The 565,693-nt window shown below is 37.3% G+C and overlaps 20 protein-coding genes, 2 long non-coding RNA genes, 2 other non-coding genes and 2 pseudogenes across 77 annotated transcripts; 13 read left to right on the plus strand and 13 right to left on the minus strand.

Moving 5' to 3' along the window:
- The first annotated feature begins 19,480 nt into the window (after positions 1–19,480).
- On the plus strand, positions 19,481–63,368 carry LOC117990028 (tropomyosin-2). Of its 47 annotated transcripts, none has more exons than XM_069504152.1 (11): positions 19,481–19,618; positions 30,603–30,753; positions 31,262–31,387; positions 41,456–41,589; positions 44,941–45,058; positions 45,894–45,964; positions 51,240–51,315; positions 52,133–52,195; positions 53,008–53,070; positions 54,024–54,093; positions 56,784–57,669. In XM_069504152.1, exons 2-11 carry the CDS (start codon positions 30,640–30,642, stop codon positions 57,203–57,205), a joined length of 1,257 nt encoding a protein of 418 aa, XP_069360253.1. In that variant the 5' UTR covers positions 19,481–19,618; positions 30,603–30,639; the 3' UTR covers positions 57,206–57,669. The 47 variants fall into 47 exon arrangements, with proteins under 47 accessions (XP_069360253.1, XP_069360255.1, XP_069360272.1 ...); XM_069504154.1 differs by lacking the exons at positions 44,941–45,058; positions 45,894–45,964 and adding exons at positions 43,360–43,477; positions 47,535–47,605 and having other exon boundaries at positions 19,488–19,618; XM_069504153.1 differs by lacking the exon at positions 19,481–19,618 and adding an exon at positions 19,665–19,683.
- On the plus strand, positions 43,772–74,968 carry Tm2 (tropomyosin 2). 4 transcript variants are annotated; one of them, XR_011237745.1, is made up of 8 exons: positions 43,772–43,781; positions 70,442–70,611; positions 70,997–71,256; positions 72,121–72,238; positions 72,590–72,691; positions 72,862–73,039; positions 73,558–74,147; positions 74,722–74,968. XR_011237745.1 is itself a non-coding variant. In XM_034977465.2 (7 exons), the coding sequence occupies exons 2-7, from the start codon at positions 70,498–70,500 to the stop codon at positions 74,802–74,804; spliced, it is 855 nt and encodes a 284-aa protein (XP_034833356.1). In that variant the 5' UTR covers positions 65,435–65,520; positions 70,444–70,497; the 3' UTR covers positions 74,805–74,968. The 4 variants fall into 4 exon arrangements, 1 of the variants encoding a protein (XP_034833356.1); XR_004674688.2 differs by lacking the exon at positions 43,772–43,781 and adding an exon at positions 65,435–65,520 and having other exon boundaries at positions 70,444–70,611; XR_004674690.2 differs by lacking the exon at positions 43,772–43,781 and adding an exon at positions 65,557–65,615 and having other exon boundaries at positions 70,444–70,611.
- Positions 74,969–75,354: 386 nt separating this feature from the next.
- Syt4 (Synaptotagmin 4) lies at positions 75,355–109,199 on the plus strand. Its single transcript, XM_034977280.2, has 10 exons — positions 75,355–75,562; positions 88,981–89,106; positions 89,710–89,879; positions 90,317–90,471; positions 98,640–98,774; positions 99,487–99,600; positions 100,129–100,240; positions 100,543–100,670; positions 101,254–101,446; positions 101,761–109,199. Exons 1-10 carry the CDS (start codon positions 75,511–75,513, stop codon positions 101,875–101,877), a joined length of 1,302 nt encoding a protein of 433 aa, XP_034833171.1. The 5' UTR covers positions 75,355–75,510; the 3' UTR covers positions 101,878–109,199.
- LOC117989885 (uncharacterized) lies at positions 82,527–84,809 on the minus strand. The gene is made up of 2 exons (XM_034977281.2): positions 84,515–84,809; positions 82,527–82,753 (listed from the first exon to the last, which is right to left on the minus strand). Exons 1-2 carry the CDS (start codon positions 84,716–84,718, stop codon positions 82,616–82,618), a joined length of 342 nt encoding a protein of 113 aa, XP_034833172.1. The 5' UTR covers positions 84,719–84,809; the 3' UTR covers positions 82,527–82,615.
- Positions 89,073–98,021, minus strand: LOC138403492 (uncharacterized). The gene is made up of 4 exons (XR_011237748.1): positions 97,702–98,021; positions 97,275–97,529; positions 89,700–90,482; positions 89,073–89,208 (listed from the first exon to the last, which is right to left on the minus strand). It is a non-coding gene; the product is annotated as an uncharacterized lncRNA (long non-coding RNA).
- Positions 109,200–112,968: 3,769 nt separating the features above from the next.
- LOC138403485 (uncharacterized) lies at positions 112,969–115,215 on the plus strand. 2 transcript variants are annotated; one of them, XR_011237744.1, is made up of 3 exons: positions 113,419–113,561; positions 113,729–113,854; positions 114,385–114,522. XR_011237744.1 is itself a non-coding variant. In XM_069504192.1 (2 exons), the coding sequence occupies exons 1-2, from the start codon at positions 113,124–113,126 to the stop codon at positions 115,192–115,194; spliced, it is 1,248 nt and encodes a 415-aa protein (XP_069360293.1). In that variant the 5' UTR covers positions 112,969–113,123; the 3' UTR covers positions 115,195–115,215. The 2 variants fall into 2 exon arrangements, 1 of the variants encoding a protein (XP_069360293.1); XM_069504192.1 differs by lacking the exon at positions 113,729–113,854 and having other exon boundaries at positions 112,969–113,561; positions 114,385–115,215.
- Positions 113,603–115,759, minus strand: LOC138403487 (uncharacterized). The gene is made up of 3 exons (XM_069504199.1): positions 115,477–115,759; positions 115,208–115,311; positions 113,603–114,301 (listed from the first exon to the last, which is right to left on the minus strand). Exons 1-3 carry the CDS (start codon positions 115,757–115,759, stop codon positions 113,684–113,686), a joined length of 1,005 nt encoding a protein of 334 aa, XP_069360300.1. The 3' UTR covers positions 113,603–113,683.
- A 2,519-nt stretch (positions 115,760–118,278) lies between these two features.
- On the minus strand, positions 118,279–158,967 carry sigmar (Tumor necrosis factor alpha-induced protein 8-like protein sigmar). Its single transcript, XM_034977452.2, has 6 exons — positions 158,598–158,967; positions 135,725–135,790; positions 121,308–121,441; positions 120,263–120,421; positions 119,302–119,399; positions 118,279–119,100 (listed from the first exon to the last, which is right to left on the minus strand). The coding sequence occupies exons 2-6, from the start codon at positions 135,735–135,737 to the stop codon at positions 118,929–118,931; spliced, it is 576 nt and encodes a 191-aa protein (XP_034833343.1). The 5' UTR covers positions 135,738–135,790; positions 158,598–158,967; the 3' UTR covers positions 118,279–118,928.
- Positions 158,968–159,767: 800 nt separating this feature from the next.
- On the plus strand, positions 159,768–186,361 carry LOC117990302 (OTU domain-containing protein 7B-like). Its single transcript, XM_034977764.2, has 10 exons — positions 159,768–159,962; positions 170,564–170,616; positions 176,234–176,365; positions 177,079–177,229; positions 179,192–179,442; positions 179,959–180,203; positions 182,440–182,645; positions 183,472–183,717; positions 184,392–184,586; positions 185,179–186,361. The coding sequence occupies exons 2-10, from the start codon at positions 170,574–170,576 to the stop codon at positions 185,471–185,473; spliced, it is 1,764 nt and encodes a 587-aa protein (XP_034833655.1). The 5' UTR covers positions 159,768–159,962; positions 170,564–170,573; the 3' UTR covers positions 185,474–186,361.
- Positions 186,362–191,117: 4,756 nt separating this feature from the next.
- Positions 191,118–203,091, plus strand: LOC117990301 (uncharacterized). Of its 3 annotated transcripts, XM_034977763.2 has the most exons (11): positions 191,119–191,371; positions 191,447–191,848; positions 192,110–192,383; positions 193,104–193,234; positions 193,848–193,973; positions 194,195–194,296; positions 194,799–194,870; positions 196,453–196,553; positions 197,831–197,892; positions 200,230–200,317; positions 200,530–203,091. In XM_034977763.2, exons 1-11 carry the CDS (start codon positions 191,285–191,287, stop codon positions 201,992–201,994), a joined length of 2,910 nt encoding a protein of 969 aa, XP_034833654.1. In that variant the 5' UTR covers positions 191,119–191,284; the 3' UTR covers positions 201,995–203,091. The 3 variants fall into 3 exon arrangements, with proteins under 3 accessions (XP_069360222.1, XP_034833654.1, XP_069360221.1); XM_069504120.1 differs by lacking the exon at positions 194,799–194,870; XM_069504121.1 differs by lacking the exons at positions 197,831–197,892; positions 200,230–200,317 and having other exon boundaries at positions 191,118–191,371.
- A 1,076-nt stretch (positions 203,092–204,167) lies between these two features.
- LOC117990303 (V-type proton ATPase subunit D-like) lies at positions 204,168–206,868 on the plus strand. Its single transcript, XM_034977765.2, has 5 exons — positions 204,168–204,454; positions 205,117–205,355; positions 205,883–205,964; positions 206,047–206,161; positions 206,692–206,868. Exons 1-5 carry the CDS (start codon positions 204,188–204,190, stop codon positions 206,856–206,858), a joined length of 870 nt encoding a protein of 289 aa, XP_034833656.1. The 5' UTR covers positions 204,168–204,187; the 3' UTR covers positions 206,859–206,868.
- A 591-nt stretch (positions 206,869–207,459) lies between these two features.
- Positions 207,460–210,446, minus strand: LOC117990304 (uncharacterized). The gene is made up of 4 exons (XM_034977766.2): positions 209,912–210,446; positions 208,954–209,123; positions 208,223–208,303; positions 207,460–207,603 (listed from the first exon to the last, which is right to left on the minus strand). The coding sequence occupies exons 1-4, from the start codon at positions 210,159–210,161 to the stop codon at positions 207,520–207,522; spliced, it is 585 nt and encodes a 194-aa protein (XP_034833657.1). The 5' UTR covers positions 210,162–210,446; the 3' UTR covers positions 207,460–207,519.
- Positions 210,447–210,457: 11 nt separating this feature from the next.
- On the plus strand, positions 210,458–212,746 carry ND-B16.6 (NADH dehydrogenase (ubiquinone) B16.6 subunit). The gene is made up of 3 exons (XM_034977767.2): positions 210,458–210,617; positions 211,065–211,285; positions 211,821–212,746. Exons 1-3 carry the CDS (start codon positions 210,515–210,517, stop codon positions 211,956–211,958), a joined length of 462 nt encoding a protein of 153 aa, XP_034833658.1. The 5' UTR covers positions 210,458–210,514; the 3' UTR covers positions 211,959–212,746.
- Positions 212,747–212,796: 50 nt separating this feature from the next.
- Hacd2 (3-hydroxyacyl-CoA dehydratase 2) lies at positions 212,797–219,581 on the minus strand. Its single transcript, XM_034977591.2, has 6 exons — positions 219,229–219,581; positions 218,194–218,319; positions 216,984–217,107; positions 215,666–215,871; positions 215,045–215,184; positions 212,797–214,206 (listed from the first exon to the last, which is right to left on the minus strand). Exons 1-6 carry the CDS (start codon positions 219,454–219,456, stop codon positions 213,882–213,884), a joined length of 1,149 nt encoding a protein of 382 aa, XP_034833482.1. The 5' UTR covers positions 219,457–219,581; the 3' UTR covers positions 212,797–213,881.
- Positions 219,582–222,197: 2,616 nt separating this feature from the next.
- PIP4K (phosphatidylinositol 5-phosphate 4-kinase) lies at positions 222,198–245,051 on the plus strand. The gene is made up of 10 exons (XM_034977588.2): positions 222,198–222,534; positions 223,814–223,911; positions 225,499–225,609; positions 229,592–229,730; positions 231,261–231,391; positions 233,923–234,091; positions 235,110–235,273; positions 235,759–235,871; positions 236,647–236,717; positions 237,654–245,051. The coding sequence occupies exons 1-10, from the start codon at positions 222,406–222,408 to the stop codon at positions 237,774–237,776; spliced, it is 1,248 nt and encodes a 415-aa protein (XP_034833479.1). The 5' UTR covers positions 222,198–222,405; the 3' UTR covers positions 237,777–245,051.
- A 275-nt stretch (positions 245,052–245,326) lies between these two features.
- On the minus strand, positions 245,327–247,861 carry Prosbeta3 (proteasome subunit beta type-3). The gene is made up of 5 exons (XM_034977593.2): positions 247,707–247,861; positions 247,229–247,434; positions 246,720–246,888; positions 245,980–246,108; positions 245,327–245,488 (listed from the first exon to the last, which is right to left on the minus strand). Exons 1-5 carry the CDS (start codon positions 247,707–247,709, stop codon positions 245,378–245,380), a joined length of 618 nt encoding a protein of 205 aa, XP_034833484.1. The 5' UTR covers positions 247,710–247,861; the 3' UTR covers positions 245,327–245,377.
- A 416-nt stretch (positions 247,862–248,277) lies between these two features.
- Positions 248,278–249,496, minus strand: LOC117990137 (beta-ureidopropionase pseudogene; annotated as a pseudogene).
- A 912-nt stretch (positions 249,497–250,408) lies between these two features.
- Positions 250,409–251,803, plus strand: LOC117990135 (beta-ureidopropionase pseudogene; annotated as a pseudogene).
- A 29,001-nt stretch (positions 251,804–280,804) lies between these two features.
- LOC138403460 (uncharacterized) lies at positions 280,805–283,520 on the plus strand. The gene is made up of 2 exons (XM_069504063.1): positions 280,805–281,225; positions 282,550–283,520. Exons 1-2 carry the CDS (start codon positions 281,051–281,053, stop codon positions 283,380–283,382), a joined length of 1,008 nt encoding a protein of 335 aa, XP_069360164.1. The 5' UTR covers positions 280,805–281,050; the 3' UTR covers positions 283,383–283,520.
- On the minus strand, positions 281,441–283,806 carry LOC117990116 (uncharacterized). The gene is made up of 2 exons (XM_034977566.2): positions 283,514–283,806; positions 281,441–282,492 (listed from the first exon to the last, which is right to left on the minus strand). Exons 1-2 carry the CDS (start codon positions 283,804–283,806, stop codon positions 281,604–281,606), a joined length of 1,182 nt encoding a protein of 393 aa, XP_034833457.1. The 3' UTR covers positions 281,441–281,603.
- A 6,581-nt stretch (positions 283,807–290,387) lies between these two features.
- LOC117990263 (uncharacterized) lies at positions 290,388–292,622 on the minus strand. Its single transcript, XM_034977727.2, has one exon. The coding sequence runs from the start codon at positions 292,551–292,553 to the stop codon at positions 290,388–290,390; it is 2,166 nt and encodes a 721-aa protein (XP_034833618.2). The 5' UTR covers positions 292,554–292,622.
- Positions 292,623–301,294: 8,672 nt separating this feature from the next.
- Positions 301,295–301,366, minus strand: TRNAA-CGC (transfer RNA alanine (anticodon CGC)). The gene has a single exon. It is a non-coding gene; the product is annotated as a tRNA-Ala (tRNA).
- A 51,582-nt stretch (positions 301,367–352,948) lies between these two features.
- Positions 352,949–468,654, minus strand: svp (COUP transcription factor 2). 2 transcript variants are annotated; one of them, XM_034977287.2, is made up of 3 exons: positions 468,510–468,654; positions 425,186–425,731; positions 352,949–353,404 (listed from the first exon to the last, which is right to left on the minus strand). In XM_034977287.2, the coding sequence occupies exons 1-3, from the start codon at positions 468,526–468,528 to the stop codon at positions 353,130–353,132; spliced, it is 840 nt and encodes a 279-aa protein (XP_034833178.1). In that variant the 5' UTR covers positions 468,529–468,654; the 3' UTR covers positions 352,949–353,129. The 2 variants fall into 2 exon arrangements, with proteins under 2 accessions (XP_034833178.1, XP_069360305.1); XM_069504204.1 differs by lacking the exon at positions 352,949–353,404 and having other exon boundaries at positions 424,587–425,731.
- Positions 357,732–358,338, plus strand: LOC138403482 (uncharacterized). Its single transcript, XR_011237739.1, has 2 exons — positions 357,732–357,971; positions 358,212–358,338. It is a non-coding gene; the product is annotated as an uncharacterized lncRNA (long non-coding RNA).
- Positions 468,655–530,432: 61,778 nt separating the features above from the next.
- Positions 530,433–530,505, minus strand: TRNAK-UUU (transfer RNA lysine (anticodon UUU)). The gene has a single exon. It is a non-coding gene; the product is annotated as a tRNA-Lys (tRNA).
- A 29,815-nt stretch (positions 530,506–560,320) lies between these two features.
- Positions 560,321–563,066, plus strand: LOC117990264 (uncharacterized). The gene is made up of 2 exons (XM_034977728.2): positions 560,321–560,752; positions 561,204–563,066. The coding sequence occupies exons 1-2, from the start codon at positions 560,658–560,660 to the stop codon at positions 562,273–562,275; spliced, it is 1,167 nt and encodes a 388-aa protein (XP_034833619.1). The 5' UTR covers positions 560,321–560,657; the 3' UTR covers positions 562,276–563,066.
- The last annotated feature ends 2,627 nt before the right edge of the window (positions 563,067–565,693 follow it).

The raw sequence follows: 565,693 nt of genomic DNA on the forward strand, positions 1-565,693 counted from the left end.
AGTGTGCAGAAAAATAGTAACTTCACCAAATGGAAATAAATTTAAAAAAGTAGCAATATTAAATGTCCATCTCTAATAAGAGCAAGACCCCAGGACCGCCAGACGTTACTTACTATACTTGTAACATATGCATATCTGCTAGTTTTTGAGTTGTGCGTTGTGACAAGCTTCGACACAAGCTAGCAAATAATAAAAAGAAATAAAAAAAAAACTCAGAAAATAAGTAACTTCTGGTGGTTCTGTGATCTCGGACCATAGTCATAACCTTTAATATCGCCATATCAGGTTAGTTTTAATTAAGACGCATTAAACATGAAGTTCTTTAAGTGTCGGGGTCGACTCCATAACACGTAGACCGAATAAAACTGGGTAAGTGTATCGTAGATGACTCATACGCAGGTTTTATGCACTACAAAGTTCATCAGTTCGTAGTGAATCTACCAACGCCAACGCAAAGCCAAAGGTGCCCAATGGTAGACTATCAGTACCCTTATTATAAATGCGAAAGTGTGTTGTTTGTTCATTTGTCGGTTTGTCCTTCAATCACGTCGCAATAGTGCTACGGACTGACGTGATTTTTTGTATGGGTATAGATAAAGACTTGGAGAGTGACAAAGGCTACTTTTTATCCCGGAAAATCAAAGAGTTCCCACGGGATTTTTAAAAAACTTAATTCCACGCGGACAAACGAAAAAAAACGTCGAGTGTCGTGTAGATTAGGCTAAATTATGTTTTAGTTTTAAATGCTGCTGAGTTCAAAAAATTCAGAGTCAGGCATTTGAAAAGTAAAATTAGCACATCGTTTGCGTCACCGGCAACGTATTGCGGCGCGACCAATTGGTGATCGCATTTCTTTACTCTACGTAATTTGATGACGCAGAACAGCTATCGTAAATATTTCGATGATGACAGGCCGTGCTATTTCGTTCAGCAGAGCTCTGAAGAATTAATACCTGTACCTACCTGTTATTAATGGGAGGAAAATCTCCTTAAGATACCCGATGCGACACAGGCAAGCAGATTTCCTCCCGATGTTTTCCTCCCGATGTTTTCCGTTATTAAAGCGAGTGATATTTAATTCATCATTCTCATCATAATCGGTTCCATCGCTAGCACGGATATTTTCCCAGAATAAGGGGACGGATGTAGGCCATAGTCCGTCACGCGGGCTCAGTTCGGCTGGGCAGACTTCCACATATTTGAGAACATTATAGAGAACTCTCGGGCATCTAACGTTTCCTCACGATGTTTTAATTCACCATTAGCACATACCTCAAAGAGGTGCATGCCCGGGATCGAACCCGCGATCTCCCGAACATGAGACCGACGTCTTAACCATTAGGTTATCACCGCTTATAATATAATTGCACAGATTTTGATTAAAACGCACATAACGAACGTAAAGATGCGTGCCCGGGACCCCTGAACCTCTGTACTGTACTATATATACGCAATCACATGAGTAATGAGTTATGACAATATATTGTTATTGAAGTAGCTATTAACGTTTCAATCTGGTGCGTATTTTCTCCTTTATCGCGGTTCATGAACGTAGCTTGCAACACTCGAACAACTGTTCCTAACTGGATATTGAAACAAGGTTATCAGCCATATGGTGTATCTATAGACAGGCTACTTACAGGACAAGACTTCATCATCATGGTGAACCCATTACCGGCTCATTACAGTTCACGAATCTCCTCTTAGAATGAGAAGGGTTTTGGCCATAGTCTACCACGCTGGGCGCTGGCAAAGTGCGAATTGGCAGACTTCACGCAATTTGAGAACATTTTGGAGAACTCAGGCATGCAGGTTTCCTCACGATGTTTTCCTTCACCATTAAAGCAAGTGATATTTAATTAATTAAAACATTAGTCATCATAGCATAGTTATTAGTTACTAGATGATGCCCGCAACTCCGTCCGCGTGTATTTAGGATTTTAAAGTCCCGTGGGAACTCTTTGATTACCGGGATCAAAAGTAGCTTCTTCCTTCCCCGGGATGTAAGCTATCCCTGCACCAAATTTCATCGAAATCGGGCCGTGAAAAGCTAGCAGACAGACGTACATACAGACAGACACACTTTCGCATATATAATATTAGTATGGATAAAGCACAAGTGTGCGTAAACACAGGTGCACTCTCTATATTCCTCTCTCATAGTTCTAAGGGACGGCCATTCGACACGATCGGAGAGAGCTCAGGCGAAGGATCAACAGCTTTTATGTGCCCTCCGAACAGTGACATCTCCTCGGTGCCTCCGAGTCACGGGCGTAAAACTTTCTAACTCAGGGCTAGTTCTATCAATTTTTGACAGAAAAATCCAATACCCTATTTTTGACTCGACCGTCACAACGAGGTGGATAAATTGTATATCTGCTACCTAGGTACTCAGTAATTAGGTCAATTTTATTAACCTACCTAACAATTGGGTAGGTACTAGACGATGTCGATCACTCCTGGATGCTACCTACGATTTCTTATCTCCGGGTTGCACTTAAATCTTTGACACCGTCAAAATTCTGGAGTGCCACCTTAAGTGTAAAGAGTACTCCAATTGTTTCGATTCGGATCCCATAGTACACAACAAGTCGAGATGGCAATCGGGGTATATATAAGGCTGGGGGACGCCTCGCACACTACACGTTACCCGCGCTATCCCGCACCGAGCTAGCGAGGGGGCAGTGCGGGTGCGCAGGGCGTCCCCACCCCGATTGGCATCACGACCTGTTGCGTACTATAGGTACGACACATTATCAGTTCGTTTGTCGTGATATTTGAACCAACGACCTAAATCCGACTAAGCCATCGCTAAATCATTGAGCAACGTACTTATGGAAACTATTTTGTTTCCGCATTTTATTTTCTTGTATCTTGATTATTAAATTCCTTACCTGTTTCCATATCTCAGTACAATAGGTAGGTACCTACATAAATGAACCGTTTTGTTCTGAGGCAATTGTTGTACCAGGGCCTGCGAGTGCCTTTAAAGGACTGAACAGGCAAGGCCGCCGCCTGTCCGGCGCTCGACAATGTTATTACGACATTACTGGCCAACTACCAACTTACCGCTTATGGGTTATGAACATCTGGGATCTGGCGACAGTGGCTGTCAAACTTTACACGTCTTATTTTTTAGGAAACGTGACATCCTTTACTCATGCGAAAGCTCAGAGTCAGCGGGTGATGGAGAGCTATGCTTGGAGTTTTTCTACGTGATCAGAGTAACCGACATAGCTCAGTGGGTTGCGAAGATACAGTGGCAAAGCTGGACACATAGATCGTAAAACCGATAGACTTGGTGTCCAAGAATGGCGACCTCGTATCGCAGTTGGAAGAGTTCCCACTACATCAAACGAGTCAATGGATTCAGACGGCGCAAGACTATGTTGGTGTCAAAGTCAAACAAGAAACCTATGGTCAGCAGTTGACGTCTATCAGTTGATGACGATGATGATATACCTTTGCCCATCAAAGAGTAAGGGTGCGTTTTCACTGAAGGGAAGAGGTGTTGGTAGGTGATCGATAGATCAATAAGATTTGATAGATCATGTGAGAATTTCTTCACATCATCTCTCAATAATTTGATTCATCGACGTCTCGATACTGCGACATATCCTACGGGTGGGAATTGACACACGGGTTTCAGGCTTCTAGCCATTCTCTTTTAAAAGTCTTTAAATCTATGGATTAAGTAATAAGAATTGATTACCTGTTATAATTTGTGCGGTCTGAAGGTCAATTTAATACAATGATTGCATGATTGAAAATATGCCTTCGATTTACTTGCTTGCACAAAAATAATAAACTGACCTGCTGGCCTTTTAGCAGCGAAGTAAAGCTTACGAGGTTACTTAACTTTTGCCAGATTTTAATTTATATTATCGCACCGTAAGTACATAATACCGTATAGGTAGGTAGTGTCAGATACCTAGGTACCTACCTAGGTATCTGAAGTGATGAACCTAACATCCATACGTACCTACACAATATCATCATAAACACACTAATTTTTGTTACAAATTATTAAAACTCATACTCGATTATGATCATTTCAGTTGACCGTTGTTTCATTCTAAATTTCGATGTGGAATTAAAATAAAATGTTGTGTTTATTATAATGTTGAGTCAATAGCATCTTATAATATGAAAGCGAGCTCTATCATCATATTTTACTATTACCTCTGCGCTGTGATTGCAGTCAAGCATTGTGTATACCTACTTATATTTTAAAAAAACATTTTTGAGGAACTGTTTGAGAAACAGTGCCTTTGCCATATTTATTATTAACAGCATTACCTATATTAATAACTTTGATCGAGTGGACGCTATACTATTACCTATCTTAGCAATAATTATTATAGGATATTATTTTAAAAAAACTCTTACCTTTACATACCAGTAGAATTTACTATCGCAATGTAGATTTATGCGCGTGCGCAAGATTTAAAAAGGCAACTTTTAATGTTTTTATTAACATACAGACTTCACTAGTGCCCTACTTTTATCAGGGAGTTCTGAGTTTCGCGGCCAAGCAATCAACATTCTTGAAAATATCAGAATTCGAACTTTTGTTGAAACAATTCAGCTCATTAAATTTAATTTTCAAGTTAAAACTAGTATTGTAATTTATTATGTAAAATTATGCAGCCAGCTGGAAGAATATTTTGTGAAAATGTATGTCTGTCTGTCTCATTATCTTTTCCGGGCCCGTCTTAGCCGATTTGGACAAAATTTAGTTAAGACATAGGAGCTTACATCTCGGAGAACGGACATAGGCTACTTTTCATCCCTGAAAATCAAAAACTTCCCATGGTATTTGAAACCTATAAATCCACGTAGACAAAGGAGTGGATATCATCTATTACTTCATATATATAATCCTTTGAAGATTTCATTAACCGTATGCCATCGAAGCGCATCTTTGCAGCATTACAATGCGCACAGTCCTGAATCGGCCTTTAAAATAAGAAAACGTTGAATGAGCGTGTGAACCATGTGTGAACTGTGAGCGTTCTTGGGGTCTGAGTCACAAACCAGATAGGTTTCCTTGCCTATCTAGAGCTAAGTCAAACTTGGCCGTATTTCGAATGCACTATAACTGCATTTACCAAGGTTATTGGGCATAGATTTGTGATGACCATGTGGATTTAGATGTACTTATAATAATAAACACGCACAAACGTGTCTATCTTTTCGCAACTCGGAATCACTGCTCGACTCTCCTCCATATGTTACCAACGATTGCTCTCATATTTCGGCCACATCATACGGCGGGGGGATGACAGCTTAGAAAAGCTCATAGTGACGGGCAACACTGAGGGCAAAAGACCGAGAGGCCGCTCACCAACTAGGTGGTCCGACCAGCTAAAGGAGTCCAGCAGGTGTGGATCTTATCACATTGCGAAAATGGCCACCGACAGAAGCCGATGGAAACAGATAATCCATTCGAGGGCAGGTTGCCAGGACCATGAAGGAACGACCGGAGAGAGAGAGATAATAATAAAATTATTAAATTATATAATAAAATTATTATTATAAGTATACTTAGTATAGAGTACTTAGTATAGAGTATAGTGCATCTATCAATTGTAAAGCTATGTAAAGTGTATGTATGTATTGTAAAGTTGTGCATTGTGGAGTTTACATTTCCTGAGGATTCCCAGTGTCGGAGTGAAACGTAGTAGGTAAGTACAAGATGAATAGGTATGTGATTTTGTGTGATGGTGGTGCACCTACTACTTGCCTCCTTCCATCCTTGTATGGAAAAGCAAGCAAGCAACCATGCTTGCTTTTCCTGCATGTGTATATCGCACGCTGAACATTGTACTTACCTACCTACCATATCTACAGATTTGACTGTTTTGCACCTGCATAGAACTATCCAATAAAGAAAAACTTGGTAAGTAGGTACCGACTCAAGTTTTTGTTTTTTAACTTTTCCAAAGCTCACTTATCGCTCCAAAAATGTCATTGTCAAGTTCATTACTCTAAACTAGAACTAGAACACTTACATAATAAAAGTAGGTATAAAAGTCGTCGAAATAATGATTCTTAGAACAAAGGCAACCTGTGACATTAGACAAGTGTGTAATGTATGAGTTTTGAAAGAAAACAAGTAAGTACTTTAGTCTACTAGCTGATGCCCGCGACTTCGTCCACGTGGAATTATGTGGATCTCCTCATTTCTGATTACTCTAGTTCTTCAACGGATTTCCTCATTTCTGATTACTCTAGTTCTTCTACGGATCTCCTCATTTCTGATTTAATCACTTAGAGAACTCCAAACATACACCTAGGTCTCTCCAGCATCGCTCGCGGAGTGACTTTGAGCTATCTTATGTACCGCAAGTTGCAACGGATCGACGTAATTTTTTTACGGCTTCAAAATACTTGGTTAAAAATCTGGAGTGACTATTAAAGGCTACTTTTTTCGGCCCGGAAAATCAAAGAGTTGCCACGGTATGTTTAAAACCTAAATCTAGTCCAATCAGACAGACAAGTCGTGGGCAGCGTTGCCAGACGTCCCGATTTTTCAAGTCAAAATCAAATGTCCTGCGCGGGACAGGCTCAGTCCCGCTTTTCGGGGATAACTCGACCGTGCGTGCAGCGTGCTGAGGAAACGTGAGCGGGTGTGGCAGTTGGCACAGACAAGCCCGACAAGGAAAAAATCTGTAAGATGTCTTATTGTCTTTAAGATATCTTTAGGAGTACCTACTATTTTCTTGGGAAGTGTGGACTGGCCGCCCGCCCGGAGCGTACCTAATGAAGATAAGCGCGCAATTTTTGCTATTATAATATATTGTCACGTAAACGTCATTTGAATTCAAATAAAAAGATAAATATGTAGGCGTGTCAATGTTATAATAGGTTTTACTGTCATAGATTCCGTGAAAAGAAACGTTGCATGAAGGAAGCTTTACTCTGTGAAAAGAAGCCATCTTGGATTAGCCGGTGGAGTTGGATTTTGACAGACACGGGTAGGTTGTCTGATTCAGAATTCACTCTAGTCTTTTTATTAGAATTCAGATTAGCTTCGGTAATTCGAGATAGGTAGCTTTTAGCGTGAATAATAATGATCGTGATATTTAATTCTGTGATTGTGATAATGTAGAATGTTTGTGTTAAATCGTAACCTTAAAGTAATTCTAACCTTTAATGCTATCCGGTGACTTTGTCTGCAAAGCACTATTAATAATGTTCGCGTACTTGTTAGACGAATATGGAATATTAATTATATTGGTGAATATTAGAGTAATTCGTGAGTTAACGGTTGACTCAGTGGATAGATTATTATAATGACATCCGTTAAGGTTATTTCTGCAAACGCTAGTAATTTAGAGTGTAATTGGAGATATACCGGCAGTTGAGATAATAATTAGTTTAAAGTGATATTTTAGTGTGATAGTAATTTGCAGTTAACTTTGATAGTACCCGCTTTAGAAACGTATAACCCGTTTGGTTAAGAATCATTGATGACACTTGTGTAGGGTAGACACTACCCTACACAAGAGGTAGGGTAATCAGACAATGAGTTTCCCATTAGATCGAATAGCTTGCATTCTGGTGGTTTCGAGGAAACCGGGCACGAGCTGGCGATCCCTTGAGTGGGATTCGCGTAGGTATAGTGTGGCGATTGCATACCTGGATGAATAGTGTTCGAGGCGCCGCCGCCGTAGCGCACGATGCTATGGCATTCGGTATGTAGACGCGCATAGAGTGGATAAGGTAGAGCTATTGTGATATTGCGAGTTAGTAAAGAGGAGTCAATAATATGATCTGGTTTAGATAGTGAGTGTCAATGCAATGATTAATTTAAGAGTGTTCATGAAGTTGAGATTGATGATTGAGCTAGTCGCCACGCGAGTTTCTTGCTGGCTCTTCTCGCGGTAGGCTGTAGCATTCCGAACCAGTGGTAGATTGTCTTTAGATGATCAGATAAAGAAATGGCTAGTGATTTGATTCAGAGGTTGCAATAGCAATTGTGCCCTAATCACATGATGCGATGATGCTATGATGATGATGATGATGATGATGTTGAGATTAGGTTAGAGTGAGGTGAGGGGTCGCTGTGAGGGGTGGTTGGAGGCGACCTAGGTAGGGTTAGGTTAGGTTTACCTCGTTACCTTGCGTTGATAGTTTCCCTGTGCTATACGTGAGAGTTTCCATGATAATAATTGAGATTAGTCCATGTAATTTGATAACACAAGAATATCGTTAGTTCACATATGCGGCCTGGTTCATTTTAAGAAAGTAAATCCCGACTCATCCAATAGGTTGTTTAAAGTGCTGAGAACTAATTGTAAAGATCATTGATTAAAGTACCTAGTGGTTAATTACTACGTTCTGATACGTTCTGATGTCGGCTGAGGATTAATAATAATAATTATCGGTCATTCTCCTTCCTATTTCTGATGTACGTGTCTAGCGCGCCTACATCAGAAGTGGAATGAGCACATGCCCACATTTTTGAAAGTTATGCCCACAGTTTTGCAAATAATGCCCACATTAGCCTGGTTTATAAAAGGATAAAGTTACGAGAAAAGATGATATTAATTTGTTTAAAGAAGAAGAAAAGTTTTCCAATTTTAATACCCACAATTAGGCTTTGTTGTAAAAGTTGCAGAAAAAGATTTCGGGGTTTTATCTGAGAGTTAAAAGATCCTTAATATTTCGGATTGGACTCTCACTGCCTCTGAACGTGAAGAGTAGTAAATGGTGTGTGAAATGATGCTTTGTGTAAACCCCGTGATGCAGTGCATGTTGGTATCTATCTGGTATGGAATACTGGCAAGTGTGGTGTAGTTGATCGCAGGACTGGCCTATGCGAGTCAATGTTCTGAATCAGACTACGGTTTGACTATGACAATGTTGACTGTGGTGTAGTTGATTGAGGGACTGGCCTTTGCGGGTCGATGTTCCGGATCAAACTACAGTTTGACTATGACAATGATTATGACTTTGATGGTGAACTGGGTGGTAAGTGAATGGTCTAAACTCTAACACCCTTATTAATAAAAAAAATGCTTACTTCAAGCATTATCCTAAGCTACACTTGGACTAGTTACTTCCAGGACCAACGTAGTATTAACAACGTTATTAATAAATATGGAGCTACCTGGATTTAACAATGCCAGCCTTACTTCGGGATGAAAGCGTGCACGTGTGGCTGCCCCTTTATTAAAAAGTGAAAAGAGAGAGTCAGCGAACGAACTGAATGCTGTGTGTGACAGTGACAGACGATTTCTCTACCTGGACCTATAACTGTCGACAGTATTTTGGGTTCGACTTGACTTCACAGCGAGTTCACAGCTGATAGCTTGCACCGCCATTTTTGTTTTGCAATTTTAACCGGCTTTCCAAAAGGAGAAGGTACTCAATTCGGCGCGTTTTTGTAAACCGATTTCTCCGAGGTTTCTGACCGATTTGCATAGTTTTTTTTTTAATTAGTAGAGGAAGTTCGCGAGACGTTACCATAAAAATGTTTGGATCCAACTATTTAATCCTGACGCTGCAAGAGTGCTGCACTCCTAAGCCATGGGACTTTGGAAAGTATTGATGGCAATTACTTAATTTATTACCCAGAAAATGTTTCAGTTTCACTTCATATTATCAATGAAATAATCTGAATTGATCTTGTAGATCACTTCGTTTGTGGCAGCGTGTGAACTTACGACATTCCACACTGATGGATGAGACGCTGACGGGATGTGTCCGGTCCGCTTCAGTATGTTGTTAGTTGACGTAATGGACAGATGTGACATTGAGATCATGACTAAATGGATGACCTTTAAATTGTGAAACATCAGGGACTCTCGGTCCATGTGTGTGCTTGTGTGTTGTGGGACTTGGTTGAAGGAACACACTGCTTGCAGATGTTATGTTTTAGTAAGTCCCTGTGTCTATCCTGGTAAGGAAGTGTCCTTCCAGATGTTGTGAGTCTATCCTGGTAAGGAAGTGTCCTTCCAGATGTTGTGAGTCTATCCTGGTAAGAGAGTGTCGTCCGGGCCAGACTCGCAAGAGTTGGTTGAGGGGACACACTTCTTCCAGATGTGGAGTCTATCCTGGTAAGGGAGTGTCGTCCGGGCCAGACTCGCAAGAGTTGGTTGAGGGGACACACTTCTTCCAGATGTTGTGGAGTCTATCCTGGTAAGGGAGTGTCGTCCGGGCCAGACTCGCAAGAGTTGGTTGAGGGGACACACTTCTTCCAGATGTTGTGGAGTCTAGCCTGGCTGGAGGGATGCACTCGCTCAGTCCAGATGATGTTCGACCCTGGTTGAGGTGTATCGTTCGGGCCGCACCTGAAGAGGTCGGTTGAAGGGATGCACGCGCTTGCTCCAGATGTGTTGGATGAATGGACAGTGTCGTCCGTGCCAGATTCTTATGGGTTGCTTGAAGAGATGTGCTCGTCTTGTCCAGGTTGCACGCTTTTGTTGTGACATGCGTTGGTGACATGTTATGGTTGCGACATGCTATGGTTGCGAAGTAATTTGGTTGTGACATGCTTTGGTTGTGTTATGCATGCTTTATAATATGTAGTTTTTGTGCTTGTGCTGATCGTCAGGATGGACGAGCGGATTTTCTGACGATTGGAAATTGTTTGTGCTTGATACTTACTAGCTCCCGTGGACGGTCGCATGTCAGAATGGCCGTGTAGGCGTGTCAATGTTATAATAGGTTTTACTGTCATAGATTCCGTGAAAACAAACGTTGCATGAAGGAAGCTTTACTCTGTGAAAAGAAGCCATCTTGGATTAGCCGGTGGAGTTGGATTTTGACAGACACGGGTAGGTTGTCTGATTCAGAATTCACTCTAGTCTTTTTATTAGAATTCAGATTAGCTTCGGTAATTCGAGATAGGTAGCTTTTAGCGTGAATAATAATGATCGTGATATTTAATTCTGTGATTGTGATAATGTAGAATGTTTGTGTTAAATCGTAACCTTAAAGTAATTCTAACCTTTAATGCTATCCGGTGACTTTGTCTGCAAAGCACTATTAATAATGTTCGCGTACTTGTTAGACGAATATGGAATATTAATTATATTGGTGAGTATTAGAGTAATTCGTGAGTTAACGGTTGACTCAGTGGATAGATTATTATAATGACATCCGTTAAGGTTATTTCTGCAAACGCTAGTAATTTAGAGTGTAATTGGAGATATACCGGCAGTTGAGATAATAATTAGTTTAAAGTGATATTTTAGTGTGATAGTAATTTGCAGTTAACTTTGATAGTACCCGCTTTAGAAACGTATAACCCGTTTGGTTAAGAATCATTGATGACACTTGTGTAGGGTAGACACTACCCTACACAAGAGGTAGGGTAATCAGACAATGAGTTTCCCATTAGATCGAATAGCTTGCATTCTGGTGGTTCGAGGAAACCGGGCACGAGCTGGCGATCCCTTGAGTGGATTCGCGTAGGTATAGTGTGGCGATTGCATACCTGGATGAATAGTGTTCGAGGCGCCGCCGCCGTAGCGCACGATGCTATGGCATTCGGTATGTAGACGCGCATAGAGTGGATAAGGTAGAGCTATTGTGATATTGCGAGTTAGTAAAGAGGAGTCAATAATATGATCTGGTTTAGATAGTGAGTGTCAATGCAATGATTAATTTAAGAGTGTTCATGAAGTTGAGATTGATGATTGAGCTAGTCGCCACGCGAGTTTCTTGCTGGCTCTTCTCGCGGTAGGCTGTAGCATTCCGAACCAGTGGTAGATTGTCTTTAGATGATCAGATAAAGAAATGGCTAGTGATTTGATTCAGAGGTTGCAATAGCAATTGTGCCCTAATCACATGATGCGATGATGCTATGATGATGATGATGATGATGATGATGTTGAGATTAGGTTAGAGTGAGGTGAGGGGTCGCTGTGAGGGGTGGTTGGAGGCGACCTAGGTAGGGTTAGGTTAGGTTTACCTCGTTACCTTGCGTTGATAGTTTCCCTGTGCTATACGTGAGAGTTTCCATGATAATAATTGAGGATAGTCCATGTAATTTGATAACACAAGAATATCGTTAGTTCACATATGCGGCCTGGTTCATTTTAAGAAAGTAAATCCCGACTCATCCAATAGGTTGTTTAAAGTGCTGAGAACTAATTGTAAAGATCATTGATTAAAGTACCTAGTGGTTAATTACTACGTTCTGATACGTTCTGATGTCGGCTGAGGATTAATAATAATAATTATCGGTCATTCTCCTTCCTATTTCTGATGTACGTGTCTAGCGCGCCTACAAATATTTAAAAATTTCTGTTATATGCGTTTTTTTAACATGTGGACCGTTTTCGACGAAAGAATCCCGCTTTTTTTTACTCAAAAATTTCCAAAATCCCGACTTGGCAATTAAAAAACTGGCAACGCTGTTCGTGGGTATCAGCTAGTTAGTACCTACCCACTGGGTATATAAAAACTTTGTCGGAAGACGAACCAGATTGTTATGACGACACGCGCTATTTTTGTCTTCAGGGCGCTCTCAAAATATTTAAACGCGTCGTCACGACACTTTTATCAAAATTGCAAATTCAATCTTGGATCATTGATCGCAGCTACCAAATAAAATGTATGAAGCTATGCACTTAGGTACACATTAGGAGGCCGATAAGTAGGTATTATAAGTAGGTGCCTCTGTTTTAAATTAATGAAGAAAACTTATCCGAACAACAGAGGTTTCTGTTTTTCACGCATGCAGTAAGTAAGGTAGGTACTTATAGGTAGGTTTATGATGTGAAATACTGTTGCTACGTGTACGTAGGTACTCGTAAATAGCTCATACCTACTGGTATATAAGCTAGGTATTTCTTCACTGCTATTTGTTTATACATTTCTGCTAGTCTGTCTAGAATGAAATGAAAGGAAATAGATCATGAAGAATTTGCTGCAAATAGGTACCTACTTACTTAAAAGAAGAAAATGGAAAATAAAAAGGGGTTTGACAACACCCCACACTGTAAATACGTAGGTACCTACCTAAACTGAAGTATAATTCGCGATAGGTCGACATGCCAATCGGGGTATGAGACGGGAGGACGCCCCGCACATCCGCACATCACCCGCGCTATCCCGCACCGCGTTATCGCGAGGGCTGTGCGGGGCGTCCCCACCACGATTGCCATGTCGACCTGTCGCGAACTATAGGTAGCAGTAGCAGTAGCAGATCGTATACAAACACTATAGTAGTAACTAACTAAAAGATTAGCATTAGATAATTTGTGTTCGTAAAACTAATTTGCATAAAACAATAAATAAATGAATAGGCTATTATGCCAAACAAGGATTTTAAACTTAAGTAGGTATCTAATAAGGCTATTTCGGTGTCCATATAAGGTAAAGTGTGATGTATGAGTAACACATTGTTGGCTTTCATCTTACCTTATCATGAATCATTGCTCAAGTGTTTCCTTAACTTAAATACCTACTTACCTACTAACATTTTTTCAAGTTATTTGCTTAAGTTCTTGCAGGAAAAGTCTTGTTAGTAATGCATCATCTTGACTGGCTATTAGGGCTCATAAATTTCCCTAATTTATACATACATATTTCTCGACTCTAGTATCATAAGGTCGGATGTGTACTTCCGACCAAACTCACTTTTTTACATAAAGGTAATGAGCATTTCGGGCTCTTTCTGCCAAGCTGACACCAGTATTTCTATCTCTTTTCGTTGCAAAGATAAATACATGCATAATGTCGTATCTGAACACATTCTAAAAATTTGGAGAACCATAATTGTATTTTTTGACTTGCGTATGTATGCACCAAAGCAATGGAGAAAAATGATAGGTGTATTTTGAGTTCGACCATTATGCTACGAAATAAGTTTATTTGTAATAATAGCTGGTACTGCAGTTACGCACTTCTGCTTCTAAAATATGTAATAATTTTGTTAGGTAAAATCACAACAGATGTTATGCTTCGAATTTTTTGTATTAATATTTGGACTGTGAATCATTTAAGACTTTTTGCCTTGTAATATAAATAATTTTGCAATAAAATTCATGGAAGTAAGTTGAAATAAAGCTTTTTGTTTGTGACTACATTAAAGTTGATGTGATTAATAGGTAAGAGATCCATCCTATTTCACCAAAATTTTGGACTAAACTGCGGGAAAAAAGTAAAGAGCCAGAATAAAGCTGAAGACATTTTGAAAATGTAGACTGGAAAATCTTTTAGGACCACGAAAATCACACCATGGAAATCTAAAAATATATTATAATAATACCCCACTAAGCAAAAACCGTGCATTTATGGTGTTTTATATGAATCATAGTTCAAATCATCAGTTCAAAAATTTATTGCCCTAGTTTTTAAGGTAGCCTTACAAAATTAGAGTACCTAATCAATTTTTTTCTTCTTTACCCGTCTTATAATCGACCGGTTTTGATAGTAATCGAGAGCAGAAATTATAAGACACCTACAATATGTAACCTGATGATAGTGATTCTAACGAAACATTCCTAATTATAGGAAGCTTTAGATTATGTATTTTAAATATATATGTAGTATAAATTAATTTATTAATTAAACAACTAATAAAAGTGAAAGTAAAAAAAAAAAAAAAACTTAACTAAAACACGAAAGAAACAGTTTAAAAAAGTATCTGTTAAAAAGAACAGTCGAAACAGAAGCAATGGAATTTTCAAAAAAGCAGAAAGTATTTTTTTATTACAAAAGTGGCAATGCCGGATTTGACTAACAGTAAATCCTTATACCTGCGTAGTTTCTGCACCTTAAAAACGATTCATGATGCTACCAGCAGTGTTGCTACTTTAATGTAGTCTGAAAACATCAGCTGCAGCGGAAGGAATAAAACAGTGTCTTGTCTTATTTCATTAATCTACTAGAGAAGAAACAAAGTATTCTCGAAATTGTTGAAGAATTGACTTTGTGGTCTGATAATTGTGTCGGTCATAATCGGAGCATGATAATCGTTATGGCTTCACTAAAAGGTGATAAATCACAAGCTTTATGCTAAAATGCAACATGTACCTACGTGGAGTAAGATGTCATCCATGCATGCAAAAAAAGGGAACAGCTGAAAACAATGCAGATTACTAAACTAAGAGATTGGTCACAGTTTACAAGAACATGCGAAGGAAACAAAATATTTTGATAAGTTTGATTTGGCACTACAACATATTTTTAAAGACCACATCCCTTTACAAAGGTGATATATCATGACCGTTTGTTATATCAAAAAAAAATAAGAACGGCGGGGATTTTCAGATTTCGGAATATATTACCTGGCTACAACTAACGCAATAATGCTGGGTGTTATTATTTTATAAAAACTACTTTAAAGAAGACTTTTTGTATTTCATTAGTATGTTATAGGTACATATAAACTTAAAATTCTTCCTCGCTTTCGCCCAATATACGACATAATGAGAAACCATTATCCACTGTAAAATATAACCAACTTTTGCAGTAGGTACCTGCTACGTACCTAATCATTATAAGGAAAATCAGGCTATGTTAGCATGTTTTAGATTTCCATATTGATGTAACCGCAATATATGCAATTCCACAAAAAATGTTTGGCCCACTGTAGGTTTCTAATTACTTTGTATTTTTTTTCCAATTTTTGGCCGTTGTTTTTAATTAATGGGCTTTATTTGTGAATTTGTAAATGTTATTTTCATTCATTCAGAAGTCACAAGGTTTACAATGCAATGATGCGGATGCGGATGCAATGGTCAGACTATCGGGCGAATGCAATTATTATGTTTCAGATCTAACTAATCAGTTTCAGAAAAATCAGATAGGTACATTGTTGCTATTTCACAAAATTCCTAAATGATTTTTGTGAGATAACTACTGTGATCTTTTGTCCGAATATTACTTATGTATAATCAGTTAAGACGTATTATGAAATATTAAGTAATAGATCCGACTTTTATTTCAAATTTGTAATAGTAAAAATTGCAGCCATAAAGTCGGTTTACAACTTATGCACAAATTTTTTTAGCACAGTTACGAATATTACCAGCATAAAGTCGCATATCGTCCATTTTGAAGAAATTGTGAGTTTATATTTTATTTATTAATGATAAAGTATTTCTAGTAATGGTTAATGATAGATACAGTTAAGTGTTAAATATTACAAAAACAACTGAAATTGTATCTCTAGTAGTTTAGAAATTATGACCCGATTTCCCTAGCATTTTTGTTTTGGCTCTCCTGAAAAGTAGCAAAAATCCACATCCGACCTTATGATACTAGAGTCGAGATTTCCTTCACTGAAAAGTGAAAACTTAGTATCAAGTCATTGTCATCGATGATTTATTTATTTTATTTTTATTTTATTTATTAGGAACACACACAATACATTAATTTAACACAAACTACGACACTTATAGACAAACACAGGCTGATAAATGTATCTATAAAATGATCAACCAATCACCGGCCTACTAATAAGCACGGGTCTCCTCTGAGTATGAGAAGGGTTTAGACCATAGTCTGCCACGCTGGCCTAGTGCGGATTGACTTCATAAAACTGTGCAACTCTCGGCAGTGGCGTGCACAGGGTTTGAAGCCAGGGTAGGCATTAGTTAGGTAGGAACCTGTTTACTGGCAGGTCATAATGATAAATAGCTTATAACTGGGGTAAGCAGTGCATTTATGTCTCTATGACCTGCACGCTACTGACTCTCGGCTCTAGGTTTCGGATCGGATCGGATAGGATTTCGGATTAGGATTTCACTAAAGTGAGCAAGTGATGTTTAATTGGTTAAAACTCACATAACTCCAGAAATTTAGAGAAGTGTGGCCGGGATTGAACCCCCAACCTACAGAATAGAACCTCGCGTTGGTCGACGCGACATCATAAGTAGGTACTAGTTTTTGGAGAAAACTTAGAGGCACAAACAGGCGATCTTTGCTAGGATTTTTTTAAATAGAGATAGCGAGCAAACGAGCAGGTGTATCACTTGATGTTAAGTGATTACCGCCGCCCATGAACATTTGCAGCACCAGAGGAACCGCCGATGCGTTGCCGGCCTTTTAGGAATTTGTTGGTCCGCCCCTTCAATAACCCAATGGATAGGATGATCCTCGTATTCTTATACAGTAATTAGATAATATTATAAAAAAAAAACACGTAGGTAATCTGTATGATGATGTGATTGCATAAAGCTTATCAGTGTTTTATAACTGAATAAAACATCGTGAGAAATAGAATAATAGCTAATAAGTATTTCTTTTGTTATTGAAACCAAGCGGGAAAATTGGTAATAACTTTTTGAGCGAAAAGACTAAGTACCTATAATAGATATTATAGGTAGGTAGGATAGGATACATATCTACTTGGAGAGCTACCTACGCTTGGAGTTTCTTTACGTGAGCAAATCAGAAATGAGGCGATCCGTAGGAGAACCAGAGTAACCGACATAGCTCAACGGGTTATGACGCTGAAGTAGCAATGTGCAGGGAAGGGCACATATTATGCTGTTCGAAAAACCGATGAATCTTGAGGTCCCGTAGAATGGCGACCTCGCATCGAAAAGTGCAGCGTTGGAACTTGGAAAACCCTCACTAGGTGGACATACGACATCAAACGAGTGGCAGGGAACCGCTGGATTCAGGCGGCGCAAGTCCGTAGCGTGTGGAAGATCTTTCAAGAGAACTATGCCTATGTCTAGCAGTGGACCTTTATCGATTGTTGTTGGTGATGATGATGATGATATCTACTTCCACCGTGTTTTAAAAGCAAGATCTCTGATAAGCCTCATTAACCACTAAGACTGCAGGTATACTTAGGTGTGTATCTATTTTATTGCACCTTGAACTAAACTCTCGTCGGCGTCAGATCGTATCAATCTAACACCATAAAAGCCTTATATGGCTTCTATAATAACACCGGCCTTAGCTAATTGTCTGCGTAAACGCACCCGCCATTATGCCAGTATTACAAGTTATTTGCGTTTATTTACTGCCAATTTTTACGAAAAATCTAAATTTAAAGCTCAGTTCTATTACTTACTTACAGCGTTTGTGTACATAGCCAACTTACTTAATTAAACTTTAAGCTAGCCATGTCTACTTTTATTACTTAGGTATGCACTTACCTGCCGTTCAAAATGATGATCGCGTGGAATGATGCCAAGAATACTGGCTCCATTTCAGCCAAACTGATCCTTTGCACAAAAAACGAGCCAGCAAATAAAGCAATTGAACTGAACTGAGGAGAAATGTCTCGTAAGATTTTTTTAACACTAAGGCTGAGATCATAGCCTTATACCTACTTCGACTTTGCTTAATAATAGACAGATTAGATACAAGTTTATGCCAGCAATATAACGCTGTTTCGCTATAACAGTGTTTTCTCTTCTTCTTTATAGTCTTATTCCTCATTGCTGAGGGTCATGAGCCTTTCCATTAATCCTATAAATAATAGTAGTTCTCTTGGGATAATAAGGCGGTGGGTTCCCAGATCCTTCCGCATACAACTTGAAGAGAACGAGATATCGATAGCTACTCATGTGTATAGAATATAGATCCAACCTAAAACTCCACGGCCGGCCCCAGGACTTTGGTTTAGCCGTCTGTCAAAGCAAGTGGCAACACCGATTACCACAAGCGGGCAAGGTTAAACATGGCGCCTTCAAAGTTACATCTGGGTCAACTGTTTACTTTACCCGTCTGGTGAATCATCTTATCAGCCGTAACGCGGTGTAGTGTTGAAACTTCAGTGTAACTCGCTTATTTTCTCGTTATTCACGTCATTAGGTTACGCGCTTACAATGGACTAGATGATGCCCGCGACTTCGTCCGCGTGGATTTCGGTTAGCTATCACTGTACCAAATTTCGTCAAAATCGGTTGAACGGATGGGCTGTGAAAGCCTAGCAGACAGACGGACAGACTTTCGCATTTATAATATTAGTATGGAAGTATGGATTACGGATAGGTTTATAATGTCACGTAGGTATCTATCCACTAGGTATCTACCTACTGAGAATTTTAAAATAAACCGCTAAGTTGGACCTTAGCAAGAATTCAAATTTCAATGGACGTCAAATTGAATACTTGGAAAAGATTTGATCATCGTTCATTAATCTCAACCCTCATTACTGAGTCTCCACAGAATTACAAGGGTTTGCCAAGAAAAGATTTGCCCTTTTTAATATACACAAATACTAAACGGCTGTTTGTTCTTTGAGAAGACTTTGGTCTTCAAGCACTCAGAAATTTAGATAAGACATCTCGAAGCTTCCCGAAAGCTGCATTGCCCATCCGAGTTGGTTAATATCTTTCTACCTAGGTATCTAGCTGCTCCGTAAAGCTCCATAGATAAAGTAAAATTGATAATTGATATTGATTTTTCTGGCATATTTTCTTCGTCTTAAAATGCCTCTCCGTTCACGCTATTTAATTTATTTTTATCTTTCCTTATCAAGGACACAGGCTAAAGAGCTGTAGATCCTATAAATTAAATTAATTAATGCATTTTATATGATAAAAATTCATATTTCGAAGCCTTCTCCCTGACGCGCGCTGTATTCTCGGAGCGGGGTTCCGGCCTCATCTCCTTTCGCGGCGGTAAGGAGACACCGACGCAACAGCCGCGCCACTCGCCAGTCGCACCACAGCACGCGTCGACTCGACATGTAAGTACCAACCGCTCTAGTGCTATAGTGTTAACAGTGATAAGTGTTTATCAAGGTGCATTCCGGTAAGTCCAGTGCGTCCTTTATAACTTTCCTGTCTACCAAAAAGATCCTGCTGAAGTAGGTACCTACATGGTGTTGTCAAAGAGCTAGAACCCAGAGCCATTTAAAAAAAGTTATGATGCCCGTAATTTTCAGTTGTGACAAGTAAAACACCTGAAGTTTTTTCTTATGTAAACTTGCTTAGAAACTTATTTAACTGAAGTTTTTTTATGAAAGTGAACTTCTATATACTTTGCATCAAAAATACCTATAGTAATTAATACCTAAGTATCTACTGCCAAGTTTATGGTGTTCTTCGTAAAAGTTGTGGCATGCAAAACACCTAAGGTTTTTTTCAAGTACAAACTTTTCTGTAGAAAAAAAAACTAGTTATGAAGTTTTTTTGAGATAACTTAACTCTGTTTATTAAAACGAAGTGCTATTTTCTCAAAATAATATTCCAGATATTTTAAATCTGTAAATTCTTTTTTTAATTTACATTCCACGTCTTGAACGGAAACGTCTGGTGTACAGCATTTTGTAATCGCGGCGGCCCTGTTTCTATTTTTAAATATCGCGGTGCTCGGTTTCAGTAGTTGTGGCCAATAGGAAACGCGCCTGTCCAAGTTTTCCCGCGTTTTGGCAGTCTGCCAATAGCAAACGAGCGCGGGAAGCGGAGGCGGTGTACGCATGCGCGAGCTTACATGCTTTTAGTTTTTCATTTCAGTGATCAGTCATTATTTTTAGAGGTAAAGTTTAAATTACATGTTTTTGATGTTTTTGAGTATTGAAAAATACCTTAAATATTTTTTTTGTAAATAATACCATTTATTTTGCAAGAACAGCAGCTGTTTTATGTTTAGGTGTGTAACTTTAATTGTTAAACGTAGTTTTCAAAGTTATCAACCATTTACCATTTATAAACCTTCAAGGGCAATTAATTAAAAATATAATTAGTACATAGTTACTTTTTACCGATTATTTGATGAGGAATATGGTACCTAAGTAGTAAGTATATTAGTCCAGGAACTGAAAGTTAATAGAAAAGAAGAAAATAAACGCCTAAGACATCTTCTAACAAGGCAACCATGGTTTAAATATTTTATCATTATCTAATTATGGCTGCACAAGAGAATAATCTAACTTTTGTCTAGTTTCAAAATAAGTATCTACCTAGTACCTACTTATATATTTTTAATATAAAATAATCTTAGTTCACAATTTGAAAATATGGCAATCGGGGAGGGAAGGGAATGCCCTTCACACCCGGACAGGCCCCGCGCTAACTCCGTGCGGGCGAGCGCGGGTGTCGTGTGTGGGTGTGCGTGGCGACCCCCCCCCCCCCCCCCCCCTCCCCACCCTCATTCCCCGATTGCCATCTCAACCTGTAGCGTACTTATAGTTTGTAAGCTTTGATCAACAACAAGCAAACATTACCTATTTTATTTGGTTTACGAATTACGATGACTTTTTATCAACATGTCTACGGAACCCAACGTTATGCGTGTTCTGTCACTCACTTGACCAGTGTTTTCGGAATGTTGATTGTTGACCCTGAGTGGCCTTGATAGCGTCATCGGCGGTGCTGGAATTTTGAAGGGCCTAAGATACGAATGATAACACAAAGACGTATTTCTTTTCAATCGTCATTTGAAAATTCTCAGGTTGACCTGAATTTCTTTAATGGGTTTATTATTTTAGATCTGTTTGACCAACAGTTTCTTGTACCTACTTACTCAATAACTAATAGGTATACGAGCACAAAAATGTGAAATGATATTTCTTCTGGTTCATCAATGAAGATTTTTAGAAATTGTATGCCTTTCTTGACAAATTACCTACGTTACTAACTCATCGACATATTGCAGATAGATTAATACATTTAAGATAAGAGTACAGTACGCGGCAAAAAATAATGTACATCGACCTCTAGAAAGAGATAGCGGTTTTGTAGAGCAATGTCCATGCATTGTCTGTATAGTTAAGACCGACGAAACGTTACATAGGGATGAGTGATAGAGACAACGCTCGACAAAGCCGAAATCTCATTCTATAGGTTGATGTCATAACTTACCACGATGAGATCGCAGTCAAGGGCTAACTGAATAATAAAAAAAATATTCAGTTATTTATTAAATTTTAATATACCTAATAAATAACTGAATAATAAAAACATTATTTTCTGCTGCTTATTGTACCTAGGCTTATACCTACATATTCTCGTCAATTCGCCCACCAGATTATTAGGTATCACTACTAATAATATTATAAATGCGAAAGTGTGTTTGTTTGTTGGTTTGTCTTTCAATCACGTCGCAACAGAGCAACATACAGATCGACGTGATTTTTTGCACCTACATAGGCTACAAGATATAGGCTACTTTTTATCTCAGAAATTCAAAAAGTTCCCAAGGGATTTTTAAAATCCTTAATCCACGCGTACGAAGTCGCGGGCATCAGCTAGTACTTTATAATAGTTTAACACCCGTATTCACAATCATTACTATGAAATCGGAGTGTGCTCGAACGCATAGTGAAGATTCCACCAATCAGATTATCGAAAATTGACGTGACAAAATAATCTGATTGGTGGAACCACAACACACTGTGCGTTCAAGCGCACTGTGAGACCTCATACTAATGATTGTGAATACGGGGGTTAGTATAGTAAGTTTTTTTTCCACTGGGCCACTCTTGTATAATCACTTGCCCAAATATATAATTGAGACGCGAGAACTTCCTTTATTTAAGATAAAATTAAAAAAACTATTGTTAGAAAAGACATATTACTCTATTAATGATTACCTTGTAGAGAAATTTTAGTTTTATTTTAATTTTTGACATTTGAAACATTATCATTTAAATTTGTATTTTTTTGTGACTAAGTATTTAATGTGACTAATTTTATTAAAACTATGTACACGTTGTTAGGTATATCATAAGTCATAATACTTATATTGCATGCTAATGGCAGAATTTGGCTGTACCTTTTTGTTTTGTAATATCTGCACTGTTTACCCATATTCGCAATAAAGAAATTTGAATTTGAATTTAAGTAGGTGTAATCAAGATAGGGCATCAATATTTCAATAATCAAAGAAACAGTTTCCAAAGAAGCAAACATTAGGTAGGTACTAGGTAGGCCCTATTAGATACCACATCACGGATCCCAATAGTAGCTAAATAGACATATTTTATTTAATGATCAATTACATTATACATAGATACCTACTTGGTCAAGTGCGTGCTTACATACTGAACCATTGATCTGGTACATCAATGTTCTGAACACAAATTCAGCCAATCATAACAATTATTGAGATTGCAATAATGATTGATGCAGGTTTTACAAAATCGACCTGCAGATTTTAAGATAGAGAATCAATATTTCCCATAACCAAAGAAACAGTTTCCAAACAAGCAAAAATTAGGTAGGTAGACCCTATTAGGTACCACATCACTGATGCCACAATAAATAGCTAAATATAGACATATTTTAATGATCAATTACTTACCTACATAGATACCTATTTGGTCAAGTGCGTGCTTACATACTGAACATATAAGTACCTACTTAAGCACTGGTTGTTAAGACAATAGTAAATGAAGGCTTTTAATAGATGCTTTAGCATACAATGAACAATTAAGGTTATGTATGGTGCCAACCATACCGGATGTTGTTGTGCTAATTATTTTCGAAAACGATTTCAATTACGATGCAGCAGCTTTATCAGTATTCAGTGGGTACCATATACCACATTATATACCTAATCATAATCTATAAGACGTATAACGATTTTTCTTATTATATCATTAGATTAGTTTTGTAGGTAGTTAGGTAAGTACCTATTTATAAGTATTCACCACTCAACCCATCGGCAGCCCACTGTCAAGAACGGATCTTAGGTCGGAATTTACAATTTACATTTAGACCAATAGTCCACATTGCTAAGTTTCGATTGACAAACTTGACACAACTTTGAAAACATTATGCTGAACTCGCAGACATGCAGTTTTCCTCACGATGTTTTCCTTCACCTTCAAAGCAAGCGACATGGAATCATGATTCGGAATCAACAACCCCAGATTAGTAACAACAGTTAAAAATCTCATGCAAAACAAAAGATTTTTGTTGCCTAGTGTTTATTAACATTTACTTACTTGGGTCGTCGAATTTTCTATGCAAAAGTACCCATCTACATGCAATAACATATAGGTAGCAATAATTGTAGGAAAACCTTCATTATGAAGATAAAATGCTAAAATAAGCATTGGATGTACGTACACAGAGATGATACGAGGAATGCATTATGTTTACCTAACTAAAGCCGCTTCCACACCAATGATTTGCATCTGCTACTGAAATAATTACTGAATGCGACGTAAATATTGTATTCTCGCTTTAAATTCGAATTTTTTCTCCACACAAAGGTGGTAAAGTGAATCGACAAAATATTTTTCCCCATTTTATCAGGTTTTTATTAACTCGCTTTCTTGTCGCTTTGTTTATTTGTCTGTTCGGTACAAATTTTGCAATCGATTTTTATTGGTGTGGTAATGTGTGACTTTGTGCTTACGTGCTGTAATAAACCGTTTTACGGGATTCATACCTACTTACTTCATCTTTTTTCTTGAAATTAGGAAAAATACACTCTTATGAACCTTACTTTTCCGAATATATATACCGTTAAAAGAAGTTAATTTATTTATACCTACTTTAATATAACTTTTTAACAAAATATACTTACTTAGTCGAAGGTTTCGCTTTCTCGCTTCAGAATTAGGTTTTGCGGATCGCAATTACCGATAACAGTATTTTTCACGAAATTAAATACAAGGCTGCAGTTTTGAAGTTAAAAAAGTGTACTATCTACTCTGTATTTGAATTAATTGGTTAACCTAATTAGGTTATTAGCCTACTTGATATGTATTTAAGCACTAAATTAGATCCCTACCTATTTCATTAATTTAGAATTAGCCTTTTTGTACGCTCGTGACACATTTCGTCCGTGGATGTAGAAACTGCTTGTACCTACTACCTATATACCTACCAACAGTGGCATTCTAAGTATTGATAAAAATAACCTCAGAGGAACAGATTTTATTCAATCTGTAACACAATGCTTAGTATACCAGCCTTATCTGGAAAACGTAACATTAAAGGTCTAAACGCACTTACGCTGCCCGCGGCTGGACGTTTAACGCCAATATTTTTTTTCTGCTTCGAATCAATAAAATGAATTTTTCTTGCCCACCGTTTTTCTTGTGTATTTTCATATTCTAAATTCAAAAAGATTCTTCTTGCAAATATACAACAACCGCCTTGTACCATATTTTTTAGCGTTCCGTACCTCAAAAGGAAAAACGGAATCCTTATAGGATCACTTTGTTGTCTGTCTGTCTGTCTGTCAGTCTGTCTGTCTGTCAAGAAACCTACAGGGTACTTCCCGTTGACCTAGAATCATGAAATTTGGCAGGTAGGTGGATCTTATAGCTGACATTTGGGGAAAAACCTGAAAACCTTGAATTTGTGATTACACGACAAAAAAAAATTAAATTGTGGTCATGAACTAAAAACTAGTATTTTCAATTTTTGAAGTAAGATAAGGTTTGAGTAACTATATCAAGTGGGGTATCATATTATGAAAGGTCTTTACCTGTGCATTCTAAAACAGATTTTTATTTATTTTTATGCGTCATAGTTTTTGAATTATCGTGCAAAATGACGAAATAATACGACTGTAGTACGGAACCCTCATTGCGCGAGCCTGACTCGCACTTGGCCGGTTTTTAAGGTTCCGTACCTCAAAAGGAAAAACGGAACCCTTATAGGATCACTTTTTTGTCTGTCTGTCTGTCAAGAAACCTACAGGGTACTTCCCGTTGACCTAGAATCATGAAATTTGGCAGGTAGGTGGGTCTTACCGGTGGCTTTAGGGGAAAAATCTGAAAAAAGTGAATTTAGGGTTAACTCACACAAAAAAAATTAAATTGTGGTCATGAACTAATAATTAGTATTCAAAGTAAGATAACTATATCAAGTGGGGTATCATATGAAAGGGCTTTACTTGTGCATTCTAAAACAATTTTTATTTATTTTTATGCGTCATAGTTTTTGAATTATCGTGCAAAATGTCGAAAAAATACGACTGTAGTACGGAACTCTCGTTGCGCGAGCCTGACTCGCACTTGGCCGGTTTTTTAATACATAACTGATAATTATACATCCCTGGATTCTATAGCATTTTGACCTGGGTCTCGACGCACGTTGTTATTAAAATAGGCTAAAATATGATATGTGGGAAATGAACTACGTAGGTAAGGAACCTACCTACGCATTTCAAAAAAGTAAGCGAACGTTATTTAACAATTTGAAGTGTAAGTTTATCGAATTCTTTTAAAATGTTAAGTGTGATAGGCCTCTGTTTCAATAAGAGTTGATGAATATGTTAATTGCAAGATCCTTTTTTACCTAATTTTTTTTTTTAAAATGTGATAATAAAATATTCAAATAAGTCTCTATACTTATAAAAAGTGCGACGAATATGCTTTTAAATAATTTACTTTATTATACAGGGTGTAACCAGAACGCTAGCAAAAACTTAGCATTATGTTATACTATCTAAATACAAACCAATACCAATAACCATTTGCCTCATTTTGTAGTTTTAGTGATTTAGTATTTTTCAAACCCGCAATGTATAACGTTCAAAACTGGGGTCAATGGGGCCGATTCTCTAGTACACAATCTCTAAACTAAACTAAATTAACAGGTCTAAATCTAATGCTATCCTTTTCCGCAAGCAACATTATGAAAGGGATAGCAATAGATTTAGACGTGCCATTTTAGTTTAGTTTAGGGATTGTGTACAATGGAATTAGCCACAATGCCCACTTACGATGTGGCATTGACTCCGAATACTTACGCAATGTTCGTTGACCTCTAGCGTCAGTCAGATGTTTTATTTGCAATATATCTTGATTTTTTTTCTTCTTATTGTTGAGTGCCAATTAGCTACTCAATTGTATTACGATCTAGCCTAATTTATGACTAATAAGTAATTTTATTTTAACCTAAACTTATAAATTATCTTATATACCAAGAAATTGTCCATTGACGTATCATAGTCTTTCTTGATTTGAGATACACTTTGTTCACGTGTTCTTTCAGCACTTACACTATGTACACTATCACTTGTCACTATACACTAACTCAAAAGGTTTGGTCCTTTTTAATCTTCTCACTGTCTCCGTTACGTCAAGCAGCTGGACTGCTTCAACGTTAACGTGGTGGTGAAGCCTATGGTCGTGGGCTATGGCCCTGGTACATCAGAAATGACGATATTCATCGGGACCTTCAAATTGAATACGTCCTCAACGTTATCACCAAATCATTCACATGTCTTCGTTTTTGCTAGCGTTCATGGCTACAGCCTGTATATCTCGTCAAGTTTGTCAAGTTATTGCAAATGACTGAGCTCTTCTAGTATTACAAATGTCTGCCTGCTGTATATTTTCGTTTAAGTTTTAAAGAAGCGATAACTTTGCCGTTGTACAAAGTAAGAACAACACGGACACGGGTCGATTACTTAGCCCGACCGGTCAGCATTGCACTCGGATGCATTTTTGCGAAATATGATTCACACAAAGGAATGCTTTTCCCTTGAATCACGGCGCGCAGCCTCCGGACGATATGGTCATTGGACTTATGGTTAGATTGTATAAAGGTTATGTGAGTAGGTAGGTACCTACTGAGTAGGTAGGTATATGCTTTGGATTATTTCTTTTTAATTTTTCATACCTCACTCATGTTTTTAGGGTTCCGTACCTCAAAAGGAAAAACGGAACCCTTATAGGATCTTGGACTTTGTTGTCTGTCGGTCTGCCAAGAAATCTACAGGGTACTTCCCGTTGACCTAGAATCATGAAATTTGGCAGGTACGTAGGTCTTACAGCTGACATTCGGGGAAAAATCTGAAAACCCTGAATTTGTGGTTACATCCCACAAAAACAAATTAAATTGTGGTCATGAACTAATAATTAGTGATTTCAATTCTCGAAGTAAGATAACTATATCAAGTGGGGTATCATATGAAAGGTCTTCACCTGTACATTCTAAAACACATTTTTATTTATTTTTATGCATCATAGTTTTTGAATTATCGTGCAAAATGACGAAAAAATACGACTGTAGTACGGAACCTTCGTTGCGCGAGCCTGACTCGCATTTGACTGGTTTTTTATAGTAACTTTTTGTTATTTGAAATTCATCATCATCATCATGATCAACCCAGCAATGGCTCATGGGTCTCCTCCCTGTATGAGAAGGGTTTGGCCATAGTTCACCACGCTGGCCATGTGCGGGATTAGCGGACTTCACACGCCGATATTAAACGCATATTATAACTCCGAAAATCGAACTCCCGATGGCCCGAATAGAAGGCGAACGTCCTAACTACTAGGCTATCACGGCTTTCTATATCTATCTATTTGAAATTAACTACCTTTATTGCGAAGTGACTCCTGACAATTTATTCCTACAACTGAACAGTCTAAGAGAAATCTGCTTAGGTAGGTACGTCGGATTCGGTTTCAGATATTTATTATTCGGGACATTTGATAGTTCCGGTTACTTTAGTTATTTGATAATGTAAGCTGCGCATCAAATTCTGAAATCATAATATAAGGCAAGCTCTGTTGAATAGTCATCATCATCATCATCATTATCAACCAATAGAGGTCCACTGCTGGAGAAAGGTCTCTTGTAGGTCATTATTATCAACCGAACGACGTCTTGTGGGGTATCCACAATTCCACACACCATCAGTCCTGCGCCGCGCCGCCTGAATCAAGCGCTAACCGCTCGCTGGGGGCTTCTAAAACGCTGCGCTTTCCGTTGCGATGTCCTAGCACCTTGGACGTTGGACGGTTTTTAGAACTCTCTCTGCCCGTTGCCACTTCATCCGTTGAGATAATTTCTGATACTTATTATGATCACGTAAAGAAATTCTGCATAGCTTTCTGAATATCTCGCTGGCTATTGAATAATACTTGTGTAGGTACTAGGTACTTATTTAGGCAGCTGTTGCGTAGCTACCCTGAGCGTATTCCAGAAGCTGTTGCACAGATACCCTGAGCGTATACCAGAAGCTGTTGCATAGCTATCCTGAGCGTATACCAGAAGCTGTTGCATAGCTACCCCGAGCGTATACCAGAAACTGTTGCACAGCATAGCTACCCTGAGCGAATACCAGAAGCTGTGGCATAGCTACCCTGAGCGTATACCAGAAGCTGTTTCATAGCTACTCTGAGCGTATACCAGAAGCTGTTTCATAGCTACTCTGAGCGTATACCAGAAGCTGTTGCATAGCTACCCTGAGCGTATTCCAGAAGCTGTTGCACAGATACCCTGAGCGTATACCAGAAGCTGTTGCATAGCTATCCTGAGCGTATACCAGAAGCTGTTGCATAGCTACCCTGAGCGTATACCAGAAGCTGTTTCATAGCTACCCTGAGCGTATACCAGACGCAGTTGCATCTGCGCGTTTACCACTAATTATACCTACCTATTCGGTTTTTTTTGTCCATTTTGTACTTCCTTATTTTAGCCTTTTATGTGAAAACTACCATGAAAATATCATACTTATTTTAATATTTTTTATAATAGTTGGTATTCGAAACTTAAGTAATTATGCTTGGAACTTTCTAGATCCAAATTCCAAGGTGTGGAATGAAGTGCATGTTGCTACTACTAGTTGTTCGCGACAGCGTAAGCTGGTTTTGTTTCATACATTCTTATCTGTTATAGGACAGAGCTACTAGAAACCTAGTTTTTTTTAAATTCATGTACCTATCTCTCTATTAGGATAATTAGGATGCAAATGTATGTTAAAAATTACGATAGTTTCATAGCCTTTTTTGATCTAAGGACGCTAGATAGGTAAGTAGGTATTATAGGTAAAGGTAAGTATATAAGCTTATTATGGAGGTTATTCCGGAGTCCACATTTTAGGCATATTCATTTACTAAAATATTATGTATAATTAATAAATAATAACTTTATAAACACTATACATATCAACATTATCTATATATCCATACTTAATATTATAAATGCGAAAGTGTGTCTGTCTGTCTGCTAGCTTTTCACGGTCCAACAGTTCAACCGATTTTGATGAAATTTAGTACAGAGTTGCAACCACCTGCAACGGTGCGGCGTGATTTTTTGCATTGGTATAGTTGAAGACCTTGAGAGTGTCATAGGCTACTTTTAATCCCAGAAAATCAATGTGTTCCCACGAGATTTTTAAAAACCTAAATCCACGCGTAGGTCGCGGGCATCAGCTAGTATTTTAGATAGGTATATCAGAATATGACATTAGCATAAACCTTCAGAATCAAAAGGTACAACGACCAAACGACAAACGCCCTAATATAACACATCTAATGTGACAAGCTAAGCAAGGTAGACAAAAAGGAATGGACAAAAGTCATAGAGGACGCAGGAGCAATGCACCCCAAGCTCCATAAATAGCATAGACGGATTTCTTTATGTTATTACGATTGTAATACTCGTAACTATCTATTCTATAATGTCTGTCTCATTTCGTGTTTATTGACCTTAGGACTATAAAGAGTTATGAATAAAAATAATACAGGATTCTCTAGGAAAAAATTATATTTAGACTTTTCATTAAAAGCTCTACGATTTCCTATTTTTAAATTTTGATTTAAAAAAATACAAGATAAGCTTTATTTTTTGGTTCTGCTGTTTTGGCTTTCTCTGTCATATTTTGTATCTACCACACTAAACGTATCTTTTTCCCAAAGGTGGCATAGTTAGATATTTTATCCAAAAGCTTCACCCGATACTTTGTTTTGGATTTTTCTTTATAATTATATGGCATAGCAGTAGATTTTAATTGTATTTTGTTTTTCATAGTTTTCACCAAGGGGAGTAGAAACAAAAAGCCGCCACCATGGACGCGATCAAAAAGAAGATGCAGGCGATGAAGCTGGAGAAGGACAACGCACTTGACCGCGCCGCTCAGTGCGAACAGCAGGCCAAGGACGCAAACCTTCGCGCCGAAAAGGTATAATTATGATCTCCTGGTACTTCCTATGCTTGTCTATGTGGAGAGGGGTAAAATTATTAGGTCAAAGACAGCTACTTCGTCTGAAAAATCCTAGTTAAGTTATGTTACACTGGTACGCTAGAAGTACGCTTTTTGAAGATAGTTAGAGAAAACGTTATTTTTACGACAGCGTAACCTTCTTGGACTTGTTTTAAAACCAACTATCTACCTCAGATTGAGGTTTATTTAGTAGTCTGTAATCAGGGACCGAATTACTGGTATTTTTTCAACGTTAAAAGTAACAATATTAACCATATATCCATTAACGTTAAGTATTTAGATACCCATATTAATATTTTAAATCATATTGGTATTTCGCTACTATTAAGTATGATCGTTTATATCTTTTTAATGCAATGCAACGTAAGGAAATGTATCATATTATAATACTTTAAAATTTAGTAACGGTATGCTCTGCCAGAATTTCATGTTTCCAGTTTCCACTAATATTTTTCTCTAATCGTAGGCCGAAGAAGAAGCAAGACAGCTCCAGAAGAAAATCCAGACCATTGAGAATGACCTCGACCAAACGCAAGAATCCCTTATGCAGGTCAACGGCAAACTCGAGGAGAAGGAGAAGGCACTACAGAACGTGAGTACACCGAGTGGATTTTATTATTTTTATTAAAAGCTTGCAATAGATTTCCCTGAAGATTTTCTGTAAGTTTAGAACGAATTTGTACATCTCGAACACTTTGTTGGTTTGTGTGAGTATCAGTGGACTGTGACCGATTGATTTTCGACCGAAAGTTTTCGAAAACTTTAGGTAGGTACTTATGTATAATCTGCGAACTTTACTTTTTTTTTTTTTTTTTTTTTTCGGAGTTTTTTTTTTTTTTTAATACAATAAAACTTAAAGCTAGCCTTATCTAATTACTATATAAATCATGACCGCGTGGAATGGTGCCAAGAATACACTTAAGAACTTTACTTAATATCTACACGATAACTCTATAATTTTCACTATTATTCGTAGGCGATTTTGTTAGTTAGTGCCTCGAGTTTTAGAAGTTTAGATTATTTTATTTGATATTCGAGTTGCTATATAGGATTCCTCAAGATATGTCTGGTAGGAGGCTTTAACCGTAGCATAGTGCCCAACGTACCGGCGAAGTCGTGCCGTCAAGTGATTTAGCGTTCCGGTACGATGCCACGTAGAAACTGGGCTGCCATAGCCATAGCCCTTACCACAGTTTTAGGTACCTACGCTGTGCGTATACCCCGTCCAAGTTAGCCCGCTTCCATTATAGACTGCATCAATTGCATCATCTTGTGAGATCACAGGCAAGGGCGTATGCAAGAAACTTGTACCTACTTATGACGTATAGTCCGTGACAGGTCGTGATGGCAATCCGGGTATCAGGCGGGAGGCGGACGCCCCGATTGCCATCCATACCATACCTATGTTACTCGTGGATAATGTAGCTTTCGAATGGTGAAAGAATTTTTAAAATCGGTCCAGTAGTTTTTGAGCCTATTCAGTACAAACAAACAAACAAACAAACAAACAAACAAACAAACAAAGTTTTCCTCTTTATAATATTAGTGTAGACAACGGGCCGTGCAGCAGAAATCGTAATATTTTAATTTCGCCATAACTTCAAAACCAAACGTCCAATTTTAATCATTCAAAGACCAAATATTATCTCCATAAACTGTTCTTAGTGATGAAATCATTTATTTTGATAAGGATTAATAGCATGAGTAAAATAAACGCGTTTAAATGTAGTCCAAAAAAAATTCAAGATTTTTAAATAAAAAAATGGTTGCTGTGCCTCACTCGACATAGATGGGTATAGTGTGTCGCGGACTTTTTTGTAGATATTTATAAGATCTACAATTAATTAGAACATTTTATGGTTCTATCTTTTATAGTTTAGGCAGCGTACGCAAAATAAGTAACTTTTCTGGTTGATTTTTTACACCTTGTGTCCGAAAAACCCAAATATCTTACGGAACCCTATTTTTTTCCAAAATAAAATATAGCCTATGTTACTCTAGTTTGCATGTAATTGTATAATAATTATATATTTAGCATGTATGTATTGTTAATGTACCTAACTTTGCAATGCCCTAACGGGGCTTCATGTAACCATGAAAGCAAATGAATAAATAAATCATAAATCATAAGTAGGTACCTATAGCTAGTACACTTATTACCTATGTTTTGTTACTATGAAAATAATAATATGAATGTAAGACTTGCACAGATGTTTACACTGCAAGCCGGCCGCGCTCGCGCACCGCGGTGGTTATTTTCAGCCCGTGACACCTAATATGGGCTCGGTGCCCGGTGTTTAGGTAAAATTAGACTACTGACCGCGTTCTCCGCATGTTTTAATTGTTTAAATATTTGAAACTCCGCTGTTAGGTTAATTACAAAATGTTCATTATTTTATTATTGGTATGAAATAGGAATGAATAAAATGATAAGTTTTTAATAGTTTTTTAACAATGATTTACCAACTTAGTTATAGAAGTCTAGATGATGCCCGCGACTCTGTCCATGTAGATTTGGGTTTTGAAAATCTCGTGGGAACTCTTTAGTTTTGCGGGATAAAAGTAGTCTATGTCACTTCAGGTCATCAACTATACCTATGCAAAAAATCACGTCGGTCCGTTGCTCCGTTGCAACGTGACTAAAGAACAAACCAACATACAAACAGACCTAGCGCATTAATAATACGGTTAGTTATAAACATAATGTTGAAATTAATGATTAGCGATTGCAAGCGTGTTAAGTTAACGCTACGTGATTTAATTTGAATTCTACCGCGCGTTTATGCTACGGAATGCGGGAATCGGTAAAGCAGTACCGGTAATCTAAACAAAAGATGACGACGAAACTGCGACGCCAGCGCCACGTTCTCGGCAGTTTCCGTGACAGTCGGTCAACATGGCGGCGAACGCTGCGCGGCCGGTCGGAGCGCGCGCCGTGCAGTGATGTCCGCGCCCGCGCCCCACGCCCACGGGCGCACCCCCGTGCGGCGCAGGGGGCACCAGCACCACCCGCGGCTGCGGGGCGACCGAGGGCCCGCCCCCGGGGCACCCGCCGACCCCATTCCGTCCAAACGAGGGACCTCGCACGGCCAGACAGACGATGTTGTGCCTTGTGTAAATAGTGTTAGTGAATCTCAGCGATTGACAAGGACGAATAGTGACGATGCACTTTCCAATCGCAATACTATCGAGGACTCGAATATCGATGATGAAACTGAAGTTGCAGAAATTGATGTTAGAACTGAGGCCGAGTCGATAAGCTCGGATGACGATTTTTCCTTTCGAGAGGAGAGATCGGCGGGTGATGGTGCGGAGGTGATCGCGCTGCCCTCTGAGGTATCCGACGATGACCCGGAGACTGCAGAACTAGCTAAACTTCGGTGTCCCAGTGAATGCACCGAAGTGTTGGCCGCAAGGGAGAACCGACGGCGCAGAAGATGTGCCGACTATCCAGGCCTCGCGTTTGGCAGCTCCATATTCTCGTCGGACACGATGATGAAATTCTCGATTATCAAGAACGAGTTGCAGAACATAAAGAATACGGCATTGAAAAGGGTAACGTCCTACATTTATTAGTCTTCTGTTTCGATGCGTGAGTCTGGTAGGCGTGGGCCAAATGCGCACTGAAGAACTATTTTTAATCGCGTTCCGTCGGAAAAATCTTGAAGCTGCTCCATGAAGCGAAGCGAAACATGCGTTGGGCGATCAGCTGAGCCATTGACATTTTCGTTTGACTTGTTTACGCTGACGATTACAATCTCCGCCGCTAGATGTCGCAGCGATCCCAAAGTGCACGTGGACAATTATTATTATCGCCCTTATTCCCTACTATTTTAAAAAATCAATTTTCAACATTGTAATAATTTTTTTTGTTAGTTTTGTTTACAAGCTGGTCTTTTTAAGGTTCCGTAGCCGAATGGCAAAAAACGGAACCCTTAAAGATTCGTCATGTCTGTCTGTCTGTCCGTCCGTATGTCACAGCCACTTTTCTCCGAAACTATAAGAGCTATACTGTTGAAACTTGGTAAGTAGATGTATTCTGTGAACCGCATTAAATTTTTTACACAAAAATAGAAAAAAAAACAATAATTTTTGGGGTTCCCCATACTTAGAAGTTAGAACTGAAACTCAAATTATTTTTTTCTTTTCCTAATAAGAACAGAATCGTCAAATTCTGTGGTCACTCATGATTCATAAATTATTCGTCCTGCTCTAAAAATTAAATTCACTAAAGTTCGTACCTTCGTGTAAATACAACTTTCTAAATTATTCTTACTAGTCACTAGTGTTGTTCTGTTTAACATGCATTTTTATGTATCGATATTAGTTTTATTTTGTAAATCACTACCTACCCATATTATTATAAACTAGCTGATGCCCGCGGCTTCGCCCGCGTGGATTTAGGTTTTTAAAAATCCCGTGGGAACTTTTGATTTTCGTAGTACCTACCTAGCCGGTTACCGGGATGCAAGGCAGACCAAATTTCGTAAAAACATTTAAACGCAATGATTCTTTAAAAATCCCGTGAGATCATCACGATTTAGGAATGCAATTCCTTACTGCATCAGGGCTGAGGAGTAAGTTCCTTGAGTTCAAAAAGCATTTATTTGGTAAGTACCTAACTCCAATATCAATTTATAACCGACAGATTTTAAATCTTATTAGTTTTGGTGGTCAGGTCCCTTACATCATCAGCTGCGTATGAGCTTCGTTATTTTATAAAAGCTGAAAGTTTACCTGCGTATAGTCTCCAACACTGGAAGGGACGTTTGTTTGGATTTTTGATGTTAAAAAAATTAGACTTATACTTTGACGTAAGATTTTTTTACACCTTTATTACTTGCTATCTCTCAAAGCCACTATGATCCAAACAAACATCCAAACAAACGTTCCTGCCAGTGTTGGGGAAAATAAGCACAGAAACTTTCAGCTTTTATAAAATAAGGTTGCCTAGAAGAGATCGCTTTAGCGATAAGGCCGCCTTTGCATACTACAGCTATTATATTAAATTATTAAGATCCTTGTATGTTTTTTGATATGTTTACTTCGTGTTGTGTGCAATAAAGTATAAATAAATAAAAATCATAACGAAGGTCTGGCACGCACTGGCTCTTAGTCCATTAGTGAAGACCTTAGGATTTCAAAATATTTATAGGTAGGTCCTATACCGCATTAAAAAGAAAGTGGTGAAATTAAAAGGGCAAACTTAAAATATCTACAAATTAATTTCATTTCTGCAACAATTTCAATGCTGGAACACAACTGAAATAACATGGACATTAGACAAGGTTAATTAATGTATCCTTTGTAGTCTAACGCCGAAACAGGTCATGTAAACTCTGTTCACTAACATAGTGTCGCTACCCAACTTGTGTTTATTATTTATATTCGTATTTTATTACAATAACCATAAGAATAATATAGTATTCTATTTTATTCTTAGAATAGTAAACATTTATGCAAAATGTAGTAGATAAAAAACCTGTAAAAAAGTAATAAGAACAGTTGAGCTAGGTACCTAGTCACTTAAATTTATCGGAATTTAAAGCAGACATGTACTTTCTAAATTACGTCACAAGTAAAAAATTCGGCTGGTCTTCTGCAGTACAGTCATTACGTGTAATATCGTCTCGGTAAAGACTGACTGAGACTGACTCACGTTTACTTCATGATAATATGTCAATTTTCCTCTAGATGGCGCCTATATTTCACTATACATAACATTTATACAAATTCTTTATGTTATTAATAAAGTTAAACAATACCCATAATAAAAATAATTGCTACTTATGGGAAACTTGTCTATTTATCAATGTTCATTCAAAAATTTAAAATTATTAGTAGCTATTGTTCATACAACATCATTGCAACAATCATTCTTTTCTCATGATTGTTATTCTGTTTTAAAATAGTCAGTCTAACGTAACTTCCGTAGGTAAATTTATTGTATTGTGCGCAATCTATCAACCGTTTCACCCATCCCATATTTTGAGTTTCCTTTAAAATAATGTTCGCTTTTGACCCTACAGAATGTAAGTATCGCCGTCATTTAATAGGTGGAGCTAGTGCGTAGCGCACGGTCTGCTGTGTGACGTTTACTGTTCTTGATAAACGTGACATTATAAAATAATGTGCTGATGTGTGGACAAATTAGTGTCTTCGTTTTACAGTTTAATAAATCTATCATATCGATTAAAATTATTGCATAAAAAGGCACGTCGTTAGTTAATTGGTGATAAAGTTGTAGCGTGTGAGTTAGTGGCGGCCATTTTATTCGCCGGCTGTGTTCATTCGGGCCGAGGTGTCTCCGCGATACAGAGCACTAACGAACGGGACAGTCAGTTGGCATTTTCGCGAGAAGGGCGAAGGTGTCTCAAGATTATAGATTTTAGGCGTTTCGTATAACAAACAGTGATCAAAATGACGACGAATATGCAGCAGGGAACCATTTTGGACGTCCTGAAGAAGAAAATGCGTCAAACAAAGGAGGAAATGGAAAAATACAAGGACGAATGTGAGGAGTATCACAAACGATTGCAAGTGGAAATAATGCGAAGAGAAGAAGTAAGGAAATGTGCAATATGTCTGTGATGTGTATTATGTGCAAACTTAGTTAACATGTGTTCCCTTTTGTGTTAGAAATACTGTCGTCCTGCGTATGGAAGTTATCAGTAGCGTTGTAAAAGCTACATCTACCTATAGTGAGTAATGTCCGGCCACAGTTAGGTGTGCCGGCGACGTACGCGTATTCGCCTCCCTTTCTGCTTTATCATCTCGTAAATCGTTAAAGCGAGACAACAAATTAGTATTTTTTCGTATTGCCACTGAGTTCTGGCCATCGAAAACTAGTGTTATTCCAAAAAAACGTGAATAGATCTGATTCCAAATATGAATTTCGGATAAAGGAATCATGGGTTATTTTTTTACGTTTAGCGGTACACGGCGTGCCAGTTTCAGTTAATCGTAACAGGTTTGGTGCGTTGGAGGTCGCGTACCAGGCTTGTGCCACATGATGTGAGTGAGCCGGTTCGGGTCGTGGAACCGTGCACCCTTCAATGCATTCTTCATATTCGTAGTTTATCGGATGTCCCCGAAGGTTCGCGCCGGCGGCGCCAGATAGGCGTGTCCGACTCCTTGCCGTTATCGCCATATGACGTAATTTATAATGCTGCAATGCAATAATGTACAGTACAAAAATATAAGAAATACCTAGGTAGGTACTATATTATACAAATGAATTTTGAAATCTTTCATAATTAATTTATCAAATATTTCCATTAGGCACTTTTGATTTTATTTCCTGTAAAGTATAAAAATCTACCTTATCAGCTTTCGTACCTATATCAAGTAGATAAGAAATTATTAACTCAAGATCGTGTCGGATATAAACATAATACGGCTTAGCCATTTAAATGTAATGTTAATCATAAATATTTAAAGTTACCTATTTAATACCTCTAAACTTTATGTCGTTATGCAATTTAGTGTCCAGTTTTGAAGATGAAGCACTCACATCCGTAGGCGGTCGAAGCTAGCGATGACTGTGTTTAAGAAAATATGTACCTGAGAAAATTTTTTCGCTGAATAGCTTCATAAAATAAATTGGCATGAATGTACATAAAAACTTTAACTGAATCAGAAAGACAGAAAACCAAAACTCAACTGTTCTAAACATCTATCTAATTAAAAGAAGATGTAAGACGCTGCCTTTAATTATGTTAATTCAATTTACTTAACATTTAAGAACAGCGCAATTGGCATCATTATCCGAATTTTTTAAACATGCTGAAAGGAGGCCAAAGAATTATCAAAATTGTCAACACCTACTTTGGCCAGGTACGGTGAAGTGAAACGATTAACAAATGTTTGCTCATTATTGTATTCAATAAATGGGCTTATAATGACGACAATAATTACCCCCGGACGTAACTAATTTACTTAAACGCGGCTTAAAAGATTCTTAAAAACCACATAAATGTTTTAAGTGAAAACGCAGGTACAAGAATTACTTTGGATGGTGATTCTAATTTACCGTTCACTTAATTGTTCCGAGGTCCTAATCGTTGTGTTGGTCATTGTTAGAAGTCAATACATTGTGCGCATCGTTGGTTTTGCCTGCTATGATAACGTTTAGAACCAAGTTGTATGCTCCCTTTCATATAAAACATCCATTACCTTGTCTGTTGAAGTGTAACTCATCACGAAGCCTTTTAAGTGTAATACGGATCAGTTACTAAAGGAAAATTAACTGTTCCCTGGTCCGGTTCAAACTTTCCACTAAACTGTTTGAAAGGCTGTTGACCCAAAATATGATTAAATCTAAGTTTCTATATGCCAAGACAGAATAGCCTTAGGGCGCCGATGTGAACACATTCGAGCGAGTTCAAGGTGACTAGTTTCGTAGCTATGAATAGATTATTTGATTATCACTTAACAATTCAAGAGCCAATGCTTCTGTTCGCACAATACCTACTCTACTCACTCACATAAGATTTGCTGCCATGAGCGGCATAAATTGTACAGGATAAATTCATCAAACAAAGCGCAGTGACAAGGGAATGGTAGAAAAGTGCAATTAATTTCTCGTACTCAATATTTTGGACTAAAAAACTGACGAATGAAAAAGTCATTACGCCCATTCAAATCTCGAAGTCGTGCTACCATTAATCATCTTGACAGAAGATGTTAACAATATGTATTAAAATTTTAACAAGTAGATGTTATTTAACATCATACATAATATTATGCTAAAAAGATCCATAATTTTTTTTTACTATAATGAATATAATGTAAAAATGTAACTCTTAACACAAGGGAATTGTGAGTGAAGTTAAATCAAATGGTGTCTGTTTTCATTTGAATAGGGTAAGATCAATAAGTTGATATGAATTAATATACGGCCGTGAATGGCCTCACGTTTATTATTAGCGCGATAATGACACAGGATAAAAGGAGAAACTGGGACTCGTTTTAGCATCCTCGCAGCAAGGACGCGTGATGTCATCAACATGTGCGTGAGCCGTTGAATATAAATAAAGAAGTAACTAGCGAAATATTTCATACGGTGGTTAATTCTCCACACGTATAATGTGTCGACACTTAACAATGCAACATGGTACGTACATGATACATATGTAAAGACCAAGAACAATGTGGAGACGTTAAGACTTTTATGGTGCCATCACTACCATTCATCGGTTTTAGGACAGAACGGTAAAATAAGTGAAACAAAACGGTAATTCACATGTCTGGCACATCACTAACTGTCGGAAGTCACGTGATGTAATTAAAAATATCGACAGTTTTTACAATTTCTTAATCGATAGGTATTCATAGTTCCGTGGAATCGAGAAATCAATAGTTAATTTAGTTTATTGAGTAAATCTCTCCTTAAAGGCAGAGATACTGATAAGTCGTTAGGTTTGTTGGGAATTTAAATGAGTACATTTATTATTACTTATTCGGTAACGTGATGTCTACCACCTTTTGTATTCGTCGCCGCTGGCATGAGTAGGTACCTTACCTACCTACTTGTTAGGAAATGTTGCGTCGATTAGCATTACGTTTCGTTTGCAAAGTTAATTAATTAAAAGTCTACTTACAGATTTTGAAATTGAGAAATTTATAAAATTTAAGATGATTGGGTATTAATGAATCATTGGATTTTGAGTAATTTACATTTTGCAATATAACCACGGTCACAAAAATATTATATATTCTATTCTGACAAAAATAATATATTATATTGTAGCTAATCCTAAATAGGTACTTTACAGCATAAATACTTGAACAGAAGGGACAATAATTTTTCATATTATTCTTTTATTTTTTACGGCTACACTTAAATATGCTTTCACTTAATAGAAATTGAGGATACCTACAACCTAAAATGGAAATTTGTTAAACTGAAAGAGTTGTAAGCAGTTCCATACTTCTATCCATTTTCTATATCAGACAGAATCGTTGTGTTAGTTGGGCAAAAATAGAATCTATCGTAATCGTAAACAAATAATGGTTAACTAAGTGTCCCACCTTACCAATTTTTTTGTATAGCATAGGAGCGGGGCTAACCCGCTCTGGTTTCGTTCAGGTAGAAATTCTAATGAATTTCGACTGAGACACCCACTATGAAAAATCCTTTCAAAGTAGGTGTCCTTGACCTACAGAGAACCTAAATGCAATAGGCTTCTTGATCCAGCGAATAGAGTTTTGGACGTTGTTAATGTAAATGGATCAGTTTATCTTTTTACATATTTGTATAGATAATCCTTTTAATCTTTGCCACTCCATAATGTTAGGAAGCAGAATTGCAGGAAAGGGCTGTCCTGCTAAAAGGGACATTACTGAATTAAATCGCAGAAAATAAGTAGATACTTGATTCTGATATAGTTTATAGTATCTATTCAAATCCCGGGCAAACAGCTCTTACTTTTGGAGTTGTGATAAAGTTGAAAAATATCGTGAGGAAGCCTGAATGCCCGACAGAGTTGTGCAGTCTGCCAATCCGCCCTTGACCAGCGTGGTGGACTATGCCTAAACTCTTCTCGTTCTGAGAGCAAACTTGTAGTAGACCCCTCAGTACAGGCTGATGATATTCATTTAGCTATTTTTAAGGAACTTTTAACACTTTGCCTGTCCTAATGAAAGATTATGTTCGCAGGCCGAATCCGAAGTTGCTGCGCTCAACCGACGCATCCAACTGCTCGAGGAGGACCTTGAAAGGTCAGAGGAGCGTCTCGCGACCGCCACCGCCAAGCTCGCGGAGGCTAGCCAGGCCGCCGATGAATCGGAACGGTGAGTCCGCACCATGTTGAAGCCCTAGTATGTCTTAATTTTAAATAAACTGGCTGCTAAGTGCTAACGTTGCCTGGTGTCATAGTAACTATGCAAAAGTTTGGCTTTGTAAGCCATATTACACATTCTAGATATTCGATGATATTTTTTCGCCGACAATAACAAAAAAAAACATTGTTTGGTCCAAAAATCTCAGAAAAATTGGTGTGTGGTGTACGTAAGTAGAAAAAACCGCTGAATTCAAAACCCACTTTTTTGGAAGTCAATAAAAAAAATCAAGTCAAATTGTTCGAATTGCCTATAGGCTGAATAAAAACTGCCATATTTCTTTCAAATTAGACCGCTTCCATTTTAGGCAGTTTGTGATAGTAGTCAAAGGATAACTTGTCATTTATTTTATGAACCCTTTTAAGTCTATAGTGATTTTTGGACCCTCATAATATGTACGTTGTTCATATTATCTAGATCCCAGGAAATGATTTGGTAATGAATTCTTGATTGAAGTACTGCAGTCTCATGCGTTACATTATCTTGATGCAGAATCAGTATCTAATCTAATCTCGTCTATCAGCAACAATAATTATTTCTGACAAATGATCGAATCCTCATCCATTTGTGAGTATAAACATGTTTTGAATAGTTGAAGTCAAATTAGCTGGCCTTAGTACCTCTAGCAGCCAAATTAGTGCGACATCTACTAATCGCAATTTTTCAGATTTTTTGACACGACACTTTTGCAGTAGGCATTGGCACAGTTTTAGCAAAAAGATACATTTACCCATTACGTACCGTTGCAACATAATTATAGCAAGTTTGGAGCTATATAAAGGCCGGTATAGGATAAAATCCAGACGTTTTTAAATAGCGTGACACCAAACAGCGTAGCCTGCGCCATGTTGCTCCGTCATCGATATATTTGCGTATGCGTACAGCACTACGACCCGTAATACACCTGTCTCAAGGTTGTGAATTAAAGTTTTCATCGCCTAGGGCTTACGAAGGCATTGAGTAAACGAGATGAAACGAGATACTTATTTAGCACGCTGGCGCTGATTCACTGATAAGCCAGAAAGCGTAGTAAAAGTAGATTTTAATCTTTTTATTATATTATTACCACTTCTTGGTAGATTTTACACTGTGAAATCTTTTAAATGATTTTTAAAATTAATATATTTTCTAACTATTATTATTAATAGAATTTTCTTTTTATGATTAATAATTATTATATTGTGTGCATGAGTGTTATTATTAGTTCATAACCTAGTCTTACTTTTTTGTTTTCGTGTTTTTATCAGCTCTGAACATTTTTCTTTCTGTACCTATTTAGTATTTACGAGATTTCCTATCTTTCAGAAATATTCTTGTTTCCGAGAGTGCTTGAAATTCCTATTCTTGAATTTTACATTTTTAAAAACTTCAAAAAATGTCCATGTAATTTTTTTCTTAAAATCATTTTACTGGTCTATTATAAAGTAAAATAATTACTTAATTAGATACTGTCAAAGCCAAGAATATAGTTTAATGGTGCTGCTACACTGCTGCAGATATAACATGTTATTGAAAGCGTTATTGAACATTGTTACGTTTTGTCACAAATTGTAACTAAGTTCCCAACTGTCACGTTAAAAATGTAAGATAATGGTTAATAATGTTTTAAAACATTTTAGAACTGCTATGTGGCAAAACCATTAAAAGAGACCCTATTCCATCATGTACTTTTTATCGATATCGATGTTATAACACGCATGTGTTTGGCCCCGCACTAACCAGAATACGCAAGGCGCTGGAGAACCGAACCAATATGGAGGATGACCGCGTCGCCATCTTGGAAGCGCAACTGTCACAGGCCAAGCTCATCGCAGAGGAATCTGACAAGAAATACGAAGAGGTGAACGTCTGTTGATGCAATAGCTTCGGTTGTTATACGTTCGACTGGTTCTTTTAAAAAAACGGCCAAGCGCTAGTTGGACTCGCACGCGAAGGGTTCCGTACCATCGTACAAGAAATAACATGTTTGAAATTTTCACGTATTTCTAATGTTTTTGAATTTTGATTTTTTTATTATTTGTTGTTATAGCGGCAATTTAAATAGGTACACATTCTGAGAAAATTTCAACTCTCTTCCTAAGTACCTGCCTTAATAGGTAGGTACTTAGGTAGAGAGTTGAAATTTTCATGAGATACAGCTCGCTAGACAGACAGACGGACGGACAGCGTACAAGTAATAGGGTCCTGTTGGCACACTTCGGGTACGGAACCCTAAAAATTAGGAACAGTAGGTGGCCTTAGTACAAGATTTTACTTCTCGTCAACGACGTTGAAACAATTAAGCGTCAAAGTAAAATGGAACTTTTAAGTATTTAATTTTTATTGTATAACATTATTACGACGTAGGGTTGTCACTTTAAATACTCATAAATGTCAATATTTTATTTCAAAATGTAATTAAGTACTGAATTCACTGATCGTTATTTTAAATATCATTTTTTTTTATTCTTAATGGCAATTTTATTTCGAAACGCTCGTTTCGTTTTTGCTGCCATATTTACCTGGATTTCGTAAATGCATTTGGCTGATTTCTTTACGTCTGATATTGCTTTTGCATTAATCAAAAACTCCAGTAAATATTCTGTCCTTTATTTTGTAATACATAAAGAAAGATCTAAAACACATCTGAAACTTGAATTTTCCTAGAAAATCTATTTGACATCAATATGTTAAATCAGTAGACCTTGACACGTAACTACTGGGACTAGGCTTGGTCGAATTGCCTTCAGGCCAATGTTTGTTATTAAATGAAGGTTTCAAGGGCCGCAATACGTATTATTTTTAATTACTTAAAAATGGCAATCTAGCGTATAACAACACAAAATAGTTATACTTGAAGTCAAAAACACTTTCACTGTTTAGTAAATCAATACTTATAATAAATTTATAATAAATTTTGCTTAATTTACTGTGTAAAATGTTATTTATTAGAAAAACAGTTTTTGAAATCATCAGTGTTTTGGATTTCAAATGAAGAAGTGACTCCTAATTTGAGTTAGTATTATGATGTAGGACTTATCTTCAAATATTTAATGTTTTATTTAAAATGGTTGCTTTGAAACAGCACGTATCGTCGTAAGAATATATCTTGATGACACACACATTCTTTCCGATGATTCAAAAGATGCGTGCTGTTTCTAAGATTTTCTCCACAGCATTGCAGTTCCACAGGTTGTATGTCGCTTTAATCGTTCCTTGTTGTTCTGTCCCTTGCATGTCTTCTAACTCTCGGGTCACCCTTGATACCATCGATATAAAATTGATTTTCTGAACCGAAATTTATATAAATGTTATGGGGTACAGTGCCCGCAAGATCCTCGAGAACAGGTCGTTGGCTGATGAAGAGCGCATGGACGCCCTGGAGAATCAGCTGAAGGAAGCCAGGTTCCTCGCTGAAGAAGCCGACAAGAAATACGATGAGGTCTTTGAGTTGTGGTGTTGTTTGGTTTACCCTTGTTTTGCTTTCCAGCGCCTACTTACTTGATTATAAATATTTCTCCTGCATCACTTTTATCAGTGTTAACAATTTTATACCTAAATCATAAACGCTAAAGATCTGAGCTATTTTAATTCAGATGCAGGTATGACATGTTTTGTGATCTGACGACTTCGAGTGATGCTATTCCTGTACAGAATTTTAATACAGTCCAATGAGTAGTAACGCTCCCTAATTTTTTCTTACTTATTTCGTTTGAAGTCTGTGTTAAAAAAATTCTTCTGTTGTAAATTCATTATCATTACTAACGCCAGAATCTTAGCCAAAATTTGATTAAGTACACTAATATACTTTCAAGTTGTTCGTGTAGCATGTTATCATTGTTATATAGACTTCAGTTTTGATAAAGCGTTCTGGAATCGCTTTACGGAGTTATCGCACTCCGATAAGGTGTCCACATTATCCAGTTTCAAATTCATACATTAACACATTCCCTTGTCACGATGCGTAAATATAACATGTGGTGGACAGATGGTCTCAATAAAATTGTCCTAATTCCCCTGACATATGACCCTGCGTGGTGAAGGTAGTCTTAAAAGTCAGTCCGAAAACGGAAAAGTATCGTACACGACCGTACGTTTCTTTCCCTTATAAGGACCGACCGGTCCTTGCCTCGCATACGTCGTTACATAAGTGTTACTGCCATATATGAAGGGGCAGTTGCTTAAGAGTTCGACGAAGTACACAATAACGCTGACATTTTTACTTTGTGCACGTAGAAGGGATTTCGCAAGTTTCTCACACGGTATCATGTCTCCAGGTGGCTCGTAAGCTCGCCATGGTAGAGGCGGATCTGGAGCGCGCCGAGGAGCGCGCCGAGACTGGTGAATCGTAGGTTTCCATTGAATTAGCCGCGGGCTCCCGTCACACTCGATCTGTACTACTGATATGCCTAAAAACTTTTCTGATGAGTTGCGCTCAAGCGCGTTCAACTTCAAATACATTTTGTGCGGTGTATCAGGTAACATTGAGAGATTGCGGTGAGCTCGTGGATTCGTTTAGCAAGTTTTCGCCACAGTTTTTGCATGGTTGTTCATTTGCATTCTTAACATTGTTGCACCGTAACTCGTATTATCGACATCGATTCTAACATCGGCGGTCGCTGTTGTTTTTGCATGTCCATTTTAGGTCGCCTACGAGATGGAAGCCGAGGTGGTGACATTACATTTTATTTTTATTAGCATCAGCCATGATAATAACTCATAGGTGTTGTTTATTTACATTAATTTGACTTTTGATTTACGATTAATATTTAAGTTCAGGCCAGTGGCCCTTGCACCGCGGAGCGTGCTGCAAGCGCCACTCTCCTGTAAAGCTAAAACAAAACAAGGGTTGCCCCATCTCATGGATATTTCTCTAGCGATGTTAACTATCATGTCCGTGTCTCGACTAAATTTCTGTTCTTTAGTGTGTGTATCATCTTCGTGGCCGTAGGCTAGTCTGTGCCAGGAAATATGTGTGGTATAGGGCAATTTTCGTTTTCAGATATGCACCGCATTACACCAGAATTACTGGCCGTATGCGTGCCGCACATATGCAAGCGCACACATCACATAACGAATATAATAACGCACTAGATAGCACTTAGATATTATATGTTAATAAATATTACTGAAACTAAAATTTAAAGCTTAAATGTTTTGGGACAACCCTCGTTTATATTTTACTGAGTTCGGACTCCGCTCTCGACTACCCGCTTTGTGTGATTCTATTTTTTTTATTTTGTTGTTTTGTGTTGCTTTTGCGGATAATTTATAAGCAAGCGATGTCAAAAGAACCTAGTTTGAACATTAAAAAATTGTTCTTTGGCCTAACTTTCAGTCGGCAAACTTAGGAGTGCAACTCCAAAAAATCTTGATGGTCTTATCAACGAATAAGACCACGTTTTATTCACAAACTGGTTTAAAGAATAATTGAACCAGCGAGTATAATTAACCAATCCTTTCCCTCACTACCTTGCACCCTGTAATGCCTTATTAGCAATGATTTAGGGGTATGGGTCTTTGCCTCACAGATATAAAACTGCACAGTCACTCCATCAGATTACATTGCAGTGAAAGATATATTGGCATCGCAAATACTTATCCCTCTCCTATCAGAGAGAGGGCTTTGCTCAGCCTTTAAGTAGTTCTTAATTGGCTGTATTTGAAAAGGACAAACGAAGCAACCTAATTTTTGACATCGCGAAATATTATCCCTCTCTCCTATCAAAGAGTGAAGGCCTATGCCCAGCCGTTGGACATAAGGCTGTATTTAAAAGGAAATCACAAATCCAGTAGTCGTCCAGTAGTCACGCACTGCACCGTCAAAGCGTTGAGTCGAGAGCGGCGATGGACGAGCGTAGCGTAGTGTGTGTTGTGTGTGTGTGCGTGGGCGTGTACTAACGCTCGGCCGGCGCTAGGTGGCGCGCAAGCTCGTGCTGATGGAACAAGACCTCGAGCGGGCCGAGGAGCGCGCAGAGCAGAGCGAATGGTGAGTTTAGCGCATACAGTTAATATTGAGCTAGTTGCAAAGAGCGCCTGAGATTATTAACCTAACATGATCAGCATTACTGTCGAAGGTTCAAAAGTATTGACGAAACTAAGGTATTATAACTTGTGCATTGATAAAATCATGGCGCTACACGTGGCTACACTTGATTTACCGCGACATGCCCAGCAAACAAAATGAACATTGACGTGATTGATTGGTGAATGGCGAGTGCACGCGATTGGTTAATCAGTCAGCACTGGTGCACGTCATTAGTTGATAGTCGACCCTTGATTCGTGGATTCGCCAACTTTTGCGCTTAAGGTTCAACTTGTTTGCCGGGCATACAAGAATCATCTGCTTACGATTGGCACAATGACTCATATAAGCGGTGTAAGCACTCTATAGCTTGCTTATAGTTATTCTAGGATAGGATCTAATTATGGTCTATGTCATAAGTGGCGCCACAAAACTTGACAAGCAGGCGATTAGAGCAGACAATATTGTTTCCTTTTTACCACTTAGTCTGTCCTCAAACAGTTCGTGATTTGCCAGTAATTTAGTGGTTCAATAAGCCTATTTAATATTTTTTTTGACATTTAGTGCCGATTTCACCAACGTTGAATGACGTTTAACCGAAGAATAAATTGGGCGTGATGACAGTTTTTGTATTGAAAACCTGCCAAAATATCAAATTCACTCTCGGATTTGATATTTTGCAACTTAAACTTACGGATTTACGTTGGTGAAATCGAGGCATAGTAACTTTTAACGAGCTAAGTATATTATCGCTGCTAAGTATGGTATAACAGCTTCAGACTAGCGCGAGAATCCCTTTTGACTAGGAGTTCGTTGTTTTGTATAGCGAAAAACAGTAGGTATAGGATAAATACTCTTGCAGATTATGTTTTTTCGCTCCACGCACGACATCTTAGATTATGCAATGAAATTGATGGATCGCAAAACGCAGTCAACTTTTGTGGCGCTAAGTGCTAACTATAACGATTCCGTTTTCAATATGGCCGTCACTATAATATAATTATGTGAAGAGAAAAGAAATCTAAAATATTTTTTTCCTACTGAATCATAACGCACATCGCATAGAAAAAAAATCCTTTAATTTTTAATCAAGTTTTAGCCTAGATGAAAATTTTGTTTTAATGAATATTTTATTTTAGAAACAAAAGAGCAAATATAATAATTATTTACATAATAATTTTATCTTTATGCTCTCCGATCTATTTAAAGAACATTCGAAAATATTTAAATATGATAGGTAATTCCCACTATGTCTTTATCATAAACGGAACAAAGTATAGGGATGTACTTTGCGTCCTCGGTGAGACAAGTATCGATGTTTTATTGTCGATAGTACATTGAAATTATAAATCATGATGTTCAACAAACACGATTGTGTCGATTATATAGACGGCCGTATTGTAAATGGATAGATTTAACGATTTAACAAAAATCACAAACGACAACATCTTTATAAAATTAAAAAACTGCATTTAAAGCGAAAGTACACTAGCTTATTCCAACAACTTCGTCCGCGTGGACTACACACATTTTAAACCCCTCTTTTACCTCTTTAGGGGTTGAGTTTCAAAAATCCTTTCTTAGAGGATCCGTCCAGTAACTTGAGCTGTGCGTTGATAGAGCAATAAGTCAGTCAGTCAGTCAGCTTTTCCTTTTATATAATACTAGCTTATACTCTCCATTTCCCCCGCGTGGACTGCACAAATTTCAAACCCCTATTTTACCCGCTTAGGGTTTGAATTTCAAAAATCCTTTCTTAGCGGATGCCTACGTCATAATAGCTATCTGCATGCCAAATTTCAGCCCGATCCGTCCAGTAGTTTTAGCTGTGCGTTGATAGATCAGTCAGTCGGTCAGTCAATCACTTTTTCCTTTTATTATATGTTTAGATATAGATAATATGAAAGGCAATATCAGTAAAGAAGAAACCCAAGATTTGGTAGCATTTTTTTTGCATAATATGCCGGTAAACCTGTTTGTATTTTATGCGAAGTCATACTTTATAAATTCCATTTCGGGCGTTGATACTAAATTGATATCTTAACGTGATATTAGGTATACACTGCATCAACATTTAGCATCATCAGGGATGCAGGCAATAGTTATCGATAAAAAATGTAAAATAATAAATTGTAAATCTAAAATATTAAGCAACTGATTCATTGACATTGAATTGATCCAAAGTTAGAAAACCCTAACTCGAACAACCCATTTTGATTTTATTGACGGTCAAAGTTTAACGATAACCATAAATTGACTTTAACTGCCTGTACAATAGTGAATAAAACACAAAAATGTTTAATCCGCAATAAAGACGTGTTACTTCGTAATTGGATTGATATACATAAGTAGAACTTACTGTCTAGCGAAAAGAATAACTTAAATAACGGATAAGAAGCCCTATTATGCGCAAATTACAACGAATTATGTAAAATGACTACACAACGGTGGAATTTCATTATTCTGTGAAACAGAATACGTTTGATAAATGACAATTAATAAAAAACAAAGAGTATCGTATACTTACTTTTTTTTCTTAGTCTATATCCATTATTCGTACTAATATTTTAAATGCAAAAGTGTGTCTGTCTGTCTGCTAACCTTTCACGGCCTATCCGTTATATATAGCTTGCATACCGAGGAAGGACATAGGCTACTTTATGTCCCGGAAAACCAAAGAGTTCCCACGGGATTAAAAAAAAACCTAAATCCACGCGGACGAAGTCGCGCGCATCATCTAGTAATAATATACTTAAGTCATGGTTTACTTGTTTATATTAAAATTTTCTATCAATTGATGGTACTAACAAAATCTATTACTAAGCTATGTCACAAAGCTAAGTGTCGACTGCAACTTGCAGGAGTCAGCTGTGATTGGCATATCAATGTGATTTTTGTAGAAATTGACTTGCTGTTTACAAGTGTGTGCAAGTGACTTACTTCTGAAAGTTTTAATGCTAGTGGACACTTGTCCTTAGATTTCTGCACAAAAAAGTTGTCGTTTGTGGTCTATATAATATTAAATACAAGCTGGAAAAATAGAACAATATTTTCCAGAATGTATGGTACAGATCTTTTTAATTTCATATACCTACCTGATAATTCTACTTTTTTATTTAAGCATGAATCTGTTAACATTTACAAAAAAATATTCACGTAACAAAACTGTCAACCATAATATAAGCATAACCAGCATGAGCTTTATAACTACCACAGAGAAACACACTATTGAATTTTTTGTCTAAATTGACAAGTATTTGGGTCAGGTTCATTACTTTAATGACGGACACTTTAAACTATTGACTCCTTTGTTTTCATTCCTCATTCATTAATATTTGAAAAAAATAACCATATTAAAGTCCTAAGTCAAGGTAGATTTTTTTAGTCCATTACAAGTTAGTCCATGACTGAAATCTCACCTGATGGTAAGTGTTAATGCAGTCTAAGATGGAAGTGGGCTAACTTAGAAGGGGTATGGCAGTTTTTAATAAACCAATACCCCAGATTTTTTAATTAAAATAATAACACGATACATTTCGAAACCTACTATTGAAATTTATAACAGATTAAATTTATTTGTCTCTTCTGTTCATTTCAGCAAAATCGTCGAGCTTGAAGAAGAGCTCCGCGTGGTCGGTAACAACCTGAAATCCCTAGAAGTCTCCGAGGAAAAGGTAAATATACAAACTAACACCGTATTGTTGTTTCCATAAGAGCTAGTTTCAAATATTGATTCAGCTAGGAATCTATGCTAATGACCATAAAATAAAATAGTTGAATAATTGATTGAAGTTAAAGTGAAACTTGATTATGATGCACCAACCAGATAGGTATTCGAGGTATTTAATGTCTGCTACGTTATGAACAATAACGTCTAATCTTATGTAGGTACTACCGTAGAAACTGTAGGATGACAGAATGAGTACTAAAGTAATTAATGAGTACCATTCCTAACAGGCCAACCAACGTGAAGAGGAGTACAAAAATCAGATCAAAACCCTCACAACCCGCCTAAAGGAGGTGTGATGCGAACGAGATCGGTTCATTTGTGCGAGTGTTTTGTACGCTTGCCTAACTGCATTATGCCGCACACTCCCTCTAGTGTACTGTTCATGCTCAATTAATCATAAAAAACAGCTCTCCGAGTCAGTACATTTCGAAACGCAACCTAATTCCAAATATTTTTGATAACCTGTAATTTTCAATGGTTATCAAAGCCACAGCCGAAACCTTTTGTGATATATTGAGCGTGAAACGTAGTGCGAGTATAACCATTTTCTATTTTATTTCTTCGATTTCGTACTCTTAGTTGTTGTGTACGTTTTCCTTTAACAGTTATGTTGTTTTAGTTTTTTCCTAATAATCTTCGTACTGGTATCGGACAGTGTTGCTGTTGTAAATTAAACTATACTGTGGCACTGTATGATACTGCATGGAGTTTCGTTTTCGCTGTTTTATTTGTGTAAATTCGTTAACAAAAAATAATCGCAGGCGACACAAAGGGAAGAAACTTACGAGGGTCAGGTGAAACTGCTCGACGCGCAGCTCAAAGAGGTAACGGCGGCTGCAGCGAAGGAATCTTTAGATATATCTGGTTGTGGTTGTAGTGTTGAACCACGCTCATTGCCAATCTGTGTTTCATGAAATAGCCCCTCTTTGTCCTTGTTTCTTAAGATCTCCGTATCCATCCGTGCTAACAAGGTGAGAAGGGCTAATTCAATGGTGTAGGTTTGTGTAGTCCAGTGGCTGACAGCGGTTGGTGCTTCATCTATGTATCTTCATATTATTATTTTAGAGGTTATCATTATTTTACTTTTACCTGTGAATAATTTTATTCCTGTATTTATTATTTATGTATATCACTTGCGCCTGTTTTGTGATTGTACGCTTTTGGTTTCTTATTTATTACGCAGTCTAGTAAAGCTTTATCTTCTTGTATGTTACCATTTTGTATTATTTGAATCTTTATACTTTTTTTTTGAGGATTATTCCTTCTTCCTTCTATCATTTTAGTATTTTCCTGAATTGCATATTCATATATTATAATTAATTACATAATTTCTTTTTATTTCGGGATATCTTTTGACTTTGGGATATTTACTTGAACTTTTTCTATAAAAGGGTCAAATCATGCTTCAATCGTTTTGTCTATGTCGAATCCTTCTTAATAATTCGATATTATGATGGAATACTCTCTTTCTATCACTACTTATTATCACATCATTTTCAACTCTATCTTCGTTTGCCTATTTGCCAGGCTTGGTCCAAGAATCATTTAAAATAAAGATTATAAGTCCATGGCGTACAGTCACAATACGGGCGCTAGCATGCCGGTGGCTTGCTAAGTAATTAGTATGTGTGGCTAGGCGATGGCGTCCCGTGATCACGTCGAGGATAAGATACACAGCCTCTCGCAGAAACTGACGCAAGTAAGTCTCTGTACTGGCGGTAGCTTTGGTCTCGGCAACACATTGAACAGATAAAACTGTTTATAGTAAGATATTAATTACATTTACAAAAGTTTATCACTGATTATTACTTTTACCTGTAAACACTGAGATCCTCATTATCGTAGGGCTTTCGAATGATAGTAAAATAAATACAATAGGTACCTACCTATATACTTTTTGAAATTCTTGCACTTAATATTTTGTTGTATATAGGTATCATCGAAAAATCATTTATTAGATTATATTTATATTCATTCATTCATATGTGGGTACTTATATGAAAAAATTACTATGTAAGTACTTTTATAATTTTGGTTTAAAAAAATAAAATATAATTGAAACACATTCGATCTGACATTTATAAATGCATCATTAATTTTTTTTAAACAGTATAAGAGACCAAAGCTACTTGCCGTATTTCTTTGTACATAACATTATTTTCATATTTATCTACATTTTTTGTTATAAGGGGTAAAATTGTATATCGTGTTAAATTATAGCCGCAGTTCGGCACTTAGCTGCTTTTGGTAAAGGTAATTTGCATGATGTGTGGCGCTTGAGTTGTAGTTTTAAATGTTTTTTTTGTGAATTTAACTAATTCCAATTTTTTAAAGTGTTAAACGTAAATAAATTTTATTGGTATTTTGATTAATTGAAGTAATTTAACGTAAAAATAGAAATATCTTGCATGAAATTTTTATATCAATAAAAATAGCCTCTTTTCTGTTTTGTTTTATGTTATTTAAGTACAGTTAAAGTAACATATTCTTTATTATACACTGTATTATACACTGTAGTAGTTAATGCGTCATAGCGAATACAGTAATTATTACAGTTCATAGTTTTCGATAAATTTAGCATTTGAAAAAATATCAGAAAAAAGGCTATTTATTATAAGGTCATGTATTAATTCATTTCTCAAATGTTTACAGGCTGAAGCTCGCGCTGAATTCGCTGAGCGCTCTGTGCAAAAACTCCAGAAGGAGGTCGACAGGCTTGAAGGTAATATTTATTTCATTACACTACGAAAAATTTATAGTAGGAATTTCGTAAAAAAATCTATAATTAGACTTAGGCAATTGTTAAAAAGTTAAATCTGGATATTGAGTTTCAAGATTCTACAGGTAGAACAAGTATATTATCGAGTACAGCAGTCGGATAAGTTGAATTTCAAATTACCTCTGAAGTCAAGTTGCAAAAACGTTAATGTTTGATAAATAACCAAAGCTTTGGATATAAACGCACTTAAACCATCTCAGCCATCATTTGAGCTGTGTTTTTGAGTTACAAAGCTGTACTATAGAGTTTAAAGCTTCTTTATTTTTCATTTCGCTATAATTCTAGCTTGATACTTTCTTAATTTCACAGTAACATTTAGTTTTTAATTTATTTAATACGCAACTGAGAAAATAAATTGGCGAAAAATGTATTGCAAAGTTATAGATATATTCACAGTTGTGTAGGATATTATTTGTTAGCATGGAGTTTAAATGTTTCCTGCTAGACTGCTCGAATTGTCGTCGTAGTTTTTCGATTTATTTTGACTTCTGCATGGTTTTATTTAAATGTTGTTTTTTGCCCTAACCGCCTGGTTCGAATATTCTCGATGTCCTTGAAGTAAATGCATTATCATTAACAAATAATGATATCATTGTTTGTTTTTTTCTTATTTAAGTAAGAAGATGGTTAAAATCATTTATTTTAGCCAAGAATGGAATTTATTAGACAAGTGAATTAAATCTCTATTTTGATAACACAAATTAAAAGTGTATTTGTAGTATAAAAATTAAATAATCTATAACTTTAGAAATAAAAAATTGTTTTGTTTTCAAACATCGAGAATATTCGTTTCATGTATAGTGGTGTGTGTGACTTACCGTGGCCGCGTCCGATCTTGCAGACGATCTGGTGGCCGAGCGCGAAAAGAGCAAAGTTCTGCAGGAGGAAATGGAGGCCACGCTCCACGACATCCAGAATATGTGAACATTCCCCCTCTAACCCGCCCGACTCACTTCACCCATTTATCGATATCGAGGAACGAATACGCACCTCACTAGCCGGCTCTCGAAATGACGTATGTCACTTTTGACACCCGACAGGCGGCCATTGCGAAAGCGTATTTTTACTCTTATGATGAGACGCGGGCTTTTTGAGCCGGAATTACTGAACTCTCGTGTTATTTATTGATTTTTTTACTTTTGATTTTTTCCTTATTTTACTTTTGATAACATGATTTTTTTATGATAAGGACTAGTTAATTCGCAAGTGAGGCGGGCGGGTGACTAGATGTTACTAGAGTGTAAAGTATTGCCAGCCGCTTTTATGTAACGTCAAGATCGAGTGTTCGCTACGACACCACTGCCATGTGCAATTTATTTAATTTCGTACCTTCACAGTTTACTAATTTTTTGTCCCGTATTAAGTGTAATTCCTCATTTCGTCATAGTCATTTGTAAAAACGCGACCGTAGTTGAATCGTGCTGATGTACCTACGCTAATATTTAAATTATTGTTAAGATATTTCGACATTCCATAAATGGGACCAAAACGAGTCGTAAATACTCTTTTCTAAATTGATAGTTTTTATAAAAGACAATATTAACATAGGAACAACATTCCTAACGATAGCTAATAGCTTGCTAAGCGATTCCGATGAACATAATATTTTAGTTTTATTGGGGAGTGCACTGTCTGCGATTTATTATGAACTTTTTATTTACTTAATGCTAGGAAAGAGATTAGTTATTTTTATTTAATGAGTGATGGTAACACGTAAAATAATGATATTTATGAGAATATGCTTGATTTATGATATGAAGTATTTGATATTCTATATGGTTTCGAGAATGTTTCTTTTTCTTGTGTCATAGTTTCCGTTGTTATTTATTAAAATTAATCTATGAATAATGACAGATAATTACTAGATGTAGAACACGTTACATTAGCTATACCGAAATGCAAACAAGCTGGCAATTGCTTAGAGCTTTGCGTTTCTGAGATGACTCCTTATGAAGAATACAGATTTTGAAAATGTAATTTACAATAATCGACCTAGGGTAATCCGTCTTTTTTGAAATGTTATTGATTAATAAAAAGATAGATAAGTTCGTGAGAAGTAAATAATGATTTTAAGAGTATTCTAACACAAGTGTTTATAAATATATTACTATTTTTAACCCTTGTCTTTTTTTTACTAATCCGTCTGAATCCTTCACCCTTAAAACTAATTATTCCACCAGCTATATTACAAACTATACCTACACAAATTTCATAAAATAATAACAATTTAATAAAGTTCATCAAAAGTTTCATTAAAAAAAAATTGTATTTCAAAAAAACTAGACAATCATTCAAAATTGTAAATATCATTGGATGAATCAAGCACGGGTCATGATAGTACCTCCATGGTTGTAACCAGTACCCAACTCAATACAGTGCTAACGCATGCTCCTGCCGAGAGGCTAAAGTATTCTTTGGGCCACGGAGAAACTCCTTCGATTCCAAATCGTTATTCGATATAGCGAAGCATGGAAGGAACCAATGAACCTTTTCCGAAGCATGGAATGAACGCATGGTCCACGTGCTCACTCGGACCGCCCCGGAAGACACCCGAAACCCCAGTAGAGAAGTAGCCAGGCATAGACGTTAACGCATGACACTGTGAGGCGAGCTGACGGTCGTGGCTTCTGCAGATGACCTGATCAACGAAAAGGAGAGGTTCAATGACATCGGCGAAGACATCGACGACACGGTCGTGGAACTCATCCCGGGCGTCGACCCGACGGAGAAGCAAATAGAGAAGGCCAAGCGGCGGCTCGAGGCGAAGAAGAACGCTCCGCCGCCGCCGCCACCCAAGGAGCCCAGCCCCCCGCCGCCGCCACCCGCGGAACCCACTCCCGCTCCCCCGCCCCCGCCGGCGGAGCCCACCCCTGCTCCCGCGGAGCCCGCTCCCCCCGCCGAGGCTCCCCCGGCCGAAGCTCCTCAGGCCGAGGCACCCCCTGCAGAGGCTCCCCCTGCAGAGGCTCCCCCTGCAGAGGCACCCCCTGCAGAGGCTCCCCCTGCAGACGCACCCCCAGCAGAAGCTGCCCCAGCTGAACCTGCTCCCGCTGAATAATTTCGTTTCCAACTTACGATATCTTGCCCATTTCCCCAGCTTCTAACCCTCTAACATGTCATACCGAATTATATAGTAAAGGGAAATATTTTTCTTCTGTAAAAATAAATCGCAAAAATCTTAGCTGGTGGAATAGCGTTTAATTGCTCCCACTTTTAGTGACTCGAAACGCATGCGTGTTTTTAACGGACTAATACGAGTGAGGCAACTGACCGGGCCGGCCTTCGCAGACGATCTGATCGCTGGCAAGGAGCTATTCCAAAATATCGGCGTGGAGCTGGACGTGGCCTTTAAGGAGCTGGGCATCTCGACGGCCGTGACGGGTGGCTGCGACCGCTGCCCGCGCTGCCACTGACCGCCGGCGCCGTATAACGCTTATCGTCTTACGCTTTCCATGTGCATTTAATACGGACCAGTAAAAATATCCCATCACATCTATATTCTTTCATATTACCCCAAAACAACTCGGTAGTCAATGCTTTCTGCATGAATTTGAAAGTGTCGCCGATGCGATTTTAAAAGCAAAACTTAGGGCTTGATAAAGCGAAATCCGACGCATGGCTTCGGAATAACCAGGATGGCAACATGTAAGCATTTTTTAAATACTTTATAATATTAGTAACATTACCTACACAACATCTTGACGCTAAACCTAATTTTATGCTTCCAAACTTGACTTGTAAGAGTATATTTATGAGAAACGAATAATTTATATTGAAAATTTGTAATGATTAATAAAACAACATGGTTTTACATATTATTTCCAAATTATAATACTAATTACTAGACTTAAATTCTGAAGACATAAGCCAGAAGAACTACCTCTATCTACTATACCAATGATTACCTAACAATGAATATTATGTAACACAATACCTAAGTGATTTAGATTTGCCTGTTAGGATTTATTCGTAGGTTCGAATCCTACAGTTTCCGTAAAGTTTGACATTATTTGCTCTAACTTACTTACATTCGTAATCCCACTGATGCATTTTATGTACTGGTACAAGAAAGTACAGTCTTTATTGATTTTAAAAGTTACTCATCATTGGTTTAGATTAGAATTAGAATCATCATTGGAACTTATACTTGGGGTAATTTTTGGAGTTGCATTAATTTGTTGTAAATGTCCAGACGAGCTCGTCGCCGAGAAGGAGAAATACAAGGACATCGGTGATGACCTGGACACCGCCTTTGTCGAGCTCATCCTCAAGGAATAACCTGGACCTTTGGGCTTGGTGCCTTGGGCCCGTGGTGCGCCGGCGTTTCCACCAGCCCGCGATCGCTATATGTATAGACGTATTTTAATTTATATTTTACACTCCTAATTTAAAGTATTACATCTACTTTTAATGGTGGTATTTATTTTCAATTTTAATTTAAAATAAAAATAATTTATTATTTTAAAATGCTTTTGTATTATTTGAAACCCTTTACTTGAGGCGCCATCTCCACGGACGAGAGAATCGCGGCGATAGTATCGCCGTGTGACAAAATTCGATACAAACTAAATGGGCCCGTCTCGTATCGAAAAATTGTATCGTTTGTTACACGGCGAGACTATCGCCGCGATTCTCTCGTCCGTAGAGATGTTGATACAGTTACAAAAGTTGATTTTTGATTAAAAAGTTTTTATAAGTTACTATAATTTGAGATAGCTTTTGTGACGTATATTGCACTTATGTATTTCTTTATGTAGCGAAACCAATAATTAATCTATGTGGTAAGTTAATTGACTTAGATGCTTCATTTCTTATGCTTTTGCACTCGAAGCTATTTAAACTTGCTGCCGAGATTTTGCTAGAAGCTAGAAACAAGTAGGTAAGTAGCAAGTTTAGTTGCATAGTAAGAAATAGTAACGCATGTATTCACATACTAGTCATACTTAGAGACTAGACCGTAATGTGCGATTGCTGTAGTTAATTTTCATTTTGATGAAGATTGATATTTATAATTTAAACAATGGTATTGAAAATAGTATTAAAATACTAAAATACAGGTTTTATTGCTATTTTTAAAAGGTAAGTAACATTCAAAGTAATGATGGAATTTAAAATGGAACGTCGCTTTAGATTGTAGAAAAAGGATTTTTTGTGAAATTTCTACACAAAAGCTGGGAAGACATTCCGCACTCTTTTAAAGATCATTCGAAAAAACGCAGGAGTCATCGCCTAAAATAAAGGAACGAGCGAAAAAGTATTTGATTTTTATAAGTAAAAATCGAAGTATACATAATATCCTATCCTTTAACATTTCTAACGATTTCCTAAAATCTACCTATATCTACTGCAAGCAACTCTAACTGCTAATAAGCAACAATAACCGTTTTTTGCAAATAATAAATTCCGTTATTTTTGTTTTTACATAAATTTAAGTAGGTATAATGACTCTGTTTTGCCTAGATTTATCAGATGGGGGTATTTTCCAAAGTGTCCTTGCGGTGTCTTTTTCCTCAGGCGCGAGAACTCTTTTTGAATTTATGAATAATAATAAAAAGTAGGTAGGTATAGCAAGAAAACCATGGTTCACGTCGCATCATAAAAACATCCTTGCTACAGGAAAATAATACGAGTACATCTGCTGTACAATTGATGAATTTTCTACTGTTACTGTTTGGAAATTTTTTTAAATATTTTGGAGTTTTAGCTTCTACAACAATAACTAATAACATAGGTACCTATCTTATTAAATACTTAGTTGTATCTTATCTCCGGTAACCGACAAACAAGTTGATCAATGCGCCGTAGTCGATCTTTTAGGTCTCTTTTCAGTGTCGGATTTGCAGTGTTGACCGCCCTAGGCCTAAGGCTCCTCGGTACCAGCCGCCCCTTTCTCAGCACCCATCATAGCATTTAGACTACATACTTTATTGCCAACTTTTATCATAACATCAGTGAATTTTTGTCACGAATAGCCGCCCCTAATATCTGGCCGCCCTAGGGCAAATCCGCCACTGTCTCTTTGACGGACCATGAGGGGATATCTACCCCGCAGGACCACACGATTGGTTTATTATTATACCCTTGTTTGACCGAACACCGCTTTTTGCTCAAGTTGTTTTTCGGTTACTGTATCAATTCCTAATCGTCCTATCCTTTTCGACTGTCACTCACTAATATTTCTAGTTTTTACTAACACATTTTGTACTAACGTTCACCTAACATTTTAACAGATGAAGTCATCGAAGAAAGAAGTAAATACAAAGTTATCGTGGATGAAGTCGACCAGACATTTGCCGATCTTTCAGGTTATTAAACATAAGGAGAGCGTAGATAATGTCCGCCATCTTGAAAAACTGTAATGGGGGGAAACTGCTTGGCCTGCCATCTTGAAAACTATGAAATGCGGGAAAATTGCGTTTGTATAATTTGCGCAGTGCACATGACGATTGTTATAAATGGATTTGCTGTCTATGATTTCTAACTAAGTAAGAAGGCACCGCACCATACGTTACTAAACGTTATGTTTGTAAGCAAAAAAAGTAATATTTACGTAGGCTGTACCTACTTAATCATACGTAGGTAGGTACAGTACGTACCTACTTGTTTTTCATATGAATGATTTCGTTGCAAAAGCAAATGGCAAGCAATGTAATTAATAAAAATCTTGATCGAAATAGTTGTGTGCCTTGAAAGCTTGAGAATGAAATCGGTTGAAATTGTATGTTAAGTATCAACCCAAAACTAGGTACCTAGTTAAAGAAAAGTATACATCAGAATAAAAGGCTGTACCTATAGTTTCTAATGTTCGCCTAATTTTTGTGTCGATTTACTAGTCTTAAAGATTAGTAGGTAAAGAATGAAAGCTTATTTACGCTTTCGCCCAAGGAAGCTTTTCATATAAAACTAAATGTGTGATTGACAAAGTTGTGCAAAAAATAAAAAAGATATTTAATTAAAAAAATATTGTATAAGAAAATTGACTATTGTGTATTTTTTTTTTCATAAACACTGCCATTTTTGAATTTTATGAATTGCTATACAACTGCACTGATCTCTGACATAGTTCTGATTAATAATAATTATTATTATCCACCTTAATTTAAGAATAAGTACGCGTAACTATGTTTAATAATTATCTACACTACAGTATTCAAATGAATATAAAAACATGATTTAGGTTTATTTGTAGTTCATACTAAACTTACGTTAAGATAAACTTTGTATCAATCGTTTGAAAATGTAAAACTTACTAAAAATAGATTTTCTACATCATTTTATAGAGACGAGAAATAAACAACTGTATCAAAACATTGCTGGTTATTATTTAATTGTCTTCAGTTCCAAACGGAAGCTATGCTGATTGTAATCACATTCCGCGATTAGCCCCTGACTAGGCTCTCTTAGAATCTAAGTAGTATTTATAGATCATGAGTCAGAGTACCTACGTCATCTCTTGTAAGTAGGTACTTCATAATAAGTTTATTATTTTTGATAAGTAAGCCATATCAGAATTTTTAGATAACTATTACATAAATTAATTAATTACTTTTGGAGACCTTGGTCCTTGATCTCATTATAACTCTCCTTTGTATTCAAACTATAAGGGTTGAAGGTAGGAAGGTTTGGGTATATTTACTTGCCACATGCATTGTTGTACAGAATAACAATCGTGTTTTTTCTATACGCTACAAGTTGCTACAAAAATGTGTGTTTGTACCTAGTTTTTCTTTATTCATCTCGTAAGTATTATTGGAACGAGTTTATTAGGGTTGTTCCCGTTGAGTCACACTCCCGTGAGTAGCACTGGGACTCGACGGGGAAAAATCCTCTTGAGTCACACTTTGACTCAACATTTTATTTTCCTGTTGAGTCACACCCACATTGCGTGTGTAACAAGTTTTGACTGAAGTGTGTCCTTGAGCCACACTGTGATATAAGGCCACTTTATTTTAACCGACTTCCAAAAAGGGAGTGGTTTTCAATTCGGCCTACGTACACTAATGATTTATTACATAAAAAATATACGGGCCGAATTGAGAAACCACCTTTGTTTTGGAAGTCTGTTAAAAATAAAGTGAAAAGTCAGGAAAATAAAATTCCTAGTGTGACTCAAGAGTAATTTTTTCCCGTTGAGTTACAGTGTTATGAACGGAAGTGTGACTCAACGGGAATAAGGGATGGTGCATGGTATGCATATTAGACCATGCAAGAGACCAGATATCCGGGAAAATAAACGCACGTAATCGGAGTCACGAATTGGAATTATATAAAGAAAGACATAATTCACATTAGACCGTGTCGGGCACCATATTTGTAAAAACCTGACTGTCACTTTCACGTTGTCACTTCGTGATGTTTCGAAAATGCACAGGGGCTCAGTAAATATTAATCGATGTCTCAGTCATGACGAAACGTGAGGTATTTAACTATCCGAAATTAACGTGCTGAATTTCCCTAAAAATAGCGAAGCATATTATTCGTAAACAGACCGAAGTATCAGTACGACACATTTAGTATTTACAAAGCTACTTGGGCGGATAACACGTCGAATATTTACTAATATGCCACACAAAAGCCGTGTGCAAGTTTTTTCAACAACCGTACCTACAATCCGTAACTTATAAGTCGTATCTGACACAATCTAATATGAATCATCCCTAAAAGCTTCTCGGGTTTTGGTAACTGGTATTGGCTCCAATCTACTGCCTAGTAACACATATCTCTCCATACTTACTGATATTTTAAATGAAAGTGTGTCTGTCTGTCTGTCTGCTAGCTTTTCACGGTCTAACAGTCAAACCGATTTTGATGAAATTTGCTTCAGAGTTAGCTTACATTCCGGGGAAGGACATAGGCATCTTTTTATCCCAGAAAATCAAAGTTTCCACGGGATTTTTATAAACCTAAGTCTGCGCGGACGAAGTCGCGAGCATCATCTAGTAACATAAAACTTTTAATGATACGAAATAAGTAAGTATTTTCCTTATGATACAGTTGTTTAATCCGTATATCAAGCTTGTCAAATTAAATATAAGTGAGAACTGCGTGAGACTATGTATTTTATATGTATAAAAATTCTACTCTTATAGCAATGTATGACTCCTTTAATTTCTCTACGTTAAGCTTTTATATCTATGAGGTGTGTTAACTGTTAACAGCTTAAATGACTGTTAAATTCTTGAATTCATCCTGATAATATACGTTTTCACAAAATGACTAAAGGTGTTTTATTGAACAATCCTATCGGACTCATGATAATTAAGCCTTAAATATGTAGGTATAATACATACATTACATAAAGTTTTTTTTAAATCTAATATTTTTAAGGGGCTTTTATAGGTGACCTATATGCCAGCACCATCGCTTCACACTTATAATAAAAATAATATAACAATTTGAGAATAAAAGTAAAAGTTATTCTGAAATCGTAGCGCTTACGTAGCAACTCTCTACGAACCCTGTAGACTGCAGAGGGTGATGACGTCATCGCATTTACTGACAAATTTAGCCTGTGACGTCGGCGCCGGACCGTACTGTACAATTACATACCATACATCACTACAATAATGAAACTATTACTAGTTCTTACATTATAATATTATGAGCTGTTAACTCAAAAATCTCTGGCGTAGTGTTTTGAACTTATAAGTCCCGGGTTCGATTCCCGGGTAGATCGATTTGGGAATGTATCTACAATACTTCATTTCCAAGGTTTGGTTTGTGGGTGGCTTCGGGTTACTAGGCGATTTAGCGTTCTGGCACGGATGTCGCATAGAAACCGTGAAGGGGTATGGATTTGATAAAAATTACCATACCTCTTTCAGACGTTAACTCGATCACTTCTATCTTAGACTAATCATCACTCACCATCAGGATTTCGGTGCTCTTACCATTATTTTGAATGACATGTTTGCTATCCGAAAACTGATAATTTAGATAGATAGATGATACCTAGAAATTCTTTATTGCGCACAAAATATTTGACAAACATGGCAAAAAACAAATATACTAAAAACTAAAACAATTGTATGCAAAGGTGGCCTTATTGCTCAGAGCAATATCTACCAGGCAACCTTTGGTGAAAGGAGAAACTAGGTGTGTTGGATAGTACTTACACGCAATACAGAGAAACATATAGGTATAGGAAATAGGCTTATGATAGGTATAGGAAATACCTAAATCATCAGTTTTACGATAACTTGAGCAAACCGAATCTCGGGAGAAATTCAGATTCAACAAAACTCGAACGGTAGCAATATAATGGGGTCCTAAGCTCGTATAATGATATAGGTATTTCATTCTAAATACTATCTGTCCCGGCTTTACTCACGTGTGTAGTCGACGTTAGCCCGACTAGTTTCGAACCCATACGGGGTCCTTTTTCAAGGGAGTCCGTTCGCGCACCACGGAAATCACTCACGGTGGTTTAAACGCTAATATAGGTATTTGTTCAGCTGCGGAAAATTTTAGAAGAATCATCATCATCCAACGGACGTCCACTGCTGGACATGTCTCTTATAGGGACTTTCACACGTCACGCCACGCCAGAATCCAGCGGCTCCCTGCGACTCACCTCCGTTATCCGATGTTGGGAGGTCTTTCAACGCTGCGCTTTCCGGTGCGAGGTCGACATTCCAGCACCTTTGAACACCAACGTCTATCGGTTTTTCGAGCTATGTGCCATGCTCATTGCCACTAAGAAGAATGCTTGTTAAGATATAGACGCGCTGTAAGAATTTTCTATCATCACCATCAACCGATTATGATGATGATAGAACTACTGAGCACGGGTTTCCTCTCAGAATGAGAAGGGTGTGGTCATAGTCCACCACGCTGGCTAAGTGCGGATTGGCAGACTGCAGACACCTTTGAGAAAATTATGGATGTTAAACAATGTTTAAATCCTCTAATCCATAATTAAGTGGACTTAAAGCAGTAATAGCTTAGTGATTAAGACGTACTAACTTTTCGGAGTTATGTGCAGGAAAACATCTTGAGGAAACCTGCATGCCCTATGCCTGGAGAACTCCCGTTCTCCATAATATTTTCAAAGGTGTGTGAAGTTTGCCAATCAGTGCTTGGCCAGCGTGGTGGACTATGGCTTAAAGCCTTCTCATTCAGGAAGGTGACCTGAGCTCAGTAGTAGGCCGGCGATGGGTTTATGACGACGAAGGTAGACCTAAACAATGGTTTAACATTCATAAAGGCGTGGAAACAGGGGCTATCGATGTGGGAGTGAGAGCGCGTCGCGATTGCGATGGCGGATCGGAATTCTGGATTTTTGGCACCGAAAATAGTGCGGGCGGGCGGCGCGAGCGCAGGGCGGGCGCGCGGCTTAGTGCCTGTCGCTCCGCCGTGTGAACAGCTCGTTAGGTGAGTGCTGCTGAGAGCCTGGATACCCACGGCACCGGACCCTGCCCCAGCTAGTGACGGTGAAAGTGCAGTGCAGTGGCTATCCAAGCTTAACCGTTGAGTGTTGCGTTAACTTAAGTTTAAACGTGAAATGGAGTGGTGCATCCTCACCGTCGGCGCTTGGAGTGACTCGGGTTTCAGTGCGCTGAAAATAGAAAATAGCGTTTGCTCCCGGCCTATTTGCGGCCGGTCGGTATCGGTATTTATTTAGCGATTATGTGGAAACTGCCACAATTTTTATTTATACGCAGACGTGGCCCGATTATCGTCGAATTAGGACGCCTGCGCCGTCCGGCCAGGTGTCTCGTTTCTCGGGCCGCATTTAGCGATGAAATTAATGATGATATGTCACACTATACCCTCATAAAACATTCCATCTATCCCTACATATTTATTTAGGATTTTATGGATTTTAAAAGAGATAAGAATTTAATCGAAATGGAGTCGTGTAAAATATAGGAACTTAATTTATTGTTCTAGTAACGATGGGATATTTACGCTTTAAAACTTGGACTGGTTTTTACTTTGTGTCATTGTTTATCAAGTTATCTTTTAGTCTATTTGATGATTTTTTAATAATAATTTAGAGACTAAAGGAGTCAAGGTTCATGAATATTTTGAGACGGAAGCAACCTTTACTAATTTATTCGTAGGGGTCAGTGAAACATGTCCAAAAAATTTTGGCATGACGTCAAATATGTTTGATAAACTGTACCTATTTAATAAAAAATTGATCAAGTGTGTGTCACAATAACATTAGATGGGGTTCCGTCTTTCGCTTTCTGCAATGTATTCATCATTGCTGAGGGTCGTGATAAACATGTTTTAAAAAAACTGTTTTACCGTAAGTCAAAATGAAAAATAAACAAGTTTAATAATTTTGATGTAAATTCTTTTTCTCACTATATAGGACCAAACTGACCTACAGTTAGTTCCAATTCCAACTATAGGGACTTACATTTTTCAGTCGACTAATTGGATTTACAATAGTCGGACAAATAATTAGGTACGTCGATCTGTTGTGACTTGATTGAAAGACAAACCAATAAACCAACAAACAAACACTCTTTCACATTTATAATATTGTTACTTTAGCTAATATCGATACTTTAATTTGCTGATATTCTAAAATTTACCTAATTTTTTTTGAATAAGTAATTACCTATATAAAACTTGGATATTCAACTCGCGTAAAACTGCTATTATGGGCCTTATTATTTCGTAAATGGTGTTTTTTCGAAAACTGTTTAAGGAATCTTTTAATGAATTTAAAATATCTGTTTATCGAAAAGACTCGAGCGGGCTCGTCAAAAATTTTTTCATTCACTTTTCATGTTCAGGAAATAATCTAGTAGATTTTTTTTTCAAAATCTGAATGATGTATCTATGTAGTATGTAGCGGTAACAAGTTTCTGCAACTGTGCAAAATGTTTACTTAACAGCGCTATTCGTTTGTGATAAAAATAACTATGACACATGGTCTGACAGACAGACAGACGAACAAATGGACCGAACGATATTAAAGGGTTCCTTGTTTTACCTACTAATAAATCCTTAAAATTACTTACATTTATAGACTCATTGAGAGTGATAGACATAGGTATATACAATGTGATAAATGTCCCAAGCAAAGAATGAACCTAACTTTTTCAAACTGACCTAGGTTACATTAGCATTATTATATATTCTGTGCCTAGGTATAAAGGTAGTAGGTACTTACTAATAATAAGGAAAAACAAAGAAATCGATAAGGTCTAGAAGTTGTACTTAGTTTATATAAATTTTAAGACAAATAAATGAATTTTTACATTAAAATTTATTAGGTAATAACCATATTATAATTATTATAATCTGGTACCGGACGATAGGTTAGTCTACAAATCGAATGATGTTTATGTAAGTGTATCTATAACGTAGCTACCTCCACTAATAAAAAGATCTTCAAAATTCGAATGGGATTTGCAAAATCCTAAATCCACGCGGATAAATCACGGGCGTAAGCTAGTTCCACTGATAAAGACGCGGTGATATATTAAGTCAGTGTGAGGAATTTCTACAGGAATAAATTCCGGGGACGTTCAACAGCTGTTCCCGTCGGAATGCTTATTTCGGTTAACAATATCGGTAACACTTGACAGCCAGCCAAAAATATAATCGCGTCATGCGGCACCGCCCGATATCTTCGCATTTTCCAGACGTAAACTTCCCAATGGATTTCTTAATAAGTTTTACGTTACACCTACATAGGTCGTGGCATCCGGGTGTACCTAGAGTCATAGTGCAACAAGACTACCACGGATCGATTGTTACGATCCACATAATATGATGGATCATCATCAATATGACACCTTTATTTTCATAGTTCGTTGCACTTTTCCACGACAGTTAAATTTGATATTATCAGTGTGACGCTTGTTCATCCATTCAGTATTACATACACTCCATATTTCAATAACCCCTACAAATCTACTCAAATAAATACGATATCTGTTACATATAAGTTATACTTTGAAATTTTTTATTGGATAAGGATAAGGAAGCATTATTATCGATACAAACAAACATTTTATTTTAGAATTCTTGATTATCTGCCAGCCTATCTGTCTGTCTGTGCACGCTTCACGCTGAAACGACTGAACAAATATTTACATAAATAAGCTTATTTATGGCTAATTACTCCGGTTTAACAAATAAGAAAGATCTTATCTCGAAAAACATTATATCTTCGGGATACGGGATCAATTTTTTTATCTATTTTAGTCCATAATTTCAGTCTTTAAACCAGTTTTCACAGCAAATATCCTTTTTTTGTGTTTTTCTTGCGTTTCTTCGTGACTTGAACTGAGAGAGCGTTCGTTCACGCGATAGGTCCTTAGCTAGTAAATGAAAATCGAAAACATTAATTTATTACTTATCATAGCGAACAAACATGCTCGGTCGGAAAATGTTTCTATACACTGTTGCAGTCTATAAGGAATTGAATAGGTAAGTATAATCTAAACGAGACAAAATTATGAAAGAGATACGTAAGCCTAAGCCTTAAAAATTAAAAAAAAATTGCAGTGTTATGAGTCGAAATTATAAAAATGATCGTTAACCTACAACACGATTACACAGAAACAAAGTTCAATGAATATAGGTTACCGGTTAATTTAAGGGACATTAAGCGGTCTGGTTAACTGTCCTACACAGTGCATCTGATAATCTGGCAGTGGGCCAAGAGGCTACTGGCTAGGTACTGATGCCGAATTAAATTGCTCGAATATACGTGTTCTATGCGTTTTTTGCGTTAAAAATAACGTTAAAAACCTGTATTAAAATATGCGCGAACATCAGTTTTCATCGCTTCTACCTAAGCTACGTTAAGTGCTACTACACAAATCTTGATTTAACCTAGAATCGAATGCACGTCCAGCCATCGATATAAATGACAAGATATGGTCAAGCGATATGACAAGATATGGCCACGGTTTAGAAACCAAATAAATCAGCGCCATCTCTGCTCGCGTTTGAAATCCAGACGTCACTGAGCTGAGGTCGCATTGGTGCGTAATAAACATTTATGCAATATAATAATAATAATAATATAATTGTTATTTTAATTTCTGTTGTTTCTGTTATTCTATCGTTTGTTGTTTCTGTTACTTTATATTCTGTTGTTTATTTTATTTTATTTTATTTTATTTTTTGTTGTTCCTGTTATTTGATTTTCTGTTACTTTACTTTAATTTTTTTTTGTTGCTTCTGTTATTTTATTGTTTGTTGTTTTTTTTAAAAATATGATTAAAATGAGAAAAATAAATAAATGAGAGTCAAAAATATAAGTCAATGCGTCGAGCATTAGTTTTGCCGATTAGTACTTCACACAATATAGCTAAGTACCTTCAAATCAATGGTAATACCGCATCTTTGGTCAAGAGTCAAGATAGTGCGCTCTACGTAGCTAGTCTTAGTTTCAGTCTCATTTAAATGTTAAGAACAGTGCTTATAGCTTCATCACTGGCTGAAGACCTGTGCTGTATTTCACATACCTATAGCCAAACCATATCATGCCCAAGTTTTTGTTTGTGCTGGTCCGCACCTAGGTCACAGTTCTACCCAGGTTGCGCGTCACTTGCATAAAAAATAGTATAAGAATTACGATAGAGTTACATATGCCTCTGATTGAACTCATAATATACTTATCATAAGTATAGGTGGTAGATTCATTTGATGATTCAAAGTACTTGTAAAAGTTCATTTGAATAAAAATATTTCTATTCTATTCTATTCTATCGCTGAAATAAAAATTCATGCACTGAAACCCGGTGAAACACTCTGTGAGACACATACGTATATTGATACTAGATGATGCCCCCGACTTCGTCCGCGTGGATTTAGGTTATTTAAAAATCCCGTGGGAACTCTCTGATTTTCTGGGATAAAAAGTACTTAGCCTATGTCCTTCCCCGGTATAAAAGCTCCCTCTGTATCATCTCTGTAATTTCATCAAAATCGGTCAAACCGTTGGGCCGTGAAAAGCTAGCAGACAGACACACTTACGCATTTATGATATTAGTATGGATTTTTATAGCAAGGTCCCCACTAAAGTGCAGTAGCCTTGGGAGAATTGGCACCACTGCGCTGACTTCACCAAGGGATGCGCTTTTGGCTCGAAAAATGCGCATACAGACTGGCCACTTTGTCGTGCATATTATAATATCTCGCAGCGCTGCTCCTTTGAGGGCAGCGCTGTTGGATGCCGCTGCGCTGCTTCAATCGAAGGATGCGCTTTTATTTCGGACGAGGCCCGTCCAGAGTAATACCTCACAAGGCTGCCGCGCTTAGTGTGGATCCAGTTATAAGTAACATAGAGATTTATTATTTTTACTCTTCACTTTACAGGCCAGTAGCTGGCGTATATTTTCAACCGGACCGTAGAAACAAAAAGCCGCCACCATGGACGCAATCAAAAAGAAAATGCAGGCGATGAAGCTGGAGAAGGACAATGCCATGGACAAGGCAGATACCTGCGAACAGCAGGCCAGGGATGCCAACCTCCGTGCCGAAAAGGTGAGAACTACTTGAACGTTTTAAAAAGTCGCACAAGGTGCATTAAAAGCACGGGCTAGAAATTATAAAGAGTTAAAATCTCAGAGGCAGCACAAAAAAGACATTGATGCACTTTATGTGATCTGTGATCAAAATGACTTTATTAAATTATTTCTTATCATCCTAACAATATAAATAAATGACATTAAAACAAGACAGCAGCTGGTCTACATTTGGACTGCAAAATTGCAGTTTTGATGCAATCATTGTGCAGTCCAAATGCAGTTCTTCTGTTTAGACCCCACACCGTAAATATACATAGAGAACCCGGGTGTTACGATTTTAACTATAAAATCTTACACTCAGGGTACAGTAATTAAAACCATTCTGACGTTTCATATTCCAGGTGAACGAGGAAGTCCGTGAACTCCAGAAGAAACTTGCCCAAGTAGAAGAAGATCTTGTCCTAAACAAGAACAAGCTCGAGCAAGCCAACAAAGACTTAGAGGAGAAGGAGAAGCAGCTGGCCGCTACTGAGGCGGAGGTGGCCTCACAAAACAGGAAGGTGCAGCAGATTGAGGAGGATCTCGAGAAGTCTGAGGAGAGGTCGGGCACCGCCCAACAGAAACTGCTCGAGGCTCAACAGGCCGCTGACGAGAACAACCGGTAAGCAGATTTTTTACATATATGATAGGTTTTGTGGTTGACTACAGTGCCCGATGAAAACCGTTATTGATGAAGCTAGGTAAGCTTATCTACAATAGGAAGGTATAGCAGTTTAAGGGAGAAGTCGGGTGCAGTCCAACAGTAAAGGCTTAACAGGGCACTGGTGAGAACTACTGGTAGGTACTAGGCAAGCACGCTTTAAGCAGTGGTAGATTCTTTTGACGATTTAAATCACAAGTTTATTTGAGTAAAAATGTTTCTATTTATATTCTAGTTCTATTTCTATTATAGTTATTTTATGTAAACAAGATGAACTTGCGTTTGATTGCAATGCTTCAAGGAAAGCGATGTTGGAAAATCGCAAGTTTTTTTTAAATATATTTAGTTGGAACGCACCTGGCTAGAAGATAAAAGTAGATAATATTTACAAGAACAATTAAAGCAGAACACATATCTAGGTTTAATAGTAATAAAATACCATAAAAAAACATTGCTGGGATTGAGCCAATAAAAATTTGGATCCGAGAGCAGGAGATAGCTGCTGTAAACGAAATATTTTTATTGAGGCTAAGTATGACAAAAAGATAACAGTAGTACATGGCGTTAATTCCTGGACGGGCTCCGAGGATGCCAGATTAAATCATTTCAATCTGCATCTCAAGGCTCAGGGCACGCAAAAGAAAACCCTAAAGAAAATTGCCTCATTTTGCGTGTACCCTGCAGGGATACGAATTATGCAGAGTGGTTTTAATTTCGAAATATCAAGTTATTCAATTTGGGTTTTACAACCTCTATGTATTTCAAATCTAGTAGGTATAATTCATATTTTCAGTTTTGTCAATAATGGATTTTTATCTATTTCAGTATGTGCAAAGTATTGGAGAACAGGTCACAGCAAGACGAGGAGCGTATGGACCAACTCACAAACCAATTAAAGGAAGCCCGTCTCCTCGCTGAAGATGCTGACGGCAAGTCTGATGAAGTAAGTAACATGTGTCATCTTCTGAAAAGACGTTAGGCGAAGCAGTACATAGGAAATTCAGGCCTAGAAACCTTGAAAAAGTGTATTTTGAAGTAACGTTAAGCGATCCTCCACTAATTGAAGTCGCTGGGGAACCATTGGACACACGCAGCATACCTAATTTTGTTGCAATCATTGCAATAGAGGGTATGAGAGAGATATGTCCTGTTGTGAATGTCTATCAGTCATGTCGATGAAGATGATGATATCAGAAGACAGGTTTATCTAAAATTATCAACATGTTTTTATAAATCTGAAATTTGGGAATGTTAAAATATTTTGCTTTTACTTACCGTATTGTAACAAACACAGGTTTCACGTAAGCTGGCCTTCGTTGAAGACGAACTTGAAGTAGCAGAGGACCGTGTCAAGTCTGGTGATGCCAAGATCTCAGAACTTGAGGAAGAATTGAAAGTAAGTTTAGTTGGACAAATATTAGGTAAACTTTTAAACTATTTGTTTAGCCAGATACATAACATAGAATACAAGAGAAAAGAATGAACCTATAACATTTTCATAGAAATAATATCGATTTCCCGATTTGGGCTATACATATATTAAACTAGGTGCTTCTTGTCCCATAGGTCGTAGGTAACTCCCTTAAATCTTTGGAAGTATCCGAAGAAAAGGCCAACCAGCGTGTAGAAGAATTCAAAAAGCAGCTGAAGACCCTCACTGTCAAATTGAAGGAGGCCGAGGCTCGCGCTGAGTACGCCGAGAAGACTGTCAAGAAACTGCAAAAGGAGGTCGACAGGCTCGAAGGTAACCTTGAAACACTAACCATAAATAGGATAAAAGTTTTCTATGCCTTAACAAGCGGGATATTCTTGAATTTCTCTCTTTTTTGCAAAATAAATTTGTTTTACGAGAATATTTCTTTTGGCTCTAGTGGTACTTTATCATATCGTTAACTGTACGTAAATCTGTTATTCAAGTAATTGAGTATGTTCAGGAATAGAAGGAAAAACGTCGTGATTTGATATCTCCTGTATAGCTCGATTTTGGGAGATTTACGCAAACTTAACTTGAAAAATTAAAGTTACACTCAGAGCTAAGCAGTCTCAAAAATACTTTCTCTTTACTTTTGACTTATTCTAATTTTTTTCAAATTTATTTAAATCTGTAACCCTAACAATTATTAAACCAAGGGAACGCTAAAGCTTCTCCCGAAAAATGACGAAGCTTTTTAATTAATAAAAACATTCTAATTAATTGTTTCATGCTTTTCTATCAAAGTTTCAGGTGCGTTAAAAACTAATCTACAATAACACCATTTTCAGACACATTGTTCAACGACAAGGAGAAATACAAGGCGATATGCGATGACTTGGACAGCACATTCGCTGAGCTTACCGGATACTAATCGATTCCTTACATTTAGTTTAAGTCGATACCGTCCCAACGAATCCGTACCAACCTAAATTGCATTGCCATTAATTTCCGAACTTACCTAACTACTGCCCATTTAATCTCCGGATTTAATATCAGTTATTTGTTCATGTTCCAACCAACCTTCATCTTTTGACTCATTTTATTTAGGATCGCTTATAATTGTAATTTCTCACTAACTAACCTTATCATCGATATTTAGAGGATTGACAATAACAACCTTAGTTATGTGCCTCACAATAACTTCACTCACGGTTTCGTTATCGTTACCAAAATTTTGTAAGAGAAGTTATTCGAAAAGTGTGAAGCCATACCTTTTAGGTAACAGGGGCTAATAAAATCGCCATTTATTCTTATATCATTTATATAGCATTTTAAGCAATCCTTTAGAAATCGTAGTTGAGCCCTCAGCCCAGCTTTCTGTGTTGTGATTAATATGTCTTTCGCTTTGCTGCTACCGTCGTGGATCAATGCTTTCAAGGTATTTTGTACTATTTAAACTCTTTAATCTTTAAAAAAAGTATTGTTAAAGCTCCTACCTTGCTTGTGCTATAATTATATTATCTTTTAAAAAATATTGTTTACTTAACCAAATTATTAATGTTTCATCTTAATTTACTTTATTTGTTGTGTTTTTGATTTTTATTAGGGGTCTGTGAATCATCGTGTCGGAAATTTTCAGCAGTTTCAATTATGCTTATGTGCAAAAGTTAGACCAGAGCATGGCGATTGTTTTTATGTTTTGTTACTCGTCGCAAACCAGCAAACAGACGGAGACTGTCAGAAACACTCGGTGTGTTTCTGATAACAATAAAATTTAAACTCACCTTTACTCCATTTGACATACGGTTGAAATTGGTAAACCCACTGAAAACAAAACCTCTATGATCTTTATCATTGTGTATCATTACTCTTGAAGATGTAAATATATTAGGCTGAAGCAGTGTGTCGTTGGCCAAACAGCAGTCCGAGGATAATATAATATGCTTTAGCAGTAGTAATTGCATCTATTTTATATACGAATGGTACCTACTAATGATGCTTGTGTTACACAGACGAGTTGGGCATCAACAAGGACCGGTACAAGAGCTTGGCCGACGAGATGGACTCCACCTTCGCCGAGCTGGCTGGCTACTAGACACACATTCACATCCCAACATTCACCTGATAAAGAAAGCGCTTCCGTCGTCGCTACGCGAACTACTTTATGTACTCGTGGTGTAATATTTATTAATATCATATTAAATAATATGTAAATTTATTTACGATTTTCAATAAAATAATTTATAACAACTATTGTTATATTCGGGTTTGATTTTCCCATCATAGAATAGATTAAATCAAATAATTAAAATGTGTGTACAATGAGTGAAATCTATTTAAATAATTACGATATGAGTTTTTTTTTAATTTTTATGGTGTACTTTGAAAGAAAAACGTATTAAAAATTAAAATAGAATCCGTTATAGAGCCACTATAGAGCAACAACAAAGTACAGTTACCCCTCGGAGGAAACTTGTATGAATGCTAGATGAATGGGCATGGAAAACAGAGCCCCATTCAAAGGTTTCAGGTATCTTGCTAACAAAGGAAGTACGTTACTGCTGTCAACTGTCAAATGACGTCTTTCCGTCGTAGCATGGATCTGCGCATGTGCGTTGAAATCCCCAAAACGCCTGCGCGACTACCCTCCTAATATAATCGATAGTGCAGTAGGGACAACAGCCTGTTGGGTGATACGATTTCCGCGTTTTAATACAGAAATACACGGTTTCTTTGGTTCTCGTTTGAAGTAAAGCTTCAAGGTGTCGGTCTCAAGTAGCGTTCTACCAGGAGCGATCACCATGAAGATCCTGTCGCCTCGCGATGGACCGGACATCGCACCAATCGAATCCGGTAAGTATAAGCAAAACTCACCATACCAAAACCCATCTTAAGAATCTTACGAGTATATCGGTGACTAGCTTATATCCGCAGCTTCGTCGGCGTGGACTACAAAAATTTCAAACCCCTATTTTGCCCCCTTAGCAGTTAAATTTGCAAAAATCATCTTTTAGCGGATGTCTGCGTCGTAGTAGCTATCTGCATGCCAGGTTTCAGCTCGATCCGTCCAGTTGCTTGAGCTGGGCGTAGATAAGTCAGTCAGTCATCTTTTCCTTTTATATAAAGACTAGCTGATCCCCGCGGCTTCGCCCGCGTAGATTTAGGTTTTTAAAGATCCCGTATAGCCTATGTCACTCAGGAATAATGTAGCTTTCTACTGGTGAAAGAATTTTTAAAATCGGTTCAGTAGTTCTAAAGATTACCCCCTACAAACAAACTTAACGACATTACCTCTTTATATAATACAACGGGCCGTGCAGCAGAAATCGTAATATTTTAATTTCGCCATAACTTCAAAACCAAACGTCCAATTTTAATCATTCAAAGACCAAATATTATCTCCATAAACTGTTCTTAGTGATGAAATCATTTATTTTGATAAGGATTAATAGCATGAGTAAAATAAACGCGTTTAAATGTAGTCCAAAAAAAATTCAAGATTTTTAAATAAAAAAATGGTTGCTGTGCCTCACTCGACATAGATGGGTATAGTGTGTCGCGGACTTTTTTGTAGATATTTATAAGATCTACAATTAATTAGAACATTTTATGGTTCTATCTTTTATAGTTTAGGCAGCGTACGCAAAATAAGTAACTTTTCTGGTTGATTTTTTACACCTTGTGTCCGAAAAACCCAAATATCTTACGGAACCCTATTTTTTTCCAAAATAAAATATAGCCTATGTTACTCGTGGATAATGTAGCTTTCGAATGGTGAAAGAATTTTTAAAATCGGTCCAGTAGTTTTTGAGCCTATTCAGTACAAACAAACAAACAAACAAACAAACAAACAAACAAACAAAGTTTTCCTCTTTATAATATTAGTGTAGATTTGTCAGTAAAACAATTTTGTAGTTAATACAGAATTTTTCTCCTGTTATTTTTAAGAAATAAGTGAATAGGAGTATACTTACAGGCTTACGGTATGGTATACTCACCTATAGAATAATGACGCGCAACTACAAAGTCGATTATGGTGAAATATATTATCATCTAGATAAGTTTATGTTGATCATGGTGATTATTTGTATTAGATATATTTTTCCTATTCATTTCTAGATTCTATATTCTAATGATACAATATACGCTATAGCAAACACCATAATATTGATAAGAATGTTAAATCTATGATTCAACCAAATTATTAGTACCAACATATATAGATTAGGCATCTACCTATTATGCTCTATAAAACAAATTAAGCAATAAGGTGAAGCATGTAGGTATCTATTAATCTAAGTTGATCGCGGTGATTATTATCTTTTGTATCGACTATGCGTTATTTTATTGGTTTCCTTTGTGTAGACTAGGTACATTTTTAGTGGATTTTGTGGTGACAATTATAATAGAATGGTAGGTACTGTATTAACTTTGCGATCGATACTTATATCGCTAGACGCTAACTTAAGACGTAATATTGTACATTCCCTTTTATTGGAACCTCTTATTATTATTGCATTTGTTCTAGCAATTTTAAGGTTAAATTCTGCTGCCCCTTGGGGATTCTAGACGGCATTTAAGATAAAACTTTTGCGTGTTTCTTAACCAAGCTGTATTTTGTTAAAACCCTTGTTAAGCTTTCTTTAATTACACGTCCCTCAAGGACTTGATATTTTAATTAAGATTAAGTATTTTATATACAAAATGCTGTTTTTAGGCTTTCTTGGCCTATCTTTCATTAGGTACATTATGCTATTATTATTTAATGCTTTTAGGACGTATGGTGTATAAATAAGCTTTTGTATAGAATGCTTTTGTTTCGTTTTCTAGGTAGGTAGATCTTATATCATATTCACTACATCTTTGGATTGATCAGCGAGTGGCCTTTTGCGTCATAGTCTAGCGATTTGGAAAATGGAAATGCTACGTTGGTAGCTATTAGTTGGTAGATATTACCTATTGGAACGGCACTGTTTCAGTCCGGAATAGAACGTCTGAACTATATTTGGAAAAGAGAGAAAGATTATAGTACAAGACCGATAGAACCTCACATAGGTATGAGTGACAGAGACAACGGTCTACAAAGCCGAAATTTCATTCTAATGGTTGATGTACATTATTTTCTGTCGCGTACTGTAATATGGTTATAGTCTTGTTTGGCCAATCCGTGCCCTTCACTTCTTCATAGTCTGCGGGTCTACCGTCTAGGTCAAAAAAGGTCTGAGCACTAGGTGAATATAATAAAAGCTGGCCCAGGCCAGAAAACGTAATCTTCTCTGATAGGCGTTGAAACTAACATAGTAAAGTATTTTGTACTTTTTATGTAGTTATTTGTTAGAAGTTATTTGCACATTTCCATGAAATCTTTGTGATGCTTATCATTTATGAAGTTAATTGTATGATACTTGAGGTGATTAAACATTAACTGATCATTATTTTGAAACGATTGTGAAAAGTGCTCATCACCCGATATCTAAGTACTTACCTAGGTAAACAATTGATTAATTATGATTTATGACTATGAGTCACATCTTTTTTATAGATTCGTCACAAACCAACAGGTAGGTAGTGAATATAAGTAAGTAGGACACGAAAGTTAGTCAGTTTACTTACCTAGTTACCTACTTATGATAAAGTGTTCTTCCTTTTTTTAACTAATTTAATCATTACTTTTTACTTTAACATGACTGACGTGATGACAAACGAATTATTTAATTATGTATAGTATCTAGGGCCTAGGTCTTTAAACAATCTTTTGTTGTTTACTTTTTTTCCTCCGTTTCATCGCAATGTTTTCCCTCAACGTTATACTTAGCAAGTAATAGAATCCGAAAAGTTAAATTTATGTGCCCTAGATCGAACCCAGACCTGCCGAATAGGAGACTGAAATCCTTAACCAATAAGCTATCACCGCTTATGATTACTTACGTATTATTGCTCCCGATTACAGCAACAGACTTCTGCTTCCAACGTTTTCGACATATTTTATTTAAGTACTAGCGACCCGCCCCAGCTTGATGGGTGCAATGCAATGTAGATACCAATGTGGTGTCAGTGAGGAGTGATTAATAATCCATACTTCCATACTATTTTTATAAATACGACCACCGCTGCCTCCGTCTCGTTTTGTTGCGCCTAATATTTTTTAATTTTCGATGGAAGCTTGATTTCTTCCGACATTTTGTTCTAATATCGTCATATTTCAACAAATTAATACAACCCATATATTAAACTATACCTATAAACCTTCCTCTTCAATCACTCTATCTATTGGTCGAAACCGCATTAAAATCCGTTGCGTAGTTTAAAAGATCTACGCGTTCATACATACAGACAGCGGGAAGCGACTTTATTTTATACTATGTAGAGTATATGAAGGCTTTGCTTATTTATAATCCTGCGTAGGTCCTTTCGTTCTTCACATACCTATAGCGTATTGTAGTTTTTTTTAAAAAGAATATTAGCCATGTTAAATGACTAATATTCCCCTTTCCTCTCCAACTAAGCGTCAGGCTTGTGCTAGGCACGACAATAGTGCAACGGACGGGGTTTGAACCGTCGACCTTTCGGTTTTCAGTCCACCCCTTTACCGATTGAGGTATTCTATTTTATTTTGCATTGTAAAGGTCAGTAAATATGTTACAAACTCACAGGATACTTATTCGTTACATTATTTTATAGTTTTTACAATTTAAAATATAGGGTACCAATCGAGGTACCTACCTTTATAGTTATAGGTATAACTAAGTTTTTATTGGTATACCTAATAGGTAAGAATACCTATAACAATAAAATAAAAGTTGATAGAGTAAAAAAATCATTGTCATCATAATTTCAGCCTGCGGACATCCTCTGCAGAACTTAGGCCTTTCCCAAAGAGCGCCACCTTCTCTCCTCCGTGGCGCCACCACACCCGGTCCTCAGACTTCCTCAGCCACTTCCCCGTTACCACCATCTTTATATCGTCGGTCTATCGTGCTGGAGGGCACCCTATACACTTTCTTGTTCGCGGTCTCCACTGTAGAACCTAGAATTCTTGAACTCGATACACGCAACGAAAATACGCAATAGGCAAATAAGTAGATATAATAAGTGGGTATGTGTTTGTTCATGTTCTTAAAACTTACGTTATCAACTAAATAAATAGGGTACTGAAATGAATAACAAACATTAGTTAAGAAATCGTTCTATATACATATTGTAGTAGGTACTTCACCTATTTCTAGGTAGATATCTATCTATATCTACCTAAGAAGGGCTGGCTCATTTTTTGCGCAACGGATCAGACTGGCTGAAATAAAATTTTACATGATTTAAAAAAAAAGAAAAACAATATTTAGGTATATGTCTTATATATATAAAAAAGTGAATACAATGATCTGACTTTAGTCAGTTTTATGATTAAGTTTTTTTAAAATAATCGATATACTTACCTATGTACTTAGGTAAACGTCATCGCCTTCCACCTAGTCCGCGCAGGTTGAAAATGTCGAAAAAATACGACTGTACGGAACACTCGTTGCGTGAGCCTGACACGCACTTGGTCGGTTTTTTATTTTGATTTAGCGTAGTATAGCACACGCCGGGTATCCGCTAGTTTTGGATAAAAGTATAAAAGACTACCTCTACATGCGTTGCGTGCGATGCTACAAGAAAATGTACCTACAAAGTAATAAACGAAGAGCCTTACAAAAAGCTTCGATAAGCGATCTACAAATTCCACAAGCTTTTCCGCTTTGTTCAGCAACAGCAAACAGCAGAATTATTCAAATGAGGAAAACGGATTCACTTCCTCACAATTAACATTCCCATTTCCCAAGGCGTAGGAGCACAGAACACTATTACTCCTACCGGAGCGTAGAAGGGTCTGCGTGTTCGCATACATACCTAAGTACTATCGGAAATAGATACAACAGATATAGGTACCTGCCTTCCGCGAAACTAAAGGTTTTCAATAAAATTTTCTAATCTATATTTAAAATAAAAATAAAAAAGCCTTTATTATTCCTTATGTTGAACTAAATTATTTACATATATTTTTTAAAAACAATATATATATCTACTTTTTACATCTGACATTACCTAGGTACTTATTATTAGTAATTTGTTAGTATTTTTTAATTAGTATAGGTGAGTGTATGAACTGTATGTGTCTGTGTGTATGTGTGTGTTCATATCTGAGTGTGTGCTTGTGTGTATGTGGATGTGAGTTTTTGTGAGTGTGATATTGAGTTGTGTGATTTTAGTATGTTAGTGAATCTTAGCATATTTTATTTATTCCTGTTTTTCTTCTTTCTTAGATAAGGACCCCTCTTGGGTATAGGCCTCCTCCAGGTGGTGCCATTTCTTTCTGTCTTTGGCACTATCAAGCCAATTTTTCCCCGCTATTCGCACAATATCATTGGACCAGCGCGTCTTCGGTCTACCTATCTAATCTATATTTAAAATCTATATTTAAAAGGTAATAATACTTACTAACAAAGTAGGTAAAGTTCAATATTAACTAAGTAGTAGAGGTAACTTTTATCTAGAAGCTGTGTCTGTTCTTTTTTTTCTAACCCTGCGCGCCTTCGCTTCAAGGTAAAAAGTGGGTGTGAACTATTGAAAATATGAAAATTCATTTCTTAATGGAGATCGAGCCATAATTAATTTTGTTGCGATAAGAGGATTAACAGATGTGTGCCCAAGCGAGTTGCATCCAATTCCATTATAATTAATGGACTAAAGTAATATTATGTTTATTAAAAATTAAGAAAAAATGTGCGTTCTTCATAAAGGATAGTTCTTTGGCAATATAGAATGTACACGGGTAGTGTTTCTTTGGGCTGATTCTTTATGGCACTGAAAGCTTAACTTCGTATTTTGCAACGTCAACTTTGATATAATAATAAACTATCAGTACCCTTATTATAAATGCGATGCGTTTGTTGGTTTGTTGGTTTGTCCTTCAATCACGTCGCAACAGATTGACGTGATGTTTTGCATGGGTATAGATAAAGACGTGGAAAGTGACATAGGCTACTTTTTATCCCGGAAAATCAAAGAGTTCCTACGGGATTTTTACAAAAACCTAACTCCACGCCGACGAAGTCGCGGCCATCAGGTAGTTTCAATATAAAGGAACATACTAATGATTTATTATCCTTTCTCCTCTAAGGTCCACTTGCATGACAGGCGTTTACAGTTACGGTTAAACTTTCACCGTCAATAAGAGTAATAAAATAAGGGTTGCACAAAAAAATTACCTTTAATCCTAAGGACGCGTGACTGATTACTGACTCGTGCAACTCTACGTTTGTTACGGTCAAAGTTTAATGGTAACCGTAACGTAACTTTAACCTTCTGTCATGCCATTAGACTTTTTTTTAATATAAAATCCTAATGCTTAGAATTTCTCGCAAACAAAGTAGCTAATTTAAACTAGAAAAAACGTACGTCTTGCGTCAGTGTTTTCGGAAATACAATATTTTATGAGACACAAGTTGCAGACGTTCTTACCTGTCGACCTCTGTCTCTGGGAGTAAATTTCCAACTTTATTATCCGCCGTAAAATACGTTTTACTTTAGGAAATACCTACCCGCATTACTTCGTTCGTCGTTGTAAAATAGGTAGTGTTTTTGATAAAAGTTGTCCGTGACTCTACCAAAGTATACTGTATTGCTTATCAGCTGTTTACCTATGTTTAAACAGCGACATTCTTTTTTGTGTTTTTACTTTTTATATTTGAAACTGTTCTAAGTCAAAACAAAAAAAACTGGCCACATATAAAAACAAGCTAAAAAACTAAAGCTAACAGCTAAATTGAACAAATGAAACTTATTTATTTGCATTTTACTTAATTTTATTCATTAACATTACTTTTAATCTATAAGTACTTAAGTCTAGTCAAGTACATTTTTCTTGGCCTAAGCGTAAATGTACACATCGTATCGTATGTCCTTCCTTCGCTCGCTCTTCATACGAAGGGACACGTAGTGGAATCCCAGGCCGCCGGCAGTCACGTTGGCTGACGAACTGTTGTTCAGGTCATAGGCGAGGATACCCTGCACAGACAAAAAAGTTTCAACTAAGTATTACTTACCTAGGATATTTTTGGCAAACTGAACACACCTTTGAACATATGCCTACGCGCCCTATTTTAATCACAATCACAATGGTTAGAGGTTAATTAATAACTAAGTATACGAATTATGCTCGAGTGGAATGATTACGAAAAAATTGTACAGAAGAGATATAGTGGCTGGTTTCCGCCTCAACAGTTTTTATTATTTTTAACCAAAAATTAGCCATCTCTCTGTTACCATACGAGGACAGAACCTCAGTGGCACTGGAGCCATAAACAAACAGGAAAATTACGTAGAAAGTGTTACGTCATGTTTCATTTTTTTTTTTATTCAGATACAAGTTAGCCCTTGACGGCAATCTCACCTGGTGGTAAGTGATGATGCAGTCTAAGATGATAGCGGGCTAACCTGGAAGGGGTATGGCAGTTTTTAATAAACCCATGCGCCCCTTTGGTTTCTACACAGCATCGTACCGGAACGCTAAATCGCTTGGCGGCACGGCTTTGCCGGTAGGGTGGTAACCAGCCACGGCCGAAGCCTCCCACCAGACCAGACCAGAAATTAAGAAATTATAAAATTCCAAACCCCTGCCAGGAATCGAACCCGGGACCTCCCACTATTAAGACCACAGCGCTCACCACTGCGCCAGGGAGGTCGTCACACGTCGTTTCATTATTATTATTGAGATACAACTTAGCACTTGACTGCAATCTCACCTGGTGGCAAGTGATGATGTAGGCTGAGATGGAAGCGGGCTAACTTGGAAGTGGTATCTATCGTAGATTTTATTAAACCCATACCCCTTTGGTTTTTACACGGTATAGTATCTCTAAGTAGGTAGGTATAGTACCCGATAGGTTGAGATGGCAATCAAGTACCTATGAGGCAGGGGGACGAACGCCCCGCTCACCCGCACGTCACCCACGCTCGCTCGCGCGGGGACTGTGTGGGTGTGCGGGGTGTTCCCTCCCAGATTGCCATCTCGACCTGTCGGGTACTATACCTACCTACTTAGAGATATGGACAAAATTATTTACTAACGAAAAAAAAATATGTTATTCCTAATATAAGGTATTGTTATATTTATGTGTAACTAAGGAAGGAGGCATATTTGCACGTCTACAGCTGTGTCAATTAAGCGTTTACACAGCTGAAAAACAATTAACAGACAGGTTCACTAATTTTAGGCTGGGGATTTAGGCTCGTCATAATTACGTCGAATTATTTAATTATTTCGGTAAATATATTATCTGCCTATCCGCACTTGGCCAGCGTGGTAGATTATGGCCTAAATTCTTCTCATTCTGAGCCGAGACCCGTGCTCAGTAGTGGGCCGGTGATGAGGATAAAATGCTAAATGAATAGTTACCTATATAAATAGATTAAAACACGCTTAACACATTTTATCTGGTTAGTCCGCGAATAATGCGTCCATAGTCCACCGCGTGGAGTTTAGGATTTCAAATCATCCTCATACCATTAACCAATTAAAAAAATTACTAATCAATCCAATCCATCAGTCCGCTGGACTTAATTAACACATATGACGTCTTGAAGATTGTGCCACCAAACACAATCTTCCACCTTCCTCATCCAACCGCTTCCCGTCACCTTCTTCAGGTCATCAGTTCTACCGGCTAGAGGTCGTCCTACACTGCGCTTACTAGTACATTGTCTCCACTCTAGAACAGTCTGCACCATCGGCCTTAATAAAAATGTATTAATATTTAAAAATATTACCTGAATGGTCCGTGCATAGCCGCCAAAGGTAGCTGGTAAAGTGTAGTTCAGATATTCTATACGCTTGCTGAACGTGTTCCCGCTGTACTTCACGTCGCGATGGAAGACCAGCTCTCTGTGCACGCTGGTGCCCATGAATGTGTGCGAACACTCCACCACTATCGCGGCCAGCACTACCACAGGCAGAACAATGCAAAGCCTCATATTGTACGAGAATAGTCTGTAGTTTACAAAAGAAATGCACTATGTGCTATTGAGAATGTGTTGATATGAATGGACCGAGTGAAATGGATCAGTCTTATATACTTACTAATCTTAAACATTGGTACGAGTACTTTTCAAACATTTTTACACTATCCGACACGATCCAACTTCATAATAAGACATTTTTCTTTCATTGGACCGCTATAGATAAATATAGTGCAATTAAAGTTCAAAGTCGCTCAACGTGGTATGGAGAGAGCCATGTTGGGTGTCTCGCTGAGGGACAAAGGTAGGTAGGTAGGATTGGTTCACCGACAGACATGTCTGTCGCTGAACCAATCCTACCAACGTCTATTGGGGCAACGTTTTCTAGAGCGGAGACCGAGTAGCAGAAAGCGCAGTGCGGGACAACCTCCAGCCGACTGTACTAATGATCACGCTAAGAAAGTAGCGGGAAGTGGGTGGATGACGAAGGCGGAGAACCTTGTATAGCTATGGTCGCGGGCTCTCGAGAAGGTCTATGTCCAGCAGTAGTAGATTGAATGAAGTTCAAATCACAATTTTATTTTACATGACAATATTACCTGAACAACCCTACGAGTTACCTGACCGCATATTGCTGTCTATATTATATTCATAAATTCATCCTAAAACAACATACAATGATTGGAATGTGCCTCGAATGTGACTTTTTGCGTAAACATAGCACGTTCACTGGTGATGACCTACCAGAGTTGTGAGGCATACAAGTATTCTTCAAAACTAAAAATCACGTGACGTCATCAGCGAGATTCCACTGCATTGGACGCTTCGAGAAAATCTCGGTAATATTACTGCACGACCAATGCTGAAAAAAATATTTGCGTTTTTTCCGGGTCATGCGGCCTTGTGCAATCTGTTCAAATCACTAGATAAAATATAATAAGTACCAGCAAATTCTGCACATTATATTTTTACAGATTCTAAGTTGTGCGATATTGAATCGGTATCCGCCACCGATATTAGATATCGGATAGTGTAATGTAATCTACATTTGAATCATCAGCCATTAAGGCCGTAACGGGAAAAGTGTGTGATTATTTGTTCATTGTTACCTACTTGCGGTTGCTATCTTACACCGATAACGATTAAATGGTAACGGTGAATAACCAAATAAATGTATGTATTAATCAAAGTGTCATAAACTGTTAAGTAAAAAAAATAGAAATGATGCATGTTTATTGTTTATCTATGACATCACAGCTGCAAATCATGTAAGGGCAATCAATACAGTTTATAAAAAAAGAAACGTCCTCACTCACTCGTTGACTGACTCATCAACGCCCAACCCGACGTAGAAAGCTGAAACTTTGCACAGAGCCCAGAAGTACCTTTTTTAATGTGGACAAGGAATAGGCAACGTCAAGTATTTCTAAATTCCCACGGGATATGTACTTTCGCAGAGCCAAAGCCGGGGGTGTTTGCTTCTTTAATATAAAATCACTACCCATACTCATATATTTCTATAGTTATACAGAATGACGAAATCATTCAAAAAAGAAAAACGCTTTTCCGAAACGTTGAGCTCGAATGGGTCGAATCATCTTTTCTAATGGAAAATGATATTAACAATTAGGTACCTATAATAGTCGTTAAGAAAGGCTCTTTATGCGAGCTAGTGGTAAATTAATATGAACATATTTTAATAATATGAACAGTTGTTATTGCACAATTCGTATTTCGTAGGTAATTAAATAAACTCCTTACCGTAAACTAAAATCTTAAATTATCTTTTAAAGGATATTCTACAGAGTTCTATAGAGTGAGTGAGTTCTATAGAGTTTGTACAAAGTTGTCTCCGGATTATCTTGATCGCTTAGTGAATTATACCTAGTTTATGCGTTAGTAGATCCTTGATACTTTTCAAAACTAAACAAAAATAAAGGCAAGACTTTTTGTTTTAATATAATATAAGTACTCACTGATTAAATAATTTTTAGAATTTACTAGCGTCTCTTTTTACGAAGTCCAAAATTAACTTTAGATCGATGTGCCATCAGATTTTATAAGGCTTATGTTACACAAACGTTAAGTACCTATTACGGTCTACGGAACTACACGATATAGTACTATAATAAGATTAACATTACCGCACGCGTTGTCTATTTAACCCATAATCCTATTACAGGCGAGCTTTTTTTTTATCAACATTTTATAGTCTCGGTTAAAGGTCGTCTCAATCTGACAGCATGGCACGTAGGTACTATTTAGTACGTGCTACGTAACTACGTGCCAAGTTTTCAGATTGACACCTCGGCACGTAACCTTGGTTGGCATTACAGCTGATAATGTCACCTTGCACTTACGTCTTTTTAACTGGAACGTGGGACATCGCCCAGTGCGATTTTTTTCAGCGATACAGCAACAAAAAGGTCGCGATACAGTATCGATATGTCGCTGGCCCGTACTGTACTGTCGCAATCAGAATCGCGTTCAAGATACGCAAGGCTGTATCGCTACATAAGTCGCCGCGGGCGATGTCCCTTAATTAGCGGAAGTAAGTATACATTCATAAAATGTTAATTTAATAATTTAATTTAATGTTAACGGCAAGCGGCGCAAGTATGCCTCTCTTATAGAGAGTTACATTTTTGTGCCGTTTGCCGTGGAGACCCTGGGGCCATGGAGTCTTAGTGATAAAAAATTTTTACGAGACATTTCACCGCGATTAATAGCCTCAACTGGTGACAGAAGGGCTGGCTCATTTTTTGCGCAGCGGATCAGCCTGGCTGTCCAGCGCGGAAATGCAGCCAGTATTCTTGGCACCATTCCACGCGGTCATGATTTATATAGTAATTAGATAAGGCTAGCTTTAAGTTTTATTGTATTTAAAAAAAAAAAAAAAAAAAAAAAAAAAAATATTAATGAGGTTTGGTCTGGTGGGAGGCTTTAGCTGTGGCTAGTTACCACCGTACCGGCGATGCCGTACCGCCAAGCGATTTAGCGTTCCGGTGCGATGCCGTGTAGAAACCAAAGGGGTATGGGTTTGATAACAGTCCCATACTCTTTCCAGGTTAGCCCACTTCCATCTTAGACTACATCATCACTTCTTCTTCTTCTTCTTCTTCTTCTTGATTTGGCGGCTGTGCAGGGCTACTTCCAAACCCTGTATCACGTTGACCGTTGCCGATCTATTGTGATCGCCCTCCTTTACAGTTCTCGTCTAATACCGATTGCCGCCAAAAACAGCAGTAGCTTCTTGACCGAGATGATTTTCGCCTCCTGCGTGTGCAGTATCTGTTTCCCTAGGTGACGTTTATGCATTAGTGCTTGACATTGACAGATGTGTAGGGGCGTTAACGCATCCTCTTGATAGAGCCTACACAGTACACACATCCGTGTGTAGGCATCATCAGTTACCCCCAGGGTGAGATTGCAATCAAGGGCTTGCTTGTATATAGGAATAAAAAATAATAATAAAAAAATCAATGATTTAATCAAGATTCAGTTTGGAATATTTGAATATTCCCCCACATGTATGAATTGTACGAGTAACTCCGCTCAACCCTTGACGGAGTTTAAGGTCAAGAGTCGTTATGAAAGATCGACACGAATACGATACATAAGTTTCAGATATATTCAGCTGAATTCTCGAAATTTTCCATAAATAATAGGCACTTGTGTTACAAAACTGAATAAGGTATTTCTTTATCCAATTTTTAAGGATCATTAGGTACTATAAAAGTTGGTCAGAAGGTGGTCAGAAGGAACTGGCGCGTTAAATTTATGGAAGAAACAGATTTGCAAGATATGAAATCCACTCACGTCACGCATCGCGTTTGTAGTTAGATCAAAAAATACTACTAAAACCCCAATAATGCGGTGTTTGGCAGTATATTTCTGGCTAACGCCAGCGAAAAGCTCTGGTGTTACTTAGCGTTATGATTGTTCCCTTCAATTGACTTCGCTGAAACCTCAGCAGGAAATTTTTGATCTTGTCCCTCCTTCACATTTTTACCACCGAACCGCAAGACGTTATGGCTAGTTTCCATCTCTATGTCGTCGACATTCCATCAACACGCATGAAACGTTTTATGGCTAGGGTTTGGAATACTCTTACGCGATCTGTGTTTCCTACCAATTAAAATCCGGGTATCTTTAAAACAAGAGTGAATAGCCATCTAGGTAAACGCGTCCCATCTTAAGCCACATCATCACTTTCCATCTGGTGTGATTGTGGTATATGAATAAAAATGAAATGGTTTATATTGTTGTTGTTTTAGCGGGTGAATGGCACAGCACAATGTTCTGGATCCTGGTGGTGGGCGCAGCGGTGACCGTTGCGTCCATCGTGGCTGCCTTCGCGTGCTGGGTCGCCCGGCGTCGCGCTGCACTTGCTCACAAACTTGGTAAGACCTTGGCGTACTCATTGATGCCATAAGGCGTCGTCGGTACTGACACTGGCGCTGATACCGACTGTAGTATATCAAGTTCTTCTTTTGTCTGATAGTCTGTTTGTATACTTAAGATTTTTTAGTGTTGTTGTACTGATCTACTTTAGAATGTATGACTAATAATAAAAACCGGGATAAAATTAAAATTGGGTAAGCGTATTCTGTAATTTATCTATTAAAGATAGTTAACACTGCAGAGTTTAGTAACCAGGACCACTTGGATGCTCATTATTTACCTAGTAGTCTATCTACTTTTGGTTCTATATATAATTTTTTTTTAAATTTGTGTGTCCTCCTCCATCGTGTTCTATATATTACACTTTTCTCCAACAACAAAATATGAAACTCTGGGTAGGTAGACTATTGATTTGCCGAGATTGTTCTTGGTAATACTAAAATTATAGATGCTGACCATTTGAACCAATGGCAGATTAGTTGTAGACCTTTACACCCCTTTCGCCTTCGATCAGTATGATCACAGTCTGACGATTCAAAAGACTTCAAGTCAACATTAGGTGGGTCTATGATAAAATTAGTGATCTTTATACCTTTTTATAGGAGGGAAGCGAGGCCCAGACAAGGCGCTAGTATTCCAACCACCTCGCCGCGCAACTGCAGTGCGGTCGCCTGGCTCAGCCACACACTACCTGCGCAAGTCTCCGTCACCAACCGCAACCGCCCCGCAACCAGTCGCGTCGCCACCGCAACCACAGCTCCCTAATAACCCGGTGAGTGAGGTTATCTAGAACTGTTAAGAAATCAAGTATTGCTAGTGGACGGCGAAGGACAGGAAGTCTTAGTAAATCATTAAAACTTAGCTTACCTACCACCAGACATCATAGTATCACCACATATTTCCTTCAGAAGAAGCAGACTCTCGAGAACGCGCGTTCTCTTTTCCGAATTCACGCAAAGGAAATACGGTTCAATTATAGGCATACCTACTTAATGTTAAATGCACTATTTGAAAAGGAAGGATTATCTTAAGAACTCATTCCAAAAGTCTTTCGTATTACCTAATAGTTAATTAAACCTAACTTTTTGTTGGACCAAAGAAACTTTTAGATTTAGATCAATTTCAGGCGTTGTGCAGTGTGTACCTACTTAATTTTTATTGTGCAAAAAAGCCAAATAACGAATACTTAATTGGTTTATTTTCCCCTAGCCATCTGGTGCAAATAGTCCACACTCGCCAACAGCGCCGGAGCCCGCGCCGCTGAGCAAAGAGCTCGCCGACGCCAACGCGACTGAGAAGCCCAAGCCGATCGAGCCCGAGACAGTGAGCGACGGCAAACTTGGCGACCTGCACTTCAAGTTGCGGTAAGTTTATCCTGCAAAGGTGCAAAGTCCTGTATTTACTAGTAAATACTCCATTGCCATTCGGTGGCAACAGTCCTTACACGCCAACGATTGCTAATTGAGTAGGTACCAATTTTCCAGCTTTTGTGAAAGGCGTACTTAAATCCTAATACCTAATAATGGATTCATATAATAATACCAGCGAGACCAATAATTAATCTATGAATAATACTTAATATCTATGGACAATCGTGGTTAAACTTTCCTAAGAATTAAATAGATTATGTATTTTTACGTGGTAGGTAATCAAAATAAATAAAATGGAAAACAGAAACGATTCGATTTTCGTTAATTAATTCTAAGAAACAGATTGAAATTACTTTTTTTTTTCACGGTGACAAAGACGTAATGAATGTAAATGAAAGCGTTACATGGATTAAAGAAAAGCAATTTAAGGTAGAGGGAAATTTTCTTGTTATTTAAAAAGAAGAAAATTTTCCGCTTCTGTGGTAAAAGGTACCTACTAGGCGTGGCGTCAATGTTATCTATTTAAAAAAATCAATGTACATACCTACATTTAAAAAAACGAGCCGAATTGAGAACCACCTTCTTCGAATCGATTCTTCGATCGAAGCAATATACACAACATACCTACTTACTCATAAAAGGAATAAGAGGGATTAAAATCCCCTAAAACCCCTATTTCACCCCCTTAGGGGTTAAATTTTCTAAAATCCTTTCTTAGCGGATATCTATGTCATAATAGCTATCTGCATGCTTTCAGCCCTAGTTTGAGCTGTGCGTTGATAGATCAGTCACTCAGTCAGTCAGTCAGTCAGCTTTTCCTTTCATATTATATATGAATTTTCGTATGATTTCGTCTGGCTCAACGTTGGTTGAAATTGAAAGAGCCTAGATAAATTGAATCTTTTAGCGATAATAGAATTTATCCTTGGACTTGTATTGAACACTTCATAAAAGTAAATGTTTCTAAAAATAGCTAAGAAAAGGGCTTTACTTATGTATATTTCATGAATTATTTGGTTCGCTAGAAAGATCACGTCGATCTTTGGATAGGCCAATTTATGTTAAGTAGATTTTTTAACAATATCGGTAGTTGTATTTTGCGTTATATTTTGCGTAAGTATGGTATGAGATCCGGTACTTACTAGAGATGCTTGTTTTGTAATTATGTAAATAATTTCTTAACGGTTAAATAATATTATGTAGAAATACTATACAATGTAATAAGAGTAAAATAGGCGAGGCTCACAAGTTTAGAATATCGAAATATTTGATGAATCTTTTAGTTACCGCCCGCCCTCCGCCCGCCTAGCCGAACCAGGAGTACCTACATCTAGCCGGGGCGCATGAAGGATTCATGACTCGGTGCATAAATAGCTACTAGGTACAGGGCGACAGTCTTTATGTAGTCAGCAAACTTGTATGCACTTTGAAATAGGCAGCATTTCGTGATATTCTGCCTCACATGGATACAGTAATATCCCTGTATTGAGCACATATATGTGCTCAATACAGGGATAGGGACAGGGAGGGATATTAGTAGTATAAGTGTAATATTTTGAAACATAATTTCTTAGTAAAGAATACCAATTTTATCATTTGCTGTAGGACTAGAAATGAGGTACATTTATTAAATAAAAACGTATAAGTAGTAACGATTTACTTATTAATAATTAACATACAGTACCCATTCCTCTGAATTAGAAAATGTAATTACTAATTTAATTAATAAATTATATCAGCATAATTATCATAGGAATTAGAAATGTAATATAATTCATTTAAGTGTAATAAAATTTAATGGACGTTAATTTTCAAAACTAGCTGCCCCGGCGAACTTCGTACCGCCTAACAGTCGATTCTTTTTCAGGATCGATTTTTTTTCTCTCCGTAAGAACCATCCCCGTACTTCAAGGAATATTATGAAAAAAGCATTAGCAAAATCGGTTCCGCTGTTCTCGAGATTTGCGATCAGCAACACATTCAGCATTTCATTTTTATATAGAGAAGATTACTCATAAGTATAAATTGTCTGAAAAGTTCTTATTTTGAAAACAACATACCTAGTATAAGTAGTTCTCATGAAAAAATAATTTTTTCAACTTTTTTGCACATCGACTAAGCTTCGCTTTTGTTTAGAGCTGTTTTGTGTTTACTGAATACTGAAATACTAATAAAAAAGTTGACGCCATTTCTATGAGTTGACCAAAACTAATAATTTTTCCATGAAATCTAATATTGATTTTATGTTATCCCTTGTTAACCGTAGTACCTACATTATCATCATGATCATCACACACTAATGATTACAATCGACAGCCGTCGTCCGCACATGATGTGTTCGCCGCAAAATCGATATCTACACTAGCGGCACGCTATGATGGCCGGTTTGACACATTACAATAGTGATGTGGAATGTCAATTTATTCTCGAACAAAAAACAATTAAGTTTTGTTTTTGTACCTGATTAAATAGGTTTAATAAAACAAAAATGTATATGTTTATTTAATTTATTTGAACGAACTGAATATTTGAACGAAAATGAATATACATACTTTATATGCACACAAGAAACATATGAATACAAAAGATACCGAAAAAGGTGCCACAAAAGGCCATAATTAATCAGATTCGTCCATACTACTATTTTCACTGTCGTCACTGCTATCATCACATACATTAATAATTATATGTTCGTTTTCTATAATATTATCTATTTTCACATCTCTTTCATAATCTTCCCTTATTAATTTAACAGTTCTATTCACAACCTTTTCCCAGTCTCCTTTAGTCACATGTTCACAAGCTTCTTCTAATAATTTTAGCATTTTTTTTGTGGTAAATGGGGGTTCTGTATTGTGTCTTGCAGCATATCCCTTAATTTGAGCCCACACCAACTCAATCGCATTATACTCACAATGGTAAGGCGGTAACCGTATAACTCTGTGCCCATGTTCTAATGCTATTTCGTCAATGACGTATCGGATCTTGGTTGGTTTGTTTTCTTTTAAAAGACGTACTAATTCCGCTTTTAACATATTCATGTTTGCATCTACGCCATTTTTACGAAGCCATGCGACGATATCAGCTTTCTTTTGGGATTGGGCAGGTGGCTTGTCAATTTGCATCGAGTGGTATGGGGCGTTGTCCATAATTATAATAGATGGTTCAGGGAGGCTACACAACATTGAGGTAAACCATTCAGTAAACTTTTCTCCATTCATGTCTTCATGATAGTCTCCAGTGGTTTTTGACGCAAAAGCCATGAGAGAACCTTCGACAAACCCGTTGATGGTTCCGGCGTGACAAATTATAAGTCGCGATCCTTTTCCTACAGGAACTTTGGAAGTAGATGCTGCTGTGTCATCGTTCCAAGAACGGCCTACAGTATGGTTAGCATTAAGCCATGTTTCATCCAAGAACACAACATTTTGCCAATTTTTGATTTCTTTCACTTGCCGTAAAAAAGTATACCTTGCCATCGCTATATCAAATCTTTCCATCAATATTTTGCGTTTGTTACATTTTTTGTATCGAAATCCAATGGTCTTCAAAATCTTCGTTAAAGAACTTTCCCCACCGAAGAATAATCCAGCTTCCTTCAGTGAATGCACCAACTTTTTTCTTGTTGGATACTCCTTCTGTAAATAGTAGCCGTAAACATGTCTTCGGATAGCATCGGCATCAAAGCTATCGATGCCTACGACTGGTTTTGCTCGTTTTCCTTTTTTTGGTGTGTGAAGTTTATTTTCTTCTGTGCCAGTCTCGCCATATTTTTTTTAGTTATCCGTCTAACAGTTCGTTGTCCAATATTAAGCGCATCAGCTACGCGTTCAACCACTGACGTTATAGGTAAAATTGGCCCTCCATTTTGAGCTTCACGATCGAAATAGTTACGAAGGCGTATTAGGAACTCACGTGTCTGACTATTTAGAACAGTTCTCTGCGTACGTTCGGTCATATCGACGAAATCCACAACAAAGGGCTTGAACAGAGTCCAAATTAACGAGCAAGGGTCAACAGTAATGCAGTATCAATATTTGAAATCCAAAGCCAGGTCAAAACTATATCACAATCGCATTGCACTGACAGTTTATACTTTTCGAAGCAACGTCAATTCGAAACTGCTTTGTTTTGCATTGAGCATTGACGCGAGTTTGCCGGAGGTAGTAGTTGTGCTAGCCAGCGATCCTATGTGACGATCGTATTAGATTCCATTTTTAAAAATTTATTGATATTTTTTTGCGATTTCAGAGGTTTGTCCACATAGTGAAAATTGTTCATATTCACAAGTACATTCACCCCTTAAATGGTGCAAACTGATTTTTCTACACTTGTATACATTTAAGAAATCAATTTAATAAATAAATTTTGAGTCCTAAACCTAAAACTACATTCGATAAAATTTATGAATCTCTGCACATCACTATCGTCAATAAAGTAATACAATTATTTCCTTCAAAGTCGTTATCAATTAATACGGAACTTCATGAGCGGACAAACGTCAAACCGGCCATCATAGCGTGCCGCTAGTTTAGGTACGTCGCTGTCTGTATTTCAGCCGCGAGCTTAGCTAGGGTTGCCACCTTTAATTTTAATCTAGATTATATTATTGTGAGATAGATTGATTTATCTTTAAGTTTGTATAAGTTTATAAGTAAGTACTATCTAAATATTAGTCTCCATTTTCCACTGATTAACTGATATTATATCAACATACCTACAGCTCAAACCGCTGTGTTTAGAAAGTTAAGATTTTGTATGTGAAGCGGTGATAGTCTAGTGTTTAAGACGTCGGGAGCTCGGGTTCACAGTTATGTGCGTTGCTTTAACTGTGAAGGAAAGCATTGTGAGGAAACTTGCTTATTTGAGAGTTCTCCATAATGTTCTCAAAGTTGTTTGTAGAAGGCTAATCCGCACTTGATCCTAAACTTTTCTCATTCTAAGAAAAGACCCGTACTCAGTAGTGGGCCGGCGATAGATTGAGTTGGGTGGATGTACGCTCTCTCTGTGACGTTGACCATCCATTAAGAAAGGTTTTTTTAAGAAATCCATTGGGATTAATTATATTTATTTTAATTATATAGGTATTTTTTAAAAATTTTAATTGTGGACAAAGTTCGCCGGGAGCTTACAGCCGAGGTAAGAAGTACCACAAAAAGTTTTTGTTTTATGTGGGTCTTACCTTACCTTAAATTGTATGTTGAAATATCACAATTACCCATATTATATAATTATATAATTTTCTTTCTTTCAAAAATGGTCTACGAGTGGCAACCCTGGCTTTCACCCACGCTCTGTCATCCCCTTATACGAGGAGGGAGGTTCGGGGGGTCGCTAATAGATTTATCAATAATTGTCCTCCTCCGTAATTGCGTTTGGCTTTTATAAACAACGTGATTTGTTAAGATAAAACACAATTTACTACATCCATAGCCTAGTGGGGTTTAATTTCATCCATCATCATCATGATCAACCCATCGCCGGCTCACTGCAGAGCACGGGTCTCCTCTCAGAGTGAGAAGGGTTTGGCCATAGTCTACCACGCTGGCCATGTGCGGATTGGTCCACTTCATCCATACTTAACCGTAACTATATTTCAATATTTACCTAGGTAGTAGGTACCTAGGTACTTAGGTAAGTACTGAACTATAGTTAGGACTAGTATCCTAATCCTAATTCCCATTATTAATTAATTTATTGTTAAAAATGTGAAATTTTGTATGTTTGTTACTCTTTCACAATGACTGAACCGACTTGGCTGAACTTTGGAATGCAGATAGCTTATACCATGAAGCTAATTTTCATCCTGGAAAATCAGAAAGTTCCTTCCGTATCCACGCGGATAAACTCGCGGGCATCATCTAGTAGCTAGTTTATGTGCCTGTGACCGCGAATTTATTCTGTAGCTACAGCAGCTTAAAATGAGATTACATGTAAGCAGGAAAGTAAATAAAATGTACATGCTAGCGGGTTTAAAGTAACATAGTGACGGCCTTCAGGACGGTCGCCAGTCCCCACTTAATGCCTCGTTTTACGGCGAAAACTCGACCATAACAGAGATACGGCTTGATGTTCCGTGATATCAGTCCCGAAAATTGCTATTGCGCTGAAACCTATGTCTCATTACCATCGAAATGACGTCATTTTGACGTCAGCCGAAATAAAAATCACATCGTTTTCTAAATGCTAGAATAAAAATATTCGTTGCTCTCAATGCATCGTATTCGTATTGTAAGGTTCAATAGGAACAGTGCAGATATCTTGGTCTATGGTAGTATATTAACACTTTTACATGAATTCCGTCGCCAGTCAGTCGATGCGTCGGTCGGCGCTCTGACAAAAGCTGTAACAGCGTATTCTAGTTCACTTCAGGAGGTGTGAATAATAAACATATACTTAATATCTAACAAGTTATCAAAACTGTTTAGTATTTAATCTCATAATAGGTATATCTGAGAATTTCAGTTATAGACACACCAGCATTAATGTCCTCTCGACTGAATTTCAACCACGGCAGCGCGAAATCTCCATAGAGATTAGCCAACTGCACGGGAGATATTCCCTCACTCTCATAGTCCGATGGGACGGAAATTCGACACGACCGGAGAGAGATTAGGCGCAGGACTGACGGCTTTACGTGTTTTCACGGGGGGGGGGGGGGGGGGGGGAACAACCCCCAACTTCCGGATTCCGGAATTGTACTGAGATTTTGTTAATGAAAAAAATCGAATACCTAACTATTTTTGGCCTGACCTGGGAATCGAACCCAGGACTTCGTTATCTCCACCATTACTTACCTACTACGAAGTTATACTTCGCTGGCTCAGTGACCCGAAGATCTTGGCCTAAGCACGATTCATTCGTTCAGTGATAGTTAGAATGTTTTCCTATTAGACGACACAAGTATATTCCCCTTACAGCACGATCCTCTCCCTTCTCTAGATGTCCAGCTAGCAGAGTCGCACCGAGACATAAGGTAGACTGATAAAAAAAATGGTTAGGTAGGTACTACCTAAATACATTTTTACTATAAGAACGCTCTCCATACTTTCCTGAAAAACCAAAATACGATGACGATATGTGTTTACATATGTTTATAGGTAATATTTCTTACTAAGTAGGTACTTATCAGAAAATTTTCATAGATAGGTAAGTATTTTAATATTTCCTCACATTCTAGGTGAATAGTAAAACTGTAAGAAAAAATATTCTATAGGTACTTACCCACGCCATTTCCCTAAAATAGTTCGCTATAAAACGAGTAAAATATGTAGTCGAGTCAATAGCCAAAAATATCCCATCACTAATCCACAGTTTTTCATGAACAACGTTCTGAAGCTATTTTTATTGTTATTTTTAACACTTCCTGCTCATATTTAACTGGGCATTAACATTAACACAAAATCCATTCTAGAAGAGAAGTAATAAATAATGTCTATTGGGATTATAATAAATTAATTCTAATCCCTTTGTAGCTAAAAACGTTTTTTTTGTCTTCTTATGGCTAATGTTGTGCTAATGTCTAGAGCGTATCTATACTTCTATAAAAGGTTACTTACTGAAAGGTGCTGAAAGTTTCCGCTATATATAAAGGTCTCCGTAGATTCGTTATCTTTCCCATTTTACCCATAAGGTAAGGTAGTTCGACCGGCAAAGAGGATGCTCGAGTTCTTATCTTACCTACTTACTAAGATTTTCCCGATAAGTAATTTTACTATGCAATACACTCATAATATAAGTATTTTGACTAACCATCAAAAATAAGCTTATAAATATTCATATATTTTGGGTTTTGTTGTGGGCTTCTTCTCAGATAAGTTAGGGTGAGTTTAGAATCCTTGGTTGATTCTTTTTTGTTGTGTTTATAATTGTCAGGACAAGGTTTGTATAAAAAAAATATTTTCTGGGAAAATTCACGGGAAAAGACAATTCCCGCGGGACGCGGACAAAGTCGCGGGCAACAGCTAGTTTTGAATAAAATAATAATTTTTGAATTTCATAGTTCTTCACTGAAGATCGTGATTTTAACTTTCAACCGACTTCAAAAATACGTGGAGGTTCTCAATTCGTCGGAATCTTTTTTTTAAATGTATGTTCTCCGATTACTCGAATACGCCTGGACCGATTTTGAAAATAATTTTGTGTTTGTCATTTTCCCGTAGATATGAAAATGAGAAGAGCGCTCTGGTGGTGTCGGTGGTGTCATGCCAGGGTCTGCCCGGCCGCGAGCCCGCGGGGCCCGACCCCTACGTCAAGCTGCAACTGTTGCCAGACAAACAGCACAAGGTCAAGACCAGGTGAGCTGTTTTTAGTTCTATACATAGCTTTAACATCATCATCAGAGTAGATATAAGTAGGTACTCCATTTAGTTGTCTTCATCATGCACAAAATTAAACAAGACATAAGACATGTAATCTTTGTCTTTTACTTTTCAATTAGGTGGCACTACCAAAAGCCACTAAGCAAGAAACAACAACAACTTTTCAATTATCATCACTCATCTACTCGATGGAAGAGCGTCCAATACGCTTGTCGAGACGCAATCGCTATTCAAGAATCTTTCGTCGAACGGTCCTTAGACAGCTACGTGACCTACCCACTGCCAATAAAAATGCTTACCTACCTATTTCTTTTCAATGTTTTATTTATCAAATTTCTCCACACCAGATCACATTATCTAAATAAATTGCAGGAACATATTATAACCCGTCGGAAATATGACGTTATGCAACGTGCTTGCGTTGGCAACGGTACTGGCAACAGTAGGTACTGGTAGAACGGCGGAATAGGCGAAAATGGACAAGCTGCAGGGAAGCGCGAGGGGAAGCGCATTCCAGCGAAGTGCCCAGATATTTCCAACGGGTTGTACTCCTCATTCTCACGCGCCATTGTAATATATAAATCTATTAATATAATTATATAATTTTTTGGGCATTATAACTTCCTCTTATACACATTTTAGCGAGAGAAAGTATTTACCTACTTATTTATTAATTCATATACTCCAGGGTGGTGCGCAAGACCAGATGCCCCGTATACGATGAGGACTTCACATTCTACGGCATCGCACCGCACCAGCTCTCCGCCATCACTCTACACTTTGTCGTCTTGAGCTTTGACAGGTAACACTGTAAATATTGTAACCTAGACCAAGATAGCCTTAAATTATAGTCATGGTATTTTTCACGTATTTTTAAAAGTTGTATTTGGATAAAAAATCGATGTGGGCAATGTTGGCTACAAGTCCGGATTACTTTGCCCGCCATCAAAATTGCTTTTTGAGCAAAGTATCATTGAATGGCAAAGTTTGCTAGTTTGACGGTTACTATACCATTTAGGACGTAGGATTTAGGTGGAATAAGCCCTTTAAAATGCTATGTGTTCAGTCATTTTCATCTGCATCGTTTAAGAGAATCCACATTGTGATTTTCGAAACATTCTATGAGAGACATGTGGTAAAAATCATGGCCCTTGTAGATGTAAAAGATTTTGTTAGATGGTTGTGACCGAAATCATTGAACTGCATGCACTACATATCCCTTCACGTCATTATAAAGGTTGTACCTTGTGCTTTGAACTTCCAAGGCAAAAGCGCTGTCACGTGCCAGGGGGGTTTTGTACTCAATTAAATGTTATTCTTCTTACCACAGATATTCTCGCGATGAAATTATCGGTGAAGTGGTCTCTCCACTGTCGGCTCTGCAGTTGCACAGTGGTGAGGCCATGGCACTGTGCCGAGAGATTCAGCCCAGGAGTCTTAAGGTGAGGGATTCGATCGACTTACAATTAATAAAGCTAGTAGTATAAGAAGCCAAAACACGCTAAGCTTCTTTGTAAGCGGTTTTCACCACTCCAGAACTTTCCAGTACCAATAGTCATCAACAAAATATACGACAATAAACAACAACCCTCCACCTCCCATGGCCCAACCAACCTCTCGGTTATATGGGCCGAATTGCGGGAGGACGCCCATTCGGTACTTGCTCTTGGCATTTTCCCGGGGCCTGCTTGACTCCCTACAAATTATTTTATCTCATCTCTTTGTCCTTGTCTTGCACTCACAGATGCGCAGCGTGGGTCGCGGGGAAGTGCTGGTGTCGCTGTGCTGGCAGCCCGCCGCCGCACGCCTTACCGTGGTGCTGCTGAAGGCGCGCAACCTGCCCAAGATGGACGTCACCGGACTCGCTGACCCGTAAGTTTACCTTGGGGAATCATGAGGATCATCCTCATGATTCCTCAGTCTTTACCTAATGACCTAATGACCTAACGCTTAACTGTAGCGTAATAGGTATATCCAAAGAAACCACAATCTTGATATTTAGGATGAGCTTCGTGGTCGTAGCACTTAAGTAGGTATAGGCCCGAAAGCAAAATAATTAAAGTTTGTTATGCTGACTTCTGCTGGTCGGTAACGTTTATTCGTCTCACCTCTCGACCCCACAGGACGGTTGTTCGGTCTAGATGTCTACGTTGACTAACTGTATGGATTATCTATTAGCTTGTGGTTTAATTGAGATGGTTCCCGAAATATCATTTCCTTCCACTGAAACGGTAAGCCGGTAAGTAAGTAGGCTAGCCTTTGTGCCAGAAGAAATCCTGGTGAAACCCTCCAATAAGATTTTTTTAATAACTATGACAGCGTAACTTTTTTTTTATTAGGAATGTGGTACGCAGGGCTGTAATTGGAATGATGGGTACGAGCGCACAGACTTTTTGGATCCTATCACAAGGTGATAAGCTGTTTAACTCATCAGCCGATTTTTTCTCCCTTACAGTTATGTGAAGATGTACCTGCTATACAACGGGCAGCGCATCGCAAAGAAGAAGACCCATGTAAAGAAACGCACCCTCAACCCGGTGTTCAACGAATCCTTCGTGTTCGAGGTTCCAGCCGCTCCCAACGCAACGCTCGATCACGTGTCACTGGAACTACTCGTGCTGGACTGGGACCGCGTCACTAAGAATGAGGTAAGGGTTCTCCAGCTTTCGACGACTTAGTGGAGTTAGCTTAGATGGCTGGAGTAACCAATCTAACGAAAAGAAAAGTTCTTCCAACGCATGTAGCTGTCTAGCTTCTAGCTGAGACCACGTCCCCAAGAATGAGGTAAAAGATTTCTTAACCTTTTTCACAAGGAGGAAAATATTCCAACGAACTTTGTCTCTTTATGTTCTTTCAGATCAACACGACACCATTCATTTTTACTTCTTGCTCTGGGTGATCTCTCTTTTTTAGAAAAGATAAAAGTATTCCGTGTTGTAACTATAGGATTTCTTGTCTGCAGGTGATCGGTCGCCTAGAGCTAGGAGCCGAGGGCACCGGCAGCGCGCGGCACCACTGGCGCGAGGTCCAAGCTGCCCCGCGTCGCCAGATCGCGGACTGGCACAAGCTGAAGGAGTGAGCCGAGGATCCCACTGACCCCGTACCCATACCCACGCAACCACCGGCGGTTCACAATAGATACCCTCTAGCGCTGCGGCCTTCAAGCCTGCCTTTGATCTTCTCCAAGTATCTGGGGCCGTCTAATGTGGTGGTGTAACTTGCTGATTCATATGTTTACTCTGTGCATTGGTTCTGTGCGTTAGTAATTGCTATCTACCTGGAAATCTAACAAGTTCTGTTTGCCCTATGCATTCAAAACATACACGTTAGCGCCCTAGATATATTATTCTTCAAGTAACTATTTAGGGCTGTCTAATATTATAATGGCGTAAGTTGCTGGTGCAAACATTTTCTATGCGTACCTACCTATTTTATAAAAGCCGGATAACGAATCGGTACTGGGCGCGCAGCCTCGTGTGGCAGCCTGGCTAGCTCTGCCGTCAGCAACTGATATATTCAAACGGCACGTTCGACTCAGGCTGCTTCGGCTGCGTGACAGACTCTACACAGTTCTACGCAGTTGTTTGATCAAACACTTTTAAGATGAATTTTAATGTTTCTATGTAAAGGATTGTGATGTCTTCTAAATGATTATCTAGATGCAATCGCGGCCAAATACTAGAACGGGCAAAAGCGTATCAACTCAAAAAATTATCACATTTGAGTAAGTACGTATTTTTGTGTAAGTATGCAGTAAAGTACAATGGAATTATTACCGTAAATAAAATTGAAAGACTCAACCACGGTAATATTATCTATGAATATTACCGTGACTCAACCTATTTAAACTTACAGAATTAAAAAATAGCACATTCAGAACTAAAGTGACCTAAAGCAAAATATATAAATTTTGATATCTCTACCTACTTGGTTTAGATATAAAAATCATGATTTTTATAGGTCATCGTATTATCGCCAGATGCACAATCATTGAATCATTAAAGTATTGCGGAAAAAATCGGGTAAGTGGGAATTTAAGTTAGCCAAAGTCCAGAAACAGGTAAACGGTTTCTTTAGCGGTAATTTAAAATTTAAATGTAGTAATATTTTGTATTAGATAGATGAAATTTATTTCGTTACAAATTATAGGATGTTTACTCGATGTCCTTTGTATGTTCTTTGAAATGTTCTTCGAAAACGCACATTTTCAAATGTCCGTTAATCGTGTCACAAATAATTAGATGCTTAATTTTAAGAATTAAATAATTAAAGATTAATAAACAATATCTATCTTTACTCCTTTAGCATTTTCTTAAGATCGTATTATTCATGATGATACTACGTCAGGACGTCCTGATTTATGTTAAAGCGGCGATATAATCTTGTGAGGATGTTCGTATAGAGTTCATGAAGGTGTAATGAAAAATATTGTGAGATTAGTAAGTATACTTTTAGAAATTGGAACAATGATCGTTGCTCTATTTTCAATGAATTAAATTTTTTACATATCTAATTGTTAGAGACATGACAATTGATACATTTAAAAAAACATTTTGTTGTCCTATCGGCATAAACTGTTTATCCTTAATTTGTGACAAAAAAATATTATCTCGATAGTAAATCGTAATAAAATTATGGCGATTGTCACTATTCCGCTCTAATTAGTAGGATTATTTTATGTATAAAGTTTTTTGTGTATAAATATAAAATTGGACTTGAAAACTGTCTATTGCTTTATTGCTAAATCTTTTTATCATTCCTAATGTATTTTTTAAAGAAACTTATAATATTTTGCGCCATCAAATTTGTTAAGCGCAGTTTAATTCTTTTTTCCAGCTATTGTACCTAAAGCTATTACTTTGATATTAGTGGTATTAATTAATAAGAACTATTGATGTATTAAATAGTATGTATAAGAAAGAGAATTTAAATATTCAGCTTAGTATCTTCATAAAAATCGTTTTGGAGGTTATAATTTTTTTTTTAAATTTATTTCACCAAATGGCACTTAAGATGCATTTTTGTAAACAAAAGAATTTTAAGTTTAAATTAAAAATGAAACCTTGAGTTAATCCATATTTCAGTGATGAAGAATAATTAAGAGATTTTTACGTTTAAGAATTCATCATCATTTTTGCTATTAAATTTCTGAAATACTTAATCATTTGTAAAAAAAAATTAGAATAATTGAACAACTAATCCCTTGTATTTTGTGAAATAATAGCAGAATTGACGTTGAGTTTAAAAATGTATGTAATACTCAAATTGAATATTAGCTCTTAATATATTATTATGTACTTACAGTTAGGTTATAGGGACAAAAATCTATTTTATACTAACTTTAGTGATTAGCTGTAACTTTAGGTTTAAATAATATATGTGTAACGGCTCATTCGACGAGGCTTCGAGCTTTGTAGTCACTTGTACCTTATAGTCGCGAATCACAAAGATTCTTCTATCTCCTCCTAGAGTTTTCTATAACTTTAGCACAACATATTGTCGTTCTAGAACTAGACATGTTGTTGCTGTCCACATACACGCATTCGACATTCACCATAGCTCATCTACACTTTTCATATTGTAATCCTAAAGACATAATATTTTTCTTATAATGATAGGTATACATTATAGTAATATCCCATCACAATCAATCAAAAGTGATAAAAATGTATGTAATAATAATTGTTCGCTGACCAAAGATTTACAGATGATAATTATGTGTAATCTTAGGTACTTATAAAGTTACCGTTGCGCTTAATATTACAATGACAAAGGTAAAAGGAACATTTATAACATAATATTTACAGTTTTCTCTCTTTTGATTGTAATATGTTATACTCGTTCATAATACACACCGAACGTGACGTCAAAAATTTTGCGTGAGGCATGTAGGCAAATGTAAGCTGAGCTGAACATTCCAACGTAGATCATACCTACATGCGAAATAAACACCACCACAATATCGCCCCCTTCCGTTGATATTTTATGACGTCTCTTTGTGTAGTAACCAGGAACCGGTTAATACGTGTAATCTATTGGACGTATTGGTGTTACTATTATGTATTGTAGGAACAATAAGGAATGAATTATGATAAATAATTCTTTTGTAATTTTTTAATTGATAATAATAATTTATTTTTGTGACATTCATTCATTAATATTTATCAAAATAATAATCATAAGATTTCTTTATTCTAATTACCAGCCATTTGCTTGCATAAATTATTATTACAATTAACAATAACCATAAAATATATTGTATATTTTTTTATTATTTAAAGAAATGACCTTCTTAGTTCTTTGTAACATAAATTTTTTTTTGTAAATAAATATACGAGTACACTGGATAAATTGTACTATTTAATTTGAATTTTTTTATGTTGGTTATTCTGTAATGTTAAATATGAAGTAGATGGTAGATTTAAAATTAGTGTTAAAATATACAATTTAATGGAATTAATATAATATTTAATGTACTAAATCTCGATAAAAATCCTTAAGATCTTATGTATGGAGTTGGGATATAAATTCATAATTTGTGTAAGTATAATATGATTTCTTATTGATAAAAATTATAATACTCCATACTTCTACATTCCAACCAATTATCACTGAAAGCTACTTTCTATCAAAACGAATTGTGATTTTGAAAATTTTGAACATTGTAATCAGACAGTTATGCCAAATTTTTGATGCCTGAACCTTGTTGAATAGGTATCAGATTTGCCATTTCTAAACCTGTACCTATCTATATCATCTTGTAATTATTTAAATCGCATAAAGAGTGGGCAAGTAGGTAGTAGATTTTGCTCCTACATAATTTTCAATGTCACAGTTTTTTTGAGTTAGGTCACTTTCGTATTAGATGCGGCGTTAATGCATTTTGTAAATATTCATCGAATTGTAATTGTAACGAATACGTTCTACTTTTTAGTATTAAGGTATTCTATGTGTAGACTTAAGTGAAACCGTGTTTTTGTTTTTCAACTCTATATTTTTTAAAATTTGTAAATGTTTATGATTGTAGTAGATGCAAAAATCAATGCAACAACATTCATTATAACAAAAATTAAGCTACAAACTCACTGCACATGCTATACCATAGCAGGAGATAAACTATAAAGAATAGGTTTCCTACTAAGTAGTTTCAAAACATCGAATGTCTGTCTTTTTGTTATGCGGCTTAACCTCGCTAGATTTGGCTAGATAGCAGACTTTGGCGAAACTTGGCAAAATAATGCTTAGGTGGGTACATTTTAAAGACGGATTGTTATCACAGAACAATAATTTAGATCCATGGAAAAAAGAAAATTGGGCACGTGAACGAAATCGAAAAAATAGTTACAGCCATAGAGCTATTTATGGTTACAGCGCAGAATATTTACTTAAATAATAACAACTTCCAGGGAAGGGTAAAACTACTATATTATATTTGGTTTGGCGCTAGAGTGAGTACCTAACTTAATCAAATTACGGATCATTCTAATTAACGTAAAAATGGTCTCCTGTCATGGTTTAGTATTAGCTGTACAAAATAGGTATCTTATGAATTATCGCAACAGGTAACAGCAAAGGCAAGAAAATGGTCACGTTCGATATCGTTTATTTGCTAAAAACCTTTTAAATTACACTAGCGGCACGCTATGATGGCCGGTTTGACACATTACAATAGTGATGTGGAATGTCAATTTATTCTCGAACAAAAAACAATTAAGTTTTGTTTTTGTACCTGATTAAATAGGTTTAATAAAACAAAAATGTATATGTTTATTTAATTTATTTGAACGAACTGAATATTTGAACGAAAATGAATATACATACTTTATATGCACACAAGAAACATATGAATACAAAAGATACCGAAAAAGGTGCCACAAAAGGCCATAATTAATCAGATTCGTCCATACTACTATTTTCACTGTCGTCACTGCTATCATCACATACATTAATAATTATATGTTCGTTTTCTATAATATTATCTATTTTCACATCTCTTTCATAATCTTCCCTTATTAATTTAACAGTTCTATTCACAACCTTTTCCCAGTCTCCTTTAGTCACATGTTCACAAGCTTCTTCTAATAATTTTAGCATTTTTTTTGTGGTAAATGGGGGTTCTGTATTGTGTCTTGCAGCATATCCCTTAATTTGAGCCCACACCAACTCAATCGCATTATACTCACAATGGTAAGGCGGTAACCGTATAACTCTGTGCCCATGTTCTAATGCTATTTCGTCAATGACGTATCGGATCTTGGTTGGTTTGTTTTCTTTTAAAAGACGTACTAATTCCGCTTTTAACATATTCATGTTTGCATCTACGCCATTTTTACGAAGCCATGCGACGATATCAGCTTTCTTTTGGGATTGGGCAGGTGGCTTGTCAATTTGCATCGAGTGGTATGGGGCGTTGTCCATAATTATAATAGATGGTTCAGGGAGGCTACACAACATTGAGGTAAACCATTCAGTAAACTTTTCTCCATTCATGTCTTCATGATAGTCTCCAGTGGTTTTTGACGCAAAAGCCATGAGAGAACCTTCGACAAACCCGTTGATGGTTCCGGCGTGACAAATTATAAGTCGCGATCCTTTTCCTACAGGAACTTTGGAAGTAGATGCTGCTGTGTCATCGTTCCAAGAACGGCCTACAGTATGGTTAGCATTAAGCCATGTTTCATCCAAGAACACAACATTTTGCCAATTTTTGATTTCTTTCACTTGCCGTAAAAAAGTATACCTTGCCATCGCTATATCAAATCTTTCCATCAATATTTTGCGTTTGTTACATTTTTTGTATCGAAATCCAATGGTCTTCAAAATCTTCGTTAAAGAACTTTCCCCACCGAAGAATAATCCAGCTTCCTTCAGTGAATGCACCAACTTTTTTCTTGTTGGATACTCCTTCTGTAAATAGTAGCCGTAAACATGTCTTCGGATAGCATCGGCATCAAAGCTATCGATGCCTACGACTGGTTTTGCTCGTTTTCTCTTTTTTTGGTGTGTGAAGTTTATTTTCTTCTGTGCCAGTCTCGCCATATTTTTTTTTAGTTATCCGTCTAACAGTTCGTTGTCCAATATTAAGCGCATCAGCTACGCGTTCAACCACTGACGTTATAGGTAAAATTGGCCCTCCATTTTGAGCTTCACGATCGAAATAGTTACGAAGGCGTATTAGGAACTCACGTGTCTGACTATTTAGAACAGTTCTCTGCGTACGTTCGGTCATATCGACGAAATCCACAACAAAGGGCTTGAACAGAGTCCAAATTAACGAGCAAGGGTCAACAGTAATGCAGTATCAATATTTGAAATCCAAAGCCAGGTCAAAACTATATCACAATCGCATTGCACTGACAGTTTATACTTTTCGAAGCAACGTCAATTCGAAACTGCTTTGTTTTGCATTGAGCATTGACGCGAGTTTGCCGGAGGTAGTAGTTGTGCTAGCCAGCGATCCTATGTGACGATCGTATTAGATTCCATTTTTAAAAATTTATTGATATTTTTTTGCGATTTCAGAGGTTTGTCCACATAGTGAAAATTGTTCATATTCACAAGTACATTCACCCCTTAAATGGTGCAAACTGATTTTTCTACACTTGTATACATTTAAGAAATCAATTTAATAAATAAATTTTGAGTCCTAAACCTAAAACTACATTCGATAAAATTTATGAATCTCTGCACATCACTATCGTCAATAAAGTAATACAATTATTTCCTTCAAAGTCGTTATCAATTAATACGGAACTTCATGAGCGGACAAACGTCAAACCGGCCATCATAGCGTGCCGCTAGTTTAATATTGAAATGCTGTTATTTTGGAAACAATATATTCTTGTATGTGAACATGGACATGATTTGGGGCCTAGTAACAAGGTAATATGAGCTTTGAGAGTATATATTAAGAACTCGGACGATTATGAAAGACTAGCAGTAGAAGGACAGTTTGACACATTTTATTTGTGTTGAATAAAAATGACAAAAATCAGACGTGTTAATTCGTGGTGTTAATACTGGTAAGTACTTTAAGCTAAAAGGAGCATATAAATATTTTAAACGTAACATACAAACACAGATGTCGAATACTTTGAATTAAACGCATTTCGTACAATCTGCGTTTAGAGCACGCAGCCTGTATTTATACGCACCAGAGAACGTTTTAATTAAAGCCACTAATTTTTCAAGTCAAATAGCTTAGCTTTCGCTTACAATGGAAGGCTACCTTAAATATTATATTTTTGTCTCTCGTATTCCTTTGTGATAATTCATAAGAATATGATCGATTGCAAAGTCCAGCACTTTTAGTAACGAAATGCATACACTTCACCAAAATATCAGATTTGTATTACTAAGGAATTTTAGTAAATAAATTATTGACTGGTGCTTTCACAATAATTGTACGTTTTATTTATTACCTACCTCTTTATTGTACTTTTACATGTTTTCAAAATAAAGCAGTTGGAACCATATACGTCGAATTCGTCCATATTCGTCTCACTGGATGGTTCGTACAAAATGTACTCTGCAGGATTCTGACAAATATGACTTAGGTACCTACTTTTTATTCAAGTGTGCTGTACTTCTGGTCACTGTGGTTGCAGCACACTCTTGGTGACGAAATAATTTTTTTGCTCAAATATTTAACTCGAGTCTAGATGACTTTGGCCGCAAGCCTGTAGGTATAGAGAGAGAGAGAGAGAGCCAGCGCTAAAAGCTGAAAGTTTCCCTGCATATTGTCCCCAACACTGGGAGGAACGTTTGTTTGGATCGTGATGGCTTTGGGAGATAACAGATAATAAAGATGTAAAAATCTCACGTCAAAGTATAAAGTCTAATGTTTATATTTTTTTCAGAATAGTAGGTACTTACCTATTACAAATCACGTCATGCATTACCAGACACTTGTTGTGGCAACCCCCAGCCTTAGCATCACGATACTAAGTGTTTGGCAATGCTTAAAACGTGATTTCTAAGATTCTTCTGATGAAATAGCTATTATAAAATAATGAAGGTCTGGGATGCACTGGCTCTTAGTCCAGTAACTAACCAAGCTACCGCCAATTAATTTAATTTAAACACTTATTTAAAAAATGAAAACTTTTTCGAAAAAATCTAGGTAGGTAGGTACTCAACCGATTTTAACAGGAGTTTCAAACGAGGTAAGAAATAAAAAAAGTTTATTCATCAATTGTATATTTGATATCAAATCTTAGTACATATAACACAGCTTAACAAACTTGAAAATAAGTATACAATTAACACTACTTTCACCATCGAGTAGGTAGCTATTGTGTTGTGAGTACAAGTAGGTACGAGATAGAGGTGAGATCCAACGAACAATGTTATAGTTATTTAGGTAATTACATAAAACATAACAGATAAAAGTATCGCTATGTCACAGAATCCAGCGTTGCAAACTTAAACTCTTGTGGTTGAGCACAATTAATTATTTTTACTATAGCTAGGCCATTACGAATGTGCGAAGTGGGTCATAAAACATTTTTATCAGACCTCTCGCTCTCACTTATAGGCCTTATGGAACTGGAACATGATGCTCTCGTGTTGTGTGTAACAGTAAAAAAGGATTTGTCGATAGCCGATCAATAAGCCGGTTATTAAGAGCGAGGGGAAACAATACAAAATTAGCTACCAGCTAACGGTATGCCTTTATTGATAACGACTTCTGCAGTATTCTTACAACCCTATGATCATCATGATTTATGGCCCAGTTCGCACGTTCATAATGGCGCAACTATAATAGTTTACCTCATGATGACCGCTGCTCCTTTGCTGTAGTAGTGAGTGTACCAATAAGCGTTAACGCATTTGTGTGCGTAACGTAAACCGCGTCGCGGTTGAAACTAAGCGCCACGCACACTATAACAATGTGTCCGTGTGCGCTCACAGAAACAGCGAAACGGTCTTCGTGAACTAGAATATCTATTAGGACATAATATTAGGAAGTGACCTAGGAATGCACTTAAAAAAAAGAATATTAGCCAAGTTAATAATGCTGATTAATATTCCCCTTTCCCCTCCAACTAAGCGTAAAGCTTGTGCTAGGAGTAGGTACGACAGTAGTGCAATGGGTCGGGTTTGAACCGGCGACCTTTCGGATTTCAGTCCGCTCCTTTAACCGTTGAGCTATCGAGGCATCTTATTTTAGTTACTTAAAAGAGATAAGATTTTTCGAGATATGTCCTTTTAGACGTTTTGAGAGATGTGTCCTTGTTGAATTATTTTGAGTCATTAAATGGTTTTACACACATTTAATATGACTATACCATACATTAGATACTAGGCACATTAAAAACTAACACATCGAACATATAAATTACGAAAACACATTTAGTTAATTCTACAATAATAACAAATAACAATAATAAAATTGTCATGCTAGTTTTTAATTTAATTTTTACTACTGAACCATCTGCGTATTTAATGACACATACCTAAGTAGGTAAGTAAAATATTTATCTAAAGTCCGGTTTCAATATTCAGTCTATCTGCAGAGTCGATAAGTTATTTAGCAAAGTCGTTATTTGTCAAGAAATGTACAGTTTTTTGATAAATAACAACGTTGTTACCAAAGTATCTAACTTGTATATCGTCAGATTATAAATATAGATTGAATATTGAAACCCGACGTAAGATAAAATTTTGCTGTAATTAAGGCCGTAATTTCAGCCTACGTTTGTCATTTTCCTGATCATTTATGCCATTAATTTTGATTTTTACGGAGATGCAGCAGAAGTAAAACCCCTGAATTCTGAGAAGAATCTTAAAATTTAAGAGGACCTTACGCTTCGGGTATTAAGACGTTTCTGGCATTTTGTCCTACAGTAACGACAAAAAACTTTAAGATGCTCTTAAGAATTAAAATTATCATTTCAGTATTTAGCCGATAGAGACAATACTCGTAAATAACATCGAATGAGAAACACATACCTACATATTGTTCAATTAAATATTTTTGGCGGCTGAAAAAGCTGAGAGAGCTGGTCCGCGCAGGTAGACGGGTACATCGAAAGACAGTCATCTCAACCCATAACGAGGAAGCAAGAGTCTCCTCTCAGATTAAGAAGAGTTTAGAGCTTTAGGCCATACCTAGTCCACCACGCTGACCAAGTGCTGATTGACAGACTTCACAGAGTTTGCGACTTTGAGAACATTATGGGGAACTCTCAGACAGGTTTTTAACAATATTCACCGTTAAAGCAAGTGATGATTAATAATTACTTGAACGCACATAAATCAGAAAAGTTAGAGGCGCGTGTCCGGGATTAAATCCCGGATCCTCGACGACGACAACAAACCAGTGACGAATCCAAAATAATATCTCGTTGCGATGCGATATAGTGACTTCTCAGCCGCCAACAAAATAAGTTTGAATTAAAGAGTAGGAGATCTACTTAGAGAGTCGATACGATACGTCTCAAGCTTAAATATTAAAAATGCTTTTATTTATACATTATACAACTATATTGTCATTTTAATACAACTATACACGGACGTCTCTTTGATATTATCTAGCTGACGTTACAAATATTTTTACAGCTGAAAAACTTATCTTTAACGGCGGTCTGCCCGTCGCTCGCTCCATACAAACTGGTTTGATACTGAACTGAATATTAACCAATCAAACTCGATGCTATAATATTATATTACGTTCTAGAAAATCTATGGTTGTGGGTTCATGGATTGTCAGATAAAAATAACTGCCTAGTTTTAAAATTACACGGGTTTAAAGATTTGTATGTTTGAAGCCTTGTTTTGAAACTGAATATTTTAACGGAAATCTGTAAAACCACAGACATATTAGATCCTCGAATGTATGTACTAAATTTCATTTGAGTTTGACGAGTACCTTTACAAATGCGAGCCAAACTACGTTTGTTTGGAAAGCACTATGAATAAAACCCTCTTAAAATTTAGGAAACGATGCAGCCTCCACTAGCGTTAGTTTTAGTTAACGCAAAAACGGAAACACGTGTCGAATATTTTTACATACATGTATGTACAAAATTTCAAAAATATTTAATGAAAATTTACGAAGTTATAAGCTTGTTGTGTTTCATCGCATTGCATTGTCATCGCAAAAAAATGGTCACCCCAAGCGAGCGGCTGTGAGCGAACGAGACGAATAGCCGGGTCCACACCGGACGATCCATCAATCCCGCGATCCGCGATCCAGGATCGCGGAGCGTGGATCGTGGATCGTGTTATGCCGATCCACTCTTGGAAACTTGCGATCCCAAATATGCGCTCCAAGCGATCCTAAGGCGATCCGTGATTCAGCCAGTCTAACTCTTGTACGATATGGAGTCACACGTACAACGGCGGCGTCTTGCCGTTGCAGCAGTAACTTTTATTTTGCTTAAATGCTTGCGCAAAAAATCACAAAAAAGAAAACGACGGTTTTGGGTGAAACAAATTTACAAAAATCGCTTGGAATCTGGGACTCAGCTGTACGCAGAGTTAGTGTCAGATAAAGTTGAACACAATTTTGCAAGAATGAATGCTAATCAATTTGAGATATTGTGTTCATTATTAAATAACAAGCTAAGAAAGAATGATACAAATTATAGAGATGCCATTACTGTGAAGGAAAGATTATTACTAACATTGAGATTTTTAGCAACTGGAGATTCGTACGTCAGTTTGCAGTATCTGTTCCGCATTTCCAAACAGTCTATATCGATAATTATTCCTGAAGTTTGTGAAGCCATCATTGACCTGTTAAATGATTATGTAAAGGTAAGTAAAACCATACTTTATTACTCAATAAAAAAGTAGTGTATTACAATCATAATTTAAAGAAGTAACATGTTTACAATTATTAATTATTTTTTGAAAACATGATATAGGTAGGTACTTATTTAATTCGGTGGTGACTGTGGAAGTGAATAATCCTGAGGTTTCAGAAACTGGGACTGCGATGAATTGGAGGCTAGATGAGCAGACGGTGATGTCTGTGGAATTGGAGCTGGATAATTTTGAGGTTGTAGAGACTGGGACTGTGATGAAGTGGATGCTATTGGTGTGCCAGGGTATGAATTAGTGTAATATCCATAATTGCTATCCCCATATCTTCCTGTGTCAGCTTGAAAAATAACTTGGCATATAGCATTTTTGACATTAACTAATGTTACTGCATCATATTTCCGCAATTCAGTAGATATATACTGCCCGAAAGCAATGTAAGAATCAGTTTCCGGTTGTGGTGGCTGAGCACATTGTTGCAGAAGTTGGAAAGCCTCTGAAAGAGTTTCATCTGATATGTCATCTGCATTATTAGAAGTAGTTTTCTTTCTTTTTTTTGTTCTTTTGTTTGTTGTTTGGACACTGGATTGTGCATTCTGATCATTCTGCTCGCTACTCTGATCTGTGTGGTGGTTGGCTCTCTCCGGTTGTGTGTCACTAGTAATGTTACTGTTCTCGTTTTCGCTCACTGTAGTATTAACTTCAAGTTCCCCATCAGTCGTATCAGATTCTACCTGTAACAACAATTATTATTACTATTTACTGCTTATTCTTATTTTCAGCTTTATATTATAATTAAGATCTCCTTTATTTTCAGGTGCCGTCAACTAAAGAAGAATGGCGTACAGTTTCTCAGCAATTCGAGAATAAGTGGAATTTCCCACACGTGATAGGAGCGATGGACGGCAAACACGTCGCTATACAATCGCCTTTTAATAGTGGCAACGACTTTGATAATTACAAATTATTTCCTAGTATTGTTCTTTTTGCATTAGTAGATGCAAATTATAGGTTCCTGCATGTGAATGTTGGGACTAAAGGCAGAATATCAGATGGAGGCGTGTTCAAAAGCACAAATTTATATAAAAAACTTGAAAAAAAAGAGCTAAATATTCCTCCACCGGAGATATTGCAAGTTCCCTATAAAATTGAGGTACCCTATTATATACTAGGTGATAAAGCTTTTCAGCTTAATGATTATACTATGAAACCATACGATGGTACACGGGAAAGGGGTTCTTGTGAAAGAATTTTCAACTACCGACTGTCAAGAGCACGTAGAGTAGTTGAAAACGCGTTTGGAGTACTTAGTTCTGTCTACAGAGTCCTGCGTAAACCTATGCTTTTGGAACCAGAAACTGCGACTAAAGTCGTGCTGGCAACGGTTCATCTATATAACTACTTACGCAGTAATCCTAACTTTATATCGCCAGGAACGTTTGATACAGTACAGGAGAATGGAGATGTAATACCTGGAAGCTGGCGAAATGAACCGCCATCACAATCGCTACAACCGATGGCCGTCGTACCAAGAAGAGCAACAGAAAATGCCACTACAATACGGTCCCACTTAGCAAGACACTTTGTTACAAACCATACAATAGTTTGGCAAAATGAATATCAGTAAACTAATAGCTCACAATATGTTCCAATGTATCGCGTGTGGTTCCGGGTTCATTTTTATCCGCCATAAAGTCGAAGTCATCATACGCAAACCACTTTGATTTATATGTATCTTGAGCACCTGAAATAAACAAGTTACTCATTAAAATAACCACGTGTATTTCTAACAGCTTAAATGTAAAAAGCGAAATCACGTGAAATCCACAGTAAATATTATGATGTAATTACTTATAATAAAATATATAATTTTAATACCTACAGATAAAAAGTAGCTTTGTTTTCTTACCGGATCCAGTTATACGGCTTTGCTTCTCTCTGTGTTTCTCCCTTCTGTAGCCTCCCGCCAGAGATCGCATTTTTTTCTTTAGGTTCTCGATCGACTTATTCCCCATTTCACGAGAAATCTGACACCAAGCATCATCTCTAACACCTCTATTGGTGTAATTAGAATCTTTGGGATCCCATAAACATTTAAATTCTTTATAAAGCGATATCAAACGGCGACTTTCTGAGATGTCCATGGCGAGGTGGATCGCGCGAACCAACACAACCGTCCACACCGCGCGCATCACGCAACTGAGGCACCTTTGAGGCTGGCACAAAAACCGACCGCACACGGATCGCGCGAGGTAGGGAGCGCGCGCTCCAATACGTGCGCATGGATCGCGCGCGGCACGTCCACACCGCCTGCATCTTTGGATCGCGCTGCTGCCGCGCGCGATCGGAGCGCGATGGATCGTCCGGTGTGGACCCGGCTAATGGCGTCGATAATGCGCGCTCCCTGGTGCATGCGTTCATTCAACTAGGTGTCTAAACTTGCAGGATTTTAAAGTATTTTTTGGTCAAAATATAACTCGTTGTAAAAATGTTTGCAATCGTTTCTGTTACTGATTCTGAACAAACTACTTTCAGGTTTTGCGTAGGTATACTAAAACTAACCTTGTATAGTTGGTGCTCGGGTATTACTGTTGCTAGGTACATTTTCCTCGACTATTCCAGATAGGTAAGTATAATTTCCCATCTCACTCAAGAAATCTTCGTGGGTATTGTATTGTGATTGTTACTCAAGTATTGTAAGTATTAGTTGTCAAATTGAATTTTACTCGAGATATCTTAGTTTATTATTAAATTTGAGTATTACTTGAGTTATCCTGGTTTTATTCTTATATAAGTATAACATCTAAAAAATGGTCGTCTTTAATTTTACTCAAGTAAGTAATCTTGGTTTCGCGGTTTTTCGCAGTATGAAAAAAATAAAGCTATTTTGACAAGGTAAAACTAGCTTAGAATTAGTATATACTTATAAAATAAGATTCTAAATAATATCTTACAGCATATTTAATGTTTTGTATTATCATCCATTGGATTGTCTAAATGCATCCTAACTACTTACGTGGCAAGTATTGTGCAACGTGTAAATTGTGGCTACTTATATAGATTTTCAAAAATAATCGGTTAAATTAATTACCTAAGTTTATTGCTAAAAAAGATAGATATGGTATCAGTTTAGATATGCTTGAACTATGCTAGATAATAAAGTTTTGGTCCGAATTCTTACGTCTTTTTCAAACGTAGGTAGATCTATTATTTAAAAATTCTAATTTTGTATCGTGATTTAATAAAGAAAGTAAAGTTCGGAAAAATAGTCATTCATTTTTTATATTTAAGTGTAGAGAAGTAGATAAGAAGATCTAGAAGTTTAATTTTTATATAATGTTTGTAAAGGTTAGATTATTCTGGGAATTATACTTATTTGAGATTTATTTTAAGTTAAACTTTATACGATAGAGTATTCATTCATGTATATCAAAAAATAATCTTATAGTAAGAAAAAAATATTCGTCATGTTTGTGTAGGTATTATGTTGCGATCATTTATATTCCAGCAATGAACAAATTAAAGTATTTACCACGTGCCTTCTGACCGATTTAACTTAGGTAGTCGTACGAATATTACACGTGTTGCGCTTACAAAAAACGGCCATCAAATCGGTTCGGTGATCGGTCACATCCGTGATTAGACGTATAAGCATATCAACGGAATTTAAGATTTCTCATAAATATTCATAAAATTAAGATAAATTATAAAATATATATAGTAGGTAGGTACTAATATTATCGAAAATAAAATATTATTGTCAGACTATAAAAATGAAACGTAAAATAAGTTGAAATACGACTTAAATAACTAAAAATAATTTATTGTTAAAAATTGCTTATCATTAGAGTAATATTAATTTATTGTTTTGGTAACGGTCAATATATTGCCTTAAACCACTAACCATTTAATGTACAAATACGACATCACATTAAACTAGGTACATTTATATTTACATCGGAACTTAATACATCGACAAAATAATAGGTACAGACTAAAACGGGCAAGTTTAAATTAACACATAAAACTTAAAGGGCAGTACCTAAATAAAAAAATATAGATATCAAATTAAAAACGCAACTTAGACTTACTTCATTAGATACCTACATGGAATCTGAAAACCGTAGGTAGGTACATAATTATAATATCAATGTAATTGTTTATTTCTAGAACATGTCTACAAAATTTCATTGACTGATTGGTCCTCAATCATATTACCTATCTCATTTTAGTATTATAAGAAATGAGAATCAAAGTATAGCACGTGACAGGTAGAGATGGCAATCGGGGTGGGGACGTCCCGTACACCCGCACGACCGCCGTGCTAACCCGGTGTGGGATAGCGCGGGTGACGTGCGGGTTTGCGGCGTCCCCCCGCCTCATACCCCAATTGCCGTCGCGAACTATAGGTAGGTAACGTCTGTCTAGTATGTTTGTATGTATAATGAAGAGTGCTGGCGGGTGTGCTAGCGAAACTTCTCTCAATAAGCCCTAAATACTTATTCTATCTAGCATGTTTAACTTCAAGTGGTTTAAAAAAAAGCTGTAAACTTAATTGTTAGGAATATACCTAATAGAATCGTGAATTAATATTTTTTAGAGATCATTTGAAGCTAGAGTTGCGTTGTTAATTCAGGAATTGTGGGCATTTTTGCATACTGGCAAATATACGGCAAGTTTTCTTAATATCTTTAAAATTACTTTTCTCTACTATTCACGCACGTTAATATAAAATTGAACACTAAATTATAAATTGTACGCTTTTAATTTGCCTCATTTATAATTCATTTATTCATTCTTTTTAAAGATCTTTGTTAATAAAGCTTTCAATAACATTTTAATAGGCATAATATCCTCCAAATTATTTTCCTTATAAATAAGGAAATCGGAAAGTACAAATCCTAACGGCCGATAGACATTTGTTTGTTACAGTAGGTATAGTCTTATATCCTTGTTGAGATTAATTCCAAAAACCTAAGAATAAAATAGGTATAGAATATGAGTAGAGAACAAAAATAGCGTTACTCGAGTATTCAAGACAGTCTCGATAGTTGTCCGACATTAAACTGAATTATCCCATTTAAATCGTTTATTTTCTAGTTTAGAGAGCGTGTAAAATATAACTTTAAATGCGTCAGTGCAAGTGAATAACAGGCCCGAAGTGATACTAATGTCAAAACACGTGCAAGAATATCTTAACTTCCTTGACGTTGTAATCAAATCTTCATTTGTGAAGATAACGATTTAAGTGATCCCATTATCGAAGCGTAAGACGAAAATCGAGTCCTAGAAGACCGATTTAAGATGGTAGGTACGCACGGGTTTTGAATAGGACGGCACACAGTTTCTCATTTTGTCGGTTTATAGCAGTCCCCTGTCCAGTTCTTTCCGAAGCATCCTGGTGAGTTTGAGGACGTTCTCATCAATTTGTCCCGCGAATAGAGAATCGAGGAGATCACCTCTGGAGGCTAGTGCAAATACTCCTGCCAATCTGGAGACTGATTTGTCTGATAAGTGTCGCTCTACCACCGATCTGTACAAGAAAAACAAACGAATTATCATCTACTATCTAATATTTAGTTTCAGCATGTGTAGATGCTTGAAATTTCATAGTAGTTACGTGCTTGCTAGTTCATACAAACAAATTTTAAGTTTTGAATCTTCGAGCATGTGGGGACCAAAGATAAAGTTATTAAATGGATTTTATATAGAGAAAATAAATAATAATCGTTACTTTAATGACTGGTGGGATTCGCGAAGAGCATCTTGAAGGAAGCCTCGATCGTAGGAGAAGTCCACCTCGCAGAACGAAACTACTGCCATCAACACCGTCTTAAAATATAAAATATTAACTGATAAATAATATACAAAAAGCCGGCCAAGTGCGAGTCAGGCTCGCGCACCGAGGGTTCCGTACTACAGACGTATTTTTTCGAACTTTTTCGGCATAAAAATAAATAAAAAATAGGTAAAATGCGCTTTCATAATATGATACCCCACTAGATATAGTTATCTTCAAAAATTGAAAATACTAAGTAGTTATTATTATTTTTTTCATCACAATTTTTTTTTTGTGTGATGTAACCCTAAATTCACAAAGTCTCCGATAACCATGTCGGAGGATTGCCAGCGAAACATACAAAAAAAAACCCTAAATTCACGGTTTTCAGATTTTCCCCTTATGTCTGCTATCAGACCTACCTACCTGCCTTTCATGATTCTAAGTCAGCGACAAGTACCTTATAGATTTCTTGACAGACCGACAGACAGACAACAAAGTGATCCTATAAGGGTTCCATTTTTTCTTTTGAGGTACGGAACCCTAAAAATGTAGCTTTGGTTTAAGTCGTATTCTTAATTCTATCACTTGTTTTTCTGTTACCACTTATACCATTTCATTTTATTCACGGTCTCATCAAACTAAGTAAATGCATAATTTATGTCGAATGGAATGTCATTTGCATCAAAATCTCTCATATTAAATCCTCAATTACTGATAATATAATAGTCTCCACGATGTCTTCATCTTTGAATGATTTTCTAATAACTTTCCACTCTATCCTTTGCGACTTGTATCGAGATTTGTATTTCTTTAATCTATAAAGTACAATCTCGATGAGTGATGAGTATGAAACTCCATTTGATTCTTTGAGGTTTTCTCCCTTGCACTTGCATTCCCCCATCATCATACTCACATGGAACTTGGATCGGAAAGCAGCTAGAGCGCGCTCGTCCGCAGCCGACAGCTGGCCGTGCCGCCGCAGCACTCCCAGCTTCACCGCCGACTTGATCACATGCTTCACCAGCTTCTCTGCTTCGCGCTTCTCTACACGCTCCCTTAGCACTGTGAGGAACTGAAATTAGAAAGACAACAATTTATATATTTGACATAGAGTTAAGGGTTGAAACCCAGAACCGTGACGGATTCGGAGACGGAACCGCTTCGCAAGAACTTAGCAAGAAGTTTCATTCAGCTTCCAACAGCAAGACGCTTTGCAGAGTGAAATCAAGCGCTCGTTTTAACTTTTAGATACGTGTGGCGAATTCGATTAATCGAAAGTACTTTGTCATCCAAGCTAAACAGGCGTCAGACGATGACGTCAGGGAGTACTTAGATCCTTTGTTGCGATTTTATCTGAAAAATGATGAATGAGAATAGGTACTGTATAGCACATCAAAGAGTACCCGACAAAAGTCTATAAGTAAACAAATAGGTAGCAAGTACACACGCACTTCGAGACACAGAGGTGCAACACCCTTAACTTGCCGACTCTGAACTTGATAATTTTATGTTTTAAATTGTATAAAAACTAACAAATTTTTAGCGCCACCTGAAACTTCACGCTCCGCAATAATAAGCTGGACATTAACTAGACCACGCAACAGATCAGCCAAGCGATGTTCTGACCAGATCAAACAACTCACTGGCCTTTCACTGACAGCCGCAATGAGAAAAGCTAAGGACTGAACAGAATGGAGGTCTATAACTAGTTACCATTGCGACGAAGGCATTGCGGACATGATTTTCAGTTACGAAAAAGAAGACCAACAAGGCAATCAGTCACTTTGGATACAAAAATAAGGGTTGAATAAAATTTCAAGTAAATATAAAAATTTTAGTGATGTTTTTTTTAGTTTTTTCTGTATGTATATACTATATATAAAAAAATACCTTATATTAAATAAATCTACATAGTACTTTAAAAAGAGTTGAATAAAAATAGCTACGGGTCTCAATACCTGGTCAAGGAGCTTAGCCGCGTGTTCGTCGAGGACGAGCGAGCGCGCGCTGGCAGCGCCGCCGACCCTCGAGAGGAACTTCTTCTGAGCGCGAAGCGAGATGTCGCGAGCGCACCACGCGCCGCCCTCCATCGCTGTAACAACAATTAGTTTCATTATTATTAAGTTTATTAAACGGAAGCTTTTTCATAGGATTTATTTTATTTTATTTTAATTTAATTTATTTTATTGAACCAGCAACAGAACAATACAAAAAAACATTAGGTATTCAAATCCTGGTGCCACGTTATTATACAATTCCAATTATAGTCGGCTTAAGCATGCAAATAAACGGATCAGTCGCGCGAAAGAACTTTAGAGTTTGATGTTTGGTTTTTAACTAACCTATACGTGGGTGGGCATACCTGTAGGTAAACTATATCAGCTGGGCAACGCCTATTATTGCGCATACAACTTCAACAGTGCCCCTTTTGCTTGACGCGATACAAAGTGTTCAATTGTTCTTCTGCACCTAAGTATTTAAAAGTTTTGTTCCAATTCTCAGACCAGGGCGCGTTTGCAACCCTCGAAGCTTTAGTTTTAAGTTCGCGTAGTAATTAATTATCACCACTATACCAACAACCGACCATCAAGAAGAGTAATTTATTACCTATTTTGAATAAAATATTTGAATTGAATTTTGAATTGAATGACTTTCAATAATTACCTACTTATAATGACGGATATTAGGAGTTTGGCCTCGTTATAAAAGCAGTATTCAAGAGTATTCAACATTCAACTGAATAGTATCTAAATATAGAAATGAAGTCAATCTTTCATAACGACACTTGACCTTAAACTCAGTCGAGAATTGAGAGAAGTAGATCGTATGTCGCTCAAATACCCGCACGTATCATGTAATCGATATTCAATTTGAACTGAATATTTTGATACTAGATGATACCCGCATTTCGATTGTTAAAAATCCCGTGGGAACTCTTTGATTTTCCGGGATAAGAAGTAGCCTATGTCCTTCCCCGTGATGCAACCTATCTCTGTACCAAATTTCGTCAAAATCGGTTGAACGGTTAGGCCGTGAAAGGCTAGCAGACAGACAGACAGACACACTTTCGCATTAGTATCCATGAAGTATGGATCATTGTATAACAAACTTGTTTTTAGTTAGCAATGCACATAATTTAAAGAACCGCTAGACCGAGACGTGGTCCCAAGAAGCTGAAATGGCGAGTGGAGACCTCACACCTGACCCAGCCTATATCAAACGAGTTGCAGGAAGCCGTTGAATCCAGCGCGGCGTGGCGCGGCAAAATTGCGGCGCGGCCTGTGGAAGTCCTATCCTTACATAAGTTCTACTTACTTTTTTATTTTTATTTTTTTAATTCAGATACAAGTTAGCTCTTGACTGCAATCTCACCTGATGGTAAGTGACGATGCAGTCTAAGATGGAAGCGGGCTAACCTGGAAGGGGTATTGTAGTTTTTTAATAAACCCATGCCCCTTTGGTTTCTACATCGTACCGGAACGCTAAATCGCTTCGCGGCACGGCTTTGCCGGTAGGGTGGTAACTAGCCACGGCCGAAGCTTCCCACCAGACCAGAAATTTAGAAATGATAAAATTCCAAATCCCTGCCAGGAATCGAACCCGGGACCTCCTACTAATAAGATCACAGCGCTTACCACTGCGCCAGGGAGGTCGTCAACTTATGTCCAGCAGTGGACGTATATCGGTTGATGACGAGCTTGTTGGATGGTTGAAGCTTTAAGCTATTTGGGTATCCAGAACATAACCAATCACGAATCTGGTAACAGCACCCGACGGATGCCAAAAATCTTAGGCTTGTAATAACTCTTTCAATCCGCACATTACGCGATCAATTTGATGAAGGTCACAAATTAAATCTGCTGGCAAATAGACCGTCTGTATAATAGTGCCTCAGACCAACCCTACCTAATAGGTCATAATGAAATTTTTTGGGGTTTTCTAATAGCATTATCTCCGAAGATGTAGAACATTTATTTTTACTAGCATAATCGCGAGCATAAGCTCTTCTAAAACTTCCATCTTCTAAGGTATTTAATCTTAGGTTTTTAAAATGATTTATGGTCAGGGTCAGGGACATCATTTAGCAAAGGTCCTTTCCAATACCTGTAATGTCGTTGAACTTTACCGCGGGATATGTATTATGGTAAGTCGCACTAATGATATTCGCGTCTGGCTCTGGCTCACCTTTGCATTATTTTACCTAAACGTATTAAATTTTAACAACTTCCAGCCTAAGACTTACTCTCAGGATTAAAGAATTGTTGGAAATATCTCAGAATTTTCTAAATTTATATAAATATCTAACGATTTTTTTTTATTGCAATACCTATTTATTCAAACTCTTTATGTGGAGACTCTACCATAATTTCCGATAGCAAGATAAGCGGCGGTAAGAAACTCGGCAGATACTCTTTTCAAATGACAGTGCTGCTAAATCTATTTGACAATCACATTGTATTTCTTGTAGTGTAGGTACTTACAGTTTACAGTTGAACGCAAAGCAGATTGCATGCTTCCATGCAAATTTGTAATTAAAAATTCAAATATTTATCAATAAATTGTATAATAACTTCGCTATTTTTTTTATTTTTTTTTGTATTTTAACAGTATTAAATATATAATATAAATTTAATTAAAAACTCTATTAAAATACTTCTAAGATTAGTCGGATAAATAATTTCAGCTCTCAGGTATTCGTAAGCAATCGAGCAGGTGGTTCACCTGACGTTAAACGATTGGGCCCGCCCTTGAATATCTGCAGCATCAGAGGATTCACAAATTGCGTTGCCGGCCAGGAGTATACATCTGTCGCTTGAATAACCCAATTTTAATTAATAAAAAAATACATATTCTTGAGAGAACACTACAGTTGTTGGGAACAGAATTTTAATAGATGAATGGTCGTTGTTTTGTTTTGTTAGTTTATGGGGCGGCAAATCTTATCCTGACCGTAGCTTAGGTTAGAATATGTAGTAGGTACCTACTATAATGTTTTGTTCCTGTATGCTGTATCTATTTCTATAGTACCTACAGTAAACAACCATTTCATTGAAATTGATGGAAATTAATGATGCACACTAGCGCGTTGCGATATAGTGCTTGCCTAAAAGCTTTCGATTATTCAAAGCTCACATAATGCCTGATTCATTCTTGCTTCCTTACAAATAGTAATCTGATATTGTGATACCTATCCATATTGTTATGGGTTTTTGAAATGGAAATAACGACTAAACGTCCATTAGGGTCACCTTGACGTTTACATTTTTCTAAAACCCTTTTCAATGCTCCACGCGTATTTTTTGGTTAAAGCAAAACTCTTTTTAGATTACTGTCGTCGTCGTCGTCATCCTCGTCATCAACCGATAGACGTCCACAACTGGACATAAGTCTCTTGCATTTCCCGTTTTCCCATTGCTATTTCAGCTTCGCAACCCGTTGATGCTATGTCGGTTACTTCGCTTCTTACTACGGATCCCCTTATTTGATTTCTGATTTGATCACGTATGACGTAGATAAAGGCTTTCCATCGTTCTCTGAGTGACTCTGAGCTTTCTTATGAGGCCTATAATTAGCGACCACGTTATCACGGATAGGTCCTAGATTACTGAAGAAAAATACAAATAGCTGAGTAAGCGCTGACGTACCTTGGAAGTCTAAGTGAGCAGTTCAAACTTTGCGGTATATTGATTTAGTTCTACAAGTTTGAAGTTTGTAGTACGTACCTCTAATGGTTAGAAATGAGTCACAAGTCTAAATTGGGCTTAATTGTTCTTGTAATTACAACAATAATAGCGTTATCACCTTTTTGAGTTCATTTAAATTAATACGGCGTTTATTTTCAAGGCTGCCGTCTGTTTTATACAGGGTGTAACCAGAACACTAGCAAAAACTTAGCGTTATTGTTATACTACCTAAATACAATCCAATACCAATAACTATTTGCATCGTTTTGTAGTTTTAGTGAGTGATTATTTGAGTAAAATACTATTTTTCAAACCCGCAATGCAATAGCGTGCAAAACTCTGTTCAATGCCTAATGTGATTTTTTGAATGGGTAGGTACCTATAGTTTAAGACCTGGAGAGTGACATAGACTACTTTTATCCCGGAAAATCAAAGAGTTCCCACGGGAATGATAAAAACCTAAATCCACACGGTCGATGTCGCGGGCATCAACTAGTTACATAATAACGCAGACAAAGCTATAGTATAACTATACTAAGTTTTCAGAACATACTGTTTTCAGATACCTACCTATTTTCATCGACAACTGTCGATAAAACTAGGTAGGTATCTGAAAACAGTCTGTTTTTCAGAATACCTACTGCTAATTCTTTAAAAAAACGCTATCATGTAATGTACCGTGAGTCACAAAGCAGGCAGTAGGCACAATAAAAAGAACCAAATTAAACAGTGACGAATTCCGTTTATAGGGGCGACTCCGTGGGCGACTCATACAGTTTATAGGAATTCAGCTTATTTAAATACGATGTTTATTACTTCAGTGATAGTATTTTATATATATTCAATTTATACATTATACACGTACCTAGTATTTATATACACGTGTATCATGAATTAAAAAAGGTATGATAGCCTAGTGGTTAGAACGTCCGCCTTCTAATCGGAGGTCGGGGGTTCGATCCCGGGCACGCACCTCTAACTTTTCGGAGTTATGTGCGTTTTAATTGCTAAATATCACTTGCTTTAACGGTAAAGGAAAACATCGTGAGGAAACCTGCACGCCTGAGAGTTCTCCATAATGTTCTCAAAGGTGTGTGAAGTCTACCAATCCGTAACATGGCCAGCGTGGTAGACTATGGCCAAAACCCTTCTCACTCTGAGAGGAGACCCATGCAGTGAGCCGGTGATGGGTTGATCATGACGATGATGAATTATAAAGCTCACCTTCTAAAAAGTTTCTATAAAGCTTTCCATACCCAACTATCAATCCTTGTCCTTGTCTGATATAAACGCTAAGTCAGCGAAGTAATTTCCCTAATACACTATCAACCTCCCTTGTGTATTAAGTGAAGGTTACACTGGGTTTTTTCTTGAAGTAATGTACTTATGACCTTGTTAAATATTAGTACTCTTACCTATTATAAATGCGAAAGTGATTATAACATGGGGTTATTCAAGGGGCGGACCAACAAATTCCTAAAAGGCCGGCAACGCATCGGCGGCTCCTCTGGTGCTGCAAATGTTCATGGGCGGCGGTAATCACTTAACATCAGGTGACCCGCCTGCTCGCTTGCTCGCTATATCTATTAAAAAAAAAAAAAAAAAAGTGTGTTTGTTTGGTTTGTAGGTTTGTCCTTCAATCACGTCGCAACGGTGCAACGGATTGACTTGATTTTTGCATGGGTATAGATAAAGACCTGGAGAGTACCATAGGCTACTTTTTATCCCGGAAAATCAAAGAGTTCCCACGTGTGTGTTTTTAAAAATCCCGTGAAACTCTTTGGTTTTTTTCCCTTTAACTATCATGATAAAATACAAAAAATCGCGCCGATCCGTTGCTCCATTGCGACGTGATTGAGGGACAAACCTTCGCATTTATAGTATTATGGGTAGTGATTAGTATGGACTTTATAGAAAACAGTGATGATACGGGGTTTCCATTATAAAAATTGCACACAACATCCCCTGAGGATACATTAACGTTATATTTGATCCCGCGTATTTCATGGCATGATACGGGGAAGGCTTTCAACTTGACATTGCTTAATATCCTCTGCCTGATTGTGATGGAACAGCCAAGGCCGCGCCGACATGCGATATGCTAATATAATTTAGCTCGCGAATTCCACCCAAACTTGTCTACCTATAAATCTATATACCTAATATGGCTGAGAAGAGGTGACTGACTGATCTATCAACGCACAGCTCAAACTTCTGGACGGATCGGGCTGAAATTTGTCATGCAGATAGCTATTATGACATACACGTCTGCTAAGATAGATTTTTAAAATTCAACCCCGAAAGGGGTAAAATAGGGGTTTGAAATTTTTGTAGCCCACGCGGACGAAGTCGCGAGCGACGTTGCGGCGTGATTGAAGGACAAACCAACAAACACACTTTCGCATTTATAATAATAGTACTGATTTTGAGACTTATACCTACAGACATTTGTTAATGGTCCATCCATAACCTTTTCTCAAGGTAAAGTTTTATTTACGTAGGTAGGTATGAGAAACTGCTGCGCCTATAAAACAACATCCACCGATGCTGCCCTCGTACTGGCGAATTTAATCCCAGCTCATCTCTTGGCGAGGGAAAGATCTGAGAGCTATGGACTGAAATTACCAGAAGAAAGAAAAGCCATCAGAGAAAGGACCCTGGTTAGATGGCAAGAGGAATGGGACCAGTCTACAAATGGACGATGGACGCATAGACTGATTAAAAATATAAATAGCTGGGTATCCAGGAAACACGGAATACTGACGATTCGAATGACACAGTGCTTCACAGGACATGGGGTGTTTATGCAGTATACAGAGCGCATAAAAAAAAGAGACAGCAGTAAGTGTATGTACTGCATAGAACCGATAGACGATGCAGAACATACACTGTTCCATTGTCCTCAGTTTCAGGAAGAAAGAAGGAATGTCGTAGCCGAGCTGGGAGGAGAGTTTGGAGTGGAGAGCCTCATGAGCACAATGCTGGAAGAGAAAAAGAAGTGGCAGATAGTTCAGAAATACATGGAAGGTATAATGGAAAGTAAGGAGAAAGACGAAAGAGGAGGAAGATGAGTTAGTCCGCGGCAGTAATGGTAGGCCAACAAGGCGGGAACATTACTGCTTAGAGAAAGGAGGGGTTTATAGTCGGTAGGAGTCCGGCACTATGTCCATGAGGATTTTCCCCTCCTAAGTAAAAAAAAAAAAAAGGTAGGTATATCTCGTAAAATTACATGCTTAGATAACAAAACGAACCTCCTAGATATCCGGATAATCGATACAATTTCTACATACAATTACCGATTGAATTGCTATTCAAACAGCGGGCTCGCTGGTGTCATTACCCGCGTTCAATACTCGCCGATTGCAACAATTGCATGGCGCTCGCGCTAGTATTATACTAGCACGGATAGCACGTGACAACATTACATTCGGTCGGACAATAAGCGGAGCGGACACGAGGCAAAACTTCACTTCTTCATTTCATCATCATCATCATCATCAACCGATTGACATCCGCTGCTGGACACAGGTATATTATGTAAATAAATATATTTAATTATATTATTTGTAAATAAATATAATTAAAGTATATTATGTCCATCCCCGGGATGCAAGCTGCCCTTGTAGGAAATTTCGTTAAAATCGGTCAAACGGATGGGTTTTTAAAAATCCCATGGTATTTCTGTTATCATTAGTCATTGCCCTCGTTCAATACTCGCCGATTGCAACAATTGCACGCGCTAGCACGATAGCACGTGACCAACATCATTCGGTCGGACAATAAGCGAGGCGACTTTAGCTTCGCTTCAGATAGATGCGAAGTACGGCTACAACGAAGCGAAACGAAGGGAAGGATGGCGAAGTAACAGTTAAGGAAAACACCGTGAGGAAACTTGTATATTATGTCTGTTCTCCATAATATTCTCAAAGGTAGGTGTATGAAATCTACCAATCCACGCTTGGCCATCGTGATGTGGGATCTACTACTCATTGAGGCGAGACCCGTGCTCAATAGTGGACCGGCGATGGGTTGAAAATGAAGCGAAATGAAGCGAAGTTTTTGACACATGAACTGATAATTAGTAATTACTTAGATATATTAATGTTTTACATTTGTATCACAGTTAGGTACATTGTTAATTATTTTGCAGTAAGAAAGTCATAGTCAAGTCATAACGCTTCGCTTACGCGTTTCTACGAGAATAGTTTTGTAATAGATTGTAGCAAGTATTTACCAGGAATATATCTAAAACTAAGCAGATGCAAACAGCGTGCATGACAGAGCATTTACATTTTGTAACGTAAAACACGGGTTTTCTGCAAATGAACTTATTTGTTATGATTCGCCTTGCGCGAGATTCTGCAGGAAACGAAGTTATGGTGCACGGGAAACTGCACATTACCTGGAATATATATTTTGAGCTAACTGAGAAATATGATGTAAATTCATGGAAATAAAATACATAATATACTGTACTTAGGTACAGTTATTGTGATAGCCTAGTGGCTAGGACGACGGCCTCCTAATCGGAGGTGCGGGAGTTCGACGGGCACGCACCTCTAACATTTCGGAGTTATGTGCGTTTTAAATAATTAAACATCATTTGCTTGCGTGAGGAAAGGTGCATGCCTGACAAGTTCTCCATAATGTTCTCAAAGGTGTGTGAAGTCTGCCAATCCGCACTTCGCCAGCGTGGTTGGCCAAAACACTTCTCACTCTGAGAAGAGACCCGTGCACTGTAGTGAGCCGGTGGTTGATCATGATGATGATGATGAAGACAATTACTTAGTTGCATTACCACAGGTAATAGAAATGGTATTACCTGACCTGGTAATATCTACTCGGAAAAGCGTTTCGCCGAATTTTAGCGACACACTCATACAGATAGAATTAGAAACAGTTTTTTTGAAAAATCACGTGAGATTTTTTTTTTTTAATCCGTTTTTAATTTTTTTTTAAACGTTTTAAAAATCCCGTCAGAATTCTTGGATTATCCGGGTCAAAAAGTAGTCTAGGTATCTCTATACCAAACGTCAAAATTGGTGTGTGTGAGTTTAGTTAAAAATCGGCGACTGTTGCCCACTTGTTACCATTTTATCTTCTTTACAATCTGTGGTGGGGACCAAGCTTAATAATAAGCTTTGAAAGTCAATAGCCTCCTTAGTGCATCTAAGCGGCAGTATCAATTTAAGCCCGGACACAATTCTCCAACAATGCTGTGTCCAATTAACTCGAGATGTATATCGGTTACGCGAGCGGGGACAAGTTAAACTCCATTAACTGATACGTCTTTATATAATACGGTTTTATTTGAAGTAGTTTCTGAGAAGAAATATATCGAGAAGAAGCAATCTAAATATATAAAAGGAAAATATAACTAACTGACTGATTGACGTACAGCTGAAACTACCTACTGGACGGATCGAGCAGCAGATAGCTATGTATATTCAATTCAACCCCTAACCATAAAGTAGAGATTTGAAATTTGTGTAGTCAACGCGGATAAAGTCGCAGGCTTAAGCTATTATTTTTAAATGAAATGTATAAGACTATCTGCCGTACTCAGAGTCGCTTAATCGTTACTTAAGTTTAGTTAAAACGAGATATCTCTCACATAAATCTGTCTCTTTTTAACTCAATCTTAAGTAACGGTTAGCGACTTTGAGTGCGGCTGTAAAACGCGTAAAATTTAACTCCTAACGCACCATTTTTAACCGACTTCAAAAAAAGGAGGAGGTTCTCAATTCGTCGGAATCTTTTTTTTTTTTTTTTTTTTTTTTTTTTTTTTATTTTTTATGTATGTTCCCCGATAACTCGAAAACGCCTAGACCGATTTTGAAATTTTTTTTTTGTTTGAAAGGGTATACTTCAAAGTTGGTCCCATTTCAATTTGGTGAAGATCTGATGAACATCTTCGAAGATAGATACTGGAACTCCTCAACGAATAAGAGTAAATTGCTCGCGATCAGTGTAATAGCTTAGTAAACAGTAGACTTTTAACCAGTCATAGCATAATTCCATGGGGCCACTAAAAATTGTGAAATAAAAAATTTTTACAAAAAAAATAAAAACCGACTTCGTTACACAAACACTAAAAATTGAAAAATAATTTAATTTATTACCGAATATATTATGTATACAAGAGTTAATATAGTTCCATAATAATATTTTTTGGGGTCGGTGCCAATGAGGTGCCATTGTGGAGTCCCATAAAAATATGAAGTCTAGACGATTCGCGCAGCTAAAGCTAATTGGCACCGGCACCAAAAAGTATTATTATGGAACTATATTAACTCTTGTATACATAATATATTCGGTAATAAATTAAATTATTTTTCAATTTTTAGTGTTTGTGTAACGAAGTCGGTTTTTATTTTTTTTGTAATTTGTGTCAAATTTCATGTCAATGTACGATTTTATGGTGAACCCGGTGAACCGGTACTTTTGACATGACTAGTTGACTCGTAATTTTTTACGGACTATTGGACTGTGCTATAGATAATAATGGATGAGAAAATGTAGGAAAGCGTCCATTTAGGTAGGACAATGCAAGTCGAAGAAGAGGAGATTATTACTTACTAAATGATGCTACGAAAGCCCGCGTGGATTTAGGTTTTCAAAAATCCTGAGGGAACTCTTTGATTTTCCAGGGTAGGTTAATCCGGGATCCTATGTCCGGGATACAAGCCATCTTTGTAGGTACCGTCAAATTCGGTTTAACGGATCGGATGGTCGGCCTTCGCCACAAGTTACCAGACAGACCACTTTCACATTTATAATATTATGCAGAGTGATAATTTTGTCAGGGTTAAAAAGTTTAATTAGAGCAGCAGGGTATAGTTGGTTTAAACAAAGGACAATTGTTAAAAGTCCCAAATTGTGCAGTCTGCTCGGTTATTGACCCTATGTTAATTAAAACAAGCGGGGACTGAGCTTCCAATTATGATTTAAAATTTTAGGGTTCCCTACCCGAAGGATGCCAACGCGACCCTGCTGCTTCTGCTGTCCGTCCGATCTGTCTGTCTGTCAGCGGGTCTCATGAACCGTGTGTATATTTTCTATTGCCGCTATAACAACACAGTAAGAATTTCAAAATGGCTGCCAAGCAAAAATTTTAAAAATACATGGTGTAAAATCTTGTACCATGGTACAAAACCATTTGTATGCGAGTCCGACTCGCACTTGACTGGTTTTATTTTATGAATAATATAAATATTTCGACATAGACTAGGTTAGTCTTTTTTTTTAATCTGGCAAAGTCCGGTACGACAAGCGATAAAAAATTAAGTATAGGTAAATCTGGTTAATATTATGCTTATTTAGTTAAATAATCATTGAATTAAGCGGAATTTACCAAACCAAATTTTAAAAAACCTGTATGCACACAAAAGGAATTGAATACGTTATCTTCTTTGTAACATCCTTTGCATCGGTACTTAACATCAGGTGAGATCGCAGTCCCATTCTGACTAAACTCTCTGCTTTACTAAAACCTACTAAGTAAGTTACTTACAAAAATCCAGCTAACGAATATAGCATAAAATAACACTAAAAAACTAAACCAAAAGCACTGTTTCTCCACATAATATTTCAATCTCCTCCCAAGTAACATCTCCCTACTCAAGATTTGATTCCCACACTAATCTTCGGACGCTTGAACATAGTAGAACATAATAGAATATTCACGCAAAACTTGTTAATCCGGTTAGAAGTAACCCTAGAAACTGGCACATGTCGTATCCTTGACACGGTCGACCTGCTTTGTCACATTACCTACTCGTTCATATACTAAGAACTCTTGCCTATGTTTCGTGTGACATGGCATATGCCGATGTGTCAGCCATGTCCTGAGGCTGCTTTTCCGAGTTGTGCTACGCAACTATGCAGTGGGCAGGGCAAAGCTAAGCTATGAAACTATGATTGCTAAACAGTGTAGCAGAGCCGCAGGATGATTACGTAAATCGTTGCAGTAGCGACAGTAGCAATGAGATTGTTCATTTGCTGTCTCTCTACTTCTTCTTCTTATTTTGCTTTGTCTAGCCGGACGTTTGACAGCAATGATCGCGCGATACGCCTGTCGCAAGCCTGTCGCGAGATACGTAATCACCCCGCGCGGGTAAGATGTGCTATGAAGACGCGCCGCGCGCCGCCGCGCGCCGCCGCGAGATAGCTATGCGAGGTGGATGCGCGACTCGAGCTAAGCGATACATCGACAGTAGGGAGAGCATGGGCTACAACACTTCGTAGCTCCCATCCGTAGCTCCTAGCTCCCATCCGTAGCTCCTAACTCCCATCCGTATTCCTAGCCGTAGAGCTATCTCATCCATAGCACGCATCCCTCCATATAAAAACATAGTTTCGTTGAACCCGTTTCCACTAATGCTAAGCTATGTGGAGGAATGAAAATGATTGGTGGATACTAAGTACTGCTAAGTGATTTAGCATTCCGACACGATGCCACATAGAAACCTAGGGCTTAATAAAAACTGTCACATGACTTCCACGTCAGCTCGCTTCCATCTTAGAAGATATTATCACCTACAACTAGATGGCAATCAAGACCTAAGCTGTCGTCGAATAGAAAAACCACTGACTTTCAAAATATGTGTATAAAACAATATCAAGTTTCCAATCTTAAGCGCAGGTGATGACTGATGTCCCACGGTCTTAACACTTTCCCATAACCGAGATTCATAAAACATGTTTTTTCGCTTCCTACTTTTAGAACTTGTTTCTTTGGAGAATTTGACGACTTCTTTGGACTAGATGACGTCTTTGATGTTTTAATTATAGAGATTTTACGAGATAATCATTCCCGTGTTACTTTGTATTCACTCGTTATTATCTATAGTCACTCGATTGTAGGGAATTTGATGGACTTCGGTCTGTTAATGTCTTTGATGACTTACCTACCTAGAAGTTTTATTCGATGACTATACCCATGTTACTTTGTACTATTCATCATTGTTTTAGAGGAGGGTTGGGCCATAGTCACCCACGCTGGCCAAGTGCGGATTGATAGACTATTAGATACATACATTAGTATAGAAGAACCTAATAGGTATAGTAGGTACACTTGTCGACAGTTCCACCTCAAGTCGTGTCCCGATTTCCGCCGGTCAAGGCGTGGGTAGGTGCGCCCGTCCTTGACGCTTCAGCTTTACTTTACTTATGACTTGGCGTGATACCGTGATACCGTGACTTAGCGACTTCCCGGTAGCCACTGTACCTACATGATTACGTATTTAGAACATAAACGTATTATTACTAGGTACCAAGTTAGAGTAAGAGAATAGATTTTATATGCCTCTTTGACAAGGTACTCTTTTCCCATAAAGTCCCGTTCACCTCGTACGTCTCGTACGTCGTTCTGTCCGTCTGTCTGTCATAGCCATTTTTAAAATAAACCATAAGAGCAGTAAGGAAACAATTTAGCATCAGTAATTACCATTGATGTTGGAAGGCCACCCTGTGGTTATTACTAATAGCACAGAATCTAAATATATAAAAGGAAAAGGTGACTGACTGACTGACTGACTGACTGACTGGCTGACTGACTGACTGACTGATCTATCAACGCACAGCTCAAACTACGGGACGGATCGGGCTGAAATTTGGCATGCAGATAGCTATTATGACGTAGGCGTCCGCTAAGAAAGGATTTTGGAATATTCAACCCCTAAGGGGGTGAAATAGGGGTTTGAAATTTGTGTAGTCCACGCGGACGAAGTCGCGAGCATAAGCTAGTATATTATAATAATATGCTAATAGGTACCTATTACCGCTATAATATAGAGGCATGCTAATAATTTTCAAGATTCCTGAATTTGAAAAGTGTGAGTCTAATAAAAAAAATGTTTGTTTTAGCCCTTGTTAAATAGCTAACTAAGTGAATACCGCCGCCCATGGACATTTGCAGTACCCAAAAGATGCTTTCAGTGCAATTCAAGTGCTTTCAGGAATTTGTTGGTTTGTTGTATTCTCCATGTACTCCATGTTGTATTCTAATAGGAACTATAGTTACTTAGTTAGTTTTAAGAAACTAATAACTAATAACTCAATGCCGGCCTTTTTTCGTAGCGCCTCGCCAAAACATGGCTTCGAAATTGCTTCTCCTTTCATGGATGATAAAAAGCGACGAAAACGTGCCACTTGTTTTTCACGAACATCGTAAAAGAGGTTAAATACCAAATACCTACCTAAATGGTCATACAACGTTGCTTTATGACTACCTAGTTTGTTTTCAACTACATTTTTCATAACTGACTGAGTTTAATTGCAATTAGAGTTGTCCCATCACGATGTTAACCTAATCTCTCCTAATTTAAAATTACACTTCTCTCTTATTCCATACTAGACGGTGCGACGACTTCGTCCGCGTGGATTTAGGTTTTCAAAAATCCCGTAGGAACTTTTTGATTTTCCGGGATAAAAACTAGCCTATGTCCTTTCTCGGGATGCAAGCTATCTCTGTACCAAATTTCGTCAAAATCGGTTGAATGGATGGGGCGTGAAAGTCTAGCAGATAGACTAGACAGACACACTTTGGCATTTATAATGTTTTTAGTAATTTTTTAACATAAACTATAAAAAATAAAAATATAACAATGTTACCTGCTTGGGGAAAAATCAATATACTTACCAACTTAATAAAAATAAAATAAAATAAAAAATTAACGAAAAAAACTTACAAGTGGCTACCATGAAGAAAATTAAACAAAACTCGTCGCTAAAACAACTGGCCTAATGAGCAGCGCCTGCAAACAAAAGAAATGAACAAAATAAAACAAAAGAAAAATAATAAACAAGTAAAATAAAATAATTCAAGAAATTTAAAATTAAACATGTTAGTAAAATGCTAAGATATATAAAATAAAATATCCTAATTAATGTTAGTAGAAAAAAAAATATGATTTTGGGTCAGTATGCAAAATATAATATCCCTCTAACATGACCTAAGAAAGCAAGAACTAGGAGGAATGTAATATAGAATAGGGATTCTAAGGAATACCGGTAAATTCATTATTTTATTCAATACTATACTATATGATGTCCGCGACTTCGCCCATGTGGCTTTAGGTCTTTTTAAAAATCCGGTGGGAATTTTTTGTTTGATTAAATTCGCTTTTCAGGAATAAAAAGGAGCCTAAGGGATGTAAGCTATCTCTACAAATGTACTGAAAAGGTAATAGACAGAATGATTCACTTTCGCAAAGGCATATTAAGTACTAAATGCATGCAGATGCCCACGACTTCATCCGTGTGTATTTAGGTTTTTAAAAATCCTGTGGGAACTCTTAGATTTTCCGGGATAAAAAGCAAAGGCTTTCACTGGGACACAAGCTATCTGTGTACCAAAATTTTTGTAAAAATCGGTTAAACGTATGAGCCGTGAAAAGCTAGCAGACAGCCAGACACAGTTTCGAATATATTCAAGTTAAGCTAGCCACCGGTAATCAAATCTTAAAACATCTATACTATTATATAAAGAGGTAATGTCGTTAAGTTTGTTTGTAGGGGGTAATCTTTGGAACTACTGAACCGATTTTAAAAATTCTTTCACCAGTAGACAGCTACATTATTCCTGAGTGACTATACGGGATCTTTAAAAACCTAAATCTACGCTGGCAAAGCCGCGGGGATCAGCTAGTCATAAATAATCGAGGAAGACGTTATTCAAATCGCTACAAGTTGAAAACAACAAAGTGTCTAAGGCTCCGTAACGTTGTATCTATAATGCGTATGATTTAATATGAAACTACGCCTTAAGCCGCACTTAGGTACTTACATGGTTTCGATTTTACTAACCAACACCCTCAGGCTTGACTGAATCTTGGAAAATATAAGGGATATCCGCATTGTGACGTATAACGGGCTCTTTAGAGTTCCGCCCGAAGGGTGCCAACGAAACCCTGTTACTGAGCCTCCGCTGTCTATCTGTCAGAGGGCACATCACAAGAACCGTAATAGGTAGAGTTGAAATTTTCACAGAATGTGTATGTTTTAATTTTAATTGCCGCTACTAATAAAAATTACAAAATGGCCGCCATAAAAAGAAAAAGAAAATAAAAAGCGTTATTTCTTGTACGGTGGAACGGAATCCTTCGTGTGCGAGTCCGACTCGCACTTACCGATTTTTTTTATTTTTACCTAATTTGTAATATATTTAAATTGCAAGTTTGAACTAGCTAAAATTATTGTTTGGTAACAAATATTTTCACTATGAGGACTAACTAGGAGATACGAGTAGTTAAATACACTACAACAAAGCCCATAATTCCGGCACAACTTAGTAAGTAAATTGGTATCCATAATCCAATCCAATCTGGTAACTCTTCCTAAGAAACTTCAATATTTTCATGCGGCTGCCCCCAGAGTTTTCGTCATTAGAAAATGGAAAGACTTTTTACTCAAGTTACTTTAAGTCTGAATTAGTATTCAAATCTACTTTCCTATTTTACCGTTTTGTAACACAATAGCAGGATAAAACTGCCAGCTCTATGCTTTGTAAGGATTTCGTGCTAATAAGCTGCACTGAAAAACTATTTATAGCATATCTCTATGGACTGTGACCCGCTTTGATGCTGGGAAGTGTGAATGCGTTCACACATGTGGCGTAAGGATCTCCTCTTTTTACCGCATCCGGGCGAACGTAGATAAAAGGGTATAAATAGGTGTTATATTATACGAGGAAATAGCCTGATGTCGCCTTTATGCATTTATTGCATACTTTCGCACCCGTTATTAGGATTCGGTACAAAATGGGCTAACTAGAAACCCTAATAAGCTTGCGTCACCTACGCTCCGCCTCAGGAAAGTCCAAAAGTCATTTGTAGGAATCCGGAATGGGTTTCCTTTTATAACAAAATTCCGCAATCTACTTTGGACTTGCCTTTATACAAGTTTAAAAAAATCTACAATCGAAGATTATGTAAATGATAAAAGAGCGTGGATTTGACCTGCAGCTCGTTCCAGCAATGCGCGGGACTGCAATTACTTTTATGGCATAATATTGCTTACCAAAACTTTGAAAAGAGCAACCGCCGAATTTCTTGCTGGTCCTTCTCGGTAATAAAGGCATTCCGAACCAGTGGTAGATGCATTTGACGATTCAAAAGTAGGTACTTGTAAAAGTTTAATTGAATAAGAAATGTTTTTATTGATTTACTTATTTAAAGGGTGCCAACGGGAGTTTCGTTACGGGACCCTATTACTAAGCCTCCGCTGTCTGCCTATCTGTTAGCAGGCTGTATCTCATGAACCGTAGAGTGAGTTGAAATTTTTACAGAGTGTGTATTTCCGTTACCACTATATTCTGAAGAATAATATCTAATTTGCAAAACTAGAAACAAATGAAATAAAATGAAACCTGAATAAAAGCTCGAGATATTGTGCCAGCAAGGTGTTAAAATTGTAACATCTTCACAATACATATTAAAATTAGTGTAGGTAAATATAACATATAACTATTATCATAATAATGATCTTAAACAACACTTTAATAGCGCCATAAGCAATATAAACGAGTCTAATGTTCACTAAAGGTCAATTAGCGGTCTCCTAATCAGGAAATACGAGCACTTGACTGCCTCTTGACTCTTGTAACCGTCTTTATAGAGCCATTTGACTGTTGCAGTTATTATAGGTACAGGAGTCTTAACTACTTTACTCCTCTAGAACCCTACTCTAGACATCGCAGTAACGCGGTTTGTGTGACCAATACAAATGCACATAGATCTCGGCTAAATATAGCAAGTAGCAATTTGGAATCCACGGACTCTCTTCCCAAAGGAGATCAGAGAGGCTGTTTAGGCATGGCTCTCTTGACGATACGATCAAAAGGGCTCTTGCCACCATACACATTGCTTCGCTCATTGAATCGGCAGAAGTCGGGATGATGGCAAGAGACCTGATAGATTGACACTGGTTCCCTGGGAACGGGGACGGGCGCTAATGTGGGACGCAACTTGCGTTGACATATTGGCCCCGTATATTATCAGGGAGACAGCATCAAGACCGGGAGCCGCAGCAGAAACAGCTGAAAACGGCAAGCGGCGCAAGTATGCCTCTCTTATCGAGAGCTACATTTTTGTTCCGTTTGCCGTGGAGCCCCTGGGGCCATGGAGTCTTAGTGAGACATCTCAACGCGATTCAGCCTCATCTGGTGACAGAAGGGCTGGCTCATTCTTTGCGCAACGGATCAGTCTGGCTGTCCTGCGCGGAAATGCGGCCAGTATTCTTGGCATCATTTCACGCGGGCATGATTTGTAAAGTAATTAGATAATGCTACTTTTAGTTTTATTGTAATATTTTCTTTAAAAAAAAGGAGCAATGATCATTTTTCGATTTTCATTTCTTCCCTTTTAGGGTTTTATAGTAAAACATGGAACCCTTGAAACTAAGAACTGTAAAGTTGATAATTACGAGTGCCAGGTCAACCACTTATCTGAAGATAATCGTTTGTTGAAGAAAAGGTTCCGCTCAAAACTGCCTTCCTCTCACGGCTAGTTTTTAAGACGTTCATTATTTTGTCGCAAAGAACGTACCTACCTACCTACTCGTACATACAAATTATTGTGTGAAGTGGACATGAGGATACATTAACCAGGGAAATTTAACCTTATTATGTTCAATATAAAGACTAATTTCCATAGTTTCTTGCCTTACAACAAAATGCAGACGCACGTCGTTTTCCGCCTAATTTATTATAAGGGTCGTCATAGATAAGTAGTCTTTTTATGCTCGGGATATAAAGGCAGGAACGTGTAGGGGAACTATTTTTAGTTTTTTCAACACAATATTGCAATCTTTTATACACTGGCTATACTAACTAGCTCGATAAAAATAAAATGAAGCACAAATTATAAAAAAAAAGTCCAATTCAGTGATGTTACCATCGATTACAGAATAAAAAGGATGTTACTTAATAAGGATGGATTAAAATAATACATACTAAAACATACATTATAGCTGAAAATCTCAGATATCTTGACAGATTTATGTACCTACCTAGGTAGGTAAAGAATAATTTTGTCACGGGAAAATAAAACTATTCTATAAAGCTACTTAAGTGAAGCTAGTATGATTATATAATTAAATATTGAACCATGAAGTAATGAATTATCGATGAAAAATCACATTTCAGTGACTACTCAGATGTTCCCGCCCGCCCTAGACTTGAGGAAAATAAGAATCTATAAAACTATGATTCTTATAAAATTTCCGGTAGCCGACTCTGCGTGCCAAGAAGCTGTAATCAAGGCATTCCGTGAGAGCTCTTCGATTTTCCGGGATAAACAATTGCCTATCTCTATTGAAAAATGTAACAGACAGAAAAAAATCACGTTTATATTAATAAAAAGTAACTAAGTATGGATTAATAGTAATGTGATTTTAGTTCACAACACTATTTTAAGATTTAACACGTTTTTATTAACTTGCTTTCTTATCGAACTGATATAGTTTTTTTTCTAATAACGTCTATTTTCTTATGAAACGTGACCTTTAAAACCATTATCTAGCATCAACCCTCAGAAGGAATAAAATGTAGCAAGTGTACCTACATACCCGTAGATATATGTCTGGGCAGATGGAGTGCTTTGTAAACAGGCAAACAGCTAAAGTGCATTGTGAAAATGTTTATCCTTTGCGAAGGTGTGTGTATACGCATCAGTACCTATATATGTATGTTTTGCACTCAGAAGAAAATGTGTGTTGATACTGCATGAAATCGATTACTTAGGATCCTGTTCAATCGTATCCATATTCCATATTACACCTACCTCACACACGCACTCCAAACATGCAAAAAGTATTGCTCATTCTGCGATATATATTATTTAAACCGCATTGGAATTGAGTTTCAGGGTTCCGTAGTTAACAAGGAACCCTTATAGTTTCGAGATGTCTATATAACTATATCGCCATGGCTATAAAGTATAACTACATAGGTATTAGCTATAGGTACATATTAATCACGCCGATATACTTAGTGGTAAAATAAGTAATCCTCTACACGAAAAATGGGGACGAATATTAACGATTATCGAATATTGAAACCATGGTATGGATTAATCGTTGCATAGTTCTTTCAAAAATATTGCGAGTGTGTTCAGAGATCCGTCTGCGAAATAGTAAGCTTTAATAAAGAGCTAATTTTTTTAGTGTCAAATGCACTAGATTTAGACCTATGAAATTAGTTGTTTAGAAATTGTGTACGTGCAACAGAATTAGCCATATTAATGTCTGCAATGAAAATTAGGAATTTTCGCACCTCTCCTCTAAATCTGCGCTCTGAAACACTAGAATCATAGGATGATAATGCACATTCAATATACCGTAATTAAATTAAAACGTAAATATTTTACAGTTCTTTATTTTATAAGGCATCTCGTGACTGCAGTTTGACCAGTTCCGAGAATAAACGCCTTCGGCCGGGGATTATAACTCCATGAGTCATTAAGAGAGGATAAAAATACACTGATGCAACGCAGGTGCCTTGTTCAATACATTTGATCATAATATTTGAATTTTTAAAGGTTCAAATTTAAGGTTAATCAGGATTGATTAAACTTCTTATAAGCCACGCGGACGAAATCGCAGCAATAAGCTAGTGTAGAAATACAAAAGGTGCTAGATCATAATAATCAATAAATCTGATAACTGTTGATAAGTTTTTTAGCAACGTCGCGTTCTTATATTGGTAGTGTGTTTATGAAAAGACTGTATTAGAGGCACTGGTATATTCGTAATTAACCTTATAAACTGTATGTATAACGTGTTCGCCCGTTGCACCGCGAATGAATTCTTCTTTCGACGCGAAGACAAATGTCGCGCGGGCACCCCGCGCCTCCCGCCGCCGGCTAGTTGAGTGCAGTTGCACTAAACATATATTTTGTAAAAAAATCAGCTTTCGACAAAACGGTGCTAAATAGGCAACTTATCAACAGATTACAGATACTTATAATTACTAGCTTATATGCTCGCGACTTCCTCCGCTTGGACTACACAAATTTCAAAGCCCTATATTACTCCCTTAGGGGTTAAATTTTCGAAAATCCTTTCTTGGCGGATGTCTACGTCATTGCCAAATTTCAGCCCCAATCCGTCGAATAGCTAGTTTGAGCTGCGAGTTGATAGATCACTCATTCAGTCAGTTCCTTTAATAAATATAGATTTCAGCCGACAGTTAACTAGGTACAACCTACAAGCGGTAATCGATAGGTATGTTTAATTAATGTTTTAATAATACATGATTAGTTGCAACTTGCACGTGCGTGAGAATATTCAATTTCTTGGCTGTCTCACTGTTCCGCTGACTGGGTTCAGCTTTAGATGCACTTGCTTATCGATCGCCTTCAGTAAATATTTACTCATTCAAAACATAATTAGCATTGCACTCAGTGGTGTAAAAACTACAAAAAGATAAGTACAAGTTTTAATATAAGTAATCGAATTCCATCTTTCTTTATCTATATAACTTTTCACGGTCCATCAGTTATTCAAAGTTCCGCCGATGTGGTGGTCGGTAACGGTGTCCGCTTTTCATGTTTTGTCTGGTATTTGTTTACTTAATCTTAAGTAGATTTATGCAATATATTCTGCGCTTTGACTAATTCGTCTGCCCGTTCAATCCCCTGGCCCTGAACCCCTTATAAGTAAAAATCGGTTAACGGATATTATGGTAATCTGCAGTATGGATTTATTTTAAAAAAGGACACCTTTGCTTACTCTTTAATAGAAGGTATTAGCATACGGTACAAAATAATGATATCATGTTCATCATACCTACACTTAATTCATTCAGGTTGCTACTAGCTGAATTAAAGGCGTAAAAGCGCGCTACTCGCATTAGTGCAAAATCTTGTTCAACAACTTTGTGACGAGTAAACTTGTTAAGTCACTTTAGATGTTTTTTTTAAGTGGTATTTAATTATTATGCCTTATATTATACAGTAGAGATTTTCTTTTCAGTTAGTTCGACTCAAATAAACTACGCCATAAAATCTTATTACATATCTGTAAGAGTTTTCTGGATAAGGAACACAGTGCACACACTTTTTTGCGACTTTTTCGTTTTATCAACTTTTCCTGTTTTTATGGCATTAACATAAAGGTAGGTAGGTGTATAATACATGTAGGTATATAATATGCAAAGTAAGTTATTGTTAACTACCTGATTGTTAATTAAGTACCTAGGTACTTGATGTCCAGGACTTCGTCCGCGTGGATTTAGATTTTTAAAATCCAGTGGGAACTATTTGTTTTTTACGGCCTATGTCACTCAGTGTTAGGTCTTTAACTAGGTATATCCATGCAAAAATCCACGCCAATCCGTTACTCCGTTGCGACATGATTGAAGTAGTACTTTTATCTATGCTAAGGTGCAAACCAATAGACCAGTAAACAAACACACTTTCACATAATCACATTTTAAAATAATAATATGGGTAGTGATACTCCAACGTTTCGAACTGTACTGAAATGTTTATAAAACTGACTAAGCTGTAAGGAAACCGTAAGTAAGCTCTTCCTAATCTTACGTATCAACGGAAGTTCAGCATGATACACAATATGACATGTCCAATGATATCATTATGATTAGTTCTATAACATTGCGAGACTATCTAATGGAAGCGTACAAACCTAATATCATGATTCATGATAAAAAATCGGTCAAGTGCGTGTCAGACTCACGCACCGAGGGTTCCGTACTACAGTCATATTTTTCCGAGATTTTGCACGATAAATCAAAAACTTTTATGTGTAAAAATAAATAAAAATATGTTTTAGAATATACAGGTAAAGCCCTTTCATATGATACCCCACTACCTACCCTTTCATTTATGATACCACTGATACTTTGTATAGTAATCTTACTCTGAAAGTTGAAAATATTAAATTTGTTCATGTACAAATTTTTTTTTTGTGATGTACCTAACTACAAATTCAGGGTTTTCGGATTTTCCCTTAACGTGTGCTTTTGCCAAATTTCATAATTCTAGGTCAACGGGAAGTACCCTATAGGTTTCTTGAAAGACAGACAGACAAGGAAGTGATGCTATAAGGGTCCCTTTTTTCCTTTCGAGGTACGGAACCCTAATAGCATAGCATTGAATGAGACCGCGAAATATAATTTCACAAAACTTTCGAGACGAGTAAAACCGTGAGACTTACCTATTGTACAATAAATCGACGCGACGTTATGACTGATATTATAGTCGTTTAGAAGTGAACTTGTGTCTACGAATTTCTTTGTTGATTTTGTTTTTATTAAAACCTTTCAATATTATGAGTCTGCGACTTCGTCCGGGGGGTGGAGGTTTTAAGTATACCCCCGTAGTAACCCCGTAGAAGTTCTTTTTGAAAAAGGTAGTCTAGATCTCTCCCTGTATAAACCCTATCTGCTTGCGAAAATTGCGTTAAAATCAGCTGAGCAGTTCCAAAGACTTTTCACGAAAAAAAGAGAGATTTAAAATGGAAACGGAAACAGTTATTTGTTAGTTTCAAAGAAATTAAGTCGAGAGTTTTAATTTTCAAGCTGCACGTAAGTAGGTAGATACCTACTACCTATAGTACGCGAGTCGCGACAGGTTGAAATTGCAATTGGGTAGGGATCGGCCCACATAGCCCCCGCGCTAACGCAGTGCGGGCGAGCGCGGGTGACGCGTGTGCGCGAGGTGTCCTCCCGCCATTGCTATCTCAAACTATCGGCTATCGCAGACTATACCTATAACACAGTGTTTTTCAACATAAAAAATATATCATGTCCTAAAAAATTAATCCTCTCCAACTTTTTGGGGATTGGCAAAAGCTATTACAGCCGATACTTGTGTACACACTACAAACATGCACACACTTACTAAGAACTCCCACTTTCTCGTACCACCATGTACATTATAGGAGGTAGGTACATCAAGTAATTAGGGCTTGGACAAACCCAACGCGTGACGTCGCACGGAACGTTTTCATGTAAATATTAGTATTTTACAGTTTCATGTAAATACAATGACTTGCCTACTTTTAACACTACGTTGGACAACTTTCCGTCACGTATTGTATGTTTCAGGTTCAGGCTTTAAACGCAGACACAAACGACGACGCGAGGAATCTGTGTAATGTGAGGGATACATCATTTCAACGCAGCTCCTAGAAGTTGCAATGCAATGTGCATGCGACACTGCTTTACAGTACCTACAGTTCCCTGAATCATACATTGGGTACGCATTAGGCACGCATACTCGTGCGTTCAGTGTGACGTTCTATTGTGCATGTGTATCACGAAATCAAAATTATCGTTTAGTATTAGTTAGTATATAGTATTATCGTTGGGAAATGCATTTACGCATCCCTCCCGTGAACGGGCAGGGTATGTGGGACTCGCCAGCCGACAGGCGACCGGAATACCCACTAAAACTCAACGGCGCTCCTGCGCTGCGCTGGCGGCTGGGTCACGGGAACACCGAAGCATGTCTACCGCACCAAAATTGATTTTAAAAGACCTACCTAACCCATACCCATAGATAACCCATTTTGTATTATTTTTTCATCAGGTTCCAATAGGGTATCTAGTAGAGGTCATAATATTATTTTTTCATTACTTTGATACTTAGTATATTTCGTGACAATTGCCTTCACTCGTTACCGCTGCCGTCACGCGTTGCATCTGTCGTGGTCCAAACCTTTAGCGAGAGCCATGGTTTTTCCATCGCTATGACAACATGTTCGTAAACTCAGTATTAATTAAGTCGGCCACCCTCTGTGTCGTGACTATAGCCAGCTTACCGACGAACTGTTTTATCGATGCTAACTTTAGATTTTGAATTTATTATGTCTGCAACACAGACGGTATACCTAACCTACACTATACATGCAGGATTGCAGGCTACCTAATATTATTCGAGAATCGCCTAGAATCTAGTCTGGACAAAGCGTCGCGCGGGGCTAATTATATTATATTGTACTTATCTATGTGTAAATAGAATACTTAATATTTTTAATAAGTTTGCTGGGGACACCTTATCCTGAAAATTTCAGCTTTCTAGCGACATCCAGACCGAAGCTATGACTACTGAAAAATACGACGAAACGCTTCGAGAAAAGGTACGTAGTGCCCCGTCCTTTTTCCAGCAATGCACGGGGCTGCAATGGCTTGTATAGTATGGTATAATAACATTGTAAATTGTAAAATTAAAATTAAAAAGAGCAACCGCCGAGTTTCTTGCTGGTTCTTCTCGGTAGGAACGGCATTCCGAACCAGTGGTAAATTAAAACTACCCGACGATTCGAAAGCGCTTGTAAAAAGTCTACTTGAATAAAAACATATTCTATTCTATTCTATTATTTAGTTTGGCTCGTCTTGGCGGTAACGCTAATAATAACTATCTGCATGCCAAATTTCAGGCCAATCCGTCCAGTACACAGGTCCAGTAGTTTGAGCTGTGCGTTAAGAGATTAGTCTGTCAGTCAACATACATAGATTCTTTTAAACTTTTGCATGCGTTGTACCTACGTAGGTTGTAACATGTCGAATTCCATCAATTAGTATCAAATGAAGGCAACTGTAACATAACGGCATGCAGCCGATGGAACCGGTTAATTGATTATACAGTCTAATTGAGGTTTGGCAAATTGGCTCTTATGTCGCACAGGAATTTAACACCACAAACCAGTTGTACATACGATAGATGTTCATTTGAAAATGTGCTAACATCATTATCATCATGATCAACCCATCGCCGGCTTACTACAGAGCACGGGTCTCCTCTCAGAGTGTCAAGGGTTTTGGCTATAGTCTACCACGCTGGCCAAGTGCAGATCGGCAGATTTCACACACCTTTGAGAACATTATGGAGAACTCTCAGGCATGCAGGTTTCCTCACGATGTTTTCCTTCACCGTTAAAGCAAGTGATATTTTAATTATTAAAAAACGCACATAACTCCGAAAAGTTAGAGGTGCGTGCCCGGGATCGAACCCCCAACCTCCGATTGGAAGACAGACGTCATAACTACTAGGCTATAACCGCAAGACGCGTCGCAATAGCATTTTTAGGCGTCAGTGGAGGGCGACACGAGGGAGCGGAACAAACCAGCCCGCGCGCCGCGCTACACCCTACGTTCGCTATCTGCATTAGTGTGAGTGCTACATTCGTACACAGTACTCGAGCGCGTGGAACAATACCTGCGCGAGCTCGCACTTGCATCGTAGGTCAGACGCAAGTTCTATTTAACTACCGAGAACTATACACTCAATTGACCAACCATCGTGAACTATACCTTTGAAATAGTCAGAATATTTGCAAGCTAAAGCCCAGTAGAACATCGTCGTGATCAACCCATCGCCAGCTCACTACTGAGCACGGGTCTCCTCTCAGAATGAGACTGGTTTGGCCATAGTCCACCACGCGGCCCAAGCGCGAATTGGCAGACTTCACACACCTTTGAGAACTCTCAGGTATGCAGGTTTCCTCACGATTTTGAAAGTGATATTTGATTACTTAAAACGCTCCGAATTAGAGGTGCGTGGCGGGGATCGAACTCCCGATCTCTCGAATAGAAGGCGGACGTCCTAACCACTAGGCACCACAGCTGAACCGTTAAAGACCATTTGCCTAAAATCTTATCTTCAAAGACTACATGAGACAGAAAATTCGACTCAGTCTTAGGTTGTGTCCAAAGAAAATAAAAATTTCTAATTGAGGAGGAGAAAAAGCAGATTCTTTAATACATCTAGATAGGTACAGTGAGACAAGGCTCTCTTGGCACTTGAATGACATTGACAGGGGGGCGCTGTTGGAGAACAAAGGCTTAGATTATACAAACGAGGACAAAGGGGACACTTGACGACAACGTTAGTTCCGATTTTCGCCACGCGCCAAGATAGCCTTGTCGCGCTGTACTTATTATTTACGTGCACAAAAACATCGTCTTCCTACGTAAATACCAACGTCAATTATACACAGCGAGTGATTGTTGAATTGACCGCGCATGATTCATTCTCTTGAATCATTATACCGGTTTCCTTGTAAAGACGATGTTTGGCTTAGCGACCGACACCGTGGTCACTGGATTGAATCTAGATTTTTAGGCTGTACTTACGTTAATATATAAACTTTTGCTTGTAAAATAAGCAAAAAAATGTCCCTGTTTAAAAAGCGATTTGGATCTTATTTTTTTAACCAATTGCATTGACTTAAATACTTATATTACTTCATATGGACAGGATTATTGAACACCAATGCAACCTCAGTGACGTCTGGATTTCAAACGGGTCGTTCATTAGTACTTATCTAAGAGGTGACGCTGATTCATTTGGTTCCTAAACAGTGAAAACTTTTGTTTGCTTGACCAATTTAAGTATATCGATGACCAATTGGAACTTTTTATCAAGTTTGGGCTCATTCGACTAACGACTTGCATCATGCGTCCTTTGGTAACTAACCCTTGTCTGCAATCTCGCCTGGCGGTAAGTGATGATGAAATCTAAAATGGAAGCGGGCTAACCTTAAAGGGGTTATGATAAAGTATGAAAAATCTATATAATAAGCTCCGTATTTAAATAAACATGATCAATAAACAAACTGCGTAACGAATTACTTAATTTCAATACTCCGAACCACATTTATTAATATTAATAACGTACAACGTAGGATTTATCAGTTGATATGTGACTCAACAGACTGTTTGCCTAATATTGTGTTCATAATATTACGGCTACCTTTATTAAACCACGCTGGTTCCGCTAACGAGGATATTATATTAATTGGCATTTACGTACCTACATACTATAAGTACATCGTGATTCGTGAGATCAACAATTCTTACTAAGATTAGCAACGTGTGTCTGTCTGTTTGTCTGTTACTTTTTCACAACTCATCCGTTAAACCGATTTGGACGAGAGTTAGTTTGCATCCTAGAGATGGTCATGGGCTCATGGATTCTTTTTATGTCGGAAAATCAAAACGCTCCCTCGGGATTTTTAAAAACCTACATCCACGCGGTGCGGCGGAGTGGCGGGCATAAGTACATAATGTGTTAGAAATTAGAATGGTGCTCTCGCATCGAAAAGCGCAGCGTTGAAAGACTCCCCACTAGGTGGACAGACGACATCAAACGAGTCGTAGGTCGCTAAAGTCAGGTGGCGCATATGCAGCGGCAATAGGTGGGTCGGGGATAATAGCTCGGAAGTCGAAGGATGGATGATGTTAAAGTCCCATGTGGTGGTCATGACCAGACACGAGAAAATCAACCTGAAACATCCTCTTAATTTTATAAGACCTCAGCGCGCACCACCCGTGCCGCTGAGGTCGCAATTACCGACTCGCAAAGCTTTAGGGCCGGTTGTTTCAACAAACTTTGACGGACACGTAACCTTTAAATATGGCGCTAACGAACGTAAGTAAAGAAAAAGCGTTGATTCAGCATCTATTAGCGCTAACGTTCGTTAAAATGTTACGTTTACGTTAACCAGTGCTGGCGCCATTGGTGATCGTCAAATCAGTTCGTAACTTCATACTTCTTACAAACGGAATATTTTATTTACAAATTATAATGGAATCAATTTAATTCAAAGCTTTTAATGGTAGTTTTTTTGAAGATGAAAGATAATTTGTAAGAAAGAAAAAGTGTTTAAAATGCGAAGTAGCAATATTAATAACTATGTATATAATTTAATATACTTAAAATGAAATAAAAAAAGGATACGGAGAAGTAAGTTAATTTTTAGGGTTAGTTTCGCAACCAAAATAACAATGACGAACAGTTTTTTGTACATTGAAGCAACGCACTTAAATTAACAGATGTTAAAGTTCGTCTACGTCTGTTAAATTTTAACGAACGTATCTTACGGAGACCAATGGTTTGAAACAACCGGCCCTAAGTCCGCGACAGCCATCCGCTCTAGCCCGCGCCAGGTGCTCGATTGCATTAGAATGACAGCTACTACGGTGTCACAATCACAAACCGCTCGCTTACTATTGGCTACAATGCATTGTTGCAACATGAATAGCACAACTTCAGCCAATCACAATAATTTAAGATTGTAATAATGATTGATGCAGGTTTTACAAAATCGCCCTACAGGTTAGCACGGGGGCTGTGCGGGTGTGCGGGGCGTTCCCTCCCCGATTGCCATTCCAACCTGTCGTGCTATACTGTAGAAGTTACAAGGAAATTGACTTGTATTTCTTCAGGTTTCGAGAATGATCTAAACTGTCGGATGTCCTTCTTAAATATTTCACAGGCGTCGCCGCAGTAAAACTGTCAGTATAAAATATTAAAGTAGACGAAAACGGCTGAAATGTCGACATATTAAAAATGAAATCCAATCTTCTCTAGTGCTTATAACGAGAGACCGTAGAATAGTGGATGTTTAATTTTAATTTCGCTTAGTTTTTCCATTTATCATTTTGTTGGATTACCTTGGCTTGGCTTTAATATAAATCTACCCACTCTATAAATTTAAAGTAATTATTCCTCAAACATAAATCTACTTACCTATGTATTATATGAAACTATAGCTGATGCCCGCGAATTCGTACGCGTGGATTTAGGTTTTAAAAATTCCGTGGGAATTCTTTGATTTTCCGGGATAAAGCCTATGTCCTATGTCCTCCGGGTCTTAAACTATACCCATGCAAAAAATCACGTCGAGCCGTTGCTCCATTGCGACGTGATTGAAGGACAAACCAACAAACACACTTTTGCATTTATAATAGGGGTAGTGATCATCATCATCATCATCATGATCAACCCATCGCCGGCTCACTACAGACCACGGGTTTCCTCCCAGAGGGAGAAGGGTTTTAGCCATAGTCTACCACGTTGGCCATGTTGTGCGGATTGGTATATGAAATCAATCAATCAATCAGCCTGTTTGCGTCCACTGCTGGACATAGGCCTTCCCAAGAGCACATTTGAAATCATTTTCCTAAAATTACTTAACCGTAGATAGGTATCTAGTATCTACCTATAGACAGTACCTATGATATTTCGTTCAAGGAAACAATATTCTTTTTAAAAGGATGAAGAAGTTTAATTCTATAGGATCTAGTCCTATCTACATAAATAAAAGGTCTACTTTTAGGAAGATATCTCTTTGATGTTTTAGAGTTTATTACCATATGGAATGGAACAAGGTTAATTGGTATGCCTATTAGTAGAAAAAAGTAGAGCACCTAGTTTATTTTTTATTTTTATTAAAAACAACGCATACCTAACCTATTTTATCAATGTAATGAGCAATTGATTCGAATTACAAATCGCTCTACATTTGAGAGAAGTAGAGACGGCCTCTCTTCGATCAAGTAGGTATAACCTATTTCTTTTGAAATTCCGTATTTCTTTTGAAACCTCAGTAAACGAAAACCTTTTTACCCTTGCCCAGTGACCTTAATACGGAGTCGCAAGCTATTTCGCAGGTAAATAAAAACCCTGTATGTGAGGATCATGCAATAGTTATATTATCACATTATTCCCTTTCTGCAGTAGGGACGAAGACCGTTACATTTAAATTTAAAACCCCTACAGATGCACCAACATGCTCAGTGCCAACACGTTACAACCCAGGAGCAGGCGGGTCACCTGATGTTAAGTGATTACTAGCGCTCATGAATATTTGCAGCACCAGAGGAACTGCCGATGCATTATGCGATAAATGCGAAAGTGTGTCTGTCTGTCTGTCTGCTAGCTTTTCACGGCCCACTTATCACAACGTTAGTTACGAAATATTAGTTACCATTGTGGACGGAAACAACCAAAGTCGGCCGTGCGACTACAATCTCTGATAAAGTTGGCATATCTATAAACTCTTTAAGAAATAAGAACAGCTGTTTGCACACCACACCTGCCTTACCGGCTGCGAAGACATCTTGTATTCTTGATATTTTTATAACAATGGCCACCGAGTTCGATGTTCGATGTTTGAAAAGGGCACTTGAATAATAATTCGCAAATGTCAATCGATTAATGTCATATTTTTAGAATTGGAATTACTTACTATCAAAGAAGTTGGAAGTACTACTACGTAGCTTACTATTTCTTGAACAAGACGTTAAAGACGAGGATTCGTAATATAAGTCCTGCAAATTGCTATTGCGCTGGAACCATGTCTCATTAACAACGAAATGACGTCATCTTGATGTCAGCCGAAATAAGAATATACCATCAGCTCGAAACTTCATCAGTCTAGTGCTGACGTCACTAAAATGACGGCCATGCGTATTAGCAATTTGCGGGACTTATATAAGAATTTCATTTACAAAATATGCGCAGGCTGATATACTAAGTATAAAAAAGTCTGAAAAGGTTATAAATCCGCCGCGGTAGCTAAGAAATATAGAATCAACGGTCTGGTGGAGATGATGCCGTCTAAAATGGAAGCGCCTGGAGGCGACCTATGAATGGAAGTTTATTAGACCCATATGTGGCGCGTACCGCTACCGATGTTCTATCGATATGCTAACAACAAATCGAAAAACAAACATCGAACGTTTCCATTGATGCATATCGATTTGTCATTCCTGTAGAATGAACAGAATAATCGAACACGCGCCTCATACTTACATCTGTTTACCAATGTGGATGGAAGGGTTTTGTAAAAGCAATACCTATCATAAATCTTAATCATAAATCGTTCTTCGTCCAAATAAATAAGTAATAGTGTCACTCGGGAATGAGGAGATTCGTAGGTAAGAGAAGTGGTTAGGGTTCCAGTGTTAGAATAAGGACCTCGCAAGTCGCAACGGAAAGCGCAGCATTGGTAGGTAGAACCTCCACTAGGTGGACGGATGACATGAAACGAGTCGGAGGGAGCTGTTAGCTTCAGGCGGCCCAAAACCGTGGCGTGTGGAGTGGAAGTCCCCACAAGAGACCTATGTCTAGCAGTGGACGTCTACGATATGCGACGTGTCGATCTGACAGTAGATACATCGATATTTGTGTCATTGTTGCATTTTTCCACACATTTTTCATTTTTCCATAGATTTCATAGAATAGTAGAGGAGTTTGAAATTTTTTAAATTGCTTTAGGTAATTATTTAAGTATAGGTAATTTAATTGATGAATTTTATTATTCTTAGGTTAATTGGATTTTGTTTTTGTTAATACAAATACTTGAATTTAAAAGTGTAAAATTAAAATAATAAGTTATTTTGCATGCCACTCCATGGCAGATTGTAGCTACTATACCCAGAAACATAACATCTATTGTACCTACCTCAATCTATGCAAATAAATAAATAAATGATAATGATTATGATTATAGGATGAGGGTCCATATTTCGATTTACCTCGGAGGACAATATAAGATCGAACAAGCGCCTCGGAATGCTTAGTTGTAAAGTTAAGCATACTTACTCATAACTCCTACCCTCGACGTTCGGGCCTCCATTCATTTTCCACATTCCCAAGAATCCTTCGTATTATCATGCCTACATGTATGCTTATATACTTACCTACTGGGGGCAGAAGGTCAAAAGAAGACACGGTCTGCCTGACCGGTCTCGTCTGTAAACTAATACGACAAAGTAGGCTTACGACATTCAAATTGAGCCCATAGCAGTATCATCTTCACAGGCTTATTTAAAAATCTTTACTTGAAAGTGTCCAGTTTAAGAAATTAGTCAAAATAATGAGTTTGACGTGAGCTACTCACAAATTAGGGCGAAATTTGAATGCCATTAGTCTACTTTGTCGCATTCGTTTACAATTTGTGAAAAATCAAATTAAATTTTAATTTCGCGGGCAGACCCGTGTCTTGGGCCTTAATAGCAACGTAAAGCTCAATTTAGAAGCTTGTGATTTTGTATGGAGGTTCACTCTATAACTTAGACCCCACTTATAGAAACGATTTTTAGAAATATCACTCGTGCAAAGGCCGAAGCCGAGGATCAGCTAGTACCTCTACCTAAGTAGGTATATCATTGAAGTATGGAAAAAAAAGAAAGTGTTCATTAAAAGGTATTAAAAAAATTAATTCCTAGTTTTTTTTCAATTCTTCAGCCCAATTATAGACTTCCCTCTATAAGAGAAGAGAGAAAATAATGTAGACCTTAGAACAAACACCACACTGCTGATCCAATGTGCAGAACTGCAAAGGTCAATATTGATGTATAAAAATCGGTCAAGTGCGAGTTGGACTAGCACACGAAAGGTTCCGTACCATCATACAAGAAATAATACTTTTTAAATTTTCATGGCAGTCGTTATGAAATTTTTATTATTTGTTGTTATTGTTTATAGCAAGCAGTGGACGTCTATCGGTTGATGATGATGATTGGTTATAGCGGCAATAAAAATACAATAATATATTAGGTGAAAATTTCAACTACGGTTCACGAGATATAACCCGCTGACAGACGGATGGACAGCGGAGGCTTAGTAATACGGTCCCTTGGATGTGGAACTCTAAAAAGTATTAGCTTGCCAAAGGATTTAAATATACTTAAAAAATACCCTTGCTGGGACCAATCAAGGACGTACAGTACGCGGCAGAAAGTAATGTACATCGACATTTAGAAGGAGATAGCAGATTTGTAGAGCGTTGTCCCTGTCATTATGACCGACAAAACGTCAGGTATGAGTGACATAGACAACGCTCTACAAAGCCGAAATGTCATTCTAAAGGCCGATGTACATTACTTTCTGCCGCGTACTGTATTTAAGAAAGATTGAAAAACTGTAGGTACCTATATATTATAGACCACACCGCCAAACAAACCTTTTGTCTCCAAAAATAAAAAGCCCTACTTAATATTAATAAAATTCTCATTATGGGCAGTATAAAACTTTTTGAAGGATAATCTCCGCGCAGAAACAATTTGAGCCAAATGTACACAGAAGGGTGGAAGTTTGAAGGAGTGAGGGAACTCAACAAGGGAACATCTGTTACAGGAATAATAAATATTGAAAGAGTTTCGACGAGTAAATACTTAGTTACTTTATGAAATAACAATTGTATTTCATGGTATAACAGAAGTAAAGTATTGAAATTAACTGTATTTGAATTTATTCAATTTACCATCCATACTAATATTATAAATGTGAAAGTGTGTCTGTCTGTCATTCTGCTAGCTTTTGTATGGGAGCCACCTTAAATATTTATTTTATTCTGTTTTTAAACGACTTCCAAAAAGGACCGACCGATTCGACCCGGTTTTTTTACCCTTTGGGTACGGAACCCTAAAAAATGCAAATCGCTCCACCCTAAAATAGCCCCTCTTTTTGCGTCGAGGTTGAAAATGGGGTAACTTTGGCAGCAACTATAGTGTAAACTGGTTCTTTAAGCTATAAGGCTCTACCTTTGAACCTTCGATGTTTCTGTTTACTTCGAAAAGGGAGCGTGATTGCCTCTTTAACGAAGATCACGTTTCGCACGTGTCGCATTTGCGAAACAAACATTTTGCAGACGTGCCTAATACCTACTACCTACCAAACTTTGTTTTCATGAACTTTCATGTTTAATGGACAGGAAAGTCGAAGGTTCCTGCTACACCGTAATATAATGTTCATTTTGTTAACTTTTTACGGTACGAAGACTCGGACGACGAGAGGAAGGTCTCCAGTCTTCAACATAGGTACTCTCACTTTTAAAGTCAACGTATAAGTCCCGTAATGCGCGTGGCCGCCATTTTAGTGACGTCAGCACTTGACTGAAGTTTCGAGCTGATGGTATATTTTTATTTCAGCTGACGTCAAAATGACGTCATTTCGATGTTAATGAAACATGGTTCCAGCGCAATAGCAATGTGCGGGACTAGTCTTTTTTTTCTTCTTTTTTTAATTTCTAGACTAGAGTCTAGATTCTATTGTGTGGGCCTTTCAGGAGTTTGGAGTAAACAGGGTAGGTACAGTACATATAGTATACTAAGAGCATGTGAATATGTGAGCATAAGAAGAACATCCTGCCTGAAAACCTACGCACATGGTTTGATAAATTTTTTTATCAAAAATTTGATAAAATTTTAGCATCTGATTCTTCAAAGTTTCATACCTAGGTAGTAGGCGCCTAGGTACACCTATTGCCCCTCGAAAAGTAGACTACCTAGATATAAAATAAGAAATCATCATCAACCCATCGCTGGCTCCCTCAGAATGAGAAGGGTTTGGTCATAGTCTACCACGCTGGCCAAGTATTAGCCGACTTTAATGGGAAACTTTCATCTTGCAGGTTTCCTCAAAATGTTTAAATCCAGTGATATTAACGCGCGCTCTGAATATTAAGTTCGAAAGTCAGAGGTGCGTGCCAGGGATTGTACCGCGGACCCCCCGAACGGGAAGCTGATGTCCTAACCACTAGGCTATCACCTATCACCGCTTGTAGTGTAGGTGGTTACTTACTTAGGACCTGATAGATAAGTAGGTAAGTAATAAACTTATTTAACAGTTACCTATACAATTCAGAAGCCGCTTATTAAGTTATTTCTACGTAACTACAATTCTTGAGACATAATTACCTACCTACCATCACTTAAATACTAATTAAGTACCATAACGTAACGTACTATTTTATTAAAGGTCCCAGAGGCCCAAGGGCAAGGGCCAGGCCCCAGGGCCCGTGTCCTTGAATACGTTGAGGTGTGACGGAAGAATCGATTCACCGCACACGTTTTCATACGCACTGTGTTAACTTATTGCTAGGGGAGCCATTCTTTTTTATGATGTGCTACAAAAAGCAGTATATACTATAGGTAAACTATAATACTTAATTTCATTTTTCTAAAAACATTTTAGAAAAAATCAATCCATAAAGAAAGGAAGAAACTGTTTGTCTGTCTGTAGATCTATCTTGTTACTTTTTCACCGCCCGCCCATCCATTTTACTAATTTTGATGAGGTATACTACAGAGATAGCTTGATAAATAAACTGATATAGGTACCTAAATGACATGGTTTTTCAATGGTGAAATTCAGTACTACGCAGTTTTGGTTTGTTACAACTTTAACAATATTTTCTGGCAGAATTTGCTTAACAGTTTTGTCACATTTATCATTATCGTATAAATATATCCATATATCGAAAACAAACCGGAAAGAAAGTCGGGAAATGTTTCTCAGTGCTCTCTTCTAAATCTAAACATCGCTTAAGAATTTCGCTTCGTTCCCCAACCACAAATACTTAATTTCGTAAATTCCAAGTACACGATCTCCAGCTCTACGCAAAGATGTTTATATAAATAGCGACTCTTGTGAAGATGCAGAGCAATAAAGAGCAATTCTGCTCGCACAACACTGCGACCCAAAATTTTGTAAACGCCTCTCTTTCTATCACGTAAGCTCTCTCTTGCCGTCGAACGAGCGCGGCGCGCTCTCGTAGGTATTATAATATTTCTTGGGTCCCGTGATACGAGAAGTGAGCCCGGCCTGTCCCAACTCCACTTTTAGCATCATAATAATGGCCACCCTTCTCTTGACTAATGTACTCGCTGTGCTCGTGATCGTTCGATCGTTAACTGTATTAACTCTTCAAACTTTGGTACTTATAACTATTCGAAGAACCGCAAACTTCCATTAAAACACTATAGTCTATAGCAATATACCTATTATTATAATTTATCCTTCCATTTTCTTCGTTCAACTTCCAAAACGATAAATAATTAGCACCTATAGAGAAGTATAGCTTACAGTGGGCAGTGTTCTGAACTTTGTCCCATTGAAAGTAGATTTAAAAGGAGGCTACCTATTTATAACTATGTGGTTAGTAGGTAGTTAAACAAAACTCATCCTATTTCTTAGTGATAGTTCCCAAACCTGTTTGAATTTAACGGCCGTAACGTTAAATGACATTGACGGGCAGTTATAGGTATAACATAATAATTCTACAAGGAATTTCGAAATGATAAAATTATTATTATACAATAAATAAATGATTTTAATATTTCACGTAACTAGTTGATTACTTACATAAATTATGTAGTTCGTTCTTCATACAGTAACTTTTGAAAAAATACATTATAGATAAAATTTAAAAAAAAAATCATAGTGATGGACCTATGCAATAAAAAAAGAAAATCGATAAATCAATGCAGAATTGCCAATTAAAAAAATAGTTATATCGAAACTCCCTATTAGGGTTGATTATGAGTAGATAGTGTTGCATATTCCACTAAGAAAAATATCCATCAAAACTTATAGGTAGATAACTCCACATTAGACGTTCTTCGTGTTAAGATCATCGCTAACTAACCCTGATTAAAAGTGTTCCGATGTTTAGCAAACCTCGCGACCACAATATGTTGCAATTAGACCTTGTTTAATAGCAATATTTTGTGATCATTTTATTTTTCCTCCTTAGATAATGAAGTTGCGTACAATTGTGGTATTATAAGAAATAAAGTTTATTATTTGATTTGTACAATAACTAGGTACAATTAAATATTTGAATACTTAATAATGAAATATTAAATAAAAATATTTAGGTAGATCCATAAAATAATATTAAAAGTTATTGGTACTTTAGGCGTCAGATGAAAATATTATTTGTTTTCATATAAGTAATTTTTTTAAAATATAAATATAAGTAATTTTAGTATAGTATATTATTTTTAATAATTTATAAAATACATACATGAACCGGAGACATGACACTCATTGAGAACACACTGATATATTATCCAGGATTCCAGCTCAATCATTGTAGAGGCTGTCATTTTTCCAATAAGTAGCAGAAACCGATTAGTCAATAAATGCAAAATATAGTATCTTTCACTTAAAACCTTTCACTCCACATTTGTATTTAATATAAAAAATGCACAATCCATTGCCTTTCAGTTAATATTATTTGTCCTCATGTAAATACTCCTTGGTCATGCGAATCGTATGCAATGTTTTGATACCGCCCACGTAGGTCAGTAGCTTTCGCTTTAAATATGAAATGTATGACTGTTCGAACTTCGATCATACATTCCCTTCAGACACTGATGTATTTCTGTGCGAGCAGCCCTGGCTGGAAGCGGAAATTAAATCAAATGCTGCTATATGAATGAGACTTAATTTCCCTTATGAATATTATTAAAAAGATATTCAATTCCAAACCAGTAATTTAATACTATCAAGAATAAAGGATAGTTAAAAATTATAAATGATGTTCACAAGTTTTTCACTTTTAAGAATTTTTTTTTAAATATTACAATAAAACTTAAAGCTAGCCTTATCTAATTACTATATAAATCATGACCACGTGGAATGGTGCCAAGAATACTGGCTGCATTTCCGCGCTGGACAGCCAGGCTGATCCGTTGCGCAAAAAATGAGCCAGCCCTTCTGTCACCAGATATATCTCAACATAATATATTGTACCTAATCACCAAAAAGCTTCTTAAGTATATTACAAACAATTTTTAACCCTTATAACTAATCTGAGTTTGGTTAATAGTAATGCTATTCTAACCTTTACCAAAAACTTCTAATAAGAGTAACTTTTAAAATTCGTTTTGGTATTAATTTAGTATTCATAATAACATTCCATTTGATTTTTTCCAAAAAGAAAGGTAATTTTTAAGAGCTGACAACATTATCACCATAGAGAATGTTGTAACATAGAGCAAGATGAAATAAATGTCTCACTCGAATATCGATAACATCGTCATAACAGCAGTAATCAAATGTATTTACAGTTAATATTAAAATAACAATACTATCAAATGTTTAAGTTATATTTTGTACTATTTATTTTATTCTTGAAATTATTTAACAAATCGACAACTTTTTCAGATTGAACAGTTTACAGTTTATATAGTAACTTCCTTACAATTTAGTCTATGGTTTTTCACAAGTGCTTCGCTGTGTAGAAAGTGGTCTATTTGTAAATATTGTTAAATTGTAAATAAAACAAGTGATTTGCATTATTTACAACAAGTGTATCGTTTTCAAAGTGTGTTAAGGTGTTTTATGGATAATAAGTCCCTGAAACGGATCATTCAAGCCCTCAAAGGTAAATAATTATTTGTTACGCACAATATTTTTAACACCTGCTTGTTATATCGGTTACCAAATTGTATTACAGCATTAATGTGAATAGATTTTTGTTTTAGTTAGTGTTTTAACGTAAAACTTTCTAATTAACACGAGGAAACGTCCATGAAATTCAGTTCCGTATAACCTTGAGCGCTAATAGTGTCATCATTAAAATCTCGGCCACTTTACAATACGTTTTAAATTTACTCACTTCTTCATTAAATTCACACACGTAAAACGAATTTTTAATTAGTACTTACAGATTCTTTATTTTATTTTATTCTATTATACACGGTTAAAACGTTTGTTTTTCCTTATATGATAACTTCCTAAGTCTTCATTGCTAAAATTTAATTATGTAGATTGAAATTCTGTTTTTGTGTTATAAAAAACAAAACAAAGACTTAGCTTTTCACATCACATTTTAATTATTATAGGTAGGTATACTTATTATGTTACGCTCAAAGATCAAAATCGCTCATTGAGCGAAAGAACAGTCCATAACGCGTTGTGGTCACACACTTTGAAATTTTTAACTCTCTACCTGTTACGGTTCATTAGATACAGCCCGTTGACAGTCATGCAGACAGACGGACGGACAAACAAACGAACGGACAGATGTACATACAGCAGAGGCTTAGTAATAGGGTCCCGTTGGCATCCTTTATTTACAGAACCTCAAAATGCACCTGAAATCCTGTGCTTAAGTTCTATTGGCTCTATAAATATATAAAAAAGGAAAAGCTGACTGACTGACTGACTGACTTACTGGTCCATCAATGCACAGCTCAAACTACTGGACGGATTGGGCTGTAATTTGGCAGCAGATAGCAATTATAAAGTAGCTAAGAAATGATTTTTGAAAATTCAACCCGTAAGGGAGTAAAATAGGGGTTTGAAATTTGTGCAGTCCATGTGGACGAAGTCACAGGGATTGAGGTTTTAAAAATCCTATGGGAACTCTTTGATTTTCCGAAATAAAAAGTAGCCTATGTCACTCTCCAGGTCTATAGCAAAAAATCACGTTGATCTGTTGCTCCGTTGCAACGTAATTGAAGGACAAACCAACAAACTAACAAACAAATACACTTTCCCATTTATAATATGGGTAGTGACAGTAGATTTTTTAACTGCAATCAAGTTAACAGTATGTTTTATGTGGATGATAAGGATACCTGAAGAGCGATTGATAACTGACTAGTTAGTAGGGACAAATAGACAACAAGATGTTATCAGTCAATGATAAGTCTTCATAGAAAGGAATTAAGTTCTATATTAGTCATAATAATAATTCTTAGCTGTTAATAAAATGACACCATTGTATTTTTTTACAAATAACATTAAATTAAATCATTTTAAGTTTTATCCAAAGCTGCAAAATATACCTACAGAGTAGAATAGAGAGAGGTGCACCATCTGTTTTGATAACTACTGAAACTAAATTTTATTTGCTTTAATATATAATGGTTGAAATTATATAAACAAAACATGGAAGATACCGAAAATGCATAGAAACAAATTAACTGCTTCTTTAAGCTATAGTCATTCATAGCTGTTAAAACCGGCCAAGTGCGAGTCAGGCTCGCGCAATGAGGGTTTCATACTACAGTCGTATTTTTTCGACATTATGCAGGATAATTCAAAAACTGTGATACATAAAAATAAATAAAAATCTGTTTTAGAATGCACAGATGAAGACCTTTCATTTGATACCCCACTTGGTATAGTTATCTTACTTAGAAAATTGAAAATACTAATTATTAGTTCATGACCACAATTTAATTTTTTTTGTGTGATCTAACCCTAATTTCATTGTTTTCAGATTTTTCCCCAAATGTCAGCTATAAAATCTACCTACCTGCCAAATTTCATGATTCTAGGTCAGCGGGAAGTATCCTGTAGGTTTCTTGACAGACAGACAGACAACAAAGTGATCCTATATGGGTTCCGTTTTTCCTTTTGAGGTATGGAACCCTAAAAAATATTAAGTATAATAGAATGAGTAGATGATAAGTTTTATCCAAAAGCACAATACAATACAGAGTGGAATGGAGCCAAGGCGCACCATCTGTTTTGATAACTTCTTACTTAAACTCAACTTTATTTGCGTTAACATACAATAGAAATGGTAACTAAAAAGGCAAGCGCTGCTTTGAACCGCCGCTGCCATCTTCTTCTTCGCTTTGGGTTGGTTTCCGCACTTAAACGTTTCCGTCTGTTGTGCGTTGCTATACGCCGCTGCCATATCACCTATGTAAATAAATCGGAGTTGTTTTCAAAAACGGCTCACCTTAGCCTCACTTGTACGTGTATGTTGCGTACCTTTGACCTGCAAATATTTTGTTTGAATCAAGCGAGTGATTCTTGCATTGCAATCAACATACAGACACACTAGATTTTCTCAATAGTAGAGATTCCTTGTCTTTGCTATCTTAAACCAGTACTTACATAATATAGGTACAAGTTTCGTAAAAACTAGCTTTTGAAGTTCCATCATGACTCCATCTAGATATTAGATATGTACAACGATTACTGACCATGTGAAATCGATTCAACTTTCTCTGAGGTGAATGACAGGAATGCACGATGATATATACCTACCAATGTAGTAAGCCAAACAGCATTATTTATAACAGCTATTAACCCTAATAGGTATAGGAGCTGTGGTCTTAATAGTGGGAGGGCCCGGGTTCGATTCCTGGCAGGGATTTGGAATTTTATAATTTTCTAAATTTCTGGTCTGGTCTGGTGAGAGGCTTCGGCCGTGGCTAGTTACCACCCTACCGGCAAAGCCGTGCCGCCAAGCGATTTAGCGTTCCGGTACGATGCCGTGTAGAAACCAAAGGGGTATGGGTTTAATAAAAACTGTCATACCCCTTCCAGGTTAGCCCGCTATCATCTTAGACTCCATCATCACTTACCACCAGGTGAGATTGCAGTCAAGGGCTAACTTGTATCTGAATAAAAAAAAAACCTAGAGATACCAATACTGTAACCGTTAACATATTAATAACCAAACAAAACCTAACCTAACCAAAACAATAATAAACATTGCGTTTGCAGCTTGACTGATTAGCAATTAATGTAACTGAATCACCTTAGGTATAATCAAAAATGTACATAGCAGATGCAGAGTAGGTATGCCTTATCAGTTCTATTTGTAGTAGTATGTGTACACTTAGGTAGATATATGTTGAAACTAGTCAGAAAACAGTCTACCTGGCTCTTGACAGACTCGACAGACAGACAACGAGAGTTCCTATAAGGTTCCTTTTTAGGGTTCCGTACCTCAAAAGGAAAAACGGAACCCTTATAGGATCACTTTGTTGTCCGTCTGTTTGTCAAGAAACCTACAGGATACTTCCCGTTGACCTAGAATCATGAAATTTGGCAGGTAGGTAGATCTTATAGCTGACATTTGGGGAAAAATCTGAAAACCCTGAATTTAGGGTTAGATCACACAAAAAAAATTAAATTGTGGTCATGAACTAATAATTAGTATTTTCAACTTTCGAAGTGACTTTATCAAGTGGGGAATCATATGAAAGGTCTTCACCTGTACATTCTAAAACAGATTTTTATTTATTTTTATGCATCATAGTTTTTGAATTATCGTGCAAAATGTCGAAAAAATACGACTGTAGTACGGAACCCTCATTGCGCGAGCCTGACTCGCACTTGGCCGGTTTTTTCCTTTTGATGTACGGAACTCAAAATCACACCTCGGGAGTAGAAAACGCACTCTAGAAGTCTCTAAAAGTTTGAATACAGATCCCAGTAATCCTTGTTCCACAAAATTTCTATACACCGGAACAGTGGATACGCATTTCGAAATCGACAAAGAATCTCAGTATTGAATAGACTTCCTATTCAAACTCTGCTACTATTACGCTCACGAGTATGACTTTACTTACCTCAACCAAACATGACCTCGAGTTTCGACGCTTTATAAAACTCACAGGTATTCTTCCGGATTCTTTGACAAACTTGTTTTTACAATAATAAATGTGCGCAGTTTCGGTCTCCTAAATTATTGAACACAAAATGAATAAATTTTATAATTCAGTTAGAACAAAGGACAATCGGGTAGTTTCTATGCTTCAGACTTGTTGCAGTTGCAAACAGTAAAATAAATAAATAAACATTATTTAGGAAACAAAGCTTAGGTATGTTCACAGTAACGAATAAGATCGATGATCCTGTAGAAGTAGGTATAGGTTATTAGGTACACCTATGAACTCCAGTTCATAGGTGAGGAGGTAGGATTGAGATGGCAATGATCATCGCCCTCCTCAATCCTCTTACATTGTACTTACAATGTTTCATGTCTAAAGCAATCATCATCTTCATCGCTGGCTCACTACAGAGCACGGGTAGGAGACCTGTAAGAGGACTCAGTGAGAGAAGGGTTTTGGCCACAGTCTACCACGCAAGCCAACTGCATGCGGATATACACAACTTTGAGATCATTATGGAGAACTCTCACGCATGCAGGTTTCACGCGATGTTTTCCTTCATTCTAAAGAAAGTGATATTAAAGTAATTGTTAGCCCGGAATCGAACCCTGACTTCCCGATTAGGAGGAAGACTATTAACCACTAGGCTATCACGGCTATACGGTCTAAAAGTAATGTAGTAAAAGTAATTATTACTAACTAGCTGATGCCCGCGACTTCGTACACTTTGAATTAGGTTTTTACAAATCCCGTGGGAACTCTTTAATTTTCCGGGATAAAAAGTAGCCTATTGTGTTCCCCGGGATTTAAGCTAACTCTGTACCAAATTTCTTCAAAATCGGTTGAACGGTTGGGCCGTGAAAAGCTAGCAGACAGACAGACAGACACACTTTCGCATTTATAATATTAGTATGGATTAAGTGGTATATAATGGATAAGGAAGTAAAATTATAGGGTAATCAGCTTACGGCCATTACAAAAGCCTAATAAGGCTTCTATAGGACAGCTCGTCGTTGGAGTACTTGATACGACGCGACGATAAACAGTAAACGACGAAAACCTTGGCCTAAATATTACACTCGGGGAAGACGAAGGTTATACTCCGTGAAGTATCGATCAACTAAACTAGCGGCACGCTATGATGGCCGGTTTGACGTTTGTCCGCTCATGAAGTTCCGTATTAATTGATAACGACTTTGAAGGAAATAATTGTATTACTTTATTGACGATAGTGATGTGCAGAGATTCATAAATTTTATCGAATGTAGTTTTAGGTTTAGGACTCAAAATTTATTTATTAAATTGATTTCTTAAATGTATACAAGTGTAGAAAAATCAGTTTGCACCATTTAAGGGGTGAATGTACTTGTGAATATGAACAATTTTCACTATGTGGACAAACCTCTGAAATCGCAAAAAAATATCAATAAATTTTTAAAAATGGAATCTAATACGATCGTCACATAGGATCGCTGGCTAGCACAACTACTACCTCCGGCAAACTCGCGTCAATGCTCAATGCAAAACAAAGCAGTTTCGAATTGACGTTGCTTCGAAAAGTATAAACTGTCAGTGCAATGCGATTGTGATATAGTTTTGACCTGGCTTTGGATTTCAAATATTGATACTGCATTACTGTTGACCCTTGCTCGTTAATTTGGACTCTGTTCAAGCCCTTTGTTGTGGATTTCGTCGATATGACCGAACGTACGCAGAGAACTGTTCTAAATAGTCAGACACGTGAGTTCCTAATACGCCTTCGTAACTATTTCGATCGTGAAGCTCAAAATGGAGGGCCAATTTTACCTATAACGTCAGTGGTTGAACGCGTAGCTGATGCGCTTAATATTGGACAACGAACTGTTAGACGGATAACTAAAAAAAAATATGGCGAGACTGGCACAGAAGAAAATAAACTTCACACACCAAAAAAGAGAAAACGAGCAAAACCAGTCGTAGGCATCGATAGCTTTGATGCCGATGCTATCCGAAGACATGTTTACGGCTACTATTTACAGAAGGAGTATCCAACAAGAAAAAAGTTGGTGCATTCACTGAAGGAAGCTGGATTATTCTTCGGTGGGGAAAGTTCTTTAACGAAGATTTTGAAGACCATTGGATTTCGATACAAAAAATGTAACAAACGCAAAATATTGATGGAAAGATTTGATATAGCGATGGCAAGGTATACTTTTTTACGGCAAGTGAAAGAAATCAAAAATTGGCAAAATGTTGTGTTCTTGGATGAAACATGGCTTAATGCTAACCATACTGTAGGCCGTTCTTGGAACGATGACACAGCAGCATCTACTTCCAAAGTTCCTGTAGGAAAAGGATCGCGACTTATAATTTGTCACGCCGGAACCATCAACGGGTTTGTCGAAGGTTCTCTCATGGCTTTTGCGTCAAAAACCACTGGAGACTATCATGAAGACATGAATGGAGAAAAGTTTACTGAATGGTTTACCTCAATGTTGTGTAGCCTCCCTGAACCATCTATTATAATTATGGACAACGCCCCATACCACTCGATGCAAATTGACAAGCCACCTGCCCAATCCCAAAAGAAAGCTGATATCGTCGCATGGCTTCGTAAAAATGGCGTAGATGCAAACATGAATATGTTAAAAGCGGAATTAGTACGTCTTTTAAAAGAAAACAAACCAACCAAGATCCGATACGTCATTGACGAAATAGCATTAGAACATGGGCACAGAGTTATACGGTTACCGCCTTACCATTGTGAGTATAATGCGATTGAGTTGGTGTGGGCTCAAATTAAGGGATATGCTGCAAGACACAATACAGAACCCCCATTTACCACAAAAAAAATGCTAAAATTATTAGAAGAAGCTTGTGAACATGTGACTAAAGGAGACTGGGAAAAGGTTGTGAATAGAACTGTTAAATTAATAAGGGAAGATTATGAAAGAGATGTGAAAATAGATAATATTATAGAAAACGAACATATAATTATTAATGTATGTGATGATAGCAGTGACGACAGTGAAAATAGTAGTATGGACGAATCTGATTAATTATGGCCTTTTGTGGCACCTTTTTCGGTATCTTTTGTATTCATATGTTTCTTGTGTGCATATAAAGTATGTATATTCATTTTCGTTCAAATATTCAGTTCGTTCAAATAAATTAAATAAACATATACATTTTTGTTTTATTAAACCTATTTAATCAGGTACAAAAACAAAACTTAATTGTTTTTTGTTCGAGAATAAATTGACATTCCACATCACTATTGTAATGTGTCAAACCGGCCATCATAGCGTGCCGCTAGTATAGTGGATACTGGATGTCCGTGACTTCGTCGGCGTGAGACAATAAGGCATTTTGTTTCACTGCTTTTTGTTCTGGGGTTGACCGACATTGTTTATAGTCATCTTCAAGGCCAATTTTTGTTACATTATTAGAATGCATTCTTTGCCTGATTAGCACCTTAATATCTTAAGTTTTTAGGGTTCCGTACCTGAAGGGTGCCAACGGGACCCTATTACTAAGCATCTGCTGTTCGTCTGTCTGCCCGTCTATCTGTCGACGGGCTGTATTGTATCTCGTACACAAACAACAAATAATAAAAATTTCAAAATAAAAAACGTTATTTCTTATAAGAATGGTATGGCCAAGTGCGAGTCAGGCTCGCGCAACGAAGGTCCCGGTACTACAGTCGTATTTTTTCGACATTTTGCACGATAATTCAAAAACTATGAGGCATAAAAATAAATAAAAATCTGTTTTAGAATGTACAGGTGAAGAACTTTCATATGATACCCCACTTGAAATAGGTAGGTATCTTACTTCGAAAATTGAAATATACCTATTATTAGTTCATGACCACAATTTAATTTTTTTTGTGTGATGTAACCAGAAATTCACGGTTTTCAGATTTTTCCCCGAATGTCTGCTATAAGACCTACCTACCTGCCATATGATTCTAGGTCAACAGGAAGTACCCTGTAGGTTTCTTGACAGACCGACAGACACAGACAACAAAGTGATTCTGTAGGGGTTCCCGGGTCTCAGATGCGACTGACCTACGATACGACAATAGTAAACTTACTCGTGTGGAATATGAATCTGCCTTTCAGATTTCAGTCCACCCCTTACCTTCAATCATTGAGCTTGAAATTATAGCCGCCAGAAGCAAAGTTCAGGCGTTAGTAGCCCCCATGTATAAATAGGAACCTACCTATTTCCATGCTCAGTAATACCCATTAAAATCTGATCCAGTTCCATAATATACGGCGCAGTTCCGCCCACAGTCAAATAAATTGCTCGCCTTATTTGTTCGCGCGCATGTGATGTCACCTTAAAAGGATTTACATAACTGTGATCATTCATGAATACGAATATTGTGTACTAGCGACCCGCCCCAGCTTCGTACGGGTGATATGTAGATAAGACGAATAAGACAGCATTTTCGATGAATGCTCTCAGTCGGCGGGATGGATAAGATAAGAAATGAATATGAATATATGGTAGTTTGAAAGTAGCGCCAGTGGTAGAAAAGATGAGGGGTAATAGGCTGGCATGGTATGGGCATATAATGCGGAGGGAAGAAAGCCATGTCACTAGAAGAATGTTAAGTATGCATGTGGAAGGAAAAAAGAGGAGAGGAGACCAAAGAAAAGGTGGATGGATTGCGTGAAAGAGGATATGCGTGAAAAAGAAGTGGATAATACGTTGACGAATGACAGGAATGAGTGGAAGAAGAAGACATGTTGTGCCGACCCCACGTAGCGTGGGATAAGGTAAGGAAGAAGAAGAAGCTCTCAGTCGGCGTGATTTCTTCCATCTTGAACAACTATCGTCTTATTTCAACAAATTAACACAAAACATTATTAAACTATACGTATAGACCTTCCTCTTGAATCACTCTATCTAATTGATGAAAACCGCAGTAGAATCCGTTCCGTAGTTTAAAAGACCTAAGCGTACAAATGGACAGATAGACGGCGGGATAAGCTACTTTGTTTATACTATGTAGCATTAAATTTGTCAGTTATGGATAGCTGGCTGATGATGTCTGCGACTACATCCGTGAGGATTTAGATTTTAAAAATTCCGTGGGAACTGTTTGATTTTCCAGCATAAAAAGAAGTCTATATTCATATCACTTTTCAGAGATTTAACTATGTTCATGCAAAAAATTACGTTGATCCGTCGCGTTGCTCTGTTGCGGCCTGATTGAATTTTTTAGAGGTATACCAATAACTGAATGAAAGCTGTTGAAACTTTACTTTACTACGTTTACCGTTTTGATCGATATCATGAACTTTGGACTCCAATTTTAGCACAATTTTAGGCCGTTTTGCTTATTTATTTGTCTGCAGTGGGCCAATAACATCCGGATTTAAACAGTATTCTGATCAGAAGCTTAATGCGTTGTCCCTGTCGTTGAGACCGACAAAACGTCATATATAGGTATGAGTGACAGAGACAACAAGCCGAAATGTCATTCTAAAGGCCGTTGTACATTACTTTCGGCCGCGTACTGGACACCGTTTTGCTCGCCAGCTCCTCAGTTCTTATTCTTAGCTTCTGTTAACTATGTCAATGTACCTACTTACTTCTTCCAAGAAGAGCTAAAAAAGTAATAAGGTTCACAAGCTACCGTATTATTAGATGTGAAGGGCTATTTTAGTTCTCGTGTAGGTGTGTACGTGTCACCTATGCATACGTTTATTTCTTGCTTTCATTCGTCATGCTCCGTTTTGGCAGCGGTTGTAGTAAACATTGGAAATCTAGTAGTTTGACGACCTCTGATGCAGCGGTGCATAAATAAGCCTCGTAAGCAAGGTCTGGTGCATTTCCGCTTAGATTTTTTTTGTAAAATATTAATTTTAAACTAACGATTTTAAGCTTATTTCGTGGTTTAACGACATATTTTAATGTAGATAACGGGTACATACCACGAATAATTTGGCGTTTTTATTTGTCGATATTTCAACCCAATTGCACGGGACGTAGTTACGTCGAGACTGAGTTGCTGCGAGAGATGAAGTTCGAGCTGTCAAGGGCAATAGCGAACTACCCTCTTTCTTGTTCTTTTCGCTGGAACTTCACGAGCTGTCCGGAGAAATACATTCACAACGTCACTTTTAACTTTCCGTCTTGGTTTGCATAATTCTACCACTGGATTCCACATACTTGCTAGTTTAAAACCATTCTCACGATTCTTCTGAAGTGGCTCAATAAGTGACGAGAAGGTTGTCGGTTACCTTGGCCAGTAAATCAGCCTGTCTAGAAAACACTGCCAGTAGGTATTCTGGGCAGCTTGCCCCATTGTAGTGGTTCGGAATTCGGATCATATCTTTATTAAGTAATTTTAAATTGCTTTTTAGGGTTCCGTAGTAAACAAGGAACCCTTATAGTTTCGCCATGTCCGTCCGTCCGTCCTCGGTTAATCTCAGAGACTATATTAGTGCTAGAAATCTGTAATTTGGCATGGGTATAACAATTATTCCGTCGCACCCCTATGAGCCATTGAACTATTGAGATTATGGCCAAACCACAGAATATACAATAGCACTACGTAGCCAAACCAAGAATTCCTTAGGTATTATACAGACTACAGATTTACTTAATTATTGTTTTATTGTTCCAGGGCTAGAGCCATGGTGATGGAAGCTAACCCTATTACTGAAAATCGGACAGATGGTAAGTTACTTTAAAAATAATTATTATAAATTAATTTAATCACTACGAAAATTGTAATAAGCTACCCGTGTGAGGCCAGGGCGGGTCGCTAGTCGCTGATAAAGTTATATATGGAAAGCACATATAAATGTAAATCTAAAGGAAATTGATCTCGAAACATACGAGGCTGAAATCCCACCAAGCCTTGCAACCTTCGCTACATTCATTAACTTTGCAACGGCGACAAGTCGCTTCGGACCTTGTTACATTTTTAAAATATGTTACCGTGTTTGAATTGTTTACACTGTGCATACTGTGTTACTGTAACTAAAGTGTGTAAATACGTAAAACGGCAGTTTTACATGCCATAGTATAGTGCACGACAGGTCGAGGTGGCAATCGGGGTGGGGACGCCCCGCACACCCGCACGTCACCTGCACCGGGTTAGCGCGGGTGTGCGGGGTGTCCCCACCCCGATTGCTATCTCGATCTGTCGCGTACTATATGCCCAAAGTAATAAGAAACTTTACGTTAATTCATACTAAAATGTCTGTCTGCTAGCTTTTTACGGGACGGAAATAGGCTACTTTTTACCCCGGATTTCAATCTTTGATTCTCAAAGAGTTTCCACGGGATTCTTAAAGGCCCATCCGTTTAACCGATTTATATGAGTGCAGCTTACGTCCTTTGGTAGCTTGCGACCCAAAAATTGACATAGGCAACTCTTTATTCCGGAAAATCAAAGATATTTAATAACCTACGAGTAATTCCACGCGGACGAAGTATAGGTACGGGAAATTAAAGTACAAGTATCATAATGATGATACTTGTACTTGGTAGAGCGGGAATTAGCACAGAAAGTCGTTGTCGAAATTCTGTTATCCGTAAACTCTTAAAATAACCGACACATATCCTACTTTTACCATGTTTCGCCCACAACACTCTGTCCTAAATATGAAGTAAGAATACACGATCCCTCAAATATATCTATCCGAGTCACGTCCCGCGCAACTCTGTTTTATGTCACGATGATATGTATAATTAAACCGCAAAGTGAGTCAGACAAATCCCCGTTGTCGTCGTTTCAATTGATAAACGTCCACTGGTGGACATATGACTCTTGTATGGATCACTGTAGAACAAAGTTTGGCGGCTCCCAGAAACTCGTTTTTTTACCAAACGTTTACCACAGATGTTTTTTTTACTGGTTGCAGTAGTGTGTTTGGAATAATAGAAAATTTATGAGGATGGGCAGATCTATTTGTTCTTCCTATCCTCCTAATACCTGGACATTTCCCTTCGAGGCCACATCGAATTTGTTATATTATGTGTGTATATGGTTGGTGGTTGCTTTTCAGTAGAACTTTATACTGCCTTCATGAGGGTGGACTGGCTAAATAAGAGCCAGACGATCCCCTCATTTAAACTTTTAGCGTAAGACCACATAACTAGGAGCTTTTTGTTCTAAGCCTTTTGTAAATTTTTCTTCGTTAAATTGGAAAATATTTGGCCCGATATGGCCTCTTGAGTCAATAATTTGAGTTATCGAGAACATGTATATTGAGTAGATAGAGTAGCTATGTAGCTATAGCATCTTTAATCCATGTCATGTCAGCGCATTTTGCCAACATCATAGCATCTTCAAAATGTCTTTGATGGTCAAGGTCAAAATGTTAAAAAACATATAAACGAATTTTACTTAAAAGCATCTCAAAGCGAAACGCCACGGACGAACGAACATCTCAAGAAGCTTTCATTTGGCTACTTATGAACTTCAAAGGCTGGATAAGGACACAAAGTATACAGTAATACGACGCGCATAATGAGAAAGCTTTCGACAAAACCGCCATCTTAAGGCTTTGTTGAAGAGGCTTGCTTATCTGTATGACAAGTACGATTTTTCCATGACATTGAGAATCTTAGGAAATTTTTGCGTTTAAACTATCGTGAGTGATTTCCATTATACAATACATATCTCACACCCGGCTTTACTCACTAGTTTAGTCGACGCTAGCCCGACTAGTTTTGAACCCATCCGGGGTCCTTTTTCACAGGGACTCAGTTCGCGCACGCGTCGCGGTTGAGACACGACTAAACACGTGAGTAAAGCCGGGTGTGAGATATGTATAATCTTAGGAAAATTATGGGAAATAGTTCTTTTCTTTTCTTCCTTGTTTTTTTTTCCGTACGTAAACTTAGCCGTCCATTGTACGTGAGACCTCTGGTGCGGCTCTCCGCTGGGTCACTCCAGCCAGCCGAGCTCACTCCAAAATCCTAGCAGGCTACCCAGGTTGGCACGGACTTCGGGGAGTGTTGCTGGGGAGCCAATGTAGGCATTGAGCAGTACGTGTTCCGGCGTCTTGTCACTCTCCATGCATGCTCTGCATAGACTATAGAGGGCGCTCCTGTTATCGTGCCAACAATTGTCCTAAGTTTCTTCTGGTTTGGTTGTAGTAGTTTATTAGTAAGATGTTGGTTGGATCTGGGTACAGCCGTCACCCTCCTCCGTATAACAGATACGATGTTTTCCATGAAATGACCTCCCTGGCACTGGTAAGCGCAGTAGTCTTATTAGTGGGAGGCCCCAGGTTCGATTCCTGGCAGAGATTTGGAATTTTGTAATTTCTAAATTTCTGGTTTGGTGGGAGGCTTCAGCCATGGCAAGTCACCACCCAACCGGTAAAGCCGTGCCGCCAAGCGATTTAGCGTTCCGGTATGCCGTGTAGAAACCAAAGGGGCATGGGTTTATTAAAAACTGCCATACCCCTTCCAGGTTAGCCAGCTTCCATCTGACTGCCTCGTCACTTACCACCAGGTGAGATTGCAGCCAAAGGCTAACTTGTATCTGAATAAATAATTAAATAAGAAAATGTAAAATCATGGGAAATAGTTATGCAAAACAAGCAGACATTACGCAGAACTATTGGAGCGTACGACACTCCATTGACGTCCACGCCGCGCTCAATGCATCCTGCCCTCGCCCCGTTGCGTCCATTGTCTTCTATCAAAGGATTCTCCTGTACATACTTACCGCTTGTAGCATCTAGTTTAAACATATAGACGCCATTTTCTAGAATCTGTGTTCCATAGACATAGAATATTAAATTATCTACAGTGTTCTCTTCTATTTTGTATACCAACTAGCTTATGTGGACTATACAAATTTCGAACCCCTATTTTAACCCCTTAGGGGTTGAATTTTCAAAAATCCTTTCTTAGTGGATGCCTACGTCATAATAGCTATCTGCATGCCAAATTTCAGCCCGATCCGTTCAGAAGTTTGAGCTGTGCGTTGATAGATCCACCACCTTCCTAGAAGTCAGTCACCTTTTCGTTTTATATATTTAGATTACAAGATTTGCAAAAGGTATATTCAGCGTATTCACTTAAAAGCAGTAGGTATAGTTTTCCAGAGCTTTCACAAGGTTTTATACTTGCTTATTTTTATGCAGAAGGAAAGTCTGTTGACTAATTAACTTGGGTCTTTGCGTGTGTTTACACCATTCATTTAATCTTGTGATCCATATCGTTGGATAGAACTGGTATTGATTTATTTTTCTAAGATTTTTTAGCTACTATGATTCTTATTACATTTATTTATACTCACGAAATGACTTTAATGGTACAGTATAAGCATCAAGGCTTTGGCCATTGTATTACTTCAGGATAGGTGACTCGGCTGTCAACCATATTTTTGTGAAAACTCTCGAGTTCTACCAGGAAAGAGCGACCACCGTAGAAAAGCCTATTCTCACAAATAAGATTGAAGGAAAGAGGCCACGCGGAAATAGCGCGTGACGCTGGACGGACCAGATGAAGGAAGCACTTAACTCTGGCATCTACTGTGCTTATCACAGGGTGGAAAACCGGTTGCGTTGAAAGAACATCATAAAGAGGGTATTAGTGGGAAAGAGCCACGATCCTCAGCAATGAACAAGCTACACGAGAAGGAAGAAGGTGAAAACCACGTGAAAACTAAACCTGAATTTAACGGGCCAGACATTTTTGTTTTCACGTAGTTTTGAGAGCGTTACAAGGACAAAAGATTTTCGTTGAATGATCATATTGTGTTACTAGCTTTTTGACCAACGCTGCTGGGCGCGCTTTGTTTCAATTGTCTAACATTGGAACGAAAACGTGAATCTGACTCGACAATAAGGTGACAAACATTAAATGATGCTGTGACTCTGACCTAAACTCATTATTACTCGAGGTTATCTGAGAGACCTCAAAATATCTTCAAAAATTTCACTCTAGGACACAGATCACTGCGCTCTAGGGCAAGGATCACCCCCTGTACTTGAGGATAACTAATTTTGGAAATACTTCGATTACCCGCTATCATTCATGTTGTGGAACCAACTGCTTTCGGCGGTTTTCCCACTGGATTTCTACATAGAGGTTATTCAAGGCCGGATCAACACATTGGCGATTTCTCGGGTGCAGCAAATGTTCATGGAAGGCGGTAATCACATTTTTGGCATGAGTACCCAATCCTAATTAAACTTGTATAATGTGCGTAAACTTTTTGTATTTGCCTGGCTAAGCGTTATCTGAAAGTACTGGAATGGCGTACCGGAGAACGCACCCTATAATGCTCGAGTTCTACTGACGATGTCAAGCGAACAAGCTGGTCGCTGTACAATAATTACCAGCACAGGACTTTGTTTTGTGGAAATCCTTCCAATAGACCAATGGCCAGCTGTTGACTTCAATTGATACAATGACAACGAATGCTCAAAGTTCCGTTTTCTAGGAAATTCGTTTTTAGCCACAAGCAAATTTCGGTTACCCAGTTAATTGTATATGTATGAGTTATTATGCGTTCCAATTTATCGATGTAGTACGATGATGACTGTTTTGGCACAAGCACCCGTCTATAATAATATTTTGCAGTCATGTTTGAAGAACGCATCGCGTTAAGTTTTAAATATATCTTTAGACAGTGGCGACAATAAAATGCACATTATTAAAGTCCATGATTCGTTAAAGCTTTGGGAAAAATGTGAATTATATTTTGGTTTCAGTTTTAAAACCTTTTTGTGTTTTTTAAGATCGGGTTTTTTTTGAGGTCAGGTTTTCAGCCCCCGATACATTAGCATAAGAAGAAAAAAAAAAAAAAAGAAAAAAAGGAGTTAATTATAAAGAAGAAGTGGCTTGGGCGTAACATTCCTAAAATATCCCTAAATTACTTGGTATGGCTCTTGGCCATTTCTTATGGTCGTAATTCCTTCTATGCTGATGGTAATCGCGTATATTAAAAGCGTCGGAGCACAAAGAAGTTCTATCTACCGAAATTACCGAAAGACATTAATTTAGAAGGAATTAAAGGCTAGGTAGTTAAAAATTGCAACCAAAGTCTAAGTACCTAAAAATAAATGTAGTCTAACCAATGACGTTTAAACGTAGACCATTGACCCCTCATTTTAGTAATTTCCCACCAGAATTTCATACTTTTAATATCTTTCTGTTAGAAGTCTATTTTTTATTACATCCGGCATGCTGTGACTGTAAACATCTGTTTGCATTACGACATTTTATATTTTTATTTTCATAGAAAATGTGCATTGTCTTTCTATGGTTACATGTGCTTAGACCAAAGAGAAAGGAAGTGATCATATATATTTTTTGTTCACAGATCGGGTTCACAGCACGTCGTTACGACCGAGGGCGGGCGGCGATATGATTCAGGATCGTTCTGTGGGAACCCTGGATTTGAACATGTCATTTTCCGCGCCTTCCAATTTAGTCCTCACACCGGCACCGGAATGTGAGTTTTTCTGCTTATTCATCCAACCTTAAATAAATTATAGGTGTACCCGGTACTGCTTAACTGAGATATGGCTCGTGGGGTGAGGGTTGCGGGAGGATGACAGCAGAGTGAACTAGAGGGAGCTGTCGGTTTGATCCTGAATCAGGGATATGTCAAATATTAGAGGTGACGAGAATCAAAGAAATATAGGCGATTCATAGGCTAGCGTCAAATGTACGAACATTTGACGACTGCCAGTGACAAGCCTCGGCGTTTTGTTACAAGTTCTCTTAACTGTTGTAGACTGGTGATAGCGACTTGAATTCCTTGAATTTTACGCCAACTGTCACCATCCCACTACCCGCGCTTAAACTTACGAGCCGTTTCAGTGAACCCTTTAGATTTAGCCCGGCAGCTATTGAATTGATAATAAATAATAATCCATTTTTCCTTAGCTGACTTAAAAAGTAAATAAATTGTAAAAAAATCTTGCAGAAAAGTGTTACCGAAGCGATTTTCCCTGCCTTTTAGATGTCTTAAAGTTTGGTCTTTTCACGGTTTTAGTGTTAGTTCGCAGTAAGAACGTTTGGGCGTATATCTAGGCGTGTATATTACGCATATATCAAGTGTCTATATTAAGCTGTCTCGCATTTCTGCTACAAAAAATTGTATGTAGGTACCCTGTGGTGTCTTATCAAATCGCAATTTTATGGGTATTATGCATATTCCAGGTCGAAAACTGTCAAGAGGGATATCCCGGGCGACAGACAACGAAGGCCTGGTGTGGGCGCTTCGCAGCAACACAGAACCTGAACCGAACACTCTCTCATCAGATCACATACTCCTACTGCCGGATATCTCTGTCTATCCGCCAGATTTTAGGTGAGTATTTTTTTGGGTAAAGACGCCGGTCTTCCTAGTCGGGGTTCCGGAGTTCGATCTCGGTCACGTACCCCTAACCGTTCGGAGTTATTTGCGTTTGAAGCAATTAAGTGTCACTTGCTTTATGGGTGTAGGAAAACATAGTGAGGGAACCTGCAAGCCTGAGGGCGAGATCTATAGAGCGTACTCTGACTTAGACTAGACTTAAGACAGAGTTAAAACGAGACAGAGTTATACCTCTCACATAAATCTGTCTCGTTTTAACTCAATCTTAAGTCTAAGCTAAGTCAAAGTGCGCTCTACAGGTGTGTGAAGTCTGTCGAACCGGACTTGGCCAGCGTGATAGACTATGTACCTACTTTTTAATGTGCATGGCGGCCATTTTGAAGTTTTCACTACTTGTTCTTATAGCAGCAATACTCTGCATACATATAATATAATATACATACTCTATGAAAATTTGAACTCTACCTATCACGGTTCATGAGATACAGCTATGTTAGTCCCTCCAAGGGGAGAAAGTGAGACTCTTTTGAAAAAAAACATATTTGCTTCCTGCAAAACACTCATGTCCAAAAGAAAAACACATTACCAACAGTTCGGGTGAAGTCATTTATAGCCACGATTTTTCTTGGCCCCACCTAAACAGTCGCCGTGACATTGCGTCGCTCTCACGTAGCTCGGCACACTGCCAAACGCGCAGGGGTGGCACCTGAAAACTTGCACCGGAATTCATATTCAAACCTTATGAGTTATAACATTTTAATGATTGAATCGTTTAGTTTTTGGGTATTCTTGGTTGCCAAAATTCGTGGGAAAAATTGAGGTAAAATGTCTTGAAAGGTTACAAATCGCCTGTTTGCCACTACGACGTGTTATTTCAAAAACTTCATTTTGGAGAAACACTTTGCAATGGCTGTAACTTAAGTTTCTATTGATGAAGTGTTCTCTGAAATTAACCGTCCAAGATTAAGAAACAATATTAATTGAATGTAAGTTTTATCATATACTAGATGATGCCCACGACTTCGTCCGCGTGAATTTAGGTTTTTTGAAAATCCCATGGGAACTATTTAATTTTCCGTGATAAAAAGTAGCCATGTCCTTCCCCGGGATGTAAGTTAACTCTGTGCCAAATTTCATCAAAATCGGTTGAACTGTTGGGCCATGAAATGCTACCAGACAGACAGACACACTTTTGCATTTATAATATTAGTATTTATAGGATAAAATAGTTTTGAAATTTGTTACTTACAGGGGAAATATTTGCTCTAATGCCTTTACAATGTTGGAGACCTTAGAGACACATCATTAATTTCTTACAACCGTTGCGTGCGCTTAACAATAACAAGTGACAACTTGTCACAAAGATACAAAAGCATGTGTACATGACAAACATAACAAAGGAACATTTGTAATTTATGTAGAAAGTTAAACATTTGACCATAATAAATAATATTTTACAATGTGAAGATGACTTTTGGTTTATAATTTGCCAGCTCAAGTTTCATATTTATGCCACTCACAGAAGAGGGAAACAAGTAGGGCGTTTGGCAACACTGCACTCTATGCTCTCTATCTCAACTATGCTTCGTGAGGCTTCGTGTATTACTTAAGATTTATCACCAACTAGTTTATGGCCGCTACTTCGTGCGCGTGTACACACACACACACACACACGCACACACACATTATCGCCTGTATAATATTACTAGCTTATGCTCGCGACTTCGTCCGCGTGGACTACACAAACAAACCCCTATTGGGGTTGAATTTTCAAAAATACTTTCTTAGCGGATGTCTACGTCATAATAGCTTTCTGCATGCCAAATTTCAGCCCGATCCGTCCAGTAGTTTTAGCTGTGCGTTGATACATCAGTCAGTCAGTCAGTCACCTTTTCCTTTTATATATTTAGAAGAAGAAGAAGATTAGTGTGATAAGTTATTTTTCTTTGTCCCTAGGATATTCCTCGAAAAAGACCTCCTCGAAACAGCCACATTAGTAACCTTAGAATCAGCTGGAATACTAAACTGGTGGCGTCAAGGTCGCGTGCCAGGAGCGCCTCGTCTGCTTCCCCTGGCGACCTCTGGCGACGGCAACTGCTTGCCTCACGCGGCGTCGCTGGCCGCGTATGGCTTCCATGATAGACTGCTGGCGTTGAGGACGAAGGTGCAAGCGCTGCTGTCTGGAGAAGAAGGCGATATGCTGACAAGTGAGTTTTCTCGTCACAAACTTTACATACACGTTGTTTTTTCTAAAACACATAGTCCGCGACAGATTGAGCAAAAGGCCTCGATGGCAATCGGGGTATGAGGGGGGGAGACGCCTCGAACACCCGCACGTCACCCGCGCTCGCCCGCACCGGATTAGCGTGGGGGCTGTGTAGGTATGCGGGGCGTTCCCTCCCCGATTGCCATTTCAACCTGTCGCATACTATAGGCAAATATTTTCAGATGAATGAAATAGACTTTAGTAAGGGTAGCTATTTATTAAAACCGTCGTAACAGCTGCAACAGCTGAACGCCGTTCAGCATCAGCATCGATTTAAGAGCGAATATATTTTGATTTTTTTAAAACACTTATAGCTATAAAAAGTATCTTTCTGAATAAATGTACATACTATTTTCTGAATAAATGTACATACTATTTTCTGAATAATAAATGGCAGAACAAATTAATGAGACGAAACGAACAGTGCAGTCAAATGACAGACAATGATTTTTTTCAGAAGCTATAAAACGCCGCTGGCGTTGGTCAGAGAGCCTCTCGCTGAAATCAGCCGGCCTGACGCCGTCGGAGTCGGAGTGGGAACGGGAATGGCACGACGCCGTCAGAGCTGCGTCGGCGGAGCCTCGACCGCGGCCGGCCCCGAGTGCGGCGCCGCACTACGCGGGGCTGGAACAGTTGCACGTGTTCGCGCTGGCACATGTCATGCGGCGACCCGTCATCGTGTTTGCTGATGTAGCCTTGAGGGTGAGTGTTGTAATTAGCTCTATAGGTAGCGGAGTGGGAACGGGAATGGCACGACGCCGTCAGAGCTGCGTCGGCGGAGCCTCGACCGCGGCCGGCCCCGAGTGCGGCGCCGCACTACGCGGGGCTGGAACAGTTGCACGTGTTCGCGCTGGCACATGTCATGCGGCGACCCGTCATCGTGTTTGCTGATGTAGCCTTGAGGGTGAGTGTTGTAATTAGCTCTATAGGTAGCGGAGTGGGAACGGGAATGGCACGACGCCGTCAGAGCTGCGTCGGCGGAGCCTCGACCGCGGCCGGCCCCGAGTGCGGCGCCGCACTACGCGGGGCTGGAACAGTTGCACGTGTTCGCGCTGGCACATGTCATGCGGCGACCCGTCATCGTGTTTGCTGATGTAGCCTTGAGGGTGAGTGTTGTAATTAGCTCTATAGGTAGCGGAGTGGGAACGGGAATGGCACGACGCCGTCAGAGCTGCGTCGGCGGAGCCTCGACCGCGGCCGGCCCCGAGTGCGGCGCCGCACTACGCGGGGCTGGAACAGTTGCACGTGTTCGCGCTGGCACATGTCATGCGGCGACCCGTCATCGTGTTCGCTGATGTAGCCTTGAGGGTGAGTGTTGTAACTAGCTCCATAGGTAGCGGAGTGGGAACGGGAATGGCACGACGCCGTCAGAGCTGCGTCGGCGGAGCCTCGACCGCGGCCGGCCCCGAGTGCGGCGCCGCACTACGCGGGGCTGGAACAGTTGCACGTGTTCGCGCTGGCACATGTCATGAGGCGACCCGTCATCGTGTTCGCTGATGTAGCCTTGAGGGTGAGTGTTGTAACTAGCTCCATAGGTAGCGGAGTGGGAACGGGAATGGCACGACGCCGTCTAGAGCTGCGTCGGCGGAGCCTCGACCGCGGCCGGCCCCGAGTGCGGCGCCGCACTACGCGGGGCTGGAACAGTTGCACGTGTTCGCGCTGGCACATGTCATGCGGCGACCCGTCATCGTGTTCGCTGATGTAGCCTTGAGGGTGAGTGTTGTAATTAGCTCTATAGGTAGTGGAGTGGGAGCGGGAATGACACTAGTTTTTCTGAGCAACTATTACGGATCGGATCGTATCGTAAGGGTCATCAGGCGCAAAGGCACGTCAGATAGGCCCAGAGCCTGTCTGCGGTATACCTAAAAGCCTGGTTCAACTCACCCTTCTAACCTATTGCTACTATGACACACTCAACCGCTGGAGAAACTTGCCAGGGTTAAACCACTCGAAAGCGCTGGTTAAATCCTTCAGCAAGAAGGTAGTATCTGAGGTGCTGTCGCTTAACAGAAGTAACATGTGCATCCTGGTGCGAGCTTTAACGGGTCACTGTGGCCTGAAAAGGCATATGTATAACCTTAAGCTCCAGGGCTCGGACATCTGCAGGCTGTGCCACGAGTCTCCCGAGACTCCGATGCACATTATCTGCTTCTGCCCTGCTCTGATGCACAAACGTAGCGTCCACCTAGGGAGACACATCATTTATCCGGAGGATGTTACTTCAATTCCAGTCAAGAAGGTGCTGCTGTATCTGGCGGCCACAGGATTTGATAAGGAAGTATGAAGTGGAGGCTAACACAATAGATCGGAGACGGTCGCAGTGATTCAGGGATAGCAAGGACCTGTATAGCTCCAAAGAAGAAAGAAGAAGAAGAAGGGTCATCACAATAATATACTATCTTATGCCGCTTTCGCCAGCAACTCCCAGCGACTCGCTTGAAATTGTCGCTCGCCGCGCACACCCTGATTAGACCAGTATAGACAAAGGGCTTTGAAGATTTTGCCCTACCTAGTTGTCCTCCATTTTTGTTTTTTTCGAAAGTAGCGACCACACATAAAACCTGTACTAATCAATAGCTGGCATCAAACAAACATGTATTGTATAAGACAAAATCTTCCATGTCACGTTTCCGAGATATAAGCTATCAAAATTATACTGGTAGCGTCATCGGTACAACAATTTTAGCCACAATATGTACAACTTTGAATGCTTTTATCTCGGAAATGTGACAATAAAAGATTTTCTTCCATACATTAATTTGATCCCAGCTATTGATTAAAGCAGGTATTATGTGTGATCGCGCTATTTAAAAAAATGTGCCAGACTTGTAGGTCTCCCCTTTCCTCGCTCATGCCTCCGATTCATATTTCTCTTGAATACTTTGTTATTGGACTCTGTTTAACGAAATTAGCTCACACTTACTACCTTATATTCCAGGATTTTCGCGGCGACCCCGTCGCACCGATCCCATTCGGCGGGATCTACCTACCCCTCGAGCTTGAACCTGAAGTGTGCAGCAAAGCTCCTATCCTACTGGCTTATGATGCTGGACATTTCTCAGCCTTAGTGCCTTGCGAACCTTTGCCCACTGATGGGGCTAGAGTACCTTTAGAAGATCAGGCTGGGAATCCTATGCCTATACGGTAAGTTTCATAGTCTAAATATATAAAAGGAAATGGTGACTGACTGACTGCCTGATCTATCAACGCACAGCTCAAACTACCGGACGGATAGGGCTGAAATTTAGCATGCAGATATCTAAATATATAAAAGGAAAAGGTGACTGACTGACTGACTGACTGATCTATCAACGCACAGCTCAAACTACCGGACGGATCGGGCTGAAATTTGGCATGCAGATATCTAAATATATAAAAGGAAAAGGTGACTGACTGACTGACTGACTGACTGACTGACTGACTGGCTGATCTATCAACGCACAGTCTCAACTACCAGACGGATCGGGCTGAAATTTGGCATGCAGATAGCTATTATGACGTAGGCATCCGCTAAGAAAGGATTTTTGAAAATTCAACCCCTAAGGGGGTGAAACAGAGGTTTGAAATGTGTGTAGTCCACGCGGGCGAAGTCGCGAGCATAAGCTAGTTAAATGATAAGATAGCTTGGGAACGAGTTGCTTAACAGCTTTGATAGTTCTAAGTTTAAGTGATTTTGTGAAGTGAAAAAACAAAAATGAAAAAGATTTTTTGACTGTTGTACACAATCTCAAAATTAACAGGTCTATATCTAGTGCTATCCCTTTCGCGTTGAGCGTTATGAAAGGAATAGTAGTATATTTAGACCTGTCATTTTAGTTTAGAAATTGTATACAACAGAATTAGCCACATTGATATGTAATTAATACTTTATCATAGGAAAAACATTCTGAACCAGTGGTAGATGTATTTGAAGATTCAATTTCAAAAGTCTATTTGAATAAAAAATATTCTTTTTCATAATTATTCTCAGGTTCAACGTCGACCCCGGCCAAGACTTTAAATGGGAGGTCGAACCGGACCAGAAAACGATAAACAACCTCCTTCCGGACGAATACCAACGCTCTTCCATGCTAGCCGCTTACCTTGACCTTGAACGAGTCGAATGCTTATCCCAAAGTCCTCCGCCCGAAGAATTGAGGAGGTCCCTTGATGCGCTGTCTACTAAGAGCTCAAAACAACTCAATTCCGTGGCAAAGCAGTTTGGAAGTATCGGCAGGTAGGTAATTTTCCTAGTCATACGCACAAGCACGAACGTATATTTACTTACGCAAACGCACACATTTACGTACAGTTACAACCCTTTTTTTATCGCTGGGAGGGACACGCGGAGGAAAACCCCTCCACCCCCCCCCCCCCCCCCCCTGCTAGGTCATTAACTCATTAGTCATAGCCAACAATAGAGATAATTAGCCATGTTACCGGCGTGCACCGGCCCGAAAGGGACCAGCAGCACCCAGGCACACTGGGAGCAGTGGCGTGCACAGGATTTGAAGCCAGGGTAGGCATTAGTTAGGTGCTGAACCTGTTTACTGGCAGATCATAGTGAAAAATATGCATTGAGCTATTACAACTGAGGTAAGCAGTGCATTTATGCCTCTATGACCTGCACGCCACTGACTGGGAGGTTACCTGGCTGGCACCCCATACTGTTACAACCCTAGCCTTGACTACATATTGCCATTTCCGAAATGACACCAATAATAAATTGTCATTTAGCAATATGGTGTCTATAAAAACGCTACATCTCGACCAAATCAGTCTGCTATATAAATTACAGATTGTCACACTCGCCGATTAGTCGGCGTAATGGCTCTTAGCGTTTTCATGGGCGGCCTCGAGAACCATACTGAATGAGATTGTGTGGCTTAAAAACAGTTTTGTATGTTTTAGGTCGATGAGTAGCAAGTTAAAGAAGAACTTCGGCTCGTTAACCAAGCTGGGCAAGAGTGGCAGCCAGAGCAATCCTGAAGAAGGCTTGTCGCGGCGGCAGTCGACGTGCGAGGTGCTGTGCTGCAGAGTGCTGGCGGCCAGGGCGCCCGTGCAGGAGGAGATGGTCAAGAACTACCTCAACGAGGCGTGGTGCGGGTAAGAGTAACAAGAGCAGCAGTCACAACCCCGACGAGGGCCAGTTTGGTTTGGATTTTTAGGTTGTCAAAATTATTGAAAAAACCGGCCAAATGACAAATTCAGTCTCGCGCACCGAGGGTTCTGTACTACTGTCTTATTTTTCCGACATTTTGCACGATAAATCAAAAAACGATTATGCGTAAAAATAAATAAAAATTTGTTTTAGAATCTACAGGTGTAATCCCTTTCATATGATACCCCACTTGATATAGTAAGTTATCATACTTTGAAAATTAAATTATAAATATTAGTTCATGAATACATTTTAATTTTTTTTGTAATGTAAACACAAAATCACGGTTTTCAGATTTTTCCTTCACTTGTGCTATAAGATCTATCTACCTGCCAAATTTCATGATTCTAGGTCAATGGGAAGTAAATAAGAAGACAGACAACAAAGTGATCCTTTTTCCTCTTGAGGTACGGAACCTTAAAAATCGGCAAAAATCGGTCTTTAGAATGTCTGTCAGAATGAATATTCATACTATAGGTACATTAAAAAAGTAGTACGAATAAAAAAAATAGTAAAATATTTTTATCATCTTTTCAGTTACACAGCAGAAAAAAACCGCAAAGAACAAAACCAGTCCGTACCATCCCAACCAAGATACGGTACGGGGCGGTCCCAATTCTACGCCGAAGCGGACCGAGCGGCGCACGAGGTCGCCCGAACATTAACCACGCGGTCCGTGAAACCCGCACAGGATCGAACCTTGTACCTTTCAAAGTCGACCTTCTACGATGACCGCCCGCCGTCTCCTAAGCCCTGTCGAGCCCCCTTGTGTATGTACTACGGGAGTCCGGCGAATAACGACTACTGTTCACGATGCGCGAAACTGCAGTGAGTGTGCTTCCATTTTTGTATTAGGAATCGTTAGGCTTTTTTAAATGGTTTTTGTTTGTGATAGTTTTGGTATAAAAAAAACATTGTATAGGGTGTAATTAGAAAGCTAGCAAAACCGAAGGCTAGTTATAGTACTGATGATTACTGATAAGTGATAAGATCCCACAAAAACTTTCTAACCCTGTTTTGGACACTAGTAATGAGGTATCAAAGGCAAAGAGGCTTTGTTCCTCTCCGGTCACCGTTGTCGATGTTGTTGGTGGTTGTTGTATTGGTGTTGGTGTTCATTTTTCAATTCTCCCTTTAGCTTTCAGCGTAGAATAATTTGGGTACATACTTTTCGGTGAAAGTGGTTTTAATATTTATATTTATATTTCAATGGTTTTAATATTTTATATTTATATTAATAAGGGCTTGTTTCACAATCCACCAAATAAATTTTATCCGATGAATGAAAGATTCCCAGTACGGAAACGTCTTTATTCGTCAGATAAAGTTTATTTTCCGGTTGTGAAACAGACTAAAAGTTTTGGGAAGAATGTATGTATGACTAGGTGATGTCCGCGACTTCGATCGCGTGGATATAGGTTTTTAAAATCTTGCTAAAATAATTCTTTTTCCGGTGTAAAAAGTAAAATACAAAATAGTATTAACTGATCAGAAATTTAGGTGAAATAATTAAATTCGGCGCTTAACTCTGCTGTGTTTCCACTCTTAATTTACCAGGTTTTTATTAAATCAAAACTGTCACATACAAAATGGCAACATATTTTTTGAGTCTTAGAGTAAGATAAGAATACTCCCCAACTAAAACAAAGTAGTTACAATAATACAAAGTATCTAATCATTGTATGTAATTTTAATTGATGTTACATAATACTTAATTATATATTTACACAACAACAGATTATAACAGATATTAACAGATTATACAGAAATTCTTTTTCTTATAATCGAAGGTTCCAATTTATATCTTTTCAGACTTTAGAGTGATACTTGTAAACCTACTCACATATCAAAATAGTATTTTATGACACTAGTGTGTTAATCAAGAGGAAAGTTATAAACCTGAGCCGTAGACAAGGGTTTTGACAGCACCAAGAAATTATTTTAATGCACACACATCTTAACTTAAAAGTTTAGTAGTTTATAAAATTTACTTGATTGGTATTTACACTTAGATTTTATAATTTATTACTAAATATTTCTACTAAAAGCTATAAATTGAACCTTGAAAGTTGAAACTAAAACCTCTACTTGAATAAATCATGAGAATTTATGATATTAATTGTTAACTAGATGCAGGTTATTTTTAATATAAACTACCGTATTAATAGTACGTTAAGAGTTACTTAATAATAATATAGGTATAGCTACTTAAAAGTATTATTACGAACTGTAACATTTTTGTTAACTTGGACGTTTTTACATTGTAAACGTTTTTTTTCTGTCCATTTGTCAAATAGACAAAAAATATTCATACAGTCAGAATTCAGGTAAAAAATAATTCTGTGTGGTTTGAGATGAGATTTTTACATTTCACGTTGCTAAAATTCGAGCGTCGAAACCCAACGTCAGAGTTAAAGCATAAAGCAAGTGATATTAAAGTGATATTAAAGAAATCATGATACGAGTAAAAAAACTAACTCCAGAAGGTGTATGCGCCGGCGAATCGCGTCACTTACGCGTTTCTCCGAGGTTTCTGCGATTTGTTTATCTTTTAAGCAAATTAAGGAAAGACGGATGGCATGCCTGGCTCTGGCGAGTGGCCCGTTTGCGTGAGCCTAAGCACTTAAAATACGGCACGACTTCGAGAGTAATGTTATGGTATTTGTGAATTTTACTGTACTGTATTAGATTAGCCAAGTGGCCGAGCTTCGTAACGGAATTATAATTAGGAATTAATTAGCTACGATAAAAATAAAGGGTACTTAAAGTAAATTAATAACTTATTAAGGTTAAGTGAAAACAACACCAGGAAATACTTGTGTTCAAAATTTTGTGCACGGTGATATGGGACGACATTTTTAGTAATTTAAAACATTTTGTTAAAAACTAAATTGCTGAGATGGATTACAGATTTGCACTATACTTAATACCAAAGTTTCAGGTATGTATCTCATTTCGTCCTGTGACACCCGGACAGACAGACAGACAGCAGAGTGATATTAATAGGGCTCCGTTTTTACCCTTTGGGTACGGAACCCTAAAAACTACTTTAATTGGTGACTGGTTGAGATATATGGTGGTCACACATTACTGAAGTGCCGCGCATAAGCCGTACACGCTGAACTCAATGCATTTTTCGCTAATGAAAAAGTTTGCATTGAAGGTATTAAAAAAGGTTTTTTCTACCCAAAAATTATAAGCCTCTAACTTGTGAATTAACTATTTTGCTGTATATATGTATTATGTATATATTTTATAAGTAATGATTTTATTTTGCATAATTTAAACATATTGTTTTTCCCAAGTATTTATTTACCCTTATAACCATATTGCGGCTAATAATTCTGTTGTATTGCTGCTGTAAAGCTATCCCTTTCCGTCAGAGAGAATTATGAAAGGGATAGCAATATATTATTTACACCTGTCATTTTAATTTAGTTTACAGATTTTGTACAACAGTATTAACCATATTTTTATTTACGTTTAATTTACGAAAATCATTATCTTTTATGTTGTAATAATAATATCCTGCACATTGATTAAATAAAAGGAAATATAGATACCGCTGAATAAATATGACGTTAAAAATTATTGTTTTGTCCTCTTAACTTTACAAACTATTATTTAATGATTGCATTATTAAAATAAAATTATTCTTAGTTTAATCTCTACTGACTCTACGACTTGATTATCCCCGCGTGGATTTAGGTTTTTAAAAATCCTGTGGGAACTCTTTGATTTTCCAATATTAAAAGTAGCCTGTGGCACTCGCCAGGTCTTTAACTATATCCATGTAAAAAATCAAAAATTAATTTTCTTTTCTTTTTTTAGCAATATTAATAAGAAAAAAAGATGCAGATAGTCTCTGATTTATGTAGACGAAACTCCATTATCGACGCCATTATGCGATCTACTTAAAAATTAATATTTAAAGTAAATACTATTGACAATAGCTTTTTTTATTTTAGAATAAATTTTATATTTAATATTTATATTTAATTTTTAATATTTTAGAAACTTAACAAGTAACAAATTATTCATTACATTATTGAATAAAATTTTGCAATCATTAATTAATATTTTGTACCTACTTAATACTTATATCAAAAGAGCTTGAGAGTTCATCCGTCCCTAGTCCCTACATAATTAAAAGAAATACGTTCAGAATATTTTTGATTTTCTAGTCCTGTATTACATATTTAGATTTTTAGTTTAGTTTTAAACTAAAGTTTAGTATTAGACTAAAAGAAAAGATAGGCAATTTCAATATTAGAAGCTGATTATGTAGCTGTGATGTTGTGATTTGTGATGTGACGTTCGAGTGGCGCCCACTACTAATCAATAGCCTCAAGTTCTCTGTCTATCTGTTTCTTTTAGTCTCTGAATTTAGTTTTAAAGTAAGTCAAATTGTTTAATTTTATTAATTAATCATACTTACATAAAAAGTTAACTTTTCCCACCATTTTGTTTTAATTTAAGTTGCGTTATCCTATCACCCATAACTACTTACTAATTTTGTTAATTTTTATTAGCCTTAAAGATCTGTGAAGTGAGACTACATGACATAAGATCAACTCCTGTTACTGATAATACTTAAAAGATTATTTAAAAAATGTTAAACAGATGGTACTGTTATATTTTTCATAATATCTTACGGTTAAGGAGACCATATCATGTTTTGTAGAAATATAAATGGTTATGCGATTGAAAATGTGTTTCTTTTTTACCCCTTTTACTTTTTATCTTTTTGGGATATTTTTTGCAGTATTAGTATTTTGGTAGTAAGTATGAGGCCTCGTAGAGGCTTTATAAAACTCATAGCAAGGTCAGCGGCCTCGTGGCCTTGCCTCCTTAGATTAATTATTAATCTAAGCTTTGCCTCCTTGCCTGAACTTATTCGCGGAGGAGATTGCTTCCCATGTTGTGCTTCAAGCCTGTGATTATTGGCTAAACCGGACGAGTGAATATCTGCTATCTTGGCTTGGGGTCTAGAACGGGTCTTCCCCGATTTACGGAGACGGCCAAGCGGGGGTATGTACGGGCCTCGAGTAATGGCCTTGGTCAACGCTGCTTCGATGCGTGACAAATAGTGCTCGAATTGACCGTCTTCGAAACAAAAAAGAGATTAGAACCTAGTTATGAGAATAGAAATAACAGATCAGTATTTGACCCCAATCTATTTTTGACATACCGTACGTCTTTATTATACAACCTACAGTAGCCGGCAGGAAATATTGTACATCGACTATTAGAAAGAGGTTTCGGCTTCATAGAGCGTTGTCTCTGTCACTTATACCTATGTGACGTTATGTCGGTCTCAACGACAGACAACGATCTACGAAACCGCTATCTCTTTCTCGATGTAACTACAATAATATTTCCCGCCGGACAATCTTTCTGGCTCCTACCGGTGCTACCCGTGTAAAGCCGGGGTGGATCGCTAGTTTGACAACACTGCTGTAAAATTATTTATTAATTTCTAAACGAACATGACGCTTATCTTACCATAGACAAATGTGTTTGGCTGTGTGTTTGTCGTGTGCGTGGATCAGTGTTTACCCTATTTTATGGCAAAATGGCTAATTGTTAGGCGTTTTTATATTAACAGGGATTTGGGGTAAAATCTAACTTCACGTGGTACACGCTTGGTAGCCTGTTTTTATATCCATCCATTTACATACATTTTGTATCCTTTTAGATTTATTAAAAGGGATAGGCTCTAAAGAGCTAGAAAAGTGCAGAATGAAAAAGTTTTCTCGGAATACTAGGTAGGTATTAGCTAATAATTATTTGTATGAAATTGAGTAATTATAATTTTGAAATGGAAGAAAACTACGACATTATGATTTTTTTCATCAAAACACCTCACGCGCCATTTTCACTTTATATGGGTAGGTACCTACAGTTTGCCTGAAATAAAAAAACATTATTATTATAATAACTAACTAACTATGTCAAAGGAGATCATTCACGGCCCATACAAAAAATATCAAAAGAAAGTGCCAGGCAAAAAAGCATTGATTCCTTCGATAGATCCTAAACATATTTCATTATTACAGCCAAGCTGTAAGACCGCTATATTGTAGTTTGAAAATCTTGTTTTTTCATAACTACCTAATTCTAAATGTTTCATTTTATTATGGAAATCCATATTTTCAAACTTCAATATTTACCTAAGTAAAGGTCTTACAGCTTTGCTGTCATAGGTAAAAATGTTTATAATAATATCCTCTATCAAAATGATTACTTGACTTTTTTGGCCGGCATTTTAAAATTTTGGTACGTTATGAATGATCTCCTTTCATGTCAATGTCAAAAGTACGATTTTAGTCCTTATTTTAAAGATGAACCGTACTATTGAGATAATAGTTGACCCATAGAGTTAAAATGGTGTGTGAAGAGTCATTTTTTACGGACTACAACTAGTTATATTTGAGGAGTTATTTTTTAAGGGCGAATTCATACAGAAGCTAGGGTAAAACCAAAATCTGGGGTGGAAAGGGAAACAGTAAACACTGGTGCGGATGTCAGATGTTTCTGAATTGTGACATTAAATGTCAAAACAGTGTCTTCTTAAGTAAAAGATGCATTCGTTAAAAATATCGCAATTAGAGTTTAATTAGACTTATTTCTATAAGAAATCATGTCTGGTGGACTTATAGATAAAGTTTATATCGGTTTGGATCATGCGCCGGCCGCATTTGACATCAAATCGCGTATATTAGGACCAGTAAGTTTCACTACATTTATGTTACTAATTCACTATTTTCACTTTTATTACACGTATTTTCACCTTGTATTACAGAATGGGACTAACTTAGAGTACATAAGATCTGAAACAGGAGTGGCTGCGGTTTTGAAAAATGATAAATTTGAGCCATTGCACTTGGCTCTTCATCATACGAGATCCGAGGCATTGGCGGCTGCTAGATCGTTGGCGCAAAACTTGATAGAGACTATACGAGCTGAGTTGGCGCAGTGGAGTGCTGCACAGGCTGGGGGACCGCCTCCTGCGTTGAATGTGCCCCCTCCAACCCTTACAACCACTGCCGCACCTCCTCCGGTGCCCCCTCCCGTGGTGTCAGTGGCCATGTCTACTCCTTCCTCCCTAAGTACGTCTACACATCCTTCTGTCATTCCTCCAGTAGTGAGTGTGGCCCCAGCCACTACTCCTCTTATGACTGTACGGCAACCCACAGTACTACAGGTAGGCCTTTTTACAAGTTTTAATTTTTCATAGAACTTATTAGATAACTAACTATAATAAGCAGACCCTGTTATACACAAAATGGAAGAGATCTTTAGATGTAGACTAGCTTAACGGATGTCTACATCATAATGCTATCTGCATGTCCAATTTTAGCCCGATCCGTCTAGTAGTTTGAGCTGTGTGTCGATAGATCCAGTCAGTCAGTCACCTTTTCTTTTTTATATTTAGACTAGCATGGATTTTATTTTATCTTTACAGTTACTCCCTCAACAACACTACGTACTGAACCAAGAAAACGGTCAACTCATACCTATCGTACAACCTGGGATGCAAGTGTCCAACACCAACTTCACATCACTACCCATAGCACAATCGTTAAGTACAATACAACAACCCAACTTTGGCACGCAGATGATTGATTTATCTTCCATGCAGCCAGTTAATGTGACTCAGTTAAGATTGAGTGGTGTTCCGTCTTCCATGTCCATGATCCTGCCAAATGGATTATCTTTTCCTCAAGCAAGTTTAACAGGTACTTAAATAATAAATATTCATAACTAGTTAAAAACTTGAATGAGATCTATATCTTTTATAGTGGCCAATAATAATAGACAGTCGTAGTTGCGCCAATTCTGTTGTCTTTCTCTAAAACTCTCTAATACTCTAAAATTGATTTGTGCTCAGAATCAGTACTACAGATTTTAACCTTTATTTACTACTATAAAAGATGGCGGTCTCAAAACAGCTGTTATGTTGGGTGGCCATATTGGTCACATACAAAAATATTACTTACTGCTCTCATGTGATACATTACAATAAAGCCATTACGCAGTCGGCGGCGATCGATAGAATCTATAATTTATATGAATGTCGCACAGTTGCGACTTCGTGCGACTTACACATGGCATCTTCCATATAAATTACAGATTCTAACAATCACCATCGTCTGAATCGCCGGGGGACTAGTCGACTGTGTGTAACGGGTCTGTCTTATGTCAGAGAGAGATAAGAGTTTATGCAATAGAAACAGGCATATGAAACTTTAGACCACAGTGTTGTGCAAGCTGAATTGCACTTTGTTGTGTTGTAACAAGAATCACTATATAAATGTCTTTGCGGAGTAAGTAATAGTACCTTACAAGTACAGAAACTTGTAAGGTACTATTAAGTATTCTGTGGTAATAGTCTGCAGCAGTGTAATAAGAGATTATCAATAAATGTATTTCAAAATAAATTAAAATAACTAAAACAGGTGCAGACACAACAACAGTCAGCTCTGCGACCGCGACGCCAGTAGTCTGCGCAGCGCAAAGTACCAACTCATCCCAGAAGTTTCTGTACAGCACTGACAAGGGTGACAAAGAAGTCAAATATCATATACAGGTAGAGTTTATGCATTGACAAATTAATAGGCTTTGAACCCACATTAGCGCCGATTCTCTTGTCTTTCTCTAAACAAAATTTAGACTATCTGCATCTTTTTCTTTTTAATATTGCTATATGAATTTTACATTTAAAGACTCAAAATTTTAGTGCACGCCACAAATTTAAACAATAGGCTTGCAACTGGCAGCTAAAGTCACGAGGTTTGACAGCTCTAAATTAAATTTAAGAAATTTCGAACTGTGCCTGTCCTTTTCATATTACATTAGTAAGAAGAGGATACGAATACTCTAAAATTTAGTTGTGCTCCTTTGTATTTAATTTAGAGCTGTCAAACCTCGCGACTTTAGCTGCCAGTCGCGAGTTATTGTTTAAATTTGTAGGGCACACTAAAATTTAGAGTCCTTTAATGTAAAATTCATGTTCCGTCCTGTTCTAGCAATATTAAAAAGAAACAGATGCAGATATTCTAAATTTAGTTTAGAGAAAGACAACAGAATCGACGCCATTGTGCTCATTAACATTCACATTTTACACCATTGGATATGTGATAGACAGTTATGAGTCTGTTTGAGAGCTCAAACATACTTTAAGCATGATCTTACATTTACAGGGTGCTGATACAATGCAATGGACGGTCCCAGGTGGTCAAACTATGTTGATACCATATCAGCAACTACAGGAGTTGACGTCCAATCAGTCGGGGTTGACCAACTTACAGCCGCAGCAGTATGTTTCTGTAAGTACAAACACAATATTGAATTGTGGTTTGAAATTATCATAAAAGAACGCACAGACATATAAGATACATTATGTTTATTATATATAATATTATTTATATTAGATTTATCATACCATCATAAATAATACAGCCTGCATTTTTATAATTTTTATAGTGTTTAATTCAGACTAGGTATTATAATAGACCAGATACCAGCTTATTTGTACTTGTACTGACAGATAGCGCCAGCAAACAGTTTCCAACAAACGTCCCTCCCGCTGTCAGCCGTACAGCTACAACAGTTACAAGCCACTGGCACCCTCATGCAATTCAACCAGAAGGTAATAGCAATAAATATTTGCTTAAACAACTTAATAATTCTGTATAACAATACAACAATAATTATTATTTATTATGATGTATAAATTATTATTTATTTAAGTACTTTAAAAATTTAAAAAAATTGGATTATTTAGCTACACTTGAAAGAAACTTCGAAATAAATTTTGAATATGTATCAAAAATAACGGAATCGACGGTATTTGAATTTTGAACAGTCTCCAGATATTACGCTAGATCGAAGGGCATGCATAAAAATGTATTTCAAAACTTTCAAGTGTAGACATATAGTCCGCGACAGGTCCAGAAGGCAAGGTATGAGGCGGGGGACGCCCGCACACCCACGCTCGCCCGCACTGCGGGTGTGCAGGGCGTTCCCTCCCCGATTGCGATTCAACCTGTCGCGTACTATATGTATTTTTTATTTATTTATGATAAAAATGTAACTCTTCGAGACAGCACAACAAAATAAAATACAAATTAATGTTTGCAATTTTTTAACAGCCCATAGTAAGCAGTGCGTCTCTAATAAATATAATTTCGACCGGTCAAGCGTCCTCTCCGCAAATTATATCCGTGAGCAAATGTTCTGTCATAGCATTCCATCATACTAATATTATAATTTCTTCTCACCTTCATTACCTATACGTTTATAGCTTTAACATAATACCAAAATGTTTATTTGCATTTAACTACTAAGTTAAGATTTTTTAATACTCATTTTAAAAAACCCACACTGCTAATATTGCGTGGTACACAAAACCTAAACTAAACTAAGGCTCAAAGTACATTGTGGCAGTGTAAAAGCAGAGCGACGCATGTTTTCTAAACATGTTACAAAGGAAACTGAACTTTTCCAAGATGGCCTTGTTGCATTGCCATTATTTTTTAAATATTCCCTGCCAAAAAAGGCGTGCGCGATTTTTATGGTTTTGTGTACTGAATTAGCACCAATTCTGTGCCTTAAAATATTATACACGACAATATTATATTCTTCAATTGAACCTTTAGTTTTCTTTCAAGCTTTTCTGAATCTCATCTTAAGTTGCAAATAATTTCGAAATAGTTCTACCATAGCCATTTTTTTAGTTGTCCCCATCTCTGTCGTATTAGTTCATTTAGCACTAGCCTTCACTTCACTCGGTGTATGGGCTTCGCATTCTTAGGTTCAAGGCATATTGGCGCAGTGTTGAAGCGAAGCAACGCGTTTTTCTAAAATGTTTCAAAATAAAATCTACTGTGTAAAGTGTATTTTTGTATGCTACTTTGTGTGGCATTTTTCTTTACACTTTGGACTTTACATAGTGAGTACATTGGAATAGTTTTAAAAGACGTGTTTTTTTGCTTCTACACTGTCGCAATGTACCTATAGTTTTACAGTTCGTGTCTCAAAAGTTGACACTGTGCTTACAAATAAATTATTTCGTTGGCTTGAAACAAGTCCAAGTACAATCAGTGTGGCAATGCTTTCTTGTGGCTTATTCAGCGCTTTCTCGAAAGAAAATCCGCGAGAAAGCATTGTCGCCTAGGTACTTGGGGTATTGAGCAGACATAAAGCTTTAACAGAGCGGATTGGAAAGCGTTTTATTCCTCTTGTCAACAAAGAAAATTTAAGTAAATATAATAAACCTTATAACAATGTTCTTTGTTTTTTTTTATTCAGATACAAGTTAGCCCTTGACTGCAATCTCACCTGGTGGTAAGTGATGATGCAGTCTAAGATCGAAGCGGGCTAACCTGGAAGGGGTATGGTAGTTTTTATTAAACCCATACCACTTTGGTTTCTACACGGCATCGTACCGGAACGCTAAATAGCTTGGCGGCACGGCTTTGCCGGTAGGGTGGTAACTAGCCACGGCCGAAGCCTCCCACCAAACCAGACCAGAAATTTAGAAATTATAAAATTCCAAACCCCTGCCAGGATTCGAATCTTAAATTCAATTTTAATTAATAAGATTTAAATTTGCTCTGCTCTCCGCACCGCTCTGGTCGATGTGAATTCTGAACGGACCCTAAGAACCTATTTTTTCGTCGCGCGTTGTATCTGATCAAGCCTTAAATTCAAACCGCCCAGTTTCAACTTTCGTGAAAAGAGCTGTAATCAGATTTAATCACACTACAATTTTTGTAATTTCAAGTTAATTTTCAAAATTTTCAGAGTTCAACACCAACAAAACATAACCAAGACTCAAGAGCTCAAAAAAGATTGTCAGACGGATCGCCCAGTCAGTTACAGTTACGCCCGATAGCGCCGGCTGGGTAAGTTACGTTTAATTATTAATTTAATCTTCTATTTAACCATTTTTTCAGAGTATAAGCTAAATATTTTTTAAATATGTCACTTACGTACCTCTAGTACTAGTATATGTACCTCTAGTACCAAACTCTGATATAGGTACAGTTTTAGTTCTTTTCTCAAACTTAAAACTTTTTGAAAATGAGACAGATTTGTGTAGAAGATATCTGTCTTGTTTTAACTCTCTTGTTTTAAGTCTGAGCAAAGACAAATTATTCTCTAATCTCTGTAGATATATCGGAGAGTTCGAGGCCTTACTGTAACTTTTCAAGTTAACTAACGTGACATGTGCGTTAGCGTAAATCAGAAATTTAAGTATGGCAAACGTCGTGTTTTTAATTCTGAATTTTACATACAATATTCGCAGATTTACGTAACTATGTATCACATTATTAAAAACTAGGGCTCAGAAATATATTATACTTTTTAAATGCACCGGTAAATCCTTACGGGTGTTGAGCAAATCGTAATTTTTTCTATAACCAAAATGCTATTTGCCCTTATTATTACAGTCATTACTATTGTTTGTAAGTTTGGAGTTAGGAAAAAGATATTTGAGGTCTCTAAAGAACTATTCTTTGTGCTTGAGGATTTAAAACAAGTACAATTTAGAAGATATTTAGCTCAATATTGAATCGTGCACAGGTATGGAGGTGTCGACACGATTGAATTCGATTAAATCTTATGCAGTAAAACTTAATATTGGCAGTAGAAAAACTTTTTCCGAAATTGTAGTCCTACAGATTTTGTAATCTTTCGAATTCGTAAATAAAGTAGAACTTTCCGAGGAATACATTGGCAAGTAAAGTTAAAATCGTAGTAAGTATGCGCCATAAAAGTTGAAATAATTTGCAATAAGGCTTTACACGAGTTGAATTTCGCCACATATCTAGCATGCGAGACAAAAATCGACCGAAACGAAAGGCTAGGACTAACATCGCAAACGCCAAAAAGTAGACCAGTCATTTTTGCTGTGTAGCTTATTTTGAAACAGCACGGATGAAACTAACACATGTAAAATCTACATTATGTCCTTAATTTTCGGGGTGCATGGTGTTACTTTTTACCTCAAAAGATCGTATTTGAACTTTTATGACGAAAGCTGATATTATGCATGTATTTGTTTTTGACCAAGCGATTTTAACTTTAAACTTTGTCGCGTATGTATTTTTAGTATTTCTCAGTCATTTCGTATGTTTAACGCAAATTTTGTGTGTATTGAACTGAAACGATGCCGCAGGTCGCATGTAAGCCAGGACAAGAGCTCGTCGAGAGATTCGAGGTCTTGGACCAGCGCCGCAGGTATTGAAGATTTACTGAAACTTGACCCTTTTATACCCGAGATTATTTGACAAACTACCTACCTAGTAATTTGAAATCTTTAGTGCTTGTTCACGTTAACTCTTGACTTCATATGGGCTCGGACGTGAAAATACAGTTGATTTTACATAAAAGAGCTCTGTACGATAGTGCGGTTCTTGCGCGGGAAATGAATGTGCGACAAATCATCCTCTGGGCAGGTTCAAGCTCTAAACCTCTTTTTTTCAAAAAATCAAACGTATTTTTCTCGTAAGTACAACAGAAGAGCGGAATAAGCCCAGGAAGAAAGAAGATCAAACCTAGAAATAGCCGAGTGTTCACATACGCGACGCTGCAAACTTTGTTGAGTCCGCAAACGGAAGTCGCATGTGAACACGCACTAAAATATCAACTTTGGTCGCCCGAAATTTTTGTTACGCTCTAAATCGGAAGCAAGTTGCGTTGATGGAGCGAAATTATTAATTTATTGTATTTCAGCTTTCCTCACTGTACCCTTCTATTAACCTCTGCGCAACCAGTCGCCACTGCTATCGCAATGTGTATTGCTTTCATTCACACTAACCAATTACCTTAGGTGCTGACAGAGACAGAAAGAGCGACGGCAGCGTATTGGTGCTTCAACCGGTCAGTGTGTGAGACAGCTCCATACAAATCTATGAAAAAAGCAGCTTGTTTACACAGATGCCCTTATTCTAGTTTCAGGAAGCTTTTCTTTATAGACTCGGCGTCCTGTGGAAGACATTGGGTAACTTGGAATTCTTATCCGTCAAAAGCTCTCGAAGGCCACCATGATTATGAGTAGGCTCTGGGTTCTTCGAAGAAAACACCAGCGCGCCTGCACTAACTACTATGCAAAAACTCGTCCAGAGCGTACTAAAATTTTCGGGCGTATAATTCTTTAGTTTTAAACATTGATTTTTGTCTATAACTCAACTTATCTCGGATATATTTTTTCCATTTCTCACTTCACTTTAACGAGCTTAATTATTATTTGTAAATTGTAATGCTATAATATGAAATGTATTAATACGCCTACCAAAATGCGCTTAAGCCTAGCCTAATATTTAGTTTTCCAGGTTATGGAAGAGGAATGGACTGAAATTCTCTAAAGCAACTGTAAAAAATTACAAACGTCGGGCAAACATCTACACATTCATTTTGCTTTTTTTTTATGTCAAACTCAGCTAAACTTCAGTGGTCTGTCGTACTATTGTAGCCTCGATGATTTCTACTTCGCCAATAATTGGGAATTGAATTGATTTCTACTTCATTTCTTTTTACCTTATTTAACAAATCTATTGTTTACAGCACATCATTATCGGTTATCCAGCTATCATTGTCAACTTCGAGACGTTTGGTCTCCGGAAAGCTTATTTTTACAGTATTGCGCCAGCCCGAGTAGTTTTGAACGAGTGACAAGCATCTTCAAAATGACAATGCAAAATGCCGCCACTCATCGACGTAATCGTCCGAATTAGATTTTGTTCTTTCAGCTTTTGTTCGAGTGCAGGTGTATAAACAAGCCTTCAATTTATGTAACTTCTATGAATATTGCTTATGGATTTTGGGTTTTTATCCAACTAATTTCTAAGAATCTTATAGATCAAATACCAGAACGGTTCTTGGCACTTGCGTCATCTGAAATGTTTGTTTTTTTGAATTTGGTAAAATGTATTTTTGCGTAAAGATAAAAAATCCGCGGCAGTCTTGTGCGCAAACATTAAAATTTATTTTGAATTATCTTTGGAAATATGCAAGCGTTTAATTGTTTAATATTACTTTTTTTTGCGATTTTGCGACTTTGGATTTTTACGCCAAGAAATATTCCAGAAGCAACGCGTACGACAAATCCTTAACCAAATTCAAGGTCTGGTACCGCTTGGGTCCAGGCTCTAGCGATTCCCTGCAACTTGTTTGATGCCATCTATCCTAGTAAAAGCTTTTCTAACAGAATTTTCCGGATGCGGTGACCACTCCGTCATTTTGGGACCTCAATGTTTATCGGTTACTCGTGCTACGTGCCCTGCTTATTGCATATTATCAGCAGTGCTATTGGTTATATTTTTTACTGTCAATTTTCTTTCAGAATTCTCAAATGCAGCTTTCATTCCGGGCATCGAGTCAAAGAAGCAGTTTAAAACCTTTTATCTAGAATTTCGACCTGTTCAGCAAATCTACCAAAAGTCCAGAGCAATTGACAAGACAACACGGGCATTCTTAACTTTCTATAATCTGTGCATGATATAGCAAAAGCGTAGACCCGCCTTGCGTAAAACTATCTTAGTGAATTGATTGACAGCACTACATTGTTCCCCGCAGCTAGAGATAACACCGTGGTCAGTATGGGGATGAAAATAAATCCTGCTCACGGTACCATCATCCACGTGTCTTCGGGACAACAGACCAAGTAAGTAGCTTTATTTTCTTAACACAACTTTCAGTCTTTGCGGAATCCTTACAGTGGTGTGGAATATACAGTTAATTGTTTCGTCCGTCCATGTCCGTTTATTGATTGTAGTTTTGCATGCAACAGAAATAGATGCATAGGAATTTCTTTCTCTTCATTTTTAAGAACCTCATTTGAGTTCAAAAATAAAACAGATTACTTTGTCTTTCTAGTGTATCAGGATCGTCGGTAGCACAAGACGGCTCAGGAATGTATATTAAACAGTTAGACAGAAATGCTATACAGATACAATCTGGTAAAGACGGACAAAAGCAGGACCTATCGGCGAATAAGCTCCAGAATACAACTCAAAACGTGCAAATGATAACAGTTCCTCAAGGCATGACTGTACTGCAGAATCCTTTAAACATCAGTCAGATGCCAACCGTGATAGGCCAGCCGAACAGCCAAGTCTACATGATACCAGCGAATCATCCAAGTCTCGTCCAAGGTGGTTTACCCCCTGGGTTAATCGGCCAACAAGTTTTGCAACCAGGGCAGAACGTAACAGTCATGCAGCCAAACCAACTCGGCATGCCAGGCGGAGTACAATACAATGTGCCATTAATGCCAATGAATATGCCGCCGAATTCGCAATATATGCCAGCAGGAATTAATTTGAACACGCAGCTATCAGCTCAACAGTTCAACGCAGCTCTAGCCGGCCAACAGTTGGCCAATTCGAACTTAACAGTTTCTGGATCGATTCCTATAGTACAAGCTCCTCCTCCCTCATCACCAATGACCAATACGCCAACAATCCCAGTTTCCCAACCTCCGCCAGTTCATCAAATTGTACCTCAAAATTCCAACTTCATAACACCAACTTCTCAATATGCAAACATGCCGCCGCAGTATGTGATGCAGGCTAATTCAGGTGCAATGACCATGCCAGCGACCAATCCCAATGTCCAATACACAATGTCAACAAATCAGGCGACTACGCCAGCACCCAATAATGGCAACAGCCAATCGACTAGTACCGAAACAGATGCTGCCGCAAACGGAACGGGCAATCAAACTAACTACATCTCTTCATCATCACAGGATAACAGCTACGCAATTTCTGGAGCTACTCCCGCAAATCCGACACAACAAAATTTTGCAGCCGATGGAAACTCAACTTCAACTTCTTACGCACCTTCAAACCAAACTGTAACACAGCAGAGTTACGGGACGAGCAACGGCAGCACTTCACAAAACACAGCTTACAACGGCAGCCAAACTACAACCCAACCTCCGAGTTACCCTACAAACGGTTCAAATCCTCAAACGCCGAGTCAATCATACGGGGCGTGTACAACTCAAAGTTCGCAAAACAATTCGCAAGCAAGTTTTTCTCCGTCGACCACTCCAGCTCCTAATCAAAGTTATCCTGCAAACATGCCTAATATGCCGAACGTAGCTTACCCACCTAATCAAACCGGGCAAAACCCGTATCCAAACGCAACGGGACAAAATCTGGCAGCATACGCGAGTAACCAGTACCAGTATACAAGCAGGCCGTGGTTCAGACCGCGGTATGGCTCTCCGCAAGGGTCGCCCTACGGATCAAACGCTGTCCCACCCCCTAACGGACCCCCCATGCCTGTTCCACCGCCCACTGGAAACTACAATAACTATTGGCAGGACAGTTGAGACTTGGAGGGCATCATCAACACGGACTTGAGTCAGGACTCGTGACAAATGTCGGACGCAGATATAAATAATATTTTACTGCTTATACTATAATTTTGGGCAGCATAAAGCAGTTGATGAGTAAAGTTTGGTAATGTTGTACTGTATACACCTATAAAACTGATCGCATACCAATCAGCACGCACCGATAGGATACTTATATTTTATTCCAATTCAAAGTGTCCACTGCCATATTTTCTTGCTAAAAAGTTTCTCTCGTTGTCTTTTCAATGTCAATTTCTGTATTTTTCATTGAAATGTAACTTCCGCAATTTTTTGCGCGAGTATTTAGCCAATGTGATGTGCAAATGATTTGCCAGAGCTAATTCTGTAAGTTGTATAGTTAGTGACTTTTGACAATAGAATGACGTCTTATTATGCTAAAAATGCGCGCGCTGCGCACAACTTGGTTTTCCTGCGGCTATGCCAAAGTAGTTTGATTACTCATAAACACTATGCGTCTTAGCTTCACTCCATTTCACTCTGTAAATGTTAATTGCACCTAAGGCAACAATGCGGCGCTTGCTTATTTGTGTGCGATCAGAATAACTCTGAAGACAGCGTGTTCGACGCTTTGGCAATAAAGTGACCTATGTAAAGCACAAGGGCGCCTTCAAATTTGCCGCGCGGAGGCAGCGCTGCGGGCGCGCTGCGGGCGCGCTGCTTTGTAAATCCATATAAATAACGCGCTACACCCGCGCTGCGGCCGCGCGTCATTTCATCGATCGAATTTGTATGGATTTACTAAGCAGCGCAGCTGCAGCACTGTAACCGCGCTGCTTCCGCGCGGCACTTTGCGGCGAAGGCACCCTGAAGATAGCATATTATTAGATTTAACTGTACTGGGCGCGCGCTTTCAACTTGCCTGTCTGTTTGTAATGTCAAAACACCAGCTGTTTACTAAATACATAATATGACAGTATAATATACAGTGTTTATGACACAAAATAAATTCAAAATTATTGTCTGTCTGTGTGTTAATAACGGTTGAGCAAATAGCTGATGTTACTATGACGCATACTTCTATGCAAGTTGAAAGCGCGCCAGTAGTGTAGTAAGACCAGCCCCCCAATTGTGTAAGAATAACCATTTCATGGCTATCGCAATCGTCAAGAAATTCTGCCATTTGATTGGTTGATTCGCTGTTTACATTTTGTCACAGCCAATCAAAGGGCAGAATTCTTGACGATTGCGATAGCCATGAAATGGTTATTCTTACACAATTGGGGGGCAGTTCAGTGATCTGTTATGTATAGATTTTAATCAACAAACTAATGATACAAATGTGCAATTGAGTGTCTAAAGGACACATTGGTGGAATGGTGCTAATTGGGTTACACAAACCCTGACCTCAAGTTCACAGGTCTAAAAATATTGCCATCCTTTTTCTCAAAGTATATTCTGAAAGACAGGACTTGTCAATTTAGTTTTTAGGATTTGTTAGAATCAGATTAGCACCATTACCTACACAGAATATAGATTGAAATGTGTGCCTGAAGACTAAGGATCGGTTCAGCGAATCGATGCGAAAATTCTTTTTACATAGCCTATTGTCTATTGACCTCTACATTGACCTACGCACATTTATGCACAAAAAGACCCGCGCAAGCGAGCGAATGTCCACAGCGAATTCGCTTATTTTCGCTTCGATTCGCTGTAATTCTGTCAATATGAATTGACCCTAAGAATCTGTAGAATAAGATCTTTATGTAAGAGAGACTGCTTTAATATTATAGATATTATAAAGATTACATTTATAAAATGTATAAATACAAATATAGGTACCATAAAATATGAATAACATCTTTTATTTTTGACCAACTCAAGTTTCACGGAGATTTCATGGTTCTTATTTATGTAATTCGTGTGAGATACCTAATTTATTCATGGGAGAGAATTTGACCAGTCTTCGCTTTTCTTAGTGACTGGTTAGTGCAGACCCTAGAATAATAGGGATTCCAACATCAATGGTGCAGACCTTTATTTTTATAAAGAGTTAAGTACCTACGTAGGTTGTAAAAGAGTTTTTACTTTACTTTTTGTCATATATTTTAAAAAAAGGTTGAATGTCTTGTCAAACTCACGTCTTGATTTAAAAAAAAGCACCAAAAAAATATTACATTTCCGCACGGTTTTTTCAATCATAAAAACAAGATGAACTCCGAGAACCGTTATCCGGTCACCGCATCATTATTCATGTTGAGAGAAATTAAAAATCGCCAGGAAAAAGTACTGCGAGGTTACCAACTTTTGAAAAGAAAGACCGAAGCTCTGCGTATACGAGGTCGGCAGGCCGCGAGCGAGCTGGCGACCACCCAGGCGATCATGGGGCATACCTTGAGAGAGGCGTACATATCGCTCGCTGCTATAAAGTTTACGAATGGGGAATCGAACGCTTTAGTACTCGAAAATGTCGGAGAGGTAAACATGCGTTCCTGACCACATTGTAACATTTTTAGGGTTCCGTATCTCAAAAGGAAAAAGAAACCCTTATAGGATGACTTCGTTATCTGTCCGTCTCGTGTCTGTCAAGAAAACCTATAGGGTACTTTCCCAATGACCTATAGAATCATGAATGTACGGGAGCGGTTTGCAGGCTCGACCGTACCAAAGGGGAGATCTCCCACCGAGCGATTGGTTGTGCTCGGTAGCGCCAGCTGGGCCTTCTATATATAGTCCAGATTGCCGAACACTGTTAGTGCGAGTACTGTCGGCGGTACATTTGTTCGGGACTACGTCACCGATTGAACAGCGCCATCTAGTTTGTACTGTGGCAACCGCCACAATGAAATTTGGCAGGTAGGCTGTCCACTGAATCGGAGATGTGTTGAGTAGACCAATTTCAGATTGTCGGTAAAAATCGCGATATTTTTATTCCGTCATCTGATAAAACTGATTGGTCAACTATATACATCTCCGCTCCGCTCCGCTTCATTGCACAGGCGCCCTTAGTAGGTAGTTAGTTAGATACTAGTGGTATATTTTGGTTACCTACCCATATAGGTATAGTTAGGTATAGACATTAATAATAATATTATGTTTCTGATTACATTATGAGTTTGCTTACCTTATATATCGACAAGGCGCAAATAAGGGTGCAGCGAGTCCCAGAAAACATATCAGGAGTCTCCACAATCTCCCTCCAAGTTATAGAGGACGCGACCGCCAACGACGCCCTGCGCTACGCCGGGCTCGGCGCCGGCGGTCACCGCACTGCACAAACTAAGGAGGCATTCCGAGAGGCTGCCAAATTACTAGTTAAGTTCGCCTCACTACGGAACACTTGCTTGCTACTCGATGAAGCTATTAAATCCACCTTAAGGTTAGCTAACAAGCAGTTTTTTTTTTAGGTACCTACTAAAAAACACCACTGCCCGGTTTTTTCTCAAATAAATTACAGCCCGTGTTACTCAGGACGTCCCCCCCTATACATCCAACATGGTCTAGGCATTTAGAAGTTATGATGGATTAAAGGAACTCACATAAGTATTATATACAATATGAACCTGTAAAAATTTAATTTCTTTTTGTAGGAAGGTAGTCACTAGTCGTGTAAAAATGCCAACAGTTAATAAAATATTAAATAATATTGAAATAGGTAATATTGTTTTCAAATTCAACGATTTTTTTCGAATGTAGGTATATTGTCTATGGTACGTAACTCACCTACCGTTTACTTTAAACTAATCAAGAAATTCCATCAAAATTGGTTGAACGGATGGGCTGGGAAAAGCTAGCAGATAAACACACATTTAAGTAGGTACGCATTCATTTATAGTTTATTATTAAGTACCTAGGTACTTGATGGATTATCATAGGTACTAGACTAATCTTAATTAACTTTTTCAGAAAAGTCAATGGCATTGAAAAAGTTATAATGCCTAAATTACGAAACACTGAAAATTATATTTTAACAGAAATCGACGAACTGGTAAAATATTGCTTAACTTTATGCTATTTTTTATAAAGTCTGGAAACAGATCTAGCCTACTTAAAGTTTTTTTTTACAAAAGGAAAGAGAAGAGTTTCATCGTTTGAAAATGATAAAAGCAAAGAAGAACATGGGTCAACTTTTGCCTAAAGTAAAATCTGCTAAAAAACCAATCTGCGGGGATATTAGTGAGAATGGTCTGTATATTCATAGGTACTAAGTAGAGTGTTAAAAATCCAGTAGTGTGTCTGTTTGTTCCTTCTTTCACGCATAAAAGGACTGAACTAGAGTGAGGGAACTCTCGGTTTGATCCTGACTGAATCGACGATATGTCAAAATATCATATTAGGTATGCTATAGGTATGGGTGACGTGAAATCCATAGATATAGGAATAAGTAGGTAAGTAAAATCAGAAAAATAGGCGATTCATAGGCTAACTAGTGTCAAATGTAGGAACATTTGACGCCTGCCAGTGACGTTGAAGCCTCGACGTTTTGTTACAAGTTCCCTGAGCTAGCGCGTACCACCGCGGACCTACTGTGGATTCTAAAACAGATTTTTATTTATTTTTAAGCATCATAGTTGTTGAATTATCGTGCAAAATATCGAAAAAATACGGAACTTTCGACTTTTATACGGAACCCTCGTTGCGCGAGCCTGACTCGCACTTGGACGGTTTTTTATAATTTAAATTAATAGGTAGGTACTTGTTTTACTTTATTTCAGACAGTTCTTCAGTCCCGTCAGTCTCCCAAAAGGAATCGTTGGAATATATTGCCGACGCGTCGGAACGCAACGTGCAGATCACGATTTCTTCAACTACAGTCTCTGGAGGTGACTTCAAACCGGCGTGCTACCCACACAACTGGAATGATGAAGATTTGCTGTTTTAAACATTTTATTTGGATTTAATTTCATGTATCAATTACTTAGTAAGTACTTATGTCATTAAAAGTAAAATTTAAAAAAAATTGGTTTTAATTTTATTTTATGTTGAGGATTCGTAGGTTAACCAGTTGAACATGTAAGTACATCGACCTTTAGAATTAGATTTCGGCTCTGTAGAGCGTTGTCTCTGTCACTCATACCCATGTGATGTTTTGTCGGTCTCAACGACAGAGACAATGTTCTACGAAACCGCTATCGGTTCTAAAGGTCGATTTACAATATTTCCTGCCGGGTACTGTATACTCACTCACGTACGGAGCGCGCTGAGAGTAGGAAGTTGAAAACGTGACAATGGATAGTTACGTAGGTATACAGGTGTAACCAGAACGCTAGCAAAAACTTAGCGTTATTGTGCATTTAGCCTCATTTTGTAGTTTTAGTGATTGAGTTTTTTTTAACCCGAAATGTATAGCATGCAAAATTCGAGTCAATGCCGCGTCGTAGGCGGATTCCGATATAGGGGGTACTAGGGCCTCGAAGTATGTCATTATCATTAAACTTTTGTAGAAAAAAAAAAAAAACATCTATTTCAAATATCATCCTTTATTTCGGTAAGTAGATAGGAAGTACATGATAGAAAAAGTAAATTATTAATAATTAGTAGCGTTACAAAACCCAGCCATTGTCGAGTCTCTCTTCCATTGGTCTCGTGAAGTATTGGCATCTTCGAAACTTCTCCAGTATCTCTCCCTGCAATTAAGTACATAAGTAGGTAGGTTTCGATATGCATTCAGGACCTAGGCCTAGGAAGGTATTATAAAATGTACTTATTAAACTATTCCAGTAACAGCTATGTATAAGAACCAATCGCAGACGCGTTCTGGAATGGAGACCGTACCGGCAGTGGGACGACCCTCAGCCCCAGCCCGTTGACCTTTCAAAGGTGGCAAGTGAATGGATGAGGAAGGCAGAGGATCGTGTGGATCTCCAAAAGCCTATATCCAGCCGTGGATTTATACGGGTTGATAAATGGATAAGGCTGCCTGTCCATAGACGCGGAGCGAGAAAGAATACCCGTCAAGTCATAATAGAGCTACTGGCGACAGGAAATTGGTGCGCGAAATATCCGTTTCTCCGCTCCGCTTCCCTGCTCTAGTCCGCAAATCCTTGTCCATTGAAGCGGAGCGGGAGTTTTATGCAATTCTATCGGTCAATATTTGCACAGCTCCGCTCCGCTCCTTTTCTCCGCACCAGTTGACAGGCAGCCTAAGGTAGGATAAGAGACAAGGGTAAGATGCTTCGTCCTTTGTACAGCCCCTCAGATGTGCAGAATATAACTGGCTCGTGGCTCGAGCTATTAGGTACTTACAGGACCAGTCTTTTTGATGTTCTCGCTGTAAAAAGTTATGGCACTCGATCCTGTGCCGTACAAGGGATATTTAAGATGCATCTGTAACAAAAGCAGCACTATTTAAGAGTGACTATAGTTGGGCCATTATGAACGACCGAACTGAGTCGCAAATCATTACGATCATAGAGTTGTGAGAATGCCACAGATGTCGTTATCGATAAAGGGATACCATTCGGAAGCAGGTAGCTGGCAGCTAATTTTGTATTGTTTCCCCTCGCTCTTTATTTATAACCTGTTATCGACTATCGACAAATCCTTAACTTACTGTAACAAGCCTGTAAGTGCGAGCGAGAGGTCTGATAAAAATGATTTGAGTCATAGTTCGCACGTTCGTAATGGCCCAAATATAGGTAAGTATTGACCATACTACCATTTTAAATTACCACCATGAGTAAACATACCATTGTAGTAGGAAAAAATTTGGTGTCATTTTCGAATAGCCGTATCTACCTAATTAACATAAAAATGGTGTCGAATTAACTTCAAAGGAAATTTTTAAGCGGAAACGTTACTTTTTCAAAGGAAACGTTTACATACCTATACTTAATTTGAATCAGTTTAGTCGTAAAGCTGTCAATCCTACGATAAGTACCTACACACCGGGTCTATGAAGCGTGAACGGTGATGGAATAAATCCATCGTACTAAATTTGGAAAATAATAACGACCAAGTAGGTATACCTAACTTACGTTTTTATCCGCAGTCACCTCCAAATTCCGAGGCTCGAATTGATCCTTTATAAAATTGGCATCATATTCTGAGCAGTATTCGACAGCTGGCTGGGAAGTGGCTAGTTCCTCGATCACTTCGTCCAACATCTGCTCCCAGAAGAAATCCGTTAGCATACGTTTACGGATACCTATAAAGTGAAACGATTTTACGTAGGTACATAATTACCTAAATATCTACCTTTTTTGTGGGGAAATCTGTCATGGATACCACCGCACCCAGAGAGGCCCAGAGGTTATATCGGATTCTTATACCCACAGTGTCCCACGCATCGCCTGGTGGCTGGTCTACGAGACTGAACACGTTAGCACTACAGCGGCGTCTGCCGAGGAAGGGTCACAGGACCAATAAAATAAGTATTCCTATACACCGCGGCTGAGGCGCATTAGGAACACCAATGGTGTGCCTCTCCACTGGGGGCTCCACATTTTCCTATCGGGCGACAGAATCCCCGTGTCTATCACTTAAAAACCCTTCTCAAGGGGGCAGACTCCACCTATTGCTGAAGAATGGACCGACTCGCTGCCACACATACAGTACATGCCGACCTAGGTGAACAGTTCACGTATCGCGACATGAATAGTAGTAGATTTCACCCAGTAGCGTGCACAGGGTTCGAAGTCAGGGTTAGTTTAAGCCTGACTGGCTGACTAGATAGACAGGTGCCTAGAAAATATGCAGCAAGAGCATAATAAAAACAAAACGTTGAACTATTTCAACCAGTTTCAACTAAAGTAGTATTTACCGTTTTATATGTCTAAGCCTGCATGCCATTTTTAACCGACTTCAAAAAAAGGAGGAGGTTCTCAATTTGTCGGAATCTTTTTTATTTCAACTGTAGTGTGCAACCAAAATTTTCAAATGTACCTACAGTACCTAAACGGAAACTTATGGGCAACAATTCAACTAGGTGCCTACCTTCATGATGTCTAGGCTTTTTTGGAATTCTATATTGATCACGCATCTCACTCCCTTGGCCGGGAACTTCGCGCCCATCTTGAAGGATCCAAGGCCGACTAAAGTTCCTTCCTTTGCCATACGCCGAAGGTTCTATGGGCGCTTTGGGATGACGTGTTATACGTTCTAAGGGTCTTATTTTTAATTCAGGTTCTTCACCTAACGGTTCAGGAATATCTGCTTGCACTTCTTCATCAATCTTAGATTCCATTTTCCTATATTAAATTATTATTTCCAGGAACTTATGGAACCCGTTTATTGTTTTCTTGGTTTCTATGGCTCCCAAAGTTATAAGTGGCTCTGAATTCTGATACTTACTAGATTATTTGTTATACTGGGCTGAGATATATTTTTAAATTCCCCTAAATAATATAAAGAAAATCCCGTAATTTAAACCAATTTTTTTGAGCCGACCGACGTGAGTCGTGAGTGATTGCAAATATTGTTGTCTATAGTTCTGTCAATTTTGATCTGTGGTTGATCTAGCCTCTAGGTTAATAGTCTGTGTTTTCTGATTTTATCTATGGTCGATAAAAATTTTTTTACTGTCAAAAAATCGAAAAAATGTCGGAGGCTTGTCAGATAGCCCGAAAACAAGATTTGCCTCCTCCGGGGGGCTACAAACCAATACCATATTTAAGATTGCCCGCAAAACAATATTTCAGTGGTAAGTAGCTTATAGAACTCATCTTTAAACATAGTTTTTGGTAAACTCATTATGTAACTTCTGCTAAGGTTAGGTCTTCTTTCCTGCTTTTTGCTTATTTTCTATATTATTTATAAATATAATCAATGATTTAGAGCTGCAAACGTAAGCCGTATTTAGCCACCAATTGAATTATGAAAGGTTTTGAGCAGAGCATTAAATCTATTTGCAAATAAACTTCCTTGCTTTGGAAATGTCAAAAATTACCAAGTTGTTATAATTTTTTAAATTGTATTCCAAGCAATAGGTACCTACTCAAGCCTTTTAGAGTTTTAGAGATTCACTGAAAGAATTTTCTCACTGACTTGGAACAGTAAGTTAGAAACTGAACTGGTAATTTGCCTTACATTATTTTTCCATAAGCACCTCTTGTAATCAATTAAGTAAAATTTCATTATATTTTTGCAGGGTATACTATATTTGGCATATACATTGGCGTAACAGCAGTCGCCGCATACTTGTACAACATAACTGCCAAGAAGATCAAAAAAAATGAGATTGAGATGCGCTCTGCCAAGATGGCAATATACCCGATGTTGCTGGCTGAAAGAGATAGGGAATACTTGAAACAGTTGCGCAGGAACCGTGATGCAGAGTCTGAACTTATGCGGGACGTGCCTGGGTGGGAGGTAAGCCATTGAAATGTTTATGTTTTAGTGCCTACACAGAGGCTCGAACCTTGTTGTTTTATTTAACTTGTATTGTTGTTTCTTGCTAAGTGGCTTTTGGCAGTGCAGCCGCGGTACTGAAGAAAACACAGGTTACACAACTACTACTATTGAATTTTCCCAACAACAACAACAAGTACAACAGTTTAAGATTTCCATTATGCCACCAACCTGATATATTGAAATAATTGATACCCTGTTTCTAAAAAGTGGTTAAGCGCAAAAAGTTGTTTCTCAGTTATCACCAAATAGGTATGTAAGAATGTCCAAAAACTTATGTTCTAAAAAAGAATTGATTTCTTCCGATCTTTTGATCTATGACCTGCATAAACAGCTATGTTGCAAGTTCAGATTGGACTATTAGTTTTGCGACCACTATACTAAAGCAGCCTACATAAAATCTGTAACCATTTGAGATAAATTATTGTAATAACTACCAACTATATCATTTATGAACAATAAAGTAAAAATAATAATCTGTTCTGCTTGTTTGCAGGTGGGCACTTACTACGGTGAACGTGTGTATAAACAGGTACCAGCTGACACCCTGGTTGAACCAATCTTCCACGAGTACTACGCACACAGCTCTCCCACCGAGTGGTACAAGAGGGCTCACCACAAGTTCCGTTGTTAAATTACTCTGAGGAGCTGCGTTTTGTGGTTTAACATGGACACATTTGATCTCTGAGGATTATGAGTTTATGATAATGAAGAAAAATATAAAGATTCAATATAACATACAAAAGAACTTCAGCATAAATTGTGATGATTTGATGAACAATCCATTACTAATATTACAAATGTGAAAGTGTATGTCGGTTATCTATTTACTGCTCAATACGTGTACCATTCTTTACAAAATTAGTACAGAGATTGCTTGCATTCTGGGCCACAGATATAGAATACTTTTTAGTATGGAAAATAAAAAAAAATCTATTTGCACATGGCCAGCATGGTAGACTATGACCAAAACCCTTCTCACTGAGAGGAGACCCGCGCTCTGTAGTGAGCCGGTGATGGGTTGATCATGATGATGATGATGATGATGATGATGATTTGTATATAGTTGTGAGCAACAACCTAGAAGAAAATCACTGATAAAAATAACTAACTTACTACTAAAAAGTCGATATTCGTAATTCGTAATTGGATTGTTGATCATAATTCATAAATAAACTATTCTAAAGTGTTCATACCAATTTTGGTCCACAAAACACAGCTATTGAAGAATTTAATAAGTCAGCTTAAAATGTATGAACGTTTTGTTCTAATTGAAATGAAAATAGAAACTGGTATTATTGTAAAATATATACTTAGCTGACACCAGAAATAATTTATTTAGTTTAAAGGATCAGTGCTTTTGTAAATCAAACAAATTCTCTGTAGTTACTTGGTCTGAATAAAATAATTATGTTTAAATAATATGATGATTTTCTTTTGTGTCTAACCACTTTTTAAAAAGTAAACAGTTTAAGAAAAATCGTTTATTTTTCATCATATTTTATAAAAATATAAACACAATTACAACAAATGTAAATAAGTCTGCAGAACAAATAAAGATGATTTACATAAATAATCATCAGAAAGAAACAGGAAAAAATTGTTAACTTTTACTTAAATATAAAATGCATGATGTTTATTATGCTATTCTATTATGCTATTATAATTATTATGCTATTCGAAATATTATTTTTATAACAACCATTGCACAAAATCTATATTATGAGGTTTTAATAGTGTAGTGATTTTACTTGCTTTAATTTATTCATAAGTGATATTTAAATAGATAATTAGATATAATAGTTATGAATAACCTTAATAGTCCGTACAAAATGACTTCTCACGCACAACTCTATGGGTCAGCTGTCATATCAAAAGTATGGTTCACCCTCAGAATAAGGACTATTAGAAGTAGCCCTATTGTGACATTTACTGTTAGAGCGAGATAGCTAAATGCATTTAAGCTGTTATTAGAACGTGACAAAATGATTATGTTTTGTCCTTATCACCGTGGCCACTTTTTTTTGTTTGCCAAAATGTATTTGTACGTGAGTAATTGGCAAACAACGTGAAGTGTAGTGTAATGACATTTCACAAGTAAGGAAATCTGCTAGAGCGAGAGGGACTGATGGTGCCACGCTAGTTGCAATTCTGGACATATCTGTGGGTTCACCTATAAAATAAGGACTAACATCGTACTTTTGACATGAAATTTGACACCCAAGTTAAAATGCCGCGTGTGAAATCATTATTTATGCATTACGCTTTACTAACCTTTTACAATACAAATTTTTTGATTAAAATTAATACCTTGATAAATTTTAAGAGCACATTTATTTTTATTCACTTTTAATAATTTTTTGTCCTACAATAAATAAATATAATATACCAAAAAGGCTTAAGACTTAAGTTGAGTTCAGGATTTGTTCAAATGCTTTAGGACCGTAAAGTTAATAAGGACCAAAAGCAAATTTTTAGATTTCTAAAAAAACATTTCCTTCATTCAAAATAAATCCTAGTCACAGACTGAAAGAAATCCTTAACTAATCATTACAACTTATTTACATTTCTTAATAACAATCTTAGGTTTCAACTTAACAGTTCTGAGTTTATGCATATGACTCATAACAAAGTATAAGCCCGGGAAAGTTAAAGCTAATAAATAAATTCTCATTAAAGACGGCATATGGAATGCGAAATTCCATTCATTTGGCATAGAAATGGTGAATTTTTGAGTTTCTTCAAAGTATGGTATGTTGCGGAGTATCACTATGGATTCGCACAAAACGCCTAGTGGGTACAGCGGAATCCACATAGTGTATCGCAGCCATGTTAGGATGTAGATCTCCTTTTTGTAAAGTAGGGATATGTAATATGGGTACCTGAAAATTTAAAAAGTTAAGCACATTTTGGAATTTCCTTCAGGTGAAGGTACACTTTAAAACACGAGTAAAATAATTATAAAGTACCTTCATACTGCATAGCATAGCATGAGCATTTTCATAAAACTGGGTGAATAAAAAGATATGTCACCTTTATTGTTTGTAAGAACAATTTGTGTGAAACAAAGTGATTGCGCTATTTTAAAACGTTAAAAAATAATCTTTGCTTATTTGAAACATGAATAGTACGTATTAAAAAATATAGTGCGGACAAATCAAGTTGGTAAAAATATAGTGCGCACAAATCAAGTAGGTAAAAATATAGTGCACACAAATCAAGTAGGTAAAAATATAGTGCGCACAAATCAAGTAGGTAAAAATATAGTACGCACAAATCAAGTAGGTAAAAATATAGTGCGCACAAATCAAGTAGGTAAAAATATAGTGCGCACAAATCAAGTAGGTAAAAATATAGTGCACACAAATCAAGTAAATATAGTGCGCACAAATCAAGTAGGTAAAAATATAGTGCACACAAATCAAGTAGGTAAAAATATAGTGCGCACAAATCAAGTAGGTAAAAATATAGTGCCCACAAATCAAGTAGGTAAAAATATAGTGCACACAAATCAAGTAGGTACTACACTCTGTCCACGGAGAGAAGTTAGCATAGCGCTCTCTCTGTTACGTAATCCCATACAAATAACAGTGGGCGTTAACCATTTTGAGACACCAACCAACTGACTATCTGAGCTGAGGTGATGATCACTGCGTAAGCGAATAACCACGCTGTTAAATAAAGTTTTTACTGTGAACTTGGCTAAATAATGTAGGTTACCTAACGATTTCGACGGTACTCCAAAGAAGAAACAGATAGAATACTACGGGCTTGGTCTGCATGCGCGGCTCGGCTTCTATCATCGCGAACAGAACAAACGCGCGGCCGCTCACTTGCAAGAACGGAACCAACGCACCGCCCTGGAAATAATTTTCTTCTGTCAGAACACCATCACCCACCCTTAGGCGCCATCTCCACGGACGAGAAAATCGCTGCGATAGTCTCGCCGCGTCGTGCCACTAAATTCGGTACAACTCTTATACAGACCTACTAGCTTATTCTCGCGACTTCGTCCGCGTGAACTACACAAATTTCAAACCCTTATTTTACCCCTTTAGGAGTTGAATTTTCAAAACTCCTTTCTTAGCGGATGTCGACGTCATAATAGCTATCTGCATGCCAAATTTCAGCCCGATCCATCCCATCCAGTAGTTTGAGCTGTGCATTGATAGATCAGTCAGTCATCTTTTCCTTTTATATATACCTATGTAGATCTCCACAGGGCGATACTATCGCCGACGAAAGTAGGTCGGACTCGTTAGTCCTTGCGATTCCGCCCGTGGAGACGACCTCCCTGGCGCAGTGGTAAGCACTGTGGCTTTAAGTACACTAACTTCTTACTTTAGTATATCCAAAGATGGGATGCATAACTTCCAAGTACATCATCAGCTGTAGGAACTTCATAGCCGCTCCGACGTGCTCATACGTGTCCGCTACCGAGTCGTACTCCAGCTTAGCGTACCGTACCGCCATCACGCTCAGCACGTACGTGAAGCCGATGAATTGGAACAGGTTGTATATCACTAGATACACCTTCTTGTAGTCTTCTGGAAGTTTGAGCGTCATTTTGATTTTTTTAACTATTTACCGAGGAATTTTCTGGACAGTTTTTGAACCGAACAAACTGATTTTTAAAACCAAGAACCCGTGGTTTTACAAAGAACCAAATATTCGTAATTAAAGAATTTTTTTCTATGAATAAACGAACAGTCACTTGTAAAGTTTTCTATTTATTTATAAACCGAAATCAGTAAAAGTTATTTATTTAAGAATAAAAAAATTCAATTGAATAAACCGAAAGAAATTATCAAAAGTAGGTATATGTTTTGTAAGTTATCTAAATTGTTATAAATAGATTGTGGGATTATGTAAGTATTTGATAAAGCAAAGTCACTTGGATACATTAGATTTTTTATCAGAATGTTTTAATTATGTAAAGGTATGATTCCGAACAGTGCTGAACTACAATACTTATAAGGGCTTCTTATTTACTATGGCAGCCTAAAATTTTTTTTAAAATAATAATAGAAAATATCTTAGAGACTATTAGTGCTAGAAATCTGTAATTTGGCATGGGTATAAATATTAATCACGCCGACAAAGTGGTGAAATAAAATTGTGATAAATATATTTTTTTAGGGTAGCTCCCCTTACATGTAAAGTCAGGATGATTTTTTTTCTCGTCTACCCCAGTGTATCGTTGAATAGGTCTTTTAAAAAAAAAGATTCCGACGAATTGAAAACCTCCTCCTTTTTTTGAGTCAAGTGTGTCCCCCCCCCCCCTTCCTTTATCAGCCAAATGATAGTATACAGAAACGGAGGAAAGGAATAAAAAATTCACAGCAGTAGTATAAATAATCAATTTTAAAGGAAAACTATCATGGCTAAGTAGGGTTCACAGGTTAAGGAGTTATATCTGTTTTTCGAGGTTAATTATTGTACGTAGATGTTATGAGTTGCATATAAATGTAAATTATATTGTATTTGTGATTGATCGTAATTATCCTAGGTCAGCTATAATAGTTGTGACTACGGAACCGTACACTGCGCGTGGCCCGCCACGCACTTGGCCGGTTTTATCCTAAAAATCAAAGATTTCAAAACCTAAATCCACGCAGACATTATTCAGCTAGTTAGTTCAATAAAAGACAAACGTTACCTCTCCTATAGCCCATCTCCTGTTTGTGCAGCATGTCGTACATGCCGGGGTAGTCCTGCATCACGTCGCGCGGCTCCTCCTCGCTGTCCTGCGCGTCCTCAGACTTCCACAGGTCAAAGTTTATCTGCAGTCAAACAACTCATGCAAGTTTACCTAGCGCGTTCCCCACACGTAGTTTTGGTTCGCATTTGAATATTGGCCAATGTCTACATGACGTATGGAGCGGAAACGTGGACACTGGCAGTTGGCCTCGTCTACAAACTAAAATTCGCTCAGCGCGCTATGGAGCGAGCTATGTTGGGTATCACTCTCAGGTATAAAATCCGGAACGAGGAAATTCGTAGAAGAACAAAAGCGACCGACATAGCTCAAAGGATTAGCGGGCTGAAGTGGCAATGGGCAGGTCATGTCTGTCGCAGAACCGACGGCCGATGGGGCAGTCGTGTTCTGAAGTGGACACCGCGTACCGGTAAGCGCAGTGTGGGACAACCCCTAGCCCGCTGGACCGATGACCTGAAGAAGGTGGTGGGGAGCGGATGGATGAGGAAGGCGGAGGACCGTGTTTGGTGGCGCGCTCTTGGAAAGGCCTATGTCCAGCAGTGGACGCAAACAGGCTCATGGATTGGATTGGATTGGACATGTCTATAAAATTTTCTGGAGTTTGATTGGTTAATATTCAAATGAGAACAACATTCAATGGACAACTTGCGATTGCTTTACAAATGACAACAATGGGCAAAATGATACCCATTGCAGCCTCTTCAGAACCTGGTTTACATCGATAAACATCGCCAGCCCAAGCAATCTCGTCACCCTAAGGGCGTTTGTGCGCTCATCCGAATTCGGTTCGCATAATCACCACAAACCACAAATTCACGGTTTTCTGATTTATCCCTTTACTTGTGTTATAAGACCATGATTCTAGGTCAACTGGACAAGGACAGACGGACAGATAGACAGACAGACAACAAAGTGATCCTATAAGGGTTCCTATTTTTCTTTTGAGGTATGGAACCCTAAAAATAATGAGGCCCGTTGCATGCCACCTGTGTGTGGATACCTTGCAGACAGCAGTAGAAACTTCAATGAATTCCAAGAACTGTTTGAACATTTGTAAAGCAGCAGAGACAACGAAAAAATCTATGACACCAACTATTTGGTAATACTTACTTACTTATTTGATTTATCAAACACACTGTACAAAAATTACCTTTAACCACGGTGCTTTCTGAGGCTGAGCTGTGAGCCGTGGCCACCAAGCTACCTTTTCTTTCTGTAACACCACCTCAACTCTATTTTCAAATATGCGTACAATTTTTGTATCTTCATTGTTGTTCTACGAATAAAAACATTAAACACACTTAAATAAATCAGTACCCATATTATAAACGCGAAAGCGTGTTTGTTTGTTGGTTTACTGGTTTGTCCTTCAATCACGTCGCAACAGAGCAACGGATTGACGTGATTTTTCACATGGGTATAGTTAAAGACTTGGAGAGTGAGATAGGCTACTTTTTATCCCAGAAAATCAAAGAGTTCCCGGGGGTTTTGGAAATCTTAAAAATCACAGTTCACATGCAGTAAGTGAAACCTTCAGAAAATTAACTTTGAGAAAATGAGATGAATGCAGAGTATCAGGAGTATTTGGTAAAATAAAATAGTTTCCAAGGGATTTTAAAAAACCTAAATCAACACCAAAGTTGGGGGGGGGGCATCATCTATTTGGTACAGAGGTAACTTGCATCCCAGAGATGGATATAGGCTACTTTTTATCCTGGAAAATCAAAGAGTTTCTGCTAGATTTAAAAAAACAGAAAGTTATGCAAGTTGCAGGCATCATTCAGTCTAAGATATATCTAGAATATGACAGAATGAAAATTATTTTAAACTTATTTAAGCTTATCGTAACAGGTAAGTAAATGAATTATGATCTAATGAGCAACACACCTGGCGGTGATATCTCAGAGAATCAAATCTAATAAAATCAAATCAAAATTAATAATAATATACTTAGTACCTACAAAAAAGTTTTGTAGAATATCTTACATCAGATAATGAGCATTTATATTGCAATGCTTCTTTTAATTTGACTTTCATACAAGTGCCAACAACAACTGTACAAATTAAAACTCAATCGGATGAATGATGCACTAACGCGTAGAATAGGAACGCACAAACATTAATTTTTATTTTTAATTCGGTACAGTATGTAAATTTAAAAAATAAAATATGTACAAGTACTTACTGACTTCAAAGAAGAAAACAGGTCTAAACTAAATTCATATTTACTCTCCCCATGAGAGCCGATGCCGCGAGCCGCAAACTTTATATTGTTATCCACAACATTTATATCGGGCTTCGTAACATTTTTTAAATCAATTTTAAGCGATACATTTTTGTCAGTCTGAGCCCAATATACAAATGGACTTGGGTTAACCATTCTTTTACTTTCTTTAGTTAAATTTTTAAACATTTACTTAATTTAACTCTAATATTCTTGGAATTCCCATGAACTTCGTGAAAACCACCGGTGAAAACCCAGAAATTTAAATACCTAATAAATTGTGGAAAAACAGAAAAATTATTGACCACAGACAACAATTTGACAAATGTCAAAATATACCACAGACAAAAACTTAGGTCAAATTATTACTGTCAAACCGGTGAAATCTACAGACTATAGCAAAGTTACAGAGTACTTTGTCACTAGAGGGAGTTGAATGAAAACCGGTTTAAATCGTAATTTGGGTATAATCTGTAATTTATTATTTGACAGCCATTACCAGCAGGCCGATTGCGAATCGACTGCATCTATCATTTACTGACAGCATCAATGTCAAAATATGGTTTTCCTATCACGGTTCGGTGAGACTGTCCACAAAGGATAGATGTGGACAAAAAAATGTTTTGACAGTTCATTTACACTATCGATAAAATTTATTGTATGAAAAATGCTATTGCGGACGCGTTTTGAAGTTTGATGTCATATAAGAACCTCGACAAATGTTACGTCAAATGAGGTTTTCATTGAAACAACTCGAGAGGTGTTTTTATCAGTGACATAAGCTATCCGCAAATCGTTTTACTACTCATATTAATTAAAATAAAGTTATGAAAGGGATTAAAAAAGGCTATAGTAATTCTTCTGCTAGATAAGAAATCAATTATTAATTTTAGAAGCTAGTATAATAGTATAAAAGCATTTTTAGATTAATATAAGTCTCATAAGTACTTTTAAAAGAATATGTGATGACTTTTCATTAGTAGGTTTGATGCACAGAGTACATTAAATATAGAGGTATACTAACACTGAGAAATGAGAATCACAGAGTACTTTTTACACTCACCTATAACTTCTTGGAGAACAGTTATGTGCATTTTAATTAAATAATTAAATATCATTGCTTTAACGGTGATGGAAAACATCGTGTGGAAACCTAAGGCATGCGCCTGAGAGTTCTCCAAAATGTTATCAAAGGTGTGTGAAGTCTACCAATCCGCATTTGGCCAGCATGGTAGACTATGGCCAAAACTCTTCTCACACTCAAGAGAACCGTACTCTATAGTGAGCCAGCGACAGGCTGAACATAATAGTATACCTTTGACTCCTTTGAGAACAATATGGAGAACTCTCAGGCATGCAGATTTCCTCATGATGTTTCCTTCACCGCTAAATCAAGTTAAGTATAATTAATTGTTTAAAACGCACATAACTCTTAGAGATGAGTACCTAGAATTGAACCCCCAACCTTCAATTATTCAGAGGTGGACATCCTAACCACTAGGCTCTTCGGGGGACTTCTAAAATTATTCCCCAAAGTAATGTCCAAAAGTCAAATCATTTTCTGATTTAATTGATTTAGCTTTGGAAATTACTTTGGAATTTAAATTATTTAGGCAAATAAAACAACAGTTTGATGATTTTTTATGTTTTCTTTTATTAAAGTAGATTAGATTCTGACATTTTAATTATATCACCATCTGCTTCTTATAAATCTAATCTGGCACCGTTCATTATTTTATTTGTCTCTGCACGGGGTCCAAGAGCTCGAGTTCACAACATATCCCAATCCATATCTTTGTCAGGATGAAGAAATGAATGCAGCACTGTATCACCTTTGCCTGAAAAAAATTATGATAACTGAGTAAGTGACCACTGACTGTGTTGCTTAATCTATACTACTAGGCACTACCAGCTTCTGTTTAGGTATGACGCTGTCTGCGAAGACTTTAGAATCAGTGTATATGGTATCTTTGTTACTAATTTAGCTAATCCAAATTGTTTCTTTAAATATTTGTGGTACGAAGGAGTAAGAAACATCCAAACTTTCATATGAAGAGCAACGTTTTAGGCAGCTCTAGATATATAAGGAAACATACTCGAGAAAGCACTTGTAGTGTGGAGGTACTTACTATGAAGTCAAAACCACCAGAAGCAATGGACTCAATTTGTATAATAGGTACTTTATGAAACGCTGTTAAAACTCCTCTAACTTTTCGGAGTTTAATACAATTGTAACAACTAAATATCACTTGCTTAGCTGTGAAGGAAAAGGAAGATCGTGAGGAAACCGGCATGAGAGCCTTTACTTGTATTGAATGATAACGTTTGTTAACTTACGGTGTCTAACTTCTACCACACCTCGTCACACAACAACTTCTCGAAGCCGCCACAGTCCGTCAATAAGGGTCCCAATACTTAGGCAAATCAGTGCCCAGGCATTTGCGTATAAGTTCAGTGAGAAAAACTAAGTCTCCGGAGTCCGAGGAGCAAGCAAAGTTGCAGAATTAATCACAAAAAACAAACGGGTAAACTAAGGAAAAACAACAAAAAATTGTACTCTGTGGTCTGGGGTTCTAAATAGTTAGGTACCACAGACTAACTACTTATTTGTAATAAGTAACGTAGCCAAATTTAGGAGACTGTTATGTCTATGTAAATTGCTAGATTACCAAGTGATTACCATAGATATTCGATTTAGTCGGGTTATAAATAGGTCCGTGCTACCAATACGTCATCAAAATGTCGATAATGACCAAATGCGATATAGTGCATTAGTCGTCCGCGATAGCAAATTTATCAACTGTAACGATCACGGTTCTTAAGGATATTTCTATTGCGATGTCACATGTCAGTTTACGGCAATCGGCCTGCAGACAAGCCATTACCATCATAAAGATCATACCATTCCTTTGTCTATGAAAATTTAAAACTTCATCACCTGTCAAATCAAAAATCAAATAGAAAAAAGCAGCCGTCTGCCCTATTGATGGGTGTTGAGTTTTTTGTAGAAAATTAAACATTTATTCAAATTCTTTAGAAGTCTCACCATTTTTTTGTTTCCAAAAATGGTTTAACTACATTAGTACATTACAAAATACATTTAGTGGCTGTGCACCAACTCTTGTAAACAAATCCAAAATGTCCGTTCCGAACACTGGATTGAGCAAATTGAAAAAGAAACATATTCGCGTGAAACATCAAAAAGTGAAATTGTTCCGTGCTAATGAACCGTTACTGTCTGTTTTTATGTGGGGTGTTAATCACACGGTAATTACACATCTTTATATTTTACGCATGAAATTGTAATTGGCGACAAAGTCGTATATATCGCTAATTAATAATTAATAGTTTATTAAAACTACTTATTTGGGTCATACCTCAATCAAATTTATGCTCACTACTCATATACGTACAGTTCGTGACCACGGCAGATGGAACTGCCGAAATGTCGTCTTTAAAAAGTAACTAGCTGACCCGCCCCGGCTTCGCTCGGGTGGAATTTAGAAAATAGAGGTGGGCCGTGGGGGGTTGAATTTCCAAAAATCCTGAATTATACATATTTCTTCATTTGTTGCCGAAAACCCAAATACCAATTTTCATGCAAATAACTTGAAAAACGATGGACTTTCATACAAACTTTCATCCCCTATTTAACCCCCTTGGTAGTAGAATTTCCAAAAATCGTGAAATACGTATTTTTTATTTGTAACTGAGTGCTTAAATACCAATTTTCATCAATGTAACTTCAAAAATAACAGACTTTCATACAAACTTCCATCCCCCATTTAACCCACTTAGGGGTGGAATTTCAAAAATCCTTTCTTAGTGGATACCTACTCTACAAAGAACACACTCTCCAAATTTTATGTGTCTAGGACCAGCGGCTTAGGCTGTGCGTTGATATATATGTCAGTCAGTCAGTCAGGACTTTGAATTTTATATATATAGATTTGTACATTATAAGATCTTACACATTATATCGGCTTCTGTGCTTGTTAATGTTTATATGGGATCATAGTATTTCTTTCTGGCAAAAGATCAATAGTGAAAAACAGTATCTGATCTCTTTCTAATAATAGGTTTTTATCATGATATTGAAGGATTTACAACCAAAAGAAGTGCCAAGTACACCTCTGTTTATTAATTACATTTGTAATCACTAAACAGATAGAATTAATCCATATGAATATTACTTAAAGATACATGTGTTTCTGTCTTTCAGTTATCTTTTCACTGATTTTGACAAAATTTGGTACAGAAATTTCTTGCATCCTGGAAATGGACATAGGCTACTTTTATCACAAAATCAAAGTGTTCCCTTAGGATTTTTAAAAACCTAAATCCATATAGACAAAATTACAGACATTTAGGTTGAGAATAATTTATTTATTTATTTAAATCTATCTTGTTTTAACTTAATCTTAAGTCTGAGCAAAATCAAAGCGCGCTATAGATCTCAACCTGAGTATTGCTTTTTAGTTTCATCAAGTTTCAAATTGAAACAGTACTAAAGAAGTTTTCACATCAAGAATTATATTTGTTACAGATAAATGAACTCAGCCATGTCTCGATACCGGTTATGCTGCTTCCTGACGACTTCAGGGCATATTCCAAGCTCAAAGTGGACAACCATTTGTTTAACAAGTAAATCATTATCTTGCCTTTGTTCTAGATCCATACTAATATTTAATCGATAGCTCAACAGCTAAAGGAGGGGACTGAAAACCGAAAGGTCACCGGTTCAAACCCCACCCGTTGCACTATTGTCTTACCTACTCCTAGCACAAGCTTTACGCTTAATTGGAGGGGAAAGGTAAATATTAGTCAGCATGATAAACTTGGCTAATATTCTTTAAAAAAAAATTTTTTAAATGCAAAAGTGTGTCTGTCTGTCTGTCGGCTAGTCTTACAAAGCCCATCGGTTCCACCGATTTTAACCAAATTTGGTACAAAGATAGCTTGCATTCCGGGGAAGGACATAGACTACTCCAAAATCAAAGAGTTCCCATGGGATTTTTTAAAAGCCTCAATCCATACGGATGTAGTCACGGGCATCATATAGTATACTATAAATAAGAATGAAAGACTATAGTGGACGACTTTTGACGACCTCCCTGGTGCAGTGGTAAGCATTGTGGTTTTAAAAGTTGCAGGTCCGGGTCCGATTCCCGGCATGAGCAATTTTGGAATCTATAAATTCTGAATTGTCTCTGGTCTGGTTTGTAAGTGGCTGGTTACCAGTCTACCAGCAAAACAGTGCTGAAACTGAATTCTATACCATTCTGTAAAATATAAAAAGAGTAAGATAAGAAAATTGCCTTTAAAACAACCTACTTGTCAAAATGTTCATGTAACACTATCAAAATATAAAATCCAACTATTTATTCAATACTAGCTGATGCCCGCGACTTCGTACGCGTGGATTTAGGTTTTTTAAAAATCCTGTGGGAACTCTTAAATTTTCCGGGATAAAAAGTCTACGTCCTTCCCCGGGTTACCTCTGTACCAAATTTCGTCAGAATCGGTTGGACGGTTAAGCCGTGAAAAGCTAGCAGACAGACAGACGGACAGACAGACAGACAGACAGACACACACTTTCGCATTTATAATATTAGTATGGATTAAAAACTACTGCACACCTAAAGCTACTTGTCATTGTCAAAATGATTCATATGACCAATCTAATCTGAAACTCAAATAAAATTTTACGGGCGTTGTCACTTTAATTTTTGCAAATTAAACCTGTACTGGTGAAGTATATGGGTGCATACCTAAATGATTACATTCGTTAATTCTCGTTTAACATTTGACCTTGTCCAATTCGTGACAATCAGCTTTTATTTTTTTCATACTTGAGAATGTTAAAAAGACATTTCTTTTTGAAATAACTGGCTGTGTGAAGTTCATGAACTAATGAGTACACTCCTCTCAGTATATATATGATGGGTTTAGGCCATATCTGGCCAAGTGCAGATTGGCAGACTTCACACACCTTTGAGAACATTATGAAGAACTCTCAAGCATACAAAGTTCCTTATGTTTTCCTTCACCGTTAAAGCAAGTTTAATTGCTTGGAACGCACATAACTCTGAATTTAGAGGTGTATGCTCGAGATCGAACCTTGAACATCCCAAATAGGAGGCGGACATCCTTACTGCTAGGCAATCACAAGTCTAAGGTATATTCTTTGTTTATTTATCTAAGGGTAACAGTTTTTTTCTTTGATTTCAGAGAAAACATGCCATCTCATTTCAAGGTGAAAGAATACTGCCCGCTGGTCTTCCGAAACCTCAGAGAGAGGTTCGGTATCGATGACATAGATTACAAGGAGTCACTGACACGGTAAGCGACCACCTTTACAATATCAATGTGAACTGACCTTTAGATATCCGTGACCACTGCTGCGGCACGTGTGAAATGCTCTAACAGACATAACTTCTGATATATTTATGTACTTATATTTATTTTCTGTCCCATACTGTACGGACCATCAAGCAACACGCCTAGGAGTGGACATAGGGCTCTTGTATGATGCTATAGTTCTGGTTTTTAGCAGATAAAATTTTATTTGAAAAATATTGAAAAATGTTTGTTTAACGAAATATAACTTTAACAAATAATTTATGGATGCATAGGTAATTCTGTATATTGGATGCCTATTTATTATTTAAAAATATCATGTTCTGTTTTATATAGCTTGGTTGTCGTTCAATGAAACCTTCAAAAATGAAGGAACTTAACTCACAAAATGTAAAGTAAGACAATTTACCACCTCTGCATGGTTTAAGTTGGCTGTTATTATGGCAGAGGAGAACATTGCAAATATTTTAACCGCTACAGATTATTGAGGTATAGATTTATAGTGAAATATAGAGATGTTAATATAAAGATGAAAATAAAAAGAGTAAGATAAAACAAATCAAAAAGTCGGTAATTATTGACACACAAAACAGACACTTTCGTGTCTTATTAATCGATTCAAACAAAGGAGAAGGAGCTCAATTTAATATAATATGTAAGTATAGATCCCGTGATTAAGGGAATGTGTACACCATATATTATTGAGTATAATTAATTGAATTGAAGTTTGATTGTTTTTACACAACTGCCCAAAAAAAGGAGTAATGGTTTTAGGTGTCATGGTGTGTATGAGTGGGAGATTTTTTACTTTTTAGTTTGTTTTTAGCAAGGCAGTCGTGTTTTTTATTTTTAAATTGAGACTTGTTTTAAATCCAATAATTTCGAAAGTGGTCCTGTACCTACTTTGACACTGACAAAGGGGAAAGTTGCGCACAGCATCTCCCTGGCCGCGTTGCTTATTGGTACGGATTGGCATCCCGTCCTAGCTCCCGTCCTGTCCCTAGGTTTAGAAAGCCAGATAACTACCTCTGTTCGAGGCGCACCAAGTGGCTCGCGAGCGCGCTGCGGCGGTCCGCCACCGCGCCCTCTGGCGTCGGCGAACTGAAACCGGAGTCCGAAGGCTTGTTCCGCGATGCCAGCGCGTTTGTCAAGCGAGGCCTGACGATTAAGCGACTGAGGTCAGCGGAGTTTTACTAAAAACGCTGTACGAATTTTTTTCTTTCCTCTTAATAACAACTTTTTTGTAGTGTGCCTATTCGAAACTGACACGGCATTCATCCCGCATATCAATATCAGAAGCTCGGGTGTAAGTTTTTGCGTCATTTACGAGCCGGACTATTTATAATTTTTATGATAGTGTTTTTACCTACTCTTTAAGGAATTTTCCAAATAATTTTTAAATAATTACAACACTTATCAAAAATTGCATTATTTAGAGCCGGACATATTTTTTTTACTAAAAAGGCATGCTTAATGATGCAGCCTAAGCTGGGGCGCGCTTGCGTAGAAGGTGCCTATTCACTCTTCTTTTGAAGGTACCAATATTGTAATTGGCGGGGAAAACGGAAGCCGGGATTTATTTTTTAACGGAAGGCTTAGTACGACTGCACATCTCGCCAACGATAATAGACTTTTAAAAAGACCCTTATTGGCTGAAGCCTGACTTTATGCTGTCATTTTTTAACCAATAGCAGAAGAGCGAGCCATTCTAAAAGCCTTCGATTACAGACACATTAACACTTAACCCAAATGACGAGTTCGGTCACTCAAAAGCTTACACTGAAGGCACAAAATCATGATCACTGGCTGGTTTTGCTGTGTCTCGTCGCCCATGTAACAAAATGCACTCATATTGCAAATGAAAAATATATATTTTGATATACAAGTGTGTATTTTGAAGTTTGATTTGAACTGGACTGAAAACTCCATTTTACGAATCCTCTTTTTTGGTGTTTGAAATATTACCTATTCCTTGACCTTTAATCCTCAACTCATGTCCCCTATATATAAGACGATTATCACGCAATTCAAATAAGTATATTTTGTATGTATTTTATGAACACAAGAGCAGCGTTTTACTGCCATGATTGCACTTTCAGCGAAGGTAAGTGAATTAGGCACTATGGATTTGGAACACTATCACAATATGGTTAAGGGTACGCCCGCACTGCGATATTTCACCGTGCATTTTCCCCCGCAGAATTCTGTGACATATGGAAATTGTATGAAACCGCACGCGCTCAATAATTTTGTGGAAAAATCGCGCGGTGAAATTTTGCAGTGCGCACTTACCTTAATACACAAAACAATAAGGACACGAATAATAAAATTAATAGTGAATTTAATAGTTCAACACTCGCACATGTACCTAATGTTGATCGCACACCACGCCAACGCGCCGCACGCACCGAAAGAAACAAATGAAAATGGGAAGAAGTTTCAATGCAAACATACTAATTAATGGAGTGGAGTAGCAAAAAAACTCGATGTCTTTATGTTAACTACCTAAACTCAGCTTTTACATAAGTACTTTGACGTAGCGTTGAAATTGGTACACTGAAAACAAAACACGAAAGACGCGCGCCGCGGTCATGTCAAAGAAAATAAAGTTTAGTTTGCGTTGTTTTCACGGAAGACGTCGGTCGCATCTTGACTCTGCCACTGTGCCTAGCGCCTAAAAGTAAAAAATAATTAATTTATTAAATTAGGTTCTTACAAAGACTTGTTCGAGCAAGTTTGGTATTTTTATATAACATAGCAAGGGATAGTGATATCATTTTTTTTTAACTTAAAACTAACACTGCGAGGGTTCCAAACGTGCCCTGCTCAGAAAAGCCGACAACAAACTCCGCCGGGTATTCTTTTTGAATATTCACACTGAATATACGGCGCATGATGGTGGCTTTTTGCCGCCATCGACACGTACCTTTTTTGTTTTTTAGTGTAATGTTTCAAGTTTACGTTTTCTGTGAGTAAATCTGTCATTTAAATCCTTTTTCCGTCATTACCACAGATCTGTCGTCATTACTAATAGTCAATTTTGTCCCTTTTCGTCCATACTAAATTACAAAAGGCACAGTTAACGTTAACTTGAAAGTTACACTAAATTTTCAGTACAGATAAATGCGTTGGATTCGGTGCGTGCTGATATGTGGCGTTCACCGATAAGCTTTATACTCTAGAAATACATAACAAATAAGTTATATATTTTGTACAAAATAATCATATACGCAATAAATAATGTAAATTTTTCTCGATTACGGAATCTCGAAAGTACCTACTAATTATTTTTAAGAAAAAATAATGTAATACTTACACAATTCCCTCCATAATGTTTGTGTGAGAAATGGTAATAGTGAATAACCTACATTATATGTTTGGTGTTCTTTCTTGTTTAATCTGGTACCCTTGATTTTCTCCTAAAATAAAAATTTGCGTTTGTTGCTGGTATATCACAAAATATCTGCGATGAATTATTTTTATCGTAGAGTCTAGTCATTATACTACAATATTATTGTGACAGTTGTTTACCTAAATTTTGTCGAAATTTAAGAGTAGGTATGAATTAATGAGTGTTAAATTAGTTACTAATCAAGGAGCTCATATAGCTCGCTAGGAAAGGCATTCCGAACCAGTGGTAGATGCATCCGACGATTCGAAAGCACTTGTGAAAGTTTACTTGAATAAAAAAGATTTCTTATTATTATTATATTTAAATATTTTTTATTGTTATAATTAAATTACAAAATTAACCTTTTTAATTTTTAAAAAAATACAAAAGCTATAAATTCAATTTGAGTAATATGGTCTGGAATTCAGATTTATTCATGGATGTATTAACCATTTTGAAAGGTTATTTTAACCACTACAATAGCAAAACAAAAAAATTAAATACATTGTTACCCACTAAAATATGAAAGCACAGAGAAAATAGCATCTTCAAATGTCAAGTGCTTGTCGACAGATCGCAGCCAATCCCCGACGACTCGTCAGGCAAGTCGGGTGCCAAGTTCTACCAGAGCTATGACCGGCTCTTCATCCTCAAGACTCTAACTTCCGAGGAGGTGGAGAGGATGCACTCCTTCCTTAAGCATTACCATCCGGTGAGCTTTATTGTTTGACTAGATTATTTGTACACGACAGCTCCAGATGGCACCCGCAGGTCACCTGCGCCATCTCGCACCGGGTTAGCGAGGCTGTGCGGGTGTTCGGGGCGTCCCCACCCCGATTGCTATCTCAACCTGTCGCGTACTATATTTGAATTGTTACAAATCCTGACTTTAATTTGTGTTTCTCTACGTGATTAAATTAATGAGGAGATCCGAAGGAGAATAAGAACAACCGACATCGCAAATAACTGACAATGAGCAGAGCTGGACATAGGTAATTCAAAAAACTGATACACGTTAGGATCCTATGGTGTTAGAATGGCGACCTCTTACAAATACGTAGTAAATACAATATTTGTTTTTAGACCTGATGTTATACCTTTAGGTGATTCGTAATATTTCAGGTGATTACGATTTTATCTTGATGCGATTATTTATTTAACAGAAAAGCGACATAAATGATTCAGTGTTTTCAGAAATCGATTTATCTACATAAATAATTGATGAGTTTTATCCTTCCGAATCTAGAAACATTGTCGAATATCTAATCAATATGCATGATACAGGCGATAATTTGGTAGTATTTTATTGTGATGTATTTGTTTAGTTTTCCATATAATAACACTAACTGATGCCTGCGACTTCGTCGATGTAGGTTTTCCCGTGTAAAAATCCCGTGGGGACTGAGTACTTTTAAACAAAATTCATGTCAAAAATAGGTCTATCTGTTGCTTTGCTGCGCTGCAGCGTGATTGAAGGACAAACCAACAAACAAACACACTTTCGCGTTTATAAGTAGTAGTGATAGCGGTGATAGCCTCGTGATTAATTTCGGGTGGTCCAGGGGTTTTCCGGGCACGCATCTCTAACTTATCGGAGCTATGTGCGTTTTAAACTATTTTGAATATCTCTAGCTTTAACGGTAAAAGAAAACATCGTATCTCCGTCTTCCAATCCGCACTTGACCAGAATCCTTTCCTAATCTGAAGAGAGACCCGAGCTCAGTAGTGGGCTGGTTATGGGTTGATGACGATGATGGTAATAACAAAGAATGACGCATACATTATACATAATATATGATATATATATCTATGACGAAATAATTTATTTAAATCTTCAACTAAACACTCGATTTATTACTTTGCGAACTTCGGAGGTAAGAGAGGAAAGGTATTTTTTTGTCATTTTCCTTTTCATAGCGTAAATAGTACGTAAGTCCACAACGTACTGGACGCCTGTCGCGTGCCGGCGCCTAGCCGGTGCGACTAGATTAAGGTACGTCTTGCAAGCAAGACCCTCGATTGCGGTACAATCACAGCTACAATGTCACGATCGCAATCACCTCTGATTGGTGGACGCTCGCTCTCTCGCTATTGGCTACAATGCCTTGTTGCAACAAGAATCGCACAAATTCAGCCATTCACAACAATTGAGATTGTAATAATGATCGAACGAAATCGACCTACATGTTTCATTTTCCGTAATGTTTGGTGTTAAATAATAAATGTTTCCACTTGTTCACAGTACATAGTGGAACGGCACGGCAAGACGCTTCTGCCGCAATACCTCGGCATGTACCGCCTCACTGTGGACGGTATCGAGCACTACCTCGTTGCTACCAGAAACGTCTTTTCCAACCACCTCAATATACACAAGTAAGTTAGCGAACAAGTCACAGTACATAGTGGAGCGGCACGGCAAGACGCTTCTGCCGCAATACCTCGGCATGTACCGCCTCACCGTGGACGGTATCGAGCACTACCTCGTTGCTACCAGAAACGTCTTTTCCAACCACCTCAATATACACAAGTAAGTTAGCGAACAAGTCACAGTACATAGTGGAGCGGCACGGCAAGACGCTTCTGCCGCAATACCTCGGCATGTACCGCCTCACCGTGGACGGTATCGAGCACTACCTCGTTGCTACCAGAAACGTCTTTTCCAACCACCTCAATATACACAAGTAAGTTAGCGAACAAGTCACAGTACATAGTGGAGCGGCACGGCAAGACGCTTCTGCCGCAATACCTCGGCATGTACCGCCTCACCGTGGACGGTATCGAGCACTACCTCGTTGCTACCAGAAACGTCTTTTCCAACCACCTCAATATACACAAGTAAGTTAGCGAACAAGTCACAGTACATAGTGGAGCGGCACGGCAAGACGCTTCTGCCGCAATACCTCGGCATGTACCGCCTCACCGTGGACGGTATCGAGCACTACCTCGTTGCTACCAGAAACGTCTTTTCCAACCACCTCAATATACACAAGTAAGTTAGCGAACAAGTCACAGTACATAGTGGAGCGGCACGGCAAGACGCTTCTGCCGCAATACCTCGGCATGTACCGCCTCACTGTGGACGGTATCGAGCACTACCTCGTTGCTACCAGAAACGTCTTTTCCAACCACCTCAATATACACAAGTAAGTTAGCGAACAAGTCACAGTACATAGTGGAGCGGCACGGCAAGACGCTTCTGCCGCAATACCTCGGCATGTACCGCCTCACCGTGGACGGTATCGAGCACTACCTCGTTGCTACCAGAAACGTCTTTTCCAACCACCTCAATATACACAAGTAAGTTAGCGAACAAGTCACAGTACATAGTGGAGCGGCACGGCAAGACGCTTCTGCCGCAATACCTCGGCATGTACCGCCTCACCGTGGACGGTATCGAGCACTACCTCGTTGCTACCAGAAACGTCTTTTCCAACCACCTCAATATACACAAGTAAGCTAGCGAACAAGTCACAGTACATAGTGGAGCGGCACGGCAAGACGCTTCTGCCGCAATACCTCGGCATGTACCGCCTCACCGTGGACGGTATCGAGCACTACCTCGTTGCTACCAGAAACGTCTTTTCCAACCACCTCAATATACACAAGTAAGTTAGCGAACAAGTCACAGTACATAGTGGAGCGGCACGGCAAGACGCTTCTGCCGCAATACCTCGGCATGTACCGCCTCACCGTGGACGGTATCGAGCACTACCTCGTTGCTACCAGAAACGTCTTTTCCAACCACCTCAATATACACAAGTAAGTTAGCGAACAAGTCACAGTACATAGTGGAGCGGCACGGCAAGACGCTTCTGCCGCAATACCTCGGCATGTACCGCCTCACCGTGGACGGTATCGAGCACTACCTCGTTGCTACCAGAAACGTCTTTTCCAACCACCTCAATATACACAAGTAAGTTAGCGAACAAGTCACAGTACATAGTGGAGCGGCACGGCAAGACGCTTCTGCCGCAATACCTCGGCATGTACCGCCTCACCGTGGACGGTATCGAGCACTACCTCGTTGCTACCAGAAACGTCTTTTCCAACCACCTCAATATACACAAGTAAGCTACCTAGCTAACGAGTCGTAATTAAAAAAAATATGACTTCTTTTCCAAAACTAAAAAGTAAAGTTTTTCACATTTAAAAATGGCGCCATACAGCCGCCATATTGAATGTAAAAAAAATTAGCCAGTTTCTATGATGATTCATGATATTTTATTTATTTCCACGAAACGGTACACTTAGATATAGTAACACGTGCGCTTTGCATCTAGTGTGCGAACCAATTGAATCTATTCTTTTTTTAGGGTTCCGTACCTCAAAAGGAAAAACGGAACCCTTATAGGATCACTTTGTTGTCTGTCTGTCTGTCAGTCAAGAAACCTACAGGGTACTTCCCGTTGACCTAGAATCATGAAATTTGGCAGGTAGGTGGGTCTTATAGCTGGCTTTAGGGGGAAAATCTGAACACCGTGAATTTGTGGTCACATCACACAAAAATAAATAAATTGTGGTCATAAACTAATAATTAGTATTTTCAATTTTCGAAGTAAGATAACTATATCAAGTGGGGTATCATATGAAAGGGCTTCACTTGAACATTCTAAAACAGATTTTTATTTATTTTTAGGTACTTATAATAGTTTTTGATTTATCATGCAAAATGTCAATAAAATACGATTGTATTACGGAACCCTCAGTGCGCGAGTCTGACTCGCACTTGGCCGGTTTTTTTTATTCATTATAGGTAAACGCTTGTTTATAATCACACCTGATGGAAAGTGATGAGGAGGCCTAAGATGGGACGCGTTTACCTAGAAGATTGTCTTGTTTTAAAGATACCCGGGTTGTAATTGGTTCTTACTTTTCACTAGCCTTTAATGTAATTTTTTCACCAGAAAATACGACCTAAAAGGGTCTACGGTGGACAGGGAGGCTTCGGAGAAGGAGCTTGAAAAGGAACTGCCCACTTTGAAGGACAACGACTTTATCAAGCAGGGGGTGCGGATCGACATTGGCGATGCCGCCAAAGAGAAGTTGCTGGAAACTCTTACTGCTGATGTTGATGTAAGTATTCTTTATAAACCATACATAATACCACAGTTCACAACTGTTAAGGTTTGATTCCGTACCCCGCTGCACGCAGCAGCGCTGCCGCAACAGTGCTGTTACCAGCTGTCACAGTCCTGTCGCGGCGCTACTGGTCCTCATACAATCTCTATAAGCTTATATGACATTACATTCCGAGCTAGGCAGCAATGTTCCGCTACATTGCTGCCGCGACATTGCTGTGTAGCTCGGAATGTAATGTCATATAAGCTTATAGAGATTGTATGGGGACCAGTAGCGCCGCGACAGGACTGTGACAGCTGGTGACAGCACTGATGCGGCAGCGCTGCTGCGTGCAGCGTGGTTCGGAATCATACCTGTAGGGAACTTCTAACAAAACGTCGAGGCTTCGACGTCACTGGCAGGTGTCAAATGTTAAAACATTCGACGCAGGTAGCCCTTCATCCTTACTAATATTATAAATGCGAAAGTGTGTCTGTCTGCTAGCCTTTCACGGCCTATCCGTTCAACCGATTTTGATGAAAATAATATTAGTATGGATGGAATACCCAACTTTGGAACTCACTTCCTGAAAATGTCAGAGAGAACTGCCACTCAGTACACTCATTCAAATACAGAGTGAAGCAGTATAACCTATCATTACAATAGAGTATTTTATATATTATATGTATTTTTCATATATTATGTATATAATTATTTATTATAAGTATCATTATTGTATATAAGTTGATTTGGGTATTTATTATAAGATGTTTATGTAGTTTATTAGATTCTAGTACCGTAGACCTATTCCACTTCTTGATACGCCTTACTCACAACCTTGAATGGGAAGCTGGAAGAAATCTCTGTTTAGAGATAAGCATTTCCAATGTAACTTAATTTATTATTACTTTGTAACTACAATTTTGGTACATGAAAAATAAAAATAAAATAAAATAAATAAATAAATAATGGAAATCACTCACGATAGTTTAAACGCTAAAATAGTAATTTATAGTTGAATATTCGATTACAGTTCCTAACAAAACTACACCTGATGGACTACTCGCTATTGCTGGGCGTGCACGAGTGCGGGCGAGGCGAGGCTGAGGCGGAGGCGGCGAGGCAGCGCGAGGCCGAGGCGGACAGCGAGGCGGACACCGAGTCTGATAGCGACACCGACAACCGCCATGGCGACAGGTCACTATCATCATACAGCTCCTAATAGATTTTATACAGACATTATTTTTATTGAACCTAATTATACAATTCAATAATCAAGCACTTACATTTTGTTTTTGGTCGAAGCGACTTAACTTATGTCCGATTTTGTATGACTAGGAACGCATTTTATCATATTTTTACATGACTGCCCAAAAAAAGGGTTTGGGTGTGTATGTATGTGAATTTCTTTATTCTACCACTAGCTTATCCTAAATCTTAAACCCCTATTTCACCATCTTGGGGGGTTGAATTTTCATCTATCTGCATGCCAAATTTCAGCCCGATCCGTCCAGCAGTTTGAGCTGTATGTTGATAGATCAGTCAGTCAGTCACCTTTTCCTTTTATATATTTACATAACTTCTAAATGCCTGAATAAGGAGTGATCTGGAGTGACACTGGCTATAATTTTTTTTTAAATTATTACTTGTATCCAAGCTTTTCAATGGTGTTTTGTATATAGATGGGGCTACAACACGCCGCCGGACAGCCCGCGGGGGCTGGGCCGGCAGTCGTCGCTGCGGTACGAAGGCATCATCCCTGAGCTGGACATCTACGCCATCCCCAGCCACGACGGTGAGTTTCCATCTCCATACTAATCCATACTAATACTATAAATCCGAAAGTGTGTCTGTCTGTCTGCTAGCCTTTCACGGCCCATCCGTTCAACCGATTTTGACGAAATTTGGTACAGATATACGTCATAGCTTGCATCCCAGGGAAGGACATAGGCTACTTTTCGTCCCGGAAAATCAAAGAGCTCCCACGGGATTTTTAAAAACCTAAATCCACGCAGACGAAGTGGCGGGCATCATCTAGTATTATTATAAATGCGAAAGTGTTTGTCTGTGTGATAGCTTCTCACGGATGAACAGTTTAACCGATTTTGATGAAATTTGGTACAGCATTACCTTACATCCCGGGGAAGGACATAGGCTTTTAGGACATAGGCGAGATTTAAAAAAAAACTTAAATCCACGCGGACGAATCCCGTGGGAACCCTTTGATTTCCCGGATAAAAAGTACCTAGCCTATGTCCGTGGTAGTGATATCTTCTTCTAAATATATAAAAGGAAAAGGTGACTGACTGACTGACTGACTGACTGACTGACTGACTGACTGATCTATCAACGCACAGCTTAAACTACTGGACGGATCGGGCTGAAATTTGGCATGCAGATAGCTATTATGACGTAGGCATCCGCTAAGAAAGGATTTTTGAAATTTCAACTGTGAAATAGGGGTTTGAAATTTGTGTAGTCCACGCGGACGAAGTCGCGAGCATAAGCTAGTTATGTAATATAATTAATGATTATGATCATTATTTATATTAATATATCTTATTTTGCAGGTGCTCCCAAGAAAGAGATATATTTCGTCGCGCTTATCGACGTTTTGACGCACTATGGAGTTAAAAAACAGGTATGCCATAACATATCTCGTATATTATACATAGTGTTATTTGAAAAACTGGCCCCTATTATTATACCACCTAAACACAATCCAATACCAATAACCATTTGTCGTCTTATACTTGTAGTTTTTGTGATTTAGTATTTTTAAAACCCGCAATGTATACCTAGCGTGCAAAACTTGGGGTCATTGCCCCTGCCTACGACAGGGTATTGGGTACAGGGTAATCCCAAAACACAACGTGCGTCGAGTGTGTTTTGGGATTTGTGTGGTGCTGCGTGGTGGTGGTGCGTATTGCTTGCCGAGTGGCTGCTTTTCCTGCATGGTTAGCAGTGGGAGGGCGATTCGACAGATTTGACTTGTTTCAGCGGATTGCAGCAAATTAAGTTTTTGGTGTATTGCATATTAAAATCCAACAAAGATTTACAAAGTTACAGGCATTTTAATATTGGAGTGGGAGGGTCTTCTACTATCCCTTTGTCGCAAAACGAAAATTTGTATGAAACCGCACGAAGCTACTATGGCAATAGTAAGGTGTGACGTCAAAATGCTGTATCGCTATCTCTGTCTAATCATAAATATTTAAATGCTTATAAATTTTTTGTTATTTGATCAATTTAATTAGTTTTTCAGTTTATGTCATTATTTTTATCCCAGTCCATACTAATATTATAAATGCGAAAGTGTGTCTGTCTGTCTGTCCGTCTGCTCGTCTGCTAGCTTTTCACGGCCCATCCGTTTAACCGATTTTGGTGAAATTTGGTATAGAGATAGCTTGCACCCCAGGGAAGGACATAGGCTACTTTTGATCCCGGAAAATCAAAGAGTTCCCACGGGATTTTTTAAACCTAAATCCACGCGGACGAAGTCGCGGGTATCATTTAGTTTATAATAAAGTAATAAAAAAATTTGGAGTCAAATACCCAATTTAATAATAACTTGCAGGCAGCAAAAGCAGCTAAGACGGTAAAGTACGGCAGCAACGTGGACGGGATTTCAACCTGCGACCCAGAGCAGTACGGCAAGCGGTTCATAGAATTCGTGGCTAAAGCCATCGAGAGCAACTAAATCTACCTCAACGTGGCCCGGCGGGTGAGAGGTACACTCTGATCGCTTAGACATGTCCAATTTTGATATGACCACCAACCGGAATATATGCAAGTCAAGAAATTACTCTTTTAGTACACACCTGTGTGAGAGGTATACTTTCATTGTTTTGTTATGTCCAACTAGTGACTACCAGCCGGAATATTAAAGTCAAGAAATTGCTCTTTTAGTACACACCTGTGTGAGAGGTATACTTTTATTGTTTAGATATATCCAACTTTGGATATAACTAGTGACTACCAGCCGGGATGAATATTAAAGTCAAGAAATTGCTGTTTTAGTGCACACTTATTATTGTCCGAGAGGAATACTTTTAATGTAACCGGAATATCAAAGATAAGAAATTGCCATTTTAATGCACACTATACAGTTACACACCCATTTTATGAGAGGTATACTTTAATTATTTAGATATGTCCAAACATTGAGTAACAATATGATATCAGCTAATCAAAAGATCAAGAATAAGTTGCTTTTTTAGTGCATTTTCTTGTGTGCAAATGTATACTCCGAGTTTAGAAATGGCAAACTTTGTAAAAACAATACGACCTCGAAACAAAATGTTACGGCGATTACGCACTGCACTTCCGTCATCCGAGTTCTATCCGTCATCCGTGAGAATACCAGCGATTATTATCTACAAGTCATAAGCTCCCATACAAAACAAAAAGGAACGTGGAACGTGAGTGCGTAACCGCCCTAACTCTGCAGTGCATATAACTTGCGCAAGTAACTTGCTTGGGCTATATTACCTACACCTTTTGTTGTGTGTAGTTCACAACTTTGGAAAATAATTCGACCACCATAACTATTATTGTCTCTGTAAGACACTTTATACGGCATTTTGTGAACAAGATATTTCCTTTGGTAGGATATTTTTTTTAAATAAATAAAACGTTTATTTTCAATTATCTTGTTACACACATACATGGATTTGATCTTGAACAATTTGCGTGCTTGTTGGCGTAAGCATATACAATTTTACGGTTAAAGAACTTTATTCTCACTAAGAATTAAATTCACTTACATGAGAAATTTAACAAATAAACAGTAGGTATCTTATCCACACATCACTGCGATTTTATACAAAACAAAGTGGGTAGAAATAAAATTGAACAATTTGCGTGCTTGTTGGCGTAAGCATATACAATTTTAAAATATGTTACAAGATCAAGAATTAGCTATCCTAGCTAGATTTTTAGATCTGTGTTTAGGATAACCAGGATTGATCCTGGAACTGGAGAAGTTAAGAAGTGAAGCTATCAAGATTTTTGATGTTTAGGGGTTGAAAAGAGTCCTCAGTCAGGTCTTGATACCAACATCAGTTGAGCTACTAGGTTAAGTTTGGTATCATTTTCGAATGAATCGGTGATGCTGAACTCATTTATGGAGTTATATTGGCACCATTCAGAAAAAAAAACTTGTATTGACAAGCATATTTTAAAAGAAAAATATTCATACCCTACTTGGAATTTGTGAAAAAATTATTCATTTGGTTCTGTCCGTTTATATAAAATATTTTTTAGTTAAGTTAATAAAAAAATTGACTTGTTTGTTTGTATTAAAAAAATGAAAAATCCGTTAGGAAACATCTTGTCCACAAAATGCCGTATTTTGCACTTTTTCGTCCTACCTACCACTAACTGATAGTATGAGACAGCCCATTGTATGAGAGGTATACTCTAATCGTTTAGAAATGTCCAACTAACCGATAGTGCACAGTGTTTCGAACACTGGTTAACTGTAAAATGTACTTTGTTGGGCTTGTAATACTAAGCAATGTTGAATGAACGCTTTTTTCCACTAATGATTCGTTAACGCCATGTTTAAAACATATTTTACTTTTTTTATAAATGTGTGTTAAATATTTATTTCCACGTAATGGATTAAAAATATATTGGAATTTGGTGGATTTATTATAGTAACTTCTCATATTATGGTCTGTGGCACAATTGTATACGTTTTCTTACATTTATAGGCTAAGAGACAGTGTATAGATCTGTTACGGATTTCATAAATGAACATTTCTATTACTAGTACAATAGTTATGTTTAATGAATGCTACTTTATATTATTGAAACATAGTCATATATGACTATTTTCCGGTTTTATGAAACTTTAATGTATTACGTCCATAGGAAATCTGAATCTGTCTCTTATGTCAAGTGTCTATTAGGAATATATTTGCTGCAAGTGCACACAGTGCAAGTGATGTGCAAGTGACTTGTCTGCAAGTTTACTTGCCAGTGGACACTTAGCTTATGAAAAAACACTAGAGTGACAGCTTTTCGACTTCGTCCGCGTGGATTTAGATTTTTTTTAAATCGCGTTGGAACTCTTTGATTTTCCGGGGTAAAAAGCCTATGTCATTCTCCTGGTTTTTAACAAACCCATGTAAAGAATCACAACAACAATTTCGTTTCGCTCCCAATGTGTGTAAAGGTATGTTTGAACCGGGAATGTAAAAAGAGAAATAGGTAAAAGAAAAGCTTTTGTTGTTACAATTAAGTAAAAGAAAAGCTGTTATTCTTATAACCTCGTGGTCACTGAAAAACTTTTTATCTTTGAACTGATATTAAAAAAAAAATTAAGCACACAATTTGCAATAATTTCCAAAACTCGTTACTTAGCTTTTATAATGTTCCGCTATATCGTAGAATAGTCCGTGATGGAAATAATTAAAAAATAATAATTAATTAATTGTTAAAAACTATATCATTGAAAATTAAATTTTTGAAAGTTAAATAAAATATAATGTTAATACTTGCTGAAACTCGATGCAAAGTTTGATATACGAGTAATGGTTGGCGCACATGTAGGCGCACATGTAACAAAAACCTGTCTGTATTTTTTTTTGTATATTGCCAAGAACTGGTCTTGAATGTTTAAGAGACATAGTCATCAATAGCACATTTCATATTAATTACCTTTAAATGTGCTGGTTTGGCACTAAAACAAAAAACAAAAGAAGAAAATACATACATAAATAAGGATAACGAATTTTACGGAATGTGTGAAAAGTATAATAAAGATAAAACTTGCCTAAATGTGCGCGAACCCTAATGGCTGTTTTTATAGGCATTGTAATTAAAAAGGTACGCCCAAATCTGCTGGATTTGCTGTGTATTTCGTCACTTTGCCAATAATATAATAAATATAAATAATTTGCTTAGTTTCTGTCTAGTGTAGCGTTAAAAATATTATATTGTAAGATTTTGTTATTTATTATTCTATAAACGATGATTTTTGCTAGACTGTGCCGCGTACGGGTCGTAACACGATCGAGGCCGAATGTAACACACGACGAACATTATAATTTCATTTAGATTGTTCAAGTAAAAGACGCATTATTTTATCGTCCGTGCGTTTCGACCATAACACAATTTACAAAGCAAAGTCTTACGTCTTTGTTTCATTTCTCGGCTGGGCCAATTTAGAAAAGGGTATTTTGTGTACTAATTTTCCTTACTTACTAGTAAAAGAGAAAACCTTGGAGAAACGTGTAAGCGAGGCGATTTTCCCTACGCTTTACGACTTTCTGGAGTTAGTCGTTTCACTCGTATCGTGATTTCATTGTCGGTTCGCGGTAAAAAGTTCGCATGGGTTGCGTATAGTGCGCCTCACGCATTTAAGCGAGAAGCTACTTGTTTATCTTTTAAGTAAACTATGGAAAACTATAGTATACCTAAATTGCCTCGGGCAATTAGTGTGTCATAAAAATTTACCAACTAGGTTGTCGTTGACAAAAACATCTGTGTTACGCGCGAGATTTCTTCATATAGAGTCTGTAACATGTAACAACAACAAGCATGTGTAACACGGTCGGGCCCGGATTCGGTACGGCCTAGTATGAATCATCCCTAACAGTTTAAGACTTGGATTGTTACGGAGGTATTTGTGATTTATTATCCTGTGAAAGCTGAAGACGTGTTACGCGGAGTATAATAAATATTCGATTCGGTATCTAATTGGTAATTGTTAAGGTTTTATCATTTATTTCTTTGAAATTGTATTTTTTAACACTTTATTTGAAAATCGCGTATTACATAAGTTCTTTGAATAGTAAAACTGCGTTGGATCGGACGAATCGAGTAGAAAATTTTCTTCGTAAGATACACTGCACTTCATAGATGCAAAAAGACATCTAAGTTAAGCTAATTCGGTGCTTACTAAATCTTACTTAATTGCCAACTCTTAACATTAGTGCCATCCTTTTCTTATTGTTCTATGCGAAAAGGATAGCATTACTTTTGTACTTGCCAATTTAGTTTAGATGTATGTACAACCAAGTACGATTATCTACCTCTGTGCTTTGGGTCGCATTTACAGTATTTACATACGTAGAGATCCATCTATCGAAGTTTCAGTGTCCATAGAAAGTTAGAATATCTTTGCAAGATATCGTGATTCGTGTCTAATTATACCATACCATAGAATACGTCACATCTGTAACTGATGTGTACACGACAGGTCGAGATAGTGATCGGGCGGGAACGCCCCGCACACCCGCACAGCCCCCGTACGGGCGAGCGCGGGTGACGTACGGGTGTGTGAAGTGTCCCCCACCTCATACACCGGTTGCCATCACAACCTGTCGCGTCTATATGTGTGTGTAGATACACAGACTATGTATGTAGGATACTGTTTCTTTATCCATATAAAACCAGTGCCCCCGCTATTTTTTGTTTTTATTTTATTCTTATGTCCGTCCCAGCGCGGCTTTATTATTACAAAATTAATATATTTAAAAAAAATTGTTCTCAAAATTAAATTTTTCTAAAAGATAGCTTTTTGTGATAGTTGTTTACTTTTAGAATATAATTTCGCTCTAAGTAAGATACCGTCACTTTATTAGGCTCAGTTTACATTGAAAGGGAATGTAATGGAAGAGACTTTTTGAAATGAAATTGGACATCGTATAATGAGTTTTATGCTGTTTTAACGTACAAACTAGATCAAGTCAAAAAAGAAGGTCGCGTCTCTTCCGCGGAATGTTCGCGTGTTCTCGAGCATTCCCCTAGAGGCTCTCGGCGTCGTCTGTGGAATCCGCGAGAAGTCGCGCGGAAGAGGGTAGTTGCAGTGCGGAATCAAGCGGCAGGTTTAATTTACATTGAAAGAGAAAGGAAGCGATAAAGCGATAAGCCTAAAATATTACATAGCATATTGACTCCACCACCTAAAGCACACATTTCTACTGAGAAAGAAAATTCCTGCGAGGTTGCAGGAATTCCGGCGACTTTTTCATTTGGGCAAGAAAGTGTTGGAGATAGAAGTCATTACGCTATGTAATATCGCTTCCATTCCCTTTAAATGTAAATTGAACCTTACGTCTATAGTCTCAAGGCACAGTCGCGAGAATTAGCGAGCATTCTCGGGAATTCCGGCGCCTTTCCACGTGACCAGACGAAATTGACGCTTCCGTTCCATTCCATTCCATTTCAATATAAATTGAGCCTTACGTTTTCAAATTATTACCTACCTACTTATATTATGCACATTTCTACACACAAAGAATTTAAAATGTGATTCAAAGTCACGGTGGCGGTGTGTGTCTGTGTGCGAATTTTTATCATCTGTGACTGTCATTTTTATAGATTTTGATGTGTCTATGATTCCTGAACAATGTGTTAAAGGGTCCATTCATGATGAGACTTTTTGTACAACTCCAGGGGAATAACACCCCTCTACTAAAAGTAGCTGTAATAAATGTTTTTTATGTTAAACCCAAACAACACTTTTATTTTCTTGAGATGTAACTACAAATTCATGGTTTTCGGATTTTTCCCTTGACTTGGTTTTTTCCAAATTCATGGTTTTCGGATTATTCCCTTAACATGGTTTTCTGATTTTCGAACTTTCCTTACATGGTAAGTACAAAAATTGTTTCAATTTTTTCGTGATTCCCATAACCCACAAAAACGCGACCTATGTCAGTGTAGATCAGAGCCGTATTTGAAAATATACCTACTGTTAATTATTTCGTTTGTCCACCGTGGGTGCCCATACTTCAATGCCCGTTTATCTGTAATGATTCTAGGTCAACAGGAAGTAAAGCTATACTTTTGCTTCCCTTGACGGATCTTAACAGACAGACAGACAACAAGTAAGCCTGTAAGGATTTCTGTTTTGGAGGTATGGAAATTCGAAAAATCGAAATTTTCGATCAAAATCGTCGGGCCACTTGCGCTGTTTTGTTTACCATAAATATTAAGGCTGAGATCTACAGTGCGCACTTTGCCTTTGCTTGGACTTAAGATTGAGTTAAAACGAGACAGATTTATGTAAGAAATATAGTCTTAAGTCTGACCAAAGTCAGAGTGCACTCTATAGATTTCACCCTAACAACTGTTTTCTAAAAATTCACATGGGTGCAGCGAAGGAAACTTTGGTAATATAGTTGTGCAAAAAGTAGCACACTGAATGGGTACTCTTAGTCATGAAAAGTTTTTATGTCATATTATGTGTTGCCATTGTTTAGGTCGATAAATAATTTGTAATGTTACAGTTGTATAATAAGGTTATCTACTTTGTTTACGGTGAGGGAGTTAAAGCCTATATCGGGCGTATACCTAATATTTATTATGAAAATAACACAGACTAAGGGGAAAATATAGACAAACTCCGCTAAAAATGAGACACGTTTAATAAAGCTGATAACTCTACGTCTCCTACCTCTCTGGTGATGGAGTGCTGAGTGATGCACACATCTGGCATCTTTTAACCATCTTGCCTACATGTATACTTGCACAAACCAGTTTGGACAGTTAACCGCGTGCGTGTGGACGGTAACTTAGGCTTGCACGAGCTACCGTGTTACCGTCCACACGCACGTAACTGCGAGAATAGGTTTGTGCAGGCTTTCGCGCAGGTAAGACAGAGCGTGTAGACTGTAGTCGGATCATGATATGGTAGTGAAATAAAAACAAGACACGAAGCACGATTATGTCAGTTTAAAAAATCCAAGCCTGTGAACGCTTTTATGAGTTCGTTTTCACATCATATTTGTTTTAGCACTTGAGTGGTTTTAGTTAGTGAGTCGCGTTCACTCCGTCTATCTTTTTCCCTAAGTCTGTGGGAAATAATACCGATGCTTTCGCTAAATATTCGACGTTGTATGCGACACGATTTGAATTGTTAATTCTCTAGTCTCCTTACTCTTGTAAAGACAATGTGTATGAAGAAAAATAAAATAAATAAACACTTTAATTTTTTAAATATTCGGTTTATGTTTCTGCATTGGATGGGTTTTATTTTTCCTTTCCTAAGGCCTAGGCCCCCGGGCCCCGCGCAATAGCAGCCATGCACAATGGCCGCTGCGATTAATTTTGAAAGACAACCAAAAGCTGCTCATCTGACGCCTAGATACGTTACACCTCATTAGATTTCATATTGCCTGCCAATCTGTGTTCAGGTAGCAACATAAATCACATAGCCAGTCTGTATTTATCTAGCGTGGGGTGTGAGACTTGTCTCTAGCAGAAGTGGTTCATTTTAAATTAAAATACAATAAATCATAGTTTTCAAATTTTATTAGTAAAAAAATTCCATATACCATAATAAAACTAATCCATCCTTGTCTTGACATGTTTCTCTGTGATCTTATCTTTCTCAATGATGTACACCACAGCACCCCAGCCTGAGATTGCGTCGCGGTCAGCCGCGTTCACTAGTGCCTGGAAAAGATGTAACTTTTTTAGTTTTTTTATTTAACTCCTTAACCTTCAAAGGTTAGCTTATGCTAGTTAGCTACAATAACTAATTCTGTTGTACAGAAAAATGACATCTAAACGTCCCTATCCCTTTCATAATGCTTCTATATAGAGCTCTCTGGAGAAAAGGATAGTATTAGTTTCGATTTTAGTCCTATCAATTTAGTTCAATTTTTTTTTTAAAGAATATTAGCCAAGTTAATTGCTGACTTATATTCCCCTTTCCTCTCCAAATAAGCGTAAAGCTTGTGCTAGGAGTAGGTACGACAATAGTGCAACGGGTGGGATTTGAACCGGCAACCTTTCGGTTTTCAGTCCGCTCTTTTAACCGTTAGCTATTCGCGGCTCTAATTACAACAGAATTAGTCAAAATATCTATCACTAACACAGACTAGTTGTTAGTGTCTAGGGATATTTCAGATTTTAGATCAACTTAAAAGGTATCTAAAACCTACCTGCGAAATAGTCTCAAACAGCTCATCAGGTTTTAGGTCGGGCTCCCACAGCGCCTCGCACATACCATACAGCTGATCTGTGCATGTGCCTGATACTACAAAATCTTCAGGCTCATTCGGACAACCGATCTGGAAAATGAGAAATAGTATGTGATAACTTGCTAACTTATTAATATTGTACAATATTGTAATCAACTACTAAATTAAGGCTGACGTACATAAATGTAAAAGCGTGATAATAAGAGATTAAAAAAAAACTACTAAATTAGAATAAAATCATTGGTAACCTGTGAGAATACAAGTTTTAAGTTTGTTTGTAGCAGATAACCTCTGGAACTACTGAACAGATTTTGATGATTCTTTCACCAGTAGAAAGCTACATTATTTCTGATAGGCTATATAAAATAGCCTATCAGAAATAATGTAGCTATGTCAGATAGGCTATTTTATTTTACAAAAAATAGAGATCCCTATGAAAATTGTAATAAGCAACCCGTGCAAAGCAAGGGCAGGCCGCTAGTCAGTACCTTTGTTACAAAATTTTGACAAAATTCTACACATAATAATTAATATTCAAATCTACATATTATGTAGTGCCACCTTTTCTAATTCTCTAGGAGATATTGATTTCAAGTTAGATGTGAAATAGTTTACATTATAGTTTAACTTGAAACTTTAAAGTCTGCACCTGTTGTTTTTGTACGTTGCATTTTATTGGATCAAAACAAAATGAGTCTTACCAAGTCCATATTGCAGACATAGGGTGTATTGTCAATAGGGTCCAATCCAGCTACCACAGGCTCAATGAAGTAGGGTCCGAAACGCTTCTCATATAACAAGTTAGACAGCATCGCTGAGAATGTCTTGGGCCTCATTGCTCTGTTCTCTTTTAACTCATACAGATTCATTCTGAAAACATAACAACAATTTCAACATTTTTACTTGGACATTGCGAAAGAGGCAGTTAAGCTTATACATAACTGGAAGTGAATAATCAAAACACCACACTGGTATCGAGTGTAAATTCTGCCAAGCATAAATAACACATAGACCTCATGCGAGATCTTTGTATTATGAATACGAATGCTTGGTAGATCATTATCAGTGAATGAGAATCAGTGTTGTAAAGTGAGCAACAACAGATTTTGTTATTTCTGCTACTGGCTGCACATAGAAGCTGCCTGTGCTAGCAATACTTAAACACAAAATAAAGTCTGAAATCAGTACTTATGTTATTTTCAAATTTTACCTGAACTTAAGTCTTTGATACACAGTCTGTGTGTCTGTTGCCAGTCCTGGTAGGCCTACATATAACGTGGGGCCCATTTCGAACACTTTGAGGAAGTTTGATGATATGGTCTGAGCCTGGATACCGTAGCGCTTATCCGTGGCGATGGCCACGCAGTCTTTGCCCTTCATAGCAACCACTGCGCCACCGTTATACGCTAAAATCGACTAAAACATGGCAAGTTTTGTCATTAGTTTTTGTAATACATAATTTATAAATGTTACACTTTAGTGAACCAAGTTTCGATGTTTAATAACAATATATATGTAATGTAAATGTAATTAAAAGCAAATTAACAAGAAAAAGTAATTGAATTCAACAAATATGCTTAGCAATCATGACGCTGTCCTAACCAAAGCCGGTGCTGAAAAATCGGTTTAATCGAATATAAACGGTATAATAATATTGTGCAGATACTTATTATTAGTTAAATACTTACCATTTTCACTTTACTAATTTATTTGTTTTTAAATTAGAGAATTTTCTTTCCACTGTCTTTTATACTTGTTTTTTTTCTTCTAAAAATGACATATCATCCGCCATAGACTAATGTCATTCGTAATTCCACAGATTATTTACTGACACCACAGATGTGAGACGAATAACCCAGCAGGGCGATTGTCTAAAACCTGCATCAATCATTATTACAATCTCAATTGTTCTCATTGGCTGAATTTGTGCGATTCTTCTTGCAACAATGCATTGTGGCCAATAGTGAGCGAGCATTAACCAATCAGAGATGATTGCGATTGTGACATTGTAGCTGTCAAACAACCGCGGTAGGGCCACTGGGTAATTTTAAGCAGACTCTTCACGCTTAGCAAACAACAAACAGCAAGCACCGGCAAACACCACAGATGGCTTGCCTGCCAATCTGAACGCTTTGGAGCGCTTTGGAGGAATTTCGCAATCATCCGTTCACACTCTTCATCTTGCTGTTTGTCACAAGCATGTGGAAATAATAACGAGAAGGAGTAGAAATAGACTCGTAGGAATGGGGGAAAATCGGAAAAAATTAATTTATTTTATTATTATTTGAAACTTCAAGGGCCTTCGCATACATATCTAGGCGGGCAGTCATATTAAAATTCCATTTGTCTCTCACTTGACGACACAAATTCAAATCTATTTCCACAATAAGCAATCCTTCTCTATTTTTTGAAAGACCAGGTGTTCTGGATCCATCAGGGGCCGTCACATAACTAGAACCATAATAGGATCTGGATTTCTTTTCATTCTGCACATAAAATTGTTCAACGCCAACTCTGTTAATGCTGCATGTAAAATAGTTGTTGGCAATTGCGGCATTACGAGCTTCGATACCCCAAAATGTTTCACCAAATTCAGCTATTGTCGCTGATGGGTTAAAAACTATTTGAGCGCCGTTGAGAGCGAACATTAGCCAATTCAATGCCTGATGACGACCATAGCAAATGTTTACGGCAATCTTACCGTATTTCGTCTCGAAAACCGGATGTCCAGTGTTACCAGGCGCGTAATATGACGTTTCACTGAAACTCCCAACACTGGGTAGATGATTTTTACGATGTTTTCCCATATAATTCCCAGTCTCATCTGCTGTATTCCACCACACACCATCCTCATCTTTTTCTAGAATGGGAGATATAATTACCATTTCATATTTTCTTGCCAACTTACTAAGGAACAAAGTACTTGGTCCATTTGTTGCTGATTCTGCAAATTCCGCCCATTTTTCTTTTTCTTTTGTGTACAGAAAAAACGGCATCGTCCATGCTTCTTGCAAGCAAATGATGCGAACATTTTCTGTCGCTGCTACTGCTATTATTTTTTCAATTTTATCGAATATCGCCTTCCTTTGTTCACAAACTGCGCTATCAGTAGGCAAAACAATCGAATGTTGAATTAAACCTAACCTCAAAATGTTTGGTTTTCTAACCTCTTTCGCTGCAGAGAAAGAATAAGCTGCAACTTCAAAGTTATTCTTCTCACTTTCATTTTTAGTTGATTCTAAAAGTTGTAACTCGCAATGATCTTCTCGTCCGTAGTAGATTTTGTTGAACTGTTTTAATTGGTCATTATTTAAACACTTTTTAATTATACTGTCCAGATTATACATGTTTGTTTAGTTCTACGTGCGTTGGAGTTAAATAGCTAATTACCTACGTAACTTATGTAAGACACTGGGAGTAAATATTTGCTGTGTTGATTTATTCAAAGTTATAGGTAGGTAGGTACCTAGTTAAGTACAGCGTAGGTACATTGAAAGCTTGATGTAGGTATAGGCCCAGAATGCCTCGATATCTTGTCTCGGCATTTACATAATATTCATACCTAAGGCTGTGTACACAGTCTCAGCTTAAAATCCGGCAACGAATTAATATTCGTTGCCGGATTTTAAGCTTATATTTTGATTTAAATGTTTTTTTGTTTTTTATTTTTTTGTTTGTCATAATATAGCCAGATGTTATTTCGTTTAAGGTTCACTAAACACATTGAAAAATGTAGTAACTTTATTGTAATTTGACATTGTGGCTAATTCCTTTGTACACAATCTCTAGACTAAACTAAAATATCACGTCTAAATCTATTGCTATCCCTTTCATAATGTTGCTTGCGGAAAAGGAAAGCACTAGATTTAGACCTGTTAATTTAGTTTAGTTTAGAGATTGTGTACTAGAGAATCGGCCCCAATAGCTCCACATCTATCTAGAAGACAATTTATTGATTTCTTTGAGTCTCGAGAATGCATTATCAATATCTTATCTTTTCCATTTCGGTCTTCAGTTGGTTTTTCTATACCTCACGGAAAAGAGATGAGTGATGACGTCTCTATTTCGTGATCTACCTAGGTACATCATACATGATAGAGATTTACTAGGACTTAAAGAATTTCACAATTTTGGAGAGCTTTAGTATTTTCGATCCTTAAAAATGTGAGGTGATTAAAATTTTTATGCTATGTGCACACATCTTTACAAACTACATAGCTAAGTAAATAACGCACGTCTATATTATTTGGGCTTGTTGTATAAACAACGATAAAACAAATATTTTTAAGCAGTGTTAACTTATCACCAAGGGCCTAAGGTCATCGGGATCCTGTAACTAGCAGACACAAACAGTTTTGAATGCATCCAGTATAACCGGTGGGGCTATTTAAAGGCGCGAACGATCGAGAACGACCAGTCGTTAAAGCTAACTCCATAGCGGTCGGTAATCTATTACCATGGACGGGGAAACTCCAAGCCTTGAAGCCATTATTAACAACAACCTCAGCAGTAGAGACCTCGACGAGTTCAACAGAATATACTATGGAAGGAAAAATCATATGGAAATCAAGATAAAAGAGTCTTCGATCGCTGCAGCGAAAGACAATGACTTCGAAGTTGCTGCTTACGCATTCCCTGCAAAAAAAGAATCTACACGACCCCCAAGGATTGTCAAGGTAGGCGTTATCCAACATTCAATTGCCATACCAACTGACCGTCCCATTAACGAGCAGAAAAATGCGATCCTTGCTAAAGTGAAGAAAATAATTGACGTCGCCGGCCAGGAGGGGGTGAATATCCTCTGCTTCCAAGAGCTTTGGAATATGCCCTTCGCGTTTTGTACTCGAGAGAAGATTCCTTGGTGTGAGTTCGCCGAATCAGCAGAAGATGGTCCCACTACTCGCTTCCTACGAGAATTGGCTATTAAGTACGCTATGGTTATAGTTTCGTCCATCCTCGAAAGAGACGAGAATCATGCTGACGTTTTATGGAACACGTCCGTCGTAATCAGTGACACAGGCAACGTTATTGGCAAGCACCGTAAGAACCACATTCCTAGAGTTGGTGATTTCAATGAATCTAATTATTACATGGAAGGTAATACGGGGCATCCAGTTTTCGCGACCCGTTATGGTAAGATTGCCGTGAACATCTGTTTCGGGCGTCACCACGTTTTGAATTGGATGATGTTTGGCCAAAATGGAGCTGAAATTGTTTTCAATCCGTCAGCGACTATCGCCGCTGAAGCTGGGAGTGAGTATATGTGGAATATTGAAGCTAGAAACGCTGCAATTACTAATTGCTACTTCACAGCTGCTATAAATAGGGTTGGATACGAGGAATTCCCTAATGAATTCACATCGGCTGATGGCAAGCCAGCTCACAAGGATTTGGGACTTTTCTACGGTTCGAGCTACTTCACTGGGCCTGACGGTGTAAGGTGCCCAGGTCTATCCCGTACAAAGGACGGTCTCCTCATGGCGGTAATGGATTTGAACATGAACAGGCAGATCAGAGATCGTCGCTGCTATTACATGACGCAGCGTTTGGACATGTACGTGGACAGTCTAAAGAAGGTTCTGGACTTAGATTTCAAGCCTCAAGTTGTACACGAGACTGAGAAGTAAGAAGATCCATCTAAGACTGTATACTTATTATCTTAGAGACTATATTACTTATTATGTATTTTTCGATTTACAATTAAAACATTAGATTTAAGTAGTGATCCCAAAAACTTACAATTATTATTCAAGACTTTTTAAATAAGAGAATTTTAAACAATCAATATTGTAAGCTTTCTTACACCGATTTAATTAAAATGATGTAAGTAGGTACCTACCTAAATAAAATAATTAAATTGCGTACCTAGTGGCAAAAAAATTGTTTTCTCATTTACGGTAGATCCTGATTTCTTAGTCACATGTGAATTTTATCACAGAATAGGTATATCAGTACCTACCCTTATTATAAATGCGAAAGTGTGTTTGTTTATTGCTTTGTTGGTTTGTCCTTCAGTCACGTCGCAACGGTGCAACGGATTGACGTGATTTTTTGCATGGGTAACTATAGACAAAGACCTGTGAGAGTAACATAGGCTACTTTTTATCCCGGAAAATCAAAGAGTTCCCACCGGATTTTTAAAACCTAAATCCACGCGTACAAAGTCGCGGGCATCAGCTAGTATATAACAAGTATTAATACAGCTTCGGAGGACACTTGAAGATCATTAAAATACTTCTATTTGAGATCACAACTGTTTTATTTTATTAAAGTTACAAAATACAAAATTAGTACAAGAAGCCATGACACTACATTATTGCATCATCAAAAATCACAGACTCACAGAAAACATAGACTAATGAACATACTTACACAGACCAGTGAAATCTCTCTGATTAAATTGCCATCAACAATAAGTAATTGATTTTATCAACTTCAGAGTCAGTAATTTTAGGGCTGAGACGGGGTGGAGTAGAGTCAAGTGTTTTTATAAAAGCTTAATGCTCAGCTTTAGGTACTTAAAGAACATAGGTAAAGATGGTAAAGGCAAAGTTTTACGATATGAGCATACCTACCGTTGTGATTCTACTGGAAATAAAGGGCTATGCGTTGCTGCGTGCTGCTCAACAGCTGTTGGAATGCCGTATGCCAAACAATGATATTAGAAGATTTTCTTCTAATATCATTGATGCCAAAGTAAATAAAGCTTAGTTTGAGTTAAGACGCTTTCTGAATGATTAAAACAAACAGAGACAGACAACCCCATTCCACAATTATGGAGAAACGTGTATCTGATACCTAAGTAATAGGTAATGATAACATCCGGTATTTATCTACAATTACTATCACGCCACTATATTTTACTTGATTACCACACAGGACGAACTTAATTAAGTTCTCTTATCAATTTCATTGACTGATATGTTATCTCTTATCAGTTTGTTTGTTTGAGTAAGAACTAGAATCTAGATGATGCCTGCGAGTGCGACGTCATCCACGTGGATTTGATTTTTAAATCCAATCGGACCTGTTTCATTTTCAGGATTAACAAAACCGGTCAAGTGCGAGTCAGAGTCGCAAATTTCTCTATATTCTATCAACTTGAACTGCGTAGTTAGGTACCAGATGTTAAATAAATTTATACAAGTATAGTCTAGACCAGTGCAAATCTGCGTTGTTTATGCGATTAGGTGCACTTAGCATACCAATTGATTGCGTAGGTAATTTATTTAAATGTGATAAAATAATACCTACTCACTTCTAGATAGGTACTAAGTGTGGATGCAATAGATTCTATTAGATACCTATAGGTACTATTATTTACTAGAACTTACAACATAAATCTAAAAACTTCAGACATTGAACTGTGTCGTGGAAGTTCTTCGTTCATGCCATTGGCAGGTGATATAACTTAGTAGGTAGGCTATCATTATCAAGCATTGAGGTTTTAGGTAGACCTTTCCTAGGCTATACATCAATCTTAGTCCATAGAAAAGGTAATTGTTTTTTTAGGTAAGTACCTCCCTACCCGCAGTCGGGTTCAAGGCATAAGATTAAAATATTATTACTTATTATTTTGGTATCATCGTAAACAATTAATATTTTGTTGTCAAATACAACGATAACAGACTTTGTTGGTGTTACATTTTTAAAATAATTAATTTATAAGATAACTGCAGTTTAATTTCTGACTTTCTTTTAAGAGCGACGACCCCTTCATTGCAGTGGCGACTAGGTGCCTCATACCCTGATTGCCATCTCAAACTTTTTACGAGCCTCAATAGCTCAACCGGTATAGGAGTGGACTGAAAACCGAACGGACTGAAAAGGTCGACGGTTCAAATTCCGCCCGTTGCACTATTGTCGTACCTACTCCTAGCACAAGCTTGACGCTTAATTGGAGAGGAAAGGGGAATATTAGTCATTTAATATGGCTAATATTCTTTATATTAAAAAAAAAAAAAAAAAACTGTCGCGGGCTATACATACCTTGCACCAAACCAGAGTGAACTGTGACCAAACCCTACGGTTAGGACCCAAGGATTCTACAATCCTGTCCATTCTTTGTACTCATCCGTAAACGTAAGAAACCATCAAACCTAGAACGTTCCGATTTGTCATTTAACTCCCGATCCCTAAAAAAAGCTTGAAACTAAAAGCTCGCGAAACTGCAGCAAGAATTAAGTTTCACAGTAATTTTCTCACTCTCCGCGAGAGATGTCGCTAATGTGCCGTTTTCGGATGTCGCGCCATCTAGTCATCGTGAAGGCCAAGTTATGAGGGTAGTTTGCATTAACTTTATCTAGTGTGGGATAAGGGTGGTTTCTGTGTGGCAAGTTGTTAGGTAAGTTGGTTACTGTCTTCTAGTGCTCTTGTGGAGTGTTACAGCGCGTGACATCCATTACAATAATGATGTGTTTTTCCCTAGGGGTGCCAGAATTTTTATTTTATTTTATGGTTCAGTCCTTATGACTGTCTGTCACAGAAGAAGGAGCTGCTCTGAGGAGACGAGGTGCACGAGGAGGAAGGAAGCGACGAGGAGGAGGATGCGACGAGCGCAGAGGAGGGGAGCCAGAGCGAGGCTGGATGACAGATATGCAATAACAGGAGAGGATATGGGTAACTGGAGACACCACGAACGGTGACGGGAATTTCCCGTATCTGTGACGTCTGCCCCAGAATGGGGAGAGTGACTTGACGGGGACAAGGAAGCTGAAAGACAACTTGTAGAGAGCCAAGATGGCGCCCTGGGAAAGAACTATCGAGCAAGTACCGAACAGGCGCCCTCCCGCGTTTCGGCCCTTATAATCGCGAGGTAGGTAGGTAGCAGTAGCGTGCACAAGGTTTGGTTTTGAAGCCAGGGTAGGCACTAGTTAAGTAGGAGCCTGTTTACTGGCAGGTCATAATGAAAAATATGCATTGAGCTTTACAACTGGGGTAAGCAGTGCATTTATGCCTCTATGACCTGCACGCCACTGGTAGGTAGATAGGTACCCACTAAGTGCGGATAGTTTCTATTAGATTACTATGATTTACTAGAACCTTTTATCTTACAACATTAATCTAAAATCCAGATATTCAACTGCGTCGTGGAAAAACCTACTAATACCTCTACTAATAATCTACTTAAAATCTAAATATATAAAAGGAAAAGGTGAGTGACTGACTGACTGACTGATCTATCAACACACAGCTCAAACTACTGGACGGATCGGGCTGAAATTTGGCATGCAGATAGCTATTATGACCTAGGCATCCGCTAAGAAAGGATTTTTGAAAATTCAACCCCTAAGGGGGATGAATAGGGGTTTGAAATTTGTGTAGTCCACGCGGACGAAGTCGCGAGCATAAGCTAGTTATTTATAAATTTCCTTGAAGTGTAGGTAAAACGCTATATAAATTATAAAATATACGAAAGTTTATTTTTTATTTTTGGCAGCCCTATAAACAACTAGGTCGACTGCGGCCGGAAGTCACCGGAGCGCTCCACACTTCACTAATGTACCAACCCTGTGTCCCTGATAGGTGCTTACTGCTTTTACACTTTTTCCACTGCATTTAGGTGTTCTGGCGCCTCCAAGAGATTTATAATTACTTAATTGTCTTTTTTCGCTGTTTGTCTTCAAATAGGGGTTAAAAATAGGGTTGAATATATAAACAGCTAGAGCTTAAAATATCCATACAGACAGACATACCATAATACTAGGGTTTACGGAACCGGTCCTTTTTTGAGAACCGGGAATTTCGGTACTTTTACCCAAAGGAACCGGGATTTCCCGGTTCTTTCGGGAATTTCGGTTTCTTCATAGTTTTTTTTATATAAAACAAGTTTTACGCTGTAGAACTCATAAAAGTAAACCGCAATACGCTTTAAAAGCATTTTTTATTGGAACTTATATTGTGTGAGTTTAAAAATAAAATAAAACTAGAATCAATCAAGTCTTTTCATATTTTGCTTCTATTTTCTATTCAGCATTTAACTCATCTTCTTTCGTCAAAGCAATGTTTAGTACTTCAAGTACTTCAGAGTCACGGTCACGGTCTCTCGTCGGTTCACCTTGTGAGCTTGGTACTGGTAAGGCTTGAGCTGGATATGCTGTGGTTGTTGAGGTTTTAGTGCGGCTTAGCAATGATACTATTCCGTTGCACATTTCATCATTGCTTGGGTGAGGAAATACTGTTAAATCTTCATCATTTTGTTGAAGGAAATAATTTTCTGCAAGTAATTCAGCGTCGCAGTAGCAAAATTGAGACGCCTTTCTGTGTATCGTTTTTTTAACATTTTGAATATTTTTTCGGCCACATAGTTATTTTCAATATTTGCTAATTTTCTTAGTGCAAATTTAATTGCAACATCTGCTGTCAATAATGTAGAATCATGACGACATAAAGCCTCTAAGGTATAGGCTTGTTAAGTTACCGCGCGCTATTTATTTTAGCGCTGAACTTAGTTTTGAACTTTAGAACAGTAGAAAGTATAAAAAAGTAAAGTTAGATTATGTATGTAATAGTAGCGTGAATCATGTACCTAATTAAGATAAAATTCCCGAAAGTACCGAAAGAACCGGGAAATCAAATTGATTTCCCGGTTCATTTTTACTGACAAAAGTACCGGGAATTCTCGGTACTTTCGAGACCGGGATTTCCCGGTTCTGAACCCTACATAATACATGCGAAAGGTTGTCATTTATATAGTTGAACCTAATTCTGTATCTACATGTCTTGATGCTTAACAAAGATCGCTTGCATCCTGAAGTACAAATACCTACTTAATTAGAACGTTTTTATTGGACAACCTCAACCTTCCATTGAAAAATATGTATAGGTACAGATGATTTCAATAGTATAGGTATCTAGAATACTGTAAAATACTTGCCAAAAAGGCTAAATACAACACCAAAACATGACCTAAACACTAACTCGACGACAAAAACAAACGAAAAAGATACAAGGTAGGTAATTATATACTTATTATGTATTTTGATTTCACAGGTTTATATCTAATTTCAGTCTACAGGCTTGCTGATTTGAAAAGTTCATTTAAGGAAAAAGTCACGTCTACACTCGACACCAAGATCTGAAAATTCGATTAAAAACATAATCATTTTTCGCTTTTGCTGTTTGTTTCTTGCGATGCGTAATTAAGGCCATTACGTTTTTTGGAAGAAAGATGGCCGCGATACCGTTTCCGGCGGGACTTTTTTAATTTTTCATCTGCGGTCGGGCGGTTTGTTCCAATTTTTCCACTAATTTCTCATTTAACTTGGCCGCACGTTTTGCTCGGGGGTGATTATTTTTCATACTAATAAATTATACTGTGTGTTTTAATGATTTAGTTGTTGATTGAACTAATAACACTGTCTAAAATTCCTGGTCATAATAATAATCAAAAATTGTTTAAGTATATCATGTATGACAACTAGCTGGTCATACACGATCAAGTTTGCAGCGGGTAAACTTGACGGTGGGCTATGAGAGCTCTTGTAAACGGTAAGTTTCTTCAACAGTGGTTACACCCATAAGAAAACGTGCAAGCTTGTACATGGCACGGCAATTAAGCTACCGGGCGACACAACGGCCGGTGCTTTCTGTTCAATGACATCATATATTTCATCATTATTCAGACATCAGTAAATTTGTATTAGATATTCAGCTGGCTGCTTGGAATAATACACCAAAGCTTAGGAAAAAGCCCCAAGGAGTGGTTGCTTATCCCAAAAATATCCTTGAACTCATCATTGAAAAGAGAAGGCAAAGAAAAAAGTGGCATCATTCGAGATCTCCACTTGATAAAAGGGTGCTGAATTACTTGACTAAGGCACTAAAGAAACAAATCAAAAACTTTAATGATTCGTCAACCTACAGTTATCTCCAAAGCCTCACGAGTGAAAGGAGTACCGACTATTCACTTTGGAAAGCAACTAGGAATTTAAAAAGATCATGTATGCATATTCCTCCAATTAAAGAAGAAAATGGAATGTGGGCAAGAAATAGTGAGCAAAAAGCTAAAAGATTTGCAGAACATCTTAAAAAAAATATTTCAACCAAACGAAGGAGAGCACATTGATTTTTCTACGATGGAAACAAATCAAGAAAACTCTCCCATTAAACTAGTAACGCCTAAGGAAATACTCAGTATGATTAATAAACTGAACTTAAAAAAAACTCCAGGATATGATCTTGTTACTAAAGAAATCCTGCGAAACCTTCCAAAAAAAGGAATCGTAAAATTAAAGACGCTGATTAATGCAGCATTTAGAATTAAGCACGTCCCTGATTTGTGGAAAGTTGCAGAAGTAATTATGATCGCCAAACCAGGCAAACCACCAAATGAGGTTACATCATACAGACCAATTTCTCTGCTACCAATTATCTCAAAACTTTTTGAGAAGCTACTGCTCAGCAGGTTGAAACCTATATTAGATGAGAAAAATCTGATTCCTGACCATCAGTTTGGATTCAGGGAAAAGCACTCGACAATCGATCAAGTACACAGAATAACAAATATAATTGAAAGAACACTAGAAGAAAAGAAAGTCTGTTCAACCGTATTTCTTGATGTAGCACAAGCCTTTGATAAAGTCTGGCATGAAGGTCTTGTTCAGAAACTTAAAGTATTACTTCCTCAACCATTTGCAAACATATTAGAATCATATATATCTGATAGAGTATTTCGAGTGAGGCAAGAGGAAGCTTACTCCAAACTCAAGGTGATCAAAGCTGGAGTACCTCAAGGAAGCGTTCTGGGACCTGTCCTTTATCTCCTGTACACGTGTGATGTTCCACAACCCGATCACAATACCATCGCTACTTTTGCCGATGATACTGCTATCATAGCTGTGGGTAATACTCACCAGGAGGCATCGGGAAAAGTTCAAATAGCTCTAAATTAACTACATAAATGGACGAAAAAATGGAGAATAAGACTTTACGATTCCAAGTCTACCCATATTGATTTTACTAATAAAATACCAAAATATTATCCCATTTATATTGACCAACAAAAGATACCCTATGCTAACACGGCAAAATATCTTGGAATGACTCTTGACAGTAAGCTACGCTGGAAAGCACATGTCAAGAAGAAAAAAGAAGAGCTAGAGATACGGTACAAAAAATTGTACTGGCTCATGGGCAGAAACTCATCACTGTCAACTAAAAATAAGATACTATTATACAAACAAGTCCTAATGCCAGTGTGGACTTATGGTATCCAGTTGTGGGGCTGTACCAGAAAGACCAATTTACTAATAATTCAGCGATTCCAAAATAAAGTGCTTAGGGGTATTGTCAATGCACCCTGGTACGTCAGGAATGTAGACATTCATCGCGATCTCCAAATGGGCTTCGTGGACACAGCTATTAGCAAACACGCTAAATCCCACGAACGCAGGCTCCATGAACATGTTAACGTCGAGGCTATCCAGCTCCTCGACAACACAGACCTAATACGTAGACTTAAGAGGACTAAGCCTTTTGAGCTAGTGTAGTTATAGTGAAAGTGTAGTGCTAGTGCAAATCAAAGATCACACGAACAAAGTGAAAGCATAGTGCTAGTGCAATTTAAAGAACACAAGAACAAAGTGTCTTCCAATAAGGTATCTTAACTATAAACTAAGCTAAGTCAATGGACAGATTCTTAGGTATAAGTACGTTTATAAGTTTAGGTTAATATAATATTGCTTATTAGCCTCTTTCATAGGCTAGATTGTAATGGTAGTAAAGTACTGGTGACAGTGCTTTACGACAAAAAAAAAAAAAATTATTCAGACATCAGAATATTTGAAGAAAAAGATCTAAATAATTTTTAAATACTTAAATTATTTAAAATTGCGGAACCGGTAGGATTCGAACCTGCGTCTTCTGGGATCGTAAAAATATATTAAAATATATAAATATAATAAAAGCAACTATTCAGCCTCAGATAGAGTAATACCTACTACTTATGGAAGTTTTTTGCAGAATCTCTAAAAAGTGTCTCTGAAAATGCGCACTGAAGTGAGAACCTCCTCCTTTTCCTGAAAGTCGGTTAGAATTATCTTACACCCTCTCAGTCGGCTGAAATCGAATAAACCTTTACCCATTCTTTATTACCATTTCGCAGGCTTATATTTTCTCACCTCACCATTGAGTTACAGACCATAGAGGTGCAGACTTCATACATTATGCATCAAAATCTATAGGTACCTAATTCTTCTGCTTTTCTTAATATATGGTTTTTTCGAGTACCATATTAGCACAATGCGCTTTGCCATTCTCAAGTAGCTTGAAAGAGGCACAACTGAGATTGGACGGTAAAAATGTGCGGTTAAAATCTTAAACTGTACTGTAAAAGAAGGGTTAAATTAATTGTTTCAACTTTCTATGTATTACGGTTCCTAAGATACAGCTCACAGACAGACGGACGGACGAACGGACAGCGGTGGCTTACTAATAAGGTCATATGGCACCCTTCGGGTACTGATTCCTAAAAAGCACGACTGGTCCATTAGTTCAAAATCAGACTGAAGGTCCAAACGTACTAGGTACTGCACTAGGTAGGTACGTTGTGTTATAGGTACTGCGCTGCGCAACGCGACGCGACGCAGCATCGCCTTGCTCCATATAAGTCGCTCAAGTGCGCTTTGCTCGATACAAACTATATAATATTTTGACGTGCTTCGTCGCGTCGAATCGCGTCATGCAGCGCAGCGTACGTGCGTTTGGACCTTTAGGCAGTTTTGTAGAACATTATCGCCTCTAGTACATAATACTCTATGTCTACTAGTACAAATTGAATCTACTCGTATATCGCAGGTGTGGCACCAGTTTTCGAAATGGAGTATATTCTAAATTCACTCCACGTTTGACAAGGCTCGTTTCGGAGGACGCGGTTTTAGGCGGCTTTTTAAAATAGACCCCGATACAGCATGGACTACGAAATCTGGCAAACGTGACAGATTTGACGAGATGGAGAGAAAAGTATAGATTTACTGAAAAAGGAAATTGAACAACACGCTCAATAACTGCAAGTAGGGTTGAATATCAAATAGGTATAGGTATATAATAATAGGTACAAAATCAAATATCTTAGAGGAATTGGTCAACTTATAGCTAACTAATCAACAACTTCTACTAAAAGTAACTAAGTATATAATTATCATCTTATACCTACTACCTATATCAACACTCTTCCACCGTTTGAAAGAACTGAGCCAGCAAAAGGTCCATGTGTTCTGCTTTATATACTAAGTAGGTACCTACCTACCTAACTTAAAACTACGGAGAAGATGAAACCTTTTTTTTTAATATTTATTTTTGCGGGGGCTTTATCGCATTGCGATTATGTCGCAAACCTAATTGGCGATTTTTAGTTCACTCTAATATCATACCTACAAGTCAATGAATAATTGAGACTGCATTATAAATTTATAAATCAATCATAATAGAAATAGAAAAGATTAATTTTCAGGTAGGTCCCTAGTGAGGTTACGATTCGCGCAACCCCCGTCACTCGTATGATTTTTAACAATGTAACGGCTCTAGTGATGCCATCGACACAGGCTCCGTTTCATTTCCTGCTCGTCCGATGCCCGTCCGCTGGAGGTTCCCAACCATTGGAAAAAATGTCTCACTATTACACCAACTTGATTTGACTACGGATAGCGAGAGACGTGGAGCATCCTTTTGTCTAATAAAAATAACGTTTATTTTGTTGTAGTTGATATCCACGACTTCGTCTGCGTGGATATAGATTTTTTAATCCCTCGGGAACTCTTTTTCGGGATTTTCCGTGATAAAAAGAAGCCTATATGTTAAATAAGTGTGTACATAAACTATCTCCATTCCAAATTTCAGCCAAATCTAACCAGGAGGTAATTCTTTGCGTAAAAGAGTAACAAACACATACACACACACACACCCTCCTCATACACACATACGCATATACAAAAACACACCACACACAAACATACACACATACACACACACATACACGCACAGAGATTTAAACTTTAGACTTTATAATAAGTATTAGTGTACTAGGTGATACCCGCGACTTCGTCTGCGTGAATTTCGGTTTTTAAAAATCCTGTAGGAACTCTTTGATTTCCCGGAATAAAAAGTAGCCTTTATCCTTCCCGGGATGCAAGCTATCTCTGTAATAAAGTTCGTCAAAATCGGTTGAACAAATGGACCGTGAAAAGCTAGCAGACAGACAGACAGACACACTTTTGGATTTATAATATTGGTATGGATTAGGCAAAATGCTTAAAAGTTTGAAACTCTACAGCTACTCTATGTCGTTCTCTGTTCTATATCGCCGCCGCCAAATTGAAAAGCACACTCCAAAACCCCTTTAGTGGCACGAACGCCGCACAATGGATCACACACCCCACGGTTTTATCTTTTTAAAAATTTGACGTGCGGAAACCTATGGCGGAAACTTTCAGGAACCCCTGAGCCACTATGTGCTTACTACACACCTACGTAAAATATTACTTTCTACACACGTGACTTAGGTCGTTATTTTTTTCCTCAGATTCGGTGGATCATCTTCTTCTCGCGTCGATCCCTCAATGCGCATCGTGGCTCCCTCGAGATATCACTTTCTTCACGATGTTGCACCACTTTTCCCTGTTGGAGGCCTTACGGAAGGCATTGCAGAAGGGTGTATCGACCGCTTCTCTTATGGTCGGACCAGACGTCTCGGGCTTTGTCCGCGGGGTCTCTTTCCTCCTTTCGTAGGATCATATTGAGTGACTATTTCATGAGATTGTGCCTAGGAATTTAATAGGTGGAATATTACATACTTTAGTACTGTTTACATAATTTCTGATAGTTTCACATCATTAAGGGATCTATTCTTTGGCAGGCACGATGTTATAACTTTGTATCATTCAAATGCCTGGTTCAAAATGAGTAGCAAACATGTCTTCGTGTGGCAATAGTATTTAAGTTATAACATACTAGCTTATGCTCGCGACTTCGTCCGCGTGGACTACACAAATTTCAAACCCATATTTCACCCCTTTAGGGGTTGAATTTTCAAAAATACTTTCTTAGCGGGCGCCTACATCATAATAGCTATCTACATGCCAATTTTCAGGCCGATCCGTCCAGTAGTTTGAGCTGATAGTCCAGTAGGTGTGCGTTGATAGATCAGTCAGTCAGTCAGTCAGTCACCTTTTCCTTTTATATATTTAGATTAAGTGGGACGCCTCCGCCAGCCCGCTCCTTGGTAACTAGCACTCAGCATAGCATTCTAATCTGGCCACTGGATCAACCTTTAAATCGTGAAAAGAAAATATCACTTTCCTTACAAAAATAATGTTTGAGAAAGTGTTAGGAGGACTAGAAGATTTTTTCACAATTTAAGTTTGGTACTGTGACGGGGTAGACCGTCACTAGGTAGAAATGAAAAAAAGACCAGGGTCGTGAATCAATTCCCTTTAATCAAACTCTTTCACCGCACTACACTGCAGAATTGAGCTAGTAAACGAGGGAACTGGCCTGACGCGTGTAGTTAGGGCCCTGCCGGCACGCTCGGGTCCAGTGGGTCCTCAGGGTAGGAGGTCACGTCCCAGGCACGCCACACAACACCCCACTAGCCCCATACCGAGTTGTTATTCTAAGCCCCACACTAACACAAAGTCCCTTACGGTGCCTTACTTGTAAGTTGTAACGTATTAGAAGTTCGAATGTCCTTTCCGACCGTCCTTAATTACATGCTATGAAAATCATAAGGTACCTATAAAATATACTTAACCTAACTTGCCTACCCCATACATGCACCAGGGGGGTTAAAACAAATGTTGGAGGGTATACAAGTTTTATTCTGTGATCCATCATAGCCAGTTATTAAATTACGGCCCTCCGCGACTGGCGACCCATCCAATTATTGTTCTAATTATAATTATTGCACTTTTCTGCTTATTTGCCGACGTTATTCTTACGTGTTTATAGATTTATATTTATAGTAGGTACAGTGGAAACTAGATTAACCGGACTAATTATTGTTGTCGTTAGGGATTCGGATAATCGAAAATCCGGATAATCGAATGTATGAAGAAAAGCGGGTTTTGTGCATAATAATATTACCTATGTAGTTCACTATAATAGTATTTTCAAATTTCAAAGTAAGATAACTATACCAACTGGGATATTATATGAAAGGGTTTTGCCTGTACATTCTAAAACAGATTTTTATTCAGTTTTATGCATAATAGTTTTTGATTTATCGTACAAAATGGCAGAAAAAATACCCAAGTATGGAACCCTCGGTACGGGAGTCTGACTCGCACTTCGCCGAACATTTTCGGTTGGTAGTCCGGATAATCGCGAATCCGTATAACTGAGGGCCGGATAATCGAGTTTAAAAGAAGAAGAAAGAAAGAAAATGCATTTATTTGTTGTTGGTGTCACATATAAAAAAAAATCCAAATGTAACATTTTCATCTGTGACACCACCCCAAATGGGTGTATACAGCTCAGCATAATGTCTTGCATTATATGCGTTACATTATAGCAGTGATAGCCTAGTGGTTACGCTCACGATGTCCAATCCATCAGCCTGTTTGCGTCCACTGCTGGACATAGGCCTTTCCAAGAGCACGCCACCAAACACGGTCCTCAGCCTGTCTCATCCACCCGCTCCCAACCACCTTACCGTAATCGGGAATAGCAGGGCTGCCGGGAACTGGGGCTCCTTTATCTGTTGGCGCTGCTCATTAGAAGTAATGCCCATACTGACCACACTGGGCAGGCGGGTTGGTCAGCGCACGGCTGTAGGCCATTTCGCACCAGTGACGCTGCTGCCCGTCTCTGGTCTGTGTAATTTAAGTTGTCCGCCACCTGTTATTTTTATTTATTTGGGAAAGTAAACAATTACATAATATGTATTATATATTAAAACTATAACTTAAATCTATCGCACAAAGTTGGCAAAATTAACTACACTATCCACAGCTTAGCAATAAGACCAGGGCGACACAATGAGAACAATACGATCGAGATAAGATCCCGGGCACGCACCTCAACTTTTGGGAGTTATGTGCGTTTTAAGAAATTAAATATCACTCGCTTTTAACGGTGAAGGAAAACATCGTGAGGAAACCTGCATGCCCGAGCGTTCCCCATAATGTGCTCAAAGGTGTGCGAAGTCTGCCAATGTTCACTAAGCCAGCGTGGTGGACTATGGTCAAACTGTTCTCATATTGAGAGGAGACCCATGCTCAGTAGTGAACCGGCGATGGGCCGATCATGATGATGGTAGGATTAGCAATTCTCGGTTGACGATTGGAAACTAAAATAATAAATAATTCGTTTGGTTGCGTAGTTGATCACTCCCGTGGGCCCCATACGTCATCTGGAAGGGGACCGCCATTGGACAGTTTAAATTTAGAATTACGCCATCCATTTTGACAATGGAGTAACCTGATTAAAGTTTTCATGAGTGAAGAAAATCTGCCCTCGCACACACTGTCCGATTTGCACACGAAGGGTTTCGTAATCCGTACCTCGTTTTGTACTTTTTTTACATGGCGGCCATTCTGAAATTCACCATCTTGGTTTTTTAGTAGGTATTTGTTGTTAAGTATAGTGGCAATAGAAATACACATTCTGTGAATATTTCAACTCTACCTATTGCCACAGTTTTACGATATACCTACATAGTAAACTTTGCTATTACGGTTCATGAGGTGCAGCCCGCTGACAGACAGACGGACGGACAGACAGACGGTATGTTTTAAGTTGTACAGGCTAACAGACACACTTTTGCATATATAACAATAATTACTAGATGATGGTCGCGACGTCGTCCGTGTGGATTTAGGTTTTAAAAAATCTCACAGAAACTTTGATTTTCCGGCATTAAAAAGTTGCCTACGTTCGTCTTCAAGCTAGCAAGCTATCTCTGTACCATTTTAAAATACCTACCGTGACTGGGAACTCTTACCGGGATAAAAATTATGCTATGTCCGTCCCCGGGTTGCAAGTTATCTCTGTACCTACCTACCTGTAGTCTAAATCGGTTAAACGGATTACGGATGGGCCGTGTAGAGGTACTTTCGTATTTATAATATTAGTTTAGTATAGATTAGGTAGGTAACTATAAAATCCCGTCTATTCATTTAGTCCCGCAATAGTATTCCCAAGGGAAAAGCAGAGCGCAAAGGGCGCGACATTTGGCAACAGTTCGCGACCTTTCTAAACGATATGGGACTAAAGGGCATCTCCATAAAAATGGTGGTCTTCCCATTGACATTTTTCTAGGCAAATGTTCCGACTTCCGACTGTTTCGAGTATGGAATATTAAGCAAGCAAGTAGACTTTTGATTTCCGACTTTTTTGATGAGTTTTCATAATTTATACAACCGAAAAAGCTTTAAAATATGCCATGTTCCTAATTTTATCAAACTTAATTATATTATACTATAATTATTATTGTACTGATATACTGGTATATCTTGCAAAGAAAATCCAGCTTGTACACTGAACAATCTTCTAAATATATATAATAGGAAAAGGTGACTGACTGACTGACTGATCTATAAACGCACAGCTCAAACTACTGGACGGATCCTGCTGAAACTTGGCATGCAGATAGCTATTATAATGTAGACATCCGCTAAGAAAGGAAAGCGCACATCCGTGCGCTAATCCAGTGCGGGCGAGCGCGGGTGACTTGCGGGTGTCCGGGGCGTCTCCCCGTCTCATACCCCGATTGCCATCTCAACCTGTCGCGGACTATACCTACATCAATTTCGCAGAAGTAAAATGAAAGAACATCGTTAAACATCTACCCTTTACACCGTTCCAAGGATCTAATAAACCGGAATTATCTTCATAAATCGCGAATTTCGACTCAAACTCATAATTTCATATTATAATTAAGAGGGAATTTTGTTGAGGTTGTAAAACATAGCCAATTAGCTCTGATCTTTCAAATCTTTGCAACTTTGGGGAGAAGGATTTTGTTTTATACTTACCGGTTTACTGATTGTGACCACTTGATGGCAAGTGAGGGTGCTGCGTTCTAAGAAAAAAGGCTATAGGTATATAAATGAATCAGTGGTAGATTCACTTGACGATTAGAAAGTACTTTGTTATGTTTATTTGAATAAAAAAGCCTATTTTATTCTATATCGGTAGAGAATAAGTGATTATGCCTTGCTAATAGACACCAAGCCATGTGCCATTTATTTTTAATCCATTGAAGGTTTTCTACGAAAAATATTTTTATATCACTCAATGAAGCAGCAATGTAGAAGCAACCAATGTCAAATGAGGTCGTTGCCTATCATTCAGTGTTAGACACTGAGTTAGCGAATCACCCCTGATCAGTGCCATGTGCCATGTGACTTGCTTCGTGAAGTCTCTTCCTTGCAAACTATGACAACTTCTAGAAGAATCTATGCTACTTAATTGTCTTTTAATAATGCTTCTTGCATGCCATCAGTCGGCCTAGCGAAAAAAGGAAAAAGGTATGCCACTTTTGTGAAAGATACCTACTTACCTAGTCATCATGTATAGTCACATAAAAACTAAAATTATAAAATTACCGCTTCGACTTTACTTTCTTTATAACAAAACCAAAAAATTAAGTTCGGAACTGCTTAATTTGTCCTTTATTGCGAAGTTTGGTCGATTCAAAGGCATTTTTTGCCTGTGGTTCTTCTTTATTGCCTTGTAATTTATTTAAACATACATTTGTCATTTAGACGATTTGTACAATTACCGATACAAAAAATCGCCTAAATGACAAACATAAGTAGGATTCCCTTATTGTGGTTTAGTTTTTGCTCAATTTCTAAAATATCCTATAAGTCTCGCAAATTGCTATTGCGCTGGAACCAGGTTTCATTAACATCGAAATGACGTCATTTTTACGCCAGCTGAAATAAAAATATACCATCAGTTCGAAACTTTAGGCTAGTGCTGACGTCACAAAAATGGCGGCCACGCGTATTAGCAATTCGCGGGATTTTTTCCATAAATCGAATAGAAGCCATCGCGTCGCGTCGTCTTTGCAATTTATTTATTTCACAATGAAAGGTTGTTAAAGTGTCAATAATTTTAATGCCTTTTCACCAGGGTTCTTTCAGCAATGGTTTAAGAGATTTGTCATTTTACTGTGGTTATCTACGCGGATTGAAACAAGAGTTAAATGAGGGGGGAATGACAGCACCCTTGTACTTTTGTAGGCCATTAACAGCACCTGCGGCTTCCATTCTTCTTGCTTTTAGAATAAGTACGAGTTCAGAAGTTATTGTTCTCATTTACAAAACATAGGTACCTACTTAGGTCGTTCTCAAATTGTTTTTTCTTTAAAAATAATTTTAGGCATGTTTTTTATCACTAACTATCTTTATGCTCGCGACTTCGTCCGCGTGGACTACAAAAATTTCAAACGCCTATTTCACCGCTTTGGGGTTGAATTTTCAAAAATCCTTTCATAGTGGATGCCTAGGTCATAATAGCTATCTGCATGCCAAACAGCCCGATCCCTCAAGTAGTTTGAGCTGTGCGTTGTTTAGGGTTGCTAGGTCTCAAAACAGAAAAGCCGAATTGGCTAGTCAGTTTAGCCGGATATTTGGGTAAAAAGGCCGGACAACCTAAATTTTTTTGTCTTAGTAGATATAACACGATAAAGGCTTTTTATCATTTACCTTAAAATCTTCTTAAATTCATTAGAATCATTTCGTTGTTCTTTCATTAAAAGAACAACGAAATTAAATGAATCAGTCTTCTTTTTCAATTTTTTTTGTTTTTTTAATCATTCATTCTATTGCAATTTGCAATGGAAAAAAAAACTATAATGAATGAACCAGTCCTAGTCCTTTGTCATTATCCATCACTACCCATATATGAAAGTGTGTTTGTTTGTTAGTTTGTCCTTCAATCACATCGCAACGGATCGATAGACGGAGAGTGACATAAGCTACTTTTTATCCCGAAAAAGAGTTCCCACAGGAGATTAAAAGACGTAACTACACGCGAACGAAGTCGCGGGCATCAGCCAGTACCTAACTAATATTATCATTAGAATACTGTGTAATATTTCGGGAAGTGGATAGCATTTGGGTAGCATTTATCCGACAGCACACAAAGGGGTTAGGGGTGCGAGCAATCGAGTGTTAATATCTGTCGGTCGTCTTATAAAAAAACATCAAATAACACTTTATTTAGAGAAAGAGGGACGGTGACGACTTGTAAGTAATTTCGTTTTGCTTGTGCTCATGGATTTTGATAAATATTTTTTAAATTTGAATTTGCGTTTTACTTTTACACTTCTGACATGACACTGAGTGTAAATCAGCCGTTAATTTATGACGACCTCCTTGACGCAGTGGTAAGCGCTGTGGTACCTATTGTTAGTGGGTGATCCCGGGTTCGATTCCCGGCAGGGGTATGGAATTTTACAATTTCTAAATTTCTGGTCTAGTCTGGTGGGAGGTTTCGGCCGTGGCTAGTTACCATCCTACCGGCAAAAGCCGTGCCGCCAAACGATTTATGGTTCCGGTACAATGCCATGTAGAAATAGAAACCAAAGGGGTACCTACTTACTTATGGGTTTAATAAAAACTGCCAAACCCCTTCCAGGTTAGCCCGCATCCATCTTAGATTGCATCGTCACTTACCACCAGGTGAGATTGCAGTCACGGGCTAACTTGTGTCTGAATAAATAAATAAAAAATTTGGCGCATAAAATTACCTAATAAAATTAAATTGGTATTAATACCTAGTAACTGGTTCTAATACGGCCCGAAAGCATAGGTGGTGAGAATAAAGTTTCTTTTACGTGTAGCAAATTCTACACAGAATAAATCGGCAGGAAAATTTGCACTTTACTGTTTTCAAAAGGCAAGTAAAACAATGAAAAAAATCAAATTAAAATATTTTTTAATCAATTAAACTTTTACTTTAATCAATTAAACTTTTGAATCGTCAAATGCATCTTCTACTGGTTCGGAATGCCTTTCCTGCTGAGAAGAACCAGCAAGATCTCAGCGGTTTATGTACAATATTATGCCATCAACAAATCATTATTATTATTTATTACTACTTAGGTTGATATACCACAGAATACATTTACTCCAAGCTACTTATTATGGGAGGAAAACTTCTATGTAATTTTGTCAATAAGAAAGAAACATTTTTTGCCTATTATGTACCTATGGATTTTTTAATTAAAGTGAATAGAGGGTTAGATTACAGGGGTGCCACCATTACCAATTTTCCCACTTCCAACTAGCAATGACTGTCTGTTCTTTGAGTTTCCACTCAATAGCTTCACTTTACTACCACTTGCTAATAAAGTGAAGTGCACTAACCCCGTTTTCCACTAAACCACGGAGTAAGAGGGCGAGGAATTAAGGTGATCGTATACACCGAGAAGTTTCGTAAGAGCCGCAAGAGCCGTATGGCGCAACGCACACCGGCACAGTGCCTGGTTATCGTCGTCAACCCATAGACGTCCACTGCTAAACATAAGTCTCTTGTAGGGACTTCCACACGCCACCGCTTGAATCCAGCTGCTAACTTCAAAAGAGTTCCTGCGACTCTTTTGAAGTCGTCTGTCCACTACAAGATTTTGCCCATAATAACCGCGCTGGACAGGCGTCTTGGTTATCGTAGGGCTAATAGACTGATCGCGCCGGTGTTGCTTTTGCCCGACACCGGTCTGTGCTACTCGGCACGGATGAAATTAAAAGGCCAAATTTGGGCCTCCAAATTCGGTCACCCATCCAGACAATCTCGCTTAGTCTTGAGTTCATCATCATCATCATGATCAACCTATAGCCACGCCGGCCCACTACAGAGCACGGATCTCCTCTCAGAATGACAATAGTTTAGGTCATAGTCTTTCACGCTGTAACAGTGCAGATTGGCAGACCTCACACACCATTATGGAGAACTTTCAGGCATGCCGGTTTTCTCACCATGTTTTCCTTCACCGTTAAAGGAATCTTACTATTTGCTCAAAATACACATAAACTCCGAAAAGTCCGATGTTTTAACTACTTACTACAATATCACCGCTCAGTCTTGAGGTAATGTTCCTTAATTAGCGGAATCAATTGATAGGTCGCTGTCGTAACTATGCCACTCGATCGTCCCCTCTTTCAGTATCTACTGAAGAACGTGTTTTTTTTGCGATTTTTGAGGCTCCATCTGAAGTTGCGGCTTTTGCGGCCGTGTGCGCCCTCCTTTAGAGGAAGCCCTCACATAGGGCGAGGAATTAAGCGATACATTCATCCGTGGACAATAGCAGGTGTACTCGCGAATCTGCATACCGACTTTAAGTAATTGGCCTCGAAATAGGGTTGTCACAAGTTTTGAAATGAAACGTCGAAACGTCGTAGAGAAACGACGATTAGATGGAAAAATAGACAATAATTCGTAGACAAACGTAGTGGTCCTAACTCAAATCAGCTAAAGACTAAGATAGGACAGTTAGTCATGCGAGCGACGATGAGGTCGTGAAGATAAGAGAACGTACCTACATATTTTGCTTGGCATACTAGGGTAAAATAATTTTGCACCGAATTTCAAAATTTGTACGCCAAAGAATAAGTCTTATGAAAATTCTACGATGTTTATTGTAGACATGAACTAGTGGCATGCAGATTTCTGTGACTATTATCTACGTGAAAATTAAATACAATTATCTAAAAATGTAAACACATTTTTAACAGAAGCCAATACCAGCCAGAACCTCAATATCTACTCGCAGCTTTAAATTCTAAGCTTTTTAGCTTTGATTTCTTTTAAAATACAGGCTGTTGGAAAAATTATGTCTTTTTATGTGATAAGTGACAACCCTACTGGGGGGAGTGGTAGGTCGTCTACAATGGGACTCCCATCACAATGAGTGGCGCCTTCATTATTTACAAATGAGCGCATAAATCTACCGCGAACGATCCAGAGTCATACTAATTGCGAATGTGTGCATCCCTTTCACTCGTAACCTTTACACCGTATGTGCGATAAGGGCAACATTATAAGATTAGAAGATTATCGGAGAGAGACAGTTATGTCAATTGTCTTGATGCAGGATATGATGGTGTTAGAGATAGCTCGATTAGCATTCAAAATTAGGATACAATCGTGAGAAACTGTGTGAAGAATTAATGTGTTGCAGTCCAAGTAAATAATAAGGCATTAGGTAGGTACTCATAAAGTCTTATAGCTTTCCGGAAATAATATAATTAATATGAAATTTGGCAGTTACCTATACAAAAAATTCATTTAGTTAAGCACAGAAAATTAAAAAAATTCCACGGGATTCTTATAAAACATGACCTACGCGGACGAAGTCACGGGCATTAGTTAGTTTGTTCATATGTTTAAAAACACGAAATGTAAATATAAGATTCGTTCTAAATAAAAATTGTGACGGTTTAAAAGTCCCCCGCGTCTAAAGTGCTCAGCCTCACGCCAGTATCGAGTCAACAACGTCTTAAAACGATTACAGGCAGTTGTCAAGGTGTAAGGGAGTGAGGGAACACGCAAATCGCATTAGGTATGTTAAATCTCGGCCCCCGAGGGGCTGGAGCGGTTTTTTTGCGATATTTTTATGCGTATCGCTTACTTTTCTGATTATTGTTCGGGAGCCATTTGCATTACATTTGTGTGTAGTGCTGACGAGTAATTTTGATCTTTATATTCTAATTATGTAATATTATAAATGCGAAAATGTGTTTGTTTGTTTGTTACAATTACGCTGAAACAGAGCTACGGATCAACGTGATTTTTTGCATATACAAGTAGGTAAATATATGAGTACAAGTAAAGATGAACTGTCTGACTGACGTCTGATCAATGTACAGTTGAAAACTTCTTCTCAGACTGGTGCATTTGGAACCCTTGTATTACCTAATTAATTATACCTTCGTATAATTAATTATCACCATTACGTCATTTTATTTGTCAAATTTAACAATTATTAACAATCAAAGTGTACAGTGGAATCCATTTTGAATAACAAGCTTTGAAATTGACGTTTACCACTGGGTCAAGAAACTTAAGATTTTGTATGTTGTCTCTTTATAACGTATCTACGTTACGATGATTTTTAATCCTTTCCTGGTAGATAGATATCTACGGAAAGGATTTTTAAAAATCAACGGAATTTAAAAAAAGTCTTGATGACTTGAAAGTCGTGATTGAACAAGGTTGGCTTAACATATTAATATGCTCTAGGAGAACTTTTAACATGTCAAAATATTTAAGATAAGGATACTTAAAATTAAATGTAAAGTATCAACAGGTTTGAGTCACGCTACCCAGTTGACATTCCCTTAAGTTGGTTTCCAAGGAGTTGTCAGAAAGCCGCAGCGAATCAACACCGCGTGGCAGAAGCAGGATCAATTTACTTTATAGATACCAAGTCACTCTTAATCGTTGTTGCCACTTAAACCATCCTTTTCCTTAAGCCTGTTTTTTTTAAAGAAAATAGTACCTATTGAAATATAAATCTGGTTTTATAGAGCAACAATAGGCACAAGATCTTGGCCTATTTTCGAAGGTACCGTACCAGAAGAGTGCCCTTTACTAAGCCTCTGTTCGTCCGTCCCGTCCGTCTGTCTGTCAGCGGGCTGTATCTGCCATAGAAATAAACGTCTATTTATTTATTTTAACAGAAGTAGGTAAAAGTTTTAGTCACTTTTAAATAGTCATTAGTGAATCAATTTTGTATAGCAGTGAGATGATTTGAAACCATATCTAAATATCAATTTTTTTTAAATTTATTTAACAGACACTAATGTAATCGATGACAACTGAACACTACATTTGCGCCAATTAAACTTAATATGAAGGTGTATAGCAAAAACAATAAAATTATATAAATACAAGTATTAAATAATTAAGTTATCTTCTATACTATTATATAAAGAGGTAATGTCGTTAAGTTTGTTTGTAGGGGGTAATCTTTGGAACTACTAAACCGATTTTAAAAATTCTTTCACCAGTAGAAAGCTACATTATTCCTGAGTGACATAAGCTATACGGGATCTTTAAAAACCTAAATCTACGCGGGCGAACCCGCGGGGATCAGCTAGTTTTAAATATTTTAAATGCATATCAACTAAGGTAAGGTAAAGTAAGGCTGTTAATTATTATAGTGTCGACATATCACTGCCCGCGGCCGATATTATACCGAGGGAATTTCATTAGCTGCTCGCTGTAACAGGGCAGGCCTGGATTAGAATGCCGGGGCATTGTGCATTGAGTTATCGCTCTCAGAGGCTGCTATTGAAGTCATAGATGCTACAGCTAAATTGTTAATTAAGGATTTCTTCAATATTTCTGTAAATGAGAGGATTTCATTAGCTGCCCGCTGTGCACAATGCCGGGCCATTGTGCATACAGTTATAGCTCAGAGAAGCTGCAATTGAAGCCATAGATGTTGCAGCTACCATACGAACTCGGGATTTCTTTAATATTCCCGGTGCCTAGCTGCCAGTAACGGCATGCCTGGATTAGAATGCTGGGGCAGAGTGCATTGAGAAGCTGCTTTGTAGTCATATTATGTTGCAGCTGTCATGTAAATTAATGAACGAAGAAAGATTTATAGAGTTATTATAAAGAATGACGATTAATTATTTGATTAACTGCAACATGGTGGCCGGCAGAGTCAAATTGGCCGCGATTGGTCCTTTTAATTGTTTGAAATATGCGGCCAGTTGCAAGGAATGGTTTAATGGTGCGGGCTCTATGCTTTGGCATAAAACCAAAAATATTCAATCACTACCCATATCACTACCCATATTATCACAACCCAAATTATAAATGCGAAAATGTGTTTGTTTGTTGGTTTATTGGTTTGTTGGTTTGACCTTCAACCACGTCGCAATGGAGCAATGGATTAACGTGATTTTTTGCATGGGTATAGTTAAAGACCTGGAGAGTGAATTAGGCTACATTTTATTCCAAAAACTAAAGAGTTCCTACGGGATTTTTGAAATGTAAATCCACGTGGACGAGTTCGTGGGCATTGCAATTTTTTTAATGATGTCATAATTATGATAATTTATAGGTAAGTATTTAATTAACTACACATTTAGAATACAGCTATTAAATTACGAACAGACAGAGAGAGCAGGCGTTATTTTTGTACTAAAAGTGATCTTGAAATCTTTATCTCCACTCATAAATATCGGTGAAATCTTCTAAGTATGACGAACGAATTAGTAAGCGCTATTACATATTTCATTTGAGATAAAAAAGTTCTTTGATGTAATGTAACTATATTTAGAAAATGTACCTATAGAATGCAATACATTTTCTAAATATACTGTACTGAGATCTGAAATTAATTCCAAAACAAAATCGTAATCTAAACTGAAATTTCTCTTTCTTAGGCGGTAGGATCTGGGATGCCACCGCATTATTAGCCCAAGTAAACCCCTACCATCATATGAATATGATGATGATGACGACTAATATTCCCCTTTTCCCTCCAACTAAGCTTAAAGCTTGGCCTAGGAGTAGGTAGCACAATAGTGTACCGGGTGGAGTTTGAACCGTCGTCGACCTTTCGGATTTCAGTCCGTTCCTTTAACCGTAGAGCTATTGAGGCTCTACTCTCTAAATATTGTGATAGCCTAGTGGTTAGGACGTCCGCCTTCTAATCGGAGGTCGGGGGTTCGATCCCGGCACGCACCTCTAACTTTTCGGAGTTATGTGCGTTTTAAGTAATTTTTTTTTTCGGGTTGTGCCATACATGACATAGTCTATTCCGGCGCTTCTTCTGCTTGAGGTCTTTTGACTTTACTGCTCAAGTATTAGAGGCGCCGGGATGACCTAACTAGGTCTAACTGGTAATGTGTGGCACAGCTTTAAAAATACCTAAACTTTTTTCTTTCTTTCTTTCTTCTAATTAAATATCATTAGCTTTAACGGTGACGGAAAACATCGTGAGGAAACCTGCATGCCTGAGAGTTCTCCATTATGGTCTCAAAGGTGTGTGAAGTCTACCAATCCGCACATAGACTATGGCCAAAATCCTTCTCTTTGAGAGAAGAACCGTGCTCTGTAGTGAGCCAGCGATGGGTTGATCATGATGACGCGAGACTCTCTAACGTTATCATACAAATTAAATTAGCAACACCTGGCGGAACTGGCCCAAAACTCCCAAACCAGTGCACAAATTAAAAGAACAATACAACCGGAAGTAGTCACCTTTCCCTCACGTCCGGTTACCGATTGGTTGAACCTTTGACCCCACCCCACCTGTGTACATACCACGTTATGTACCACTACCCTTATGTATAGAGTGATATATTTTTTTAGGGTTCCGTACCTTAAAAGAAATAAAGGAACCCTTTTAGGATCACTTTGTTTTCTGTCTGTCTGTCGTGTCTGTCAAGAAAACCTATAGGGAATTATGAAATTTAGTAGGTAGGTAGGTCTTATAGCACAAGTAAATAAATAAATCTGAAAAACGTGAGTTTGTGAAAAAAAATTACTAAATCATAAATATAGATGGCGCTGTTTTTTTTATTTTTTTTTTTAATTCAGATACAAGTTAGCCCTTGACTGCAATCTCACCTGGTGGTAAGTGATGATGCAGTCTAGGATGAAAGCGGGCTAACCTGGAAGGGGTATGGCAATTTTTATTAAACCCATACCCCTTTGGTTTCTACACGGCATCGTACCGGAACGCTAAATCGCTTGGCGGCACGGCTTTGCCGGTAGGGTGGTAACTAGCCACGGCCGAAGCCTCCCACCAGACCAGACCAGAAATTTAGAAATTATAAAATTCCAAACCCCTGCCAGGAATCGAACCCGGGACCTCCCACTATTAAGACCACAGCGCTCACCACTGCGCCAGGGAGGTCGTCAAAAACGTCGCTGTTGTAGTGTTGCACATAAAAATGTTAAAAATATAGGATCAAGTGGGGTATCATATGAAAGGTCTTAGCCTGAGCATTCTAAAACAGATTTTTATTTATTTTTATGCATCATAGTTTTTGAATTTTCGTAAAAAATGTCGAAAAAATACGACTGTAATACGGAACCCTCGTTGCGCGAGCCTGACTCGCACTTGACTGTTTTTTTACCCTTCGCCAGACTTATTAAGGCAGTATCGATTAACTGTCGCGGGAAAAAGAGTTGGAAAATACGAAATTGCACCTTTACCCCTCTTGGGAACGCCTTACTCCACTTGCCTCTCACATAATTATTACACCTATAGTTCCTCTCTAACTACTTAGGTAAATAAGTTGGTAGGTGTTAGGTAGCTATATTCTTTACTAGCTGATGCCCGCGACTTCATCCGCGTGGAGTTAGGCTTTTTAAAAATCCCATGGGAACTCTTTGATTTTCCGAGATAATAGCCTATGTCACTCTCCAGGTCTTTATCTATATACCCATGCAAAAAATCACGTCAATTCGTTGCACCGTTGCGACGTGATTGAAGGACAAACCAACAAACAAACACACTTTCGCATTTATAATAAGGGTACTGATTGGCCGTGCTGCTTTGTATATCCTTCGCGCGACACTTTGGAAGGCGTCATTAGAGTTGAGGATCTTTTTAAAACCTATGATTTCATCGCAAGTAAACAAATTAGTTAAGGTCTAGCAGTTAATAGGTCTAATGCAAGCTACAATAAAGCTCGCACGCGAAAGGAAATACGAATTAAAGCGAAGCACATTAATGGCGTTGCGTGGAACATCTTGCCGGATGTGGCTCGTTGGCTTGTCTTTGTTCTGTTAAATCTTTGTTGACTTACTTTTATATCAAGTAGCTATTCTTCAAGAGATGCGTTTAGCACATAGGAGAACCTCGCTAGTAGAGGGGCATTAGTGAGTGCCTGTAGTCTTATAAATAAATAAAAATATTTTTTATTCAATTAAACTTTTACCAGTATTTTTGAACCTTCAGATGCAAGGGTGCAAGATTGGGCAGGATTGCAAATACTCAAATACTTTTCTTATACATGGCATAATATAGTATATCAAATCTTTGAAAAGAGCAACCGCCGAGTTTTTTGCTGGTTCTTCTCGGTAGGAACGGCATTTCGAACCAGAGGTAAATTACATATTATTAATTAACGATTCAAAAGTACTTGTAAAAGTTTACTTAGATAAAAATATTCTATTCTTAGACAGATGCAGCTTCATCGAGCGTATAAGATAAATGGTTAGAGTTGCTATTTATTTCTTGAAATTGCTACTAAACTCTTTAGATTTTGCTTAAGAATTAATTCTAAACCATTGACATTTTATTTGTAAACAGAGGCACGTCAAAATGATAGACAAAATACTACAGACGTAACAGATAATATATAGCAGCTAATCCAAAGGTCTTACATGGTGAAATTGATTTTATTATATTTTAGAAGTAAAGTAATTGTAGATTTAAATAGAGTATAATGTGGAATTTTGAAGTGTATAAATTTAAAACTAAAGTTTAATCTCTATTGTCGACTCTATTGAATTTGAGTTTTATATGGTATCATTATACTTATGGAAAGGGTAGCCAAAGGGCTATAAATGGCTCTGCTTTGACGGTAGACATCATTAATTTTCCTATTTTTAATAAGAAGCTGTGACATACCTACAGGTACGAATATTGTTGATTTTATATTTCTATTGTTATACTATGTATGTTGTTTTATGTGTTGGTTAATGTGTAATTTGTTATACATCTGGTATTCCTTTGTAATAGTTTATGCTAATACCCTATGTGGGTTGGATATGTTATGGTAATACCTACCATAGTTGTATCTATTTTTCAATAATTGTGAATAGACACCGCCGAGTTTTTTCTTGCCAGTTCTTTCTCTCGGTAGATATGCTTTTTCGAACTGGCGGTAGATTTTTCTTAAAGGAAATAATAAATTATTTAATGATAAAGCAATAAGTAATGGTAAAGATAAACTTTGATTTGGAGGGAGTTTTTCCCTGAATAAAACAGTTTATTTCCTTATACAATCTTTTATTTTGTCTCCTACCTACAACCACGCCCTAGCTTATTGATAACGAACTAAGGTTTAGACTCTCAGTAGGTTGATTCCTGACTCTATTGTCTCTATACTTCTGAGGCTAATCTAGCATCAGAAGTGGGATACGATATGGCTGAATTGTGCCTTTTCTAATGCAGTTTGTACAAGTTTCAGAAATACCGGCGAATTCGGATGGCTTTGTGAAAAGCCATCAAAGATGTTCCAACAGGCGTTGTGATGACTGACGTCCACGAGAGGTACCACAATGGACATTGGATACTCTAAATCTGGAAATCTTAATATGAAAATATGGTATGAAAAAAAAAGTGAAAGTGAATTAAAACTTTTTTGCAAGACAATTTTTCAGGCAGGTAGGCCTTAGAAAGTTTTATTGCGTAATCATGGACCTATTAATACTCTGTGTAATGTAGTAACACAGTTTCATAGTACCTGTCGTCATTTTATTTGTTTTAAAACTAATTGTATTATAGAAATAAAGATGTGGGTACTAAATAAATAAAATTTTTGCGGGTAATTTTGTGTTCAGTATAGATGTTCTGTTTCAATGACTCAGATTAATGTTTGAAGGTGTTTAATCGCATGATGTCCCAGCTAGTAACACAAATCGATATTACGTAAATTAATGTTAAAAATTTGCAGGTAGTTAGTTGGTATGAAATTTTTATTAAATGATCATACGATAAAATGTGGTTAAATGTCAGACTGACCGAGCGGTGAAAAACTAAAGCAAGTTTGTCAGTAAATATTTACTGATGGTTAATTTGTGTTCTATTTTAATTTCCGTCTGACGTCTAGCCGTATATTTGTAATTTATATGATAGTGATATTGTTGACATTGAATCATTGAATATTGTTTTACGAGTGATGAGTCATCTTACTTTTTTTTTTTAGTTATGTTCTTGAGGCATTTCCTATGTAAGTACTTCGAGAACGAAGTACTTTTCAGGTTGGCCGAATAGATGTATATAATTTATTTATGTGTTACATAATGACAGAAAGAAAAGAAGGAAAAAAAAGAACCAAAAAAAAAAAAGAAAAAAAAAAAAATTTTTTTGTTGTAATTTTGTTTCAAATTAAGAACAATACAGAAATACATATTGCATCATTCGTTAAATATTGATGATTCATTGATCAGAAACGCGATTAGCGTGGCCATTTTTGTAAATTTGCTATTGACTTTGCATCGGAGTTCTCACTCGCGAAACGTAGAGATGAAAGATTTGAGATACCTACCTACAATAATTAAGAAATTTTGTTGGAGTTTATTTTTGTAGTTTTTATATAAGGATAGGTTAGGCTGCTGATGTCTTATCCTGTTGCTATGCCGCTAAGTCTAGTAGCTACTGATTGTTTGATGTCATTGTTTTTTTATAAATACCCACCGTTATGTAATGTGATGTAATGGAGCTGCCAATCCACACTTGGCCAGCGTGGTGGACTATGGTTAAACCTGAAACTTAAATTTAGAATATTGGAATTTAGAGATTATTGACTACCCACTTGTGTTTAATATTTTTTAATGCCGTATTTTGTTGTTTTGTTTGAATAATACTTTTGATTTTTTGACGTTTTTGATGTTTGAAGTGTTTAACTATTTTTGATATTGATTACTTCTTTGACGATCTTTTTAATGTAAATTATTTTTGTGGTATTTTTTGACATTTTAGTTTTTGATACCTACCTTTATGTTTTTATTTACGATCTTTTTGGATTTTTATATTTTATTGTGGAAAAATGTTTTGGTATTTATTTAAAAAGGAAGGTTGTTGGCACATCATTGGATGTGGGAAGCAACAAATGTTTTTGTATAGTCCAAGGCCTGAATTCCTCTGTCGCTGACGTCGGTCGCGTACGTCGGTCGCGCGTACGAATATACGTTGTGTTATATATAGCACCACACTGTGACGCTGACATCAGCGGCGCGCGAGTTGCTACGCGCCGCGTATGGCGCGCGTCGGTCTCGCTCGTCAGCGCCGCGTACGTCGGTCGACTGACGCGCTATAGCACGCTATGAGCGTCCTCACTCTGTTCCCGACCGTCGGCTAAATGGTACGCGCGCGCGTACAGTCGCCATGAATATTGATACCGAACGTGTGATTGCCGAGGTGCGCCTACGTCCTGCATTGTGGGATTTATCTAATGAACTGTACAAAGATCGCGATGCCAGAGCAAAATTTTGGTTACAAGTTTTTGAAGCACTGTTTCCGGATTACAATAATGAGGGCGATGATAAAAAAAAGGAGATCGGTAAGTAAAAGATAATGTGTTTATAATAATTTTATCAGATATACATGTGGAATGCGGGTGGAGTAGCGGGAAGGGAAACATAATTTTTTGTCTTATTCTACCCCGCGTCCCCCAACGTCTTACATTTTACGGGACAGTCGCGCACGAAGTTGCTCCACTATAACTGGCTTATGCTATATCAGGGTTCAAAGGTTCATGAAAAATACACACAAACACTAATTGTACCTACACGTTTAATAATGTCCATACACAAAAGTTTTATGTAGAAACTACAATTTAAAACAAGATACCACACGAATTACAATAAAATCTGTCGTTGCAATCCCAAATCCCAAACACATCCCACGCAATTAGCGTGAGATGTGTAGATGCAATTTCTTAGTAAATATACTGGTTTTGCCATGGCAGAGAACCTTCCGGTGAAATAAAGTAGTTAGCGAATAAGTCTCTTAAAGTATCGCCTGTCCGATTCATAATGTTATAGCTGCTTAGAGAAACATTTTCTAAACCAACAATTGACATAGTATCAATAACATCATATTCATCACGTACTCTTATAAAGTTATGTAATACACAACATGCTTTGACTATTTTGATGCTGTTAATCAATGAAGTCCTCATAGGCCTGTGAAATACTTCAAATTTATTAGACATAATACCAAAAGTAGATTCTATGTAGCGTCTTGCCCTACTAAGGCGGTAGTTGAATATTTTTTTCTTGTGAGTCATATTACTACGAGCGTATGGTCTTAAAATATGACGTGATATTCCAAACGCTGCATCCCCTACAATCATGTAAGGAAACGGTGTCCGGCTGTTATCTACTTGTCTCGGTTCTGGTAGGTTTATTTCGCCGCTTTGTAATTTTGCATACAAGTTACTGTCCCTAAATATTATTGAGTCAGAATCTGTTCCACAAGCACCCACATTAATATACTTAAAACAGTAATTAGCGTCACACATAGCCAACAGAACGATTGAATAATATTTTTTATAATTACTGAATAAACTTCCACTGAATGCAGGGCAAATAATACGGACGTGCTTGCCATCTATCGCTCCAACACAATTTGGAAAATTTGCTCGTGATTCGAAACCCTCAGCGATTCTCAGCCAATCTTCATGTGACGAAGGTAGTCTTAAAGTTTCGTCGTGCAGAACATCCCAAATTTTTGTACACACTTCTGTAACGATTTTGCCAATAGTTGATTCTCCAAGCCGATAGTGGTAATGTAGATCTATGTAGGTATTGCCGGTCGCAAGGAATCTGTAAAATGTAATATGTATTAATTTTACTCTTTTTTCTTATTTTTTATTGTTTCAGAAAAAATTGTGCAGCAACGATGGAAGACTGCAAGAGATGCATATATGCGTTGCAAAAATGTCTTAAAAAATACTCCCTCAGGATCAGGTGGAAGTAAAAAAAAGGTGTATATATATTTTGAAGATATGAAATTTCTTGATAAAAAACACCAAGCTGAAGTTGAGGACTCCATCGGAAGTAATCAGGCTACACCGAGCGCAAGTAATCAGGATACCCAAAGCATATCTTATCAAGACGTGCCAAGTACGTCCAGTCAGGACATACCAAGGAGCACAGGACTTGAAGTAAATACAGAATTACAGAAAAGTGTTGCTCAAGAAAATTCTACAGACTCTGATTTTCGTAATAAACATTCTAATAAAAATCAGCGAAAAAGAAAACAGACCGACACTGATGAATTCGATAAAGAGATGCTAATGATGTTCAAAGATAATGCCAAACTTTTTAAAAATGATGACATGAATTTTTTCATGTCTCTCCTGCCAATAACAGAAAAGTTTACAACGCATCAAAAATTGATTTTCCGTACAGAAATGCTCAAAAAAGCAATGGAAATTAGTAATATACACAATCCATATGAAATAACCAGTAGACCGAATTCTTCAGATTCGTATTTTTCTCCACAGTCTGAATCGATTTTACACAGTCAAGATCCGATCAACGTACAGGAATATGAAACTTTCCCTGATATATCAAATACCGTTTCACAAGAATGTGTGATGTACGAAGTACGTCCCACTACTTCTTATACATCAAACTCCGGATCCCAAATTATTTCTCAAGGATACCAAACCATCCATGGCATTACTAGGAAAGCCAACGAAGACAAGTAAAATGTGTCCTTCAACAAAATAAATAACTACTTATTATTTTTTACAAAAAATAATAAAAAGGTTATATAAAAATGTGTTGTTTTCTTTCTTATTATTATATTCCAATGATAGATTGATATAATGTAACTCACCTCAATGTAACAGCAAGTCGTTCCACTGGAGGTATAATTTCTCGATATATGGAGCAGTGTTTCAGGTGATTTTCTAACTTTGATAACAGTTCATCAAAAGTTTTTACTCTCATTCTAAAATAATTAAAGAACTTTTCCTCGTCCTGACGTAGCTTTTCAAATAATGTAGAAAATTCACCATTCGTCACCCTATCAGCAACAATTGGGTGAATGTGATATCTTTTTCTACATTGACGCCGTCTCCGCTTGCGTAAGTATGTTGCAGCAACTAAACAATTTATAAACGGGTTCATAATTATCCCAAATCCACTTGGAGACGCCTGTACCGTGGAGCGGTCGGTATCGCACTACGGATGTTTTCATTGGCGCTGATGGCCAGCGCGCTACGCGACTGACGGTACGCGACCGACGTCAGCGACAGAGGAATTCAGGCCCAAGGACTGATTGCAGATAGACAAAAAGAGATTGAATAGAAAATATTTTTGAAAGTAAATACCTAACGATAATTAGATAAGTTTACTCTTTGATTATTTTTACTTCTTCTAACATAGTAGTTAGTTTTGTTTTGATATATCTTACATATAATTACTTTTTATATACCTACCCTTTGTTTTTGACTTTGGTACTTTAGGAGTAAGAGTCGATGGTATTTTATTATTTTTTTTGCAAAATTACTAACTTGAAATTGAAAAAAAGTTCTTATGATTTAACTTATTTTGAAATATTAATATTTTTGTAACTTTTTCATTTTGATGGTTCTTTTTTATGAAACATATTATTTTAAATTCTGATAATTTACAATTTGTTCAGTTGCAATTTTTCTTTGTTTAATATTCATCTCTATATTTTATTGGAATTTATTTAAAACTTTGATCAAATGTTCGATCAATGGAAAAATTGTATAGTGATATATGGATCAAAACCAATGGTGTTAAGGGACAATTTTATGATGGTTTACGATGTTGCCTTAAACCAATGGTGTTGAAGGATATTTTGTAGATGATACTTTAAAACGTTGGAACCAACGGTGTTGAAAAGTATTTTTATAATATCGCTTTAATACCAGTGGTGTTAAAAATATTTTTTGATATTGGTTTAAAACCAATGGGGTTAAAGGATATCTTGTTTGGAAACATTTATGTGCTGTGGCGAGAAAAATATTTCTTGTATTTTTGAGAGTAAACTGTGTGGTAATTTTGTATGTCACACACATGTTTAAAATGTTTTTTTAAATTTTGTTGGAAGCCACAGACATGTTGTTTGAAAAAAAAAAAAAAATGTTTTGATGTTGTTAAAAATTTACTTTACGAATTGTTTGTTTTTATTTTGTTGCTTCGAGAACGAAGCAATTGTCAGTTTGGCCGTATAAGATAAATGGTTAGAGTTGCTATTTATTTCTTGAAATTGCTACTAAACTCTTTAGATTTTGCTTAAGAATTAATTCTAAACCATTGACATTTTATTTGTAAACAGAGGCACGTCAAAATGATAGACAAAATACTACAGACGTAACAGATAATATATAGCAGCTAATCCAAAGGTCTTACATGGTGAAATTGATTTTATTATATTTTAGAAGTAAAGTAATTGTAGATTTAAATAGAGTATAATGTGGAATTTTGAAGTGTATAAATTTAAAACTAAAGTTTAATCTCTATTGTCGACTCTATTGAATTTGAGTTTTATATGGTATCATTATACTTATGGAAAGGGTAGCCAAAGGGCTATAAATGGCTCTGCTTTGACGGTAGACATCATTAATTTTCCTATTTTTAATAAGAAGCTGTGACATACCTACAGGTACGAATATTGTTGATTTTATATTTCTATTGTTATACTATGTATGTTGTTTTATGTGTTGGTTAATGTGTAATTTGTTATACATCTGGTATTCCTTTGTAATAGTTTATGCTAATACCCTATGTGGGTTGGATATGTTATGGTAATACCTACCATAGTTGTATCTATTTTTCAATAATTGTGAATAGACACCGCCGAGTTTTTTCTTGCCAGTTCTTTCTCTCGGTAGATATGCTTTTTCGAACTGGCGGTAGATTTTTCTTAAAGGAAATAATAAATTATTTAATGATAAAGCAATAAGTAATGGTAAAGATAAACTTTGATTTGGAGGGAGTTTTTCCCTGAATAAAACAGTTTATTTCCTTATACAATCTTTTATTTTGTCTCCTACCTACAACCACGCCCTAGCTTATTGATAACGAACTAAGGTTTAGACTCTCAGTAGGTTGATTCCTGACTCTATTGTCTCTATACTTCTGAGGCTAATCTAGCAAGCGCAACAATAAAGTCTTGTAGACGGGTACGACCTTCCGTATGAGAATAATTAAGACATACACAAAGAGAAAGAGACAAGATATTCACAAAGAGAAACAGAAAAGAGTGAGAGAATTCAAGAGAGTCAAATATCGTGTCTGCATACGATACATGGATAGTTTTACCTACTGCATTAAATTATAAATAGTTCATTTATTTGGTTATAATTGGCGTACCTATACTGATTTCCTAGTACTTAGAGAAGAGTTAGTTTGGTAGGTATTTAAGTAATAAAGGTAACCTCCCCTTCAAATTAAAGGTATAGATATAATAATATAATCGTTTCAAGAAACACACATAACTAATACTTAATCCTTTACAAACATCTTCGCACTATTTGCCGAACCGATGTCAACTAACCAAATAATCATCAGGATCCCAAACATCCATTTTATGAAGACCTGTCACATTTTAAATTCCCGAAGTTTACATTCGAAATCGGGCACGATAAGGGGCTCCAGTAATTTGGTGGTAACAAATAGGGGAAGGAAAACAAATTAATCAGAGGTCCAATTTCGTGGAACAATGGAGGGGAGGTAGGTAGTCAGTCAGTAGGCAGGAATGACTGGATTTTGTTATTGCTCTGAGGTCGTGTGGTGACAAATAGTTAATGATTTGTAACTGTTAGAATGGTACCGTGTAATATTCTTGATTAGGTTCTGAGTGACTTGTCAGACATATTTTAGGGGAGTGCCCAACAGCGGTAGGTAAAGATTGTGGCCTCACAAAGTTAATGCCAGTTTTCACTAAACCTAGGAGTCGCCTAAATCGAATGCCTAAGTATTTAGAAGATGCCTAGAGAAAAAAAACGATTCACCAACTCTTAGGCGATGACTAACAACCTTAGGTGCCACCTAAAGCTACGACAGCGATTCGCCGGTGCTTAACGCTAGGCAACTCCTCATAATGACTGTGGCAACTCCTAAATTGACAGATTTAAAATGACAGTCCTTATGAAAATCTTGGCATTCATTGCCATACTCATCCTTATACTCATCTCAACCCAATGCTGTCTCACAACTGAGAAAGGGTCTCCTCTCAAAATGAGAAGAGCTTAGGACATAGTCCACCACGCTAGCCAAGTGGCAGTTGGCAGACTTCACATACCTTTGAGAACCTAATGCGGATTGTGAAACTAACACACCTTTGAGAACAATATGGAGAATTCTCAGGTATGCAGGTTTTCTCACGATGTTACAAACATTACATATTGTAGACAACCCTATCGTTGTGTACAATATTAAGATAACGTCCCAAAGGGCCTTGTTACCCATCCTTTAATTACTAACACTAGATGTGTTCGTAAATAGACGACGGGAGTTATTTGCTCGCGAGTACAACCTTGTCGCATTAAGCTGAATCATTGGTGCCCTGAGTCCTTGTCACTTCCTCTCCTAATGATATAAGGTGACAAAGATACAGTTCCAAAATATTATTGCACAGTTAACTGCGCGTTCTATAATAGTCAATTCGATTGGGACGAAGACGTGGCGTGAGCACATATTGTCTCCTCCATAGATTAAGTAACTTGCGTTGATCGTCGAGATGTTTATTGAAAATAATCTAGATGGATGCCCGTGACGTTCTTATCCGCATGGATTAGGTTTTTCACGAGAGAACTTTTTGATTTTCCCGTTTGAAAAGTAGCCTATGTCGGTAAAAGGAGTCTACAGTACCCGGCAGGAAATATTGTACATCGACCTTTAGAACTACAGTCCGTTCACAGTTATTTTACCTCTGACGTTATATTTGGCACCATTGCAAATCACACAATAATAAACCCTAAGCTCTAAGGAATAAAGCAAACAAAGCAATGGTGCCAGCATGAGGTCAGGGGAAAAGTTATAGTGAACGGACTGTAGCTACCTGTTAATGTTAGTTCTATGATTTTACGTTGTCTACTGTTAACATGCCCCCTTTCTGCCCGAGATTAAAAGATGTCCGCATTCCGGCTTCGAAAAACTTGTCGTTTTATTATCTCTTTTGCATATCTTGGGAACAGCTTATCAACGTCCTCCCCCATTGGTAGGAAAGCACTTAGATAAGGTTACAGATGCATATCAGAATCTTGAGTTTCCCAAGATTTTCCGCAAACAAGGGCCGCGTCGGTGTAAATTACTGACTTGCACAAGTCGGCGACGTTTTTGGGGTTGTTTTTGGCAATTCGCTGTCAACGGGTTAATTTAGGGAGTTCTTTTGACTTGTTCGAATTTATCTTTTAGACTTCTGAGTTGATTTATGAGTTTATCTACTAAATTTTTTTTGGCAAGGAAAAACTTTTAGCAAATTCTAGAATTTTGATGTAAGTAAGTATTAGGTATATCTACCTATATCATTATCTACTTTACTGATACGTTTATTGTCAGCTTCTGTAAAAGTTGACATTATTTAAATTTTACATGAATATTCAAAAATGATTCATTTATTTTATTTGAAGACTATTTTTCAGGCTGTTTCGAGCATTTTCCTATAAGTTAATAATAATAACAGTTTTTATTCCTATTTTCGGGTAGGTACTCCAACAAATAAATTACTGTAGATTTAATAAAGTAAGTCTCACTCGATATCGAAGCCGGTCCTAATCCACACAAAATGAAATAAGCCCTGCACAGCTGGGCGGAGTCAGGGTCACTCCTGATTTATTTGGACCCGAAGACCCGGGATTACACGGATACTCTTACTTGCAGGCTCTGAATTAGGGCAATATAATTTTCTGCCATATCCATACCAATCACACTAATATTATAAAGACGAAAATTTGTGTGCGTGTGTGTGTGTATGTTTGTTATTCTTTCATGAAAAACTACTGGACGGACATGACTGGGAATGGGAAAGTCAAAGTCTACAGGAAAAAAAAATTACCAAGTGCCCATGATGACCATCGTAAATCGTATTTAATGGCTGCCATTTTGAAATTTTTATTATTAGTTGTTAGAGCGGCAACTGAAATATACACTCTGTGAAAATTTCAACTCTCTATCTACCTTCTTCTTTTTCGCGATTCGACGGTCAACTCAAACATGGGCAGCCCAAAACGATTGCAGCAACCGCGATAGCTCGGTCTTAGAGGTAGCCATCGGTCGTGGTGAAAAGATTAGTACGGTTTACGAGATACAGTCCGCTGACAGACAGACAGGCGGACAAACGGTTGGACGGACAACGGAGACCTAGTAATAGGGTCCCGACTCCCGCTTGCAATTTCCGGGTACGAAACCCTAAACATCGCAAGGCATCGCTCAGTCACTTATCATTTTCTTGCGCCCCGTTTAACATCACCAGATGTCCATAATTACTTCAACAAAGCGGCCGGTGACAATAAATTAGCCAACATTGCAGACGTTTTGACCAAATCGCGTGTCAATCGGGGATTATCCGGGACAATTGCTCGTAATCCCGCATCCCAGTATTTATGGCGCCCTGGTCATCCCGCCCTATAAGTCAGTTGTGATTAAATTGTTTGCAATAATTAAATCATTGTGTCTACGAGTACGAGTGTCTCTTTATTTATCAGTTTCCTTTGCATTTCATTTAAGTATTTTCTTTTTTTTATCTATAAGTTGCGGCATAGGAACCGATTATATTATGGACTGACTGATCTATCAACGCACAGCTCAAACTACTGGACGGATCGGGCTGAAATTTGGCATGCAGATAGCTATTATGATGTGGGCATCCGCTAAGAAAGGATTTTTGAAAATTCTACCCCTAAGGGGGTGAAATAAGGGTTTGAAATTTGTGTAGTCCACGCGGACGAAGTTGCGAGCATAAGCTAGTATGCAATAATTCACCCGGTGGTACACAGCTCGCCCGGGCCGGATCGCGCACAATAAATTCTTCACGGTGATTAGTAAACTAAGTTAGCTCGCTTCCATCTGAAGCCTGCTATACCTCTCTCGAGTTAGCCCGCTTCCATCAGGTGAGATCGCAGTCAAGGGCTAGCTTGTCACGGAATAAAAAAATGGAGTCCACAAAGTCCGATATCCCAATTAGCTAAGTGAACTCTAATGATAGATTAGCGGTCTCCACAGCCACCTGAGCGGGCGCGGGCGAAATATGCAATAATTCACCCGGTGGTACACAACTCACCCAGCCCGGATCGCGCACAATAAATTCGTCACGGTGATTAGTAAGCTATGGTCTATGGTAGGATTACTATGGAGTGTGCTTGAATAATAATAATAATTTTCAAGGCCCATCCGTTTAACCCATTTTACGAAATTTAGTACACAGTTAGCTTGCATCCCGGGGAAAGACAGACGTCCCGGAAAATCAAAGAGTTTTTCGAAATTCGGATTTTCGAAAAAGCCGGGATGCAAGCTATGTCTGTACCCGGATGGGCCGTGAAAAACTAGCAGACAGATAGATATATTATATCTAATACTTACTCCTATTTACTACTGAATACTAATAGATATCTTTTAAAAATAATTCAACTGTTTTATATAATTAGTATATTTATTTACCTACATATCAAATTCATTAGTGAATTACTGTAAACTTACAAATTATAAGAAATTTACGATTTTCAAGAAGTTGAGGTTTAAAGAGTCAGATTTAATTTCTTATCCACGATTGAGGTTTGTTTAATGGCACTGTCATCTGATGCTTTTCCCTTTATAATAAACTCTCTTGTATGTATTGTTTTATTATTTTTTGAATTACTATTTACAGTACATGAATCAGTAGTTTTTCTTACTGAGTTATTATTAGGATATTTACCTGATACAACTTTTGGTATCTTACTTGGTTTTCTTGTTGTTCCTTTAAAGCTAGTAATTCCCACTTTTATTGAATTCTGTGGCCTTTCTATCAGTATTCTTAGCATGGGCTGATCGGAAGTTCTAAGTTCACAATGTTCCTTACTGTTGGCTCTAATTTTATTGGTCTCGACAATGGCTCCTTTCTGTTTTTTGGATATTGTATTCGCCTGCGAAAACATAACAGTTTTACTTGGAGTTTTCTTTTCATTAAGCTTTCCACGTTTTGCTCTGGGTTCGTTTTGCGTTACTTTACTTTTTTCTTCATTTTGAATATCTTTTATGCAAGCTACACTAAGACGATCCTTGGTTATCTTTTGATTATTCTGGATAGTATCATTTTTACCATTTGATTTGTATTTATCTAATAATTCTATATTTTCTTGTGAATATGTAATTTCTTTGATAGTCTTTTCACTGTTCTGTATAAGTGTGACGGTTTTGGCCAGTTTTAGGTCTTTTATTTTTTCAGCATTTGTTTTTACTACACTTTTGGTCTTCCTCGATTCTGTGTTTGTATTAGAATTTTCAATCAAATTACTAGTTGTATTCAATTCTAGAACATTTTTTCTTATAGCCGATTTTGAAAGTACTTCATTGACTAAAGTCATACGATCATAATTTGAGAAATTACTTTCAGACGATCTATTATTACTGGATTTGGTTAATTGCACATACTTGGAAACAATAGAAGGAAATTGAACGTCCACTTCTAAATTCGTTGTTTTTGGTTGGACGTAAAGCTTTAGCCCATGCTTTGGTTGCTTAGGAGTTAATATTTTGTTTTTACGTCTGTGGATGTGGTTTATATTTTGTTTTTGCTTGTCTATTTTATTAAGATTACATTTGCTCATACTTTCTATAGATTTTCGTAATCTCTGGATACATTTGTTGTTTTTATTTTTTTCTATTTTCTTCTTTCTTAAACACATTGTATAGATTATAGTGGGAATACACCAAACTAGTTCTAGTATTAATATTAAAGCTACAATGAGGAACCTTTTCGAAGTAGGTGTCATAGGGTCTCGCAGTAAATGTTCTTTTAAATTATCTATTTGTTCACTGCAAAATCGTTTGGTTGAATTCATCAGACTGAGGATACTTCCGAAAGCCGCGTACAACTTATCATCATTCAAATGTGGAGCTACCTCATACGAGAGCCAATTCTGAAATCTCTTATAGAAATCATCTACTTGGGGAAATTCAGATTGTATACACTTGTCAGCGACGGTATAATACTTCAGTAATGATGACGAAGAACTTGGGGAAGATAGTGAAACAATTGATTGATTTACCAGTGGTAAAAACATAGTTGGTGGATCTGTGTCCCAATTTATATAAGGCATTGGAATTTTTATACCTGCATCAGTATTTTCGTAGTACGCTAACTGTTGGCACGGCTTGTCAATGTTTCTGGTGGAAGAAGAGGGTAGAGAAATTATATTTATTGCGACGGAATTTAATAAATTTTTATTTGGGCTGCGCCACCCACGTCCGTCTGTTTTTAAACTTCTTTTGATATCTTCATACGCTTTAAAGATTTTAAGAGAGCTGTCTAAAGACACAGTTCCTCCATAATATGCGTATTTAGTAATTGGTAAAACCCATATTTTGAGGTATCCTCCTAGAGCATCTGATAGCGCTACATCCATAACGTTACGTATGGAGAGATATTTGGTTTCGCGTTTGACTATCTTGTATGAGTTTTCGAAGTAATTCAGTAAATTGGTTATATACTCTTCATTTATACTGCCTGTTAGCTGTGAGGATGATATAACATCCTGGAAGTACTTGCGGGCTTGTAATAATGCTATGCTTGCTTTACTCCAGTTCCTTTTGTTCAGATCTGAGGGTGCAAAGAGGACAGTTCCGACATTAGGTGAACCTGAATTTGGTATATAATGCGCTAGAGTATCGGACACCATTGTAATAATAATGATTGCATTCATTGCATCAATTGGGTGTAAATTGAATAAGTACAAAATAAACTTTTATAAAACAGAATAACTCAACCAAAGTCAAAGTCTACAAAATGTCAAACTATGTCATAGAGTCATAGTAACTGCCAATTGCATAGTAATTGGCATTATATTTTAAAATGCTTTTAATTTTTTTTCTGGGATTCCAAGGATTATTAATTTTATATAGCAAATCTTTGTTATTTTAAAACCCACGACTACTGCTCTATCTGGTGTAAGTAGGTCTGGTATAATAAAATATAAAAGATGTCTAAGAAGCTACTCTGAGATGCTATGATGCTATATAGCTAAGTTATGCAAAAAACCACATCAGAAGCCGTCCAGCCCTTTTATACCACACGCCATCATCTCCGTTTCTCTGTTCCTTAGGGTACTCTCCGAAATATATCAAAGTCAAAGTCAAATCATTTATTCAAAATAGGTAATAAATTACTCTTATTGATTGTCTGGTATAGTGTTAGATTTGTAAGATATAGTGGTGATAATTATAACGCAAACTTAAAACTAAAGCTATGAGGGTTCCAAACGCGCCCGTATCCTATAGAATACCGACAGACAGGTAGGTAAAAGTGAGACTTAAATATTCTGTATCCATACTTACCCACCCTGTTCTCGAATGATTACCACACGTGTCATTTGTCGGCTCGCGGGGCTTCAGGTGCGGGCGTAAATCAGAGCAGCCCCCGCAAATTGTTTAATTAAACACGGATCTTCGTATGATCATGACAACATACTCTAAATTGATGTAGACTTTATGTTTGAGTAAGAAGTGAAGCGAAGCTTCTTAACTGAATGTTTGAAAGTTTGGCGCGGTAACAATCAGATAAGAATAAGAAGAATCAGTGATGACTGATGACCTACCGAAGCTTGGGGACATCGTGATTCGTTAGGTTAACGAATGCTACATCTGGGTTTGAGGTAGGCTGCTTTAACATCTCTCTGGTCATTCACTCTAGTGAAATTCGAATAGGTATACCTACAAAGTAAAGATAGCTATACCGTATACGTAAGTTAAATTAAATCGTCACCAAAGCTTTCCGGTGCAAAGTTTCTTTGTGTAGTGCAAAATTTCGGTTCTCCTAACGGATTTCCTCATTTGTGATTTGATCGTGACGTCGAAGCATAGCTTTCTACATCGTAATTAAATTCGATCAAATATTTATTATATTGTTCTTTATTTTGAAATAAACTAAAATTAAATGCAGATTTCATGACTCGAAACTAAATTCGCAAGCATTTTTCAACAATCATCGATCAATTTGCATTACGAAAAAAAAACTTCAATTAAATTCATTAAATACACCTATTTCATTTTAATTAGCAACATCGCCACGTTAGAAATTCCATCGTTTAATTTGTGACCGGGTCAAAGATATTTACACTGAAAGAGCGGCTTTTGAGGTTCATTCTTTTAGTTAGTTTTATGACGTAGTTAGTATGACAGTCGAGTCTGTTTCTTACACAAATGCCGTTGGGTGTACAGACATGTACTACAAAACATGATCTATTTGAAAGAAAGAAGAAGAAAAAAGAAATGGTGTGAAATTCGGTGCATTGGCAGGATAGGGTCTGTGATTTGTTCTATAGCGGTAGTTTATGGGGCTAGAATTAATTATTAAAGAGAATAATTTAAAAATCAAGATTTTTTTATTTTTGACATAATTAATAATTATTAACGTTACGCTGTACGGAAAGCGAATAATGACCTAACAATGCGTAAACGACAAATATTTTTGAATTTTTTAACATAACGTATTTTTAACGTAATTTCTTGGAAAATAAATAATAATGAATATAGAATTCTAGCCCCATAAACTACCGCTATACAAATAATTTGATGACTACTTCCGGTACTCGGAGTGCCTCCTAATTTTTTTAATACTTAGTTTTAAGTTTCCCCTTGTGTCGCCAGTCCCCACTAACTGCCAATTTTTATTTTCAATAGGACTTTTTTAGCATTTTCCTATCTGTTACTACCGTGACGTTGAAATATCTCACTATATGTGACCGGGTCATTTGTCATCATACAGCGCCTCCAATTAACGCGTGACAAGACACGCGAGCGTGACAAATGGTCACGTTGTCACGCCATCAATGAGAACTACTATAACTGTACGTTTAATTAATTTAAATTCTTATGGGGTCCTTTGTCTGGCAATCAAAACTTACAAAGTTATATTAAATTCTGTCACTAGTGTTAAGTATATTGTGTAACAGAACTGTCGTAGAGCCGACGGCCGCTGGGGCAGACGTATGCTGGAGTATAGACCGCGCAGCAGAAAGCGCAGTGTGGAACGACCTCCAACTCGCTGGACTAATGACTTTAAGAAGATAGCGGGAAATGAGTCATGAGTGGATGAGGACCTTGCGTGCGTGGCGACAAGCGCAGTGTGGAACGACCCGCTCAACTAATGACCTTAGGAAGGTAGCGAGAAATGGATGGATGAGGACCTTGAGTGGTGACTCTCCGGAAGGCCTATGTCCAGCAGTGGGCGCAAACAGGCTGATTGATTGATTAGTTGATATTATTATCACTACCCTTATTATAAATGCGAAAGTGTGTTTGTTTGTTGGTTTGCTGGTTTATCTCGGAAAATCAAAGAGTTCCCAAGGGATTTTTTAAGATCTAAATCCACGCATATGAAGTCGCGGGCATCAGCTAGTAATACTATAATTTAACCCTTTACGCATAAGACGTATAGATTTAAGGCTGTTTACACACTGTGGCCACAAAGCCGCAGCAATCAAGGCATTACCATTATCACATAATCTCGATAACCCTTTCATTGTGTTGTGTATTACTTAATACGCCACGGCCCCTAATGACGAAACACAATACTGTTGTGTTAATGGGTTATAGAGTTTAGACATACACAATGTTCAATCAGTGTCTCTCATGTTTATTGACTAGATGATGCCCGCGACTTCGTCCGCGTGGATTTAGGTTTTTAAAAATCCCATGGGAACTCTTTAATTTTCCGGGATAAAAAGTAGCCTATGTCCAAGACCCCGGGATTTACGCTAACTCTGTACCAAATTTCATCACATTCTGTTGGGCCTTGAAAAGCTAGCAGACAGACAGACAAATAATATCATCTTACAAATCCAACAACCGACCATCAAAAATTGTAATTTATTACCTATTTTAAATAAATTATTTGACTTTGACTTTGAACACTAGATTATTACGGCTTTTAAAAGTTAATTTGGCGATTGTAAAATCAACCCTAAGACAACTTTTACTAAGAAAAGCTTATCAAGAACATTATATTTTTACATTAACTTTCTAAAAGTGAAACTACAATAGATAAACCATTACTTGAGCAGCACTTCAAGAGTAATTTCATGGTATCTTAGTAGTAATTAGTAGTGCGTTGTGATTTATAGTGGATGGGGCAGATTTATTGCCTTTTAGCCAATGCCCTTATGATTAGTGTCGAAGATGCTGCGAGTGTTCATTGATGTAGAAAAGAAAAGTTAACTGGATGTGGCTTCTGTTTTTTTGTTGTCGAGGCATTTGATGAATCCATGGTAATATTATAAATGCGAAAGTGTGTCTGTCTGTCTGCTAGCTTTTCACGGGCCAAAAGTTCAATAGATTTTGATGAAATTTGATAAAGAGCTAGCTTATATCCCGGGAAAGGACGTAGACTACGTAAAAAAGAAATGCTTTCTGATGTCAGAAATTTTCCGTGAAAATATCTACCCAACCATTAATTATTTCATTATTTTAAGCGCTGAAGACTACAATCGATTTAGAAAGCAGATTCTACTGATAAGATCAGGCAAGTTACTCTTTTCAATTAACATTACTTAAGTTGCAATCTTGCCAATAATCTTGTTATATACTCGTGCCTATTTAAAGTCATAATTATGTGCAAGACAACGCGTGTTATCTTTTAACTACTAATCAGAGCTGACATGTACTTATTGCTTACGAATCAGTCATTTTAGCGAATTTTCTAAAATCTTTTATTTAAAAGCTTTTACATTGCCGAATGCCAGCCTTATCGTACCTTTAAATACAATAATATTTTACAATAATGTTACTTACTCTGTAATAATCTGAATACATTGCAAGCTCCGTCTGAGTTTGGGTTGGCTAATAAAGACACCAACTTGCAACCTGTACAGATTCTATCAAACGGCCTCTAAATACCTGTTTAAAATCGTACGCAATTCAACCAAAAAAATTATGTACATTGTCTAGACTAGGCACATTATTTAGGCTAGATGTTTTCCCCATAAGATTTTTGTACAGTAAATACTAAATTTTTTTGCTTGGCGCTTCTAGTAGAACAGCTTTAGGTCCGCAACCACCTTTTGTCTGTCCGTAGAAGCTCTCAAAGTAATGGGGATGATCATTAATATTTAACGCGGCAGATAGGAATTCATTTATATTTATAATCTCGCCCGGATTCGCTCGTGTTTTGCCAAAGTGGTGTTAACGGATTAACCAGGTTTGCATAATGTTTATGTAATCTTCATTGAAAAGCAAAAGATAAGAAATCCTACGTGCGATTTCCGGTTGGATCTTCAAGATGTTTTCTTGGCCAATATTGGCCAATGCCTGAAGATAAGAAAGTCTTCGAATTGTGCGTGTTGCCAGCTGCCATGATATAGGTACCTATACAGATTCGAGACATGGTTGCTAACTACACGGGTTCATAAGAAAGCTCAAGAGTCAGTCAGCGGGTGATGGAGAAGCTTATTAAGTAAAGTCTACATGAACAAATCAGCCTAAATAGTTCAACCGGTAAAGGAGTGGACCGAAAACCGAAAGGTCGACGGTTCAAACCCCGCCCGTTGCAATATTGTCGTACCTACTCCTAGCACAAGCCTGACGTTTAGTTGGAAAGGAAAGGGGAATATTTGTCATTTAAGATGGCTAATATTCTTTAAAAAAAAAAACAAATAAGGAGATCCATAGAAGAACCAGATAAATAAACGACATAGTTTAAAGGGTTGCGAAGTAGTTATGGGCGAGGCACATAGTTCGATGACCCAATTACCTAGTAAGTCAGGTAGTTAGCAGTAGAATTTTTCGTTCTGTACCTACGTACTTATCTAACACTAGAACCATTGATGAGACGGTGTCATGTTCGAAACGCAAGAGTCGAGAACAGAACAAAAGTTTATTTAGCGATAATACCTTCTACTTATAAATAAATAAATGATAAATAAGTAGTACCTAAGTAATAAAACAAATCACAGCACGACATTTTCTGATCTCCACACCACCGCTAAGTAAGTAGGTACGGGGAGCGATTCGATCTGTGATGATTGACAGCTAATAACCGTAGATTTCCCATGAGCACGCACAATTTGTCCCGTCGCCCCTCACCCCTCGTCCCGCACCCCCGCGCTGCAAACGCCATCATAGACACCCGACTTGACGGGATTAAAATAGTTGAAGTCTTGCGAAAAGCTTAGGTTTTAGGGTTCCGTACCTCATACCCCTATAGGATTTAAAAAACCTAAATCCATGCGGATGAAGTCGCAGGCATCAATGGAAAAGCTGACTGTCTGACTGTTCTATCAACGCACAGACAGATCGGGCTATAATTTGGCACATAGATAGCTATTATCAGTAGGCGTTAGTTTTTCCCAGGGTTTTGCTTATGTTGAAGAAAAGGTAAATAACTTCTTGCTGCAAAATGCGTAACAGGCGCACTATTATACCGCGGCCCATAGCGCGAACTTACAATGAAATCTTGAGACAAGTGAAAAATCAACTCCAAGACTCCAGAACGTCTAAAGCGCCGGGAAAATCACGTCACTTACGATTTTCTCCAAAAAAATTCAAAGGTAAGGTGTTTAAGTATCTTTTAAGCAAACTAAGAAAAAAGCAGCTAAGCTACATCATCATCATGATCAACCTATCGTCTGCTCATTACAGAGCACAGGACTCTTCTCAGAGTGAGAAGAGTTTTGGCCATAGTCTACCACGCTGGCCATGTGCGAATTAGTAGATTTCACACACCTTTGAGAACATTATGGAGAACTCTCAGGCATGCAGGTTTCCTCACGATTCACCGTTAATGAAAGTGATATTTAATTACTTAAAACGCAAATAACTCCAAAAAGTAAGAGGTGGAAACCCCCGACCTCCGACTAGAAGGCGGACATCCTAACCACTAGGCTACCACAGCTTACTAAGTTATATATTATATTATAGCATCTCGTGTAAGGAAGAGGAACGAGTAGGTATGTTATCATCCGTTTGACAAACCGAATTGAAAATACAGACTTCAAGTTACGCAAGTGAAAAGTGTCGTACAGGAAATTGAGTCGCGGTTCGATTTCCAGCTGTAATCCGTTCCTATATCTGGCCCGCCATCTCAAAACCTATATATATACACCATAAGTAATATTAATCCTGTATTTTTCAAAATAAAAATATTATATGTAAGCTGAATTACTTCATCTAAGTACATGACATTTTGTTGTTCCCGGATGTACAAATGTACATTCAAACTCTTTTTGAAGAAATTGCGAAAAGAGTTATCGAGTCAACCGGGGACCCGAGAGCTGGCAGCTACCTTGGTCAAAGAATTAGTTTGGCCATCCAAAGGGGTAATGCTGCCAAGCATCTTGGGTACAATGCCTCGCTGCGGTGGTCTCGATGAGGTTTTAGATTTAATTTAATTAAATTTTAGTTTTAATTTATAGTTGTTTCTTTTACTTTAGATTTAAGTTTATTTAATAGAATTGTATGTTTTTGTGAATAAAATATTATTTAAGATAGAAAATGTGCCTAATTCTTTTGTACACACTCTCTAAACTAAACTAAAATGGCTCGTCTAAATATATTGCTATCCGTTTCATAATGTTGCGTGTGGAAAAGGATAGCACTAGATTTAGACCTGCTAATTTAGTTTTTAGTTTTGAGATTGTCTACAAAAAAATCGGCCCCATTAAACATCCAATAAATTCTAATTAGATTTACGCTCTAGAATACATACCTACCTCTAATATTCCTGTATCATGTATGATGCGAGGACGTAAGACCAAAGGTTGTATCACTAAATTTTTCAAGCTTTAAGTCCAACAGTCCATGTGCCCGACACGTAGGTAGTACATAATAAATTGTTGATAGACTCCCAAGTCCCAACTGAAATGTCAGACCAAATGGAATAATAAACTAGGAGGGATTAACCGAACGGGTGATACCCACTCAATATTACACGAACCACATTCGGTAGTTACTCGTTCGATAAGGTAGATATACCTAGCAAAAAAAAATTAAGTCTATGGCGCCGTCCTATTGTCATCGCTCAAAAACTCGATAAATCAAAAACTACTTACTAGATCTCGCTCAAACCAATTTTATTTTCGGTCGGTTTTAATTTTTATTTTCGGTGGAAGTTTGCATGGTAATGTACATCATATATTTTGTTTAGTTTTAACATTCTCTTATTTTAGAAGTTACAGGGGGGGGGGGGACACACACATTTTACCACTTTGGAAGTGTCTCTCGCGCAAACTATTCTGTTTAGAAAAAAATTATATTAAAAATCTCAATATCATTTTTGGAGACCTATCCATAATACCCCACACGTATGGGTTGGTTGAAAAAAAAAATTGAGTTTCAGTTCTAAGTATGGGGAACCACCAAAATTTATTGTTTTTTTTTCTGTTTTTGTGTGAAAATCTTAATGCGGTTCACAGAATACATCTACTTCTTCTTCTTCTAGTGCCTCTCCATTACTGAAGGTCAGCAGTCAGTTTTTTAAACTTCTCCCTGTCCATGGCTAGGCGGAATAGTTCTCCGACTGTTTTAATGCCAGTCCACTCCCTGATGATACATCTACTTACCAAGTTTCAACAGTAAGTATATAGCTCTTATAGTTTCGGAAAAAAGCGGCTGTGACATACCTACGGACGGACAGACAGATAGACAGACATGACGAATCTATAAGGGTTCCGTTTTTTGCCATTTGGCTACGGAATCGTAAAAAGGCCTGTACCAACCGGAAATCGAACCAGGGACCTCTCGTGCTGGTAACGTAGCCCGGTGCGCCAGGAAGCTCGTGAAGTAATAGCAATGATTTCTTGAATCAATAGAGCGGACAGCCGGCGCGTGGCACGCCGCTCATTACTGGAACGATATTTTAATAAATACTTTATTTTCTGGTTATGCTTTTGAGTTGTGACTGATTGGCGCGCGCACCTGGTCTTGTGTCGTTATTTTAATTTACCGCAAATTGAAATAACGTCACAAAGCTATTAATATTTTATAATAATTCAGACTTAAAATTGGAGAAAGTTCGCAATTTGAGGCATAGCGTACGCATGTATTAAGTAGATTTTTGATTGAACACTAGAGCATTTTATTTTGAGAACAGTTTATGCCATCATCTACGATATATGATATACATCATCATCTTATAGTACGGATTGGCAGACTTCACACACCTCTGAGAACATTATGGACAACTCTCACGCACGTAGGTTTCTTCGCGAATTTTCTTTTTCGGATCGAATCCCAGCCTATAAAAGGCCTAATAAGAGCCCGTACTTATAACCGAAAACCTGTCCCGATTTCCCAATTCTTGTACCTACTATTTAACAAAACTGCAATTGTATGTAAAATATTGAGATTGTTAAGCGACCTACATGTGCAAAAATCAAAGGGTTGCTATTTAAAAATGACTCATAAACTGCATGAAAGTCAAAGTTGAATTAAAAAAAAAATTGAAAAATATCTTTGGAGGTGCTGGGATTTGAACCCAGGACTTTCAGCATGCGAAGCAGACACTCTACCACTGAGTTACACCCCCGGGTAACGAAGCTTCCAATTTTAGGATCACTCTTTGGGATCAGTTTATAACATCATTAATTTCATGATAGGATAAAAAAAAAATGTTTTTTTACTTTTGTCCTCATATAAAATTACTTTTATTATTAAATATTGTTATTTAAAAAATACCTACATAATTTATAAATATGAATTTTGAAATATTAACAAAGTTAATAAAATTTTAAGATGAAGTTGATTTTATAACTGCGTTGTTAAACTGCAATAAAAAAATGTTGCAGCTTTTTAAAGTTCTCATGAACACCACTAGATGGCATCAAAAGTTAATCCGGCCGCTTGTTATTATTAAAACAAACTTGATTGTAGTTCAAGAGATGGATCAGAGTTTTGTAGTTTTGTTGATCACTTTTCTACGTATATGTAATACATACCTACTAATTAATATTATATTTAAACTAGCTTATAGTCGTGACTTCGTCCGCGTGGACTATACAAATTTCAGACCCCTATTTCTCTCCCTTATGGTTGAATTTTCAAAAACCCTTTCTTAGCGGATGCCTACGTCATAATAGCCAAAGTTCAGCCCGATCCGTCCAGTGGTTTAAGCTGTGCGTTGATAGATCAGTCAGTCAGTCAGTCACCTTTTCCTTTTATATATTTAGACTAGCTGATGCCCGCGACTTCATCCGCGTGGATCCCGTTTGAACTTTTTGATTTTCCGGGATAGTAGCCTAGGTAAGTCAACAATTTAAATAAATAGCAATAAGAGATTTATTGAAATTGTTTTGCTTTTTTAAATATAAGTATGTAAGTCTTGTTTTTTTGTAAGTTTTCTTAAAAATATATATTTAATCATTTAATTTTTTTTTAAATTACCAACATAAAGAATCAATCCAATCCAATTTCGACACAGCAAAAAACCACGAAGGTTTAAAAAGTGTGTCACTCCGTCTACTTCTTAATACATAATAATAGTGCTTCTGTAAACAATTTACATTGTTTATAGAAGCACTTATTACATTGCATTTGATACAAAAATGGGGATCGTTACAATTTGTTAATTTAATAGGATTTTAGCTTATATTTTAAATTAAATCTAGTTAGTTCATTTTTAATTTTGTTATCTAAAGTATTTATTTTGATCATAATAATATCAACATGCATTTTTTTTACATTGATTCATTCCAAAAGAGTTTTTGTATCCGTCTCTTAGACTATACGGTACGTTATCGAGACAAATGTTTTTGCAGTGCGGCCTTTTAATTAGGGAAAATATTAAATCCGTTTTGATGAGAGATATGCCGAAATAAACCACAGTGCAGTTTTGCCGATTTAAAACAAGCACTGATTTAATAGTGATAAATTAAAATTAGACAAACAATAATATTGAGGATGGTTAATTTAATTTAAATTAATTATGTTATTTAAATATTATACAGCGTGTAATCAGAACGCTGGCAAAAACGAAGACAGGTGATAGTACTGATGATTACTGATATGAGAAAATGACTGAGAAAAATCCTCTCTGCTCCGCTTAATTAGGTCGAAACCGGTAGGGCGATTGTCTAAAACCTGCATCAATCATTATTACAATCTCAATTGTTCTGATTGGCTGAATTTGTGCGGTTCTTGTCGCAACAATGCATTGTGGCCAATAGTGAGCGAGCATTAACCAATCAGAGATGATTGCGATCGTGACATTGTAGCTGTCAAACAACCGCGGTAGGGCCACTGGTCTAATGTCACAGTAGACTTGACCATTATAAGGTAAATAAATGAATCATTGTTTGATTTAATTGCCTAGCGAGACTATAGGAAGAATCCTTGCCTCGCTAAGATCGTTTAGCAGCTGAAAAACACCTAAAGTATGCACCTACAACAACGTCAACTACAGGTTTTATTCGAATAGAATTAATAATTTGGGTTCCGTACCTACTAAAATGGAAAAAATGAACATGTAAGTATGGTGTGACTTCGTCCGTCCATGTATCCTATATACATGATAGGTAGCAAAGAAAGCTTTATAACCACATCCTTGCGCGGCGATGCGTGAAAATCACATCAAAATGATTACAGTCCTTTGTTGCACCCCTTGGTCGAAACCCCCGGTTACGTCAGACGTCACTTTATAATTATACTTGCGGTATTGACACCCCTGTATCAGGGTTGCACAAATTGGGTCAAAAATCACGGGTTTGTTGGGGTTTTTCAAAGCATTATGTAACTGAATTTTTCCTGTTGTTTGTTGTTTTATTTTTTAGATGAAGTAGGTACATCTAAATATATAAACAAAAAAGGCTAGGTACTGACTGATCTATCAATGCACAGCTTAAACTACTGGACGGACCGAGCTCAAATTTGGCACGCAGATAGCTATCCGTAGGCATCCGCTAAGAAAGGATTTTTAAAAATTCAACCCCTAGGGGGTGAAATAGAGGTTTGAAATTTTTGTAGTCCACGCGGATGAAGTCGCGAGCTTGTTTATGATGATAAAGTACATGAAGTACATAATGTAAAGTTGAAATGCTCTAAAAAATCTAGTTTTTAGGGTTCCGTACTCAAAAAGGAAAAAGGAACCCTTGTAGGATCATTTTGTTGTCTGTCTGTATGTCCGTCTGTCCGTGCGCCGTGTCTGTCAAGGAAACCTATATGGTAGGTACTTCCCGTTGACCTAGAATCATGAAATTTGGTAGGTAGGTAGATCTTAAAGCAGAAGTAAAGGAATAAATCCAAAAACCGTAAATTTGTGGTTATAGTATCACAAAAAATAATTAAATTGTGTTAAATATAAATAATAATTAATAATTAGTATTTTCAAAGTGAGCTAACTATACCAAGTGGGGTATCATATTATAAAAGAGCTTTAGCTGTACATTCCAAAACAGATTTTTATTTATTTTTATGAATATAAGGTGTGACGTTTTGTCGGTCTCAACGACAGCGACAACGCTCTACAAATCTGCTATCTCATTCTAAAGGTCGATGTCAGTACTGTATATAAGTCGTACTTTTATGAGAAATAAAATGATTTAGGTACTTTGCCGAATGTGAGTAGGTACACAGTACATTGATGGATAGTCTCTCACATTTTGCCTAAGTAGGTATGTATGGCATGCAAAATTAAACATGTAGTTAACTAGTTAGGTTAGGTGTATCAGATAGGTTACCGAATCAAAAGCTACCTGACATGCGAGTAAGCCACAATGACCCATTACCAGCACAGTTACCCAAACCTTGCCTCTGGCTCATGCCGAACCAGAATCCCAGAGCATTCACCCCTGACCCCTAACTGGCGTTGGTCATCTCGAGACGTTGCCCCTCTCTCTCGCACTCCTCGTGAAATTGTATGTGCGTCTCGCTCGCCTTGCTGTGCACGATTCGATATTACAGCGTAGATTGGAGTACACTCTCAGAATTGCACTCTGTAGTACGGTACAAAAATTGTGGCATAAGTTTGACAGAAAAATCTAATTTTTATCGATATAGACCATTCGACCTTCCTTGACTATTATTAAAAAATTGCAAAATCTGTAGATACCTATCTGTTTACAGAAATAAATAAGTATATTTGTATTTTAGATAAAACAATAAACGTTCTAATGATACTGTAATTATTTTAAATAGTATTGGTTGTAGATATATTTAAAAAAACTTAAATCTAAATTAAAACTAAAAAATTTAAATCCACATTCTAATTGGAACGCAGTAACAGAGTAATCATGTTGTCATAAACGATTCAGATTCTGAATCACTTCTGATAGAATTCCTCTTTTCTTTTGTTTAATGTGGTGTGAGTTGTGATTAAAAACACTTTTTGGTACTCCAATTAAACCATTTAGAAATATTCTTGCAAGCAAGCTACATCAACATTATCATGGTCAACGGATAGACGTCCACTGTTGGTCTCTTGTACGGATTACCACACGCGGTCTTCAGCCTCCTGAATCCAGTGGCTCCTTGCGACTTGTTTGATGCCACCTGTCCACCTAGTGAGGGGTATACCAACACTACGGCTTCTAGCGCGAGGTCGCCATTCCAGCACCTTGGGATTCCAACGTCTATCGGTTTTTGTAACTATTTGCCTACTGCCCTGCCCAGAAAGCTTGAATCAGTACCCATATAATAAATGCGAAAGTGTGTTGTTGTTGATCATGATGATTCTTTATGAAATGCAATTTTTCTTGCCTGTATTTCGTACTTATAAAAACTTTTGTGGAGAAAATATACAGTAAAATACAGCAGCCACATGTGAACCGTGGTATAGCAGATAAAAGGGAAGATGTACGAATGTTACCGCATTACCTGCCCGGTTACTATAACTTGCCTATACGCTTAGTATATCACAGCTTGAGAAAACATATTATACGCCCGTTAGGACGAGTACGTATATAGGTGCCTTAAAGTTTTCGCAGTTATTCCTCTATTCATCATCATCATCATCATCAACCGATAGACGTCCACTGCTGGACATAGGTCTCTTGTAGGGACGCCATGGTCTTGCGCCGCCTGAATCCAGCGGCTCCCTGCGACTCGTCTGATGTCGTCCGACTACCTAGTCGGAGGTCGTCCAACGCTGGGTCTTGCGGCAATGCATGACGTAATTTCTAATACTACTCCGAAGAAAATAATATAAAAAATTAGACTTTATACTTTAACATAAGATTTTTTTACAAATTTTTACAAAGATTTTTTGTTATCTTCCAAAGCCACCATGATCCAAACAAACGTTCATCCCAGTGTTACGGACAATACGCAGAGAAACTTTTAGCTTTTATAAAATAAGGAAGGTCTGGCACGCGCTGGCTCTCTCTCTATTGGTATTTTTTATAGAATTTGAACCATTCCGTCGCAGTAATATTTCCTTACACACCCCAATATTAACTTTTTTTTTCTTTTAATCGAATTGAAATTCTAGCGAAAGGTTTGAAACCATATTCCATCAAATCAAATACTTCCAGTCGGAAACCAATAAGAAATTGTAGTGAGTCCAATTTGGGCCACATTAACAGAGGCATTGGCGCGTGAAATTTGTCGTAAGCAATGTGACATTAGTGTGTTTGTGATTTATTGGAGAATGGTGGGATACGGGACACGGGACACGGCAGCCGCGGATCAATTTGCTAATAACACTGGAGTTCTATTGTTTTTACAAGCTTTTATTTAAAAAACTGGTCAAGTGCGAGTCAGGCTCACGCACCGAGAGTTCCGTACTACAGTCGTATTTTTTCGACATTTTGCACGATAATTCAAAAATTATGATGCATAAAAATAAATAAAAATTTGTTTTAGAATGCACAGGTAAAGTCCTTTAATATGATACCCAAATTGATATACCTAGTTATCTTACTTTGAAAATTGAAAATACTAATTATTAGTTCATAAGCACAATTTAATTTTTTTTTGTGTGATGTAACCATAAATTCACGGTTTTCAGATTTTTCCCCGTATGTCTTCTATAAGACATTCCATCCTGCCTAATTTCACGATTCTAGGTCAACGGAAAGTATACCCTACCTATAGGTTTCTTGACAGACAGATAGACAACAAAGTGATCCTATTTGGGTTCCGTTTTTCCTTTTGAGGTACGGACAAACATGTTGAAGTTAGGTATAAATAGCTTCATATTTTGGAGTATATTTCTATTTTGGAGTTAGGACTGATTAATTCCTCAGTCCAAACTTATTTTACCGAATGAGTTATTTCTAACATTGTGTGATATTTAGAGGAAATCTCTGTTCAGCTGTGGACGTAAATAGATTCATCATCATCATCATCATCAACCAATAGATGTCCACTGCTGGACATAGGTCTCTTGTAGGGACTTCCACACGCCACGGTCTTGCGCCGCCTGGATCCAGCAGCTCCCTGCGACTAGTCTGATGTCGTCCGTCCACCTAGTAGGGGTCTTCCAACGCTGCGTCTTCCGGTGCGAGGTCGCCATTCCAGCACCTTAGGACCCCAACGTCTATCGGTTGTACGAACTATGTGCCCTGCCCATTGCCACTTCAGCTTCGCAACCCGTTGATATGTCGGTTACTCTAGTTCTCCTACGGATCTCCTCATTTCTGATTCGATCACCTAGAGAAACTCCAAGCATAGCTCTCTCCATCGCCCACTGAGTGACTCTGAGCTTTCTTATGAGGCCCATAGTTAGCGACCATGTCTCGGACCCATATGTCATCACTGGAAACACACACAGTTAATAATTTACTGATGAAATAAGGTAACGTAAATAGGTTACGTTACCTTATTTCATCAGTAAATTATTAACTCCCCATTGTCATACTCTACCAAAGCTGTTTTTCCATTATGCCATTTCCGCTCAACCTGTGCCGTATCAGCGGATTCATCTCACGGAAGAATTCCTGTGGAATGCAAATGGAGTCCCTTTAGAGATTCCTCAAACCGACCCCGCTGTTTATTCTTACTAGATTACGCCGCCACAAAAGATACTGGCTGCCATTTGTTCAAACGAGATGATATACTACTCGGCCGTGCGTGTGACTACGCGTTCTCAACCTACGAAACCTTTTTTGCCCTCAAAACGTCACAAAAATAACCGTAAATCCCTATTACAGGGTACTAAAGCACATTTTTTCAGAATAATAGTAAGTTTTCGGCGGTAAAAGGAAAATTTGTCGTCGGCAATGGAAAACGACGAGTAGAGAATAATATATCGCAAAAAAGTGGACCCCGGACGCAATAAAATATCAATTTTTTAGCTTTGCACTATTATCATAATAGCTTCGAATATGATGTGAGGAAAGCTCTACTATTTTATACATTGCTGCTTTTATCACTTAAAATTATTTAGTATGTTAACTTAAACGGTAATGTATGTAATACAATTGAATTTAATAGTACAATTTTAAGTCGATGGTAGAGTTTTGGTGAAAGCAGACTCCCCTTCCGCATAGTTTTAGTTTTAGCTCGTAGTTGAATATGATTGCGGTATGTACCTAATACTTGTGGTTAGGGAAATTTGTGGTTTTGCTTTTTAAATATTTTCGAGATTTCCTAACATGAGAAAAACAGAAAGAAAAGGCGATATATTTATGTCAATTTCAGCCATTCAAAAATGAAACTAAGTAGTTTAGGGTAAAGTGCACTATTCTCAGGCTTCATCATCATCATCAACCGATAGACGTCCGCTGCTGGACATAGGTCTCTTGTAGGGTTGGTCCGCGCCACCTGAATCTAGCGGCTCCCTGCGACTCGTCTGATGTCGTCCGTCCACCTAGTGGAAATGGAGAGTCTTCCAACGAAAAGTTGCAGAAAGTTTGTCGGTCTAGTTGAGCCTGTTGCACTTGCATGCACCTAAATACCACAGACCGTGCTAGACATTCATATCTTCGGGACAAACTTCCTCAAAAATATAAATGGTAGAAAAACCAGTAGCGCACAAAACAATAATTGTCGCGTCGCAATTACAGGGGGCAAACAGAAATCAATTGCGACTGCCGCCAGCTATCGATGAATTCACTTGTAAGCTGGTGCGCCACTACATTATATTATAGATAGTTTTTCAGGGTTTCTTTAGAATTTCTTCTTCTTCGATCACTCCGTTAAATATCTTTACAGGGTGAACAATAAATTTCTTCTTCCTCTTAAGGAAAGAAAATCTGTTGGATTACCTACGCACCTACCTATTAGAATTAGATAATTCTGATGAAGATTGAATATTTGCAATAGGTATTTATGATTGGTAGAGTATTTAACCGATAAGTTAAGAAGTACCTACCTACCTAGAGAATATCATCATCATCATTATCAACCAATAGACGTCCACAGCGGGTCAGTGGGCATAGATCTATAATTGTAGGGCCACAATCTACACGCCATAGTCTTCCGCCACGGCCTGAATCACTGTGTTTCGTTTTCCAACGCTGTGCTTTACGGTCGCCATTCTAGCACCCTGGGACCCCAACATCTATCCGCTGCACCGTGCGTCACTTGCGGCGTGATTGAAGAACAAACAATCACACTTTCCCATTTACTGATTATGTAGGTAAGTAGTGCAACTTTATAATGATGAGACAGACGCAAAAGTCTACGCCCTGAGATAGTGAAGTGGTAAGTATAAGTGGTAAGTGGTAAGTGGCATGAATAAGTTTATGTTATAGCTGTAGTTTATCTTTCCATGATGGTTGAACTTTATAGAGAAGAGACAGATGCAAAAGAGTACGCCCCGCGTGATTCGATCAGCGTATTAATATTCGGCCATAGTCGGTGAATAATTGACACGGATCGGGGGATATGTTCTACACTATTTTATGGTCCCAGCATATATCTACACATTACATATATCTTCTCAACTAGCTTATGCCCGCGACTTCGTCCGCGTGGACTGCACAAATTTCAAACCCCTATTTCACCTTCCACCACCACCGATCCGCTAAGAAAAATCCTTTCTTAACGGATGTCTACGTCATAATAGCTATCTGCATGCTTTATAACCCGATCCGTCCAGTAGTTTAAGCTGTGCGTTGATAGATCAGTCAGTCAGTTTTACCTTTTACATAATTGTATGGCTTTACAGGCTGTTCAAATCTGAATATTTAATGAGGAAACCTGCCTGAGAGCATCCTAGCGTAAACCTATCCTTAATCTAAGACTGATAAGTGTTCATTTTATTTTAATACGCGAATATGAAACCACGAACATCATTGTCTGTCCAGTTTGAGTATAGAGGTATGTCTCAACAGCTTAGAATCATATTTTTTACTAGCTTATGCTCGCGACTTCGTCCGCGTGGACTACACAAATTTCAAACCCCTATTTCACCCCCTTAGGAGTCGAATTTTCAGAAATCCTTTCTTAGCAGATGCCTACGTCATAATAGCTATCTGCATGCCAAATTTCAGCCCGATCCGTCCAGTAGTTTGAGCTGTACGTTGATAGATCAGTCAGTCAGTCAGTCAGTCAGTCAGTCAGTCAGTCAGTCAGTCACCTTTTCCTTTTATATATTTAGATTATCCTCAGTAAATAGTATACCTATTGTTCTTAGTAATGCTAATAATATTCCTAACCGTCAAAGGAGGCCGGCAAATACAATAACAACCTATTCAAACACACCGTTCGAAACCGCTCCTGAAATATTATAAGGTATTTAACAGAATTCCCACACGGGATCAAAGACATCTTGGGCATCGATCAAGCTTAATACGTCTCACCCACTCACCCAAATACAAGTTATGGGTAATAAATCGCTAGGAATAGTTGAACCCAATACGTGAAATAATGCCACAAACCATGTTTGGACTTCCGAGACAATGCCTACAATAGGGTAAAGGTTCCTACCTTTACCCTACAAAACTATAATCTGCATCTTAAAATATTTTATACAAACAAAAATCAACCTTAAATCTTAACGATTAGAGATGGTTGGTTAGTTTAGCACGCTCGATTGGTCTTGGTATTTGGACAATGTTTTTGGTGTATTTGCAATTGTTTAACGTTCGTGGGAATATGAAGACGATGGTGACGTTTTTAAAGGCTTTGTATTGACCGCAACATGTCGGTGAGTTTATCATGTAGTATTTAGTTGCGTTGGTGTGTAGTGGGTGGAGTAGACTTGATATTTGATGTTCAAGATATTAATAGGTATGTAGGTAGGTACATCTGAATTTAATCAATGTTACGAGACATTTCACCACGATAAGACAGAAGGGCTGCCTCATTTTTGCGAAAAGGATCAGCCTGGCTGTCCAGCGCAGAAATGCAGCCAGTATTCGTGGCATCATTCCATGTGGGCATGATCTGTATAGTGATTAGATAAGGCTAGCTTTAAGTTTTATTGTTATATTTTCAAAAAAAAAATTTTTGGTATTGTAATCTCAATCCGCCCGAACCCCGAATATTGTTTTTGAAAAAGTTTACAGTAGGTACCTATTTCTAATGTGGTGAAGGAAAATTTGTATGCTTGAGCGTTCTACATAATGTTCTTTCAAGGTGTGCCAAGTCTGCCAATCCGCACTGGGCCAGTGTGGTGGACTATGGCATAAACTCTCTTCTCATCGACGATGGGTTGATCAATGGTGATGATGATGATTTCTAAAGAAGGTTCACTTTATAAACTTAAAATATCAATCAGATCCTCCCTTTTGCCTCTGGGTACATGTCTCATGAATTTCTATCCCGAAAAATGAAACAGTTCCCACGGGATTTTTAAAACCTAAATCCACGCAGATGAAGTCGCGGGCATCAGCTACTAATATATGAATAATATGAAACCTAATGCAAAATACGATAAAGCTTTTGAACATAAAGTATCAAGACACATGAATCGCAGTGCGATGCGCAAGCGCCGGCTGCGTGCACTCGAGCGCTATTGTTCACGTGCTCACGAGAGGTGATATATGGTCCTCTGTAGTATTGCCAGTATTGCCAGTTGCCACTCCAAGATATGTAGATAAAATTGAAGAAAGTGCAACTTATTATTACTTCAAATATCTAGGTAGGCGCTATATTTTCATTCCCTATCCCGAAAGAACTCTATTGTTTTTGACGTCCGAGTTCATCTGCCGTTGGATCCAATTCAATTCATTAGCGTGAATGCGTCCACTGTTGGACGGTTTTTTACTAAGAAGTAACAAACTTATGTAAGATCCTGCCTCCTGTGAAATAAAAGCTGTGTTATGAACAACAAAAATCACTTTTTTCAATTATAAGTACGTCGGTTGTTCAACTCTTGGTTCCTTTTGGAATTTGTACTATAGAACGTCTATCTTATACTGCTGATACTCTTTGTGGTATCATATCTGTAATCATCAGTAGACTATCACCTCTCTTCGTTTTTGCCAGCGTTCTGGTTTACACCCTGTATATCTATATATCGCCCCCAAGATGCCACAAATTTTTCTGCAAGTCAAAACAATCCATTATACAAAATTGATTGACTTTAAAAGATTGGATTCATTTGAAACACCCTCAACTGTATTGAATGTCAAACAGCGTCTCCAGTCAGATGAGCTGGAACAATCGCGGAAAGTCAAGCGCGAGCGGTAATCGTGTGACGCCATGTTTTTCATTACCTTCCCCTTCGTCACCCCTGTGCCTGTCTAACCAGCGAACCTTTTGTCTTTTAACCACTGTGCTTGAGGCATTCTCGGTAAGGACAGTGCAATAGATACTTGTAATTTTTTCGACTTTACAAAAATTTGTCAGTTGGTATACATTTATTTGCCGTTATTACCACAGAAGATGTTATAATATGTAGTAGTTGGTGCTGTTTACATAATTCAGAATAAGTAGGTAGTAGAAGTTTAGTGATCAGTGAGAACAAAGTTTGTAGCTGAGCAGATATTATTATGAAATCTTCTCTATCTTCTCTATCTTGTAAAAACATGATCATATTAATTATTTAAGTATTGAGTATCTAAAATATAAAACTCAAAACAAACACATTGAAAGGACATGCGCAAAGAAACTCTAGAAACTTATAATAATTATTTGCGTTAGAAAATAACAACGTTGCTTTGGAGGCTAGTGATATTATGTTCTAGTGAATTATTTTGCAACGAGTTTTTGAACAGTCTTTTTTCATGAAAAGCTAAGCAGTCTATTGGTATTTAATTTCTTATGGGCGAACTTTTAAGAACATTTATTTTCAGGTCGATCTATAAAAAATAAGTATGTAGTTTTATTTTTAGTAGATGCGTATGTGGACTCATGGACAAAGTATGTAGATAATTTAAGAGAATTAGAAAGGAGTATCGAATCTCTCTACCATAGCTGGAACTTAAACTCGGAAAATAAGTTTTCCCCGCGATTAGTAAGGAGTTGAAAATAAGAGTTTTGTTATGGAGGCATTGTGGCGCGATGGGTTCTTTAATATCACCGTTCCGCCATGACGGTCTGCGGACCATCCTTCCCGTGTATTAGCTTTGTTTTTTTATTTTATTTTTTGTACTTTATTAACTGAGAAATTCGGCAAGTGTTCTTATTGACATTCGTGGTTTTATTGACCTTTTTGAGTTTTATCTGAGGAGTTGCTGCAAAACGTTGCTTCGCTTAATAAAACACATACCTACACTTCCTCGAAGAGCTCCACGGTGCAGTGGAAAGTCCTGGATTCGATTTCCGGCTCAGTAAATTTTGGAATTTATAATTTCTAAGTTATCTCAGGGCTGCACAGCAAGGCGATTGCGATCTCGACACACTGCACTGTAGCTATCTAAATACGGTGGTACCTAGATGAATTTTAGATATGTGCCTAATATTAAGATGCCGGGTAATATAGGTATTGGCTATATTAACAATTTTACAGTAAGTACCTACTACGTAGCCTATAACAAGATTTTGCATACAAATACATCATCATCATGATCAACCCATCACCGGCTCACTACAGAGCGCGGGTCTCCTCTCAGAGTGAGAAGGGTTTTGGCCATAGTCTACCACGCTGGCCAAGTGCGGATTGGCAGACTTCACACACCTTTGAGAACATTATGGAGAACTCTCAGGCATGCAGGTTTTCTCACGATGTTTTCCTTCACCGTTAAAGCAAGTGATATTTTAATTACTTAAAAACGCACATATTAACTCCGAAAGTTTGAGGTGCGTGCCCGGGATCGAGCCCCCGACCTCCGGTTGGAAGCCGGACGTTCTAACCACTAGGCTACCGCAGCGTCCAATACATAGCCAAACGTATTTATGTAGGTTTGTATACCTAGGTAGGTCTAATGGACAGACAGGATAGGTATATTCTCTAATTAAAATGTAAAAACCCTGTGTGATGGATCGCGTCCGAGCGTAATGAATGACTTTGTTTGTGTGAAACGCTCCACGCTTCATACACTCCAACCCTGTGCTAACAGAGCCTTCATCATTTTTTCATCGGTTTTTTTCCGAATGTTAAAGTAAAAAGGTAAGTAAGTAAGTAAATAAAAGATTTTTTTTCAAGAATTAAAAAGTCTTTAAGTACAACAACTAATAAAATCACTAATTATAATGACACTGATCCTAATTTCAAAAGTGTGTTTATTTTTTGGTTCGTTAGTTTGTCCTTCAATCACGCCGCAATGGACAGACTGGAAAATCAAAATATATCTACTTATATAGGTATATTCTGCATTCCCAACCAGTAGTAAATTAAACTATTTTTGACGATTCAAAACCACTAATACTTAGTAAAAGTTTACTTGAATAAAAATATTATGTTCTAATATTAAGTTTCCACTGGATTTTCGAAAACCTAAATTTTAGCAGTCCTGGGTTCGATTCCCGGCAGGGGGTTGGAATATTATTATTTCTAAATTTCTGGTCTGGTCTGGTGGGAGGCTTCGGCCGTGGCTAGTTAACACCCTACCGGCAAAGCGGTGCCTCTAAGCTAAGTGATTTAGCGTTCCGGTACGGTGCCGTGTAAAAACCAAAGTGGTATGTATGGGTTTAGTAAATACTGCCATACCCCTTCCAGGTTATCCCGCTTCCATCTCAGATTGCATTATCACTTACCATCAGGTGAGATTGCAATCAAGGGCTAACTTGTATCTGAATTAAAAAAGAATCTAATTACCTACTATACAAATCATCTTATCAATGATTACTTAATAAGAACTTGTAAATGTTCAAGTAGAACCATGATGAAATTTTCGATATTTCGTCTCATGAATTTCAAATATTTCGGGAACAAAACCTCCTTAATAAACATCAGAAAGGGGAATAATAAAACTTGAACGTATTTGAATGAAAACCTCGCGATCGACCTAATTAAGCCGTATCCCTAAGCAGACGGCGTTATCTTTGAACTTACCTACCTTTCAACAGATTTTCTACCTCCCACACATTTTCATAACCACACCTGAAAAAATAATTCCAATTCTATTAGCTATAAAATAGGGCTTAGATTCAAATGTAGGTGTTTATAAGTGCAGACTTTTAAGTCACGGAACCCACCTTGGGAACGTTAATAAGGAGAATTAAGATTAAAATGATATTAAATTTTGATATTGTGTTGTGTTCGGATTATTCTCAAGGAAATTTTAATATGGGCTTCTTTCAGGTCTTTGTTGGTGAGGGGCGCTCGTTTGTTTGTCTGAAAAGATGTAGATTGGCTGCTTTTTGACTTGGTTAGACGGGAAGGCATCTTAGTAGCGTTCAACTTGGCTTCATCTCAATCATTATTATTATTGTTTCCAAAATAATTCTAATCCCAATCTATACTACTAATATTATAAATAAGTAAAGTTTGTAAGTTTTTTTGTAGAAAGTCATCTCTGGAATGAACCTACTGAACCGTTTTAGAAAATTCTTTCACCAGTAGAGAGCTACATTATTTCTAAAATGAAATGACATGACATGAAATTGAAAAAAATAAGTGAAATAAGCTATATTTGATTTTTAAAAAATAGAGATCCGTGCGAAAATTGTAATAAGCTACCCGTGTGAAGCCGGGGCGGGTCGCTAGTAATATTTTAATAAATGTATCTATGTAGAACTATAAGCTAAAATATTATAGTATTACTTAGTAGGCCAGAAGCCAGTTTTATAACTTTAAATATTAAGTAAATATTAATTATTGTTAATAGAGTAAGAGCGATGACGCACTCATCCGATCCGAATCCGAGAAAATTCGGATTTAAAAAATATCTACGTCATGTCAAGCTTCCATATAAATAGTTCTATGACTACTTCGGAACGTATTTTCACGGACTCGGATCGGACGAGTGCGTAACCGCTCTAAAGATAAAAATTCATGGAAAATATGCAAAAAATGCCCCGATTCCGATCACGACAACCGGGGTAAACTCCGGACTTGACAATAATAGGTAACAAGATGCTTCACAAACTCCGTTTTTCTGCGGCGACATAGTTTGAATAATTAATTCCTAGGGGTCACTCCCTCCTCCCAATCATGGCTCATCAACTCCTATTGAGAGGGCTTTTTATAAACTCTCCACGGTTCCTCGCTCTCAAAAGACTTTCGATTAGTTTGACGATCTTTTTAATATGATCTTACAAGTTGAGTGACCCAATAAGAAATTCTAAGTGCTTTAAGCCTGTAAGCGTATTTTTTTTACACGTAGGTACAAAATTTCGTATTTCTACAAATCGTTTCAACATTATGATCAATCCATAGCACCATAGCCACTACAGAGCAAGGGTATCCTCTCAGTATGAGAAGAGTTTGGCAATGGTCCACCACGCTGGCCACGTGCGGATTGGCGGATTGGCGTTTTAACATAAATTATTATTAAAACTGGGATTTCCGGAAAAGTGTTCGAATTTCGAATTCGAATTTTTCTCGAGATTACACTATACACAGTATAATATTTTCTGTTTTGTCGACCATGATCCTTGAAAAATGAGACTTAGATGAAAATTAGAGTTTAAGTCATAACTTAAAAACCTTATCTCATCTATATTATTTAAAAAGAAAAAATGTAAAGCCTGACCAGAAATATAAAGAACTTGCTCTGGCGGCGCTAGTAGTAGGTAAGTATATGGTCTATTGTTCCGTTACCGTAACGTGCCGTAACGTGATTTCTTTCATTTTTTCAAACTTCGCGCCATTATAGCATAAACACTGACACTTCGAATTAGTGCAATGACAGCACGCAGCTCAATCGGCTGTCATGCACGTCGTACTGTCAGCTGTCACCGTCCACTCAACGGTCAACGTGATTCATTCGCGAAATAACGCAGCTGCGAGATCTATCGCGCGCGACCTTTTTCTATCAAAAATCAACGTCATCACCACAAGAATCCCTGGATCCAGGTGGAATACCAACGAGTGCAAGCAGCAGTTTAAGGTACGTACGTGCATTATACTGTTATTGCCTAATTCGAAGTGTATAACATCGTTTTCGTAGATCGGAAAGGTCTAGTCTCCCAATGTAGCCGGGCCACCGAAGTGCAAGTAGCTACATTATTTGGTGCCGAAACCCTCGGGAACTTCCACCTAGTTTATAACGATCAATTTGTGTATGGTATTTCTGGTTAATTGTAATTCGTAACGTCGTAACTTAGGTCAATTATAAATCGATACTTTCTTTGTTCTCGCGGTCTAAGTTGCTCCTTTCCAATCCAATTTACCTACATATCGCTAGTACCTACATAGATTGAACCAGCTCGAACAGGGATTTTAGCGTATTTAATTATTGCGCATTGAATTACTGAAGTTCAAATAAACAATCATTTAAACCTATCGGTGTTTATTTTCGGCTAATTTCGTATAATCGGCTTTCAGTTATTCATACTTTTAATTCGTTATGTTATAACATTAATGATTCTATCGCAATATTAACGCGTTTTTTAATGTTCTACAAGTAACAATATTCAAGTTTTCACATTGTAATAACAATTTTCGTTGACAAAAATAACAGGGTAGGTTCAAAATTTTAATTAACCTTATCGTTCTCGTATCAACCTTATACTCGAAATTATAAAGTCCATTTTTCTGTGTTCGAGTTCGACTGTAGTCATTGCAGTGTGTGCAGTTCACCGCACAAGTTTACCCGCAGCTTACATACTTTTTCATATGCTTGGTAACGAAACTTGTGTGCTGCACTGTACTTCATACATATTTTAAGAGTTATAGCGGTGCGTACAGTTCATCCCACAAGTTTACGCGTAGCTTACATACATTTCCATACGTATTGTGTGACGAAACTTGTGTGTTGCACTATACTTTATACTAATTTTAATTCGTTTTAGACCCTGCTTACGTACCTATTTAGCTTATAAGTCGTATTGAATGCTTTTTTATCGTTGTGCTTACGTTATATTATATTAAGGCATTATATTCGTGCAAAATGTCTTTGGTAAAAAAGCATTCCACTCGCAAATCAAGTATTTTTAAGAAGTTACGATCGAAATCTCAGGATGTTGAGTACACTGTACATGACTTATCGTCATTACGTAGGCAACGTACGATCGCTTATAAGCGGATGTGTAAGGCATTAGAAATCGGGGTCTCAGCTGTCAATGATTACTCTCAGCGGGACATGTTCTTTTCATATCATCAAGATCTGAAAAAAATCTCTTCTAATTTTGAAGACGCGCACTTTGCGATTCTGGAAATTTTAGACGAATCGGAAAACGAGGATTCTGGAATGCAAGAACGTTTTGACGAAATGTATTATAAGGTTATATCAATTTATCGTAGTTTAACTAAAAATGAATCTTGCACATCACAGTCGCAGTGTAGTCCATTGTCGAATGTTCGGTTACCGAAAATACAGCTTCCTACTTTCACTGGAGATATTAAACGTTTTCCCGAATATTTCGATACCTTTAATGCACTGATCCACAACTCCACATCTCTTAGCGACACCGAGAAATTTCATTATCTGATTTCTTCTCTCAGCGGTGATGCTTTAACGGTAGTGAAGACTTTTCCACTGAGTAGCGAATATTACCGCGACGCGTATGCTGCGCTTATTGCACGCTACAAATGTAAGCGAGAGTTAGCGTTCACGTGCTGGAGGGAGATTTTGAAAATGAACTTCAACTTCAAAGATGCTCATGAGTTTCGGAAGTCACTTGATCTATTTGAAGAGAATTTGTGTATTTTAAAATCAGTTAATTTACCAGTTAATCATTGGGATTTCGTGTTGGTCTATAATATTCTATCGAAATTAGACACAAACATACGCCGTGATTTTGAAGAGAAGCATTCAGATACCGAACTACCTTCTTATGTACAACTCAAAGAATTCTTACATTCTAAATGCGAGGCTCTGTTGCGCGATACACACTTCACCGAACATACCCAACCAAGCAAGTCTACGCAAAAGGTTGTTTCTCTGCCGACTCAACCTAAGCGGGTACCTGTGTCGCATGCTCTTTTAGCAGCGGATCAAGATCAGCCTGAACCGAGTGAACCAGTAACCGATACGCGGGCAATAACCTGTTCATTTTGTAATGAGTCGCACAGTATTTCGTCATGTCCAGAATTTCTGAAAAAATCAATCGATGAACGCATGCAAATCGCAACTGACAGGAGTTGGTGTTTCAACTGCTTAAAATCGTCGCACCAGTTAAGGAGCTGCAACAGCGTGTTTTCTTGTCGCACCTGCAAGCGCAAACACCACTCGCTGCTCCACCGCCATACGCCAATCGAACCTAATGAAACCGCCACGACTTTGCTTTCAAGGTCATCGTCGAATTCAACAGTACTGCTTGCCACAGCCATCGTATACGTTAAGGATGCTTTAGGAGTCATGCAATCGTTTCGAGCGCTGTTTGACACAGGTAGCCAAAGCAGCCTTATTACCGAATCAGCAGTTAAACGTTTAAGATTAAATCCTTCACGATCCGTTACACATGTTAGTGGACTCGGCAAAGCAGCAGCTTCAATCTTAGGAGACGTCACGTGTTGCATTAGTACAAACGCTAAAACATCTTTTACGTTAGATTTGCACGTGATGGCGCAGATATGTAGTGACCAACCGGTCGCAAAATTAAACACAACAGGTTGGTCACACATTGAGATGTTGCCGTTGGCTGATCCGAATTTCGATATTCCAGGCCCAATTGATATTCTATTCGCCGCTGATATATTTGCCGAGTCGCTGCTAAATCAACAAATCAAGGGAAGGTCAAATCAACCTACTGCTTTCAATTCTGTTTTTGGTTGGCTCCTGCTAGGTAAAACTGATCTAGCGCCTAATGCGTCCTTACGAAAGTCGGATATCAACGTCAAATCGAATTTGTTAGTGCAACATTCCTTAGAGTCCCCTTTATCGGCACCTGACCATAACCGTGACACCACAGTTCATAATAAGCCAGTCAATAATCCTCAACTTATTGGACCGAAATTGCAACCAAACGTCATTGCACAAGCAAGGAAAAGTCATTTTCGTTTTCAGGAAACGAACATAGTTTCTTCGGCTAGTGTTCAACAACCAACCGAGCTAGTTCCTATTTCCGCTCCTCTCGATTGTCTTTTAGTGAACCAGCTCAACGAAGAAGTTGAATCACACACTAGCGCTCCCTGGACAACCTCAGACGTTCACACCAATAACCCTGCAACGAAACGTGACACATCTGAAAACATTCATGATTCGGTCTTCTTCTGGTTCGCTTCATCAGACGATCTATCGTGGTCGCGTTGCCAAGTTGTCTGTCTGCCCTGCGACCGCCCTTCCACTCGACAGTCAAAGCCAGTCTGCAATCGTGTCAGTTCACAATATATAACCTATGCCGACAGCTGTTATCACATTTCCTCGAGTGACAATCCCCTAGACATACGTTCACTAAGGAAACTTCCAAGTGAAAATTTTCACAATTCGTTATGGTGGGCGGAGCCTCCCTGGTTATTCCAGCATCAAACATTTTGGCATTCAGAAGCAGTTAAAATCCCAAGTATGGGTAACCTCATCGAAACTACTGAACGACTACATGTGATGACGCCTATCGTAAACACTGGCGACCCATTGCCCAACTTAAACCTGTTTTTATCGTGGTGGGTGTCTTTCTCTTGCACCACATTTACTGCTCCTCGTGTAAGTCATGTACAGAACATGACTATTGAATGTTGGCACCACGTGCCTTACAACATATTCTGGTGGGCGGGGCTTCACAGGTTATTTCAATATCGCGAACCCTGGGCGTTATTAGACACAATCAAACACACGGGTGTAACTATTGTTGGAATTACTGAACGGCATGCGGTGCTGACGCGAATCGTAAAAGGTGAACAGAATCAAACCCTCTCGGAAGCAGTCGGTAATTTGAAATTAATTAAAAATCCGCTAACCCGATTTCGCAAACTTAAGTCAAACATAGATCATCAGGGTCTGCTCAGGGTGAGTGGCAAGATATCACGACCAAGATTTACCTCCAAACTCAAACCACAACCCAAACTCAATGCACACCTCACGTCTGATCATATACTAGTTTTGATTATTATCTACTCGATTGATGGCCACTATATGATTACACCTCGCTGCATAAGTTTATATCAGTTGTCTGGTTGTCTTTACCATTGCGTACACTGCTATCGAGCACAGCCTCAGCCATTACAACCATTCCTGAGCTATCTATCGTACTACCGGATCTACCTTAGAGAACGAGCGCAATATAATGAAAAATGTAAACCTAACAGGTTTGACAATTCACCCATTTGTCACTGTGCTACAAACCATACCAATGAGGATGACTTCAGGGATGAAACTAAACGACTCAAATGCATATTAACTAATCGAATGCAAATGACTCTCAGGGTGGGCGGTAAAACGTATCGACCACATCAACTATGCTACCGTTCACATCCTTCTCAGCCGTTCATAAGCGATCGCCGGCCATCTTGTGAAGACCTAGCGAAGGCGTTCTCATTTAAAGGCACTATTTGCGGCGGGCTTCCCCGCAGTAAAACATTATTCATCAAAGCTTTAACATCTGTCCCCGATGAAGAACTCATTCGCACTTATCGACACCGGCTTCATCGGTGGCAGTTGTTACAAGCGTTTAACTCTATTCATCGCTACATGGATTATCAAGCATGCTCAATCGCTCATCCATCGGTCTAAACGAGCTCATCGTTTTCCAATCCACTGGCCTTTTTATCGGGTTATGTATCTTTTTCTTTGCGATTATGGAGCAACTCAGATTACAGTTCTGAAAAACGCAATTCTTAGCCGATTTCAATTCGGTAGTTTATGTTTTTGACTCTTGCGTCTACCACTAGAAGACTAACCTACATCGTAGGTTTTTTTTTTGTATTATCCTTTCTTATTAGTTTATTTCTTATTAGTTTAGCTTTACGTTTAAGTTTTACAATATCGTTAACCACATAGTTTTAATCTCGTTTCTTACTCTGTTTAGTTACTTACCGATTTTTCGTTACCTATTTAATACTAAGTATATCTATTTTTTATATAACCAGAAAATACCATAGGCATTTTGGTGGGCGGAATGTTCCGTTACCGTAACGTGCCGTAACGTGATTTCTTTCATTTTTTCAAACTTCGCGCCATTATAGCATAAACACTGACACTTCGAATTAGTGCAATGACAGCACGCAGCTCAATCGGCTGTCATGCACGTCGTACTGTCAGCTGTCACCGTCCACTCAACGGTCAACGTGATTCATTCGCGAAATAACGCAGCTGCGAGATCTATCGCGCGCGACCTTTTTCTATCAAAAATCAACGTCATCACCACAAGAATCCCTGGATCCAGGTGGAATACCAACGAGTGCAAGCAGCAGTTTAAGGTACGTACGTGCATTATACTGTTATTGCCTAATTCGAAGTGTATAACATCGTTTTCGTAGATCGGAAAGGTCTAGTCTCCCAATGTAGCCGGGCCACCGAAGTGCAAGTAGCTACATCTATCGTTACTAAGTATATTATGATCTTAAATCTCGTATTTAAATTAGTTCCACGGGTTTTCCGCAAAATGGCGAGGTATTTTATTTTTCTGGTCTGGCTTTAGGCGGTACGTAGTTCAAATTTTGATAGACCGCACGCTAGTTGTGTTCTAAAAGTTAATTCAAAGATAGTGTACCTATGAGTTTTCGATTAATTTTATATATTTTGTGAATGAAACACTCAATAATTTCTCGTTCAATGAAATAGCTTGCCAATAAATCGGGTTTAAGTTCCAATGGTTATCGAAAGTGTCCCTTAGCACGTAGTAATATAGGGTAAAGTGACGAGTTATTGGCCCCGGTATTAATATCGCTATCTAGGATATTTTATTTATGGCGCACACCCACCATGTTTCTAATCAGGGCTACCAGGTCCAAAAATACAACTTTGGGACATTTCAAAAAATCACTATAATATGTATTATGAAACGCTTATAAGTAGGTACTAGATTTTATTAGTGAATCTGTCCTTATAGAATATAGATGCAACGATTCTCAAAAATATCTTTCTGTAACTTAATTCCACACATTTATTTTAGCATCAATGTACAAAACACTTGTTACTTTTTCTTTTGTAAATGTTACTATTTCCTTTTACCACCCCAAAAACATAGAGCTTTAATTTTGCTATACACAAGTGAAGTTGAAAAGTATGGCCAGTTGGTTTTTTTTGGCCAATGTACCTATAAGACGAGGAATACTCTCTGTAGTCTCTATCAATTACATAGACCCCATATTTTTTGGGACTATCCTGTAAATTCCTCGTATCCTAGCGGCCTTACTAGTAGGTACCTAACGCAGCCAATGCATGAACAGGTTTGCTTTATATTTAATTTGCCGATATCATACGCAGATAGGTACGTGGATGTAAAGATCTTAACAGATTTTCAATATGTGCATTGGAAATTATTAAAGAGCTTGGTTTAAATATGGTTGAGCAAATAAAAAATAGGAAAAAAGAAATTTATACCTACTTATATATTACGTATCATGACATAATTAATATTTTAGCAGATACTTAGCTGTAAATTAGAAAACTTTTGACTCTCTGACTCAACAACCCAACCCAAACTCTTGGACAAGAAAGCTGAAATTTTGTACAGAAATTCCATTTATAATCTAAATATATAAAAGGAAAAGGTGGCTAACTGACTGATTGATCTATCAACGGACACCTCAAACTACTGGGACGGATCAGGCTGAAATTCGGCATGCAGATAGCTATTATGACATAGTAGGCATCCGCTAAGTAAGGATTTTTGAAAATTTTGCCCCTAAGGGGTGAAATAGGGGGTTGAAATTTGTGTAGTCCATGCGAACGAAATCGCTGGCATAAGCTAGTGTGTATAATACAGGATTTTTCAAACTTTCTACAGATTAAAGATTTACCGCGAGAAACCGTATCACGTAAAATTCCAAATATTAAAAATAATAAACAAATAAAATCACATAATGCACATCGCAGCCACATATGACGGTGGATCAAATTAATTTAACATTTCAATTTACATTTTTTGCGGTCGAAGTGAGGACGGGGTAACACTACCCTCTCACATTAATTGGGTTACGGCCTGGAGGGTTATGTCTCGCGGGATGGAAGGGTTACTCCTCAGGGACGCGAGAATTGATTGAGATGAATGTTGTCAGCAGACAAATTTGGAGACAAAATTGGTGATTTTTACCCCGCAGACTGTGGCTATTGTTTTTTAAAATTGCAGGGCCGAGTTTAATCAGTTGTTTGCCTAATTGTTTTTATTGTTTTCAACTTCTTGAGTGCTTTTGTAATTTTTGAGTTTGTTTCTTTTAATTTGTCTCTTCATAACTTTAATAGGGTAGCTAACTTTTACCTTAAAAGGGTTGTTTAGAAGTACTTTATTTCGTTTAGGACTTATTGAAAAAATATATTTGACAAACACATATCTACCTATAGATAATTATATTTGTTTTGAATATAGAAGAAGTTAGGCTTTAACTATTTATTTATTTAGAAAACTTCATGACTTGTTATAATTATAATTATCATTTGTGACTAACCATGCAATTTTAAAAATATTTTTTTGAATAACCTTAAAAAAAAAACAGTGAAAGGCAACAGGATTGTATTATCTTTACTTAGATGTTGCAACTCTAAAAATGCTAAGCACCGGTGGTTTAGCAAGGCAGTTATATAAATATGTACTTACCTGAGTATATACCTGAGTACTTAAATGTCTTTGCCTAACTTCAATAATTGAATGCAGACAATCGCCTCAGCCCGAGACGCCGGCATCTACCTCAATAGACAAGACTAGTCACAAGATCTGATTGTAGGACTGATAAAATGACATGATAGCAAAAACGTTAAACTTTGCATAAATACCTCTAAACCGCGATCACGTTCCCTGGCGCTCCCTTCTTTCTAAGCCCAATAAAATCAAACAAATATCTATAACTTTCAACATTTATATCATGCTTTAACCATTGCGTGTTTGATTCAATTGCTTAGTCCGCGAATAGATACATTTACCTCAATGTATGTTAAAGTAGTTGCGTTAGTCGGTTGGTCTTTTATATTTTATGTATGCTGGTACGCAGGCAGATGTTCGATAACCTGAGATAATCCCGATAAATGCGATTTGCTCGGTAGCGGTTGCATATAAAGCCCGTTGAGTTGTATCAATATTGTTCGTTCTGATCTACTATCTGTCCACGGAAAAACAGTTGAGGAATTCACGATATAAATAATTACTATGACTTAGGTACCTACTTGTGACATATAAATTAGGCACCAGCCAGTAAAGGGCTTAAATCAAAGTCAAAGTCAAAGTCAAATGATTTATTCAAAATAGGTAATAAATTACTCGTATTGATTGTCTGGTATGGTGTTAGATTTGTAAGATATAGTGGTGATAATTATTACGCAAACCCAAAACTAAAGCTACGAGGGTTCCAAACGCGCCCAGGTCTGAGAAGAGCCCACAACGAACTCAGCCGGGTATTATTTTTATTATCAATCCTAGATTGATATCTCACACGAAAATGAAAAGAAATATATTTTTTATTTCACTAGCTCGGAAAAGCTTACCTTCCGGTGTGGAAAAGTCCATTTTATCCGCTAGCGTGCCAAAAATTATTCGAAATTGGAACTTGACGAGCCTAGCACCTATTTAACTTTTTCTTTATAAAAAAAAAACAAAAAATGGAACGTGCATAAAAATGCGGTTAGGAAAAATTCTCTGTTAAAATTTATTTGCATCTCGTGTCTTTGAATCCCTCACCACGCTCAGGATTCAATACAAGCACTCGCGCCAAATAACAACTTTGCAGCCTTCCATAGCAAATAACTAAATGTGTATTGATTGATATTTTCAATGGATCATTCATAATTCATTTATTTATTTCATAATAGGGAACGATTCTCTTGTACACAATGTCTAAACTAAACTAAAATGACACGTCTAAATCTATTACTATTCCTGTCATAATACTGCTTGCGGAAAAGGATAGCACTAGATTTAGACCTGTTAATTTAGTTTAGTTTAGAGAATGTGTACAAGAGAATCAGCCCCATTGTCAGTATAAAAAGTATACCTAATCATTTGCTTAGTAATGACTAATAATGCAAAGCATATTTTTAACAAAAATTTCATGTGTTATGTACACAATTTGAGGAAAAAATCTGAAGTAAAATGTGTGATAGATAGGTAAATAATTCCAGTAAAAAGCTCCGTCATAACACATACTTAGTAAGCTCACTATCGAGTTCAAAAATTACAACCGGTGAAAAAGTTTGTAAATCAAAGCTGTTTCTATGATCTATGGTCAGAAGATTGAAGCTTTTAAGCTTTAAGCTGAGGAAAAGCTGGTACCAACAGTGTATTTTATTAAAACATTCTCTTTGAAGTAAAGTTAAACATATAAGCTAACATCTAGCTAATATTAGCCTCGCCCACTAACAGGCGATTAGCCTGCAATACAGCAGCAACATCAAAGTCTAAAACGGCGGAACTTTTCCAATTTCCCCCCTCTCCCCCCCACCAAATACCCTCAAAGGATTTGCATGGTATTCGAACAAAAGCGTCTTGTGTTTTGCCATGTTTTTCAATACCGCCGCGTGAGTCCGTATAACCAAGGGGTCGGTCCTTTGTCCCCGCTTTTAATATCTGTGGGAATGGACATACCGGCTTCCATTACGTAATTTATCATTCTTAAACGAGTGTGGACTATCCACTATTATCTGGAGATACTACAGCAGTCTTAAAGGGCGAAATTTAGGGCATTGTTCGGTCATGTTCAAATTAATAGCGGACTCCGCTGGTTCGCTTTATTGATTTCGAGAGGTCCGATGTTTATGAATTATTAGCTGTTCGGGGTTTAGGAAAGTCCGTTTTGTTAAATACCGTACTGTTAGGGGTCTGTTGGGGTCGGTTTTGGGATCAAGTAAGAAGTTTTCGAAGATAAGCTGTTATTTCATAAGGCTTGTACTACACTAGCTACCTACTAGACTCTAGATAAATATTAAATATACATTTAAAACAAGTCATGGATAGGTAGGTGGTACCTACTGATCAATGATTTATTTTAAAGCCGAAACACTAAGCTAAAACACATCGTACCTACTGGATAACCTACCTATAAATTGGGTTATTTTTGACCCATTAGCAAATCTTAAATCAATGTTTTTAACTACAGTACGCGGCAAAAAATAATGTACATCGGTCTTTAGAATGACATTCTGGCTTTGTAGAGCGTTGTCTCTGTCACTCGTACCTATATGACGTTTTGTCGGTCTCAACCACAGAGACAATACTCTACAAATCCGCTATCACCTTCTAAAGGTCGATGTACATTATTTTCTGCCGCTTACTGTACCTACCTACTTATTTAGCGAGTATCGACCTAAATTTTCCAACAAACTACCTTTCCGTAAACTGATGCTTTATTGATTCAGTTTCCTAAATTGTACGCAGGATGCGTAGGAAAGTTGCATCGACCCTACTTATTAAGCAGCTTCAATGTTTTATGATAATAAATAAACACTTTTTTGACCACTATTTATCTTAAAAGCCCAGGGGTGACACCTTAAGCCACCGATTAACACTATATACATAATTATTATTCATAAACGAGATACGCGCAGCTTCTCTCAGCCCGAGATGCCAGTGCAGAGGTCAGTACAGGGTCAGTTACAAGTTCATTCGACACGAGTCCTACACGCGCTTTTTTAAAAAGGTAAAGAATTAGGGAGATTTTTATTGAGATGTAGATTTGCTATGACCACCGCAAGGGACATCAGAATGACCATAAGAATATTTATAAATCTATTAGACATTATGTTAATACATGTTTGTGACGCAATACAATAGAATATATGCATAAATCTACCTCTGGAGTTCACTTTAATAATAGGTTTCTTTTTTTAATTGAATCACTGTAGGTAGGTACCTACATACCTTATTTATTTGGTCACCCAATCAGGCTAAAGGTCAAGCCGGTAAGAAACATTGACTAGAAAATATTATTATTTTTCGGATGTTTTAAGCGGTTTTTGCGAGGTTTTCTATTACATAGGTAGCTGCTACTAATTCAACATTTCAATCCATCGTCAGGCCACTACTGAGCACGAATCTTCTCTCTCTCAGAATTAGATAGACTTTGGCCACAGTCCGCCACGCTGGCCAAGTAAGGTTTCACACACTAGAGAACTCTCAGGCATGCAGGATTCCTCACGAGGTTTTTTTTACCGGTTAAGCAAGTTATATTTAATTGTTTACTCACATCACACTCAATAATCACAACTGTTAACTATATTTGTACGCCGCCATGGCTAATGTGCTGGACTGTTTCTTAGATTTAACATCTTATGTACCACATTATCCAAATAAAGAATTATTCTATTCTATTCTATTCTTTAAAAAAGTTAAAGGTACCCGGGATTTAACGCCCAAGCCTATAGTACGCGACAGTTCGAGATGGCAATCGGGGTTTGAGGCAGTGGGACGCCCTGCACACCCGCACGTCACCCGCGTCATCCTGCACGCAGGTCAGCGCGGATGTTCGGGGCGTCTTCACCCCGATTGCCATCTCGAGATGTCGCGTACTATAGAGATCACTGATATTAGAAAGATCATAGTCCTCACAGTAGGACTAACACTTTATGCGCATTGCTTAGTTCCGAAAATCGATTTCGACCCACTACCGATTTCGGTCGTCTACCTAGACAGGAGTAGCTGTAATAAGAGTTAATTTATCCGCCATTACAGTGGCCTAAACATGACTTTTATTGCTCTATATCGATGGACAAGGGCAAAACAAAATTATGGTCTGAGGGCTGGTGGAAAATTAAGTGATATAGGTACATGGTAAGTATAAATGGAATTCATAATAAATTATAGTCTTGATGAAGCCCGTGATTTTGTTGGCGTGGATTTAAGATTTTTTATTTTTCAGGATTTCCGAGTAGTTACAAAATTTCGTCAAAATTAGTTAAGCAGATAGATGGGCTGTGATAAAGTAACGGACAGCCAGACTGGCGGACAGAACGACAAACAACGGGATAAACCGAGACCTGGCCCGATAAGTATATAGGAATAGTTTGGCAAATGTCAGTATGCATTTAGAAAAAAACAGCGTTGGCTACCCCAACTGGCCATGATTGGTGGACTAACTGATTACAGGCGCAAGACCATTACGTTCCACAGACTTCATAATATTTCTTCAATCTCAATTCATTACCTACTCTATGGAAAGTATCTGCAAGAAACCTATAATTGCGAACCTATTTGTTGACAACCAATCAGTACCCTTATTATAAATGCGAAAGTGTGTTTGTTTGTTGGTTTGGTGGTCATGATTTTTTGCATGGGTATAGATCTGGAGAGTGACATAGGCTACTTTTTATCCCGGAAAATCAAACGGGATTTTAAAAAAACCAAATTCCATGCGGACGAAATCGCGGGCATCAGCTAGTATTTAATATTAAAAACTATCATCTTTTATCAGATGCATGTTCAATGTTATCCACTAGCTCTTCACCCCGCTGGACAAGAGCAAATCAGCGTGATGCCAAAGGAAGCTGTGACTTCGGTAGTTTATTTAAAACAAGTAGGTTTAAGACGAATACAAGTTACGTTTTGAATATATTAAAATTGATTATGAATAATAAATTATTATCGATTGGTTGAGTAAAAGCTGGCATTAAATGTAAATGGTTCCGTAAGACTTTATTGTCTTTCAATAAATGGGCCGAATGATACTATCATACACAAGTTTGAAGCCCGCAATTTTTATATCGGTGCCTTGAAAATCTCTTCAGCCACACCTCAAATTTGTGTAGTCGACTCGGACGAAGTCGCGAGCATAAGCTAGTTCCCGATAAGGTTTACATAAAGGGATATTACGTCAAAAACGATTATAGAAATCAAATACATATTATCATAGTTTTAATTGCTTTTAAGAAACGCAGAATTAAATAGCAATTCTAGCAAAAGACTACGCGTGTAAATTGCAATAAATAAACAGTAGATAAAGGTTTTAGAAAATACAGTCTCATAAAATAATCCATAATAGCCTAAAGAACTCTAAAACTAGAAGAAGACATATTATGCAAACGAAGATGACAAAGCCGATTTAGCGTAACATTTATGACAAGTAAAGTTTGTTAATGATGTCATATACAACACCTATCCCCCAAGAATACACGAGTTGCATGGAAATTAATGATTATACTCATTTACCGGTCCGTTTGTCCAATACCGGCTTATTTATTGTATTTATAGATATCAATGTTCCATTTTAGAGTGACCGTTACAAATGGTTACTTATGTAGTATTGATTTTGAATGTAATGCCGTTGGATTTAATTTTTAACAAAGTTGCATCTAGATATCATTTCTTTTTACCTTTCCACTCATCTTTCTTAATTCCCTGTTTTTCAATCAAATAAATACTTAATTATGGGATCATCTATCATATTCTGTAAATCATATACTATAAGGAGACAAGCAACTTTCTACCTTTCTTTGACATCAAACGAGTCGCAGGGATTTAGGCCGTGGCGTGTGGAAGTCCCTACAAGAGACATATGTTCAGCTGTGGGCATCTATCGCTTGATAATGATTATGATGATTGTGTGTCAATCCTAAGGATTTTAGTACAGAGTGATTTCTTTATTTCTCTTATTCAATTCTATGTTTGGAATCAGCAGTTCAATTGGCTAAGTACCTACCAATTTGCTTACCTCACAAAACGACTTCCATGTAGTACCTACCTAGGTAGAAAATCTCGCGTTGCCATAATTTTTTACTTCAAAATATTCTAATCAAAGCATTGGCTACCAAATAACCATCCCCTTTGAAACGTCGTCCGGTAAGCTCATTAATACCACAACCCACTATAATATAACACCTGAACGACTACGATTACGCATAATGAGAACAAAAACCCTTTGTTGCCATTCAGCCACCGATATTAATAAAAAGGGATAGTGACTAGGTCTATTGTGTACATGTTTACTCTCTGGAATGACATGAATGTTTAGAAGCAAAAAACTCTGGTTACGGAGACGTAACGGAGGTGAAAAACAAAGTTAATGTTACAGTTGGGTATGATATATAATAGCCTTAATGCTACGACATAAATTATAGTTTCCTATAACTTTAATTTTGATGGAGAGTTAAGCAAAGTTGTTTTCGGTGAAGATGATGATCGGTGACCTCTGGCATCTTGTTGTGTGGCTGCTTGATTGACGTTTGTTTGACGCGCAGCGAGAGAAATTTTCGGAAATGTGGATTTGGTGGTTCCTATACAATTAACAGGTGCTTGGGGTTTTTTGGATGGCAATAAAAAGGTTATTTTAGGACTTTTTCCCAGACTCCTGGCGAGGCTATCTCAGTCATTATAACTAGATCTCAGGAAGTTTTACAATAGATTGCATCTTTTTGAGAACCTTTAGGTACTGAGATTTGTTATTTTTAAAAGCAGATTTTGGTTAAAATGAAAACAAAGATTATTATAAAACGTCATATGACTAATTGAATACTAGTACATAATTAAAATAGGTAGAATAGCAAATGGTACCTACTAGTAACAGTTAGCAAAAGCACTTATTTAATAACATTTATCTATTCGGGACTTATCCCAGCAGAAGTGATGGAAGCCAGAGTCTAAAGTGAACGCACCTTGTCTACGACAAGTGATTAAAGAGACTTGTCTTTTGTAGATCTGTCAATGTCAATGTAGTGTGTCAAAATTGTCATCTTAAAAAATTGTATATTAATAGTGAATACACTCCAAGTTTATTTTTAATCAAAAGTCTCTTATTTACTAAATCATAAAAATAATAAGTAAATTTAATTCCTACATGGTAGCAGAGCGTATATATATTTTATTTTCAGCACGAAGTGTAAAGATTTCAAAGATTCATAAAGATAAAAATTTTTGCCAACGTGATTTTGTACACGGCACAAAGTAATTATTTTTCGAAATGTCGTTGATAAGTAATAACTCATTTAGCATTGAGAAATTAAGCGGCAGAGATAATTATTCGACATGGAAGTTCGCTGTACAAACTTACTTGGAACATGAAGAACTCTGGGAGTGTATCACGGGCAAGCAAGTGGACCCATTAAAGGATAAAAAGGCAAGATCAAAAATAATTTTGCTCGTCGACCCCATAAACTACGTGCACATCGAAGAATGCACGTCCGCTAAGCAGGTATGGGACAATTTATCTAAAGCTTTTAGTGATTCCGGCCTAACGAGAAAAGTTGGATTGTTAAAAACACTTATAACTACTACATTGGATAATAGTAACAGCATCGAAGATTATGTCAATAAAATAATGTCGACTGCGCATAAGCTGCGTAGCATTAATTTCAAAATCGATGATGAATGGCTAGGCACACTTCTATTAGCGGGCCTACCCGACACGTATAAGCCTATGCTCATGGCCTTAGAAAGCTCAGGCATTACTATCTCCGCTGATGCTGTTAAAACAAAAATTTTGCAAGATGTAAAACCATCATCATCTGCAGCATTTTATATCTCTAAATCTCAGAATATTAAGAACAATAGTAGTAATAAAGGCAAATCCAAGGGTCCACGTTGCTATAATTGCAATAAATTTGGCCATATTAGTAAATTTTGTAGAAATAAGGACAGAAAATCTGAAAATAAGAGTAATAACAGTGGTTTTGTAGCTGCATTTTCAGCCGTTTCAGTCAACGATGAACATAGTTGGTACATAGACTCCGGAGCATCTGTACACATGACCAAACATAAGGAATGGCTATCAGATGTATGTTTGCCGAGTCAATCTCATGTACGTATAGCAGATGACAAGGTGCTCAAAGTCGAATTGTGTGGAAGTACCACTATAACCATCCCGGGAACTAATGGTTCATCCAACAAGATTAAGGTAAATAATGTATTTTATGTACCTGATTTAGCAACCAATTTATTATCAGTGAGCAAAATAATTGAAAATGGTTGTAAAATTGAGTTTTCTAATAATGGCTGCCGGATTTTGAACGACAAAGAAGTAATTGTTGCAACAGCCAATTGTTTTAATGGGACTTATAAACTCAACACAAGTGAATCTAGAGGTTTTTCTGCTGTCACAGATAATTCTAATTTTCTTTGGCATCAAAGATTGGCTCATTTGAATTTTAATGACTTGTACAAATTACAAGACTGTGCACTTGGTATTAACTTGACAAAGCAGAAAGAAGATGTATTATGTACACCGTGCCTTCAAGGCAAGCAAACCAGGCAACCTTTCAAGCATGTTGGTTCCCGAGCAAATGATTTGCTAGAACTGATCCATTCTGACATTTGCGGTCCGATGGAGACACTGTCGCTAGGAGGTGCCAGGTACTTTATAACTTTTGTCGATGATTATTCAGGTAAAGTGTTTGTTTATACTTTAGCCAACAAAAGCGAAGCCTTAAAAAAGTTTCAAGAATTTAAAAGCAGTGTTGAAAATGAATTAAATAAATCTATTAAGATACTCCGGTCCGATAATGGCAGGGAATATGTCAATCGTTCATTTGAAAAATTTCTGAAGGACTCTGGTATTACTCATCAAACTAGTAATCCGTATACACCAGAGCAAAATGGGAGAGCAGAACGAATGAATAGAACACTAATAGAAAGGGCTAAATGTATGTTGTTTAACGCATGTTTACAGAAGGAGTACTGGGCAGAAGCAATCTTAACTGCAGCATACATAACAAATCGCTCTCCGTCTCGTGCACTTGCAGGCATAACTCCCTATGAAAAATGGACAGGATTTAAGCCAGATATTAGCCACTTACGGGTCTTTGGTTGCAAGGCAATGGTACATATACCGAAGGAGCGCAGGTTGAAATGGGACTCAAAATCCAGTGAAATGATCTTTGTCGGCTACAGCAATACAACTAAAGGTTACAGGTTATATAATCCTAAAGCTAAGCGTGTGATAATGAGTAGAGATGTTGTGTTTATTGAAAGCTCCGCTAAGGTATCTGAGAGTGTAAAACCTATTGAAAAGAATTATAATAAGGTTGATATCATACTTACATCTGAATCTCCAAACTTACCGTCCACTTCAACTGCCTCAGAAGCTGCAGAACCCAACTTATCCACTAGCTATGATGACTCCAAAGATGATGAGTACAACCCTGACTTTACTGACTGTACGTCTGATAGTAGCATATCACCCATCACACCCAGGACATCCATGAGTCATGTAACAGTCCGGACTCGCAAGCAAAAGCAGAATGATGACAGCCCCTTATCACTTATGTGTTTTAATAATGAAATGGCTATGAGTGTTTTAGATAGTGACCCACAAAGTACTGAAGAAGCTTTGCAGAGCGACCAGGCTCCACAATGGAAGAATGCCATGGACGTTGAATATGAATCTTTAATAAAGAATAATACATGGGTACTTGTGGACCTTCCAGTGGGAAAGAAAGCCATACCATGTAAGTGGATTTTTAAAACTAAAACTAATGAAAATGGGGAAATAACAAGATATAAAGCAAGGCTTGTTATAAAAGGCTATAAACAGAGGAAAAACATAGATTATCAAGAAGTATTTGCTCCAGTTATTCGCTATTCCTCCCTCCGATATTTAATGAGCCTGGCTGTTAAATATGAGCTAAAAATTCATCAAATGGATGCTGTTACAGCCTTTTTGCAAGGCGATGTAGAAGAGGAAATTTATATGTGTCAGCCACCTCTGTATGAACAAGAAGGTAACAAAGTATGTCATTTAATTAAATCAATTTATGGACTCAAGCAAGCCAGCAGGCAATGGAACAAAAAATTGAATAATGTGTTGATTGATATTGGACTTTTAAGAAGCAAAGTGGATCCTTGCATTTATTATTTGGTAAAAAGAGATAATGATATATTTTACATAGCAGTGTATGTAGATGACCTGCTATGTTTTTATAATTGTGAAGAAACTCTACATTTTATAAGAAATAAATTAACTGAAACGTTCAGCATGAAGGATATAGGTGAGGCTAAACATTGCATTGGTTTAAGGATTCATAGAGATAAACAAAAATTACAATTAGATCAGTCCTTATACATTGAAAGAATGTTACAAAGATTTGGCATGTCGGACTGCAAACCAGTGAATACCCCATGTGATACAAGCTCAAAATTGATACCTGCAAAGGATGACAGTGAAATACTCACTAATATACCTTATCATGAAGCAGTGGGGTGCTTATTGTATTTATCTCAAGGTACAAGACCAGATATAAGTTATGCTGTGAACACACTGAGTCGTTTCAATAATAAGCCTACTAAAGAACACTGGATAGCACTTAAAAGAGTGATGCGATATTTGAAAGGCTCTATAAACATGAAGTTAAATTACATTAAATCAAATGAAGATTATATCACTGGGTACTGTGATGCAGACTGGGCATCGAACCCAGAAGACAGAAGATCTTGTACCGGCTATGTCTTCTTATTTCAGGGTTCAGCGGTTACTTGGAACTCAAAAAGACAACTAACCGTTGCATTGTCATCGACAGAGGCTGAATACATGTCATTGACCTCAGCCATTCAAGAGGGCCTATGGCTCAAACAGTTGGATGCTGAATTGCGGTCCTTCATAGCAATTCAACCTCTTATAGTTTATTGTGATAATCAAAGCACCATTAGACTTTCAGGTAATGACGTTTATCACTCCAGGAGCAAGCATATTGATGTGAGGTACCACTTCATAAGGGAAAAGGTGTCCAGTGGCGAGGTTACCATCAACTACAAGGGCACTGATGCAATGGTCGCTGATGTACTAACCAAAGGGCTGCCTCTTGCCAAGCATACCTTCTGCTCCTCGGCTATGGGTGTGCGTTCAGGACAGGATGATGGAAGCCAGAGTCTAAAGTGAACGCACCTTGTCTACGACAAGTGATTAAAGAGACTTGTCTTTTGTAGATCTGTCAATGTCAATGTAGTGTGTCAAAATTGTCATCTTAAAAAATTGTATATTAATAGTGAATACACTCCAAGTTTATTTTTAATCAAAAGTCTCTTATTTACTAAATCATAAAAATAATAAGTAAATTTAATTCCTACAAGAAGCCGTTGCGAAGAAAAAAGCAACTGGACACATCAGTCCTAATGCTACACACACAAAAGACTAGAAAAAAAACAATGGCTATGAAAGGGCATACAGATGACAATAGAGACTATGGGAAAGACACAAAAGTCGACTGTATTTATGCATTGTTTGTTTAACTTCTTAAAGGTGACGGCAGAAACAAATAGAGCTTCTTTCTTCTTTACTTACATCGGTTGCAACCCTTCTTTAAAATAACCAGCGTTAAAAGATCCATGGCATTGTTCAGAAAATTTTGAGAGCTTTTTAACTTAAAAAGATCATATAATGCTGGTCCTTTATCTAGTTGTTCACAGTTCTAATTGCCTATTATAATGATACTTGATACGTACTACTAGTTTAAAATTACGCAGACTAGAATAAAGTGAAACCACAATACAATGTAATATATTTAGTTGAAATTAAAAACAAAAAATGTTTCATTTAAATTGATGGAAATGTTATTTCAGTTTTAAAATTTACAAAAAAAAAGTAGCCTATGTCCTTCCCCGGGATGTAAGCTGTACCAAATTTCATGAAAACCAGCCGTGAAAAACTAGCAGACAGACAGACACACTTTCGCATTTATAATATTAGTATGGATATGGAAGTATGGATTATGGATTTATTTCCTCGACGTTCCTACCTTCTTCATTCTTGGCTACAACTACCACCAAACCGATATCGTGTTACAAAATCAACAATGTACAACATCATTAATAAAACCCCACATTTTATTCCCAGACGAAACATGATCCTGTAGGATTCGTCCACGTTCCCATATTTGCTTACTGTTAATCAAAAAACTTTTGTCCCCGAATCTGTAGCGTCTTGATTAATGATCTCAAATTCTCAACCCGCCAGCGGCCGGGCCGGTCGAAATGACCGTGGATTTTAAGAAAACAAACAACAAATAAAACCGTGTTGCTAATGATTCGTCTAATGGTGCAGAATGATTGTCACAGTACCATTAGCAACGTATAAATAGTTGCGCGTTACCGTTAAACGATCCCTTTTGCTTAGAAAACGACCTGTTTGCACATCCAGAGCTGAACAAATAGCCCAAACTGTCACGATATCATTAATTACCGTACCTTTTGACTGGTTTTGCCGAAAATTTAAGTCAAACACACGATTTCACATGGGTGTTACGTGTGAGAATTAGTTTATGACATAATGCAATATAACACCCTCAACGTGAAAGAAAGAAATTGTGCGAGGGCAGTTTAAGTTTTATATCAATTACAAGTTAGCCTTTGACTGCAATCTCACCTGGTAGTAAGTAACTATATAGTCTAAGATACAAGCAGGCTAATTATAATTAGGATGGGGTATAATAGTTTTTATTAAACCCAAACTATTATCGGTTTCTAGATGGTATAGGTATATAGTACCGAAATGCTTAATCGCTTGGCGGTATGGCTTTGCCGGTAGAGTGGCATGGCAACTAGCCACAACTGAAGTCTCCCACTAAATCAGACCAGAGACAATTTAGAAATTATAAATTCCCTAATTGTCCCCGCCGGGAATAGAACGCAGCACTTTCTAAGTACTTACAAGACCATCACACGCTCAAAACTGTGCTAAGAGGTCCTGAAAATATTTTAATTACAACTTTATTATTGCTCTACATATCCAATTTTTTTTTCTTATTGCACAATGTGAGTGCCAATGAGCTCTCAACAATTCAGCTCTAATATAGCCTGATTTTAGACTATTTAGTAATTTTACTTGAACCTAAGCTTATAACATACCTACTAAGAAATTGTCAATGGACGCATCTTCATCTTTCTAGAATACCTAATCTAATATTCTAGGTCTGTATTAAAAAGACAGTGCACGTGTTCACATAATATCCAAAAACAGAATTCAAAATAATAATTGTCAGGCGATAAAAACATTATCTGAAGCCTTTCGCTCTTTCAAAACCCATTTAAAACACTCTAACAACACACACGTTGTAATGAAAAAAAGCGAAAAAGTTTCACTAAAAACATATCCATTTTCTCTGTACTTACATCTCATTTAACTGAGTCTCGAAACGTAATGCTTTTAAACGACGCCAATTAAGTTTTCAACGACGCGTTTCCCAAAGTGTCAAACCCTCAACCTTAAAAGCGTTACACATGTCTAATGCGCTGAGGACTTGCATCTCTGTACCATCGCATTATCGCTACTACACAATCCATTACTCCCTCCTGACATTCAAATGAAGTATGGCCTCGTTCACATGCCGGCTATTCGATTAAATTTTTTCACGTTTAATACCATATCCAAGACACGACGATGACAGTTCACACGACGACCATTTCAATAATTCTGAAAAGCAGTCAATAGTTCAGTGCGCGCCATCATGGATCCCATTTGAACAAGTTTGATCTTGTGAATTATTTTATTCTATTTTATTTAAAGACTAGCTTACGCTCGCGACTTCGTCCGCATGGACTACAGAAATTTCAAACCCCTATTTCACCCCCTTAGGGGTTGAATTTTTAAAAGTCCTTTTGTAGCGGATGCCTACGACATAATAGCTATCTGCATGCCAAATTTCAGCCCGATCCGTCCAGTGGTTTGAGCTGGGCGTTGATAGATCAGTCAGTCAGTCAGTCAGTCAGTCAGTCAGTCAGTCACCTTTTCGTTTTATATATTTAGAAGAAGAAGAAGAAGAAGATAGATGTGGTCTGCTCGGTAAAAACTTCGGACGGTATACAGGGAAAATATCCCTCAAACGCGGGATTTTCCTGCATATTATACTCCATGTGTATATAGGTATTTTCTGCTGTCACTGCTCTATTCGATAAAATCTCGTGTACAGTATACGGGAAAAATATTGCCGTGTGAACGTAGCCTAACTCTATCTCTCCTTCTAGCTATGGATGCAGAAGCGACAAGAGATTAAAGTGTAAAAGACCACGTGCAGAGTTTTCCTGTCGCCCTTGTCGTCGCTCGCAAAACGACGAAAGTTGTCATCAAATACGCATCCTCCGGGGCGGGAATCAGTTTTAAAAGCCATTAGAGTGGGGAGGCAGGAGGTTGTAATTAGACTGCGTTAATATTTAACAAGTGCGACGGCGTACAGATTAGCGTAATGCTTGCCCAGCTGCGCCCGACACCTTCTGTGACTCGGTGACTTTAAAAAACTACTCTGTCAAAGGCATAGTTAAAAATTAATTACGTCGTGTCCTCCTTTAAAAAGGAGATTGTTTGTTAATGGCTTTGGAATATCGGGCACGTAAAGCAGAGTTTTAAACGCTTTGGATGTTTATATTTTCATCATAGGAAACCTCTTTTGCGCATGCAACAGCTAGTAGGTACCTACTTTAAAACTGTCTTATCGATGAGAATAAATGAAATAATTTAAATAAAACTTTTATTTATTTAAGAAGATAGAGTAAGCTGAGAATTTCATACCATCAAAATTTTTCTCTGATAATATACTTTGGGTGGTGTGGTCCTTGTTCCTCCTTCAATGTTTTACCACAGAACAGCGAAAACCTGTGAACGTTGGTAACCTTATGTGGTCGACATGGATTTTGCTCAACGGTTCTGATACGTACCGCTAATATGTGATTTGGTGACTTTAAAAGAACCGGCCAAGTGCAAAACAGACTCACGCACTGAGGGTTCCGTACTACCGTCTTATTTTTACGCGGGCTTCTTTTGGGCGAGCGGGTTTTCAGGCAGGCAGGCAGGCAGGCACGCGGAACCCTAAAAACCACTTTGTCAAAGGCATAGTTAAAAATTAATTGTGTCGTGTCCTCCTCCACAAGGAGATTGTTCATATTAGAGCTTTGTAATATCGGGCACATTAAGCTGAGTTTTAAACGCTTGGGATGTTTTTATTTCATCATAGGAAGCAGAGATGGGCAGTATTGCTACTTTGAAATCATTTACATCTGGTGAAATTATCATTTTACGTCACAGTGATTTCACAGGCAATTTTTCGCGGAAAGTTATTATTGAATTTTCAATCATTTGTCACATTAATTTAACTAGGAATTATGATCAAGATCAATAGTACCTAAGAGATCCGGAGATCGCCCGTAAACGGGCCCTCTTTTGTGGCGTCGTGTCAAAACTTAAATTAATTTTTTTTTAATGTGTTATTTTTTTACGATTATGTTTTATAACGACTTTTTTTCACTCTATTATTGAAAATATCCACAATTACAGTTAGAATCGTAAACATGCATTTATTTTGAAGAAGTATTAATTAAATATAACCTCAATATCAGCAATATAAAAAATAAGATTTTTTTATAACCAGGGTGAATAAATAGAAATCTTTTGCAGAATATAAAGAGTTAATTATTTGTCTACAAAATAAAATTAAAACCATGGTGACACAACAATTATATTAGGGGGGGCCCAAAGCTCCTAAGAAAATGGGCAATCTCTACGCACTTATGATTGTACTAGCTGATGCCCGTGACTTCATCCACCAGGATTAAGGTTTTTTGATAATCCCGTGGGAACTCTTTGATTTTCCACGGATATTTTACAATTTGCATAAGTAATAAGTTTGTTTTTATCATTAAATATAATAATTTTCAAACTTTATGAGATTTTACTTCTTATTTTTCACAGGCTATTTATTATAAAACTGTAAAGTAGCAAAAGTGTCATGAAAAAGTCGATTCCACGTGATTTTTCACATGCTACCTATGAAATGACTCACCTCTAATAGAAAGCCACTTTCGCGTATGCAACAACGATGATGTTTAAAAGAGAGTTAATTTTCAGGTACGGGAAAAAGGTGTTATGAAAAACATCACTGTGAATATGTCAGACTAAGCTTTTAAGCTTTTTAGTGAAGTTAGAAGTGTAGCTTAAGATACAAAAATAATTAAGATACAAAAATAATTAAGTAACTTTTTTAAATTGGTAGGTATACCTACCAATGATTTAGTTTTCCTTAGCTGACTTAAAAATAAACATATCGCAGAAATTCTCTGGGAGAAATGCGTTAGTGACGCGATTTTCTCGGCGGTTTAGACCTTCTGGAGTTAGGTTTCACTCATATCATGATTCCATTGTCAGTTCGTGGTAACAAGGTCGTATGGGCCGCGTATAGTGCGCCTGTTACGACTTTCAGCGAAGAGCTACTTTTGTTATCCTTTAAGTCAGTTAAGGATATAAATATTAGTGTTAACAATCACTAGAAACTTAAAACTTTGAATGTACAGACCAGACCGTTCAGTATAACTTGTCCCCTGCCGTCATGTTGGCACCATTGCTTTGTTTGCTTTAATCTTTAGAACTTAGGGTTTATTATTGTATAATATGCAATGTTGGCAACATAAACTCAGGGGTCAAGGATAGTGAACTGTCCGTAGAATCTGCATTTGTCAAAAGAGCTTCGCGTATCTGGAGTTTTTTTCTTTGACCGTAACAAAGGCATATTCAAATGAGAATTAATTTTCGGCCACTGAAAAGGTGTTTGAAAAACATTGACGTGAAAATTCGAGAGTGTAATCCTTTCAACCCTTTCCGTGCAATTAGAATAAGTCGAAGATGGCCGCAGCATCTGCGGGCGCGGGTTAACTAATGGCGGATGCATTATTAAAGCCCTGCGGCCGGGACCGCTGGAGGGTTGGGACAGATTATGACATTAGAGATTTCGGTTTCGACTTGATGTGATGATGAATGTTGGATTGAAATTTCACATATATAATTAATCAGCTTCGTCGTACAGTCACTTTTGTATGAAGCTAAAATTATATACCTACTAGCTATTTTAATTCTTTGCTTGTGCTAGTTACAATGTTCCTTCTGCCTAAAAGATTTTATTCTGAGAAAACCATTTTTTCATAACATGAATTTTAGTGCTCTTCAGTTATTATTTTAATTGGCATAGTTTCAAAGTACCTATGGTATGCGACAGGTCAAGATGGCAAAGGGGCGTCCCCCCGCCTCATACCCACCGATTGCCATCTTGACCTATCACGTACTATAGTTCCTTTCATTATCATCATCAACCGATAGACGTCCACTGCTGGATAGTTCCTTTAAGTCTGCCTAAAATATATAATATGCCATCGTATGGTAATTTTTTGTCCGTCATATTTATGACGTCCAAAATACAACAAAAGTTTGGGAGTACCTACAGCTATGACTGGCGAAAAATGAGTCGCATAACGATATGCAAATTCCATATCCAGGTAACGTCAGATGACCGTGGGTACCTACTCCAGGGCCCAGGGTGATGTGATGAGAAACTTTTTAAGCTAATCAGTCACAGTCCGGATATTTGGGACCAAGATTAGCATAGCCAAAAATCACAATGGCAAACTCAAGAAGTTAATGGTCGGCCCATGCATAATTTTAGAAGCGGACACAAAAGGGTTAAACAAAGGTGTTTCGATAAAAAGCTTTATTAATGTGATAGATGAATCATCGGGTCCGTTAGACCGGTTATTTTATAAGTCTATTAAAGTGTTAGCTTAACCGATTGTTTTGATGTCAATGGCGATGAAAGATTTATTCTTTCACGTTAATTACTTGCTTCCGTTGGCTTTACAACCCCTTGAGGGGTCTTGGCAATAATGTTTGACTTGTTTTTTTTTTAATTATTTGTGTTACTTACCAAAAATTACTATTAATAAATGAAGTGGACATTGGAACAGCTTTTCTCTAATAGAGAGTTCTTTCAGCTCTCCAAGATGTTGTAAGATTTTTGATAACCTACCTATGTAGACAACAGGACACTCGGGAGTCGGGATGGACAGATGGCCAGACGCACACCGCACCGCGCACCGCACCGCACCGCACCGCAGCACACCGCACCGCACCACACCGCAGCGCATCGCAGCATACCGCACCGCACCATACCATATATAATGGAATTCTACTTATTATTATTATATGTTTTACGATCTCAAATAAGTATTAGAATGCCAGCACTATTACCTACTACGTGTTTCTTCTGGTGCCAGAAGTGCTGGCACCTTTTCAGCTCAAAGAATCAGTCCCGATAAAGACGAAATAAAACGACTGAAACAATATTGCCTTAAAAATAAAACCTGTTCAACGAGCACGAATTTCCTTCCGAAATTGAACCAATTTACATAGTCATAAATACATTTCTAACCCCGGCTTTTTTCGCGGCGAAAATCACCCGCGGGGTCTTTCCTACCCCAAAGATAAGACATGTCACGGCTTGACAGATGTCACGACATTTAAAAGGTCCGTGAAACAAGTGTAGCGTTCCATTCAAATTTTATTTTCCATTTTGTATTTTTTTTGCATTATTATAGATATTAAAAGCTGTGGTAGCCTAGTGGTTAGGACGTCCGCTTTCCAATCCCACCCGTTGCACTATTGTCTACCTACCTACTCCTAGCACAAGCTTTACGCTGAATTGGAGTGGAAAGGGGAATATTAGTCTGCAATTAACTTAGCTAATATTCTTTTTAAAAAAAATTGTGTTCATGAAAAAATAATTAGTATTTTAGCTACTTTTAAAGTACCGCAAAGATTCGTGCAAAATGCCGAAAAAATGCGACTGTAGTACGGAACCCTCGGTGCGCGAGTCTGACTCGCACTTGGCCAGTTTTTAAATGAGACATTTTGTGGCCCTTAAAAAGCTACCTGCACTAATAGGCAAGTTTTCTTCACCCTCACGAAGCCTTCACTCTAGCTAAGTAGCCTCCGAAATGTCTTGTCCGATAAGTGGTGACGTCACCGCACTGTCCGCAAAAAAGTGCGGAGTGCGACAGGGGCGCGGCTTTTGTTTTTTCATCGCGTCCGTCCGCGCCAATTCGATCATTGCGTGTCCAATGCACAAGAGATTGACATCCCTAGATATTACACTTCTTATAAATCCCGCAAATTGCTAATGCGCTTGGCCACCATTTTAATGACGTCAGCACTAGACTGAAGTGTCGATCTGATGGTATATTTTTATTTCGGCTGACGTCAAAATGACGTCATTTCGATGTTAATGAGACATGGTTCCAGCGCAATAGCAATGTGCGGGACTAGTCTTTTTTTTCTTCTTTTTTTAATTTCTAGACTAGAGTCTAGATTCTATTGTGTGGGCCTTTCAGGAGTTTGGAGTAAACAGGGTAGGTACAGTACATATAGTATACTAAGAGCATGTGAATATGTGAGCATAAGAAGAACATCCTGCCTGAAAACCTACGCACATGGTAGCGTGCTAGCGCGCACAATTTAAATTTCAATTTATCAAAATCCGGTACGGAATTAATTCCGCAGTGCGCGCACTGCTAAGTATCTAGTTTTTCGGTAGCCTCAATTTTCAAATTCATATCTACTAATACTAATATTATAAATGCGAAAGTGTGTCTGTCTGTCTGTCTGTCTGTCTGCTAGCTTTTCACGGCCCAACCGTTCAACCGATTTTGATGAAATTTGGTACAGAGTTAGCTTATATCCCGGGGAAGGACATAGGCTAGGTACTTTTCATCCTAGAAAATTGATGAGTTCCCACGGGATTTTTAAAAACCTTAATCCACGCGTATGAAGTCGCGGGCATCAGCTAGTTTCCTATATATAGGAAGTAGAAATAGATATTATGAGAAGTCGCAGGCAAAAGCAAGTTTTAGATGAGTTGCGAGACGTATCTCCAGACGTATCTCCTCCATATCGTGCAGTTTAGATCGGAAAGTAATAAATTTCATTAGGGTCGGCGTTTCAGAGGTCTGTGCTAAAACAATGTGCTGGGGAACTTGACTCCTAGAGATATTGACACTCGCGAGGTTTATGTTGCCTTTTTATTGATAACCACTAACTTTACTTTCACTACGTAGAAACTGATTGACCGATTGACAATTATCCTAGGTATAGGTATAAGTCCCGCAAATTGCTGTTGCGCTGGAACCATGTCTCATTAACATCAAAATGACGTCATTTTGACGTCAGCCGAAATAAAATATACCATCAGCTCGAAACTTTAGTCTAGTGCTGACGTCACTAAAATGGCGGCCACGCGCATTAACAATTTGCGGGACTTATAGGTACCTACAGTTCTAAGAATTGATATTTTACATGCAGGTTTTTCGATGGGATTAGGGGGTGGGAGTCAGGATAACCCTTCCAGGATCCTTAATGTTATTAGGGCGGTTATAGAAGTTTCTGTTACCACCCTTCCGGTAATGCCTTACCATTGAGAGAATTTTCGTTCTGTACGATACCGATTGGAATTTCTCTTCTTGATGAAATCAGAAATGAGGAAATCCGTAGGAGAACTAGAGTAATCGACATAGCTTAACGGGTTGCAAATCTGAAGTGGCAATGGATAAGGCACATATTTCGAAAAACCGATAGACGACCTAGAATGACGACCTCGCATCGTAGCTACCAATAGTAAGTGATTTCAGATGTTGACCTTTGATTCTGAAAAATTGGCAATCTAATAGTTTTCTAAAGTGCCAAGTTTAGTTTGGTTAAGCTGGCATCCATAGTAGGTAAGTACCTACCTGGTAGGTTATTCCTTCGATGGACGGCAACAATTTTTTTTTTCATAAATTTATGCAAAAATAATACAAGTACAAGAAAATTGGCAAGCCAAGGCCACCCACTAGAAAACTCACAAACTGATGGATGCCACAATAGGTATAATGATTGTTTCACAACAAAACCCATACATTACAAAATATCTAGAAATCACATCTGATATAATGATACAATACTTCAAAATCTTTTGATATAACACATCCTTTCTGACCTGTCAATCCATACATTACTATAGGAACATTCAAAAGCATTCAAAGCCTTACAACCTAGTCTAGTTAACTATTACTATGCACCACGACATTATCTACAAACACCTGAAGTAGACACTTCAATATATCGTTATCCATTGTAAAGTTTGTATGGAAAGTATAGTTATATGTGTAAAGTAAAAGAGTAATGTATGGTGTGTGTTGGAAGGAATTGGTGTTGGAAAGTGATGGATTTGCTGGTGTGACGTATGACTGTCAATCACAATCAGAGGCGACCACCCGCGCGATTAGGCGCGTGAAGGTAACAAGAAGGTGTGGAGTGGCCACTTTTTATTTATTACCATCTTTTCTAAGCCAGGGCTCTTAACCTTTTATTCGGGAGCTCGGGGGTTCGATCCCGAGCACATACCTCTAACTTCTTAGAGTTTACATGGGTATAGCCAAAGACCTGAAGAGTGACATATTAAGTTACTTTTTATCCCGGAAAATCAGAGTTCCCACGGATTTTTTAAAAACCTAAATCCACGGAGTCGCGGGCATCAGCTAGTAACGTTGTAATTCAATTCTAATGCCGTACGTCGTGCGTATTTTTTATCCTTGATGCCGTCAACATCTCCATTGGTTTTATTTGTCTATCGAAATAGTATGTAATTTTCTTTTTGTAGTTGGTCTTATGCTACGTCTGCGACTACTACCGTATTGTTAATCTAGTTATTATTTCTTGTATATATTGCAATATTTTATTTTAATTACAGTAAGCAGATTGCTGTTTCAAATTATTAAGGTACCTATAATTCCTACGGGTATATTTAATGAAAATAAAATAACACGTTGATAAATTATTGATTCTCAAATAATAACAATAATTAATTTTACAGAAAATAAGGATATATAAGATCCTAATGAAGAAATAATATTTCACCAGGTATTATAAGTATTTTTTTCCAAATAAAAAAATTGCTCCCCGAATATCGTATAGTATAGGAGACTCTATGCCACTCTTGTGCAATAGGTGTAGCAGCGCCGTTTACTAGATACCGGCTGTCTGTCCGTCTGTCTTATCGCTCACATCTTCAAACATACATCACAATGTCTACAAAAAGAGCTCCTTAACTCTACCTTATTAGTATGCATTTTGTTTCCGACATTTTTTCAGCGAATTCAATGTCAATGAATGTAGGCGTGCGTACTTCTTAACTCAAAAAAAGTAGCCTATGTTCTTCTCGAGGTCTTTAACTATATTCAATGCAAAAATAATGTTGATCTGTTGCTTCGTGATTGAAAGACAAAACTTCGCATTTTTAATAGTAGTAGGAAATTATGTGAAACTAGATGATGCCCGCGACTTCGTCCGCGTGGATTTAGGTTTTCCCTAAATCCCGTGGGAACTCTTTAATTTTCCGGGATAAAAAGTAGCCTATATGTCCTTCCTCGGGATGTAAGCTAACTCTGTACCAAATTTCATCAAAATCGGTTAAACTGTTGAACTGTGAAAAGCTAGCAGACAGACAGACAGACACACTTTCGCATTTATAATATTAGTATGGATATGGAAGTATGCATTATAGATTTATTTCCTCGACGTACCTACCTTCTTCATTTTTGGCTACAACGGAAGTACCTATGGATAAGTAAAAGTAAAGACAGACAGACAGACAAACAGACAGACACACATTTTCGCGTTTATAATATTATATGGATAGTTACTATGAAAGCCTTTACTTACTCGACAGCCATTCGTCACGCGCAGGGGCGCTCAAGCCGCGAATCAATCGGGCCGCGGAGGAGTTTGCGCGGAGTCACCTTGCTCCTCGCAGGTCGGGGGTCGCGACCTCCGACCCCATTGGGCGACCTTTGCCCCGCCCACCGCCCTACTGAAACGCTGAAATATACTTGGCCTATTTATTATTTTGACGCTCGTTATGACTCAAGTTTCAGTAGGTACTTATTAAGGCTATCAAATATTTTTTTGTATGACGTGTTGAATGCATTTGAATGAATGGGTTCTTCGTTTTCACCAATGGATAGGACAAAGAATTATTCTTCAAACTAGCTGATGCCCTCGACTTCGTTCACTTGGAATTAGGTTTGAACTCTTTGATTTTCCGGGGTTAAAAACCCGTGGGAACTCTTTCATTTCCCGGGATAAAAAGTAGCCTATGTCACTCTCCAGGTCTTAAACTATACCTACGCATGCAAAAAATCACGTCGATCCGTTGCTCCATTGCGACGTGATTGAAGGACAAACCAACAAACAAACACACTTTCACATTTATAATAGGGGTAGTGATTTAGATACTTACCTACTGAGTGATAACGCAAACTAAAGCTTCATATACACCAGAGTAACATAGTGTGCCATTTCGGTATGCCACAGGGCTTCATGCCGCATCCATACTAATATTATAAATGCAAAGTGTGTTTGTTTGTCTATCTGTCTGTCTGTCTGCTAGCCTTTCACGGCCCATCCGTTCAACCGATTTTGACGAAATTTGGTAGAGAGATAGCTTGCGTCCCGCGGAAGGACATATGCTACTTTTTATCCCGGAAAATCAATGAGTTCCTGCGGGATTCTAAAAAATCTAAGTCCATGCAGACGTAGTCGCGGGCATCATCTAGTGGTACAATAATTTTAAATGTAGCAGACTGTTATACCATTGTTCTGTAATATTGAAGCAGCCAAAGAAGTGGTAAATCTGGAAGGGGTTTGTTTTTACCATAATTCCTCCTAACTTTTTTCGACACACCAAATTGTTTGGTGGCACCGCTTTGTTCTAATTTTGCCAGTAGGGTGGTAACTAGTCTCGTCCAAATCCTTGTATCAGACACACCAGAGACGATTTAGAAATTATAAACTCTTGACTAGCCCCTGACTTGATTCGAACCCAAAACTTCCCACTTACGAGTAAGTACTTCAATAAACGTATAGGTACACTTTCTAGGTTAGTACGAATATCACTTTCATCAGGTAAAATTTTAGTGAAGTGAAATAAAAACATCGATAAAACATAAAACCTGCAATGATAGGTGTAAAGTCCGTTACGAATCGCACAGTAGGCACCGTGATTGACGGTAGCTGTCGTGACAGCAGTGACAATAGGCGCATCGAGCGTGATCACCCGTTGACGACTTCTGACCTCAGCAGATTTGTACCTACACCTGCTTGGCGTTGCTTTGTAGTTGTACTACAGGTGATCGGAAGTGTAAACGGTGGTTGAGGTTTACATTGATTTTATTTTAAGTTCATTTACGTACACTTCTTTGCGTACTTTAATATTTTGTTCCGTACCTCAAAAGGAAAAATGGAACCCTGTAAGGGTTCCATTTTTCCATTTCACTTTGTTGTCAGTCTATCTGTCTGTCCGTGTGTCAAGAAAACCTACAGGCTACTTCCCGTTGACCTAGAATCATGGGCAGGTAGGTAGGTCTTACAAACGTTGGTAATGTTTTTAATTCTTAAATACTTTGTCTTTCATTTTCTTCTAACATAGCATCATCGATACGCCTTTGTTGTAATGTCAAAAATCAACTCATCAATTATCATTTGTCCACGCCATGCATATGGCGTCCAGCATTGCACACGCGTGGGAATGCGTCGCGTGCAAAAGGTGCGCGGCAGAGCACGCGAACCCTTGCGTGAGGGACCACGTCATCAAATACGCGGTAATTAGGTATAGCTTCCATATCGTCACTTAAGCACAAACTAATTTCGGTTATGTCTCTACGATTCTAGATTTAAGCTTATTTCATTACAGCGTCATTGATAGACTACGTGTGATTCATTGATATCGTTAAATTACACTTCACTAACATTTATAATGTCTTCGTAATATAATAGAGGGCAATCTTTCAAGTTTCTTCTATTAAAGTGAAATCGATATACCTTAGCTGTAATGTATCGAGTCAAAGAATCAACTCATCAATTAGCATTTGTCCACGGCACGGCGTCCAGCATCGCACGCGTGTGGGAATGCATCGCGTGCAACAGGTGCACGGCAGAGCACGCGAGTCCGTGCGTGCGGGACCGCGTCATCGATACGCAGTAATTAATCGACCATCCATGTGGCATCGATATAATCACGCTAGCATACATCTCTAATGTTGACAATAAAATTAATGTAGCCATTTTAAAAATTGAATTCACAGCCGTATCGATATGCATATTAATCGATAATCCGTATGACACGGATATCATTTTAGTAGGTACACATCGCTGGTTTTATTATTTTATAAAAAAAAATATTGAAAAAATTGGTTCTCGAGGTTGTTCTATACCTTTAGGATTTAGGTTGTTAAAAATCCTGTGGGAACTCTTTAATTTTCCGGGATAAAAGTAGCCTATGTCCTTCCCCGAAATGCAAGCTATCCCTTTACCAAATTTCGTCAAAATCGGTTGAACGGTTTAGGCGTGAAAAGCTAGCAGACAGACAGACATACTTTCGCATTTATAATATTAGTACGGATCGTTGTTAGCACTTGCATATGTCATTTATGACATAGCACCATCAATGTGCAATAGATGGCACGCAAGAGGCATCGCAATGCATGCCAGCGAGGCCCGCATTAGGCCGCGATTACTTACACCTGTAATTTTTACTCACGTAATTAATTGACAACAATTTGCCTAGAAATGTAAATGTACTTATAAGAGTGTATATTAGTAAATTTGTCGTAAGTTAATCATGTAAGCTACTTACGTGAGTAAAACTTACAGATGTACCGAGGCCTTACCTACAATAGTTCAATAAAACAACAGTGTGCAGAAAGACATCTTTATTCTTCGATACGTCTCATACAGCATCCTCAAACACACCAACTATACTTACACCTCTGTACAATTATTGCGAATAAATACATTGCTTCTCTTTTACACGTTAAGATTTGGCAGGAGATTTCCACTTGAGTGAAAGAGTACAAAAGATATAGCTAAAGTCGTCCAAATTAAAAAATAAATTACAAATCAATTAGGCTAACTTTAGGGTTAAAAAATAAAAACACATGATTGTCGCATTCATTGTCGCACAACAAACAAGATTTTTTTGTAATAATAAAGCCTGAATTGGTAGGTACTTAAATTGTGAAATATAAAATTTGAATTACAAAAATGATTGATGGCATTCGACTTCTAACCGAACTACTAATTAAAAAAAGCTTAAAAGGGTTTCTCGTAATGATAAAGCCTAGAACTTGAAATAAAATAATTTAATTGTTTCAATTTTGTACACTGAAAAATCTAAAGATAAAAATTCTTTAAAAAATGGTTAGACCGGTTGGAAACCCCTGCTGTAATTTAACAGGGAAAGGTAGTTTTCACTCTTAAAAACGTACAGTTATTAAATTCCACAACATTATTTTACAAAAGAAACAAAAACTCTATAAAATCATATAAAAGTTTACACACAAATTAACATTAATATTGCTTAAAAAATCTTTTAACACGATCTACATTAAATGCTTTCTCGGAATTATACAAAATTTGTACATTATGACAGGTAAAAAAAACTTTTTTTATAATATTACAATAATTTATAGGTATATTAAAAGCACCAGTGTAAAATAAAGTGAAATTTTATATTACAATTGATATATTTTACGAGAATTTTCATTGCATTCGAATAGTCTTTATGTGAACCGAATTTTTTATTTTACTTACTTATTTATACAAATAAAGGAAGAGTATGGTCTCTAAATAATATTATTTTTACGATTCAACTGAAGCTTCGAAAATTTTACACGTAATTTTATCAGATAAAGAAATATTCGAAACAATTTAGCGTTACTTACCAATATTTTTTTAAAAAAAATGTCTCTGTACACTTACTTAACCATCAACATTGCACGATCGATAATGGCGGATTTAGACGATTTATCATACTGATTTTTAGTTTAGTTTTATTTTCGATGCCTATTAACCACCAAAAAATTCAAGCTGGATTTGGTATGTTTGCTTTTCATTATCTTTCACTAAAAAAAATTACTAGATGAATCGTCTAACTCGCCCCTAATGCATTATTGCATTTCGTCAATTCCAAATTGCTTTCAAAAATTTTCATTAGCCGACTTCAAAAACGGAGGAGGTTCTCAATTCGTCGGAATCTTTTTTTATTGACATCACCGTTTGAATAATTTTGTTAGGATAATGGAGGCTATTTTGATTTTGACAAAATAACCGAAAAATTGTTCAATAATTGAATTAGGTTTATAAATAACTAGATAATGCCCGCGACTTCGTCCGCGTGGATTTAGGTATTTTAAGAAACCCGTGGGATCTCTTTGATTTTCCAGGATAAAAATTCGCCTATGTCAACATCCGGGACGCAAGCTACCTCTGAACCAAATTACATATAAATCGGTTAAACTGTTGGGCCGTGAAAAGCTAGCAGACAGACAGACAGACTCACTTTCGCATTTATAATATTAGTATGGTAGAATTAAATTAAATTTTAAATAAAGCGCCAATAAGTTAATGTCAAATTAGCCCTCATCATCGAAGAAAGTACTTTTATTCAAGTAAAAAAAAATCCGCTCCTAAGTTAGCTAAGACGTTAAGAAAGTAGCTAAGTACTGTTCACATAAATTCAATTGTTACTAATTCAAGTCCAGCACACAAAATATTGTCTATCGAGCATTCAAAAATTTGACATCGTAGAAAACATGCCTCTTGAACCTTACCGTTATAAATACATACATTTATAATAAAATTATAATATAATAAAAACATTTTATTTACAATATTAAATATCATCTATAACCTAAAGTATATTACAGAGGAACAAAATAACTTGAACTAAGTCACTACTAACCCCAAAGAAAAGTACCATAAAGAGTTCTTATTTCATGTCCGCTTGGGAACAAGACTCACTCCTAATGTTTAATAGGTTGTCGATCATCATGGATGTTTTACCACTCTTCTGAGTTTCACTGTTGTTAGTGTCGAAGACTTCTTGCTCTGTCGTTTTTGGAGCGTAGAACGCTGAAATTGGATCGAAGGATGGACAAGGATCGGCTCTCTCGCTGTCTCTACTCCGCGATCCGAAGTATTCTTCTCCCGTCGCTTCCGTCTCTTGAAACTCGCTGGATGACGTCACGGCGTCTTCTGGAGCTTCGTGGTACCTCTGGAAGTCGAATCGCTGGCTCGGCAGATACGGCGGGAAGCCGTAAGGCGTGGATCAGGCCGCCGCAAGCTGTCTCCACATTGTATGTCACATGGTCGCCATGTAAGGCCATGAGAATGAGCTCCCTGACAATAGCATATCCCTGATCAACGTTTCAATAGGCGTCTTTCCCACTAGTCTTACAAAGAACAGCTGCTCTATGACTTGGGAGCTGACTGTTCTTAATGAGGGTAGTCGTAGAAGGAGTTTGCCGAATCGCGTCTGTTGGTTGGGGTACTGACTCCGGCAGTATTCTTCTAGGGCGCACTGGGATTTTTCTTGAAGATTGTCTATGTGCTGCACGTCGGATAACCCACACGCATCTGTAAAGAAGAAAAATTACATTAAGTACAGTTGATTATGATTGGTTTATTACAGACGTTTTATATTTGAGAGCCAATACGACGTTGTCTGTCTTTTATCATTTATTAGATAATTTTATTGGAGGCAGAAATTAATAGTACCTTAATACCTAGTACTATATTACATGTAATCAAAACTTGAAGCTTTTTTTAAGAAATTTGAGAGCACCGGTACCCTAATTTTATTATGTAATCATTTCCTTTTTGAATTCCCTGAAATGGACAGTCGGGTCAAACCTATAACATTCCTTCTATTTAGTATAGGACTCAGAACAGATATAAAAATCTCAAAAAAACAAATGTCGAGAAATTACCCAACGTTAAACGTAACCATTCTTCATATTTATGCAAAAATAAACGACGTCATCAAAACAAAACGGCAGGTAAAGAAGATAATAGAAATGTTTTCGCTACATTAACTACGACAAACTCGCTTTGTTTCGTAATATCGAAGCTTTAAAAATAATAAGACGGTGTTTCGTTAAGTAATAAAATGTACGTCAAGCATTGTAAACGCTGACTGATGACCAATTAGCACTCGAGTGTCAAATAATTGGCCCAATAACACATTTGCTTGCGGTAACACTTGTCAAGTTTCCACATAAAAGGTGGTAGTAGATTGGTTAATGAGTTGGAAAAGTATCTACTTGAATGTGAAATACAAAGTATCTACTAGAAACATCGAAGATTAGGCTTTTGATAAAGACACAACTACAGTACGCGACAGGTTGAGATGGCAATCGGGGTATGAGGCGGGAGGACGCCCCGCGTCACCTGCGCTGTTCCGCACCGGGCTATCGAGGGAGCTGTGCGGGTGTGAAGGGCGTCCCCACTCTGATTACTCTCTCGACTTGTCGCATACAATAGGTGAACTGATAGTAGTAAAACATCCGCACGTCACCCGCGCTATTCGGGTTAGCGCGGGGACTGTGCGGGCCCTAGCTCTGATTGCTATCTTGTTTGAGAAGGGTTTTGGCCATAGTCTACCATGCTGGCCATGTGCGGTCGACTTCACACACCTTTGAGAACATTATGGGGAACTCTCAGGCATGCAGGTTTCCTCACGATGTTTGCCTTCACCGTTGAAGCAAGTGATATTTAATTAATTAATACGCACATAACTCCGAAATTAGAGGTGCGTGCCCGTGAACAAACCCTCGACCTCCGAAAGAAAGCGGACGTCCTAAACTCCTAACCACGAGGCTGTCACAGCTTCAAATAGGTGATAGCATAATAAAATTCTGATATAATCCATAGGAGTGAGTGTTCGGGACACCAGTGTACCGAATACTGACCTGTGCGGCGTCAGCACTTTTCGCAGACCTCGTGCTGGCGCCTAACAGTTAATTAAAACAATGCACCACGGGCCGCCACGCGAACCAATAATACGCGAAATAATCATATCAATATCAATAAATCAGCTATCGAAGGACTATTATCAGTTTATCAATTGTATCAATATCATCAACCCCCACATTTTTTGGTCCTTCGAGCCGGATGAGTTCCTAATATTATAATAAATTAAGTAAGTGAGTTAGAAGCACGCCTTTCTCACAAGCCACAATTTCCTTCCGGAGCACATCTGCCAGATCTAATGACCGTTTTGTTTACCGCGTCATTTCTCTACAGAATTACAATAAAAAATATTAATGTTGCCAGCGGTATCATGTAGAGGGGGCCCTAATCGCATTAAGGCGGCCTGCGACCGTTCACGGGCTATTATGTTTATACGTTTTTATTTTTGGGGTTGCCACCGGAAAGGATTAATATTTTGCGCAATATCTTGGTCTCCAGATATCTTTCTTTCCCGTCTTGTATTATTTAGAACTTATTCGTGCTTTAAGTTCATCAAAATCATAATTTTTTAAACTACCAAAATTCTTCTGGAGAATAAAATATATTGTACTAGCTGATGCCACTTTACTTCGTCCCCGTGGAATTTGGTTTATAAAAATCCCGTGGGAACTCTTTGATTTTCCGGGATGAAAAGTAGTTTATGTGTTAATTCAGAGTGTAATCTGTCTCCATTCCAAATTTCAGCCAAATCCATCCAGTAGTTTTTGCGTGATTGAGTAACAAACATCCAAATATTTAAACATCCAAACATAAACACTTTCACATTTATAAAATTACTAGCTGCCCCGACGAACTTCGTACCGCCTAACAGTCGATTCTTTTTCAGGAACTTTTTTAAATTTTTTCTCTGCGTAAGGACCATCCTCGTACCTACCTACTTCAAGGAATCGCTGAATGTGTTGCTGATCGCAAATCTCGAAAACAGCTGAACCGATTTCGCTAATTCTTTTTTCATAATATTCCTTTAAGTACGGGGATGGTTTTTACGGAGAGAAAAATTTAAAAAAAATCCTGAAAAAGAATCGACTGTTAGGCGGTACGAGGTTCGCCGGGGCAGTTAGTAATAAATAAAAATAATATTTCTGTTTTCTATGCTAAGTTTGATCAGTTGTTGACATCTAGGACTCGAGTCTAATTCACGTTAAGATTATCTGCATGTCAATAATGATACAAACTATGACCACTAGTCTTGAATGACTATTCTTGACCCACTTATGCTAATAGGCATAATAATTGCTGAAGTTATTTCAATTTAAACATTTACAAGACGTGTCAGCGTAATAAAGTGACCACTTAAAAAAATTGTAACTGGCATGGTGCGTGAGGTGGTAGGTAATTAAAAATTAACCTACTTGTTACTACTCAACAAAAATTATCTACGACTTAGGCTGTATGGTCTATGATCTTTGCTTGACTCGAAATTGAAAAACTTAACCCACTTTTAACTAGAGTCAGTCTTACGAAAGCTGATAGCGATTTTTATGGTGCCGTAATCCGTACCCGAAGGGCCCTATTACTAAGACTCCGTATCCGTCCGTCCGTCTGTCTGTCAGCGAGCTGTACCTCGTGAACCGTAATAGGTAGAGAGTTGAAATGTTCACAGGATATGTACATATTTCTATTGCCGCTATAACAACAAATAATAAAAACAACCGCCATGAAAATTTAAAAAGTGTTGTTTCTTGTACTATGGTACTTCGTGTGCGAGTCCGATTCGCACTGGACCGATTTTTCAGCTTATTGAGAAACCTGTAACACTACGCAAACTGTTTCTTTAAGGAATAAGGATTTATAACAATAAATAACATGGCTAATATTTTTTTTAAAGGCTAATCAAATTAGGTTTTATTTTATTTTATTCAGATACAAGTTAGCTATTGACTGCAATCTCATCTGGTGGTAAGTGACGATGCAGTCTCAGATGGAAGCGGGCTAACGAAGGGGTATGGGGTTTAAATAAACCCATGCGCCTTTGGTTTGTACACGGCATCGTACCGGAACACTAAATCGCTTGGCGTCACGGCTTTGCCGGTAGGGTGATAACTAACCACGGCTGAAGCCTCCCACCAGACCAGACCAGAAATTTAGAAATTATAAAATTCCAAATCCCGACCAGGAATCGAACTCGGGATCTCCCACTAATAATACCACCGCGCTTACCACTGCGCTAAGGAGGTCGTCAAACAATGCAGAACCACGTGTAGAAATGAAATCTACGTAGGTAGGTTAAATTTCTTTTACCAAAATGAAGGCGACATTTAAATTCCTAATTCGTTACACTTGATAGTCTTGATACGGAGACCAATTGACGTATTACGTGTTCCATCAAACCAGCTACAGCTGCTGAACAATTAGTGCAAGTGAGCACAATTGCTTGCGTCACCGACCACGACGGAGGCGTGGACTACGAATGAGGATTGATAGATATTTTAGAAGTAGGTCGTTTTTATTTAAAGTAAGAATATTATTATTTTACAGTTGTAACAACCATCGGGTCACGATAAATTTGGTAACCATCACGAATCATCATCTCGTAGCTTTAGTTTTAAGTTCGCATAATAATTATTAGTATGTTTAATCAATTTTCTAAGGAAACCTTATCCTTAAAACTTCAGCTTTCTAGCATCATTCAGACCGAAGCTATGAATGCTCAAAAATACAACGAAACGCTTCGAGAAAAGGTAGGTACGTACGTAGTGCCCCGTCCTTTAGTTTAGCTCGTCTTGGCGGGGATACTGCCGTGCCCCCTGATCACCACTATATCTTACAAATCCAACAACCGACCATCAAAAAGAGTAATTTATTACCTATTTTGAATAAATTATTTGAATTTTGAATTTTGATATGGCTTTTGTTCGATTCAAATGATAGAGGGCGACTCTCTGAAGCCAAATATAAGACTCTGCCTGCGCTGAATGGTCGCCATCAATGATATTAGAAGAAAATAGGTAGATACGTTATACGCGGACCGCAAGTGGCACGTTAAAACTAAGCTAATTAGCAAACCTGAGCTCAGTCGCCCGCTGTCGTCGCGCTATCGATGACGTCGTTGATAGTAATGTGTATTTTGTTTTCGTCTCCCAAAACAACCGAAAATGCCGTCGTGTGTGATGAGATTCTGCACAAACTACACAAGCAAGGTTTCCAAAAGTCAAGGAATCACATTTCATTCGTAAGTAAAACTATTTCTTTTATATAATTCGTATTTTTCACTTATTTAACAATAACAAACTCGTGCACGTTCGTGTAAAATGCAACTCATTGCAATTTGTACCTTATGTCACATGCCATAAGTACGTATCAAGTTATCGTTGTACGTATTTTAAAGTTTCCGATCAAAGAATATAAAATAAACAGATAGGTCTCTTCTGAGTATTGACAATTCAAATAGTGTGCATATTTCCTGTTTTAGGGAAGGATAAATTAACTATGGTCTAACATCTTTTTACGGTCCACTGCTGGGTCTCTTCATACAATGAGGGAATTTTGGCTATGGGTATGTAGATTGTGTAATAGTAAATATTTTCAAAAATAAAAAATATTTTCATTTCACATTTTATTCCTTTACCTACCTTCCCGCGGCTTCGTCCGCGTAAAATTTAGTAATTTTATTTCGACTTCTTTTCCATCTATGGGAGCCCCCTTTATTTAATTTAATTTAATTTTTATTATTTTTATTATAGCGGCAATAGAAATACATTCTGTGAAAATTTCAACTGTCTACCTATTACGACTTACGAGATACAGCCCGCTGACAGATGGACGTACAGACAGCGGAGGCTTAGTAATAGGGTCCCGTTGGCACCCCTTGGGCACGGAACCCTAAAAACGAGCGGAACCGCGGGAAAAAGCTAGTTCGTAATATATTAAATACCACAGTATAAGGTTTTTATTTTACTATACAACTACAGTGTAGGCATAAATCGGCATTAGCCGAAAAGACTTTACTGTTTTTTTTTTCTTTGGAGTTTCTAGTTTACCGTCTCGTCCCGTCTCTTTTACGCTCGCATTATTAGGCATATATCCGTCCTTCTTCCACTCTTCTGTGCAGGACGAGGTAGTGCAAAATATAACCGTCTCTTTTTCGTGCGCAACTGAAGCTGATGTTATTAGTTCACCGTCCTTTACTCTCTGTTGTGTGAGGTTAAAATACTATCTATGCGTTTATGTGTGTTGAGTCTTTCGGCGCTGACGCAGCGTGCCATTAATAAACATCGAATTTGATATAAGTAACCTATCTACTTCTTTTTCTTCTAATATCATTGGTCGCCATAGTATTTATGGCGCCTGAAAGACGAGTGATCGTATCTATCAATTTTTTTATTGAATAATGATTTTCTTTGGTTTTGCTTTGGACTTCTATTCTTAGGGTCAACACTGGCAACACGCACTGTTCGAAGGCTTTGGTCTTCAAGCACTGAGGAATTTTGGACTAGAAGACATCTCGAAGCTTCCTGAACGCTGCCCAACCGAGATAAGTTTCGCCATAGACTATTACGCTGGCCAAGTGCGGATTGGTAGACTTAACACACCTTTGAGAACATTATGGAGAATTATCAAGCATGCAGGTTTTCTCACGATATTTTCCTTTACCGATAAAGCAGGTGATAATAAACATTGATTTTACTTATCTTATACTTAGTCATCGTCGATTCTATAGATACCAATTATGTAAAATTAGATAACAGTAAAGTTGAATATTCAAGCTACAATATGGCTGCACTAAACACACAATTACTCCGATTCATTAAGCCCATCTTATTCTTTGATGGCCATTCGGACCGGGGTCGGATCAATTAAACTATATTACATTGTTACTGCGACGGGCGCAGGGTTAATTACTATTGGGCGATCTCAACGTGATCTTGGACCAAAGATCAGCCAAGATATTTGTTGTGCACCTTTCGATTTCAGCGGTTTAGGGTTAATGTTCAATCACCTTGATCGTGTATCTGAATTACTTTTAGGTACTGATACAAAATTGTTTACGAAGTTCATTAATTTTTCATTATTAGCTCTTCTAAGCGCACTGGGCGATTTTGGTATGGATGAAAATTTCAAGGTCGCGTCACCAACATGTTGATAGTGCTCAGAGTGCCAATAGATGTACAAACTAAGTTACATAATTAATGTTAAGAGTTTTATTTTAACTCATAAATTATGAAATTTTTGGTTTTACAATTAATTTGAAAATCCAAAAGAAACATTGTAATTTTTTAGTTTTCACTTCTGTCGGCAGTCCCTACGGACTGCCAATTTATTTTTAATTGTAGAGAATTTAAATTATGGTCGTAAAGACCGGGGTTACATAAATTATACGTTGTTATAGCGATAAGCGACACAGGGTTACTGTGTTGAACAATCTTGACGTAATTTGGGGTCAAAGAAACAAAATTAAAGAGTGAACGAGTGAATGAATGATCAGATGCTTGATATAAACGCGAGCGTTGTGAGCACGAAATATTTCCCTCAATAAAGACGTCGCGAGGCTAAATTAGAAAAGTCTTAACTAACTTGATAGGTATTTATCTTTACAATGGGGCCGATTCTCTAGTACACCATCTCTAAACTAAACTAAATTAATAGGTCTAAATCTAGTGCTCTCCTTTTCCGCAAGCAACATTATGAAAGGGATAGCAATAGATTTAGACGTGCCATTTTAGTTTAGTTTAGAGATTGTGTACAACGGAATTAGCCACATTGTTTCTTTGTGCCTAAAAGTAATATATGCCGCCCTTTTCCCTGCGTTTACTGAGGAAAAAGATGTCACTAAATTTAGTTCTATATTTATTTTCTTATTATCAGTACCTTTATTATAAATGTGAAAGTGTGTTTGTTTGTTGGTTTGTCCTTCAATCACGTCGCAAAGGTGCAACGGATTGACGCGATTTTTTGCATGGGTTGGGTATAGATAAATACCCATGTGAGTGAGTACCTAAGTGACATAGGCTACTTTTATCCCGGAAAATGAAAAAGTTCACACGGAATTTAAAAAAAAACCTATTTCCACGTGGACGAACTCGCGGGAATCATCTAGTACCTACACTATATTTTCGTAAAACATTACAAGTAAAGAATGACGTCACAAAATAAACGGAAGAACGAAAAGAGTGTACTGTAGAATGAAGTGCAGTGAATCAGAGGTTGCTCCAGCATTTAGTGGCTTAAATAGTATTGATGGTGATGTCAACAGATTTGACCCGCTAAATCAATGTCCCATCTGCCGTAATATGGTCGTAACGAAGAGCGCGCGCGCCGGCGCCATTGCGGCGAGACCGTTGGACCTACCAGTTATGTTTTTATTATGTTTTTAATTATATATTTTATATCTTTCTTGATGTATGAATTAAGAACTTTCGTCTGACAATTTTAACATGATAAGGAATCTTCTGTATGTAGAGATTAAGAAAATAAAATACACATTTGTATAGTTGTGATATTTGAAGCGAAGCTTTCTAATGCATATTTGGTATGGGGACATGAACGATGAAAAGTGAACGAATGGGGCATCCCGTAAGCTGAGCAGTACGTTTTGTTCTCCATATGAGTAAACAAGGTAGACTTCAGTTTCACTTCTGCCAGGAGTCCTACATTTCATGGCGCTGTTAAAATCTCGCAAGGGTAGGTAAGGATTAATTTCACAGATAAAATTTTCTATCTCTAATCTATTCTTACATAAACAACTATAAAAACTTTACAAAAAAACACAGAATAACTGATTTTATTTATATTATCGGCTTCTTTGAATACGTATTTATAGCTTTTGGTTACGATTTTTTAAATTCAGTGTAGGTTTCGTGTCGTGACTATTATATATAGTAGGTAAGCTAGGAAATGTCAACGTAGTCGCGAGAATGAGCTAGTATTCTACCTTTTTAAACAGAATATTAATAAAAACATATTATAAGAATTTATTGTTCTAGCTAGGTCATAAAATAGATAATCATTAAGGCTTTATTTGGCTTTGTCTTTCTTGTAAAGCAGGCTTGTTTTTTGCTCTATAAGTTATTAAGAATTATTACGATTTCGGCTTACATTCCATGCATAATCGATTTTGTTGACTGGTAGATTTATTTCAATATTAAATTACTACGTTTGATTGTGTTATACCTAGGTACCAAAGGCCTGTCGGTTAGTCTGATGGTTTTCCTATGTATCTCTTCATTTATTTTCTGTTATGTATTCTATTATGTATTCTGGACATAGCTCTCTGCATCGCCAGCTGAGTGACTCTTGAACTGAGTGAGCTTTCTTATGAGTCCCAGAGGTGGCAACTATCTAAGTCTCGGATCCAATTATGGATCTAAAGCCCTATATTATTAACGTAAATAAACACCTCAAATCGCGATAACGGAGTGTCGCAGATTCGAATCTCGAGCATTCGAACACCGGGGGCATTGTCGCGGCTAAATTTGTTCCGCCATTTCCGATCTCCTTAGCAGATTATTTTACGATTGTAAAGGCGCCATTGTTGAATATGATATACAGGGTGTTCTGGGTCTCGCATTGTCTTATAGTTACTGTATATTTCTTATCAGTATTTACGGGTATCGGCGTTGGACGATTATAATGATAATTTCGTTGCAAAGCTATTATGTTTAACAAGTACAATATTCGTGTTAGTTATTATTATTTGTGCTTAAGTGGTAATTCTCCAATCATTTTTAAATCGCATAATAAATCGAATTGAAGTGAGCTACGTTACACAATTATTGAGAAAATTGATTTTAATAGATAGCTTAAATTTTCTACGGTTCGACAGAAAAGTGAGTGCTTTAGAAGATGTTATCGTAAAACAGATAGGTAGACAGACGTATACTGCCGGACATAGGTAGGTCTCTTATAAAGACTTCTATAAACCACGATCTTGGTCCACCTAATTCAAACAGCTCCCTGCAACAATGTATACGGTGAAAGAACTACGGGTTTTATTATACCTCGCCTTTTAAATCAGCTGCCTTCTTCTCTGGCGGAAAAGGTAACGCGAACGAATATTAAACGGAAGCTGAAGGGATACTTCCTTGGCAACCTATGAGCATGCCGGGTTGCGTCGGGGATATCTCCTTGGCTCCTGTCGTGACGATATAATAGTCGCACGTATAATACATAAATAATAATGTCACCTGTTAAATTATATGTGTATCTGCATGTGTGTGTATATGCATATATGTATGTATATACATATATGTGTAGGTATATGTATTATATGTTCTTTGTTTTTAACATTAAGTTAGTATATTATAATATAGTAATTCTAATTTTCTTATTTCTAATTTTGTTTTTTTTGACAAAAGTAGGCATGATGTAATGCGCAGACGTACGCATTGAGGGTCAAACCTCTGTGGTTTTTTTACAATGCGTACTACCTATTATATGTAAATTTTCTTGTATGTTAATAATAAATTAAAAAAAAAACTCGTTAGATGTAACATTGAACTATGAAAATGTATTATTGTAAATAGGAATTGGAAATCGTGTTTTGTCTAAATCAAATAAGATCATCCTGTATGTATGGTTTTTATTTTCCGATACTCATGTACGCGTCAGTTATAATAAGATTCGGTCGAAAAGACCCATTATGTCCGACATCCATTGTTCGTTAATATAGCCTCAATGCTTATTCTTCGTCTAAGAATCTAAGATGACACGCAAACATCTGCGTACCTACGGAGGTACGCCTACGTTGCGTCAAGGCCGCCTTTATTGCCCCCCGTTTGTCTATTTGTTATCTGTTGTCTATGATGTTATCAGTGATTTATAAACTGTGGTCTTTTGCGACAAACATTCTACATTCAAAACAAATTCAAATTCGTATTATATCTCGAAACAAGAGGCTTACATCTAATAATAATATTTATAAGCTTCTGATCTCGAAGCTTCGCGATCTTTTGAATTACAGATAATACCTGATATCTGATATACCAAAGACACGATATGACGAATATTTTCAATAAGTGATCCTATTTTATCAAAGTTTTACAATCCAGCAAGTCATCATAATTATCCAATTTTTTAAATAAAAGCTAAATAAATGGGCTTCTGTCTAAGTTATTTTGAAGCAATCTCTGAAGTGGGCCTAAAGAGGTTTTACTTCAAAAAGAACATTACAAAATCGTACTACCCACAATCCTAAAGGACTAAACTCTAAACTTTACTATTTGTAACTATTGGGCTGGCATGTAGATCATCTGTAAAAGCCCGTAACAAAATGTCCGATTTAAAAAAGACTTTATTATCAATTATAATATTATTACTAAAAAGAGCTGACAAAAAATTAAATAAGTAGATCGAAATTGAAACCCTTTTATCAAAAACATGAAATACACTATTAACACCCGCATACCGAGTTTAATAAGCGGCAATTATATTATTTTTTATAAAAAATATGGCGCGAACGTGTATGATAGAATGAATGACTGAATGAACTGATGCGGGCAGAACTAACACGATCACCCTTTACGTAATAGAGAAAGAGCCAGCGCATGCCAGACCTTCGTTATTTTATAAAAGCTGAAAGTTTCTCTGCTTATTGTCCCAGCCACACGGAGGATAAAGTGTTTTTTTTTCTTCGTAATAGTATTAGAAATCACGTCGTGCATTGCCAGACACTTAGTGTCGTGGCAACCCCCTGCCTGATGCCCTTAAAGTTTAAAAGTTTAATGGTGTCTGGCAGGGGATTGCCACGATACTAAGTGTCTGGTAATGCACGACGTGATTTCTAATACAATTCCGAAGAAAATATTAAAAAAAATTACTTTGACGTCAGATTTTTTTACCCAAAGCCACTATGATCGAAACTTTATCGTTGCTTATCGTTCCTCCTGGGGACACTACGCAGAGAAACTGCGTAGCTTTGATAAAATCACGAAGGTCTGGCACGCGCTGGCTCTTAGTCCATAAGAGTGTATCGGTTAACGTCGTGCGTTCACAATTTAAATTAATCGATTTTATTGGTTTTGATTGAACTCCAACATACATATAATAACATATACAAGATCCTAAATTGACGAGGCTGCATTCACGCTCCACAGAGCAAAACTAATTTTTTGATTTTTTTTTCACAGAGGTCGTCAAAAATTAAAGTAGGATCTGAGTGCTGAACTCAGAACTTGGTTGTGAGGTACAAGCTTGGTACGTTGCTAGTCTAGGTCATCTTGGTTTATACCGGGCAGAATTGAAAAGTAATAAATCTAACAATCATGGATCAATAGGCACAAATTGCATCCATAAACATGTGTTTGAAAAAATAAAAAAAATAGGTTATTGCAATAAACGACACAATTTGACACTTTTAAAATTATTTATTATCTACGAAAAGAATAAGGTCGAAAATGACATTGACATTTGACAGTTGCGAGGGACGCATCAGATTCTAATGGCACGAAATAGCATTAAATGGCGCGAAAAGAAAAAGGTGGCATTCGTATTGTGTAGCGAAATTTTTAAATAAACACCTTTTGAGTGGGCGGGCGAGCGAGTATTTGTAAATAGCTTTTGTTGTTGTTATTATAAAAGCTTTTTTTTATAATGGAAGCGGGTCTTTTGGGTCGGAACTGACACGTGCCTTGGAGTTTTGATAATATGAGGCTGTACGGTGCCATATCTTTGCCTATACCGTGATTTAAAAAATTAAGGATAAGTCCCGCAAATTGCTAATGGGCGTGGTCTAAGAAACATTTCAAATTCAAATTTTATTAGAACACTCACATTTTTATAGTTCAAATTGCATCGTCAGAGTTCAAAGAAAACATTCTGAATTAAAATTATAAACTTTTCGGCACTCTTTGTCTATAATTCTGTAACTAAGTATTTATTATTATCCTACGCAATATCTACTCATTAATGATTGTCTGTTCCCAAAATGAATTCTTACTTAAAATAAAGAATTCAATAAAATGAAATTGCAACAAAAAATAAGTAGACTATGGCAGGAACATTACGGAAGTAAAACTAAAGCGGCGTGCACACGTGCTATTCAAATCAGACTGACACGTTTTATACATGAAGTTTGAACTCGGACTCGTATCAGTGGCACTCTGACATGCGTGACATCGACTGACATCGTTCGCAAGCTCTGACCCATTCTGACACTACGACCCAGTTGATTATTCTGGCTCACGCTTCGCAGTTCTTCGACATTATTGACTATGAGAGATTTTTCCTTGATTTATGACGATGGTAAAATATCATACTACGATATAAAAGAGCCTACTCGAGATATAGAATAGTAAATTTCAGTTATACTTATTATTTAAATTTTCACGAGAGATAGGGCACATCTTTTATAGGGTCTGGCATTGCATTCTTCTCAGTATAAGCTTCCAGCATACGGGATACCCACTGGTTTTTGCAACAGGATATCTGATTTGCTCAGTGACAGGTCATTTCGGGTGGTCTGTCACGGCTGCTCATCTGACCTACAGTCCGCGGCAGAAATAATGTACATCGGCTTTTAGAATGACATTTCGGCTTTGTAGAGCGTTGTCTCTGTCACTCATACCTATATATGACGTTTTGTCGGTCTCAATGACAGGGAAAACGCTCTACAAATCTGCTATCTCCTTCTAAATGTCATACTATACTTTCTACCGCGTACTGTAATTGCTGTCAGTGCCGTTGTGGCCAACAAAGTTGGAGTTGGAACGGTGTTGGATTGGTGTCGACTCTGTGTAATATGCGAAGACCTCGAAGAACATAACACGTCACGACACGTCGAGATGGCAATCGGGGCATTCTACCCGCACAGCCCTCGCGCAAACCTGGTGCGGCGACCGCGGGTGACTTGTGTGGGGCGTTCCCCCTCCTCGTACTCGTCGCGTACTATACATGAGTATGTCAGCTTTATAAAATTTGTACAATACACCCAAGGAATCGAAAGGAAAATCGTACGAAAAGGCGCGAGAGCTGTAAAGATGCATCCACACAATGCGAGCGTTATCTCGATCTGCGACATAAACTACGCCGCGGGAGACGACCGCTACTTTACGGCGACAGAGACACTTTCTCGCTACCGGTATTCGAGTACTTGTGCGGTTAATTATTTCATTATAGTCTCGTTGTGTGGAGTAGACAGTATTGAGTTGCAATTAATGCTCACGGCTTATAATATTTATATGCGTAATAAGTCCTGCAAATTGCTAATGCGCGTGGCCGCCGTTTTAGTGCGTCAGCACTAGACTGAAGTTTCGATCAACCAGTACCGTTGACAAAACTGTCGAATTCAAAAACGCGTACCTATCGTGTTTTGAATAATTGCAAATTTACACATTTTGTTTTGTTTTTGTTTGTTATTGTTAACCTTTTTGTGTTAAACATGAGTAGGAAAATAATTATTAATCGTGCCCGTGAAATTATTATTAAAGTAGACAATTATTTTGCAAAAAAGAAGGTGCACACCAGTGCTGTGCATTGTCTGGCAGTCATACACAGTACTGATAATAGTATGTTTTGATTGATGAACTTTTGTTGAACCAAAGTTAATCTTGAGTATAGTGTATTTTATAGTGCCATGAAAAGCATAAAACCAGTACCAAACTGTCCACCAAGTACATTCATAAACAGAATCATCTCATTCCACAAAACGACAATGTGGTACAAAACGCCATACAAACTCAGCAACTGGGTCACAGTGTCACAAAAGCGATGTCAGTCGATGTCACAGTGGTGTCACGGGTGTCAGGAGCGGGTGACAATAGGTCCGAGTTGAGGTCGCTCGTGGTGTAGATCCAACTTTTACTTATCTGATCGGAATGTGTCGTACTCTTTATAGTAGTTGATTTGAATTTCGAACGTTCATACCTACTTCAAAATCAAGTCGGGGTAACTTTGACATTGGTGCAACGCTATCAGAGTAAACTAGAGTGAAGGAACTATCAATTCCATCCTGAATCGACAATATCCATAGGTACTAATATTATAAAGAGATGAAATTTGTAAGTTTGTTTGTAGGAAGGAATCTCTGGAACTACTTGCTGAACCAATTTTCAAAAAAATTCTTTCAACAGTTATAGCTATGTTATTCCTGAGTGACATAGGCTCTATTTTATTTTCATAAAATTAGAGATCCCTACGAAAATTGCAATAATGCAACCCGTGCGAAGCCAGAGCCGGCCGCTAGGTAAAATCAAAGAAAAATAGAGCTACTTTAGGGCTACATGCGTCAAATGTACTAACATTTGAGCCTGCCTGTGACGTCGAAACCTCGACGTTTTGTTATAAGTTCCCCTGTCGTGAACCGTGACGCCATTGTATGAAATGCGCTTTTATCGAAACTTGTGTAAAAAAATATTTAAAAACCGACTTCCAAAACCACTAACTACAAAGTAAAAAATAATATTGCATCATGCGCAGTTCTTGAACCACTATAGTTTAGGAGTACTGTACCCTACATCATCAGGGTTGAGGAGTTTGGACTTGAAGTCCATGCATAAATTCGTTGTTTGATACCTACAATATTAATTCACTATGAACACTTCCTGAATCTTGATAACTTAGGCGGGCAGTAACCCTGCAGCATCAGGATTGAGGAGTTGGATCCAGAAATTTTTATAGGACCACCTGTTCATAAAAAAATTGAAAATCGGTCCAGAAACCTCGAAAAAATACACACATAAAAAGAAACGGGCCGAATTGAGAGCCACCTCCTTTTTGGAAGTCTGTTAAAACGAGACATACTCTACCATTTAAAAAACTTATTGATAAAAATACTTTTGATTACAAACGCAATACAATTAAATGCCTAAAGTAAATATGTCTCTAATATTATTTTAGTGTTTATTGCTTTTTATTAGCTTCGACTATTAGCTAGTTTATTTTATTACTAATAGCAGATTTTAAGGACATAAACATGAGTCAGATTATCTACTTAATAGAGGGTACATACAAATAATCTCAAAGAATTCCCTTTTAATATGGTACCTGTTATCACTTGCTGCAAAATAATCTAGAAACTTTATTTATTTTCAGCTTTTAAACGACACGACTAATCGGAAATTTCACACGACGGTGGATACAAAATATAAGATAATCGGCTTTCGCATGGCGGCTTGTGCTATCGAAATCGCATAAACCATTAGACCAGATTTATAACAAACGACATTATGAAATGTAGACTATGAAGTCGGTACAAAGAAGATTATTGCAAGCTTTTGATGTCAGCACTTTTTAAACTGGTAAATTTACTTTTATTTAACCCCAAATCAAACATATCTACATAACTTCATATTTTAGGAATTTTGTTTATGATTCTAGTCTAGATCCGTCTATGGTACCGATTTATATCCTTACCTTATAGGTATAAAAAATAATCACAATAATTAATATGTCCTGATTCCTGATCACGTAATAAATATATTATTATAATATTAATATAGTTTACATTATTTAAACAGTTCTACTTAGGGCATATTTATTTAGCATATTATTTTCAATCGCCTCATAAACTTTAAATGAATACCAAATGCTGTTTTGACTTTTGTAATCAGTATAAAAAATGTCAAAACGTTTATTTTTTCAGTTAAATATTATTTGACAATAAAAAATCAGTCCTTAGAAGAAAAACGTATTAAAGCGTTTGTGAAAATTTGGTACATGTACGGTGGAATTTGAGACTTTGAAAAATAAAGGAAATTCAGCTTTATTTTACGATTTTATCGTATCAGTGTCGTGTCGTATATTGTAATAAAGAAATCGTATCCGCGGCCTCGTCTTTTGGTCTTAACAAACTATCGCACGCCGTCCTTTAGTTTCGTTAGGTGTGACTTTGCACCAACGTACAGTGCACATAATTTACTTTTTTAAACTTTAATTTTAATCTTATGTCTATTGCTATAAAGGCGATATTGGAATACTTTTACTGTAACTCTAGAATTCTAGACTGTATTATCTGTGATAATAATAATGACGTCGTAAACTCAAGTCCAAGTCGATTGTTGGAAAGAGATAGAATGAAAGAAATATAACGCGGAAGAATTAGCTTCGACTAACGATGGAGTAAATCACCTGTTAGGATTTGTTACTTTAGCTCGCAAATACACAGGGTTAATAGAAAACTCTCGGCACGTAATCGTTATCATTAAAACTAACTACTTTTTTCTGTGTGACTTTTCAAAATTCCATATTAATTAATTTCATACCAAAATTTGAATAAATTATGTTATTTTTGTAAAGTGACATTGCATTAAAAAACCTTAAGAAAGTGCTTTTCAATTCGGGACCTTTAATATTTTACTATAAGACTTTCTTTGAATAAATAAATGGTGTTCCATTCTAATCACAAGACGTGTGCGACACTACCCGGTAGGTATTATACAGCAGATACAAATTTTATTCTAAACTGATATGTGCAATAATCCGCACTGCAGTTTCCACTTCTATAGCTATTCAAAATTCTGAGGTACCCAAACTATTGTACGTGTACCAATTTCATATCACTCAAAAACACAAAGAACGCTCATGCACTTCCCGCCCTAGTGTTTTAATCGCACTATCATATGCGCCTGAAGCGCTTGTGTGATGAATGAACATATCACGCGGCGAAGCATTGAGTGATGGCTGCGAGCGATACACAGATCTTTGCTCTTTGACATTTTGCGAATCGAGCGATTTAATCACGTATAAAAGCGCTGTAGAAGGCGGTAATGTGCTCACAGACGTATATATAGGTGCTCCTACTCGTAGTTTAAGTGTAGAATCTTTTACTACGATCGATGTTTAAGATCTCTTGGAATTATGTACTTCATCTCAGATACTGATTTATAATGAAAAGAGGTAAGTGTAACCGAAAGCTAGTTAAGAGCGTCACACAGAGAAAGGTTAGATTTTCTGGGCAATGTGCATTTTCAATGATCTAATTGAAGGTGCCCGAAAAATGCAACCTTTCTACGAGTTCCTGAAGTTCATCCTGGAGAGCAAGATTCTTGAAAAAAGCGAACTTATTCTGAAAGATGGAAAAAATGGACGTGGCATAATTAGGGGTACCTAAATAAAAGAAGATCGCACAAAATCAAAAGGCTTTTAACAAACTGACCGTCATTTGTCAAATTGAACATGGCATCCAATGCTGAAGATATTCTTTTTTATAATACAGAAAACTGGTTGAAGAAACGCGTGAGATGCGCATTTCCCGACGCAGACAAAAGTCTGGCTTTTGATTAACTTGAATGGGTTTACGCATAATCTACTATTCTACGTACATTTTTAGTCTTCAAAATGGAAGAGACAAAATAGGAATCTATTTACTCACTCATACTAGAAAAATTATTCAGGAATCACTTAACAACAAATTAATTTACATGTTAGATAATATTATGATGCCTAATCAAGGCTCCTTTTGCGCAGTCGGGTAAAAAATAAGTCTGCCGACATGGCACGCTATTATGACATAAGGGCGTGATACAAAGATCTTTGCACTTTGACATTTAGCGATTTAATCACGTACGAGAGCGGTGTAGAGGGCGGTAGTGGCGTTCATCGCGCACTTGACACCGATGATACCTCTCGACAAAGTCACTTCGACGGATATCGGGGCCTCGATTATTGTCACGTGGTTTTTGAGCGGTTTTTCATAAAAGGTTCTAGATCGAGGAAATGGGAAAATGGATGGCCTTTTTTGGGGTCAACATAAACGCATAATAAAAGTACTTAAGTAAACTTAAATCTTTTAAAATCAGTACCCATATTATAAATGTGAAAGTGAGTTTGTTTGTTGGTTTGTCCTTCAATCACGTCGCAACGGAGCAACTGAGATCGACGTGATTTTTTGCATTTAGTTAAAGACCTGAAGCGTGACATAGGCTACTTTTTATCCTGGGAAATCTATGAGTTCCCACAGGATTTCTAAAAACCTAAATCCACGCGTACGAAGTCGTGGGCATCAGCTAGTAAATAATAATATATCTTTACATGTAAAAAGATTTTTCCTGACTAACTGACTGATCTGACAGATCGATCCATCAACGCACAGTCTATGTCGCTGGAGTAAGAAACTTGAAATTTTGACGGTAGGTTCTTTTTATGAGGTAAGCACTGACTAGGATGAAAGGATTTTTTGAAGTTCCACTCGTAAGGGGGTTCAATAGGGGATGAAAGTTTGTATGTATGAAAGTCCGTTATTTTTCAAGTTATAATAAGAAAATTTGTATTTGGGCTTTCGGTCAAAAATCAAAAAGTACGTGTTTGAGGATTTTTGGAAATTCCACCTCTCACCGGTTTTCAAAAAACCACTCGATCGAAGCTGAGGCGTCAGCTTGTGACCTATAATATTGTAGTACTACCTGCCTGAAGCTGTGGTAGCCTAGTGGTTTGGACGTCCGCCTCCCAATCGGAGGTCGGGGGTTCGATCCCGGGCACGCACCTCTAACTTTTCGGAGTTATGTGCGTTTTTAAGTAATTAAAATATCACTTGCTTTAACGGTGAAGGAAAACATCGTGAGGAAACCTGCATGCCTGAGAGTTCTCCATAATATTCTCAAAGGTGTGTGAAGTCTACCAATCCGCACTCGGCCAGCGTGGTAGACTATGGCCAAAACCCTTCTCACTCTGAGAGGAGACCTGTGCTCTGTAGTGAGCCGGTGATGGGTTGATCATGATGATGATGATGACTACCTGCCTATAGTAGTTTTAGATGAATGCTACTCGCTACTGTACACGAAACGGGAGGACGGCTATAGTCATGTAGTTTGAGTTTCAAACTTCCTTTTTTTAGGGTTGCCCATAGCTAGATTTTTGATTTAACTAACATTGAGACAAAAATGCTATAAAATTATTATTAAGGTAAAATAATTAGTAAAAACTAGCATTGAACACTTTTATTTACCATGAATATAATAGAATAGAAATTTCTTTTTATTCAAAGAAACTTTTACAAGTAGGTACGTTTGGATCGTCAAATACATCTACCACTAGTTTGGAATGCCTTTCCTACCGAGAAAGTCTAGATATTATATCCTGTAGAGTGAAAAGACTGGAAAAAAACATTTTCTTTTGTAAATATAATTATACTTAATTTTATTTATAAAATTATATTATCTTTTAATTCAATTATATTATTGCAGATATATTCATTTTATAATAAGCTAACCAACGATTTCGTCCGCCTGGATTTGGGGTTTAAAAGTCTTTGTTTGTCCGGGATAAAAAAGTAGCCCATTTTAACTCTCCAGGTACTATTTATTTATCCATACAAAAAATATCACGTCAATCCGGCACGTCAAACACACTTTCGCATTAATTACGCCACCCACATTATTATGTGGGTGGCGATTTAATTTTTGTTTTTTATCTTGTACTTTGGTCTACAAACGTGCAGTGTAATGTAGGTTCACGTTTTTTCCCAATAGTATTGCAAAGAGTTAAAGTTTTGTGTAGGTACTGTACTAACACATAAATAATTATTATGGGTTGTATAGTGCCTGAAATAAAAATCTATCAATTTATTTATTAGAGAATATAAAAAAATGTACCGTGCCAACCCTAAAACAGTCACGTCGAAATAAAGCCCGCGTACATCGGACGAATGGAGTGAAAAAATTCCAGTTCAAAAAGCCACGGACACGATCGCCGGCAAAAAGTGCCGTGCCGGCATTGTCGTGCCGTGATATATTGCTAGTACGAGTAGGTATCAATGGCGGCTTTCCATCCAGTGCGAAAGAGTTTTTGTTTTCTTTCGTAGAATGATCATGTTCGATTATGACTGTGTACCTATTATTTTGAACTAGCTGATGCCCTCGACTTCATCTACGCGGAATTAGGTTTTTTTTTAAATTTGTGGGAGCTCTTTGATTTTCCGGGATAAAAAGTAGCTTATGTCACTCTCCAGGTCTTTATCTATAATACACTTTCGCATTTATAATAAGGGTACTGATTCATTAAATTTCTATCGAATTTGTTAATTCATTAGATATTTATCTGGAAACAATCATCATCATCAGCATTATCAACCCATCACCGCCCCACTACCGAGGACAATTAATCTCCTCTCAGATTGAGAAGGGCTTAGACCATAGTCCGCCACACTGGCAAAGTGCGGATTGGCAGACTTCAAACACCTTTGAGATCATTATAGAGAACTCTCAGGCATAGAGGTTTCCGCACGATGTTTTCCTTCATCGTTAACACATAACTACGAAAAGTTACAGAAAACATTACGTTCCCTTTTTTGGACAGTCATATAAAAAGCCCATGTTCCACATCAAATTTCACACATTAAAAAATCTAATCTCTCTCCAAACGTGTGTAAGCCGATGTAACAATTGATAAAAATCGATTGATTGTTTAACTGAGGGCCCACACAATGGTGTCTGTCCGCTGTTCGGGTTCAGTTTGTATGGGGGTCGCAAAAACCCCAGGCCTTTGTTAGCGCGTGTCGAAACATGACACTTTTCTAATTATTAAAGCCCTTATTTTGGTCACCACTGTATTGATGAACGTATTATAGTAATTATGACGTCATTTTTACTGTATTTTGTCACATTATAACAATTATAGGTTTCCTTAGATTATTATGCTAAGTAAATCAAAGCAACGCGTTTTTTGATGGTTAATTTACTCTGTTTTTATAACACTAATATCATACGTCTTTGTATTATTATCTCAGTTTAATAATAAGTAATTTTCTTTGTACGCCAATGCAAATATTATAAACACAATATAAGTATATTACAAATTGTGAATTTTTCTTCTTAAATAATCTTTTTATTAAAATTAACCTGACAGGCACATAGTTTATATTATTTAACCCATTACCTCCTAGTGTGCTATTTTTTAAGATACTATATTTACAATCATATTTTTTTCGGTGAATTTAACACTTGATCTTGACTTGAGACGCAATTTTTCAAATGTAATGCCGGTGAAAAAAACTACACGCGTACCTATTTGAAGTTTAGTTTATTTTATTCATTTTGTATAGTTATTTAGCAAGCACTCGTTGCCAAATAAAAAATAAATCTGTTTAGAAACCTCAATGAAATCATTAATGAAACGTTGAAAAGAAAAAACCTTTTTTAGAAAGATTCAAATGTTCAAGCATCGATTAGCCGCACAGTGCAGGGTGTCAAGTCGACGTGTCACTTGAGTGCTGTGTGCAGATATGATTATCCGCGACCCTCGGCCTCTGAATGACAAAATCCGATACACTTGCACGCTAGAACTTGAGATGAGTCTGAAGATAAATGACACGATTTACAATTGCATACAACAAAAAATCTCGTGATCATTATAATACTTTTAAAATTGACAAATTGCCATCAACTTTTTCACCTACAACAAAGAGTAAAAGTTTGGTTTAATTACCTACTAAAATAAACATGCTTCATATTACAAGTATACATTGTTACGTATTCATTGCTTCATATTTATAAAAAAGACGAGTTTTTCTAAAAATACTGTTTTAAAATTACCAAAATAATCGAACAAAAAAAAAGTGCATAAAAAGCCAAAAAAATGTCATCAACTACTATTGTAAACTTTTGTTGTTTGTTATCAACAAAAGTTTGGCTTACTAAAGTCTTGCTTCATATTATTAAAAAAGATGAGTGTTTCTAAAAATACGGTTTTGAATTGACGAAACTAAGGTAATCGAAAAAAAAGTGTATGGAAATGCCAAAAAAATGTCAAAAAATGCGTTTACGAAATCGATACGATTTGAATGTCAGAGAGAATGGCCCAGTTATACAACATTCGCAAGACCACAATCAAAGGGGTACTTTCCACCCCGCACTTAGCCGATTAGGGTTACGGTTTATCTACTGACGGATATTTGGTCACCACAGATTAGGGTGACGTCTGACGTACAAGGTTAGTTGGTTTTTAGTTTTTGAAAAAACATATTTAGCTTCTACAGTAGAATTTGTTAATTTTATATGTGCAATCACGAGTTACTAGCAAGTTTGTAATTTTTTTGAATAAGAATTTATTTGGCTTTGGTATTATGTGGCCCCTAAGATACGGGATCTCCTAGTTTAGGGGCCAGGACTCCATTTAATTCAAATGTAAATTTTTAGTAATAAATAAATATTCAATAAATTATATTTATCTTTTTTTTTTAATATTACAATAAAACTTAAAGCTAGCCTTATCTAATTACTATATAAATCATGACCGCGTGGAATGGTGCCAAGAATACTGGCTGCATTTCCGCGCTGGACAGCCAGGCTGATCCGTTGCGCAAAAAATGAGCAAGCCCTTCTGTCATCAGATGAGGCTATTAATCGCGGTGAAATGTCTCGTAAAAAAATTTTAGCATTAAGACTCCATGGCCTATTATTTATCTTGGCCTGCGACTTCGTCCGCATGGACTACACAAATTTCAAACCCCTGTTTGACCCCTTTAGGGATTGAATTTTCAAAAATCCTTTTTTAGCAGATGTCTACATCATAATAGCTATCTGCATCCCAAATTTCAGCCCGATCCGTCCAGTAGTTTGAGCTGTGCGTTAATAGATTAGTAAGTCAGTCAGTCAGCTTTTCTTTTTATATATTTAGATTAAAATGTCAACATAATAAAAGCCCAAATCAATTAGATACTGTAGATACTGCACCAAAGTGCGTATTGACCATCTAAAAGCTCGTTTCAAACGTAACCGCCGTGTACTAAAGGACAATTTGGTTAAAAAGCTCATTAAAAAGTTGTCGGAATCGTTAATTTCACCGAGTCGTGATTTCCCGTTGCCGCGGAGTTTTTCTTTTGTGCCTGTTTAATTGTGGATCTCTACCGGCGGATTAACCAAATGAGGCCGGCTCGCAGGGCTTGCATCTCCTGTGTTCTACGTACACTCGCGTATCACGGTATTACGACTAATATAAAAATTGGTGATCTACACAATAGACTAACTAGAAACCGTAATAAGCTTGCGAGTCCTACCCTCCGCCTCAGGAAAGTCCAAAATTCATTTGTGGGTATGGGTGATTACCTTTTATAACAAAAATAGTCATTTTGGATTTGCAGAAGAACAGCAGAATTTGTCTTCAGCTTAACGGGTTTACAAACTGAAAAGAAATTATTGAACCCACTTTTTATTATTAATTTTTATTACCTGCTACCCTTTTCGTTCTACACGCCTCATTATCACTACAATTTTTCCATTTTAACCTAGAATTAGGTATACACAACTTTAAACATCGTGCATGGGTCTATATTTTCCTAAAATACAATTTGCGTGTGTGCAATTTATGCACTGCGACTGTACGCGAACGTCGCGGCGACTTTATTGCTTCGAATTGGTACCTTCTTGTCTCTAAAAACACAAGAAAAACGTGCGCGAGTGTACTAAACAAAAGGACACTCGTGATCTGCGCGTACGCTCACGATGCCATTAGCGGGCGCCGTGGGCGTAATTAAAGAGCTACAATACAGTACTGGCGAATTAAAAACAATTAACTCGGGCCCGAATTGAGCACAATGCTCGAACGACAAGAGCGTGAATTGCGACTTCTGTGCGCGACTGTACTAAGTGACATTTTGCTTTATTGGGCAGTCCGAGGTGATATTAGGTAATGCCTATAAATTCTAGTTTATGTTACGGAATTATTGCTCTATCTATAGTAATCTAACTCAACGTCCGTTCTGTAGAAAGCATTAACTTAGTAAACGTTCTAAGAAATAGAAAGCATAAGTCATAACAAATTAATACCTATTAATTGTTTTTCTACAAATACTTGTTTGCCTAAAAATACACCCTTCCATTCTGCACGCGCTTGAGGGAAAAACGTTGTCTGTACTTAACTAATTAGTACATTATACCTAAAAAAATTAAAACATATTACAATTCAATTCGTTATTTTGCGCAATAATTTAGGTACATTCCTATTTTAATTTAGGTAAACCACTAAACACTTTGATAGTCAACCGATATAAAATTTAATAATATCTCGGACATACCCATAACAACAATTGGTCAGATTGTGATTAAATGTCGTTTTAAATGATTTTAGGTCAAGTCAACTCTAAAACTAATGACAAAAATATTATGTTTGATGTTGTAGCAGTAGTATTTCAGTTAAATGATTTTAACAAAAATAAAATCTACCTATAACAAAATCATGTCAATTTGTGCTATCTAAGTAGTGAAGTTCCTCCTTTCTTTTATTTTTGCGCACAAAAGTCGCAAAAAGCTAAAAATCAATCGTCAATTTAGCGTGTTAATCGGGCCGTCAAATTAGGTTTCAGCGGTTAAGCTCATCGCGAAAGTGCTGATGTGTCAGAGGGGTGACGCCATTTTTCTTTTCTCTTTTCAATTTTCGCACCGCCGCGCCTCTATTGCCACGCTTTGTGTGGTAAGTTAGTCACGGGTGGCATTTTATTAATTTTGATTTTGCTTTGTAATTTCATAAATGTTAAAGAAAACTTAATTTCGAGGTAGCTGAGGTTAATCTTACTTATATTATAAAGGCGAAAGTATGTTTGTTTATTGGTTTACCTCTCACAGTTACAGACTTATGATGAATTCTATAGAGCGCACTTTAACTTTGCTCTAACTTAAGCTTCAGTTAAAACGAGACAGATTTATGTCAGCGATACAACGCTGTCTCGTTTTAACAGTGTCTTAAGTCTAAGAAAAGTCTAAGTGCGCTCTATAGATTGCCTTAGAGGTTCAAATATGGTATTACGTTTGTTACAGAAAAATATTTAACATTTTTAACGTTAAAATATAGGTATTAACTTAAAAAAGGAATAAAGCAGAAATAATAAACCAGCAGCAAAAAAATTTAAATGAATGATGAAGCCTAACTCAAAGAAAAATAAGCCGATTTTATCCGTCCATCAGAATGCATGCGCGATGCAATAGGGATGCAACTCTATTAATGTACCTAAAGTGTATGCGTGTTGTTAAATGCATAATGTTACATCACAGCTTGATTTATTATTAGTTAGTCGACTTCAAAAGGGAAAAGTTTGTCAGTTTGCTGGCTACATAAGCTTTTTTAATTTTGTTAACAATTAAAAATTATATCAGCGTAGCAAAATTTGTCATTATTGTAACTTGTATGCCACAATACGAATACCCATATTATTATGAAACAAAATTACACATTGCATCCACCTACTATTAAACAATACTGAGGGCTAAAGTAATATATACTCACAACAAAAACCGCGAAACTATTAATCAGTAACCCTAAACTAGCCACGCGCGGTCCAAAATACCACATTTGTAAAATTATATTTCTTTTTCTGATTATACGGCTTATACCGTGTAATTTACTTTGAGTTCTTTATCATGTAATTTCGCTGTAACACCTCTTGTAATCGTTACATCGTAAAAATATACTCTATTGTGGAACCAAATCATTGATGATTTAAGTCAAATAATAGTTTTTATTCTTTTCCGAAATACAAAGTGTTCAATGAAATGTTTTGTTTGCAATGACAGCTGGTTTTTGTGTTTAAAAAGTCTATTGTAATCTCACATGTGTTTAATTAAAGCCTCAATAGCTCAACGGTTAAGGAGCGGACTGAAATCTGAAAGGCCGGCGGTTCAAACCCCACCCGTTGCATATTTGTCGTACCCATTCCTTACACAAGCTTTACGATTAGTTGGAGGGGAAAAGGGAAATATTCATCGACAATATAGTACTTGAAAATTTTATGTACCTATCTAATCTTATTTTTAAGTTGACCATAATTATTATGATGACGCAAAATTTAAACCGCTACATCGCATAACTAGTCAAATCAGTACAAAACTAAAAATGAAAAATATGGAGCTTCGTGAACAAAAGATTTCGTTTGGCAGGGTTGGTAATTACGACCCAAGGATAAATTTAAGAAGTAGAATCATATTTGATAGATGGTGGATTCTTTTGGGAAGAGCTCTTAGTTTGATATTGATACCTAGGTATATCAGTTATGCTACTAGGTCAAGTTTGGTATAGTTTTCAAATAACTCATAGATGATGAATTCATTTGAAAATAGTCATATTGGCACTTATCAAGAACAGAAAACACTTTTATACGTAGACAGTAGAAAAGTTATTATCTAAAAGAAAATGCAGGACATAAAAATTTTAGCAACAATAAAGTAACCTATTACAAAAAGAGAGGAATGATTTTACGCGTGTCGAATTCACCAAAACGGCAAATCTGCGGGGCGACGAGTGACAACGAAATTAATTAATTCCTTGTATCGGTGAAGCGGCAGCTGAATATTCATGTGGTCACAGCTCGTTAGGTCGTTGGTCAGTATCAACACGAGGGTTCGACTGCTTTAACAGTTCGTCATATGTGCGCAGAGTCTGTGGAAATGCATAAATTCACATTCACTGCTCCCGACTTTACAGTTAGATACAAATCTATCTTTCTGTATATGTATTATTTTACGATCGACGGTTTGTTTTATAAGTTTGTATGGACAGTATGGTTTACTGCAAGAATACATTTTCCTAGTGCAGAGGGTAGTAACCACTCTCAAAGTAGTCTAAATTCAAAATTCAAAATACATAAATTATTTATTCTATATATTATTATTATTCATAGCAAAAAATCACAAGTTCAAAAATCAAACAGCTTACACCTATCTGCAATGCAAGCGGATGTAATAGAAAAAAAAGAAACGGACCGAATTGAGAACCACCTTCTTTTTTGAAGTCGGTTAAAAAATAAAAATGGAGGAACATCACAGCACGAGTGATGCCTAAAGTTGAGGGACTGACGCAGTAAGAGACAGTTTACAACAGACATGAACTGAATTCTATACACGAGTAGAACTCGTATTGACGATAAAGGTTAGAACAAAGTAGTTATATAAACTCATCAAGAAGATTTTTATAAAACTCATCTTGACCAATTCATAGTAAACTTTTGATGCTTCTTTGAAACTATTGAGTTCTTGCAGTAAAATATAGGACTTATAGATGATATTATATGATATATAGGTACCACTACCTATTTACAGGTTTTCGGGTTAAATGAAGGAATTCACAATTTTTAACTGACTTAATTTTCTCTCTTCCAATTCAAGCTTATCCATGTTTGACTGTCACACTATATCATAATGTTTTATGTGTGACATAAATTACTATTTTTAAGTAGGAGTATAATTAATTTGTCCAACGTATAATGTTGTAACAGGATTTTTAATTTTAACGCTACCGGATTGAAGCATTGTATATTTTACATTCATTTCTATAAATGACATTCTATTTAAATTGAGTTATTTATTGAAACAAGTTTATTTTGGTTATGAATCCGTTTGTTTTATTGGCTTGGTAATTAATTTTATTAAATAGTAAATTTATTATTAAATTATGATATAAATTTGACTACTTACTAAAATATAAAACCCCACTGTTTCATCTTTTTAATAACAAAAATGACATGATGTAAGTTTTTTCTTAAGAGAAATTTAAAAGTTTACCTCATCGAATAGAATATTTTTCTCATAATGATAATTTTAAATGTAACAATTATTCATCAGAAATAATTATCGTAAATTGTTCTGATTTTAGTATCACTTACTGAAATGCAAACTTTGTTTGTTTGACTTGTAATCAGAAATATACTTTCATGTCAACTTTCGATACCTATACCTATAATACGGCATTTCATTTGATGCTATGAGACCCTCCGTTTGCTAATGAGCACACAGTTGGCTCAAATATGACATAATATGTATTGTAGGTATATCAACGGTCTGCTTCAATTTCTTTTTGATTTACATGTTAGATGTTTAGTCTATTTGCCCAACAAATACTGTTTTAATTAATAATGTTACTTGTTCTAACCTTTTTAAAAAGTGTGATTAGTAGTCATCGTGATCAACCCATCGCCGGCTCACTACAGAGCACGGGTCTCCTCTCAGAAGTGAAGGGTTTGGCCATAGTCTACCATGCTGGCCATGTGCGGATTTCACACACCTCCGAAGAACACATTATGGAGAAGTCTCAGTTATGCAGGTTTCCTCACAATATTTTCCAAAAATATCCGGGATTCGAAATCCTTGCCCATATTCAAAAATCGTCTTAAAGAACTATACTTATCGATGCCATAATAGTTAATTTATTCGATCATAGGTATAATATGTATGTCTATTATAATAATATATGTAGGTATGTAGTTATATATATATATATATATATATATATATATATTTCTATTATGGATTTTGTATATATATTAATATTTATAATAGCTATGTACATGTATGATAGTTATGTATGTATTACTGAAATAGTTAATTATATTATATAATATTATACTACTTCATTTTTCTGTATTGCGTGTAAGTACTATCCAACACATCTAGTTTCTCCTTTCACCAAAGGTTGCCTGGAAGAGATTGCTGTGAGCAATAAGGCCGCCTTTGCATACAATAATTTTGTTAGTTTAAGTTTCGGTAATAGTTATGTAATTTTTTTTTTGTGTGCAATAAAGTATTTCTATCTATCTATCTATCTATTTTCCTTCACCGTTAAAGCAGGTGATAACTCCGAAAAGTTAGAGGTGCGTGCCCGGGATCGAACCCCCCAACTCCGATTAGAAGGCGGACGTCCTAACCACTGGCTATCACAGCTATTAATTAGTAGTGTAATCTCTATATTGTGAGATCTATAAGTATTTGCTATCTTTTGTTACAATTTTCTGCAGGAAAGGGATAGCTCTATTTTTCCAGTTTCAAGTTTACTTAGTGTACAATCAAATAAGCACAAATCCGTATTTTTTTAGAAAATCAACATAACACTTTAAAAATCATTCCTGCCGATATGTCGTTAAAATAATAAATTATACCGAATTATAGAAGACTCAATATGATTTGGAGGGAAACAATTAATTAGCGACATAATCAGTTTACAGCGTGACGTCACCTCCCCAGTACCGTTAGCAATTAACATTTCCCTTATTCGTCTTACGAGTTATGAAGCAGACGAGATAAGCGAATCTGACTTTAACGAGTTTTACATATCGTAATAAATATGTTTATGTTCTACCACATATATCATTTATAGAAATACGGATCTAGGTAGGTAACATAATTTGTATGCGACTAAAGGAAAAATAACCTATGTCCGTTTCTCTACGATGCATGCTAATTCCGTACCAAATCATCAAAAATCGGTTGAACAGATGTGCTGCGAAAATGTAGCGAACAAACAGACATTTAAAATATTAGTATGGATTGTAATGTAAATGCGAAAGTATGACTGTTTGTTTGTGTTTTCGCTTCAACGTTTCTAATGACACGGTCTGAAATAATTTTAATCATTAGATTTTGAGAGCTGATTCATTTTCCCTAATACAAAAACTTTTCTTTTGTTTCAGAAGTTACAAACAGCAACGGATCAATGTAATTATTTGCATGGATATGGCATTTTGTTAAGAATCTGGAAAGTGACATTGCTTCTTTTATCTCGGAAAATTAAAGATTTCTCACGGGATTTAAAGTAAATCTAAATCTACGACACGAAAGCGGGCAACATTTCGTTCGGCATAAATCTACGTATGAAATAATATACAAGTTCATCACAAAGTTATACGACACGAAATAATTATAAGCCGTCATCCCCCGACAGTCGGACAAACACTCCCCCGCGGTACGACGTCTTTTTATCGCCTAGGGACCGCAAATTTCTATTTGCATATCTGTGCACTCATAAATCTCTGTTTCACTTATTAGCCCCTTTTGCGTACCGCGGGGTCGAAGCGACCCGCTCGTGGTGAACAGGGTTAGGTTGATGGTTAGTAGCTTGGTTAATTATTTATTTAGGAAATGATTCACCGATCCTCCATATCTATTATCTATCCATAAATAAATAAATAAATAAATAAATAAAGCCTTTATTCCAATTCAATCATAATATGGTTTTATACAAATTGTCACAAGAATTACAGTTGAGTTACTATATTATCTTATTATCTATCCATATCCATACTAATATTATAATTGCGAAAGTTCGTCTGTCTGCTTGCTAGTTTTTTAAGGCCCATTCGTTCAACAGATTTTGATGCTTGGCACAGAATTAGCGTACAGTACGCGGCAGAAAGTAATGTACATCGACCTTTAGAAGGGGATAGCAGATTTGTAAACCAGTCTCTGTCGTTGAGACAGACAAAACGTCATATAGGTATGTATGTATGTATATACTTTATTGCACCACAGAAACACAAATGACAGGTTACAAAAAGAACTCTTAATAAGTAGGTACAAAAAGGCGGTCTTATCGCTAAATAGCGATCTCTTCCAGACGCTAGGGAAAAAACGAACAAATGGACAATGGGAGGTGGTGTAAAATAAACCTAAATACCAATAGCTAAATAAACTAAACCATATAATAAGAATATAAAATACACATTGTTAATACACTAATACATACAAATAAAGTATAATAGACATACATAAGACTACCTAGATATATATACACATATAGATTTAAATAATAAACTATGCCGTTACTGATGATAGCAAAGAGATAGGTAATGATCTTTGACGTCAATTTTAAATTTGTTAAGGGATTCAGCACGATGGATTTGCGAGGGAAGCTCGTTCCATAAATAGGTGTGAGTGACAGAGACAACGCTCTACAAAATGTGCCGAAATATCATTCTAAAGGCCCGTGTACATTACTTTCTGCCGTGTACGTACTACGCGTAGCGTAGGATCCTAGGGACTAAGCCTAAATTTTTTCCCTGGAAAATCCCACGGGAACATCTGTTTAGGTATCACAGAGATATTATCTTAATCAAAATTCTAAATCTATCAAGGACAACCACTTTTGATCTCAAGTGATACTGTATTGTAATTTTATAATTTATCATAATTGTTAGATCTAACCACCCACAACATAACAATGTTTTTGGAAATAAATGATTTGATTTGATATTTTTTGTTTGGATTTACAAAAATGCTTCTTTTTAGTCCCATGATTAACGCAAATAAATAAGAAAATTAAATAAACAAAGTAAAAGAACATGAAAATAAATGGAAATAATATTTTTTTAAGAAAATAAAATAAAAATCAACTTACGTGTTAAATTGTCGATGGTACCCATCCAATGTGACCCGTGGACAGTGAGCGAGTATGGCAGTGCAGGGTTAAAGTGAGCTGGTTACTTTGGGTGGAAATACTCAGAAACAGAAGAATTGGTTAGTAATTTGTTAAGGAAGATTGAACCCAACACCGAGAGTAACCGTCACCGACACCGTTTGATGTGAAAGCAAGCATGCATAAAACAAAGGATTGGACATCCATAAATAAATAAATGCAAAAGTGTGTCTTTCTGTCATAGCCTTTAGCTTTTCAAGGCTAGCCAATTAATTTTGTGGAAGGCGATTTTGTCGAAATTGTGTACAGAGATAACTACTATCACAGAGATAGACATGGTTATCCCGAAAAAAAACCGGCCAAGTGCGAGTCAGGCACGCGCAATGAGGGTTCCGTACTACAGTCGTATTTTTTCGACATTTTGCACGATAATTCAAAAACCATGATGCACAAAAATAAATAAAAATCTGTTTTAGAATGTACAGGTTGACGACCTTTCATATGATACCCCAATTGATATAGTCACTCACTTCGAAAGTTGAAAATACTAATTATTAGTTCATGACCACAATTTAATTTTTTTTGTGTGATCTAACCCTAAATTCACGGTTTTCAGATTTTTTCCCAAATGTCAGCTATAAGATCTACCTACCTGCCAAATTTCATGATTCTAGGTCAACGGGAAGTACCCTGTAGGTTTCTTGACAGACAGACGGACAGACAGACAGACAGACAGACAACAAAGTGATCCTATAAGGGTTTTCCCTTTTGAGGTACGGAACCCTAAAAAATCAGACTTACTACTTACCAGGGATTTAAAAAAACTACGCGCACTAAGTCGTAGGCATCATCAGTTTATTAACTACAACATTATTAATGTTAAGCATAATATATCTATGTACCTATATGTACCTAAATCATGTATCTATCTACGTACGTATACCTATCACGGAAAAGCGTAAATTAAGCTAAGCACACTGAACACTAAAAAAAAGGAAACATTTAAAGTCATTTTTATCATGCAGCATTAAGTATTAATATTGTTTAATTTAAATGAATAAAAAAATATCAAAATAACCTACGTAACTAAATATATCTAAATAAAATCCGTGCAATTAAAAGCAAACAAAAAAAAGAAGAAAACGCAGTCAAAACACTTTAAGATGTACCCTACCTAATAATTTCATTCACAATATTATAATATGAAAAACATAATACCTTCACTTTATAAAAATCACAGATAAAAATAAAGCTTTCTTCGGTATTACCTTATTATACCCATCTGCCAGTTTTGGTGATTCGATTTTTTGTAATAGATACTTAATAATAATTATCCATAATAATTATGTAGGTTGAGGTAAAAATAAGTATGTGTCTACTTTTGAAATCCCGTCTGATTTAAATTTAGGAAATAACTACTTAAGCACAACATGTTAAATGTTGCATACAATTTGTAATTTGAACAATTTATACCACGCAGTCCCGCCCACTGAAACTCCTACGTCATGTACGTGTTATCTTCCAACATGATCTAGCTTTTAATACAACGCCGATAAGAAAAATTAAACGAAAAACAAAACGACTTCAAAACAAAAACCAGAGGACTTAATCAGACTTCGAAAATATCGTAACAAAACCCGAAGTTATAGCATAAAAGCTTTTTTTCTCTGTAGAAATGTTCTAGCTTAGACCCCATTTACATGACTTTCAGGGTTAAAGAGCAGAGCCTCAATAGCTCAACGGGTAAAGGAGTGGACTGAAAATCGAAAAGTCGACGGTTCAAATCCTGCCCGTTGCACTATTTGTCGTACCTACTCCTAGCGCAAGCTTGACGCTTAGTTGGAGAGGAATGGGGAATATTAGTCATTTAACATGGGCCATGGCTAATATTCTTTTAACAAAAAAAAAAAAGAAGTTAAGTTACTTTTACGGTTACACTTTGACCGTATATAAGTGAGTTGCTCAAGTCATACCTCTGCTACTATGATTAAGATAGGTAAAATATTGATCCCAAAGTTGACGATTTGTGCAATCCATTCTGCTTTTATTGGCGGTCAAAGTTTAACCGTAGTCCGTAACAGTGTCGTACATAACATAAAACTAAAATCATCCTATCATAAAATCAAAATTTACCTATTTGTTTTATGTAGGTAAGTATAACTATCTAGTGTCTCTTATGCTGTGCCTGTGACTCTACTACGGGTTCGGAAAGCAAATTTCTATTGAGAAGAGCCGGTAAAAGATTCAGCAGTTGCTCTCTTCAAATCATACAAATTCTCTGTAGTCTGGTCTTTAGTTACTGACTACTTCACTGCAGACTGGTACTTAATTTGTGTGAACCGGTATCGTAGTCGTACCAGAACCAGCACTTCTCAGAAGGTACATGGAATCTAATACCTGAATTGACCCAATTGAAATCCGAGACCTCTTGTTTGCGAGGTCGCTATTTACCCAAAATTTATGTCAGAAACTATTAGGCACCCCTAAAGAAGCCATCTTTTTATTTTATTGCCCGCCCCCTACTCACACTCAATAATATTTAGAGCAATTGGTACCAGGCGGTCATACACTTTCAGGAGTAAAAAAGTTGTGGTCAAGAAGCAAAAAGCTTACGGACCACCATTTTAGGACGACCTTCGATAATACTTTCGTTCTTCGTAGCTGTACTTTACCAAGCTTTGAACGGAGTTCAATGTTTACTGGCCGTTCGATATACAAGAACCAGTTCTCCAAGTATTTGATTCAGGGGATTTTAGACTTTATTCTGTTGGCATAAGCGTGTTGGAGTGTGTATGGATGTTGGTAAATGCCTAATGTGTATCAATTTCTGCAATGGCCTGGGTGACATCGGGGCGAACGTGACGGGAATGTGTGGTAGACCTTTTTATTATTATTGAGTGACCGCGAATGTATGGCGTATAAACAAGCTTGCAACGGGATCGGTTGTAGAAGTTAGTAAAAATACGGAAAAGTTAGGAGACAGCACTGAGATAAGATTGGGGTTTTTGCAAAAAGAATTATAAGGTTGTACAAGCTTCCTATATCCATAGGTTTTGACGGTACCTTTAGATTAATTATATTTTTCAGTCTGATTTTATCAGGATTTATTGTTCAGTCTGTATGGCACATTTTTTTTAGTATTTTCTTAGGACTGACTTAGTTACCTACATTATCCGCAAAGCCATATAAATATGATCGTTCTGTAAGTAATTCGTGACTATTGTAATTTATAATTTGGCTAATTTTGTTGTTTACGATAATTTATATACTTACTGACAGGTCTAAATGTATGGCTATCCTGTTCATAATTCTATCTACGGAAAAGGAAAGCGTATGCTTGCATTTTCTGTAGGTTTTTAGAATTTAATTTAGTTTTTTATAGACATTGTGTATAACAGAATTAGTCACACTATCCACTACATTTCAGTTTTTGACGTAGGTAAGTAATTTGAAAAAACTAGCTGGCAACACCTCATTTCCCGCGTTTTATACGAAGGGCCGATCGACGTAATAAATCTCTCGACGGAAAATGCTTTTACGATGGAAATAGTTTTCCTCTGTTTTGGATTTCATGTTTGAATTTTTTGTAATCCAAATAGGTACCTATCTATATCCCTGATAGGTAATTTGCAGCTTTTTCACGTTTCGAAATTTTTTAAAGTTGTGGTAATCGAAGTCTCAAGAAGAAAAGATTTTAATTGTTGGATGGATTATGGAACCGCGTGCAGCATGCGACATGCACCACCCGCCCTTCCACTACTATAGAAGCAGGAAAAGTAAGCAATACGCACCACCACCATTCAACATTACATCTTCTAAAACACATTCAACGTAAGTTTTACACCAAGCAACGTGTTCAATCAAAGAGTTCCCACGGGATTTTTAAAAACCTAAATCCACGCGCATGAAGTCGCGGGCATCAGCTAGTAGGTATATAAAAGGAAAAGAAAAGGACTGACTGACTGACTAATCTATCGAGGTATAAATGGCAGGAAACACTGTTCTCGGAAGAGTATTCCAAACCCCCTAGCCATGCGTATAAGGCAGTATAAGGTAAGGAATGATGACCGCGTTTCGAGCGCGTAGGTGGAATATTGGCACATAGATACCTATAGGGGTCGAAACTCTCCCAGCGTCTTGCGATTTAAACTGGATGTTTATAACTCTACCTATAGATAAAAAATCGTACATATCTGTCATGTTTATTTTTCCATAATGATAGATTGTGAGTTTTATTGAAACGTATACGCTCTTTGGTCTTGTAAAAAAGCTCCTAAATCTTCCCGTTTTCCCTAAAGGATAGAGATAAATCGCTGGCCCTCTGGCGGCGGTGGATTATTCATTCCGGGGGTTGGCGCCAATAAATCAGACCGTTCCGTGTCAATAGCACTAGTGTTGGCATATTGGTCAAGTGCGCCAACGTTGGGTACAAAGGAGATGGGTCTAAAAATAGCAAAAATGTCTAATAATTTTTTTTAAAATTTTCATTTTAATTTGTGGTAGGTACAAGTAAAAATGAAGATAAAACTATGTTTAGTATCTACGCGACAAGTGGAGACGGCAATAGGGGAGGGAACGCCCCGCACACCCGTATGCAGCCCCCGCGCTATCCTCGTGCGGGAGAGCGCGGGTGACGTGCGGGTGTACTGAGCGTCTCCCCGCTACATACTCCGATTGCCATCTCGACCTGTAGCGTACATATAGTACGCTACAGGTCGAGATGCACAGAAACGTTGAGCAAAAACGTTTCCTAGTAGTAAAGCTGAAAACTTGAAAAAATTAGCAATTTGACGGACGTGACTGGCTGACTATTTTTTTTAATGTAGTAATAACAAGTAAAAATATATCAAAACAAAATTACTTAAATAAGTAAGTAGTAGATAAATATTCATATTTCACGCTCACGAAATAAAAAACCGTAACAGCCAAAAAATAAAAATGTAATTTAAATTTTATTAATATAATAATAAATTGTTATAGCTGTTTTATAAATCGATGTGTTTTACGTAGATATAAATAAATATTGTATCTGTAATTCTATAGCAATATTACTTCTAGTTGTGTGTATTAATAAACACATCAGCTCGTAAGATAGCAATCAGACAGTTTCATAAGTCACATTTGAATAAACAAGCAATGAAATTTGACCCGTTTTGTGCGCTATAGCTACTTAATATATCGTTTACATCTTTATAATAATTAACTGTTACACGTTTGTTATAGTAAAGGTTATTTAATAGCATTTTCTAGAACATCTTAATCTAAATAACAATAATTATTTTGGATTTCAAATCATACGTAGGTACATATTCGAAAGCCATTATTTATAGTTTGTACACCTTGTTAGACAAGACAGGTCTTTCTTATACTTACCTAATGTCGTTTAGTTTGTAAGATTATGTTTAAAATTAAAAACCGGCCAAGTGCGAGTCAGGCTCGCGCAATGAGAGTTCCGTACTACAGTCGCATTTTTTCGACATTTTGCACGATAATTCAAAAACTATGATGCATAAAAATAAATAAAAATTGTTTTAGAATGTACAGGTGAAGACCTTTCATATGATACCCCACTTGATATCGACTCACTTCGAAAGTTGAAAATACTAATTATTAGTTCATGACCACAATTTAATTTTTTTTTGTGTGATCTAACCCTAAATTCGCGGTTTTCAGATTGTTCCCCAAAATGTCAGCTATAAGATCTACCTACCTGCCAAATTTCATGATTCTAGGTCAACGGGAAGTACCCTGTAGGTTTCTTGACAGACAGACGGACAGACAGACAGACAGACAGACAGACAGACAGACAACAAAGTGATCCTATAAGGGTTCCGTTTTTCCTTTTGAGGTATGGAACCCTAAAAAGAAACCAGCCAACATAATATTATTATTTATTATTAATTTTCATATAACAGAATATAAACTTTTTATAGACTTTTAGTGTTAAAATGTTTCAAATATTTTTCACAGAAGAACCGCATAAATACATGTTTTATGGTTTTTTTACTATCTCTTGATGTCAGTTATAAGATTTTTAATTTATGTCTCAACGAGAAAAATTAGTAGCAACTAGCATTGACACTCTCTCTCTAATTTACGATAAAAATTTGTCAAATCGATAATAATTTACCGTCGATATCTTTATCGACGAACGTATTAATTAACAAATCATTTTAAATTGGACGAATATGATAATAGTTGACAGATTTAAAAGTGTTAAATTTTCTTTAGTACTAATAATGATGGTAACCAAATTTTTGGAAAATCCAATCGGGACGTAGGAGATAGCGATAATCAAAATTTGAGTTTATATGTATATCTAAACAAGAGTGTGCTTTAAAATTTAAAAAATGTGGTACTTAATCGACAAATAATACCTAAGTTATTTTTGCCTGATTTAAAATAATGACTGAATAAGATTAATTCCTGATCATTTCGATTTTTTTTTTGTAGAATAAAGGTAAAAAAATAATTCATAATTATAGGTAAGTATTATCATACAACGTGTCCTAAATATTACAGATAATTTATATTACAAATTCCTAAAAGGCCGGCAACGCATCGGCGGCTCCTCTGGTGCTGCAAATGTTCATGGGCGGCGGTAATCACTTAACATCAGGTGACCCGCCTGCTCGCTTGCTCGCTATATCTATTAAAAAAAAAAAAAAAAAAAAAAGATAATGCCTGCGACTTCGTCCGTGTGGATTCAGGATTTTTTGATTCCGGGATAAAAGCAGCCCATGTAGGAACCAAATTTCGTAAAAATTTATTAATCGAATGGGTTGTGAAAAAGTTAAAAAGCAGACCGATACACTTTCTATTAGTATGGATAATGGATATGTATTACTTTTAGTAGTATGTATAAATATATTTATGGTAGAGTCAATGTAAATGTCCCAGTGAAAAAAGAAATGTGTGGTACAACTATGTTAACTGTGTGGCATTAAAATTATGTTAAGTTTGGGGCAGAGGAATTAGATTGGTGTTAATTATTATTCAAAATTTTATTTATATGTAAAAAATTATAATATATTTAATGACTTGTTTGTGATATAATAACTGACAGTGAAGATTAACGAGGGATTAGAAATTTCTTTTATAATTTAAATTAATTTTAATATTGAGAGAAAATTAAAATAATTGATTTTCAAAAGTTGTTTGTTTGTGAAATGCCTTAATAGTTCAGTCGTTAGGGAGCTAATTGAAATTCGAAAGATTGCTGGTTCTACCCCACCCGTGGTACTAGGTACCTATTTATAGAACCTACTTTTAGTACAAGTTTTACTCTTAGTTGGAGGGGAAAGGGAAAAATCAATCATGTTTGAGATGGTTAAAATGGTTAAAATTCTTTAGAAAAATGTCATTTTATTTTACAAAAAATTATATTAATACCTAATTGTATAGTAAATGCTTCGTGATATCTTATTTAGATAGCCTGACCAAAAAAATAAAAAAATATTGTATACATGACCACAAATTATTATAACTATGGATTTTATGAGTAATTTACAGGGAACTTTCAATAAAATGTGACAACAAAAACAAATCGTGTGTTTTGTTCCCAGTATATTTTAATCCTCCACATCGATGCCAGTGCGGACGGTGATTTATGTTATATTTCTTATGGATGTGGTGTGAAAACACTCTTGCTAAGAGCTTATTTTTTATGCACCCTACGGCCTGCGGTCTTAGCCCGTAGCCACACTTCGATAAAAATGTGACGCCCTGCAATAAACAACTACGGGCATAGTAATGCGAATAGCGAGCTAATAATACAGGTTGTAATCAGAACGCTAGCAAAAAGTTAGCGTTATTGTTATACTACCTAAACACAATCTAATAGCAATAACCATTTGCCCCATTGTGTAGTTTTAGTGGGTGATTTAGTATTTTTTAACCCAACAATGTATAGCGTGCAAAACTCGGGTCGATGCACCGCCTATGACGTGACATTGACTCCGAATGGCCTACTTAGACAACGTTCGTTGACCTCTAGCGTCAGTCAGATCGTGAACTTTTACAAAATATAGCATTTTTTTGGATTATTTGGCGTTTTTTTTGGTGTTATCATATCAGTAATCATCCTATATCGTTCTGGTTACACCTGTATACGAATAGCGGAATTAATACTATCTTCATTAAAAATGTTTATATCATGAGTTTTTGTCTAGATTTGTTTGCATTGAGAAGCTACAAATACCAATTCGGGGTTAATTACCGACACTTGGGGTCAAACCAAGTAAACATAATGTATCTACCTACTCAAATAAAAGGTGTAATGGGTCCGTCAGTGACGGACATATAATATTAATAGGTGTACGGCTTCTCTCTATTTAAACGGAGACCATAAGAAAGAATTTCCAGAAATATCTCTCAAGCTTAACCGGGGCGGGTCAATCAATTCATAAATAAATGTTTATAATAATTGATTAGCTATTGCTAGATTTTGTTTTCAAAAACTCTATTCTTCTGAGTTTATCAAACTTAGGTCAAAACAAATAAATATTATATTTTTCTGCTTTTCGAACCAGTGCAGCGGTAGAGTTACAGACAGTATAAAAGGCACTAGCTAATAGCCGAAATTGCGAGTATGTGTTTTAAATATAAATACTTACTTTATTACCTGGTAGACTTACTTGTTGATTACAATATGAAACTTTGGGTATTGTTATTTTCCGCTCCGCTTGTGTCTGTGTCCCGGTGTCACAGTGTTTTACTTAAGCGAAACGTGCGCGATATTTATTGCGAGTGCGGCGAGGGCTCATTTCTGAGAGTGTGAAAGAACTCGAATTAATAAATTGCCTCAAATGATTGAGAAAAATGGTGTGTTTGTGTGCGTATATATTTTCAACAGTTTTTAAAAAGTAGGCCGTTAAATCTTCGCCGTGCGTCGACCGAAGAGACCGAAGAGAAGAGTTTAATATACCTACCTACTTACCTATCATTATAAAAATCGACACTGGGACTTTTTCTCTACACGTGGGCCAAAATACCGTTGCGCAATAGAGGCGTTTGTTACTTATAAGGAATTCAATAAGCCAAGATTCAAACGCGGTACGTTTTGATATATTAAGCGAATCTAGCAAATATACGGGACGCGGTACTTTCACAATGTGCCTATTATATGCTGAGAGAAATTCCATAGCTCTCCGTTGCTGCAATAATAATCTAGGCCCTTATTATGTTACCTAGAGATTATGATATTGTGAGAATACAATTTTGTGTGAATAACTCTAAATAAATAAAAAATAGAGCCTCAATAGCTCAAGGGTTAAGGAGCGGACTGAATTCCGAAAGGTCGGCGGTTCAAACCCCTCCCGTTGCACTATTGTCGTACCCACTCCTAGCACAAGCTTTACGCTTAATTGGAGGCGAAAAAGGAATATTAGTCATATTAACAAGGCTAATATTCTTTAAAAAAAAATATGTTTTTTATTAAATTAATCTTTTACAAGTATTTTTGAATCGTCAGAGGCATCTACCACTGGTTCGGAATGCCTTTCCTACCGAGAAGAACCAGCAAGAAACTCGGCGGTTGATCTTTTCAAAGATTTGATATACAATATTATGCCATGTATAAGAAAAATATTTGCAGTCCTGCGCGAGCTGCAGGTCAAATCCACGCTCTTTTATCATTTAGGTAATCTTCAATTGTATAATATGCTTTTTTCAGGAGCATACTTTTAATAGATTTATCGAAAAAGTAGATTCATTACATATCTTCATGAATATAATTATTATGTAATTTGTAATTGATACGTATACCTACAAGTTATGAAGTACCTTGTTGATGTGTATATTTTTTTTTTTTGAAACTAGCTGATGCCCGCGACTTCGTTCGCGTGGAATTAGGTTGTTTTAAAAATCCCGTGGGAACTGTTCGATTTTCCGGCATAAAAAGTAGCCTATGCCACTCTCCAGGTCATTATCTATGCAAAAAGTCACGTCAATCCGTTGCACAGTTGCGACGTGATTGAAGGACAAACCAACAAACAAACACACTGGCCCCGATTCTCTAGTCTCTCTCTAAACTAAATTTAGAGTATCTGCATCCTTTTCTTTTTACTAATGCTAAAAAAGGAACGGAACATGACTTTCACATTTAAAGACTCTAAATTTTAGTGCACAATACAAATTTAAACAGTAGGTTCGCGAGTGCGTGCTAAAAACACGGGTTTTACCATCTAAAAATTAAATTTAAAAATGTAAAACTGCTTCTGTCCTTTTCATATTACAATAGTAAGAAGAGGGTGCGAATACTCTAAAATTAGGTTGTGCTCAGAATCGGTGCCAATTTTCGCATTTGATGCATAGTCACTGATAGTAAGTTTTGTACCGTTTACGACTTAGGCTGGCCCTGGATTACATACCATTTCAAAATACCCATAATATTATAGCGTAGCATGATTTCCTGTGGTTTAAATAATTGTAAATTAACGGTTAAACGTTAATTAGTTGACTAGTGTGAAATTAACATCGGCGTAGAATAAAATCTTGTAATAATGATGCCAGCTTTAATTGACTTGTTGAGAAATGCATTTAAGCATAGTCCATACTCTATAGTCCCTTCAAATATTTTAGGGTTAAGTCATAAGCGGTAGCGTTTTTATATTCAGAATAGGTATTTTTTGCAAATTGCTGTATGTGTTCATGCCTATGCCCTATGGTTGATTGTGCATTATAATTTTTAATAAGTAACTGTATCTAATAAACTTGTACTTTGGGTATCTAATTTGATCAAAACTTAAATGTTTTGTCTGGCAATCCGCACTTGGCCAGCGTGGTGGACTATGCTTAAAACGTTTTCATTCTGAGAGAAGACCCGTGCTCAGTAGTGGGCTGGAGATGGGTTGATGAATCGATGATTAGATGTTTTTATTTTACGGCACTTGCAAAATTCTTCAAAAGACTATGTTCTTTTCTATTCTAAAAAACTTTATTAATGTTTTAATAGTCATAACGAATAATAATTTTAATTGACCGGCGCGGGGTTAACTAACTGCTGCTATATACTGGCATACACCAAAATCATGAAGTAAAAGTACTCAAACATAGGAGTGTATGCCAAAAGTACCTTTTCAATAAAAATAACATATTTTCAATCAGAAGAAAACTTTTAATCCCTTTTTCGATTGCTTTATCTGTTGTTTTATAAATTACTAACTAATGCCCGCGACTTCGTCCGCGTGTATTTTCTATTACTACTACAAAGTAGTTCCAACTTCTTGTCTGTATGTGCTTAGTTGTACCAATCTCCAACAAATGTAACAGTTACTTACCTACATGTTTTATAACTGGAGCCTGATTTATGGGATGAGAGAAGCTAGTTTATGATTATAAATTTTAACACTCTAAAAATGATTGATACGCTAGCAGCTTATTGTTAGTGCTTATTATCTGAGCTCCTAGACATAGAACGCCCGCTGCTTCATGCTAGCAAGCCGACACAAATTTATAGGTAAAAGTTCGCGACCGAACCAACCGGTCCAGCACCGCCAAACAAAACAAAACCGCCTTTAATCCTTCCTTATACGATCCTCTCTCGAAAAACCTACTATGAGCTTTATCGGATACTTTCTTAATTGTACTCCACAACGACGCTCATGAGAATCTTGACCTTATTACGAATGCGGTAAGACTCATTTCAATTAGATCTAATTCCCCGGCCTTGCCGCCGGTGTATCGCTCTCACCTTAGGTTCACGTGTGAACCTACATTAACCTGCTATGTAAAGTTGTCGTGTCAGGTGTACTCAGCGATGTCTGTGTTGATGACTTTTTTAATTGGTCGTGTTGGAGATGCTGAGATAGAGTTGGGCGTGCGGCATCTAATTCTTTAATGTAGATTTATGATGGAAACTCATATCGGGCACGCCTTTTGTCTTAAATCTGTAATGTTATTAATATTGACAGTGTATTTGATATTTACTGAGATATTACTAACGTTTATACCAACTTCTTGACATGTGCAAACAACTTTTGTTAATGTGCTTGATGAAAATAAGAAACACATACAATATACATAATAAGTATACATTTTTGTACTAAATTCTATTCTACTTATGTTATTTTATGGTAGAGTACACTATACACATAAAGATGACACTTAATGAGTATGTATAATGATATGAAACTTATAAAGTACAAAATCATTAATCATTATACAAAAGAAATATGCAAAGCTAAGGCAGTATATTATGGGCCTTTAAAATATAATATAAAGTACCTATCCCATTTAAAATTCGCGTGCAGAATTTTAAGATTGAAAAGTGCGGTCCATACAAGAAAATTAATAATTTATATAAATCTTGCCAGGAGAGTATGTTAAAAATACATTACAAGCAACACGCCTATAAGTCGCTTTCAGATAGTGGAACAGACAGGCAAACTGATGTACCCGTTTTTAAGCTATGTGCCACATCGCAGATAGACCAGTGCCTACTTATACGGAGGACATTGATTTACAATCAATGTGAATGGAGATAGGCCCATTTGATATACACTGTATAGCGATTGGTGAAAGTAGGGTGCCCAGGTTAGTAAATATTTTTTCTGTAATTCACTATCGTCTCGATTTTTAAAATTCGTAATTGGATTGGATGGTCAATTCAGTGACGATTCAAAAACACTAATTGTAAAAGTTTATATAAACAAAAAAATCTTTCTATTTCAAATATAATCTCTAAATTGTTTAAAGCAAATATTAAATTTCACAGCTGTTACATGACTGGGAAAATGCTTTCAACGAATAACTATTTTGTCAGGATTATTTGGCTGAGAATGTAATAACTAGAACCATGAGACGCAGATATCAAACACAATACATAAAAATTGCATTTTCTTTTGGAGATTTACCTACGTAGTGATTGGAGTATATTTTGACATATTTCGTAAGTTTCAAAAATGTAAGTAATAATTTTTTATTATTATTATATTAATGAAATGTTGTTTAACACAAATACAACAAAATAAGTATAATATACAAAGCGACTAGGTATTAGAATTATGCTAAAAACTCTACCAGGTAACCATGTTGTACAGGACACGACAACGTCTATATACAACGACTATATATTTCTATTTAATTAGTATTTTAAGGGAAAAACAAGTAGAACGACAGAATCCCGATATTGTGTAAATCCTGGGAACCCTAGGTGAAAGGGATAGCTTAAACACATTTACTGCGTTAAATGTGAGGAGGATTTTATTAATGATGGAGATTGCTTTGGCGACGAACGCTTATTTATCGACGCTGGAAATTAATTCTAAGAAAAAGCCTCTAAAGTGAGAAACCAAATGGATACTATTCGACAAGTGTAATTGCATTAATTTATGGTGTGTGTCGTATGTTAGAATGTTAGATATTAAAAATATCAGCATCTATGTATTAACACAATTTTAACACGGATAAATACCAGCAATATAAAAAACAATATACCTATAGGTCGAGAATAATTACTATTAAAGTAAGTATAAGAGTATTCTTTTATAGGTAATATTGTATTACCGGTCAGAAGTAAGTTTCTATAAACCTGATAAAACTTATCACACATTAAGAATAAAAATTATAATTGTTATATTTCGCAAAACCACAGAATCTATGCCAAAAAAAGTATAAAGCCCGTTTTAGTATCCCCGATAAAACTTAAAATCACAAACTTTCATAATAAATAGTATTGTGAATTAAATGGTACTTACTTAATGCAAATTAAAATACAAACCCAAAAACACGACTCGTATCGTAACTAACAACTCAGTTAAATGTCTTTGACTAAGGAAGATTTGTAATTTTTTTTGACATAGTTCAAGCTCATGAAGTACAAATACGTAAATAAAATGAAAAAAATATATATCTCAAAAAGTGTGTGCGGAAAGCTCGAGTAGATGCGTTAAAAGGCGTACAATACTTAATAGGCATGACTCAACTAATTTCGTCATACATTGTACGCGCCACGTCGTCGTACGCGCACCGTCCGTTCATTTCTCCTTCGATTTAACACCTGTCAACAACGCGCCGCAATGTAGCGTGTGGCAATGCCAAGAACAAGGCATGAGAGATACCGGGAACACACGTTATTACTAATATTATATGTAGATGAATTTATACTCATCTAAATAAAATTAAAGATCTAAAGATTAATTTTGAAGAGTTATCATAAGTTTCTGAGTTTGTAAGTAGGGGGGGGGAGGGGAGGGGATTACTAATGGATTTCATCAAGGCCCAGTGCTGTAGAATATAAATTATTGCGAAGATATATTAGAACTAGTATTTTGCTCGCTGCTCGAGCTGCTAAAGCAGCTCTCGAGGTCTATAATGGCCATTTTGAATAATAAAAATTTTTGTATGAAAAAATAAATTCCGCCATTTTGAATTTTTTTTCAAATCATCGAATAGACCTTTGGATCCTGATCATCTTTTGCCAAGAAACCACTCTTCCATCTGTCATACCCTCCGAGATGGACGCGGATGAAATTTGTATGGCGGCCATCTTTTTTTCGGAATTTTAAATTTTTTTTTAAATTTTTGGCAATTGGATGAGGTTTCGAATGACATTTGGTCGAGCACCTCCCACCTATCTTCAATACCTCGAGCGTGCCCTTCACCCGTCTCCGAAATCCTCAATCATCAGCTCCCTCCATGTGTTGCCCTAAAGGAATCTTTGTCTTCTGTATGAATCCATAAGTGAAAAAAAAAAGTTTCATACAAAATTTTACAGGAGGAAATTTTTTGAATATCTCAGCCGCCATCTTGTTTTTCCAATTTTTTTCACTTTTTCTAAAAATCGTTTGCTAATATCTAAAATAACTGCAAGTTTAAACAAAATCGGTTGGAAAACAAAAAAGTTACAAAAGTCAGGTCGGCCGCCATCTTGTTTTTCTGAAATGTCATAATTTTTCCCTACTCGAATCCCACTTCTGAACATATCTCCCGTACATTATTATATCATTTTCTGTCTCTTTCTAGGAGAACAATTATGTCAATGAGTCAGTCAGTGGTAATTGAGCTATATATAGTATAATAACTAGTATTTTGCTCGCTGCTCGAGCTGCTAAAGCAGCTCTCGAGGTCTATAATCGTCATTTTGAATAATAAAAAATTTTGTAGGTATGAAAAAAAAAATTCCGCCATTTTGAATTTTTTTTTAATCCATCGAGTAGACCTTCGGATCCTGATCATCTCTTGCCAACAAACCACTCTTCCATCTTTCATACCCTCCGAGATGGACGCGGATGAAATTTGTATGGCGGCCATCTTTTTTTCACAATTTTGAATTTTTTTTCAAATTTTTGGCAATTGGATGAGGTTTCGAATGACATTTGGTCGAGCACCTCCCACCTATCTTCGATACCTCAAGCGTGCCCTTCACCCGTCTCCGAAATCCTCAATCATCAGCTCCCTCCATATGTTGCCCTAAAGGAATCTTTGTCTTCTATATGAAACCACAAGTGAAAAAAAAAAGTTTCATACAAAATTTTACAGGAGGAAATTTTTTGAAAATCTCGGCCGCCATCTTGTTTTTTCCAATTTTTTTCACATTTTCTAAAAATTGTTTACTAATATCTTCAATTGTTGCAAGTTGTAACAAAATCGGTTGGAAAACAAAAAAGTTACAAAAGTCAGGTCGGCCGCCATCTTGTTTTTCTGAAATGTCATAATTTTTCCCTACTCGAATCCCACTTCTGAACATATCTCCCATACATTATTATATCATTTTCTATCTCTTTCTAGGAGAACAATTATGTCAATGAGTCAGTCAGTCAGTGGTAATTGAGCTATATATAGTATAAACTAGTATTTTGCTCGCTGCTCGAGCTGCTAAAGCAGCTCTCGAGGTCTATAATCGTCATTTTGAATAATAAAAAATTTTGTATGAAAAAATAAATTCCGCCATTTTGAATTTTTTTTCCATCCATCGAGTAGACCTTTGGACCCTGATCATCTCTTGCCAAGAAACCACTCTTCCATCTTTCATACCCTCCGAGATGGACGCCGATGAAATTTGTATGGCGGCCATCTTTTTTTCACAATTTTGAATTTTTTTTCAAATTTTTGGCAATTGGATGAGGTTTCGAATGACATTTGGTCGAGCACCTCCCACCTATCTTCAATACCTCGAGCGTGCCCTTCACCCGTCTCCGAAATCCTCAATCATCAGCTCCCTCCATATGTTGCCTAAAAGGAATCTTTGTCTTCTGTACGAAAGTATTAGTGAAAAAAAAAAGTTTCATACAAAATTTTACAGGAGGAAATTTTTTGAAAATCTCGGCCGCCATCTTGTTTTTCCAATTTTTTTTACATTTTCTAAAAATCGTTTACTAACATCTACAAGAGCTGCAAGTTTAAACAAAATCGGTTGGAAAACAAAAAAGTTACAAAAGTCAGGTCGGCCGCCATCTTGTTTTTCTGAAATGTCATAATTTTTCCCTACTCGAATCCCACTCCTGAACATATCTCCCATACATTATTATATCATTTTCTGTCTCTTTCTAGGAGAACAATTATGTCAATGAGTCAGTCAGTGAGTCAGTGAGTGGTAATTGAGCTATATATAGTATAACTAGTATTTTGCTCGCTGCTCGAGCTGCTAAAGCAGCTCTCGAGGTCTATAATGGCCATTTTGAATAATAAAAATTTTTGTGTGAAAAAAAAAATTCCGCCATTTTGAATTTTTTTTCCATCCATCGAGTAGACCTTTGGACCCTGATCATCTTTTGCCAAAAAACCACTCTTCCATCTTTCATACCCTCCGAGATGGACGCGGACGAAATTTGTATGGCGGCCATCTTTTTTTCGGAATTTTGAAATTTTTTTCAAATTTTTGGCAATTGGATGAGGTTTCGAATGACATTTGGTCGAGCACCTCCCACCTATCTTCAATACCTCGAGCGTGCCCTTCACCCGTCTCCGAAATCCTCAATCATCAGCTCCCTCCATATGTTGCCCTAAAGGAATCTTTGTCTTCTATACGAAAATATTAGTGAAAAAAAAAGTTTCATACAAAATTTTACAGTAGGAAATTTTTTGAATATCTCGGCCGCCATCTTGTTTTTCCAATTTTTTTCACTTTTCCTAAAAATCGTTTACTAATATCTGCAAGAGCTGCAAGTTTAAACAAAATCGGTTGGAAAACAAAAAAGATACAAAAGTCACGTCGGCCGCCATCTTGTTTTTCTTAAATGTCATAATTTTTCCCTAGTCGAATTCCACATTAAAACATATTTCCCATACATTATTATATCATTTTCTGTCTCTTTCTAGAAGAACAATTATGTCGATGGGTGAGTCAGAGGAAAAAATAAATTCCGCCAGTTTGAATTTTTTTTCCATCCATCGAGTAAACTTTCGGATCCTGATCATCTCTTGCCAAGAAACCACTCTTCCATCTTTCATACCCTCCGAGATGGACGCCGACGAAATTTGTATGGCGGCCATCTTTTTTCCACAATTTTGAATTTTTTTTAAAATTTTTGGCAATTGGATGAGGTTTCGAATGACATTTGGTCGAGCACCTCCCACCTATCTTCAATACCTCGAGCGTGCCCTTCACCCGCCTCCGAAATCCTCAATCATCAGCTCCCTCCATGTGTTCCCCTAAAGAAATCTTTGTCTTCTATATGAAACCGTAAGTGAAAAAAAAAAGTTTCATACAAAATTTTACAGGAGGGAATTTTTTGAAAATCTCGGCCGCCATCTTGTTTTTCAAATTTTTTTCACTTTTTCTAAAAACCGTTTACTAATATCTGCAAGACCTGCAAGTTGTAACAAAATCGGTTGGAAAACAAAAAAGTTACAAAAGTCAGGTCGGCCGCCATCTTGTTTTTCTGAAATGTCATAATTTTTCCCTACTCGAATCCCACTCCTGAACATATCTCCCATACATTATTATATCATTTTCTGTCTCTTTCTAGGAGAACAATTATGTCAATGAGTCAGTCAGTGAGTCAGTGAGTGGTAATTGAGCTATATATAGTATAACTAGTATTTTGCTCGCTGCTCGAGCTGCTAAAGCAGCTCTCGAGGTCTATATTGGCCATTTTGAACAATTTTAAAAAAGTCATAAATTTTGTATCAAAAAAAAAATTCCGCCATTTTGAATTTTTTTTCAAGTCATCAAATAGACCTTTAGATCCTGATCATCTTTTGTCAAGAAACCACTCTTCCATCTTTCATGCCCTCCGAGCTGGACGCGGATGAAATTTGTATGGCGGCCATCTTTTTTTCGGAATTTTGAATTTTTTTTCAAATTTTTGGCAATTGGATGAGGTTTCGAATGACATTTGGTCGAGCACCTCCCACCTATCTTCAATACCTTGAGCGTGCCCTTCACCCGTCTCCGAAATCCTCAATCATCAGCTCCCTCCATATGTTGCCCTAAAGGAATCATTGTCTTCTATATGAAACCATAAGTGAAAAAAAAAGTTTCATACAAAATTTTACAGGAGGGAATTTTTTGAAAATCTCGGCCGCCATCTTGTTTTTCAAATTTTTTTCACTTTTTCTAAAAACCGTTTACTAATATCTTCAATTGTTGCAAGTTGTAACAAAATCGGTTGGAAAACAAAAAAGTTACAAAAGTCAGGTCGGCCGCCATCTTGTTTTTCTGAAATGTCATAATTTTTCCCTAGTCGAATCCCACTTCTGAACATATCTCCCATACATTATTATATCATTTCTATCTCTTTCTAGGAGAACAATTATGTCAATCAGTGAGTGAGTGGTAATTGAGCTATATATAGTATAATAACTAGTATTTTGCTCGCTGCTCGAGCTGCTAAAGCAGCTCTCGAGGTCTATAATCGCCATTTTGAAAAATTTTAAAAAAAGTCATAAATTTTGTATGAAAAAAAAAATTCCGCCATTTTGAATTTTTTTTCAATCCATCGAGTAAACCTTCGGATCCTGATCATCTCTTGCCAAGAAACCACTCTTCCATCTTTCATACCCTCCGAGATTGACGCGGATGAAATTTGTATGGCGGCCATCTTTTTTTCGGAATTTTGAATTTTTTTCCAAATTTTTGGCAATTGGATGAGGTTTCGAATGACATTTGGTCGAGCACCTCCCACCTATCTTCGATACCTCAAGCGTGCCCTTCACCCGTCTCCGAAATCCTCAATCATCAGCTCCCTCCATATGTTGCCCTAAAGGAATCTTTGTCTTCTATATGAAACCACAAGTGAAAAAAAAAAAGTTTCATACAAAATTTTACAGGAGGGAATTTTTTGAAAATCTCGGCCGCCATCTTGTTTTTCAAATTTTTTTCACTTTTTCTAAAAACCGTTTACTAATATCTTCAATTGTTGCAAGTTGTAACAAAATCGGTTGGAAAACAAAAAAGTTACAAAAGTCAGGTCGGCCGCCATCTTGTTTTTCTGAAATGTCATAATTTTTCCCTAGTCGAATCCCACTTCTGAACATATCTCCCATACATTATTATATCATTTTCTATCTCTTTCTAGGAGAACAATTATGTCAATCAGTGAGTGAGTGGTAATTGAGCTATATATAGTATAATAATATAAACTATTAGGAGCCCTATATTACGAGTTGAAGACATAGTATATTAGTACAATTTTAAGTTTTTATTCTAATCGCTCGCTTATAACTTAAACCAATCGCAAAGTTAAACGATAAGCACTATACACTGATCAAGAGAAGATAAAATAATTTTTCAATAAATTAGGACTGCGTTATATCTGGGAACGGGGTCACGTATTCAATAATAAAATAAATTAAATATTGACGGGATCAATCAGGAAAATAAAAGTTTAATACATTCGACTTTTGTTACTTAAGTATTTAAATGATTTTCGATTCGATTTTGTCGTTAGATTTCGTCGCTAAATAGAGTTTCCTCTTTCCCCTTTCCGTTAATTATTCTATTCTCATAGATCAATCAAAAAATTATAATAATAATAATTAATCTAGCCTCTTATAAAAGTTTATTGATTAAAAAAATATTTCTGTTTTCATTTATATTGTTGTAGCTGGGCGTCTATGTAACAAGCGCGGCCTAAGCCAGTGGTTTTGGCACAAAATTATTTTGCGGCTTTGGTCAAGATTTCCTGAAATGATCATGAATTATGTTTACTAAAAGTGGGAGGATGATTAAGACAAATATAATTTCTTAGGAACTATTAAATAGAGTCTTCGAAAATTCCTAAAATTCACGTCCATTGCTAACCATTTTAAATTATTGATTTAACTAAAAAAGTACGTCAAAATACTTCAAACGTTTGTGGCGTCACATGTACAGTACGCGGGAGATACCTAGCAGATTTGGTAGAGCAGTGTCTCGGTCGTTGTGACCGACAAAACGTCATGGTCATATAGGTATGAGTGACAGAGACAACGCTCTACAAAGCCGAAATGTCATTCTAAAGGCCGATGTACCTATATATTACTTTCGGCCGCGTTCTTTATTTCATACAAGCTCACTACTAAGCAAGCGTTTTATAAAAGTCACTGATTTGATTAGTAGTCATTATCCCTATTGTAATAGGCAGTTAGGCAGTTACTAAATATACTCGTATCGAAGCAAAACACGAATCACGAGTCGTGGAGATCATCTAAGTATTGTAGGGCATTGGTTAATCATTATTAATCTAACATCAGGCTGTAAATCGATGTTCAAACAATGGCTTAAACATTATCGCATCGGCATCTTGTTGTTGGTAATTTCCCTTACTTTTGATAAGTATTATAAGCTTAATATCTAATGCCCGCGACTTCATCCGCGTGGATTTAGGATTTTAAAAATCCTGTGGGAACTCTTTGATTTTCCGGGATAAAATGTAGCCTATGTTACTCTCCGCCCTTTCCACTATAAGATCTATGCCACAAATTAAGTCGTTTGGTTGCTAAGGGCGTGAAGGAATGACAAACAAACAAACACACTTTCGCATTTATAATATTAGTATGGATTTTATAAGATTGTTATGGTTTTCAAAAGGGGGAAACGGAACACCCTATACCTACATTTTTAGGGTTCCGTACTTCAAAAGGAAAAAGGAAGCAACTGTTATAAGATCGCTTCGCTGTCCGTTTGTCTGTCAAGTGCGTTTTTCTCAGGAACGCGTCGAGTTATCAAGTTTTCCATACTAAAGAAAAAAAGAAACTCCATAGGTACTATTATGTGCGAAAATGCCTGTCTATCCCAAGACCCTGCTGTTTAACCGATTTTAAGGAAATTAATTGGTACAGAGGTAGCTTGCTATGGGATAAAAAATAACCCATGTCCACCTCCAGAATGTACCTACTTAACATAATATCTTTGTCCCAATTTCGTCAAAATCGGTTAAACGGATGGGCCGCGAAAACGCAACAGACATACAGACGTACACTTTCGCATTTATAATATTAGTATAGATTGTGTTGGTAGGTAAACGACTCACGTTTATTTTAATGAAATTTCGTAAGGAAAATTTGTTGGTGTTCCGGAAATTCATCTTCCGATGACTTACACAGTAATTATTCAAATTAACGTCTTATCAGAGAAAAACAGTTTCCCCAACGCGCTGTATGAAAATATAGCAATTATAATGGTATTTATTTTATGAGTAATAGAGTTCATTGTACCTAGTAGTTTTTTCAATCTACCTACTTAATTTATCATCACCTGCATGATCTTAAGCGAGAAGGGTTTGGCCATGGTCCACCGCGCTGTCCAAGAGCGGATTTCCAGACTTAACAAACTTTTGAGAACCTTGTGAAAAACTCTAGGCATGCAGGTTTCCTAAGCGTTTAAAAACAAGTGATATTTATTTACTCAAAATGCACATCATAAGCTTGAGCTAAGTTTGAGGTGCGGGCCCTGGAGCTCGGCTTCGAACCCCCTGACCCCCCCCCCCCCATACGGGGCTCAAGTCTTTAACTACTAAGCTATTACCGCTTTTTAGTCTACTTTTTTGTAGACCTAGGTACCATTTTAGTTTAATTTAGAGCTTCAAGTGTTAAAGGTACAGACTTTATTACCCACCTATTCAAATTAAGTAACTAATATACCCATACCAAAAAAAAAAAAAAATTATGACTAACTGATACCAACTTATCAGTTTAAGCTTAGATAAATAAGTAATATGCCCATTCATAAAAAAAACAAAATTAAGTGTAGCAATTATTCACTTTATTTATTATCAAACCCGTCCGGTTATAAGCCGCATCCAGGAGTCGAGATATCGATCTAATCCATCGATTCAATTTAATCGATGGCCTCGTGTATCGATTTTCTTATCGATGCACTATTTGTCACGAACATTCAATATCTTTCGCTGATACTAATCGAATCGATATTCAATAAACATTGCTTTTTTTAAAGAAAGTTTATTGCTACATGACTAAAAATCTCTAAAGTAATCAATTTTATAGACATTTATTCTCCAGAAAATTCACTTTTCATAAAAATACCTAAAATATAAATAGTAACGTTTATACTTTATAGTAAGACTAACTTATGCTCGCGACTTCATCCGCGTGGACTACATACATTTCAAACCCCTATTTCACCTCCTTAGGGGTTGACTTTTCAATAATCCTTCCTTAGCGGATGCCTACGTTATAATAGCTGCATGCCAAATTTCAGCCCGATCCGTCCAGTAGTTTTAGATCAGTCAGTCAGTCAGTCACCTTTTCCTTTTAATTCAAAAAGGGAACATAAATTTACCAGATACGTCCTATACATAACCTCAACAGATACTCCCAAGATAACAACAACCCAGATAAGCGTTATCACCCATAAAACACCCACCAAACCGAAAGGTACAAATTCATGGCGTAAGCCACAAGTGCACACATTAAAATTCATCTGGTACGTCGTAAGGGCCGGCTTAAACATCGTCTAACGCTCAGATCCCACCGATAACCATTAGGATCCCTTAATTTGTACACCAGGCCCTTACCTATCCCTTCCGTATCCCTTTACAAATCGTTAACGGGAATTAGTGACGCTGGATGCGGCTTTGAACCTTTAATTACGATAATAATATATCCTACTAATATTATAAAAGCGAAAGTGAGTTTCGTCGCTACGCATGCAGAATTCGTAGTGTATTTTTGACATCTATTTTGATGGCATTTTGTTCAGTTTGAAAGGCGCGTATGCATGCTGAAACCCGTTCTTTAGCGTGTGTATAACTTTTTTAGGTTTTAGATTTTGATCTTAAAGTAAATTATTTTTTTTGAAAAAAATAAGCTTAAGTAGGTAATAGTCTCCTGAAAACTTTCCCATAAAGCAAAACTTTCATGCGCAACGTCGCGACGGTTTGGTTTTTGGTTGGTACTTCAATCATGCCACTACGACTTACGCTTGACAGCAAGCCGTAGAACCAAACAGTACTTTGAAGGTTGCTAATTCCTATTACCTCTTCTTTTGAAACACTATTATATAGCCTAGCAGGGAAATCGGAAGCTGGAAGGGCATTCCATATTCTAGCAGTGCGTATTAAAAAACGAGGAAGCGAATCGCTTCGTTGTGGTCATTTCGATTATGTAGATAAATACGAAGGTACACAAAATAAGAAGATAGTAGGGGTGCAGACCTTTGCGATATGTCTGTCTCTTCCAGATTTTATAGTTCGTGCAACATTAAGGGGTGTAATGTCGCTAAGCCCCTGCCAGCGCCTATCAGATGCGATATTCTAATGTTATTGTGGGTCGCAAAGATTGAATATCTTGCCTGATTTGTGCGCCTTCTTGTCCGCCTGCCAGTTTATACAATCGTCGAGATTCGAGACTTGGGTCATTAGCGAAGCCACTACTACCTACTTCTATAGCTCAATAGCTCAACCGGTAAAGGAGTGGACTGAAAACCGAAAGGTCGACGGTTCAAACCCCGCCCGTTGCGCTATTGTCGTACCTACTCCTAGCACAAGCTTGACGCTTAGTTGGAGAGGAAAGGGGAATAAAAAATATATTGACTTATATTCATCATCATCATTAACCCATCACCGGCCTACTACAATGCACAACTGTGCGTTGTGGAAACTTCAGTCTACATCTCCTGAAGATGCTCCGGTGTCGGAGAGACGTGTTCTGGAACATTTGTGTGGTATTGTGTGTTGGTGGTGTGTATTGCTGGCTTTACCTACCTTTTTAGTAGAAGGAGGGAATGCGGAGCATATAAAACGCTGCATATTGAACCTACCTACCTACCTACAGATTTGTCTGTTTAGACGAATTATAGCAAATTAAGTTTGTGGTTCGTTGTAAACCATTTTGGTTTATTGGTGGTCATTTTCCCTATTAAGGTAGTTGGTATAATACGCGACAGGACAATCGGGGAGGGAACGCCCCGCACACCCACACAACCCCGCGCTAACCTAGTGCGGGAGAGCGCGATTGTGCGGGGCGTTTCCCCGCCTCCCCGATTGCCATCTCGACTAATATTTTTTACGCTGCCTCCTACCCAAACACTTCCACAAATACACTTGGTTGGTTAAGTAACCTAACCTAGCTACCTGAATCCTAACAATCGTTCAAAAAATACTAGCCTAATTTCATCTACTTAATCGATGACCAAATTCAAAAGGCGTTTGGTTAGTTAGGCACAGTTGTGATAGCGTAGAGTACACCAGAAAATAGATAAGTACGTAAAAAACGTGATAAATTACCAAAATAGTAGATACAATAATGTAAAAACACGGTGTGAAATGTCATTACAAGACGCGTCGTTAAGCGCGTGTTATGGAATATGTCCAGACATACCTAACTATTCATTGTGACGTTTACTAAGTGGTAACAACACGAATGACGGCGCCCCGGGGTGGCCATCAACGTATACTGATAATACAGTGTAGTACATACGGGCTATGATCGCACATAAAAGTCAATATTTGTTATTGAAAGCTACATCATTTTGGCACTGTTTGTAGTCAGGATTCTATAGAAAAAACACGTTACACCGATGTAATTAAACTGACAAGTTCCAGTTAGGTTTATTTTATGCATAAAGAATCGCTCTACGCTCTAAAATGCAATCTCAATTGGTAAAAAAACCATCTCAATTTTTTAATAATCGCCAATATTAATTAATTATTTCTGTACAATATTTTTAATTTTAGTGGAAGTAGTTTTCAAAGAAGAGCTTTTCTTTAAAAGGCTTTTTTTTTTAAATAACGCTTGCATTTGTTAACGTAAAGCCATTTAAATTTATTTGTATTGTATTTAACGTTTTTTTTAGAAAATAACTTTGAAAAAAGCACATCGTTTTTTCCGCGACAATATTTTACGTAATATCATCCCTTATGTTTCACAATAAATATTTACGTACTAGCTAACCACCGCTAGTGAACAAAACAGATTAAACTGACCACATTATCGTGACCTCGTAACTACTAACAATAGTTCCGCTCGTTCGGATTAATCTAAAGGGGTTGGGGGTCAGAGTTAAGTGGTTAATTATTGCAACTAAGCACTATTGTGGCTGTTTAGTGGTTGTATTGCGGTGTTTAGAGAGGTCGAGCTTTGCAGTTTAGCTGACCTTCCGATTTGTTAAAGCTACCTTGTTGCTATTAAGGTTGTTTTATTTGTTTGGGCCAGTAGGAGGATGTTTTGAAGTCTAGAAGATACAAAATTCATTGTAAGCGATCTTTGCTTTCCTTTGTAAGCAGTGACACAGTTAAAATTTAATTTTGTACTAACGGAAACGTATACGTTACTACGTACGTTGTACTGCCCGTTTCACGGGAGGGATGCGTGTATGCATTTCCTAAAGATAAAAATAAACCGGCCAAGTGCGAGTCAGGCTCGCGCAACGAGGGTTTCGTACTACAGTCGTATTTTTGTCGACATTTTGCACGATAATTAAAAAAATATGATGAATAAATATAAATATAAATCTGTTTTAGAGTTCACAGGTAAGCCCTTTCATATTATGATACCCCACTTGATATAGGTAGTTATCTTACTTCAAAAATTTGAAAATACTAATTATTAGTTCATGACCACAATTAGATTATTTTTGTGTGATGTAACCCTAAATTCACGGTCTTCAGATTTTTCCCCTTATGTCTGCTATAATTCCTACCTACCTGCCAAATTTCATGATTCTAAGTCAACGGGAAGTACCCTGTAGGTTTCTTGACAGACAGACAGACTGACAGACAACAAAGTGAAATAAAAGTTATTAATATAATCTATTATCAAGCTTTAAGTCAGCTAAAAGGTCTAATCAGACAGGTACCTACTAGGAGACCATAAAGACCATGACGCTTTGTCGTCACTCATAACCCATATGACGCTTTGTCGGTCACGACCGAGGCAGTGCTCTACAAATCTGCTGTCTCCTTCTAAAGATCGATGTTCATCACTTTTGGCCGCACAGTGTAACCGCATGTTCTACAGTCACACGTATAAAACACTCGCATTAAAATTAAGAGGGGGTTGCGGGCAGTCACAGATGTTGTTTATAGGCCCTCTTTCCGATGTTACCCTCCCTCCTCTTACCCTCTGCTTACTTGCAGAACACTGTAACTGACAAAATCGCTGCCCATAATATTATAACTGCGAAAGTGTCCTTGTTTGTTAAGTTTTATCACGCCGGAACGAAACGGAGTTACAACAGATCGACGTGAATTTTTGCGCGGATATAGTTAATTACCTACCTGTAGGGCGATTGTCTAAAACCTGCATCAATCATTATTACAATCTCAATTGTTCTGATTGGCTGAATTTGTGCGATTCTTGTTGCAAAAATGCATTTTAGCCAATAGTGAGTGAGCGTTAACCAATCAGAGATGAATGCGATCGTGACATTGTAGCTGTCATTCTCCCGCAATCGCGCGGCAGGAGAGTGACATAAGCTACTTTTTATTCCAAATAATCAAAGAGTGCCCATTTATCAATTCCTATGAAGTAGCGAGCATCAGTTAGTAGTTAAATACCTCATTTCATGAGCCTCAATAGCTCAACGGGTAAAGGAGTGGACTGAAAACCGAAAGGTCGACGGTTCAAACCCCGCCCGTTGCACTATTGTCGTACCTACTCCTAGCACAAGCTTGACGCTTAGTTGGAGAGGAAAGGGGAATATTAGTCATTTAACATGGCTATTGGCTAATAAACTTTTAAAAAAAAAAAGGTATGTGTGACCGATTGTTCATCTATCTTATATCTATAGGTAGGTACCAATTTTAGGACTTTTGAAAATTCTACCCCCACGCCGATCTTCTAAATTTCACCCGAGTGAAGCCGGGGTGGGTCAGCTAGTCTAAATATATAAAAGGAAAAGGTGACTGACTGACTGACTGATCTATCAACGCACAGCTCAAACTACTGGACGGATCGGGCTGAAATTTGGCATGCAGATAGCTATTGTGACGCAGGCATCCGGTAAGAAAGGATTTTTGAAAATTCAATCCCTAAGGGGATGAAATAGGGGTTTGAAATTTGTGTAGTCCACGCGGACGAAGTCGCGGGAATAAGCTAGTTAACTATAAGTTGCTTTCGATAATTTTCTTCTCTTTAGCTACAAGCTACAAGCGTACCGTTTGGTAGGTATGGGATTATTTTAATAGACTTTTGAATGAATTATGCTTATTTTTGATCTAAACATGCCAGCCTGTGGTTATTTTTTGGTTTTATTTTTGCAGATTTGGTCAGTTACTGGGTTTTCCTACATGTGAGACAACAAATAATAGGATATGCAAATAACGCAGAGAATCGCCGGCTAACTTTTGGTTTACAATCACTTGTGGGATGGCCGGCTTTAATTCAATTACGTGTTGCAGAGAGTTATGACCAGTGTAGGTAACTAGGTATAACTATATAGAGTAGGCAAAGGCATGGCAAAAACAAGAAGAAAGAACGAAAAAGTTGCTCCTATTTTACAAGTTACAATACAACTAGGTATATGTATTATATTAATAAATAGTTACATAATAGTACTCTTGGGATTTATCCAGGTGCCCGTGACATAAGACATTACATTACTCCTATGTTGAAATGTTGAATAATCTACTATTAGATAACATATACCTTTAGATAACAGGTCTGTAATAAGGTGGTAAATGAGGCATTGTCGAGCGAGTGGTGTGTAAAATAATTTAAAGTTTGTGTTCATTGAATGAAGAACAATTAAAATATAATATGTGTTTGTATTATACATGTTTTAGAAGTAAGTGTATAATTCAAAATCATTTTAAAAGTAGGAAAAATAATTGATAGAGTTGACGATTCGAAAACAATTTTGTAAAAAAAATTGAAACATTTTCCTATTATGTTGTCCTTACAATTAAATTGGCGTTTTATCATGGCTCTATAGAATAGAATAGAATAGAATGTTTTTTATTCATGTAAACTTTTTACAAGTGCTTATGAATAGTCAGGTAGTTTTAATTTACCACTAGTTCGGAATGCCGTTCCTACCGAGAAGAACAAGCAAGAAACTCGGCGGTTGCTCTTTTTAATTTTTTAATTTACAATGTTATTATACCGTACTATACAAGCCATTGCAGCCCCGTGCATTGCTGGAGCGAGTCAAATCCAAGCTTTTTTATCGTTTACATAGTCTGCGACTGTATAATATGCTTTTTTTAGGAGCATACTTTTAACACATTTTTTAAACTTGTGTAAAGGCAAGTCTAAAATTGCTTGTGGAATTTTATTATAAAATATTACACTCATTCCCACAAATGACTTTCCCACCCTCCAGAGGTGGGGGGGGGCTATGCTTTAAGTACCTATTGATTAATCTAAGCTTTAAGGCAGCTAAAAGGCCTAATCAGATAGGTACTAGGAGACCATAACCAAACACAATATGCATCTAACTTCATAACACGGACTCGCACCTCACACAATCGTCTCAAACGGTTTGGGGGCTGACAGGCGTCACCAACTATCCTCCTCGTCTCCAACTTGCAGATAAGGCACAATGGCTCAAGTTTGTTGAGGGATTTGAAAAGCCATTCGCTTGGCAAACGCGTCTATCGGGTTTGTAACCCCTGCTTACAAGTTTGAAAAGTCCAGAATACTAACTATAACGTCTAGGAGTTTTATTTAAAGAGAACAATAATAATTAATACCTGTCTGTAACAACAATAATAATTAATTCTGTAAAAGAGAATAATAATGTACCAACATATAAAATAATATGGTCTACGAAGTAAATTGTGTTGTGGCAAGTACAGTGCGACAAGGCGCGTGGCGAAAATCGGAACTAATGTAGTCGTCAAGTGTCCCCTTTGTTCTTGTTTGAATATTCTAACCCTTTGTGCTCCAATGTCAATGTCAATGTCATTCAAGTGCCAAAAGAGCCTTGTGGCACTGTATGTGGCGCAATAAAAACTTACCTACTGACAATACAAAGGATATTTTTATAACAATTTTTATTATAATACTGCAGTGGGCATATAAAATAAGAAAGGTAGATGTGAAATCGTAATTATTTTATATCATTTGAAAATTGTTAATATAAGTCAGTCAGTGAAGGAGTATATAACCCCGACTTCGTCGATATACTTAAGTATAACATAGTACCTATTATTTTCTTAATTTAAAAGCTTGATTAAGGATGAGATTTTTTTTTAAACTGTCTTTTTGGTTTAGGTTCTAGCCTTTTGAACCACAATCATAAGGTGACGTGAACAACACAGAATAATTAATAAACAGATGTTTTAAAAATAAATCAACTAAATAAGTACATGCATTAACAAGATTAGGTTTTTAAATTTTTATCATGCCTAATCTATCTTTCCTCTTAATCTTGTATCCTTAATGGCTATTACAAGTTTGTACCAACATTGTAAATCAAATAAACAGACCTGCAACATCACATAATTTATTGGATACTAGCTTTAAGCCCCGATATCTAATCCTAAGGCTAATGGTGTAATACAGCAAGTGAAATTAATTAACAGATTGCTATCTCTGCCTTCGAAGCATGCAAGTCTACTGTGGTATACCGTTATGTACCTTTTAAGTACATGCTTTAACGGCAATTTAATATTAACTAATACAAATCATAGCTCTAACTAGCTTTTGTACGCTTTTTTAGGGTTAAGGAACCCTAGTTTCTTTCAGTCTAACTGTCCATTCATCTGGCCAACTGAATGTCAGTCCGTCTGTCACAGCCATTTTAAAAGTTGTTTAGTATATTTATAGAAATCTATTACAGCTACACAGAAGCATGTTAAAATTTTGAAAAAACTTTTTTGGTTAAGTACCACATTTTGTGAAAATTTCAACTCTCTACCTATTACGAATTCACGAGATACACCCCACTGACAATTAGATACAAGGAAAGACGATCGGATGGACGGACGGACGAACGGATGGACGGATGGAGACGGACGGACGGACCGCGGAGGCTTAGTAATAGGGTCCCGTTGGCAACCTTCGGGTACGGAACTCTAACAATTGATGGGCTTTATACCCTATAGTGATACCTAGTTAAATGGGAATTATTTTTAAAAATCATTAAGAATTAGCTTTCTTGGACAGTTTTTGAAAAAAGAAAAAAGAAAAAGTTTCGAGCATTTAAATTTTCAAGAAGTCATTACTACCAAAACATTTTAGCAACTAGCATGGCTACGGAACTCTCTCTTATGCGTGTTCTCACACACACACTTGACCATATTATATTTATTTCGATACTGTAAGGTACCTGTGCTAGGCGTATAATAAAATTTCGCACAATTTGAAACAATAAAATAATATTATTTACACTTACACACTTGAATAAGTTTAATGTTAAAAATTCGATTCGCCATAGCTGGATGAGCGTAAAATAAATATTATATTGGACATTGTATTGGCCATTGTTCCGAAGTGCGATAACTGAAAGAGTAATATAATATTGCCGTTTCTTAAATTCAATATTTAGGTCCCAATACCTACTGCCCAAGAATGCATGCAAACTTTTGACAAATTTTCATTATCTGTCTACATTATTTTTCTAGTTTATTCTAAAAACTAGATGACGCCCGCAGATCCCATCCGTGTGGATTCAGGTTTTTGAAAATTCCGCGGGAACTTTTTGATTTTTCGTGATAAAAAGTAGCTATACCAAATTTAGTCTAAGTCGGATGGGCCGTGAAAAAGTACAGGCCCAACATGCAGATAAAGGTACCTACACTTTTGCTTTTATAATATGTATTAGTATGGATTTACGTAATATATCTACTGGTTTTATGTCTATTATTTGGTTTTATGTGGTTGGTATTATGTCAGTCAACCAGTTTCTCCTTTTTAACGATACTTAGTAAATCTTACCATTCAAGTCATTCTAGAATAAGTATCTATCCTTTAAAAAAAGTTAAATACCTAACTACTTACTTAAAAAATATCTTAAATTCTAAAAATCTTGTTCAAAATACCTACGCGTGTAACCAGAGTCATCAGATAAAACGCGGTTACAAACAAAAACATCTATCCCTGAATCCCTCGCTTTAACGCTTATCTCTATTTTTCATTACTCTACAAAAAACATTAGTTCCATTCTAATTTCAAATCTATTTCTTGACTGGCAAAGTTCAAATCATGAAAGATTAAATTATAGCAACAAAATTGGATAGGTCAGTTAACTTTTCGCAACTGTCATTTGAATTTGATCCTTATTATCAATGAATTCAAAGTTCAGTTTCCTTTACAAATAATTCTGATACATTGTTCATTTGACACGCGTCGCTGAAGGATGGCATTTGCGATCGAGCATTTCAATTTTCGCGATATTTGTTTTTTTTATTAATATGAGACTGTGACCTTAAGGGGATTCGGTACGCATCTGTTGTTCGTGTTTATTGAAATATTGGTTGTCCCTTTTTGTAGGAAATGTGATTGCGGTGACAAAAGAAGTTATGAAGAGATGTTTATGTGGCGTTTTGCAGCGGCCCTTTTGATTATGAATTTTCGTGTTCTAAATTTAAATATTTAGTACCTACTTAGGTGACTTAGATGCAGTTTGAATATGCAATACCAACATAAAGAAAACAAATGCTACATGCTCGAAATGAATATCTTATCAATCTATCGATACTTGATAGAGAAATTAAATATGCATAGGTTATTCTGTTAATTTTATGTCAACAATTGTACGGCTTTTTGTCAAAATATAACAATGTTGTTAAGTAGATACAATGTATAAAATGCCAAAAATGTAGGTACTTGGCTGATTTTGTAAAATGTTTTATTTTTATTCAGAATAAGTAGTAATATAAAATTATTGGGGAGTCATAAATCAATTTTGGAATAAAATAGCAAAATTAATATTATAAAGGTATAGTGTAACCGACATTTCCATCAATTCCAAAAGTTATAGTCATCTTCCTTCATCTTGAGTCTTGACCGTGTTTCACGTACCGATACATGAGAACTACCTATTGTAGAGTTAGCAAAAAACTATATGTACAGGCAGGTAGGTCTATCCAAACTTTTATTTCATAGACTTAAATCCCCATGATAAGACTTAGTATCGGTTGGTATAAGTCCCGCAAATTGCTATTGCGCTGGAAACATGTCTCATTAACATCGAAATGACGTCATTTTTACATCAGTCGAAATAAAAATAATACCATCAGCTCGACACTTCAGTCTAATACTGACGTCACTAAAATGGCGGCCACGCGTATTACCAATTTGCGGGACTTAAAATAATGATGAGACCTAAAACCCCATGATATTTATAAGTACTATTTTATTCACACACTTCATTTTATCATACGAATAGAATATACCTACCTACTTATTAGGTATATAAGGTTTTTTATTCAAATTATTTGAAAAAAAAAATCATTTTTTCATTTTTCACTTTCATTTTCTATGGGTTTATTGTCCCACTTTTAAAAAAAAAAATATTTTCAATGCAATAATTAAGAATCTCCTTTCCTTGAAATTGTCAAAGCTTCCAAGCCAAATCTGCATGGTAGGAGTTAGTCCATCTTTTTTCGTACAAGACGACTTATATTTTTTTTGCCGATTGTACTTCTATCAAAACTCTACCTCCTTAGAACCCAAAATATCGAATTTGCCGCGTCAATGGCCAAACAATTTGTAACACTAGAAAATTCGCCCGAGGCATGTTTCTGAAAGTGAATTTTAATGGAATTTGCAAGTAATCCCACCACAATGCCGGCTGATTGCCGGACACGGACAGACACGGGCGGATTACTATGTTTTATATTTTACAACGCAACAATCAAACGAATTAAGAAATGTAAGTTTTTGTGATACTGAGAAGCAGATTTGTCGGTTGTTATTCGTTTGTTTCAGTATTTTATGAAGAAGTATAGTCTGCTATAACAGGGCTTATTCCACCTTCCTAAATAAAACTTTCTAAATGGTATAGTTATCATCAAACTAGAAAATTTTGCCACTCAATGATACTTTGCCCAAAAAGCAATTTATAAGCAAATTCGCTATGTAATTTTTTTTGATAAATTAACATTTAAACCAAAATTTGTTCGATTTTGATGGCAAAATAAAAATTACATAGCGAATTTGTAAATTGCTTTTTGGGCAAAGTGTCATTGAGTGGCAAAATTTTCTAGTTTGACGATAACTATACCATTTAGAAAGTCTTATTTAGGAAGGTGGAATAAGCCCTTACGAAAAACGTATACCTACGATGAAATGTAATATTTTAACTGATAAAGAGTTTTGAGTTTGTGTCTACTACCTAGTGATTTCGTTGGCCCCAGGTATAACGGCTTTAGAGATCTACATAAACTTCCCAAAAATCCATTCTCCTATCCGCTCTTCCATATTCATACATTCAGTCATTTGGGTTCTGTCAGTCAGAGAATTTACTATCCCTGCTACTAATATAGACTACTTTTTATCCCGGAAAATTAAAGAGTTCCCACGGGATTTTTAACAGACCTAGTCACGGGCAATATCTAGTTTTGCAATATTTCATGTTGCTAGTAAAGTAGAAAATAAAAGTTTCAATACACCGGCTGGCTACACCGGCGTCCGCGGGCGGCCCACAACAGCAAAATAAGGGCCGTGTAATACCGCGATGCTGCATGCATTATGCAGGCCGCGGTACAAGCCATGGACTTGTAGACAACGCCTCTGCATATGAAAAGTCTATATTTAATATTATGAACGCGAAAGTATGTCTGCCTCTCTGTCTGTTTTTTTTGTGGTATCATATCAGTAATCATCAGTAAGTCCTATCACCTGTCTTCATTTTTGCTAGCGTTCTGGTTACCCCCTGTATAGATAATGTGGCCAATTCTCTTGTACACAATCTCTAAATTAAACTAAAATTGCACGTCTAAATCTATTGTTATCCCTTTCATAATGTTGCTTGCGAAAAAGTATAGCACTAGATTTATTCCTGTTAATTTAGTTTAGTTTAGAGATTGTGTACAAGAGAATCGGCCCGATTGGCGCGGAGTTTATGCACACCTAACACCTACGAGCGTGCTTCAAAAAATGGCGAACCGTTGACGCATTTTAAACTGAGTCGTCGAGTTATCTGTCTGTTTCGCTCGCACTTACAGCTCGTAGGTAAGTGCGAGCGAAACAGACAGATAACTCGACGACTCAGTTTAAAATGCGTAGACTATAGTAAGTATTATGCGCAATACGTTACTACTTCGTAACTTGTCCCAAAACCTAACCCCTCGGAACGCAAGGGACCGTCCGACACTTTTTCAAAATCGTGACCGGCCGCGGACTCTCCGTCACGAATATTGTACCGTTAACCGACAGACACACATCCCGCTCACACCTACGCCATGTTCTATAGATTAAAGAGGGATAGATGCACTTTATATGAATCGAGCCTAGAATCGCAAGGTTTTTAGAACGTTATTGCTTTTATTTTGCATGTATGACTTTAATTTTTATTTTGTAGTTAATTATTGTAACGATTGGCAACCCTTAAAGTTTTGTAATACTTATCTAGTATGGAAATTGAAAACTGGTATAGTTTGGGGTGGTAATGGTAATTTTTTTAAGAATGGAAACGAATTTCAATTAATATAGAGACACGATCCTTTCACTGCTTTTTCTAAATCTGCATGTATAGTGTATAGGTACCTATAGTTTTTAGCGTTTAAACTATCGTGAGTGATTTCCATTATATATAATATCTGTCCCGGCTTTACTCACGTGTTTAGTCGACGTTAGCCATTAGCAGTCACATACGCGACGTGTGCGCGAACTGACTCCCTTGAAAAAGGACCCCGGATCGGTTCGAAACTAGTCGGGCTATCGTCGACTAAACACGTGAGTAAAGCCGGGACAGATATTATGTACCTATAGTTCGCGACAGGTCATGATCGCATCGTGGTATGAGGCGGGGGGACGCCCCACACACCCGCACAGCGCCCGCACTATCCCGCACCGGGTGAAATTTGGCAGGTAGGTAGGTCTTATATTCGGGGAAAAATCTGAAAACCGTGAATTTGTGGTTACATCACACACAAAAAATTAAATTGTGGTCATAAACTAATAATTAGTATTTTCCATTTTCGAAGTAACATAACTATATCAAGTGGGGTATCATATGAAAGATCCTCACCTGTACATTCTAAAACAGATTTTTATTTATTTTTATGCATAATAGTTTTTGAATTCTCGTGCAAAATGTCGAAAAAATACGACTGTATTACGGAACCCTCGTTGCGCGAGCCTGACTCGCACTTGGCAGGATTTTTTATTACATTATGTACATACTACTATTTTATGTAACAACTATCTATCATTTCTTTAGCCATTGACTATTTCGGTTAGGTATCTATAAACGTCTCTAACAAATAATATAACATAAGCTGTAGCCTGTATTATACAAAAATAATTAAACGGTAACCACAAATTCACGGTTTTTGGATTTTTCTCCTTACGTGTGCTATTAAGACCTACCAAACTTCATGCCAAATTTCATGATTCTAGGTCAACGGGAAGTAACTTCTAGGTTTCTTGACAGACAGACAGACAACGAATATAAAGGTTCCGTTTTTCCTTTTACGGTACGGAACCCTTAAAACGCCAAAAAATCTTTCTAAATAAAGAGACCTTTCAGTATTTGTCTCATAATAATTTTATAGTGGAGTAAAGAGCTGCCTGAAAACCATGTTAAACCAGGGCAATAGGAGCTTTTCAAAATATGTTCTTTATGAATAAGGTATTATGTATTAGAAATAATAATAGTCAAGTAATAAAATAAATAGGTTCCACGACACTATATTATTAAATTAAAGCCGGCGACACGTTACAAATTGTGTGCGTTTTTGAAAAATTAACGTAAAGTGCCGTGAAAGTGGACACATTAAGTGTCGGGACCACACCGGCTCTAATGATACGTGTAATAAATAATTTATACCATTTATACTTATAAATGGAATAAATTATTTATTTACTACAATATGTTGAGTGTGAAATAGTTCTCTAACAACAAAATTAATTTATTAATTTCACTTCAGTAAGTACCTAATCTGTTTGGTACAGGTTATGAAATCTCATAAATAAAAAGGCATCCTGTTTAGTGTATAATTTAGTCTATCGGGACTCTCAACTTTTGCTTGTACAAAACGTGGCATTTCCAATCTTCATCTATATATATAAAAGGAGAAGGTGACTGACTGACTGACTGACTGACTGACTGATCTATCAACGCACAGCTCAAACTACTGGACGGATCGGGCTGAAATTTGGCATGCAGATAGCTATTATGACGTAGGCATCCGCTAAGAAAGGATTTTTGAAAATTCAACTCCTAAGGGGGTTAAATAGAGGTTTGAAATTTTGTAGTCCACGCGGACGAAGTCGCGAGCATAAGCTAGTTTAAATATATAAAAGGAAAAGCTGACTAACTGACTGACGAGCTAAATTTGTCATGCAGATAATATACCATTATTACATGATGTAGACAACCGCTAAGAAAGGGTTTTTGAAAATTCAACCCCTAAGAGGGTAAAATGAAATGATAACTGTAGCTTTATGATAAGTAGAATAATGAAAATTGCATTATTAAAGATATTAACAAACAATTTATGGCACATTACTGCGCTTTGGAGGAGTTAGTAAAGAAAGTTAGCGGTGGATGGGAACTACGAGTAGGTTTAGTGCTTTTACATATTCATGCTATCCCCTGGCGATACTAGACTTGTGTGTACGTACGACTTTACACAAACTTTATATACAGTACGCGGCAGAAAGTAATGTACATCGGCCTTTAGAATGACAATAGCTTATGCCCACGACTTCATCCACGTGAGCTGCACACATTTGGAACCCCTATTTTACCCCTTTAGGGATAGAATTTTCAAAAATCCGCGTCGTAGGGGGGGGCATTGACCCGAGTTTTGCACGCTTTACCTACATTGCGAGTTAGAAAAATACTAAATCACTAAAACTACAAAATAAGGCAAATGGTTATTGGTATTGGATTATGTTTAGGTACTGGTAGTATAACAATAACGCTAAGTTCTTCCTAGCGTTCTGGTTACACCCTGTATGAAGTTAGGTTAGTTAGATGTGTAGACGTCGCTCGGTCCTAACTTCAGCTTGCTGGGATGTTATTGGCATTATTGAACACCTTGCGACGACGCGACGGGAGAAAAATTACAGTTTTTTTTTAATTAACTAGAAATAATATCATCATCGTCTCGGCCTATTGCCGGCTTGCTGGCCCACTACTGAGCACACACAGTGTTACACAGTTAGGCCACAGTCCACCACGGGATTATTAAAAATCCACGCGAATGTAGTTGCAGGCATCCTCTAGGAGTCTAGTGACTAGTCAGCTAATAAAATATTAAGCTTGTGGCGGCATGATAATGCTGCCCCTTTTCGCTGTGGTCGGTAGAGCGGTTGTGCTCTGTGTACCCAGCGAAAAGGGCATTTCAGAGGGTGTAAGTCTGCAGACACAGACCACACACAGACTCTAGGTCACGGCCTGTCAAGATTCAATAATAAGATCACTTATGTTACGATCTGTTAACTTATAATAATATAAAAACTTTGTGAGTGCAATAAAAATACAATTCCACCGAACATTGTTTCTGTGTGTACGATCCTCGCCTCACCCAGCCGGACGAAGCACAGACCTCCATCAACCAGCGTACAAGCTCATTATTGAATGAATATTCTATATAGATTTAGTATACTAAAATTCAGAGATAAGCTTCATAATAGGCAGGGATGAGTCAGTGTCTGGCGAGAGGAACTATGTGCATCCCTCAATCACTGCACTCACAACTTTGGCGTATACGTACCGCCTTCACTGCCAATCGGGTGGACCACGAATACTAAAGACCTACCCTTTTTATTGAGAAAATAGCTGTTTTACGCTATGAACTATTAATGTACTAACGTTCGTCATACGCGACTATGTCCGCGTGAATAAAGGTTTTTAAAAAATCCCTTTAGATAATTCCCCAATTCTTCCTTAATGGTAAGGTAAACCACGTGAGCATATCCTTAGTCTTTTATATTTACCTACATCATATAAAATGATTGATTAATATCTGCCTTGTAAGCAGATATGCTAAATCTCTTGATTCATAGACATATTGAAATGAAATGAAATTTTTCTCTGTGTTCTAAGTTGACCTTATATCAGTGAGCAATTATTGTGTGTGTATTGGTTTGTTTGTGCTGTACGTTGATATGTCAATCGGCGAGTTTCTTTTTTAAAGGTTTTAATAAATAAAGATAATATAGATAGTTAAATAGATAGTTAACGTAAATTGCATGAAAAAATAAATAAGTAGCTAAGATATTTTAAGAAAACATATTACCTATGTACTTGACATTAGTGATGTTATTCTATTAGAAAAAATGATAGATGATAATAGTCATATACTTATAATAATAGTAATTAATAATGATAACTAGAAACAAAACGAAAAATTAAATGTGACTTTAATAGAAAAATGTGCTCTCAAACCGGGACAAATCCCAGTTTTGGAAGCTTGCGTCAGGACATGGGTCCAACACGTAGAGGCTTCGTGAGAGAGTTTATCTAATTACTGAGATGGATACATCTATTGGATATTATCTATCAGTACCTAATATATGAATTACCCTTTCAATATTTTTTTGTAAGAGCAACCAATACATTTCATTTTTTCATGAAAAATTTTTACACAAGCGGTCCGGTTTTTTAATTTTTTTTCAATTAGGTACGACTTGTATTTATTACGACATGGTGTCGAAGTGAGAAGTGCTTTAAGAGTGGAATAGATATATGTAGTTATAAAAACAGTGCAATAATGCAGATTGAGTATAATAAAATACTGGTGCTAACTGCCAAGTCCACACTATTAGCGGTCAGAGCGAGTGGCGAAAGTATGACGTGGTCGGAAACGGGTCCGCTAGCGCGATAATCGCGACGAAGTGACGTATTTATGTGGAACTGAGAACTTACATGTGGCATGTATGGCTACGGTCATGGAAAACAATACAATATAATAACTTCGGTTTACTTATTACACTAAAAACATCTAAATTAATAAATCGAAACCATTGGGGTTGGATCCGTCAATTAGATATTATTATTTTCGAGTATTAACTACATCTACCAATTAACAACTTACCTAATTCATAAACACAAAATTATATATTTTTTATATTTTTTTAATGATAATGGGGAGTATTTTTTAGAATAAAGGAATGAAACAAAATTTTCAAAGAGAACAATTTCGCGCGTGTATTAATTAATTTAAATAAATAAATAAAGTTACGTACATATTTACATGAAATAAATTAATGCTTAACTATAAAACGGTACGCGCGACGACGCCCGCCTAACAAACGAATACTAAATCTAACTAATAAATAATCAATAAATATTTGTTTCTTATTGACAAATTTACACAATGTACATAACGTATCACAAAATAATTTGATATCATCGAGATTCGAGAACAATAAGTCGCAGACTCCCCATTCAACCGCGCACCGTGCCGAGGAGCGAGAGTTATTATCCCCACATACATTCAAAACGAGCAACATTCAACAATAAGTGAACATTGCAACGGTACCGCATATAGTGCATATATACCCGTACACCGAAAACCGATCAAGCGCCAAGTGAAAATTCATTCATAACCCGACACCTCAATTTCATCCCTGCAACATATATCGCTTGGAATCAACCCCCCTGATCTGTCTTAAAGACTTTTCCGTGTGCCCCTTCGTAGAGTTTAAAAGATGACGTGCAAGCTTCGGGAGCACGTGGGCTGCTCGTATAATTTGGTGGAAGACGCGAAGGGGATAAGAAACTACCGTAAGACAGAGAGGAGTTGACGCCAAGAGATGTGTCCAAAGTTGAGTAGTACCCAGAGGAAGCTGCGGACGGAGGCGGCGGTGCTGGCGGCTGCGGAACTCTACTCGCCTCAGCGTACGCATCCAAGTGCGTCCGAACCAAAGTCACTAATTCGTTATAGTCAGTGATAGCTGCACCAGCACCGGCGACCCTGTACAGCAGCAGCCTCGCCTCCCCGAATAAACTGTCCAAAATTTTACCTGACGTGAACAGCACGATGGCCTTCAGACAGGAGTACTCGGCGGAGTCCACGTGGAGAGCTTTTAGCTTCTCCACCTGCTCCTGGAAGATTCGTATGTGGTCCATGAACGCCACCACGCGGTCCGCAGCCATGGGGGATGCGTGGAGACCGGCGGCAGCGAGTAAGGGAGCCACGTGGAGGGGCATTGAACACTGGGACGCGTTGAGGACGAATAATTCGGACCAGACTAGTCTTAGCAACGCGACCTGGTCCGTCACTTGGAGTTCGGGAAAGAAGGGTATATTCCTCGCCCATTCGACGGCGGAGAAGAGTAATCTCGCTGCTAGTTCACAAATATTGTCTATGCCCATGACATTCGTGGGCTGGACGCATGGACCGTACCTCGAGGTGGGGTACGGCTCTGCTCTAAGTAGGAGGGAGATGTAGGAGGAGAGGTAGGGGTGGCCGTTGAGGCCGGTGGCTGGGTCGCCGTTCGCGAGGGAGAACTGCCCCGGAAGGGCCAAGCCGGCAGGCTGCGATGGAGGCACTCGGCCTCTTTGAACAGCTGGAACAAAAGAAAACTGAAGTTTAGTACAGGAAAACTTGACAATATGGTCCAGCTGCATGACAGGCGGTTAACGTTACACTTTGCCTCGTCAAGTCAGTACCTATGTATTTGTCGACTTTGGACCAAAATTGAGCCGTTTAGAGGTATGTATTTAAATACTAAACTTTAACGCTAACCGTAACGTAAGTTTAGCCGCTTGGCATGCAGCTGGAACTAAGCTGTATTAAATTAAATCTAATGTATCCTAAATTAGCTTTAGATAGTCATGGAAAATTGCAAAATTGAAACCTCTTGTTGCTCGATCGAGGAACTGCATCAGAAAATAACTTCATTCATTCTGCTGAGTTAAGAAAATAATAATATTACGCAGAATGAATAAAAGGGTATTATCCTGTCGTCCTAGATATGTGGTAGAAAATGGATTACTAAGTTAACTCGTTAGTAACTATTTTACAGTAAGTAGGTACGCGGCAGAAAATAATGTAGGTACATCGACCTTTAGAATGAGATTTCGGCTTTGTAGAGCATTGTCTCTGTCACTCATACCTATATTATAACGTTTTGTCGGTCTCAACGACAGAGACAATGCTCTACAAACCGCTATCTCTTTCTAAAGGTCGATGTACATTATTTTCTGTCGCGTACTGTAACAAATAGCTATGTAGCGCCTTTACATATTTCTGCTAATTGCAAAAATATAAACTACAAAACTTCTTTAGGTATAGACACTTCAAAACTGACAGAGTTTCATACAAACTTCAAACCCCTATTTCACCTTAGGGGTTGAATTTTCAAAAATCCTTTCTTAGCGGATGCCTAGGTCATAATAGCTATCTGCATGCAAAATTTCAGCCCGATCGGTCCAGTAGTTTGAGCTGTGCGTTGATAGATCAGTCAGTCAGTCAGTCAGTCAGTCACCTTTTCCTTTTATATATTTAGATAAGAATAGTACTATTATTTTCCCATGTTTAGTCGGTATTGTGAAGTGATCATGCCGAATTAAAAATATTTTTAGAAAAAAAATGTCAAGCGCGTGAAGTATTTGAGTCGAGCACGTTTTTTGGCGGGACGGAGCGCGCCGAATGCAAGCGCACGCGCGCGCTCGCTTTTGACGGATTACAAAAGAAAAAACCGGCCAAGTGCGAGTCAGGCTCGCGCAACGAGGGTTCCGTACTACAGTCGTATTTTTTCGACATTTTGCGCGATAGTTCAAAAACTATGATGCATAAAAATAAATATAAATCTGTTTCAGAATGCACAGGTGAAGACTTTTCATATGATATCCCACTTGATATAGTTATCTTGCTTCGAAATTTGAAAATACTAATTATTAGCTAGTTCATGACCACAATTTTTTTTTGTGTGATGTAACCACAAATTCACGGTTTTCAGATTTTTCCCCTTATGTCTGCTATAAGACCTACCTACCTGCTATTGCCTTCATGATTCTAGGTCAACGGGAAGTACCCTGTAGGTTTCTTGACAGACAGACAGACAAACAACAAAGTGATCCTAGTATAAGGGTTCCGTTTTTCCTTTTGAGTTACGGAACCCTAAAAAGATAAGAAAACAGACGCAGCAGGTTGTTTTTTATCGAAACTTTTTGTTTTGTTGCCACATTACCGATGTTCATTATCAAATGCGGATCGGTATTTACTATTTACAAGATTGTTTTTTCTTACATTTGAGTAGGTAACCTTATAATTCGTTAGTTTTTCTTAGAGGTTAAACATTTATTGTAAGGTTAATAAAATCTATAATATGCCACTGTTCTTGTGATTTGATAAGATTTTAAATTCAAAAATCAAAATGTACCATTTTGTACGTTAGTAGAAGTTCAAGGTTTGATGTATTCTTTTCACGATCTTCCAAACGCAATGGTAATTGGTAAGTAATGCCATGGTGTTAAGATCAAGAGTAAGATTCAAGGTTCGATTCTCAGCAGGGGTAAGTAATTTGGGAATTTATAATTTCTAATTTGTCTTTGCTCTGGTCTGACTTGACTTTAACTGCCAGACGCGAGCCTATTGTTTAAATTGGTAGCGTGCACTAGAGTATTTAAATCTAAAATTCATGTTCCGACCCTTTTTAGCAATATTAAAAAGAAAAAGATGCAGATACCTACTCTAAATTCAGTTTAGAGAAAGATAACAGAATCGGCACCATTGTCATGTTATTATTAATTACCCCATCCAAATTAACTTATTTTCATATTTAGACTGCATCATCGCTTACTAGGTAGATGAGATCGCACTTCGCAGTCAATGGGCTAACATTTCATCGAATAAAATTTGATAACAAAATACATCTTAAATTAATATGTACCTACTACATAATAATTGTTATAGATATTTATATAACAATAATTACTCTACGCTCACTCGTATTAATACAATAAACAATGAGGTGTTCGAGATAATACTCTGACCATAATCTGATCAAACTCTAAACAATGCTTTGACTATGCTCGATCATCGAATTTAGATTCCTTTCTCGTCCCTCTACGTAAATATAAGATGGTCTGCGCGGAATATTAACTCTTTCAAAGTCAAAGTCAAAGTCAAAGCCAAAGTCAAATAATTTATTTAAAATAGGTACTTAATAAATTACATTTTTTGATGGTCGGTTATTGGATTTGTAAGATGAGAATATGGTGGTGATAATTTTTACGCGAATTTAAAACTAAAGCTACGAGGGTTCCAAACGCGCCCAGGTCTGAGAAGAGCCCACAACAAACTCAGCTGGGTATTATTTTTACTATCACCACTGCTATCATAAAGCTGTTAAGCAACTCATTCCCAAGCTTTCTTATCATTTAAATAATCACCATCAATTATTTTTGCTTAGTTAAAGTTTTATTTTATACCTACTAGATGGCACCCGCTTCTTAGTCAGGTGTATATTTAAAAATCCCGCGAGATCTGTTAAATTTTCCGGAAAAAATGATAGCCTTTGTCACCAAATCTTTAAATATTTTCATGCAAATCGCATGAATCAGTTTCTCAGTTGCGTCGTGATTGAAGGACAAACTAATTGACTACCATGTTCACCAAATGGGAATTGGTGGACTTGACACATTTCTGAGAAAATTATGGAGAACTTTCAGGCATGCATGTTTTCTCACGATGTTTTCCTTCACCGTTAAATCAAGTGATATTTAATTGCTTAAATCATAAATCCGAAAAGTTAGAGGTGCGTGCCCGGGATCGAACCCCAGACCCCCCGAAAAGAAGTTAACTTCTTAACTACATACTAAGCCATCGCCGCTTTATGCGCCGCATATTCTATACCTATAAAGCTTACTAATTCGACTAGTGTCAGTGTCAAAATCTACGTATCTCTTTTACTCTTTTTGTAGCCCGTGCGTATGACGCGCGGTCCATTCTTTTATGATCTAATGTATGGGGTCTATGTAGCTATAGCTGGAAAATTCTCATAATTTTAAAAAATTCTACGTCATTCACTCTCTCTCCTACGTCGTTGTCATCTCTTTTACTCTTTTCTTAGTCCAAGATTTCGACGCGCGATCCATTCGGCGGAGATGTATCCGTCGATATCATAATGGCTCGCTATTAGGCGAGGTGTCGACGCACCGTGGGAGTGCGGCGCCCTAGTTCGCTCTAAACCGACTAATCATGCCCGCAATTACTCTAATTCAGACGGAATTATCTATGTAACAGGTTAGGCTGGGCGCGGACTGCATACTATTTAGACGCGTCTACAACCTGTGCGCGATTAGCGCGTATTTAAGTCCGCTTGTCCATCTACATCGGATCAAATTGATAGGATTTGAACGAATGTGGTGTATTGATCAGATTCACCGTGATAGCCAAGTGGTTCTAACTGTTCGGAATTATGCATGTGCGTTTGCAATTATTAAATTACTTGCTTTAACAGTGAAGGAAAACATCGTGAGGAAATATGGCATGCAGCCTGAGAGTTCTCCATAATGTTCTCAAAAGTCTGCCTATCCGCACTTAGCCTTTTTCCAAATAATTTTAATAGTGTAGGTAAAACACTAACCCTCTTACAAATAAACCTGGAATAGTAGCCTGGAATAGTTATACTCTGTTTTGTCGTTCTCTGTCATCAGTAATTTGACATTCGAAGGCAAAAGACAAAACAGAGTATAACTATTCCACCGCTATTCCAGGTTTATTTGTTAGAGGGTTGAAAATTATATTAAAAAAAAAATATAGCCTTTTTCCCTTTTCATTCTGACACTGAGAGGAGACCCGTGCTCAGTAGTGAGCCGGCGATGGGTTGATCATGATGATGATGATGACATACACATAAATATAAAGGTTTTTCCTGTAGGTTAATTTTTAAGCCTGCCAGTTTGTACTCGGCCTTAATTAAATTGTTGTTGTAACAGGCTGGTGAATGTTGTGATTCTCAAACCGAACACGTTGTTGTATTGATTTGTAAATATTTGATTGATAGAAGATAGCCTTACTTACTGTAGTATGAGATCAATATGGTGTGAAAATATTGTGCTTACTACATCGATATAAATGACAAGATATGGTCAAGTGAACAAAATTTTTCACGGTTTTGGAACATCAGCTAGTTAAAAATATAACGGCAATAGACATACGCACGCTGTGAAAATTTCAACTCTCTTTATTTTATTTTATTTTATTTGTTTTTTTTCGTTTAATTTTACATAATAACAGACTGAAAATAAGGCCAAATAGGATTACAATTTTTACAGATTACTTAAATAGATATTAATTATAAATATATAACAGTACGTTTGATAATTTAAACAAGCTTTATAATATAATAATATGAAAATATAAAAGTCAATTAATTAGTAAAAATACCTAGTAGGTGATTCACAACATATGTATGTGTGGTGTGATACATAATAATTATTACTGAGATACAGCCCTGACAGATAGACAGACAGACGGACGGATAGTGTAGGTTTAGTAAAAGGGTCCCGATGGCAGCCTTCGGTTACGGAAAAAACTCAAAAAACTAAAAAAGGAAAATAAATTAGCGATTAATTTTTACGTACGTTTCTATCTTTTAAAAACATATAATATGAATACTTATACCTATTAGGTAGACACAAGTGTTAGGTACAAAGTTTCTTACGATTCCCTCTACAAAGGAGCATTATATGCAAATGATTTTTGACATTGTAAGTATTGCACAAAAACTCAAGTGAGTATATTATTATATATTTCAGTTTATTGGTAAACGCTCAGATTTCTTGTGTCGATTGTGTTTAATGCTAGACGGTGGAAAAGGAATAGATTATTTCGTCATTTACATTAAAACAATAGAGTTGGTTGTAACATCAGCTAGCTGTTTCATGCATTATGTAACAGTAGGTAGGTGCCTGCGCGCTACGCTACACCACTGAACATGACTGTGATTTCACTAAATGTCCCTCATTTTTATTTACTGACTTAAAAATACCAGTGTAAAAGTTTTTAGCAGAAAAAAACCGGCCAAGTGCGAGTCAGGCTCGCGCAATGAGGGTTCCGTACTACAGTCATATTTTTTCGACATTTTGCACGATAATTCAAAAACTATGATGCATAAAAATAAATAAAAATCTGTTTTAGAATGTACAGGTGAAGACCTTTCATATGATACCCCACTTGATATAGTCACTCACTTCGAAAGTTGAAAATACTAATTATTAGTTCATGACCACAATTTAATTTATTTTTATGTGATCTTACCCTAAATTCACGGTTTTCAGATTTTTCCCCAAATGTCAGCTATAAGATCTACCTACCTGCCAAATTTCATGATTCTAGGTCAACGGGAAGTACCCTGTAGGTTTCTTGACAGACAGACGGACAGACAGACAGACAACAAAGTGATCCTATAAGGGTTCCATTTTTCCTTTTGAGGTACGGAACCCTAAAAACGTCTGATTTATTCCTATAACTAGCTGATACCCGCGACTTCATACGCGTGGATTTAGGTTTTTAAAAATTCTTTGGGAACTCTTTGATTTTCCGAGATAAAAGTAGCCTATGACACTCTCCGGGTCTTCGACCCATCCAAAAAATCACGTCAATCGGTTGTTCCGTTGCGACGTGATTGAAGGACAAACTAACAAACAAACACACTTTCGCATTTCTAATAAGGGTACCTATTGATTAGAATTATTATCTACTATCTAGGTCATCTTGAAGTAACAACTGCTGGAACTGAGTACAGGTCTCCTTTTGGAATGAGAAGGGTTTAGGCGAAAGTCCGCCACGTGCGGCCAAGTGCGGATTAGCAGGTATCACACACCTTTGAGAGAACACTCAGGCATGCAGGTGTTTTCAAAATGTTTTCCTTCACCATTAAAGCACTAAAGCAAGTGATATTTAAATGATCAAACCCCTAATCGAAATCGATCCCCGATCGAACCTGATCGAATCCCCGACCTCTCAAATAGGAGGCGGACGTCGGAACCACTAGGCTACCACAGCTCTATTTTATTAAAATTAGTATTACTCGTGAATATTATATTATTTCGTTTAAACTTTACAAAGCCCCGTAAGAAGCTTAAAAATCCATTAACTTTTATCACTTTCCAAGAATGTTGCAGTTATGTAAAGCAATATACTTAACCTTTACTACATATTAATAAAAAAACCATAAGTTATAACACAAACAGTGTTAATTTAACTTAATCCGATGAACTATGCGCCGGCGCCGGTTACTATGAACTAAGTTATGGGTGAAATTTAACCACATATTTGATCATATCATGCAAGAACCGCTAACGATACTGCTTCTTAAGGCTGTGTTCAGGTGCTCATGTTTTTCTATTCGGATATCGCATACGAGATTTTATCGAACACAATCATAAATACCAGAGAGGCAATAATAATAATACAGTTGGCCATGTCCACAATTATACAAATTCGCTCAGCGTGCTATGGAGCGGGCTATGTTGGGTGTCTCTCTGTGGGACAAAATTCGTAACGAGGAAATCCGTTGGAGAACCAGAGTGACTGACATAGCTCAACAAATTAGCTAGCTGAAGTGGCAGTGGGTAGGCCACGTCTGCCGCAGAACCGATGGCCGCTGGGGCAGACTTGTTCTGGAGTGGAGACCGCGAATTGGCAAGCGCAGTGTGGGACGACCCGCTGGACCTGCGACTTAAGAAGGCAGCGGAAAGTGGGTGGATTGAGGATCATGTGTGGTGGCACACTCTTTGGAAGGCCTATGTCCAGCAGTGGACGCAAACAGGCTGATTGATTGATTGAATAACATTATTGTTGAAAAAGAAAGTAACTATTCTTTTTAATTCCAAGTCTTTAAGGTAGTTCTTTTAGAGAGTCCATGCAAGTTACGTCTAAATATCGTATGCGATAAAATCTTGTATACCTACGGTATACCGGACATCTTTACAATATCCGCAAGAATGTAGAGCTAATGGCGTATTGCCATACGTATAGGTACCTACGTCCACAAAATTAACATTAACTTCTATTCATTAAGTACGTATACTTTTATAGTTTTCAATACTTAGATCAAAACTTTTCAATGAGGAATTTTTTTTTGAAGTGAAAACTAAAAATATTTAATTTTTGATATTCAATAATAAATCATTTCTTATTTGAACAGCTTTACTCTTTACTCGGTTTTATTAATAGTAGATACTAATAAGTAAAATAACTAGAATGTAATGTACATGAATTAATAATAGGTAGGTATATTTTTCTATGCACTTGCATATTTTTTAATTATTAATTTGCATTGATAGTATTATTTTGATTACATAGTTTGTCCAGTAGATAATATAAATGGCTTTTGTGTTATGCTAAAGTAAAATGAGAAAATAAGGAAATATATAGAATTTCAACATTTTAAAGCCACAGCCTTGCGTATTCCGCTAAATGTATATAAAATTGCAAAATAACTTCTAAATCCGAACACGCATAACCTATATACGTGGTGAATATTTTCAAATCTAACTGTAAATAAATAAAAATTATATGAACCCTTATACCGATTTGAATAAAGGCTAAAATTCTATGAAAAAATCTCCCAAAGGCCAAAACCATATGATTTGCGCTCTTCTATTCCCTACGCGTACAGTTGTATATTTTATTTATCTTATTGCGATAAAGGAAAATAAACTATAAAGAAGTATTCATAAGGTTCTAAATAATAAATGTGGTAGTGATCATGACATAGATTTTGTAGAGGAAACTATCTGTCGTGTTATTTCTGAGATCTGTCGATGCCGACGCGGTAATGTCGACGACAAAAGGCCTAATGTTATAAAGTTACAACTAAAATCCTTATATCATTATAAATGAGAAAGTGTGTCTATCTGCTAGCTTTTCACGGCGCATCCGTATCGATTTTGACGAAAATTTAGTACGACAGATAGCTTGGTTCCACCGAAGTACATAATCTACTTTTGGTCTCGGAAAATAAAAAAAATGTATCTCGGACACAGATACAGGCTACTTTTCAATTTTTCTTCTCTTGCATTTTTATTAATAGGGTCTTGAACTGTTTTATGAAAAGTATCTCAGCCTATTGTTTACATAACTAAAATGCTGCTAGAATATTATCCCGCAGAAATAACTCTATAAAAAAATAGTGAAGTGATTACCGCCGCCCATGAACATTTGCAGCACCAGACTCTACTGTTAATTATTAATTATGTTAAAAATAAAGAAAAGTCATGACTTTTATATTTTCACTGTCCTCTTTAATAATGAATTCTAGCCCCATTAACTACCGCTATATAAAACCACATTCCAAGATACGATTGTTATTTAACCTATACTCCTTTAACCGTTGAGCTATCGAGCCTCAATAGCTCAACGGTTAAAGAAGCGGATTGAAATCCGAAAGGTGACCAGTTCAAACCCCACCCGTTGCACTAAATAGTCGTACCTACTCCTAGCACAAACTTTACGCTTAGTTGGGGTGGAAAGGGGAATATTAGTCATCATGATAAACTTGGCTAATATTCATGACTAGCTTATGCTCGAGACTTCGTGCGCGTGGACTACACGAATTTCAAATCCCTATTTCACCCCCTTAGGGGTTGAATTTTCAAAAATCCTTTCTTAGCGGATGCCTACGTCATAATAGCTATCTGCATGCAAAATTTCAGCCCGATCCGTCCAGTAGTTTGAGCTGTGCGTTGATAGATCAGTCAGTCAGTCAGTCAGTCACCTTTTCCTTTTATATATAGGTATATATAAGAAGATAGATTTTGAGCTTATTTCGTGGTATAACGACATATTTTACTGTGTATAACGGGTGGCTAATATTATTTACAAAAAAATAAAATTGTTAACATTGTCATCGCGACTGTACCCTCCTTGCGAAATGCACGTCAAGTACAGTGGTCATCATCATCATTATACTCGTATTATTGTTATACAATTATGGTCATTTTCTTTCGCTAACGAATGTTAAAATGGTTTAATCGATTGTTTCCGTTGATTGAAGTGAAGTAAACAGTGATTAAAAGGAAACTTAGAATTATTGTAGACACTTTCGCTTTCTGTTCTATAACAACAAGTATACCTAGTACGCGACAGGTCGAGATGGCAATCGGGGAGGGAACACCTCGCATACTCGCACGGCCCCCGCGCTGACCCGGTGCGGGCGAGCGCGGTTGACATGTGGGTGGGCGTCTCTGAGGGACAACACTCGTAACGAGGAAATCTGTAGGAGAACCGTAAAACTGTGGTAACCGACATACTCTTCGTGGCAGGAAAGGCATTCCCACAGATGTGGGCATTCCGGACCAGTGGTAGATGCATTTGACGATTCAAAAGTACTTGTAAAAGTTTAATTGAATAAAAAATAAATTATTTCTTATTTTACTCGTATAGTCGTGCAAGTCGAGATGGCAATCAGGGAAGGAACGCCCCGCACACCCACAAAACCCCCGCGCTAACCCGATGCGGGCGAGCACGTGTGACAAGCGGTCATGTCTGTCGCAGAACCTATGGCCGCTGTGGCAGACAGGCAGACTAAAGAATGAAGTCCTCTTAAGTATAGGTATATACCTACCTACGTTATTGTAGATAGGTATGTAGGTAGCTAGATAAATCATTGTCAACATAATTATTGGGAAGGATACAAGGGTATTTAATCTAGGTCTCTCGCTTCGTTTATGATCTTAAACGTGCCAATGTTACTTCATAACGAGTTAATAAAACATTATTAGCAACCTACTACTAAAATATAGGTACTAACTTATATTATAATTAAAGAACTACTTAAGTAATTACCTAGATCTCTACTTATTATAGTCGACGCATTTTAAACTGAGTCGTCGAGTTATCTGTCTGTTTCGCTCGCACTTACAAGTCGTATGTAAGTGCGAGCGAAACAGACAGAACTCGACGACTCAGTTTAAAATGCATCGACTATAGTATAAAACAAAAGTCATGTTCAATGTTCTTTATAATCACTAGCTTATGCTCGCGAGTTCTATGGACTAGAGTATGGACTACACAAATTTCAAACCCCTATTTCACCCCCTTAGGGGTTGAATTTTCAAAATCCTTTCTTAGCGGATGCCTATGTCATAATAGCTATCTGCATGCCAAATTTTAGCCCGATCCGTCCAGTAGTTTGAGCTGTGTGTTGATAGATCAGTCAGTCAGTCACCTTTTCCTTTTATATATTTAGATTAGGTAGGTACAATAATACGATCTGTCTATGACACTAAAACTAAAAAAATGTTTGTTATTCTAAGTTTTTATTACAGCGGCTTTTATGAGCTTTTTCGCGTCTCACCATAATGACTTTATTGACATACAATCACTTTATTGATACCACCTTTCAATATTTATTACTAGACTAGCTAACGCCCGCGACCTTGTCCGCGTGGACTACACAAATTTCAAACCCCTATGTTACCCCCTGAACGATTGAATGTTCAAAAATGCTTTCTTAGCGGATGTGAGATGTCTATCATCCATTAGTGTGAGCTATGCGCTGATAAATCAGTCAGTCAGTCAGTCAGCTTGCCCTTTAAAATTTTTAGACTAGCTTATGCTTGCGAATTCGGCCGCGTGGACTACGCAACTTTCAAAGCCCTGTTCTACTCCTAACTTAGAAAAGCTATTTTTCTTAATGTTTCTACCCAGGAATCAAACCAGGGACAAACGGCTTGTGTCAGCGTAGCTAGTATTTGCACTGCGTCATTCGGTTAATAATAATAGGTTGGCAACAACAAACCTGCTAACTTTAAAATCGATTAACTACATACCTACTACAATTCTGATATTTAGATATTAAATGTAGGTAATTAAGGACCTATGTCGACTAAATCAATTAACTATTAGCTAACAGTACGCTTAGTATAAGATTTTACATCTCGCTAACGTTGAGAGTATCGAGAGTCGAAACACAATAACGTCAAAGTAAAATGGATCGTAAGATCATTGAATTTAAGTCAAAAATTCAATACCACTGATTTTAATTCCGCTACGTTTCCGCTTCGAGCGCTGACTGTGGATGTGTAGAAAAACTTGAGCTTTAAAACAAGGCAGGTTAAGATCCAGTTTACTATAACGTTGAAGTGTTTCGATACTCGAATAGTATCAACGTTGGTGAGACAAAATCTCGTACTAAGCAAACCTACTGGTATTTTCTGCTAAATAATGGAGTTAGAGGAACTGAACTATAATGTATAGTATATTACAATTTACAAGGAATAAATAACAGTCACGTAAATAAATAAAGTCATAAAATACTAATGTATAGGCAAAGCAATAAATATTAATAAAGTTTACAGTCCAATTTGCATTCCGAGCAAGCAAAGAAATCTATAAATATCTGCTACTCAATATAAGGATATCAATCAATCTACAGTACGCGGCTGAAAGTGGTGAACATCGGCCTTTAGAATGACATTTCATGTTTGTAGAGCGTTGTCTCTGTCACTCATACCCATGTGACGATTTGTCGGTCTCAACGACCGAGTGAGTGCTCTACAAATCTGCTACCTCCTTCTAAAGATCGATGTTCATCACTTTTGGCCGCGTACTGTAAAATGTAGGAACAGGCCGGTGTTCCGGTAGTAGTAGGTAATTATATCAGTTCTTTTGTATGGAGTGTCGCGGGTGTACTTTTTTAATTTATAGACTACTAGATGACGCCCGCGACTTCGACCGCGTGGTTTTTAAAATCCCGTGGGAACTCTTTAATTTTCTGGGATAAAAAGTAGCCCATGACCTTCCCCGGGATGCAAGCTACCTCTGTACCAAATTTCATCAAAATCGGTTGAACGGTTGGGCCGTGAAAAGCTAGCAGACAGACAGACAGACACACTTTCGCATTTATTATATTAGTATGGATTCGATTCTGGGCACGCACCTCTAACTTTTCAAAGTTAGGTATGTGCTTTAATCAAAGGAAAGTATCGTGCATGCCTAAGAATTCTCCTTACCTACTCAAAGGTACCCATGTGAATCCAGCGTGGTAGACTATACCGAACCCTTTTCATTCTGACAAGTGACACGTGCATCGAGTAGTGTGATGGTAATCGGTCGATGTTGATGATGATTATGATGATGACTAACAAAAGAAAAATTACTTTAACAGTTCTACGTAATTTTTTCCACATAACCAAACCAAAAGCCTCAATAGCTCAACCGGTAAAGGAGTGGACTGAAAACCGAAAGGTCGACGGTTCAAACCCCGCCCGTTGTACTATTGTCGTACCTACTCCTAGCACAAGCTTGACGCTTAGTTGGAGAGGAAAGGGGAATATTAGTCATTTAACATGGCTAATATTCTTAAAAAAAAAAAAAAAGTTTAATGAAGACTTCTCATGTTCTTGTAATAGTTGAAGTGAAAACAAAACAACATTGTAATAAATTTAACCATTAACGATGACATACGGTTTCTAGCTATCAAGTCATTACGTCTATTACGAGATTCGTAAGATGTATGGGAGGCATGAGTGGATGTACAGTACCCGTAGTACAAGATTTTACGTCTCACCAAACGAAACCAAATTCGAGAGTCGAAATACTTCCGCGTTAAAAAAATAAGCTGTTCTCTTTTGAGTAGGTAATTAATCATGTGTTTGACTGACGAAAACTTCTAAAAATCATCGAAATATTTACCCGAAAAAAAAACCAAAAAAAAAATTAACCCGAATTTAAAAAAAAAATGTATTTACAAAAAATGATATTCTAAGTGATTGAAAGTGATCTAAATACCCATAAATAATATTTTACTTATTACAAAATAATTTATGTTAATTGTAAACATTTTATGTTAAGGGCGTAGGACGCGTATTTTTAACCTAACTCCACGCGTATGAATTTGCGGACATCAGCTAGTTATTCATAAGTGGAATAGATGCATCTATACTGTATATTCAGTAACAGCTATCCCAAACTAAGTACATACAATAATATCCTCCATAAGTTATCACGGGTTTCCGTTCACAGATCCTAAAGTATCGCACACAGCTTCATTTACCGCTATTTATTTTACTTGTTGCCTGCTATCTTGTTGCGTCTCGATACAGGTGATAATCCGTTATTGATGTCAGACATTTGTCAAACGGGCGCAGCACGCGACTAGTGTCAGCCAACAAACACACAACACTATATTCTTACTATACAGGATGCTAGTAAAAACTTAGCGTTATTGAGTGTTATACTACCTAAACAAAATCCAATACCAATAACCATTTGTCTCATTTTGTAGTTTTAGTGATTTAGTATTTTTCAAACCCGCAATGTATAGCATGCAAAACTCGGTTCAATGCCCCACCTAAGACGCGGCATTGACTCCGAGTGGCGGAGTACTTACGGAAAGTTTGTTGCGTAAGTAGGCCACCAACGTAAGTGTAATCAGAATGCTAGCAGTGATACCGTGATAGTACTGCTATATGATATGATTACTGGTATGATACCACAAAAAACGCGAAAAATAAGATAATTGGTATTGGATTATGTTTAGGTATAATATAAATAACGCGTTTTTGCTAGCGTTCTGGTTACATCCTATAACTACCTCTGTAGAATCAGTTCAACTAGTCGATTAAGAGATATACCTACCATACTTATGACAAACTTCCAGTTTTTAATCAAGCACTTATCCAAAACGGCCTCCCAGGCTACATACCTAATAGCATAGTCCCTAATACAGAGATTAGAGACCAGTTAAACTCTAATGTAGAAAGTGTCGTTTCGAAATTCGGAAAGGCAATGACTAATGAGACGGCCGATCCGACGGCCGATAGCCCGTGCTTTACCGATAAGTCTTATAAAGCCTTCATTTGTTAACACGAAGCGGATATACAAACAATCAATTTCTTTTTTCATTCGATTACAACAAAAAGTTAGAGTTTTAAAGCTTAAAAAGCTAACCGAATGCTACGTGATTAAGCAGTCTAAGATGCGCGCTAATTTGAAATGGGTATAGCTGATTTTTTAAATATATATTTTTCTAGCTTATGCTCGCGACTACACAAATTTCATACCCCTATTTCATCCCCTTAGGGGTTAAATTTTCAAAAATCCTTTCTGAACGGATGCCTACGTCATAATAGCTATCATTTTTCACTTTTAATTTAGATATAAAAAAATCTTTGTATACCGGTTGGCTTCCTATTAAAGATTTCAGTAGAAAGTCAATATAAAAAAGTAAACGCCACAAAAACACCCACTCAGTAGGTACCGCATATCTATGTACCTGTAGATATGTCACCAATCTCCATTAGCGCCGAAACTGGACTCGGAAGAGATCAAAATAGTAACAATATCCAGATCGAGTAATTAAATTTATCGTGAAAGATAAAATTCCCAGAAAATATGTTAAGCATTTGAATAATAAAGCAATTGGGAGATGCAGACGCGTGCCATGGTGCATTCCTCTTCAAAATCATAGACTAATGAAAACAGATAGATAGGTCCCGACCCATGGCCCGTTCTTGACCTTGTACTTTTTGTATCTATTGGCTTGCAATAGAAGAGGACCGTTCGATATAATATGGTTAGCAATTAAATGGAACGGACCTAGCGAAGCCGATTTCGAAATGAAAGCCAATTCACAAAAATACCTATTATAGGTGTGCATAAGCCCTTATGAATCGGCTAAATACTATTAACGTGAGAATGAATTAGTGAGCTTTGACGCAATTGATGCAAAAACAACAATCGCAATTCTTCAGATTGGCTGAAAATCTTCCATTAGGTACTGGAAAACAAAGATTTTTAGTTGAATTTGTGGTATTCAGTATAAATCGAGTCAAATATTACAATTAATATGATGGATTGTGACATGACATTAGAGGGATAATCTGAAAATCGTGAATTTGTGGTTACATCACACAAAAAAAATTAAATTATTTTTTATTTTCGTAGAAGATAACTATATCAAGTGGGGTATCATATGAAAGGTGCACCTGTGCATTCTAAAACAGATTATTATTTATTTTTAAACATCATAGTTTTTGAATTATCGTGCAAAATGTCGAAAAAATACGACTGTAGTACGGAACCCTCGTTGCGCGAGCATGACTCGCACTTGGCCGGTTTTTGTACCCTTTTTCGAGCAAACAAAATTAGCTGTAAATTATTCCCAACCCCAGTGCCATCGGATTGCTCCTGCGTTGTGTATAGTGTAGTGTAGTTCTAGGGTCCAGGTTCCGTGAGTACACTAGACTAAGCGCAGCATAGGCCCACACCCCCGTCACCCAAGGGCGGGGACACATATCAGGGCCACACCGTAGGTACTCACCTCCCTGCCTAGGCAGGGGGGACCTTTGAGCCACCGGGTCCACTATGGGCCCCAACCAACCCGACCACCCCGCTCCCGGGCCCCATCAGGGCACTTTTTTTCCCCAGACATTCTACAATGACGTAGACTTGAGTGCCCTTTTGGCCGATCTCACGACTCGAAACCCAAGCTACCTCAATAAATTTAAGGTCGACCCGTCCCGGAAGCCTACGCGCTTCGACATACCACCGGAATCTCCTCTCTCGGCTATGACCATGGAGGACGACTCGGACTCGACATTGATTGATAAGGAGCCTCACTCCAAGACCCAACCTGGGCCTTCAGCCCCAAAACCTATACCGACCGACGTTAAGGAGCCTCACTCCGAAACGTCCCCAGCCTCCTCTGAAACAGAGGAATTCACGACGGTGCAGACGAAGGCCCAGAAGCGAAAGCTGAAGGCCTCCAAGTCCCACGCAAACCCACCTAAAAAGGTGGGCGTTGCAGCCCCTTCAGGGCCCGGTACTCTACCCACAACCTCCCAGGCAACCCCCGAGGAGGAGTCGGAAGACTCCCCCATGGAGGATTCGCCAAGGGAAAAGGTCCCTCCCCTTTTTATTAGGGAAAAACTCAGCTGGCAGCGCATACTGCCACTCTTAGACCAGCGGGGCATCTCGTTCACGAGTGCCCGCTCGACCGCCATTGGAATCAAAGTCCAATGTCCGACTTCAGGCGACCATCGCCTTCTCACCAAGACTCTCCGTCAAGAGAATGTAGGGTTCCACACCTACGCTCTTCCCGACGAACGCGTTTTACGCGTAGTCATTCGCGGCCTTCCGAAGGAGCTGAACACCGACCACATAAAGACAGACCTCCTTTCCCAGGAGCTGCCAGTACTAGAGGTTCACAGGATGTACCATCCTAGAACCAAAGCCCCCTACGAGATGGTGCTCGTAACCCTCGAACTTACCCCCGCGGGTAAGAAAATCAATAACATCACATCGGTGTGTCGTCTCACGGGTCTTAAAATAGAGCCCCCCCGTAACCGCGGCAGGATGGGCCAGTGCCATCGCTGCCAGATGTACGGCCATTCCGCAAGGAATTGTTTCGCCCACCCCAGGTGCGTAAAGTGCCTAGGGGACCACGGCACCTCCGACTGCCCCAGGAAGCAACCTACCGAGGAACCCCCGAGCTGTGTTCTTTGCAGGTCTCAAGGGCACACCGCGAATTATCGCGGATGCCCTAAAGCCCCCAAGGAGCAAAAGCGAAGGGTCAAACCGGCCGGCCGCAAACCTGCTGCAGCTCCCCAACCCGCCCAGAAATTCGTCCCTGCGCCGGCTCCGGCCACCAACGCATGGGAAAAACCCCTTCCCAGGGCTAACCCCCCTGCGCCAAAGCCCGCCCAACCAGCCCCGGCCAAGCCCGCCCAATCAGCCCCGGTAAAGGCTTCCGCGCCTACGCCCCAGCCCCAAGCAGAGCCTTCTCTCCATTCATCCGCGGCGACTAACGCTGCGGATAATCTCCACTTAATCGAAACTGTCCTCGCCTCTATTGATATAGTGGAGATGGAAGTTTTCGCCCGGACCTTCAGGAAGGATCCCAAATTAGCTATTACCCAACACTTGGGTCTGCTCATCTCCATTAATAACCTTAAAGCAACCCATAATGGATAGTACGACCAAAGGTAGATTAAAACCCCACTCCTTAGTAGTCGCGGTCTACAACGCGAACGGCCTTATCGACCAAATGGACGAAGTCCGCGAATTTGTATGTGCACATCAAACCGACATTCTTCTAGTGCAAGAGACCTTCTTGAAACCTAGTAGAAGTAATCCCAGAATTGCTAATTTTAATATAGTCAGAAACGACAGGGCCACTGCTAAGGGTGGCACTGCCATATACTACAGAAGGGCTCTTCACTGCACTCCTCTCGATCCTCCACAACTAACCAACATGGAAGCCTCCATATGTCAGGTGAGTATGACTGGCCATCCGTCGGTCATACTAGCATCCGTTTATCTCTCTCCCTCGAAAGATCTGTTAGAAAGTGACATCCGCGCACTTCTCTCACTAGGAGACTCCGTTATCGTGGCCGGAGACCTTAACGCCAAACATCAAAGTTGGAATTGCCGCTCCCCGAACTCACGAGGACGCCAACTCGAAAGACTGACGCACCGCCCCGATCTTAACTTCATAGTTATAGCCCCTGACACACCGACTCGTTATCCAATGACCGACAATTCAACAGACAGACCGGACATACTCGATATAGCTCTTCTAAAGAACATCGCCCTTCAGGTGAGTCCTTTGGAGGTGCTGTCCGAGCTAGGTTCAGACCACCGTCCCGTCCTAATGCGGCTAGGACCCCCGCCCACCGCGGCCCCCCCGACCAAAACAGTCATTGACTTCAAGAAGCTCTCAGAGCATCTTAAGTCTATAGACTCAGTGCACATCTCTCAAATTCCTGACATTATAGGTAGGCTAGATGAAGCGCATGCAGCCTCACTGCACCTTACTAATCACATCCGCGATGCTCTAAGCGCCTGCTCCCGACAGATGCCGAACGGTTTCACCCGTCGACAGTTGCCGGACGACGCCAGAGAGCTCATCACAATCAAAAACGCTAAACGTAGAGCCCATGACGCATGTCCTAACGCCGACAACCGGAGAGAACTCTGGAGAGCCCAGAGGGAGGTAAAGGCTCGCCTTGCCGAACTCCGCGACGAACAATGGGACAGGAAGCTGAGTGAGCTCAAGCCATCGCATGTAGCCTACTACAGCCTGGCGAGAGCTCTCAAAGCCGACCCTGTCTCGGCCACTCCTCCGCTTTTACGTCCCAATCAACCGCCCGCCTTTGAAGATGTCGATAAGGCCGAATGCTTGGCCGATAGCTTAGAAGCCCAATGCTCCCCGAGCACCATCTCTGTAGACAAGTCCCATATAGAACTAGTCGAAAACAAACTAGCATCTATCTTCTCTTCCGCCCCAGGTGGCGATCCAATTATCCCGACGAATAGCGGCGAAGTTCGTCAAATTATCAAAGAATTTCACGCCAAAAAAGCCCCAGGCCCCGACTCTATTAATAACAAAACTCTAAAGTTACTCCCCGACGTATTAATCAACCTCCTGGTTGTCATTTTCAACACCCTCATGGCGGGATGCTCCTTCCCCGACAGGTGGAAAGAAGCTACCGTTATAGGCATCCCCAAGCCAGGGAAACCTAGGAACCTCCCTACTAGCTACCGCCCCATTAGTTTGCTCAACACCCTTGGCAAGGTGTATGAGAAAGTCATCCTCAACCGACTTAGGTCCGTCGTAGAGGAGAAAAACCTCCTCAACGACGAGCAATTTGGCTTTCGAACCAGACACTCATGTGTTCATCAAGTGCACCGCCTCACGGAGCACATCCTTCTCGGTTTCAACCGATTCAAAACGAGAGGCATCCCAACGGGAGCCCTCTTCTTCGATGTAGCCAAAGCCTTCGACAAGGTGTGGCACGCCGGCTTGATCTACAAGCTTTACCATCTAGGCGTGCCCGAAAGACTCGTACGTTTACTACGAGAATTTCTCACCAATCGAACTTTCCGCTACCGTCTGGATGGAACCCTATCCTCCCCAAGACCTCTTCGAGCAGGAGTCCCTCAGGGCTCCCTGCTCTCGCCACTTTTGTACGCGCTGTACACCAGCGACATTCCCAGATCCCCTCATGTTCATATAGCCCAGTTCGCGGATGACACCGCTCTATACAGCTCCGACTTAAACTACCGGAACGTTAAAGCTCGACTCCAAAAGGCAGTCAGTAGCCTAGGCCACTGGTTCCGCCTTTGGAGGATAGAGGTTAACCCGGAGAAAAGCGCAGCAGTGCTCTTTCAAAAGTCCAAAAGGAAATCACAATACAAACTTCGACAGACTGAAATAACTCTTTACGACCGCCCCATTCCCTGGCAAACTAATACCAAGTACTTGGGTGTAACCTTTGACGACAAGATGAGCTTCGCCGCGCACATTCGTAGAGTCCGCAAGAACGCAGCGTATGTGCTCTCCCGTCTTTACCCCATGATTTGCGCAAAGAGCAAAATGTCACTTCGACATAAAGTCACGCTATACAAAACGTGCATCCGCCCAATAATGTCTTATGCCTGTGTTGCATTTGCACACCTGCCGCCCTCCTCTCTCAAACCTCTCCAAGTCCTACAGAATAAGTTTATGCGTACGGCCACTGACTCCCCGTGGTACATGCGCAACGTGGACCTCCACAGAGACCTCCAACTCCCGACAATAGCTCATTACTTTAAACAGCTTTCCAAAAATTATTTTGAGAAAGCCATTAGACACCCCAACCCCCTAATAGTTGAGGCAGCGACTTACACCCCTGACCGAAACGACCCCCCAGATAAAAGACGCCCTAAGCACGTCCTTAACGACCCCGACGATCAAATCATGACCGACAATGCACCCTATCTCGTAGGGATACACAATTCAACCTCATCACAGCGTCTTCGCCGGCGAAGACGAGGTCCCCGATTTCTAACGTCACCCGGACGTGGGCTCACGCCACGGCCTCGGGGGCGTACGGACTAACCAACAAAACCGACAACTCCACCCATCCCAACGTCATCCTAAGCCGTGGTCCGAGCCTCACAGGAGGCGCCCTTAGGAGGACGTTGCCCCCCGACCTCTCGAATTATTTCTTCGAGCCCTAGGGCTCACCCCCAGGCGGAGCTTCGCGCTCGCCAACCCCCCCGGTGACGCTGTAGCGGCCAATAGGGCCTACGCAGCATAGTCAATCCGAAACAACACAAAAAAAAAATTCCCAACCCAAAAAGAATCAATACATCAAAGTCATTGGAAGTTAAAAAAATATTTGGTAAGGCAAGTTAAGTATAGAAATACTGGCTTCATTTTTACGAAAACGTTCCGTACTGTTTCTTTACCTTTTAGTCTGTCCACCGTCCAGCATAACCTCCGCTGGGCGCAAGTAATTATCGACTTATTAAGCGTCGCCGAAGATTTATGTCAGGGTCGGCAACAGGTAAAACCATCGATATAAATGACAAGATATGGTCAAGCGGACTAAATTTTTCACGGTTTTGGAACTAAATACATCAGCGCCACTCTCTTAGATACTAATGAACGACCCGTTAGAAATCCAGACGTCACTGAGGTTGCATTGGTGCTAACTGCTAAAGCACCACTGAATCGGTACCATTTTGTTTGTTCAATAGCCCTGTCCATACGAAGTAATATATAAGTCAATGGGTAAAACCGTTTTGTTGTACCCATCAATGGGACTAACGATATAAATATTAATTTGAACATAATCTTAAACAGATTTGAGAGGCTGCAAATTACATGGGAAGACTAGCGTCTGGTTACGGATTCAAATCTAGTTCTAAATTATAGATAACTAGCGACCCGCCCCGGCTTCGCACGGGTAGCTTATTACAATTTCCAAAGGGATCTCTAATTTATTGATAATAAAATATGTCTATGCCTATGTCACTCAGGAATAATGTAACTTTCTACTGGCGAAAGAATTTTCGAAATCGGTTCAGTAGTTCCAGAGATTAGCCCCTACAAACAAACTTACAAACTTTACGTTAAACCTGTGAGTGGAAGTAGTACCTACCTAGTATCAGAGATAATTTAATATAATATCATCTCTGCTAGTACTTTACCTAGCAACTCGAGTCAAGTTGTATGCGGAAGGACCTTATAGGTAGTGGGAATCCGTCGCATAATTATTATCCCAAGAAAACCCCTAAGTACTATCCTAATGAAAAGGAGACACGACTCTCACAATGAGGAATACAACGCATAGGAAGAACGAGAGGGAGTTGTGTTTTATTTATACTTTTCCGATGTTATCTATATTTTAGTATCCCAGTGGTTATTGAAGGGGCGGACCAACAAATTCCTGAAAGGTCGGCAACGCATTGGTGGTACCTCTGGTGCTGCAAATGTTCATGGGCGGCGGTAATCACTTAACATCAGGTGACCCGCCTGTCCGTATGCACGCTATTTTTATTATTAAAAAAAAATCACATGACTCGAAAAAAAATTATGTACCAAGTCGGATGGATGCCGATGGATGCTTTTCAATCAGTGCAATCATTACGCAACGGTACAAAATCGGGATAAATAATCGAATTTAGTAAAAATTAAAACATGACACGGAAGCAATACATAAAATAGGCAGGTAATTACATTACCACAGATAAACAGTTTTAAAAGGTAGATAAGACCAAATGACGGCACACTTGCAATTTGAGGCCATATCAATACGAAAATCGTGCAATAATGTTCCCATTATTTCACGATGTGAAATAAAGGCAGCATGCAACGAGTCACTGACCACTACAACGTATGAGAAGCGAAACTCGCGATAATCATAATACGCTTGCAGATATGTGATTAGCTGCGGGGTCACGAAACGGTCGGCGTTAGACCGAGAGAGGTGTAGTGGTGCCCTGCTCGCACCTTAAAAATATTCTATAGCCACCTTCAGACATGCCAACAAGTCGGCGTCCAACACTATCGCATTGGAACACCTCGGAAACTATGAATATTTGTGAAGTTTAATCTGCTTATAGTTCTTGCATTTCACGAAGGCCACTGACTCATGCTTGTGTTTAAGTCGTATCGGTATACGTAAGGTACCTAAATGTGTGCGTTTGACAGCGCTTGCTCGCGACTGATTGGTCCGACATGCACGCACACTTACGTAATGACCATGTAAACGACGTTACCACAAGTAAAGTTCACTAGGCTTCGTGAATTGCAAGAACTGTACATTATGTCGACAGCACAAGGATCCTAACTACTGTACAAGTAATCCAACAGACGTACAAATAAGCTAGCTGTTGACAAGTTTTAAACTTGTATGTTGATTCCCACTGCTGGCTTGCCTAGTAAGATAAAGGGATACCAGCTGGTTAGTCGGGACAAATTGGTCTAATGGTGGGCAGACTTTAAAGATGAACCTAGGCTTTCTCCTAGACCTGGCAGGTTCCCTCGATTTTCTCGCTTATTCTAAAATGTGCATGATAATTTGATCTGAGCAAAAAACCAAACCTAAATCAACGCGGATGAAGTCACGGATAAAAAACTACTACAAGATAAACAAATAGGTCGCTCCCAACAAACAGAAGTTAAGTGTAGAAACCTGCCTAAAAGGAAGAAACAAATAGATGGAGGGTATACCTATGTGTTAACTTCTTTATTTTTTATCCCAAGATAACACCTACCACTATATGATTTATGGACAAGGGTCACGTCCCTTAACAGAGAGACATATTGTTTTTTACCAGGATCCAAGTTAGCTGCCAACCTAAGCTGCAGTTAGAAGTTGGCGCGTCTGCATTCACTCACGTAGCGATCTCAGACAAACGACCGCAGGGCGCTTAAACCGCTATACTAAACTGTGACCTCACGAAATTTTGCCGCACGATACCGGCGCGAGCGATGATTCACGTCTAATGATGGACGTTGGGACTGACGTATAGTGATGCGGACGCTTGATGAATCCCAAGCGGAAAGTAAAAAGTACCCATTCAATTTGTAATGGCAATCTTCTGGTGTGGTGGCGCGAGCTGTGGCGTTAGAAATATTTCGGACTTAGAAGGGAAATTGCGTTATTTACATTGACTCAAGTCTGCAATATCTTCTCATTTAGGTAGCATGTGAGAAAATATTGTCTCATATATCAATTAGAGGTTTATTTAAAACTGCCTGTTAAAAATATAACGAGGTAGAAAGCTGCGAGTTGTGATCAGTCTGCATCGTAACTTTTTCAGTGCTCTGGAAAATCTCACATCACATAAGTTTGTACGATTGTCACTTCTAGCCATTGACTTATAATAGTAGGTACAGACGAGGACTCACAAATGAATTCACATCGCTCAAGTGGCCTGGTTTGCACACATACGTATACACAAATGTATATGTATGTTTCTTATTACGAAATGTAGAAAAAAGTTTTATAATATCAACAACTTCAGTTTTTTATAAACCTTAACACTTGAACATAAAGTTTTATAACGATTGCAAAATATGTATATTTATGACATCTTGTCATCGACAATAAATTTATAATATTCGAATTCTTCGAATGACAACAAAAATATTTATTCTAAAATAAAACTTAGCAGCTAAGCAATAAGTCTAAGATTTTGAGTAATTAGAAATAAGCTTTTTGGCTGATATTTTTCGGGCCGCATTTTTTCTTTAGCTTGAAAATAAAGAAATACGTGTTTCGAGCATTTTAGAAACTCCATCCTCACACCGATTTCTAAAAATTCTACTAGAGTGAAACCGGGGCGGATCAGATAGTTATAATGTAAACGTATTAAAATATTTGGGCACAATTTTCATAATTTCTCGAAATTACCTTAATTTGTAAGTTAACATGTTTATCCAATTACTTATTTCATTTGCATCTAAATCTGATTGGAGTCATTAGATAGGTACTTAATTGGATCTATTTAGTATTTAATTCCATGTTGTTATTGGATTAGTAGACATTTTACGACAGAGTTTCCTGCCGGTGAAATTTTCTCAGGCCTCGATACCGTAGTTATAATCTCGGATAGTTGGGCGAGTAATGCATAGTTTGTATGTATATTGGTTACTACGGTAGAGGTCCCAAACCTGTTCGTCTGGTCGTGCCCTCTGTACCGTGCTTTACTATGAACTATATCTGTATGTGTATACAGCCTTACGCTTTCGTAGACTACAGACTTTTGATAAAATAAAGTCAGTCGCAAAAATGTACCAAAACGACATTCTCGAACATAAACTTGTCTAACTGCTTATCAGTGATCTTCAGTTGGATTTATAGATAAACTACTTTATGCCTAGACTAGACTACACAAATTTTAAGCCCAAGCTTTACGCCCTCAGCCATCAGAGGTGGAATTTTCAAAAATCCTTTCTTAGCGGATTCTCTACGTCTATTTTCTACGTCATTTGAACTATGCATCGATAGATTAGTCAGTCAGTCAGTCAGTCCTTTTCTTTTCCTTTTATATACCTACTAGCTGAAGCCCGCGACTACGTACGCGTGGATTTAGGTTTCTTAAAATCCCGTGGGAACTCTTTGATTTTGAGGGATAAAAAGTAGCCTATATCACTCTCCAGGTCTTAAACTTTACACATGGGAAATATCGCGTCGATCCGTTGCTGCGTTGCGACGGGATTGAAGGACAAACCAACGAACCGACAAACCAATAAACCAACAAACAAACACACTTTCGCATTTATAATAAGGGTAGGTACTGATTTGGACTATGGAGGAAAATGAGAATGCTCACCGCCACCAGCCGGTTTATCGGTCCTAATTATATCAGGACCAATACAAAGTATTTAGTACTAGTTTTACGTGCTGAATCAGTTTTAAACCGAAAATTTAGAAAAATAAAGGGGTTTTGTTATTCGACTTCGTACGCGAGGATTTAGGTTTTTAAAAATCCTGTGGGAACTCTTCAATTTTCCGGGATAAAAAGTAGTCCTTCCCCGGGATGCAAGCTATCTCTGTACCAAATTTTGTCAAAATCGGTTGAACGGTTGAGCCGTGAAAAGCTAGCAGACAGACAGACAGACACACTTTCGCATTTATAATATTTATATATTATATATTAATATATTAGTATGGAGTATGGATAAAAACATCGGCCGATCGAAAGTCTGTGGTCTGGGCAGACCCTAGTTCACTCGTAGATAGTTTCACTTAGCATTTTAACTCATCGTTTGCATCGCTGATAAACGGAAATTTGAAAGTCTGTTAGCTTTGGCTTTAACTAGAATCACAGAATTTCCATACAACAAAATCAAAATGTAATTTAGTTTCCGTGTTTACATATCTAAATAAGTACAAATAAAACTAGACATTGATATCTTTGAAATAGTCACTCTTATTGGTAACTAGCTTAGTCCCGCGACTTCGTAAATGCCTCCTAACATAGAGTCATTGAGAGTTCAATGACGATTTTCCAACTCTCAAAAAATAGTATACAAGTAGGTACCTACACCATTGATCGAAGCCTCCTAGTAGACTAAATCTACCTCCCTAGCCTAGCATGACCGCTAAGAAAAGTTTCAGAAGGATTATGTTTTATAGTCGAGAAAACGATTTCATAGTTTTGTCGATTTAGCTTAATTTACAAAATAAACTAAACTAAACTTCTAAACTGAACTAGCAGCGATAGAAAGTAAACTGTAAGAGCAGTTGCCGTAAATGTAAATAAATGTAAACACAGAATAAATTAATGATATGTTAATTGGTAATAATCAGGTAATTCCAAGTAATTACGAAAAGTGTGTCCAAATATGAGTATGTAATTTCAGAAATATGTCTCTATAATATTTCGTTCATCGTAAAAAAACAATAAAAGTGAGCCATAAAAGCTAATCATAATCAAATCAAAGGGAGAGTTGAGAACGAATATCACACGTCGTGAAGGTATAAGGCCTTGGGCACAAGTAACGCGTAACAGCAGCGATGAGGCGATAAGTAACAGCGGCAACACCATAGGAAACCGATTATGTTATGTTTTTGTCATTTAAGTCCTACAGTTTTTACTACACGTTTGCGTCTCAGTCTAGTATCAAGATTGGACAGCAGCGTGAAGATGGCAATCAACTGAAGGACGCTTGCTGTAGTTCAACAGAATCAATGTGACAATCGCAATTCACACTTTCGTTATTGGCTAAAAGGCATACTTCATAACAAGAATACCACTATTTCAGTCAATTTACAACTATTGAGACTGCAGTAATGAGATAATTAAAACTTTTGCAATCAACCATCTGATTGGCTAACGTTCTATCACATAATGTAATGTAAAGTATGAAGTACGTTACAACTTCTAGGAGTTTGAGCTTTGAAGCTGCCCCACGCCCTGCGCATTCTGTGACTAGGGCTTTAGAATCTTGAGAGTTGAGGCCGCTCTAATAAATCACCTCTTTAGTTCGTTAGGCGCACGCCGACTGCACCGCGGGGGTCCACCTTCGATTCCCGCCGATGCAAGTGGAACGGCGAGTGAGGTAACCCCCTGTAGGTGAATATTTTGACGTGTTATAGATAGTGAGTGGTGTCTTCTCACGTACGTTTTGATGAATGGTAAGTGTGTGTCTATGGTCTCGTCAAATGCATCAATGGTCAAATGGTATGCCAATAATATATAATATTATCAATAGCTTTTTGAAGTTCTTTTGACTGTGTTTTTTTTATAAAGTTAGGTTAAGTTAAGAAAAAGGAACCTTTATAGGATCACTTTGTTGTATGTCTGTCTGTCTGTCCGTCGTGTCTGTCAAGAAAACCTATAGGGTACTTCCCGTTGACCTAGAATCATAAAATTTTTTAGGTGGGTAGGTCTTATAGTACAAGTAAAGAAACGAATACGAAATCCACGAATTTGTAGTTACATCACAGAAAAAAATTAAAAATGTGTTCATGAACAAGTATTTTTATAACTTTCAAAGTTAATAACTATTCTAAGTGGGGTGTCATATGAAAGGGCTTTACTTATTTATTCTAAAACAGATTTTTATTTATTTTTATGTATAATTATTTTCGTGCAAAATGTCGAAAAAATACGACTTAATTACGGTACCCTCGTTGCGCGAGTCTGACTCGTACTTGGCCGGTTCTTTACTAATTAACTACTTACTGAGTAATAAAAAGAGGTTTTTAGAAAAATCAACCCTCAAGGGGGTAAAATAGGGGTTTGAAATTTGTGTAATCCACGCGGACGAAGTCGCATATCATAATATCAATGCAGTTCATTAAAATATTTCAACTTACATACGTAATGACGTAATCTCTACCAATAAGTTTTCCTAGTAAAACATCATAAAAAAGTGGAACAATCACCTTATATAACATGTGAAAATAAAGAGCTGAATAGTATAAATGAATCAAAGACATCCGCATACCGCGCCAACAGGTTTTGCGCAGGCGACTGGTAGAGTGTAGATGTAGCATCAGCTTAGTCAGGCTCTGTTTAGGTATAATACCTATAGGAGAATTTCATCTAGGTATAAGATTGTGCTAGAGAAAGCGAGGGAATATCAAAAATCTCGGCATGTTTTAGCTGTTTATCTAAATATATAAAAGGAAAAGGTGACTGACTGACTAACTGACTGACTGATCTATCAACGCATAGCGCAAACTACTGGACGGATAGATAGCTATGAGTTATGACGTAGGCATCCGCTAAGAAAGGATTTTTCAACCCCTAAAGGGGTGAAATAGTGTTTTTAAATTTGTGTAGTCCACGCGGACAAAGTGGCGAGCATAAGCTAGTGCGATTACAATTAATCTATTAAGTACCTACATACCTACTTTGCTGATCAATTACCTGTTTAGGCAATAAATTGATTAGATAGCTACTAAAAATCTAATTGATCACTCAATAGAGTATTTTATTCAATTTCAGTACTTTAACTCAACTTAATTAATTACAAAAATAATTTTATTTTATTCATAAAAAACTGGCAAAGTGCGAGTCTGACTCGCGCACCGAGGGTTCCGTACACGGGTATTTTTTTAGTCAATTTGCACGATAAATCAAAAATTAATATGCACAAAAATAAATAAAAGACTGAACTTTAGAATGTACAAGTAAAGCCCTTTCATAATATAATAGTGATGATATGATGAGTATAGTTATCTTACCTAAAAAATTTAAAATAAAAAAATTAAAATCCCGTCCCTTCCTCCAGTGTGCACAGGCCCATAGCATCAGCTTTGCCAAGCTCTATTTAGGTGGTGTCTCTGAAGCCGACAATATCAGTAGCGCACCACCAGAGCTATTCAAAGGGAAACTTCACATTTCTACCTATACCTTCTTAAACCTTTTTTTATTTTCTATTCATTATAGGCAAACGCTTGACCGCAATCACACCTGATGGAAAGTGATGATGCGGCCTAAGATGGGACGTGTTTACCTAGAAAATGCCTATATTCACTCTTGTTTTAAAGATATCCGGGTTGTAGTTGGTAGGAAACACATATCATGGAAGAGTATTCCAAACCTTAGCCATGCGTATGAGGAATGATGACGCAAAACATTTCGTTCGTGTAGATGGGATAAGCCGGCAACCTTGCGGCGGTGATCAAGACTTTGAAGTTCCGCCAGTAACGGAGAGTCTTCTCCAATGAGTTTCCTAGCACCTGGGTACATCACACCTACTATAATTACAGATTCGCAAATCGCAACAAACATTGGTCAATCAGCGACCAGCGTCCGTTGTCTTTTTGTTATAATTCCATCGAAGAGTGAAGAGTCCAACAGATGAAGGCGTCCATCAAAAATTTTAAAAGTTAATTATCGAATACTTTTACCGCCGGTCGGGGTCCGCGCCGATGCATCACCCCACGAATATAAATCACCTGGTGATTGATAGTGGTATATATCTCACGCTCGAACGCTAGCTCCTTTTTTAATCCGGGCACAAATGATTTTTACACTTTACTTCCTTTTATGATTCCGTTTCGCCTTTGAGGTTTATGAGTATTGGATTTCATTAGAAATGAGACGGTTTGTCCGTGCTCTATTAGGAGCAACCTAAACATTATTGTTATAATTTAGGTTCTAGTTCTTCATTCGGTAAAATATGCGGTGATAGACTAGTAGTACTTGTCTACTTGGAACTTTATAATTTCTAAAGGATTTTCTTAGGAGCTTTAGGCACCTACACCTTAGGCAAGCGTTCTCAACTTTTCGGAGTTAGAGGACGTTTGTTATGTGAGTTTTAAGCTATCATTGAGGCCGATTCTCTTGTACACAATCTCTAAACTAAACTAAATTAACAGGTCTAAATCTAGTGCCATCCTTTTCCGCAAGCAACATTATGAAAGGGATAGCAATAGATTTAGACGTGCCATTATAGTTTAGTTTAGAGATTGTGCACAACGGAATTAGCCACATTATCTATCTAACAGTGAAAGGAAGCTCGTAGAGATGACATTATTCGGATATTGGACACAAACATCATCATCTGCAGGAAGAATATTATAGCAATCTAATTGCAGGACTAAGATCTCTTCATTTGCTCGTCATTCGCTTTTTGAACTGGTCCAAGTAGGATTCAGTTCTTCTCCTAATTACGTAAAGCCGTTGGTGCTATCTGTACTCTCTATGTTCTCTCCGATCGTATCAGATTGCTGTCTCATCGAACTACGAGAGAAAAGAGAGAGCACCTCTTTTTGCACCTGCACTAGGGCAATATTAGTCTTCTTTGTTGATGGCTGTCTTCTTTGATATGGGTGCTGTGACCGAAATTCAGGACAAAAATACTTTCAAGATGCTATTAAGTATCTAGTAGGTAATAAAAGGCACTTAGAATTCTGGAATTTTCCAAATGGAGTTGCGAGTAAAAACAAGTGTTGCGATAATAATGCTCCTGCGCTTCCAAAATCTTCAGAAATTAATTTGACGTCCTAATCGTCCCAAAGCATCAGCTAGCCAGAACTTAGAATTTGGTACGAGAACGTCTCGAGGCGGTGTGCCCACTTTGCTGCGTCACAGTCCAAAGATATTATCGTTTCTTGTGAGCATAATAACTGTGACATGTATCGTACGACGCTCCAGGGCCGCTTGTAATGGTCCACATTCTGGGAAAACTCGAGACTTACCATTAAGATACCATCGAATGTTACGTGCCGCCGCGTTCCCACGACGGCATCGCGAAACCCCCTCACAATTAATCACTAGACAAGCCAACCCTTGCCGGACATCGGTCAGGAGTTACTCCAAAACATTAATTAAAAACGAAAATAATAGACCGGTTCCGATACCTTACGGTCAAACCGGCTGACCCTTTGAAGCTTGCTGAACCTGACGATACTGGTTCCGGGCGTCGTAAGCTAATTATGTTTCCGCACATTTTGTTCAGCGATTTGCATGTGAATTTGGGGACGAACTACAATAGGGAACAGTGCTAATCTTTTGCCAAAACTTCAAAAGGTCCGGTCATAAGCTTTAGCCTTCCCCTATAGGTTGAATGGGCTGTTGGAAACCCGATAGCTCCACCATAAACATTGAATTTAAAGTGAATGTTTAATAAATATTAAGTTTCATACCTACCTAACAGTTAGGATTCAGTTGCGGTGAATGTTACACATCACAAATTATTGCTTCTATCACACCTGTAATATAAATAGCTTCATCAGCTTGTTATAAATACTAGTATCAAGTAGCTTAACGCTTTAGATTTCACTTTACATGTCTACTGTAATTGAAATTTTATTCATACGTGCGTACGAGTAATTTGAGTAGGTGCTTCTAGAAATCTTTAAATCGGTCAATTTCTTATAGCGCTATGTCTTACTCCACATGTCAATCGGTTTAAGTTTAAGATTTTATTTTTCATATTTCTTGATCGCGATGGAATTTCCAAAAATTTTCTATACTAGCGGTGGCCATGATATGTCATCAGTGCTACTAAATTTCTCTTTAATCCTATTCATTTCGACTTTTTATAAATCACTTTTAAAAATTGGCTCGTTCTGGCCAATGACCTCTACATTTCTTTGAGTATTTTTATTTGACTAACAAGCCTTTTATTTATAAAGAAAGAAGAAAACATACATTTAATTTACATCATTATAAGTAGGTATGAGTTACCTACCCCGGCTTAGTGCCTTAGGTAGGTACATCTTACCTATCGTTAAATAAGCTTATTAAATTCAAATTCAATGTATAGTCAAAGTCAATTGATTTATTCAGAATAGCTAACATGTTACTCTTACTGATCGTCAAAAGTTAATTTGTAAGATGATATAGTGATGATAATTACGTATTTAAAACTAAAGCTACGAGGGTTCTAAACGCGTCAAAGTCTGAGTAGAGGCCACAACAAACTCAGCCGGGTATTCTTTTTATTATCACAGATCACAGTAAATGGATTAGCCAGATTTAGTCAAGGGACTTTAAAAACGTTGTTGCTAGTTAAACAACTAACCTTAGAACCTTAGGACCTCTCTTTGTAGTCTGCATCACTAAAACCTACATAATATTATGGTTTTCATAATTTTTATATTTGGTCGTGGGTTCAGCAATTTGTTGATTGAACAGTTCTATACTCTTCAACATTTTGTACAGTGGTCAGTATGGTCAAGGGACGTTAAATTTCTCACGCTATACTATTTGACCACCTAGACCAGCGACTAATGCAAATACGCCCAACCTTACGGTCAGTTGGCCAACAATGCCCACACCTGGTTCCAAGACGCAAATTGACACCCTCCTCAAAACGCAACGCTGATCCTTTTGACGTTCCATTGTTGGCCAAAGGCGTGCGCAAGGCGTTTAGCCATTGAAGAAATAATAAAATATAATAAGCGATGCAAACATCGCAACAATTTGCAGCCCTCGGATATTCCCAGGGATGTATGACGTTTTTGACACGTCTTGGTTTTGTAAAGGAAGTTTGAATTGTTCATAGTTCCGTTGGAGAATGGATTTTGCGCAAGGATTGATTGAATACGGTCAGCATGCAGAGTCATGACATTTCTGTTAAGGTAACATAGGTAGGTAATAGAATCATAGCTTTGAGGTTATAATTCCATTACACGTTTATAACTTTTTATAGCTTTTGTTCATGGACCATAACTCTGCTGACGTAAATTCGGGTTTGCGGTTACGTAGACGACCGCTTCTTGACACCAATTTTTTATCCGACTATGGCCGTTTTTTAGATAAATTGACCACATTACACATGATCACAATTTGCAAAGGTATAGTCTTATTGCTAAAGCTATATTTTACAGACAATTTGTGTTGAAAGAATTTAATTGACCAGAGCGCGGGATGTTGTTTTTTTTATTTTTTTTATCCGCAATTTCTACGAGTAGAGTAAGAGTGAAATTGAGTTTTAAAACGAAAAACCAGCCAAGTGCGAGTCAGACTCGTGCACCGAGGGTTCCGTGCTACAGTCGTATTTTTTCGACATTTTGTACGATAAAACTAAACTGTTTAGCATAAAAATAAATAAAAATCTGTTACAGAATGTACAGGTAAAGCCCTTTCATAATTATGATACCCAACTTGGTAGGTATGTTAATCTTACTTTGAAAGTTGAAAAAACTAATTATTTGTTCATGAACACATTTTAATTCTTTTTTCGTGATATAACCACAAATTCGCGGTTTTCCGATTTTCCCCCTTGCGTGTGCTATAAGGCCTAACTACCAAATTTCATGATTCTAGGTCAACGGGAAGTAGGTACCCTCAAGATTTCTTGACAGACAGACAACGAAGTGATCCTATAAGGGTTCCGTTTTTCCTTTTGAGGTACGGAACCCTAAAAAGTCGTATCAAATTTAAATTTAAAAATTTTATTAATATTCATAAGGCACCCCTCGAGTTAGGCACTCGTGATAGCAAAAATCTTTCTAAATGACCGGTCCAGCACAAAAACTTATTAAGATACACCAAACAATGAGCTCAATATGATTGATGTGCGTTAAACAAAAGCGCGCCTTTGTTCGCCCAAGTGACGGGCGAACCCGGGGCTCTTTGTATAGTAATTTATGCACTTATTAATAAACCGGTCCTTAATGTGCTTAATTAATCAATACTTATACATAATTGCTTGACGAACATTTGATAGCAAGAGTCGTCATTGTGAGCTTTAAATATTTTTTGATATGGACTTTGGTTAAATATTACTAACCAACTTTTGACCGCGACTTCATCTGTGTAGCCTTTAGCACTTGGAGATAATGTAGCTATCTAAATATATGTAGAAATATGTATATAAATATGTATATAAATATGATATATGTAAATATGTATCTATGTAGAGATAATGTAGCTATACCAGGTGCCATACCCCTTTCAGGTTAACCCGCAGTCAAGAGCTAACTTGTCTCTGAATTTAAAAAAATACACATTATTACAACTTCATTGGACTATTGTTTCTCGCATTACCTATATTATAGCCTACGCATGAACTCTGGATAAAATTTCATACCATGATTTACGAACGGCGCACTTTCTAATCTAATCAAAAAACCGGGCGATTAAAAGTCCCTGCGCAACACCTTTGCAAAAGCATCATTACAAGCCCTTCCTCAGATAATGTGGTCCACATACCGGAAAGGACAAGTAACCCTGATCTCAATTCAACCCTTGAGCACCCCTTCAACCCTCACCTATTTTGCCCAACAAACGATTTGTTTGCTGTCAACAAACAATGAAAAGGTGCAAAAGGTCTCCTTTTTTACTCGAGATTAACTGTTAATAATAAAGAAAAAGTGTGCTCTATTGTCATTACATAATCGTCTTAGACATCGGTATTAAAGATCTGGTTGAGATTAAACAGCTTCGTCGTCTTTTGTAGTGTTTTTTAGGGTTCCGTACTTCAAAAATAGTAAACGTAAAGTTCGAAGCTAAAGCGGCAATGGGCAAAGCAGGGCATAGTTCGAAAACCAAAAGGGCATAAGTTTATTAAAAACTGCTAAACCCCTTCCAGGTTTGCCGTACCAGGGTTGCCTGACTTTGGGGTCCCAAGACAAGAGTAGCAAGGTGCTGGAAAGCGCAGGCGTTGTAAGGCCCCCCCGCTATGTGGACAGACGATATCAAACGAGAGCCTCTGGACATAGGTGGCGCAAGACCGTGGCGTGTGGAAATCCCTACAAGAGACCTATGTCCAGCAGTAGACGTTTATTGGTTGACAATGATGATGATGATACCTGAACAAGGCAAAAATAATCCTTATAGGATTACTTCGTTCCCATCTGTCTGTCAATATTCTACATAATAATATATGTAAAAAGGCATTCCGAACCAGTGGTAGATGCATCCGACTATTCGTAAGCACTTGTAAAAGTTTATACGAATAAAAAAGATTTTCATTTCATTTCATTTTCATTTCATTTCATTCTTTTTCTCAGGAACGTCAAGTTGAAATTAATATCAAATACATAGGTCTACGCTCCTTTGGAGCTGAAAAAACAATTAAGCTTGTATGTCCCACACAACAAAAACTACGGCCATATTTTATTCGCATGTTTTGATACTCCCAAATAAATTTATACCCAGGGTACTTCCCGTTGTTTACAGCACAAGTAAAGAGAAAAATCCAAAAACCGTGAATTTGTGGTACCTAACATCACAAAAAAATTTAAAAGTGTTTATTTCTTGTACGATGGTACGGAACCCTTCATGTGCAATTCCGACTCGCACTTGGTCGGTTTTTTTTTTCCTAATAGTAGAGACCTTGTTTTCTAAAACGTTTTAGCGGTTGAAAGGGTCCATACTCCATAGTTGATGCGCTACCATCGGCTTTATTACAACTCGATTTGACACAGATAGTTTTTGTGTAATGTTCATGCCAAAGTGCTATGATAGTGTTTCTTATCGCCAGAACGATCATAGTGTTCACAGAAACAATGCAATGTCCAAGAGTTCTGAAAACATTTGGGTTTTTTGTGTCATTTTAAACGCGCTTTATTTCTCTTTGTTGGTCATAGAATTATTTATGGTTTTTTTTTTACTATAGTTTGGTATACCTACGCTTATTATTGTAGACAGTAATGGCCTAAGGTCCAGCGCGTGCCAGACCTTCCTTATTTCATAAAAGCTGAAAGTTTCTCTGCGTATTGTCCCCAACACTGCAACTGGGAGGAACGTTTGTTTGGATCATGTCGGCTTTGGGAGATAACAGGTAATAAAGGTGTAAAGAATGTTACGTCAAAGTACCTATAAAGTCTAATTTTTTAATATTTTCTTCAGAATAGTATTAGGAATTACGTCATGCATTGCCAGACACTTAATATGGTGGCAACCCCCTGCGACAGACACCTATAAAGTTTAATAAATTACTGACGTTTAAAAGTGTCTGGCGGGGGTTCCCACGACACTGTCTGGCAATGCCGTGATTTGTAATACTACTTTGTAAGCAAAATATAAAAAAATTAGATATATTTTTATAGTAGGTATAGTAAATAGTTGCAATTTATGAAAAGCTAGTAGATTCCTTAACTACTGATATTATTACATTGCAAATTATTAAACCACTGTGAAAACACCTAATTAAACTAATGTAATATTTTAATTGTAAAATATTATTACTAAGTTAAAACATCATCAGTCATTTAAAGTACTCAAGATTGTATAAAAGGTTTACAAATTACAATCAATAATACTTGGCAAGAAAACAAAACTCCACAATATTATTACAAAAGCAGAAACACCTGTTCAAAATTTGTACTGTAGTTGTAAAGTATAAGCAAATTAGCATCTAAAAGAGTCCATTAAAGGTCCGAAAGGTCACTCAAATGGTACCAGGAACATAAAAAAGGTACAAAACAGTGAAAAGGTACAAAACCGAGTGTTAGCAGGTGTGCCATAATCAGTGACCCCGACGGGCGGTCTTGTTATGAACTTACATTGCCCTGGCCCCTGAGGGCATAAGACACAGATTAGGATAAAAGATAGACGGACAAATGAGTTTATTAAAATCACGTCAGTTGATTTGAAAAAAGAAAAGTACTCAGTATTGTATAGTGTGCATAGTTTTTAACTGTAAAGTCGAGAGAGCCGCGATAGCCGGGAGGTCGGGGGTACCATCCCGTATCTGTAACTTTTCGGAGTTAATATGTACCTACGTTATTAGCAATTAAATAGAAGGATAACATCGTGCGGAAACCTGCACACCTGTGAGTTCTCCATAATGGTGCACTGACTATGGCCTAAACTTTTCTCATTTTGAGAGGAGACCTGTGTTCAGTGGAAGACCGGCGACGATGGGTTGATCATGTTGATAAAGGGTAAAACGCGAGCGTGTTTCTTGTCAATTTTGTCACGTCGACTGTGCACAAGCTTGTCTTAGATTGGATGAGGCTGGCAAAACAGTTGCAAAGACCAAAGCTTTCCCAAACATGACCTAGAAGAGTTGTGTTAATCTGCCAAAACCGTAAGAAATTGTTCAAATACGTTTGGTTTCAAACACAATGATAAATGTTGGTTATGTTTGTTTACTTGAAAACTTACGCTAATAGTAGCAGTAAAGTAGTTGGTTTTTACAGACCTGTTTCATTTATTAGCGCCTTATTTATTACCTAATCTATATATTTTTCTTTTAGTCTATGCGTAGGGAAACCTCTTCTCTTATAGCGTTTATAAATAATCTCGTGAATTAAAGTGCTTTTAAATGTTTAACTATTGGCAATATTTGCGTACTTTTCATAAATTTTGCAAAGATAAAATAAATCTACTGAAAATTAATGAGCACTAATTTTTAATCGCACCTACTACCGCTTAAAGGCTGTAATGCTGTAAAATCAATTTGTTTTGTACATCGGTTTTAACTACATTTGAAGCGGTATAAATTTTAGGGTTTCGTACCTCAAAAGGAAAAACGGAACCCTTATAGGATCACTTTGTTGTCTGTCTGTCTGTCTGTCTGTCTGTCGGTCTGTCAAGAAACCTACAAGGTACTTCCCGTTGACCTAGAATCATGAAATTTGGCAGGTAGGTAGATCTTATAGCTGACATTTGGGGAAAAATCTGAAAACCGTGAATTTGTGGTTACATCACACAAAAAAAATTAAATTGTGGTCATGTACAAATAATTAGTATTTTCAATTTTCTAAGTAAGATAACTATATCAAGTGATGTATATTAATGAAAGGTCTTAACCTGTGCATTCTAAAACAGATTTTTATTTATTTTTATGCATCATAGTTTTTGAATTATTCTGCAAAATGTAGAAAAAATACGACTGTAGTACGGAACCCTCATTGCGCGAGCCTGACTCCCACTTGGCCGGTTTTATAACTGGCACCTATGCCATTGCGATATAACCGCGGTGGTTCCGACATCAATGGATATAACCTGCTCTATGGATATAACCAACCTCTTTCCAGGACATAAATTTAAGAAAAACGGTCAAGTGCTAGTCGGACTTGCACATGAAGGGTTCCTTACCATCGTACAAGAAATAACACTTAATTTTTTTGTCATAGCGGCAATAGTCACATTTTCTGTGAAACTTTCGACTACGTATGGCACTCTTCGGGTACGGAACCCTAATAAAGTAAAAGTATTCGAAAAAACAAATCCTGAACTGTAAACAGGTGTTCAAAAGATGAACAGCAAAGGGTCATAGGGGTCAACCTTTGCCCTTCGAGAGTCGAGACCGCTTCCTTTCGGCTTGGTTTATCGTGTTATCGTTTTTAATGCTTTAGGTAATCAAAACATTTTGTCCCTTTTTTGTATGAATATGACTGAATTAAAAATGATGTTTTAATTTTTAAATTTTTGGAATTAAAATTCAATGGTCTTTTAAATGACTAAGCAAAGTTGAATATGTTGCGGGTGTTGATTTTTCAAATCGGATAATAAATAAAAAAATAAAAAAATAAATGAATAAATACTCATTTATTTGGGACCACAGCGCACAGTTCACGGTACAAAACACAACAAACCCCCCCCCCTTTTTTTTTTCTTGTGAGGAAAACCCATCATAGATATCACCGGCCTTAACACAGTGGTTATGTCGGACTCCTACCGACTAAAAACCTCACGAAGTTCCACCCCCACCCCCACCGCTGACGACGGAGCACAAGGGACCACCAACGCCTCGTTATCCGCCAACGGATGTGGAATTTTATTATAAAAGAGCGGTGATAGCCTAGTGGTAAAGGGGCGAAAGTTAAAGGTCCCAAATCGAACTCCGGACCCTCGAATGGGAAGCCGAAGCCTTACCACTTGGTTAACACGTAACTACTAACATTGTGTGTAAATAAATAAATAAAACGTTTATTTTTAGGGTTCCGTACCTCAAAAGGAAAAACGGAACCCTTATAGGATCACTTTGTTGTCTGTCTGTCTGTCTGTCTGTCAAAAAACCTACAGGGTACTTCCCGTTGACCTAGAATCATGAAATTTGGGAAGTAGGTAGATCTTATAGCAGACATTTGGGGAAAAATCTGAAAACCGTGAAGTTAGGGTTAGATCACACAAAAAAAATTAAATTGTGGTCATGAACTAATAATTAGTATTTTCAACTTTTGAAGTGAGTGACTATATCAAGTGGGGTATCATATGAAAGGTCTTCACCTGTACATTCTAAAACAGATTTTTATTTATTTTTATGCATCTTAGTTTTTGAATTATCGTGCAAAATGTCGAAAAAATACGACTGTAGTACGGAACCCTCATTGCGCGAGCCTGAGGCGCACTTGGCCGGTTTTTCAATCATCTAGTTACACACATACATGGATTTGATCTTGAACAAATTTGCGTGCTTGTTGACATAAGCATATACAATATTAAGAATGGTACAAGATGTCAATCCATTATAAGCTAAAATCAATTTACCAATTCATTAGTACCTACATAATAACGCGACTAATTCCATCATAAAGGCAGTAAGAAATTTAATTTGTATCGCCCAATCTTGTAATAAAACCTAATCATTAACTTCATTAATCATCGACATGTCTTTAAAACAATAACAGCATATTAAATCCACCTTAATGATTAACTATTAAGGTCCAGAACGCTACTCGATCAGTTGTTAGCTATCTATAGACGTTCCAACAAGTTGGCTCTGCCTATAAGATCCAACCAAATAAATGGAGTTCAATTTAATCAGATCTGTCATACCAACTGAATCGACTACCGAAATAAGTAGATTTACCTACTTTTGGGCGGTTATTAGGCAAGTTCTACGCTACATTCAGAACTTCCTCGTTTTAATTTAATTACTCACTGTTGGAATATGGAATTCCCTGCCAGTTTCTATTTTCCCTATCAGTTACAATATTAGTAGATACCTTCAAATAAGAGTGATAAGGCATTTTCTACACACACGCGTCACCTATAACTAGGTACCTAGGTAACAAATAAAGTTGGTACGTGTAATCTTAATACACGGTTGAAGTAAGTAAATAAAACTAAACACACGTGAAATTTCATCTATCGAAAATTTTGTTTGATAATGATTTTTTATCAATCATATAGTATAAATATAAAATATAAATTCTAATTAATCTAATGGTCTAATCTATGGCACTAACTGTTGGTAATATCTTGGTTACCGATGAAATATGATCGTAATTATGAACGTTACTCCTATCCAAAAAAGATTTGAATTATTCTCAAGCCGTCCATAAGCGACCACCTGTAACTTGAAATACAAACTAGTTGGTTTGACCCAACTTTGGTTGGAGCCGGCGGCTACAGGTTGGTGAGTCTGTCGACACCAATTTAAAATAGTGCCCTTGACCAGTCCAACTAATGGCTCAGCAAGATTAATGATTTTACTAATTACACTAGCGACAATCAATGTAAATTTAAATATGGCTTTTTGTGTAAAATATGCACTAAGGAGGCTGGATTAGACTTACATGTAAACCATTGATGTATAAATAGTAGATAGGATGGTACAGAATAAAAACATGTTCATAAAACTAATCTGATTTGCAAGATTGGTTTGGTCGACAAAGCATTACAAACGTTTAGGTTTAAATGTTTTTGGTCGATACTACTCTACTTAAATTTTGCAAAATAACGCTCGAAATATACAAAATAAGATAGATGCGGGCTAATCTGGAAGGGGTATGGCAGTTTTATTAAACCCATACCCCTTTGGTTTCTACACGGCATCGTACGGGAACGCTAAATCGTTTGACGGAGGTTCGACGAAGCCGTGTAGGCAGAGAAATCGTGCAGTAAGTGCGGAGCGACCCGAAACGGAGATAGGGCCCTATGTTGAAACTTGAAAGGTCGTCGAGGTCGTCATTTACCACGAGATCAAAGCCTTCGGACTACTGTATCTCTCTTTATACTGTGGTGTGTGAATATAATATTACCTACCTTACCTAACTACTACATAATTTTAGCCATCACAAAAATTATTGCAGACACTAAAGTTTCAAGGAGCAATTAAAATGGCAATGACGCGGCTCTCGAAACGTTTTCTCAGTAGAGGTCGTAAAATTAGAGCTTACATAGTGCCTACATAGTAGAATACTGTAAAAGTCCTTTCAGGCGTGTCACACCACAACGATAAAAATGTCACCGGGCACAAGGTTGTATGCAAAACCCCCAATGCTTTCCCCACACAAGTTACATTTTGCTACTTTATTAGATGTATTTACGCTTCCACACCGGTAAAAACTTTCTTGCATTGGATTAGATATCATGTAGTAATTTGTGAAAAACATATTTTAATTTTAATAACGGGTACACACCACGATTAATTTGATATTTTATTTGTTTTGCAATTGGGTTGAAAGATAGACAAATAAAAACATCAAATTAATCGCGGTATGTATCCGTTATCATAATTAAAATATTATGTCGTGAAACCGCGAAATAAGTTTAAAATCATTAGTCTGTCAAAAACCACTGTTTTACAATATTTATATTTAATTTTAATAAATATCTGCTTTGTAGGAGCACCACTAAACGAAAAATGTTATGGAGTTGTGATTTGTAAATTATAAGTGACAATAATGTTATGTTCGTGTGAAGAAACTCTTAGTAAAAATAAATTAAAAGAAAACTGAAATAGCGTAGGTAGGTACATAATATTATATTAGGGCTGTCACGAACGTGTGGCCTATATCAACGACACCGCGGCCAAAAAACGCAATCACCCAAAATAATAATATATGTATTTGAACGCGAATTACATCGCGACCACTGCAACTGAACGCGAAAACTTCCCACACGAGCACCGCGATATTTTGCCGCTGCATTGTGGTGCGTCTAAATAGACTCTTAGCATAGTAAATAGTTAGGCAGCACAAAACCCTTCAGCTATTATAATACAGGTTTTAAATGTCTCAATATAGGCATGAATTATGTCTATTACGAGTGGCTACCTACTAGTCTTGACCGCTATTGTTAGTTTTCTCTACAAAGCGCTGAAAAAATAAGCAATTCATTTACACTTCGGCTTTAAATTTAGTTAGGTACAGCTGCCTTCGTGAGATTATTTGTAGTATTATTTTTAAAAAAACCGGCCAAGTGCGAGTCAGGCTCGCGCAATGAGGGTTCCGTACTACAGTCGTATTTTTGTCATTTTGCACGATAATTCAAAAACTATGATGCATAAAAATAAATAAAAATCTGTTATAGAATGTACAGGTGAAGACCTTTCATATTATGATTTCACTTGATATAGTCACTCACTTCGCAAGTTGAAAATACTAATTATTAGTTCATGACCACAATTTAATTTTTTTTGTGTGATCTAACCCTAAATTCACGGTTTTCAGATTTTTCCCCAAATGTCAGCTATAAGATCTACCTACCTGCCAAATTTCATGATTCTAGGTCAACGGGAAGTACCCTGTAGGTTTCTTGACAGACAGACGGACAGACAGACAGACAGACAACAAAGTGATCCTATAAGGGTTCCGTTTTCCTTTTGAGGTACGGAACCCTAAAAAACAATAAGAACATATTGTATTACAATATTTTTTGTAAAGTGACTCTCTTGCTTACAGTACACGGCAGAAAATAATGTACATCGGCTTTTAGAATGACATTTCGGCTTTGTAGAGCGTTGTCTCTGTCACTCATACCTGTATGACGTTTTGTCGGTCTCAACGACAGAGACAACGCTCTACAAATCTGCTGTCTCCTTCTTAAGGTCGATGTACCTTGCTTTCTGCTGCGTACTGTTAAATAACTTCAAGTGTCTTGGTTCCGACCGAAAATAGATAATAATTGTACTTTAAGAGATTTTAGCTTAATCTATTTTAGAGATTATAAATAAACTAGCTTATGCTCGCGACTTCGTCCGCGTGGACTACAAAAATTCAAAACCCTATTTCACCCCCTTAGGAGTTGAATTTTCAAAAATCCTTTCTTAGCGGATGCCTACGTCATAATAGCTATCTGCATGCCAAATTTCAGCCCGATCCGTCCAGTAGTTTGAGCTGTGCGTTGATAGATCAGTCAGTCAGCCAGTCATTCAGTCAGTCAGTCACCTTTTCCTTTTATATATATAGATTTTGGAATAGGCAGTTTTTTTTGTTAATAAACAATTGGTATATTTGGTATAAAAATGTATGATGACTGATGTCGGTACCTACCTAGGTATAGCTTGGACTCACCTTCCCTTCTCATGCCCATTTTGAGGCATTTCCTCAGCCGGCAGTATTGGCACTGGTTTCTATGGTGCTGGTCGATGGGACAGTTCCTCGTGCCTCTGCAGGAGTACGTTAGGTTCCTTCTCACGGACCTCTTGAAAAAGGATTTGCAGCCTGGGGAAGAAAAAGAACTATTATGATTACCTATATATTATATTATTCCATTTATTTTAATGATGATATTAAAGCTTATTTCACGGTTTGACGACATATTATCAACAAATCAAATCTGATATGGTCTGGTGGTATGTAGGTATATTGTATAAAAGTCCCGCAGATTGCTTATTCGCGTGGCCGCCATTTTAGTGACGTCAGCAATAGACTGAAGTTTCGAGCTGATGGTATATTTTTATTTCGGCTGACTTCAAAATGACGTCATTTCGATGTAATGAGACATGGTTCCAGCGCAATAGCAATTTGCGGGACTTATACCTATTGTACTTGCAAACATCTTTGTTATATTTCTATTGTTTTGGTTTTGGTGTACAATAAATAATAGTTTACTTTTACTTTACTTTTACCCGTTATCTAAATGGTAATATGTACGTCCATTTATTGTATTTAAAACTAGGTGAAACTCTCAGGTTTGCAGGTATCTTCGCGATGTTTTCCTTCATCGTTAAGAAAAGTTAGAGATGCGTGTCCGGGATCGAACCCCCGACCTCCGAATAGGAGGCGGACGTCTTAACCACTAGACTATCACAGCTTTATGATTAACTAACGAGTACAAATTAGGAAAATAACATTACATACTTATCTACTTATCTACTTATTATTCTAAATCAATTTAATATTTAGACATCTCTTTGAATATAAGCCATAGATAAAGTAATTAATTGCTTTAAATTAGCAAAACTTTGCTACTATGCATTGAATACATTTTCATGGAAAATTCAGAGAGTATATTGTGAAATATTTTAAAACTCAATTAATTGAATTCCAGTGCTATCAAAATTAATTTAAATCGCGTTTGAATAAGTACCCTTTTCTGTAGTATACCGTCACATTTAGTCTTTGAATGTTGTCTAATCATGCAAAACAAATTAAATAAATCACCATATTAATTACGTACCTAAGTTTAATTAAAAGATTTGTAAAATGAATATTGACAACGATGTTGTCTCTACCAAGTTGGTAGCTGCGGAGCCTTTATAAATCCAATTAATTGAAACTTAACGCATTAAAATGGGAATAACTCTGAAAGAATCTATTAACGAGTGCCTAATTAAAAATCAATGGCTCATTACCACGTGATTCGAGTCGGCCTACACACATTAGATATAAGTGGTTTACTAAAAGCTTTTGTTACATAAAAATCAAGTGAAATATTCCGTGGGCGGGTCGGAATGTCTTATAATCAGCTTATGATATCCGTCTTATAATAAGTTGCTTTCGATCTCATTTAGTACATTTTGTATTATTTAACTTATTCATATTTATAAATGCGAAAGTGTGTGGTCATGCCGCAAAGCTATGATATAAGGACTATTAGGATTGCCGCTCGTATTCCTGGAAAAAATAGGTATTCCTATTGCCTTACTTATAAAAAATATATAAAAAAAATTACAAAAAAAAAAAACCGACTTCGATACACAAACACTAAAAATTTAAAAATAATTTAATTTATTACCGAATATATTATGTATACAAGAGTTAATATAGTTCCATAATAATACTTTTTGGTGCCGGTGCCAATTAGCTTTAGCTGCGCGAATCGTCTAGACTTCATATTTTTGTGAGACTCCACAATGGCACCTCATTGGCACCGACCCCAAAAAATATTATTATGGAACTATATTAACTCTTGTATACATAATATATTCGGTAATAAATTAAATTATTTTTCAATTTTTAGTGTTTGTGTATCGAAGTCGGTTTTTTTTTTGTAAAAAAATTTTATTTCACAATTTTTAGTGGCCCCATGGAATTATGATATGACTGGTTAAAAATCTACTGTTTACTAAGCTATTACACTGATCGCGAGCAATTTACTCTTATCCGTTGAGGAGTTCCAGTATCTATCTTCGAAGATGTTCATCAGATCTTCACCAAATTTAAATGGGACCAACTTTGAAGTATACCCTTTCAAACAAGAAAAGAATTTTCAAAATCGGTCCAGGCGTCTTCGAGTAATCGGGGAACATACATAAAAAAAAAAAAAAAGATTCCGACGAATTGAGAACCTCCTCCTTTTTTTGAAGTCGGTTAATAATATAATACTTCAATATATACGTTTGCATCATTTTTTTCATGATTATGCCGAAAATTCTATTTGCCATGAGATTCTGGTCTTACTATACCTACACAATTCTAAACTAAACTAAATCGAAAGATCTAAATCTAGTGTTTTTACGCAGGGAGCATTAATGAAAGGAATAGCAATATCTACTTTTATAGACCTGTCATCTATCAGATAACAGATTTAAATCATTTTTAACCGACTTCAAAAAAAGGAGGAGGTTCTCAATTCGTCGGAATCTTTTTTTTTTTTTTTTTTATGTATGTTCCCCGATTACTCAAAAACGCCTGGACCGATTTTGAAAATTCTTTTTTTGTTTGAAAGGGTATACTTCAAAGTTGGTCCCATTTCAATTTGGTGAAGATCTGATGAACATCTTCGAAGATAGATACTGGAACTCCTCAACGGATAAGAGTAAATTGCTCGCGATCAGTGTAATAGCTTAGTAAACAGTAGATTTTTAACCAGTCATAGCATAATTCCATGGGGCCACTAAAAATTGTGAAATAAAAAAATTTTACAAAAAAAATAAAAACCGACTTCGTTACATAAACACTAAAAATTGAAAAATAATTTAATTTATTACCGAATATATTATGTATACAAGAGTTAATATAGTTCCATAATAATATTTTTTGGGGTCGGTGCCAATGAGGTGCCATTGTGGAGTCCCATAAAAATATGAAGTCTAGACGATTCGCGCAGCTAAAGCTAATTGGCACCGGCACCAAAAAGTATTATTATGGAACTATAATAACTCTTGTATACATAATATATTCGGTAATAAATTAAATTATTTTTCAATTTTTAGTGTTTATGTAACGAAGTCGGTTTTTATTTTTTTTGTAATAAATATAGTGCTTGCTATACTTATTTATCCGCATGGAGCATTATAAAAGAGATATACATAGTTTATTAGTTATTTTAGTTTAGTTTGAGATTATGTACGACCAGTGGCGTGCAGCTCATAGAAGCATAAACGCACTGCTTACCCTCATTGTAAGAAATCAATGCTTACTTTTTCATTATAACCTGCCGTAAAACAAGTTCATACCTAAATGCATACACTGGCTTGAACTCCTGTGCACGCCACCGTGTACGACAGAAATTGCCTGATTAACTTATATTAGGGAATATAAGTGGACTACGGGTGGAATTTAGAAAATAGGCATGGGGATTGAATTTCCAAAAATCCTGAAACACGTAACTTTTTATTCATTTGAGACGGAAAACCGAATACCAATTGTCGTGGAAATAACTTGAAAAATGACGGACTTTCATACAAACTTCCATCTATTTAGCTTCGTTAAGGGTAAAAATTTCAAAAATCGTTTCTTAGGGGTGCCTACTCTTTACAAAGAACACACCCTCCAAATTTCATGTCTCTACGACCAGCGGTTTAGGCTGTGCGTTGATATATAAGTCAGTCAGTCAGTCAGGACTTTGAATTTTATGTATATAAGATAGACTTATTAAACGAAATCTACGTTGCGTTCGGCACGCGCGTCTGTAAACATGCATTCATCATTATACCATTATAATCACTTTTATAAAAGTAGGTAGATAATATTTAATTATATTATTACCATAATCCCATACATCAGTCCGGGAGCCACAGTTCGGTCTGTATGGAAGCTGGAATCTATAAAACAGTTAAAATACCGCTTTAACGATCTTCTCATGAATATGTTAGTGATATAATACAAATAATTTGCGTTAGGTCACTTTTACACTGACGCCACGTAGTGACGTGGCGTCAGTGTAAAGTTCAGTGTGCTGAAGCCACCATATCTTATTAAGCCGTGATAGTCTTGTGATTAAAACAGCCTCCTAATCAACAGGTCAGTGGTTCACCGGGTTCGTTCGTTTCGTTTCGTAGATCGTTTTAAGCAGGCAAATATGATTAAAATTTTCGAGAAAGAGAAACTTACAATAGGTACAATAGGATTTTTTCATTTTATTTTACTCATAGGAATTATGAGTCTTTTGTGCTTGAAATAATCTTCTGTTTAAATTTATTTTATCCGAATATTATTTTCGTGAAAGAAAATCTTTATCAATACAAAAAAGAAGTGACAAATCCATCTCATTTAACTAAACTAACGTCTTTCTAAAGTATGCAGGTTATAACCTGCTAATGTTTAATATTGTCACAGAAATTATAATTAATTATGGCGCCAGAATAACCGTAAATTATGAAAAAATATGAAAAATTTATGCCAGAATGCTGTCTTGGTATTTTATTGAATTATTATTCATTGAGTAAAGTAGCTGTTAGTTTAGTAGGATGGGGTGTAACTAATGACTAATTTAATAATATTTTATCGTTTTCTTATATTTATTGGACAGGTTTTTTTATATAAATTAATATGATAAGCTTAGGAGCGCATGAATCTATGGCAGCTATCCAAAAGTCATAATTCGATTTTACATTAGCATTGTTTATAAAAAATAATTATTATTGTTACTTTTAAATATTTATAAAAATAATAGAAAATCTTTTCCACAAAATAAAATAAGTAGGTAAGGAAATAGATACTTTAAGTAAATTAAGCTGGGTAAATATTTTAATTTTAAATTATTTATATGGATTTGTTTTGTAATTTTTTCATGTAGATATTAATATAAATGTATATTATAGGTATGTACTTGTAGGTACATTGAAAATGACGTACACAAAGGATGTTGTCTCTGCTAGAGAGATTTCTTCCAGCAGCCCTAAAATGTGAGAAAATTATATTTCGTATTATAAATAGTACTGAAAAAATCACTGTAGTGATAAGGCTGCCCTTTGTTTTTAAGTGTATTTTGTAACTTTTATACTTTACTAGTTGATGCCCGCGACTTCGTCCGGGTGGATTTAGGTTTTAAAAATCCCGTGAGAACTCTTCGATTTTCCGGTATAAAAAGTAGCCTATGTCCAACCAACAATCCAACAAACCTTCAAACAAACAAACACTTTCACATTAATTATAATATATATATATATACCCTTATAATATATAAGGGTAGTTATAACATTGTATTTAGAAATAACGATGTTTAAACAAATATAATATATAATAATATATAAATAAAATAGTGCGTTGTCAGCATGTTTTCAGCTTAAAACTTTAACTACCTACGAGTAGGTAGGTACCTACTACATATCTGGTAAAACCAGTCAAGGGTATTATAGAGAGGTTACTCCTCAGGTTAGAATAAATGCACCACTTGGGTTTGACATAACTTAGTAATTTATCCAATGATAGGTCATCAACTTATTGAAAAACTTTTCGTACAAGTACATTCAAAGTTCAATGCCTGCCTGGTTGTATCCACGACTATTATATATGTGCCCATAAGTATAATATGTACATATAAACAGTCGTCGCCTTTCTTACACCGCCAACAACTCTGAACTGAATGTATGATAATATTTTAAGTTCCCGTGGTCATCAGAATCACACTAGTGTCAACAGCTTAGCTTTTTATACCGATTTAGAATGATTTAAATATTAAAATCGTGTAGAAAGTGTCGTTTCTGTACCGCTCGGATCACGATTGCGTGTTCCTCCGCCATTAGTTTACATCTCATGAACATTGTAATGGTTAAATTTAAATTATCACCGAAAATTTTGACTCGGTGAAGACTTTATGCTATACTAATCTTATGAATATTTCAAAACATCTCCACAACATGGTTATTATAATGTTACATATAACCAAATAAGGGTAATAAAAACGCACGATCAAAATTTTAATGCGATGAGATATAGGTGGGGTTACCAATCACGGATGGATGAAAAGGTAATGACAATATTAATTAAAAGAATAAGAAATCAATAATGTACAGATACACGTGAGTCTCTTGTATCATACTTATCTAAATATACAAAAGGAAAAGGTGACTGACTGATCTATCAACGCACAGCTCAAACTACTGGACGGATCGGGCTGAAATTTGGCATGCAGATAGCTATTATGACGTAGACATCTACTAAGAAAGAATTTTTTTGAAAATTCAACCCCTAAGGGGGGCAAATAGGGGTTCAAAATTTGTGCAGTCCACGAGGACGAAGTCGCGGGCATACTATATAATATGATAACCAATAGTTTTATGAACTGTTAGTAAATATTTCAGAGAAGGAAAAAATTAAATTGGGGAAAAATTTATAGACTCTTTATTTATTATTATTATTATTATTTTATTTATTTTATATCTAATTAGAACGGCAGTGCCACTTACACTAACTAGATGATTAAGAATAAATTTAAATACAAATAAAGGTACAAGAAAAAAGACATAAAATACAAAACGATAAAAGATCAAAGAAGATTTATGTATCTACTAATGTAAGTATGCTTTTAATAAAGGTCGTTCAAGTATTTGAATAATGGATAATTTGTCTATAGACAAATCTCTTAACTAAATTGACAGGACTAAAAATAAAAAGGGTAAAAATTTTAGATCTTTCAATTTAGTTTAGAGTTTTGCGTACAATCGAATAAGTCCCATATATCGTTAAAAACTGAACAAGTGCGAGTCAGACTCGTATACGAAGGGTTCCAAACCATCATACGAAATGAAACACTAGGTACTTTTTTTAAATTGCATGGCGGCCATTTTAATTTTTGTATCATTTGCTGTTATAGCGGCAACAGAAATAGACACTTTTTGAAAATTTCAACTCTTTAGCTATATACTGTTCATGAGATACAGCCCGCTGACAAACAGAAGCACGGACGGACAGACGGACAGACGTACTAAAAACTGTATTCACTACTCGTGTTCTAAACGTTTACGCAAGTACGCAAGTATTTAGTGCGACTTGAGGTGTCGGAACTATAATCTAAAAGCGATTAGTACCTACTCGATAATTATGTACCAGTACATACTATTAACATTTTTCTCGTCCACTTGTTTATAAGTGACAATATATTATTTAAATCATGCGAGGTGCTGTTTACGAATGCGGTTTTCCGCTTTGAAGTAAATTATTTAATTTTGTGACCTAGATCACACTGTCACTATTTTAAAATAAGCTTTTAATTATACACGTATGACAAAACGGCTTTACACGCTTATTTTGTCGACGTTAGCCCGACTAGTTTCGAACCCATTGAAATAAAATGCTCAAGAAATGAAATAAGTGCTTCAAATAATACCTATCAGCCAAAAAGCTTATTTCAAATTATTCTTATTGACTTAATGCTTAGCTAGGTACTGATTTTTATTTTAAAATAAATTATGTTGTTTTCATTTGAAAAGTTTGAATACTTATTTTAAAACTAGCTTATGCTCGCGACCTCCTCCGCGTGGACAACACAAATTTCAAACCCCTATTTCACCCCCTTAGGGGTTGAATTTTCTAAAATCCTTTCTTAGCGGATGCCTACGTCATAATAGCTATCTGCATGCCAAATTTCAGCCCGATCCGTCCAGTAGTTTGAGCTGTGCGTTGATAGATCAGTCAGTCAGTCACCTTTTCGTTTTATATATTTAGACTAGCTTATGCTCGCGACTTCGTCCGCGTGGACTACAAAATTTCAAAACCCTATTTCACCCCCTTAGGAGTTGAATTATCAAAAATCCTTTCTTAGCGGATGCCTACGTCATAATAGCTATCTGCATGCCAAATTTCAGCCCGATCCGTCGAGTAGTTTGAGCTGTGCGTTGATAGATCAGTCAGTCAGTCAGTCATTCAGTCAGTCAGTCAGTCAGTCAGTCAGTCACCTTTTCCTTTTATATATATAGATTATGGTCGATGACTCTTTCGTTCTCTCGTTCCCGTTCTTAATTATAAATATTTTGCAATCGTTATTAAACTTTATGTTCAAGTGCGTGATTTACCCGGTGCTTTAGACCTTCTGGAGTTAGGTTTTTGACTCATATTATGATTTCTTTGTCAGTTAACGGTGACCAAGTTAGGTAAGTACATGTACCCCGTAATGCGTGAAGTACGCTTCTTACGTATTTCAGCGTGAAGCTAGGAAAAATAAAAGAACTATTTCACCATTTCCACTATATCACAGTAAGTAAAATATCACAATAGAGCCTCAATAGCTCAACCGGTAAAGGAGTGGACTGAAAACCGAAAGGTCGACGGTTCAAACCCCGCCCGTTGCACTATTGTGGTACCTACTCCTAGTACGAGCCTGACGCTTAGTTGGAGAGGAAAGGGGAATATTAGTCATTTAATATGGCTAACATTAAAAAAAAAAAATGAATGGATTATATAAATAGCGCAGGACTTTTACGTGTCCGCGTTATAATCGGCCACGCTATTGTAGTGGGTTTCTCTGAGCTATCGTACAGTTCGCAAGCGGCGATATTCCCAGCGATAGTGGTAATTGGGCGGACTGGCTCATGATATCCGACATCAGCCGTGCATTCCACCCAGGCGCGTTTAGATATTATGCTATATTATGTTATATAATTAATGCTACTATTGTAATATAAATAACGTCAACTAAGCACTCAGGGTCGTTGAGTGGTGAATATGGTTTCACTCATGTTTCATGCTTTCAAATTTCAGATCCAGATACACTTATAGTCCGTTTTTCCTTAGTTTGCTTAAAAGAGAAACAAATCGCAGAAACCTTCTCGGAGAAATACGTAAGCGACGCGATCTGCCTGGTGCTTGAGACATTCTGGGATTAAGTTTTTCACTCGTATCATTATTTCATTGTCAGTTCGCGTTAACAAGCTCTTATGGCCACGTATAGTGGTAAGTATATACGTATACTTAGGACCACTGAATAGTGAACACAGTGTCACTTACAGAACAAAAACCGGCCAAGTGCGAGTCAGGCTCGCGCAATGAGGGTTTCGTACTACAGTCGTATTTTTTTTCATATATACCTAGTACATAAATCGTATAAGCGCATAGGTACGTTCATGCAGCCCGCGCCGGCTTATCGTCTCTCAGTGTAACGGTAAGTAGGTATCGGGATGCTGCGAAATGTTCCGCAGTTCGTGAGCTCGCTGCGTACGATATAGATAGGTAATGTAACTTAGAAGATTACTCGCCTATTCCAAACTACGATTTTCGAACATCTGTATATATAAAATTGAAAATCTGACTGACTTATATATCAACGCACAGCCTAAACCGCATGTCCTAGGGACATGAAATTTGGAGGGTGTGGTCTTTGTAGAGAGTAGACAACCACTAAGAAAGGATTTTTCGAAATTCCACCCCTAAGTGGGTTTTATGGGTAAAATTTATGTATTCCACGCGGACTAAGTCGCGACTATAAACTAGTATCTATTAAGTACATAAAGCGTATTGGAAGATTAATATTTTAATTTTCAGAAAGTCTAAAGCACCAGGCAATTGCATCGCTTACGCGTTTCTCCTAGAAGGTTTGTTTATCTTTTAAGTCACAAACGGATAACTAAAGTATATTTACTCATTATACACATCTCACACCTGGCTTTACTCACGTATTTAGTCGACGTTAGCCCGACTATTATCTACTTATAGTTTCGAACCCATCCGGGGTCCTTTTTCAAAGGGAGTCAGTACGCGCACGCGTCGCGGTTAAGTCAGTTTTAAATTCGTTTCGTGCAATTCCGGGAAGCCGCGAGCGGAGTTATCGAAGAGTGGAGGAGGTTTTTTAGTCCGTAGGCCACTGCGCAACATCTGCAGTGGAGTCGGGCATGCACAGTGCAATCCATGAGGGTTTTCCTCCTCCAAGGAAAAAAAGAAAAAAAAAAAAAAAAAAAAAAAAGTCAGTTTTAAAGTTGAGTTGACAATCGGGGTATCAGGCGGAGAGACGCAAACTCGCACTTCACCCGCGCTCGCACGCACCAGGTTAGCGCGGGGGCTGTGTGGGTGTGCGGGGCGTTCCCTCCCCGATTGCCATCTCGACCTGTCATGTACCATATACTTAGTTACGCAAGAAATGCAGCAGAGACTGCCTCGAAACCTTGACGCTATTACATCAGAACGTTTTATTAGGTCTTAGATCATAAACTAAACTAAGTACATCTTCGTCGAGATGCCTGCCGCTTATTCGGAAGGTCGGAGGTTCGATCCCGGGCACGCAAATCTGACTTTTCGGAGTTGTGTGCGTTTTAATAAGCAACTAGGTAAATATAACTTGCTTTAACGTGCTTTAAATTAGAAACCTGCGCAGCCTGATAGTTCTCCATAATGATCTCAAAGGTGTGTAAAGTCTGCCAATCCGCACTTGGCGTGGTGGACAATGGCCAAATCTTTCCATTCTGAGAGGATACCCATGCTCAGTAGTGAGCCGGCAACGAGTTGATCTTGATGATGATCATTAGGTTTGTCGATCTTGGCTTGGCGATGCCTTGTGGTTCGATAGTAAAATGGCGAGGGGGAACGAGGTAGGTCGAATAGTTCCTTAGCACAGTCTCCGAAATATCCTGTATCTATCGGTAGGTATCAGCATCATGGACACCGGCTCACTACAGAGCACGGGTCTCCTGTCAGAGAGAAGGGTTTTGGCCGTAGTCTACCACGCTAGCCATGTGCGGATTGGTAGACTACACCCACCTTTGAGAACATTATGGAGAACTCTCAGTCTCTTAGGTATGCAGGTTTCCTCACGATGTTTTCCTTCACCGTTAAAGCAAGTGATATTTTATTACTTAAAACGCACATAACTCCGAAAAGTCAAAGATGGGTGCCCGGGATCGAACCCCCGACTTCCGATTAGAAGGCGGACGTCCTAACCACTAGGCTTTCACAGCTTTTTTTACTCTCCGGTAGGCATAGTAGAGTTTAAATGCCTTCAAATAAGTGGCCGGCCAGTAGAGTGCGAGTTATGAATCGTAATTCGTCCCGACAGGACCTAGATCATTAGCGGATCCGATCGTTAGAGCGGGTAATTTGTCATTAATCTTTCTTTTGCCTCCGCTAATGAAATGATTGCGGGAAGTTAGCATCGGGCGCACCACTAATCTGTTTTGTAGGACGATAATCAGTGGCGTGCACTGAATCCATACCTATATACACCACCCTGTATAATTATTATAGGTAAATCTCTTCCCATACCTACCATTAGAAAATATTTTTTTTAAATTACTGTAACGCGGAAGTATTTCGACTCTCGAATTTGGTTTGGTTTGGTGAGACGTAAAATGTTGTACTACGGGTACTGATGTTAAGTGATTACCGCCGCCCATGAAAATTTGCAGCCCCAGAGGAACTGCCGATGCGATTTCAGGAATTTGTTGGTCCGCCCGCCCCCACCTTGAATAACCCCATGTTGTGTACTCTAGTGGGAACACCGCCGATGGAAGTCATGCGTGGAAAGAAGGATCTGGCATAACGGACTGTCGAAGTGCACCATGTACCTACCTATCTACTTGTTTTTAAGGTTTTATAAGTAAAATAAATCATTAATTGTTTTCTACTGCATTAGAAGTTTTAAGGCTAAGAAGGCTACATTCATACGGTAATATTTTTCCCGTATACCGTCCCAAGTTGTCATCGAGTGTTGGCCGTGTCTCAAAACGATTAAATATCAAAAATATCGAATATTATCGAATACGACACGCAGTGGCGCTTATGTACAACAGTGACAAACTACCAAAAAGAGCTGGAATCTTACGTAGGTTTCAATGTTTGTCATAAAAATAATAAACTGTTATATGTAGTTAAAATATCCGTGTAATAAAAGAGCCGTATTTTCATATCAACGCTCGTACAATTTAATATAACGACGTGACAATCATAGAGCACACAAAATGGCGTCCGTAAATTTGAAAAATGAACGTAAACGTCGCGCGCACTAATGTTTACCTTATTGAGTAGTGTTGTGCTATAAATTTCACGTTAAAGAGTCGGACTTTCATTAAAAGGTCGATGATTCATACGATTTGAGGAGTTTATTGACAGTTTTAGTGGCGGGGAGAGAGCCACACACGCGCCGAACGTGGATTCAATTTAAAAAGTGGAATGAGATAAAAATAAATAAGTTTCGAGAGACACTTATGTTTAGAGTCGGTCGTAAAGATAGGGTGAACTGGTACGGTATCGCGGGACAAAACATACCATAAACTGACCGGTTACGACGATAGTGAGGCGCCGAGACGATAATTCTTTGCCTACTTAGTTTAATTTGTGCGTTTGTATTCGATATTTTAATAGAATTTGTATTTTCTAATCTTTTTGAAACTTGTTTAGGCTGATTGATTATTATTTGAACAATGCTTCCGAATAACAAAAATTGTGAATTTCTTTTTCATTCACGCGTTCCTACATCATAACTAATGGATATCAATATAAAACATTTTATTAGTAGGTAGGTATATTCCTTATAATTTAGTCGTAAAATACTGATTGTTAACATAATGAAAATAATCTAGTCTGTTCATCATCGGCAATATGCCTAGATACTAAATTCATGTCAACCTCATTTTAAAAACATAAATAAATGGGTACCTAAACTATTATTTATTTGTAAGCCTATCTCTGAATCCAATCTCGTCAAAATCGGCTAAACGGATGAGTGCTGTGAAAAGGTAACAGACAGACATACCGTCTTACATTTATGATATTACTAGCTGATACCCGCGGCTTCGCCCGCGTGCATTTAGGCTTTCAAAAATCTCGTGGGAACTTTAGATTTTCCAGGACAAAAAGTAGCCCATTCAGATTTTTTAGAATGTAATTAGAATTGAATAACATAGCATGTACCTACGTCATACGTGTTTTAAATTAGTTTGTAAGTGTATAGGTATTGTTTAAATATCGAATTTATTATTTATGCATTGTCGATAGAAACATGTCACATCACTAAACAGGTGTCAACTGCGATCCGTATTGTCGCTCCAACGCGAGCATTTAAGTCAAAAGGAGCGCTTCGTTACGAGAGTCTTGTCGATATCGCGGCTGTAAACTTTTTACTGCGAGAACACACCTGCGACTTGTCGCTCGATAAAAATCGCGCTCTATAAAAATGGACTCAGTATCCCATGACCCATCCCTATTTATTTATTAAAATCAGAATTCTGCAAAGAACATTATATAGACAAGACAAATACAGTCAGACGGTAACTAACTAAAGGATATAATTGTATCCTTTAGTCAGTAGGTATTATCGTTTCAAACGTTATATAATTAAGATGTGCGCTTGCTTAGAAGATGCCTATTCCCTCTTAGGGTGAGATCTATAAAGCGCACTCTGACTTAGATCAGACTTAAGACACGGTTAAAACGAGACAGCGTTATATAGCTGGCATAAATCTGTCTCGTTTCAACAGTGACTTAAGTATAAGCAAAGTCCAAGCACGTTCTATAGATTTCAGCCTTAGACTTCAAGGTACCTACTATATTATAAGTGGAGGGGAAAATTGATGCCGGTAGAGCGTACCTTCCTTAGTTCGCGGTGGATATTGCGCAGAGATTGCGTAATGGACAGGCGACCAAAATTAATAGGATAACATTCGGTCCCGTCATTATCCGCCTCTACTTGATAGTGACAGTTGTGTTCGTGGCGACATCACGTTTCACGCCACCTTGAGTCTGCATCTTCAAGCTTTGCTATAAAAATGTTGACTGCGACTTTTTATCGTGCGTCATGTCTATGGTATGATCTTTAACTAACAGCGGGGGGTCCGGTTGTTAATAAAGTGTATTTGTCGACATCAAAATAACAGTTTATGGGCGCGACACTAATGCAGTTTATCGATACACTCGTATTATGGTAATTGGTATTAACGAAAACATTTTAAAGCCCGGCTTTATGGATTTATTTCGTTGTAAATGTTTCAAGATACTAATCTAACCCGCGAACTGAGTTAACCCAAGAGATTGGTTCGATTTTATTATCATTGCTACAAAAATATACTTACAGAGACTCTACTATGACCATGGGTAGGCACATTGATGTGGAACTGGCATTACCTATGTAGATATTTATGGTTTTTCTTGATGTATTGATACGAAGGTCAATCAGAAACTATTTTTTTTAATACTAAATAGGCTTGCGCTTGTATAAAATCGTTGTGACAATATTCCATTCGTGGTCTACGCCTCTCCACTACCGAAGAAACCTACTCAGTTATAGGTACGTAATGCCTGTAAGTAATGAGCAATAAAAATTATGTACCTGCAGTACGCGGCAGAAAGTAATGTACATCGGCCTTTATAATGACATTTCGGCTTTGTAGAGCGTTGTCTCTGTCACTATTATCTATAATGACGTTTTGTCGGTCTCAACGACAGAGACAAATCCGCTATCTCCTTCTAAAGGTCCATGTACATTACTTTCCGCCGTGTACTGTACAAGAAAAGTATCTTTCTCTAACATGATAAAAAATTAAAAAAAAAACAATACGTTCGTGCGTAAAAGCCATAAGACAACATGTTAAAAGCTCAATAATAAGGAAATCGAATTAAAAGCGCATTTCACGTATTTCTGAATTATATTTCTATGAAGATATTGGAGGTCACGACCCATATGGCGCCACGGTAGAGCGATAAAAGAAATTTGTTTAAATATACAATGAAATTGTTATTTCGTTCGGCGATTGATGACTGCTTGTTTGCCGCCGGCTTAAGGCTGTTCACACCAGTCTACAAGACGCGACGTTAACGATTTAACATTTAAACAATGTGCTAGATAGAATTGTTGATGGTCTATGTACACGGCCTAACGCTTTCCAAGAGTATGCTTTGGGGCACTCTGTGGACTCTCTGGTGACGACAGACGTTTGATAATTTGGCGACACTTGTAAAATATGTGTGAAGTTAATATTACTTATTATAGTTTAATAAGAGGTAATCTTTAACAGTTGTAAACAGAATCAATGTCGCGAACTCACGAAATATCTATCTATTAAGAGGGCTCAGGACGGAGCTTTCTTCATACAAACGTAGGAGGGTAATTACTACATTATTTGATATTGTACGCTCAAAACTAAGTATTAAGTCGATTTATCTCGTCATTATCTAGGTTTATTGATATATTAAACATTGAAAATAATATTGATTTTAAAGTTACGAGCCTCAAGAGATTCATATTTTAACACTAAATTTATGACAACTTTGGGCGTAAATAAGTAAGATTAGGAGTATGAAAATTCTAAAGAAATTTAACATTAGACATAGTTTATTTATTCATTAGTTGAAATAACTATACTTTGCAAACATAAACTCAGTAGTTTTTTCTCAAAAATACTTTTCCTAAACCCTTGATTTCGCTGAAAATCATCGTGCCTCTCACCTTTCTCATACAATGTCAAGTGAAAAGCAAATAGGTTTGGTCGAGCGTCCTGCGTCACCTTAAGCTTCATGATTAATAGTATGGAAAACACATTTTTTTCAGGAGGAATTTGCGTGATTATAACATTCGATTTAAATTTATTTTGACGCCTTCTCTCTCTTTGCATCATACTCCTCATTTTTGAGGGTCGTAACCGTTTTCCATTATCATATAATGATAGAAATTATCTTTGGATAAAAATGTAATGCATTCCAAATCCTTCTACATATTATTTCACATCTTGCGATTGACCTATGCATTTTATCTTCTTTGGCATGATATTAAGTTTATTTTTGTATTAATTTACTTTCTTTATCGTGGTAAAAAGCATTAAAAACATATAGAGATAGACTAGAATTAATGCAAGCTTATAGACTAATTTCCGTTGTCTAGTTCTATGAAGATAGTGAGGGTCACGACCCACTTGGCGCCACGGTAGAGCGATAAAAGAAATTTGTTCAAATATACATTGAAATTGTTATTTCAACCGGGCGATTGATGACGTCTCGTTCACCGCCGTCTTAAGGCTGTTCACACTAGCTCACATTAAACGCGCAAGGATAGAATTGGGTGGCTAGTGCCATCTCATACATTATCTTACAATTTAATCTAATCATCCTTTTTATACAGTCCATCAAAATAAACTCAAGGGCAATAAATAAATACAGTAAGAAATGGGCAAAGAACACAAGTGAACCATTAAAAAACCTGCTTCAAAAAAAACGCAGCGTTGAATAATTACAGTCTGTTAACGCCTTCATCGCAATAGAGCCAGTTTCATTAATGAATTCCGAGCAAATTAATGAGGAAGAATAACCGGCGTCACTCGAGATAATATACTTGTATAAATATGTATATTATTATATGTATAGCATAATGTTTTTTTTTTATTCAAATACAAGTTAGCCCTTGACTGCAATCTCACCTGGTGGTAAGTGCTGATGCAGTCTAAGATGATAGCGGGCTAACCTGGAAGGGGTATGGCAGTTTTTATTAAACCCATATACCCCTTTGGTTTCTACACGGCATCGTACCGGAACACTAAATCGCTTCGCGGCACGGCTTTGCCGGTAGGGTGGTAACTAGCCACGGCCGAAGCCTCCCACCAGACCAGACCAGAAATTTAGAAATTATAAAATTCCAAACCCCTGCCAGGAATCGAACCCGGGACCTCCCACTATTCAGACCACAGCGCTCACCACTGCGCCAGGGAGGTCGTCGAATGTATAGGTATTGTTAGAAGTATATAATTTATTTATGAGTGTACATAAAGAAAGTTACATATTTTTAAAAATGGGAATAGGCGTCGGTCGGGGTCTTATGTGTACCTACCTACCTATTTCAAAACATGTTTGTTTTTCGATGATAAAGTCAAAAAGAATTAAAGTTCATGTGATATTGTGTGTATTATATAAAAAAAACTACTTAGTCAAGAATAAAAATAAGACGATGAAGACGAAACTATGAGGTTCCTTATTTTACTAGGAAACCTTAAAAGATCCTTTACAAAACAAGCCCAACCGCTAAGCCTCAATACCTCAACTGTTTAGGGGGTCGATTAAAATTGGAGTTCATAGGTTGAAAAAACCAGCCAAGTGAGAGTCAGGCTCGCGCAATGAGGGTTCCGTACTACAGTCGTATTTTTTCGACATTTTGCACGATAATTCAAAAACTATGATGCACAAAAATAAATAAAAATCTGTTTTAGAATGCACAGATGAAAACCTTTCATATGATAGCCCACTTGATATAGTTAACTCACTTCGAAAGTTGAAAATACTAATTATTAGTTTATGACCACAATTTAATTTTTTTGTGTGATGTAACCACAAATTCACGGTTTTCAGATTTTTTCCCAAATGTCAGCTATAAGATCTACCTACCTGCCAAATTTCATGATTCTAGGGAAGTACCCTGTAGGTTTCTTGACAGACAGACAGACAGACAGATAGGCAGACAACAAAGTGATCCTATAAGGGTTCCGTTTTTCCTTTTGAGGTATACGGAACCCTAAAAATGAATCCAACTCTGACGTGCACACTATGGATAGTCATCATCATTGTCAACCCATCGCCAGCCTACTACTGAGAATGGGTCTTCTCTAAGAATGAAAAGGGCTTAGGTGAGGATTGTGAGACCTTACATCCTTTTCGAGATTAAGTGCTCTCATAGGATGAAGGTTTCCTCACGATATTTTCCTTTGCCGTTAAAGCAAGTTATATACCTAATTAATTAAACGCACATACCTATGTAACGCCAAAAATTTAGAGTTTGTGCCAGAAATCCAACCCCGACTAAATACGTGAGTAAAGCCGTTGACAGATATATATCTAGGTATAATGGAAATCACTCACGATAGTTTAATTTAAACGCTAAAATTTCCTCACGATGTTTTCCTTCACCGTTAAAGCAAGTGATATTTAATTACTTAAAACGCACATATAACTCCGAAAAGTTAGAGGTGCGTGACCGGGATCGAACCCCCAACCTCCGATTAGGACTAGGACTAAACTAGACACCACTAGGCAGTGGTTAGGACGTCCTATCACAGCTTCCACTTGTACTTAATGGAGTTTAAAAAAAAACAAGTTACAGATTCATGAGTCTGTAAGCGCAAAAGTTCACTTTCATCCAGCGGACTGCTAGGTATGTACTCTAGGTACCTATATAGGAACTAAGTATAAGTGGCGAAGACACGCGACGTCGGTACGCGAGCTGCAACACTTGAGGCAGGGAAAGACGTTCCCAGCTATTCAGAGCTTATCGCGGAGGCTATCTGAATAATTACCGAGATGCCTACAAAGTACCTACCTACTAACTGGTAATTTGCTGTCGAAGCACTAAAGACGAACTATTTTAGTAAAATTCAAAATTTTTAGTGGCATGGCTTAAGACTTAAGAGGTGATAGCTAAGTCACGGGTAATAAAATGTTACCGTGGCTTAGTGATTAAAACGATTGCCTCCTATGCAGATGCTGGGGGTTCAATCCCGGGCATTCACCTCTAACTTTTTACCTATGCTTTATAAGCAATCTTATCTTCTAAATATATAAAAGAGAAATATCACTCACTCACTGACTGACTGACTGATTGACTGACTAATCACGAAATCTTAGGAACTATAAAGCCTACAAACTTGAAATTTGGAAAGTAGGTTCTTTCTAGGACGTAGGTGTCAGCTAAGAAACGGTTCTGAAAAATTCCCCCCTAAGGGCGTGAATGGGGTCGAAGATTGTATGAAAGTCCTATGTTAGAGACATGAAAATCGACATTTAGGTTATTAGCTTTGAATAATAAAAATCTGTATAAGTCAATTTGGGACTTTCCCCTCCTTAAGGGTGGTAAAATAGGGGGGAAAAGTTTTTATAGAAAAGTTTTAACCATTGTTATTTTTACTTGAAATTTGAAACTTAGGTTCTTTCTAGGGGGAAGGTATCAGATAAGAAAGGATCTAACTAAACCCCCTTAGGGGGGGTGAAATGGGGGTTGAAAGATAGTATGAAAGTCCTATGTTTTTGAAGTTAGAGACATGAAAATCGACATTTAGGTATACTGGGTTCCGTGCCTTAAGGTGAGACTGAGTGAGTAGGTAAGTGAGGCCTTTTGCAGCGGGAAAATTTCAGATCTCATGAGAAATTAGAAATTTTACGCGGACGAAGTCGCGGGCAACTGCTAGTAAAAATATAAAAGGCAAAGGTGACTGACTGATCTATCAACGCACAGCTCAAATTACTGGACGTATCGGGCCCAAATTTGGCATGCAGATAGCTATTATGACATAGGCATCCGCTAAGAAGGGATTTGTGAAAATTCAACCCCTAAGGGGGTGAAATAGGGGTTTGAAATTTGTGTAGTCCACGCGGAGTCGCGGATGCCTACGTCATAATAGCTATCTGCATGCCTTTCAGTTCAGCCCGGTGACCGATCCGTCCAGTAGTTTGAGCTTTCCGTTGATAGATCAGTCAGTCAGACATCTAGTTCTTTTATATATCTAGATTGTCTTGTATGGGCTTATAATAATAATTACCTACATATAAAATGATTACATGTTACCTAACTTACTTTTAAACTTGATAGGCACTTGAATTAACAACTTTGTATTAAGTCGGTATACCTAGGTAGGTACCTACCTAGTTACCTATGTTCTAGAAGTTAATAGACCATTCACTATTGAGTGAACATTATATTTCAAGCTTAGCCTGTAATTACTATTATAAAAGCTTCGTTTTCTAAGAGACAAAATATTATGCTGCAACTGCCTGCAATTTTCTAAATACCTACCTACCTTTAACAAACGCCTTGATGAAGATTTTTACTGCCAAGGTATCTTGATTTTATTTATTTACTAGCTGTGCCCGCGACTTCGTACGTGGATTTAGATTTTTAAAAATCCCGTGGGAGCTCTTTGATTTCCCGGGATAAAAAGTAGCCTATGTGACTCTCCAGATGTTTAACTATAGTACCCATTAAGTACCCACCCATGCAAAAAATCACGTCGATCCGTTGCTCTGTTGCGACGTGATTGAAGGACAAACCAACAAACGAATAAACCAACAAACAAACACACTTTTACATATATAGAGTGCTGATTAATGTTTATTAGCTTAGCTGATGCCCGCAACTTGATCCGCATAATTTTCCGAGATAAAAGACTTGTCACTTTCGGTCATGATATTATTATTACGAGTATTCGATTTGTTGCTTTGTTGCAACTTGATTGAAGGACAACCAACAAACAAACAAACACACTTTCGCATTTGTAATATGGGTAGCAGGGTATAGTGATTTATGTACCTACCTATTGGTAGTTATTACTTAACGTTAACACTAAGTAAAACATACCTAAGTATAGGCTACACAGAGCACTGGATAGATTTATTCCAGCAGTCCTAAATTTATAGTGTCTCAAATTAAATTCACTTTCAGTGGGTAATAAGTTTACCTTCCTACTTAGGTACCTACCTACCTACAGATTGAAAAAGTAACGTATAAAAACCTTAAAACAGACAGTTACAAAATTGCTAAAACGGTGTTTTCTAAATTCTAGGTTTTTTCGTTTTTTAATTTTAAGATTTCAAAGAGGTAGGTATTTGATAGGTATGCATACCTAACTGATGTTTAAAATCTAAGTCTAAGTACCTAAACCTGCCTAAACTGTTAAAAAATAAACTCATTTGTCATATTAATTTAATCACTTTACTTATTTTTGAATGTATACAGCATGTTCTAAAACCTTTTTTCTGGTTTCCAAAAGGGACATTAAATTATATTTATTTAAGAAATTGTAATGATACTGAGTAGTAACAATTTCACAAACAAAATATTAAAAATGTACGTCTATAGGTAGATTATTCAAGAAAATTCGGACTAAGTAAGAAAGCAACAATTTCTGCGATTGCTAATTTGCATAAAAGTGAATCGCCCCCCTTATCTCTGGAAGCAGGCAGTTTATGAAAACTTTGTCTTATTGCATTCTGATTAGACGCGGTTAATTGATATTTTTGAGGTTAAGGGGGAAGATTGCTTGTTATCTTGTTATTGTTTTTGGGAAATTGCGTTTGAATTTATGACAGTGATAAGATTAAGATTTATTAATAATTCGTTTGCCGTAGAGAGCTTTTTGTAGGTAGGTAAATATTTGATGAAATATAACAGCAATAGGTACCTAAATCTAGGTAGGTAGTTACCTACTACAAAGGTCACATAATCATTGTGTAGGTATATATTCAATTACAGTTAAATAAAAATTAATGTTTTTGTATTCGCCACAATGCATTAGCATATAGTTTATCTTATTTAGTTGACAGTAGGTACAGTTAACAACTTTGTACAGTTGTTGTATTTGCATGAAGGTTTCTAGCAAAATACTATCAAAATATAATAGGTGTCACGTGAGGCGATCAAGGAAATTACAAGAAAATTAATAAAGATATTGCAACGCATGCCCGGAATTAACTTCTTGCATAGCATAAAAGGAAATACCACTTGACTATTAAAAATACCTAGTTCAAAATACATACCTACAAATTGCAAATTATAATCCTATTACTAGATGAATGCATTAGGTACTATAAATCTGTTTTTTAATGGTTATTTTTTTTAATGCGCTATATTGCGGAAGAACCACATAAAATGATGAAAGAGTAGACAAGTCGGTAAAAGTAGTATTTATGACATAAATAATTGTCAAAACTTTGAAAAAAAAATACATTAGGGTCCACGAGTCCAAAAACAACCTATAGATTTTAAATATAATTCCCTAGTACCAAAACTTATCTTTGTCAGTTAACAATTTCAACTAAAAACTAGGAATTTGTAACACGTACCTACCTACCTATTTATTTATAAGTTACCTAATAGTGAATATCCCATCGACCTACCTACGTACATTGAATTTTAAAAGTACAATAAACCAAAAATAACACCTACGTGACCTAACGACCCGTCGCACAATGCACCGCATTTCTTGATTTAAGAAAAAATCAAAGACAAAAATACGAATAAAAGATAAGGCACGCTTTCAAAACGCCTCTACAAAATAATCGAAAGTTCTTTTTGACCTACATTAAAACTGATCTTTTTTGTCGAAAAATTTGATGGTTAACATCGAAATGTAGTACCTACCTAAAATACCTACTGCCACTTCCAGACATTCGCACGATTAAAAACTTTTAATCATTTGTCTCTTGCAGTTAAATAAGTAAGCAATTATTTATTTATATTTAATCATTTATTATTACCAGTCATATCCAAACTCAAGCTTAGGAGATACCTAACTAAGTATAGGAAATTCAAGACATGTATCTAAAAATTTTAATTTAAATAATTTGAGTACCTATACGTCCTTTTTTAAACTAAGCAGTTTTAAATCCGCTTCTTTAAAGACACAATTCTTAGTGCTTCTTTATTTCATTGAAGAAATTGCATGTTAAGCTTTTAGGGTAATGGGTACTTTTTTTTCAATAAACTGTTATAGTATGTCCGAGACTTTTAAGACGTACCTACTTATACAATGTTTAATGAAAATAGTTATTTAAAAATCGCCCGATTTTTAAATGACTTCTATAAAACAATTGGATACATTTTTGATCTTCTATAACTACACTTACTGATTATTTTTAAATATTCATTTACAAGTTAGAATGTCCAGACTCATTTAAGTACAAAAAATCAAATGAAAATAAAAGTTTGAAATAACGCGCGATTTTGAAACAGCCTCTATAAGACACTAGGGAAGATCCCGTTAACCTTTTTCTTGACCTCAAATTTTGTTAAAACTTTTAAATAAAATGGAAAATATACAATCACCATGACCTCTCGACCCGTCGCACAATGCACAACACACTTTTAAAATGATTTGGTAGCAATTTAAAACACTTTCACTTCCTACGTACCCTCACAAGTGAACTGGCCATAGTGCTTCCCGGAAGACTTATCCCCGCAGACGACGCATTCCACATTCTGGCCTTTGTCGGTCGCGGAGGACCCGCTTTGCGTCGACGCGGCCTGGCTGGCGGGAGTGGAAGGCAGCAGTTCGTCTTCGCGCCAGCTGCCTCGGAAGCCGAGCTCGAGCGGCGGGAGGTCGGGGGCTCTCGGAGGGCAGAGCCCCGGGCCTCCGACCCCGCCGTACACTAACGCGCCGTGCGTGATGATGCCGGTTGCGGTCACCGGGTGAGAGCGCGCGGGACGGTTCCGCACACGTGTGTCAAGGGTCGCGGTTCGGTCGCGACTGAGCTTAGGTCGAAGTTAGGTCGGGCCAGGCCGCGCCGCTCCGCCATTGGCCCGGTGGCCTGGGGGCAGGGAGCGAGGCCCCGCCACCTCGACCGAGTCCCCCTCTGCTCGGGGGGAAAATCTTTCAGCCGTACCGTCGGTGAGAAAACTCGTTTCGCATTTTTTCTCGAGCGGTTTTTTGCGTAGCGTTCTCGAATGAGGACTTGTGACAGGTGCGGGATTGCGAATTAATTTACGTTCACTGACTGTTAATTTGTTAAATGTTATTAATTTTTCGTTAACTTAAAATACGTACCTATTAGATAGGTCAATCATTTTATCGGACGGATTACCTATGTATAGGTTCAGGTTTGCGAATATTGTGTTAGGTAGATATAGATATTTTTTATTAGGTAATATGTAGATATATTTTTATTTTTATTTTTATTTTTAATTCTTGCTCTTTATTGGTATTGCTCCACTTTGCATCGCTTTTTATTGTGTCCACTCTTAGCATCCCAAGCAGACATGACTTGCAGAATGCAGATAGTATTAAAGTTAGCTATAACTTCATTGTAATTATTGTAATCTTTTCAATTACCTACCTAATTAAAGTAAAACTTTTTAGGCGTGACTTGAAAGCAGCTAACATCTGTTTTCGACCAAAATGATCAAAGTATAAGAAGTAAGCAAACGTTAGGTACCTACTTCCATCCGTATTTAAATTGGTCACCACACAGAACAGCGGTTTTGAGGCCGTTATCTTTTATCGAGATATTTTAAAGACGATGCCATAACCATAGTTTAAAAGCTTTATTTTTTACTTAGGTACTACTTCCCTATCTAGCTATCAAGTTACAATAATAGATAGAGCTAACACACAGAAAGTGACACGAATGGCTGAACGAACGCAGCAATGAAACGCAACTTTTTGGCACGGTAAACGCCTTCACCGAAAAAATGAAATGGATAGAAGCTTCGCTTCAGTCGGGAGACGGGAATCCACCAGTTTTCTTATTATTTTTAGCTTGATTTATGTTCAATGCTATGGGGTTTTAATCATAATATAGCTAAACATAGCTAAATAAAAATAGGCTGTGTTCAATATACCTACCTACTTACCTACAGCCAATTCAAATTTTCTTACGAGATTTCCAAGTTTAAAACGACTGGCGGCAACTCTTTATTGCTTACAATTTGATGTCCTATGTTTAATATTAATTTTGACAGCTTTAAAGAATATGATTTGGGTTGATTTGGGTTTCAAACAGTTCTTCTACTTATATTATAAGAATTTAGTTCAATAGTTTAAAATAAATAAATAAATAATTTCTCAAAGCGCGTTCGCCTCGGCGGTACCTGAAAATCCTACTTTGTATCAACTTTCCGCCGTCCATATTTCTCGCTACCTACTTCAATATTAACACAGCCATCCTTGAGACGTTGTCTCTGCCCCACTGTGCGCTGCGATACTCTACTTTGCTTTACTTTTATGATGATGAACTTTTTAGCGTTTAAACTACCTATCGTGAGTTATTTCCATCCATACTATCCATACTAATTCTTATGATAAATGCAAAAGTCTATCTGTCTGTCTGCTATCTTTTCACGGCCCAACAGTTTAACCGATTTTGATGAAATGGTAGGTACCTACAGAGTTAGCTTACATCCCGGGGAAGGACATTTTATCCTACTTTTTATCCCGGAAAATCAAAAAGTTCCCACACTGTTACTTAATTTCATCAAAATTGGTTAAACTGTTGGCCCGTGAAAAGCTAGCAGACATACAGACAGACACACTTTTGCATGAAAAATCAAAGAGTTCCCATGGGAATTTTAAAAACCTAAATCCACGCGTACGAAGTCGCAGGCATCATCTAGTTATAAATATAGATGAATCCGGCTTTACTCATGTATTAAGTCGAAGTAGGCCCGACTTGTTTCGAACCCATCCGGGGTCCTTTTTCGCAGGGACTCGGCTTACAAACGTAGCCACAACCGCGACACGTTTGGGAGTTGAGTCCCTGTGAAAAAGGACCCCCAGATGGGATCGAAACTAGTATCGAAATACCTATTTAGTCGGTCTTACTTCGACTAAATACGTGAGTAAAGCCGGATTCTTCTATAGGTATTTATAATGATGAACTTGTAGGTATTGGAGTCTGTAGCAATAGCAATTAGACGTAGATTTCTAGGTAGGTACCTAAGTACCTATAGATATCTACCTATACCTATCTATCAATATACTCATCATAAGAATCAGTCCGTCGCTCGCCAGCTCACTACTTACTGGGGCTAGATCTCCTCCCAGAATGAGAAGGGTTTGGCCATAGTCCACCACGCTGGGCAAGTGCGGATTGGCAGACTTCACACACCTTTGAGAACATTATGGAGAACTCTCATTACTTTGAAAAACATACAAAAAACAGTTTTTAGCCACTTATTTAGCATAGAAAAAAATATTATAATTAATAAAACTAGTGTTGATGGCGAAATAAAATAATATTTAATAAGTACCTATGCATTTCAAACTTGTTTCCTGTAACAGACCCATCTAGTGACAGAATACTTACCTAATGAACTGGTTATCGGTTTCATAGTTTTTGCTGTATTCAGAAACGCATGGACAGTTAAACGTCGTTTATCTTATACTTACTTAACTTTATTGAATTAACAGCTAATGAGAACATAACTGACGAGTTCAGAAACCGGGCATGAGTTAGCTTACTGATTGTATTTTTTTAAAAATCAGGTGGGATTTTCTGAGATAAAAAATAACCTATGCCACTTTCTGACTTCAGGCCTATAACTAAGTTCTTAGTAGCTGTACCTACTACATAGGTACAGACCTATGTAATTTTTATATTCATAGTTTTCGTAATCATAATAATACCTATTAAGTAGTAGATATAATTTAAATAAACTTATTCCTCAACTTAGCAGATGGGCTGATATTCAAGCCTTTGATCAATAAAATAATAGATATAGACACAATTAGGTACCTACCTAATTGTTTTGTTTAGATACTACTACTTATACCTACCTAACCTCATATGTTTTTGAATGAGTTATCAAAAAATCGATCAATAAATTATGCAATGGTCAATAATGGAGCCACCTGTAGCTACTTAAATGCCCTAGATCTAGATGGCGGGGCGTACCGGGGCGGGGCCGACTGCGCGCCGCCACTCCTGCGCATTCCACGCGCGACGCTCGACCTGACGTGACGTGTCGATTGTTTGGGCATTTTATGATCGAAATTTAAATTTTTGTAAGTATAGTAGGTGGTACACGCATCAATCACAAAATTTTTCATCATCATCAACCCATCGCCCAACCAATGAGCACGAGACCCTTTTACAATGTGAAAAGCTTTGAGCAAAGTCCACCACGCTGGCCAAGTATGAATGACAGACTTCATTCACACCCATCGATAACATTATGGACAACTCTCACGATAATATGTGGACAGTAGTTACCTACTTATCGCCCCCTAAACTGAGATAGGTGTAGGTAGGTACTTTTTTGTTGTAAAATGGAAATTCTTTCTCAAAGATAGACCTGGTTCTAATCTTTTAAAAGTTTGAACGCTGCAAGTATTCAGCCCAAAAAGTCTTTTGAAATTAGGTAGATAGGTAGGTAGGTACATGTGAATGAAACAGTTTCCTAAAAATTCTAATTGAGTGGCTTAGGGATGATTTATGCCAACAGGGGGCGTGCGCGGGCCTGTCCCACGTACGAGGCGCGGACGAGGCACGGATTCAATACATCACGAACATTTTCATATGAAGCAGTTCATGCTTCACCGTGTGGCGTCCGATGCATGCCCCGTACGTGGGACGGCCCGTGCCCACCACGTGTTGGCATAAATCATCCCTTATGCGGTTTTTCGAAATGACCAATTCATTTATTATTATCCTCTGCGGTCTCTGCAGACATTTTAGTCCGTAGCATAGCCCCATGCTGGAGACCGTTTATAATAATGGCGAACCGCTTAAGCTTAAAGTAGGTCAATAGGTAGCTCGCCGGGCATCAGGCAACACCCGGATATAAAGTGGATATATTTACCTATCTATCTGCCTAAATATATTTTTAGAGTTCCGTACCTGAAAATGAAAAACGGAACCCTTATAGGATCACTTTGTTGCCGGTCTGTCAAGAATAGGGTATACTTCCCGTTTACCTATATCTTATCATGAAATTTGGCAGGTAGATAGGTCTTAGGTATAGCACACGGACGGAGGAAAATCTGAAAACCGTGAATTTGTAGTTAAGGTACATCACAAAAAAAATTAAAATGTGTTAATGAACAAATAGCTAGGTATTTTCAACTTTCAAAGTAGATATAAGATTAATATACCAAGTGGGGTAAGTATCATATTATGAAAGGGCTTTACTCACCTGCATATTCTAAAACGAATTTTTATTTATTTTTAGACAATAGTTTTTGATTTATCGTACAACATGTCAACAAAGTACGATTGTAGTACGGAACCCTCAGTGCGCGAGTCTAACTCTCACTTGGCCGCGGAGATAGCCTTGCATCCCGGAGATACTTAGACGTAGACTTTATCACGGAAATGAAAGAGTTTTCCTAACCTAAATCCACGTGGTAGGTACGTACTATCCAGCGTTGCCAGACGTCCCGATTTTGGCGGGATGTTCCGCTTTTCGGGGATAAGTAAGTAACTCGAACGCGTGCGTGCAGCGTTATAAGTATTATTCTGTGGCAGCGGACAAGACAAGACTCGACTAAGTACTTGAACGATAGGGTAAGTAAATCTGATTTAAATTGTTATAATTTTCTTAAAATACATTTTCTATGGTTTATTTTTCCTATCTATTGTCACGTACTTAAACGACATTTGAATTTAAATAAAAAAATAATTAAAAACTTCTGATTAAGTGGATATAGGTATCTATGCGTTTTTAAACATTGCTTTCAACGAAAGAATCCCGCTTTTTTCACTCAAAAAGTTCCAAAATCCCGACTTGGCAAAAAACTACTAAGTACCTATCCCTCAACCATTTCTCCGGTGTGAGACAAGGTTGCCTACTTTCACCATATCTTTTCCTTACCTTACCTTACCTTACCGCCTAACACCGGAGGCTCGTTTTTGAAAATCGGTGAGAGGATGAACTCATCAGGGCTAGTTAAGTACGTTAGGGGGTAAAATACATAAAAAAATACTAATTTGGCAAATATGAGAAAAATAACACACACATCCCTGCCGCAGTGGGGTGACAAAATAGAAGGAAAATCTTTCAAGAGCTTTCCATACAAGCAAAGTGGCGTAAAGTTCGAGAGACGTCACAAAAAGTCGTAATAAGCCTCCCTGGGCCGAAGGTTTGCGGAGGGCGGGTCAAAGGTCGTCCCGCCCAACGCAGGCGCGTGTGTGGGTGACGGCTGAAGTGCAGGTTTCAGGTGACAGCCTACTGGGATAATGGTTCATTTCACTAAAATCCGTTTTCACTAGTCAACCTATCTGTAGGTTAGGTTAGGTAGTAGATCAGTCAGGCGATTTCATTATTTATCGAAAATTATATTATGGTATTTTTTCATAAACAGATAACAACGTAACTTGTCTACTACACATTTTATAATTTCTAAATTTCTGATCTGGTCTGGTGAGAGGCTTCGGCCGTGGCTAGTTACCACGCTACCGTGTGGCAAAGCCGTGCCGCCAAGCGATTTAGCGTTCCGGTACGATTCCGTGCAGAAACCAAAAGGGGCATGGGGTTTAATAAAAACTGCCATGCGCCCATGCCCCTTCCAGGTTAGCTGTTAAAAAAAATTATCATCTTAACCAGACGCGTACCTACTATACTTATTTTTGTATTTTTTTTAATTTGCATGGCAGCCATTTTGAAATTTTATTATCTACTTACCTACCTACTTGTTTTTATAGCAGCAATAGAAATAGGTAGGTACATACTTACACATTATCTACACAATCTGTGAAAAATTCAAGTCTACCTACCTATTACGGTTTATAAGATGCAGGCCGCGGACGGACGGACGGACAGTGCACAGAGTACATTGAATATTTACAGTGGAGGCTTAACTTGCCCGTCTGTGCACCAACAAATACTTAGGGCATTCATCTTAAAGCTTATCATCGATCGTGACAACGGTGTCTGTATGTCGCCGGCTCGTTACCACCCGCCCTCCCGCGCCGCCCGCCCTACCGCCGGACTGAGTAATTGAGTGCAGGTACTCCATAGTCCTGTACATATTGCGATTTTTTCCCTTCACCACCAGTCGTTTAGGTATGACATAACAGCTTGCATGTAGATATTGATGTCATTAGTTTACATTTTGTTAATAAGAATATTAGCCATATTATAAGCATGACTAATGTTCCCCTTTCGCCTCCAACTAAGCGTAAAGCTTGTGCTAGGAGTAGGTACGGCAATAGTGCAACGGGTGGGATTCGAACCGCCGACCTTTCGGAATCCAGTCAGCTCCTTAACCGTTGAGCTGATGAGGCTTAGGTATATGGTTGGATAAGAATCCAAGGACCTTTAAATTAATTAAATAAGATTGGATACTAATATTTTCAGTTTGACTCGAGTGCAGAATTGGAAGACCGAATTTCAGCCAGATCCGTCCGTCCGTTTGAGCTGTGCGTTGATAGATCAATCAGTCAGTCAATCAATTAGTCACCTTTTCCTTTTATATATATTAAGATATAATATAGGTCATGTTAATAAGTTCAAAAATATATAACATAAACATTTCTTCATGATCAAACTCAATTTGAGCAGTTAAAACACTCAAAGAGATTTCAGTACTGTTTTAGCCGATACAAATACGTTTGAACGTTATAAATCACTCGCTTCCTATCACAATTTAGAGATCGATCCGCCAGCGTACAGCAAAAAGGTGACAACCGTCACCCTTAAATCACTCGATTGTTTGCTTGTCTTTTTGTTTGTCTTGCGAGTGATAATTTAAGAACGTCTGGCGCTGATGTTGTTTTGTTGTCTTCATCAATTTCAATACACTGTATATAAACATACCAGAAGTGAAATTAAATATTAATCACAACGCGCAGAGGCTTATCGTGAGTTTTAGCTTTTATAATAACCTAACTGCAATATTAACTTGATTAGGGCACAATAATTGCTATTGCAACCACTCAATCAAAATGGCGACCTAAACACAAATAGTAGATTATTAACCAAGGGGATAAAGCAGTGTCTTCTGTCGCGGGTGACGATTTAAATCGCGAGCGTAACGAAGGACTCGAGGTTTACACCCGAGCGTAACGAGGGTGTTAAAAACTTAAATCACGAGCGAAGCGAGGAATTTAAGACGAATCCTGAGTGTAGCGAGGGATTTAAGTTCACCCAAGACTAAGACAGCTTCATCACCGTGGAAAATACTACTTTTCGTACCATTTGCGAAAAAATTAACACATATGAGATAAGCATTTATTAAACGTATATTTAGAACATTAACTTATTTATAAAAATAAATTAAAATAAACTTAACGTTTATATATACCTATTTGAAAAAAACAAAATCGTGGCAAATTCCTAGACTAATATTTTTTTGTCGGAAAAGCAAAGGCATCAAGCTCATACGGTCTCGTCGGTTTTTGTAATAATCATAACTGCATAATAAATGCCTATTCCTTTTTCAAAAAGATGTACAATGCTTTATATACTAACTCAATGGTGTAAACACAGATGTAGTTCAGTATAAATTTCGGTAAGTATTCCAAATTTAAATCACATTCTCTCCCTAGAGGATGAATGAAATTCAGTACAATTTTCTTTCCCTGTTTTTAACAGTTTAAAAATGACTATTGTTATGTTCGCTTGTTGTGGCATAGAATGTCACTTTTTTGAGCAAGTGGTACGAAAAAGCATTTAATAGTCGTTAAGTCTCGAAGCGGACGAGACTAGCTTAAAACCCATCAAGTACCCGCATTTATGCAATCGACTCAAGAATGGCATGCCCGCAACAGATCACGTGGCTTCCGTTTCAAAAGGCGGCAACTACAATTGTGACAACATTTGATGGGTTATTTTTTAACCAACTACCCAAGGAAGGGTTACGGTTTTAACACTGTTTGTGTTTGTCTATTGTTTCTTATATTCGAAACTAGCTTGTGCTCACGACTTCGTCCGCGTGGACTACACCAATTTCAAACCCCTATTTTACCCTCTTAGGCGTTGAATTTACAAAAATCCTTTCTTGGCGTATGTCTACGTTATAATAGCTATCTGCATGCCAAATTTCAGCCCGATCCGTTCAGTAGTTTGAGATGTGCGTTGATAGATCGGTCAGTCAGTCAGTAAGCTTTTCCTATTATAGGTATATATAGATTACCTAATCATAAAAAGTAAAAACTTTGATAGCTTGATAGGTAAGTAAGGTATCGTTGGTTTGGCATATCTAAGAAAAACGACTAAAATTATAAAAATAAAATTTTAATATAAGTAAATACTTTGTATCTCCAAGATGATTTAAAAGTATATCTTTCGATTCAGAGACTTTCCAGTAAATACCCAACAAGAGACATCGGGAAGCCATAACTGATAAGAGGCAGCATGCATATTATAACTGATAAGAGGCAGCATGCATATTATAACTGATAAGAGGCAGCATGCATATTATAGTCTCCGCACGAGCGATAGCCTGCGACCCTGTTATCAGTTTATCACTCGTAAAAATAGGTTATGTTTCGTTCTTAACCACTTATGTCTTGCTGTTGGGGATTTTACTGGAATCTTTATAGACGAATTTATAAGTTTAAAATGCAGTCTTAAAAGCTTTTTATTAGGCTTATTTGTCCGTATGTTGGCATTCAGTCGAAATAATTGGTACAGTACCCGTAGTACAAGATTTTACGTCTCACCAAACGAAACCAAATTCGAGAGTCGAAATACTTCCGCGTTACAGTAAAATGGACCTAAACAGTCTTGAATTGAAGTCAAATATTCAATGCCACTGATTTTAATTTCGCAATGTTTCCGCTTGGAGCGCTGGCTGTAGAAGTGTAGACAAACTTGAGCTTTAAAACAAGGCTCTTAAGATCCAGTTTACTGTAACGCGGAAGTATTTCGACTCTCGAATTTGGTTTGGTTTGGTGAGACGTAAAATCTTGTACTACGCGTAATGACCACGAATGTATACTAAAGACCGTTCACCTGCCGTCATGTTGGTACCATTGGTTTGTTTGCTTTATTCCTTAGAACTTAGGGTTTATTATTGTGTGATTCGCAATGGTGCCAACATTACGTCAGGGGACAAGTTATAGTGAACGGTCTGTAAGTTGCAAATTTTTAATTGAGTTGAAATTTTTCAGACACGTGTCACAGTTGATGACAGTTAGGGAACTTCTAATAAAACGTCGAGGCTTCGACGTCACTGGCAGGCGTCAAATGTTAGTCCATTTGACGCAGGTTGTCCTAATGTAGCCCTGTTTTTTTTTTATGATTTCACGTCAACTTACCTATTACATAGCCTAATATTTGACATAAATCGTCGAAGTTCACTCTGCACGTGTGGTTTGAATGACAATAAATGGCACTATTGAGCGTCTCTGATGATGGAGGTGGGAGATGGTGGACCTTTTAGAACTCTCTGACACCATATTGTATGGTATGACAAGTTTGAGGTTGGATATTTTGCTTGGTTTCATGAATAAGCTTTACTTTTAGCTTATTTTTACCCGATTAGCTGCCTAATAGGTCCATATTTATTTGCAGCTTGTTTGTAGGTTCATCGGTAGGTAGGTACTATTTAATTTAATTTACTATCCGCATAAATTGTCGAACTACTAATTAGATTTTGATAAATGGTGTTTGTCGGCTTCGTAATTTAATCTTGTTCCTGTTTTTTTTTTTTGTTATTGTTTTTTTGAAAAAGAATATTAGCCAAGTTTATTGCTGACTAATATTCCCCTTTCCCCTCCATATAAGCGTAAAGCTTGTGCTAGGAGTAGGTACGACAAATAGTGCAACGGGTGGGATTTTAAACCGTTTTCAGTCCGCTCCTTTGACCGTTGAGCTATCGAGGCTATTTTGAAGGTATTTTCCGCTTACAGTCACGTACGTAAGAAAGTACGGTGTCTAAAAATACATGATATTTAATATCAAATATTTCAAAAGTTTGACACCGTTTTGAGCTATTTGATAATTGCAAAATCCCAAACAGATCCTAATAATTCTTGACCTAATTTTCACCCATAAGTTTCAGGATTAATTTTTAAACATCTTTATATAGGGAGTCAAAGAATAAAGTAGTAAACAGTCTCATTCCAGATGACTCAACGTAAATACCTCCATACGTACAATATTCATCCGAAAATCTATCAAAAAATGGCCCTCGATAATCCCGTGTCGGTCAAAACTCAGAGGCGCGCAACCGTGCGTTGCTGAAACCGCTGATGTGATTATACGCATCGACGCGTTGCGACGCGGCGATTTCGAGTTTCGACACCGTGTGGTATCTTTTGTATTTTACACGAAAAATACAGAAAGTACCTACAAAATCTATATAAAAGGAGAAAGACATGTATACGACTTTGTTGCCACGTATTGGCCAAAAAAACGTGATACGAGTGAAAAACCCTACCTCCTGAAGGTTTAAAGTGCCAGGAAAAATGGCGCTTACGCGTTTCATTGAGAAAGTTTCTACAAATTGTTTACCTTTCAAGCAAACTAAGGAAAACTAAAGAATAATAATTAGATATAGAGATGAACATCACTACACGTAGGTACTATAAATACGAAAATGTGTTTGTTTGTTGGTTTATCCTTCAATTGTGTAGCAACAGAGCAACAAATTAACGTAATTTTTTGGATGGGTTTAGTTAAAAACCTAGGCTACTATTTATCTCGGAAAATCAAAAAGTTCCCAAGGATTTTTTTAAAACCTAAATCAATGCCGATGAAGTCACGGGTATCAGCTAGTTCATAATAATTCTAATCAGGTTTAATTTTACCTTCCTACTTACATTAATCACGATCTCAAAATTGCGCAGCTCAATATGGAATCCTTTTATAAAACGTCACCCTAACAAGTGTAATAAACGCTCTGGTCCACAATACCACCGCACCGCGGCGCCACCGCTTTGTGGCGAGGCGACCAATTGTGCAGCACCCCTGCCTGATCACTTAATTGACTACGCAGCGAATGCTCTTCGACACACCGATACATTACGCCGTATTACGCCTACGTTTTTTGCCATACCAGCTTTCCATTGCAGATTTTGCAGAGAAGCTGTTTTAATTAGAATAAGAATAATTTATTTTGAATGAATTTAGAATTTAGACACAAGAAACGAGTTTCCTACCCTCTGCACTAGGAAAACCCTGTATTGCAGAAGGCAGTTATAAGTTTTCTAAAACTAAGGACTTAATATATTATATCTAATATTATACTAAAATTATAGGTAAGAGAACGAGTTTCCTACCCTCTGCACTAGGAAAAACCTGTGTTGCAGAAAGGCATTGGGTCGGTAAAATATTTTTTTTAAATAATTTTCTTTTCTTTTTAATTGATTTTGGCATTTTTACCGCCAAATGAGATTGTGGTCAAATGCTAACATTATCATCGAATAGAATCGAATGGAATGGAAGATGTCACTGTAGCGACTTATCACCCTTTGTTGTGATTTTTAAGTCTATCCTTTATTTTTTATTCTTTGGCAATAAAGATGTTTAAATAAATAAATAGAAAAATTACCGAGACAGTGATGTAAGTGAAAATCAAAACAGCTTCTCTACAAAATCTGCAATCGAAAGCTGGTATATCTATCGACCATGTTGTAGTCGATGGCTTTAGCCTAAAGGGTACTATTATATATTATTCTGTGCTATAGGTAGGTGCTAGGCCTGGTGCTATCAATACCCTGGTGCCATCTTGTAGGCTTGCGATCAAAATGGAATAAGTACTTACCTACAGTTGTAACATTTTCACCATTGATCGGAAAAATTCTCCACCGGAGTAGATAATATTAAGTTTAAATAGGTAGTTAGTTGGTACTATTAGTTAGCAGTTAACTACTTGGTAAACTACTTAACTAGCCATAGTTAGGCAGCTAAGTACTTTACAACATTAGGTAATAATGATTTACCGCAATGGATTTCCCGATGGAAAACTCCCGTCTCTCGGTAGCGGGGATCGGTTGATATCAGATTAAAGTGCAGTGAAAATCAGATTTGTTGGCAAGCGATAGGATTGTGGTGTAATGCCTCTTAATCCGCGTTTACGAGAGGGAGGCAAGGTTGGTGCGCGCGACTGACTCACAAAAAGAGGCGTTCGAGTTTGGTCTTATTGGATTTGGGTTGATTTCTTGAGTGCGTATTGTAGGAACACATACATTTTAGAAGATTATATTGCAATATAATAATATGTTGCTCTATCTTCTTCTTCTTCTTCTAAATATATAAAAGGAAAAGGCGACTGACTGACTGACTGATCTATCAACGCACAGCTCAAACTACTGGACGGATCGGGCTGAAATTTGGCATGCAGACAGCTATTACGACGTAGGCATCCGCTAAGAAAGGATTTTTGAAAATTCAACACCTAAAAGGGTGAAATGGGGGTTTGAAATTAGTGTAGTCTACGCGGAGGAAGTCGCGAGCAAAAGCTATACCTACTTATCTATGTGTTATTAAATATGGATAACGGGTAGGTAGGGACATACCGCGATTAATTTGATGATTTTATTTGTCATCCCATCCCGTCAAGACCACGACCAATGCAACAGGGTCGAAATATCTAAAAATAAAATCATCAAATTAATCGTGATTCGTGGTATGTACCTACCTTCTTACTCGTTATCCATATTAAGTAGGCTTGAAACATTAGTTTATCTCTATGTTGTATACTTAGTTTTAAGTCAGCCAATCCACACTTGGCCAGAGTGGTGTACCTACCATAAGCCTTTCTCATTCTTAGAGGAGACCCATGCTAAGTGGTGGGCCGGCGATGGGTCGATTATGATGATGATATGGATCTATTTAAAACCTTACGCTTGAGCTTCTAAGTGAGGCTGGTTTTTACTGTCTCATACCACAGAATATATAATACGAAGAAAACGAAAGGGTGGTTTTGAAATTGTTGTACTACTGCCCCAATTCCTCATACCCAAGTATATTCAGTAGTCGGACGTTCCGGTGAGCGGATTGCCCCATATTTCCCCAAGGAGGCACCTAATCAATACTAAATCTCTAATCTTTGGAAAGACCTTCCCTTCAAATAGGCAGGCCAAACTTACCAGTCGACGGAGAAATAATAAACATTGACGCACCTTGAAACTAATGTTCAAGTATGGTTTGATACCTAAATACAAGCTTGTTTTTTAATTAATTTTATAAAGAAAACTATATAAGTATAACTTATGTGAATATTTTGTCAAGAATATTGATATTTTAATCAAACCCTAAATAAAATCTCAAAATTATTAATTTGTAAGGTACCTAACAACTTTCAATTTCGGAAAACTGTACCTATTGAGAAGAGCCATATAATCCGCCACAATAGATGCAGCATGCGGTATGTATTGCCCGCCCTCCCACTTCTAGACATACAGGAAAAGCAAGTCACCAAGCAAGTAAAATTTGTACAAATCACTAAGCAAGATTTGTGTGGGGATGTGTGGTGGTGCCACCACCACACAACTCCACACAAATCTTTCTGATTTAGACTACGCTAGTTTGATTTCGTTACCGGAGCATCCTCAGGAGATATACCACCAGTGGCGGATTTGCAGTCTTGGCCGCCCTAGGCCCCAGGATTTCGTAAGTACCAGCCGCTCCTTTCTCAACACCCATTAATCATAGTCGTAGCTATGAGTTGATTGGGGAGGGGGGAGGGGGGGGGGGAATAAAAATGTTTCTTTTGATTTGTCAGTAAAATACAATCCAATGATAAATAGGAGCGCAAGCGGAGCAGGCGCAATTTTTTTTGTTGTTAAAAAAAAGTGATTTTTGTCATGATTGGCCGCCTCTAATATCTAGCCGCCCTAGGCCCGGGCCTACTGGGCCTTATAGCAAATCCGCCACTGTATACCACAATGTATAAACCACAATCCACGAGCCGTTTATTAGATACATTGTTAAAGATTTTGATCTTTTTGCTTTTTAACCCTCATCTCGCACGTGGTGTAGGGTTAGTTCACGGTGTCACTGTTAACCCTTAAATAGCGACGGATGCTGTTATTCTCATGAATGATGTCAAAGGTGTTGAGTTTTGACGTTAAATATTAGGATTACTTATTATAAATCAGTACCCTTATTATAAATGCGAAAGTGTGTTTGTTTGTTGGTTTGTCCTTCAATCACGTTGCAACGGTGCAACAGATTGACGTGATTGATTAATTGATTTGCATGGGTATATATAAAGACGGAGAGTGACATAGGCTACTTTTTATCCCGGAAAATCAATTAGTTCCCACGGGATTTTTAAATAATTCCACGCGGACGAAGTCCCTAATATAGGCATTACTAATTACCTAAAAAAAAACTCAACTTGATATATTGTCTTTTTGAAATAGAGTTGAAGCATCAGTTACTTACCTACTTAATATTATAAATGCGAAAGTGTCTGTCCGTTATCTTTTCACGACCCATCCACTTTTTACGAAATTTAGCTCAGATACGGCTTACATCCTTGAAATTATATAGACTAGACTACAAGCTACTTTTTGTATCGAAAAATCAAAGAGTTCTCGCGTCAATTGAGATTTTGAAAAATTTAATCCCGTCAGATGAAATCGCGAGAATCATTTAGGTAATCCATAATGATTAAAACACAAAGCTCAAAGTCCAATAAATAAGAAGCTGTATAAATTAAATCAAAGTTCTCGAATTTAGTTTTAAATCACTTCAAGTTTGTTTTCCGAAGTCGGCTTATTTTCTAAAATCAGAGCGCCCTTGTTTAAGACGTAAAAACTTTTACACAATAAACCCAATCAGGCGTTCAGCAAAATCTCCAGAATGGTATTAATTTTCAATGAGATTATTTACAAATACTCGATCCGAGGCGTCCCGGGCTGGATCTGTCAATATTGTCACATAATATTCGGCAAAAAGTGATAAAAAATGTAAAAAAAAAAACGAATGAATGTGGCCTAATTTTCACTTTCAATACTCACTTTGTGTGTAAGCATCGAGGCGTAATACAAATTAATTCATACATCCTCAGACCCATGTCCCAAAAAAAAAAACAGAAGACCGTTATCTTTTGTGCCATTTTTTTACTTTTTTATTTACGGCGCAAAAATTGGGTTACTTAACGGTAGCATGGGGCCCTTTGTCCCTAATCTTGAGGGATTTTTATCAACAAAAAACGTATTTGGAAATTTTGAAGGCGAGAAATAGTCGCGTGTTGTAGGCATGCACAAAATATGATGATCAACAGTTATTAATAGATCGCTGATAAGGCTTATTAATGATGGAGATGTTGTTAACAATAAAATGACAGTGAATAAAACCCACGAAGCGCGTGCAAGACTTAATAAACAATGAGTGATAAAAAATAATTATCAATTAAGATAAAAAAATTATTACCTATTTAAAAATAGTATACATTTTTTGATAAACATCGTTTTGAGTAGGTAAAAGGTACCTACCTACCTACTTGTATTTTTAAAGAAATAAATTTAGTATGTTTTTGAGATATTCCAAGTTCCTATCTTTACTGCTAATTATTGCGCTAAGTTATATTTTATTTAAAGGTAGGTATTTAAGGTTTAATATAAGAAACTTGTTTCTAGAATAAATCAATTTCATTCTTTAAGTTAAAAAAGCATTTTTCTGGTTTATTTAAATCTCGAAATAACGCTTCGTTAACGTTCTAGTAAAAACTGTTTTTTTTTTATTTATTCAGTTACAGATGTGTCACCAAGAATAGAAATAAAATAGAAAAATCGCCTCTTACAATATAAAATCCGTTTCGGACAGCAACACCTATTCATGTAGCGTCTGAACAACGGACAGACAACGCTTTTTTATACATATAAACTAGATTTTCAACCGTTCAAAGGGTCCCAAAGTACAGAGGTCACGGGTCACAAGCGTCTTTTCGGCAAAAGAAAAAAGTCGTTACAAAACCTGTACAAAAAAGCGCCACGAAAAAGGGGCTTCGTCTAATATTGTGAATATTGATGAAGAAAGGAATCTGGTTTTCGGATTTGCCTATATATTGTAGTTTTATTCATACCACATGTGTGGTCCCACGGTTTAAGTTCACGTGTTCCGAATGTGTTCTGGGAACTTGAGGCCGTATCAAACTTGATTTAGCCTAGTTTAGTCATTGATAAGAAAAATTGAGTCAAAAAAACGAAACACGAAATTAAAACAAATCCTTACTGTTTTGAAAGAATATTATGAAATTATATGACAGTTTTAAGTTTGACTACTCCTACAAATAAAAAACATATTTTGAGTTACTACCTACTGTAAGGAACCATAAGGATTACCATACGCACTAATTTGAAAAAATACAAGGATATACCTACTAAAAATGGATACCTACTTTCTATTCATATTCTTTAATAACGTTTCACAAACATAAAACATTATGTACAATATCAAGCCAGTAACCGTTCGATAAAGGGCAGAGCAAAACCCTTTTTCTACATAAAAGATCACGAGCATAAAGAAACCGGGACTTAGGAGTCCAATCTTATCTGAACAAAGGGCACGTGGTACATAAGTACAGAATCTTTGCGCACGATTCGTGTATACCCTCCCAACGTTTCTAACCCTTGCGTAAAGGGATAAAAAAGGATTTCTCGAGATAAACGGGTACAGGGAGATCGAAGGTGGGTCGTATTGATCCCGGCACGCGTTCACGGGTTAACAGTTGGGTGTAAGGGTTGGATGCTGCGCGTAAGCACGTGCTGACTGGTTTGATTTGATTTGTATCTAAAGATTGTTTCATTCATGATTATGTTAAAAAAAAATTAGTTCGTCTTTGAAATTAGTTCAGACTACCTATGAATTTTGTTATTAGGTATAGATGATAGAAAAAACGTGTGCGTAGATTGAGGTTTTTTAAATGTCTTTAATTTTATTTTTTATTAGTTGAACTTTTTAATTTTTCGGGATAAAGAATAGCTAAGCTCCTCTGAGATGCAAACTACATATCTCTGTAGTCAAAAGGTAACAGAGGGACAGACAGACAGATACATTTTTGCATTTTATAGTATAAGTAGATAGTATTTTTTTTAAACCTAGACAACCCTCACTCGCAAATTGGTTTTATATTTTTAAAAATTATTAAAGGCAATTTTAAAATAATAATAAGTAGGTAGATATATCTAACCTTTGAAATACCTAATTTAGAGCTGAAGAATTTTTTCTTTTTGTGTCTTATCTATTATTTATATCTGTAAGTATGTATTTTGTGAAACACTCATATACCTAAGTACTTAAATTAAGTATTTAAATTTCATGATCATACTAACATATTTTATTTATTTATTTTTATTTTTCATGTACCAAAATTGTAGTTACAAAATAATAATAATAAATTAAGTTACATTGGAAATTTTTATCTCTAAACAGAGATTTCTTCCAGCTTCCCATTCAAGGTTGTGAGTAAGGCGTATCAAGATGTAGGTACATACTTTGCATTTCAATTTTAATACATTTATTGCCGATTGTAAGTCGAGTATCAATTGTTTTTTTGACTTATTATTTTGAATAATAAATACTTAAGTATCCATAACCATCTCGTAACTAATTTATCAAATCGCATTCTCAAAAGTCAAAACCGTAATCCCAAATATCGAATGACACATCAATAAACTTGCGAGTGTCAAACTCAAAGATAAAATTGGGTTAACACCTACGGACAGGTCGATAATCTTTCACCGAAGCTGAAAAAAGAAATTGCGCTTTCGGTTTTTTCAGACGTTCAGTCCGAAAAGCGCGACGTTCCTGCGAAGCGAGCTGCTGTACGAAACGTTTCATTTTTATCTAAATCATAAGTGGACCATTTGGTCTAAACTCAAGCTGTCTTGAGTTTAGACCAAATCCAATCCTTATGACTTCACTTGCATCGACATAGATTTTTTAACTCTGCTGCTCGATTGCGGTAGAATAACAGCTATAATGTCACGATCGCAATCAGCTCTGATTGGTTGATGCCCGCTCACTATTGGCTACAACGCATTGTTGCAACAAGAATCGAAATTAATCGAAAGAAACAAATTCAGCCAATCACAACAATTGAGATTGTAATAATGATTGATGCCGGTTTTACGAAATCGATCTACAGGTTAACTTTAGTGAGTACCATTTCCAGGATAAATCCTTTGTCCATCTCCAGAATATAAACTGTTTTTGAGTCGCGGGAAAGTAACAGACACAAAAGCTAGCTGGCATCTAGGAGACCAAACCGTAATATTACGATAGTTCATACTTAGGAAAATCTAAGAATCTAAGCCCACTTGAATGAAATCCCGGGCTTCAGCTACTAAGCTTTGAGCTTTAGCAGAGTAGGGACTATACCATCTTTTAATGAGGTATATCACTTCACTTAGATATAAATTATATGTGCTGCTCGATGGTCCAACACTTACGGGAACCATAAAAACCCGGTATTCGACGCAAAAACACTTGGAAAAAACCGCCGAATCTCGTAAATTTGTCAAGATTCCCCGCCTCGGTGTGGTGTCGTGCGTTTTTTTGTATCTTCCGACTAAAACGGGACCTGAAGTGCGTAAACACTTTTAGGATAGCTATTAATATTTTTGAGTCCAAAATTGTCCAATACTGATAGTACGTTTTATTGTACCACTGTAATGTAACTGTTTCTAGGTACAGTTACATTACACACATAACACACATTACAGCTTTTTATTATTCGCAGATATCAGTGTCGAATAAGAAGGTAGAGTTCTAAATTGATTTAGCGCTTCCTACTACTATACCTAATAATTATATTTCAATAAAATTATGTTTCACACACCGCACACGCATACCAATTTTCGTAGAAACTCGTTTATGCTTAGATCTGCCTCATCGTTTAATAAAATTTGTAAAAATGACGAAAATTTGGACCTATTCTGCATCACTGGTACCACTATTCGGAAAGCTCTGGCCAATGAATTCTTTAACGCTCATACTTCAGTTAAATAATTCGTTGGCCAGATCTCGGTTCTCGTTTTTTTATTTTATTACTTTTCCCTGAATTTTCACTCCCCCAGTCGAGTTTTTTTGTTATTCTTATGTGTATTCTATCTGTGAAAACTTGTCATTAGCTTTAATCTTCTTCTGTTTTTACCTATTCATTTTTTCAAATTAGCTGTAAGTTTTCCTGTTAAATAAAATAAAATAAAAATAAAAATATTTACCTTGGCTGGTGGGGAGGCTACGGCTGTGGCTAGTTCCCACCCTACCGGCAAATCCGTGCCGCCAAGCGATTTCGCGTTCCGTAAACTTCCGTATGACGCCGTGTAGAAACCGATAATAGTACCTAATGTATGGGTAATATAGGTGTAATAATGCTTATTGGTGTATTAGTGCTAGCATTTTTTTTAAGTAGACCTGGCATACCTTTAGGTTTAAGTAATTCATCAGCATCAGTTTTCCCCTCTAATTGGGTATATTCCTACTTTTGAATTTGATAAATATTATTACTTTATTATAAACGAGGATAAAAATAATGACGTACGCTGAAAAAATATTAAAATCCAACAAAGATTTACAAAGTTACAGGCATTTTAATTTTGGAGTGGGAGAGTCTTCTATCCCTTTCTCGCAAAACGAAAATTTGTATGAAACCGCACGAAGCTACTATGGCATTAGTAAGGTGTGACGTCAAAGTGCAATATCGCTATCTCTGTCTAATCAGAAATATTTATATAACTTTTTTGTTAAAAATTGGAGTCAAATACCCAATTATAATATGGATACCTTGTTTTTTTTTTTTATTACCAACATAAAGAATGTTTAACAAATCCAATTTAGACACAGCAAAAAACCACGAAGGTTTAAAAAGTGTGTCATTCCGTCTACTTCTTAATACATAATAATAATAATAGTCCTTAAAGACCTTTTAGACCTTAAAGGTCAAGAGTGAATAGGCATCTTCTAGGCAAGCGCGCTCCTTCTTAGGCTGCATCATGCCTTACCACCAGGTCTGATTGCAGCCAAGCGCTATTCTATAAATAAAAAAAACACTTAAAACATCAGTTTTCATCCTGGAGATGAACACAGGCCAAGTATTTTTTATCCCGGAAAATCATAGAGTTCCCACGGAATTTTTAAAAACCTTAACCTTCGCGGACAAAATTGTGGGCATCATCAAGTCATAATCTAAATATAGAGTTAATACAATAACAAGTGAATCTCGCATGTTAAACCCTAATAAAATTCACTTATCACCCGTTATTAACCCTTAAACTGCGACGGGGCAAAACATTACCGACGCAAATGACGCTCAGAAACAATTTGTACGCACTAATTGTAATATGGCCCCTGATCTTACTGGCACATAAAGTGTATCTCAAGTCCTAACACCCCAGCAATCAGAATTGACCCCTATCATTGTGATCATAATTGAATCATATTATAAGCTTATGTGTATGAACGATTATGTGGCCTTCAAACATTGACTGAATTAATGAGACCTTTGACTGCTAATGATTTTAATGTGATTTAAGTGTGTGTTGAAAATTATTAATACTCATCTAAATATATATAAAAGGAAAAGGTGACTGACTGACTGACTGACTGACTGCTCTATCAACGCACAGCTCAAACTACTGGACGGATTGGGCTGAAGATAGCTATTATAACGTAGGCATCAGCTAAGAAAGGATTTTTGAAAATTCACCCCTAATGGGGTGAAATTGGGATTTGAAGTTTGTGTAGTCCACGCGGACGAAGTCGCGAGCATAAGCTTGTTAATATTTTAAATGTGAAAATGTGTCTATCTGTCTGTCTGTTACATCTTCAATTCAATTCGATTCTTTTTATTCATTGCCTAGAACATCTCATGGACAATTTCTTTAACCCAAGTATATTGATATTGGTACAGAGATACCTCAAAGACATCTCGACATACAGATATCTCGAAAAGGGATAATATAGGCTACTTTTTATTTCGGAAAATCAAAGAATTCTCATAGAATTTATAAAATATCTAAATCCTCGCTGACAAATGCGGGCATCATCAAATCAAATCAAATCAAATCAAATCAAATATTCTTTATTGCACATGTGGGTATGTATGTATATACAGATGTTACACTTATTATAGTTTCACCACAAATAGCCATATTATGGCATGCAAAAAAATAAAACTAACTCCTAAAAACTAAAACCAACTTACTGACTTAAATTACAATTGAATTATCTATTATTACTATTATTTAATACAGTTAATAATTATATTTTATACATACCTACTAGATTTAACAATATAATACAATACAATTTAAAGACTGCTAATAAAATAAATAAAAAATGCTACAACTTATTATAAATTTGTGTCTGTTAAATACTCTTTAATGGAATAGTATCTTTTATGTAGTAAAAATTCTTTAATTTTATATTTAAAAGTTTTAATGTTTAGCTTTCGGTCAGCCAATGATGCTGGTAGTTTATTGTAGAGATAAACCTAAGTCATAGTACTCGCTCCCTCTTGTTATATCTAGAATCTAGATCCAAATGAATGACCTAAAAGTTGACATTTGGTACATTTTCAAGTTTATCTAAGAGTTGTGCTTAAAGTAGGCAATTAAGATTTTAAAAAGTGTTTTTTTCCATTGTATCAAAGCTTCTTATACCAGTTAAAACTACTAAGATTTAACCTAAAAAACTTATAAAAATGACGCACAGAACCCGTAAAGATAATGTTATCAATGCGTTGCTTAATGAAAACAGCTAATTTATAAAGAGACTAGCTGCCCTGGCGAACTTCGTTCCGCCTAACAGTCGATTCAATTTTTTTTAATTTTTCTCTCCGTTAGAACCATCCTCGTACTTCAAGGAATATCTATTATATAAAAAAAGAATTAGCGAAATCGGTTCAGCTGTTCTCGAGATTTGCGATGAGCAACACATTTAGTGATTCATTTTTATATTATATAGATTATATATATATATATATTATAGAAGATAGATAAGCTTCAAGTATAAAAACATAAAAGGTTCTCAAACAAAAAATCTAACGAGCAAAATGTCACAAAAGGTACTAAAAAAGCTCCAGTTTCCGCCTTTTAGTAGTCAAACAAATCTGAATATTAATCAATCACGCAAACCTCAAGGGCGCAAATAACCGACCTAATCAAGAGAACATACAACCATTATAAAAGGAAAAACAATATAACCATTGTACTCATATATACAATACCGTTTCATATCAATTTCATTCCCAAACCAACCTAGTTAAACGTCAATAAAAAAATACGGAAATATAAATTCTATTGCCAAATAATTAGGGTGTATTTTAGATTGGTTTCGATAAGATTAAGAGTTAGCTTCGAGCATATTTTTGATAAAGAATGGGATACTTGAGCCAAATTAATAGCTTATCTGTGATCAGTTCGTCGGTTATTATGTCACTCATTGCGTGGGTTTCATCGCAACCTTTTGTAGCAAATTTAGGGCTGTAAATCACGAATAAATATATTTTTTTTACATAAAATTTCAGAAGTAAATAATAATTGCTGTTGCCAGACTTTCAGAATCAAAATATTTTATTCAAAATTATTGGTAGACGCTGTACCCTTTTTGATAACAATTATTCACGCCAATAATAAAATAAAGCTTACGAGGGTTCCATACGAAAATTTCGGATAATGACTTCTAGTCAAATCAGCAACTTTTTATCAAAATTTAACGTCAAAAGCTCGCTTAGGATGGGAGCTTGTATGAAATACATAGATTTGACGTCATAAAATTTGACGTACCTACTTTCTTAGTTAGATCGATAAATTAAAATGGTTGGAAACATGAAACTAACAGCGGGCGTGGATTCTACGAATTTTGGTAGACTCTCTATTTAAAAATTCTTAAGAATTAATTTATTTTTGACATAAGCATCATCCCAATAATTGTTTTTGCTTGTAATTTGGTACACCCCTAAAACCGCCGAGGGGTGTAATGCGCCCACCATTGTGGCTACCGGGTTATCTGCAACATCTAGACTTTTGTTACCGTCGGTAATCAGAGCCCTCCCTATCGAGTCGGCTCTGTAATAAAGCCATACGGTCTTTTTGTCCACTATTGATATTTAGCGGTTATTTTTTTCGATCATAATTAAAAACGACTTATAGAAATATAGACTCTTATAAAAATTATGCATCCGTAGATTTTAAAATTTGCTCGAAAAAATCTTTAGACCTTTTAATCAAGAAATATTTTTTCTGAATAAGTGTCTTGCAAATAGGTAATAGAAAACAAAACTTGGACCTTTGGTACAGACACGGTTTGCATCCCAGGGTCAGACATAGACACTTTTTGACCCAGAAAATAAAAAGCCTACCAGGTTTTTAAAAAACCTAAGGTCATCTAGTCGCGGGCCTCATTTATTTGGTGCCTACGTGAGACTAGTTTGCATCCTAGGAATGAGCATAGGCTACCTGCATTTTATTACGGAAAAACCAGAGTTAGGAATTCTGGTTTTTCCGTAAGGAAATTCCGGGGGATTTGGAAAACCTAAATCCACAGGGATGAAGTTGCAAGTATCATCTAGTTATAGATATTTATAAAAGGTCTGATTTTATTCACCGATAAATAAATTATTTCCTTGACTATCATGTCTTTTTGTCATTGAAATCCTAAAGATAATAATCGAATACTGCATCCACTGTCCCTAAAAATTATTACTTCGAGGGGAAGATTTGAATAAAATTCCCATTTTTGAAAATGTTAAAACATTTCACGTAACTGTCCGGCGTGCACGGAACTAATCCGTTTCACTTCCGAAAACTGTCCGCAACAATAAAAATGTCGTCCAGATCGGTGAAAAAAAAACTGAGAAGTTTGAGCAGGACTCACATGTTGTGGGTTCCGCATAGTTTCGTTTCGTTGTCGTTAGATATCATCTATCGAAGGCAAGATAGAATAGACATAGATTTACATAATTGGGTATTTGACTACATCAAAAATAAATTATTTCTCAGTGATTAATTAATAGAGGGTCTTCCAAAATACGTAAATACACGTCCTTTGTTGGTTTTAAGTGTAATAACCATTTTAAATTATCGATTAAACTAAAAAAGCACGTCAAATGATTGTGACGTCACACACCGGTACTTCATAGAATCTCGCATACTAAGCGCGCGTTTGACGTTTGATAAACAGTCACTGATTTGACTAGTTGTCAAATACCGTATTCAAGAACACGACGTAAAGTTTACGTAAGTATATCGTGTGATTATTCTTTAGAAACTTATTTTTGTTATTATTACTGGCGGTAGAGTCTTGATATGGAAGCATAAGAGCTTAAAAGAGCATTAATTTGACTTGGTCTACATAAAATAAATATTTTTTGTATTTTAATGTCACTTGTTCTTTATTAGGAAGAGCATTTTATTAATTTCCTTTAATAAAAGTACTATAGATTTATGAAAGTACTCTATAGAATCAAAATATCAGAACTAAACAATCTTTTACTTTAAGTATTTCTATTATTTTGTAATTAACTTATGAAAGAATAATGGAATTAAAGTGGACAGAGTTCATTGTAGATATATGTATAGTTATAAACTTTTACTATATTCTTTAATTAAGAAATTTTAAAAAAAGCTTCGTATGACATAATAAGCTGTGTAAAGTGCAGGGAAGTGGTAATATGTTTAATTGAATCATCGCATTAGGCTGAGTTGCTCGAAATAAATTTAAAAACTTAAGTGGAGATTAAATTAATTTAATCACAAAAATCCTATCATTTCTGAATTTGTTTTGTACAACTCAGCATACTCCTATAAGGGTTCTTTTGACTTTCGAGTAACGAAACGGATCCCTAATAAACGCAATATTCACCCGTCATGGGAACTGTCGGCGACTTCACGCTTAAACTAATAAGGGATTTCGAAAATTTCATCACAAAAGTGCACAAAACGTCACAAAAGCAATCGCAATTTCGATTTGTGACGCGATTAATCGGCCCAGATAGTAACGTGTTTTGAATACCGTCACAACTCTATTTTTTTCTTTACTTTTTTTTTGATGGACAGGGGCGAAGGCAATTATGTTTTGTGCCGAAGTTTGTACAAGCAAGGAGGTCGAACAATGGCTAGTGGTGCACCTTGACTGGTGATCGTGTGTGTCCTGTGTGATACGATGACAAGACGTCCAACGGTATTATTACAGTTTGAGATTACCTCGACCTAAGACTTGTAGTAGTATTTTGACCATTGGTCATTTTAATATTTTATTATATTTGAGTGGGCTTCGGTTCGATCTATGATGCAGCAGCGCACGTAGCTACTAGGTAGACGAAAACTTATCTATTTTTTTTTAACCTCAGAATACAGAACAAACTCTGTATTCTGTGATAAAAAAGGACGAAACCGGACAAAACAGACATTTTCACTATAGGTACTGCATAGCAATTATTTTCACACAATATGATTTGTATATTTATAGCTACTTTAGCCAAAATGCTAAAAATCAGCAAAATCAAATTTAAAAAATTAAAAGCTCTTTGTTTTCGTGGTGTGCCAATTATTATTATCGGTAGGACCTTTACAAAAACTATCAAGGTATTCTCTAGGTACGTACCTACTAAAGCTCTATTTCAATATATATTAGGTAAATAAGTAGGTACCTACCTAGGTGGATAAACGATTAAAAAAAAAAACTGAAAATTTCGTAAGTCTGGGTCGTAAAATTTAGAATATCGCTACCTCTTGTGATATTATTACCACCCTTGTAAGACATTATTATTGGCACAAATCTAAACCATAAATATTTAATCTAAAAAACGGAGTAAAAAAAATGTTTTCTCAACCACTACAAGTAGCACGTTATTCTGCTTTCCTTTTGTTGTAAGCAAAAAAAGGCGAGTGACCACTAACAAGGCCCATTTTTTCGAAAATTGTCTCACGCCCTTCGAGTTAACGAAAGTGGTCCGATAATTTTTTGTCCCACTTTTTTGTATAGTAGCTGACCAGGTGTTTCCTAAAATTCTTCATGTTGCTTGAGATTTTTGATAATAATTTGTAAGTAGGTAGGTACTATTAAATATACTTACTAAGTATAGGTATAATTCGAATTTATATTCTAGATAGGCCATTAAAAGTAATCTAAATATATAAAAGGAAAAGGTGACTGACTGACTGATTGACTGACTGATCTATCAACGCACAGCTCACACTACTGGACGGATCCGGCTGAAATTGGGCATACAGATAGCTATTATGCTGTAGGCATCCGCTAAGAAAGGATTTTTGAAAATTCAACTCCTAAGGGGGTGAATGGTTTGGAATTTGTGTAGTCCACGCGGGCGGAGTCGCGAGCATAAGCTAGTAAAATTATAAAACAACAATTTATTGCCCACTCTTTTCAGTAGAATTGTTTTCCGAACCCTAATTTTCCGGGATAATCCTAATCCTAATATTATAATTATACCTAAATATAAAAATGTGGATGTTTGGATGTTTGTTACTCAATCACGCAAAAACTACAGGACGGATTTGGCTGAAATTTGAAATGGAGATAGATTATACCCTGGATTAACACATAGGCTACTTTCAATCCTGGAAAAACAAAGAGTTCCCGCGGGATTTTGAAAAACGTAAGTCCACGTGGACGAACTCGCGCGCATCAGCTAGTAAAATCATAAAACAACAGTTTTTTGCCCGCTCTTTTCAGTAGAATTGCTTTCCGAACCTTAATTTTCCGGCATAGTAGTAGATCATTCAACATGGGGGTAATGTAATGTCTTACGTCACGGGCGCCGCCGGGATAAATCTTCGAAGATGTTCATCAAATCTTTACCAAATTTATATGGGACCAACTCTGAAGTATAATACCCTTTCAAACAAAAAAATAATTTTCAAAATCGGTCCAGTCGTCTTCGATTAATCGGGGAACATACATAAAACATTAAAAAAAAGATTCCGACGAATTGAGAACTTCCTTCTTTTTTTGAAGTCGGTTAAAAACAGTTTTATAATAGCAACTCTATGATATTTCTGTCTGTAAATAACCTGGCGAGCTATTTTCCGTACGATAAGAGCGTGTTGGAGCGAGCGCTATCTGAAACTGAAACGGATCTCTTTCAGTTTAATGGGTGATATTTTTACACATGGGTGGGGTTAAAGGTGACCAATGGCAGCAGACGGCGGAACAACTATTCTAGTGTTAATTTTATTTCAAACTAGATGATGGCCGCGATTTTTTTAAAAACCCCATGGGAACTTTTTGATTTTCCGAGACACAAAGTAGCCTATGTCACTTTTCAGTTCTGTAACCTATAGCCATGCATTAATCACGTCAATCCGTTGCTCCGTTGCGACGTGATTGAAGGACAAACCAACAAACCAATATAACAACAAACACACTTTCGCATTGATAACAATATGTTTAAGTTATGATTTTTGGTTATTTAAAAATCCCTTAGGAACTCTTTGAATTTGCGGGATAAAAAGTAGCCTGTGTTAATAACAATTCAGGGTATAAGCTGTCTCCATTCCAAGCTTAGCTTCAGTCAAATCGCTAATCATTCCACGGCAAGGCTAAGGAGTAATAACTAACAAACTTCCAAACATACAAACTTTTACATTTACTACTAGCATTACTTTCACTACACTCATAAATAAATATTATCCATACCACAGAATATTATAATGGTAATATTCTGTGGCTATACGTATCCCTATACTTCCGTTTGCTGTTTTCTTTTTCAAATAATACCTACCTACTGAAAGTTTTATCTATGCAAATACACACAGCTCTGGAAGTTCAAGAAAGCATCTACAAGCATCTATCGCGTCCCCATTATCTAAAAAGTAAAACTGGAGATAGTTTTCAGTGTAATGGGTGATGGGTGATATTTTCGCCCATGGGTGGGGTTAAAGGTGACCAATGGAGGGGCGGCAGACGTGCGTCTTGCTTCGATAAAGAAGTTCAAGAATTTTAAGAGAGAGACGGCTGATTCTATTCCTGGTTATGTCTGCTGTTGGACGAATACAGTCACGCAGAAAAGCATTTTTTTGTTCAATGACTGTGATTTCACCTGGATGCTGATTCGCTGACTCAATTTTCTACGATGAATGATAACTACCGAGCTCATTTGACATTTATTTTTAATCCATTGAAGGTTTTCTACTGCACACCGAGGCGTACCTCAGGCGAAGTGGATAGCATTTATAAAAGCGAGTTTTGCACACATTTTACACCCATTTTTTGCCTCGCGAGACTGCTTGCGTGGTATATGGCACTAAAATAATGTTTAGGCCAGTTAGGAATGTAATACTCACTTTTAGACTGAAATCTAGCTATAGGGTGTAGGTAGTTAGACTATACTCAGACTTAGAGATAAAATGAGACAATTTTTTCTCTGCAGTAAGGTAAAATTGAAACTATACTTATTAATAATTTTTGCTTGATATTATTACTTAGAGAAGCATAGGTTGCTTGAAACATTACATTGACACAAATAATTTTAGAAAGACTTTTAGAAATATTAGAATTTTTACTAAGTAGTTTTGCCTTGTTTTTACTGCACCTAACCAACCTTTGCGCGTTTTGTTGATGAATGTACTGTGTTGGTTTATTCTAGTCCTGATGCACGTGAAATAAATCCACTTCGGGATGGTGAGCGAGTTTGGGATTACACCACTTTTTGTATTGCTTTACATTTTTAAGGAAATGAGAATTATTGAGGGGGCATAAATTTTCCTCTTCCTTGTCTTTGATTTTTAACATCTAAATTATTAACTCGGTACTTATTGTAAAAAATACCTAGTATTTTCTTTGAAGAGTATTTCGTTACATTTTTACTTTGCTTTACATTTTTACCATGACACGATGCAACGGGTACACCCGCGCGCTATGCCGCACCGGGTTAGCGCGGGGGCAGTGCGGGTGAGTGGGGTGTCCCCACCCCGATGGCCATCTCGACCTGTCGCGTACTATATTGCGTAAATTAATTAACTAAAAGGTAAGACCTATAGTGTTTTTCCTTTTAGGTAATTTTAGTGTTGTGTATAAAATATACAAAATATAAATATCGATATTTTCCCCAAAAACGACTCCCTAGCGACAATCACATTAGCGCACGATGTTTATGGTCCCACTTCATTTGCCGCACATCAAGCGCACTAATATTCAACGTCAAACAAATCACTGAAGCACGAAAATAAACAAATTTCTCCACAAAAAACTCATTCCCCACAATTAAAAAAAGCCCAAAGTTATTTAGATTTCCATAAATACTCGACGTGCCACTGCGTTTTTTGAGATATATCTTCCTGGCGACTTTTTTCTAGAGCTTAGTGATGTGCTACGAATTCAAATGCTTTTTATCGATGATCAGTCTACAAGGAATACTTTGCATTCAAAAGTTCCTAAATAAATAATTTTATTTTCAATTAAACTTTTACAAGTATCTACTTTTGAATCGTCAAATGCATCAACCACTCAAAACACTGCAATGAACAATTACAACGCGATAAAAAAATGTACCTACAGTCACAGAAGAAGAGAATAAGAATGAAGTTTTCCTAATTATAAGATAATATTATGTTGTAGCATGCAGCGTAAATGGATAGGAATGGATGCATTGAAAAATAGAACATGAGTCGCTGATGTTACATGAATGATTTTTAAAACAGGGGTCTGAGCAAACATCTTAACTACATCCCAATTCTTCTTATTTTATAGCACATATTTTATGCCAATTTCGGATTGCCCAGATTGTGGAAAATAACAACAATTTTATGTTTCTAAATATATATGTACTTATCAATACCTAACTGCGGAACCGGCAGGATTCACAACTTGCGTCTCTATACGATTGACTCAATCCCCCGTGCCAAAATTTCATACGCCTGTCTAAGCGACTGCTTATGCCATCTAGTAGCGACACAATATTACAGTTATCGATATTATTTTCAAAGCCCAATATACACAATGAAGCCATTTAAATGGGAAATTATTTATGGCTTATTCTATTTATAATTTAAACCGTGTAATAAAATGACGAATAGACTTTTTATTTATCGATATCGATGATGCAGTTTCTAGCCATCACACATCCCTAGCCTAGTGTTTTACAACGCGCGTATTGTGTTTGGTTTTCGAATCCTCCGCCACGTTAGTGTCGAGTGTGGACATAAATTGTGAGGAGCGTCGTTTCCGACAAATGCGTGCGCTAATGACATTTTGTTCTCGATAATAACTGTCATTGCGATACTTGAATAGGTAAGAAAGTGACATTTTAATAGCAAATTTTTCAGGCATTTGACCATGTAAATAGAAATAAATAGGGTAGGTATTTGCATCGATATAAATGACCAAGCCAGCAAGAAATGGTCAAGCGAACAACATTTTTCACGGTTTAGAAACGAAATAAATCAGCGCCACCTCTTAGATACTAATGAACTACCCGTTTTAAATCCAGACGTCACTGAGGTTGCATTGGTGCATAATTAACATTTACGCACCAATGAATCTGTGCCATTTTGTTTGTTTAATAACCCTGTCCATACGAAGTAATATATAAGTCAATGTATTTTTAATACCAAATTTTTCAGGCATTTATGACCATGCAAGTAGAAGTAAATAGGGTATTTGACAGAATAAAAAATAGGATCTATTCATGGCTTCCGTAGTGGTAACTTCTGCTGAAAGAAATCGTCAACCAAACAAAAAACTTAGGAAAGACTGCAAAAAAGTGCCCTTAGAATTTACCAAAATCCTTAAATAATTTATCTGGAACAGGTTTCTGCTACTTGCGACCAAAGTGCACACTCATCTCATTACCATCTCAAAGAGTCCACGAGTGAGATGAAAGTTGATACGGTGGGTATAGGTACCTACTGCACTCGACTGCAGCGCGTGGACGAAGTGTGCCCATCGGGTTTGTCCAGTTGTTTATGTAGATAACTCATTGATATGCTAAAACCAAGATGCTCCTGGTATATTAATATTCCAAATGTTCTAAAAAGCTGATTTATATTTCTTTTCCCCTTTCTGGTTGTCTTTGGCTGCAGCTATCGATGTCTCTTGCCACGTAATTTTATTTATTTATGTTTTAGTTATATTTTTCCATAGTATGTATATAAAACATTTTTATAATAAAATGCTAAAACCTAAGTTGCTTGGTAATTAACACAAATTTAACCAAGAATGGTTCGTACCAGGCATAATTTGCTTTCAAAATCTGAAGTCTCTAAGTATCTACTATCTACAGAAAGTGTTATCTGTGCTGTAGGCACTTAAGTCGAAACAAACTGAAACTTAAGTGCTTATACTAGAACTATAGATAATTAATTAATAAATGCTAATTTTAAACAATTAGCCAAAAAACAGTAATTAGGTAGGTTAAGGGATTAATAATAATAATAATTTGTCAAGTGTCAATAATTTACGTAAGCTCAATCAACAATAGACACCAAGACACCAATCACAATAATAATAACTTTGTATTTATTGTATTAACAACATACCTACGTACTTATACAAAATGTATTTCTGAAAAATGGCTCCTGTGTATATCTTTGGTTTGTTATATCTACAAGATAACTATTATTACTCAAAAGATTAAAATGGTTAGTTATTTTACATGTTGTCAGAAAGCGCTGTATAAATTAATATGATTACAATTTGAGAAAACTCCTCATTTATATGAGCAATGCTGATAAAATGTAAGTTTTAAAATGATTACTTTAACTGGTTTTATGGCCAGTCGCTTTAAATTAATATGCCAAGAAATATTAATGTATGTATGTATGTATATACTTTATTGCACCACAGAAACCCAAATGACAGGTTACAAAAAGAAATCTTAATAAGTAGGTACAAAAAGGCGGTCTTATCGCTAAATAGCGATCTCTTCCAGACAACCTTAACGCTAGGGAAAAAACGAACAAATGGACAATGGGAGGTGGTGTAAAATAAACCTAAATACCAATAGCTAAATAAACTAAACCATATAATAAGAATATAAAATACATATTGTTAATACACTAATACATACAAATAAAGTATAATAGACATACATAAGACTACATAGATATATATACACATATAGATTTAAATAATAAACTATGCCGTTACTGATGATAGCAAAGAGATAGGTAATGATCTTTGACGTCAATTTTAAATTAGTTAAGGGATTCCGCACGATGGATTTGCGAGGGAAGCTCGTTCCATAAACAGATAGCAGTGACCGTGAAGGAATTCTTAAAGTATTTTGTCCGATTCCGAATGTACGTTTTACATACTAAACAAAATTAACACTTTGCTATATATGAACTAGCTTATGCTCGCGACTTCGTCGGCGTGGACTACACAAATTTAAAACCCCTATTTCACCCCCTTAAAGGTTGAATTTTCAAAAATCCTTTCTTAGCGTATGCCTACGTCATAATAGTTATCCGCATGCCACATTACAGTCCGATCCGTCCAGTAGTTTGAGCTGTGAGTTGATAGATCAGTCAGTCAATCAGTCAGACAGTCAGTCAGTCAGTCAGTCACCTTTTCCTTTTATATATTTAGATATTGTATAATTATATTAACATAAAATGTACTATTGACGATATTCTGCTGAATATGACTAGATGAGTCTTATATAAGTCCATGGACACATACACATAATATTTCTACGTTCGTAGCTACTACTTACATATTTCTAAGGACAAGAAAAGATGATTCTAACAATATGCAAAGGTCAAAAGAAATCACAAAAGATTAATGATCGAACAAGTGTGTTATACGAAATGAGCTTAGTTCTCAAGACCTCACCCTACGCTAGGTACCTACACGTAACAAACGGCCTCTATTCATCAATATTCAAGAAATTCCACTTTCTACTCAACTAGTAAGTAGGTACAACTATTCACGTATGACCATAAATCGTGGCAAAGGATCCGCGCTATTATCCTATCCGCGAATTCACACAATAGTTACCTACGGGATCGAACCCGAGGACATTAATTATAAATTCTGGACGCGCTCTTATGATCTATCGCGGCATTGTCCGGCAAAGGTCATCGCTTGACCCGTGAGAATAAACTACAATATAGATTATAACAAAAAAAAAATAGAAAAATAATCGTTTCTATATTTAAAGTCGCGCGACCCTAAAATTTGAATATCCCCTTCAAAATACGTAAGGTCCGTTAAAGAAAACAGTGCATTGTACGACCGGTCGGTCATCTTTTGTGTGCGAATAATTTATTCTGTCGCATGTGTGTCGATCGCCGCGGTACAATGTCATCGTATTATTATTGAAAACCGGGGCAGGTGCTGTGGACGCAAACAGAACTGACCTTCCGTGGATTCCGCAATCAAATTGTGATTGGGTTCGAAACTGGAATTTCATCAAAGAGAGGAAACGCAAAAATATACCTTAGCATTGTGTATAAAAAAAGCTGTGATAGTCTAGTGGTTAGGACGTCCGCCTTCTAATCGGAGCTCGGGGTTTCGATCCCGGGCACGGATCTCTAACTTTTCGGAGTTATGTGCGTTTTAAGTAATTAAATGTCACTTGTTTAAACGGTGAAGGAAAACATCGTGAGGAAACCTACATGCCTGACAGTTCTCCATAATGTTCTCAAAGGTGTGTGAAGTCTACCAATCCGCACATGGCCAGCATGGTAGACTATGGCCAAAACCCTTCTCACTTTGAGAGGAGACCCGTGCTCTCTAGTGAGCTGGCGATGGGCTGATCATGATGATGATGATATACTTAATGATCCAATAGGTATAATACATTTATTACCTATGTAGATACGCACATCCTGTATTATAGAAAATATTTAACCAAAAATCGTTTTATTTTATCGCGGCATCAACAAACGGCCAACTTATTCATAGCATTACCGCAGCGCAGTTTTCCCCAAAAAAGGGAAATTTCACAAAGAAGGGTCATCAATCAATGCGGGATTACATGAGCGATCGCCGATCTCCACTTTAATCATCATGCCTCGAGGGACTGAGGACGATAGAGGTACCTATCGACATTATTATGTCCACAGAAATATGACTTTCGTTTAGCTTTCGATACACTGATCTCATTTATTACGATATTTACAAAGTAGTTAAGTATTGTGACTAAGTAGTAAGTACCTAATTCTGTTGTAAAGAATCTCTGAGGTCTAAATGTACCTACCTATTGGCTGCACTAAATTTAGAGTCGGTTTTTTTTGAGTTATATATGTTTGTTTGTTTGGATCATGGTGACGTTGGGAGGTAACAGGTAATAAACGTCTTTTATAAAATAACGAAGGTCTGGCACGCGCTGGCTCTCTCTCTCTATAAAGATTCCCGCAACCTGGTTGCAGGCATCAGCTAGTTAGTTATTATTATGCATATTATTTTTTATTACCACTAAACCCTTTAATAATATTCGACATAAAAACAAACGGCGCAAGGCATCGATGTAAAGGCGCTGTAGGTAATCCTTGCGGGGTTAGCGCAAAGCCTCGGCCGTGGATGCTGCTTACACGGATAACGACAACCCTTTGCGGATCTGATTTACAAGTGATTGCGCGTGTCCATTAACCTAGCCGTCATTCTTACTCCGTCTCCATCATGACATCTATGGTGATAGTTAAAAAATAAACCAATCTGAAGTTGCAACATGGCAGTCTGCGCAAGTAGGTACAGCCATGTACACTAAGACTCATCTGAAATATAATTAGTAATTTTTTCACAGATCCTCAGCAATTAGTAAAAATCCGTTTATATATCCCTTTTAAAAATAAGTCTAGATAGAGTCGTACTCCTAGCACAAGCGTGACGCTTAGTTGAAGGGGAAAAGGGAATATTAGTCATTAGTAATTTACTTAATTCCTCACAGAACAACTTATTAACCATTTTTTTTCTCGTGGTAAATTAATACTGAAAAACAGTAGTAGATATTCCTTATTGAACTTGCTTAAATTTTGGGGTTGAAAATAGTAAAAAAAATGTTAAGCTCTGCTGGACATAGAATCAGCATTTCAAATGGTATAAGTCCCGCAAATTGATATTGCGCTGGAACCATGTCTCATTAACATCGAAATGACGTCCATTTGACGAAACTTCAGTCTACTGCTGACGTCACTAAAATGGCGGCCACGCACATTAGCAATTTGCTGGACTTATACCTAAAATCGTGTTAGTGGAATGGAAACAGCACATCATTGGACAAACAGCTACCCCTTCACTACGGCTCGTAAAATTTTATCACAAGATCATTCCTCTTTCCTCTTTCAATGTGGGTAGCACTGGAGGTATGTTCGTCGCCTTAAATAGCTTTTTATGCCAATAACTTTTTTTACACAGTATTTTACATACATGTTTACTTAGTTTTTGCCAGGTTTATCTGACTTTCTAAAAGGGTCTTCTTTTTGGAAATGGGTACGGTACATTGCTACCAAAAAACGCATCGAGGTGATTTTTTACATGGGTATAGTTAAAGACCTGGATAGTGACACAGGCTACTTTTTATCACGGGATTTTTAGAAACTTAAATCCACGCGTACGAAGTCGTGGGCGTCACCTAGTATCAAATATTCGTTTAGGTATACGTATCCTATATTCTCAGGTATGCGTATTGTTACTGCAATATGTAATCGTGTGTTCATCGCAACAATGTGGAAGTGGCTTTACTATTTGCTACTGTATTTATAATATCCCACTAGTCACTACAAACAAATGAACGTGGTAAGAAGTGCAAGCACACGAGTAGATCTACTCGTGTGGTGCAAGTTCAATATCACATATTATTCGTGCGGTATCCTATATCCTCAGGCGAGAGAGTCGCTATATGCATCGCGCAATCGTATGATCTTCACACAATGTGGAGGCGGCTTTATTCTTTACTAGCTTATTCTCGCGATTTCGTACGCGTGGACGACACAAATTTTAAACCTCTATTTCACCCCTTTAAGGGTTGAATTTTCAAAAATCCTTTCTTAGCGTCATAATAGCTATCTGCATGCCAGATTTCAGCCCGATCCGTCCAGTAGTTTGAGCTGTGCGTTGATAGATCAGTCAGTCAGTCAGTCATTCAGTCAGTCAGTCACCTTTCCCTTTTATATATTTAGATTACCTGTGGCCTGTGCTAAATGATGCCCTCGACTTCGCGTGGATTTAGGTTTTTAGAAAATCCCGTAGGAATTCCTTGATTTTCCGAGATAATCTCCGCGATGCAAGGCTATCTCTGTATACCAAATTTTGTCGAATCTACTTACTCGTAAATATATAAAAGGGAAAGGTGACTGACTGACTGACTGACTGACTGACTGACTGATCTATCAACGCACAGCTCACACTACTGGACGGATCGGGCTGAATTTTGGCATGCAGAATGCAGATAGCAGTTATGACGTAGGCATCCGCTAAGAAAGGATTTTTGAAAATTCAACCCCTAAGAGGGTGAACACGCGGACGTAGTCGCGAGCATAAGCTAGTTATAAATAAAATACAATAGAAGTAGCCGCCACACTTCATTCCTTCCCGTGCGGTCTAAGAAATTTTACATGGCAGTTTTATTTATAGCGGAATTATACGGCGCGGCGGCCGTGAGAAGCGATCGGGATCGCGCGAGACCCGGAACAGGCGCACGGGGACCGCAGATTATTGGGGACCAGATTATTATTTAGATGTGAATATCTATGGAAGTGTCTAGGCAACTACAGATGTTAGTTACATATAAAGTAAGTGCGAGTCAGTAAACACAAAAAGCATTTAATAGTCGGTCGAGTCTCGAATCGGAACAAGACTCTCTTATAAACCATCAACCACCCGTATTTATACAATCGAATCAAGATGGCTGCCTCGTCGCAATAGATCACGCCACTTCCATTTTAAAAGGCGCCAAATACAAAAATGCGATAACACTTTTTGGAGTTAAGTAGTAGGTATCTAATTGTGAATGTCGGTACGCCGTGATTTCGTCGAATTGGACGGTTCGAGTCATTTCGATTTTACGGCAGTGTACTTTGAGCGTTTTATTGGAGGTGCGAAACAAAACTCTTGGTCCTACAGTTGTTTTCGCACCAACAAAACTTTTTAAATGTCATAGGACGTAGAACATAAACCGTTATAAACCACCCATTATTCACTTTTAGTCGCATTAATAATTTTTATTGCTAGCAAAATTTATATAAATTTGGAAAAAGAAAATTGAAGAAATTCGCCACGGTGGGGACCGACCGCGTACCACCATGCATTTTAATGCGATTTTTATAATATACCACAACGACACGACTAAGTAGTTACATCGTCTTGTATTCGTAGCACGATTTCGTTTCGGAATTTTTTACTGTAAAAATGTTATTTTTTCGCTTGCTAATGCTAGCTAGAGTCAGGTTTCAGTGGGTCAATAGTTGTGCAAAATTGCGGAACGACATAACACAGTACCTATTAAATGTGTCTGCGTGCAACGTATAGGTAGGTACGCAAATCCATATCCATGAACACTAATATTAAAAAAAAAGATTCCGACGAATTGAGAACCTCCTCCTTTTTTTGAAGTCGGTTAAAAATATACAATGACATTCTAATTAGAATGTCATTGAAAATATACGAAAGTGTGTCTGCTAGCGTTAGCGTTCACGGCCCATCCGTTTAACCATTTTGATGAAATTTACAGAGTTAGCTTACATCCCGGAGCCGGATATTGTATCTCATAACTTTTTGACAGTGAAAGCATCATGAACTTGTGAGTCTTGGCAACCAAATTTACATGAAATGTTTTTGGGGGGATATACGTTGACTGCGAGCATCAGGGCAAATAGAATAGCTTGGTACGACATATTTTTGTCGTGTGGTGTAAAAACGAGTGTACTGTATGATGCTTTTTGATATGGGCGCAATAAATCGGTGTATTTTTTTAAATCGAACGCTCTGCTAGTTCCGCGGCATTGAGCCCGAGCGCGATATATTGCGCATGAAACTCGATTTAATGCAACGAGCTTTTTTTTATTTGTAGGACTCTATTTTATTTTATGCTGACTTTTTTTGTGAGACTTTATTTTATAATTTTCATTTTAATTTTTTTGATATTTAGCGAGACTTTATTTTAACTTTTTATTTTGCAAACTTTATTTTATACGATTTATGATTTTTAATTTATAACTGAGAGCAGCAACGTTGGACAAAGAATTAGTTTGGCCATCCTAAGAGGCAATGTATGCCAGCATATTGGACACAACGACGCGACGCGACGACGCTTCGCTGCGGTGGTTTCGATGAGCTTTAGGATTTAATTTAAATTATTTTAGTCTTAGTTCAAGTAATTTTTAGTTTTAATTTAGATTAAGTTTATTTTATAGAATTCATGCTTAATTAGGTATTAGGTTAGGTAGGTCCTTACATATGAAATTGGCAAAAATAAGGATTTATTAAGTATAATATTATTAATATAAAAATTATACTTAAATTTAATTTTAAAAAAAAAATTAGGAATTAATATTTAGTTTTAATTACCTACTTTTATTTAAAATTACTACATGCTATCGATTTTCTTGGCAAATAAGTGTACTTATAAAGATAATTTTGTTTTTAATAGGAATCGAATAAATCTAAAATTTATGGCATTGGAATAAAATTTAAAACGAAGCCGCCCGAACAGGGACTTGAACCCTGGACCCTTGGATTAAAAGTCCAATGCTCTACCGACTGAGCTATCCGGGCTATGAGATGAAGAATAGAATTTATTCATTTAACGCACACATTTTTTTCGATTTAGGTAATAAAATACGATACACAATAATTAATATCGCCGGCTTTTTAACCGACATACCAAACGAAAGCGGTTTTAGATTTATAGGTCCCGTATCTCTAGAAAAAAACCTTTATAGGATCACTTCGTTGTCTGTTTGCCTGTCTGTTTGTCAAGCCCCATCAAGGGAATAACAATTCAAAACCCATGTGCTACTTTCCGTTAATCTAGTATCATGAAATTTGGCAGATAGCCTAAGTCAAAGGAAAAATCCGAAAACCATTTTGTGGTTACATTACAACACAAAAAATTAAAAAGTGTTATTTCTTGACGATGGTACGAAACCCTTCGTATGCGAGTCTGACTTGCACTTGACTGGGTTTTTTTAAATAGGTACCTAGGTAATAATTTCTACCTAAATATTTTTAAGTAGGTAGGTACTTAGGTAATAAGTATCTAAATATTTTTAAGTAGGTACCTAGGTACTAGGTAATAGTTACCTAAATATGTTTTGAGTAAGTATAGGTAGGTAACCTACGACAATAATAATAAAATTTAGTTTTGAAGAGAATGGAAACCTTTTAAATTCAACCCCGTACACTTACGCCCCCTAATGTGGTTATAAAAATGACACAATTCCATCACACCCCCATATCTTTGCGATTATTTGATACCATATAACCTGCACCAATTTATTCTTACACATCAAAAAACCTAAATGAAATATCTACGTCTTTACTGTTGTTGAATTAAGGCATAGTTTCGCATGAGAAGTTTCTTTTGGGTGTAACTTAATGGCAATGTTACGTTTGTAAATTGACTAAAACTATGGAAATATTATGGCGGGAAGTTGCTTACGAATCGTCTTATAAAAATATTATAACGAAATGCTTTATCCAATGAATTTTAATGGATTTTGGTTGTCTGTTTTTCGTGGTAAACCATTTGCTTTGTTATTGAATGTAAAAATTGTTAATTTGGTTGATTAGATAAGTGCCTACGTTTAATTTTTTATTTTTGTCAATCGTTTATTGGTTGAAATATCGGCCTTTAGAATGACATTTCGGCTTTGTAAAGCGTTGTCGCTGTCACTCATATCTATATGACGTTTTGTCGGTCTCAACGACAAGGACAACGCTCTACAAATCTGATATCTCCGTCTAAAGGTCGATGTACATTACTTTCGGCCACGTACTGTACGTAATCAAGAGCCAGTATGTATGTCAAGTTGAAGGCCCCTAAGGCCATTAAAGAAAAAAAAAATCATGCTCGCTTCGCTCACGATTATACTCAATACTAGCTGATGCCCGCGACTTCGTACGCGTGGATTTAGATTTTTCAAAAATCCCATGGGAACTCATCACTCTCTTCAACTATATCCATGCAAAAAATCAGGTCGTTCCGTTGCTCCGTTGCGGCGTGATTGAAGGACAAACCAACAAACCAATAAACCAACAAACAAACACACTTTCGCATTTATAATAATGGTACTGTATTTTTTTTGTTTCGTTTGTTTTCAAATCTAGAACACTTAGAAATAGTTGATGAAATTGAATACCTATTACAGATCAATACGCGCATAAGTTGTCCTTAAATCCGGAACAAGTCAAAGTAGTAAGTTAATACAGTGGCGTGCACGTGCAACTTCCTTTGACCCCTGGGACCACTTCCCCTGTAACCTCAAGACTAGTATTCGTTTACCTAAAGTATCAATTTGTTTGACCACAATACTTCGTGGTCCAAAAGAAATTTTTGAGCACTACAAAAGTAAAGTACTACATCACTTTACTTTTGGCCGCATACTGTATAAAAAAACCGGCCAAGTGCGAGTCAGGCTCGCGCAATGAGGGTTCCGTACTACAGTCGTATTCTTTTGACATTTTGCACGATAATTCAAAAACTATGATGCATAAAAATAAATAAAAATCTGTTTTAGAATGTACAGGTGAAGACCTTTCATATGATACCCGACTTGATATAATCACTCACTTCGAAAGTTGAAAATACTAATTATTAGTTCATGACCACAATTTAATTTTTTTTGTGTGATCTAACCCTAAATTCACGGTTTTCAGATTTTTCCCCAAATGTCAGCTATAAGATCTACCTACCTGCCAAATTTCATGATTCTAGGTCAACGGGAAGTACCCTGTAGGTTTCTTGACAGACAGACGGACAGACAGACAACAAAGTGATCCTATAAGGGTTCCGTTTTTCCTTGTGAGGTACGGAACCCTAAAAACGGGTCGAATTGAGAACCACCTCCTTTTTAGAAGTCGGTTAAAAAGGGCTAGTAATCTAGAGCAGAACCAAAACCACGGTAATATTATATATACCATAACCCAGTATAAAAACTCGGAGCTCAAAATGTCAAACCAAATTATAGGGAACCACGAGTAAAACAAACCTCTGCTAAATGTAGGAAAAGTTCTTTACATTGAATTAAAGTAATTGACTAGGAATCGAATCTGGAAACTCTTTGAGCACCAGATGTTCAAACAATGCTTGGCATTTCCACATATTTGACTATCACAAAACATGACTATGAGGGTGATTTATGTAAATAACTTCGATATATTAATACATCCTCAAAGCAAGCAAGTCTGCAAATACACCCCGGAAATTACACAGGATTATGACCCTTATTGATTTGTAGTAAAGTCGAATACAGCCTGAATCAGTTTTGATGATAATATTGTCATGTGTTGAAGGAAACGGAAGGTGGAGGTGATTTCCGCCATTAGTGTAACTTCGGCGCGCATGTTTGTTTTTCTTTCAAGTTGGGGCTTTTTGAAAAATGGCGATAGGTGCGGGTCATGCACTTGGGAGTGTATGTACCCCATCTAATGAGAGATTGGGTTTCTTAATGATGTGCCTTTCACCTGGTGTATTCTACTTATAAGCCTACCAGATGATATCCGTGTCGTGGTTTAGGTTTTAAAAAATTCCGTGGGAACACTTTGATTTTTCGGGATAAAAGTAGCCTATGTCTGTTTCCAGGATGCAGGCTATCTCTGAACTAAGTATATGATCCCCGCAACTTCATCTACGTGGATTTAGGTTTTTAAAAATCCTGTGGGAACTCTTTTTCGATTTGATTTTCCGGAAACAAAAGTAGGTCTTTACCAAAAGTAAGCTTAAAAGCCTTATTTTCGAATGTTTGTGAGGTAGCTACCACAGTTCTTTTATTTTTATTTTGACTACTTAGGTTATGTAGCGGTTATATGTATATACGTATATATTATATAGGTTTAATGTTGATAGTTTCAGAGCTGGTTTTGCGTGGTAGAGAGACTAGCTACTAGCGAGTACTTGTTGTATCGTACTTGTAGTGTACATCTCGAATGTTCAGTTTCTCCTTTCTAGTAGAAATGATGATAAATATCGAAGTTATCCATAGGCTTTCCTTTCTATTCTTTTGGGTCCGTTTCAGCGAGAAACCCCGCCGAGGCCGGAATAAGGCAAAGGTAAGGAGCGGTTAAGAGGATTGGCTTTCGCTTTTAATTCCATTGTGGTATCGTACGACTATACTAAAATAAGGGTGACAACAATTGGGTATTTGACTCCAATTTTTTTATTACTTTATTATAAACTAGAATAAAAATAATGACGTAAACTTAAAAACTAATTAAATCGATCAAATAACAAAAAAGTTATAAGCATTTAAATATTTCTGATTAGACAGAGATAGCCATACAGCAGTTTGACGTCACACCTACTAATGCCATAGTAGCTTCGTGCGGTTTCATACAAATTTTCGTTTTGCGAGAAAGGGATAGAAGACCCTCCCACTCCAAAATTAAAATGCCTGTAACTTTGTAAATCTTTGTTGGATTTTAATATTTTTTTCAGTGTACGTCATTATTTTTATCCTAGTTTATAATAGAGCAATAATATTTATCAAATTCAAAAGTAGGAAAATACCCAATTTTATTTTTCATATAATATGATGTTTTTAAAAGAAGACCTAAATAAGAGCCGCTTAAGAGCTTCTTGGCCGGTAAATAAAAGCAAAATTCAATTTTTTTTGCCAAATCTCAAGTTGACCAAAATAATTTACTTAATTTTAAATTGGTTTGGGATCCCAAGATTTGCATTAACTTAAAGTTGGCACGCACAAGCTAATAGTTGCCTATGTAATGCCCCCGCCTGCCTTACATTCTCTAATATTTATGTTTATGAACTTATCAATTTCCATTTTATAAAATACAAAGCTTGTTTTTTGCTTTTCAGTAACCAGTTAGGCAGTTACTATTTATCAGCTGTCGGGTTTTTTAGTTTTTTTAATAACGTAATTTTTACAGCTAAGTAGATCATATCCTTGTATCTAGGCAAAAGGTATCAGAGAAGACTATGGATCTACTCATTTTACCATACACATTTCGCTTAAAATTTTTGCTATCTACAATTCCTAGGAAAGAGTTAAAAATAGCCACCCTTATCAAGAAGCCAACGAACGGAAGTCACCAAAGACGGCAAACGAAAATCTTTCTTTCCTATTACACCACAGTTTATATAGGTACTGGTATATTACCCATACACCCACAGTCCCACATATTTTATTTGTGAGTCTTCTTCTTTAATTAGGTAAAAGTAAATGTTAAGCAATTATTATTTACCTGATTTAATTACTTAGTTAAAGTTTAGTATGCGACAGGTCGAAATGGCAATCGGAGTGGGGACGCCCCGCACACCCGCACAGCCCCCGCACACCCGCACAGTCCCCGCACTAACCCTATGCGGCATAGCGCGGGTGTGCAGGGCCTCCTTCCGCCTCATACCCCGATTGCCATCTCGACCTGTCACGTACTTATAGGTATAGATTATTATAGCTGCCTGTATACAGGGTGACATTTTGCGTAAGGTCAGTGAAAAGCAACTAAAACCTAAAAATATTCTTCTTAGTTTTGTCTCTTGAAAACCTTGCCTATGTATAGAACCAGGACGGTTAATCCATACTATTAACTAATATTATAAATGCGAAAGTGTGTCTGGCTGTCTGTCTGCTAGCTTTTCACGGCCCAACCGTTCAACCGATTTTGATGAAATTTGGTACAGAGTTAGCTTACCTATATCCCGGGGAAGGACATGGACTACTTTTCATCCCAGAAAATTGATGAGTTCCCACGGGATTTTAAAAACCTAAATCCACGCGTACGAAGTCGCGGGCATCAGCTAGTTTTAAATATTGTTTAGAGACAAGATTTATATCACTACATCATTGTGTTGCAAATTCAGCAAGTAACAATCAGAAAGTGTGTTACAATAATACCCAATCTGAATAAATTATTTGAATTTGAATCAGATAGTTATAAAAAAATTATATATTCAAAAAATCTCACACAGAGAAAAACCGCAAACCCCCTTTATTTTCATCAAGAAATCTTTGTGTGCTTTCACTGTGGTATGAACTAAGAAGAAAAAGCTAGTTTCCCAAATCTTACTATAGAATTTTATTTTTCTAACGATAATTCTAAACGATAGCGTTACCTCACTAATTATGTTATTATATTATCAGTAATGGTCAAAGGCAGCCGCCCACATGCCCTACAATTTTTTTCCACGACAATTACACCTAATGCCCATAAAATTAATTGTTCACTACATTCACACCCGTGTCATCGGTCGAAAAACCGTGAACTTAATGACTAGTGTCCTTTTTGAGACCAATATAATAGATTACCAACATAATTCAACTACTTAAATCAAAAAGATACTGTTCGAATCCTCTTTATGGCAATAAAAATAAGGGTGGTCAAGATTTTTCCGGACGGAAAATAAAAGTTTGTCGACAAGACATCTCAATATCAATAATTGACAGCTGCCCGCGGCCATTTTATTTTTGTGTCGTATTGATGTCCACCCACAGCATGCGACAAATGTATGACGATTATTTGCAAGTAATTTGCGGTAAATTGACAATGGATTGCGAAATAATTGTTGTGTTTTTTATGCGGAAGACCTTTTGTGTGGAATAATGTTCACTAAAATATGATTTCTATTTCTTTTGCGGGCGATAGCTTTTAATGATTTATCTCAAATAGAGAAAGGCAAATTGTTTTCATTTTCAGTGACTATAGGTACTATTTGATAGGTATATTTGCTAATATACCTACTTATCAAATAGTTTTCTACTAAATTTATAGTCACTGAAAAGTTTACTGGCTAGCCCGCTACCATTTTAGACTGCATCATCACTTACCACCAGGTGAGATTGCAGTCAAAGGCTAACTAAGGGAGACAGACGTCTTAACCACTAGGCTATCACGCCTCTGTAATGACGGCATTGTTTCGAGCTAAAAGATTTGTCAAAAAGTTCCTCTTCGCAGCAAGCCCCCAGTACGGAAGTCCAGGTGTAATAAATCAAGCCGCGTCGTCGGTACAAGCCACCAGATTAATTTCATTCCTACAACTAAACTTTACCATACTAATTTAAATCTGTTCTTTATAACATACAAATTTCAACCTTATTTATTTCTCACATTAAACTCAAAATCAATTGTAATGATTACTAATTTAATTTTATTAAGGAAAATTGAACTTTACTATTAAGGGTAATAAAGGTTAAAATTTTAATGATGTGGTAGAGTGGAACGCTCTATCTATCTAATGTTAGGAAATCGTGCAGTCACGTATGCATGCAGGTTCGCATTCGGTTTTATGTAACAGATTGATTGTGACGTTATGAATTATATTATTGCCAGCTTTTAGATATGTTAGGTAGGTATAATGTGCGGGAACTAATCACTTTTGTTCCCATAGAGATTCTAATAGGTTGTGGGCTTCTTCCCAGACCAGAGCGCGTTGGAATTCTTGCAGCATTATGTTGGCGTAAAGAATTATTGAGAATTACTACATTCCGAAATACTGCACATCACATACCGCCAGGCGAGATTGATAGTATTCGAATTCGATTTTATTGTAGTGCCCATACACGGTCAAGTTTACCGTCAAGTTTGCAGCGGACTTGCGATTGAAGCGGCGCGGCGTCCAGTCAACTGATAGCCGTACACTGGCGCGCATTCTGTTGTCTTTCTCTAAACTAAATTTAGAGTAGGAATCTGCGTCTTTTTCTTTTTAATATTACTAAAACGGGACAGAACATGAATTTTACATTTAAAGACTCCACTAGAGACTAAATTTTAGTCCACGCTACAAATTCAAACCATAGGCTAGCGACTGGCAGCTAAAGTCACGACTGGAGGTTTGACAGCTCTAAATTAAATTTGAAACTGTCAAACTGTCTCTGTCCTTTTCATATCACGTTATTAGAAAGAGGATGTAAATACTCTAATTTAGTTGTGTGAATCAGTACCATTGTCAAGTTTACTGTACGCCGCTTCAAGTCCGCTGCAAAGTACAAACTTGACCGGTACTTGACTTGATTGTGTATGGCCAGCGTTATTAATTATTCACGTATCTATAACCTAATAAGCTCTACGTAACCTATCAAATTAACTCCCAAACTCCCTAATACAGGTCCATAGGTATTATTTATTTAATGATAGTTAATAACGCGACTCCTTCCGCCATTCCCGGTGTTTCCTGGTGAGTGGCGGCGAGTGATTTGTTTCACATTTGGCACCGCCACCTGTGTCCGTGTTCCCACGCAGTCCCACGGGTTCACATGTACACGTGCAGTTTTGATTTTTGATCTTTGATTAGGTAATTATTAGGTACCTATACCTATTACCTACTGGTGAATTTTTTAACAGGTGCCACACGGGCAATTTTTAGGGTTCCTTATTATTTGTAGGGTTCTTAGGGTACATCAAAAGGAAAAAAGGAAGCCTTATAGGATCACTTCTATAGGGTCACATAGGAATCAAAATCTATAGGGTCCCGTTGACCTAGAATCATGAAATTTATCAGGTATCTTAAAGCACAAGTAGAGGGAATAATCCGAAAATAATCACAAAAAAATTGTTATTTGTTGTATACAATGACTAGCTTATGCTCGCGACTTCGTCCGCGTGGACCACATAAATTTAAAACACCTATTTAACCCACTTATGATGGAATTTCGAAAAATCTTTTCTTAGTGGGTACCTACTCCTATACTTACTCTTTACAAAGAACACACCCTCCAAATTTCATGTCTCTAAGACCAGCGGTCAGTCAGTCAGTTAGTCAGTCAGTCAGGACATTGAATTTTATATATGAACTTCCAAACTTTTATTAAACTTTGTATATAGAAGATAATTAGATACAGAACCCGTCGTGTGCGAATCCGACTCGCACTTGACTGGTTAATTTTTATTTTGGTCTGTGTGGCTTTTAAAAGCGCTTTTGAATTCGTCCAAGGATTGTGATGGATAAGATATAGATACATTACAAGCATGCAGGTTTTCCTGACTATTACCTAGGTAAGTAGAGCTAGATGTCAAATAAATCATTTAAAATCCAATTTATTTCTAGAGTCGTGGAAACAAAAACAGTTATTTCCTGGTTCGAATGAAATATATTGAGAGGAACGCCGGTTTCCCACGGGGTCACGTTATTTGTTTACAGGGTGTTACTTTCATGATTAGTAGATTAGTATTATAAGCTTAAAATATTATGTTTGCTTCAAATTAATTTATATATAGTTTTTATTATGAAACATATTTATCTATGGAAAATAAAGTAAGGGAATTACAGAATTTAACTTAAATAATAAATTATTTAGACCATTTTATAAATCATCTATTCTTCATTTTAAAATGTTTAAATTAAAGAAGCCTTTTTTAAACTGTTTTTTCGAACCCTGTTTTCAGGCAAGGGCATTCTCACTTGCCTAGAAAGATTGCAGCCGAGCACCAATAGCACCGTTTGATCGAAATCACGATTCTATTTAAGTACAATTTTGGGCCGTTTTGCTTAAAAATGAGTTCAGATTTGCATTCAGTGGGCCAAATACATCCGGACAAAAAGTAAATGTAATTGCACCGTTTTATTCGCCAGGTCCTCATTTTGAAACAGCCTGTATATAAAGCTGAAATGTGTCCGCATTGAAAACATGCACAGGTGGTTCCGCCCCTGCGCATTCCGCACTTTTTGTCCTCGTTCCTATGCCTACGCCGATTTCCTAACGCACACATGTTTTTTGACTGAAAACTAATAAGGATTTTTTTTAAAAGTACATTAGCCATGTTAAATGACTAATATTCCCCTTTCCTCTCCAACTAAGCGTCAGGCTTGTGCTAGGAGTAGGTACGACAATAGTGCAACGGGCGGGGTTTGAACCGTCGATCTTTCGGTTTTCAGTTCACTCCTTTACCCGTTGAGCTATTGAGGCTCTAAGTTGAGGAATTGTTACTCGAATCGCAAAAAAATGAGGAGGAGTACTCGTAAAAGGAGTGTAATGTTTTCAGGGTTCATGTATGTACATATACGTGAATAGAATCAATTTATTAAAATTGATTTAAATAAACTTTTATAAGTGCTTTTGAAACGAAAAAAAAAAAAACAAACCTAACTATTCGGTGTTGTAAGTTTCTGTATCTAAATGCCTGAAAATTATGTGAGTGTAAGTAGGTACCTATGGGGTATCGTTAGAATACTTACATCATCCCGATTGGCAGTGGGTGTGTGTGTGTGTGTGTGTGTGTGTGTGTGTGTGTGTGTGTGTGTGTGTGTGTGTGTGTGTGCGTGTGTGTGTGTGTGCGTGTGTGTGTGAGTCTGTGCGTCTATGCTTTTATGTGAGTATCAAACAAGTTGTCAAATATACCAAATTAATTAGTTTTAGTTATATACCTAATGCGTAACAATAGCGATTCCACTTCATCATAGTTTAGTGATAACAGACACTTTTTCAAAATTTCTTTGTATTTTTAACACTTTTAATCTTTAGTAAAAGAACCCCAAAAATCCCTCACATGCTATCAGATCTGATGCGATTTTCTACCACTTGACGACTCGACAATTCGTAACGTTACCAGCCAGATTACTTTGGCCTCCACTTCGTACTGTGCTGCTACAAAAATAGCTTTAACAGAGTAGATAAGACGAAGGGACTTGTCGCTCGACAAAAAGTTGCTGCTGCTGCTGTTGCTTCAGTCTGTCAGGTATCTCTGCAACGGTAAAGAGAAGTAAAGGTTGCGCGGGTGTTGCGCATGCGTGACGCGTTTGTTGCGCGTGTGTTGTGCGTTTGTTGCACGTGTGTTGCGCGTGTGTTGCTCGTGTGTGGCGCGTTTGTAGTGCCTGTGTTGCACGTGTGTTGTGCGTGAGTAGCACGTGTGTTGCGCGTGTGTTGCTCGTGTGTTGTGCGTGTGTTGCGTGTGTTGCGTGTGTGTTTCCTATCTATCTAAATGTTTTCTAAGTATCTATCTATCTATTAAATCTATCGTCATTATTTTAGAACTAACTGAATAAAATGTTGAATGATAGATAAACTGCACGCACCCTAAAGAAACTAAATTAATAGGTCTAAATCTAGTGCTATCCTTTGAAGAAAGGGGTATTATGAAAGACGTAATGCAATACGTTTACACGTCCTGTAATTAAATTACATTTTGTTTAGAGACTGTGTTACAACAAAATTCGTCATCTAGACAATCAAAGTTCTTTGGAGTTGACAAAGCAAGGAGCAAATGTGTGCATGATAATGTAGAACAACGGACCAAAATTTTCATACAAAAAGTCGCAAGTGTGCTCAAAATTAATCGATGGTGCAGGGGTCAAAATAAAATGGTAATCGGTATAATATCGGGCCTTTATACAACACTTAATGCCACCCCGTTCGTTTTCGATTAAAATGTTGCTCGCGTTTAAAATGTTTGCACACAAGATTTAAGAGAGTAACGCGTGAGTGATTCGATTTATTTTTGGTTATTTTGCAACGCAAACATTGTACCTACGGATTACTGGGGTAGAGTTTAATCAACTCGCTTATGTTTTAAACTTTGAGGATCAGCTAGTAAAAAAATTACTGCAACTAAGTTATCTACGTACAACAACACAAGGCTTAACTTCTTGTCAAAATAATCTAGTAACGAAATAAGAAAATAGAGTTTTGTAGTAAAAATCACTAATAGAAAAATAATTTTTTTTAAAATTAATTTATGAAAAAACTAAAAGATTTAAAAAGCTAAGTACCTTCTTATAATTTAAATAAAATCTTAATTGCTATTTTTTAATGTACTATCTATCTCCACAAACTCCTAATTTCTATTCTAGGCACATTCTATATCACAGTATGTTTGTCTATCTAAGTACTAATCAATCGTATAAACTAGCAGCGGTGGGCTGCTCGTAGTAATTAATATAACCCGTGTACACACGTCCTGTTTAATTAGTGCTTGGTTCGGATGCATTACAGACATCAGTAACTTTGAACTATGTAACATGTGATAATATTCCTGGAAATTAACTATTATTACTGTCTGGATTTTTTTAGTAAAAATGTCGTGAATTGTAAAGGTTACTATCTACTTCAATTTTTGTTGTAAGCTACCAAAATTTTTATTATTATTATTATTATTATTTTTTTTTATTATTATTTTTTATTGATCAAAAACATACATAGGTTACAAGTACATCTGCATATTTAAAAGTAACAAATACATGCTTATAATAAGATACCAATTTTGTTAAGTATACAGAAATACCGACTGTCCCTAAGCTAGGTATATACCTGTGTTTTAGGCGACAGCACTCTCCTTAAAATTCATGACTCATTTTATAATAGAAAGGAAATGAAAACGGCATGTAAGGTAGGTATAAAATTAAACATATTTACACTATTTCAGTTAGAAACAGGTGTGTGTCTTTGTGTGTGTGTGTGTGTGTGTGTGTGTGTGTGTATTATATATTTATTTTGTAGTAATAATATATATTTTGATATAATATATATATATATATATATATATATATATATATATATATATATATATATATATATATATGATATATATATGTATTTAATTATATTATCATTTCCAACAACTTTTCAGTATCACAATATGTTCGTGTAAGTAACCACTCTTTGACTCTTTTTTTGCATTCGTTTTTATTTAAGGGATATATATTTAAGACTTTATTTATTTCATTATAGATTCTACAACTATTGATATAGTATTGTCTCCCTGCCAGTTTAGTTTTGTGTCTACCCATTTTACAAATTTGATCCATTCTTCTCTTTGCAAGGTTTTTATCGAAATTTAGGGAATTATGTTTACGTGTTATAATTTGTAGTAAATAGAGCTGGCGAACCGTAAGAACCTTGCAATCTCTATATAGATCTATTGTGGGGAATCTAAAAGGTCTGTTTGTCATAACTTTTAAAATCGATCTTTGTGCTCTCTCTAGCTGTAACAGCAATGTTTTATTGCTACCTCCCCAGACCGATATGCAGTACATGAGTAGCGAAAGCGAAATTATCATGCCTGCTAACTTTTTTAAAATACATATCTAGTACCTATCTATGACAACAAATGTCTGATTTCTATTTATATCATAATAATTATTATGTGATGTTTGTCCTACTAATCAATCGTATAAAGTAGCAGCGGTGGGCTGCTCGTAGTAACTAATATAACCCGTGTACACACGTCCCGTTTAATTAGTACTTGGTTCGGATGCATTACAGACATCAGTAACTTTGAACTATGTAACATGTGATAATATTCCTGGAAATTAACCACTTTTACTGTCTCGATATTTTTAGTTAATGCCGTGAATTGTAATGGTTACTAGGTTTTGTGTTGTAAGCAACCAAAATCATCATGCCTGCTAACTTTTTTTAAGTAGGTACATATATCTAGTATCTATGACAAAAAAATACCTGACTTCTATCTTTATCATAGTATATTATGTGATGTTTGTCCTACTAACCAATCGTATAAACTAGCAGCGGTGGGCTGCTCGTAGTCTAAATATACCTATAAAAGGAAAAGTTGACTGACTGACTGACAGATCTATCAACGCACAGCTCAAACTAATGGATGGATCGGGCTGAAATTTGGCATGCATCTGCATAGATAGCTATTACGACGTAGGCATCCGCTAAGAAAGGATTTTTGAAAATTCAACTCCTATGGGGGTGAAATAGGGGTTTGTAATTTGTGTAGTCCACACGGACGAAGCCACAAGCATAAGCTAGTTTAATACAAAATACATCTTTCGAAGAGGAAATATGCAAAATCATGCCTTATGGTTTTTCTGAAAAGTTTATTGGAGTTATCACAAGATCTTTATCAGTTACCAACACTGACGACGGTTACTTCGGTTATCGTAAAAGATAACCTCCTAAATCCTCTATAAATAAAAAGATTAATTATTCAAGTAAATTATGAGTGTTTGTGTACCTCGGTACGCAATTTTTAGTCTAAAAAAGAGAGACTGAAATATTAGCTACCTAATTAAAAAGTAATGTACTTAAATGTAGATTCGATTTTTTGCCCATAAAATATAGTGAGGGTAAAAATGATAATATATGACAGTTTTGTTATCTTCTAAATTACTAAGTAAATATTGCAAGAGCTTAAATTCACAGTGACGGTGGTGGCGTGGTGGCGCGTTGTACCTACCCGGTAGCGGGTTAGATTTTAGTGAATGAACATGTCAGCCAGCTCGTTGGGCTGCGTTTGTGATACAATCCCCGTAATTAACTACATCTACCTATTTACTATCTATCTATAGTGATGACTACTATATTTACTATCTATCTATACTGATTTCTAATGCTATTAATTGTGCAGTTGTTTTATGTGTACGTAAGTACCTCTACGTACCTACCATTATCTAATTTTTATCGATATTCATTATTCACACTTTGAGTTATATTTCCCTACCCATTTCGTCGATTCCGTACAAACTCTTTGGATTTAGGTATTTTTATAACGATGTAGTCACATGGAAGCTCGCTAAGGGTTGTAGTTACCTACAACCCTTAGATTTTTCCCCTTACATGTGCTATAAGATCTACCTATCTGCTAAATTTCATGATTCTAGGTCAACGGTAAGTACCCTAGTAGGTTTATTAACAGGCAGACAGACAGACAATAAAGTGATCCTATAAAGGTTCGTACGCACCTGAGCGGCGCGGCGCGGCGCTTCAGTCCGACTGCAGAACGCGTCACCTCAGGCCGCTCGACGGTGCCTACCGCACTACAACTTCAGTACGCGGCTACGGCACCTCGCGTCACTTGCGCGTCACTTTTATACCCGTTCACGTACGAGCGCGAAGCGCCGTGCCGCGCCGCTGGGTATATCGCACTAGCGTCACTGCACTGCGCGTCGCTTCGCTGCGCTTCAAAATATTCTCTCCAGCCGTGCCGCGCGGCAACGCGCGGTGAAGCGCTGTGCAGCGCCGCTCTAGTGCGATATGCGCCATACAAAATGATAGAAATGATATTTTGACGCTCTGTGTCGCGACGTGCAGCTCGCTGAAGCGCCGCGCCGCGCCGCTCAGGTGCGTACGAACCTTTAGGGTTCCGTTTTTCCTTTTGAGGTACGGAACCTTAAAAACCATGCCTGACAATTCCTTCCACCACTTTTCACGGTATTTATGATAAAGCAGCGTGCAATGTGGCATTATAAGAGGGAAGGCCCGGGTTTAACATTACATACGTGAATCCATCTATTTACAGTACATCCGCTTAACCACAGTAGGCACAGCGAATAATTACAAAAAAAGAATCCCACACAAAACGCTCCGACACATCAAACGAACGCAAACAACAGCAGCTAAACAAAATACTATACCCTCAAGCCCTCATTAGTGCCTGAAAGACCTCTGGAGCTATCTCGCCCCGCTTTGATCTCGCCGACCCGCAAAGCCTGTGAGCTGCGAACCGCCCCTGTGTGGAACAAATGCCCCACCTCTAAATTAAGGCCATTGCATTCGCTAATGACAGTTGCCGTTTCACCTTGAAACTAGCAATTTTTGTTTTGGCGTTTGGTTTTGGCGCAATTTATTGACATTTGATCAGCTGATACTAATTACTAACACGCACTTTTAGTACTTTAACGTACTAGGGTAAAGGACTCCAGTAAATGAACGAATACGAAACCTCGAAAAAATCGGTGAACATACATTTAAAAAAACGGGCCGAATTGAGAACCATCTCCTTTTTGGAAGTTGGTTACTAAATGCGAAAGTGTATCTGTCTGTCTGCTAAGGCTAATTTTTAACCCGTAAAATTAGAGAGTTCCCACGGGATTTTCAAAAAGCCTAAATCCACGCCCACGAAATCGCGGGCATCATTTAGTATTTTTTTATTATTTTGTGTATCTATATTATAGTCATAAATTATTTAATAATCAAAAAGAGCAAAAATAATGCGCGGTATTAATTATTGTTATACTTATATTTTTTTATTTAACAGGAAAACTTACAGCTAATTGGAAAAGTAAATTGATAAGAACAGAAGAAAATTGAAGCTGATGACAAGTTTCACAAATAGAATTTATATAAGACTAGCTTATGCTCGCGACTACGTCCGCGTAGACTACATAAATTTCAAACACCTATTTCACCCCCTTAGGAGTTGAATTTTCAAAAAATCCTTTCTTAGCGGATGCCTACGTCGTAGATAGATAGAAATACTTTATTGCACATAAAAAATATTACATAACATGACAAAGAAACTAAAACGAAAAAAAGATTGTATGCAAAGGCGGCCTTATTGCTCACAGCAATCTACCAGGCAACCTTTGATGAAAGGAGAAACTAGGTGTGTTGGATAGTACTTACACGCAATACAGAAAAATGAAGTAGTATAAAACAATATAATATATTTTAGCGTTTAAACTACCGTGAGTGATTTCCATTATAAATACTATCTGTCCCGGCTTACTCACGTGTGTAGTCGACGTTAGCCCGACTAGTTTCGAACCCATACGGGGTCCTTTTTCAAGGGAGTCCGTCCGCGCCCGCGCCGCGGTTTTGACCTAACGCTAACGTTGACTACACACGTGAGTAAGCCGGGACAGATAGTATTTATAATATAATATAATTAATTAATAAGTACCTAACTATTTCAGTAATACATACATAACTATCATAGATATACATATCTATTATAAATATCAATATATATACAATCCATAATAGTAATATATATATATATATATTACTCGACTACGACGACGATAGGTATATACCTATCGTCGTCGTAGTCGTAATAGCTATCAGCATGCCAAATTTCAGCCCGATCCGTCCATTAGTTTGAGCTGTGCATTGATAGATCAGTCAGTCAGTCAGTCAGTCAGTCACGTTTTCCTTCTATATATTAAAGATCAAAAAACAAAAAAAAACTCGACTGAGGGAGAGAGAGAATAGAGGCAAAAGTAGTAAATGTTTGTCGTATACCGTCAATTGTAACACCTACAGTTGACGATTGATTTTTAAAAAACCTAATTCTACGCGGACGAAGTCGCAGGCATCACCTAGTAGTTTATAAGTCACTTAGGACCTTTGTAAACAGCGTCATACTTACTCATAGGCGAGCAAAATCCGACACGATTTTATTCCGAACGTAGAGGGCTGGCAAAACACCCGACATTTCTTGTCGGCGCCAACACAAAATCGGTTTTAGTCAAGCGTGCATCATATAAAATGTTCTGCCACTGGAACATCCGATTAAAATCCGGGCCCGACAACCGACAAGTGGGAACCGACTCTTACGGAAATAATCGACTGTGATAGACAAACAGACGGAAGGACGGAGCAAATCGAACCATAAGGGTTCCATTTTTAGGGTTCCGTAGCCAAATGGCAAAAAACGGAACCCTTATAGATTCGTCATGTCTGTCTGTCTATCCGTCCGTATGTCACAGCCACTTTTTTACGAAACTATAGGAGCTATACTGTTGAAACTTGGTAAGTAGACGTATGCTGTGAACCGCACTAAGATTTTCACACAAAAATAGAAAAAAACAGTAAATTTTGGGGGTTCCCCATGCTTAGAACTGAAACTGAATAATTTTTTTTTCATCAAACCCATACGTGTGGGTTATCTATGGATAGGTCTTTAAAAATGAAATTGAAGTTTCTAATATAATTTTTTTCCAAACTGAATAGTTTGCGCGACACTTCCAAAGTGGTAAAATGTGTGTGTGTGTGTCCCCCTGTTACTTCTAAAATACTAGAATGATGAAACAAAAAAAAATATGATGATATTACCATGAAAGTTTGCTTTCACCGAAAATTGGTTTGAACGAGATCTAGTAAGTAGTTTTTGATTTATCGTGCAAAATGTCGATAAAATACGATTGAAGTACGGAACCCTTAGTGCGCGAGTCTGATTCGCACTTGGCTGGTTTTTACGATTATGGTACGGAAACCCTTAAAAACTCTTATTCATAAAAATTTGTATCAGCTGGTTTAATTCCGGGTAGTTTTTATTTATGGTAAAAACCTGTGATTTGTTCATTCACTTGAGTCTTTTACCTTAGAACCTGATTAAACCGACCGCCCCATATCGAAACCCAGTAAATGACATTTTTTGAAAAATCGTTATCTTATGTCATAATTCTTACTTCAATAGTATCTCCCATTATTGTAAGGAAAACAGCATTAAAATCTATACTTCCACATCCATATCTATACTCCATACCTACTTAATATTATAAATGCGAAAGTGTGTCTGTCTGTCCGTCCGTCGGTCTGTCTGTCTGTCTGCTAGCCTTTCAAGGCCCATCCGTTCAACCAATTTTGACGAAATTTGGTACAGCGATAGCTTGCATCCCGGGGAAAGACTTTTTACTTTTTATCTCGGAAAATCAAAGAGTTCCCACAGGATTTTAAAAACCTAAATCCACGCAGACGAAGTCGCGGGCATCCTCTGGTTTTCCATATAACAGAAATTTTGATACCTCTAAAGTCTAAACCTACAGTACGCGACAGGTTGAAAAAATGGTAATCGGGGAGGGAACGCCTCGTATACCCGCACAGCTCCTGCGCTAACCAGGTGCAGTCGTGCGCCTTATGACGTGCGGGTGTACGGCGCGTCCCCTTGCCATATCCCGATTACCCTCTCAACCTGTCGCAGGCTATATATAGTAAGTGCACCTTATACAATGAGAAAACCAATTCAAAGCCTAGTAAGTCGCTGTGACCATTTTAAAAACATAACCCATGATCTAAAATCCAAATCAAAACAGTAAAGACGTTTAATAATGCATTAAAAGTAAGAATAGGAAAGGCAATAAGCTCTATAGTACGCGAGATGAATGATGAGAAAATGACAGATGGAAATCGGGGTATAAGGCCCGCACACCCGCACAGCCCCCACGCTAACCCGGTGCGTGATAGCGCGGGTGACGTCCCCACCCCGATTGCCATCTCGACCTGTCACGTACTATAGGTACATGTTAAATGTTTGCAAGGAAAATATTTTGCATACGATAATGTTTTTTCTGCATTATTTAACTAAGTCTAACTACTAGAAAATCTACTGAAAATACTTAGTCTTAAAATAAAATAAATTAAATTATCTCCCTGCGATCTCGTCTGATGTCGTTTACAGGGTTTGGATTTTAGGCAGCCGAAATGTCACTGTTGACGCTATCAGAAGACCTAAAGCTTACGCTAGAACACAGAACTGTCATAATTCGTGTTCACTTAACCTAACGTCTCTCAGAGGGCTGAGAGGCAATAAATCTTTTTCTTATAATCCATACTAATAGTATAAATGCGAAAGTGTGTCTGTCTGTCTGTCTGCTAGCTTTTCACGGCCCAACAGTTTAACCGATTTTGATGAAATTTAGTACAGAGTCAGCTTATATCCCAGAGAAGGCTACTTAGGCTACTTTTTATCTCGCAAGAGTTCCCAGGGGATTTAAAAAAACCCAAATCCACGCGGACGAAGTCGCGGGCATCATCTAGTTTTAAATATCAATTTAATTTGAAATAGCCTTAATAATTATTATTAAGGCTTCAAGTTAACAGGTTATGCCAGATGCTTTCAAATTTTTTTTTTCAAAATTTAAGAAGAAGAAGAAAGGCATAATCATCATCATCATCATCAACCGACAGACGTCCACTGTTGGACATAGGTCTCTAATAAGGTCTTCCTCATGGCACAGTCTTTCACCGCCTGAATCGAGCGGCTCCCTGTGACTCGTTTGATTCGTCTGTCCACCTAGAGGGGGTCTTCTAACGCTGCGCTTTCAGGTGCGAGGTCGCCATTCCAGTACTTTGGGAATTGGGATCGTACTTTGTAAATATATATTGGCTTTTCGAATTACGAGCGCTCATTGCCACTTGAAATGAAATGAAATTAAATTCAAATATGGATCTGACACATAGGTATAATACTTACTTAGAAAATATTACTGTCTGTCAACATAATCTATGACAACCTCACAACTAGTACGTAATACTACGATAATTTTAAAATAAATTTGAGTAGTGAGCAGGCTTCATTTTGAGATAAATAAATCCCTATTTTATTATTCAACCATTACCAGTACATATAAACACAACTTTCATTCAAAAATAATAAGTTTATAGCGTAATTTTACGAAGAAATGGATGCGCACAGCTCCGCCCGCCATGAAAGCCAAAAGGCTACTGACAGGATTTAGCGCCTGCAAGAAAATGAATAATTTCCGTTCGTTTTAGATTATTTAAGAAATGAAATACATTTAGTTTAAAACCAATAATTTAAAATGATAAGATAACCTAAACATATTGTTTTGTGATGGTTTGAATTTAACACGTTTAGCCGTTAAAGAAAAAAACAACAAAACAAGTAGATCATAGCAATGTTTTCAACATCAATTCTTCAAAAAACGGGATAATTTGAACAAATGTGATATAGGTCATTATGATCTTCACAAATTGAAGTTTTTTATTACTTTTATTATGTATTTAATAGCTATTAATGCTTTAGGAAAGAAAATCTTTTTCTTCAAATTTACAGCATTTTCGCGATTTGACACTTCCTTTCCCCTTAAAAAGTTTGTGTTTTTCATACCAATTGGAAAGCAAAGTCATATGAGTTATACAGCTCCATTTTTTTAAAGTTATACTTATCTAGTGAAGTGTAAAGCTGAAAGAAGTAATTTTATGGACAACATTTAATTATATACCTGTCTCATGGCTAGAGTAGGTAATATACTGCATTCCGAACGGTGATATAGTCACAGACGTAGCACAAGTATGCTACGTCTGTGACTCTAATTTTTTCGTAGAGTCACAGACGTAGCATACTTGTGCTACGTCTGTGACTCTATAAAGAAATTAAAAATATCTGTTTTGTCATTTACGGATTGTGAAGTCATTATTCGCTTTCCGTACAACGTGATGTTAATAACTAATTATGTTAAAAATAAATAAAAATCATGACTTTTTAAAATTATACTCTTTAGGTAATAATAAATTCTAGCCTCATAAACCATAAACTACCACTATACAAAAAATCACATCCATTGACCATACAGATACTGACAATATTATCTTTGGCAGTAGACTTCATCACCACACACGATTAGGTAAAATGGCAGTTTAAGACCTGTAATAAACTAAAAATCGCACTTTATACCTATTAAAATAAACTATAAGTATACACGTAAACTATCTAAATATACATTGTTATTTTTGAAACGTAGGTTCTTTCTCGGGGGTAGGTATCAGATAAGAAAGCATCTAACTAAATTCTCCCTCTGAGGGGGTGAAATGGGAGTTGAAAAGTTATAGGTACAAAAATCCTATGTTTTTCAAGTTAGAGATATGAAAATTGGCATTTAGGTATTCTGGGTTCCGTGCCTTAAGGTGAGACTGAGTGAGTAGGTAAGTGAGGCCTTTTGCAGCGGGAAAATTTCAGATCTCACGAGAAACCAGAAATTTTACGCGGACGAAGTCGCGGGCAACTGCTAGTATATGTATATTCAGAAGGTGAAAACTATTTACAGACGACAAGGAAGCGACTCGTCTTGCGCGTCCTGAAAATCAATACGCGGCCTCCCGCGCCCCGCTTTGTTTCATCCCGGGGACCTGAGGGTCAAGATACGGCCTTTTTTGTCCAAAATAAGGTTTTTTAGTTCTTTACTAAAAAAGAAAGCTAAAAGGTGTCTTATTTGAGTAACTCGTAGCTTTAGTTTTAAGTTCGCGTAAAAATTTTCAACACTAAGTATATCATCTTACAAATCCAACAACCGACCATCAAAAAGTGTAACTTATTAACCTATTTTGAATAAAATATTTGACCTTGACTTCGACTTTTGACAATGATTTTAATAACTCGGTAATTAATAAAGTGGCAGCGGTTTTGTTTTGCCTATTTGACGGTTCAGTCAAAGAACCATTCATACAAAATGACAGTTTTATACCAATACCCATGTTACGATAGTTTATTTGCGAAGTGCTAAAAACTGACGTACCTATTTTACCGAAAATTACTTTAATTTGAAACTTAACGATTTTTACTAAATTAAACACGTGGTTCACATAAATTAATGCATTTTACTAAACCTGAATAAATATTGATTAGTGCACATATTTCTTTGAAACAAAGTACATAATACAATTCAATATCTACTGAGTGCTGACACATTAACCTATTCTCGTTATAAATAAGATTGCATATTAAGCACATGTTTTCATTAGCCAGTATTATGTAATATTATTATGTCTATCGGATTATAAAGGTATAAGACATTGTATTACTTAAGTAGTAGAATTACCACTCTCCTAAGGTTTCAGTCTACGAACTTCTTATTTACTTACTAGCTTATTCCCGCGACTTGGTCCGCGTGGACTACACAAATTTCAACCCCCTTAGGGGTTTAATTCTCAAAAATCATTAACGGATGTTCACGGCATAATAGCTATCTGCATGCCAAATTTCAGCCTGATCCGAAGTTTTTTTTTAATTCACATGCAAGTTAGCCCTTGACTGCAATCTCACCTGGTGGTAAGTGATGATGCAGTCTAAGATGATAGCGGGCTAACCTGGAAGGGGTATGGCAGTTTTTAGTAAACCCATACCCCTTTGATTTCTACACGGCATCGTACCGGAACGCTAAATCGCTTGGCGGCACGGCTTTGCCGGTAGGGTGGTAACTAGCCACGGCCGAAGCCTCCCACCAGACCAGACCAGAAATTTAGAAATTATAAAATTCCAAACCCCCGCCAGGAATCGAACCCGGGACCTCCCACTAATAAGACCACAGCGCTCACCACTGCGCCAGGGAAGTCGTCGAACTATTCTAGAATAGTTCTGACTGAACTATCAACGCACAGTTCATACTTCAATTTTTCCTTTTATACATTTAGATTATCTATCTATTATTTATTTGTACCTACATATATTTTTATTCAGGTACCTGTAGAACTTGACCGTGGGTGTTCTACGTAATAATGATAAATAGGTTCCTATACCCACAAAAAAGAGTTAAGACTCATTCAGATTCATTCTCTCATATTTCATTGACACACAATGTTGTAAGTTTCAGGCTTCAGTGGGTGGGGCGCCGCCATTGGCTGGTCGCGGGTCACGACCCCGCCAATCGTGTGAACCCGCCCTAATTGCTCTTTACCTCACCCGTTACCGCGCGCTGCTGAAAAATTGTATTACTCTCCTAAAACTCGCGGCCTTTGCTGTAGGTAATTTTTTTTTATTGGTTTGCCAACAGAAATAGTAGGTACCCTTATTATAAATACGAAAGTGTGTGTTTGGTTTGTCCTTCAATCACGTCGCAACGGAGCAACGGATCGACGTGATTTGCTGCATGGGTAGGTTAACCTGGAGAGTGACATATAGGCTACTTTTTATCCCGGAAATTCTAAGAGTTCCCCCGGGATTTTAAAAACGTAAATTCACGCGAACGAAGTCGCAGGCATCATCTAGTATACGTGCGTTGTTGCGTGAGGAGTCGTTTTTACATCCAAGTATACCTTTTTATATAAATTCTCTTAGTCTTTACTGCAAAAAATACCCTCAAATATATTTCGTCGAAGACGTAAAGTGTTCTTATCAGTGGTTATAAAAAACACATTATTATCATAAGCGCCATGTTTTTCCCACTATCTTTACCGATAATATGTGACGACTTGCCTCCAGGGAGTGTTTCCCTCAGTTATGAGGTTTTTTGAGGATCGAACAGAGGGAGTAGAGATTTTAGATGCCTATAAGATCTATTACGAAGCCCATAACCAACTTAATATATAAGTATATCTTCTTTAGTACGTTTAGTATATAAGTATATCTACTTAGATGATATCGCGACTTCGTCTGCGTGGATATAGATTTTTTTAAATTCTGCGGGATATTGTCTCTTTGATTTTCCGGAACAAATAGTAGTTAATATAGTAAGCTATGTGTTAATTCAGGGTAGGTATGTATGAAATGTAATAATTGTAGCTTGGAGAAGTAACAAAGATCCAAACTTTCACATTAATAAAATTAATAAAATTAGACTAGCAAATTATTGAAGCTACGCTAAACTTAGGTAGGTACTCGACCGCGTGGATTTTCGTCAAAATCCCGCGGGGACTCTTTGATTTTCCTGAGTAAAAAGTAGCCTATGTCCATCTATGTCCTAGGGAGCAAACTAACTCTGTAACTTGTCAAAATCGATTGAACGGATGCATGGAAAACTAGCCGACAGACACACTTTCGCATTTATAATATTAGGATGGCATAACATAAAAATAATGTATCGTAAGTACGTTAATAATAGCCCATCTTGCTACATAATCACCTATTACTTATCTATTATTATATTTTATTATATTCACATAATTCTGCTCGAAGAGCACAGATAAGAGGCAAGATGGCCGACAATTATAATAGAGCTTGTTTACGTCCCCTTATCACTCGGCGCGATAGCGTGAGATCATTCCTCCATACGGAGGACTCTGGAGTCTGTGTACATACACGCCTATAGATTGTTATGTAGGTAGTTACTAGCTAGGTATGTACAGTGTGTTTATATGATTTATTTGGTACCTATAATAAGGCTCAAAACTAGTGCGCGATAGATCTAGATGGCAATCGGGGTATGGGGGCCCCATTAAGAATATTATGAGGCCCATAGCTAGCGACGACGGTCTCGGATTCATAATATGTCATCACTGGCAAGGCAACACGCACTGTTCGAAGACTTTGGTCTTCAAGCACTGAAGAATTTTATTTATCGCGCAATAATAAATTAACATTACTTATTAAGTAGGTACCTACCTACCTATTTCACAATCCAAACTAATATTATAAATGCGAAAGTGTGTCTGTCTGTCTGTCCGTCTGTCTGTCTGTCTGCTAGCTTTTCACGGCCTAACAGTTCAACCAATTTTGATGAAATTTAGTACAGAGTTAACTTACATCCCGGGGAAGGACATGGCTACTTTTTATCCCGGAAAATTAAAGAATTCCCTCGGGATTTTAAAAAAACCTAAATCCACGCGGACGAAGTCGCGGGCATCATCTAGTAAGTAATAAACTTAATTATCGGGATTGCGTTCCAAAACGCGCGTTTTATCAACTTTATCACCAAGACGCAATGTTATTAAGAATGGTGTCAAAGTTTATCGCGAGACTGAAGAAATATTATTTTGTGATGTAACTCAATACACTTCACTGTCGCGTGATCCAGTTTCTTTTCCGACTTAAAAAAAGGAGGGGTTCTCAATTCGACTTCAAGTACCTAAGTTTTTTATTTCATTATTTTTTCCAGCAAAGCTCAGAGATTAACTTTTCAAACCTTATGGGCTATGGTGGCTGTACACTCTCACTTTTCAGCCAGGAACCCCAAGACAGGCTGAGTGCGGGAGTGTATATCTAATGTACTTAGATTTTTATTCCATTACAACTTACAAGATAACCCGTGACTGCGATCTCGTACCTACCTACCGGTAAGTTGATTTCGTAAAATTCGATTCAGGATCAAACCGAGAGTTCCCTTACTCCCTCTTAGATTATGTAGGTACCTATAGAGAACTAGATGATGCCTGCGACTTCATCCGCTTTGATTTAGGTTTTTAAAAATCCCGTGGGAAGTAACTCTTTAATTTTCGGGGATCAAAACTAGCCTATGTCCTTCCCCAAGATGCCAGGTATCTCTGTACAAAATTTCATCAAAATCGGTTAAACGGATGAGCCTTGAAAAGCTAGAAGACAGACAGACAGACAGACGGACGGACGGACACACACACTTTCGCATTAATACCTAATATTAGTAGGTATGGAGTATGGATAGCACTTCGCTCGCTTTGACAGAGACCAAATAAAATTGACATGATATTGACAGCTGCCTTCTGCAAGTTGTAATGGGCATGGGCACTGACTCGGCACTGGGCACTGACTCGGCACTGGGCACTTAGCTTAACGCCACTGCATTCCATAGGTTAGTAGATTAGGTATATTGTACCTAACCCGCACCACGGATAACTTTTTCTCGATAACCAATCCGTATGACGAAGAAGAACCAAGAATACTCCACCAACGGTTCAATCCACAGAACTGGTGGTCCATAGCATAACGATTTGCTTTTATACAAGTAACCTTCAGCCCTACGCTCAGAGGGTTAAACGATACACTTTGGTATAGAGTCAACAGTCATGCTCACCCCGCAGGTCATATCCAGCATTGTTCACGATAAAGTAAGGTAGGTATGTGCCATGTGCCTGTTTTTATTAACTAAGTAAGTAGATAGGTGAGTAGGTATTGTATGTTAATTTTTGAATTTAATTAATGCTTATTTTAGTCGGTAAACTGAAAACTGTATTTCTATAAACTACCTATACCTACTTAATAAGTATGACTGGTTGCAATGCAAGTTATGCAAGTATTTCTTAAACCAGTCGTAGGTAGTATAGGTAGTTATCTTTATAGAAAACAAAAACACTAAAGTTTTTCACAGTTTACCGTCTAAAATAAAGATAGCTAATCAAGTAATCAAGTATTGATTATTATTTATGGGTATTTACTTCTTATCTACTGGATTAGGTACCTAAGTCTTACCTAAATAAAGATTCTGAATTTCGTAAATAGGTAAGTAACTAATTAGTATTGACTATTGTACAACATGGAGCAAGGAATTTACTAACTCTTGAAATAAATTTTCGAAGATGGCGGAAAATCGGTTAGGCGGGTAGAAACAATTTTGAATAAAATTCGTACTTTTTCATTTAGATTTTTTTAGAGAAAATGTTTAGGTTGTATTATCACATTTTTCTGCAAAAATAGTGCAATATCTATTCGTACCCACCTAGGATTTTTTGTAATTTTTCCCTTAAATTGAGCTTGGTAACGCCATCTATTGGTTACTAATAAAATTAACTTGTACAAGTGACGTACCTGCGTTCACTATGACAAAAGCTGACCAAATAGTTTTAGAACATTAAAATAGATGGCGCTGATATCCATAATTATTTCTACAAACCACAAAACTATAATAATATTATCTAGGATTATTTTAGAGTGAAATCTTCAACCGTCTCATTCTCATAATGAGAGTGCGACAGCTAGGATAATGTCTTGAAAGGTAATGTAGGTATATTAAGAAAAATAAAACCAATTACACATTTCTATTATTTTATTCATATTACATACAAATCTCTACCGAAGTCTTATATACCCAGGATAGAACAACACATTCATAGAAAACAATTATTATAAAAAAATGCAACAAAATAGTTCTCGCAAATTCATAATTACGGGCGCACGAGTCATTAATTACCTAGTACATCACTCTCATGATTTATCAGCGAAAACTGTATACACTATTAGTGGCGTGCACAGAGTTTGAAGCCAGGGTAAGCATTAGTAAGATAGGCCTTAGATACACCTTATAGATACCTGCTGAATGGCAAAAATGAGCACTGGTCATTTCAACTAGGGTAATCAGTACTTGTATGCCTCTATGAATTGCACGCCACTGCACACTAATCAGTATAAGGTGCCTACAACAAAAAATATGTTTCCAAATAACTAGATCGAATCCATGGTCTATACGTAATCTATCCGCTGAAATAAGTATAGCGCTCTCTGTTATGTAATCCCATACAAATGATAGAGACAAAAATATTAGAGAACGCTAACCATTTTGAGTCGCCAATCAAATTACAAACAAAGCTATGTTTTCTAATTGACGAATGTTTTTTGAATCTATCATTTGTATTTTTTGAATCAGATACAATTTAGCCCTCGACTGCAATCTCACCTGGTGGTAAGTGTTGGAAGCGGGCTAACCTGGAAGGCGTATGGCAGTTTTTTATTAAATCCACACCACTTTGTTTTCTACACGGCATCGTACCGGAACGCTAAATCGCTTTGCGGCACGGCTTTGCCGTAGGGTGGTAACTAGCCACGGCCGAAGCCGTCCAACAGACGAAATAGGATTACGTAACATAGAGAGCAGTATACTAACTTCTTTTCGCGGATAGAATTATAGATAGAAAAGTAGCGCACTATGTAAACAGATTAAAAGCGACTTAAAAAACGTTTTTATGAGCCGAATAAAAGTATGCTTTTAATGCCTAGATTCCTGCTATGTTGATGTCGGTCGCGCGTACGAACACACAATACAGGTGTAACCAAACCGCTAGCAAAAACTCAGCGTTGTGCCGTACGCGATGAAATTTTTGCGTTGCAGCATCGATCGATGCGGCATCGTTTTTGCGATGCGATGTCGCACCGGCAGTGTTGTGGTCTCAGCCAAAGAGCCCACGATCCGCTTGTCCTTTTATAATACTTGCGGCACGATGTCGCACCATAAGAACGACGTCGCATCTCAATGCGATTCACATGCAAACTCCCACGATGTACGTTGTACGATACGACGTCGCATCGCAAAATTTTCCTGCCTTAATTTCGGCTTGACAAATGTCTGCTCTTGCACTTAAAGTAAAGATCACTTGAAGGAATTCACAATACTACCCTCACTTTCCTACAAGTTAAGAAATAAGACTTCTAAAGGAGCATACATTGATTACATCACAAATGACATATTTTGTGGATATTTCATCCCATTTGGGTTTCCTGTACACGTCTCTGGAGGGGTGAATTTTTGATACACAGTATTTTTGAAAAAAACAGCAAACTTTGTTACTTATAGACAATTATTGTAAAGTTTACATACAATGTAAGCCATCTATAGTACGCGACAGGTCGAAATGGCAACCGGGGTATGAGGTGGGGGACGCCCCGCACACCCGCGCTATCCTGCACTATTACCATGTCGACCTGTCGCGAACTATACTTAGATGGTTTTCACATAATATTTAATAATACATGTCAAAATAAAAATGTTAAGGTTATGTTAAGGTTAAAAAAATTACAATCGTCAATTTTTTCTAACAGAAAAAGTTTTATTCTACTTCAATATTTTTATTATTTTTGAAACTTGTGACGTAAACAATACATATATAAGTATATTTATTATATTTCACGATATTCAACATTTGTCATCTTAAAATTCTATATGTACAATACGTCATGTCAGATCATAGAGCAGCCACATTAGATTTTATAAATAACCAACAGTTCAAAAATTCAATCGAAAAATTTACACTGCTTACACTTTAATGTAATTTTGTTCTTAATGTTATAATATCTTAGAGAATATACATCAATATCAATACAGAAATCTCTAAACCGTACAAAATAGATAGATCTAAAAGTAGTGCTAACCTTTTCACATTGTTTTCTGCCGACAAGGATAGCAATACTTTAGGACCACCTGACCTGTCCATTTAGTTTAAAGATTTGTGTACAACAAAATAGGCGCAATTTGAATCAAAATGGAAATATCTAATGCTAGAGACAATTTTGATAACACCTTATCTCTAAATTGACTCAACAGAGAAAAGAAGAGTCTGAGTTTCTTGTCAGGCTGGCGGGCTACACCGCAGCGCATAAGAGGTACTTAATTTTATGTATTTATATTCAATACTCATACTAAATTAATGATGTCACCGTTTAGAAATCATACAGACTTGTTTTTATTAGATTTTAGCACAGACCACCACCTATAGACGCCTAATAGCCTAGTTGCTTAGCATAAAAGTCGACCCACGCCCGTTCGGTACCCTCATTCCGCATATTGTCTTGATTACGTGACTTTTGAGTCCACCTAGCCTATCACAACAAAGCACTCTCCCCTGTCTCCCGCCAACATTTTACGATTTTGTTTTCATGCAAAACCTTGTATATGCGTACTCTTGAGGTTGAATTCTCCGTGATTGTGCTAAGCAATTGCTCCGGTGATCCAGTCCTAATATCATCATCACGATCAACCCATCGCCGGCTCACTACAGAGCACGTGTCTCTATCGAAACGTTTCAAAACTAAAAAGTGTTGCGAGGTGTTTCGATTTTTTTTTGATGAGTAGGTATATAACGATGGCTTAGTTCACAATTGCAGTAACTACATAATTGTCGAATTTACAGGAGAGCTGTTTAAAGTTCCGATATGTTGTGATTGGCTGAATTTGTGCGATTCTTGTTGCAACATTGCATTGTAGCCAATAGTGAGCGAGCGTCAACCAAGCAGAGGTGATTGCGATCGTGACATTGTAGCCGTTATTCCACCGCAATCGAGCTGCAGGTGTTAAACTGTATTGAAATTATCTACTATTTTTGTGCTAGTAACTTAACTGTATGATTACTAAACTACGACCATAGTGACTTGAGTCTTGAACTTTTAGTAACAAGGTATCCTATAATAATTTATTTTAGTAGTTTTTTTCTGGCTGCTGAAGTCAACTAGAATTCTTATTATAAGTACTTACCTAATTTACTTATTAATTAATCATTATTATTACTTAACACTGAATTATAATTGTAATTTCAATAAGAATCTAATTCCAGGATCATTACATTAAACAGACAAAAATATTAAGCGTACGTACGTTAAATTATATTAATCAAATGAGGGGTCTAAAAGCAAAACCGCCTCTTTGCATAAAATTCACAAAATCAAATATTTGTATGCGTGAAAAGACACGTTCGGGCTAAACAAATGTGAAATAACATTTTGGGCCATAAGCGCCTCTAAACAGTATTAAATTGCAGTCAAAATCGTCGGTAAAATGCAAAAGCGCCTGTTTGAAGACTAATGTCAGGTGCAAACGCGCCACTGTTGAATTGAGCCAATGAGATGCGAATATAGCGCCATACTGTCATGGCGGCCGTGATCGAGTTTCTGTGAACACGCTTAGATTTCCAGAACCAGTTTTTATTAATTTTCGAGTGCTTATGGAGGTTAACATCACACCAGTGGCTCCAAATAGAGCCAGAAAAAGGATAAGGGACCCTGCGCATTGGAAACGCAACATAAAAAAACGTGAAAGGTAATGATTTCAAAGCGTTTACGTATAGTGTTTTGAGACCAATTTGAGACCTTGGTGGGATGTGTTTATGCGATAGTGTTTAGACTTTAGTTAAATATGAAAGTCGATTTTAACAGGACTTCTTTTATTCTGTCATTTTATCCAAGATATAACTAAAAATAGGCAATAATATTATAAGTAATTATATTATTGCATACTGCAATTATATTATTACTTAATATTTTCATTATTTTTTATTTAATTTGTATCAATTGAATACTATTTTATAGAACCCTACCTGACGCGCACTTGGCTGTTTTCTTTTGAGTGGGTTGGTTTGGTAATTTATTAATAAATAACATTGTTTATTTTGTTTGGTGGAAATCAGCGCAGTCTTTGAAATATGAAGTCATAGGATTTTTGTCCTAGCAATTATGTTGTCTTGTAACATTCGTTATTGTTTTGATTTTAGGTATATGCCGAAGAATCTACCAAATTTATCCATCTCTTGTACACATAAGAGCAAGTTAATGAACTGCTCCAAACTAACATCCCAAGATCTCAGAAAGTTTCGCGAGGCCTTTTACTCTAAACCAGAGAAAAACTTTCAAGACAACTTTATACTTAAATATATGAAGGTAAAGGTACCATCCCGGAAGAAACGTGGTGAGCGCAAGAGAGGTGAATTGATATGTCACACTAGACTTTACATTCGACAGTTCCAAAAACCCTATACAATAATGCAAGTATGTCAAAAATTATTTAAAAGAGTATTAAGCATTACGGAACATAGAATCCGTACAATTGCTAAAAATTATTATACTTCTGGCAAACCTCCTCAGGAGAATCGTGGTGGAGACCGAACATCCATCAAAAATGTGGGTAAAAAAACGGCAGTTATGCAGTTCATAGAATCTTTTAAATGTATTGAGTCCCACTACTGTCGCTCGGCTACCTCTGTACGTAAATATGTTCCATCGGAACTCAATATTCGTAAAATGTGGCGAATGTACAACCAAAAATGCGACGAGCACTTAAAAGTTCGGCAATGTTTCTTTAGAAATATATTTAATAGATCTTACAACATTGGCTTTGTTACCCCAAGGGTAGACGTATGCTCGAAATGTTTATCATTTACAGAGAGAATCAAACATGAACAGGACTCTACAAAAAAGGCCCATTTAATAGGTGAACTAAGGCTGCATAAATTGAAGGCGAAATGCTTTCACAGGTTTTTGAAGGAGTACGATCCTAGCAGATTGACCATTAGTTTTGATTGTCAAAAAAATCAGGTGCTACCGAAAGTGCCTGATCAGTCGGCATACTATAGTCGCCAACTGTACATCTATAATTTTACAATAGTAAAAGGAAACGAGACTCAGAACATTTCCAAAGAAAATGTTTACATAAATTGTTGGACTGAAAACACGCACAGAAAATCGTCTAACGAAATTGCATCAGCTTTATATTTTTTCTTAAAAATTGTAACTTGGAAGGCAAAAAGTTCTAAGATTAATGGGAGATGGCTGTGGCTCTCAAAATAAAAATAGTACCATGATTGCCATGCTCTCATATTGGCTAGTAAATGAAGCTCACAGAAACCTTAAAACAATAGAGCTGATATTTCCAGTGCCCGGGCACTCATTTTTGCCCGCGGATAGGGTATTTGGATTAATAGAAAAAGAAGTAAAGAACATGGAACAGATAATACACCCACAGTCCTATATAGATATATATGAGAAATATGGGCAAGTCACAAAGCTCGGTATGGATTGTTCTGTTTTTAATTGGAAAGAATTGGGAATGAATACACTTAAGCGGCCAGGTGAATATCATTTCCAATTTCTGCCCTGTAAACGTTTTTATCTGAAGAGAGTTAAAAATAACCCCCAACGATGCTTGTTAAAAGGTGAAGTTAATTACAATACTGACCTAGGAGCCTACAAGTCTGTCATTAAAAAAAATAAAAGTTTGTACAAAGCTTCAGTTCCTTTAGTAGAAGCAGGAAAAGTCAAAGTGAGTGCACTCAAAATTGGAGATGTAAAGAATTTATTAAAAAGCCATTTTGGTGAAAATTGGGAAACCCAGTATGGCGATGAACTAAACTTTTACACAAATATCATAACGAAAAATACTGATGATACTGAAAATGCAAATGTTCTCGATGGTGATACGGAAAATGAAAATCACGATCTTTGTAATTATTATCCCGAAGAAATTGGATTAAGCGTTTAATATATTTTTATATTCTCTTTTTTATTATTTCAACAAAATGTTTATAATATTAGAATGTTTCTGTTTTTTTTTTAATAAATACTTGAATTTCTTACTTTTACACTTTTTTTATTTTTGTCAATATTTATTAGCATGCTAGTAACATCTTGCATAATGATGTCATAATAATTTGTCAGATACAAAAGCGCCCCTTTCATATTTAGTGAGCTGCAAATCCGCCTACAATTTCGACTTAGATGCAAAAACTCCTCTTTTAAGTTTTATTTTAGAAATTTGACGAAAACAAAGCTTATTTGGGTGGATATGAGGTCAAATTTAAAATAATGTTACTGCCATCAACAGCTCTATTGACGTTTGACTTCATTAGTTTGCCTGCAAAGAAAGATATGCGTTTTTCGTTAGTATTGGAAAAACGTCAACTACGCAAAGTGGCGGGTTTGCTTTTAGACCCCTCAAATACTGCTTTAGAAAATAGAATTTTCGAAATTCCAAAAACTAATACATAAATAACCACAGAATGAGGTAAACAGACAGACAACAAAGTGATCCTATAAGGGTTCCGTCTTTCCTTTTGAGATACCTACGGAACCCTAAAAATGTATGGGGAAAGTAAGGTGTCAAAAATTTAATAGAAAAGCCGGAAAAAAAAACGCCAATTGCTATAGTAATGTTACAGTACTATAAGTCCCGCAAATTGCTAATGCGCGTGGCCGCCATTTTAGTGACATCAGCACTCGATCACACATCGAGCTGGTGGTATATTTTTACTAAAATATACGTCAAATGACATCATTTCGATGAATGAGACTTATCTTTAATGTAAATCTCTTCCATGTCCAATCCAAATACAGGGTTTTTTTTCTTAAAAAAAGACATTATTCTCAATACTGATCCATACATAATTTTTAAAAGAAAACTGCAGTATTAAAGAGTAAGAACCACAAATCCATCACTGTTTTAGTGAATAAACATCAATACATCAATGTAGTATCATACAAATAATAGCATTTTTATACAGCACTTTTACACCTATTAGTCATAATATAGTAGCATCTTAGAACACTATAATAACACCTAATTTCAGTATTTCTTTCACAAATAGACTTATATCTTACTCCAATACAATCAAACATTAATTCTTTGATAGAAAGAGGACAGACAATTTAAAGTACACGTCACAATTATTAATGTTGAAATCTTTTTAAAGATGTCAAAACTGCTATTTCACTCTTTTTAATTAAACAACATTTTTTGACATTTCCAGAGCTACCAGATTTTACTAATTATTTACAAGTTTTATAATGCTTCCTTTTTACTCTGTTTGTGTGAGCTCAAATTAAAATAGAGAAGCGGGAACTGGTTCATTGCCTCATTCACATGACACAACTGAACCACATACAATATACATCACTATTATCTTGAATATGGTTTCATTATTTTACGATTTGACATTAGCTAATGTCGAAACGTGTAGTTTAATTAAAAATTCGAATATAGATAAAGATTATTTTGCGCTTATAAAACAGGCCTTTAGTATTTTTTTTTCTATAATACGTGCAAATTCAAGTTAGTCTCGTACAATTATTACTTTATTAGTAGTTAGATTGGCATGGCAGATTATAATTATCTAAAACTAGCTGTCCTGGCGAACTTCGTACCGCCTAACAGCCGATTCAAATTTTTAAATTTTTCTCTCCGTAAGAACCATCCTCGTACTTCAAGGAATATTATAAAAAAAGAATTAGCGAAATCGGTTCAGCTGTTCTCGAGATTTGCGATCAGCAACACATTTAGTGATTCATTTTTATATTATAGAATACCTCCAGTACCTACTAACATACATAAAATCTGTATGTTGAAAACTTTGTTCTAAATCGAGTCCAGACCTACAAAAGTTTGTGTCTTGAGTATTGGAAAAAATAATTGTATTGAAAGTCATTGAAACACAGATTTCGGTTAGTATACATGACTTTTCTTTAGGACATTCTCCATATTAACTTAGTTTAATTTTCATTTGAATATTAACCAGTCAAACTCAATGAAATTTTGTAGACACGTAGAAACTAGAACTATGTATCTGTGGTTTGCCAGATTTCTGAAAAAAAGTTACATGGGTTCAAAGATCTGCTTGTAAAAACCTTAACGGCAAGAGTGAATCACAATAAAAAAAAACCTTGAGCACTTATAAATTACTAGCTTATGCTCGCGACTTCGTCCGCGTGGACTACACAAATTTCAAACCCCTATTTCACCCTCTTAGGAGTTTAATTTTCAAAAATCCTTTCTTAGCGGATGCCTACGTCATAATAGCTTCTTCTTCACTCTGGGCTGGTTTCCGCACTTAAACGTTTTTGTCTGTTGTGAGTACAATGTCATAATAGCTATCTGCATGCCGAATTTCAGCCCGATCCGTCCAGTAGTTTGAGCTGTGCGTTGATAGATCAGTCAGTCAGTCACCTTTTTCTTTTATATATTTAGATAATCCTAAAACTTACACATTTTTACGGAAATCTGGCAAATAACAGACACAAATCACAATACAATGTTAGTTTTACTATACGCAAATACCGAAACATGTTGAATATTTTTATATAAAGTATAAATATACAAAATTTCAAAAATATTTAATAATAAAATTATTGCAATCGATTTTGTTAATTATTCTGAACAAACTACTTTAAGGTTTTGCGTATACTAAAACTAACCGTTGTAAAACAGTTACAATTT

This window comes from Maniola hyperantus, chromosome 17, assembly GCF_902806685.2.
Source record: "Maniola hyperantus chromosome 17, iAphHyp1.2, whole genome shotgun sequence".
Lineage (NCBI taxonomy): Eukaryota > Metazoa > Arthropoda > Insecta > Lepidoptera > Nymphalidae > Maniola > Maniola hyperantus.

Bases quoted from the DNA above. Each gene is read 5' to 3' on its own strand.
- LOC117990028 (XM_069504143.1), top strand. From the start codon at position 33,739: ATGTCCGCGCCCGCGCCCCACGCCCACGGGCGCACCCCCGTGCGGCGC. The intron at 34,351-41,455 runs GTAACGTCCTAC...TTATGTTCGCAG, and splicing joins AGAATACGGCATTGAAAAGG to GCCGAATCCGAAGTTGCTGC. The intron at 51,316-52,132 runs GTAAATATACAA...AAATAATCGCAG, and splicing joins TAGAAGTCTCCGAGGAAAAG to GCGACACAAAGGGAAGAAAC.
- Tm2 (XM_034977465.2), top strand. From the start codon at position 70,498: ATGGACGCAATCAAAAAGAAAATGCAGGCGATGAAGCTGGAGAAGGAC. The intron at 70,612-70,996 runs GTGAGAACTACT...TTCATATTCCAG, and splicing joins CCAACCTCCGTGCCGAAAAG to GTGAACGAGGAAGTCCGTGA. The intron at 71,257-72,120 runs GTAAGCAGATTT...TATCTATTTCAG, and splicing joins GCCGCTGACGAGAACAACCG to TATGTGCAAAGTATTGGAGA.
- Syt4 (XM_034977280.2), top strand. From the start codon at position 75,511: ATGAAGATCCTGTCGCCTCGCGATGGACCGGACATCGCACCAATCGAA. The intron at 75,563-88,980 runs GTAAGTATAAGC...TTGTTGTTTTAG, and splicing joins CATCGCACCAATCGAATCCG to CGGGTGAATGGCACAGCACA. The intron at 100,241-100,542 runs GTGAGGGATTCG...TTGCACTCACAG, and splicing joins TTCAGCCCAGGAGTCTTAAG to ATGCGCAGCGTGGGTCGCGG.
- LOC117989885 (XM_034977281.2), bottom strand. From the start codon at position 84,718: ATGAGGCTTTGCATTGTTCTGCCTGTGGTAGTGCTGGCCGCGATAGTG. The intron at 82,754-84,514 runs GTAATATTTTTA...TTGTCTGTGCAG, and splicing joins GCTATGCACGGACCATTCAG to GGTATCCTCGCCTATGACCT.
- LOC138403485 (XM_069504192.1), top strand. From the start codon at position 113,124: ATGGAGTCACACGTACAACGGCGGCGTCTTGCCGTTGCAGCAGTAACT. The intron at 113,562-114,384 runs GTAAGTAAAACC...CTTTATTTTCAG, and splicing joins TGTTAAATGATTATGTAAAG to GTGCCGTCAACTAAAGAAGA.
- LOC138403487 (XM_069504199.1), bottom strand. From the start codon at position 115,759: ATGCGCGCGGTGTGGACGGTTGTGTTGGTTCGCGCGATCCACCTCGCC. The intron at 115,312-115,476 runs GTAAGAAAACAA...TGTTTATTTCAG, and splicing joins AAGCCGTATAACTGGATCCG to GTGCTCAAGATACATATAAA. The intron at 114,302-115,207 runs GTGAGCTATTAG...TTGTTGTTACAG, and splicing joins GCGATACATTGGAACATATT to GTAGAATCTGATACGACTGA.
- sigmar (XM_034977452.2), bottom strand. The intron at 120,422-121,307 runs GTATTGAGACCC...TTCTAATTTCAG, and splicing joins CGGCTAAGCTCCTTGACCAG to TTCCTCACAGTGCTAAGGGA. The intron at 119,101-119,301 runs GTAACGATTATT...TTTCTTGTACAG, and splicing joins GAATCCCACCAGTCATTAAA to ATCGGTGGTAGAGCGACACT.
- LOC117990302 (XM_034977764.2), top strand. From the start codon at position 170,574: ATGGTGATGGAAGCTAACCCTATTACTGAAAATCGGACAGATG. The intron at 176,366-177,078 runs GTGAGTTTTTCT...TGCATATTCCAG, and splicing joins CCTCACACCGGCACCGGAAT to GTCGAAAACTGTCAAGAGGG. The intron at 177,230-179,191 runs GTGAGTATTTTT...CTTTGTCCCTAG, and splicing joins GTCTATCCGCCAGATTTTAG to GATATTCCTCGAAAAAGACC.
- LOC117990301 (XM_034977763.2), top strand. From the start codon at position 191,285: ATGTCTGGTGGACTTATAGATAAAGTTTATATCGGTTTGGATCATGCG. The intron at 192,384-193,103 runs GTACTTAAATAA...TAACTAAAACAG, and splicing joins TCCTCAAGCAAGTTTAACAG to GTGCAGACACAACAACAGTC. The intron at 194,871-196,452 runs GTGAGCAAATGT...CAAAATTTTCAG, and splicing joins CCTCTCCGCAAATTATATCC to AGTTCAACACCAACAAAACA.
- LOC117990303 (XM_034977765.2), top strand. From the start codon at position 204,188: ATGAACTCCGAGAACCGTTATCCGGTCACCGCATCATTATTCATGTTG. The intron at 205,965-206,046 runs GTAAAATATTGC...TTTTTACAAAAG, and splicing joins TAACAGAAATCGACGAACTG to GAAAGAGAAGAGTTTCATCG. The intron at 206,162-206,691 runs GTCTGTATATTC...ACTTTATTTCAG, and splicing joins CGGGGATATTAGTGAGAATG to ACAGTTCTTCAGTCCCGTCA.
- LOC117990304 (XM_034977766.2), bottom strand. From the start codon at position 210,161: ATGGAATCTAAGATTGATGAAGAAGTGCAAGCAGATATTCCTGAACCG. The intron at 208,304-208,953 runs GTAAGTTAGGTA...CTTTTGTTACAG, and splicing joins AGGTGACTGCGGATAAAAAC to ATGCATCTTAAATATCCCTT. The intron at 207,604-208,222 runs GTAAGTACCTAA...ACTTAATTGCAG, and splicing joins ACATCAAAAAGACTGGTCCT to GGAGAGATACTGGAGAAGTT.
- ND-B16.6 (XM_034977767.2), top strand. From the start codon at position 210,515: ATGTCGGAGGCTTGTCAGATAGCCCGAAAACAAGATTTGCCTCCTCCG. The intron at 210,618-211,064 runs GTAAGTAGCTTA...ATATTTTTGCAG, and splicing joins CGCAAAACAATATTTCAGTG to GGTATACTATATTTGGCATA. The intron at 211,286-211,820 runs GTAAGCCATTGA...GCTTGTTTGCAG, and splicing joins GGGACGTGCCTGGGTGGGAG to GTGGGCACTTACTACGGTGA.
- Hacd2 (XM_034977591.2), bottom strand. From the start codon at position 219,456: ATGTTTAAAAATTTAACTAAAGAAAGTAAAAGAATGGTTAACCCAAGT. The intron at 217,108-218,193 runs GTAATTTTTGTA...GTTTGACTGCAG, and splicing joins AGAAAGCACCGTGGTTAAAG to ATAAACTTTGACCTGTGGAA. The intron at 215,185-215,665 runs GTAAGAAGTTAG...AATTATTTCCAG, and splicing joins CCATCTTTGGATATACTAAA to GGCGGTGCGTTGGTTCCGTT.
- PIP4K (XM_034977588.2), top strand. From the start codon at position 222,406: ATGTCCGTTCCGAACACTGGATTGAGCAAATTGAAAAAGAAACATATT. The intron at 229,731-231,260 runs GTGAGCTTTATT...ACTTGTTCACAG, and splicing joins TCCTTAAGCATTACCATCCG to TACATAGTGGAACGGCACGG. The intron at 235,872-236,646 runs GTGAGTTTCCAT...CTTATTTTGCAG, and splicing joins CGCCATCCCCAGCCACGACG to GTGCTCCCAAGAAAGAGATA.
- Prosbeta3 (XM_034977593.2), bottom strand. The intron at 246,889-247,228 runs GTAAAATTTGAA...TTATGTTTTCAG, and splicing joins TATCAAAGACTTAAGTTCAG to AATGAATCTGTATGAGTTAA. The intron at 245,489-245,979 runs GTAGGTTTTAGA...CATCTTTTCCAG, and splicing joins TGTTTGAGACTATTTCGCAG to GCACTAGTGAACGCGGCTGA.
- LOC138403460 (XM_069504063.1), top strand. From the start codon at position 281,051: ATGAATATTGATACCGAACGTGTGATTGCCGAGGTGCGCCTACGTCCT. The intron at 281,226-282,549 runs GTAAGTAAAAGA...TTATTGTTTCAG, and splicing joins TGATAAAAAAAAGGAGATCG to AAAAAATTGTGCAGCAACGA.
- LOC117990116 (XM_034977566.2), bottom strand. From the start codon at position 283,806: ATGAACCCGTTTATAAATTGTTTAGTTGCTGCAACATACTTACGCAAG. The intron at 282,493-283,513 runs GTGAGTTACATT...TACATTTTACAG, and splicing joins CGACTTGCTGTTACATTGAG to ATTCCTTGCGACCGGCAATA.
- LOC117990263 (XM_034977727.2), bottom strand. From the start codon at position 292,553: ATGAATGCAATCATTATTATTACAATGGTGTCCGATACTCTAGCGCAT.
- LOC117990264 (XM_034977728.2), top strand. From the start codon at position 560,658: ATGGAGGTTAACATCACACCAGTGGCTCCAAATAGAGCCAGAAAAAGG. The intron at 560,753-561,203 runs GTAATGATTTCA...TTTTGATTTTAG, and splicing joins AACATAAAAAAACGTGAAAG to GTATATGCCGAAGAATCTAC.